This window comes from Lynx canadensis, chromosome D3 (genome assembly GCF_007474595.2).
Source record: "Lynx canadensis isolate LIC74 chromosome D3, mLynCan4.pri.v2, whole genome shotgun sequence".
Lineage (NCBI taxonomy): Eukaryota > Metazoa > Chordata > Mammalia > Carnivora > Felidae > Lynx > Lynx canadensis.
The window spans coordinates 80,638,649-81,215,364 of NC_044314.2; the positions used below are offsets into that span (position 1 = coordinate 80,638,649).

General features: G+C 43.7%; 1 protein-coding gene across 2 annotated transcripts; it reads left to right on the forward strand.

The window, feature by feature from the left end:
- The first annotated feature begins 177,348 nt into the window (after positions 1-177,348).
- MED13L (mediator complex subunit 13L) lies at positions 177,349-482,014 on the forward strand. 2 transcript variants are annotated; one of them, XM_030335708.1, is made up of 31 exons: positions 177,349-177,499; positions 213,533-213,770; positions 335,992-336,076; positions 349,456-349,539; positions 422,637-422,782; positions 425,352-425,546; positions 425,937-426,125; positions 429,813-429,978; positions 431,894-431,998; positions 435,782-436,510; positions 437,342-437,567; positions 438,567-438,672; positions 438,980-439,104; positions 442,483-442,582; positions 448,425-448,642; positions 448,953-449,158; positions 452,911-453,848; positions 457,755-457,934; positions 458,535-458,758; positions 460,629-460,821; positions 461,484-461,916; positions 462,482-462,701; positions 464,169-464,357; positions 467,406-467,629; positions 467,823-467,965; positions 470,864-471,022; positions 472,565-472,741; positions 473,955-474,112; positions 477,011-477,172; positions 479,263-479,375; positions 480,438-482,014. In XM_030335708.1, the coding sequence occupies exons 1-31, from the start codon at positions 177,428-177,430 to the stop codon at positions 480,568-480,570; spliced, it is 6,636 nt and encodes a 2,211-aa protein (XP_030191568.1). In that variant the 5' UTR covers positions 177,349-177,427; the 3' UTR covers positions 480,571-482,014. The 2 variants fall into 2 exon arrangements, with proteins under 2 accessions (XP_030191568.1, XP_030191567.1); XM_030335707.1 differs by having other exon boundaries at positions 177,350-177,499; positions 448,422-448,642.
- Positions 482,015-576,716: the final 94,702 nt, after the last annotated feature.

Below are 576,716 nucleotides of genomic sequence, written 5' to 3' on the forward strand. Positions count from 1 at the left end.
CAGCCCCTTTCATTTTGAAATGCTTTTTTATAGGAGAGACCGGAATGTAGTTGGTCTGGTGTGGCCAGAGCATAAGTATGTAAAAGGCAGTGGGTCAGATCTCTGTAGGGTTTTATCTGACATCCTCTCCCTGCTTATGCTGTGACTGTCAAGTCTATTCGCCAATTTTGTGATTATTTCCAAAGGCACTATGAACCAGAATCACCTGGTGTGAGACCTTTTTACTTAGAAGTGCACGGTCAAATAGTAAACTTGGAGACGCGAATGAGTGATTTGAGCACGTCACCAGCCACTTGTCACGTTCATTCACACACCCAAGGGGTCAGTTGTAACTGCAATTAGCTGGTTACCTAGCATTGGTCGGGCTCTGCGGAGTTGCTAAAACGTAGCAATGGCGACAGTAGGAGGGACTCCCAAGTGCAAGGGCAAATATCGTCCCGGTGGCAAAGGGGGAGAGGGGTCCCTTTAAGAGTTTCCCCGGGAAGCAGCGAAGAATTAGAAAGCAATCATAATTAGCCTTCCAGAATGAAAGTGGACGGGCCGAATGTCAGACAGTCCTCCTGTTTCGATGCCGCGAACTCAACCAGGCAGGTCTTCCTTGCATTCCAGCACTCGGGTTCCCTGCAAGGAGGCCAGGAGACTCTATTAAAAAGCCCAAATAGCTGAGATTCTCCAGGGTCAGCAAATCCACACAGAAGACCTTCAATCAGCAGAATCTGCAGGCTTTCGCCTCGGTGGCTGGTGTGCAGGGCTTTTCAATTGTCTCCATTCAGTTCCTCGAGTGGATCTCATAGGCTGAATGAGATCTTTATCATTTGTCACAGGGGCGATGCACGCTGGGCATGCCACCGCGGAGTCAGTCGCCGCCGCATAAAGACATCAGCAGCTCGACAGGGCCCAGCCCCTGCCCTGTTGCCGCGTACGGGGTGTTTGTCCCAGCCGAGGATGCCAGACGCCCCCGGCTTCACTTGCCCACGCCAGAATGGCACCACCTCTCTTTCCAATCAGCTACAGCCTCCCCCCACACCCCGTCAGAACCTCAGAGAAGCAATTTTGAGTGGCTCATCAGACGGGGCCATCCTAATCCGGAAGGTGGCTGTGGACAGGGACTGGGGAGGTACCCCAGTCTGGGGCTGTCCCAGCTCTGCCGCTTGCGGGCTGAGTGCCCTTGAGGGCACCATTTGTGCTCCTGGAGCCTCCAGTATAAACATGGGTGATAAAACCTCCCAGCATTCTTGAGAGGGTGAAATGATTTAGGCAGAATAGATACTTAGCGTCCTGTGACTGTTCGGAATAGCATGTCCTGTCTCTAGGAAAACTCACACCATTAAGACTTCTGACATCATCATCATCATCGTCATCATCATAATGGTAGTGGTAGTAAAAACACTTATCGACATAATAATGTGAATATACTTAATGCCACTTGCAAACAGTTAAAATAATACATTTCATATTATTATACTATAATTGAAAACAACACAGGGGCGCCTGGGTGGCTCAGTTGGTTGACTATCGGACTTCGGCTCAGGTCGTGATGTCCAGGTTCGTGAGTTTGAGCCCCGCGTCGAGCTCGCTGCTGTCAGCACAGAGCCCCATTCTGTCCCCCCCTCTCTCTGCCCCCGCCCCCGTTCACACTCTCCCTCTCTTTCAAAAATAAATCAAACATTAAAAAAAAAAACACCCCAAACAATGCATATTGAGCAACTGCTCTACTTATTCTGTGCAACTCCCTCGGGTGGGAGAAATTATCCCCATTAAAGATGAGGAAATTATCTTCCAGGGGCCACCCAGCTAGCAAGGAGCCAAGTCGGGATTTGAACTAAGCTGGGCTCTCTCAGTCTCGAGGTTTTGAGGTCTTGTTTGCCAAAGGGTGGTAGAGTTGGATGTCTGTGTTCATCATATCACAGTGGGTCACGACCTGCTCAGACACACAATCATTTGACTTGGGTGAGCGCCTGATGGGTGCCGGAGACCATGTGAGATAGCGGGCAGGCATAAATGTGTGGGACCCCGAGGGCACTCCTCTCACGGGCCAAGGCAGGGAAGAGGCAGAAGACTAAGCGAAATAATGAGTCCTTTAGGTGTGGAGTGAGTTGTGGACAAGAGGGCTCTGCGAGGAAGGGAGTCTTTGCAAAGGAAGTAACATCTGAGCTGCATTTTGCAGAGTGTGACAACTTATTCCAGGAAGCAGAAAAGGAGACGGTGTTAGCCAAGGCTTGGTGGCTGAGGGCGCACGGCCAGTACGTCCAACAGGGTGCACAGGGGCTCAGGGAAGGGAGTTTAAGAGTACGCTGGGGCCAGGGGCTGATAGTGTGAGCAGAGGGGGCTGGAAAGCATCTTGTAGGCGTTGGGAGGCTTCAGACATTTGGGAGCAGAGGGTGGCAAGATTGTGTTCCTCCAGCTACTGGGAGAAGGTCCTACTTCACAGCTTTTTGTTGGTTGGTTGGTCCTGGTAAAAACTATAGACCCGAAACCACCAGCTGATGGAGAGATAAACACACCATTGCAGATCCACACTGGATAATTCCACAACGGCTTATTATTCACCTATAAACACGGAATGAAGTACGGATACGTGTTGCAACATGGATGAGCCTTGGGAACACGATGCTGTGTGAAAGAAGCCAGACACGAAAGGCAAAAGACCGCGTCTGGTGTCCTGTCACTCGTAAGAATAGCGACTCTGGAATAGGCAAGTCCATACAGATGGAAAGGAGATCACTTATTGCCCGGAGCTGGGAGGGGGGAGGGAGAATGGCAGTGGCTGCTAGTGGGCACAGGGTCTCTTTCTGGGGTGACAAAATGCCCTAAAATTAGATCTCTGTACGGCTCTGAGAAAATACTAAAAACCACTCGATCATCTGCTTTGAAAGGGTGAACTTAAGGTAGATGAATTCTGTCTTAACAAAGCAGTTATTAAAGCATAATATAACCATATTAAATGAAAGTTTAAGATAGAGAAATCAGCTAGAGTGTTCTGTTCTCCCCCCCCCCCCCCCCGTTGTAACTGTTTTCCATTTGGGCATATTTCCTTCTTTGTTCCTGCACTTATCTTCTATGTACACTATCAGAGAGTATCATTTTCTGTTCCTTTTCCAACTCAGTATTTCATCACAAACATTTGTCCACATTCCTGAGGTCCCTATAATTGTTTTCAGATTGGAGTTTTAGGAAGATGAATGAATTCATTCAACAAATATTTTTGAACACATGCCAGGAACTGTTCTAGGCACTGGACAAGGCCCCTGTTCTCGTGGAGCTTATTTTCTGGTTGGGAAGACAGAAAAACAAACAAATAAATGAAGTAGGTAATTTCTGATAGGGAGGAGTATGATATGAGCAGAAATTCAAAGGGAAATGAGACAGAGTCACTGTAAAGAGGCGTGGAGGGCGTGGAGGTAACTTAGAAAGGTTGGTCAAGGGACAAAGGTGACCTTTGAGAGATGCCAGCTATGTAAATACCAAGGGGAGGTGTCCTAGGAAGAAGATAGCAAGGCCCCGGGGCAGCAACATGCCTGGCGTGTTTTAGGAATAGTAAGAGTTTGGGTGACAATACAAAGGGTGGACTTAGGGGTCAAAAGATGGGACAAGAGGATTCGAGTCATCTGAAGCTACGGTGAAGACCACATTGGTCAGGAGCAAGGACCGGAGTGCTTCCCTTCTGGCCTGTGCTTGGGTAGGCCCTGGGTCAGAGTCGGTGCCAGCACTCTGCTCGGCCCTCTGGCTTTCCCAGGAGCCCAGGTGCTTTCCAGCACAGCCACAGGAGGCCACACCCAGAGAGCCCCAGAGGGCTCCGGAGCCTGGCTACTGCGTAGGCAGAATCAGCAAGTGCCAACCTGACAGCTGATGGCAGCCCGGCCCCTCCCTGCCGCCTCAGCACCTGCACTTCAAAGTGCCAGTGCTCCTGGCACATCCGCTTCCTCTGGCCCTGACCCCAAGGAGCTGGCACCATGCCCCCAACGCAGAACTCTCCCTGCACCTTCCGTTCGGCGCTCCCGGCGCTGGGCATTAGAACTCTCTCCTCGCCTCTCAAATCCCGGGCTTGCTTCGGAGACAGAACAATCTGGGTCAGGTCCCCTGTGAAACTCGCACAGCTCCCCGAATTCTGCTTTGTATCACTCATTATTCACCCATTATTCTTTGGATTAATTGCTTAATAGCTGTCCCTCCCTTTTGACTGTAAGCCCCAGGAAGGTAGGAACTACGTAGCCATAGCACTTAGTAAGTCCTAAAACACTGCCAACAGACGTGTCGTGTAAGCCATTCCGAAATTTAAAATTGCCTAACAGCCACATTCAAAACGTCAAAGGGAAGGTAAAAGGAATTTTATTAATTTATTTCGTTTAATCCAACATATCCCAAATATCTTTTCAACGTGAGATCAACACAAAAAAGGTTAATGAGATAGTTTACATCCTCTTTCTCCTTCTAAGTCCAGTGTGTAATTTTATTCATATTATTTTTTAATATTTATTTATGTTTGAGAGAGAGCGTGAGCAGGGGAGGGGCAGAGAGAGAGAGGGACATAGAGAATCCCAGGCAGGTTCCTCACCGGCAGTGCAGAGCCTGATGCGGGGCTCGAACGCACGAGTTGTGAGATCAGGACCTGAGCCGAAACCACGAGTCGGACGCTTAACCGGCTGAGCCACCCAGGCGCCCTTGGTGTGTAATTTTATATTACAGCACATCTCAGTTAGGATGCTAAGGTTTCATTGGAAATACTTAATCACGTTTAGATTTTTTATGAAATTTACAGGGAGAGTAGATTCACTGACCTACGTTGTTCCGCACTTACATACAAGTTTTCCAGTAGTTGAATGAGAAGTTTTAAACTTTATTTATTTAAAAAAATGTTTTTAATCTTTTATTTATTTTTGAGAGAGAGGGAGACAGAGTGTGATCAGGGGAAGGGCAGAGAGAGAGACACAGAATCTGAAGCAGGCCCAAGGCTCCGAGCTGTCAGCACAGAGCCCGATGCGGGGCTCGAACCCACGAACCGTGAGATCGTGACGTGAGCCGAAGTCAGACGCTCAACCGACTGAGCCACCCGCGTGCCCCAGGAGTTTTAAACTTTAAATTAAGTAAAGTTAAATAAAATTGAAAATACCATTGTGGAGGCACACTGGCCATATTTCAAGCGCCCGATAGGCTACCATATTGGACGGCAAAGATGTAATACGTGAACAAGTGGACTGATATTTGCAGAATGGATGGACTGATAAATCCTGCTCTCACCATTTGGCAGTAATATGACTTGGGCCTTTGGGTGGTTTCTAAATACCCACAAATTCTTTGCTACTTCTCCTTTCAAAAGGTGGAGTCTCAGTCCTCTCCCCGCTGAGTGTGGGCCAGGCTTAATGACTCACTTCTAAGGAATGGAATGTGGCTCAGTGACAGCATGTGACTTACAGAAGCGGGTCCTAATGTGCATTGTGGGTCTGCCACGCTCTGCTCAAGCTCCCACCTGTTCTGGGTCTTGACCTTAGACTCCCCCAGAGAGAGGTCTAACTGGTTCGCAAGCCACTGTGCCGTGGAGACCACCCCCATCTGAGTCTCGGTCTTTGGGTCAAGTCCACGCCTGGACCAGTGGGCTGTGGTCAGGCTGGTGAGGTCATGAGGTCACGAGGTCAACGGTCGAAGCACCAGGGACGTACCAGTCTTGTGTCAGCAGCGACCCCGAGTGAGTCGACTCACGGATGCGGGCCTGTCTCCATGTCTGTCAAACGACGAACGATAGAAGTACCTGGAACACCTCTTCAGGTAGCTGCGAGGGCCCAATGAGGCGGCCCGTGGAAAGGCCCTCCTCCAACCCAGATGCCTCGTTTAAATATCATTTGCTGCGACAAAGGCAACTTTCTGGGTGCACGAAGCAGAAAACTGTAATCATTGTAATATTAATCAGGACTGTTCCAGTCACACAAGTCACAGAGACTTAGGACACTGGGCCCGTTTTAAACACCAGTGAGACGGAGATGAAGCTGAGTGAAAGAAAAAAAAAGAAGCAGCAGCAGCTGTTTCTTGCCTGTGGCGTTTTTAGCTTGTGCGCGTCGTCCCTGTAATATTTCTTCTTCCTTTTTTGTTAATGGCTTGGGGGTTTGAACACTGTTTTGTTCAGCCACACGGGGAAATGTTTAATGAATCCTTGTGAATATTCATTAAATGCTGTTAATATTTTCTGGTGGGGGAGGCCCCGCTGCCCATCCGGTGGGTCTCCGCAAGGCAGCAGGGGAGGCAGCCCAGCGCTTGATGTGTGCTATTTGTTTTCCATCTTCATTGCCCTATTTTCTGAGACCTCAGGTGGTTTGCAGGGGCCAGGGGTGGAGGCAGAGTGGCTTCCTTGCCTCCTCTCCCCGGCCTCGCCAAGGAGTTTCAGAGCGTGGTAGGGAGGCGTGAGGCTGACGATGTGTGTGCACCCTCCACACTCGGTGGGTGCCTCCAGGAAACCCTCGCACGAAGAGGCATCCAGGGAGCGTTCACAGCAGCGCTGATCGGAACAGCAACAAAGTGAGAAGGCACACAACTGTCCGTTGGCGGGAGAATGGCGGACGTAGACTCTTCGTACTGATGGATTCCTATACAGGAGTGAAAGGGAATGGCCAGACCCAGGTATCAACATGGTTGAATCCTTCTTTATTGAGATATGATTCACCCATCGTAAAATTCACTCTTTAGAGCGTACGATGCGGTGGTTTGGGGGACATTCCCGAAGGGGTGGAGCCATCACCGCCATCACATCCGACATGATTCCATCGCTCCAAAAAGAGGCCTGCGTCCATCAGCTGGCCCTCCCCATTCCAACGCGTGTGCAAGCCCAGGCCACCCCTAATCCACTTCCTGTCTGTGTGGATTTCCCTATTCTGGGTGTTCCATATAAATGGAACTGTACGCCCTGTAGTCATCTGGGACGGGCTTCCTGCCTTTAATATGTTTTGTTTGTTTTGTTTCGCAGGGTTTTTTTTTTAAGTTTATTTATTTTCAGAGAGAGCGCAAGTGGGGGAGGGGCAGAGAAAGAGGGAGAGACAGAATCCCCAGCGGGCTCCGCACCATCGGCACAGAGCCCGATGAGGGGCTTGAACCCACAAACCGTGAGATCATGACCTGAGCTGAGATCAAGAGCCGGACGCTTAACTGACTAAGCCACCCAGGCGCCCAACACCACGTTTTTAAGGTTCTTCCGCGTTGTAGCGTGAATCAGTACTCCACTCCTTTTTTTTTACGGCCAAATAGTATTCCATCCATGGATATGTGATCGACACATAGGCTGCTTCCACTTTTTGGCCCTTGTGAAGAAAACCGCTATGAACGTTTCCGTGCAAGTTTTTGTGCAGACCTTTGTGTTAATAGTCTTGACTATTAGGAGTGGAATTGCTGGGTCCCGTGGCGATGCTGTGTTTAACTTTTTGAGAAACTGCCAGGCTATTTTCCAAAGCGACAGCGCCATTCTTATTTCTTCACATCCTCGTGTGGTTAAATCTTCACAGACATAATGGAGCGAAAAAAGCAAGCTGTAGAGGAATCGATTCAACGTGACCCCATTTCTACAAAGTTTAGAAACACGTAACACAATACTATGTATTACGTAGGCCGATGCTCTGTGCAGTTAAAGTATGGGAAGTCCTGGGAGTGAAAAGCACTGAACTAGCGGTAGTGGTCCCCACTGGGGGTGAGGAGAACCGTGTCATCAGGGTTTATAAGCATGCGGGGCTTCCAGTGTCTGAGTACTGTTTTATTTCTTAAGCTAGGTGGTGGTTCATGGGAGCTGTTGAGTTACTCTTTATCCTTTTTTGTATCGTTCTGTTTTTAATATGTCTTTTAGAGTTTATTGATGTAAGTAATCTCTACACCCAATGTGGGGCTTGACATCATGACCCTGAGATCAAGAGTTGCACACACTCCTCCAACTGAGCCAGCCAGGCACCCCTCTTGTTGTATATTTTTAATATTTCCTGGTAAATTATTATGTTGGGACATATTTCTACATAGGACACGTTTATAGAAGCATACCTATCTTTTTTTAAAAAATATTTTTTAATGTTTATTTATTTTTGAGAGAGAGAGAGCGACTGAGTGTGAGTGGGGCAGGGGCAGAGAGAGAGGGAGACAGAGAATCCTAAGCAGGCTCCGTGCTGTCAGCACAGAGCCTGACGCGGGGCTCGAACTCATAAACCGCGAGATCATGACCCGAGCCGAAGTCGGACGCTTAACCGACTGAGCCACTCAGGCACCCCAAGGCACACCTATCTGTGAGAATCTTATGGAACCAGAGTTTCTGAGTTAAAAAGGCTTCTGAGGGTTTTGGGTTTGCCTTACCTCCCCAGAATGCAATGTTCCCTGCCCAAGCTGGCAGTGCTATGTGGTGTAAAGAACATTGGCCTTGGGATCTTTATACGTAAAGAAGACCCAACTACAAATAACTAGAGTGGTTTTAAGTCAAAACATTCTTTGATACTGGTCCCTGTAAGAGGTAGAACTTAGTTTATCTCCCCATGAATGTGAGCTGACCTAGGCAGCTTGCCATTAGTGAACAGAAAAAGGCAGAAGTGACAATGTGTGATTTCAGGGACTAGGCCATAAAAAGCACTGGGGCTTCTTCCTTTCTTTTGATCACTCATCCTGGGGAAAGCCAGGTACCATATTGTGAGGACACTCAGGCTGTCCTGTGGAGAGGCCCATATGGTGAGGAATTGAGGTCTCCCGCCAATAGCCATGTGAATGAACCATCTTGGGGGGAAAAAAGCTCCAGCCCCAGTCAAACCTTCAGATGACACCACATCCCCATACAGCTTAAGCAAGTAGAAGAAGATGAGACACCTCTCCCACAGGCACCTGGTAGACTTCCCCATATGTCTCCTTGATCCAGGCACATCATATATAGCTGCCTAAACCAGCTCCCACTGCCAAGGGGCGGTGGGGGTTGTAGAGCTGACTCTACATGGTGGGACCCTAACTCCACATCAGGCTGGTCAAGACTGAGGCTCCTCCTCCCCCATCCACTTCCTTCCTACCACCCTTCCCGCATGCAATCTACAGGTTGTGCCTGCCTCCTTCTTTGACCCTTTGCAGGCATCTTGCCCAATAAATCTCTCACACTTCTAATGTGGTCTTGGGGTCTGCACCGCAGAGGGCCCAGATTGCCACATATCCCTCTGGGTCTGGGGACAGGCCTCGTTCCCCACAGGTGGAATGCCATGCACCCAAACAAAATCAGGGAGGGGGGGGCACAGAGGAATGGCTATTGGGCAGGTAACCTGTGGCGCGTGCACAATGTTACATGAGCACCAATCCGAGCAAGTTATTAACCTGTCTGGTCCCGGCCTCCTCTCGTGTAAAAACACGTGCTAGGATCGAGGGCCACTTGAAAGAACACATGTACAGATCCTAGCGCGTAGTGATAACAACAGCTACCCTTTGAGCGATTCCTAGCTCAAGGCACTTTTCGTCATTTATTTAATACTCGCGATTACCCTTTGGGGTGGGTGCCTGCTCTAGCCCCATTTTACCAAAACTGAAGCTCAGAGAGGTGAAGCGGTTTGCCAGAGCCCCACCCGAGGACGACGTGGCTCAGCCCGGGAGCAGGGAGCACAGCCGATTGGATGATAACGCCGGGTGTGTAATGCTTGGGGCGGGGGAGGGGCCCTTCCGGCTGCGCTGTATGCCCGTGGGGCTTGACGAAGGCTGCCGTGGGCCTGGAGGGTTCCATTACAAGGGCAGTTCTGCACGATGATTGCTGACGGCTCTCCAGCGCTAGCTGTTTGCCAGAGAGGGCGTCGCAGCCCATTTTACAGGCTAGGAAACAGATGCACAGTGAGGAGGGGGTGAAGCTAGGACTGCAGCCGGGCCACAGGGTCCACAATCAGCCACTCCCCCAAACGGGGTGGGCCTGGTCGCAGTCCCAGCTCTACCTCTGAGCCCTGTGGCCTCAGGCAAGCGACTTCCTATCCCCTAGCCTCAGTTTCCCCAACTTGTAAACTGGCGACAGATAACACCCACCTCAAAAGGTTTTTTGTCTCCTTATTTTCTTTCTTTTTGGGGGAGTCGGGGGTGAGATTTAAATGAGAAAACATCTTTAAAGCTAGGACAGTGCCTATTACAGCTAGTAGACTCTTAATTAATCATCGCAGGATTCCAGGTGTTGTTGACATTTATCTCGGATTTTTGTCTTTGCAGAAATCATAAATCTGGTTCTGATTATCACCTCACGCACAGATTCTACCCAAGGATTCACAGTCTTATTCTTTTATCTGTTCTCTAAAATATGATCCAATTTACAAAACTTTGACTTACAACTCCTTTAGAAGCCCAGCTGGTGCGTAAAATGATGCTCTCCGCAGCCTGCTGCACCACAAAGAACAGGCCCCCGGGGGACCTGGCAAGGAATGGGATCTTCAGTTCTTTTGTACAATAGAGGATCCTTTTGTAAAATGAGTAATGCCAGATCATGTGTCTGTTGGGACAGTCCAGATTTTCCTGTGTAAAGCAGAGCCCCAGCATCTACTGCCCACAGGGGAGGCTGGCCGTACCCCCAGCTCTTCCAGAACTCTTCAGAGGCACAGAGCTGTGGCCATTGCCCCTCACTCAGTTTCCTCATCTGTAAAATGGGCATGCGTAGTCACGTTCTACAGTATTCTACACCTTTCAGGATGAAGGAACCCAACCAAGTATGGGAAAATACTTTAATGAGGTGAACCTTTGTAGAATCTGAATCAGGTGGTTGGACAGTTCCTTGGACCTAACAGAAATATAATCACTGCCCTTCAAAAGGGTTTGTTTCCAGTAGGGAAAACATTTTATAACATAGAGCAGTATTTTTAAAAATTTTTTTAATGTTTTTATTTATTTATTTATTTATTTTTAATTTTTTTTTTCCACGTTTATTTATTTTTGGGACAGAGAGAGACAGAGCATGAACGGGGGAGGGGCAGAGAGAGAGGGAGACACAGAATCGGAAACAAGCTCCAGGCTCTGAGCCATCAGCCCAGAGCCCGACGCGGGGCTCGAACTCACGGACCGTGAGATCGTGACCTGGCTGAAGTCAGACGCTTAACCGACTGCGCCACCCAGGCGCCCCGTTTTTATTTATTTTTGAGACAGAGAGAGGGCATGAGCAGGGGAGGGGCAGAGAGAGAGACACACACAAACACACACACACAGAATCCGAAGCAGGCCTCAGGCTCCGAGCTGTCAGCATAGAGCCTGACGTGGGGCTTGAACTCACGGACTGTGAGATCGTGACCTGAGCCGAAGTCTGACACCCAACTGACTGAGCCACCCAGGTGCCCCGCATAGAGCAGTATATCTTAAGTTTTGGTTAAAGCCGTGCCTTCTTTACATGCACTCAACGATTTCATGTTCTAACGTCATTTGAAATTTCCAAAATAAATGAAACATGGCCACTAAAAAAGAAAGCTATTAAAACAGTGAATACTCCCAAGAGAAATGAAAATATATGGTCACGTAAAAGTTTGTACCTGAATGTTCACAGCTGCGTTTTTCGTGACAGCCCAAAGTGGAAACAACCCATATGTCCATCGGTGGATGAATGGATAAATAAAATGTGGTATATCCATAAAATAGAATATTATTTGGCCAGAAAAAGGAATGCAGTGTTGATTCATGCTACCACATGGATTGACCTTGAGAACATTATGCTAAGTGAAAGAAGTCAGTCCCAAAAGTTCACGGATTGCATGGTACCGTTCACAAAAATCCAGAATAAAGAAGTCTATAGAGACAGAAAGTAGATTAGTGGTTGCTTAGGAACAGAGGGAGGGAAGGGTTAGAAACTGGAGAATTAAAACAATAATAAGAAAATGTTGGCTATCACCCCTTACCCATCTAATGAGACACTTGCCTCCGGGGCTAACCATCCAGTAGAAATCCCCATCCAGAAACCTGTGAGTGGAATGGAGGAAGCCTGGGCGCCTGGGTGGCTCAGTCAGTTAAGTGTCTGAGTTCAGCTCAGCTCATGATCTCGGGGTTCCTGAGTTTGAGCCCCATGTGGGGCTCTGTGCTGACCGCTCAGAGCCTGGAGCCTGCTTCGGATTCTGTGTCCCCGTCTCTCTCTGCCGCTCTCCTGCTTGTGGTCTGTCTCTCTCTCTCTCTCTCTCTCACATAAACATTGAAAAAAAAAAAGGTATAGAGAAAGACTTAGAAAAGAGATGGTAAGTAAAGAAAACGTGGCCTATTCACCTGAGAGGGAGAAGGCAGAGCAACAGGGCTCACCCCAGGAAGGATCTGGGCTCAGGAGTCAACAGAGCGCGTTTGGGGGATGCTGAAGAGATGCGTCTGGCTGGTGGGAGTAGCAGGTTAATTTTAGGAGATAAGGAGTGGATGAGGTCCGAGTGCTGGATAAGGTGGGATCGTGGGGGTCCTGAGGTGCCACGATTTCATCTTGCAGTGTTAGGAGATCTCAGAGGCTTTTGAGCAGGGGGCTGACGTGGTCTCGTGGTTTAGGATGCCCTGAAATTGTCCTGACGCTTTTGAAGTCTTTACACTTAGACACACACATGTGCTCGCACATGCGCACGCGCAGGGGGAGTCCTGGGGCGCAAACACCCAAGCATTTTTTGAAGGAAGCAACCAGGGGCCTAACCAGGGTGGGGGGTCTTCAGGGATCCATTTCCAGAACACCTGTCTTCAGAATTAGGCAGAAAGATTACGCTGAGCCCAAACGACTCCATCCGGAACCCCAGCACAAGTAAATTCCACCCCCTCCACAGAAGTTGGCTCCCACCAGAGCCCCTGGCGGCACAGGGCCCAGGGCCGGGCAAGTGGAGGAAAGGCCCGGTCCCGGAAGGGCCCCACGGCTTGGGAGGAAGTCGGCCAAGTGGAAGGGTGAGAGAAGAGGAGGACAAGTGAATGGGGACCATGGTTGGTGGTGGTGGTGGTCGGCGGGGGGGGACCCTCGGGAGCTCGCCGGGACACTCAGGCAGGCTAGGTGAGCAGGCCTCTGCCCGGCTGACTGCAGGCCTCCCGCTCGCAGTGAGGCTGCTTGAATAACCGTGTTAATCTGTGTGCATCCCGAGGGGGAGCCCCTAGGCTCCCTCTCTAATCAGGTCGCTACTCTCATTTAGAGGGTTTAATGTTCCATCCTTCATAGTGGGATGCGCGGTGTCAACCCTCAGCTGCTCAGAGGAGCCCCCTTTCTGCCTCCTCCTTCCACCTCTGCCTGCCAAGGTCACCCGGACCCTGGACCGTTGCCCCTCGCGGCCGCACACACCTCTCTCCCTCTTTCTTGGGAGAGGTCCTCCCCAGCAGAGTCAGAGTGATCATCCTAAGGCACAAAGCTGCCCCCACTTCAAACCCTTCCCGTCTCCAGGCCAGTTCCAAGCCCCAAGCCGAGGTAGACTTTGACCTTGCCCCAGCCTGCCCCCGTGCTTCATCTCCTGCTTTGTCTTTCCCAGCTCTCCACCCAGGACCCAGCTGACAGCAGGCAGCCCGCCTGCTCTGGGCGGTTTCTCAGCCTCCGCACTAGTGACATTTGGGGCTGGGTACTTGTTTGTGCTGGGGGCTGCCCTGTGCGTTGCAGGAGGTCGAGCGGCATCCCTGGCCTCCACCCAGTAATGCCAGTAGCACCCCTCAACCCCAGCTGTGACGACCAGAAACGTCTCCAGACATTGCCAAATGTCCTCTGGGGGCCAAGTCACCCCAGATTGAGAGCCACTGCTCCGTGGGAGTGGACGGAAGGGTCAAGACCACCTGCTCTTAAGCTAGACAGACCCAGATCCAGTCCTTTGGCCCCTGAGCTGCACCGTACTGGGCAAGTCACTTTAAATGAAGATAAACTGGGTACCTGTCTCCTAGGTTTGGGTGACTGTCAAATGAGCTGATCCGTGAAAAATAGCTACGTGGCCAGCACGTAATAAGTGTTGGCTGGTGTTATCATGCCCTGTTTGTTCCACATCCCTGGCTGTGCCTTCCTTTTTCTGTTGGCCCCCAGGCTTGTATTTGTTCTTCCAGACTCAGCTGACACATCAGCTCCCCTCTCTGTCCCTCCCCAATCCTGGACACTTCTCCCCTGCCACAGTACCTCCCACGCTGTTCTAGAGGTGTGAATTTTAGGATGTGTCTTCCACACCTGCCTGTGAAGGCTTGAGGAGCAGAGGTCACCAGCATCCATGCTCGGCCGGTCTGGGGTGGAAAGGCAAATCTCATCTGCAGAGACTGAAAGCCCCTGTGTCTGGCCCATGTTAGGTGCAGGGGGCTGCAGTCACCACATGGAGGGTGGGAAGCTCATTCACTCAGAGAACATCATCCAAACGCTTGCCCTCACTAGTTCAAGGCAGTGACGATGCAGAGAAAGTGCCCTGGCCTCTGGCCTCAAACTCAATCTCTGCAGCCAGGAGTCGAGTCTCAGTTTTTCCATCTGTATAATGGCTCTGATCCAGCTACCCACTGGGGTGACTTTGAGGATGGAGGTGATGTGGTGAGAACAGTTTGCCCATGATAGATGTACTGGACCACAGGCAAGCGAACCCAGCAGGGGGGGAGGAGGATTTGGAAAGCTCATTTCTTTACTATCGAAGCCCCAGCCAGTGGTGGTGGTGGATGGGACCGTGTCTTCACATCAGGGAGAGTTTCCTCTCCTTTGTTTGTGGTCGTAATCTGGGAGATGGATGGGAGACACAGCTTATTTTTCTTGTTGTGATGTACAGAAAGGTCTCCGTGTCCACGAAGGAGAGAGGCAAAAGAAAGCCACTTAAGTCATAGTAGCCGATATCTAGCTTGGAATCCAGGAAGAATTAATTGACAACAAGGGTCATTAATCCCCAGAGCAGGATGCCACCACCACAGATAATAGAATTTCAATTACTAGAGGGTTTCTTGTCTATTAAAACCCTCCTGTTTCTACAAGGCAGTGTTTAACTACCGCAGCTCCCAGGACACCTTCCATGCCACCTCACTGCCTGTAGCTCTCATCCTCCTCTGACCTCTAGAAGTACTCACTGCCTGTGCCCTGTCTTGGCGCGCGCGCGTGTGTGTGTGTAAGAGAGAGGAAGGGTCCCACACAGATCACAGAATCCACGAGAGTAGGAAGCTGAGTTCCTTGCTTTGCTCTAGCTTTCTCTACTAAAACGCCTTTGTAAGATAGTCAATCAATACGATTCTTGTTATTAAAAAAGAAAAAAGTTTTCAAGTTGCACGGATAACACATGTTCATTGCAGAAAAATTAGAAAAATCCTGACAAACCACAAGAAACGAAAAAAAAAATCATCCATAACCCCTCTACGCAGAAAGACCCAGTGTTAACATCTTTCCGTGGTTCTTCTTTGTTTTTAAAATTCAGCCAAGTATTACATGAATGCACAAAGTATTCAAAAAGAGGTGAAGTAGAAAAGAAAAAGTGCCCCTTTGGCTTCTCCCCCCATCCTTCCCCACAGAGGTAACCGATGTTAACCGTTTAGTGGGAACTTGTCCAACCTCTATCCGTGCATTTGTTGGCACCCATGTAGATACAGACTGATGTGCAGTTGGGTTTTTTTAAATGGACAGGGTCCCGCGATGTGTCTGTTTCTTTGGCTTCCTTTTTTTCACCTGCCAATATGTCTCGGAATACTTTGGGTCTTCTTTAGTCTCTTTGACAACTGGGTAACATTCCATTGCATCAACAAGCTGCAATTTATAGACCCGCTCCCCTACTCATGGGCATATAGCTTGTTTCCACTTTATCACTAATCGAAACTGCACACCTTGGTCCGCTTGTGCAGGGACTTTTGTGGGGAAGATTGACACACGTGAAATTGTAGACTCACTTGATTTAAATTTTGATTTAAATCCCTCTCCCAAAAGGCTGTGCCAAAGTTCTCACCGGGCATGAGAAGTCAGATCCCCTCCCCCCCCCCCACCAGCCCATGCCCTTGACGACACCGGAAATGATCGATCCTTAATATATTTTTTTTTTTTTTGGTCAATTTCATGGATGAGCGTGGTGCATCCTCTTATGTTCTCTATGTCAGCACACACGCTTTTGCATCATTCCTGGTGGCTATAGCAATAGCATGTGCCGGTGCCATACTTTTCAATCGGTTCCTCATTGTCTTTGCTGTTTTTGCCGAAACTGGCGAATATCATTATAGCCGAGTGACGCACTGAACCCTCTCTTATTTCCTTGGAATGGATTCCTGGGGGTGGAATTGCTGGTCAAGGGACACACATATTTTAAGGCTGTTGCGACTTATTGCCAAAGCGCTCTGCAGAACAGCTGGCTGGCAAGTTTATATTCCCACCGGCAGTTCATGAGAGTGTCCATAACCAGACATTGCCAGATGTCCCCTGGGAGGGCAAGATCCCCGCCCGTTGAGACCCACTTCCTTAGAGACAGGATGGCTTGAATCCTCAGGCAGCTCTAGACAAACATTCCTTTTATTCCCCCCTCTGGTCTGACTCAGTGGTTCTCAAACCTGATCGGTCCGTACACAATACCATACATGCCCTACTTTAAGGGCAGGGACTTTTCAAGGGTAATTTGACTCCATCCATTTGCGCCCTGCCTGCTTACTTGAGAACCTAACACCGGCCCCCCTCCCCTTAAATTTAACACCACCGGCCTCCCGAATAGCTCTGCAGAGGTCACAGAGGTCTTTCCAGCCCAGAATCCCTCTCATGCCCAGGCTTCTTCTGGGAGGCCCGTGGTGATAACTGCCATATTTGAGCACTTCCTGTGGGGTCGGGTCGTCTCGCTGCGTGTTCACATGGACACTGTGAGGTAGGTGCTATTCCTGCCCCCTTTTCTCAGAGGAGACACCGAGGCTCACAAAAGCTCAATAACTTGCCCCACATTACAAAGCGAGTAAGTGGCAGAACCCATTTGACCGCAAGTTGTATTGCTTTTCGATCAAAAGCATCCGCCAGCAGTGAGAGAGAATGTGTGCGACCAGCTCTTGTTTATTGATTGACGTCTCTGCCTTCGTGATTCCAAAAATCAAGAGATGAGAAGTTAAAAGTGGCTCCTTGCTCTGTGTGTCTTGGAGGGGGCAGAGGTCAGCGTATCGTAAGCTCTGGGCAAAGTGGAGGCATCAGTCTTTGCTGGTGTGGAAGCAGCCATGTCTGAGGCAGAGCGCTAAGCCAATATGACCTCTTTTTTTTTTTTTTTTTTTTTAACGTGTATCTGTTTTTGAAAGAGAGACAGAGCGTGGCAGGGGAGGGGGCAGAGAGAGAGAGGGAGACCCAGAACCCATAGCGGGCTCCAGGCTCTGAGCCGTCAGCACAGAGCCCAACGTAGGGCTCGAACTCATGAACCACGAGATCATGTGACCTGAGCCGAAGTCGGACGCTCAACCGACTGAGCCACCCAGGTGCCCCACCAATGTGATCTCTTCAAGTACCATGCAAAACCACGATGTCGAGTATCTGCCATTTAATATCCGGGAATGATGCTTCTGTTGTAACTTGAAAGCATGAATGTTCTTTTGCAGTTGAGGAAACCGCCCCTTGCCCTCCGCTCTCACCTTCTGAAAGACTCTTGACCCTAATAAGAGGGAAGCCCTTTGAGCTCCGTGGAGGAAGCTGCACCTACAAAGACCAGGGTGTGATTAGATCACCTGGGCATCCTGTTCCGACCAAAGGAACCAATTAGATGATCTAATGGGAACATTTTTTTGTCACCCAGAAATTATATGATGCTGTGGAGCTGCCCACTATTACGTACCCTTGATGATAATAATAATGTCTCCTTCCAGGGTCATGTAACAATGTAATAAACTCTCTCAACAGCCTTGGTGTTAATGGCCCTGCTCCCATTTTGCTGATGGGTAGAGTGAGGCAAAGAAAAACCAGGGGCCTGGCTCACCTTCCCTCAGCAGGGAGACTTGCCAAGTGGGCTCATTGAAGGCAGGAATCTTATTTCCTGTGCTATCAACCTGAAATTCCAGCTGGAGCAGAACTTCCCCAAAGTTGTTTTTTTGGGGGAGCGGGTGGGAGGGGAAGTGGTATTTTGGAGAACATTAGTGTCACAAGAAACTCTGACAAGTCTGGGAAATGCTTTATTTCTAGTCCTCCATGGATTTTAAGCACATATTAAAGGCTCTGAGCCTTTAAAACATTAAAGCATATTAAAGGCTCTGAGAAGTCCTGCAGGCTTTTTTTAAATTTTTTTTTTCTTAACATTGATTTATTTTTGAGAGAGAGAGTGCACAAGGGGGAAAGAGACAGAGAGAGAGAGGGAGACACAGAATCTGAAGCAGGCTCTGAGCTGTCAGCACAGAGCCTGATGTGGGACTCGAACCCATGAAGGGTGAGATCGTGACCTGAGCCGAAGGTGGACGTTCAACCAATGGAGCCACCCAGGCGTCCCTACCTGCAGGCTTCTTTTAAATTGTGATTAACCAGATATTTTCAAAACTGATTCGGCCACAGAATCCTGCTTTTAGGTAATAGCTCTTGGCAGTCCCTGGATGCCCTTCTGGTAATTCTGTGTTTGAGATATTTAAATGGCCTCTGCTGTCCCAAAACCTTCTGTAGAGAGGCCTTTTAGTCAGGTGGAGGGGAGCAGAGGCCATCACTGGGGAATGGGCTTGGTGATCAGGATAGCAAGATAACTTCCGAGGAATCTTTTTCCTTCTTTAACAAATGAACCGGGTGCCTGGGTGGCTCAGTCAGTTAAGCATCTGACTTCGGCTCAGGTCATGATCTCACGGCTCATGAGTTTGAGCCCTACATGGGGGTCTCTGCTGTCACCACGGAGCCTGCTTCAGATCCTCTGTCCCCCTCACTCTCTACCCCCTCCCCCACTCACGCTCTGTCTCGCTCTCTAAAAAATAAACCTTAAGAAGAAAATGAGCCCCAGACCCCTAGAGTCTAGACCTTAAGGATGCCCTAGCAGCTGCGTCACATCAGACCAGTTTCATCGTGGGAATATGTTGGTATTTTCCAACCATTTTCAAACTGGGGCAGGATCGTTGCCACGTGCTGAAGTTGGTGGGAGTGTGACCTTGGAGACAGTGTTGGGTTGAACTGAGAAGGGTTCTCAGGAGGGAATGAAGATGGAGCCTGGAAAACAAGGTGTGAGGTTGTGAGGAGCCCCTGGGATGTGCCCTGAGACCAGGCCAGGAGGGCATTCCTGGTTTGAAAGGAGTTAATGTCACCTCCGTCAAGGCAGCATGGCAGCATGGATGTCTAGTGTCTGTATTTCTCCTTCCACAATCGTCTAAGGCAGCTCGCTGGGTTCTGAAAAAATATATAACTGGAAGGAAGTGGAGGGGGGGAAGGCAGGACAAACAGAAACAGAGACCAAAAACAGATACAGGAATAAGGCTGGCACCATCACAGTGGCCATTCGTGTCCTCGGCATTTGCTGGCCCAGCCGCCTGTTGGCTCACACATATTAGGTGTCTGTTTGCCCAGTTGGGCAACAACGTTATCAGGCACCTACTATGCGTTGGTTCCTGTGCTAAATGCATTTTATATTTGTTTTCCAACAAGGAGACTAAACGCCTTGTGTGTTTTCTTCTATGCGGAAGGCTTTTCATCTCCATTATAGAGATGAGGAAACCAAGAGACCCCAAAGGCTTAGAAATTGGTCCAAGCATGCAGAGCTAGCACGGTTTGAACTGGGGACTTTCTGATGTCAAAGGCCATTTTCTTCATCCTTTCCCCCCTCGCTTCTTTGTGTTTAACAAAATGCTTGGGTCTGCCCTCTAGCTATAGTTCATTTGTTTTCTTTGCTGTATTGTATTCCATCACACAACCAGGCGGCAGTCTATCCCTTCTACTGCTGATGAACATTTGAGTTATTTGCAGATCTGGGCCATCACGACAGTGATGCATTGTTATACGTGTTTCTGAGTGCACTTGGGTAAAAGTTCCTCTAGAACAGAAGCTCAGAGTGGACTTGCTAGGCCATAGGGCTTCACCTTTTCTGGATTAATGGTTGAGCGTCAACCTCTTGTCCCTCCGTGGCCTCACTGCTACCTCCACCCTTCACCACGCTGTCCTTAAATTTCCAAAAGCAAGTGAAGCAGTTCAGCATATATGCTGTTGGAACACACAGCAGACCCCATATTTACAGAATCTGAAGCACCAAAGGGCCAACCCAGGAATCTGTGCTTTTCATAACCTACCCTAGTGGTCCAGATAGCTAGCTCTATCTGAGGACCACTGGTCTAGAGCCTTGACACATTTTCTTAAAGTCCTGAGGTCCTTTCTTCAAACTCAATCTTATGTAGAATGCAATATATAAAATAGAATTGGAGCTGCCCTGCTTGGAGCAGTAAGTAGGAGTGGAGGGTCCCATGAAACAGCCTGGCTGGCTCTTGACCACAGCCCTCCCTCTTCCTGCTATAGCACAGCTAGACTACATTTCCCAGCCTCCTTTGCAGGTAGGCGTCGTCATGTGACTGAGATCCATCCAATGAATGTAGGTGGAAGCAATGGAGGAGGGGATCTTTCCAGGCCTGGCTCATAAAACCCTGCCACATCTGTAGGCTAAATGCCGAAGATGCTGAGGCTGAGAGGTGAGCTGAGTCCAAAGCTGGAAGGAACTGGGGTCCCCAGACGACCTTGTGGAAAGCTGCCTGACAGTCAGCAACACCCCTTTGGGATTTCACATAGTCAGAAATAAATGTCTGCTGTATGAAGTCCTAGATATTTGGGGGTCAGTTTGTTACAGCAGCTGGCACTGCTGTTGCCCATCCCGGCCGGTCCTCGGTGAAGCTGGTGTGCAGGACCACGGAGGCACGTGGAAGGACAGCTACACGCAGTCACAAACCCTGGGCTTTGCATCTCCACTCCCTCATAAGAGGAGGGAGAGAGGACCCTACCTCCCTCTGCTTCTGTATGGATTTAATGAGATAATATATTTGGAAAGCACTCCGGGTGCAGTGAAAGGCATTTCAGATGTGAGTTATATTTAGTTATTGATACTGTGTTTCTGCATGCGTTTCTTTCACTACCTCCGCAGCCAAGCCTCTCTCCAGTGGCTACTCCACAGAAACTGGAGAAGCATTAATGCAGTAAATCTCAAAACTCAGCCCCTTACTCCCTTCTCCAGGCAGGCCCGAGCTGCGGTCCCCAGAGCAGCTGACCCTGAGCATAATGCAAATATTGCGTTCCATCAGGCTATTTTAAGACAGGCGAGGAATAAGACTCCCGCTCTCCCCATAAGAAATGTACATCATTCCCTGTTCTTTAATTTCCTTTTGATTAAAAAAAATCAGCCTATCTGAAAAATATCTGCTATCTCTCCTCTATGCTGAGAGAGATGGGGGGCGGGGAGCCAAATATGCTTTCTGGACTTTCAGAGTCACAGGGGCCGTTTAGGGCTTTTTTGCTGTGAGAGGTATGTGGATTTTTTGGTGAGTGATGAGGGTATGGGAATCTGATTTTAATAGGCTAGCGCTTAGAATTATCTTGGTTTTCCAGGCTGGAGAAAGAGGCAAGTTATGTTCTTCTGAAATGGGTGGTGATGGAGGTCGTAGCCTCCAAATGAGCTGATCCCCATCTGATCACCAAAGGAGAGAGAAGGGGGGGCAGTTTCTGCTTTTCTCCTGGTCCCTAAACCTTGACGCAGACCCCTTTACCTTTTCTTATTTACCCTCTTCCACTCAATCCCTCTCCAGTGTATTCACACATCCATTCATAGATCAGCACCCAGTAGGGTGGACAGTTCCCATTTCTGCAGGCATGTCTAGAGCCCCTACTGTGTGCTGGGCACTGTGCACAGCCCAGAGCACACGTTCCCTGGGATCAAGCCCTGTTTGCAGCCCTCAACCACAGCAGACTTCCTAACTGGGACCCAGTCTGCCATCCCTCCTCCCCTCTGTCAGACCAAAGCAGAGAAAGACTGGGCTCTGGAGTCAGAATTCTAAATCCCCTACTTCACTCAGTGCCCAAAGGCTACCATAGCAAATTACCACAAATTGGGCAGCTGAAAACAACAGAAATATATTCTCTCATAATTCTGGAGGTCATAAATCCAAAATCAAGGTATCAGGAGGAAGGGTTCCTTCTGGAGACTCTGAGGGAGAGTCTGTTCCATGCCTCTCTCCCAGCTTCTGGTGGCCCTCAGCCATGTCTGGTGCTCCATGGCTTATAATCACATCACTCCAATCTGCTTCCATGGTCACGTCACCTTCCTCTCCTCTTGTCTCTGTGTCCACTCCCCTTCTTGTAATAATACCACTCATTGGATTTAGGACCCACCCTAAATGTAGGGCGATTTCATCTTGAGATCCTTGACAAATTGTATCTGCAAAGACACTATGTGCACATAAGGTCACATTCTGAGTTTCTAAGTGGACATGATCTGGTGGTGGGGGTGGGGACACTATTAAACCCACCTGCCCTCTGCTCACCCCCCAGTACACATCCATTCTATATGCAAAATATATTCACCCATCTCAACAGCTAGAAATGGAGGAATGGACACTGGAGAGTAAAGGTGATTATAAAACCTCCCACCATGTGTCATTTGGACAATAAAATAAGGCATTAACCAGCTTAGCACAGTGCCTGACAAAGAAAGAAATGCAATGCTGAAAGGTAGTAATAGAAGTATTTGTAATTACTATAATGATGTACAACTGGACGGATTTTCCCAAGACACTGCTTTTTTATCACTTTCTTCATTAAAAGCCAGCAAGGATTTCCCATCACCTGCAGAACAAAGCCTTGAGCTTGTTGGGTTCATTAGTAAGGGCTTTGCAATCAGTCCTCCATCAAAAGTTCCTCTCTCTCTCACCTCTTGCCCTCAAGACTAACTGGCACCTGAATTCTCCCAGCTTTTTCTTTGTGTCCTGTCTACTCACTCCTGTCAGACCCTCCCACGTCTGCTTAGCAGTGCCCCCTGCAACAGTACTCCTTGCATTTAGGGAAATCTGCCCCTATTGGGCTCCCAGAGCCCATACAGGTGCTCATTTGGGCCCACCGACTCCGACTCGTTGTTCTTTTCTCTCATGTGTTCGTTTATCTGCTCCACCGTAGATCATAGCTTCTTAAAGGCAGGGGATTTGTGCCACAGAGGAAACCATGGGCTCTGGTATCACAGCTCTGCCCCTTAAGCACCGCAGTTTCTGAATCCATAAAATAGGGATAAGTCTGTCTCCTTGTTAGGATTCTTGGGGTATTAAGCAAGGCAACACAGGTAAAGTACCTGGGACCAGTAAGCAGTTGCTAAGTCCCCTTCCGCAGCTGAATGTTACCTACTGAAGCTGGTGCATAATGGGTCCCGGGGGCTTTGCAAACGTTCGTGGGTGAAGGTCAGCGCCAGAGAGGAGTGGACACATCCTCGCATAAATTAGGGCATACATTTTTAGCCCAAACAACAAATGTATCGAGCCTGGTGCTAAAGCTTTCCGTGCATGGTTATTTAGTCCTCTTACCAAGAAAGGTATGTCACCTACCGTGCCCAGTAGAGGTCCTGCCATGTTATGGTGGTCACTCAAGGCAACCCTGAGAAAAATCATCCTGGCCAGGATTCAGTGGGGTGGGGAGGGGGGGTGTCTCTCCTTCCCCCAACTTTATAACCTCCCCTCCATCCTGCAAGGTCATCTTCTGCCCCCTCCCACCAAAGATCCTTTCCTGCCCCCGTCCCCAGTGCGCCCTTGTGAAGTGCACTCAGACCTTGTCATCCAGGTTTCCCAGGGGCCAGGGATCTGACCCATGGCCATGGGGGAAACGTGTGGGAAAGTGGGGTGCAGGAAGAGCTCCTAGAGAAATGGATGGGCGCGATTCCCATGTTGACTTGAACGTTTGTGAAGCAGATTCTATGTGTAAGAACCTCCCCAACCTTACCGTCTGGGACACAGGGCAGGAAAGCTGAGACACGTGACCAAGGAATGCGGCACCAACCAACAAACAAATGGAGTAACAATTCCTTCTACCCGTCTGGGGCCCTATAATTGCCCAAAGTGCTTTTCGGTGGAGGGCAAGGGAAGTGCGATGCTCTGGCCAAGTGCAACCTGCCAGCCTCCAGGTTCCGAATTTGGAGTGTGGGTGGGATTGCTTTTTAAAACAATCCCAGCCACCCGCCCGGATGGTGCCTGCTGGAGTCCTTCCTGGGAAACACGAGTTTTCACAGCAGCCTGCAGGAGACAGCCACATGCTGCCTTTGGGCCCATTAAGGTCAGCTACGGGAAGTTCAGGCCACGATGGGCCAGCAGGAGGGCAGCAGGAGGGATGGCTGGGGGCAAGTGGTGCCTTAGCACCTCTCAGATGGCCACCTGTGAGTCACCCCGAGCCCAGCCCTGCCAATATCGGGCTCTGATTCCCAGCCTTACTTTTGTGGCTGGTGGTGTTTGCACACTTTGCACAAAATGCCCCCAACGGCAGACCTTATGCCGTGCATGCAAAGGAAAATTATCGTCTTGGATTTGAATAGCTCCCCTTTCTTGTGCAGCTCTGAGGATATGATTTAGGAAACGTTTCGACCTGCTGTTGTTCCGATATAGAAAATGCTGAAGGTAGAGTTGCTCCCTTCTTGCAGCGTAATCTGGTTAGTGTAGCTTAAGAGTTCCATCTCTGGAGAAGCATAAATCTGAGTTCGAATCCCCTGTCTCCTCAGAGCTGCCACTAGCCCCCACAATGCCACTGTGGGAATTAGGAAAGGATGCCCATCCCCCAGAAGGACGCTGCTGAGTGCAGCCTGCTTATGCCCCCTATTTGACCATGACAAAGTCGTTTATCCTCTGTGACCCTCAGCCTCTCCATCTGTGAAATGGGCATATAATAACAGAACCCACCTTACTGGCTGGTTGTGAGGATTAAGTGAGCTAACACTATATGCCAAGCACACAGTGAGCGCTACATAAATGCTAGCGATAACTGTATTCTGATAATCATCATATTCTGCCTGCCCATAGATTGACCAACCAGCCCAACAAAATTGTGTGCCTGACAGTTTTCTCGGGACTCAGGACATTCGGCATGCAAGCTGGGTCCCGGGCAAAGGCCAGGCCAGAGCTCTCCTTTCTGCTTTGGTGTTTGGCCTGAGAGGTGGGTGTCTGGGCTGAGGTGCCTGGGAGGGATCTCGGGTGTATATTAACACTCCTCCTTGGGGGGAAATGGGTGCTGTCCAAGATCAGGGACTAGGTCTGTTTTGCTAGGATCACCCTTCATTGGACCTTCGCTATAGCAAGCCCCAGGCCGTGGGCCGGTGTGCATTCTCTTTGCACTCGCTCCGTGCCTGAGCTCTCTGAGCCTCAGTTTCCTCCCCTGTGAAGGGGGGAGGATAAGATCTGGCTTAGAGGATGAGTCACACGGTTTGAGATCTGATCAACATCAGGTCCTGGCACAGCTCCTAGTTGGAGCCCAGGAAATAATAGACCACATCTGCAGGGTGCCTGCCTCGCGCCAGGCCAGCGGCGTCCGTTCTCTACGCGCTGTCTCCTCTGCTCCTCGCGAGAAGCTTAGGTGGCGAGCCCCATTATTAGGGCTAGTTCACGGAAGGGGAGGAGAGAGAGGAACTCCCCCTGCTGAGAAACTCCGAAGGAATCCAGTGGAAGTTTCTCTCAGTCCCGTCACACTCAGACTGGCTTTGTCCACGCTTCCGTTTGAGTGCGGCCTTGTCATAGAGAGAGTGTGATCACACCCTCTTTTCTGAAGCCCGGTCACACAGCCCAGCGGCTGGGTGTAAGCTCTCGCATCTCCAATCAAGTGTTGCCGTTACTCAGCGGGGCCATCATGTCAGCCGTTGGTGTGCGTGGGTATGTTCCAGAGGCATGTTCTGCCCCAGGGTTGCCCTGACGTGGGTGGAAAAGGCTTGCCTGCTTTGTGTCCTCAGATGGGTCCCCATCCCTGGGTGCAGGCATCACCAGCCCGGCCAGGCTCCTTGAACTTCCTACTGTGATGCCTACAGCAACCCTGGGATTCTGTTATTCTCACCTGCTTTGGACACATGAGGAAACTGAGGCTCCAGGAGGGGAAATCAGTTGCTGAAGTGGCGGAGACAGGATTTGAACCTGGAGCTCCTGCCTCCAGGGTCCATGATTGTGACCCCTTTGTCGTACTGCCTTCATCTATAGCGTGAAGGTCTTGGACCAGGTCAGAGGCCATTTTGACGGGTTTGAGGGAGTGTCTTCTTTTCCCATAGATTTCATTTTTTAGAACGATTTCAGATTTGCAGAAAAATTATGAAGATCCAGAGAGTTCCCATCTACCCCACACCCGGTTTCCCCCATAATTAACACCTTACGTGAGTACGGTACATTTGTCACAATGAGTGACCCGATATTGATACGCTATTATTAGCTAAAACTCATACTTTATTATTCAGTTTCCTTAGCTTTTCCTTGATGCCTTTTATTTGTGTTTATTTTATTTTATTTTTTTTTTGGTCTCGGCATCCCATCCAGGAAACCACATTACGTTTTTGTCATTATGTCTCCTTAGCCTTCTCTGGTCTGTGGTGGTTCCTCAGACTCTCCCTCAATTGGATAACCTTGGCAGTTGCGAGAAGTACTGTTCATGTATTTTGTAAGATGCCCTCCTCTTGGAACGTGTCTAATGTGTTTCTCATGAGACTGGGGTCGTAGGTAGGGGGAGGAAGACCACAGAGGTCCATTGTCATTCTTACCACCAAGAGTATATACCATCCACTTGACCTCTTCTGTTGGCGTCGACCTTCATCGCCTGGCTGAGGTCCTGTCAGTCAGGTTTCTCCATCGTAAAGGGACTGTTTTCTTCTGGGGGTTATCTTTTTTTTTTTTTTTTAACTTTTTAAAATGTTAATTTATTTTTGAGAGACAGAGCACAGGCGGGGGAGGAGCAGAGAGAGGGAGACACAGAATCCGAAGCGGGCTCCAGGCTCCGAGCTGTCAGCACAGAGCCCAACGCGGGGCTCAAACCCACGAACCGTGAGATCATGACTTGAGCCAAAGTCAGACGCTTAACCAACTGAGCCACCCAGGCGCCCCTCTGGGGGTTATCGTTTTATCACTTACAATGAACATTCTTTCTAGGTACGGAATCTTTCTCTGTTTGCACCATATGAAATCCTACACCGAATCACAGCTGACAAGGGCTGGTTGCCTGGGCAGGTGACAGGTGTGATCACGCAGGACCTGCGCTTGGGGATTAATGCTCTGCTGTCACCATCTTAAAATTGTTAATAATCTCATCTTTGGATTCGTTTCGTAAGGGGAGGTTGATAGGACAACACGACACGCACGGGGGGCTTGGAACCTCAACCTTGGGGCACGTCCTGCCGCCTCCCCGTCTCCCCGGGATGGATGTTCTGCCAACTCCCCAGCCCTGCCCAGTGACTTTTGCCACCCTCTGTCCCCGGCAGGGGTCTGCAGGTGGTGCAAGCAGAGTTAGGGTGGGCGTGCACGTTTTGTAGCATCTCAGGGTGGGGACCAAGTGGGGTCCATCGGCATCCTAGGCTGGCAGCACCACGATACATTCAGTGGGCAAGTGAGAGGGGGCGAGCCTCTTGTCCCCTCCCTACCCAGGTACCAGGTGCACTCCAGCGTGGAGGTTGCAGTTTCTCTGGGGTCACGGGTCCTCCGTGGATCGGGGAAGTGGGCCTACGAGGAGGAGTTTCCCTGCCCCTGCCCAGGGCACCCATGTTGGTCCCATGACTGGCAGCCAGCAGGCCATGCACGCGTGGATGCCCAGTCATGGCAGGGCCCTGGACCCCCGTGAGGGTCTGCATTCCACCCCCCCCCCCCTGGGTATCCTGATGCCTGAGTGAGCACAACATTCAGTAGCAAATAAAAACATGACAGGTCCGGAAAGGGAGGCCACAGAAGAAAGGAAAACGCTTTTTACGTCTTAAGTACTTTTAACAGCCCAGTTTCTCTCTTTTGAATAAAGGCCCGTATTTTCATTTTGCACCAGGCACCACAGATTTGAAAGCCAGTCCTTCCCCCACGGCTCCTAGTGTCCCCACCCCACACTACACCCCAAGTGTCTCTGAGGAAATTGCCGTCTCTGCGGGATGGAAAGGGAAAGCCCTGGGAGAGGCATGCTGGCTCTGACTCGAGGCCATCCATGGACCTGGGTGGTACAGCATTTCTAGGCCATTCCGGCTCAGTGTCGTCAAGCGGTGGAAACCTGGGGAAACTGAGGCACAGTGACGAAGAATGACCGAACGGACTCTGCACGCAAGCTTGCAAGCCAGGGTTGGACTAGGGGTTTCTGTCAGCTCAACGCAAAGTTGGCTGACGGCTGTGGAATACTCAGAGGACAGCCTGAGACAGAGAGAATGCTGGGCTAGGGGTCAGACGGAGCTGGGGTGAGGGCTCGGCTAGGCCCAGTCAGGCCAGTGCTCTTTCCTTGCCGAACCTTGATGTGCTCATCTATTTAATGGGAGTGAAACCCGAGGTCCCTAGGACCAAGCTTAATCCAGATAACGCACGGGGGACTCACGTGCTGTGGTGCCCCACCTGGATACGAGATGTCCTCACCCCACACATCCACCACAGCTTCACGGATTTGCCCATTTCACCTTCACGCTTGGGTATGTTTCAGTGCGTCCCCACCGTCTGTCCGGGGATGTGAACACCCAGGGGGCCCAAAGCACGTCTGTTTAAGTCCCTCTGGGTCCTGGGTGGAGTAGATCCTGGCTTCCCAAGAACCTTGAACAGGGAGGGAGGTGATGTTACTGCTCCCTCACCTGGAACAGGCTTCTCTGTTTCAACTCCATAAACTGTGAAGGCGACAAAGCCCTTTCTGTATTTTGCGAGAGATACAGTTTGCAAATGATCTCATTACCCCCGCAGCCATGAGCAGAGTTATGTCGGGCCTTTCTAACAAGTGGCAGTAAAACATTTTATAGGCCCCTCTGCCCCCCTCCTTCCCCCACCGTGTAATTTGCTCTGTTTGGGGTTGAACTTGGTGTTTTCCCTCTTTCCCTTCTCTTTCTCCTTGCACTTTCTCTCATGTTAATTATATTAGTTGCCATGGAAACAGTGATGTCATTGGCACGGGAGCGCTCAATGACATCCAAAAGCACAGTTTATAGCATGGCTTGAAATTTATTCCATGGCTCGCAGCCTTGAGGGGGGTTATATGGCGATTATATCGCGGGCACCATCTGGGCGCGAGGGTGGGAAGGGGTGGAGAGTAGCTGGGCTGCGGGGTGCTTCCCACAGCCCCAGATATTGGGGGGCCGTTCCATTTGGACACCGTGGAGGACACTTGGGTACCGTGAAGAACTGTCTCTTCTTGGCTTTTGCCAACACTCGCTACCTAACAGCACCCCGCCCCACGTTTGTCCCCATTTTAGGATTTCAGAGCCCTGCATGGGGCGGTCTCAAAAGTGCTTAACACAAGGGCGGGGTGTGTGTGTGTGTGTGTGTGTGTGTGTGCGTGCGCGCGCGCGCGCGTGCGCACCCGCTCGCACATGTGCTTGAAGCATCAAACCATGCTGTTAGTATGAAACTGTGATCCGCAGCGTGCAGCGCACGTTACTTCACACACACGGCTCGCATACACATGCACACACTTATTTGCCCATCTGTACTTCATTCTAGAAGGTGCAGTGGCATGCACATTACTGAGTTTTGTGCCAGAGCCCCCATCCTCCACAGCTCACTTCTGGAGCTGCAGGGGCAGGGTGGGGAGCAGGGCTGCGCCCGAAGACAATGCGGTTGCGGTCGGGGGTCGGAGCGCCGCGTGCATACCCTTGCAGGGAGATGCGCCAGGTGTGGGCCTGGCGAGCTGGCCCCCGGGCTGGGCCTTCCGTTATTCGGTGGGAGGCCTCCGTGTCTCGATCTGACACCGAGCAGACAGGCCCCGAGGCGGGAGCCACTCGGCAGGGTCCCCTCTTCCTCCCTGGGGACCCGTGGACGTGTTTTTCAGTTCCTGTGCTAAGTATCACCTTGAGTTTGCCGAGGGAGCGCGGCAAACAGCGCGCAGAGCTAAAGGGGACCTCCAGGTGTTCCTCATCAATTCTGGAGCTCTTGTGTCTCAGATCAGAAGCATGAAGGGCTCTCTGGGAAGGCCCACTTGGAAGAGCAGGAGAGGAGGCACTGTAGGGCGGAGGCCACCGGTTTGGGAATCAGGGGTGTCACTCCAAACAGCGTCAATGCAACAGGCAAATTATTCGCCTCAGAAGCGGAGTTCGAGGTGGGAACTTAAGGCATCACCTGCCCTAGGGCCGCAAATAGGGACATCTGGCCTCTCGCGGCACCTCTGAGTCCTGCCTGTCTCTGTTTCGATTCCCCCTCCTGGTGCCCTCCAGACTGCAGGGAGCGCCCGCTCCGCCTTCACCTCCACTTTGTTCCAAAAAAATGTCACGGGACCGCGTCCAAGTCACGTGCCCATCCACGAGCCAACAACGGTGGCCGGGGCGGCGTGGCTTCCTCTGATTGGCCAGACCTGGGCCACGCGGCCTCCCCTGGAGCCAGTAAGAGAGAGTGGCCGCAGCAAGCGGGCTGGGACCCTGAGAGCGGAGTTGGAGCTGGGCTGGTGGAACCCGGGGCGGTCCCTGAGCTTCTTTCTGTCCCCGTGGTAGGCGTCCCCCCAGAAAGTACTTGTCCCGCTCCCATCAGAGCCTTCAGGGGTCACTAGGCCTCAACCTCGTCTGTCACGGGGACACCGAGATGAGTCAGCCATCGCCCTGCCCCGCCCTGCCCTCAGCCCCCTGCTAGCCCCGGGGGGGTCACCACCAGAACTGCTGAAAAAAGATAGGAGCCTCCACTGGAGGAGCCCGAGGGCGCTCCAGGCCCTGAAGCAAGTGTGGAGTACCGATCAGATCGGACCCAAGTCCCCATGAGGACGAGGAGGAGGGTGGCGAGTGGAGAAAGGGGGCGAGGTGGACGCAGGAAGAGAGAAAGGCCTGTGCAAAAGCAGATGCGTGCAAGGGCACAGCTTAGGGAAACTGAGTCCCACATGCAATCGTAATAATAGCAGTAACAGACGCTCTGCTCTGGGCTAAGGGGTCCAGCTTTGTGATGACCAGCTTTACCACGGGCCTATGAGACAGGTGCTAGGAAATTAGTCCCTGGCACTTAGGAAGTCCCATATAAATGTTTGCTATGATAATAATAGTAATAGGGAGCCATGGATGATTTTAGCAAGGGAGAGAATAAGATTGAGGGATTTGGGTACAAGGGAAGAGAGCAGAGATGGTTTAGAGCCACAGTGGTTCTCAACCAGGGGTGATTTATCCCCCAGGGGAACATTTGGCAATCTCTCCAGACGTTTTTGGTTGTCACAATTTGGAGGGAGAGGCGCTACAGTCATCTAGCGGGTAGAGGCCAGGGATAGTGTTAAATATCCTGCAGTGAGCAGGACAGTCCCCACCACCCCACCACAAAGAATTATCTAGCCCAGTGTCAATAGGTCTGAGGTGGAAAAATCTGGGTTTGGGTTAAATATGGGGGCTGATGCAGAATATAATAGGGCTTGTCAGAGGGGGCTGTGAACAGGACAGTGGCCCTGGGCTGGCCAAAGTCTGGCAGAACTTCACCCCCCACCGAATGGGTATCCTCCCTTCCCGATCTCCTAGCTGGTGGGGGTCCATGGCACAGAAGGTGCTGGCGGGGAGAAGCGTGTCACCCAGAGATCTGCAGGCCCTGGCAGACGGCGGGCCACAGTGACGCTGGCTCCAGCTGCGTGCACCTCTGAATCAAAGACCCAGCAGGTTCCTCGCGTGGGGGCAGATGTCCTGTCTTGATGTGCCACTTGCCACTTGGAGCCCCCAGCCTGGAAACGTGGACGCCTGGCCACTCGCAGATCGCCAAGCCCAGTCCTCCGAGTCAGAAATGTTGATTTGTTTCAGTAACGTGAGCATGGGGGGGGGGGGGGCGGAAGAGAGGAAAGTGAGCAAGAGAGACAGTGAGTCAAAAACCATGAAGCTGACTGAGACAGAGACTGGGAGAGACAGACACACTCAGCAGGAGAACCACCGAGAAAGAACAAACAACACAGAGAGGCTAATAATACTAAGGGATGGAGCCCGAGATGGAAGGACACAAATTAAGAGCAGGGAAGAGACACAGAGAGAGAAAACCAGACCGAAGAGAGCCAGATGGATTGAGATTAGCAAACAATAAAAATAAACATAAATAATAAGATCGAGGAAGAGCAAAAGAAAGATTGAGTAGAAGACAAGACGGGGACAGCGAGCAAGAGAAATACCTCCTCCCAAACCCCGTGGTCCAGAGCCCAGAAACTCTCCAAGGCTTTGCCATATTTTAGCCATGAAACCGGGAAACTGGGGCAGCTTTCTCACTGCAGGTCCGGGACGAGCGAGCCTTGTTCGCATTATTGCTGGCATCCCCTGCGAACTGGACATTAGCCAACAGGAAATTCCTGGGAGAAATCTTTCCACTCAGAGTCTTTTAAAACTTTTTATTTATTTATTTTAATTCCCCCCCCCTTTTTTTTTTTTTCAAGGACGAACAAAAAAAAGAGTGAGGTGGGAAAGGGGGAAGAAAGGAAAAAAGAAAAAGAAATGATCCACCTGGTAGAAGAAAAACTTATCTGGCAACAGCCCCGGCCAGGCCAGGGGAAGCTCGGATCCATTGTGTCCGCTGTGTCCATTCTTCCTCTGGAAGGATTTATGACCTCACACTCCCATGACATCACAATGCGTTGCCATGGCTCCTGCTTTATTATCGTAAACAAAGAGCTGTTCCTTGGGACACTGGCCGTCTGAGCAGGAGGGGGAGAAAGAAGGCTCTGTGTAATGTGTTTTCTTGGGAAGGCAGCTTGTTCGGAAGTCTGAAAAGCTGCGAAAATAGTTGTACACAGTTCTCTGCGTGTAGCCTCTGGACAAGGTTAGGACGGGGACAGAGGAATGAAGTCAGCTCTCCGCTGGAGGACCCTCGGGCTCTGTGTGTTCTCACCGCCAAAGAGCGGCTTCCTGGGTTTCCCTCACCGCTCAGATAAAGGTTTTCATTCATTCGCCAAAAATGCATTGAGCGCCTACTACGTGCTAGGCGCTGGCAGATTCTGGTTTCTAGATGGGTGAGACGCAGGCCCAGGCCCTGCCGCTTGCAAAAACCCGGCAGAGAAGTCACCAGGAATGTGTATAGAGTTGTAATCTGGGTGAGGATGAGAAGGAAATGAGGATGAGAAGAATGGGGGAGGAAGCTACTTGGATGAGCAATCCAGGAGGGCCTCTCTGAGGAGGTGATGTTTTAGACAAGACCTGCAGGAAGAGAAGGGGTCGACGGTGAAGAGTGGGAGCAGGTGACAGGGCCCTAAGCGAGGACAGCCGCTCCAGGCTGTGACTGTCAACATTTAGGTTCCCACCAGGGGTGTCTTCCCACACATTTTGTAGTATTTCTTTCTGGCCAGCTGACTTCGTTGGGGGGGTCTTGTAAAGAGGAGTCTCTTTTGCTGAGTCCGAGTGAGCCTTCTGAACCCTGGCCACAACAGTGCCCGCCAGCTGCCATTTCCAGATGGCAGGGACGGGGGGCTCAGCCCGGAGCTTGGTGAACACAGATCAGCCAGGAGCAGAAACACCTGTGGGACCCGAGCCCCCTCTCCCTGAGTCAGTTGTGCAGGGAGCAGGTGATACTCTTCGGCCACAGGAAGGAGAGCAGGAAGGGCAGCGGCAGGGAGGAGGAGGACAGATGTGGGCACTGCCGGCCGGTCAGGAGACCAGATGGGCAGGCAAGGAGGCCATCCTCCCCACCCGCCTCCCAGGAGGTGGACCTTGAGGGAGCTGGTCCCCAGGAGGGACCTTGAGGGACCTTGAGGGACCTTGAGGGAGCTCGACGTACAACAGAACGAGAGCCGCTAGATCATCAGCCCGGCCGTGGATTCTGATGGGGACGCAGAGGCCCAGAGGTGGCACAGGAAACTAGGTACAGAGTTCAGCCCCCGCGTTACTGAGTGCCCTGGGGGATCTCCCTTCCCGTCTCTGAGCCCATAAATGTAAAGACAAGAATGCACATAAGCACTTAGTGTGGCTGCAAGACAGTCGCTCTTGCCTACCCCCGCTTTCCGAAGGACGCGTTTCTGAAACCCTTCCAGGCGCCATGCTTCCAGCGTCTCATACGTTTAGCTCATTTAACACTCCGGGAAGTCCTAAATGGTAGGTGTACCTGTCCCCGTTGTGCAGATAAGCAAACCGGGGCCAAGGGGGGGGTCGAATGACACGCCCAAGGTCCCAGGGTCAGATCCCAACCCTGCCTGACTTTTTCAAACAAAGCCCATGTTCTCGACCACTGAAGCTTGCCCTGCCAGGAGGCACAGCTAGAGCGCGGGTGGGGGTCGGGGTGGGATGTGGCAGAGGGGAGGGCTGACGCCGTGGCTGCCCAAATGGTGGTGACCCTCTGACATGGAGCCAGGAAGGTGAGAACTCTGCAGAACTGTGAGAGCCGGCCAGCTAGAGTGACGGCATACCAGAGACCCCCAGGACGGCAGGGAGGGGAGGCCATGGCAGACAAGAGAGAACCTTCTCTATATGCTGAGTGATGCTTCCAGACGCAGGAATCTGATTTTTATGTGGGACACGCACTTTAGGCTTCTCCAGAGCAGGGTAAACAAGGCTCAGTTCCCTACGAACTCAGCTGGGTCCAGCTGTTAATAGGAAGGGCATCTGTGTGGGACATCAGGGGACAGGGGGTGGACCATTAGACCGTGCATCCGGACTTCAGAGAAATGTCACATTTAATGGATGCCTGGCCCTGGGCTAAGCACTCGACTGACCTGGCTTTATTCAATTCACCCATCTTGTCCCGGCTGTGTGTGCCCCTACATAGAAGTAGAATGTCTCTGGGCCTTATTTTCCTTTTATAAGAAACGAGAGGATCGATCTTAATCAGGGGTTGGTAAACTTTTTTCCGTAAAGGGTGAGACAGGAAATATTTTAGGCTTTGTGGGTCACATCATCTTTATCGCAACTGCTCGACTCGGCCACAGTAGCATAAAAACAGCCATAGACAACATGTAAATGACAAATGAGCATGACTGTTCCAATAAAACTTTATTTACAAAAACAGGTGGTGGCACTTCACATCCACTAGGATGACTCCAATCAAAAAATCAGATTGGGGCGCCTGAGTGGCTCAGCGGGTTAAGCGCCCAGCGTTGGCTCAGGTCATGCTCTCTGGGTTCGTGGGTTCGAGCCCCACATCAGGCTCTGTGCTGACAGCTGGGAGCCTGGAGCCTGCTTCAGATTCTGTGTCTCCCTCTCTCTTCGCCCCTCCCCCACTCATGCTCCGCCTCTCTCTGTCTCTCAAAAATAAATAAACTTTTTTTTTTTTTTAATTTTTTTTTTCAACGTTTATTTATTTATTTTTGGGACAGAGAGAGACAGAGCATGAACGGGGGAGGGGCAGAGAGAGAGGGAGACACAGAATCGGAAGCAGGCTCCAGGCTCTGAGCCGTCAGCCCAGAGCCCGACGCGGGGCTCGAACTCACGGGCCGCGAGATCGTGACCTGGCTGAAGTCGGACGCTTAACCGACTGCGCCACCCAGGCGCCCCTAAATAAACTTTTAAAAAAATAACAGCTGGAAAGTCAAATAGTAACAAGTGTTGGTGAAGATACAGAGAAACCGGAATTTCCATACGCTGCTAACGGGAACGCCAAACCGAATAGCTCTTTGGAAAACAGACTAGTAGGTCCTCACAGGGTTAAACGTAGAGTTGCCATGTGACCCAGCAATCCCAGTCGTATGTATCTGCCCAAGAGAATTGAAAGCACATGCCCACACAAAAGCTTGTACACGAATGGTCATAGCAGCATTATTCACAATAGGCAAGAAAGTGGAAACAACCCACACGTCCGTCCAGCCGTAAGTGGATAAACAAAACGTGGTCTGTCCACACCATGGGGTGTTATCCAGACGCGGGAAGGAACGCGGTACTGACACCTGCTAAAATGTGGACGAACCTTGAAGACATCAGGCTAAGTGAAAGAAGCCAGACACAAAAAAACCATAGGTTGTGCGGCTCCCTTCGTTGGATGCATCCAGAATAAGCAAATCCGTAGAGACAGGAAGTGGATGGGTGGTTAATTAGGGCTAAAGTGGGAAGATTCAAGGGTTGGGGGAAGGGGGTGTGGATAACTGAAGGATATGGGGTTTCTTTCTGAAATGATGAAAATGTTCCAAAATTGATGGTGGTGATGGTTGCACAGATCTGTGACTATACTAAAAGCCATTGAAATGTACACTTTAAATGAATGAATCCCAGGGCATGTGAATCATACGTCGATAAGGCTTATTTGAAACATTTGTTTACTGAGAAAGCAAAAAAAAAAAAAAAAAAGCCTTGAGGGAAATTTCAGGGGTGAATAGAAGTGTTCCAATAATTGGTTTTCGGTGCCACTTATGTGACTACCTATATTCACAAAAGCATATCATATTTTACACTTAAGATGGGTGAACAAATTTCCCTAACTTCTATCTCAATAAAGTTCTTAAAGAAGAAGGGAAAAATACGGGCAGGGGATTGGATTTGGCCCACAAGCCACGATTTGCTGACTGCTTGTCTAGTGGTGATCAAATCAGGACTGTTTAGATCCCGAGTAGGCAGTAACCCAACTCAGGCTGGTTTAGGCAAAATGAGGCATCTGTTGATGCACAGAACTGAAAAGTCTAGAGGATATGTGGGCTTCAGGCACTGTTGGATCTAGGTGTGCAAGTATCATGAGAACTCCATATTGCTTCCATTCTCAATTTCCATGAAATGGCTGCCAGCAGCTCCTGTCACATTTTCCCGGGTTCACATCCAGCAGAAAAGATTAAGTAGCCTTTTCCAAAAATCACTGTGTTCCAGTGGTTCTGACTGGGCCACATGCCCAGCGATCAGAGGAATGCAGTGTTCTGGTTGGCCAGTCCGAGTCACGTGGCACCCCTGGACCTGGAGGATGCATTTAGTATCACCCAAAGCCCAAAGACGGTACAAGGGGTGCCAGGGAGAGGTGGTTTCCTGGAGAATTGGGGTGCAAGCGAGGGGCCCCCACAAAGAAATTTGAGAATATTTTTTTACACCGAATATTACAGCGAATATTTTTGCTTAAGCAGTTCCAAACACCAAAGGGGTTAAATAAACATTGCTAGTCATGTTCTGTCAATGACAAAATCGAAGCCCCCAAGAGGGAAGACAGCCCGCAGGTCATTGGGAAAGCAAACCCCGCCCCCTCCAGCCCCAGTTCACCTTTGCTCTCAGCATGCAGTTTAACTACCTGCAAGTCAAGACAGAGGGGTCATTTATTCAACAAACGGTTGCTGCAGTCAGCCACACACCCCGTGTCTGTAAAATTCTCCTAGATCAGGAAATGGAAAGGCCTGGAAATTAAGGGGCAGACGTAAGGGCTGCGTAGCAGAGCGTAGGCCGGCTCTCCAGTTCCGGGGGGCAGTGCCCACTGCTGAGATGAGCCCAGATGTGCCTCTGGGACAGCAGCAGAGCCTTGAAACGTCTTCTCTGACGCCCGCCGAGCAGCTGTCTTCACCTCCCCGGAAGGGGAAGCAGGGTCAGATCAAGAGGAAATTAGAAATGGGGGTGCCTGGGTGGCCAGTCCGTTAAGTGTCAGACTCTTGGTTTCGGCTGAGGTCATGATCTCGTGGCTCTTGGGTTTGAGCTCCGCACTGGGCCCCATGCTGACGGCGCAGGGGATTCTCTCTCCCTCCCTCACTCTCTGCTCCTCCCCCACTCATGCCCTCTCTCCTGTCTCTCTCTCTCTCCAATAAATAAAGTAAAAGGAAAAAGTTGTGAACAGCTAGTTTCTCTGAACCTCGGTGTCCAATGAAATTGAGACCATTTCACTGACTTGTCGCCCCTGCCCCTGGTGCCCCCTTGAGCCCCCAGGTGAGCCCCCACCCCAGGTCTCTCTCCCTCACACATCTGGTTTCGCTTTCTCAGCAAGCGAGCTCAGCTCCAAGATGCTCAATGAGTGTTTATTTATTGTGCAGAAACAATTCTAGGACAAGTGGGGACAAGGTGCATGCTTGTCCCAAACATGAAGGAAGGCTCAATGCCAGAAGCTGGGGCACGGGCTTAGGGTGTCCAGTCTGTCCGGTGACAGCATGGCCTGATTTTCTTTCTTCTTGTTTCTTCCGATGGTTGGTTGGTTCTGAGCCCGTGTCTCCTCCCTCTTCTGCACCTTCCCCCAACACCCGGTGGGTCCTGCCCGCCGCCAGCCACGGTGGGCGTAGGGTCCACACACCTCCCTTCAGTCCTTCCACAAGCCCTGCCAGCTCTTCCCTCTGCACCTCTGCAAACCAGACTCCCTCCCTCCCCTCCTTTCCCTGCTCATCCTCATCTGGACCCTGCTGTCCCTGCCGTTGGGTCCGTGCCTCTCCTCACCCAAGCACCATTCTCATATTGCCTCTGGGCACCTCGCCTGGCTCCCTGTGTTCGGGCTGATCCTTTTGCCTCAACACCCTTCCCTGTTTCTCTGACTGGCTCCTGCCAACACTCCCCTTTAGAGTCAGCTCAGCACCACCCCTTTCCGGAAGATGCCCTGCCCCTGCTGTGGGGTGGCTTAGGCGTCTGTTCCGCCTCTCCACCTACTGGGGGCTGTAGAGGCCCTGCCCGCACTGGGGGGAGCGGCCTGCCCCCTGTCCCTCCCCAGCCAGACGTGAACACCTCGAGATCAGAAACGATGTCATCTGTCTTCGCTTTCCTGTGCTGAAGACTGCCTGGCACACAATAGGTGCTCATTAAATGCCTTATCGAATGAATGCAAGAATGCCGTGCAAGTATGCATGTGGGTGCTACGGGGGCAGGGGCTGTGTCCTGTGTCATCCGGGCCTAAGTGTCTGGCCTACGGTGAGCTCTCAATAAATGTTTCGGGAGTGAAGGAATGAAGAGGTGAATGAATGAATGGTTCCCTGGAGGCCTAGGGGAGGTTGCCTCCTCCATGAAGGGTGACCAGCTATCCCAGTTTGCCCGGGATGTGGGGCTCCCAGTGTGTAACGTGGGCAAGTCCCAGGCAAACCCGGAAGAGTCGGTCACCCTACCCTACGCGCTGCCTTCATGGCACCTGTGAGACGTGACCCTAGTCAGGCTGCACCAGTCCCGTCTCTTGCTATTACCACGTATTTTATGGGTTCCTAATCCTTTCACACATTTGTGTCCAGCCTTCGAATTTTGCCAGAGGGCAGACACCATCTTTCTTTGTGGCCCAAGGTAACCATTCAGGGCTAGACAGAAATGGCCGTAGAAAGATCTCTATCCTTATCATCATCACCGTTTATGAAGGCCTGTCTAAGCTCTTCACCTACGTTTTCTTCCTTAATTCTTCCAGTGACCACATGAGATAGGTATTTTCTTTCTCGTTTTATAGATGAGGCTCTCAAAGCCCAGAAGGCCAGACCAACCCAAACTTGGGTCACGGACACACCTAAGAAGGCACAGGATTTGAACCCAGGACTGTCGGAGGCCACAGCCCATGTGTGAGGAGAGGCAGCCCGTCTCCAGCAGCCCAGGCCTGGTTCTGTGGGGTCTGGTGGCTTCCTGAGCCCCCCACCCTTCGCCCCTGGGTGCACAGCCAGACGAAAGCCCCCCCCCCCCCCCCCCCCCCCCCAGCATAGAGCCCTGTCTTCCACCTGCTGGTGGAAGGACCTGAGTTCTGGAGAGCAGACAAGAGACAAGACTCCCAAGTGTGGAGAAAACGAGCTGCTGTCCAGCTCTGGAGATGTGACGGGACCAGGTTGGAGGGCCTGGAACCCTCTCCTACTTCTAACTGTCCTGCCATCATCCCATCACACCCAGGAGCAGGCAGAATGGGGCCTCAAGGCCGGGGGTTGGAGTTGACTGCTAGGGCTCCATAAGAGATGACTGCAAACTGGATGGCTTGAAAACTACAGAAACTGTTCTCCCACGTCCTGGAGTCCAGATGTCCAAAATCAGGGTGTTGGCCCGGTCGGTTCCTTCCAGAGGTTTTCGGGGGACATCTCCTCCACGCCTCTCTCTTAGCTTCTGGTGGCTCCAGACCACCCTTGGGTTCCTGGGCTTATAGCCACCTCACTGCCATTCCTGCCTCTTTTTGGCTGTTCTCTCCATCTCTGCGTCTCCCTTTCCTATCAGACACCAGTGGCTGGATTGAGCGCCCAGCCTGAAGACAGGATGACTTCATCTCAATAGCTTTACCTAATTACATCTGCCCATTTCCAAATAAGGTGACATTCAGAGGTTCCAGGCGGACACGAACCTGGGGACACCTGTTCAATCCTGTCCATCAGCTTGGGTCCTCCTGGCCTCTGCTGAAAACCTTCCCTGCTTTCCCGTGCCCTCCCCCTCCCCTGGGACACACCTGCAAGAGGCCGCCACACGCCTCCCTCCCTGCCCACCGCCCCCCCCTCCCCCGACCCTCCCAGGCTCCGTGACAAGCCGTGCGTGCTCGCGGGAGATGTGCAGGGAGACCACAGTTGCAGGATCCCAGTGTGAAAAGAAAGAAAGTGCTGACTTAAAACTTGAAGCCCTGACAGATGTAGCACTTTTTAACTCCGCGATGGGCCTGTTGGCACTTGTCAGATCCCAGCATGTTTGCTAATGTGCATTTTCATCAAAGGGATGAGCCTGCTCGGCTCCCGTGTTGGCCCCTCTTGGCTTCCACTTCCTTGGCTTGGTTGGTCCTGCCTGTGCTGGTCCCTCCACCCCTGCCTTTGGGCCCCGCCCTTTCCAGATCACTGTCCTTCTCCCTCCCCTCCCCTTTCTCCCCCTCTGGGCCTGGGGCCTCATCCCTAGTCTCTCTCCCAGGGCCCCCACCACGGCCCTCCCACCCCGCCTCCTCTCTGCCCTTCCAGTTCAGAGAACTAAAGGTCTGTGGAGCCATCAGTGGAAAGGACTGTGCTAGGAGGGAACAGACAGGGCTGTCTTGCCCACCCCCTGCCCCCGCCGGTTGCTCTGTTCCCTGTATCTCTTTCCCCTTCCTTCCCCTCCTCCCTCCTGGCACCTTCTCTCACTCCTGTCTTGCAGGCCAGTTCAACCAACTGTTCCCTGCTTTGTAGCAGACACCCGATTAGGTGCTGGGGACACAGACAGTGGTGAGACGAGGTCGCTTTGTTGCCTCAGGCTCTGCGTGTGCCCTCTCTCTCTCCTTCTTCTTCCTGTGTCACCCCTCCCTCACTCCTCCAGCACCCCCCCCCCCCACCAACTGTCCACTTCCTGCCATGCCCTGCCCCAGCCCCAGCGTCCCGCCTTCCACGGCCCCGCTGGCTTCTTCGCCGCTGGGGCCACGCCGGCCAGGTTGCGGGCCCGGAACAGCTGATGCGTGTGGACAGACAGACGATCCAAAAGGCCCTTGCCCCATCGGCCCCTGGCCCAGAACTGCTGATCAGCTTGATGTATCTGACTGAACAGGAGCAGTTCTGAGAGGCCGCGCGGCCCTGCGGGCGGCCGGGGAAGGCTGATGTGGGTGGACACATGATCCGGAGCAGAACGCTAAGTTCTCTGGCCCGGCTCTGCTCTGGGCTGGCTGATTGGAATGGACATGTGGGGTCACTGGTTGGCTGGACGCCGGGGGTGCCGAGGAAAATCGAAGGCGGACGATGCCCAGGTGCTGGAAACCGTGGTAGAAAAGGAAGTCAGGAGTGGGGGCAGGACTGGGCCGGAGGTTTGCTTTTCTGAATCATCGGAGAGGCCAAGAGGAAGGCAGCTCTGGGTTCAAACTCTGGCTCTGTTCGCTGTGGCTGACCCCACCCCTCCCACATCCTCACTATCTATTCTACCCAAATGACACCTCCAGGCGGGGGACCCCCCCATTCCCAGCGCCCAAGATTGGTTCACTGGTGGCCACGCGATCCAGTGACGGACAAGGAGACACGTAGGAAGGTCTGCTGGGGCTCCTGGGAAGCTCTCCTCACAGCTGAGGGGAGGCTGGATGGTCATTGTTGTGTCTGAATGGGGTGCTGGGAATGCTGCTGATGGGGGCGAAGTCAACCCCAAGGATGTCAGGTCAGGGACGGGAACGAGTCAGCTATGGGCTGCACGCTTACAATGTGCCTTCCTCGGGTTTCTCATCCTGTGAGATGATGGCTTTTCTTTAAAAAAAAAAAATTGTTTTAAAGTTTATTTTTATTTATTTTGAGACAGGGAGCTAGAGGGCAAACGGGGGAGGGGCAGAGAGAGAGGGAGAGAGAGGGAGAATCCCAAGCAGGCTCTGTGCTGTCAGCACAGAGCCCAGTGCGGAGCTCGAACCCACGAGCTGCGAGATCATGACCTGAGCCGAAGTCAAGAGTCGGCCACTTAACTGGCTGAGCCACCCAGGGGCCCTGATAATGACTTTTCTTATTGTTTAAGGCCACTGGAGCCCGTCTAAGTTGTGTTATAATTGCAGCCTAAAGCATCCTGAATAGGCGAGCACAGTGCCTAATTTCTCCGAGCGTCCTTGGAGGTCATCATGCCTGTGCCCTGGGGTTGCCCTGGGAATTCATGAAACGATGCGTTCAGCACAGTGCCTGGCACGTAGGAAGCGCTCGGCAAGCATCGCGTTTATTACTCACGTAGCAATACAATAGAGTTAATGCATTATTTACAGTCAGTTATATGTGGCATAATGTGATTATCGTTCTTGGTCCCTCTGGGGGTGGGAAAAGCCATGTGACTATTCTCACGGGCTGACCCCCTTTCTACCACCTCCTGGTACCTGTGTGGCCCCTCGTTTTGTCCGTGTCACCCTCTGGCAGCTCACCCAGGCTGTCGGTGCTCCCGCAGGGCTGGTAAAACGCTACGTCCCTCTGGCAAAGCTGCCTGGACTCCTGGGGACCGGGCTCTCTCTCCTGTCACACACAGCCATTCCCTCCCAGGCGCCCACAGGCCACCTGGAGGGGGGAGCTCGTGACACCAAAATCATCACCCGGCCCCTTTAGGATGGGTGCAGCCTGGAGCCACTCTTTCTCTCTGGCTCTTCCAATGTGATGAATTCTTTCGGGGAAGGGGTGTGCGTAACTCCCCCTGCACGCTCGCTGTCACAGGGCTTTCCCGCAAGCCCTAAACACGCGGTTCTGTGTTTGAGCCCCAGTGGCAGACAGAGGCTTACCTTGGCCATGCGTGAGAAGGAAAGAAAGAAAAAAACTATATTAGCAAAGATATGGGGGAATCGGAGCCCTTGGGCGTTGCTGCTGGGGATGTCAAATGCGCAGCCGGCGTGGAAAACAGGAGAAAGTTCAATAGAGAATTGCCCTCTGACCCGGCAATCCAGTTTCCAGGTGTCTCTACCCAAGAGAGTTGAAAACACGTCCACACAAACACCTGTACGCAAATGTTCAGAGCATTATTTATAAGAGCCCGAAAGTGGAAACAACCTGATGTCCATCAGTGGATAAATGGATTGACTAAGCGCATTTCCAGACATGGAATAGTACGTGGCAGTAAAAAGGAACAAAGTATCGTTACATGTTACCATGTGAATGAACCTCAGAAACATGAGGCTAAATGAAAGACGCCAGTCCCCAAAGGTCAAATATACTGTGATTCCATTGATTTGTGATGTCCAGAATCGGTAAATCCATAGTGACAGAAAGCACATTAGTGGTTGCCAGGGGCTGGTTGGAAGGAGGAAGGACATGGTGGGGGTGGCAGGGAGAGTTGATACATGAGTAACAGGTCCCGGGATTTCTTTTGGGGTAAACAAAATATTTTAGAAATGTAGATAGAGGTGGTGATTGCCCAAGATTATGAGTGTACTGTCACTGGATTGTACACGTTAACACAGTTAATTTTTTTACTGTTTATTTATTAGTGAGAGACAGAGGGAGACAGAGCATGAGCGGGGAAGGGGCAGAGAGAGAGAGGGAGACCCAGAATCTGAAGCAGGCTCCAGGCTCCGAACTGTCAGCACAGAGCCCGACGCGGGGCTCGAACCCACGAACAGCGAGATCACGACCTGAGCCGAAGTCGGACGCTTCACCGACTGAGCCACCCGGGCACCCCAACGCAGATAATTTTTATGTCATGTGAATTTCACCTTGGCTTTTTAAAATATCAGTAAGCAGAAATGTTTAGGGGGCGGGCGGGGAGAGGAGTGACATCCAACTCCAAATCCCAGAAACGCCCAAGCCCACCTCCTGCCTGGCCCCTGAACCCTCTCTATGGTATCAGTCAAGGGCAGAGCCTGGTGCATGGCATGAGCTGAACAAACGTTCGCTCTCCCCGCCCTCATCCCCTGCACCTGCTCCCTATATAAAGGGGAAAAAGAATTCTTCTAATCATCGTAACCGCCGCACTTGAACCTTTGGACTGAATCGTGCTGCCCTGAGGGAGGGTCTTGTTCACATTTGTGCCCTGGCCACACGCCTGCACTTTGGATTCCGCATCAACCCGGGCAGGAGAAAACCCCGCCCGGGCTCGGGCTCCAACGGCTGTAATTACGCGTTACGCTGGGTCTCCCTGCCCCTGTCTCCCTGCCCCTGTGTACACAGTCAGCATCATAATTAGCTGTTTATTAGGGTCTTTCAGGCCTGGCTGGGATTCCCCCAGATGCAGCGAGCCGCAGCGTCTCCGGGCTGTACCTCTCTCTCCCCACCTTTCTGGAAAGACCTGGTGGCCACCAGCCAGAGTTCCTACACGCTTCAGGAGAGACTCCTTCTCCAGCAGGCGTCCTTGAGGCTCCCTGGGCCGGAAGCTATCCTTGGGGTGTTGAAGGGAAGTGGGGGCAGGGCCAAGAGCTGTGGCCACCTCTCAGCCTCCTGGCAGGAGTGTGAGCACCTGCTACCTGCTGGGCATGGACCAGGAGGGAGGGAGAGAGAAGGTGTCTTAGATCCTGAACGTTTGTTCAGCTCATGCTATGCACCAGGTTCTGCCCTTGACTGATACCGCATCTTAGATCTGGAGGAGCTTGCGGTCTAGGGAAGGAGGAAGAAAGAGAAATAAATGATTGCCCCCTTTAAGGTGCTGAGCAACACCAGCCATGGAATTTTCGGGCCCCGGTGCAAAATGAAAATGTGGGGCCCCTTATGAAAATTATCAAGCATTTCAAGACGGTGACAGCAGAGCATTAACAAGCATTACCCTTCTGTTAAAATTGTTTTTATCGCATTGATTTATTTTTGAGAGACTGAGACACAGCACAAGATGGGGAGGGGCGGAGAGAGAAGGAGACACAGAATCCGAAGCAGGCTCCAGGCTCCGAGCTGACAGCACAGAGCCCGACGCGGGGCTCGAACCCACCAACTGTGAGATCATGACCTGAGCCGAAGTCGGACGCTTCACCGACTGAGCCACCCAGGCGCCCCAACAAGATAACCCTTCTAAGTGCCAGGCTCTGTGTAACTGCCCGGGTCGGACCCCCCTGAAGCTGGCCCTGACTGGGATTACTAACGGCAAACATGAACTGAGCATTCACTGTATGCCCTTGGCATTAGAACTCAGGGGTTAAGAGTACACGGACTTCTGAGTCGGACTTCAGCTCTGCCTCCTGTTCTGTCTGTGATCTTGGGCAAATTACGCAGTCTCTCTGCGCCTCCTTGTTTTCATCTGTAAGATGGGGGCAATACTAGAAAACAGTGCAGACCTGTGTCTGGCATGTAGTTACTACTTCTTAGGCATTCCTTGTTAATATTCTTCGGCATGGATGGACTCAGCTGACCCCACAGACATCTAGGAGGTGGAGGTGATCACTATGTCCATTTCTGGGGGGGGAAACCAAGGGATACACGGGTGGGGTAACTTAACCTCAGTCGCTCAGAGGCAAGGCTCAGATTTGAACTCCGGTGGTCTAGCACCTGGGCTGCGGTCATGGTGTTGTCATCGGAGAGGGGGAGAAGGAGGGCAGAGGGGAAGGCCTTGTGCCCCCTCTCGGGGACAGGGGAGGAAGAGCTCACCCTCCGCTGTGCGCGGCTCGGAGTCGGTGCGCAGTAAACGTGTGTGGAACTGAAGCGCTGATTTTGTGGATGGGTCCACTTTGTGCCGGGCACTTTCCTAACACTTCATGCATATCTCGGATGCGTTTGATCATTTCCGCTGTAGGTGGGGGCCTTAAACTGGGCGCCGGCGGAAGTCTCCCAGCTGGTACCACCTAGCCAGGATGTAGCAAGTCAGGGACTGCCCTCCTGGGTCTCTTGGATCCCAAACTCCCGGCTTCTTCTGGCCCAGCCTGCTCCCCTCCAGAAGCTCTGCCCAGAAACATGCATGGTTGGCATCGCTGAGCCTGGGGGCCTTGGGTGGCCCTGATCCGGTCAACACCGCCCGTGCCATTCCTTTGGGCACATACATCCTCTCCTCTCTCGCCCCTGGTCACTGGCCGAGGCAGATAAAACAGTGAAACGGCCCCAGCGGTGTGCTCTCAGCGATGTTCGTTACCAGAGAGGGGCTCCTCTAGCCCCTCAACTCCATTATCCTGTGCTTGTGGCCTCTGAATGGGAATCCCCCAAATTCAGGTGAACAGGGAAGACAGACTTGTAGCTGAGCCCTTGGCAAAGTGCGCCAGAGATCTCCGGGGAAGGACTGTCGTTGTGAAAAATCGAGAACCTGGCCTTGCCTTGGGAGAAGGCTGGACGTGAATGGGGACGGAGGTGGTGACTTCAGTGGAAGCTGCTGATCATTGCCAGATGCCAGGCGGCCTGTGGGACACAGAGCGGTTCCCTGTCACACGTGTGCCACCAGAGGGAGACCAGAAAGGGGCAAAAGTCAGCTCTCTGTGTCAGGGATTTCCAGGGAGAGTCCTGCCCCCAAAGTGGATAGTTTTTTCCTCTTTAGGGGCATCCATGCACACACCAGAATCTCCTTCTGCCTTTGAAAAAAAAAACTCAGGGGCACCTCGGTGACTCAGTTGGTTAAGCCTCTGACTCTTGATTTCCGCTCAGGTCGTGATCTCATGGTTCGTGAGACCGAGCCCCGCATCGGGCTCCATGCTGACAGTGTGGAGCCTGCTTGGGATTCCCTCTCTCTCTCCCTCTCTCTCTGTCCCTCCCCCACTCATGCATCTCTCTCTCTCTCTTTCTCAAAATAAATAAATAAACTTAAAAAATTCTTTTTTATTTAAAAATAACATCAGACTTACAGAGACGTTGCAAGAACGGTACAAAGAATTCCCACACACTCCCTACCCAGATTCCCCAAATGTGAATGCTTTGGCCACCTGCGTTTCACCCTGGTCCCTTTCTCTCCCTGTAGATATGGACATATAGAAGAGAAAACGTGTACGTTCTTTTTTCAGAGCTGTTCCCCAGTAAGGTGCAAACATAACACATCTTTCTTTCTAAAATTTTTTTTAATGTTTTTATTTATTTTTGAGAGAGAGAGAGAGAGACAGAGCACCAGCTGGGGAGGGGGAGGGGCAGAGAGAGAGGGAGACACAGAACCCGAAGCAGGCTCCGGGCTCCGAGGTGTCCGCACAGAGCCCGACACGGGGCTCGAACTCGTGAACTGGGAGATCATGAGCAGAGATGAAGTTGGATGCTCAACTGACTGAGCCACCCAGGTGCCCCAACACATCTTTCTTTCTTTTTTTTTAATTTTTATTTTATTTTATTTTTTTATTTTATTTTATTTTATTTTATTTTATTTTATTTTATTTATTTTTGAGACAGAGAGAGACAGAGCATGAACGGGAGAGGGTCAGAGAGAGGGAGACACAGAATCTGAAGCAGGCTCCAGGCTCTGAGCCGTCAGCACAGAGCCCGACGCAGGGCTCGAACTCACGGACCATGAGATCATGACCTGAGCCGAAGTCGGCTGCTTAACCGACTGAGCCACCCAGGCACCCCCACATCTTTCTTTCTAAATGCTAACTTTTACTTCCGAAGAACACATGACAGCCTCATACAATATAATATCTTATAATGATCAAAACCAGGGAGTTGACAGTGATACAGTCTTCTTTAAAAGAAGATACAGACTTCTTTTAAAGTCTTCTTCTTTATTTTAATTCTGAAAGAGACAGAGAAAGAGCAGGGGAGGGGCGGAGGCAGAGAGAGAGAGAGGCAGACAGAATCTGAAGCAGGCTCCAGGCTCTGGGCTGTCATCACAGAGCTCGACGCAGGGCTTGAACTCATGAGCTGTGAGATCATGAACTTGAGCCGAAGTCGGACGCTTAACTGACTGAGCCACCCAGGCATCCCTGCACCACTACAGTCCTATTATCTGATCTGCAGACTTTCTCCAGGTCTCATCATTTGTCCCTACAATGTCCTTTATAAACAAAAGGAAACTCTGGGTCACAGATGGCATTCAGCCGTCGTGTCTCTTTAGCTTCTTATAATCTAGAACATTTCCTTGGTCTTTCTTTGTCTTTCAGGACATTGACGTTATTTTTTTTTCAGAGAACGGGTCTGTTATTTTATAGAATGTCCCTCAGCCTGGGTTTGTCCGATGTTTCTTTGTGATTGTGTTCAGGTTATGTACATTCAGCTGGACCGTGGCAGAAACGTGTTTCGTGCTTCCCAACGTATCCTGATCAGATGGCTGGTGTATACCGTCATTTTGCCCATTCTGGTGATGCCATCTTTGATCGCTGCATTGAGGGACCCGGCAATATTTTAAAATGAAAAACAAAGGGACACTTGAAAACAGAGAAGCTTGAATTCTAGTATACCGTCTCCCACCTCGCAGATCAAAAGCCGCAGATACCCCCTCCCCAAAAAGTCGACGTATTTGTTATCTCTTGCTGTGTAACAAACTACCCCAAACCACAGTGGCTTGAAAGAGTAACCATTTTATTGCTCCTGAGTCTGTGGGTCGGGAATTCAGGTCGGCAGGGGGACCCCAGTCGGGCAGTTCTTTGGTCTCACAGAGTGCTCTCTGGACTCACATGTGTGGCTGTGCCCCGCCCGTGACCTTGGCTCGGGCTGCAGAATCCAAGATGGCTCCCACTCCCATGTCTGGTAGTTGGTGTTGGCCACCAGCAGGGGTGTTTGGTTTTCCTCCGCGTGGCCTTTCCAGCAGGATTGCTTGGGCTTCTTTACATGGTGGCTGAGTGTCAAGAAAGTGGAAAAAAAAAAAAAAAAAAAGAAGGAAGCTGCAAGACCTCTCAGGGCCGAAGCCTAGAAGTTGACCAGCCTCGGTTTGGCCTTGTTCAGGGCAAGGCAGAGGGCCAGGCCAGACTCAAGCACAGGATACGTAACCCGGGCTTTGGATGGGAACAGGGGCAGCATTCGTTGCAAAAGAGCACGTGAGATAGGAATAATTTCCTCAGCCGTCTTCGGAAGCAGCGTAGCCCAGGTGGGGATCGAGCGCACCAAGCATACCTGCTTACTTGCCCAGAACGTGCAAGAGAGCTGAAAGGAAGAGCTGGGCAAGCAGCCTTTCCCAGAGGAATAGCCGTCCCTGTGATTGGAATGTTTGCTTCTTACTCTCCTTTTTAATTCTGTGCAATTCCCAAAAGCCTTTCCTAGGCGCCTACTATGTGGTGGTATTTATTGAGGACCTACTATGTATGTGGGGCTCAGTGCTGAGGATAGGGGGAATGAAAGTGAGTTGGTCCTTGCCCTCTGGGAACTCACTGCCTACAGATAAAAGTGACCTATACGCAAAGCTTTGCAGGTCATTGTCACGGGAGCAGGTGTGCTAGGGGTGGAATGCAGAAGAAGGATGGGGGGTGGGCACTAGGGAAGGGACATGGACAGATGGGGACAGTGCCAGAGCCGACTCCTAAAGGGGCAGATGGGCAAGCCAGGCAGAGGGGACAGCCCAGGGTAGGCGGTGGGTGCGTTGAGAACGACCCCCTGCTGGGAATGCTTATCCACAAGGTGCGGTGGGGCACAGAGAGAGTGCAAGAGGGTAAGACCTGGGGGCAGCCACGAGCTAGAACTCTACAGCCCACCGATGTGGTGCTTCTCATCTTCCTCTCTTTCTCCCCAAGACAGATCTTTAGTCTCTGACTAGACTCCGTAGGATCCCACTGAACCCAGACGTGCAAAGGTGGGGAGGAGGACTTTGTAGAGAAATGCAATCTGAGAGCTAAAGTTGCATACAACTAAGTCCATAAAGAAGCCACGCAGGGACCTGTAATTTACACGGGTTACGTATTCTTTTACGCGTGCACAAACGGTCCTAAGGGAGGTCGCAGTTTTCAATTTTTTTAAGAGTTTTCATTTATTTATTGAGAAAGAGAAAGAACACAAGCAAGGGAGGGGCAGAGAGAATGCTTAGCAGACTCCCCTTGGTGCAGAGCCCAGTGTGGGGCTCGAACCCACGAACCATGAGATCATACTTGAGCCAAAGTGGGGCACTTAACCAACCGAGCCGCCCGTGGGCCCCGGAGGTCGCAGTTTTACAAGGAGTTTATTCTTGAGGATCTTTACATCACTTAAAACTCAAACAATCCAAGCAAACCCCTGAAAGGGGATGGGGAGCGTGTCTCTTTATCCATTAAAATGTCACGAACGCAGGGCAATTGTTTACCACCATTTAAATTTCACTGGGGCCCCACTTGGTTCTGAAATGATACAGTTACAGATGTCCTTTTTAAAACCGGAGAGATTTGCATTCTTCCACATTTTGCACCTAAAAGGAGGCTTTGTTTCGTACATCTTTTTATACTGAGCTACTTCAAATTTGCAGTTCTCTCTTTTTTTCGTCGTGTCTCTCTCCCACGTGAGACCCAAACGCAGAAAGGGAGCCCCTCTCTGGAGCTCAGACACGTGGGCTGATCTTCCAGTTCTGGCCGAGAACTTGGGTGTCGGAGTCCCTACCACTTTCCGGCTTTCTGACCCCGAGCAATGCACGTTGTGGTCGATCTGAGCCTCAGTTTGCTCACCTGCAAAAAAAGTGGTTACTAACAGCCACCCCCAGTTAGAAATAACAGGTAACAAGGTTCTCAGCATGTGACCTGTCTCGGGGTAAATGCTCAGTAACAGGTGGCCAACAGCACACAACGATGACGACATCACCTTGCCCTCGGTGCCTTACTTATCTGTTTACGGTTGGTGTTCCAGCCAGACTGTTTGTCCCCCGAGGGCAGGGCCTGAGTCCCAGTCTTGCTTCCAGTCCCAGCCCTGCACACAGAACAGACCCAGTGAAAACGAGGGACGTCCGCTGGACCCCACGCCACACCCCCGTGCACTGGGGAATTTGGTACGCCCTTGGGGATCTTAACTTTCATCCTTGTGATTTCAGGCCCAGGAGCTTCCCCTCTATGTCTCCACGGGGGAAGTAAGTGAGCCCCCACCTCCTCCCTTCCGCACTTCTCTGCGCCCCACCCTTCCGCTCCAGGGTAAATGGAATGTGCTGATAAAAGTCATTGACCGGTTTACCTGAGGCTCGGGGACCAAGGGGGCAGATTTGCATTTTAAAAGACCTCTGAGGAAGCAGGGCGGTGCTAAACGCAGGGAAAGTGCTCTCTGATGCTAATGCTAAGGAGGGCAATGTGGAGACCGAGGCCAACTTTCCAGGGACTTTGGGAAGTGAGAATAATCACCTGCTTACTCTCCCTACCGGGGACTGGTGCTGTCTTCCTCATGGTTGGTTTCGTGGTTGTCATCCTCATGGGAGGTTGACAGAGACCAGACCTACTAGGTCTCTGACTCTGTATCTTGACAAATCCCCCCCCCCCCGCCTCCCCCCCCTTCCCAGCAGTAGACATTACTGGGACCTCCATTTTGCAGTTAGGAAACTCCTGCTCAGAGAGGTTAAGTGACTGGAGGGACGACACACAGCTTACAGGCCACAGAGCTGGGATCCAGACGTGTGCCGCACCGAGGCCGGTGTTCTTTCTCGAATCTCTCCCTGGGGCAGAGGCTGGGAGGCCAACTCAGAGGAATGGAATGTCTGACATTCGTGGACCTCTCCGACTCCCCCAGCAGCCCCCTGGGAGATCTTGAGTCAGTCCCCTCAGCCTCGCTGCCCCCAGCCTGCCTGCCTCCTCCCCAAATCTGCCAGATGTCTCGGTAGCCACTGGCCATACTTCCTCACTGCACATACTCCTTTCCGTGCTTTGGTACACTCTGTGCCTGAGTCTGATGTTCCCTTCCCCCACCCCGTGTGCCTTGAAAATTCCTTCACTCCCTAATGATCCAGCTCACATGCCTCTCTGGCCCTATGAATGTAACTCATATCCTTATTTTTTTCTCCCATAAAGTAAGGCTGACACATACCATTGTACAGGTTGCACACTGCACAGTGCTTGAGGCACCATTTGCCTAGTGCACCATAGCACAGATGTTTCTTCTTTTTTTTTTTTTTTAATGTTTATTTATTTATTTTGAGGGGGGTGTGCAGAAAGAGAGGGAAAGAGAGAATCCCGAGCAGGCTCCACACTGTCAGTGCAGAGCCCACAGTAGGGCTCGATCTCATGAACTGTGAGATCATGACCTGAGCCAAAACCAAGAGTCTAACGCTTAATCGACTGAAGCCCCTAGATGCTTCTTTGTTGGAATTGTATCTGTTTCCGACTATAGGCTTGGAGCTAGGGATGAATGAATGAATGAATGAGTGAGTGAATGAAGAAACAAATCCTGTAAGGTATGACTATAACATAAAAAGACCACAAACACCCCAGATCTTGCCCTTCCAAAAAGGTGTTTCCCCTACCATAATCGGCCCTTTGCTTATTCCCACCAGGCCACCGGTGCTCAGAGCACTATCGGAAGTCCTCTCTGGGGATTTCCTTCAGAGCCAGGTTCCAAGCCACACAAGTAACCCCTGCTCATTATTTTGCAATCATGGGCCTTTATCACCCAAAGCGATCCCAGCCAGCTTCATCTTCTACCTTGTTCATCAGACCTGGCTCCATTTAGCTTTGGGCTCTGTCCAGAAATCAAGTCCAGTCTCCAAGGAGGAAGACCTGCCGCCACGGAGGACAGTCTGAGGAAACTGCCAAGGCGTCAAAGGCTAAGCAGCAGCTGGTGCCCAAAACGTGTCGTGCCCAGCAGCCTGGCTGGCCTCCCAGAGGCCTCCTTTGAAGGATCACACTTACTTCATTATGTATGTTCGGGTGTGTTGATTTTCAAAAATTCGATTGAGCGTTGGTTTACCGAGCGTTCACTAGGTGCCATGTTTTTAGAAATATTATCTCATTTAATCCTCACAATCGCGGGATGGATCTAACTCTCCCCATTGTACGGATGAAAAAGTTGAGGCTCCGAGAGGTGAGGGGGCTGGCCCTGGTGCCTTATTGGCTCACTGAGGGGCTGAGTCTTGGACCCAGACCTGTCAGCATTCAAAACTGATGTGTTTTTTACTACAAGTACCACATTGCCTGTTCCCTCCCTCCCCCACCCCCACCCCCACTTCAGATACAGCTTCTTGTGATGTTTTACTACCCTAGGAATAGACATCTGGGTTACCTGTCATTCGCCCCTAACGGGGTGCCGTTCGCCCCTCATCATGCTGGGTTTCGTCGTGTTCTAGAACAAGGGTCAGCAATCTACAGCCCTCGGGACAAATCTGGACAGATGCCTGCTTTTGTAAATAAAGTTTTATTGGAACACAGCCACCCCCATTTGTTTACAAAATGTCTACAGCTCTGTCTATGCTCTAACAGCAGAGATGAGGAGCTGTGACCATATGACCCCAAAGCAAAAAATATTTGCTCTCTGACCACTTACCAAAAACATTTGCGACCCCAGTTCTAGAAGAGGCGGGACGTTTTTCTGACTTCCCAGCCTCCGAACCTCCTCCTTGTAATTGAGGAACTTGCCCTCCAGTGAAGCAAAGCTCACTGCTGGCTATAGAGGCCGGAGGTACAGACAGCTGAGCTGAACGGTGGCCCCTGAAAGATATGCCCGTGTCCTAAACCCCGGAACCTGTGAATGTGACCTTCCTCGGTAAAAGAATCTTTGCTGGTGTGATTAAGTTAAGGATCTCAAGGTGAGCTCTCCCTGGATGATCTAGATGGGCCCTAAATCCAATCAGTGTTTCTATAAGACACACACATAGGAGAGACACAGAGGAAGAGAAGAGAAGGCCGAGTGAAGACAGAGAGATTGGAGTGGCTGTAAGAAGAATCCCTTCCTTCCTAGAACCTTCAGAGGAAGGGCAGCCCTGCCGCCACTTCGATTTTGAACTTCAGGCCCCCCGAACTACAAGTCAATTTCCCTCGTTTTAAACCACCAGGTTGCTGGTAATTTGTTATCGCTGCTACAGGGAACAAACACCTACGCCCTTTCTCCCTCGCTGCTGGGGCACAGACATGTGACTTTGCTCTACCAATCACATGCAACTTCCTAGATGAAGTGGGAAGCTATTGGTTGGAGGGAACCAGACCTACACCCTCACTTGCCTTCTTCGTGCTCGCGAGGGTGGGGCGGCTGCCAGGTGGCTTGCAGGGAGGCCAGTGTCTCTAGCTTTAGTGGCGTTGGCCGGTGTCCAGAATTGTTGGTGACGACGGAGCCTATTAGTGTATCTGTGGCAGAGGGGACAGCGGCAGCGTCTTCACTATCGGATTGTTTCTGGGGTGATTTCGGGGCATAACTCCTGGCTACACAGACTCCCAAGTCAGAGTTGCCAACTGGAAATTCCGCAAGCTCCGCCCTATCTTTTGGGTACATTTGTTTGCTGATAAAATCAAATAGTGGCTGTTGTCCTCGGGGACGTGCTGAAGTCAGCTCACGTCAGTCCAGGAGTACCGGTTGTTCACCGCCCTTTCCGGATCCTCATTCTTGTGATGTCATGTGGGTGCCTTAAAATCAGCCACCACGGGCGTATTTACACCACGGAAATTGGCCTGTGCAATAAACCAGAGTTCTCTGTTTCCGGAGAGTTGATTTATCAGCAATCCACAGGTTGTTTCCAACTAAAACTCTGATGGATGGCCATTGAATATCTCATTTCATCCCCGTCTCTAGCTGGGAAGAAAGATTTGATAATCATCTTTCTACAGTGAGGAATCTAAAAAAGATGAAAGGATTGTTCAAAGTCATACATCTGTGGGGTGATAAATTCGGGACCCGAACCTCTGATTTCACATTCAAAATAAAGCAAATGACCCGCTTTTTTTTTCCCCCTTGAAAAGCGAAGATTTAAAGACAAAACTCCACCCAAAAGCAAACAGGCTCCCAAACAAAAGCCATGCAGACTTCCACAGTCCCCGAGGGGACACCGTCTGGCCTAAACTCATCCAAATCACCCCGTGTCTTGCCCAAGGGGGATTCCTCCGGGCAGAGAGTTGGCAGGTCAGAGCTCGGGTTCAGGGGCACTTAGATTGGAGCTGGAGCACAGCCTCCTTTGCAGTTAAAACCCCCTTCGTGCTGTCAGTGTAGAAAGAGACAGCCTTCCACATTTGGAGGGCAATAGATTGCAGGTACAATTAACAGGCTTGAGGGAGGCAGACAGTCTCACCTTGATGCTTTCAGCGTCCAAAGCTTGTGCTGTGGGCGCTGACAGATTTGCCATTAGCAGGACACGTCGAGAGCCTCTGCGCCTCATCTCCAGGAGAGAGATTTATAATGTCTACACAGCTGTTTAGGTGCGGCTACAGCCAGATACCATGGTCTGGGAGCGAGGCCTCCTGTCTGAAGACAGCCTCACTCCTGCCCGCTCGACCTGGAAGCCTGGACCTTGGGAACAATGGAAAGAGCCCTGTGGATGTTCCCCTGCTGGGATCACACCCTTCTGCCCCCTTGTCTTCCCCTGGACATACGCTTTCGCTTGTGGGGAATGCCATTTCCTGGCCTCTGCCCGGAAAACAAGCAGGTGCACCAGGGAACTCAGCAGCAACAGGGACAGGAGGTTTCACGTGCGTCCATGCTCATGCTCCAGGGCCCCCGGGAGGTGTAGGGGGCACTGACGTGTGTCGGGTTGGAAACACCTGGAACCAGAGCTTTACAGCAGCTGCAGGGGGTGGACAGATCCAAGACGGATTTCCACAGTAAGAAACATAAAGATTTCTGTTTCGTGAGACCTCCTATCTATTCTGTATACACGCGCTCAAATCCTGACAACAGCCCTGTCGGGCACGCATGATGCCCTCATTCTTCCGATGAGGAATCAGAGGCCTGGAGAGGTTAAGAAGCAGCCCCAAGCGGTGCCTCAGTGGCTCAGTCGGTTAAGCGTCCCACTCTTGACTTTGGCTCAGGTCGTGATCTCATGGCTTGTGAGATTGAGCCCCGCCTCGGGCTCTGTGCTGATAGCTGTTTGGGATTCTCTCTCCCTCTCCCTCTGTCTCCACCCCTCCCCAATCACACACACACACACTCTCTCTCAAAAATAAGTATTAAAAAAAACTTCCAAAAAAAAAGAAAAAAAGAAGCAGACCCAACGTCCATAACCCATTAGTGACAAAGCCGGGATTTGATCCCAGGACTTTATGACTCTAACGCTTGGTTGTTGGACGGAGTTCAGTAGGGACCCCCCGCATACACACAGATTCACGTCCATGCGGAACCTGTGAATGTGACCTTATCTGGAAATAGAGTATTTGCAGATGTAACTACTTAAGAGGGGCTCATACTGGTGTAGGACGGGTCCTCATCCGATCTGGTGCGCTTCCGTGAAGAGGGCAGTTTGGACCCAGAAACCAGACACACACGGGGATTCGCGGAAGGGACAATGACGACAGGGATTGGAGCGATGCAGCCGTAATCCCCAGAAGGCCAGCCACTGCCGGCCACCAGAAGCTAGAAGAGGAAGGATCGTCCTCTCGAGACTTTGGGGGAATCATGGCCCTGCTGATGTCTTGATTTCAGACTCCTGGCTTCCACAGCTGGGAGACAACACATTTCTGTTGTTTTAAAACGTCCAGTTTGGGGATGCCTGGGTGGCCCTGTCCGTTAAGCCACCTACTCTTAGTTTTGACTCAGGTCACGGTCTCACAGTTTGTGCGTTCAAGCCCCGCGTCGGCCTCCGCGCTGACGGTGTGGATCCTGTTTGGGATTCTCTCTCTCTCCCTCTCTCTCTCTCTCTCTCTCTCTCTCTCTCTCCCCGCCCCCCCGCCCCTCTCTGCTGGCTCTGTCTCTCAAAATAAATAAACTTCAAAATTAATTTAAAACAAAACACCCGGTTTGTGGTATTTTTGTGACAGCGGTCCTAGGAGACTAACACAGGTACTTTGGCAAGACGGAGTTTCGTGCCGGGGGCCCTGGGAGAGGCCGGGGAGGTTGCTCACACCGCATGCCCTGTCCTGCGTTGTCCCAACTCCACCCATAGTCATCTCTCTGCCACGACCAAACCTAGGGAGCTCTAGGACCAGGCTGCTTCCTGGCCCCTGATGAGAGAGAAACCAGAGGCCAAAGTGACCAGTCCCTTCACCTCCCACTTCTTTTCCTCAGGAATCTGTCCCCAGCTCGCCCTTCAGGCCTCTGCAAAGGTACCGTGTGTCCAGAGGGCGGGAAAAAAGGCTCCTTCCTGTCAGTGAATGACACCGACAGTTTCTTCCTAGCTGGTGGCTCGGTGGCCCTTGTGTCCACGTTGTGTGATGCTGGGGCAGTTTTGCCTCAGAGAGACCAGGCCACCCCATGAGGCCCCTGGGCTTCTGAGGAGCAAGGCCGCCCTTCGGTATTCCGAAACGCAGTTCTGTGTCCAGACACACCCTCGCGGCCGACAGCTCAGAGACGTTTTTCTTTTTCTGTTTTTCTGTTTGGGATTGGAGACGCCTCTGCCGTTGCCCTGTGTCTCCAGGGACGGCCACAGCAGTTCCCTCAAGACTCTGTGGTTGGGTCCGCCCTCCCAGGAGGCCGGCCTGCCAGGGAAGCCTCTGAGAAGGAGCGTGTCACCCTGTTTGAGCGAGTGTCTCTCATGAGAGGCATGAGGATCAGATCGCGCTATCACTGTTCAGCTGCACCCTGCTCTCACTGGACGGTGGCCCTGTTCCCTTTTCCCAGTGAGTTCCCAGGAGCTGGCACAGAACAGGTTCTTTGTGTTCGTGGACTGAACAAACCCCGGATTCACTGTAGAGAATCGTTTCGATTGTGTCAAACCAGTCCATTCAGTGACTGAATGGTTTCCACCAACAAAGCCGCCATTTTGGACTTCCTACTTGGTGCCCGTGGTCTGATATTTGTCACCCCGTGAGAGTGTACGACTACAGACGAGGCGACTGAGGCTCGGAACGGCAGCATCATTCGCTCGGGCTCACACAGCTGAGACACATCAGAGGTGGCATTTGAACCCCAGTCTGCAGAACTCTGGGGTTCCCTCCATACCCAGTGCCTTTCCAGGACCTACTCCCCCCACGCCAAATCATCTCTTTGGGGACCGCGGACACACAGCCTTAGTCTAGTTCTTTCAAGAGAGTAAGTGCAAAAACAGCCCATCCTGAAGTCAAACCTCTTTATACTGGGTTCCTCTAGAACCTCTTCAGCCCACATGACTGAGGTTCCTCAAGAAGCCAGCGGACAGTGACCTCCTACCGGGAAATCTTGTTCCTGCGAAGTTGACCGCACCCCTCAACAACACTGCGCTGGGGGGCCCAGGAGGGTGGGGTGACTTTTCCTGGCCCCCTCAAATCTCTGAGCTTTCAGTCTCAGGATCTCCATTGCCAGGGAAAGAGTCTGTTCTTGGGGGAGGTGATGATGATGACCATGATATGATAACTCTGACAATGAACACGGTCTGGGCCGTGCACTGCGCTGAACTTTCCCACATCTGTTTAGGCCTCAAGTAATCTCCCTCCGCAGATGGACACTGTCCCCATTTCACAGGCAAGGAAACTAAGTTCACTCGCACAGGCCCGAGACCCCATTCTGAGCGATAAGCTGCCTCTTAACTCCGTGACACTCTGCTACCTTCAGACAGAGCCGACCACAGAAGGTCTTCCGGAATGTTCTCACGGGTAACCTACCTCCTCAGCCTGCAGGGTTTGCCCTCGAGACGTCAACAGGAGACTCAATTTACTTCTGTCCAGAGCCCAGCAGGGCCTCCTTGTGCCGTGGCTTCCAGGTAAGTGGGACCCAGCGTGAGGCCCAGCTCTCTTTGACCCCTGGGGTCACCGAGGCAGGGAGGCTCCAGCCTCCCTTTGACTCGTCAGTGGAGTTCCCTCAAGTCACCCCAGTTTTCCTCTGTTTAAAAGGAGACTAATCATAGCGAAGCAGTTTGAAGCCGTGGTCTGAAAAGCATCATTATTACTTGCCTGAGGATCTTGGCATCTCAGGGCCTCGGGAGAAGAAAGAAAGAAACCCACATTGATTTCTAATGCAAATTGGGTCTGAAGAGGGTCGCTGGGCTCTCTGGAGTTCCCAGTCACCCACAGAGGAGGGCACACCCCAGGGGGGACTGTTGCCTCGGGCAAAGAATTTCCTCTCATCAAGACAAAACCCAGCCGTGGCCACTTCCCCTTTCAGACCCCACCCGCTGCCCGCCCCTAGCATCCTTCTGGAATGTGGCTCCAGTCAAAGCAGAATTCCCGAATCTGGGATCATCTGGCCGCTTTTCTCTCCCTCCTCCTCCCCCCCCCCCCCCCCCCCCCCCCCCGCTTCCCTTCCACCACCTCTCCCCATCGTGTGCATGCTCACGTGTGCACGCACACACATGTGCACACGTGCGCCCAACATGCTCATGCGTGTGTGTGCGCACACAGTTCTCACACGCACGCACAAAACAGATTTACAGACACTCGCATACGCACACACACATCCACGCAGGGGCGCTCATGCAACCTCAGGACACATGTGCGCACACGGTGCTCACACTCCCCCGTGTGTACCCTTCCCTGGTAGCACCCATTTCCTTGTCATTTTCTTCATGGCTTTGCCCGCCCATCAACCCGTCTCTCCAGGCCCTGGGATCCTCCGTCCAGATGTCAGAATATCTCGTGTCTGACACACACACAGAGCAAATGCACCCCGGGTTCGATGGAAATTTGCTTCTTGTAAGGGGCCTATCAGCTTCATCCTGCTGGAAGACAAAGGGAAGGAAGTGAATTCTGGAAGGCCTTCCTAGTCCCTGGCACCGGGCAAAGGCGTCTTGCCCTCCATACCACCCTGAGAGATGAAGATTATCTTTCCCAGGCCTTGGATGACGAAGTCAAGGCGCAGAGAGGCCCAGGGACTCATCTCTGTCGGATCAGTTCTTTCAAAACGTATTTATCGAGTGGCTATTACGTGTCAGGCCCTGTTCTGGTAGCAGGGGAGGCGACGCCGAATGGAGCACAGAAGTCGGCCCTGCGTGTACGTTCACAAGGCTAGTGAGTGGGGCAGGCGGGAGTCCCCCTGTGGTTCTTCTGACTCCAGAGTCCTTGATTTTCCTATGTCCCTCCAGGGCCACTTGTGTGTCCCTGGGCACTTTGGCGTTTGTGGACCACTTCCTCCAACGTGATCATTTGTGGCTACAGAAAGTGTAATCCAGGCCACATCAAAACCTTTCCTTTGACCCTGAAAGTCCTCGGTCTTCAGATTTTGAAAGAAATCAAGGTGTGAGCATGGGACCACAGCACTGTGCCTGCTACACAGAATGCACACAGGGTCGGTCTGTGCTGTGTCCCTTAACTCCGGAGTGGGGTTACCTCCCCTCGAAAAGTGAGCCTTGGGACCTATTCACCGCGGCCACGAGGCGGAAACGCCCAAATATCCGTCAACGGGTGAATTAGCAAAACGTGACTCATCCAAGCAACGGACTGTCGTGCAGCCGAGAACAGGGGCAGAGCCCCGACACCCAGCGCAACGTGAGTAAATCTTGAAGGCATCGTGCCGACACAGAGGTCACATGGCGTACGATCCCGTTTGTGTGAACTAACCAGAATGGGAAAATCCACAGAGATAGAAAGGGTCACGGTTGCCAGAGGCTGGAGGGAGGGGGGGGAAATGACTGCTTCATGGGACAGAGTTTCCTCTGGGGGCGAGGAGGAGGTTTGGGAACTGGGTAGCGGTAAGGGGTTGTACAACATTGGGGGTGTACGAAATGCCGCTCAACTGTACGTTTTAAAGTCGTTAATTTTAGGGGCGCCTGGGTGGCGCAGTCGGTTAAGCGTCCGACTTCAGCCAGGTCACGATCTCGTGGTCCGTGAGTTCGAGCCCCGCGTCGGGCTCTGGGCTGACGGCTCGGAGCCTGGAGCCTGTTTCCGATTCTGTGTCTCCCTCTCTCTCTGCCCCTCCCCCGTTCATGCTCTGTCTCTCTCTGTCCCCAAAAAAATAAATAAACGTTGAAAAAAAAAATAAAGTCGTTAATTTTATATTACACGCATTTCACCTCAATTCAAACAAACTAACAGCGAGCCGTGGGGCTTCTCTTTTCACGTCACACTGGAGCCTCTGGGTACAAAGCCCTGGCGGTTCTCCCCAGCTTTCTACTCCCGTTCCCTTCCTCTGGGGCCCTCCTCTTCCCCTCCGCCCTTGTCACGTCCCTCCTCTTGTCCTTCTACTGGCCTGACACAAAGCACCTTGGCCCAGGAGCCCTGGCTGTCGGGATGTGCTGTGGGGCCGGAGGCCAGAGATTGCACGCTGCTGACTCCAGGGCCCTGTCTAGCCTATCGACATATTTTCCTTGGCTCATACGTTGTTCTTAAGAACCTCCATCCGGTTGCCAATGTTTCAAAACTGAGAGATTTTCCATGAAACACACACACACCGAAACACACGCATTTCCAGCTTCTCTGGAGGGTCTCGGAGGCCCTGACCGCAGCTCCGGGTCCTTGTTCCCCTCACGGCTGTGAGAAACAGGCTGGTGCTGTCTTGTTAGAGGGGCTCCTTCTCTCCTGTTTGCCACAGTCCCCACCAGGCCTTATCGTCTTCTCCGATGGCATCGGTTGCTGCTGGCTGGTCCCCGCGGCCATGGAGTTTGTGACCCCCAAAGCTGCGGCCAGTGACTGAACCTCTCCAGACCTCACCGACAAGGGTCTTTTCAGCAGAAAATCTATGAGTCTTAGCTTGCGAACTTGATTTCTGGACCTGCCGTTTTGCTGGGCCTGGGAGTCCACCGGATGTGAAGTTCAAGGATGCCGTTTGTTGGTGCCCTGGCAGGACCCCTTTACGGGACCAGTGCAGGGCCCTCCGCTGTGTCTCGACCAAGTGGGAGCTGCCTCGCCTGGTCTGTCCTCACTCCCGGAGCAGCCCCTAGCCAAGGACTGACCGACAAGGTGCAAAAGGCCCACACGCCTACCTCAATGGTGTGTGTGTGACCGTCTCCCTCTGGGTTAATATGAATAATTAATCACCGCTGTTAACGTCTTTATGATGAGTATCAGACAATGTGCACAACCCTGTCCTGGCGTTATATCTGACACTACCACAGCCCTCACTAGGAGATGGCTCGATATCATCCCAGAAGAGAACCCTGAGACAGCAAAAGCAACTTGTGATGGAATACGAAATACATTTTGGCCTTTGTCCCATGCCCTGTTCCTGGCACAAAGCTCCTAAAGCCTTTGTAATGTCCTAGGTGGTAAGAGTCATAAGAGTGTCTTTTATTATAATATTTGGGTTATTGGGGTTCCTGGTTAAGCGTCTTGACTCCAGATTTTGGCTCAGGTCACATGGGGTTTGCGTTTGAGTCCCACATGGGGCTCTGCGCTGATGGCGTGGAGCCTGCTTGGGATTCTGTCTCTCTTTCTCTGCCCCTCCCCCACTCTCTGTGCCCCCTTTCTCAAAATAAACAAACTTAAACAAAAAAAATTTTCGGTTCTGTCCCCAGTTCCTGAAAGCCTCCAGAGTGATGAGCCTAGAGGAGTATCTTTTGCTGTCGGGAGTAAACCCCTTTCAGCCACACCTGAGTTTATTCTAATGAGGATGACTTAGGGTGGGGCCCCTACATAGCCTCAGGATGGGGCTGGTCACCGGAAAGACCACGTGATCAGAGGGATGGACCTTCCCATCCCATCCACCAGACCTCTGGGAAGAGGGGGAAGTGGAGGTTAAATTTCTCTTGAGCAGGGAGATTCGACGAACTTCCGGGATGGTGAGCACATCCTTGTGCCAGGAGGGCGGTGCACCCCAGCTTTGTGGGGACAGAAGCTCCTGCACTTGGAGCCCTTCCTGACCTCCCCTCATGTGCCTCTTCATCTGGCTGTTCACCTGTGTCCTTGATAAGAAACCTATATATCCTTTATAATAAGTAAATGTTTCCCTGGGTTTGGGGAGCCGTTCTAGCAAACGGTCAAACCCAAGGGGGGTCGGTCATGAGAATCCCTGATTTAAACCTGGTCGGTCAGAAGCACAGTAACAGCCTGGGCTTGGGTTGGGGACCGAAGTGGGGGCAGTCTTGTGGGACTGAGCCCCCTTAACCTGAGGGTCTGTGTGAGCTCTGGGTGGCGAGTGTCAGAGTTGAGTTGAATTGCGGACGCCCAGCTGACGTACAAAGAATCAGAGCCGTGGTTGGTGGTGCTGGAAAACATTCCAGAGACGTTGCTCGCCTGAAGTCACGTGGCCAACGAGTGGGTAACTTAAGACCCAAAGCTAATTCCTCCTGACATCTGGGCGTTTCACTCACTGTGTTCAGTCACAGTGCCATGGTTGAGTGCACACCTTTGGTGCATACTATCATCTCTGATGTACAAGATCCTTCCTGTTTTTTATTTTATTTTTTTATTTTTTAAATTTTCTTTAATGTTTATTTATTTTTGAGAGAGAGACAGAGAGAGACAGAGCGTGAGAGGCGGAGGGGCAGAGAGGCAAGGAGTCACAGAATCGGAAGCAGGCTCCAGGCTCCGAGCTGTCAGCACAGAGCCCGACGCGGGGCTCGAACTCATGGACTGTGAGATCATGACCCGAGCTGAAGTCGGACGCTTAACCGACTGAGCCACCCAGGCGCCCCTACTTTATTTTATTTTAAAGTTTATTGATAGGGCGCCTGGGGGCCTCAGTCGGTTAAGCATCTGGCCTTCGGTTCAGGTCACGATCTCACGGTTTGTGGGCTCGAGACCCGTGTCGGGCTCTCTGCTGACAGCTCGGAGCTTGGAGCCTGCTTCGGAGTCTGTGTCTCCCTCTGTCTCTGCCCCTCCTCCACTCGTGCTCTGTCTCTGTCTCTCTTAAAAATAAACGTTAATAAAAAAATTAAATGGGCTTTCTTTACCTATAAAAAAAATAAAGTGTATTTATTTATTTTGAGAGAAAGAGAGAGAGCAGGGGAGGGGCAGAGAGAGAGAGGGAGAGAGAGAATCCCAAGCAGGCTCTGCGCTGTCAGCACGGAGCCCAACATGGGGCTCGACGTCACAAACTGTGAGATCGTGATCTGAGCCGAAGTCAAGACTCAGATGCTTAACGGACCGTGCTACCCCAGCACCCCCCATTTTGCAGGTTATTATTCCTCCCCCACCCCCATTCTCCTCTTCAGCTGCCACCCTCCACCTCAGCACCCGCTTATTTACTGCATGTCCTTTCAGTACATCTGGCCACCTGCCAGAGGCCAGCACTCCCCATGTGTTTATTTACCTATAAGTGAAACTCTATACCATTTTGTGTGCATTTGATTTACATAAACGTTATCGAGCAATAAATCCCGTTCTGTTGCCTTTTTCGCTCCACGCCACGCTCTTGGGAGGCATCCATCAGAAGCCATCACAGTCTCCCCTTCTAGGGCTGCTGGTTTTAGTGAAAAACAAAACAACAGCCGTCAAGTTCAACTGGAATTTCAGAGGAACAACGAATACGATTTTCAGTATAAGTATATCCCATTCCGTAGTTGGGATATACTTATGTCAACAAAGCGACTTGTATTTTATCTGGCAGTACTCCCCTCTTTCAGATGAGAAAAAGGAGGCTAGGAAAGATGAGTCAGTTCCTCCAGTAAGCTGCAGAGCCAGGAGCCAAAGCTGGGTCGGTCTGCAGCATCGAGAAGACTCCTCAGCCTATGGCCTCTAAGGCATCTGGGAGAATGGGAGCAGTTGAGGCGCAGGAAGCATTATTTTAAGAGAAAGCCCGGGGGCACCTGAGTGGCTCCGTTGGCTAAGCATCTGGCTCTTAATCTCGGCTCAGGTCACGATCTCACGGCTCGTGAGTTCAAGCTCAGGCTCTGAGCTGCCAATGTGGAGCCTGCTTGGGATTCTGTCTTCCCCCCGCCCCGCTCTCTGCCCTTCCCCTGCTCATGCTCTGTCTCTCTCTCTCTCTCTCTCAAACTAAATAAACATTAAAAGAGAGAGAGAGAGAGAGAGAGAGAGTAAGCCCTGCCGAGGTGGGGGAGGTGGCTGCCTGTTTCTGCACCTGTCTCACTCTCCTGTTTCTGCGCATCTGTTGAGTTTCTGCTGGCACGCATCCCCCGTGGTGCCAAGTGGCCCCTAGGCCCCCGCCCAGTGTTTGGTCTCAGCGAAGCAAGTGGTCAGTCCCGTACAGCCCTGGCCTTCAGCACAGTGCCTGGTGCCCGGTGGGCGCTCGATACGCATTTGACGACCGGGTGATCATTTTTACGAGGTCCAGCAACACCCCCCCCTCTGACCACGTGTCACCCCGGGAAGCCCACAGTGGCTGCACGGGGAAACCCGTCAAGCACGGAGCACCTCCGTGGCTGTGCTGACGCCGACATCCGTCTCCCTCACCTGTGAACATTCTCTGAGACTCACTCATAATCGTGACTGAAAGCAACATGTTTCCGATTTCCATATTATTAGAAAGAGGTGGAGCTCGCCATAAATGATTCAAGACGTGTCAATCAAATGACAATACAAATGATGCATTTATTTATTTACGCCTCTCATAGCCGCCTTGCTTTGTTCTAGCTTTCTCCTTCTGGGGAGTTTCTCGCACCCTCCTTTTCTCTTTGAAGTGCGTTGGCTGATATTTTATTCATTACAGAATTTAACAAAGCCTGCATGGTGAAAGAATCCAGGTTAGCCTCTATATAAAGTGCTTAGCACAACTGTAGAGAGACCTTAGGGCTTCCGTTGGTCCCAGCTGGTTCTTCTGAGTTGATCTGGTTTTTGCAGGAGGCAGTGGGGATACAGCAGCGAACAGGACAGACACTCTCCTTGCCTTCATGGAGCTGACATTCGAGTTGTGACAGCTGTTGTGTGGCCCCGGCCAGAGGCTTAACCATTAGTCAAGTTCCAAGTAGCCCATTTCAATCAGGTCGCTGCCTCGGAAAGAGATGAACAAAACCATCAAAATGTGCATCCTCTTTGACGCTATTGTTGTATGCCCAAGAATTTATCCGTAAGAAACAATTAAGGATACGCACAAAGCCTTAACCACAAGGGTCTTGGTTTTGGCTTCTTTCCGTACGGCGACCTTACAACGTGGCTGCTGTTACTTTTTGTAGCAAATTTTTAAAGTTTTATTTCTTTATTTTGAGAGAGAGAGAGAGCAGGAGAGGGGCCGAGAGAGAGAGAGAGAGAGAGAGAATCCCAAGCAGGCTCTGCGCTGTCAGCACAGAGTCCGATGTGGGGCTCAAACTCACAAACCGTGAGATCAGGACCTGATCCAAAATCAAGAGTCAGACGCTTCACCGACTGAGCCCCTGGGCGCCCCCCTGCTGTTGTTATCCCTGGTTTACTGATGGGGAAACCATGCAGAGAAGTGAAGCAAGCCCGTGGGCTACAGCCTGAAGCCCTATACCGTGTACTCTCGACAGCTTCTGGCAAAGTCTGCAAGAGTGAAGGCAACAGTGATGCTCCCTGGTGGTTGGACTCTGGGTGCTTTTGATTTTTTTTTTCCTTTTGGCCTGTGTGTAATCCGAGTCTTCTGCTATGACCATCAGTTTCTCATGCACCCTGCCAAAAATAAAGCGTGAAAAGAAGTATCACATATTCCAATCAACCAATCAATCGATCACTCCATCAGTCAGTTGGCTGTGCTCTTTCAGTGTGTCTTCTGTTGTGAATGAACCAACCACCCCAAATCCCAGCCAAAGTCGTTGGTCTCTAGACGTTATGGCCAGAGGGGCCCCCGCCCTGTGGGGTCAGCCAGGGCGTACGTCTCAGTTGGCCCCAGTGACGCCTCCCAGTGTCCTGTAGTGCTTGTGAAATCAAGACACGTTGCGTAAGAGTGGCTTATTCTGGAGACGTGAGGCTGTTTATCACCCCTGAGTTATTTTTATTGGTGTGTAAATCGAGTTGTCCTCCTTGGGAACTTTCTGGGGCTACGGAGAGTCCCACAGCCCTTGGAGAGGGAGGATGGTGTTGGCCAGCGCAGGGCAGGGTGTTGGCCTGGCATTTTGCAAGGAGGCTCCCTATTCCTGACTCAGAAAAGGGTGTCAGAAGGAGCTGGATGTCCAGCCGGCCATCCCGGGCATTTGCCCGGCCTGCCTGGTGGCAGTGACCATGGTGACGACGATGATGGTAATGTTAATGATGTTATGAGGAAAGCAGACAGACCTTCGACGGTCAGACGGTCGTGCAGACGGTAAGAATGACTGCACCAGCAGGAATGACACAAAACGATCTTGCGAATCGATGGGATAAAATAACATTATTGTGTGACCTTTAGCATTTTTTTGTCAAAACATTGAAAACTCTCCTACTGTCAGTGATAAATGTTTAAGGACATGAAAAGATAGCAACACTAACATGTATTTAATATACTTTAATTTAGAACATCGGAAACACTGAGAGCTGGAGCGTTGTATTTCTTTGTATAAAAATTGTCCAGGGGGCGCCTGGGTGGCTCAGTCGGTTAAGCATCTGACTTCGGCTCAGGTCATGATCTCACAGTTTGTGAGTTTGAGCCCCGTGTCGGGCTCTGTGCTGACAGCTTAGAGCCTGGAGCTGCTTCGGATTCTATGTCTCCCTCTTTCTCTGCCCCTCCCCTGCTCATGCTCTCTCTCTCTCTCTCTCCTTCAAAAATAAATAAAAACAATTAAAAAAATAAAAATAAAAAATTGTCCAGAATAGTTTGAACAGTGCTCGCCTCCTTCTTCTGGTTGTTTAACTAATACTATGGAGGGAGCATCTTTTAAAAGCCTTGGCACAAGATAGGATCACCTTCCCACATCTTATCCTTCGTACCTTCCAGTGTCGTGACATTCTGAGAGTTCCCGCTGGCCTCACTTTCTCTGGGATGTCTTCATCCTTTTCGTCACAACTACTTCCCTCATTTATGTCAGTAAATCTGTCTTCCTCTGGTGGCAGTTCTAGAACCTCTTAAATTGAAACAGCATCAACATTCTCATAGTCATCTATTTCTATAATTTTTGAATGGTTATTTTATGTCAACTCAGCTAGGCCACGGTACCCAGATATTTGGTCAAAGATGACTCTGGGTATGTCTGTGAAGGTATTTTTCAGATGCAGTTAACATTTAAATTGGTGGGCTTTGAGTAAAGTAGATGATTCTCCATATTGTGGGTGGGCCTCATCTAATCAGTGGAAGGCCTCAATAGGAAACGACTAACCTCCTGCAAGGAAGAGGGAATTCAGCCACCAGATGGCCTTTGGACCAAGCTGCAGCATCAGCTGGTCTCCAACCTGCCAGCCTACCCTGCAGGTTTTGGACTTACCAGCCTCTACTATCTATCTATCTATCTATCTATCTTTTCTTTGCTGCCCTGAACTTTCATCTTTGCTGGCCAGGTTCTTCTTTTTATGACCTATTCGTGTAAAACGTCACACGGGCTGTCCCCGGGTGGCAAGGAGGCAACGCAGCTACACGCCTAGCTGTCCATGCTTGCACTGAGCAGCAGGGGCCCGGTGACCAATCAGGAGCAGACTTTGAAGGAAGTGACACGCTCGGCCACCGGTCGTGACACACATCTATTATTTACACAGCGATCTGGGGACGGAAGGGCTTAACAGCGAAGTTTGTGCTTTGCGTGAGGACGCACACTCCGAACGCCGCGCTAAGTGAAATCTGAGCCGTGTTGTTGGGGGGTGGGGGCTGGTGTTCCTGTGTAAGCACGGGCACTGAGATGCACGCCTCTGGGAACCGTGCGGAAGCAAGGCCTGCTGGGATACCAAGCAGCGGCTGACACGTCAGAGCACTGACTTTGCACCAGGCTTAAACCCAGACCCACGTTCAAGTCAAAGCCTGATCCTAAGTGCTTCACATATATTAACGCATCTCGTGAATGTAAATCGCCGAAAGCTGATCCGTTGTGAGGCTGAAACTTGGGGGGCACCTGCTTGCTCCATCCTGGTGGCTCTGCTTCAAGGCCTGCATTACCTGCCGGGGGCCCAGAGTCCCAAGCATTTTACGTTTTGTCCGTTCTGACTTCTCCGTGATCTCGCAAACCTCCACAACTTTACATTTGCTGCGACCTTTGGTGAACTGTCATCCACCCTGGACTGGATGGCCATGTGACTTTGGGCAGTGACCTTTCAGAGCCACGCAGGCCTCAGCTTTTCCATCTGTAAAAGGAAGGCTCTCCTCTGCATCAAATGAGATGGGAATACAAGGGCGTCATAACTGGCACATGGCAGGTGCTCGGTGAATAGCAGCTACCCCCTTGTTATCAAGCAGACGTCCCAATACTTACAAGGAACTGAAACTGTCTCCGCTATCTGCCTGCCTCCAGACCGGGAGCTGCTTGAGGAAAATCCACTTTTCAACCTCTGGTCTCAGCTCCCTGTGCAGTGGCTGGCCCAGAGTGGGTGCCCGTGAAAAGCCTGTTAGACGAGTGAGTAAAAGCCAAGAAGACCTCGTGCCCAGCCTGCCCGCATTGAACGTGGCTGCAGAGGATAGCCAATAACATTCATTGAGGACTTGTCACGTGCCAGGAACCAATGGCACCAGGCCCCGCGTGCGCATTATCTGGCCTGCTATCCAGGAAGCCCCGTTGGACGGGCGACATTATCGTCCAAACATTTAAGCAACGGATCAGTAAGGCCGGGATTTCAGCTCGGTCTGCAGGATGGCCTGCCTTGTGGTCCCTGTCCAGCAGGGTTGGTGGGCCGGCAAGAGGGAAGGGGGATAGGAGGAAGTGCAGGAGGGGTGGGGGAGTGCTTTTCAGAGGGTCAGCCCTCATCTGCGGGGTGCAGAGTTGGGTGCCGTTCAGAGAGGCAGTTCTGCACCTAGCCAGTCCGAAACACCTCGATAAGGAGTGTCTTCCTTGTGGCTCCTCCCTGTTCCAACTTGCCCAGCCCCGGTTTCATCACCCCGGGCTCCGGCTCCCTGTTGCTGATAATGGGTGGTGCTGGGCTACTCAGTTCAACAGATCCGTGCCCTCCCTTGACCACCCAAGTCACCGTGGAAGCGATTAATTAGGGAAGCGGATGCGGCTGTGGGACAGCTCATCCGTTGCTAGATTGAGCCGTCCCCTCATTTTTCATTGTTCTGCAAGTTTTCACAAGGGGGTTGTTTTGTAGGCTCCTCTTACAGTCCCTGAAATGGCTCCCCGCCACAACCCCCATTCCGGGCTTGATGCACGATAGATGTTCCAGAAACTCTGGGTGGGTTTTACTGTTGTATCATGTGCCCTGGCACATCGAGCACAGTGTACCTCTGGAGACCGAAGAAAGGGAGGAGGGTGTGGGGAAGGTGCGTGGGGCATCCAAGGCTCAGGGCTACCACCCGTCACCCTCTTCCACCCTCCAGCATCCCGGGGACCCCCCAGAACACCAGAGAACTAAGTCTGAGAAGCCGTTGACCACTTTCTCGATGGGCTGACCTATTTGTTTTCTGTAAACTTCTGGAGAGCAGCTGGGATGAACCAGAAAACACCTGGAGCCAAACCCTGGTTTGCTTTCTGGCTCTGCTACTTACGTAAGCCCCTCAGTCACCGGGCCTCAGTTTCCTCCTCTGCAAAATGGGGATAATCGTAAATACCTACCTCATACCGTTGTTGCAGTGACCAGATTAGCTACTGAAGTACCTTGTAAAGCACAAGACAGACGCGCGTGGATCTTTCTCCCACAATGATCTGTACGCAGTGGGCACTAAACAGATGTTGGGTGAGTGTGGGTAAATTCCCCAGGGACCTCTAGGAGCAGTCTGGATGGTGGAGATCTCAGGTGCAGTGATAGGCCTGTGGGTGATTTGGGGGTGGGGGGTGGGGATTCTGTGTGTGCCTCTAGTTACCTCAATTGTACAGCTATGACGGTGTTTGCATGTCAGGCTGGTCCTGTCGCCTGTAGCTCTCTGGGCCCGGACAGCAGTTCTCTAAGAAAGAGAAAGAGAAACTAGCAGCTTCTTAGCGTCGTCCCTCCCCCGCTACTGCCCCGGCACCCCTCCAAGTTTCCTCTTCTCCTTGGCATGCGTCGGGTGGAGCCAGCTTCCTGTGGCACCAGGAAAGGAAAGTTGGGCTCTGGTCTGCATGTCTTTCGCTGCCTGGGACTCACCAACTTCCACGAAGGAGATCTGTTCGAGTGTGTGTCTCACTGGAAGTGTTAACTGAGCATTTACTACGTGCTAAGGATTCACATGTGTTCATTAATCCTCACAATAGCTGTGCAAGAGAAGGATGACTATTAGCCCCATTTTACAGATGAGAAACGGAGGCTTAGCAATGAAAGGAAACCAGGGAGGGGCTGAGTCAAGCTTTTGGGCCAAATCCGATGGGCTCCAGAGCCCTTGTATTCACCACTGCCCTGTACCTCCCCAAGCCTTCATCAGGACCCAGTGCACACTCAAGGTTATAGTCAGCTGGGGTAACGCTCCTGCTTCCCATGGGGCTCCCTTGTTGCTCCTCATAAAGAGACCAAATGGGCTATTTCAGCTTCAGACACTGAACTTGTTCCTGAGGATCTTTAGGCCTGGTTCGTTGAGTTTTGTAACTGTGCTTCCCCAGATCCGAGGCCGTTGGATCTCACATATCAATTTAGGATTTGACACATAACGATGGATCATCCATGCTGTGCCACACTCTGTGCAGGGCCCCGGGGGTGTAGACATGGCCCCCACCTGCAGGGGCATGACATCAGAGAGACAGAAAAGTAAACAGATGATGGTCTCTGGGACTTAGGTCCTGTGTTCTCTCATGGGGTAGAGCCCAGACCCACTAAAGGAGACCCTCCGAATCCCAAAGGTTGGCAACCTATCCATCCCTCCTATGTTAGTTACCTGTCGCTGCAGAGCAACATTCCCACAAGCTTAGAGGCTTTGAACAACACATATTTATGATCCTATAGTTCCCGTGGATTGGAGTCCACACAAGGCTTCTCTTGGCCCACTACTTAGGATCGCACGAGGCTGCAAGCAAGAGATCTGGCAGGGCTGTGGTCTCATCTGAAGCTCAACTGGGAAGAGATCTGCAGCTGTGGGAGGAGAGGGGCAGAGTTGCCCATTAGGGTCTGGCCTCAGAGGGGACAGCTAAAAGATACATTTTTCACTGAGAATACTGGCTCCCACTGGCTTCTCTACACCTTCCCAGGCTAATAGCCACCTCCAAATACAAATTAAGAAACAATGAGATGGGCATTTCATGCCCATTCGGTCATCAAAATTGAATAAAATCTGATGATTCCAAATGTTGGCAAGAATGTGACAAAAAGTAGAACTCTTATTTGCTCCCGGTGGCTTGGCATTTTCTGGTGGATTAGAAATTTGGAAATACCAAGTAAAACTAAAGATACACATACCCTATGCTGCAGCAAATACATTTCTAGATAGACGCCCTAGAGACACTCAAACACGTGTGCACAGAGACCTGTACAAAGATGTTTATTACTGCATTATTGATACAAACAAAAATGAGAAAGCAATAGCTCTCTTTTACTAAGAGGGTAGATTAATAAGCTGTGGTTTATTTACAAATTAGAATACTATACAGAAGTTAACATGAATAAACTAGGTGTCAGCATATATAGAGAAAGGCAATTATGAAAGAACAAGTTCCCAAATTTTATATATCTATGGAAGCACTTCCAGAATGGGAGAGAAAAGACCTCTGAAATTCTACTCCTCCATAAAAGCCATGGGGACACTATAAAAACTGTCAAAATCAACTTTTTTAGGACTTTGAAAACTAATGAAAGACAACAACCCAGGGAGATACATATATGTATAGGTATGGATATACATATATAGCCATACATATTTTTTAATGGCTTAATCTCAGTGAAAATAGTGAGCTTTGCAATGTTTTAACTTAACCTAATCCCGTCCTCCTCCCCCAGTTCTGTGGTGGCCTTGGTTTCCAAGGCAACTGTAATAGCTAGGAAAACCAACAGCCTCACAGCCTAGCAGTCACTGGAGGGGTCAAGGGTGTTTAGAGCTCCCTAAAAATCCCATTCCCAGAGAATTGTCACCATGTGGCCTGTCTGACAGACAGCTGGAAAGCTCCATTCTTAGGGTTTGTCTTTATCTGACCTGACCCAGAACTCACTTAGTTATATCCCCAGGGCATTTGTCAAAAACAATCAGTGGCAATTCTTTAACATCACAGTCACTGGGGCTGTTCTACCATCTGGGGATAAAAGAGGCTAACCAAACAACTGCAGAGAAAAAACTGGGGTATCCGCTGTCCACGAAAAGCTCTGATGTAGTCCCGGGAATGTAGAAGGCCATGCACACATGCAAAACTATGTGTATGCCCGAGAAATACTTGAGAAGGCCCTCCTCTCTCAACTCTGGCTGACTTTGAGGGTCTGCAAAAGCAGAAGTGAAGCCAAGACATTATAAACTGCCTGCCACAGCATGGGAGGTATGCCCAACACATATACAGGCCCTCAGCAAAGCCTGGGAGACTAATTCAAGCCATTTAGTAAACTCTTTGTCCAGGGGCGCCTGGGTGGCTCAGTTGGTTGTGCGTCCGACTTCGGCTCAGGTCATGATCTCACGGCTCATGGGTTCGAGCCCCGTGTCGGGCTCTGTGCTGACGGCTCAGAGCCTGGAGCTGCTTGGGATTCTGTGTCTCCCTCTTTCTCTGCCCTTCCCCTGCCTATGCTCTGTCTCTCTCTCTCTCAAAAATAAATAAACATTAAAAAATTTTTTTAAAAAAGAAATTCCTTGTCCAATAAAATGTTACCACTAAACTAACCAAGCAGAGATTTCAGTGGCTATGTACAGCAAAGAATAAAGACTTTCTAGGTCTAGTCCAGGAAAATCACTAGCAAACAGTAAAACAGAAAAAGTTGCCAGGGATGAGGGGAGTCTAATTGACAGAGCTGCCACCATAGATCACGAAGAATTTCTAGTTTTCAATTTAAAAAAAAAGTAAGACATTGGGGGGAAAAAAAAAAGGAATACCTGGCCTTTACTCAAGAACCAGTCCCTTTGGGAGCCAAGACATAGGACTTACTAGACAAAGATTTTTATCAGCTATTTTAAATATGTTCAAAGAATGAAAGGAAAGTATGAGATGATGTATTACCAAATAGGGATATCAATAAAGGGCACTTACAAAAAGAACCAAATAGAAAAATCTGGACTTGAAAAGTGCAATGCAATAATTAGAATGAAAAATTCAGTAAGGAACTCAACAGCAGATATGAGCGGACAGAAGAAAGAATTAGCCAACGGGAACACAGAGGCCAATTGAGAGCATCCAGTTTGAGTAACCAAGAGAAAAGAAAAGAATGAGGATCAATGGACAGAGCCTCAGAGGTCTGTGGGATCCCATCAAATACACCAAAATATGTATAATGGCAGTCCAAAAAGGAAAGAAGAGAGAGAATGGGGTAGAGGAATATTTAAAGACTAATCATGGCTGAAAAGATCACAAATTTGATTTTTGAAAAAAAAAATTAATCTGCACATCCAAGAAGCTTAACAAATTCCAAATAGGATAAACTCCAAGAGATCCATATTTAGACACAGCTATGTCATAGATGGTTCAACCGTCAAAAGCAAAAGACCAAGAGAGAATCTTAAAAGCTGAGAAAAGTGACTCATCGTCTCAATAAAATGAACAGTGAATTTCTCATCAGAAACCGTGGAGTTTAGAAATCGGTGGGAGGGGACGTTGAAGGGGCTGAATGGAAAAGGCTGCCAACCAGGAATTCTATACGCAGTAAATCTGCCCTTCAAAAACCAGGATGAAATGGTGGAAGTGACAAACAACCAAAACTAAGAACATTTCTTGCCGGGAGACCTACCCTATAAGAAATCCTAAAGGGAGTCCATCAAGATAAATTGAAAGGACAGTAGGTAGTAACTTGAATCCACACATAGAAATAAAGAACACAGGTAAAAGTAATCACACTGGTAAATATAAAATAAGGCATATATTTTCTTGTCCTTTCTTATTTAAAGGACAACTGCATAAAATAATACTACAGACCTGTGCTGATGGGCTTATAATATGTGAGAGCGGGGGCGCCTGGGTGGCTCAGTTGGTTAAGCGTCCGACTTCAGCTCAGGTCGTGATCTCCTGGTTTGTGAGTTCAAGCCCCGCGTCGGGCTCTGTGCTGACAGCTCAGAGCCTGGAGCTGCTTCAGATGCTGTGTCTCCCTCTCTCTCTGCCCCTCCCCTGCTCATGCTCTGTATCTCTCTGTCGCTCAAAAATAAGTAAACGTTAAAAACAATTTTTTTTAATTTTTAAAAAAATGTGTGAGAGCTCTAATTTTTCTTTGTATTATATGGTAAGACACCAATAGCACAGAGAAGGGGTTAAGAATCAGAGTTATGCTGGAGGAAAGTTTTTGTTTACTGTTGAAATCAAGTTGGCATTAATTTTGTCTTAAGATGATATTTATAAACCCCAGGGCAACCACTAAGAAAATCACACCCCAAATACAGTAAAAGATAGAACAAGGGTATAAAAATGGTACACCAGAAAGTATTTAACACTAAACGAAGCAATAATAAAGGAATAGAAATAAAACAAGTCATAGACACATAGGAAACAAATGACAAAATTCCAGAGACCTTATCGGTAATTACATTAAGCCCTGGCCTATCAGTAACTATATTAAACATGAGTGAACTAAACCCTCCAATCAAAAATTTGAAAGGAGCAGAACAAATTTAAAAAATAATCCAACTGTGTACTGTCTATAGTAGGGATATTTTAAAAACAAAGAAGGTAAAAAGAAAGAGAAGAAAGAAAGGAAGGAAGCAAGGAAGAAAGAGAAGAAAGAAAGGAAGGAAGGAAGGAAGGAAGGAAGGAAGGAAGGAAGAAAGAGAAATACAATGCAAATAGTAGCCAAAAAGGAACTGGAAAAGCTATACTAATATCAGACAAAATTGACATTAAGACAATAACTGTACTTGAGACAAAGGACATTTCACGATGGTAACAGTCCATCAGTCAAGGTGATAGAATCATTATAAATACGTAACAACACGGCTCCAAAATGCACGAAGCAAACACTGACAGAACTGCAAGGAGGAAGCTATTCAAGAATAAGAGTTGGAGACTCCCAGGCTATCCTTCCAATAAGGCAGAAGATTAACAAAGAATAGAAGACGTGAACTATACTATTCACCGACCAATCCTCACAGATCTGCAAAGAATACTTCACCCAACACGAGCAGAAAACATTCCTCTCGAGCGCACATGGAACATTCTCCAGGATAGACCATATGTTAGGCCATTGAAAAATCCTCATTAAATTTTAAAGGATTGAATTTGTAATTAAAGAAACTTCCTTCGAAGAAAAGCCCAGGCACAGATGGCTTCACTGGTGAATTCTGCCTAACATTTAAAGAAAAACGAACACCGATTCTTTAGACACTCTTCCCAAAAATACAAAAGGAGAGAACACCTCCCAAATCATCCTCTGTGACCAGCATTACCGTGATATCAAAACCAAGACATCAAAAGAAAACTATAGACCAATATCTCTTATGAATATAGATGCAAAATTTCAATAGGTGCAGAAAGAATATTTGACCGGGGCAGGGGCACCTGGCTGGCTCAGTCAGCAGAGCATGTAATTCGTGATCTCGGGGTCGTGAGTTCAAGCCCCATGTCGGGCACGGAGCCTACTTAAAAAAAAAAAAAATTTTTAAGATAAAATCCAGCATCCTTTCATGATAAAAAAAAAAAATAACACTCAAAAATGAGGAATAGAAGGGATTTTCCACAATCTGATGAAGGGCATGTATATATGGAAAATCCATAGCTGATATCATACTTAATGATGAGAGACAGAATGCTTTCTCTCAAGATTAGAAGCAAGACGAGGACATCCACTCTTGCCACTTCTATTCAACATTGCACTGGAGGTTTTAGCTAGGGTAATTAAGCAAGAAAAAGAAAAAAGAAGGCAACCAGATAGAAAGGAAGATCTAAACCTGCCTCTATTTGCAAATGGTGTGATCTTGTATATAAAAAATCCGAAAGAATCCACAAATGCAAACAGCAACAACGGAAACAAAAAAACCATTCAGACTTAAGTATGAGTTAGGCAGAGTTGCAGGACGCAGTACCAAACATCCAAAAATCAATTGTATTTCTATACGTCAGTAATAAACCATCTGAAAATAAAATTAATAAAACGATCCCATTTACAACAAACATAAAAAATAGGGGCGCCTGGGTGGCTCAGTCGGTTGAGCGTCCGACCTCGGCTCAGGTCATGATCTCACGGTCTGTGAGTTCGAGCTCCGCTTTGGGCTCTGTGCTCACAGCTCAGAGCCTGGAGCCTGCTTCGGATTCTGTGTCTCCCTCTCTCTGCCCCTCCCCCGTTCACACTCTGTCTCTCTCTGTCTCAAAAATAAATAAACATTAAAAAAAATTAAAAGAAAAACAATAAACATAAACTACTCAGGGATACAGTTAACAAAACTACAAGACTTAAATATTTAAAACTATAAAACATTACTGAAAAATTAAAGAAGGCCTAGGTAAATTGAAAGACATCCCGCGAGGGGCACCTGGGGGGCTCAGTTGGTTGAACATCCGACTTTGGTTCAGGTCATGATCTCGCAGTTTCGGGGGTTTGAGCCCCACATGGAGCTCTGTGCTGGCATCTCAGTGCCTGGAGCCTGCTTTGGATTCTGTGTCTCCCTCTCGCTCTGTCCCTCCCCCACTCATGCTCTTGTCTTTCTCTCAAAAATGAATAAACATTAAAAAAAATAAGAAAAAAAGAAAGACATCGCATGATTATGGGTTGGAGGACACAATACTGTTAAGTTGGCAGTGCCTCTCGAATTCATCTACAGGTCCAACCCACCTCCATCAAAATTCCAGATGTCTTTTTTGCAGAAATTGACAAGCTGATCCCACTATTCATATGGAAATGCAAGAGACCCAGAATAGCCAAAACTATCTTGAAAAAGAACAAAGTTGGAGGACTTACATGTCCTCATTTACTACTAAGCTACAGTAATCAAGACAGTGTGGAACTACATAAAGACAGACATTATAGATCAATGAAACATAATTGAGAGCCCCAAATTTAACTCCGACATTTGTGGTCAACGGATTTTCAACAAAGGTACCAAGCCAATTCAGTGGGAAAAGAATAGTCTTTTCCCCCCGTTGTTCTGGGGCAACATGCGGAAGAATGAAGCCAGACCCCTACTTCATGCCATATATGAAAATTAACTCAAAATGGATCAAAGAGTGAAATGTCAGAGCTAAAACTAAAATTTTTGGAAGAAAACATAGGCATAAAGCTTCAGGACCTTGGATTGGGCAACATTTTCTTTGAAAGTTTCCAAAAAAAAAAAAAAAAAAAAGCAAAAATGACAAAAGAAAAAGACAGATAAATTGAACTTCATCAAAATTTCAAACTTTTGTGCATGCTCCCACAGAATGGGAGGAAATATCTACAGATCGTATATCTGATAAAGCACTTGTATCCAGAATATATTTTTAAAACTCGTACAACTCAAAAATAAAAAAAAACAAATATGCCAATTTTTAAGTGGGCAGAGGATGTGAATAGACCATGTCTCCAATGAAAATACACACAGGAAAAGATGCCCAGTATCATTAGCTCTCAGAAAAATGAGAATCTAAACCTCAATGAGAGACTGCTTCAAACCCACTCGGATCGCTATAATCAAAAAGAGAGCCGATGACAGGTATTGACAAGAATGGGGAGAGATTGGAACCCTCAACATTGCTGGTGGTACAGTGAAATACTGTAGCCACTCTGGAAAACGGGCAGTTCCCCAAAAATTAAACAGAGAGCTACCATATGGCCCAGTAATACTACTCCTAAGGAATGCAGACTTCCTCTGGAAGATGGTATGGAGGTTCCTCAAAAAGTTAAAAATAAAGCTACCTTAGGATCTAGCAATTGCACTACTAGGTATTCACCCAAAGGACACAAAAATACTAAGTCAAAGGGGCACACGCACCCCGGTGTTTATGGCAACGTTATCTGGAACAGCCAAATTATGGAAACAGCCCAAGTGTCCATTGATGGATGACAGAATAATGAAGAGGTGATATATATATATATACACACACACACACACACACACGTATACAATGGAACATTACTCAGCCATGAAAAAGAATGAAGTCTTGCCCTCTGCAACGACATGGATGGAGCTAGAGAGTCTAACGCTAAGCACAATAAGTCCGTTGGACAAAGACAAATGCCATATGATTGCACTCATATGTGGAATTTAAGAAATGACACAAATGGGCAGGGAGGGGGCAAAAGAGAGAGAGAGGCAAACCAAGAAACAGACTCTCAAGTATAGAGAACAAACTGATGGTTACCAGAGGGGAGGTGTGTGGGGGGGTTGGGTAAAATGGATGATGGGGATTGAGGAGGGCACTTGTTGCGATGAGCACCAGGTAATGTATGGAATTGTTGAATCACTATATTGTACACCTGAAACTAACAGTACGCCGTGTGTGTGAACTAACTGGAATTTGAATAAAAACTTTAAAAAACAGAGAAAAAGAAAATCACTCCTAAGTATGTACCCAAGAGAAGTGAAACATAATGTCCGCACAAAAACTTGTACGTGAATGCTCATGGCAGCATTATTCATGATAGCCGAAGAGCAGAAACAACCCGAAGGTCCATCAGCCGATGAATGGATAAACAAACTGTGGCATAAACCAAAGGACTATCTGGGGCCATGACAAGGAACGAAATATTGATACATGCTACGACATGGACGAATCTTGAAAACATGAGGCTAGATTAAAGAAACCAGTCCCCTAAGACCACATATATTTTATGAAGTGTCTAGAATAGACAAGTTCATAGAGGCAGAAAGCGGATTAGTGCTGGCCAGAGGTTGAGGGGAGAGGAAACAGATATGGGCTTCTTTGGGGGGTGATGAAAATGTTCTGGAATTAGACAGGGGTGATGGTCGCACCATTCTGTGAACATACTCAAAGGCACCGACTCGTACATTTGACAAGGATGAGCTCTCTGATGTGTGAATTGTATCTTTATAAAGCTGCTAATTTTTAAAAGGATAAATGCAGTGTGCTACCATTTATATAAAATTTTTAAAGCGCACACGAACTAATACTATCAATTATTTAACGTTACATACCCATGCAGTGGAAATGTAACAACATGTACGAGAACAAAAGACAAAATTCAGGACTGTGGTTATCTCGAAGGAGAGAAGGAGGAGAAGGAAGGTGTTTGTAATGCTTTATTTTTATTTTTTCCAAGACAGAGATCAGAGCAATTATGGAAAAATGTTAACATCTGTTAAATTTGGATTCTGGGTACACGGATAACTGTTATTTTATATTCTGTATTTGTTTATATTTGAACTCGTTCGTGATTGTTGAGTTTTAAGGGGGGGGGGCAAGGGAATTCTTCTATTTCCTTAGCGGGCTGAACGGTAACCCCCAAAAGATACATCCCCCTGTGGAGGTGACCCTATTTGAAAAATGGGCCCTTGTAGATATAATAAAGGTAAGGATCTCAAGAGGAGATCATTCCGGGTTAAGGTGGTCCCTAAATCTGATGATGAATGACCTTAGAAGAGAAAAGGAGAAGGGAGAGGCCATGTAAAGACAGAGACAGACATTGGAGTTAAAGCGGCCACAAGCCACCTGCGGCCACCAGAAGCTGGAGGATGGGAGAAGGGATCCTCCCTCCAGAGCCTCCGGAGGAAGCGTGGCTCCTTCCTTCTCCCAAGCATCCCTCAAGCCGACCTTCCCGGAAGCCCACAGCCTTTCTTTCTTCCCTCCCCGACTTCCTTCTTGCTCAGCCAAACCATTTTCCCCGCTGCAAGGACAAAGTTGGGGTGCCTTTGCGGCCCAAATCTGGTGGGGTGCCTTTGCGGCCACATCTAAGATGTTGTTTTCACTGGTGACGCTGCTGGCTTTGGAGGTCTCCCTGCTCACCGTGCCAAGCCCTGCTGCTGCCTCTTCTCACCGCCTCAACCCCTGCCAACTCGCTCAGCCCCCACCCCCACCCCTACCGCCTGCCTCCTGGCCCACGGCTCCCCCTGCCCCGCCCGCGCCCACCCAGACGCCCGGCTCGCAGAGTTCTGCTTCCCGCAGCCAGCAGCCTGAGTCCCGCCTTCTAAATAAAACAACACACAAGATGAAAGGCAAGGGGAAAAGCGAACGTTTTAGCTACTTTCACATCTATCATCTCACTTAAATTTATGAAATAGGTACCATTGCTATTTTTGTCCTGAGATGCTTGGAGAAGTGGAAGAAGTACAGCCAAGCCGAGCTGGGCTTTGAACTGGGACCGGGCAGACTTAGGATCCTGGCACAGCCACCTACTGGCTCTGTGAAACTGAACCTGTCACTTAACCTCCCAGCGCGTCCATTTCTGCCTCCGTGAAAGAGGAACCGTGATCATTTCTGTGTCCGGAGCTTGTTGTGTGGATGCAACAGGGTTCCCTTAGAAAGCCCTCACCCGGCACATAGAAGCGCCCGATAAATGTCAGCCAGCCTTCTCAACTTCAGTGATGGTTCCGGCGAATTCGCGGTCAAGGTTCGTCCCACTCATTTCAACACTCCACGGGGAAAGGGTTTTGTTCGGTTACTTAGTTTTGTAAAACAGTGGCCCGTGTTAATTTTATTTGGAGCCCATGTTCTCTCTCATAGTGGACTTAGACGTGCCTCTGAGGGTTACCCCCAAGTCCAGTCTGAAGTCAGGCCTGGGACGGGTGACACTGTCCCACCCGCACTGGGGCCAGACGGCAAGTTCAGAGAGCCTTCTGGGTGTGGGCTTTTGCAGCAAGCTTGCTTCCTTGGAAAGATGAGCATCTCCAGGCTCTGAAGTCTCCGTCATAGGGAAAAATGCCTTCTTCTCTGGCTTATTTGCTCAAGGTTTAAAAGGTATTTCTGGGCTTTGGCTGAGAGGAAATTTAGCTTTCGAGCAAATCCTTGTGCACTGGCTTTCTGTAAACATCTGAATATAGCGTGTGCAGCTTGGAGCCCACACGGGTTGGCTTTTCCCGGATTTTACCGCCAGTGGGGAGGGAACGAAGTCAGCTCTGTGTTGGTATAGTGACGTCCGACATCTGGCTGGACAAGCAGGTTCTAGATGTCGCTGCGCTGGTGACGTGGCGGGGAGGAGGGAGGGGTGATGGTGTGAGTGTCGGGAAAGGATGGATATTAAGTGGCACGAGTGAGACTCTGTTGAAACGTTACCAAGCAGGCAGCTTCCCTCCCACAAGTATTTCCTGAAGACCCACTGCGTGTGAAGCTCTGGGCCTGGCCCCCGGGAGGATCCCACCTTTACGAAGCTTGAGTTTTGGTGGAGGTGAGCCCTTTCCCAAGGAGACCCTAAACCACAATTTCGTTGTGTCAAAAACATGAGACATCATATGATGAGTGTGATGAGTGAGGGCAGGCTAGTGACAAAGCCTCGTCTCAGTGGGCACCCCAGTAGGGGTGGGGGTTTTCATCACAGCCGTGTGCATCTGAGCTGGGAGTTTGGAAGGAGCCTGGCTCCATCCAGTCACTCGGGGACCCAGGCATCTTCCGTTCAGTAGTGCTACCATCCCTCCCCTCGGGTCTCAGAATCTTCCATGGGATCCTCTGTGTCTGGCAGAATCTGGGCTTTAAAAATTTTTTTTCTTGGGGCGCCTGGGTGGCTCAGTCGGCTGAGCGTCCGACTTCGGCTCAGGTCATGATCTCACGGTTCGTGGGTTCGAGCCCCGCGTCCTGTGCCGACGGCTCGGAGCCTGGAGCCTGCTTCGGGTTCTGTGTCTCCCTCTCCCTCTGCCCCTCCCCCCACTCACGCTTTGTCTCACTCTGTTTCTCAAAAACACGTAAATGTAAAAAAAATTAAAAACATTTTTTTTTCTTATGTTTATTTAGTTTTGAGAGAGACAGAGGCAGAGCCTGAGTGGGGGAGGGGCGGAGAGGGGGGGACACAGAATCCGAACTAGGCTCCAGGCTCCCAGCTGTCAGCGCAGAGCCCGACGCGGGGCTCGAACTCAGGGACCGCGAGATCATGACCTGAGCCAAAGTCGGACGCTCCACCGACCGAGCCGCCCAGCCTCAAGAACCATGGGCTTTTTAAAGGGCCGGGCCGGCAAGTGACCCGCCAGTGCCTAGAATTTAGGCACATGAAGCCAGCTAACTGCCAGGATCCGCGTGTGTGCCTCAGGGAATAAAGTCGCGGCCTTTGGTGAGTGCCCAGCATGGTCTCTGTCACCGCGTCTTTGCGCCCAGGACCAGAAGGAGTGTGTCCGCGGTGCTGGTGGCGAGTGTGGCCAACAGGAATGGGGCGCCCACACCCAAGTACCAGGCCGTCTGATCACAAGGAAGACAGAGCGTCCTGGAGCCCAGACTGCCTGCTCTCCGCTCAGCTCCTCTGTGTAATAGCCATGCCTCCCCGGGCACCTTGTCCAAACCTCACTGGGCTCCCCTGGCACACACAGATGTGAATCCCAGCCCCCGCGTCACTGGTCCGTGGGAAGAATAATGGGATGGGAGAGGGGAGGCAAGTTCTGAGGCCAGGGCCTGCCACGTGGTCAGCACCTTAGAAATGTGGGTCATGATCAGAGGAAGCTGGCCTGGACTTCCCTCGGCCGCTTATGAACCGCGGCCAGGTCACCTTGACCCCCTCTGGGCGTCAGCCTCCGCATCTCTGACGCGAAGACAATACCCATCCCCGCCCTGGAGGGTGGTGTTAGGATTAAAAGCAGGTGAGCACAAAGCAGGTGCAAAGCTCGCCACTGCAGCTTGACGCGTAAGCGTTCGATGAGTCCTAGCTATTGAGTGGTAGTAGACGAGCGGGTGCACATGGGTTGCCCGGATTAATCCTTGCAGCGACTCCCGGAGACAGAAGACGGCAGGTGAGGGTGCCCACGTGTGAACGTGAAAAGAAACAGTCACGTGCCCTGAGAAGGAATGAATGCAGGGAGGAATGAATGAATCATCACAATAATTTGTGTCTTTTGTGGTAGTAGGTACAGTCTCCATTTCTCGCAGCAATGGTGAAGCGTGCCAAAATAAATTAATTTTCCCACATCAGTGACTCATTTGGCAGGAATAACAGCCTTGCAAACTGAATAAAGAATGAAGAGTGGGGGGGAGGCCACAGGCGGGGGTGGGGGGGGGAGGGCTGGGAGAGGAGCTCTGTAATGACTCAAAGATAGGAGAACTAGCTTCTTCTTCTCTCTCTCTCTCTCTCTGCTCACTCTTGCTCTCTCTCTCTCTCTTTCTTTTTAACCAAAAACGTAGCTCCAAGGTTCACATTGGACCTTTGAAGTCTGGGAAATAGAGTCTCCAAGCTATTAAGTGGTTCTGGACAGAAGGAGCAGAGAAGGCAACATGGTCCCTCGCTCAGTGGACGGGGATTCGGGGCTCACTGTGGCCACACGGTGCACGGCAGGTCAGACCAGGACCACTGCCCCTTCTTATCCCCCTGGCCCTGGGTCGGTGCTGGGTACTCGAGACACTTACCCTTGCCCAGCCATTCTCACACCCTGCCCACACCTCCTCCAGGAGCTGGGGAAGCTTCAGGGCAGAGGAAGGAAAGAAAGATCAAAGACTGGGACCACGAGTCCTAAAAAGGAAGAGACTTAATTACCTACTTCTTGTCCGCATGGGGGGTTTTACGAGGAAGACTCCAGGAGGGGAGGGGTTCTGCCTGTCTCCTAGAAACCAGGCCAGAGGCAGTGAGCCTGGGATAAAAGAGATTTGATGACAGACACAAAAAGGAACATTTTCACCTCTGAAAATGATGACGTGGCCCCCCAAAACAGGGCTCGAATGGTTCCGATGGGCTCACTCTCCCACTCAAACTTTCTCTGGCTCCCCATCGGCTGAGGGATACAATCTGTTGGAGAATAATGGTTAAGGCCCTGGGCTCAGGGCCAGAGAGACCTGGGCTGGACTCACTGCCTGGGAAATTAACTTAACTTTCCCAGCCATTAGTCTGTGAAATGTATTCGTTTGCTACGGCTGCCATGATTTGTCACTGTGGAACGTTGTTTATTCCACAGAATGGGGGCTTCAACACAGACATGTATTGTCTCACGGTTCTGGAGGCCGGAAGTCGGAAATCAAAGTGTTGGCGAGGTTGCTCCCTTCTGAGGGCGGTGGCGGGAAGGGCCTGTTCGGGAGCTGTCCTCTCCTGGCAAATCTTTCCGTTCTCTTCCCTCTGCGTGCATCTCTGTGTGTGTCCAAATTTACCCTTTCTGGAAGGACACCAGTCATCTTGGAGCAGGGCCCGCCCTAATGACTTCAGCTTAGCTAGTTATACCTGCAGTGACCCAACCTCCAAACAACAGAGGTCCTGGGGATTAGGACTTCACCGTATGAATGTAGGGGGGGATATAATTCAACCCATGAAGAATGGGTACATCCTAGAACATGTCTCGAAGGGTGACTGCAAAGAATGAATGAGTTAATGCACACAAAGCCCTTTAGTGCAAAGCCTGGTGGGTTGTGAGCGTCCAAAAAAAATGTGACTTAAGATAATCATCATTACGGTCATAGACATGCTGGGTCACTCACCTGCTGACCCCTTCTTTCTTCTTTCTTGATAAATTCCCCTCATTATGTTCAGGAGAGCAACCTGTCCAGGCCCAGAAGATGGGTTAGGTCAAATTTTTTTTTTTTTAAGGCATTCTCTTTGTCAGTGATTGGTCAAGGGCTGGGAAGGTGACCCAGTTGTGGCCAAACAAATGTAGAAAGAAGTCTGGGGGTGGGGTGTCTTGGAAAGATTTTCTTTCCCAAACGAAAAAGAATTTCATGAGAACAACTCCTGTCTCTTTCTCCTATTCTGTGTTTGGCCGTCATGTGAAGATGGGGTGCCCTGTGGTGTGGCAGCTTTCTTGTAACCATGAGAACAGACATCATCAATACTTTGAGATTGACAGAGGAAAAAAGTAAAAATAGACTAGAGTCCCTGATGATATGTTGAGCCCTGACAACAGTGGGACCATGTGCCCCTTAACCCTTTGTTAAATAAAGAGTAAAGATTCATACAGCGTAAGCCACTATTAGTGGAGTTTTCTGTGATGTGCAAATACATAACTGATTATTAATTGTGCCAGCCAGTATCCAACAAGGCCTCCAATGATCCCTCTTTAAAAAAAAATTTTTTTTTAATGTTTTTATTTTATTTTGAGAGAGAGAGACAGAGTGTGAGCGGGGAAGGGGCAGAGAGAGAGGGAGACACAGAATCCGAAGCAGGTTTCAGGCTCTGAGCTGTCAGCACAGAGCCCGACGCGGGGCTCGAACTCACAAACTGTGAAACCATGACCTGAGCTGAAGTCGGTCGCTTAACCAACTGAGCCACCCAGGTGCCCCGATGGATGTGACTTCTAAGGCTGGGTCATACATGACACCGTGGCTTCTAACCCATGCCCTCTCTTGGATCACTCACTTGGTGGGAAACCAGATACTATGCATAAGGACTCTCAACCGGCCTTATGAGTAGGTCCATACTGTGAGGTCCTGAGACCTTTTGCCAACAGCTAGCACCAATTTGTAGGCACATGAGTGCGCCATCTTGGAAACAGATCCTCCAGCCCCGGTCTAGCCTTCAAGTGACTACAGTCCCAGCTGACATCATGACTGCAATGTTATAAGAGAACCTGACCCAGAACCGGCTCCCCCAAGCTGCTTCTGAATTACTGACTCACACAGAGCGTGAGCTAATCAGTGTTTAATATTAGGAACCACTAAGTTTGGCGATGATTTGTTACATGGCACTAGATCACCATACAACTATTATTCGAGACCGTCTAAGATTTGACCCCATCTTACTTTCTTAGCCTTATTTCCCATAGTGCCCTTCATCCGCCCTATACTCCCACCAGTGTGGTCCTTACACATCATGTTCTTCCAGGCTCCTGTTGATTCCCTTGCCTAGAGCATCCTTTCCCGCATCCCTGTAAGTTCTATCCTTTCAAACCTAGTGGCTCAAATCTCTTCTATGTGAAGCTTTTTTTAGTCCTTCTTGAAAGTGATTTCTCTCTGCACTTCTAGAGCACTTGATATGTACTTTTAGGACCAACAGACATTTATAGAGCATCCACTGAGTGTTAGACATTGAGAGTGCAAACGTGGATAATGGGTGCTATCCCTGAAATTGAAGTTCTTCTGTTTTTAAGTGGATGTTATAGTTACATATGTAGCCATAGTCCCTTGAGACCAGGTTCAATAACTAATTCTAATCCTTATACCCCCAGAGCTCTCCGCGTGTATGAAAACTCAATGAATACCTATTACGTGAATGACTAATAGAGGGTTTTTGTTTAAGTTTATTTATTCATTTTGAGAGAGAGAGAAAGAGATTGAGAGAGTGCAAGCAGGGGTGGGGCACAGAGACAGAGAATCCCGAGCAGGCTCCGCACTGCCAGCACAGAGCCTGACGTGGGGCTTGAACCCACAAACCCTGAGATCCTGACCTGAGCCGAAACCAAGAGTCAGATGCTCAAATGACTGAGCCACCAGGTGCTCCTAAAAGAGGTTTTAAGAGAGGCTTTAATAAATAACAGAAACTCCACACAAAGTGATTTAAGCAGTAAACAGATTATATAACTAAAAATTCCATAGGTAAAGCTTTGGGCAAGGCTGGATCTAGGGGCTCAAACAATGTCATCAAGGCCTGGAATCTCTATTTCATGGTGCTGTGTTGTTTCATTCTCAGGTGGATCGTCTTCACAAGGTAGCCTTTTGCAGCTCCCAAGTCTGAGACCAAGGGACAGAACATCTCTTTCCCCTCTGGTCTTACGAAAGTCTCAGGATCAGTTCTGATTGTCTCTGATTGAATCACGCAGACATCCTTGAACTAATTCATTGTAGCTAGGGGAATGCAATGCTCTGGTCGGTTAGACCTAGGTCACATATTCACCCTATATTAGCTATCTACTGCTGCATAACAAGTTACCCCCAAGCTTAGCAGTTTAAAACAATTCACGTTTGTTATCCCATAGTTTCTGTGGGTCAGGAATCCAGGGCACAACTTAGCTGGATCCTCTACTTCACATTCTCTCACGAGGCTGCCATCAGGGTGTTGGTCCTGGGTCCATAGTCTCATCTGAAGGCTCAACTGGGAAAGCATCCACTTCCAAACGTACTCAGTGGTTGTTGGCAGGATTTGGTTCCTTGTAGGATGTTGGACTGAGGGCCTGAGATTCTCACTGGCTATTACCTTGGCTGGAGGTTGCCCTTAGTTCCTTGCCACATGGGCTCTCCCACGTGGCAACTTATTTCCTCAAAGCATGCATGCTGAGAGAGCAACAGAGACCGTCTGTTAGCAAGATGGAGATCACCGTCACTTATAATTAAATCACAGAGGCAACATCTCATTGCCTTTTCTCTGTTCTGTGGCTTCAAAGCCAACTGATAGGGCCAGCCCACACGCAGGAGCAAAGGATTACTCAAGGATGTAGATACCAAGCGAGAGGGATCATGGGGCCATCTTGGAAGACTCTCTACCACACACCTGTATTAGCCAGAGGTGAAATCAGCCCAAACTACATGGATGGAAAGTGGAGGGAGTAACTGCCCCAAGGAATAGTGGGGTCCTTTTACCAGAAGAAAGAAGGATGGCTTCAACATGGACAAAGAGCAAAGGCCTCTCTGAAGCCACTGCGGGGCTCTTGTAGTGATCCCCTACATGGGCATAGGTGTTATCTGCCTGGCTTGTTTCTAACAGATTGTACTATTTACCCTGGATAAAAGAATGTCTGACTCACCAAGTTCTCCCCGGCATCAGTGTTGGGGTTCCATCTTTCCCTCAACGTTGCCAGTTTGAAAGTTTATAAGACACATTTCTGAGTGTGGTTTAGCCTGTATATCCCTAGTAATGGTTGTTGAAGGGCGGGCTCTCCCTGTTGGTTTTATAATGGCATTTCTCTCTTAACAGTTCTCCAGCCGTTTAATGTCTGCCGGCCTTCAGATTTCCAAATAAGATTATAAAATCCCCAGGAGCAAGGATCATGTCCCCCTAGGGCACACAGGGCAAGTCCTCTGCCCTCCTAAAGACTGAACAAATGGTATTTACCAATCCACGAGCTTCAGGCTTTTCTGATGTTTGCTGAGCTCACGATTCTTTCACAAGAGGGACTGTGAATCTACATAAAAATACATGTGTAACTGGAAGAAGCAGCGAACTGTACCGGGTCCACGGAGTTCAGAACCACAGTTCAAGTCAGCGATGGATAATGTGCATTTAACCCTGTACCTCATCACTGGGGAAAGAACAGCTTGGTCTGAGGCCAGTGGGTGGGCAGGAGTGTTATTGTCTTCTTGGGATAAATGAAAGATTAATTTTTCAGTCTTCTTTAAATAACCCTCGGAGAGGTACTAAAGCTGAAATTACTTCTAATTGAGCCAACTTAGCACTAGCTCCTGAATATTCGCTCACGTGAGCGGAATGAGATTTCACTTGGTTCCAACCTTGAACCTGTCTCTCTTGTCTCACTCTCTCACCTTCCCCAGGCCAAGCATTTTTTTTTTATTATTTATTTTTTGGAATGCTTTTATTTATTTTTGAGACAGAGAGAGAGAGACAGAGCATGAGCAGGGGAGGCGCAGAGAGAGAGGGAGACACAGAATCCGAAGCAGGCTCCAGGCTCAGAGCCGTCAGCACAGAGCCCGACGCAGGCCTCGAACTCATAGAGTGTGAGATCATGACCTGAGCTGAAGTCGGACGCTTAACCGACCGAGCCACCCAGGTGCCCCCCCCAGGCCAAGCATTTAGCAGTCTGCTCTCCAAATCAAATCGGAGGCCTTCTGCAAGGCTGGAGTCTTCAGTTTCTGACCACTTTCTGCTTCTACTCACCAAACACAGGGCAGCAGCTGGGGGTTGGGTAGGTTGGGACAGAGTGAGCGTCTGGGTTCTGTTTTTTTGTTTGTTTGTTTTTGTTTTCTCTGTCTTCAGCAGGCCTTAAGATTTATCAGTATAGTGGAAATGGCACGAACTGGGATCAAATCCTGGCCCCACCACTTCCCACTTCTCTGGGAAAATCACTCGGCATTCCTGAGCTACAATTGCTTCATTTGTTACAAGGAGATTATAATCCCTCCCACAAAGGTTGTGATAAGTGGAGTGCAGATAAATGCTGAATAACCAGCGCGCGCTCTCTCTCTCTCTCTCTCTCTCTCATTCGGAAACCCTGGTTTGTAGTATTTGCCAATTACCATGGTGCAAATACTCCCACCATGGCCACTCTCAAGCCGCCAACATGAGGTCCCTGAACAGAGCCGGGTAGAGATACACTGGAGCACACGCCATAGTTTGGTATTATCATCATACAGACAGAATAGAAGTAATCCTCGAAGCATAGATAATAGAAAGCTGTAGTAAATTAATTGAGGAATTTTGAGTATTTATTTCCTTTGTAATATATTTAGTTGTAAATTTATATGATTTCTTTTTAAAAATAATCGCTGTTCCCTCCTGCTCTCCAAAATCCTATACCTTGGGGGCATGGGGACCCAAAGTTGAGATGGTGGGGACCAGTCTGCTTGTAGCTACGGTATAATCTATCGGGACGTTTAGGACTGGGAATGCAAAGTCAAACAGACCTGTCTTCAAACGCTGTCTCCCCAGATGAGCGGCTAGGTCAGGCGGTTCACCCTCTCTGTAAAATCATCCTCTTGCGCAAAACGGTTTACGCTCATCCGTACGATTCTCCTCTCTTTGGGTTATTGTCGTGTCTAAATGAGATAAGGTGGGGAAAGCCGTTTAGCACAGCGCCTCGTACATAGTAACGGCTCAATAAATGGTACATGCTCTCATGATTCATGTGACAATGGCACTAATGGAGAAGTGTGAACGTCACGTCAGGAGCCTGGCAGAGGGACAGACTAAGGAGCTGGGTTCAATCCAGGCGTGAGGAAGCAGGCAGGGGGTGCAGTTGGAGCTGGAAAATTGGAAGTAGGGTTTCCTTGGGCAGATGGGCAGCCCCACCCTGGGAGAGAAAGAAGCCCAAATAGGAACCTTGAGCCTGCCCCTTGCGTGGGATGTAAGCCCCTGTCGCTGCGGTGGGAGCAAGCGACAGGGAGGCAAATCAGCGGGCTTAAAAAGCAAAAGCTGGGGGGGCGCCTGGGTGGCGCAGTCGGTTAAGCGTCCGACTTCAGCCAGGTCACGATCTCGCGCTCAGCGAGTTCGAGCCCCGCGTCAGGCTCTGGGCTGATGGCTCAGAGCCTGGAGCCTGCTTCCGATTCTGTGTTTCCCTCTCTCTCTGCCCCTCCCCCGTTCATGCTCTGTCTCTCTCTGTCCCAAAAATAAATAAACATTGAAAAAAAAAAAAAAAAAAGCAAAAGCTGGGGCGCCTGGGTGGCGCAGTCGGTTAAGCGTCCGACTTCAGCCAGGTCACGATCTCGCGGTCCGTGAGTTCGAGCCCCGCGTCGGGCTCTGGGCTGATGGCTCAGAGCCTGGAGCCTGTTTCCGATTCTGTGTCTCCCTCTCTCTCTGCCCCTCCCCCGTTCATGCTCTGTCTCTCTCTGTCCCAAAAAAAAAAAAAAAAAAAAAAAAACGTTGAAAAAAAAAAGCAAAAGCTGGTCAAGTCATGCGAGGCACTGCCCGGAGAACTGTGAACTCACAGTGGTCGGAGGAGCAACCACGTCCTGAGACCAAAGCTGAATTCAGAAAAGATCGTTTGCTTGGATAAGGAACAGGTTCCCTCACTCAACCCCACCTGTCCTTATCGCCAGAGACCCAGCTCAACGTCCTCTGAGGCTCAGACAGAAGCAACAGGACTCTGGGCGGTGACCAGCTCCTGTCCTCAGAGCTGAATACGGGGCGGTGGGCGGGGGGGGGGGGGGGGGAAGCCGGGACTCGGTCTCCAGTGCTCCTCAACCAGGAGACATCCTGGGTGGTGACCACAGGAGCTTTAATGGTGCCTGTCCGCACAGGACGAAGAGGCTGGCAGGTGTGGCCCTCCACAAAGAGCCACGAAGATTCCCAAGCAGCCAGGCACCCACTGCAGCTGTTCCCGGCTAAGTCTGGGTTTTTCTTAAACCAGAAATTACCACTTAGCGTTAACACCGAAGATGCACCCCAATCAGCCCAACGGCTTGGCTGGCCACCTTTGATCTGCTCCCAGATGCAGCCACTACTCGTGCCGCCACCCCCCTCATTTCCTCTTTCTGAGCTGCAAAAAAAAAAAAAAGTGACCATAGCTAACATCACTGAGCGCCAGCACTTTATCCGCAGACTCTTGTTTAGTCCCCGCAGCAACCTAGCAGGTCGGTTTTATCCTGTCATATCCCCATTTTATAGAGGAGACTACTGAGTTCGGGTAAGAGAACAGCCCCTTCCGCGGTCACCCAGCTAGCAAGGGGCCAAGGGCAGGATGTAAACCCAGCTCTGTGTGCTCCACAGCCCACGGGCTGCTCGTGGCCCTGGAGACCCTGCGTTCCCGGATGAATTACTCCCCCGGGACCGGCCAGGACCGGGGTGCAGCAGGCACTGCAAAATGGGGGGAGGGCTCACGCACCCCCCAGGGCCGGCTGAGGAGGCTCTTGCCCACACCAAGATCAGGGCAGGTCCCAGACGGGAAGAACATTCCGGTCAAACCAACTGTGACCGGAGTTTCTTTCTCCCAGCGTCCTTCCCCAGGGTTCTCTTCAGCTCTCTCCTGGCCTGGGGACTTGGGAAGCAGGCTTGGAAAAGGAATTTTCGGAGGACCTCGTGGGCCGAGGGAGCCCTCACTTGGTTTCTTCCCGTGTCTACTGTGGCTCTCCCCCGCTGGGATGTCCCTCTGGGCAAACTCGGGGGTACAGGCTCTGGGCACGGTCATCACCCAGACCTGGTTTTGAGCCCCGCCTTCACTTCCAACCACCTGTGTGATTTTTGGGCAATGGACTTTTCTCTCTGTGTGCCTCGGTTTCCCCATCTGTAAAACGGGACCAAGGATGCGTGCTTTTAGGGTGTATTAGCTTTTTATGGCTGCCCTAACCAACTATAGTAATAATAGTCATTGTTTCCTGCATGGAGGCCCCAAGTTCAAAATCAAGATGTCGGCTCCTCTGAAGGCTCTAAGGGAGAATCCTTTCTGGCCCCTCCCAGCTTCTGGTGGCCCCAGGCCATGGGTGTGGGTCTTCACTTCAGTCTCTGCCCCATCTTCACAGGGCCTTGTTCCTGAGTCTTATAAGGACACTGTCACTGGATGTAGGGGCCACCCGAATCCCTTCTGATCGCATCTCGATTCTGCTGTAATTACACCAGCAAAGACCCTATTTTCAAATAAATTCACACTCTGAGGTTCTGGGGACATGAATTTGGGGGCCACCACACAGAAATAGGTCTAATCTCCCCTCTGCTCTCTTCTACCCCTCGCGGAGGCTGCAGTAGGTATTTATTTGTTTATAAATGTTTATTTATTTATTTTTGAGAGAGCACGCGAGCAGGGGAGGGGCAGAGAGAGAGAGAGACAGAATATCTCCCTGCGCAGAGCCCGACGTGGGGCTAGAACTCACAAACCGTGAGATCATGACCTGAGCCCAAACCGAGAGCCGGGTGCTTAACCCACTGAGCCACCCAGACACCCTGCAACATTCAATTTTATGGGTCAGCTTGACGGGGCCAATGGATGCCCAGATATTTGGTTCAGCATTGTTTCTGGTTGTGTCTGGGAGGCTTTTTAAGGATGAGATTAGCATTCGAATGGGTAGATGGAGTAAACCAGGTGGCCCTCCCCTCCCTCACGTGGGCGGGCCTCGTCCAGCCCCTGAGGGCCAGAATGGAACAAAAATCATGGAGGAAGGGAGGATCCCCTCTCTTCTCCTGCCCTTGAACTGGCGCTTCACCACCAGCTCTCCGAGGCTCCACCTTGCAGACAGCAGATCGTGGGACTTCTCAGCCTCCATACTTGCATGAGCCAATTGCTTATAATAAATTTATTTTTCTCCCTCTCCCTCCCAATAAGTAGACAGATCAATAGAGATAGGTATATGTGATATCTATATCATATATTCTATATCTAAATGTCTCTATATTGATCTATATCACATACCATATATATCATATATGTGATATATGCTGTATATCATGTGATATATGATATATATGATATGTGATCTATATCACATATAGGGTACCTATATATCTCTATACAGAACTATCTAGATGGATAGAATTATATATTTTTCTGGTTTTGTTTCTCTAGAGAACTCTGGCGAATACAGGGGCTTTTTCCCCCATGGAAAGAGAAGGGCCGCTTCCAAGATCAGTGTGCTTGGGCGGGTGACTGATGTCCCCCCTGCCTTCAGCCAGTTCCCTCTTCAGCGACAGGCTCTTTTCTCCCACTTCTGAGTAAGTGTGGGGGAGGATGAATCAAGGCCAGACTCTGCACTCATCTGAACTGTACTTTCCATGGACATAAACTTTCCCAGGGAGGCTCACTGCCCTCTTGCTCTTCTCGGTCCAGAGCCTGAGTTCGACGGCCAAGTCAATCAGGACAGGAGAGCCACCGCTGGTGGGAGCCTGGCACTTGTGACGTCTAGCGTGCGGGGGAAGATCTATACTGTAAGGAGCCCGAGGGACACAGCACGTAGGGGTGGCCCTGTTGGAAGGTTATGCTGATTGCACGGTACCCCAGCCCTCGGCCCAGACCGTTTGCGATGACACTTGCTTTAGGCCGGGAGGCGCTCGCTCCATCCTCGTGGCGGCCTGATGAGGCTGTTGCCCCAGTCTGCAGACGGGGCTCAGACAGAATAGAATCAAAGTTCAAAGAAGGGCAGTTCTGACTCCATGAGCCCGCAGCCTTCAGAGTCAGGGTCAAACCTAAGGCCGCCCAGCCCCCAAAGCCCTCTTTTCACCCTCCCCAGACCCCTCTCTGATCCCACTCTTCTCTGTCTTCCTGATCCTTCGCTGTGTGGGGGCAGGTGTGGGGGGAAGGTTTCCCAGAAGGAGGGGGCTGGGGTAAGGGGCTATCTCCTTCATCTGGTCTTCATTCTGCAGAGAATGAGAAAGAGCCTGGGTGTGTAGGAGTGAGTGAGTGAGAGTGTGTGTGTGTGTGTGTGTGTGTAGGTAGGGGAGGGACAGGGGTTGGGGCGGGCAGACATTCCTTGGAGGTTGGGCCAGGGGTGGCGAAGGCATCCTCCCCTCCCCCTCCTGCCCCCCTCCCATCCCCTCTCCTCCCCTCTACCTCCCCTCGCCCCTCCCTGAGGATTCCCGTTAGGCAGCCTGGGACGAATGAATGGACTGAAAGCCAGGGCTGGCACATCGCAGGGGGTCAGCAGGGGCTAAGCGGGTCAGGGCCCTCGCCTCTGCCTCCCTGGGTTCCTGAGCGCTGAGGATTACAGCTTCAGCTTCTGCTGTTTAATCAGCTGGTAGCAATTTAACCATTACACCCCAGTGAGAGAATCCAAGACATTTCCTACAGGAGGGGGAAAGGGGAAGGCTCAGATGGGAGGAATGCAGAAAGGGGGGGCAGAGACACAAAACAGCTTTATTAAAAAGAAAAGGGGTGGGGGGAGGAACATGATCTGCAATTGTATCTCAGCTTGAAATAAAACTCCCAGGCCTGGGTGGGGAAGCAGCCCCCGGAGATGCTGGGGTGAGGGAAGCTGGGGGTTGAAGTGGGGAAGGTGGGTGCAGGCTGGGGGTGAGGGGGACATCAGAGGAGCTTGGAAGTGGGATGTGGGAAGGGGTTTTGTCTCCTGCAACGAGGGGCGGTCTCCCACCCCGGAGAAGGCCCTGCCCCTTGCTGGATGCGGGCCCCTCTGAAACTGGGAACAGCAGAGCAGTTGAGCAAGCATCCATCCACTCGCTTTGCACCACTGGCTGATTTGTAAGTGCTTGGAAAATGAGATCAGTAGGCGAGGTGAGATTCTTTATCAAATGCATGTTCATTCTTTAAGAAACAAAAACAAAAACCTTCCCTGCCCACTGCCTTTTTCTCTGGGTCCCAGGGCGCCTAAAGTGCCCACACCTGAGCCCAGGTGACTGACTCCGCCCCGGGCACCTGCTGCACTGGGGCTCCCAGGCCAGGTGGGAGGGAGCCACCTCTGTGGCCTGATGCAGAGCGCTGGGGAGTGTCCGTGGAAGGGGACCTTGGAAGAAAGCAAGGATGGCCCTTGGGCTATAGAAAGAGCTCCCACGTTGAAGCCTGATCTGAACCCCAGGGCTGTCCTGTCCTCAGCTGTCCGGCTGAGTTAACTGTGGCAAGTTGCTAAGCCTCTCTGAACCTCAAGTCTTCATCTTGGTTTACGGGGGCTGGCACGCTCTTTCTGCGAAGGGTCAGATGGTAAACATCCTTGCGGGCCATACAGTCTCCGTGGCAACTATTCAACTTGGTTGCTGTAGCCTGTGTGCGGCGATGGCCATACATAAATGAAGAGGCAGAGCTACATCCAATACGACTTTACAAAAGCAGACAGCTGGCCTGCAGGCTGTGGTTTGCTTCCCCGTGGTCTAGAAAATGGGAGTGAGGACGCCCACCTCCTGGGGCTCCAGTGGGAACGCAACACACGTTGCCAGGGTCCAGAACAGCTTGGCTGATGGGCGGGGCGAGTGAGACAGTGAGATTTTTCTGCCCAACAGACGTTCTGCCAGCTTTCCGTCATTTCATGTCAGGCGCTGGCCAGATGCAGCACTTCAGTTGGCGAATAAGCCACCAGTGGGAGTCTGAGGGGACAAGGGCCCGGGCACTGAGGAGCTGGGCTTTGCAGGGTGAATAGGAGTTTTCAGAGAGACGATGTGGAGGAGAAAGGGAAAGAAATGACATTTCTGCTCAGGAGAATAGCACGTGCCTAGACACAGAGGCAGGAGGGTCCAGGGTGGGCTGTGGGTATGGAGAGGGGTGTGGAAAAGAAAGGAGAAGGAGAAAGGCAGGTGTCAAAGGTCAGGCCTCTCCCCACACTCTACCTTGGGCTAGAGCAGAAAGGATTATTTCGGGCTGAAGGGGATGTTCATCAGAGGCCTGACGAACCGGAGGGCTTCTCGGCTCTGTCTGTTGGACCGTCCCTTTCCATTTGTCCTCAATGCCTTGCAGTCCCCAGTGAGTGACCAGCCACTTCTTCCAGGCAAGGAGGCTGCAGGGCGTTAGGGTTCAAATGACAGACACTGGAATCACACCATGTGGTCACACAGGCCCCGTTGACCATTTGCTTGCTGTGTGGTCTTCGGGAAATGCCTTCCCCTCTCTGAGTCTCTATTTCCTCATCTGCAAAATGGGGGTTATAATCTCACCCACCCGGCAGGTGTCCTGCCGGGGGGTTAAACGGGATGAGGAAGAGAAATGCCTGGCCCGGAGGAAGCATGAATAAACCGAAGCACGCCCCTCACAGAGGACCGCCAAGGGGTCTAAATGAGCCGTGGGGGCATACTGCTGCCCGAGTCTGGGAGGCCTGGGTGGTGGCCTTGGCCCTTCACTCTGCTGCAGGACGTGATCTTCAAGCCCTTCGGAGGCATCCGGCCCCACTCCCTCGTCGTTAGACTGGGGAAGAGGGAACCTGTGTGCCAGGCATAGAACCCACTCTGCTTTTGCCGTCTGTTATCACAGTCCTGCAAGATAGGCGTTCCCAGCCCCGTCTTCCAGATAAGGAAACTGAGGCCTAGTGAGGGTGTAACTGACTTGCTCAGAATCAAAAATGACCATTGCAGTAGCTGGCAGAGCTGGGGTTTGAAACTAAGCAGAGGGCATTGCAAACCCCAGGCTCTCTCTGGGCCACAACGAGACCCTCTAGCTCCTAAGAACCTGCCCACCCAGCTGTCCAACCTGCCATCTTGGTAAGGTGCCCAAACATCCTGCTTTGTTCCGAAGGGAGGAGGTTCCAGGGGGCCAGACCTTCGGGGCTAAAACGGGGGCAAAAGCCCTAGTCTGAACACCAGGCCAGGCCGCTGGCCCCGCCAGCCCGCCTTCAAGCGTGTGCACTTCCGGCCCTGCATTTCAGACACCCTTTCCTCCGAGCCTGGTTGTGCGACGCGTGTGGGTCGAGCCCTCCACGGCCAGTGCTGTGAGTCCCCACGGATTTCCCAAAGTAAGGCTTTGTGAACTCACCTTAGGGCACGCTGCACTAAAATCAAAGCATTAGTTAAAATACATAAAACACGCCCGGCGAAAGCAATGGAAACAGCTGAAATAGTATAATAAAACATGTCATTACAGCAGATTAGGATGAAAAATAGTTCTTGCATTATGCCCCAAAGGTTGGCAAACTGAGACTTCGTAAATATGTCAGGAAATGTACACACAAACGCACACGCACAGATATTTATATACGGAGTCTCAGAAAGCAGTGGCAACAGCTGAAGGGGGAGAATTATGTGCATTTCGTGGATACGGCCCCGGATTATACAGCACGCGCTCGGATATATCCTGAGGAAGGGGCGGAGGCTCTGGGGTCCGATGAGCGAGGCCGGGCCCCGCGGTTTTGCCTCAGCAGGGATCTGCGAAGCGAAGAGCTGTCTGTCCAAGATCCTCTTCCGGCCCCCCGCGCGCTCGCCTCTCCGAGGTCTCCCTGGACTTTTACCTTGGCTGGTGCGCCTCCCGCACAGGTCCCACGTGACCCCGCATTCTTACTGCTAACGGGTTCACGGTCTGTTTTGCCATATGGGGGCAGGTAGGATTTCTTCAAGGCTAGGCACAAGCCAGCTTTCACCCAATGTTGCTTCCCCCTGGGGTTGACTGTCACTCGCACCTGGGGCCACCATCCCTGTTTGTCCGGGATTGGGCGCTGAACGCCCTACGTCCCCGGGGAGAACCACGGTCCCCCGCGAACTGGGATGTCTGGTGGCCCCTTGCAGTAAAGCCGCAGTCGTACGGCTTTTGCAGGGTTGGACCTACCTCTGTTACGTTTTTCGGTTAAAGACGCTCAGTGTCTCTTCTCCCGCTGGCTGCAAAAAGCAACGTGTAACTCGGGTAAGAATTAGCAGAAAGATATGACTGGTGTGTGTGTCACCAAAGGCCCACTGTCCACTGCCGATCAGCAAATTAGCCAATTGTTTCTCGGGTTGATCTTTCTGGCAGGTCTTCGGGTCTGTTTTATTTAACTGACGGCATCTGTCTCTGATAGCAGGGCGCTCCGAGTGATAAATTGCGTCCATATTTACTCTTCTTCCTAGAGCTAATTGTTGGGGGGGGGGGGTTGTGTTTTAAATACCTTTTTGATGTGCTAAGAGCTCCCTGTGAGGTAAATAAACAGACTGTTAGGTTTAGCCTGGAAGCAGAAATGCAATCTCCTAATTTCTGGTAGTTAATGGACATTAACCTCTCAGGCTTCCCTCTCTCTGCTCACCCCCTCATCCAGTAATCATTGTCATTACTTATAATAACATTTCACACTTGTGGGTCAGCTTGGCTTTCTAAGTGCTCTGGTCTCGCCTAATGAGTAGCTTTTGAATCTAAATAATGAAGTATTTGCCCTTCTCGGGTTTCCACATCTAGGGCAGGGAATGCTCGTCTCCCGACCTTTGGTTGGGGCATGTGCACATGCACAGACACACGCGTGCGCACACACACACACACACACACACATTCAAGGGCACGTGGGCTCACACAGGCATTTACATGCACACCCACCCACTGAGTTACCACCAGGCACGGAGAGCACTTGTCATTTCCTTATCTTCACGATGCAATCATCATGATCGCTACCGTATTTTGAGCGCTTAAAATCGGCCCAGCTGCTGTGCTCAAGGCACTTGCGTGCGTTTCCTTTTCAAAGCAACAGTGTGGGGCAGGCGATGAGCCCGTTCTACAGACAGGGAAACTGAGGCTCTAAGAGGTGCAGCGACTTTCTCAGGGCCACATAGCTAATAAGTTGCAAAGCACGATTCCAACCCATGACTGTCACCGACGCCCACGCCCTTAGCCGCCACCGACCCAAATGACCCCGGTCTACTCCGGACCTTCAAATGCCCTTGCCCACTCTGTCCTTGGGCAAACCTGGGGAGACAAAAGTACCCAGGAGCCTCTTCTGACGGGTAGCATTTTGCAGCTACCGACCTCTTTAAAGGGCCAGAAAAGGCACTGTCCCCTCTGGTCCTGGCCTGACATTGGGGCCATCTGGACCCGGACCTACCATCTCCCCGACGGCTTCTCCAGTCTCCTGCCGCCCTTTCCGGCTGGATACAGCACCGCTCGCTCTGCCCGGCCAGCAAGGGCAGCCACCGCCTGGCCAGCGCCCCGGAGGGCCCGGAGCCCAGGTTCCCGTTGCTTCCAGCCTCGAGGAGACAAGACCGACAAGACCGTGGCAAACTCAGCATCCTTTCTGCCGGCAGCTTGGAGCTATTTGAGGCGTCAGACATCCCCCGTTTGGTTTCGAGGCAAACGCCACTTGGCTATGGGAGGGGCCCCACTTCAGCAAGTGTTGTAGCAGAATGCCAGCGACCAAAATTATATGCCTTCCCCTCACGGCTTAAAAAGCCGCCTTCGGGGGGGTGGGGGGGGGTTGCCCATGTATAATTCAAGAAACGCCGAAGCTGGAAACTGCATCCTCGGATGGATTTTCCTTCCCAGGGAGGATCTTTGTCTCAAGCCACAATTGTTCAAAATTGCAGGGTCGCGTGCGTGGAACGGAATGGCGCTGACCTCTTGTTCACGTGACACTTGTCAGGCCCTCCTCACTGAGGAGCCTGCAAGGGGACGCGCAGCGAAACACCCGAGTGGCTTTGGTCTGCATCCAAAGTTCTTTCTCTCTCTTTCTCTTTGTCCTTCCCTCAAGAACACAGGAGCACGAAGCAAATGGCAACCCGCCCCGCCGGACTTCGGTGCCGGGCGTCCTAGAGGCTCTGAGGACATCTCGCTGTCTGGGGTTGGCGGCTTACACGCCCACAGACTCGCCGACAACCAGCCTGAGCCTGCGGGCCACACGGCCCCCGCCAAGTTAGTAGGGCAAGGACACCGGGGTCCTGTTGCTGATTGCTCGCCCCTCATGGACCTTGGGGGAGCCCACTCTGCACCTAACAACAGACCGTTTCCCTTACCAATGGATACAGTCACCCAGGCGTTGGCAGCTTCCCACATTATTTCGCGTCCTGGGCGTGGCAGGGGGGAAGACTCCAGAAGCAGGCAGATCAGGGTTCGAATCTCGGCCCTGCTACTCCCTGGCTGTGTGACCCCGGGCAAGTTGCCGGAACTCTCTGGGCCTTCTTTTCCTCGTGGATGAACTGGAACTGAGAGGGACTGCCTTGTGACGTTAGGAGGATTACAGGACCGTGTACGTAAGTGCTCGCCCAGAGTGCTCAGGGCCAGCTTCTCTGTTGAGCACAGCAAGTACAGTGCCTGTAGCCGCGGTACGTGTCTAGGGACCCACAAAAATATTTCACTTCTTGCGATGAGCAAGGTGGGTACCTTGACTGGGCTGGTGTAACGGCGGATATAATTGAGGCTGAATTGTATTCTTCTTTATATCCACACAATCATTAAATATAATTTTTAGTATTTTTTTTATAGGGGAAAGGGCCCACTAAAGTCCTCATGTGGCCCTGTTGATATCTGCTCAGCATCCCATAATCATTTCCTATAAACCTCACTGTTCTCTGTGGGTATTGTGAGCCCCCTTTTAGAGGCAAAGAGCTTGGGGCTCAGGGAGGTTCAGGGCTTTTCTTGTTAAGGGCCTGCTTTAGGTCAGAAGTCCCCTTTGTACAATAAGGGACAGATGTTAACCTGGTCCTGCTTTCTGTGGGGCTACAGGTGGAGTTTTGCCCAAGCACCCCGAACCAGGGGGTTGACCACATGCACAAACTACCTGTGTTATTTACTCCGTAAATTTCCTTAAATGAACTTGGTTCGTTCTTTCTTTCTTTCTTTCTTTTTAATTTTTTGTAATGTTTTATTTATTTTTGAGAGAGAGACAGAGACAGAGTATGAGTGAGACAGGGGCAGAGAGAGAGGGAGACACAGAATCCGAGGCAGGCTCCAGGCTCTGAGCTGTCAGCACAGAGCCTGACGTGGGGCTCGAACTCGTGAACCACAAGATCATGATGTGAGCCGAAGTCAGATGCTTAACCGACTGAGCCACCCAGGCGCCCGGTTCTTTATTTATTGAAATTAACATATTTTAAAAGAAAAGAGAAAGAAAAATGTCATCTCTCTGCCATAAATGGAAAACTGGGAGCACTTGCCATAAGTTTTAAAATATACCTAAGTACTGGGGCTCCTGGGTGGCTCAGTCGGTTGAGCGTTCAGCTTCGGCTCAGGTCATGATCTCGTGGTTCGTGAGTTCGAGCCCCACATCAGGCTCTCCACTGTGAAAGCAGAGCCTGCTTTGGATCTTCTGTCCCCCTCTCTCTCTGCCCCTCCTCTGCTCATTCTCTCTTTCAAAATAAACAAACAAACATGAAAAAAAATATATATATATACTTAAGTATTAAAATTTAAAATATTCCCTTACAGACCACCGAAAAATCAGCTTGCATCAGAGCTGGGACATAGTGAGATGGGTGAGCACCAAGGTCATGCGACTAAGGGTCAAGGTCATTCAAGTGACAGTAGGAGTCAGGTGAGTGAGGATAAGATCCCTGTCTTTATTATGAATGTTGGTATTTGTTCCCCATGGGTGTTTTCCATCAGTCTTAATTTTTTTTTAAATATTGCATTCCATATTTTGTCTTGATTACACCTTGAGTTTTTTGGCAACCACTTAAATTTGGGTCCAGAGGCAAATGTCTCACTCGCCTCACCCTAGTCCGGACCCTGTGTTACATACAGAAGGAATGTGTCCCACTCTTTGAGTCCTGGGTCAGTGACTTCCGGATGTCTTAGAATAAGTCAGACCGAGCAAACCATGAGTGGTTCTGGGGAGCTGCAGGCAGGGCGTGGAGATCAGTGTGGGCAGAAGTGGTTGGCAAATGGATTTTGAGAACTATTTTCAAGGCCGAATTAACTTGCAGGCCTGGGGGGACCATTAACTTCTGCTCTTAGACTCCCCTTAATGGACTGAACGCTCACTCCCCACCCAAGGTAAACCTCCCGCCTCCTTCCCCCCTCAGTCGCCCTAGGCCTGGTGTTTATAAAGCCATTTGCGCTCCCCAGAGAAGGAGAATGTATGGTGATTGTTTCATCATTAAGTTAACTCTGCAACAACTCAGACCCAGCGCAGGGGTGTCCCCATTCCTGTCCTCCTGCTGACTCACAAGTGTCCACTGTTTGTAAATACCACCCAACACTGTGAACAGGTGTGAGATCTGGCTGAGTGAGCCCAGGCTGGGGCTGGAATGCCGAACTGCACCTTGTGTTTAGGGGGTTCTCAGGCTGCAGAGTTCCAAACATTTCACAGGGCCTCTCTGGCAAAGCTAATTAACTTCCTGCTCCCCCCGGGCACCGGGGTAGAGCAAGGCATAGGAATTATTGATGTGACCGAGTTTCCTAACAGCTGGTGGGTTAGGGTAGCCTTCTTGTGCTGATCTGAGGGGGCACTGGGACCTTGAACTATATACACGTGCATGTGAGCCCCCACCATGGGATACCATAAAGCGTGTGGGGAGCTTTCTGAGATGTTCTATGAGATTCAGCTCTCCCTGAAGGGAGACCCTTGAGACTGTGAGTAGATAATATCACATGGTTGAGGTGCATTGTCAAAGATAGTGCTGGGATGGACAGGACACCTAAGAGAGGAAAGCCATGGGAGGAGAGAGATGCTCAAAAAAACATACGGGGAATGTACTGAGCGTATAGGAGGCAGTAGGGTAGCATATTCACTCTTTGATTCAGCCAGTATTTACTCAGTACCTGCCATGTGCCAAGGGAGTCAACAGTGAATGAGACAGACAAGGTCCCTACCCTCATAGATCTCACAGTCTAGTTGGGAGATAAACCTAAGCAATGAAACAACTCCTTATCTCAGCCTTTAAGGCCTTTAAGGATGTGGCCCTGGCCTTGTCTCATCCTGTCACCCTCCCCTGGACCATCGAGCTCCAACCACTTGGCTTTCTTTCCATCTCTTGAACACACCAAACTTATTCCCACCCCAGGCCCTTTGCACATGCTGTTTCCGCTGCCTGAAACACATTTGCCTCGGGTTTTCACATGACTCTCTCCTTCTCACTCTCAGATCTCATCAGAAACATTGCCTCCCCCACTTCTAAAGTGCCCCTCCCTTCTCTGTCACTTTGTAGCCTGCTGCCTAGTTTTATTTTCTTCTCAGTGCTTATCACCGTCCTGGATAACTATTTGTTTCTTGGCTTCGGTGCCTTTCTTCTCTATTTAAATGTGAGCTCCTTGAAAGGAAAGCCCTTGTTTAGATAAGGAGGCAAACAAAAAGTTAATAAGTGATTGTGATTTGTGACACAGTGAATAGGCAGTTAAGAGAGAACAGCACTGACAGGTGTGGCCTGTTCAGCAGGGGGGTGGGGGGGGGGGAAAGTGGGGTCATGGAAGGCCTCCGTGAAGGATGATGTCTAAACCAAAGGCTACAGGACGAGGAAGAGCCAGCCTGGGGAGCGGTTAGGGGCTTTGGAGAAGGTGTCAGGCAGAGGGGCTGTGCACGCGGGAGAAAACCCCGAGATGGGAGAATAATTGGCATTTTTCAAGGAACTGAAGACGCCCCTACGGATGGGTTTTTATTCTGGCTCTGCTGTCTCCCGGCTGTGTGACCTTTGGGCAGTTCACTTCCCCCTCTGGGCCTTAATCTCCTCCTCTATAAAATGGGGATTAAAATGCCTTCCTTGAGCCACGTTGTAAAAATTATGTAGGATAGGGGCGCCTGGGCGGCTCAGTCGGTTGAGCGTCCGACTCTTGATCTCGGCTCGGGTCACGATCTCACTGCTCATGAGATCTAGCCCCACGTCGAGCTCTGTGCTGACAGTACAGAGCCTGCTTGGGACTCTCTGTCTCTCCCTCTCTCTCTCCCTCTGTCTAGATAGATAGATAGAGAGAGAGATATTTTTAAAAGTGTGAAAGATAATGCATACAGAGTTTGGTACATGGGAAGAATCGAATTGGTGTTCATTTCTACCTCTCTTGTCTTCAAGGGGTTGCTGGGAGACACCCCAGGCTGCTGGGACTGGCCTTTTTTAAGAGAGGACCCACTCCATCCCCGTGCCCGATGCCCACCGCCTTTGCCCCTCTCCCAGTGTCTGAATCTTGAGCGCCCACCCACCGGCGTCCCCCCGCTTACACAGCCCGCCCGGCCCCCTTGGGTCCTTGTCTGCCATCCCCTCACTGACAGTCACCCAGACACGGCCACTGGCAGCCAAGCGGGAACGGGACCCCCAGGCCATCCAAGACCTGCATCGTCTCCATCGTATCAGACGGAGGCTTAGAATCGTGAGGTTGTGGTGGTTCAGTTTCCAAGATGCCACACCCTTCACGTTCAAGACCCAGGAAGCAGTACCGCCGACCGGCCCGCTTTTCGGCTGAGATCCGGCCAGCGGGAGACTGATGCCTAAGTTACCCAGAGCTGCCAGGAAGCTGGGTATGCAGCTAGGTTCCTTACAGGCGTGACCTGATGATCCTGCCGCCTCAGGAGCCCAGGGAGGTGAGTATTGTATTCCCATTTTGCAGACCTGCCCACGATCCCGTGGCTACTCACGCACGGAGTTGAAAACCTAGGCAGGGGCCGTGTTAAAAATCTTTAACGACCCGCACAGCACGGCCACTGGCAGGCCAGAACGGATGCCAGCTATGAGCACGCAGCACGCCAATGCTTCCCAGCTGAACAGCAGCCTCAGTGAGGCTGCCTTCGATCTATTAAACCCGGAAGGAGCCCTCCTGGGGAGGTCGCTGCATGTGGGATGTAAATGAGGAAGCTTCCTGCTAGTTCAGACAAGCTTGGGAGTTGACCAGAGGGCTGGCCGCAGCACCAGGGTGAAAAGAATACGATGTGTAGCCAAGAGGTCACCTCCGGGAGGCTAGTCAGTACCCTAGGAAGGAGCCAGAAAAACCCCAGAAGCATGGGCCAGAGTCTGGAAGCAGCCAAGAGGAAGAACACAGCATGTGAGCCCAACACATGCCGTGGCAAACCTGAGAGCTGAGGTCGCTGAGGGCCCCCAGGTGCTAAAGCAGGCAAAGGTCTGACTATCTAGGCCAAGCTTCGTGGGTCCGAACGCGGTCCAAATTCCTGCGTGGTATTCGGCCGTGACTCCTTTAATTCCGTTCAAGACCAGCAGCCCTTTGGTGACACTGCCCGGATGGACCTGAAGCCCAGATCCACTCCCTGTTCGCTCTGCAACCTTGACCAAGTTGCTTAACCTCTCTGTGCGTCAGTTTCCTCATCTGCAAAATGTTACTGCGGCGATGATTACATAAATTATGCTGTTTCAGCCCCTTGAGCGGTAGTCCATAAATAATTTTCCCAGGGTGGTGTGATCAAGCACTAATCACACCAAACTATTCCCTTTCCTCTTGATGTGTCCACACCTTGAATTGGTTAGGAATTGTGCTCGGCTGCTAGTAATAGAGAACTGAAATAATAGCGGTTTAAACAAAGTAGGGGTTTGTTTTCTTCTCACTTAAAAAGAAGTCCAGGGCTGGCATAGTGTGGCCCATCTTCATTTTGTTCGTTTCTCTGTTATCCTTTATGAATGGTTTCCATTATCAGGGTCGCAAAATTGCTGCTGCAACCCCAGCCATCATGTTGTGATTCCAGGCACGCAGAAGGAGGAAGAGGGAGCCCCATTTTTAAAGGAGCTTTAACAGTATCCACAAAGGAAGCTGGAAAGTGTAGTATTTTTAGTTGGGCTCTCGCCACTTCTAATAAAAGTCAAAGTTTACTTGCTAAGGTAAAGGAGGTATCGACGTTGAGTGGGCAGCCACAGAATCTGCCTCTTTTTATCCATGATGTTTTTTGTGTACTTGCAATATTCCCTCTCTATTAAAATCATACCGATCCATGGGGCGCCCGGGTGGCTCCGTCGGTTAAGCGGCCAACTTCGGCTCAGGTCGTGATCTCGCGGTTTGTGAGTTCGAGCCCCGCATCGGGCTCTGTGCTGACTGCTCAGAGCCTGGAGCCTGTTTCAGATTCTGTGTCTCCCTCTCTCTCTGACCCTCCCCCGTTCATGCTTTGTCTCTGTCTCAAAAATAAACGTTAAAAAAAATTTTTTTTAAATAAATAAAATAAAATCATACCGATCCTTTGAAGCTTAACTCAAATGCCACCACTTTCCCTGAAGTCTCACAGAGAATCGTCTGTCTGGCACACATCCTTTTCTACCTACATTGCTCCACACAAGAGCCACGTGTGGCCACCGAGCACTGAAATGGGGCTGGATTTTTCATTTAGATTAAAATTTTAAAAACCTAATACTGCATTCAGTTACTGGAAAACTTTAAGTATGTTTGGAACGACTTGGGTATGTGAATCTAATTTTTCAACTGTAAATTTCATGAAATCTAAATACGGATCAAGTATTTTCAATGAAAATTTAGCATCTGAATTAAGATGTGCTAACTTAACACAGATTTCGAAAGATGTAGTTCCAAAAAAAAAAAAAAAAAAAAAAAAGAACGTACACTGTCTCATTAATTTCATATTGATTGCGTGTTGAAATGATAATATTTGGGGTATATTGGGTTAAATAAAAAAATCTTACTAGACTTCATTTCATGTGTCGCTTTTTACCCTTTTAACATGGCCGTTAGAAAATATTTAGTTACGGGCGCCTGGGTGGCTCAGTTGATTAAGCATCCGACTCTTGGTTTCAGCTCAGGTGATGATCTCCTGGTTTCTTGGGTTTGAGCCCTGCGTCAGGCTCTGCGTGGGCAGCACTGAGCCTCCTTAGGATTCTTGCTCTCCCTCTCTCTCTCTGCCCCTCCCCTTCTCATGCTGTCTCTGTCTCTCTCAAAAGAAATAAATAAAGGGGCGCCTGGGTGGCTCAGTCGGTTAAGTGTCCGACTTCGGCTCAGGCAGGGCATGATCTCACGGGTTCATGGGTTCGAGCCCCCTGTCGGGCTCTGTGCTGAATGCTTGCTCAGAGCCTGGAACCTGCTTCGGATTCTGTGTCTCCTCTCTCTGCCCCTCCCCTGCTCACACTCTGTCTCACTCTGTCTCTCAAAAATAAATAAATGTAATTAAAAAAAAAAGAAAGAAAAACTTAAAAACAAAGAAAAGTTTTAGTTACCTATGTGACTCACAGTATATTTCTATCACACATCTCTGTTTTCTCCCTTCTGTATTCCAGTCAATGTTAATATATCTGTTTTTTTTTTAATTCAAAAACTGTTTAATACTTATAGATTCTCAGGAAGTTAAAAAAAAAAAAAAAAAGATAGGGCGATCTGGTATACCCTTCACCCAGATTTCCCCAATGGAAACATGTTGCACAACTTATAGCACAATATCCAAACCAGGAAATGACATTGATACACTTGACTGGTTGTTCGTATTTTCCCTGCTTGGGTTTACTCACTTGTGCGCATGTAGATTTGTGGAATCACCATTGCAGTCAGGACCCAGAACTGGTCCATTGCCAAATGACTCTCCCTCATGCTGCCCAACCACAACACCCCTCCCTCCAGCCCCTGGCAGCCACTGATCTGTCCTCCGTTTGTTATTTTGAAAATGTTACATAAATGAAATCACACAGCATTCAAACTCTTGAGAGTGGCCCTTTTTCATTCACTTAGCCTAATGCCCTTGAGATGCATCTGAGTTGTTTTATGTATCAAATTGCATTCTTTTCTGTGGCTGTGTAACGTTTCATGACATGGATGTACCATAGTTGTTTTTTTGGCTCTTGTTGTTTTGCGGGTTTTGTTTTTGTTTTTTTGTTTTTTGGGTTTTTTTTGCTTTTACTCATCCTCCGACTGAGGGGCATTTAGGTTGTTTCTAGTTTTTGGTAATCCCCCCCCCCAAAAAAAAAAGCCACTATAAATATTCATGTTCAGGTTTTTGTATGAACGTGGGTTGTTATTTCCCTGGGATAAAGGCCCATGAGTACGATTGTGCACCACACGTTTTAATGTAACGTCATTTCACCAGATCATCTCTGTTGCCGTAGGCAGCATGCTAAAGGGAAGAACACGGGCTTCGGAGAAACACGAGGATTTGGATCTCGATTCTGTCACATATAGTGGGTGCTGCTCGGTTCACCCCTCCGTCGTAAAATGGTGTGTTTAACGTAAGTGTCAGGATTTGTGAGCTGAGAGGTGAGCCTATGCTATGACGATGCCGGCACCGGGTGGCAGGTGGTAGGAACTCCACTAAGGCAGGCTTCTCCTCCTGCATCCCTGGCGGTTCCTAGCACGGTGCCTAGAACATGGAAGGTGTCGGGTCAAGGAAGGAAGCTGGGGGTAGGAGGTGGGCCGGGCAGAGATCAGAGTCTGTCTGGAGTTTCAGAACAGGTGGGCAGGCTCACAGGCTCTGCACACAGCCAGGATCTGGCCTAGAATGGAGGTCACCTGCTCTGGCTGGATTGGAAGCCTTTCTTGGAGTGGCAGGTGGCAGGTGCGTGCTGCTCGCTCGGCAGGTGCTTGTGGCTGGCAGTGTAGACCGTGGCTCCGAGTTGCTGGCCACAACTGCAGAGCAGGCTTTCAGAGCCCTCCCCTCTCCGCAGTGACCACCTTGCACCGGACGTCAGGAAAAGAGGGCCCGTCTCTTCTACGGTGGGTTGTCTAGAATAAGCTTATGGCCGTTACTTGCTGACCGTTTACTGTGCACCAGACGCTGTGCATAAAGCCTCCACGCAGTGGTAAGAGGGAGGGATTTTCATCGTCCCCATGTTACAAATGAGAGCAGTGAGGGTCAGAGAGATGATATTAGTTGCCTAGCTTCATGTGACCCGAATCCCCCCTATTTGATCTCTGTGCCGTGCCCCACACCAGAATAACCAGCCTGCCCTGTCACCCATATGCCATCACGCCAATCACGCCAACCCTCTCTCTCCCCCATCTACCGAGCAGAAGAACCAGTAAGAAACCACCCAGAGAAGGGACTAGCGTAGCCTTAAACCCATCCTTGAGATGAAGGTTTGCCCAGTGGTTGGAGGTACAGGCAAGGACTCTTACTGAGCTAACAGAAACTCAACTCAATCTGACTTACGTAAAAAGGAAAATGTATTGGCACTATTGACGAAAACGTACAGATAGCTGGGGCGCCTGGGGGGCTCAGCCAGTGAAGCGTCCGACTCGATTTTGGCTCAGGTCGTGATCTCACGGTTCATGGGATTGAGCCTGGACCCAGCTCCAGATTCTCTCTCTACACCCCTCTCCCATTTGCACACACACTCTCTCTTTCTCTCAAGACAAATGAATAAACTTTAAAAAAATGTACAGGTAGCTAGTTTCAAGCACGGCTGGATCCAGATGCTCAAACAGCATTGCCAGAAATCTGTCTCTCTCTTTTAACTCTTTTGGTTTCAGCAGAGGGGTGGAGGGGAAAGGGGGACTTGACTTCATTGTTGAATAGCCTCTTTCCTTCTAGGGGCAAAGACGGTCACCATCAGCGTCGTGATCCCAATGAGAAAAGAGAGCACCTCTTCTCAAAGCGTTCCCATCGAAGTCCCAGGATTGACCATCACAATGTGACTTGCCCTGTACTTGATCCAGTCACTGTGTAGCCAGGAGAATGGAACACACTTCCATCGGCCAGGCCTGGGACACGTACTCACCTCTAAAGCTGCGCGCAGAAGTTCCCCCTCCATCCAAAGATGATTCTCCAAAGTAGAAACAGGGTTGCTATTCCAGGAAGTGAAACGGTATCTAGGCAAAGCAAACCAACAAGGCTGAGAATCCCCCTGCCCCCCCCCCCCCCCCCCCCCACCCCCGGAATCGTTTCTTCTGTGTGACTCTTTGCCTGTGCCAATGCGGGGACCAGGGATCCCCTGCTGTGAGATGTTGCAAAAATTCTCAGTGACTTTAGGAGACCAAACAGGCAGTGTCATAGTTGCTAAGAGACATTTCAAGGGCGATCGTTTGGGAAAGACAAGCGTTCAGGGTGAGGCTTGAAGTTACTCTGTTATCTCTAGATAAGCTTTCTCTCTCTGTTCAACAGACTTCAACTCTTCAGCGGTATTGCAATCGGGAGGCTCACGTTGAGGGGGCGATTGTCAGAAGCTCACAAGTCAGGGGACTTGATTCTGTCTTTGCCTTGAGCCTGGCAAAGAGAGAGAGGGAAAAGGCGGGAGGCCCCCCAATGTCCTATGCCTGCAATATCTTTAGGTTTGGGGTCCAGATACAGCCAAAGACTTCCACCAGCTGACTTAGAGAGCTTGGGCCGGCCTGGAGCGGCCTGGAAACCACTAAACTGAAGAGGTTCATCAGGTCCCTATAGCTCATTTGGACTTCACAGCTTCCCCCACCCTCACCCCCACCTCCGTGTCATTTTTGTCCCAAACACCGTAAGTAAAGGGACAGAGCCGCCACACGGAGAACAAAATGCTCTTGGGTCCTGAGCCCTTCGGCTCTGACTGTCCGTGAACACTCTTCCTCCCCCTGATATAGGAAATGCAAATAACAAAAGCTTTTCGACTTGTCCGAGGAACTTGCCCCTTCTGGCCCCGTTGGGGCTGGGCCTTTGTGACGTCACACCAGCAACCGGCCAATGGGCAGGTGGTTCCGACTTCCTAATCTGCATATCGCGGCGCGTGTGGTTCAAATTTCAGGGCCATCCGGACGGTGGTGGTTTCTTTAAATTCAAGGTTACCACGCGACAGGCAGAGGACCAACTAGGCTTCTAGCCTTCCTGCCCAGCTAATATTTAAGGATTGGGATTGGGGGGGAGTCAGTCCCTTCTAGGAAAGGGGCCACGTAGAGGTTATGAAATCCAGGGGTGGGGGGGGGGGCGTGGAAGGATAAAATGTGCACAGACTGGAAGGGAGAGTGGCCGGAGTTGGTGTGGTGACCCCAACTGGCCTATCTTGACCCCGCAACCTCCCCCTGCATTTGCCAAGTGATTTAATTGTCTATCCTTTATCTCAAACCTCGTCAGCCCTGAAATTTGAGTGAGGACAAACGAGACACAGGTTACTTGAACTATTATGGTTGATTTGTATCTTGCAGTCGGCTACTAGCTGGGGCATGTGAACTGAACATGCAAATGTTTGCACCACAACTGCGTAATTTGAGCTCCTCAAATTAACAAGGGGGAAACAACTGAGTAACCTTACTGCTATCTTTGAGGCGCAATTTTCTGAGAATGTCCTATTATTGTTTTTTAAGTGTCTGAAAGGAGGGCTTGGAAAATGGAAGGAATCTGAAGCAGAAAGAAGGGTGTATGTAAGCGACTAGTGACAACAAAAATGTAAGGGGATTGTGGTACCGAAATATAGTCAGATTCCACTTACTTGGGGAGCATTTAATTTGGGTTTGGTGTTGGGGCGCCTGGGTGGCTCCGTTGGGTAAGGGATCAACTTTGGCTCGGGTCATGATCTCAGAGTTAGAGAGTTGGATCCTTTGCCCCCCCCCCCCCCAGCCCCTTCCCGACTCTCTCTCTCTCTCTCTCCCTCAAAAATAAATAAACATTAAAAGAAAGATTTAAAAATTGGGGTTTGGTGTAAATAACCTGCCCTGTACCTTGGCAGTATTGATAAATATGTCATCTATTAGACCTCTGGTTCTCCACACCCAAGGTTTTAATTCAACAGGTCTGGGCAGAAGTAAAGGAAAAAAAAATGTTTTTCAATTTTTAGCTTGAGAGTCAGACTCTTGGTTTCAGCTCAGGTCATAACCTCCTGGTTCATGAGTTCGAGCCCTGCATCAGGCTCTGTGCTGACAGGGCAGTGCCTGTTTAGGGTTCTCTCTCTCCCTCACTCTTTGCCCTGCCCCCACTGTTCTATCTCTCAGTCAAAATAAATAAACAAACAAACAAACTTAAAAAAAATTTTTTTTACTGTTTATTTTTGAGAGAGCAGGCAGGGGATGGGCAGAGAGAGAGGGAGACAGAGGATCCCAAGCAGGCTCTGTGCCAACAGCAGAGAGTCTGACGTGGAGCTCGAACTCATGAACCCCGAGGTCATTACCGGAGCTGAAGCTGGACGCTTAACTGACTGAGCCACCCAGGCGCCCCCAAAATAAAGAAATTTTAACAAGTGTTCCGAGCGTTTCTGCTAGAAGAGGACTACCCTTGAGAGGCTCTGCTTTGATTGTTAAATATTTACCACATGGTCTCCACAAACCACAGGATTATCTCAGCGACTGGAATATTTTAGCATGCAAACTTCACCTCTTTGGTTACCTCCCATACCCAAAAGCGGTGCAGGAAGCCCTACTCCAGACTTTCATGCATTCAAGTTGAAATTGGAGCCACTGTAACTATACGGAGAGGAGGAGCAACCATGGCAATGTGCCTTGAGGACCTCTTACCACAGGGCGCGTAATCAATCACGGACCTCAGTACTGGCTTTGACATCCCCAGGTCTTCTACTCCCAGCCCATGGGAGCACAGCAGTGATAATACACCAAGGGACCCCCCCCCCAAACCTTCCAGCAGTAATCACACACCAAGGGACCCCCCAAAACCTTCTGTAGACTGCACGGTGCTCTAGGATGCTCCCACAAAACCTTCCTTCCTCTCCTCACTAAGAGTCTCATGATGGTCCTCCTAACCTTGCCTTGACTCTCTCATTTTTTTTTCTCACACAGACCTTTCCCCTAACAAAATCCTTCTCAGTCCCATTTGAGCCTCTCCTTCTAGGGGAGTCAAGACTAACACAAAAGGATTTGACATACAGATTAATTGGTTAGGGGCCCCTGGGTGGCTCAGTCAGTTAAGTGTCCAGATTCTTGATTTCGGCTCAGTTTCGTGAGTACAGGCCCCACATTGGGCTCTGCATGGACAGCACGGAGCCTGCTTGGGATTCTTCCTCTCTCTCTGCCCCTCCCCTGCTCGTTCTCTCTCTGTCTCTCAGAATAAATCAATAAACTTAAAAAAAAATTTACTTGGTTAACAAGTATAACAGGGATCACATTTTTGGACCTTCCTTTACTGGGAAGCCAGCTTCTCTGTTTGCACTCTGTCCACCTTCCGTTCGGGGAGCAAGAGTAGAATAAATGCCATTTCAAGAAAGCAGACAGGGGCATCTGGGTGGCTCAGTGAAGCGTCCCATTTCGGCTCAGGTCATGATCTCACAGCTGGTTGGTTTGAGCCCCACGTGGGGCTCTGTGCTGACAGCTCAGAGCCTGGAGCCTGCTTCGGATTCTGCGTCTCTGTCTCTCTCTCCGCCCCTCCCCTGCTCATGCTCTGTCTCTCTCTCTTTTTCAAAACTAAACATTAAAAAAAAATTTTTTTTTTTAAAAAGAAAGAAAGAAAGCAAACAGAGCATATGATGTGGGAGAAGCCCACATCTCGACAGGAAGACCAAGGGGAAAGAGGACCTTCCTGGGGACTCTAGGCATCATATGCATAAAACAACTTATGTCCTGTTACTCACTGAGCCTTACATGTCCCTTTAAGTAGACTGCCCACCACTTCCCAGCACTACCACTTAGGCTACTAGACTTTTTGCTAGGTAATTAAGGACTTTCTTTCCAAATAAATTCTATCACTCGAATCACTTACTCTTTTATTTTTTATTTATTTAATTTTTTTTTTTGGTGTTTTATTTTTTTAAATTGTTTTTTTAACGTGTCTGTATTTTTGAGAGAGAGATGAGAGGGTGAGCCCCCCGACGTGGGGCTCGAACCCGTGAACGGCGAGATCGTGATCTGAGCCGAAGTTGGACATTCAGCCGACTGAGCCACTCAGGTGCCCCAGATCACTTACTCTTAGATAGTCTCTCCTCGCACAGTTCACATTAGTGAGTTCGGATTTCCAGACGCCATGCTGTATCAGCTGAGAATGTGTATCTGGGGGAGAGAGGGAAAAAGAAACCTTCCTTTTTTGTGTTCTTTTGGCTCTTCACTCTGCGACACTGTCTTACTCTAGGACTTCTACACTGCAGGCGTCTCCTGGTGATTTCTTGCCTCATGGAGATCAGAGTTCAGCTTCCTTCTAATTCTTATTTAGGATCCGATAATTCTTCAAAAGCCCTTGTCCCCATTGTCTTGGGGGGGCAGCACTGGCAATAGCTGTGTTTTCAGTAACCCGGCAAAGTCTTTCCTTTGGGCGGAAACAAGACCACGTTCACTTTGGAGCTTATCCGCGGTGCCGCTTTCCTGGGTGGGGGTTACCCCGTGGTCACCCGTGGTTTGGAAGCAGATGGTCCTCCTGAACATAGTCGGAAGGTCAACGGCAGCCTAACGGCTGTGTCACCATGCCTACGTCACGCGCCCTACTCCGTCTCATCGCGTAGGCATTTTATCATCTCACATCATCACAAGAGCAAGGGTGAGCTCAGTACGGTAAGGTATTTTGAGAGAAAGAGACCAAGTTCGCGTAGCTTTGATCACAGGTCGTTGTCATTGTTTGTATTATCGGTTATTGCTGTTCATCGCCTACCGTGCCTGATTTTATAAAGTAGATTGCACCATAGGTGTATGTATGCACGGGAGAAGAAACGTGGTATATGCAGGGTTTGGTACTATCCTCGGTTTCTGGCATCCGCTGGGGGTCTTGGAACGTATCCCTGACAGATAAGAGAGACTGCCAAACAGCTTACGAGAGGGTAGGTTTGATCAAGTCTTCCTCTGTGTGGAGGGCGCCTGGCTGGCCCTCTGGAGCCTGGTTATCAGAGCGACTGGTGGCATTCAAAGTTGCTGAAGGCCTCTGGGGCATCAGCGCTTCCCCTCGAAGGAAAAAGTGGGTCTGGGACCCAGGGCAGGGGACTCTGGGTCAGCAATTCCTTGAGGTTTCCCTTTGGAACCCATTTGGCGTCTGGCAGCATTTCTTCTCCCCCATTCTGGGTCTGACTGGTCTTTGTCGGGGTGGGGGGGCGCCCTGATGGTTCACAGAACTCTCATACTTCTGGTCTGGCTCTTAACGCGCGGCATCGCCTGTTTACATAAATGTCTCTCTGCGACGTTTTCGTGCACAGACTGTATCTCTAGGCTGCCATTAAATCCCTAGCGTCTGGCACATTGCCTGACACGTAGTAGGTATTTGATAAATGTTGGATGAGTGAAAGCTGCCAAGGAGATCAGAAGAGGCTAGTGTTAGATGATCCGGGTATGGACATTCCTTCTCTAGATCCTGGGACCAGATGGACCCGGGAGAGAAAAGGAGATGAGATGCTCTGGACCTAGGGTCCTGGATTTGGCCAAGTGTTAACCCAGAGCTGCCAAGGGTGATGTCATCATAGGAATTGGCATAAACCTTCGCTGAGGAGGGAAGGCAGAGCTCAGTGACACAGTTGTGGGTTAGGAAGTCAAGTGTGACCTATCGTTCAGGAGGGAACCGTGAGATCACAGCCAATGGTGTGGAATCATAAATCAATCTGGGGGTTAGTATAGGGGTTGGAGCCGAGATACCTGGAGGATATTAGGAACAAAAGCCAAGCTAGCGAGGTCAAGGCAAAGAGGTCGGGACAAAGGTTGAGTGGACAATGTCAGTGGCTCGTTTGTATTGAGTGCTGGCCATGTAGCTGAGATGAGACCTGCCAGCTTAAAGGCACATGGCCAGGCCAGGCCCCATCAAATGTCTAAACATTGGAACAAGCCCAGGAAACAGACATCCCAGGCCCAGGCACACAGGGCCGGGAATCTCCAGCCAGGTTGGGCCCTTGGGATCCCTTTCAGGGGAAAGAGCCTATTAACCAAGATCCAAGTAAACCCCAGGCCCAGCCAAACGGAAGGGTCAACCAGTGGAGATCCAGGCAGACGGATGGCTCAAAAGTAAATACGGATGGCTCAAAAGCAATTATCCCTGGAGAACCAAGATTTGTGACTGGGAACCCATCGTATAGAGTTCATCCACCTATCCATCCATCTAACCGTCCAGCCATTCATTCATTCATTCATTCTTTTATATAGTGGGCAAACAGTGATAACTCGGTATCCCAGTATCTGGCATACTGACCTGGAAACCTAGTCCCCGGCATTGAGGTCCTGAAGTCTGTGCAGCGCCAGTTATAATCTAACTCACTGTTGGATCTTTGAAGCTATGGACTACCTCGTAACTCTGAGAACAGTGACAGAGTGGGTCAGAAAAATCTAGGCCAAGACTGAGCTGGGAGATAGGGTTTTAAGTAGGCCCAGTTTCCACGGATTGGCTAATACAGATGCAGGATACCAGGCACACAAACACGTGCACACACTGCACACACACTCCCCATGCTTCAAATATCAGTCTAGTTGACCTTCCTGATATAGACAACTCTCGACTGCCAATATATGGATTATCTACCTAACGATCCCAACACCTAGCAAACTTCTCCCCACCATCACTCAATCTGTGCAAAGTAATTTCTATGTTAGCCAAAGAAGAACATAATTAGGAAGGTAAATTTACAGAATTCAAATTACATAATGCATTCCAAAGTCAAATAGAAATTATTATGGATTAGCACAGGTGGTGATGGGGTGGAATCTGCAGGACTCGATCGTCCGTGCATTCAGGTACTCGCTCAGCAAATGTTTATGCATGGTCAGGGTGGGGGGAGAAGGGGCTATGGCCCCTTGGAGTTTTTAAGCCTTCTGCCTGCTCAGCTTTCTATCTTATTCTGAGCAGCAAGTGAACAAAGAGAGAAGGTCGTAAAATTAACCTCCTGAGAGATAACCAGAGAAACAAGACGCCAAAACCTGTTGAGGAAGCCGAGGGGGCAGGGCATGTAGTGTGGTGAGAACCCAGGCTCCAGTCAGGTGTCAGGGGGTCCGAGCGCTTCTTGTCCCTGCCGGAGACCTGTTCGTCTGGCCCTGACGTGGCCCAGGCTTCCAGGTTCGATGGAGGCACTTCCTCCCCCTCCAACTAACCTGTTGCCAAGTTTCTGGCTTAGCAAAGGGGTCTCAGCTCTCCTGTGTTCTGCTCCTGGCCTCCCCGTCAGGACCAGAATTCTAAATTGCTGAGCCTGTCTGCTAACCCGACTCTAGACCCCAGACACCCATGACCTGGTGCTTTGGTCTGGTGCTCTGGGCTCTGAACAAAAGCCTATCGATGATCAATCCTGCTCAATCAGTCAGGATTACCTCTGGTAGCCAAAACCATTACAGTGGCTAAACAGATTTTGTTTAATCACCAAATTGAAACAATGGTGTTGGTTGAATGCTTCCCTCATGTCAGGACTACTGTCTCTGAGAGTCTTTTGACCACTTGCTCGTGATCGTGTCATGGCTGCCACGGCTCCAGCCATCACTTTCCCAAGTCAAGGCAGGAAGATGAAGGCAGAGGCAACACCAGCTGCGACCTCATTTGTCAAGAAAGCAAAAGCCTTCTGCTGAGGTCTCGTTGTCCAAAAGTGGGTCACACGGCCAGACTAGCTCAGGCCCTTCGTGAGCCAACCTTGGAGGCTGGCACATTGCCACCCCAAACCAAATCGCGGGCATTAAGAAGGAATGGATATTGAATCCATTTCCAACAGGGGCTACCCAACTGTCAAAGCAGCTAAAAGGCAGGAGTCAGATTCCCGTCCTCGAGAAAGTCATGAATAAACATATTAACCCATCACTGGGAGCTTTGGGTGATACAAAGGCTTTGGTTGGGTGGGGAACAGGCAGGAGGGAGAAGTTGGCAAGGATAAATACCCATGACAATCTCTAGCTTTGATTGGCTTCCAAATGTTTTGCGTGTTGTTCCATTTTATCCTGATAACACCCCTGGGAGGCTGTCTGTGTCATCTACCTTGTTCGGATGCGGCAGCTGGAGCTCAGACAGCTTCAGCGACTTACTTGCTCTGCCTCCCTCGGCAGCCAAGGCTCAAAGCCTCCAGGTGCACGTGGTGTGGGTTCATGAGAAAAGTTGGGAGCCTAGCAAGCCTTTGAACTATGTTTAAGAGCGGCTGCTGGTGTAACCGTTCACCAAAAACACCACAAGGGCTGTGTGCACTTTTCTCTTGTTTGGGACGCGGATGCCTGAGCCCCCTTTGCGTCTGGGCCACGGCTGGTTGTCTTTCAAGGGCAACTCTTACTCTTCCTCCTCCCGGAAGCCTCTGAGATTGAGCCTTTAGCCTGAAGTGATCTACCCTGTGCGTTCCCTGCATCGTGTGCCTAGCGCCCCTCTTGAATTTATTAAGCTCCTTAAGGACAGGAATCATGTCGCTCTTATCTAGAATGGTACTTGGACTGAGATGTTAAGTGACATACTTTTGATGAGTCTTTTTTTTTTTTTTTCACTTTTAAAAAATGTCAGGGGCGCCTGTGTGGCTCAGTTAAGCGTCCAACTCTTGATTTTGGCTCAGGTCACGATCTCACAGTTTGTGAGATCGAGCCTCGCGTCGGGATCCGTGCTGACAGCGTGGAGCCTGCTTGGGATTCTCTCTCCCCTTCTCTCTCTGCCCCCCTGCCAAATAAATAAATAAACATTAAAAAATAATGTCGATGGCTTCAATGCCTGCAGAAGAGTCCTAATTACTTACCATGGCACAGAAGCCCCTCGCTGTGGAATGAATGAAGGAATGAATGAATGATGTTGATCATGAACCATTCTGGAATGGCAAGACGCTTGCTGCATTTTGGGTGATGAAGCTTGAACCACAGCCAGCCTGTACCGCTGGGAATGAGGACATGCCTTCAAATACTAGGGTATTTAACACATCTACTGAAATGATACTAACAGCTATCGACCGAGTCCCGTCTTGGGTCAGGCACCAAGCCAGGTCCTTCACGTGCTTTGTCCCATTTAATCCTTCCAACGAGCCCGTGACAGAGGCATCCTCAGTCCATTCTATCTTGGCGATCTGACGTGACAGACTGAAGGGGAGGAACTGGGGGGCAAGAAAGACTTGGAAGGGGAAGGGCGGGGAGGGGGTCTTCAAGGGTGAGGGTGAGTGGAAACTGGAAGCCTAAGGCGTGGGGGGTGGCTCCTCGGTGGGAACAGGTGGGTGACACAGGAGTCCGGTGGGTGGAGAGACGGTGCCCACACAGGCTTTCGGTCACGTACGAGCCACTGGCTGTCCAATATTTGTTTTTATTTCCCCGCATGGTTAATTATTGAAGCCAGTGGGTGATAAGGCAGCGGCCCTCCCGCCCAGAGAGCCAGGGCGGTAATGAAGCAGATAAGCTTCTAGGTAGTGGCTGCTTGGACCGTCATTAACAACTCTGCTGAGAAACTTTCAGCAAGAAACTCTGCAAGTTGTGGGACTAACCGTGGCAGGAGAGAGAGACAGAGGCGCCAGGAGAACAGAGTAGGGATCCAGTCTGGTCTAACAGCCCCAGGGCCTCAAGTGCAAGCTCCCGGGGCCTGGCTCAGCCCTCTCACTCCTGACTGCATGGGGAACCTAAATACTGACACCACCCCCCACCGGCCACCAAAGGGAGGCTTCTCTGCTCTAGGTGCCTGCCTGCGTTTCTTCAACATAACTCCAAGTGGCAGGTGTTGGTCTATCTTCTGTCGGAGGAAACAGGCTCACGGAGCCCAGCTGACTCCTCTTAAGCTCCAACTATTGCCTGTCGGGTTCTGTGTCAAGAATTTCCCATTTTTTAAGGGTGTTTTATTTACTTATTTATTAATTAATGTATTTGAGAGACAAAAACTGGGGGTGGAGGGGAGGGGCAGAGAGAGAGGGGAAGAGAGAGGGAATCACAGATTCCATGCTCAGCGTGGAGCCCGATGCCGGGCTCGATCCCACGACCCTGGCATCATGACCTGAGCCAAAAATCAAGAGTCAGACTCTTTTAAAAAAAATTTTTTTTAATGTTTATTTATTTTTGAGAGGCAGAGCACAAGTGGGAGATGGGCAGAAAAGAGGGGGAGACAGAATCGGAAGCAGGCTCCAGGCTCTGAGCTGTCAGCACAGAGCCTGACGGGGCCTCGAACCCATGAACCAGGAGCTCATGACCTGAGCCGAAGTCAGACGCTTCACTGACCGCGCCCCCCAGGCGCCCCCAAACATTCCCTTTGTTTTAGCTCAGGAGTCGGCAAATTATGACCCGCGGGCCATATGTGCAAATTACATAAAATTCAGTGTCTATAAGTTTTTAAACAGCCTCATTGGGATATAATTAATGTATTATCAGGATGTTTTGAAAGTGTAGAATCTAGTGCTTTTTAATATGTTTAAGGGGGTGTGAAAAAACTCAATATCAAGATACTTTAATATGATATTTTTTAAAATAAAAATTAATGCCCCCCAACATCTACGATAAACTATCAACATTTTAAATAAAGGCAGGATCTGTAACAGTGCAGTGTTGAGCCATATCGGGGCCTGCGGCAAAAAAAAAAAAAAAAAAAAAAAAGAAATCATTTTGATTCTATAAATTTAAAAATTAAAAACTTAATATTTGTTCATCATGGATTTTTCCGTTCATTTTGATTTTTTAAAAAATGAGGCATTAAAATATTTACTGTGATTACAAAAGGAAAAAATAAAAGAATAAAATATTTACTGTGATTACCGAAGCTTTTGGTGTCACCTTAAATTTTGCCCCCCAGTGCAAGTGGCTCCCGCCCCTCTCCCTAATCTCAGGCCTTTGTGTGAGAGCCCCAGGCTAGAGCAAGTAGCAATTCATGTAGAGGCAGCTGACAAGGCAGGCCAGCAGCTGGGAGGGGACAATTTTGCTCAGATTCCTAGAATTTTGGTCACCTTGTAAGTGGCAAAATTTTCTTTTATATTGTAAAAACATGCAAACAACATAAACAAAGATTTTATGAACATACTTTGTTTCTGATTCTAATAATAATAGAAGAACCTGGGTGACTCAGTCAAATATCCGACTTGATTTCAGCTCAGGTCATGATCTCACAGTTTGTCGGATCGAGCCCTGCATGTGGCTTTGCCCTGCCGGCAAGGTGCCTCCTTGGGATTCTCTCTCTCTCTCTCTCTCTCTCTCTCTCTCTGCCCCTCCCCTGCTCGCTTGCTCTCTCTAAGTAAATAAATATGCATGAAAAAAATGTTTAAATAAAAAAATGAAAACAAATAAAAATAATCAAGGGTCCTTGCAAAAACAAAAAAACAAACCCCACAGAAACCTTCAAACAGAAGAAAATAAAATTCGCTCCAAATGCCATGCCCCAGAGATAAGTACTGTGAGCATCTTCAGTGTCCCTCCTTCCTTCCAGATTATTCTCCACACATTTACAGAGAGGCATCCGTATTCAGTTTATGTAAATGAGATCACACCATGCATGCTGTTCTGTGATGTGCCTTTTTGCTTGACAATATGTCCTGAACATTCTTCCCTCTCACTGAATGCAGACCCACAACATCATTTTTAATGGCTGTGTCGTACTCTGTCATAAGATACAGCAGGTGCCCAGTAAACCCCCAGCTCACCAGCACGTGGCTGCTTCTGATAAGGAGGAATTCTTTTAAGAAAAATAAATCATTTCCACTTACTCCCAAACAACAGATTTCGGTTTTTCCCTCCTCATCCTGTCTGCATGTACATGACGTACTTTTACATAGGTGCTGTCATAGCGAACATTCCATTTATATGTTGCAAAGCTCGGCGTGTTGTAAACGTTTCCTCAGGCTATTTTATGGCCTCCGTCCAGTTTTCCCTTCCTCCAGGGTCAGCAAACTTCACATAGTCATTGTTTGCTTGTTTGTTTTAACAGTCTTTTCAGAAGGCTTTAAAAAAAAAAAAAAAACAACAAAAAAACAAAACAAACGGAAAATATTCTTAGCTTGGTGGCTGCGTAAAAAACAGGCCTCCGGTTGAATTTGACCCGTGGGTTTGCCAGCCTACAGGCCATTTTGCCATTCTGGTGTCTGGGCTGCAGGGAAGGTCTCTATGTATACAGCTTTTTCCTTCTTTTGAAACACTTCCTTTGGATAACTTCCCAGGAACGAGATTACCGGGTAATTGGGCAGCAATGTTTTTATGGCTCCTGATATACGTTGCTGTGTTTTCAGGTTTGTGCCAACCAACAACTTGTGAACGTACAGGTTTCTTATAACCTCACCAGCACTGGGTATTAGCAGTCTAAACTTTATGCTAATTCAGTAGCTATACAACGATATCTTGTTTTTATTTCTACATCTGATTGTTCTCAAAGTAGGAGATTTTTCTCACGTGTTTGGTTGTTCTTCGTGAAGTCGCTTTAGAGAACCCGAATGTCAGAATCAGCTGACAAGGAGCCATCCTGAGCCCCTTTCTGTGGCTCAAAGATGAGATGCTCCTTTGGTTCCAATGCAAGTTTGCATGTAACTTCTCGGTGAGTTCTGCTGCATTAAAATGGCAGAGAGAAGCCCAGTGAGGCCTTATCGCTCTGTGGCAGCAAAAAGGACTGGAAAGTAGGTCGAGGAATTAATCCTGCTGGTTCCAGTAATTAGAGCAGACAATGGGGTCGAAAGTTCAGGCTGAGCTGGGGAATGCAGCCGGAGTGTCTCTTACCGGGCTGGGGCACATTGGTCCCCCCCACCCCCCCAGCCTTCGGCACTGCCCCTGGACCAGGCCTCCCCATCATCCCCAAGTGTGTTTTCTTTTCGCCCCCTCTTCCAGTTTAGAAAGCCGTTTTTGGCTTTTCCTCCCCTGAGACATCAGACGGTCCCAGAGGCAGAAAAATGATCCCAGGGAGGACCCTCCTGCCTTCCAAAGGAACCTCTCCCCCCACCGCCAAGGTTATTTTCCTCCTCCAGCTGCAGCAACTGGTAAGAAGTATCGTTCTGCATCTCCGATGGAGTGCAAAACCAACGTGACATGCTCCCTTAATTCTCCACGCAGGTCGGCATGTAAGCCTTTAGCACATTCGGTGCATTAAAATGACGAGCAGAGGCTGATAAGGTAGGACTCTGGTAGAAAGATCTAGAAGCGTGAGGTCAGTGTTGAAGTGAATGTAGAGTCCTGCTAACCCTTTCTAACCAGGTGGTTTACATAGAGCGTCGATGGCCATCTCAACAGGCCACGGGAGCCAGACAGGTAATGTGACAGAGTGAAGGAGGCCGCTGGATGCATGACAATAGGTGGTGGTGAGGACTGTGGTGAAACAAAAAAACGTACATTCTTGCCCCAGAGCATTTGCAGGCCAGTCTTTAAAAATCCTAGTTCTGGCCAAACAAAACAAGTTTGCAAGGCTGAAGTTGGCTCCGTAGTCCGCCCAGCTTGTGAACTCCAGAAGAGTTGGCGGCTGCCTCCGTGTCTCCATTTCCCCGTCCTTCCTCGGCTCTGCTCTACACAGATAGGCTCACCCTGACCCCACGATGAAAAACACCAAAGCTTCCCCCACAGGATCAGCTTGGGGTGGACAGGTGACGCATGTCCAGTTAATGATGCGAGGGTCTCTGCCGTGGGCGAACTTGAGAGCAGGTGGTCTAGTCTGAACACCCTGAGTTGTGAGGAACGGGGACCTGCTCAGGTCCCACGGACAGGACAGGACGTATTGTAAAGGTGGAGTTCTCTCAGAAACCAAGGACGGGGAATCCATGAAGAACAGAGAAGCCTACTGAGAAATGGAAAACCCCTGGGAAGTATTCCCAGGCTGGGACGGAGGCGGGTTCTCCGACATGGGACGTGAGTGCAGGCAGGTATCTTAAAGTGGGTCTATTTCATAGGACTCAGGAACAGATACATCATTCAGTTGAATGAGCTTGAGATTTTAGCCCGAGTGCCCAATGAGTGCCTAGCAGGAATATAACCGACTGCTGAGAACCACGCATACACCCCCTCCATCTGTTTCCCCAAACTGCGTGTAGAATTCAACTTTCCACTAAGGCCTCAGAAACGAGTTGATAGAGGCTCATTAATTAAGCTTAACGAGCTGTGTGTGGCCACCAATTAGGAGATGTGTGGAGGGATTTCTCCTTCCCGGATGCTGAATTGGAGCCCCACAGAACAAGTTTGGGTCGTGACATGGGAAGAGAGCCCACCTTGTCTGATGCCCACGCCTGTGATTTCAGAGGGGTTCAGGCTGGTGTCTGGGGATCAGAGCTAGAATGGGCAAACATCCCAAATAGCTATGAGTGGGGAAAACCACAGATAACCGCAAGCTGGGTCCTTCGAGAGGTGTGTGGTCAGGGATGGTGAATTTGAGGTGGGCCAGCACATCCACGGACACGAGCACTCTCATGGACAGGACGTGAGTCCAAGCAGAAGGACTGGAAACGGGGAGAATGGAAACAGAGTGGGGACAAAGAACAAGGATGTTCCGGCCATGCCAGCCTTCTTTCAGGGGTCTTAAAAATGTCAAGAACTTGGGACTCCTGGGCGGCTCAGTCAGTGAAGTGTCCGACTCTGGATTTCGGCTCAGGCCATAATCTCATGGTTCGTGAGTTCAAGCCCTGCGTCGGGCTCTATGCTGACAGTGCGGAGCCTGCTTGGGATTCTCTCTCTTTCTCTCTTTCCCTCTGTCCCTCCGCCACTCGCTCGTATGTGCACGTACTCTCTCTCTCTCTCTCTCTCTCAAAAGAAATAAGCGTTTAAAAAAATGCCAAGTGCTTTTCTACTTCATATCTTTGGCCACGTGGTTTCCTGACCTAGAACAGTCTACACCTGATTCTTTGCATGGCTGAATATCTTGCAGGCTTTAGGCCTCAGCTTTCTTTTGCCGTCTCCTTAGTAATGCCTTCAATAGTCAGGGTCCATTCATTTGGTCTGCCTGACATCCATACCAATTTTGGGGGTGACGGCATCATTTTCAGTGGATTCGTCAGCTTTGCCGCAGTAACAAACACCCCCAAGTGTAGTGGTTTCCAACAACAAACATCTATTTCACGTTTATTACATTTCAGCTGCCACAGCTCTGCTCCACGTACCTCTTACGCTGGGACACAGACTGAAGGGGCAGCCCCCATTTGGGACAAGCTGCCTTTATGGCTCATGGAAAACAGCAGGTGACAGAACTGAATTGAGCAATCTCTCTTAAAGCTTTCAGTTCAGATCTGGCATGTGAATATGAGTCAGATCTGCTGACGCTCCATTGGCCAAAACCAGTCACATGTCCAAGTCTGTCAGGGACGGGGAACTATATACCACTTCTGGGAAGCACAGCAACTTCTTTATGTGAAACATGTAAGACACTCCACCCCTTCCTGCTCCCTAGACCCCCAGAAGTTCCCTGGTTCCTGTCTTTCCTGAACCTCATCCAGTCTTTTCCGTTGCTTCTGTGAGCCACCTGCCATCTTTCCAATCAACTTCCAGTGTCATTTTCTGTTGCTTGCACCCACAGAACCCTGACCACTGTGTTTAAGCAGGGCCTCCCCTGCTATTCTCCACCTCAATACCTTGTTTGGTTTTTTTAAGCACCCAGATTGATGTAATTGCTTTGCTGTTTACTTGTGTGATGTCTTTTTCCGATACCAGACTGTAAGCTTAACGCAGACAGGAAATGTGGCCGCTGGATTACCACTGTATGCGCCAGAACTAAAATATGTCTGACGTATTTTAGAGTCTTCGTGAATATGCATTAAGTATATGGAGGAGGTCTTTGGCATTTGGAGGTCAGGATTGGAATTTTAATGTTATTTATGGCTACTTGTTGTCTGAAGTGTGTTGTGTGGATAAGTCATTATGGTTTAAATGTGCAGAGTGTGGGTTGACGTAAGGGCAGCGGGAAAGGTCAGGGCTAGTGACATGTGCGTGAGTTGGGGGTCAGCTAAAGCGCCCCAGAGAGGGGATTTCTGAATTTCCAGATCTTGGAACAGTGGCTCTCCAATTCGTTTTGACCTTGGGCTGACTTAGGCAAGGCCAAAGCCTCTTCCTGCCTCCGGAGCCCCGGTTTCCCGTCTCTGATTTGTGCAGTAGGAGTTTTACGGCGCTGAGTTCTTGGTAAACCCTAGTAACATCCTAATTTTAGTTATGACTAGTGAGTCGTAGTAACTCACTCAGTAGTTTCCTAGAAAGTGGCACTTAGTCATGCATAAAGCTGGAAATCGATGAATGGATGTGTTACTTGTTCATAAGAACCAGAGGAAGAGTGGCCTTTGGGTGGGAACCGTGGGCCCACGCCGTGGGCTGCAGGCCACGGACTGAGAGCCACTCCACTAAAACCTGCGGGTGGCAGAGGTCTGGGGGCGGGCGGGGGGGGGGTGGGTTGGGCTCCGGAGTCACAGTGAGGGCCCCCATATCCCAAGTACAGCCAGAATTGTCCATAGAATGAATAAACAATACCTCCCACACGTAGGCATATGACTAGATTTTTAGTGCAAGGGGAAAAAAATTCCATTAAAAGCAGGGAATAATTCATAGCGGCTTTTTGTTGTTATGCCTTTTCTCAAACAGGTTCGTGAGCAGGTGGGTGAGATTTGGGGAGGTTTTAAAGAGGGCATCTCGGTGCTAAACACTGGGATGGCTGGGGATGGTTGCCGCAGGGGAGAAGTGTGGGGCTTGGTTTTGTGCCTCCCTCAGCTACGGAAGCCAAGGAGGGACAAATTCTTCCTCACCTTTCTGGACACTCACCACCTCCCACCTGACACTGCTTCCTGAGGCCGGCAATCACTTCCTCCTTCCCCAGGCGAGCACGGAGCGTTGGGTTTGCATAAGCTAAACGCATGTATGGTGTAACCCCGTGGTAATAAGTTTTTAATATTATTCTTTAAAGTTACATAAAAAAAAAAAAAGTCATCAGGAGTCCCTTTCTGTCCACCTCTCAGCTCTGCCTTCTTTGGGTTGGCTTCCTTTGCAGGCAGGACCTCCCACAGATGGCCCCCAGCAGCTACTAGCTCACATTCTACCAGCTTAGCAATCCTACCAAGAAAAGAAAGCCTCTCTCCCCATGGTTTCAGCCAAAAAATAGCTGCCATTCATTGAGTGCTTCTTCGGAGCCAAGCCCACCTCCCGAGCACGTTCCAGGATTCTCTCATTTATTCCTCACAGTGCCTGTCTGATGTCGCTGCTATTATTATCCGACTTTAAAGAGAGGACACTGAGGTTACATAAACGAGCCCAAGGTCACCGGGCTACTAAATGCCAGAGCCGGAACCCATGTTCTCAATCACTGCCCTCCGCGGCCTGCTGCTACCCCGGGCTTTCCTGCAGTGATTCTCCAGCTCTCCGGGGTTGGGAAGGGCCCGTAGTTGACAATGGTGACGCAGTATCAGCTCTGTTCCGTCCAGCTGCTTTAGGAGTATTATCTCACTTTTGTCCCCATTGCCTGGGTAAGGAAACCGAGGCTCAGAGAGGTTACTTCATTTTCCCATGCTTGCACAGAGAGAAAGTAAGAGAATTCAACATCGGAAACCAAACGTGCTGGATCGTAAAGTCCCTCCCTTAAGGGCCTTGGCACTTGGTGGTCCCTCTGCCTGGAACACCCTTCCCCTAGGGGCCTATGTGACTCAGCCCGCTCTTTCCTCCAACCTGTTCTCACGAGGCCGTTCCTGAATAATCTGTTTAAAACTGCAACTTGCCTCGTCTATGTCTCCCTAAGCCCCTTTACCTGGCTTTTGTTCCAGAGCATTTAGAACCTTTTAACACACTAGGTAATTTTCTTATTATGACTTATTACTTCTTGCTTATCTCCCCCTGCTAGATAGTAACTGATGAAGGTGAGGGTCTGATACATCCCAATTTTCTAGAATAGGGCCACACATAGTAGGTGTTCAATAAACATTTGGTAAGTGAATGAATGATAGGAATATAGATGGCAGGTCAAGAAATCATCCCAAGGCCATGTCTTAAATTCCATATTGAGTCCCCTCAGAGTAGACAGGAGCTTAGAGAGGGGCTAAGGGCATGTGAACCCAGAACATCAGATGGTCTGTGATAGGTGTAGAAGCCAGGAGGGGCTTGGTTTTGTGCCTCCTGCAGTGCTACAGAAGTCACCCAGGAACAGATCCAGCCCTCAGCTTTCCAGATGGCACTCGACACCTCCCACCTGGCCCTTTGCTTCTGGAAGATCATACTCCCGTCCTCATTACCAAGTGGAGGTCAGGCTGCCAAGAATGGGTTGGGAAGTTAGAAAACAGTGTGGAGGGACTGTGTCTTGTTCTGAGTTGGCTGTTGATTCTCCAAGCTTAACAGGAAATGAGGAAAAGCTTCCCAAAGCCCACGAGTGATGCCGGCCCTGGGACATGGGGCAAGTCCCTGCCTCCGTTTCCTCCTGTGCAAATGAGCAAATGAATGTTAGTTATGAAGCTCAGAATTTGGTTAGGGTTCTATGAGGACCAGAAATAGAAAGAGAGTCACCTGGATAGAGAAATGAGTTTTTGGAAGGTTGTGGCGTGGCTCTGGAATTAAAGGAGAGATGAGCCCCCAGGTCTTGGGAAGAGGGTAGGCCAGAACAGACCTGCAACTCTTGGCTACAGGGACTCATGACAGACGACTACCAGATGACTCGGCAGGCGTCCACCCTCTACCCTGACGAGTCCAGCTTCTAGACAAAATCTTTCACTGGTCTTGCTTGGGTGACACCCAAAGGCTGGGTCGGTGAAGATAGGTTCTTTGAGTTCCTATCATGTCCCAGGCTCTGTTTTAAGGCCCAAGGATGCAGCTGTAAACAAGACAGACAAGATCTCTCCTGAGTGACCCAGTGGCGGGGAACACAGACCAAAAGCACACAAACAAGTAAGGGAATCTTAGGTCCTGACCAGTACTTTGAAGAAAATTAACTAGGGCAGATCAGGATCTTGGAAGGGGCAGCATTCGTGACGGCCTTGTAGGATTTCCCTGGCAGCGAGGGAGGGAGGAATACTCCAGGCATGAGGGGCAGTAGTGTGAACGCACACAGGCCTAAGTGCAGGGCAAGTCCTGGGTGTGGAAATAAACCAAGGAGGAGTGTGGGTGTGGAAGCAGGGCAAGGATGTTGGGGTCACACCAGGTAGAGGCCCCAAGAATCGAGGAGTCTACACTTCACCTCTCAGTTCCGGTGGATCAAGCGGACGGTGTCAGTTCCCGTGCAGTAGGCCTCTCTTTCCCGTTCCTTTGGGAACCGGCCTTTCTCCCGCTAGAGTAACATTTTAGAATTACAGTTCCCGTAGGAATTCCCGAAGGCATAGGGGTGACGCTACCAGGGGAAGGAGGAGGGGTGCCGAACAGAGTAGAAAAAGGTAGATCTCCTATAATCAGAGTCCTTCTTCAGTCAACAGTGAATATGTATTGAGGACCTACTTACCAGGTGCCACACCTGTCCCTGACACGGAGCCATGGGGTCTTGGCTAGAATCTTCCCTCCGATGCTCCACTTCTCACTAGTGGACTCAGCTACTCTCTGCTTGGCTTCAATTGTGGCATTTTTTTCAACTCCAGATTCCCAAAAGAAGTCTGGTTCTCTTGTGTTTCGAGTCCAACTATATCAGAGGCCACGGCCTGGGTCCAATCAGGACCCATCCTGGGACACAAAACAGCTCCCTGAATGGCCTGGGACACAATGGCTCCCTGAATCAGGGCGGTTTCCATACAGAGGGAGATTCGGTGGGAAGGGCTCCATGTTAACATAGCCACTTAAAGTCATAAGCAAGGATTATTACAGCAGGTCAGCCTTATAATGTCCTTCACTGAAGCCAAAACATCACTCCTGACGTGTACCCAGTTATCTTAATGGTACTGGCTAGAGTCCTGTGCCAAGCTTGCAGATTCGGTCCCATGCGCTAGGGAAAAAAGGTTATGAAGTCTCCTAATGCAGACAGTAACAGTGATAGGGATGCAAATTATTACTGACAAATTTTTACCACTGCGTTTGCATTAAACCATTTAAATACTATTAAATGATTTATACTTTGAAAAGGTCCCCATTTTCCTTTGCAGGGTATGGGAGGCACAATCAGCTAATGACTCGTAATCTCTGAGGAAGAGGCATAATGACACAGAGCAGGGAAACAGACACGCATACGTTGCTGAGGTTTTGTACAACTGGGCCTGCCTTTCTGAAGAACAATTTGGCAATAGGTATTAAACATTAAAAACATACAATCCCTTTGGTCCGGCCCTTCTAGGAACTCATCCGAAGGACACGGTCAGAGACGTACGTGGAAATGTTCTCCCAAGGTGGTTCACGGCAACATTAATATAATACTGAAAAATTAGAAGCGACTTAAATGTCCAACAGTCAGGGATTAGCTGAGTAAATTATGGCACAGCCAAAGGATAGATTCAGTGCAGTCCAAAAATATTGCACAGGAACATAGTAATTGACACGAGAAAATGTGGCATGCGAGAAAGCAAGTCATGAAACATTATGAACGATATGCCATTTTTGTAAGGTCAATTTTGGAAATCTTTGGCTCATAGGATAGAGTGGAGGGCTACAGAGCAAGGGCTTTGAGGTCAGACACAGGAGTTCAATTCCCAGCTTCAACACTTGTGCTATGAGCCTCAGCTTCCTCATCTGCGAAACGGAAACGGGGCCAGATAGTGCCTGGATAACACCTAAGGGAATGGCTCTCATTAGATAGACGTTTCTAATTAAAATGGTGGCTGAGGGGGTGTGTGGGCGTGTGTGTGTGCATGCGGGCACATTTGTGTGCTCACCTCGCGGTGCTTTCTGGATGCATTCAATTCTTTCTGAAATAGGCAGGTATTGCTTTTGTAATTAGGAACAAAGTCATTACCATAAAAAAGGAGAGGCAGAAGAGGAACCCTGAGAATATTATTCAACATAAGAAATGTCATTGGGACAGAAGGAATGTCAACTGTGTGCTAATTTCCCATCTCTGTCTGCTCTCAGAGTCGTCTGTTTTGAATCATCCTGTGACATTTCTGTTCTTAAGGACTTCTTCCAAGAATTAAAAAAATAATAATAATAAAAAGGAAAGAAAGAAACCCCCCCAAACTTCAAGCCATGTGGGTGAGTGCAACTTGCAGAAAATATTTCCAAAATGTTGTAGCCAATACAGACCTTGTTTTAAACCTCAGACATCCTAAGCAAATATCTCGATGACGCTTGTAAACCATAGGAAGTTCCTCCGCTTGGTAACACCGTGCTTGTTGGAGATAATTTAGAGAGGATTCAAGGACCTTCACTGGTTTTGCCTGCCCAGCGTTCACCCTTCTCTGATACCGACCTTCCTCCCCTCCCCCGCCGTAGCCAGGCCTCAGAATCTAGATATTTCTCTGGGAGAATGCCCTCCTCCCCTTGATCCTGGCGGTTGCAATGGACCTGCGGGTAGGCAGTGACCAATTTTGACTTACAAGAGCAACACTGTTCTGGCCACTGGGATTGGCTCAAGGGTGAGCACGTGACCCAAGCTGGGCCAATCAGAGCCAAAGACTCTTAGCCCCGGGATTTTTACCTTTCCAATCGAGAAGCAGGTGCTTTCTTTCCACTGGGATGCTGGGCTGGTAGAATGTACAGCTGAGACAGCCAGGAACAGCTTTCACGGCATCTAGGGGAAGCCTGCTTGGGAATGGAAGGGACACAAAAGAAGAAAAGCCAGGAAATGGACAAAGTCAGTTTCCTGCTGACATCCTTTAAACACAGGGACTCAGCCTTGCCTAATGCTAGCAAACATTCCTTTCTGTTTCAGCCAGTTTTCGTTGGTTTTCTGTTGCTTGCAACTGAAAAGCTCCTGAATGCTACCGGAGATCAGTCTGAAGTGGCAGATACATTCATTTCATTGTCAGTTCCTAAGAGTCTATAGTGTTTATAGTATTTCAGGTGCTAATGACTCATTCAGTGTTTCTTAAGTAGAGCTCCTCCAGGACTGGCTGCACAGAACACCTAAGAGCCCTTTGTAATTAGCTCATTAAAGGAACCCTGGCAAAGTGGTTGTCAACTTGCTTGAAAACAGTTGTCTTGAGTCGGCTAAGCCTTTCTCCCCTGCTACCTCGCACGCGCGCGCGCTTGGCCTTCGCAAAGCATTTTTCAGAGTCAGAACAAATCTAGGCCCGCATTCAAGCCCTGGTCCAATTAGTAGCATTCTCACTAAATATTGAAGTGAGTCTTTATTTGTAATTCGTTCACACTAACAGAAACAGTAACACAAACAAAACATTGCAAAGAGGTTGTGTTTTCTACAGAGAGCCACCAGCCGCCGCTCCGCGTTATAATGTACGCTGCAGATAACGGTGAGGCTATTTATATTTCTTTTTATCACCCTGTTTCCACTCTTTTTGGTATTTACCAAGCTGTAGATCGCCTCAAAATGTTGAGTTTCCCGGGTAGTTGTTCCTTTCCCCTTGTCAAAACGTTTGAAAGGACCGTCAACCATCTGAGGGGTTGATTCGCATCCAAACAAGTCTTTACTGGATTTCCAGGGGCTACAGGACAGGGTCAGGTCTGAAACAGATGGAAAGATGAGGGACTCTAGTCCAAGTCTCCTGGCGATCACTGCCTGGTTGGGGAGATAAGAATGTGGTTTAGTGTCGAGAGCCCTGTCTACCTCCATTTCTGGCCTCTCATTTCCTAGCTATGTCCTTGGGCAACTTATTGAAGCCCTCTGTACCTCAGTTCTTCATCTGTGCAATGGGAATAATAATGCTAGTATCTACCAAATAGTTACGTTAAGATGATTAAATGAGTTAGTCTATATGAACTCATAGAACAACGCCTAACTCTCATAAAATAAGAAAGATAACTTTGACTTTTTTCTTTTGAGAAAAAAAGGCAGTTATCTTTCTTATTTTATGCCTTCATAGATCTCTTTCTTTCAACGGTTATTTATTTTTGAGAAAGAGAGAGACAGAGCACAAGCGGGGGAGGGGCAGAGAGAGAGGGAGACAGAATCCGAAGCAGGCCCCAGGCTCCAAGCTGTCAGCACAGAGCCTGACTTGGGGCTCGAACTCACAAGCCTCGAGATCATGACCTGAGCCGAAGTCAGTGCTCAACCAACTGAGCCACCCAGGTGCCCCGTATGTCTTCACAGATCTCTTGCGTAAGGGCTGATGTTGATGATTTTCCAGCAATTCTCAAGTATATCTTGGGATCAAATATCAGCATGTTTGACGATAGCCACATGTATCCCTCAAAAGATCTCTTAGGAAATGGCAACACTGGTCATCCACAGACTATCTCTCAATACGGTATGTTCTGTCTAGCCAATTTATCCCACAGTATTCTTTGGTTGAGAGCAGGATGAAGCAATTGCCTCAAATTTAGGGGTCAGATTATATGAGAAATGACGACCGTTAACCACTTGGAAAACATTTGTAAAGACTGGATTCCCTCTCAGGGCAAGAGAGGCTGATGACCCCTGAAATGGCAAGGGACGAGCACCCGCAGGCCCCAACCACACTCACCTGGGCAGGTGCATGCACCATACGTGACTGAATCCATGTACATTAAAGGTGTGTAGGCTGCGATTTCCCTCTATTCAATTTGCTTAGTAGTAAGACGGTTCAGAGCTGGTAGACATGAGGGCTAGTCTAGTTCCTGAGTTCAGCACACCTTTACCTTGGAGGTCCTTATTACAAAAAGCATGAAAACGGGGCTTCGAAGCCTGTGACTTGAGTATGAAGCCTGGAACTACAGTCTACCGGGGGGGGGGGGGGTGACCTTGGGGCCAGTCACTTGCTCTCCCCCAGCGCCCGTCTCTTCCTATGAAGAAGGGGATCTCAAAAACCTATACCACCCACAGTTACTGGGAGAATGGAGATAAAGTGTGTATAGATGTTGGGATCCAGGGTGCGATCGCGTATTATTCACTAACTCAACAAACGCGGTGTGGGGCCAGGGTCTGGTCACCACGAGTAAGTCAGGCCCTGACCTCGGAAAGCACCCAGCCACGTGGGGAAATGCAGGAGTAAAAGTGTAATGGTGCTGTGAGGTGGCAAGTGTGATCGAGATGATTTTATAGTACCCGTTGATATGCCCCGATTCGAGAGACCCCCGAAAACAAACCACCAGAGTCCAGAGTCAAAGCCAAGCGGCAAGGGTCGTTTATTGCAGGTTCGAACCTGGTCCTCCGCGCGCACTCGTCGCCGGTGAGCAAGAGGCCCCGAGCAAGGATCTTACAGCTTCTTTTATAGACAGGCACAAACAAGTTAGGGATTTTTTTGTGGTTACAGAGCTGTTATTGGTTGACATTTAAATTTGAACGCTCAGCAGAACTTGATTGGTTCCCGCCTTTATTTCAAACCATTCAGCAGAACTTGATTGGTTCCCGCCTTTATGTCAGACTACCACCGGGCGCGCCCTGGCTGGTTTCGGGAACGGCGGGGGAGGGGAAAGATCTTTTCTTTGCAGTTGTGAGTACACCTGGTAATTTTTCTCTTAGCCTCTCACCCGCCAACACTCTGGCCTTTTTGTAGCTCCGAGTGAAACGATCTGTTCTGTCGTGAAGGTGAGTTAATGCGCGTTTGGGTAGCTTCTGTTTGGCGTTCTGGAAGAGAAACGCAATTTGGAGTGTCCATAGCCTTGCTAGCCACGACATTGGGAGAACTGGCCAGTAGAAACGGTCTTCTCTGGTTCAGGGGAGTCATCCTGAATAACTGCTCATGATCAAATTAGACAGATTTGTTTCCCACTAGTAAGCAGCCGCTAAGAGTTACCGAGTTTACACTGGGCATATTTTCTATTGAAAAGCAATACAGCTTGGCGTCAAATAGGTCCCACCATTTACTGGCTGTGTAGTTGGTGGCAAGTTATTTCACTTGTGTGAGCCTCGGTGTCTCCCCTTGAAGTGGGGCAGAAATAGTACCCATCTCACAGCGTCAAGGGAAGGATGCAGTGAGATGGCCTGACTCCATGGGAAGTGTTCAAAAATGGCCGATATTTGGCTCAGTCGGTTCAGCGCCCGACTTCGGCTCAGGTCACGACCTCACGGTTTGTGAGTTTGAGCCCCACATCGGGGTCTCTGCTGTCAGCACAGGGCCTACTTCAAATCCTCTGTCCTTCTCTCTCTCTCTGCCCCTCCCCCAGACTCTCTCTCTCTCTTTCAATCTCAAAAATAGACCTAAAAAAAAAAAAAGGAAAACAGTTATCATCGTTGGCTTCATAGGAAAAACCCTAGGCATGAGAGAGAGTCTGTGCTGGTAAGATCTTTGTGACCTCTGCCGGGCTCCTCAGGAGGCCAGAGATGTTAAATTTAAGAGAGAGGTTACGTTCGTATGTAAACACGGGAGGTAAAAATGGATGGAGTCGAATTACCTTTGAAAAATCTCTGCCCATGTAGTAGGGCATATACGGTATGGTGTATGGCCCCCCCCCCCCCCCCTCGGGTTTGAGAACCACTGAGTCAGACCATAAGAGGGAATCAAAGGAAGGTTTGTCTCCAGCTGCCCGAGGACTCAAACCATTCTGTCTCTAAGGAAGAGGGTCTCAACGGAGGGCAGTTTCGCCCTGCCAGGGGACATTTGGCAATGTTTCCAGACATTTTTGGTTGTCATAACTAACATGGGCTATGCTATTGGCATCTAGTGGGTAGAGGCCACGGATGTTGCTAAACATTCTACAACACGGGACAGTCCTCAACAACAAAGGATTATCCAGCCTAAAATGCCGAGGTTGAGAAACCCTGCTGTCACCTAACTGTCAAATCCACACTTAGGACTGAGTCATGGGTAGAGTCTGCTATGATGTTTCTGTTTCTCGTGGGGGTTTAATGAGATGCCATATATAAGAGACCTTAGTACAGGGCCTGGCACATAGTAGGTACTTAATAAATAAATGTTTGCTGGCTTTAAAGTTAGATCTTGCTTGATGGGGCCCCATCACATACACTCTGTTTTTGAGATGTGGTGGAAAAGAGCTCTGCCACCTGCTTCCTGTCTTCCCAAGCTGGCACTTCCTCTTTCACCCGACTAATCAGTGATGGGGCTCCTGGAGGTATTTTCCATGACAGGAAGCCAGCACCAAATTCAGGTGCCACTCCACCAGATCACTATTACCAAAATTTTCTTATTTGGATTCAAAATTACTGACTTCTCAACTCTAGGCGGAGAGACTTCCCTTGCCGCGGCGAGATTTACAAAAAGGAGCTCTCATGAACTCCAACTCCATTCCCCACTCCCCTCTAAACAAGCTGGATCTGAGACAGGATTCTGTGAGTCCATAGCAAAGGGGTGGGAAGGTGGTTGGCACTCACACGCTAGGAAACTCTCAAGGACCACAAAGACAAGAAAATTACTTTTAAATGAAAGAAATATTTCCATTTCATTTCAACCCTTAATGTATCATATAACTCTAATATCATTCCCTGTCCAACTGAAATATTTGAATCCAAATAATTCTTAAGTCATTTGGACTCTATTCAAATGTGAATTCATCTCTTTAATCATCTCTGCCCTTATTTTTGAAATACAGACTAATATTGAAACTTAAGAGTCTATTTGTGGATTTTTTTTTAACTTTAAGATTTTTTTTTTTTTTTTTATGGTCACCGTTGCTTTCTTCCCCATCATTATGTATTCGTCAGTGTGTTGAAGATCCTAAACTTGTCTTTTTTTATTTTTCATTTCCCTTCATTTAAATATTGTGGACAGCAAGCAGACTGAATAATGATGAATATGATTAATATTCTGACTTAATAAGTCTTTTGAAAGAGACCTTTTTATTCCAAGGAGGAAGTGTTGTTCTAGCAGCATATGGTGTCACAGTGACAGAGTCGAATGGAGGGTAACCAGACGGAAGGAAACGGCATTTTCTGGCCATACTGATGCTGAGAGGGAGTCACTCATTTGGTATCCTATTCCAATAAGTCCAGTGAAGGAAGGAAAATTTCTCCCAAAAGTGTGTTTCTGTGTCATGTCTGTCTTGAGAGCTTTCTTGAATCGAAATGCTATCTTGGCGTATCCGTGTGAAATGGAGTGAGACGTGTTATGCTCAGATGTGCTGTGTCTTCTCCATGATGTTCTCCTTTTGCCTAGGACACTTGTGATAGAAGACAAGACCATACCAGGGTCCAGGGATAGCAGACACACAACAGGTCCACCACTCTCCATTCCCTCGCCTATGGCAGACATTACCAATCAATCGATCATAGCACTCTTTTCCAAAGACCATGCATACAGCCACCACCAATTGATTGCAGAGTCAGCACACAAGATAGAAAAGATTTCCTGCCTCTGCTAGGGAAAGAAAGTTATGCTTAGAGGAGCTTTGGAATGTCACCACCACTGCATCCTTTTCTAGAAACCTCTTCAGTGCCGCAAATCCTGTTTGCCCAAAGGTTAGAATAGAAGAGGGACATGTTGGTTTTGCTTTCTACATAGCAAACTATGCAGAAACAAGCAAACTGAATGAATTCTCCTTCTTTCTTAACCGACTGAGCCACCCAGGTGCCCCATTCTCTTTCTCTCTTGATAGAACCTGAGTCCATAGCTTTTAAGCAAGGTGCAGATTTATCTTTATTTTTTTACAATTTACCTCTTGAAACCATATAATATTATATGATCCCCCCCCCCCCAAAAAAAAAACCAAACCCTGAAACTACTGTTTTTCTTCAAATTCCTGGCATTATTACTACAGGGACTTCCCCCACCCCCTTTTTCTTTCAAATAACTCTTTGATGTGACTTTATCCATTAGGCCTCAATCTGAGATAGGGTTTTAGAAACAATCTAGAACCAAAATTAATTCTACCATGTTATAATTTGCCCAGTCAGATGCAAAAAAAAAAAAAGTATATGATTTTCAAGTACTTTCTACACTTAAGACTAAAAACAGCAGTTTTTTTTTTTCTTTAAGCAAATGCGATTCTCTAGGTACTTACTGTAAGAGGATTTTAGTCATTGGAGACATTTAAAAAAAGATCTCAAGCGAGAATCTTTCTTCACATTTTTTTTTTCAAAAGGATATTTACTTTGGGAAGATGCTACATTTAGAAAAATTGTGCCCTTGGATGACAACTGGCCCACTAAGTTTTACTGTGTTGCGTTTTTCTTTTTTTTCGAGGGAGGGGGAGAGTGGGGCGGAGGAGGCTGGAGGCTGTGTGAAGGCAGTTCTAGTCACCCACCAGCCTAGCACAATTTTGGAGTTCATTTTCATTCATTGACTTCCATTCATTCACTCATTCATTCGTTCCAAAAACATGCTGAGGGGCCGCCATGGACAGAACACTGTGGGACACAGTGGGATTACAGCCACAAACAGAATACTTTCTTTGACCTCCTACCCTTGTCAACTGGGTACCACCAGAGAATGATGCCCTAATGTCCCAAGGCAGCAGTTCCCATCAGGCTGATGTTATCCGCGCCCCCCCGCCCGGGAACACTGGGCAATGTCTAGAGACATTTTTGGTCGTCACAACTAGGGGGACGGTGCTATTGGCACGGAGTGGGTGGGAGCCAGGGATGCTGCCAGGACAGCCCCTACCACAAAGCATTATCCAGCCCCAAGACGTCAAGGGTGCGGAGGTTGGGAAACCTTGACCTAAGGCATCCAAGAAACGTAAGGAATTAGCTCCTAGTTACCACCGGTTCTGGTTAAGTACCATCCTTAGGAGAACGGAGAAAGTAGTAGCTCGACTTATTTGCTGTCCGCCTTTCTTCTCTCGCGGGACCCTGACTGAGAAGGTTGGTACCATTGCTCTCAGGGTACCGGCCGTGGACCAGCGGCATCAGCATCACCTGGGGGCTTGTTAGAAAGGCAGAGTCTCGGGGCGCCTGGGTGGCCCAGTCGGTTAAGCGTCCACTCTTAGTTTCTGCTCAGGTCATGATCTCACGGTTCGTGAGATCAAGCCCCACGTCAGGCTGTGTGCTGACAGCGTGGAGTGTCTTGGGATTCTCTCTCCCCCTCTCCCTTTGCCCCTCCCCTGTTCTCTCTCTCTCTCTCTCAAAAAAATAAATAAACTAAACAAAAAACAAAAAAACCAGAAATAAATAAAGGAATGCAGAGTCTCAGGACTTAGACCCCAGATCAGCTGAATCAGCACCTGCACGTTAACACGATCTCAGGTGATTTGTGTGCGCGGTAGTTTGAGGACTCCTATTCTAATCAGCAGAAGGTTTCAGTGACTATGTTGCTAAGTGCTTCTGCTACGGACTGAATGTTTGTGTCTCCCTAAATTCATATGCAGAGATTCTAACCCAACTTGTGAGGACACTTGGAGGCGGGGCCTCCGGGAGGTGAGTAGGTCGTGAGTGTGGAGCCCTCACGAATGGGATCGGTGCCCTTGTAAAACGATCCCCTAGAAGCTCCCTCACCCCTTCTGCCGCGTGAGGACAAAGCGGTCTGTGAACCAGGAAGCCGGCCCTCACCAGATGCGGAATCTGCCTTGATCTTGGACTTCCCAGCCTCCAGAACTGTGAGAAATACATGTCTGCTGTCTGAACCACCCAGTCTGTGGTGTTTCTGCGACAGCAGCCTGAATGGACTAAGATAGCTAGGGAGGAACTCAGTCCGAGGGGTCAGGGAAGGCTTCCATGAAATTCCGGCCTGTAAATTGAGTGCTGGATGAGAAGCAGGAATCGGCCGGGAGAAGACTGTTCCTGGCCGGGGGAACAGCACGAGCAGAGGCTCAGAAGCAGGAGGGAACTTGGTCAACTGGAGGGTCTGGAGGAAGACGTTTCACGTCGAGAACCCTGGGAGCGAAGGGTAAGAGGGGGTGAGGGTGGAGAGGTGAGCAGGGCAGGTGGGACTCTGTCGTAGGAGCAAGTGCGAGTGGTCTTCTGGGTGTGATCCCCAGGCCCTCGGCTGGGGTGGCACCGGTGGGCAGGCCATCCGTGACCTCGGGGCAGGATGTGGCCGATCCCTCAGCCCTGCGACATGGACCTTCTAGACATCGGAGCCACCTGGTCAGACCAGGGTCTGAATCCCATGAATGATAATTGTCCCCCGCCGTGGCCCAAGTCTGCCACGAGACACAGCGAGAGCAGTGCTGCTGGTGACAAGGTGCCCCCCGACCCCTCTGACTTAAGGCTCCAGAGCCATGATGTCGATATATTTTTGTACAGATTTTGTAGTTTATTACACATTCTGGCAACGTTTAGATGCGATTTCAATGAGCCAGAATGTAGTACTGTAAACCTAAATCTGGATGTCCCTTCAAGCTGTTAGAATCTGGCAGGAGAACCGCTCCCAATTACAAGCAGTTTCCAACCTCACTGTTCCCGTCCTGAAAGCACTGAAAACAAAATCCATTTTTAATGAGGGACTACTAAACACTCTGCATTCTATTAGTGTCCCCTTTGGGCTTCCAAGCCGCAGGATACCTTACACGCAAGAAGTGACCGCCGCTGATGGCCAGGGCACGGGGCATCCTGGGGGCTTGGCTGGCGGTGCAAACATGGCGACCGAATGAACGGGAATTCAGTCTTTTCTGTCCTCATCCGCCTTGATTCCTGTCAGCGTGTGGAGAGCCTATCAGGCTGGGTGGGGAATCGGGATCAAGAGAAGTCCTCGTATCACACAGACATATACGTTTGGCAGCCTGTCTCCTCATCCCGAGCATATTACTAATCTCACAAGCCATCCCTTATCCACTCGGTAACTGGCAAACGTGAACTTGGCCAGCGTCAAAGCCGAATGAGGAGATCCAAGTCAGGAGAAGTGGGAGAAAGAGAGAAAGTACAAAGATGAGCCAGACGGTTTTCCAACCTGTAAGAACATGCTGTATTTACCAGGCTGGGTACGCAATCCAAACTCCGTTCCCGTTGTCGGTTTTCCGCTCCGGGCCTGGGTTATGTTTGGTGCAAACAGGTCAGCTCTCCCCCCCTGACTTCCATCCGATGATTGGCGTAGTGTTTAGAGACGATGAGGGATGATCTTGTGTTCTGGAGGAAGTTGGCAAGAAAGTTTAATTCTATAAAAAGAAACGCGCGGTCAGGATACGGTTTCCTATTCTGAGTCAAGGCAGAGAAGAGAGTCAGAAATTCCAACCCAGAGGGTCAGGACCGGCTCCAGGACCTCTTGAATCACATCTGAAACATGTTCCCCGTGCTCCTCTCTCCTCCCTGTTCTTACAACTGGCCAACTAGGATTACACAACTTGCACTAACTTTATTCCACATGTGGCTGTTTCTTATTAGGAGCCTGGACCTTATTTTTTCCTGTGCGTGCCATCCCGCCTGATTCAGGTGAATAATTCCGTTTCTTAACAGGGGGATTCTGTTCACACTCTGGACTGGACTGAAAAAAAACAAAAAACAAAAAACAAAAAAACGCACTTAAACTTTTTCTTAAAGGGAGAGCCTTTATGTGTGTTTTAACCCCGTGATCTTCCTTTCTCTGTTCGGACTCTTCTCGTCCCTATTCTGAAGGGCCCTCCTCAACAGGAACCGACGGAAAAGCAAATATCTGAGGCAATTAGTGGAAAGTCTTTGGTCACCCAATACGCCACAACTGTTTCTAGAGGGTTTTGTTTTCTCCCCCCACCGGACCGTGCGTGTTCTTTTTTAACTCGCTTGGCCAGATGTTTTGGTAGTGCAGAAACCTGGTTTTCCTGCCTTCCAAGCGGATGAGGATCGCACTCGCAGCACGTTGCCTCGGCTTCTCCCACCAAGCACTTAATGGTTCTTGAGCATAACGCAAAGGTGAGTTCCCTTTTCTTTAGGCCGTGGGACCACGGGATCCAGGTGTTGGGCATTTTCTGGCCTTCGAGGCCTTAGACGGTTTCTAGGGAAACCCCAGATTCAGGAGCGTGAGTAGACTTCCCCCACCGCTCCCTTTCTCCGCCACTTTTCTTTTTCTGGCCGCGGATCAGAAGCTGTAAAACTGCACACACACCACCCCCCCCCCCCACCCCCGCCCGCCCCAAACCCCTGTGTAGGGCAGAAATGCAGGAGTGGCACCCTCGTGATTCAACCACATCTGGAGGAAAACGGCTCGGCCATCCCCCTCCGGTGTTCGCAGCGCCGGCCCCCACCCCGAGCCGAGGGGGAAACAGGACTCCTTCATCGGCCTCCCATCTCCCTCCGCCTCGTGCCCTGTTTTGCTTCGAACAAGCCTGAGCACGCCATGCCACCTCGCCAGGCCTTGCCAAGATCCACGAATGGCACGGAGCACACATTAAACAGACGGAACGCAACATACATGTAAAGAAATAAGAGCTCTGCCAGGAAAGTTGGCAGCCGCTCTGGAACGCTTTACACAGCGTGTGTGTGGGTAGAGCGAGCCCAGAGTCGGCTAGGGTGCCTCATTCTCAAGAGCTGTTTCTTTTACAGCCGTGACCTGTTTTGCCAGTCAAAATAAATACGGTGTTAAATGCCCCCTTTTACTGGCTTCTGATACCTTGGCAGTGCAGTTTGAAATATGACCTGTGCTCGTTGGAAAAATGTCCTTTTAACTGAGTGGAGAGGATGTGCCCCTTCTAGGCGGTAAGTAGGGGGGTCATGGATGGTGGAGCCTTCTGAACACAGACACGCTCAAGGAGCGCGAGCAGAACCGCCATGGAGTGGATACTGCCTGTTGGGAAGGCACGGCCTCCAGAAGTTTCGTCACAGACCAAGGGACTCCTTGGGAGCACAGGGCTGCCCGTCGGGGCTCTCTTATCACCTTGGCTTCGCGGTGAAGCAGCAGGCCAGGACGTCTGGCGCTTCCACGGGGCACCTTGAGACAGGCCGTTCACTCGGAAGGAAAAGAACAGTGGTAAGGGCCACAGGTTTAACCCACTCGGGTTTAACCCACATCTAGCTTTGTGGGTCCCCCACGGCCACAGGCCATTCTGCAACCACATCGGCATCGTGCCCCGGGTGTGAGAAGCTAGATGGATTGGCGGGGGCACATCATGGCCACCTTTTTCTGTGTACCGGGCACATCCGACGTGTCCTCCGGATCATCCCATTATCTCACGGGGTAGGAATATTACTACTCCTGCTTTATGACCAAGGAACTGAAGTTCAGCGAGACTGAGTCACTCATCCAGGACTACACAGTATGAAAAGGGAAGCTGGACTCGGAACCCAGGCTCGTCTGCTCTTAACGATCAGGCTGTAAGAGCCCGGTGCTGGCTTCTCCCAAAGAGCGTAATCATCTCCGTCTTCAGATCTGCCCAGCAGAGGCAAGTGGTTCCGTTCTCCACTGCAGATGCCACAGGACGCGTTACTTTTCTGGGGTGGCTGCGGCACATTACCCCCAACTGAGCGGCTTAAAACGAGAGAAATTTATTCTCACACAACTCCGGAGGCCAAAAGTGTGAAAGCAAGGGGTGGGCTGGGCTGGGCTCGCCTCCAAAGGCTCTAGAGGAGGATCCTTCCTTGTCCCTTCCAGCTTCTCTGGCTTGATGGCCGTATCCCTCCCGGCTCTGCCTGTCTTCGCACGACCTTCTTTACTCTGTGTCCTCTCCCCTTCTCTGGTCTTCCAAGGACACCTGTATTGGACTTGGGGCCCAATGTAATCTGGGACGATCTCATCCCAAGACCCTTAATTACCCCTGCAAAGATCCTCTTCCTAATAAGGTCACATTCACGGTCCCAGCGGTTTGATCCTGAATCTTTCCGGTGGTGGGGAGGTGGCAGGGCGGGGGGGGGGGGGAGGGGCGGGGGGGGGATGAGGGGTGTGTGTTCGTGTGTGCATTTTTCGGCCCACCACTTAAGGAGAAGATAAATCAATTTATCCAATAAGGGTCTTTACGATCTTGCAATCCTGCGGGATTTATTACAAAACTTTTAAATAGTTTTGCCATCCCGTGTCTTCTCTTTGAAACAACGAGTACAGGGGCACCTGGCTGGCTAAGGCGGTAGAGCATGTGACTCTTAATCTCAGGGTCCTGAGTTCAAGCCCCACACTGGGTGTGCAGGCTACTTAAAAAAATAAATAAAATAAAATTAAGAAAACAGTGAGCATAACAACCAACATCTAATAAACTCTCGCCGAAGTTCTCGCACGTAGTGTCCTTTCGTCCTTACGGATACTCTGCAGCACAGACACAGTCCTTTCCTCGCTAGGTGGGGAAGGACAATCAAACTACGGGAGGTTAAGAGATCTCCTGGATCTCCAAGATCTCACAGCCAGGAGCCAGTGCGGGTTGGACTAGAACGCCAGTCTCTCTGAGTCTGGAGTCTGAGTTCTTAGGTGGGACGCAAAACCGCTTTTTCTGGGAGGTTTAGGACTTGGTTGCGAGGCCGTGGTTTGGAAGGAGGTGGAGGGTAAGGGGCGATGGGACAATGTACACCCCATTTAGCCAAGAACTATTCTTGGGCAGAACAGCCAGAAAGGCTGAAAAACAGGAACTTGTGATCGGGAAGGCAATCAACAATCTGGTTTCTCTGTAAGATTGAGGCCCCCTGTCTTTCCCCTCTCGTGGCTGCAACTGGAGTCTTCCTTGAAGAGAAACAGGAAGTGGGAGGCAAATGAGAAAAATGCCCATTTTTTATTGTTCTCCAGATTCCGGTTCAGTAACACGTGTCCATCGTTGTATTCTTATGGTAAGGAAATGTTCGCTTTTGTCGAGCAATCTGTCTGAGCCAGGAGACTGGGGAGACCCAGGAAGGCAAAATCTGCACTGCTGATGTGGGGATGGCTGTGAATGGCAGGCAACTTCTCTTCCTGTTCTCTGGTGGCTGCATCTACCGATTGATTCAGGCTCCGAGGTGAACGGGGTCCGATTTCCCTTTCCGTCAGAGCTGCCGGTGGCTAGTTGCTGCAGGCCGCGTCTCATGTGGGTTTCTCAACAATCCCGCGAGGCCAGATCAATAATGACCTCATCTGACGCTCAGGGAGGTCAAGTCCCTCACCAGAATATGCCAAGTGGCGAGTACTAGGGTCTCTCCAGGTTGCCTGAGGCCAGAGTCTGAGATGTTAGCTACTCCACTACTTTCCCTCCAAACCCATGTACCAAGAATCCCCAGTGCCTCAATGAAAGGAAACGTAGGTGAGGTAATGAGGAAGGGCACCCGTTCATTTATCCATCCATACGTGTGTGTCTTTGTGCGCACCACATGCCAAGAAAGCCAAGAAAATCCCTTCGTGCACATGTGTGCATTGGTTCTGTGTGGTAAATGCTATTGTAGAGATACGGAAGGAGAGGGCAAGAGAGAGAAGAGAGGGGTCAGGCAGGCTTCCTGGTGGAGAAGACCCTTGAGCTGAGGTCTGAAGGAGGAGGAGGAAGGTGTCGGCCAGAGAAGGAAGGGCTGGTCTGAATTTTAGGCAGTGGGTCGATGTTCAACAGGCATGACTCACATGGTTAAGCCAGGTAGAATATGTGATTATCTCCATATGGGTGGGTAAGTAGCCAGTGCTTGGAGCCCACCAAGCGTCCACCTGCCTGACCCTCTCTTCCCCATGATGCAGATATGAAAGAGTTAAGGTAGAGTAGGAAGCCCCAGGACTCAGCTTCCTTTCTGCTGTTCAGTCCTTTCCAGTTGGTGCTGATGCCACACTGGCTGTTATTTTTTGATTTGCATCCCTAGGCCAGGGAACAGTTGGATTAAGAAGGCACAGAGGTGGGACCTGCCAGTACTCAGCATAGCTGGAGAATGGGGAGCCACAGAGGTGCTGGAGGTGAAGCTGGAAGACGAAGAACAGACCCTTGGGGAAGGACCCTGTATGACATGTGACAAAAATAGACTTTATCTTGAGGGTAATATGGAGTCACTGGGGTGTCTTTAGGCATAGTTTTTCATTGATGTGTAATCATACGCAGGGTAACGCATTCTTCTGGAGTCTACAGTTTGATGAGTTTTGACAAATGTTTACCCCCATGGGACCACCACCATAGACATCCGTAGACAACATACCTGTTCCTCCAGAAAGTTCCCTCTGTCCCATCCACAGGAGGACTTTAGGCACGGGAGTTACATAGTTACACGCTGCATCTTTCGATCTTGGATTTAGAACAGTCTTTTGCTCATTTCTTGAGCCCTCTTTGTGTGCTGCACACTGTTGTAGCTGTAGAGAAGAGGGGTGGGGGACATTTGGGTGGAGGAAGGCAAAAGACGGTCAGAGCTGGCTTTGCGGGCATTCGACCTATACGGTCACCAGGGCTCTATGTTTGGTTGAATGTCCTGCTGTCGCCATCTTGAAATTCTTAATTCTTTCCGAACGAGGGAATCCCGTGTTTTTATTTTGCACCGGGCCCCCTAAATAATAATAAAGGGAATTAACAGCGAGCCAAGAGAGAGGATATGGCAGGGGTGGGGCGTGTGTGTGTGTGTGGGGTCCGACAGTCTTACAAAGAAGACCCTCTTGGGAGGAGCGAGGAAAGAAACCAGGCAGGTAAAGAGCGAGTGTCGCAGAAGGATCTGATCCCCCAAAGTTCTCTTTCGAGGGCTAAGTGCGCCGTGGTGGAGACATTTCATATCGGCTGTTGTTCCTGTAACTCTACCCACAGCACCAGTAAATGTATATGGGCTCAATTAATTACCATGACTAACACATTTGACAAGCCAAATATTAGCTCGAGAGAACTGAGCACACTTACAAGTATTAAGTACAGATACAAATAATTAACAATAAGCTCACTGGCATTATTATCTTCTAATTAACCGTAAAAAAAAAAAAAAAAAAAAAAAAAAAAAAAAAAAAAGAATCACACCTTAATCCAGAGCAAAAATGGAAACAAAAGGATAGTGCCTTGGTCCCTGTTTCTCCCTGCTGGGGCCAGATGTCCGAAGGGAAGGGTTTGGCATCATTACCAGAGGTGGGAGGAGCGACATTGGCCTCCCCACTGGAAAAATCCATCTGTACCCAGCCTCAGAAACAACCTCTTGTCTCGTCTCCAGAATTTGGAGCGAAGAGAAGGTGAGTTGAAAGGAATCCATTGTCTCTTGGTGATTGGTTCTTCTTCCTAAGAGGGGTTCTAGGTTGAGTGGTTCAGTCAAAGACCCCAAAATAAACACCTGGGCTGCAACGATATCCCCGGTGAACGTTTCCAAAGCCAGGGAATCTGGAAACAAACATTTCCCTGACTGATGTTGCTTTCCAGACACTCTAAGAAGCTTTTGCAGTTATCTGGAACACTTGGCCCTAAAATCTCTATTTTGGTCCAAATGATGTGGCTTTGCCGCTTTGGGCTTCCCAGTCCTCTGGAAGGTGCGGACTTCCTTGTCTACATTGTATTAAAGCCTCGTTACCTTTGGTGGCCTTAAACCTCACGGCAGATCACACAGGAAGCTGAACAGCTTCCCTCTTGTTCACTTTCTTTTTAGCTCCTGATCAGTCCCTGCAGGGGAACACGCTATACCTTGATAATAACCGTGGCTACCATTATTCTGTGCTAACTACACGCGGGCTCGGTGATAACAGCTTTTACCGCATCATCTTATTTAACGCTCCCAATAGGAAATTGTGTCGGCTTGTACCTTCAGAAGGCATTTAGACCCTGACCATCTCTCACCACCTCCACGCAAGCACCCCGGCCCAAGGCCCCAACTTATCTCACGTGGATTACTGCAAGATGCTCCCAACTCGTCTCCCTGCTGCTGCCCTTGTCTGTCTGTGGTCTATTTTCAACACAGCAGATTGAACGATGCTTTTGAAATATAAAGTCAGCTCAGGTGAAAAACCGACCAGGGCTCCTTATCTCTCTCAGGGGAAAATCTAGAGTCTTCACCGTGGTCCACAAAATCAGCCCCTCTGTTCTCCCTCACATGCACTCTGGTCCAGGCACACCAGTCTCCTTGCCTTTATGTGAGCATGGCAGGACACTCCTGCCCCAGGACCTTTGAGCTACCTCTTCCTCCCAGCTAGCCACATGACTTCTCTTTCCTCCTTCAAGTCTTGGTTCAGATGTCATCTTTTTAGTGGGGCTTATGCTGATCACATCACTTAAAATGCGGGCCTGCCAGGTGCCCGGGTGGCTCAGTCGGTGAAGCATCTGACTCTTGATTTCAGCTCAGCTCATGATCTCATGGTTCGTGAATTTGAGCCCCACATCAGGCTTTGCGCCGACAGCACGTGGAGACTGCTTGGAATTCTCTCTCTCCTGTCTCTCTGCCCCAACCCCCCACACACGTGCCCTTTCTCTCTCTCTCTGTCTCAAAAATAAATAAATAAACTTAAAATAATTTAAAAATAAAATAAAATGCAGGCCTTCCCTGATCCTTCTTGTTCTATATTTTCTGCATAAAACGTACCACTCTCTCACTACCTTATTATTACTTATTGTTTATTTTCTGTCTCTCTCCACAGGCTGGGATTCTTGTCTATTTTTGTCAGTGCTAATAAATTTATGTGTTGCACAGCAGGTGTATAATACATGTTGGTTGGGGTGCCTGGGTGGCTCAGTTGGTTAAGCGGCCAACTTTGGCTCAGGTCATCACCTTGCAATTCGTGAGTTCGAGCCCCGCGTCAGGCTCTGTGCTGACAGCTCAGAGCCTGGAGCCTGCTTCAGATTAATGTTGGTAGAATGCGTAAGTGATCTATGAAGTATGTCCTATAATCAGTCCCATATTGCAGAGGGAGAAACTGAGGGTCTTAGAAGAGTTAAGTGATTTTCCCAAGATAAGTGAATTAATGGCAGAGTTGGGACTTTAGCCTAAGTCCTACCGGCCAGACTCAGAAAACATTATACAGAAATTCAGGGGAAGTTTTCCCCACTCATCCTGGCCTCTGTGATCAGAAACTAGCCTTCTGGGGTTTGAAAAGCAAATCTTGATGAGGATACACAAATAATTACCATATGGCCCCACAATTCCACTCCTATGTATATACCCAAGAGGAGTGAAAATTGATGTTCAAAGAAACATGTGTACAGGAATCCTCATGGTAGCATTATTCATAATACTAAAGGATTAAACATCCAAAATGTCCATCAACTGATGAATGGATAAACAAATTGTGGCATGTCTTTATAATGGAACATTATTCAGCCATGAAGAGGAACAAAGCATTACAGCATGGATGAACCTCGAACACATGATGCTAAGTGAAAGAAACAGGTCGCAACAGGCCATACGTGGTGTGGTTCGGTGTATATGAAGTGTCTAGAACAGGCAAATCCACAGAGACAGAAAGCAGACTAGTGGTTTCCAGGGGCCTGGGGGTGGGGAGAATGGAGAGTAAAACTAACGGGTACCAGATTTCCTTTGGGAGTGATTAGAAAGTTCTAGATGCACTGACGGTTGCCTAACACTGTAAATGCACCCAATGCCACTGAATTGTACACTTTTAAAATGGTTAAAATGGGCGCCTGGGTGGTTCAGTCGGTTGAGCGTCTCTCTTCGGCTCAGGTCGTGATCTCGTAGTTCGTGAGTTCGAGCCCTACGTCCGGCTCTGTGCTGACAGCTCGGAGCCTGGAGCCTGCTTCCAATTCTGTGTCCCCGTCTCTCTCTGCCCCTCACCCGCTCATGCTCTGTCTCTCTCTCTCTCTCTCAAAAGTAAATAAACGTTACAAAACTTGTTTGAGTGGTTGAAATGGTACATTGTATGTGACGTATATTTTAGCACAATTTTTCTCGAGAAGTAGAACTTTCAATTCTGGCCTTCGTAAAAGGACGTGTTGGTCTGCTCCTGGTGTGGCAGGCAGGGAGCTAAGGATAAAGCCCCTTTGTGGCAACTGTAGACCAGGAAGAGCTAGGTCTTCAGAGTGAACTGTGTAACAGACAACAGACTTGCACCTGTGGCTTGGTTAGACGGTCCGTGCCACGGGGTTGAGCCCCGATCTTCCACAGCCTCGGACACAGGGGCAGGCCCGGCACAGTACTAGTCAGCCATGTCGCAAAGCCGGCTCTTTATGTCCTTTTGCATCACCAAAGCCATATACCCTTGTTGCGAAAAGTCTAAAATCAGAAGAAGGGAAGTTTCCCCACTTGCCGGTGGCATTTCCACCCTGGGTGTAGCCTCCGCCATCGACGGCCTGGCGTCGATCAGGCCTTCCCCGCACATGTGCAAACATCTCCCTATAAACGGGCACATCTTTGTTGAAGGTTTTTTTGTTTTGTTTTGCTGCCTCGCAAAAACGAGCTTGTACTGTATATGTTGGTCCGCAGATTGCCTTCTTTTTCACTCAATACCATCTCACAAAAATTTTTCCATATGAGCACGTACAGATTTATCTCTTTCTTCATGGCTGCAGAGCATGAATTTGTCACCATTTACGTAACTAGTCTCCTCTCGTCCGATAATTATCTTGCCTCCGATTTTTCGCCATCACAAACCAGGTTGTGAAGAACACCCTGTTCATGTATCCTTGCATCCTCAGAGCGGGGTTTCTGGGGGAGAGATTCCTGGAAGTGAAATTGTTGGATCGAAGGAAGAGCCTTTCTTTTTTTTCTTTTTCTTTTCTTTAAATGTTTTTATTTATTTTTGGAGAGAGAGAGAGAGAGAGAGAGAGAGAGAATGAGCGGGGGAGGGGCAGAGAGAGAGGGAGACACAGAATTGGAAGCAGGCTCCAGGCTCTAGGCTGTCGGCACAGAGCCCGAAGCGGGGCTCGAACCCAAAAACTGGGAGATCAGGACCCCAGCCAAAGTTGGACGCTTAACCAACTGAGCCACCCAGGCGCCCCAGGAAGAGCCTTTCTGATCCGTGACTTTTTAGGAGCACATCCCTTTAGGACACCAATGTGTATTGTCTTCTGGCCTTTGGACAGAAAAAGCTAGAACTTAGAGCTGGAGGCTAGGCTCCGCCTGGCTTCGCGGTCCACCCTGCCTCTCGCATCCGCAGCTATTTTCATTCATTTTATAGGCTCACTGTCTCCAGATTGACTCCAGCAGAGGGAAAAGAAATCAGGTCCTTCTGTGCCATTCTTCAAACATTTAGAGGAAATTGATTTTCCACATGGGCTGTAGCCAAGCCAGGGATGCGCCGGCACAGAATTCCCCGCGACAGGCTATTCCTATAAGCACTTGCAACAATTAGCCGCAACCCAACTTGAGATATTTTATTAGCGAGCGTAATTCCTCATCAGGCTAATATTGCCGATTGCCAAAAGCAGCAGCAATTCTAAAATAGGATTTACTTCATAATCCCTTTTAAAGGGAAGAACTTGTGGAGACTTGAAGTGTCTGAAGAAAGAAAGCTTTTTATTCTCCTGAGCAAGGACAAAAGGTGGTTGGTCCAAGAAGCTGATAGCTCGCCTTCCCTTTCTGCTCAAAACCTTTCTTGCGCTCTCTCTCATGGCATCAGGGGCGATGCTTTCACCTGCAAAGAGCAGAAACGCAGTCTCAAGCTGGCTTCGATAATACGGCAATGTCCTATACCCCTTAAACCTGAAGTCCCAAGGCGACGCGGGTTTAGGGCTGGTTGACTTTGCGCCTCAACGATGTCATCAGGAATCCAGGTTCTTTCCCAAAATGGTGAACGGCAGTGGCTCTGGAACTAGACCGTGAATCCCAAGTCCACCTCTTAAGAGCCGTGTGACCGGGGACACATTACTTCACCTCTCGGAGCCTCAGTTTTCTCATCTGTGAACAACAGCATAATAACAGTACCCTCACTTCCAGGGTTGTTGTGAGTGGGCGAACTTTCTCTAGAAAGGACCAGACAGTAAATATTTTAGGCTCCGCTCTTGGCAAAGTAGTTGGCAGTCTCTTCAGCTACTCAGTTTGGCTGTTGCAGAATGAAAGCGGCCACGGACAATAGGTAAATGAGTAGGCATGGCTGTGTTCCAATAAAATTTTATTTAGGGACACTGAAAGTTGAGTTTCATCTAATTTTCATGTGTCCTGGAATATTATTGCTCTTTTGATTTTTATTCAGCCGTTAAAAATGTACAAACCGTTCTTAATTCACGGGCCACCAAAAGAGGTGGGGCCACCCTGCTGAGCTAAAGCATATGATACATTTAGGATAGTACCCTGCACGCTCTAAAGGCTCAGGAAGTGTTTGCCACTGTTGTTGTTGTTGTTGTTGTTGTTGTTACCAACATCATCCTCTGTCCACTCTTCCCCTCTCCGTGTTGGCTTTATCTCCAGTCTGGTAGCAAGGTGGCCGCCGCAGTTCACAGTGGGACATCCACAGGGAGGAGAAGAGGCTGCCTCTTCCGAGGATACTTTGTTAGGAGCAAGGAGATCTTTCCCCACCTGCCTCACACGTCCCCACAGGTCTCAGTGGACAGAATGGGATGACGTGCTCTCTGCCCAACCAATCACCGGCAAGGGGTGGGGTTATCCTTCGACCAATCAGGCTTACCCCTGGCGCTGGGGGGTGGAGCCAGTTTGCCCTGAGTCGCATGCTACACGGGGATTGGGTGAATGCCCGACCCAGACAGGACTTCTTTTCGGACCGCGGAGGCAGGGCCTGGACGCTGGGTAGGCAACCAGCAAAGCTTGCTACTCCCACTCTTTGAAATCCCCGTGAATTTATCACAAGCAGAGGACCCGCTAATCCAGTTTATATATATCGTCTTATAACAAGAGCCAGTCTTTTGAAGATTTGGGCTGGAGAACATTGGCTCTGCTGACCTTTAAGTCTTTTTAAATAGTCACTGTGGTCATAACTCATCGGATCGTAAGAATTCCAAACAACTTTACAGCACTTTTGAGTTTACCACACACCCTCCCCGTCTGATGCCTCATTTGACCTTCACAGTTCTCTGAGGCGAGGACCATCATCCACATTTCATGGGAAAGCGGAGTGACGTGTCCAAGGGCGTGTAGCTAAGCCCAGAAACGGGACTTTGAACTTCCCAGATCTCTGGCTCTTTTCCACCCTGCCTCGTCGGCGCACTGAGAGGGTGCAGGTGACCAGGCATCCGAGGGGATTTTGCGGAGAGTCAACACGGCGCTAAAACCTGTGAAGACTTTTGAGTAAAATTTCATGATTTTCTTTAGAATGTCCACAGCTCCCATATACTATGGAATCTCAGGAAATTATAAAATCATAGCAATCATTATTCTGATGGAATACAGACATGCCTTTTTCTGACCTCAAAAGGGCAACTTAATGGCCCACGCATTTCTTTACATTTCAATCATAATTGTAGGTGTGCCTCTTTACATTTAAGTCCTCATTTTGGCTTGCTGACCTGCAAGCCGAGGAGAGGGAATCCCCCAAACTGAAGAAACTTATTTGGTGAATTGGGTTTAGCCAAGTGGAGGAATATTATGCAACCGTTAGCTTTAATGCGTACGGAAAAAATTCAATGTCCTGAGAACACTCTTAAAATATGGCATTAAGGGATAAAATTAGGACACAAAATCACATGCAGAGACAATAACAACTCTGTGTTGAAGACGATAGAAAAGATTGGCAGTAAAGAAAAAAAGCGTTCACCGAGTTGCCTTTGGGTAGTGAGGTCATGAGTAGCGTTTTTTCCCCCCGGCTTCTTTGTGTATTTTTCTATACTTCCTACAAAACTCATTTTTTATGATCAAAGAAAAACGTAAAGTAAAAGCCACAGGAAGACTGGGTGGTTTTGCAGGCTAGGGTTTCTTAGCATACAGACCGATTCTGGCAATAAAGGACAAAGTGAGGGCCATTTGCAGAGTGAAGGGACGAAAACCATGTCTGGGCGAATGCTCCTCCTCCCAGGTGACACTCCCACTCCAGCACAGCTGACCGGCAGAAGAAACTGGACAGAATCTTCCAGATACGTAGTCAGAAACAACCTGTGTGGCTTTGAGCAAATTACCCTCGCTGGTCTTCTTCAGTTTCTTCATCTGTTACATGAGGATAATCATGCTTGAAATTCTTTCAGTCATGTAATAAATTTGTACTGAATACCTACTGTCTTAGGGAACAGTGACCAAAGAGAAAAGGTTCCTGCCCTCCAGCACAGAGTGGAGGGGTAGGGCTGGGGGAATAGCGAGTGCAAAGGTCCTGGGGTCGCCAAAGCTTGACCCTTTATGCCAGAGAGTGGTCTTAGGTATCTGCAGCTTAGCAAGCCGGTGGAGAATGGGAACAGATGTGGGGGAGAGGTAGGCAGGGCCCAAGCCTTGCAGGCCAGGGCAAGAAACTTTGATTTCATTCTAAGTATAATGGGAAGCCACTTAAGGGTTTTAGCCGCAGACTAGTACGATCTGATTTAGAGTTTATATCTTAAAAAGGCCACTTTGCTGCCATGCAGAGGATGGATTGTAGGATTGTGTGAGACGATCAATACACGAAAGCACTTAACATTGGGTCTGGCACAAAGTAAGTGTCTTAATAAGTGGTAACTGTTTTTCATTATTATCATCATTATCCTTATTATTATTCCTACTCTTTTGTCTGCCTGGATCGGGCTCACAATTCTTGGACATTTGACTTCACGCAAAATTGACAAAGCATTCCAATGAGCCGGTAGATTTTTCAAATTTGGTTTCCGGGTGTTTTCACATCCTCAGAGAAGGTGATGGTTAAAAGCAAAACTGAAGCCGATATCTGCAACTGAAGACAAGAACAAAACCAAACCAAACCAGCAGACACGCTCCTGAATCCGCTCCTCTTTCGTACTTCCAGGGTACCCGTTGGTTATCTTGTAGCTCAAAGAAGACCCTGGGCCTCGATTATGGGTTCCAATCTCCACCAAAGGACTGGCTGCCCACAGGCCCTGTTGTGAAATGCAGCATATTTGGGTATATTGAAAAATACCTGCCCCTTCCTTAAGACTCTGCTCAGAGATGACTTTCTCTAGGAAACCTCTTGTGACCTTGGCCCAGGCCACACCCCACACCACAGCTGTGTCCTCCTCTGCGCTCTTGGGCAGAGCCTTGGCACAACACTTACTCCCTGATGGATGTGAATTTCTTCACGTAGGCTCCAAATTCCTCCAGCTGTCTGTGCTAGTTAATACGTTAGCCACCAGTCACACACAGCTCTCTAAAACTACACTGAGTTTAATGCAAATTAAATAAAATTTAAAATCCAGTCCCCCAGCTGTACGAGCCGTCTTTCGAGCCCTCAGTAGCCACCAGCGGGCACCGTATTGGACAGCACAGAGGCAGATATTTCTATCACCGCAGAAAGTTCTAGTGCACAGCGCTGCCTAGGAGGGACAAAAGTCGTGTGTAATTTATTCATTTAGGACTCGCAGGGTGCTTAAGACCTAGACTTGAGAGGCAGGCAGCCCCCAGTTCAAATCCCAGCTCCTAATCTTAACTAGCTGTGAGATCTCGGCCAAGTTCAGATTCTCGCCACTTACCCCACGGTGTGGTTGTGAAGGTTATAGACGTTCGTACGTGTGAAGGACTTCAAACAGAGCCTAAACCCCGAGTAGACCCAAGGAGGTGTTAGCTACCATTATCCCCAGCCCCAGTAAAACAGCCAGCACGTAGCAGGCGTTATTAAATGTTTCTTGGTTGAGTAAATGGGTACAAGAACAATTGAATGAACGGACCTTACTTTTGGCCTAAATGAAAGCACGACACCTCTTGTGAAACCAAACGTGACTACAATTAATACTGACAGCTTCTAGCTAGTCAGCACTTACGGCATACCCGGGGCTGTTCTAAGCGCTTCACGTCGTCCTCCCAACAGCCCTGTGAGCAAGATCCTATTAAAAATGACTTTGCAGGGCGCCTGGGTGGCTCAGTCAGTTAAGCGTCCAACTCTTGATCTCAGCTCGGGTCTTGATCTCAGGGTCGTGAGTTCGAGCCCGTGGTCGGGTTCCACGCTGGGCGTGAAGCCTACTTAAAAAAAAAAAAAAAAAAAAAGACTTCTTTGGGGGGAAACTGAGGCTCCCAAGATACGAAGTAAAAGCAGATGAAGAGATTAGGATTTGAAGCCGCACCTGTCTGCCTTGGTGGAGATATTGCTTCTAGATCATTGGCCACCAGGGTGCCTGGCTGGCTCAATCTGAAGAGCATGCGACTCTTGGTCTTGGGTCATGAGTTCGAGCACCATGTTGGGTGTGTAGATTACTGAAGCAAACAAATAAATAAATAAACTTATACAAAAGGATGACTGGCTGCCATGATTGCTCCCAGAGGTGTTCCCCTCCTACCGTCTCTGGTTCTGTTCTCTTGGTGGGGTAGAGGCTGGGGGCAAATTCAGCCAGGGGCTGGATGTGCCCATCATCTTCCCTGACCTTGGGGACGGCCATGGCTCCCCATTGGGAGAACACACACCTGTAGGAAGGAAGGCAGCCTGCTCGGTTTCTCTCCTCTTCACAGAGAGACTTTTGACCCTGGTTTCTCAGATTCTTTTCTTTCCTCATCCAACCTCAGGGCACCCGCCTTCTGGCCGTGCCCACCCCTCCCCACCTCCCCACATGCACCACAGAGCAATGGCGAAGCAGCAGACAAGGACGCCTTTCTTCAAAGTGGTTCGCCTTCATCTCATAAACTCCCAGCCCTGGCCCGATTGGCTGCGCCCAAAACGAGCTAGGCCCCCCGCTCCAGTCCTCAGATACAAAGTGAGTTATGTGCAGTTTGCCCACGTGAGGCCCATCACGGGGGCCCGCCCCTCTCGGAAATCCCAAAGGACAAAATACCAGAGAGCCCCAACACAGTGACTGCCTGGTCACAGGATCAAAATTATCTGGCGAGACAAAGGAAAGCAGAAAGTTGGGAAAACCAAGACAACGAAGAGGCACTGTGAACAAGATCCTTTCCAACCTGAAGACTTGAAAGACATTTAACCCTTTCTCCCCAAACCTTTTCACTTTCCAGCCAGAGAGAGAGAGATCGTCTGTGCAGATTGGGACCATGCCCGAGTGTTGGGGGAATGGTCCCCATTTCAACCAGTCCTGATGGTTCCTTTTGCCACTTTCAAGAACTTGCCTTTCCCACGAAGCATGATTCCAATGTTTCCCATTTTTAGGCACTAAAATTAGTCGAACTGTGCCTTCTAATTCTGTAGACACAACCCAGCTTTTGCAAATGTCCCTCTCTTCCATTTCTGGGTGAATTTTTGCATAGTGCAGACTGCCAATTTTGTGGAGCGTTCTCGGGGGAAGATAGAAGTTTAAAATCATCTTGCTGTTAACCATGAAACAAATGCTGTGGAGCCCAAAGCTCTGATTTAGAGAGAATGCTGCACGTAGCACTCTCAGGAAAAGAAAAACACAGACAAATGTCCTCCATGGATCACTGCTGAACATCTTGGTGAGAATATGGACTGTAATTTACTGAGCACTCACTAGGGAACCAAGCATTCCCCAGGCTCTCCTTTATTTGCCGGAATGTTACTATCCTCCGAGCAACCTTCCCTCCGAGGCGAATACAGTTTTATCCCCATTTTACAGGTGAGGAAACCGAGGCCCCGCGAGATTAAGTAACTTGCCCAAAGATGCAGCTAGAAATTGACCAAGCTGAGATTGGAGCCCAGATCTCTCTGACTACAAAGGCTGAATTCTTATGTTTTTATTTATTTACTTTTGAGAGAGAGCACACATTGGGGAGGGGCAGGGAGAGAGAGAGGGAGACACAGAATCCGAAGCAGGCTCCAGGCTCTGAGCTGTCAGCACAGAGCCTGACGTGGGGCTTGAACTCACCAACCGCGAGATCATGACCTGAGCCAAAGTGGGACGCTCAACCGACGGAGCCACCCAGGCGCCCCCTACAAAGGCTGAATTCTTAACCTCAGTGCCGAGTGAGTGGTAGTCATTATTATTTTTGTCATAAAATACAATGGATTGTCTGCAGGAATAGAAAGATGCTTACAACCCAGAGGTGAAAACACAGGCAACAAGATTGCACACTGTCTGTGATTGTATTAAAAAAAGATAGTAGATGATAGATGGATAGGAGGCAGAATACTAGAACAATCTTTGCCAAAAGCTTGAGTGATTTTCTCTTATGATTTTTTTTTTTTTTTTTGCTTCCTCCTTCCCTTGCTAGTGCTTTTCTTTGCTTCCCATGTGTTCTTTGTGAAGCATGTATAACTTTTGCCATTAGGAAAGAAGGGTGTGTGTGTGTGTGTGTGTGTGTGAGAGAGAGAGAGAGAGAGAGAGAGAGCGAGCGCTTTAAAAGCAAGAAGGAATAGAGAAGTTGGCAAAGTAGGCCAAGGAAGCTGGAATATCAGTTATTTAAATCCTGTCCAAAATTGCAATTTGGGGATTTCATAATTATCCCAAAACGATGAATCAAAAGTTTTAAGCCACCTGCCCCCTCAACCAAGTGCAGCCAAGTCACGGTGACATTAAACAATGTTCTAGAAGGTATGCTTTGAGGTGGGGGGGGCATAGAGTTGGAGAGAAAGTGGACGAGCTCACGTAAGCGAAGGCGAAGATTGCCTTCTTCACACGCCCTCCCAAACCCTTGCATTCAGGCAGCTGCAGCTTTATCAAGAAATGCCCCAGTAGCCTGGGGAGAAGGGGCCGAAAACCTTCAGCCTGGCCCCCAAGACAAATCCCCCCGAGCCTGGCAGGAGGCAGCCTCGCTGATTCCAGGCCTATATTTTTCATTTCTTGTTTTAACAGTCATAAACGCCTTCCGATGCCAAAGCAGAACACGACTTTAATCCAGATAAAATAAAATTCCTAAACTCTGAAAACTACACAGAGATTTACAAGCCAATTTTAAAAAGCAAGAGCCTTGGTTCCAAGAGTGGCACATTCCACGTGGCCGGTGCTGGGGCTTGCCCCGTGGCCCTGCCTCCTGGGGTCAGGACACTCAGCTCCCAGATCCGCAGGCCCTTTGGCAAAGAGAATACGGGCACACACTGCCTTCGGTGTGGACCCTTCTCAGATCCCTGGGCTCTGGGGTCTCCTGGCTTTCAGGAGTCCTAATATGCTCCAGCTCCCCTCTCTCCGCCTCCCCTCCACCCCCAGCTGTTGCAGAAAACCGCAGGCAACCGGCCCTTCCTCTCAGCAGCCAAGTTTTCTCCAAGTAAACACAGAATGTAGCAGAAGATCAGCTCTGTTCCCTTCCCGACACTGTTAGGTTGGGTCAAGGCTGGCCTGGTACCAACCTTGGGAACTCGGGCTACGGTGGGCTCCAGGCTAACCGTGGGCCGGCTGCCATTGTGTGAAGCCTTGCTACGTGCTAACGGCTTTATCAACATGATCTCAGTGGATCCTTCGGATTCTGTAAGGAGAGAACTCCTTATGTTGGATTTCATCTCTTTGCCCCTCCTTTTCTCCCCTTGCTCTGAGCCCAGGAGGCCGACCTGGGTGGACAGCATCAGTGGGCTCCCATGTACTCTGGCCTCTGGTTGGTTTGTCCAAGAAGAGAAGAGGCCCCGACAGGAGATGAGAGGAGAGAAGACAATGGGGTTGGGATAGTAATCCCCCAGGCTCCTCCCTGCCTGTGCTGTGGGCTGGCTGTGTATCTTCCAAAAGCCACTGTTCCTGATGGGTGATTCACTCCATAGAGCTCCCTTTTCCAGGTTCTGGAATCAACCCTCTTCCTTGTTCCTGCGGGCTTGGGGTTAGCACAGCGTCTCCCTTTGCTAGACGTAGGGATGGCACTTTTTACCCTGTTTATCTTCCTAAACACTGTTCGTACCTGTGCAAATAACCTCTTTATTAAACTCTCCTGAAACCGTCCAATGCCAGTATGCCCTATGTGACCTGCCCGGCTCCTGACCAATGCATCTGTATCATCTCTGATTTATAGAGGAGGAAACCGAAGCTCAGAAAAAGTAAGTCGCTTGCCCAGGAGCAATGATCCAGGATTCGATCATTGGTGATCATCGATCACCCAATGATGTGGGTCAACCTGTCTTCAGAGTCCAAGCTCTTAACCTCTTAATGACTAGATAAAAAATAAAATAAAATTAGCTTTTATTCGGGGCCACACAGTGTACCAAACACTTCATGCCTTTATTTCATGAATCCTCACAAAGACTATGGTAGATAATATTTGCTGTCCCCATTTTAACCCTATTTTACAGATGAGAAAAACTGAGGCTCAGAAAGAGAACGTCACCTGCCCACAGCCACGGAGTCAAAAAGAGGCAGAGCGGAGGCCCGAACCCAGGTCTGTTCCGGTTTTCTAACCGACCTCAGATAACCTGCCTTCTGGAGAAGCTATGGCATCCCTGGAAGCCGGAAAAGAGAATGCATCCGTGTCCAGAGAGGGGCTCCCAGGGTAGGGCTGGAGAAGCCGATTTGTTTATTAGGTCCAGGAGACAAGCTTGAGTGGAAGGTGGCAGGCAGAGCCAGGGGCTGGGGGATCGTGGAATGGGGGGGGGGGGAACGCCAGGCCTTTGCGGAGAGAAGGATGGGATGTCTGGTCGGCCTGTGTATAAATGGCAGCTGGGCGGGGCTTAAGTGAGGGCTGTTCATGCTGACACGGGTTTGCTAATGTGTACCGTGTGCCAGTCACAGTGCTGGGCTCTGGGGCAATCTTGGCTGGGGCAGAGGTACCAAATGTAGACCCACGCTGTGGAAGGAAACTGGTATGGTTTGGGGCTCAGCTACGAGACCCTTTGCCCAGCCCATTTCTCCACTTCCTCATCCCTAGGAGCCCTATCATCAGGGCTACATTCCCCCCTCCCCCCAGGAAATAAATAAATAATCCCACCTTTGTGTACTGGGGTGTCCCACTGGAGTCCTTGTCCTTGTTACACCTGACTCTTCATCTTTCTCCCCTGGCCTCAGCCCAGCGACCCATAAACAGGTCTCTGCTGTGTCCCTGTTCTCTTGTTCACTTTAAAATGCACCCCCCAGGGGCTCCCCAGGTGGCTCAGTCGGTTAAGCGTCAGACTTCGGCTCAGGTCATGGTCTCACGGTCTGTGGGTTCGAGCCCTGCATCAGGCTCTGTGCTGACAGCTCGGAGCCTGGAGCCTGCTTTGGATTCTGTGTCTCCCTCTCTGCCCTCCCCCCCGCTCATGCTCTGTCTCTCTCTGTCTCTCAAAAATAAATGTTAAGAAAAAAATGTAAAATGCACCCCCCAATTGTCTATCATCACCTGCTTTATAGCTTTATTAAGTTAGAATTGATACGCAATAATCTGCATGTATTTAAACTGTGCAATCTGATATATTTTGACATATGCATACCCCCTGGAAACTATCACCACAATCAGGATCATGAATATACGATCACTCCCAAAGGTATCCTCGTCTCCCTTTATGACCCCTCTTCCTGGCCCAGGCAACTGCTGATCTGCTTTCTGTCTCAATTTTATATAAATGGAAACTTACAGAAGCCTGGCCTCCTTCATGAAGCATAATTAATTTTAGGCTCATCCAACTTGTCTATCGATGCTTCATTCCTTTTTATTGCTGAGTAGTATTCTATTGTATGGATATGCCACAGTTTGTTGATTCCTTCCTTCCTTCCTTCCTTCCTTCCTTCCTCCCAGCTGTCTACCATCTATCTATCGTCATCTATCCACTTCTTTACAAGTGAGCTAACTTGTAAAGATGTTATCACGACATTTATATTCAATAAATAGCAAAAGCATTTATGTCAATCTACCTGTCTGCCTATAGGGAAGGAATAAATAGTTTGGTTTACACACACAATGGTCCACTGTGCCACGATTAAAAAGAATGAGGTCGTTCTACATGGCATCAAACTATCCCTGGCCATATGGTGGCCGGCCTCGATGTGGTGTCACCTTCCAGAGAATTACAAGTCCCCAATCCCCATGGCATTAGGAAATAACTGACCTCTTCACTGAAGTCTCTGAGAAATCCTTGTGATCCAAAGGCTTCCTCTTCACAACGGCTACTTCCCCAATACTTCCCCTTGCTTCCTCTGGACCTCAGCCTGCGTTATCTCTTCAGGCCTTTCCTTCTTAATCCCTCTCTTCCCATTTTGGCCCACTCCGTTCTACCCCAGGCGGCTTCCGGTCCTTCCTGATGTGAATTAAGGTACTCACTTTTAAGCGTGTTCCAGTCCTTGATGAGCCCAACAAAGGTCTAGGGGTTAAGCAGGCAAAGATTGAATCCTCTTTCAAGAAACAATAATGGAAAAGAGTGATGATGCTTAGTAATATTTTTTATCCCTGATATATATACCAACTATATACATATTTGACATGGGAACATGCAAATGACCATTGCTGAGTGCAAAAAAAAAAAAAAAAACAAATAACAAAGTACTCATCACACTTGTAATAACTCACCTGATTTGTTTCTTCTAGTAGGTTACGAAGTCCCTAGGCTCAGAGTCTGTAACTGTATTTTGTTCCTTGTATCTCCAATGTGTGGTAGGTGTCCTTTAAATATAGTGTTTTTACTGCTTAATTAGATATTTACCAACATGTTAGCAGTAGATATCACTCAGTGATGGGATCATAGATCATTTTCACTTGCTCATTAATATTCATCCATATTGTTTGAATTTTTTATGAAGAGCTGTGTTTCTTTTCCTTTCCCTCTTTATCTCTTATTTTATCTTATTCGTTTAATGTTTTAGTATTATTTTTAAAATCAGATAAAGCAAAACAAGGTTTAAAAATTTTTTAACGTAAATGGATTGGTGGGAATTTGAGGCATTTCCTTCTGGTAAGGAGGAGGACTTTTGGTACCCATTAAATGGCATCCTAATAACACTGTGGTAGAAAATCCAAACTCAATGGAATCAAACCAGTCCCTCCAGTTAGCAGGACCTTAGTGTTTACTTGGCACCCACAGCCACACCACCAAGCCTTTCTGCAGTCTCCCTAACAGGCAGGGAACCAGTCTGCTTGAGTTCCTCCACTGCTTTCCATAGGCTCCCTTGGGACTACATCAAAAGAGCACCAAAATACAGAATCTAAGCTGGTTTGCTGTGATTGCCAGGAGGTCTGTGTCATTCTTGGTTCATGGCTAACTTTCTATTGTGCCCTGCCGCAGTTCTTGATTGGGTGGAGAGAAAAACCATTCCGTGCACCTGGCTAGCATGGTCACCGTGCCACCTCTCCCTGTTTCTTTGCTTTGCTCATATCTATCTATCTATCTATCTATCTCTCCATCCATCTATCCATCTACCTACCTATCCATCTATCCATTCATCCACCCATCTAGCTACCTATCTATCCATTTATCCATCCATCCATCCATCCATCTGCCCCTATATCTATCTATCTATCTATCTATCATCTATAAATCTATTGCTTTATTTTTCTATATTTTCTTCCTTTTTATTTGACCATCTTTTATCTGTCTATCGATACCAGTGAGGCCAACAGATGTTGATGTCCTCCTGCAGCTAGGAGAAGATTTACTTTAATGGTGAGTGTGACCATCTACTAAAAACCTATTGGTTACCAGAAACGGTGTAAAGAGACCACAAAGTGCTTAGTGCGTGGTCTGACACATGCAAGTGTCGTGGAAAAAAAAAGATTTTGAGTTCCTTCCTTTCTTCCTTACGGATCATTGCTACTGCTTCAATAAAAACTCATTCTTTCATGACAACTGGTATGAAGGGCAGGTTAAGAGATCTGTCTGCATTAAAAGAACGGTTTTGAATCTTTAAACAAAATGAACCTTTATTTCTTTTGAGTACAGAGGAGACTTGGACAAAGAAAGCGTTCCCAAACAGTATTACTTCTGTCTGCTCTAATCAACATTTAAAACTCATCTGGATGCTACAGGAATCTATTTGGCTAAGAGTGAGGTGCTAAAAGCCTTAAAACAGTTTATTCTTTTGAAGACACGAAACATTCCTGTACAACCTTCTTTATGGTCGCTCCGGTAAACTTTCCATCGTAGGTAGACCAAAGGTAAGCTGCAGCTCAGGCCAGGTTGAATTATAACAAATTCCATTATTAGCACAGTTCAAATTAATGAGATTTCCCTTTGCTTTGGTTTCAAAAGAGGCTCAAAGCCACTTAGTAACTTGAGACCTCTTGTGAACTCATTACTAGAATAGTTTTTAAAACACAGTGTGGTCTTTGGTTACCATAGGAAATTGCAAAGGCCCAATGACCGTGTTCCTTTTTGGATCCAAGTTTTATGTTGGGCAATTCATTTCAGCTTTGATGATTTTTTAATTTAAAAAATTCCCTACCAATAGTAAAAAAAAAAAAAAATCTATTAGCACACAGTGAACACATGAATCAGTCAAGTTTATTGTCTGAGTTCTGTGCAAAAAAAAAGGGGGGGGAGGAGAATGAAAGTAAACAAAACTTCCAAACTTTACAATATTTATCTTTAAGCTCATAGTAGCCACAGATGCAAAAGTTTGTCCTTGTGTTTTAACGTCTGGCAACCTCCTAAATTAATTTGGATTTGTCCCAAGGACCAAATAAGAAAATTAATTCATGAACTAGGGCCCTCCAGAATGTTTTTTCCTTTCATTTGGTTTAGTCACTTTTATAGTCCTTTCTTTCTTCGAAGTAATTTGGATTTGATTGCTTCTTTGTGAAATTCTAATGTCAAGACTGTGTCTAATTTCTGTTTTATGAAGAAATCTGGAAACTATACAAAGCAATGAATTGAGATGCAGAGTCAAATAAAATCTGTAATGTGATAACTCTATCAACTCTGCCTGGAAAGATACTGTATTTCAATTAGATCTCGAGACATGTTCTTACATAAACTGACAGCATCGGATTGACAGTGTTCATCTTCCCAGAAAACACAATTTACAGGGACAGAGTGGTGCATTTGGTTCAGTATTCCAAAGGTATGTCGGGTGGCTTGCCCCACCCCAGCCTGAATCCAGATAGGATTTCACAGACAGGCTCACTTTCGGCATTAAGTAAGAATCACAAACATATTAAAAATTCCCACCAAAAAAAAAAAAGGGGGGGGGACTTAAAATTTTAAGTAATAATAATAATACTTAGCATTTAAACAGTACTTCACATCTTCAAAGCGCTCCATAAACATTGGTTCCAATTCTCCGGGCTTGTCTTTGATGTGGTGAACAGCTCTGTGCACAGTGGGAGAGATAAAGCTACATCCAGAAGAACTGGGCCCAATTAGCCAATTGTAACACTTTTCATTTCTTCCCCGTTCAGTTTCATTTTTTTCCAACTACCTTTTGTTGTTCTCATTTAGAGCCCTCGAAGGGTCACCTACGCAGGTCTGCTGGTAGTTTCCAGGCTCCCATCCAAACTCATCCATCAGACCCTGGCTGCCTCCTCTACCCCAGTTCACAGTGAAACAGGAAAACCAAGGCCAAATGTATTACAGTGGGATTTGCTTTATTCTCAGAGTTTCCCTTTTCAATTTTTTAATGGAGTGAACTCTCTTTTGGGTATAAGACGATAGGCCGTACTATGTTTTTTTAGATGGTAGGTTTTAGTCTTGATTTTTTTTTTTTTGGTTCTTTCTTAGCAAAACAAGAAGTTGACAGCCTTGTGTCAGTCTCCACCATTCTTTCTAGAGATGGTACCCATGTATGAAATCCAAACATCAGGGAAGCACTGGTTTTGCAGACCCCAAGACCTTGAGCAGTGTGGATTGAACATTTGTCCCAAGAGGTACTACTCCGTGCAGGTAAGGCTGTGCTGGGGCAGGGGGTCCCCTGAAGTGGGTCATCTCCTCCACTCCACCCTCGGTGGAAGCATAAATTGGTATCACCTTTTGCAGCATCTGTGACAGTTGTGATCTTTTATCTCCTCTGACCAAGGAATTCTATTTCCAGAAGTTCGTTTTCATGGGAAATTCACACAGGTTTGCAAAAGAATATGCGAGCCCACTGATGCACATTGTGGTGGAAACCTAGAGAGGACCGAGGACCCACAGTAAGGGAATGGTAAAAAAAAGAAAGAAAGAAAGAAAGAAAGAAAGAAAGAAAGAAAGGCCAGACAGTGTAATACATGAGGTTGCCACTCTTGGGCTAATGACATGGATGTATGTGTCCTCACGTGAAGGGAAGTTTGTCGGGCTCATTCATTCAATACACATTTCTTTCTTCCTTCCTTCCTTCCTTCCTTCCTTTTCTTTCTTTCTTTCTTTCTTTCTTTCTTTCTTTCTTTCTTTCTTTCTTTCTTCCTTCCTTTTTTACATATTTACTTTTGAAAGACAGAGAGAGAGAGAGAGAGAGAGACCACAAGTGAGGGAGGGGCAGAGAGAGAGGGAGACACAGAATCCAAAGCAGGCTCCTGGCTCTGAGTCGTCAGCACAGAGCCTGACGCGGGGCTTGACCCCAAAAACCATGAGATCGTGACCTGAGCCAAAGTTGGACGCTTAACCAACTGAGCCACGCAGGCGCCCCTCTTTTTTTTTTTAAGTTTACTTATTTATTTTGAAAGAAAGCACAAGTGGGGGAGGGGCAGAGAGAGAGGGAGAGAGAAAATCCCAGGCAGGCAGTGCAGAGCTTGATGTGAGGCTCAAACTCACGGACCTCAAGATCATGACCTGAGCCAAAGTCTGACGCTTAACCAACTGAGCCACCCAGGCATGCCACAACATATTTCTTGGGTACTTATTATGTATTGTTCTGGGCAAAGGATGCAATAGTGAACAAAAGAGACAATGTCCTTGCCTTCATAGAGCTTACATTTTGGTGGGAAAGTGTTTCACAAACAAGTAAATACATATTACCAGGTAATACCATATTTGTTAAGTTAAAAAAAAAAAAGCAAGGTGTATGGAAAAGCCGCTTTGGAAAACACTTTGGCAGTTTCTTACAAAGTTAAATATGTATTTACCATATGGCCCAGACATCCCACTCCTGGGATTTTACCCAAGAGAGACGAAAACTTATATTCACACCAAAACTTGTATGTGAATGTTTATAGTGGCTTTATTTGTAATTGCCCCAAAATGGAAACAAACCTAACATCCTTCAACTGATGAATTGATAAACGAAGTGTAGTGTATCCATAACGAAGTGTAGTGTATCCATATAATGAAATATTATACAGCAATTAAAAGGAATGGACCACAGATTCAGGAGACGGCACGGATGAACCTCAGATGCATTGTTATGCGGAGGGAAAGAAAGCAGCCACCAAAGGTTGGGTACTCTATAACACCATTTATAGCACATTCTGGAAATGGAAAAGTATGGGTACATGGCAGTAAAGGGAGGGATTTATTACAAGGGGCACAAGAGAATTTGGAAGGTTGACGGAACTGTTCTAAATTTTTATTGTTGCTATGTTTCTACAATTGTCTATGGTGTCACCTGTCATCAAAACTCGAAGAACTCTCTACAGTGGAAACAATGAATTTTACAATATGCGAACTATACCTCAATAAACGTGATTAAAGAATAAAATCAAGGTGTAAAAGCTATATATGAATTGATCCCACTTTTGTAAGCAATAAATGTTAGAACACGCTTGGGGAGAAAAAAATTCTAGATAAATATCCAGTATGCCACCTTGTTAACAGTAAGTTATCTGGGTTGGGGAGAAGGGTGTTTCATTTTCTAAATTACACATTTCTTTGATGTTTGAATATTTTATAGGGCATGTGTTACTTTCAAAATTAGAGGGAAAATCGAATTATGATACAAATATAATCCTCTGTGCTGGCCAGGCACAGAAGAGAGGCACAGAACTCACCTGAGATGCTCAGACTCTATGGTTAGGCCCTAATTCTGGCTCTGGAAGGCAGTTGTCCACTCACGCCGTTGGAGATGTGCTCTGACTTTGCAGACCCCTTGGGAAGCCTGGAAAGATCCTTGCTCTTTGGCTTGGGGCTTTCTTCTCCTCCCGATGAGGAAGTGCTACTGTCCTCTCTAGGTTACTGGTGGGGGAAATCTGCCTTCCAGGTCCTACGGGTCAGATTTTTCTGGATGGGGTGCAGTGAGACTCAGAGCGGACATGGCCCTGATTCTCTTGCCAAGGAGAAGAGCTGCCTGTGGTCCAAGCCCCTGATAATAAAGGTCAGTGTTTACGGACGCTTGCACAGTGCCAGCCGCTGGCCAGAGGGATTTCCTACTTAGTATTATTTTGTGATTCCTTCATTTGACAAATATTTATTAAATGCCAACAATGTTCTAGGCACTGGGGATACTGTAGTGAACAAACAGGGAAAAAGAAAACCAACCATGTCCTCATGGGGCTTATATTCTAACAGGGGGAGGGGCACCTGGGGGCTCAGTCGGTTAAGCGTCCAACTTTGGCTCAGGTCATGATCTCGTGATTCGTGAGTTCGAACCCCGCGTCGGGCTCTGTGCTGGCAGCTCAGAGCCTGGAGCCTGCTTCGGATTCTGTGTCTCCCTGTGTCTCTCTGTCCCTCCACCACTCGCACTCTGTCTTTCTCTCTCAAAAATAAACATTTAAAAAAAAATCTAAGGGGGGGAGGGGAGACAGGCAGCAATGTATGCACACAATGTGTGTAGGGATTTTAGATGCTAAGAGGCCAGTAAATAGAGTGAGGAGTGCACGAGAGATGGGGAGAAGCTTGGGGTTCAGGTGCGGTGTTTCCAAGAAGACCTTTTCAATATGGCGACACCTGATCCAACAAGGGGGACCCTGAGGCTGGGTGAGTGACAAGAACCACAGGGAGGTCGTGGGCCTGCTGCAGAGTGTGCATGGAGGACGTTGGCAGGACCGCAAGAAGCCGGGTCACACAGGCCTGCAGGTCGGGGGAAAGGGTCTGGCTTTCACTGTGAGTGAGATTGCAGCCATGGGAGGGCTGAGGGCTGAGGGAGAGGTGCGACAAGACTCGTCTTGGGTTTGACTAGCACCCGTCCAACTGCTGTGTGGAAAAGAGAACACTGGGGTCTGAGGCAGAGAGAGTGACACCGCCCATGTTGACAGTGGCTTAGGCTTCACTTTCCCCATCTGCGAAATGGGATAATAATAGTGCCTCCCTCATAGGGCTGTCGGAAGGATTAAAAATGAGCATGGTGTAAATTATCTGGCCCGGTGCCTGGCACATGGGAAGAGCTCAATAAATATGTTCAGGCGTGTTGTTATTATTACCCGCGTCCCTGTGAGGCCAGTATAATTGTGCCCATGTTATGAATGAGAAGACTCTTTCTCAGAGGGGCGAGGCCACTCATCCAAGAGCGGATGCCTGGTGAGTTGGCAGAGCTGTATCGATCCAGGCCTCCCCCCACCCTCCCCCCCGGGAACACTGGTGCGGAGGCATGAGCGGCCAGTGAAGGAGACAGGAAGCTCCGAACAAGGGACAGGGGGTGTCTGAAGCACGGAGAAGCTCTGTGGCCTATCCCGGGACAGGAGGAGGTTCAAATCCTGCCTTGCGTTTCCAAGCTGTGTGACCTCAGACAAGTCACTGCGCCTCCCTGAGCCTCGATCGTCTCATCTGTAAAATGGGGACCGAGGCAAGATCCACCTGAAAAAGATAGTGGGGCTGCTTAGATGCCTGGCATAAAAGGAGGTCAGTAAACGCTCAGAAAAACATCCCCCTCCCGAAAAGGAGGTAAGGAGACGGGTAGCCAAGGATGTGGTCAGAGGCATGTCTTGTCTGGCCTCCTTTGGATTGCACCACACCGTCTGGTAGGAGATGGGAGAAGAAAGGTTTTCTGCTGTTGGGATTTTGAGGAGTGACTGATTAGATTCTAATGAACAAGCTCATCAGGGAGTGCATGTTATGTAAACAGTAGCCTCTTCCTAAAACCACAACTAGAAAACAATGCAAAATGTGCCTTGAGTTATTGCCCGGTTAACGGGAAATAAAGTCTGCTCGTCGGAATATCGTTTCGAAGGTCTATTACTATGATGATTATCTTGAGTGAGGGGAATATTTACCGAGGTATTTTTTTGGGAGAATAAAGAAGGGGCTTCTGCGTTCAGGAACCGTTGTGGAATGCCGGTAGCAAATCCCCATAACACAACTCGCTAACATTTACAGAGGCTGTTGTGATTAAGTGGGAACCAAGCTACCGAAAAATCTACAACAAGAAGTCAGCAAAGTAAGATCAAGAGACTATAAAGTAAACAATATATAGAGAATGAAATGTAATTTATTTCCTTGGGGAAGCGATCTGTACCGACAGCAGCAACAGAGTGACTGTAGATGTACTCCATTGCCGTCCACGGTAGACTATTGCAGTCAGCACATTTGAAAATTGAGAAATTGTGTACGCAATTTAAAAAGCCAATTGATTACAACTCACCAGCGTCCTAAGCGGTGGGCGGCCCCATTTGAAAAAGGGAAAACTGAGACCCAAGCAAGAGAGAGGAGTTGCTCGCTTCATCCTTGGTGAGAACCCATAACTCGGGTGACTGGGGAAACCCAGTGATCCTGTCACTGGGGCAAAGGGAAGACAAAAGGATGACTCAGGTTTCATATGTGGCTTTTTTTTTTTTTTGCCTTCAAATTGTCAGAAAGGGGCTGCGCTCTTTCCAAGGGTTGTTAAAAAAATTTTTTTTTAATGTTGATTTTTGAGAGAGAGACAGAGAGAGAGAGAGAGAGAGAGAACACGAGTTCAGGGGTGGGGGGCAGTGAGAGAGGGAGACACAGAATCCAAAGCAGGCTCTAGGCTCTGAGCTGTCAACCCAGAGCCCAACATGGGCCTCGAACCCATGAACCACGAGATCCATGACCTGAGCTGAAGTCAGACACTTAATTGACTGAGCCACCCAGGCACCCCTCCAAGGGCTGTTTTAAGTAAAATGATCTCCTGCAGAAAGCAAGATCTGGCCTCAGGACACGGACCCCGCCAGCAGGGAGACGGCACACCTATGCTTGGGGACTTCAAAGTGCCACAGAGTTTGGAGAGACTGGGTATGGTCCCTGGAGGATGGTGGTTCTTGTCTCATATGCCAGGACCTGGCCGTCAGTTCTCAAAAAGCAGTGTCCTACAGGTCAGGTGGCTGGATTACTTGCTTTCTCACTTACTCAGACCTCGGCTGGAGTCCCTGATTTAGGCCACCGGTGAAAAGACATTTGTCTTCCTTACAAAACCCCTAGACGCTTGGGTCTGGCCCGGAGCACGGAAAACAGAGAGGGTGAAATGTTGCCAGGGAAATTGGCATCTCCCCTTGCAGAGCCCAGCCTGGCTCTGGGCCACCTGCGCAGCCTGTTTCTTCCGTGAACGTCGAATTCACACTTGCGTGCCCCTGGAGAGGAAGAGTTATAGAATCCACCTTGAGAATGCTCTCTTCTCTTAACAGTGATTTTGTCAACCCGAAAACCGGGGTTGGCTGTTGTATACTGAGGCTGTTCGGATTTCAAGAGTGTGTTTATATGTGTGTCCCGCCAGAGGAAACAGAATTTAGTTTCATGTGATCTATTTCACCACCTGCCATGGCCGTGGCCCACAATACGTAGAAAACGGAGCGGAAGCCGAAAAACTGTGAATATAGTCACCTGTCTTTGGTCAAGCAGCAGCAGGGTCAAAGAAAAACATCGGAGGACATCGTCACCTACTTCTTTATTTTTATTGGCTATTTGAAAGCAATTCATTGTGGGCTGCTAAATTTATTCTAAAAATCAGTCACCAGCACCAAGGGTCCTTCTTCTGTGTGCAATAGGTGTAGGCAAAAAGCCACTGAATACGGTTAACTCAAGCTCAATGGGATTTTTAACAACTCAAACCATTGCTTGAATTATCCCTTTGGTGGTGTTTCTTGGAGCTGTCTCCTCCCACATTTCACAAAAGGATCTCAGTAACTGTGAGGTACTGAGTGCTTTGTGCCCCGTAACTCAACCAAGACACAAGTATGAGCCTGCTTTAGACACGAGGAGACTTGAGGCACAGAGAGGGTAAATCACAGCCCAAGAGGTCAAAAGGTGAGTGACGGAGCTGGGACTTGAACCAGGTTTTGTCCCACTGTGAGGTCCTTGCCCTTGTTCACACCTCAAGCCCTGCTCCACACCAGCAGCAGCTACTCTTGTCTCTGCTTCGTCCTCTGCACTGTCTTAAGGGAGAGGTTGGAACAATTAGGAAATCCTTGGTGGTTATGAGCAAAGCTGTTATTGCCCAAGGCAGCTCAGCTTGATTGGTAGAAGACCATTCTCTCAGAGGGAACTGAAAACGTCAACTTAAAAATTGAATTATCAAAGCAAAGGGATGAAAAGGATAGGCCCGCCACATGGAAGTGTCCAGAAAAATCTTTATGGGATTATGCAATGAATTGCCTTGTCCGCACCAGGTGACAGTGACCAAAGACTGGTATCTGTCGTTGTGCCAAGCCCCTTACTGGTCTCCCCGGGTGGGACTGGATTTAGTTCTTTTTCGCCTGAGGTTGCTGACTTGGTCGCAAACGCTCAACAGGAAATGAGGGCGGCCGAGACAGAAGGAGGAGAAGAGCTACCTTCTTAGAGTTCGGGGAAAGCAAAGTCAAACAACAATGGCACCAATGTTTTCACCATCGGGTTGGCAAAAGTTGAAAAAGGTGGGCAGAGTACAAATGGTGGCAAGATGGTGAAGAAATGGACACTTTCCCCGTATTGCTTGAGGGAGAGTGAATTGCCACCAGCTTTGGGGGAAAGTCTTCCGGCTGTATTTATTAACAATAAAAATACGCATTTATTAACAATAAAAAAGCAATCCTATTTTGGGGACTTTATTCCACAGAAATAAAAGTGTCAGTGCCTAAGGATATATGGATAAAGATATTTGCTCTGCCCTTATTTAGAGGAGGAAATAGCTGGAAACCACCTGAATGTTCAGGAATTGGGGAATAATTGGATAAATTATGGCACAGGTGTTCTATGAAACATTATACAACTAATAAAAGAATGAGTTAGATCTAGATATATAGGCCTACAGGTACATTTGCGATAAATTGTTAAGTGAATAAAGCAGATTGCAAAATAATATATGTGACAATCCCATTTTCATAAAAAGTAAAAAAACAAAAACCAAAAAACAAACCAACCCTTAGAAATATGTGTTTAAATTGTGTTATTTGGTCTGAGCATGGAGGGAGGACAATAAGGATTCACAACAATGTGGTAACTTTGGTCATCTCAGTAGGGTAGAGAGAAAAGGATTCTCTTTTTCTCGGTAAACTATCGTTTGACCTGCTCTAGCTAGCATTCTGATACTTTTGTCATTTACAATAAAATAAATCCAATAAAGCTTAGGTGCTGTTTTCCTTTGTACAAGGACAGACAAGTGACTATAATTGTTATAATTTATTGATCATTGCCTATGGGGCCATGCACCGTGCTAAGAACTTTCTCTGTGTGATCACCCTGGGAGGTCAATGCACAAGAAGAAATGGGGGTCACGGGGGTTAAATGACCTGCTCAAGGCTGCACAGCTAGTGCACAACAGAGCAGGGATTGGAACCCAGGTGTGTTTTGCTCTGAAGTGACATTCTTAACTCCTACTGAATGCTCCCACCCTGTAGCTGGGGCAGCTTCCTGTGGCCTTTCTAATAGATGGTTCCTCCTCTGGTCATATTTTTGCTTCCATTTTCTCTCCGCCATTATGTTTGGTAACCCTGAAAGAGAACTAACGTGTCATTGTCAGAATAAGACCTGAGACTTGTGCAGAGTGGAACATCTGTTTCCTTCCTGCTTCAGGCTGCAGGCATTGTCACAAACGGGGAAACCAAGTCATGAGAATGCTGCTTCTTTTTTCTTTCATTGTTTTAAACGTTTTATTTATTTTTGAGACAGAGAGAGACACAGCATGAGCAGGGGAGGGGCAGAGAGAGATGGAGACACAGAATCCGAAGCGGGCTCGAGGCTCTGAGCTGTCAGCACAGAGCCCCACGCGGGGCTGGAACTCACCAACCGTGAGATTGTGACCTGAGCCGAAGTCGGACACCTACCCAACTGAGCCACCCAGGCGCCCCAGATGCTTCTGATGAGCTCCCCACATACGGAACTGGGCTTAGAAGTCAGCGTGCCGGGTGCCTTGCTGCTGTCTCATTGTCAGTTGATAGGTGTTGTTTGGTTTTGTTTTGTTTTCATCTTATCTCAGGCTTGCCATCAACTCTCACTGCTTTCTCTCTTGAGTAAGATCTCCACGGGATCTTTTATCAGCCATCTCAACTGTGCGGGAGAGTCAAAGAGCTTCCTTGCTAGAAACGACCTGACCGATCACCTGGGTTGCCCTTTTCACACATGAGGAAACTGAGGCCCAGAGAGGTGGAGTGTTTGGTCTAAGATAACAGGGCTGCTCAGAGGTGCATCTGAGACTAGAACCCGGCTCCCCTGGGTTCTCATTCTGTACTCATGTTGCCTGGGCAATCACACACAGCACTTCAGGCCTTTTCTCTTCCACTCTGGGGCCTTGGCTTTGACGGCCAGGGAAATCTCAGATGAGGTTTTTTTTTCTTTTTTTCTCTCTGTTGTCTTGTATTGTTTATTTGCTTTTTAATTTACTTTTTTGGTGCCATTTGATGATTCTGTTTTCAATTTTTTTGAGTGATTGGTGTTGTTTATAACTTACTGCATTGAGTTGGTAATATACACATTTAGTTAAAAAAAAAAAAGAGAGAGAAAATATAATCAGTATAGTGAAAAGGAATTCCTTTCACCACCCCGACTTCTCTTCCCTAGAGACAACTGATGTTACTATTGTCTCATGGAACTTTCCAGGGGTATCTCAATTAATAACCTATTTTTGAGATTATTTTATATTAGTACACGTTGTGGTAGTCACTATTTTTAACGACTGAATGGGATCACATTCTTTTGGTAACTACTCCCCTAATGATGAACATGTAGATTGCTTCCAGTTTTTGCCCTGCAAACAGTACTATAGTTCATGTCCTTGCACTACAGGCCGTTAAACATCCGTACAAGTATCTCAGTAGGATGAACTCCTAGAGTTTCCGGGTCAAAGGGTATGTGCATTACACATTTTGATATTCTCCAAATTGATACCAAAGCTTGGTGCTGATTTACATTCCCCGTGACAGGTGTGAGAGCTCTGCTTCCTTCCACATTTGCCTAAGCTTTTAAAATACTGTGAACACCTACTATGTTTTTCATTTCTGTTTTTCTTGTGATGAGTGTTATAATCTGCTTGGGCTACTATAACAAATGGCCATAGACTAGGTGGCTTAAACAACAGAAATTTCTCACAGCTCTGGAGGCTGAGAAGTCCAAGATCAAGGTGTGGCAATTTGGTTCCTGGTAAGAGACCTCTTCCTCATTACGTCTTCACACGACAAAGATAGATACGGAAAGAGAGAGGGAGCAATCTCTCTCATGTCTCTTTTCAGAAGGGCACTAACCCCATCGTGAGGGCTTCACCCTCATGGCCTAATTACCTGTTAAAGGCTCTGTCTTCCAAATACCATCCATGGGGGATTAGGGTTCCAACATATGAATTTTAGGGGGATACAAACATTCAGTCCATAGCAACGATGCTCATAGTCTGAGCATCTTTTTACATATTTAAAAGCCATATGTCTTTCCTATTCTCTAAACTGTGCACGTCCATTGCTCATTTTTCTATTAGGATGCTCTGGGAGACTTTTTAAAGAGTTAAACCTATACTTGCTGAAGAATGAGACTTTGGTGACCAGGTGTGTAGGATGAAGGCCTCCTGAGATGGAAATACACCTGGATGTGATGGACCATCTCACCATTTGACTGTTCAGGCCCAAGTAACACCCTGCATGTTGATTAAGTGCTTTGGCTTTTTTTTCCCCCCCTAAACACTTTCATCAAGAGTTCTTTTAGTAGAAAATGCACAACATTGGCCTGAGGTCAGTGGGTCAGCAATTAGGATCTCTTTTTGACAGATTAGGAAATGAGGTTCAGAGAGTTAAACTATGTTGGTCAAGGTAACACAACCAGGGGTGCCAAAGCCAATGGCACGCATCCGTTCACAGAGCCTTCTGGATTCAGGCTTAGGCTCTGGAGCCAGACAGACTAGGGTTTGATTGGCTCGCTAACTGGAGATCTTGGAGATGTCACTGCACTTCTGAGCCTCGGCTTATTTTAGTATAAGGATAATAACAGTGTCTTCTTTATGTGGTTGTTCTGAGGATTATATGAAATAATGTATGCACATTTGTTACAACATAGTGTCAGTGGGTTACAAGGTAGTGTCGGCCATGGTAATAATACACATTATAACATGCTGCTCGTAGCTTTCGCTTTAGCATTATTTGTGGTAGTTCCAAAGCTCAATTCACACGTCTGAGACTTGTCTTTTATTACATGTCATCTTTGCCCTGTTTTCTACTCTTCTTCTGCTTTAGTCCAGTCCACCTGAAACAGCTTGGTTCTTCCATGTTTGGGGGCTTTTAGCGAAGAAGTTGCTCTCCCCAGCTTTGCAGGGAGCAAACGCCTTGGGGGCTGGAAGAGGGCCTCCTGCTCAGACTGGCACTCCTCAGGACCATATGCTCTCGGGAAATGTTCGTTATTGAATGAACGAGTGAGGGTCTGCTCCCAACACAGCCGTAGTACAGTGCCGGGCAGTTACATTCCTGCACATGGCAGGAGGTCAGGAAACATTTACGCAATGAATGAATACACACAGTGCCTAGGAGTAAGGGCTCAAAAGGCATTTCTGTGTCCGTTGCACAGCTTCTGGTACACAGAAAGCGCTAAGTGGCAGCCGTGGATATCCCCGGGCGAGGCTTATTGAAACCCAGCGCAAGAGCTCGGCTTCACTGTGCCTGGGTGCAGGGGTTCGAATTCCGCCGCCTCCTCTTCCCAGCTGGGCGACCTCGGGCAAGCGACTTAATCTCTTTGTGCTCCAGTTTTCTCATCTGCACAACGCGGACGACGGAGGGCGACCCGCCGAGGCACTCCCCGGGAGCACTGGGACCTGCAGCAGGGCCCACAGCAGAGCCCCCAGTCACGCCAGGCGGCCGGCGCCGCCGGGGGGCACACGCCAGGGGGCCCCGAGCCCTCCGCCGCGGCCGCCTCGGGCGTTCCCGGGGCCCGAGGTCGCGTCCCGCCGAGATCTGTGCCCCCCGAGGGGGTGGGGCACGGCGCCCACGCGGGGCAGCCCTCGGCAGCCTCGGGCCGGCCGGCCGCCGCCCGCCGGGGAGCCTCGCCGCCCGCACTTCTTTCTCTCCCTCTCGCTCTCCCTCCCTCTCCCGGCCGGAGGATCCAGCCGCGCTCAGCTCAGCAGCGCCGCCCGCGAGCCGCCGCCGCCGCCGCCACCGCCACTCCGGGCCCCTCCCCCGCCCGCCTCCCGCGCCCCCCCCCCGCGCGGCCGGCGCCCGTCACGTGACGTGGCGCCAGCCAATGGCGGGCCGAGCCGCGGTCGGCGGCCGCCATTGCTGTCAGAGCGAGCGAGCCCGGGGAGGGAGGAGAAGCGAGGCTGACTGGGGAGGAGGGGGGGGGTGGGGGAGGAAGAGGAAGGAGGGGACGTCGCTCGGCTGCCGGGGTCGCCCGCTGGCTTCGTCCGCACCCCCCCCTTCGCGAGTTCGCGCTCCGCGGCGGCGGCGGCTCCGAGGCGGCGGCGGCGGCTCCGGGGCTCGCCTCCCCTCACGCGCCGGCGGGGGCCGAGGGGGAGTCGGTGGCTGGAGATAAACAAGGCGGCGGCAGCGGCGGCGGCTGAGGAACAGGGAAGGCGGAGGCGGCGGCCGGCCCGCAGCGCCGGCCAGGGAGGCAGCGGCGGCCCTGAGAGGCGGGGAGGGCGCCGGGCCGCGCGGACAGCGCCCCCCGCCGCCGCCGGAGCCGCGGGAGCCGCCGCCGCCGCCGCCCGAACAGGAAGGAGCCGCGCGGCCGCCGCGGACCCCCCCGCCGGCCCGGGCCCGCCGCCCCCGGCGCGGCGTCACCGCGGCGCCTCCCGCCCGCCCGCCGGCCCTCGCGCCCTCCCCCGGCGGCGGCGGCGGCCCGGCCGCCCCGCGCTCCCCGGCGAGGCGCCGCCGCCCGGCCCGGCCTCGCCTCGGACGCCTCGCTCCGACATGCCCCGCTCTGGCGGCCGGGCTCGCGGAGGATCATGACTGCGGCAGCGAACTGGGTGGCGAACGGGGCGAGCCTGGAGGATTGTCACTCCAACCTCTTCTCGCTGGTGAGTAGCCGGGCTGCGGGGAGGGGGGCTGAGCTGGGGGGGGGGGTCCCCGACCTCCGCCGCCGACCAACTTTCTCCTCCCGCCGCCGGGACTTCGCCCCTCCCTCGTCTCTCCCCGCCGTTCGCCTCTCGCCGATTCTCCCCCTTTTGGATCGTCTCTCCCTCGCCTTGGATCCCATCCAGTGTTTATTTGGCTCTTTAAAAATCATTTGTGAGCGCGGCGCTCGGCGTGGAATTTGCATGTGGAAGTCTCAAAGCTGCGGATTCTGGGTCGCACTTCGAACGCCCACCCTCTGTTGCAATCACACCCCCCTTCCCCTCCCCTTTTCCCCCTCTTTTTTTTTTTTTTTTTTTTTTTTTAACCTAAATGTGGAAGGCTTTGCCTTGTGCTGCCCGCGCCCGCGATAAGCAGCCTTTTCCCCTCTTGTCGGATCGGCTGCCCGCCCGCCCGCCTGCCTTTTGAATTTTTTTTTTTTAATTCCATAATGACACCTGCAATTTTGCCCGAAAACAGTTGATTGAATGCGATTGTGTCAGTAAAGGACTCTTGCACCCGAAGCTCCCGCGATTGTAAACATCGACAGCCGCCTGCCTCTCGGGGCTTACTACGCTGGAGAGCCGTAAAGCCATTGCACCGAGCCGACGGAAGGTGGAGAAGGCTTTTTCTTCTTTCTCTCCTCCTGTGTCTTTTAAAAACTGTTTTCTCTATCCTAACAACGAATCCACACACACACACAAAAGCAACAAGCTGGGCGGTTTGATAACATCGCTTTTATCTGCCTTCGCCTCTCTCGCGCTCTCTCTCTGATAATTGACAACTTTTCCTTCGGATTTGAAATCGCCTGCCTTAATCTTGAAGCAGTTAGGGTGTCAATTGTTCTCCTGGAAGCCTGGCATCCGACGACGACGTCTAGATTCATCGAAATTAAAAATGTATAGGGCTCCAGCAACTCTTTTCCTGGCGGTGGCGGTGACATTTGGTGGTAAATGCCATCTTTGCTTTTTATTGGGTCGTATTACCTAGCTCTGAAAACATTCACCTTGTTAAACCTGGCGTTTAGGCTAATAATTGCAGTGCGTGGTCTTTAAATATGTGCTTTGTGCATGAGTTACTGTATGTATAGCTATGTGCCCGGGAGACTACGAATTTGTTTAAATATTGAGCAAAGATTTGTAAACAGATGTAAGGCAATTATGTCTCGAGCGTAGAATATAATTGGAAAATTGGCTGAACGGTTTTTTTAATTTAGCCTTAAAAAAAAAAAACCAACTTATTTTAAGTTATGTACCCTTTTTAGGGGGCCTGCATTTGGAGAGCATGCATTTTGGAAATTGTTTTCTATAACCTCTGCAGAAGATAGAAGCATTATTTCCTGTTAATCCTTGTTTACAGTTACACTGGATAAATAATTTAGTGTTCAAATTGTAATTAGTTACATTTAATTATGGGTAGCATACATGCTTTTTTTTTTTTTCTTTGAGACTAGTGGGGAAATACAAATTCTTGCCAACTTTTCAAATGGAAGTGTTATTTTGCTAAATATTTCCTTATGCAGATAAAAAATATCAAAACACATGATTTTTACCTACAAAGAGTGACATGGTATCTAATGACATAGCTTTCATTATAGTATAGTATAGATATAGTATAGTATAGATCAGGTCAGTTTTTTTCTTCCAACATTTTTATTTAGATATTTAGTCTTAAAATTCAATTATAAGTTGCAATTCTTCCTCTTTGTACTGTGATAATTTTCCCTCGATCTTTTGACATATGGGAATGGAATTCATTTTGCCTCTTTTCTCTCCCCGAGTATATCATTTAGTATCAGATTCAGAGACTTTAATAGATTAGCAAACATATTGATTAAGGGGTATTTAAAATGGTTTTTGTTTGGTGGCTGGAGACCACATTGACACTTTAACAGGTAATTAAAATAACCAAGTAGACCAATATTAGTGAGGAGAGAGCCCCGAAATTACCATATATCATTCTGACTGGTAATGGCTTGTGTATATGTGGCTAATTTATATACAGCAGATATTTTAGACCAATGAAACTGTATTATATGTGTAGCCAGCCTTTAGGATATATCATACCTTTTATGTCCTCCCCCCCCCCCCCAAAAGCTTAAGTACAGATGATAATGTTAAAGAGATAAGATGCTTTAGATTCTTTTGGAGGAACAAACAATTTTATAGGAGAGGATTTTGTGTTTTATGACTGACTAAAGGTTTGTGCTTTGGGTATTTCTCTCCTGAACCTTTTAAAACCAGGAATAATTGAGTTTTAGGAAAAAAAATACACATACACACATATGCAAAATTACTCGTTAGGTGGCAACTTTGAAATGCAGAACTGAAGAAATGCATGGGTTAGCCTTTTTTTTTTTTTTAAAGTCTATAGAATTGTCTACATTCTCCTGTATGTGGAGGGTGCATAAGGTGCTATGTTTTTTTAAATATAGAATCAGTTAAAAAACTGCTGATAATGTAAATTTTTGCTCATTCCACATGAAGAGTTTTCCTTGAAAATTAAACACAGTAGCAACCTAGTATATTAAAAATATATTATCTAAAGTACATTGTATAGAATAGTTAATTCCAAAGGAGATAAAATCATCTCTTGTTTAAAACAAAGCGTGTATTACAAGAACTCTTATGTGCTTAGTAATAGCATGCTTTTTTTTCTTTTTGGTTTGCACTTTTTTTGAGCAGAGGAAAGTATTGTTTATAGAGAATTTACTTAGATACTCATGTTAATGTGGATTGAAATATAAACTAGAGATTAAAGTTCTGTACCACACTAATGATCCACCCACTTTCTATTACCTTGAAGTATTCATTATAGCTTAGCAAAAGTTGTGCAATCAACTGCCTTTAGATTTTTGTTCTTGTTTTGCTTTCTGATTTTCTACCGCATGGCATCAGATTTCCCAGATTTTCTGTCACCCACCCCCATTTCCTAACATGTGAAAAATGCCATTGTGTTTATGTGATATGGCTCATTGTGTGTGTTTCTTATTCTTAACATTGTGAGATTTGTAACTGCTGCATTAAATGCAGGCCTTGCTGTTACCTTTGTGACTCAAAACTGTTTTCTCATGCTGTCCATCACATTTCGGGAGACCCTTGTTCCATATTCACTCAGTTTTAATTCAGTTAAGTGTGTTAAATCTGCCTTTTTGGAAAGTGTAACGGTGCACCCTGTGCTGTGTCAACTCACTTTTGAGGGAAGACATAATTTCCAGATATAGATATATCTTTAGTTTTGTTTCTCTATTGAGATCATATGGAGGAAAGTGATTTTGTGTTCTTTAACTAGATTTAAGTTTATACTCTTTGAGTTGCAGTGATTTAACTCTTAGGTTTATGTTCCACATTCACGTTGTTTTATTTGCTTAGAATCTTCCTGACTAGGGGGTAATTAGGTGATGATATCAAATTCTCCCTCCCTGAGTTGAAACACACATATACATATCAGTACATAATTCCTGTGAAGGACCATTACTTTTGTATTTGAAGCTTTAAGGTAATCCGTTGTTGACCTGCTTTCTTTTTTCTTAAGAGATTTATTTTTTTGCAGAGGGGGAAGATAGTTCTAAGTATAGAAACTTTGGGATCTCTTGCTAGAACCAAATAGGGAGGATTGGGAGTAGAAAATGAGGAAAAGGGAATGATTTCTCTCATCTTCTCAAGTGCCAAAATATATATACACAGTGTATTTTTCATCGCAGTTGCCAATTTTAGTATTTAAACTTAAAGCATCTTTTTTTCATGATGGTTTATTTTCTTTAATGAAAATATTTATAATTTGCTAATTTATGTTTTCTGTTCAGCATTTTGTTGTTAGTAGCACATGGTGTTAACAGTATTTATATATTTTTAATAGCAATAATTGCCACCCGGTAATAGTTGCCATATTAACCTCCAATTGCTAGTAAATATTTTTAAGTACATAATAGACAGCAATTTAAGGCATAGTGTAGCAGTTTACTGGACCGTTTTAAAGAGCCATTTGTACGTGTGATGAGTTCATAATTTTAAAGAGAAAATGTACCTAAGACTTGTATGCTACAAAGTAATGTTGCTGTGTTACTGCTTGAAGTGCTCAGTGAGAGGAAGTTAGGCTGGGACTCTTCTTCTTTGTGAGAATAAAGGCCTGAGGGTGCCTTTAGGACTATAAGTGTTTATTGAGTTTATCCCAGGTGCTTATATAACTTAGCATTTTCTTTGGAGTGTTTTGGTCATTTTTTTTCCATAATTGTATTAGGTATTTATTTGAAAAAAAAAAATCTCAAGGCATTCCTTTAACTAACATTAAGTTATAGTAGTGGATTATATTAATTAGGTATGGAAAAATGGATTCATCTCTTTTGTTCACTGGCTAATTTGGCCTCGTTAATTGTGAGTTAATTGTATTCATCAAACACTTTCAGAGATCTCTACTCTTGAGATTAATAAAGAAGATACTCTGTCACCAGTTTGTACTATATGCTAGAGATTAAGAAAACCATTTGCAAAAGATAAGTACATTCTGTAGTTATATTTGTCAGATTATTTAAAATTGAGTTGAAACTCAATGTAAATAGTAAAAAGATTGCTTATCTGTATTTTTTTTCTAATGAACAGTTAATACAGTTGTCTCTCCAAGTTTGATTCAGAGATAGACTATTTTTCTGAAATGACTTATTTTTGATACAAGAGAATAATAATGGTCCCTCCTTCAGTAGTAGAAGTGTTCCCCCCCCCCACCCTGGAAGTGGGTAGTATGTTTATTTCATAGAAGCTAGCCAATGAGAGAGAGAGTACACAAAGTTGCGAAAAATTAATAATAGGGTTGAATGTTGGGTATTATTACTGAAATGTGCATTGCAGCTACTTATTAAAAATTGAGAAAAAGAATTTCTGCAACATTGATATCAGTGTTGTTTGTTTAAAATGTGTGCTCATCTGTTTTAAAAACTGTTGTGTGGTGGTGACCACCACAATTTCTATTTTGTTATTTTATAAACATTCCTATTTTGAGAAGTAACATTTAATGCATTGCAAAGTGAGGTAATTAGGTAGCCTGAGAATGTGCTGTGGGGTATAATTAAAAAAATTCACAAACACTCATGCACACAGGCACGCATGCACATTTGTTTCATAGGACTTGCTTAGAGTTTTGGAATTAATGAATCAATATTTGTAATGTGTTCTTGGAATTTAGGACTCTTTTCCCCTCTCGAATCATTTAACTTCTTTCTGATCCTGTTCAGATAATTTCCTTTTATAGTATGTGCTTTCATTGTTTATTTGAAAGATTTGAAGGTGTTAGCTTTGTTCTGTTGGGGGAATTCACTTCATTACATAGGGGAGATGATTTTCCATTAATCTTGGTAAATATTAACATAAACGAGGAATTGTAAATTCAGACTCATTTACATGAATGAAATATGTATGCGTGCCCAATTTTTATTTAGTATAAAGTCACTTATGTACATCAACATAGTTTTCTATCCTTTCTTTAGTTGATATAAAAAGTTTTAAAATGTTGCGGTTGGTGTTTCAGACAGTTCCCTTACTCTACTACAATGTTTTGTTCTTTACTAGTAAAACTCATTTAGTATAAATTAGATTTTTATCCCCATAAATTGGCTATCATAGTGTTCTTTGAGGAACTCCTGTTTTGCTTGCATTTATATTAGCATGCTTTAGTTATGTTTGTTGGAACAGAGTTGTTTTCCTTTTTTAAGCTAATAAAATGTCTTTCAGAGTACATTTGGATTCTAGTCTGGAAAAAAATAGGAAAGGTGACTCCCCCCCTCCCCCTTTCTTTCTAGATGAGAATTAGGAGATCACTTGTGTCCAAGGGAAAATGTTAGGTCATTGTCATCTCTGTACTCTGGTTTATTATGTATATTTCCGAATGTTTATTTTCTAATTCTAGGTGAATTGTGGTAGAATCTTACTAAAACCATATTTTTGCTACTGTGAAATAGCACAGAGCCCTGGTTGACAGCTTTCTACATTTTGTACTTTTCCAGTACGGCGAAATTCCATTACTGTTAAAGGAGCCTCCTGAGTTGATTATATTAAAGTTTCATTTATGTCTTTATTTTGTGTAGTTCTGATTTGTAACTTTGACTTAAAAAATGGAAAGGGGAAGATAAAAAGAGTTAGGTAAACTTGCAGGTAAATATTCTTTTCTCATTTATCATTAGATCTCTTTAATAATTAAATTGTAATTTGTTCTGAGTCATTGCATTAATTGGATATATTTAAGACATTTGATATTTAAATTTGAGGAAATATGTAAAATATGCAATATGTATAAAATACAGAATTGTGAATAGAATTTTTAAATATTGAGTGGAAATTTAAAAGGTTGATCATCTAAAAGGTATTAAATTACATGAAAACTGTTACAGTTTTTTCCCCTAAAGTCAAGTTCCCCCAGTTGACAAGTTTCTGAGGAAGTATTTTTGTGTAAGACACATGGAGCTTCCTCATAGAGTCCTACATTATTTCATTAAATAGGAAAGATGATTAAATCCATCTGGGTTTAATTTGAGAGCTAATAAGTAAAGTATTCAAAAGAGTATAATTGGTGTGAAAAAACATTTTTGTTGGCAATTCTCATGATTGAATTTTAATGTCCTAAAGAGAAGTAAGGAAAAACATGTGTATATCTAACTCAGGAATCAGCTCCTAGTTGTTTGTTTGTTTGTTTGTTTTTGTGAGTCTATACACGCCTGGCACAGTCCTACTCATCTTTTAAGTAGGTCAAATGTCACCTCCTCTGTGAAGCTTTCCCTGACTCTCACTGGCCGAACTAGTTCCTCTTGCTCCTTATATGAACCTTCTTCTATGCATCTCTGATACGCACCTGAGGTGTTGTAGGGCAGTGACCCTGTCTAAGTCATGCTGGCATTCTCTTTATAGTTGGGCGCTCTTTATTCGTTAAATGAATGAATTAATGGACATTACTCTCTTTTATTCCTAAGAGAGTTCTCATTGCTCATTTAGGTCCTGATCCTAAGTATGTTATTTTTTCTTTGAACTTAGATTTTTAGCTCTGTATTCTGAATATATGTTATCTAGGCTGTATGTACTGTGGCTTGGTAATATTTTAGATGAGTTCTAATGGTTTTTGAAGAGAATTCCACATCTGATCGAGAGATGTGCGCTTTTCATGCCTCAGAGGAATAGGAAGTCAGCATTTAGTTTTCTGGAGTGTGGTAGGCAACCTGTCAGTTTTGGAACCTGTTAGAGATTTTGTTTGGGGCTTGTTCAGAATTTCTTCATTTTTGTTCTTTAAGCTCTAAAGGAGGGCTTTTGCTCAACCTTCATTTTAGGATTCCCTTTGATGAGTCCAGTAAAATGGGCAGTGGATGGTATCGGGGAAAGTTGAGTGGTATTCACATTTTTTATTGGTGACTAATTAGTCTGATCAGGTTGGTCGCATGATGGTTATGTGCCTCAGTTTCTCAGTCTATAAACTTGATGGAAATATGGTGGGCAGGAAGTATGAAAAATCATTTTGGGTACCTTTTAAGGAAAGAGTAGATAATGTCCTTTAATAGGAAGAGACTTATAACAAATAACAAGTCAGAGAGTAGCCTAGGAAATTGGAATGGCAAAATTAGTTGTTTTAGGTATGGCAGTTATGTTGTATTTGTCCTTGTTTTGGGGGAGCAGAAGATTAAATTGTTCTTGTGTCTTTCCTCATAAATAAGCCACTATTGAGAATAAAAACTTGAAATTTGTCTTTGAGTGTTCCAAGTTTTCACATGTATATATGATTCACAGTTGTGTCGTGTGTCTTTAATATGCTGAATGATTTTGCTGTACCAACCCTCAGCTATGACTGGCTAAGCCTAGAAATTGAACTGTGGCTCTTACTTGGTAGTTTAAGCTATTAATTCCTTGGCAGCTCCAGAGTGCTCTTTGAACTTTAAATAGCAGTTCTATTAACATTTTGAGATTTGTCTCAGGGAATGTCAGAAATAGTACTCAATAAATATCTTTTTCTTCTTAAAGACTAACTCATGTTTTAGTCTGACAAACATGTCACAACCCTTACTATGTTTTGAACAAAGTATATATTTTCAACTACTGGCTAATTTCTATTTTCCATTTAATAATGCAGCAACATCTAAAAATATTGTTTAGACCTTGTTGAAGGAGTGAATTCCCCTACCCTCAACTGTAGTTTTTGTATTAGTAAGTTGAATATGAATAAGTGTCCAAAGTTTTTGTCCAGAGGTGTAAAATTTTACATATGAGGTGTTCTTAAGCATTCTAAAATATTAGAAAAAGTTAATTTCTGAGCCCCCCCCCCCCCCGTGTAAAAACTTAATCTTCTGTTGCTGCAAATGATTGTTAGCTTATTTATGTTGTAGTGTACTTGATTACTTGTGTTATTTATGGCAGCATTTTTATGGGAATGAACTTATATTTATTGTTCCTATTTAGAATGTCAGGAGTACGGTTCCTCTGATTGTGCAGTGCTGACAGTCAGAGCAGGCACTCCCTAAAAAGCCCTTCTTGGCCCCAGGCAGAGGGGGAGTGAGGACCGCCCAGCAGCTAGACCCTTTCCTAGGCCTTGGAGAGAGGATTGCTATCGGATAGAGGCTTGAGGAGGGTGTTGAGAGGTGCAGATGGCCCCGCCCGACCCATGGGAAGAATTTTCCCTTCCTTTGGGATCTGTTGCTGCTTCCTCTTTGGAAAAGATTTTGTATTTCTTTGTCCTTTAGCTTCTTTCCTTGCCTTTTCTCCTTCACTCACCACTAGAGTTTGGTAAATGAGGACTTCTGAGCCCTAATGAAATGAAAAAGAGAATGGGAGTTGATTGGATGGGCTAGCCAATAAACTAGAATTTAGAAATGTTAATTTCTCCTATGTTATGTCTCAGAAATTTGGGACTTACAGAATTCATTTTTTGATGATGTATATACATCAGTAATGATTGAAATCTGGCTTGGGCTTGCAAAAGGGCTAATGCTCTGATATGTGGGGAAGAAGACCTACATGTACTGTTTAATTTCTAAGATGCTGTGTGGTGAGTGCAGAGGAAGAACACCGTTGACCTTGTACCAGAAAAACTTAGAAGGGGAGTTTTAAACTGGATCTTGACAGTATTGCTAGAGAGGAACGGAAAGGACGTTCTTTGGAAGTTCAGGCGACAACTCTGAGTCTGTCCTCGAGAATATGTGCTGAAGTGGCATGTAGAGAGTACTTCTAATTCATGGTCTTGGTTCTTGGTTTCCTTTTAAAAAATTACAAAACTTACTGAAATCTAATTTTTGTTAGGTGGAAAATTTGAAGTGTGGGCAGGCCAATTTGAATTAAGAAATGGTGATGTTAAAATAATCAGTTTTCTAAAATCAGTTCTGAACTTTAAAAAAAACAGTGCTATATTACGCAAAATGCTAATGACTAAAGTGACAAATATTTCAGAAACTGGACAGACGTGAATCTGAAGTGAGCAGATGGGATATGAAACTAAAAGCGGGAGATAATCCAAGACGGTATAGAAACTTAGGAGAAATGAATTGAGGAGAAACAAGTGTCTTAAACGGTATTGCATTTAATAACGTGTTTAAAAGCCTTTCTAGGATTGCTCTCTTACATCGACAAACTAGAATTGTTGAACTGTGTAACCCATCCCTCTTTAAATTTAAAACAAATTAGATTTTGGCCCAGGATTACTTCTGATGAAGCCTAGTCATTTAAGTCATGAATGTATGTATTATATGTACTTTAAAGTAGACTATAATTTGCTTTCTGTGCAGTAAAAATCAAGAGAATAGTGATTTTCAGAGACAATTGTGGTAGACCTTGAAGGGAAGAGGTAAGGAGTAAAAGATGAGGAAGTTTGCTGTTGGGATGGCTTGGTACTCAATTGAAATTGTTACATTTGACTGTTGAGGATAGAATCTGGATTCTAGTGGGTTGTGGAATGAATGGATGGTACACTTTTCAGCCAAAGAAGCTTCATCGTGAAATAAGCAGGGATGTGGGAGTGGGGAGGGTAAGAGATTGAAAGGTGGATTTAAAAAAAATTTTTAATGTTTATTTTTGAGGGGTGTGGGCAGAGAGAGAGGGAGACACAGGATCAGAGGCAGGCTCCAGGCTCTGAGCCGTCAGCACAGAGCCTGATGCGGGGCTCGAACTCAGGAATAGCAAGATTGTGACCTGAGCTGAAGTCCAATGCTTAACGGACTGAGCCACTGAGGTGCCCTGTTGAAGGAAATTTTTTAGAATGTGAGAGCCTCATATGTTTGTGGACTTGGAAGCAACAATAGTGGAGAGGCGGAAAGAAAGGTGGAAGGTAAAAGAACAGTTGTTAATTGATGAAAGGAGTCTGGCTGGAGATGGTTATCAAGAACCCCAGCGATGGGTAGGGTTAGCGCTGGAAAAGAGTAAAACATCTCAAATAAAAGATGCAGATACAAGAAATGAATATGTGTGAAGGAAGTGGGGACAATCTCAGTTGTAGCTTGAGTGCCTTTTTTAAATTTTTTAATTTTTTTAATGTTTATTCATTTTTGAGAGACAGAGTGTGAGCGGGGAAGGGGCAGAGAGAGGGAGACACAGAATCTGAAACAGGCTCCAGGCTCTGAGCTGTCAGCACAGAGCCCGAAGCGGGGCTCAAACTCAGGAACTGCGAGATCCTGACCTGAGCCGAAGTTGGATGCTCAACCGACTGAGCCACCCAGGCGCCCCGAGTGCTTTTTATATCCAAAGATTAAATATATTCAGTTTGAGCCTGAATAAGTTAAAATAAGGTTTTAGCTAAGCGTTTTGCATGTTACTTGATGTGCTTGTTGCAGTTAGCCATCTTTATTTTTAAATTTTCATTTACTGGTCATTTTTAGGTGGGTCAGATGTTATTTTCTTAAGTTGTGTACTTCAAAATTATAAAACTGATTCTGAGCTAGCCATACCAGAACCCACACACATCTGCCCAAACGAGAGGTGCTCTTCAAAGTAAGCCTCCTTGAAATGGATCAAATACCAGTGCTGTTGTCCAGTGTTTTTTTGGTCCTTTTCCTTTGCAGTTGCTTTTAGAGTTTAGTCAGTCACTCTAGAAAATCTTATTTTAAAGGATGCTTCTTCGGTCAGTGTCTTCTTTCTGCGTAATTTACTGTGTTCTGCTTTTCGCTCTAAATTGTTGCCCAAGTCAGCAGTTTAGTACTTATGGTGGTGTTCATGGATGATGAACAGAAACCCTAGGAAGAACTCTACTTTTGGATATATTGGCATACATACATTGTAGATGTGTGCTGAGAATTTCTTCCTTGCTTGTGTACATTTGCCTCCCAGGTTCTAAGTCTAGTGTTTCAATGTTTTTGTTTTTTTTTTTTTCCAGACAGTTTCAATGAAGATGGCTTTAGTGGTACATTGATTGGTAAGACTAGATACTGGGACAAATTAAGTGGAGGTGGGATTTTTGCTTTTTGGGGATCAAGGCAAATTATCCTGAAGGGGGAGTAGAGTTGAGTAGACTTGCCCTCTGTCTGTCTGGCAAATGTCAGATGTCTTCCTGAGGTCCATTTTTAGTGAAACTGAAGTGATCTTGAAGAGAGGCCTGCAATGAGTAAAAGTATCCTGTTGAGACAATCTTTTAAGATTTTCACAGAAAGTTTGGTCTCTGAGACCAAAGTTTTTACCTTTGCCTTTTCCTGTTGCTTTACGCATCTGAGACTACCTAGTAAGCCATTGTATATTCCAGAAATGCTCTTTCGGCAGTCCTTCCACTGGTGAAGATTAGGACATGGCACTCATGTGTATTTAGGATTTCACTTTATTGTGGTCTGCCATAGTGTTCAGTGGAGGGGAGGTGGAGAGGATATTTTAACTGTAACTGTCATGCCTGTGTTAGTTTCTTAGATTAAAAGTTACAGTGGCAAGTGTTTTCTATTTTTGGTTTCAGGAATGTAATGAAAATTTTCTCAGCTTTGTTTTTATGGTTTTCAGATAACATGGATGAGTTTATAATTCTCTTTTAAGTTCTTTTCACATCAACAAAAAGGAATTAATCCTGTCAAAATAGGGTGTTATAATCCCAGAGTTACAGATATTTTGGGAAAATTTACTTCCATGATAATTATTCTCAACAACAACAGACACTTTTTAATTTTACAAATTTGTAAAAGACCTTAGCAGTTTAACATTTAGAAGTTACACCAGAGCATAAATCCACATCTCAGCTGCTGAAGGCCATAAATATTTATCTTTTGAAATGTAAGTTTTTAACTAAACTTTATTTGCTAAAAACTTTTTTCAAAGTATATTAGTTTATATACAAAGTGTAATCATCTGCTTGGATTGAATCAACTCTCTTGATCCCAAATAGATTAAACTCATTAGTTGTCTATAAAGTACTTGAGAGAGATATGTACGAAAATGATATTTTGTTGCTGTTTGGTGATACCATGGTGAAACTGAGCTTTGTAACCCAGACAGATGGTGCTATTCTTGAATCTGTCTGCAAGATCCTGTAACATTTAATTAAACAGTGGAATGGTTCTCATGAGAACTCATACTTTGATATGTGTAAGCTAATAAACTGACTTCTTTAGTAAATTTTATGAATTTGATTTGAAAAAGAAATATTGTTTTTAGGAAAGTTTTCTAATGAATCTGTTAGGATAAATAGCTTATTTTGGTAGTTTATTTGGTAATCTCAAGAAATATTCTAGGTGGAAAATGAACGAAACTCACAAAGGTAGACACTTACCTTCTAAAGGAGCTTTGATTTTTGTTGCCAGGCTTTCTCATACGGTAGGTGTGATGCACTTTTTAACCCAAAAAGCTGAATTTAACACTTTCCAGAAGAAAACTGTGAGAAATTTGGTAATAAATGTTAACACTTATTTTAGAAAATTACTATTGATTTAGATTCCTTGTGATCCACCTTACATTTTAATATTGGAATTGAAAATAGAAATGTGTTAAACTACTCAACCCAGTTTTAATAAATTATAGGGATAGACCTTTAACTATTTGGGGCGCCTGGGTGTCTCAGTTGGTTAAGCGTCCGACTTCGGCTCAGGTCATTGATCTTGTGGTTCCTGAGTTAGAGCCCCACGTCAGGCTCTGTGCTGACAGCTCAGAGCCTGGATCCTGCTTCGGCTTCTGTGTCTCCTCTCTCTGCCCATCCCCTGCTCGCACTCTATCTCTCTCAAAAATAAATAAATATTAAAAAAATTTTAAAAAGAGCAGTGATTAAAAAAGAAAAGACCTTTATTTTGTAAAAGTTTGAGCTCAGTACTAATATTATATGGTTAAGATGAATAAGTTTGTCAATTACATAAATAATAAGTCATACAACATTTCTGGGCTTTCTTGTAAATTATTCTTTCATTAAATATACTTATTTTTTATCTAATGCCTAGTCTTTTATAGATGGGTGACAGGACTGAAAGGTGATATTTGATGTCAGATTGGATGACGTCAAGAAGCTGGAAGGTTATTCTGTATGCACCTAGGGAACACCTGAAGGATTTTAAGGGGGTTCATGACATGATCAGATTTATGTTTCAGATAGAAAACTCATGTGGACTCTTGGAGTGTAGATTGTAATAGGGAGAAATCAAAGGCAGAGGGAATGCTCTTAGAGTAGGCTAGATATGAGAAATCATACAGGGCTAGTAGGAATGGAGAGAAAGAAATGGAATCAAGTAATATTTTGGAGGTACAATTGATAGTACTTGGTGACCAATTACATATGTCCTGGGAGAGGAACCAAATGACAAACAGATGTGTTCTTGGTTTTATGGCATTTGCAATTCTTGTATATGTAAAAGAAAGAGGGAGAGTTGGCAGCATCCATGTTCTAGTTGTTAGCAGAAGACTTATGCTTTGATCATGGATGTGTATATGAAAGTATTCACTGAGCCTGGGTTCTTGCTGTTAAGTCCTACAGAACTCAAAAGTTTTATAATTAATTATGGACAGAGCTCAGGGCAAAAAAAGGCCGGGGTTGTGAAAAGAGGGTAGAAACAAACATTATAAGCTGTTTCCAGAAAAGATTTGAGGCAGCGAGACTAAGATTTCTTTTTTTTTTTTAATTTTTTTTAACGTTTATTTATTTTCGAGACAGAGAGAGACAGAGCATGAACGGGGGAGGGGCAGAGAGAGAGGGAGACACAGAATCGGAAGCAGGCTCCAGGCTCTGAGCCATCAGCCCAGAGCCCGACGCGGGGCTCGAACTCACGGACCGCGAGATCGTGACCTGAGCTGAAGTCGGACGCTTAACCGACTGAGCCACCCAGGCGCCCCTATAAGATTTCTTTCTTAAATTGAGAATGAGATTTATAAGAGAAAGGAGAGGTGGAGGAAAAAAGTAGGGAAGAAGGGAGAAGTCAAGGCTGATGGGTGGTTGGTAAAGGGCCTTTGGAGAGGTGTAGGTGGTGATGGTGGTGGTTGGAAGTGGGGTTAATATTTTGGTAGAGGAAGAGCTCATGAAATTTTGATGATCGGAATGGACATGGAAAAACCCTGATGGGAAGAAGGAAAATAGAGGTGCAGGCACCCTAACAGCAATTGGCTATTACATAGCGTTTGTTACATAGAGCCTCTGTTTTTGATAGTGGTAAACTCAGGAAGCAGATTACATATTTTCTCTGCAAATCTGTTTGAGATGTTTTCATTGAGTTTTTTTTTTTTTTTTTTTTTTACATTTATTTACTATTTGAGAGAGAGAGGAGAACAAAACAAAACAGTGTGAGTAGGGGAGGGGCAGAGAGAGAGAGAGAGAGAGAGAGAGAGAGAGACTCCAGGCTCTGCACTATCAGCTTGGAGCCCAATGCGGGGCTCAAACCCACGAACTGTGAGATCACGACCTGAGCTGAAGTCGGACGCTTAACCGACTGAGCCACCCAGGCGCCCCTTGAGTTTTTTATTTAAAGGTTTTGTTTATATTTCATATTGGTGATATTTTCGGTAGGTGGAGGAAATGGACTTTTAACCCTGTTTTTTTTCTTGGCTTTGTGGAAATTGCCAACTTGTAGGAGTTGGGAAAGTGGAAAGAATAGAGAGGATATTTTTGTAAAGACTCAAAACTGTGTATCTTTGGTGCCTCTTCTTCATTCTAACTTTGAATTCCTTTAGAGTTTTACTCCTACCATTCTATTCTTTGTTCCTTCAGCACTTAGCTTTCGGAGTGTACAGTATTTTTGTAGGTATTGAGAGTATGATTGTAATGCCATGGCCTATTTTTACCTCATATGGGGAACATTTCCCTTCTCCATCTCTCTGCCAGTCCCTCCGTACCCCTTTCCCTCTTCAGCCCCATTCCTGGGCTCCCTGGGCTCCGGAGCCTTCCCTCTGCCCAAGGTCCTGCTGCACTTGTACCTGGCAGTGCTAGTGCTCGGGGAGAGCGCTAACACGTATGCCGGCACTTCAGAGCTCTGTGATGTAATCTCCTTGGTGTGGCGGGATCCTCTCCCGTTGTTTTGAGCGCACTTACTGGCGCAGCGTGTGCTCTCCGTTGTCAGTTGGTTGTCATTCATTCAGCCTTCCCATGTGGGTAGATTTTTCACTTGGCTACCCTGAGGGAGGAGAGGTGGCTTTCTTGCAGTTGTCATCTTTCTTTAATTTCTCTCCGAGTGAGGTAGTACCAGTGAAATACTTCCACGAAATGAAATTTCCAAGAAATTAAAACTATAAAAAATGAAAGCCAGTCCATTAGATCAGATTTACCCCAGCTCTTCCATTCTTGTTAATGTTCCCTTTTTGTGTACATAGAGGTAATCACAGTATAAATATGGTTTTTCATTCAGCTGAACGCACTCACACATTTTCCGTGTGGTTACAGTTTTTGTAATTATTTTATACTTTTAAGGGAAAAGTCTTAATTTATTTTATAAATTTAAAAATTGTGTAGTTTCAAATTCAGACAGTACTATAAAACAGTAAAACAAAAAGGTTCCCCCACCCCCATGGGGAGGTGACTACTGGTAGTTTAATTTTGATCGTTACAGACTTTTTCCTTTTGCATATGTTTGTGTGCCTGTATACATATGCAATTTCAAACTGTTTTTATTACATACGGGGTAGATAAAAGTAGCATGTACAAATCACATATAAGGTAGAGAGAATCATGGTACAGTGGACACCCACATACCTACTACCCAGAGTTAGAAAAAGAACACTTTTTGTCTGCGAAGTCCTGTGGTGTCTTTTCCTTCCCATTTTTTCTTCTTCCTTCAGAGGTAACTGTTATCCTGAATTGTATGTGTATCTTTCTGTAGTTTTAAAAAAGTTTTAATTATGTATGCTTAGGATGTGTGTGTGTGTGTATGTATGCACATACATATATGTAGTTTTGTACACTTTTGAGCTTTTTGTAAATGAAATATACTGTATTCTTCTGTAACTTGCTTTTTTAGCTTAATATCATGTTCCATCAGTTCTAATTCACTCTTATACCTGTTTATGCATTCTGTTTATGAAGGGCATATTTGTAGTTTAAAAGTCAGGGGGGGATAATCCTCCAGCTTTTCCTGTAACATGCCTTTTCTGCTTAACATTGAAGATATTTTAAAGTCAGCAAATTTAAGATTTTTCCTCATTTTTTTCTGTGTTTTTAAAACAGTTGGTATTCTGCATCATAGGATGGATGAACTGTTGTTTAAGCAAAAGCTGTGAGAAACATTGGTTCAATTTTTTCTTCTGTAATAGTATAGTTATGCATTAAGTTTTGATAGTTACAACTACATTTTAAAAAAAGATGTTAGTTTACATTCCTGTGGGCAGTACATAAATGTGCATTTCTTCTATCCTTGCCTATAGTGAAATTTATCAGTTAAAGTTTTTCCACTCTAAGAAATATCTCAGTATTTTGATTTTTCAGTTTGTTCATTTCTAATGAGGTTATGAGCATCTTTTCATACATATGGGTGTATGTATTCTGTGACTTTTCTTATTTTTTTAAAAGCATTTAATCTCTAAAAAGCCTTTTTTGTTTTCCTATTTAAAAATTCCAGTCATTCACTAATAGGACTCTGTATTTCAAGTCAGATCTTTACATGTTATATACATTGTTAGAGCTTTGCTGTTTCTGAAAGTGCTTATGAGATGCCTGACACTGTAACTGCTTGCCAGCTACACGCATTTTCTCATTAAGGTCCTGATGAGGTAGTACTGTTCCCATTTTTCAGATAAAAAAACTGAGGCAAGAATTTTAACTAATTTAACCAATGTCACACAACCAGCAAGTGATGGAGCTGTAACTGATTTCAGAGCCTGGTTGCCCTTAACCATTGCATTGTATTGTGTGCTCTTCTTTCTTCTGTCTAAATCCTTGTAGGGCTTCTGTGAAGCTCTTCCTAGCCATTCCAGGCACTATTGGTCTCTTTCTTTTCTGAGCCTTTTAAAAATTAACGGTGCGGACCATATAATATAGAGCGAGCATGAAGGTAGAAATCACTGGAGCATGCAGATTTGCCTGAGATTAATGGAGTGATGATATAGTTTACATTTTTTTTAAAGTTTCACCAGAGATTAATGGAGTAATAATGCAGCTTAAAATTTCTTCCCACAGATAGGGAGAGTTCTTTTCTCTTAGACTGCTTTATTCCAAATTGAGGAATCATTTGGAAAATGAGGAAGTAGAGTAGCTTATTGTTTTGATCAATTTTGGAGGCAAGGTGAAACCTAGGTAACTGCGTAGTCTCAAGAAAACTTCCATCATCTCATTAGTCTTTTAGTTTTTAAACAATAAAAAGCTAATTTACTCAAATGCTTACATCAAAAATGACTTACTGTAGTACCGTGATCATATATTTATTAAAAAAATAGACAAATAGCTTAACCAAGGTAAAAATTAATTTCTTTTTTATATACGAGCGGCCTGGAGGCAGGCACGTAAGAACTGGCTTTGCTTGCTTCTCAGTCATCAAGTGTCTCAGGCTTGCTCTTACTACTCCATTGTCCTTAGTCTATTACAAGTAGCATATTGTCCAAGATAGTTGTTCAAACTCTCGTCATCATAGTGGCATTCTAGTTTGGAAGGAGTAGGAAATGTCCCTCGTTTTTAAGGAAACTTCCACCAAGTTTCTTATGATGCCTCTGGCCATACTTCACCTCAGGAAAGTTTTAAGTAAGCGTGTTGTTTGCCTCAGTAATACAGATTGTATTTTACTATGGAGGAAGGAGCCCTTCATGTTTGGCCAGCCCTAACAATGCTATACAGAGAAAACGATAGAAATTTCTGTTTCTAGCCTGTTACTGCACTTGGGCAAGAAATCATCCTGATGTCACTAGTGAACTTCATTAAATAGTTCAGTTCCCAGAAATTTCACAAGAGTTCTCCTTTAGTTAAGGTTAATAAATATAAATCATTAACCATTTTCTGATGTAGTTAGACATGACAATAATTTTTTCAAAAACATTGCATACTTTCTAAAAGAGATTCATAGTTACATTGGGAGATGTGCAAGATGGTGTTTTGGCTTTATTAAAAATAGGGTTTTTTTCTTTCAGAGATTTTTTTCATGAATTCTTCCATTAATACATAAATATTTGATCTTTGCATACAATACAGTGAACCCATTTTAAGCAAGTAAGTATAGTTTCATGAGTTTTGACAAATGCATACCTATGTGAAACCACCACTGAAATCACAATAGAAAGCATCTGTGATGCTTTCCCTCCATCTCTAGATAGCCACTGATATATTACTATAGATTCATTTTGTCTTTTCTAGATTTGTTTTAAGTGTACTTATTTGAGAGAGGAGAGAGAGAGTGAGTGAGCTAGCATGTGAGCGGGGGAGGAACAGAGGGAGGGAGAGAGAATCCCAAGCAGGCTCTGTGCCGTCAGCACAGAGCCAGACGCAGGGCTCGATCCCTTGAACCACAAGATCATGACCCTGAGCCGAAATCAAGAGTTGGACATGTAACCGACTGAGTTAAAAAATCTAGGATGGATTTTTTTTTTTTTATCAAGGGAATCATATAGTGTATGTGTCCTCTTCCTATTGTTGCTTAAGTAGGTTATTCCTTTTTTTTTTTTTTTTTTCAACGTTTATTTATTTTTGGGGCAGAGAGAGACAAAGCATGAACGGGGGAGGGGCAGAGAGAGAGAGGGAGACACAGAATCGGAAAACAGGCTCCAGGCTCCGAGCCATCAGCCAGAGCCCGACGCGGGGCTCGAACTCCCGGACCGCGAGATCGTGACCTGGCTGAAGTCGGACGCTTAACCGACTGCGCCACCCAGGCGCCCAGGTTATTCCTTTTTAATGCTAAGTTGTAATCTCTTGTATTGCTATTCCAGTTTGCCTACTCTTCCATGTATTGGTTTTTATGAACATTGATGCACTGGTTTGTGTGTGACAGATTTTTTGTTTTTTCTGTAATAGGATTATAGTTGCTGAATCATGTGGAAACATAGGTTTCACTTTATAAAGAACTGTTTAAAGTTTTTGAAGTGTGGTTGTCCCATTTTACATTTCCATCAGTTACATGAGAGTTCTAATTGGGATTCCAAGGTAACAAAGATTTTCTCTCATGATTTCTTCCGTAAGTTTTATAGTTTTGTTAGGTTTAGGTCTGTGATCAAGTGGCCCCTTTTGAGTTCATTTTGTGTGTGTGTGGAGTGAGGTATGGGTTGAAGTTCTTTTGGCATGTAGGTGTCTAATTCTAGCATCATTTGTTGAAAAGACTGCTTTTCTCATTGCGTTACCTTGGCATCTTTGTCATAAAATCGAATGGATGTATTGCGTCTGTGTATGTCTATGTTTATGCAAAGGTTATTTTGGATTCTGTATTCTGTCCCTTTGGTTTATGTGTCTCTTATGCCAATACCACAATATCATGATTACTGAAATTTTATAGTATGTCTTGAAATCTGGGCAAATTCTCACAACTTTGTTCTTTTTCAAAATTATTTTGGCTCTTTTGGGTACTTTGCAATATAAGTTTTAGAGTCAACCTGTGAAGTTTTCAGAAAGATCCTGCAGGGATTTATTGTGATTTCATTGAATTTGTAGATCAAATTGGGGAGAATTGACAGGTTGACAATTTTAAGGCTTCCAGTTCATGAACCGTAGTCTAGCTTCCATTTTTTTTTTTTTTTTTAAGATCACTGATTTCTGTCAACATTGAGTTTTGGTGTACAGGTATGGAATATATGTTATTAAATTATCCCTTAGGACTTTGTAAATTTTCAATTGTTTTAAATGGTTTTGTTTCAAAATATTCTAATTGCTTATGCTATTATATAGAATACAATTGAATTTTGATATGTATCTACATACTGCAACTTTCCTAAACTCGATTATTAGTAATAGTCGCTTTTGGTTAAAGTCCTTGAATTTTTGTAACTGTACATGAGGATATTGTCTGTGAATAAAGATGATTTTATATCTTCCTTTTCAGTTTCTATGCCTCTTACTTATTTTTCTTGCTTTATTGCATTAGTTAGGACCTATACTACAAAGTTGCATAACAGTGTACCTCTTTGCTTTGTTACTGATTTTACATGGGAAGTACTCAATCTTCTATGATTAATTGTGATGGTAGCTGTAGTTTTTGAACACTTCTTTATCGGGTTGAGGAATTTCTCTTTAATTCCTGGTTTTACTTAGTTTTTACCTACGATTAGGTGTTGAATTTTGTTAAATGTTTTTTCTGCATCTATTGAGATGATCATAGGTTTGTTCTGTTAACATGGGGAATCAATTAATGGGTTTATTGAGCTAGTTTGATTCAAATTACATTGATGGGCTTTTGAACTCATTCAGCTAAGCCTCACTTTCCAAGATATACTCCCATTTGCAGGGTGTGTGTTATCATTTTATGTACTGTTGGATTTGATTTGCTACTATTTTGTTAATTTTTAAATTCTGTGTTCATGAAGATATTGACGTATAGATTCCTTCAGTATCTTGTCTTGTGTTAGTAATGTGAATCTCATAAATGATGTGGGAATTAGTCCCCCTTCTCTGTTTTCTTGAAGAGCCTGTGTAGGATTAGTGGTATTTCTTTCTTAATGTTTATGGAATTTACCATTGAAGCCCTCTTGCCTTGGAGAATACTTTGGCAGGAGATTTTAAATTACAAATTTCGATTTCTTTGATAGGTATAGGGCTATTCAGATTTTTAACTTTTTTATTTGCTTTAGTTTGGTAGTTCTTTCAAAGAATTTGTCCGTGTAATCTAAGTAGTTGTATTTATTGGCATCAGGTTGTTTTGTAGTAATTGCATTATCTTCAGTGTCCTTTAGTATGTGAAATAATTCTTGATGTTAGTAATTTGTCTTTTCTTTCTCTCTTGATTAACCTAGAGAGAAAGTTTCTCTATTTTATTGATTAACAAAAAAAGAACACCGGCTTTTTACTGTATTGGTTTCTCTGTTGTTAGTTTCACATTTCATCCATTTCTTCTCTTTTCAGTATTGTCTTCCCTGAGATTACTTTGGCTTAATTTACACTTCTTTTCTAGCTTCTGAAGGAAGAAGTTTGGAGCAGTTTTACACCTTTCTTCCTTTCTACTGTAAATCTTTAAGCTACAGATTTCTCCTTGATCACTGTTTTACTTGTATCCCATACAATTTTGTATATTTGTTTTCATAATCAGTTATTTCAAACATTTTCTACTTGTGATTTCCTTTTTGTCCAGTTGTTGTTTTAGAGGTATTATTTATTTAATTTCCAGATTTTGTCAGGAAGGGGAATGTTCTAGATATTTGTTGACTTTCTAATTTTGTTCAGAAATTTCAATTGTAAATATATTAATATTTGTTTTATGGCTCCACATATGGGTTCTCTTGGTGAATGTTCCATGTGCATTTGAAAAACTGTATCCTGTGAGTTTTTTTTTTGTTTTTGTTTTTTTTTTTGATAAATGTCAGTTTGGTTATGTTGGTTGATAGTGTTCACGTTTTCTATACCTTATTGATTTTCTGTCTACTTGTTCTATCAGTTGCTGGGAGGAGGCCTGTTGAAATCTTCAATTATACTTCTGGATTTGTCTATTTCTACTTTTAGATATATCACTTTTTACTTCATGTATTTTGAAGCTTTGTTGTTAGACAAAGCTGCACATTTGGGATATATGTCTTCTTGAAGAGTTGACATTTTTATCATTACAAAATTTCTCTATTCCTTTATAGTCCTCTTGGAATCCACTTTGATACTAATCTAGCCATTTTAGCTCTCTTATAATTTGTATTATAACTTGTTTTTATATTGAAAGTGAATTTCTTGTGGGCAGTATGTAATTGGACCTTTAAAATTTTTACTTATCCTGAGAATTGATGTTTTTTACTTGTAATAGACTATTTGTGTTTAATATATTTGTATGATGGTTGTGTTTAAGTCTACTGTCTTGACACTTTTCCCTATCTGTCCCATCTGTTCTTTGTTCCTTCCCCCCCCCCCCCATTTTCCTGCCTGTTTTCAGATTATTTGAGTGTTTTCTTATGATTCAATTTTATCTTCAATATTGGCATCTTAGGGGCATCTGGCTGGCTCAGTTGATGGAGCATGAGACTTTTGATATTAGGGTTGTGAGTTCAAGCCCCACATTGGCATCTGAAATATACTCTTTGTTTTACTTTTTAGTGACTGTTCAAGAGCTTATAATATGGGACTTTGTTATCGTAGTTTATCTTCAAGTAATATTAAATTTCATTTATAATGTAAAAAACCTTAGAACAGTATACTTCCATTTTCTGTTTCTGGCTTTTGTGCTGCTGTTGTCATATATTTTTCTTCTATATCTGTATACAATCTGTGATGCATTATTAGTTTTGCTGTAAACAGTTAATTTGTTTTAAAGAAATTAAAAGTGAGAAAACATATGTTTTCTATTTATATATTAACTGCTTTGGGTGCTTATATCTTCTGTGTAGATCCAGATTTCCATCTGCTATTTCTTTGTACCTGCAGAACTTATTCTACTTATATTTATTATGAGGTAGTTCCATGGGTTTCTGCTCATCTGAAAGAAGTCTGTATTTACCTTCACTTTTGAAGGATATTCGTGCTTGATCTAGAATTCTAGATGTGGACGTTTTTTTCCCCTTTCACATGATCTGTTGTTTCCAAGCTTGCATATTTTCTGGTGAGAAGTCTGTTTAAAGGATTGTCTTTGTTTTCCCTTATATAATGTGTCTTTTTTCCCTTTTGACAGCTTTTAAGATTTTTTTTTTTTTTCAACGTTTATTTATTTTTTGGGACAGAGAGAGACAGAGCATGAACGGGGGAGGGGCAGAGAGAGAGGGAGACACAGAATCGGAAACAGGAGGCTCCAGGCTCTGAGCAGTCAGCACAGAGCCCGACGCGGGGCTCGAACTCACGGACCGCGAGATCGTGACCTGGCTGAAGTCGGACGCTTAACCGACTGCGCCACCCAGGCGCCCCTTAAGATTTTTTTAAAATCACTGGTTATCAGAAACTTAATTTGGTATTTTTTGCTTTTTTGTTTTTTTGTTTTTTTGTTTTTGTTTGTTTGTTTTGATTTATGCTGCTTTGGGTTCACAGAACTCCTTGGGTCTGAGTACCTTGTTCTCATGAAATTTGGGAACAATTTGGCCATTTTTCAAGAACATTTTTTTGGTCCTCCCTTCTACCTTTGCATTCTGGGACCATAATTATATGTAAGAGTGCTTGATCATAGTCTTCTTTTGGCCTCACTCATTATTCTTTCAGTTTGAAAAAATACTTTGTTCTTCAGCTTATATAATTACATTGTATGTTGTCAGGTCCCCCGTACCCCCCCCCCCTTTTTTCTTTTACTGTGCTACTTTACTGTTAAACCCATTCAGTGAGTTTATTTTGTAATTTGTGCCTGGATATTCTCATGTTTTTATGTTTTTCATTTCTTATTAAGTTTAAATTCTTGACCGTACTTATGATAGCTTTCTTAAAGTGATTTTAATTCCATCATCACTTTCATTTCTGGGTTTGTTTCTCTTCACTGATTTTTCTGCTGGCCATGAGTCTCTTTTTGCTATGTCTTTGAATGTCTGGTGTTCTTTTATTGGGTGTGGATATTGTGAATATTATGTTGTTGAAAGTCTGGATTGTATTTCTTTCTTGTAAAGAGTTGAATTGTTGTTTTGGCTGGCAGTTAGCTACTTGGAGATGAGATGATGATGGTAGTGATGGTCATTATTTTTGAGAATCGATTTTTAGGGTGTGGTTAGAGCAATCATGGCCCTTCTGTGGTCTCTGTTTAATGCCCAACATGTTTAAACTGTTTCATCCTGACTGTTCAGAACGAGACTTGTCCTCCCAGTTTTGTGTGAACTGTTAGAGTGATAGCTCTCTAGTAATTCTTTGCCAGGCCTCATGGAATTTTGCTCTTTGAATGTGTAGCTTAGTGTATGTAGGAACTATTTCACAAGAACCCCTATCAGATCTCTGGAGCTCTTTTTCTGCAGAACTTTCTGGTGATAGGCTCTCATAAATTCCAGCTGCCTCAGCCTTTGCAAGGCCTACTTCATTTGTTTTCTTTCTCTTAGAGATCCTAGCTCCATGCTGTCTTTGTCCAATGTCCTGAAACAGTAGTTTCATACTTTTTTGTCTAGTTGTTTATGGTAGAAGGATAGTTACAGTGTTTCTTTATTTTAAATGCCATATTTGCCTGCGTGTGTTATCTTCTATCCTAGTTCAGGGTTTTTTTTTTTTTTTTTTTTTTTTAAGGATCAGAAAGGTAGTTATTTCAGGCTCACAGGTCACACAGTCTCAGTCACAACTAATCAGCTCTGGGGTTGTAGTGTGGCAGGAGCAAGATAGTATGTAAATAATGGGCAGAGTTGTGGTACTAATAACCTTTATCCATAAAAACATTTGGCCATCTGTTGTGGTGTTCTGGACACTCCTTTCCTATCTTAGCCACATCATATTTCCGGTATGGTTTGTATGTTCTCTCCTATGATTATCGACACACATTTATAGGCAAATGTGTCCATTATTACCAAGTTTGTGGTGAGAAATCATAATAATTTCTTCTTATGTCATTCTTTTATTTTCCCCATTTTTTCCTGCATTATCATGAAGTTTTGTGAATCTGTTGAGTGTGAGTTTTTCTTTCAGATTACACCAGAGAACATAAAATTTTTTTTTTTTTTAATTTTTTTTTTTCAACGTTTATTTATTTTGGGACAGAGAGAGACCAGAGCATGAACGGGGGAGGGGCAGAGAGAGAGGGAGACACAGAATCGGAAACAGGCTCCAGGCTCTGAGCCATCAGCCCAGAGCCCGACGCGGGGCTCGAACTCACGGACCGCGAGATCGTGACCTGGCTGAAGTCGGACGCTTAACCGACTGCGCCACCCAGGCGCCCCAGAGAGAACATAAAATTTTAACAACAACAAAAACATTCAGCTGACCCATGGGGTATAGTTTGTCAGTCCCTTGAACTAGTTGACTGAGATACAAGTGATATTGGAGATACAAAATCTTATGATTGGAAGGGAAGAATCTTTGAGATTTGTATTTCATGTTTGAAAGGAACCTTGTAAGTCATACTGTCCAACCACCCCTTTGGTGTTTGAAGCCACATCCAGTATTAACAGCTTCTCCTTAACATCTCATATGTATGATTCTCAGGGATCTCAACCAGGGATTTTTTGAGGAAGCTATCACTGTTGTTGTTTTAATCATCAGTTTTTCCATTTGATTCTCTGCTACCACTTGGGTCTGTGCTAAGCATATCTAATTCATCTTCCACATATGAGTCTTTCATATAAGTTGAAGACTTCATAAATTTCTTCAGAATGTTAACTGCATATTAAATGCATCCAGCCTAATTCCACTATGGCTTTATTCTTTTTGTTTTTTGATTTTTTTTTTTTTTTGCTGCCATGTTTATTTGCTTGAAAGTATTGAACATGAGGCCATAGAGACTCTAGCCATATGACATGTTTAGATTTCCTTACCAACCTAGTCCTTCATCTGTTAATTTGTTCCAGTTTATCTAGATTTCTCTCAAAGTACGGAGTTGGGAGCTGAAGGCAGTATTGACTAGGGACTTGCTATGTAAGATACATTGTGCAGGATCTAGATCCTGTGCTTTTAGCAGTGTAGCTTAAGATGGAAGTAACTTTTTTAGTAGCTCTTTCACATTGTTTAATTATGTTAAGCTTCTTGTCAAATAAAATCTTTGAGCCTTTTCACTCATATTCTGCTAACCCAGCCTCCCTAGTTTTTATTTTTATGTTTTTGAACTAATATTGGTAAATATTCAGGAAAAAGTTGTTGTGAATCAGCAAAAATGTACATATGTTAGAAAACGTCTTTGATATTCAGCTTCATCATATGGAGAGTTACCATATTGCGTTTCTCACAACATGGAAATAACATGTTAGGTGGGAGTCCTATGGGACATCCAGTGTCTTGTTGTCCTCAGCCCCTCTGCAGAGGGAACCTGGGCAAGCTGCTTAGGTAAATGTAGGAAGAGTTGAAGACTTAGGTGGGAGGAAGTGTGTAGCTGGAAGTATGTCTCTGGTTAATTGAAGTTTTAATAGTCTAAAAATGGAGCAAAAAAAGACAACAGCACAATATTGTAACACATGGTAGATAACCTTTTGGCTTTTGCAACACAATTTATGGGATGTCAAATTATTCTTTTTTTTTTTTTTTTTTTGTTAAAATTTTTTTTTTCAACGTTTATTCACTTTTGGGACAGAGAGAGACAGAGCATGAACGGGGGAGGGGCAGAGAGAGAGGGAGACACAGAATCGGAAGCAGGCTCCAGGCTCTGAGCCATCAGCCCAGAGCCTGACGCGGGGCTCGAACTCACGGAGTGCGAGATCGTGACCTGGCTGAAGTCGGACGCTTAACCGACTGCGCCACCCAGGCGCCCCACAAATTATTCTTAAGATTAGAAATTTGGGCCAATCGGTCTATAAAGTGGTATAATGAATTTTCAATATTAGTAGTAATTTTTGTAGGCATTAAATATGTCTTACTACATTTGATCAGTTTTTTTTTCTTTTTTAAAAATTAGAGTTGTATTATTAACATAGTTTAAGAATCAAATAGCTCTACAAGGTTTATATGAATAGTATTCCTCTGCTGGCTCCTATTTTACCTTTTCCACAGACAAACACTTTCACCCCCTTTTGTTGATTATCTTGATTCTTACTTAAATGTAAGAATCTAATACTGAATATTCTAAATACTAAGCTTGCAGTTACTTTTAAGGTTTTCAAATTCTGGATCTTTCATTATTGAAGATGAGGATTTAGCTCATTCTCTCCGCCCCCTACAAATACTTTTCCCATCTTCCCATTTTAACGAAATAGTTACATGGTAATTTAATTAGCTTATTATTCAGTGTTAACATTCATTTGATTATGTTAATGTATGGCTGAGCCATCTAGGTATACTTTGATTACTTTTTCTGCATAATTTGAAGATAGTAATTACCTTTTTTCTTTATTTGACTATTTATGTATTTTTAATTAACTCATCCTCATACTTTTTGCCTATTGTCTGAATCTCCTTTTAATTTAAGACTTGCAAATGTATTCTGTCATTTTCATCTTCTTGAGATACAACCTGTTGCAATCTGGATTGGTTGCCCTCTACATTGATGCACAGTTGACAGCCTGTAATCATCTGATTATTCCCTGTTGTTTAGGAATTCGTGTTCACTCCATCCCATGTTGGATCTATTTCCTGAATCTCTTGGTTTATTTGGTTTATTCCTTCTTTTTGGAGGAGTACATCTCCAGGAGTTTCCTGAGAAAGGGTGCGTTCTCTCTCTCTCTCTCTCTCTCTCTCTCTAAGGCTTGCATATTTTAAAATATATTCTATTTCTACACTTGATAATTTAGATTGGCATAGGTAACTAGTTTGGAAATCATTTTCCTTTAGAATTTTGGAGTTCTTGCACCATTGCCTTGCTTCTGGTATTGCTGTTGTGAAGTCAGAAATCATTCTCATTCCTGATTCTTGTGATCTCTTTTTACTATATGGAAGCTCTGAGGACCTTCTCTTTACCTGTAGTGTGTTGAAAGTTTACAAAATGCCTTGAGTCTCTTAATCTGTTGTTCTGGGTATTTAGAGAGCCCTCTCAATCTAGAAATTCACATTCTATTTTTCTCAGAAATTTTCATGAATTATTTTATCAGTAACTTCCTCTTTTTTCATTTTGTGTATTTTTTCTTTCTGATAGCTCTTGTATTTGGTTTTGAACTTCCTGTGCTGCTCCTCTCATTTTATCTCCCCCACCCTCCCTACTTTTCAATTTGTATATTTGCTTTACTTTTTGGGATATTTCATAAACTTTATCTTCCAGCCCTTCTGTTGAGTTTTCTCATTTTTGGCATCATTAATTAAACATTTTCAAGAGCTCTTTTTTAGTTTTCTGAGATAGTCTACAGGTCTTTTATTTATTTATTTATTTATTTTTATTTTAAGTTTATTTTTTAAGTTTATTTGTTTTTTTTAAATACTTATTTATTTGGAGAGAGAGACAGCACAAGTGGGGAGGGACAGAGAGAGAGACACACACGCACACACAGAATCCGAAGCAGGCTGCAGGCCCTGAGCTGTCAGCCCAGAGGCTGATATGGGGCTCGAACCCACCAACTGCGAGATCGTGACCTGATCTGAAACGAAGAGTCGGATACTTAAGCGACAGAGCCACCCAGGTGCCCTCAAATAGTGCAACCATTACATGGCGTGAGATCAAGCCCCATGTTGGGCTCTGTGCTGACAGTGTGGAGCCTGCTTGGGATTCTCTCTCCCCTTCACTCTCTGCCCCTCCCCCACTTGTGTTTGTGCAAGTGCTCACTGTCTCAAATAAGTATTTTAAAAATGGCAGCACTATTTTATCTCTTTGAGAATATTAATAATGGATTAGAATTTTTGTTCTTCTCCCAGTCTAGTCTGTTTCCTTCAAGTTACTTTTCTGTTTGTTTCTGTTTCTTTTTGTCTATCATTCCTCCATATTTTCCCTCAACTCTTTAGTAATTCTGGGTTGTCCATGCTTAGGAGTGGTGGACTGAAAAACTGCTTGGAAGTTGAGTATGCGAGTGACATTTACTGTGCACTTCACTGATCTGGGTGGGCTCTTTAGTTGGGGGAACCTCTGTTGTCAATATTTTGAGGTCTTTTCTGTTGAGCTGGTTAGATTTCCCAAAGAAGACTTCCAGACGCCCTTTCTCTCTAGGCGGTGAAAGACTGGTTGCCAGCTCTCTGGGTGCTGAGAGCGAAATGGGAGAGGGTGGTTTTTTACTTTTATTTTGTACATGTTCACTGTTTTCACTCTGGTTCCCTGCCTTCAGTTGTGCCTGTGTCCCTCAGTCCAGATACTCTCTGTTTTTACGGGCCCCAGAGAATACCCTTCCAGTTGTTCGATGGGGTAAAAAGAGCAGTGGGGAGGGTACCTGAGTGCCTGAGTTCTTGAGTGCCTTCTAAGCAGGCCTTCAGCCACTTTTCCTGATTTCATCTCCTTTCTGCCTTTTAACCCTCCATCCAAAGATAACTGTATTGTTAACTCCTGAGTCTGAGGGGATTCTGTGTATATTGGGTTTTATCTGCCCTTTCTCCATAGCTAGGATTCAGTTTTTTTAGACATTATAAATTTCTTTACCTCTTGAGCATCTGCTTCTTAGCTTTCAAAATCTTGATGCTCTCATCTTCTCTTCTACCTACCATTGTGATGTTATGATTTAAGGGAAAAACAAAACAAACATTCTTGACTGGTGTTTTAGAGGAGCTTAAGAGAGCAAAAGCAGATGTGTCTGTTTACCCTGGTGTCTTTACCTGGAGCTGATTAGTTGTGTTTTTACAGAAGTTTTCTATTATTCCTGATTTTTTGCCTTTCTCTGACTCAAGTTGAGGGATGATTTAATGTGTTTGCTGTATTTTCCTGATCTTCTAGAGTAGTAACCCTATCATGGGAGGTTGTGAGGTGAGGCAGATTTGGAATTTCCTCGTACGCCCATGTTAGCCCCAGATAATCACAGCTGCCTTTTCTACACACCATCCTAGAATCGTGCTCAAGATTGGTATTAAGGTAATTGTTCTGTAGTTTGAGAAGTCTCTCTTTTACCTGTTTCTTGAAAATTCAGATCTGGCAGCTCTCCTATTCGTACGGATCATCCTAAGGCATATAATTAAGGGTTCAGTCTCATTTACAAGTTGCCTTTGTGAGTAGGATGTAATTAGCCTGGGCCAGGAGACTTGAACTCATTTATAGTATCTAGGTCACCCATATCGCTTTACAGGTCAGGAAGCTGTGCTGCCCTGAGATGGGAGGAGATTTCCTAGTATCATACAGGTAAATAGTTAAAAAACTAGGACTTGAACCTAGATCTTCTGACCTCCAGCCAGTGTTTCTTCTGTGGTACTATACCTCCCTGAGTTCATTCATACCAAGTCCTGTTACTTCGACTCTGTTCGGTGACTGCTGAATACACAGCTTCAACCCTGAGGAGCCACACTGCAAGTATATACTTGTTAGTCATGTGGGTTCTAATTGCAGTGGGTCAGTGCAAATAAATGACTTCCTTTGGGAGAATTTATCAGCTCATTTCCTATGTATTGTGTCTAAAGAATAGCACATTAAGAATCAATATAAATTTTCTTTAAATACATTCATGCTGTTAGAAACTGCATTTATCCCGATTCTGTCGTAATCTATTTAATTCCAACCATTCTGAACTGACTATAGTGGCCTAAACAGAAGGCCACGGGAGCCTCTGCCAGTTAAGTTCAATTTTCTGAGGACCTTGACTACCTGTTCAACAGATGCCAGCCATTGAGGAGAAAATTTCCCTCCCGTCTTTCTTGCTATTATTAGAATAGTTATTTTCTTGGCTTGTTGTACGTACCCTCTAAAAATTAGCTTGTGTAGATACAGTCTTATAGTGGTAACATGTAAAAGAAGGCATATAATTATCTGAGTGAAATAAAAAAAGTCTCTTCTATTCATGGGAGGTGTGTGGGCTCTCTTGTACTAGTTTTCTTAATACCTCAGGAAGACTAAAGAAAGATTCGTGAACTTTCTTAAATTAGAAAGTATGGCCATGAGCTCTTGCCATTGCTAAATTGAGTTGATGACAGTTTCTTTGTACTATTTTATAATCCTCTAGGGCTAATTTTTACCATTAGCCTTAAGAAGCAGCATGGCAGAGTGGGAAAGAATTTATGCCTTAAATTCAGTTACGCTTTAAATCCATTTATATTTGGGATCTGCCATTTGCTGCCTGTGTAGTTTTGGGAGAATTATTTAACCTTTCTGAGTCCTAATTTCTTTACCTGTTTGTTTGTGAAGGTTAGAAATTCTATGTGAAGACCCTGCTGTGGTGCCTGTTGTTAAATAGGTGATGCATCAATGCTCAAAGTTGGGGTTATTATTCTATACATGTGCGTGCTGGGTTTTTTCCTTGTATATTTTAATTCCATCTTTTGGATTCCATCTTTTAAAAACCATGTAATTTTAAACTTAAATATGATTATGGATTGTTTGTCAGTGAGAAATACTGCATTTTGGGATAATTTGCATCTAGAAATATATGGTTGCTTCACAATTTTGGGATCATTAGATAAAGGATTTTGAGGCTTGGAAATCTGTACTTGTGTCAGAAATTGGGTCAATAGTAGTTGGTGTGGAATTGATTTTTAACTATAAACATGATCATGGTATATGAGGCTGTCTAATTGAATGTACATCCATGATAGGATTTTTTTTGGACAGTATTTCAGTATTACAGAGTTGTATTTCCTTTTTTTTTTTTTTAATTTTTTAATGTTTATTCATTTTTGAGCGACAGAGAGAGTGCAAGCGCTGGAGGGGCAGAGAGAGAGAGGGAGACAGAGAATCCAAAGCAGGCCCCAGGCTCTGAGCTATCAGCACAGAGCCTGACCTGGGGCTCGAACCCACAAACCATGAGATCATAATCTGAGCCCAAGTTGGATCATTAACCGACTGAGCCACCCAGGTGCTCCTCTCCTCCCCTCTCCTCTCCTCCCCTCCCCTCCCCTCCCCTCCCCTCCCCTTATTTATTTTGAGAGAAAGCATATGTGTGCATGAGTGGGGGAAGGGCAGAGAGAGGGAGAGAGAAGCTGAGAGAGAGAATCCCAAGCAGGCTCTGCGCTGACAGCAGGGCTAGAACCCACGAACTGTGAGATCATGATCTGAGCCGAAATCAAGAATTGGACGCTTAACTGACTGAGCCACCGAGGTGCCCCTGAGTTGTCTTTCCTCTTATCAAACATTAATTAATTCAAAATTTAAAGCTAAGCCTTTGCACATTCACTTTATACTTAGTTATCTCGGTTAGGCTTAAATGGTGTTTCATTGTTAGATTTTTCAGTGAAGACTGGTATAATGATATTTAATTTTAGCTTTAAGGTAATGAACGAAATTGTTTTAAGATAATGGGACATTTTTCAGTTTTTCTGGTTGAATTAGTTATGAAGTGATTAAGTTTGTAGCTCTGTTGTTGTATCACTTGCATTTGTGTTATATCACTTGCTAGAACAACTCCATAAAGAATATAGAGCAGGCGGCAGTGGCTTCCCTTTATCACTGAGACCAGAGAAGCACTGATAGGAAGTAGTGGAAGTGCTGGGATTAGGAAATCATTCTCCTGAATCAAAGCCAAATATTTTGTTTGCTGAACCGTGCCGGATGTTACAGGTGAAAGTATTCTAGTGAATAAATTGCTGTTCATAGATTTCTTGGGGACTGACTCACCTGATGTTTCAATCTCTGATATATCTTAATTTTCTAACCTTTTAAATATAGTTAATGTACATATTAGGGATTTATATTTATTGGTATCTTTTGTCTCCCCCGCCAACCCCCAGATCCTTGGGCACAGAACATGAGCTTAGGTGCTTATAAGAAAAATTAGTCTTTTACTTAACTTTTCTGATTTCAACTGCCTCTTAAGTCTTTTTATTTAGTTTACTTCTTTGACCTTTATTTAAAAATTGATGTTAGGCTTTCTGTTTTAAACACACACATATGTACACATTGATTTCATTCGAAGAAATAAAGAGATTTGTATGCGAGAAAAATGCACAAAAGATCTGAACAGACAACTCAAGGAGAAATAGTACTGTCATTACTAGTAATGATAGTGATATCATTTATATTTTTTGCCATATGCCAGGCATCTTCCTAAGTATATACATACTGACTCATTTAATCAACTCTGTAAATACTGTTATCCTGATTTTACTGGTAAGACAACAGAGAGACAAAGGTTAAGTAACTTGCTAAGACTTGCTACTTACAGCTAGTGAGTGTAGGGCTGGTATTCAAACCCAGGAAGGCAGGCCCCAGATTATACTTATGATTAAATATATGATAATGATTCCCTCTGAACTGAAAAAGGACTACATATTAGTACAGGGACATACCATTCTATTAAATTGGCAGGTATTTAAGAAGATACGCAATTTGGGAGGAGGTTATTTGTATTAGTGGGACTACTAATTGAAAAACTGTATGGTAGCATTCATCCATGAGTCTTAAAATATTCATATTCTTTGGTAATTCTACATCAAGCAGTCTCTCTTAAGAAAGTCATCTGGAAAATAACAGTATGCAAGGGTGTTTACCAGTTATAACAGTGAAAATGAAAGTTTGTCTAATTATTACGGGATAAATTATGTTTTCTCCAGTGAATACATATGTATTATACAAACATTAAAAACTGTTTTGAAAACAATTTTTTAAATGTTTGTTTTTGAGAGAGAGAGAGAGAGAGACAGAGCATGAGCAGGGAGGGGCAGAGAGAGGGAGACACAGAATCCTAAGCAGGCCCCAGGCTCTGAGCTGTCAGCACAGAGCCTGACGTGGGGTTCGAACTCACAAGACATGAGATCATGACCTGAACGGAAGTCAGATGCCCAACTGACTGAGCCACCCACGTGCCCCTAAAAACTGTTTTTGAAGAATAATTTATATATATATGTAAATATAGTAATTTATATATATATATAGTAAGTCAAAAAGCAGGATATAAAGCCATGGTAATATGGTTCTAAATTAAAAACTACAGAAAAACAGGAAGAACATACATTAAGATACTAATAATTATTTCTGATGTGATTATGGAAAATATTCCTGGTGTTATTTTTAAAATTATTATTACTATTTTTAATGTTTATTTTTGAGAGAGAGAGAGAGACAGAGTGTGAGCAGGAGAGGGTCAGAGAGAGAGGGAGACACAGAATCTGAAGCAGGCTCCAGGCTCCAAGCTATCAGCACAGTGCCTGATGGGGGGCTTGAACTCAGGAACGGTGAGATCAAACCTGAGCCGAAATTGGATGCTTAACTGACTGAGCCACCCAGGTGCCCCTCCTGGTGTGATTATTTTACTTTTAATTTATATTATTTATTTTTGAACTTACTGCATTGTCCATGTAGTACTTTCATACTAAGAAAACAAAGTGGCATAAAGGGGAAAGCATAAATGATGCTTTTACCAAGAATATTCATTAGAGATTGGATTTGCATATCTCACAATGTGAAGGGGGGTAAGTCACTGAATGCAAGACAGTTTTAATTTGGACATTATTATATTTGGAACAATTTTTTTTGAAGTGACGCATTTTATGGGATTGAATAAAATTGATATTTTTTTCTTAAATGTGTTTCGTTCATTATGGTGATTGTTTCAGCACTTTAAATTTGTTTCAGTTATGTTAGCAGGAGATACTGTTTTTTTCTATCTTATACTTGATTTTTGAAAAACAACTGACAAAAATTGACTTGGTGGTGGTGGGGAGGGAAGATGAGTGGGTAAGGATTGAATGCAAGGGACACATGGAGTCTTTTGTGCAGAATGATATTATGAATCCCTTTTATTATCAGTTTTGTATATATAGTTGTAGTTTATAGCTATTTAAATAAGGAATTCAGCTTCTGTTTGTGTTGAACCATCTTTGAGTTTTAGCTGCTTAGCCCCCTCTAAGATTTAAGAAATTTTAAAATACAAATGTAGGTAATGGGATAAAGACCCGGGTTTTGCTTGCAGCTGGTTTAGTTTCCATGTTTTAAAATGTGTTTGGAAGACAAAAGACAAAAACATGAATAAATTGCTGATAACTTTGCATCAGTTTTGTTAGTAGCTTGTTTTGGCGTTAATGATGAAGCACTATGATGCTGCATGGTAACTGCTTTCTTGATTAAGAAAGATTGAAACTAGCTTCTGGATGGGAAGGAATTGAGGAAATTCTTTGAAAAAAACGATTTCAGTTTTCTGAACTTATTTTTTAAACTCTTACCTGATTTCTTCTTTTTTTAAAATGTTTATTTATTTATTTTGTGTGAGAGAGAGAGTGAGCATGCCTGTGTGTGCGAGTGGGGTAGAGATAGGGAGAGAGAGAATCCCAAGCAGGCTCTGCACCATCAGCACAGACACAGACATGGGGCTTGGTCTCATGAACGGTGAGATCACGATCTGAGCCGAAATCAAGAATCGGATGCTTAACTTACTGAGCCACCTAGACTTCCTCTTACCTGATTTCTAAATATAATTTATGAATCAAATAAGAAATAATAGAAAATAGCTTTTATATGTAAGGACTTTGTAGTACATTCTGGGTAAAAATGATTCAACTGGAAATAATAATCATTTGTTTGTGGTGATTTGGTATTTAATATGAAGAGACATGTAGAAATCTTGATATAAAAAAATGAAGTTTTGAGGCACCTGGGTGGCTCAGTCGGTTAAGCGTCCGACTTCGGCTCAGGTCATGATCTCGCGGTCTGTGAGTTCGAGCCCCGCGTCGGGCTCTGGGCTGATGGCTCAGAGCCTGGAACCTGCTTCGGATTCTGTGTCTCCCTGTCTCTCTGCCCCTCCCCTGCTCATGCTCTGTCTCTCTCACTCTCAAAAATGAATAAATGTTAAAAAATTTTTAAAAAATGAATTTTTTCTCCCTTTAAAAATCAAGGAGGATTGACAAACATTTTTCAGTAAGAGAACTCTTAGGTGAAGTATAGTGACAATATTTATTGTAGCAGATTTGCTTATCTGTAATGGAAGCCTGTTTTTAAGTGTCCTGTAAGTAAAAAGAAATATCAAAACCATTGTAATTTTCTTGTCTTTTTCCAGGCTGAACTCACGGGAATCAAATGGCGTAGGTACAATTTTGGAGGGCATGGGGACTGTGGACCCATAATTTCAGCCCCAGCCCAAGATGATCCAATCCTGTTAAGTTTCATCCGCTGTTTGCAAGCCAACTTGCTGTGTGTATGGCGTCGCGATGTCAAACCAGATTGCAAAGAGTTATGGATTTTCTGGTGGGGAGACGAACCCAACCTAGTGGGTGTAATACATCATGAACTGCAGGGTAAGGTTTTGTTTTTTCTTAAAAACTGTTACCATCGTGTGTGTGTGTGTGTGTGTGTGTGTGTGTGTGTGTGTGTGTATGTATAAAATTATAATTATTTAACAGTAGTAAGTTTCAAAAAGAATTTATTAAAACTTGCTGAGAAAAATTCAAGTGTTTAATGGGTATGTCTCTTGAAAGGAATATCCTCACTCTTACTCCTCTTCTTTCTACTTCCGTTATTTTTTTCAAATTTGCTTGTTGTTTCCCAGTCATGCTAGGAACCAGAACCTGTGAGCCACTGTTACTAAAGGAAAATACTGTGTCCCCTGGGTGTTTTGGGGTGGAACAAGGCTAAGATCCACTGTTTTAAAATGATAGTGAGTTGTGAGTAATTAGCAAGTCTGTGAAATGAACAGAACTGTTTTTTCTTGGACTGTGGCTGTTGTGGTTCATTACCAGCTGAACACTGATGGAAAGTTGTAAAGTGATAATAAAAGTTAGTACAAGCCTTATTGGAAAAGATTATGAGATGACATTGGATAGTATTTTGTAGAAAGATTAAATAATCTGATCTGATTTTGAGGTAGCAAGTTTTCCTTTGTTTTGTTCCTGCTTTTTACATAATTAGGTGATTCCAGGAAATACTTGCTCTCCAATGTCGTCTAATTTTTAACTTCAGATTATAGCTGATATGTGGAAACTTTGAATTGATCTAAGAGTTTCATTACTCTAAGCTATTTTTTGTATTTATTGTAGATTTATAACCAGGGGAAATTTTATCACTATTCTTTGAATGTCGGTAAAGTTTTTTTACTTCTTTACCTAAATGTTTCCATTTAGTATGCTAAATAATTTTTCTAAATCAAGATTAATTACAATCCTTAGGGTAGTGCATTAACCCTTTTTGACTTAACTCTCCTAGAGCCAACTTTAATTATGTCCAAACTACTCTATATTTTGTTAGTTTGTGGTTGAAAAAGTTCAGATAATGTTTGAAATGTTTTGTTAGTTGATATATTTAGTGTTTTTTTTTTTAAAGGAAAGAGTAAAATTAACTTTAATGTGTACTTGAGGTTCTATTCTAAGGTGTCTGAATATGGCTAAAGAATTTTCCTGCCAAGTTTTGTTTGATATCTTCCTAGCTTTTCTTTGCAGCCATTTTTTTTTTTTTTTTTTTTTTTTTTTTTTAAATCTGTGATATCCTTTGCCACAACAGCCAGAGGGCAGTAAACCACAGTGGACTAATTGAGCTGTTTACCTTATGGTCCATTTGTCTATTCAACATGAACCTCTCTCCCTGTAGTTTTTAGAATGTTTGGTTTATAAATAAAAGAACCCAGTCTGGGTAGGATTGCTTACTTAGCTGGTTAATCAGCAGAATCTTAGAACTTACATACATATCAAAGCTTATTTTAGGTAGTTAGCAATGAACTCAGGTAAAATTAGTTTAATTAGTTTAATCCACATCTGGATTCCATTTAGCAGAATTTTTAAAATAAGATACCCCCAGAAGATAATTATAGCATTTATATTTGTTCGTTTAAATATCAAAACATATAGTTTTGTTATAAAATTTTTTTATACATGTAGTAGAGGAATATAACATTTTTGTTTCTTTATCCTTTATTTCTCATGTTTACTTCTGATTTTTAATGTCCTTCAGTTTCTCTACTCTGTATTGATAGCTTATGTCTGAACTTCTTGGTCTGGTCTTTATTTGTTAGCAGCACAAATTATCATTTTATAATAGTGATGAAACCAAACCCAACTGTTAATTAGGCTTATTTACTTCATGTATGGAGTAAAGCTGTTTGTCCATACCAGCAAAGCACGTGATCAGTGTTCTTAGAAATGACAAGTTACTGTGTTATTTCTCATGGGCTTTGTTACTGAGTTAACAAAAAGATGTAGACTATCTAAAATTTTCATAGTTGTTTTAGATCGCACATGTATTTATTTCATTGATTAATTAAATATCTTTTTGGTAAAGAATTAAGCAAAGATTGACTTCTGTTTATAAACTTTTTTTATAAACCACAGTAATACTACATTTTAATTAAAAAATTAGGAAAACAGAACTGTCAGATGAAGAGAATAAAAATCCCGAAGTCTAAAACAGAGTTGTAATATTTGGTATTTTTATGTATAAGCGAAATTGGTATCATACTGTTTTGTAACTCTGTCTTTTTCACTTTACAATGTATTGTGAATGTTTTCTCATGAGAATGATTATTTTTTATTTTTATTTTCTAACCTATTGAGTCTGAAAACAGTATAAACTTTATTCTCTTACTTGCTACCAGGAAAGTATTACAGTAATGGAATAGTCATAACTTTGTTAAGTACATTTATTCTTTTTGATATGTTGAATTGGGGAAGGTTTTTAGATGAAAGCATGTGAAGCGTCCATCCCATAGGTAAAAGTGGTTGAAAAGGGGACTTTTATGTGGTTCAACCTAATTTTAGAAAGTATTTGAAACTTAATTAGAAAAATGAGTGGCATAAGGACAACTTTATTTCAAGTGAGGGAGAATATGAGACGTAGAGTGGTCATGAGAAAAAGGTACAAAGGAAATATTTTAATTGGTAGTCATACAAATTGAAGATATTTTGGAATCGTTTTGTTCTTTTTTATTTAAAAATTTTAAAAATGTTTTTTATTTATTTTTGAGAGAGAGAATATGAGCAGGGGAGGGGTAGAGAGAGAGGGAGACATAGAATCCAAAGCAGGCTCCAGGCTCGGAGCTGTCAGCATAGAGCCCGACGCGGGGCTCAAACTTGTGAACTGCAAGATCATGACCTGAGCCAAAGTCAGATGCTCAACCGACCGAGCCACCCAGGAGCCCCTGTGTCGTTCTTTTCTCATATGTAAGAGTCATTTCATATGTATTTCATAAAATACATTTTAACAGAGCCCTATAATATTAAGCACGATGGTACCATTATTGTAACATTGTCTTTTCTTTTTTTAAAAAATTTTATGTATTTTGAGAGAGCGTGCATGAGTGGGGGGGGGGGCACAGAGAGCGGGAGAGACAGAGAGAAAATCCCAAGTAGGCCCCGTGCGGACAGTGCTCGAACTCACGAACCGTGAGATCATGACCTGGGCTGAAACCAAGAGTCAGATGCTTAAACAACTGAGCCACCTAGGTGCCCCAGTATTTTCTTTTTATAGGGACATTTTATTGTTTCTTCAGATGCTTTTTAATTTTTTTATTTGGTAGTTCCCTTTGTCTTTACAGTGTACTCGAAAGAGCATACTACTAAGAGACCTCACAGTGCAATACAGCACTAAAGCAAGCATTTTTGGTTTATTGTATAAAGTATTCCCATAGAGAATAATCCTGCAGGATTGACACACAGGTTAACTTTAAAATATTAGATGTTTTATTTAAATGCTTGAAGTAACTATGAAATAGTTGGAGAGAACACTAAAACACATGTATAGCCTATCCTGTCACTTGGATAAACACTTTTGGGCCCTTATCTGGGGAATTGCTGTTTTTAGTGTATGGCATAGTGGTTCAGAGCATGGGCTAGATTTGAATCCCTGCTCAGTCACTTGCTAGTTGTGTATTGTTGGTCAAGTACATCATCATTGCCTCAGCTTTCCTCACTGTAAATTGGGTTATAAGGATAACAAAAGTTAAATTACTTAGAACAGTACAGAGAACAGTTAGCCTAAAGACAGTTAACCCATACATCAAAATTCAAATATTTTGACATTTGTTAATGTTTTATTTATGTACTTATTTATTTTATTTTTTGAGAGAGAGAGAGAGACAGGTCATGAGCAGGGGAGGGGCAGAGAGAGAGGGAGACACAGAATCAGAAGCAGGCCCAGGCTCCGAGCCATCAGCCCAGAGCCCAACGCGGGGCTCCAACTCACAGACCGTGAGATTGTGACCTGAGTCGAAGTCGGACGCTTAACTGACTGAGCCACCCAGGCACCCCTATTTTGATATTTTTAAAATGATTCTTCTGTAGAGCATTCAGCGCTTGCTAATGTACCTCAACTACTAATTTTTAAAGTATACTTAAGGTTGGAGTAATTCTATTTTTGATTTTAAGTTTTAATATTTGGGTGGAATAACTTAGAATAATAAAACGTTATAAAATGTTAGAGCAGTGAGGATATCCCTCCCTGTACATATGAAAATTGTCTAGGGGCACCTGAGTGGCTTGGTTGGTTGAGTGGCTGACTTGATTTCGCCTCAGGTCGTGGGATTGAGCCCTGTGTCCGGCTCTGTGCTAAGTGTGGAGCCTACTTAGGATTCCCTCCCTCTGCCCATCTCCCCTGTTCGTGCTCGCGCGCGCGCGCTCTCTCTCTCTCTCTCTCTCTCTCTCTCTCTGTCTCTCTTTCCCCCCCTCAAATAATAATAAAAATTACCTAGATTCCCATACACAGAGTTTCATAATAAACCTTAAATTGCATTACGAAGAGATCAGAACTTTAAGGTGTGACTCTTGGATCTCTGTAAGGTAGGTTTTTAACTTTACTGCCATCTCCACACAATGGTGTTGAATTAGGGCACTGGCTGAACACAAATATGTGTATATCCTTCCCTGTGGCCATGCTCAAGTACCTGTATCAGTGGGTCCCGCTGTAGGGTTTTGATGTAATCTCTACCCTTGATAAGTGTAGAGTTTGAAAACTCTACACTTATGCATATTGTGTAAGCACACACATATGCATATTGCAGAGAAACACTGTAAGTACATGTAAGAGAAATGTAGTAGATTACTTTCCCAATGGGCAGACAGTTTCAGGACCATTGCACAAGTGTTTTATAAACTTACAGCAGAAACACTGTGAGCCCTAGTGCTCAGGGTTGATAACCTTCTCGGTTTCTCATCTGTTTATTGAACTTCTAACCTTAGGCAAGAGTTGTGATCAGCCCTGAATATGTAAAAAGGGGCCTTATCTTTAAGGAGCTCACAGTGTTATTGGGGAATTAGTGAGGTGAATCCATAATTATGCTGTGACAAAGTAAGCTGTAAATGATTAAGTTATAGAATCTTGCAGAAACATCATATTCAGTCTTGGGGAACAGAGGATAGGGAGGTGATGGGAAGCCCAGAGGCTTCAGGTGTGTCTTATTGGGTAAGAAGGAGCTATCTAGGTCGGGATGGACCTTGTCGCAATCAGAAGAAGTAGCCTGTACAAAGGGCGGCCTGCTGGCAGTGAACAAATGGTGTGAAGGGCAGGTTTGTCTGGAACTTAGGCTATTTGTGAAATAGTCAGGAGAGACTGAGAGCCTGGGCAGGTGGGCCATAATGTGGAATGCACTGGAGAAAGGAAGACGAATTTGCATTGAATTTGATAGATTTTGAGGAATTGTTGGAGGTTTCTGATCTGGAAAGAGACATAATTAGGAAGATTATATATAAGATGGATATGAGCAGGAAGGCAATAATGTAATAAATTATTTTATTCTAAATTGAGCTATGAACTTAACCATTGCATTTAGTTTGAGGTATAGATTTATTTAAATTAAAAAATACCAGTGATTACATACTGAACTGTATGTTAATAGTCCTTGCCAATTTTATTTTATTATACCTTTGCTGTTTTTGCTTGGCTAAATTCTTTTCTACATTTTCAATTTGAATTTTAGAGATTAATATAATGTAATATTTTCCTAATCTGCCAGACAAATTATTTTATAAATACCGTCTTCTGGCTGTTTCATTGCCTATTAGTTGGTGGTTGGAAAGACATGCTCTCTTGAAACCCCAAAATGGTAAACAGGGCAAATACAGACTTCTACGAACTGAAGATAGCTTAACCCAAAGCTTAAGAGTACCTGGTCCAGGGGGTGCCTGGGTGGTTCAGTTGGTTGATCATGACTTTGGCTCAGGTCATGATCTCATGGTTCATGGGTGCGAGCCTGCGTTGGGCTCTCTGCTGACAGCTTGGAGCCTGGAGCCTGCTTGGATTCTGGGTCTCCCTCTGCCTCCGCCCCTTCCCCACTTGCGTTCTTTCTCTCTCTCAAAAATAAACGTTAAAAAAAAAAAAAAGTCCCTGGACAAGTATTCTGTATGGCCTAGTATGTGCTAAGTGATGCTTGTTGAATGAAACCCATCTTATATAGTTCTAACATAGCATAGTATTGTACTCTTAGGAGGTTAACTTATAATAAATACACCTAAAGTTTTAAACAATTTAATATTGTGAGGAGATTGAAACCTAATTAAAAGTAAGGCATTAAATATCCATTTTATTTTATATATGTTCTATAAAGAAACTTGTCTATAAATATGCACTGTCTATAATTTTAAAATTGATCTGCTCTCCCTTTTTGATTATTACTAGATAGACAAGTATACATCTGTACACCTGTCTACCTCTAAAGAATCATATTGGAAGCCTTAGCAATTGGCTTTACTGTCAGTGTAGGGGCAGATTGGCAGTTGTTACCTTCACTGTTGCATTTATAGTCGTAAGTATCTTTTTTATTTTTCATAAAATAAAACGTTTTTCATCGTGCTGCCACCTATGCCAGGAGATGTGGACACTTGCAAAAACAGCATTCGACATTAGAGAGCTAGAAAAAGGGGATCTGGTTTTCTGACATTGGCCAGTGTAAGATAATTTAAGACACTTTAATACTGTTTTATATTCCACTGCACTGATTACAGGTCTCTGGGGACAAGCGGGCATTTTGTAAGGATGAGGGAGGCTGAGAGGTGAGAATGGAGAGTCAGCTTGCTGGTATTCTCATCTGTATACTTCGACTATAACGTACAATCCCAAATGATGGGATTGATAAAGGCTTTGTTTAGCAATTTCCAATACAGAACCTAATTCCCTCTGTGCTTTTCATTTTGAAAAATATTTACAGACATGAAGACAAAGTTTTTTTCTGGCTAAACCATGTGAAGGTAATATCTAGTAGTCCTGAACCTTTACCCTTAAACACTTCATCATGTAACTTCTATGAAAATGTAGGACATTTTGATTGTATTGATGTAATTTGAAGGCAACAAACACTTCAGTTGTCCTGTCAAATTTTTCATAATCTGAATTTGTCTGATTGTTTCTTCATGATTAGATCCAGGTTAAACATTTTTGGCAAGAATATTGAGTTAGGTGATAAGTACTTCTATGACATCACATCAGAGGCATATCATGTTTATCTGTTCCAATATTGATCCTTTGATGTTTGATTACTTTGTTAAGATAGCGTCCACCAAATTTTTCCTGTGTAAAGATACCTTTTTCTTTTGTAATTATTGGTGAATTTGGGGCAAAACTCTGATACTGTGAATATCCTTTGCCCTAACAGCTTTTCAATCTGGTTTGAGGAAAAACCTAACTTTGAGCTATTTAAAAATAACAGAGATCCAAAGAAGACTACATTCTTTTTTTCAAGTTTATTTATCTATTTTGAGAGAGAGAGAGAGAGAGAGAGAGAGAGAGAGCAAGCTCTAGTGGGAGAAGGGCAGAGAGAGCGAGGGAGAGATCCCAAGCAGGCTCTGCACTGTTGGCATGGAGCCTGATGTGGGGCTTGGACTCACTAACTGCAAGATCTTCAGCTGAGCTGAAGTTGGATGCTTAACTGACTGAGCCACCCAGGCACCCAAAGACTACATTCTTAGGTAACAGGAAAGGTAAGGGGACAGAGAAGAGAAGGAAGAAAAGCATTGAAGATCTAACCAAGGCAGATTATGATGGTAGAATCAAACTCTGAATAGCCTTACTGCTTACCATACTAAAAAGAAAAGTATTGACATTGAATTTTCTAAAATCATAAGCAATAAAGTATATAGGAATATATTACTACGTATCTTATAGTCTGAATTTACAGTTGAATTTTGATTTATGGTTATCTTTGAGAAAATGAAATAATTTTAGTTAACATTGTGAATGGCTTTATTCTTTTTTTTTTTTTAATTAAAAAAATTTTTTTAGGGGCACCTGGGTAGGTTAGTTGGTTAAGTGTCTGACTTCAGCTCAGGTCATGGTCTCACGGTTCGTGGGTTTGAGCCCCACATCTGGCTCTGTGCTGACAGCTCAGAGCCTGGAGTGTGCTTGGGATTCTGTGTCTCCCTCTCTCTCTCCCCTCCCTCGCTCAGCTGTGTCTCTGTCTCTCAAAAATGAATAAACGTTGAAAAAGTTAAAAAAAATTTTTTTAGGGGTACGTGGGTGGCTCAGTAGGTTGAATGTCTGACTTCGGTTCAGGTCATGGTCTCACGGTTCATGGGTTCGAGCCCCGCGTCAGGCTCTGTGCTGACAGCTTAGAGCCTGGAGCCTGCCTCGGATTCTGTGTCTCCCTTGCTCTCTGTTCATCATCATGCTTATGCGCATTCTCTCTCTCTCTCTCACAAAAATAAACATTAAAAAAATTTTCTTATAATGTTTTTCTTATAAAATATTTGAGAGAGAGACAAAGCACGAGCAGTGGGAGGGACAGAGAGAGAGGGAGACAGCATCTGAAGCAGGCTCCAGGCTCTGAGCTGTCAAGCACAGAGCCCTATGGGAAACTTGAACTTGTGAACTGTGAGATCATGACCCAAGCTGAAGTCAGACGCGCAACCAACTGAGCCACCCAGGAGCCCCGTTAAATAACTTTAGTCTTAATTGAAATGAAAAATTTTGCTTTTTGGGAAAATAGTGACCCTTTTACATATAAAATTGGCAGGAATGAAATTATTGTTTGGGTTAATTTTCAAGTATATGATTCTGGTGATTTTGAAAACAGGTGAATTTTTTTTGCATAATTCTAGATTTGTAGTATTTTACATACCAACATCTATATGGAGATTTTATTACATGGCATTATACTTCTTGACCACAGTGCACCTGAAAAGTAAATTTTAGTTTAACTTTTGTATCTGTTTCATATCTGTTATTATGTACATAGTAGTAGTAGAAGAATACATTTGTATGTTATGAGAAACAGCACTTTTAGTGAAAGCACGTAATCAGTGGGAAATAGTGGTAGCTAGTTCTAAATAGTTTATGAAGTAAGTATGTCTTGTTTTCACTGGATCTAAATTATTCAAGTCTTGATATAAAATTTCTGACTTTTAAACTAATTATAGTGTGTTCTGTTTTCTTATGTTTATTTTTAAAAGAATTTGTTTGCTAAAGCTATAGAATAGTAATAGTTTTCATTGATAATTATCCAAATGATTCCAGTGCATACTTAACTGAAATATTAAATAGAAAATCATAAATTATATCCTTAAAGGGGAAAATGGAATACTTATTAATACTTTGGTAAGCAGCGCCTTTATATTGTAAAGTTATGGTGCAAGTCAGAATTCTTTCAGATGAAGAATAGAAAAAGATCGAATGGATTAGATAGAATTATTAAGCTAGACATGTTTGCAATTGAGAGAACAAGCTAAAGTCTAGCTGTGGAATGTAAATAAAATCGATGTGTTACCACAGGCAACTTACTGAACCGTGTAATTAGCTTTTTCTATGAAAAATGAGACATTTATACTGAGATTGTGGTGAAATAGCATGTAAAGGGCTTATGTTCTAATGATAGGAAAATTAAACAGTTGGTAAAAAATTATAATTTAAAGATTGTTGCTTCAGGGAAAAGTTTAATCAGTGGATTTTTAGGGGGGATTTATGTTTTGGTAAGTATAGGCATTACAGTTTGATATTTTTGCATTGATATAAAGTCCCCTATTTGTATAAAGTAAACCTGAGCGAAACCCCACTGATGGGGTATTAAAGTCGCCACTGGAACAAGTAGGATTGAAAATTAATGTAGAGCTAGAGAAACCGTGATCTGGTATGTTACAGTTCTCGTTCCCCTTCTATGTCCGTAATTTCGGTGGTGAATATGTAGTGACTGATGCAGACGTATTTAGCAGTTTTGAGGATAGCTTGTTTGTCACGCCTCTTATGTACGCTTTATTTCCAAGTCTTGCTCTGTAATACAAAACTTGAAGATTTAGAAGAGGTTCTTGTACATTAAGATGGTATGAAGATTTTTTTGACCTGTGATATAGTTTCTTTTTTTAATTTCTTCTTTAGGGAGGTTGATACAAGAATGTGAATGTAACAAATTGTTGACAAAGCTCAACTGTTAGTAGGATTTAATGCTCTAATTACATAGTTACAGAAAAAACTGTGTGTTTGGATATTAAAATTGAGTGAGGTAGAGATCTAAAATTATGTATCTAGGGAACAGCACCTTTTGCCCAGTTTACAAGCAAATTCGTTACTGACAGGAACCTACAAGCAAGTCCGTTGCTGACACAATCGGATGGCATCACATCAGCTTCACTGTTCACGGTTTTTATATAGGACACGAAGTAAAAAGTCCCTCCAATGAAATTGGGCTTTTCTAAGGAAGGAAGCTGGTGAGCACGCATCTCCTAGGTCGTCACTAGGTCAGAGAATGTCCTCTCACGTTTATACGGTTGAAATTAGCCAAAGGGAAAGTGAAGCTCAGAAAAAGCCCGTGACTTAGTCATGCCACTAGTTGTAGTGGAACCCAGACGCATATTTCAATTTTAAAATCGAAACCATTATTCGGCTGCAAAGCTATATATATAACATGAAACTATGTGATTGGGCCACATAAAATGAGCATATCAAGTTTACCAAACCCTCGTACATAAAACCCACATAACTCTTCTAATTCTATTTATATCCAATCAAATCTATTTCCTGTACTTACAGAAAGAACACTGGCTTGCATAATACTGGACAGAGGACCTATCGTTTTTGATTTTAAATGTTTTCTGTGACACTTGGCAAATGTTGGTTCCAGTAATGTCAGCTCATAAACATCTAGTCTGCTAAGCACACAACTGAAGATAAAGGGAAAGTAAAGATAAATAAAAATAATTTTGGAGTCATAAAAATTTGACAGGAGTATGACGCGTTTGATTATTTAGACTTTATATGAGATTACATTTGCTGTTATAAAATATCTTACTGAAGTAACTTTCCATATCTGTTGTTATCAAGAGGTCCCCCCCCCCCCTTTTTATAGATGTGTTATCACAGGTTCGGACTTCGATAAATCAGAAATACATGGTAAAGAACAGGGTGACCATTGGGGGAAGCAGGAGGTAGTTGCTGAGGCTACCATTTAGTTGAGTTGCTTGGTTTCCGGACCTGTTTAAAGTGTGCCAGGCTAAATCAATTTATAGATGTCTGTGCTTAACATTCATGAATAATTGTTTGAAAAAGTATTTACAAGTTGTTTCTATTTTGTTTTATGATGCTTGAGCAAATGGTAGCTAGACTTTGATAGATAGCTCTACTCAGCTTATCTTTTAAAAAAAAATCTTAATGTAGAAATAACACATAAATATGCAGCTTCTCCCCCCACCCCAAAAGTTCCCAATAGTTTGGAAATCTGTTTTAAGTACTAGAGAATTATGAAATTAGGTTCTGTCGCTTTGAGTATTTTGTGATTGATGCCGTCCTGATAGTACCTGAGAGATGCTCATTGAATATCATTATGGCTAGTGAGTGTGTGATAATGTCCTTTAAAGCCCCATCTGTGTAAATATTTTTGAACAATTTTCTACAAGTACTGGGCCACATACCTATTTCTTATAAGCCCGACATTGATAAAATGTACTCTTTGTATAATTGGGTGTTGTTTTGATCCTGGCTTTTTCATATTGTGATTTGGCAGTGAGTTCAACAGAATAAGCATTATCCTCTTGAGGCCCATCTAGGATTGAACTAAAGGGCTTCTACAATATCCACATGATCATACAATTAGGTGGGTTTTTTTTTGTTTGTTTTTTTTTTGTTTTTTTTTGGTGCTGTGATAGTATAACTGAATATGAGCTGGTTGCCAGGGTATTGTGATAGAATAGAATAATACCCTGCAGTTTGTAGTTAATCATGCAGCAGAACTACCTTGATAAAAAAAAAATTAATAACGTAAAAATTGGATGAAGACAAAGTATCTTGTGTTGAAAAAGATTGAGTGTATATATATACAATGGGAAAGTGAAGGTTAGAGCATTCACAGATCTGTTGTTGGAAACTTTGTCCTCCTATTTAATATAATGTCACATGCAAAGTATCTTCCATTAAAAGAATACTTTTATTTATGGCTTTGCTACCCTTGGGAGAGGTCAGACTTTTTGTTAATCTTTTTGAAGGCTTACTTTCTGACACTGTTAGCAAATAGGCAAGGGTCTGTGGAATGACTGCCTGAATCAGGAAGTGTGAAGAACCTTGTCAAGATGAGGTTTCTTCGTGAAGATTGTTTTATTTTTTCACAGGTAATCTCGGACTTATTTTAAGTGATTTTAATATTTCTCTTTATAAGAGGGCATGTTAATTTACATAGAAATATATTTAGTCTAAATGAGAAAACTTTAGATACTCTCAGTTCAGTTTCAGGCACCATGTTTTTAACCTATTTAAAAGTCACCTAGTGTGTATTAATAATGGAAAGGACACCTGCTTTAGCATCCTTGGAAAAACTACATACAACTCTGGTTGTTTAGGGGAGGAAATAACATTTATTGACAGTGACTCTATTATGGAAAAATTTATCCTGCCGTTAGTTGGTTTCATGAAGAGTGTAACAAAGAGGGGTTCTTGATTTGAAAAGCAGACGTGGCTTGGACAGTTATCCCCATTGCTAAAGTAAAGTCTTCTTTAACGAGAACTCCGTTAGCCAAAGCCCTCAAACATATTTGAATGTACAACGAGGCAATGATCCTCAGGGGGCGAAAACATTTTCATGGGGTGTCTTGAGGTCAGTACCAATTCAGCTCAGTTGCCCACACATTAAAATTCATGGTATTGTGTAACAGTGATAAAATAATATACGAGAGGATGTTTTAAAAGCATTCTTTGAGCTTTATAAACATAAGCATTCATCCCTGTTTAATCTTTAATATTTAGTTACCACCATGTATTTATTCAACAGATTTTTATTGAACCTACATTGTGTTCGGTGCTTTGCAGAATATAGAACTAAATCCAAAATGTATTCTGTTTTTTAGAAGCTGACAAATAGAGGGCCTAGCATTTGTACATAGAGTATTATTATAGGTGTCCTGAGAGAGGCATACAGGATTTTTGGAGTTATGTGGAAGGAGGCAGAGCTTTAAGGAAGAATTGATTCTTGAGCTGAGCCTTAAAGAATGGGTAATATTTTGGTATTTGGATGAATATGTATGTGTGTTAGGACAAGCATGCTTCACATATATAGGATTGCATGTGTGAGAATATAGAGTAGGAAAGTTTGGAATACCTATTTGGGAAGAGTTAAAGGTGAGAAGTTGACTGCGTATTTGGAAATGCATATTTGTGCCTGATGATGATGGTGCTTAAACACTAGGCCAAGGAGTTTGGACTTCGTAGGTAGTTGGGTTTTTTGGGAGTTTTTTTTTTTTTTTTTAATTTTTTTTTAACCTTTATTTATTCTTGAGACAGAGAGAGACAGCATGAACGGGGGAGGATCAGAGAGAGGGAGACACAGAATCTGAAACAGGCTCCAGGCTCTGAGCTGTCAGCACAGAGCCCGACACGGGGCTCGAACTCACGGACCCTGAGATCATGACCTGAGCCGAAGTCGGATGCTTAACCGACTGAGCCACCCAGGCGCCCCTGGGAGTTTTTGAATAGGACTAGAAGGAAAGCTCTCTGTAGGCTGCATGGCAGGCAGGAACTGCATCTGACTGTTGCTTATCATTGTAATTCCAGGATCAGCATAATTCCTGGCACATATTTGTTGAATAAATTAATAAGTGAATGTGTGTAATAGAAGTTTGTATAAAGATTATCAGTGTGGTACCATTGAATATTCTGAAGTCCTCCCAGTATTTTGAATCAGAGAGAAAAACATGCTGTTGTTTAGAAGACTGTTTTAAAGAAAATAAATGACCACATTTGAAAGATTGTTTTGATGCATTGATTTCCTTTTAACTGTATATTGAAAAGACAGTAATAGAAATTTCTTCCTTTTTTTTGGCAGTTGCTTATTTTTTACAGCCTACAGTTTAATTCTAAAAGTTTTATTAAAATAGAACAGTTTTCCATAAATTATTTCCATTAGCGTTATAGATAGCAAGTAGTTGGGCAGTTGGCAAAAAGCTTATATTCTGATTGTCTTGTAGAACAGAGGCAATGGGAGAGTACTATTTATTGGGTAAAAGTGCTTCATGGTATTTATGTGTGAAGGCTTGTTAACTTATAAATAAATCATGGATTGAATGACCTTGGGTGTCCTACATATGTTATAAATTGCCAGCTCAACACTAGAGTTGATATTTGCTACATAGAAAAGATTAGCTAATAACATTGCTTTGCTGGGGCTCTCTACGGGAACTGCGTGTTTCACTAGAGAATGACATTGACGGAAAGCTTTCATTGAGCTTTCTTTCACCCTGAAATCCTGAATTAATTGCTCACTTTTTAAAATACCATGGCTATAGACTACATGGTAAAAGGAGATAGTATATGATTTAACAAACATTTTCAATGAAATCCTTAATAGACAGTGTTTAGTGTTAGTATACATTTTTCTCTTGTTATAATAAAGATATAGCCTTTTGTTTCCGTCAAGTGTAGTAAGATAACAAGTTAGTACTTTACAAGTTCTGTAATTTTAGAAGGTGTTTTTCAAAGACTGTTAACAAAATCGATCTGTCTCTTCCAAGGATGCTTGTGCGTGCGCGCGCGCGCACACACACACACACACACACACACACACACACACACACACACACACCTCCAGTAGCTTGAAATTCCTGTATTGGTTGAAATTTCCGTTTGGCAACACATGGAATGCAGCCACATCTCCCAGAGGATGCTTGAAGGGTCTTTCCATCATTAGTGAATCACACTTTCTTGGCCAGAAACCATCTATCATTTTCTTTTTCCATTTGTGACCTTAGCTGGCATTCAGTGGAAGTATAGGTCTTGGACTGTGGCTTACTCCCTCCTATTCACCCTCACTTATCCAAACTGTAACAGAGGCCAGCCAGGAAGAAATTTACCATTCTTTTGTTATTTTTTACCTTTTGAGACATACAGACCATAGATAAGTATGGTAAGTTAACTGAGAATAAGATTGAGTGTTCATACCATGCCTTGTCCTGTTATATATGTCGTCTCATAGACAAGTCGTTTAAATTTGCTAGTCTGATTCTTTACTGTGGGAATTACAGCTTTATTTTATACAATATGAAGTGAATATGAAAAGCTCATAGATTTAAATGCTGTATAAATGCCTTTCATAGTCGTATTTTTCCTTTAATGAACCTCACTGTCAAACTATTTAAATCTTCATGAATTTATTTTAGAACTAAGTTTTGGTCATAATTTCTACCTGTGGATAAAAACTGAGTTCTTTTTCGTTTAGCATTGTCAATTTTAATTAAATTATATATAAGCATTTGATTTCTAAGAAAGTGTCTTATAACTGATTATTTTCTGGCTTTGCCTGTGCAAGGATGGTTGATGATATCTATGCCTTTGCTGCTGAAGAGATTTTAGAATAAAAAATTGAAATTATGTCCCATGTTGTTTTAAGTAGGGTTGTGATCTAACCCTTGAAAATTATAGTTAAGTGTATAGTATATGTTAATTATCAATTGGCCAGAGTGTTTTGGGCTTTTTGCTGACTATTAACATATATAGAATTAGCAAGGAGATTGGATTAACAGGAATTACTACTCCCATTCATGTTGCATGCCATCTAAGTCTATTTCCCTTTCTACGTTTGTTTGTTTTTTCCTTGCTACATTTGTTTTTTTTATTTGCAGAATAGTTTTTATTTATGCTTATTGTGCCTAATTTTATAGTAGCAATAAATTGAGAATAAGTGATAGTTTGAAATAGTTATATGTTGAAACCGGGAACCAGACAATAATCAAATATTTATAGTTCACTTGTTATGTGCTAGGCATCATGCTGGGTGCTTGATGATCAATCTTGCACTTGAAAGTAGTTTTGGATTTATTCTTTCTGAATCTCAACTTGAATGATTTACAGGGAAAAATTTAAGATTCTGCTGATTCGGTTTTGCCCCTTGTTTTGTGTTTATAAAATTCATTTTCATTTTGCATGTGGAACAGACTTAGTAGTTATGAAATATCAGTCTTTGCCATATCGAGACTGTTAATTTAACTAGTTGAACACTAGAGGGACTGCAGACTAATCACTGGCTTTTTAGCTCAGTAGTGTATTAGTTGGGATGTTTCAGTTAGAGCAGAGCTACACAGCTTTCCCCAGCTTTTTAGTTTTCCCAAGGTTGGGTATCTTGCCCCCAAAATGACCTGGTCACTTATTTGGTTAATTCTCAAGTGTATGGACTGTAAAATTTTGCCTCCGCCAGTCTAGGTATATCGAAGCAAAAAACCTTTGGTTGGTTATGGGCTCTTTGTAAGCACAGTTTTTGTGTTAGGATGGCCTGCTGAAAGAAGTGGGGAATCTGAGAGGGAACTGTGTAAGTACGGAGTTCCCTGTTCTCTCTGGGAAATCTCTGAGTAGGGAATAGTGGAGCAGAGAGTTTGGGAAAGGTAAATATTCATTGGAACAGTAGTTCAGATTATTGTTTTATGGAGATTTTCAATGATTTTATGATTACTGGATACATATCTTGTGAAAAGATTTACTAGGTTATAGTAGCACTAACAGGTAAAGTAGGATAATCTATATGCATTGTAGTTTTAGTCTAGGTAGATAGTGTTACAGATAATTTTGCTTTTTCACACAAAAACTGTTGGGCAGCTAAACTTAAGAAGTTTCTGGAATTAGGTCTTTGGGCTTTAAAAGTTTGAGCATTCCTTGAAAAAGAACATTTTACCTTCAAAATAATTTTGCCTGGAAATGGTATAGATTTTAAATTACAAACATTTAAATTAATACACACACGCACGCACACACACACACACATACACACAATAGATGAGTATTTCTGGAATTTTGGTTTGATGGTTATCCGAGGATTTTAATTGAGGTCACATTAGGAACATAAAGACACGAATCAATGTTTATATAGCGCTTTGTTAAAGAAGTCCTAAATATCATTGAGAGATGCAAAGAATGAATGCGATGGATATAGAAATCTTTATTGTCTTCTGAAATAAATGTATTTTGTCATTTTTATATATTGTAATACTGATCTATCTTAGGCTTGCCCCCTAAATAGTTTGTTATAATACTAGAACACTGGTAAAAATGACATCTGCCTTTACCTTTCTTTGCTAGATTTTTTTAAATGTGGCAGAAATGTTATTACATAAAGATAATTTAAATCTAATTCTTCATGTTTATGAGTAGGCACCTTCCTCTTTATTTCCTTTTCCTTGATTATATGTTTTTAAAACTCAGTTAAAAGTAAGTTCAGTTATGTATAGGAAAATAATTTTTTAAACGTTTATTTTGAGGGAGAGAGTGCACGCGTACGCACACACCATGCAGGGCGGGGAGGGATAGACAGAGAGGGTGAGAAAGAGAATCCCAAGCAGGCTCCATGCTGTCCTATCAGCACAGAGCGTGATGTGGGGCTCAATCTCCTGAACCGTGAGATCATGATCTGAGCCGAAATCAAGAGTTGGATGCTTAATGACTGAGCCACCCAGGCACCCCTGTGTATAGGAAAAGAAAATTTTAAATGACCATCTCTTTGTTATTGATGTTCTATCTGCTTCCAGAATATTTTGAACTAAAATGATTTGTGGAATTGGCTTTTATAATTTAAATATCCATTGACACTAACTTGTAAGAACTATGATATAAATTATAGATTTAGTTAGATCATTTAAAAATTACAAGTATCTCCAGTTCATTTGTGTTTCTTTTATAATTGGAAAAGTCTTTAAGGTTATCCTTTGTTGGCTTTTGGATTCCTGAAAATAGGGGGAAAATGTAAGTTACCAGTGAGTTGTAAATGTCAATTCTTTGGAAGAACCAGCAGTGGAATATTTTACTGCTAGTCTAGTGCTTTGCATAATGCTAATAAGCACTCTATTAAATTACAGATTTTTGTCTTTGGTTATTTGGTGAAGATATTTGAAATCAAAGAGTCTTTTACAACTTAATTATTCTTTTCTCAAAAGTATGGCCTTTGATGTCACAAAAGACAAAATGCTGATGTGTTAAGTATGAAGCTATTCTCTGAAGATTGAATTTCTGGAAAATGCCAAAAAGTACACAGAGTACTGAACCATGAATTCTAGAGTTAGGATAAAAGGCATGTGGATATAAAAAGCCTGTTGTAAATGTTGGTTAGTCGACGTGATTGTAATTGGCATTGTGGGGTCATCTTCAGTTGTGACCAGAGCAAAAACAGATCCTCAGGTTCCTCCCTTCCTTCTGTTTAGGGTAAGTGGGCAGTAGTTGCTCAGAGTATGAAACAGCAGATCTGAAGAGTTTTTACTTTATGGAGCAAGATTAAGAATACTATTAAGTAAAGTTAGGAAAAATAAAAATCTTATCTTTTATTCTGTTTCTGCTTGTTAACAAAAAGTATTATTTGAAGAAAATTTTATCACTGAATGCCTCTGGGTTAAAATAAAATTTTGTAGTTCCTAAAATGACTTGACAAAAGTTTAATTAGTGAGGGCTACTATTGGATACCTAATGCTGTTGAATCCTTTTATGTTAGTGAGTCTGTTAATGCTTGGCGGAGGGCAGTGTGGAATTGAGTTCAGCAGCATTTGTTGAATGCTGTGCATGCTATGCTGTGTGCTGTGAATGAGTGGTCACTGCCTGCTAGGAGCTAGAGGTATGTAATTAGTTGTTCCATTTTTCCTGAAATTTGATTAATGAAAATGTGAATTTAGGGCACCTTTATTTGTTTATGTATTTATTGAGAGTGTGTATGTGCGCTCAAACGGGGTAGGGGGCAGAGGGAGAGGGAATCTTAAGCAGGCTCCACACTCAGCTCGATCTCAGGAGATCATGACCTGAGCTGAAGTCAGGAGCCCTGAGGGCACCTTATGGGTGCTTCGTTTCGTGGGTTCTTTTCACTCTTGCTGTGTCTTTTTTCCAGTTCAGTCATCAGCTGTTATTATACTTTGAACACGGGCTACATGAGGTGCTAGTTGTTTGACTTTCACTGATAAACTGGACAACTCTGTTTTTAATCTCTCAGTGTATCCTTTATTTAGTGGGACAATTAGATAAGTAAACAGGTAGATACAAAACAGGGTGGTAAATACTCTGATAGGAGTAGTGCTTTTGTTTTGTTCAATTTTTTTTCCCCCTCTTCCTTCTTCTTGTTCCTGTTATGACATCAGGGATTTGTTTCTTCAGTTTAAAATGTTAAACTGGGGCGCCTGGGTGGCTTAGTCGGTTAAGCGTCTGACTTGGGCTCAGGTCATGACCTTGCGGTTCGTGGGTTCGAACCCCACATCAGGCCCTGTGATGTCAGCACAGAGCCAGCTTCGGATCCTCTGTCTCCCTCTTTCTGCCCCTTCCCGACTCACGCATGCATGTGCGCACACTCTCTCAAAATAAATAAACATTAAAAAATTAAAAAAATTTAAAAAGTTAAACTTAAGTTTTTTTTTTTTGAGCTTAGTCTTTTTAAGATGCCAGTACCCTGGGATGATAGAAAGATGAGCTAGGGGAGGCGCCTGGGTGGCTCAGTTGGTTAAGCGTCCGACTTTAGCTCAGGTCATGATCTCACAGTCCGAGAGTTCAAGCCCCGTGTCGGGCTCTGTGCTGACAGCTCAGAGCCTGGAGCCTGCTTCAGATTCTGTGTCTCCCTCTCTCTCTGCCCCTCCCCTGCTCATGCTCTGTCTCTCTGTGTCTCAAAAATAAATAAAAACATTTAAAAAAAAAAAAAAGGAAAGATGAGCTAGGTAAGTAAGGCATACTTAATGCTGGTAAGTAGGGCATGTCAGACATAAAAAAAGATGTTTTTTTATTTATTTGGTGGGAGAAGGATGATAGGACTTTATTAATCTTATGTTTGAAACTCAAGGGGGTCATAGTTAGGGTTCAGGTCAGCTAAAATTGCAAGTTCAAGATAGGAAGTTTAAGAAAAATTGCTGAGTAGTTATGTTTTTCCGCATCCAAAGATTAACTTTTTCCATGTTGCACCCTTGATCTCATAGACAGTTGCTTATACTGGAAAACTGGACTTTTTCCACTGGGCTTCTGCTTCTATCTTATACAAGTTGTATCTTCATCCAGGTGGGTAGGTGCCCATGCAACCTCTTTGTACTGATCATATGCTGCCCTCTCTTTCCTGGGCAGTGATAACCATCATAGGGTAAGAGCAGCTAGTTCAATACAGTTGAATGAAGGTCTTCAATTAATATTCTATCAAGCTAAAGGGATGGACTCCCCCAGCTTATCACCAGTTTTGTTTAAAAAAAAAAAAAAGTCAAGGGATTAAAGTTTTCCTTGTTGATGGAAGATAGTGGATTTTGCCTAAAGTTTTCTGTCCTTAAAATCACCTTTGCTGTCATATATTATTATGACATGTTTTTACATATTCCATATACCAGATTTCCTTGCTAGTTAGATACATCTTGGTTGGGGATTTTCAGTGTCAAACACAATAATAGCACATTCATTGGTCTTTGTTGCAATTACCATCTCTTAAACCGCCAGATTTCTCTTGGCCTGCTGTATCTCTTACATTGAGTAGGGTGTTTGTGAGTATGGAACACAAGAGGAGGAATGAGCATGCGTGGCTGCATGCTTCTTATATTGGGCAGGAAAATGACCTTTCAATAATTTTCTCTGGTGTTTACACCACCAAGTAAGTACATCTTTAAACTCGATGTTCTTGAAGCAGCCTTTGCCATGGTTTTCACTTTTTTCAACTGCTTTGAGACCTGCCTTTTTACATAGCTTCCTTCTAGAAGCATCTATGCCACCTTCTTTCTTGAGCCACACGCCGATTCTTGAAGGTCTTAGGTGCTTGTAGGAGTGATGACTGTCAGTAATAGTAGTGCACCTTATCATGTTGCAGGAACCATAGTTGAGATACAGGTAAAGTGCTCTGGGAACTTGGAAGAGTAGAGATGACCTGTAGCTACTGGGATTAGGTACCTTCCATGGAGGAAGTGCCGTTTCTGTTTCTCTTTGAGAGAGCAAGCGAGCATGAGTGGGGAAGAAGGGCAGAGAGAGAAGAGAGAAAGAATACTAAACAGGTTCCACACTTAAGGGAGTCTCCCAACATGGGGCTTGGTCCCATGACCCTGGGATCATGACCTGAGCCAAAATCAAGAGTTGAACCATCAACCCACTGAGCCATCCAGGCGTCCTAGGAAGTAGCATTTAAAATGATGCTTTAAAGAGCTGAGCTAGGACATGTGGGCTTCAGGGGTAGGAAGGAGAAAAGATGGTTCACTAAAAGTGACTAGCAGTAGAGAAGTTCTGGTGACAGATAGAATTTCCTCTTGGCTTTTGAGAAGAGTGTAATCAAGAGAAGAAGAAGAAGTACGTTTGGAAAGGTAGTTTGAATCAGATCATGGGGGAACTTGAATACTGAGTTAAGGCATTACCACCATTCAGTAGACCATTAGTGGGATCTCTTGAGATTCTTGAGCAGTTAGAAGGATTAATCTGAGCTGCAGTATGTTAAGTAAATTAGAGCCAAGAAGTTGGTAATAAGGAGAATGTTAGGGGTCTGTTCCACCATTGTAGATGAGCTAACAGTGAAGACCACTAAACAGCTGTTCTGTATGTTTTTAATCTCATCTGGTTTTTTGATTCTTAAATATTGAACTTTTGTGTGAAAGAATTTTATTCATTAAAATTAATCTACCTGAAGTGTAGGGAAAGAGGCTGGATTCATATTTTATCCATTAAACATACTTTGAGCGATTATTCTTTCCTAAATACTGTGCTAGGCATCGTGGATCTATAAGTAAGAAAAATAAGATACCCTTTGATATTTTAATGTAGATTTTGATAATTTGTAAAATTAAGGGTGTCCTGGAGACACTGTTAACGTACTATTTAATACTAGTTCTGTGAGGCCACATTGGTAGGCTCACTTACATTTTCAAAGAGGTCTGAATTTAGTTTATCCAATAAAGGTATACTTCTGTGGAGCAAAAGGTTAATTAGGTTACGAGGATTTCTTTTTTTAGCGATAAAGTAGCACAGAGGTAACCAAATTTTGGCCACTTGATAGAAATTACAGTGAGTTAGATAAATTATCATTTAGTGATAATATGGACTGGGCTGTTTTATTTACTTTGAGCATGTTGGATGAAATGATTTTGAGCCAGCCATTTTACTCATTCCTATTTAAGTTGTTTGAAGGAAACTAAGAAGAAAGAAGCTGTTGCTGAAAATAATATTTTCCTTTGATGTTGATGCCTAAATAGAGAGGAATTTTAGTGTTATTTACATTTCATCCACATTTGGCATGAATATAAATGTAGTATTGAAATTTTGATTTTTGTGTTAATTAGGTTTTTAGTATCTTGAAAATATTTGATGTAGCCGTACACACTGAAATAGGGTTACGAAGCTTTTTTTTTTTTCCTTTTTTTTCTACTACTGCTTCTTTTCATCCTCTTGCTCCTCTTCCTCCTCTTCACCTTTTGATAGTCTAAGGGGAGGTAAGATAGATGGCTTCTTGGTAAGTAGTTCCAGTTTCATTTAATGGGTCCTGACTCCCAGAACTAAGTTATTGCTTAACAAGATGAGTCAGATGGTCCCAGAAACATTTTTTTTTTTTGTTACCATGATTACAACATATTGGCAGGATTATATTATATTTTGTAGTTGTTATTTAACCTGGCTTGTTGATTAAAAAAAAAGAAGTATCAGAACTTTGTATCCAGTGGAGTTGTTTACATCACTGAGGAATCATGTACTTTGCCATGTGACTTAATTATACTTTTAAAGACACCTCAAAGTTTTTTTTCTGTAAGGGGTGTGTGTATATATGGAGGGGGTTGTTATACAGGGAGTCTATACATGATGGATGTAATGCTGTTTTACTAGATTTGAACTTTAAATTCTGGGTTTTTGAACAAAGATTTCAGAAAGCATTTCTTGGCTTTTCTAACTTGCAACTAAATTAACTCTCTTCCAGAAACATGCTCCTTAAAATAAAAGGATCTCTTATTTGGGTAGTCATCATTACTTTCAGGTAAATCAGAAGCCTCACACTTAGGAATTTGGAAGAATAAATTACGAAATGTTAAAAAGTAACTTTAGCGCTTTAGGAAAAACTTGCAAATAATTTTAGTGTTTTTATTTTTTTTTAAGCTCCTGAATATTTGTTCCTCCATACTTGCCTTTGCCTTTGCTTTTGTTTTGGAAACAGTTCAAAGGTAAAAACTCCTGGTTTGTTTTTATATAGCTGGGAGGTCTGCCCTCCCTCCCTTCCTATTTTGCTTCCTGTCCTCTTTCCCATACATCTGTTAGTCCGTTGGTCCCTCCATCCTGGTGAAAGGAATTGGTGGGAAGGTATCTTGCTTGGTTTATTGAAGGAGAGTGAGAACCGCAGTTTATACTATGGAAGTTCATCAGGCCAAGCAGATTATGGAAGCAGTAGGCTTTATACTTCATTTATAAAACAGCTTTTCTTCCAGCATTGAATTAGTTTTTAGATGCTAGTATTGAGACTATAATTGACAATAGTAGTTGCTTTTTTCTTTTTAGGATAGCCATCTCTGATTGCCATAGCAACATCCCAGAAGACAATCATCTTGATCTAATGGCAGCATGTCAAGGAGTCACCTTGAGTGTAACCCCACTTTTCTGAGATTGTACTGGGAGTTTTAGTTTCAGAAGGAAGGTGATAACTTATGTTATAATTCTCTCTGTGTTGTTTCTGCTGTGGTTTTGTTGTCTGTAAGGACTGTGTATTTTTAGGAATCACTTGAGATCCCTGATAATATTTAAAGCTCGTTGTTTTGTATGAATAGATTATTAGAGTGGAGTATTTGATTGTGTTTTCTGTTTACGTGTTTTGCTCAGACTGTAGGTTAAAGGTTTCTTTGGGTGGGGGGGCAGTTTATATGAGCCAAAGAAGATTGTTTGAATACTGTATTATGTAGAAGTAGATTTTATTTAATTTCCTCCATATGTACTGTATTTATGGAATAATTTTCATTATAATTGTTTGATCTTAAATAAAAAAACTTCCTAGTAGAAAGGCCAACTTATAAGAAATACTGTCATAGTACACTTGGCTGAAAAGAAAAAAGAAAATGGCAGGATTGAATTCTCTGATACTCAGAAGTTTTGATGATTTTCCACGACAGAGTCTCTTGTTCTTGAGTTCTATTTGTTCAAGTAAGAAAATAATGGTATCACTTCTAATTATTTACACAAATTAACTTAAACATATTAAACAGTCACCAACTTAATCTCATGGGTTTCTAAGAGAATGTTGTTTGTGAACTTTAAAATTTAATTACAGATGTATAATTAGATTATCTGGTAGATTTGACTTTCTCAGAGAAAATGGTATGTATACACATAATTTAATGAACATTTTAAAAAAGTTGTTTTTCATTATGTCAACTTATTTCAGTAGTTATTTGGTCTTAAGAATATGTCACAAAACTGTCAGAAAATGCTACCAAACAGAGTCACGTGTAACAAAGTTTTTAAACTGAAGGCAATGGAAGATTAAAATGTGCTATACACAGTAGTGTAATTTAGTAGGAAACTTTTATATTAGGGATGTAGAGATTGGCAGTTTGAGACCTTTGATGAGTACTTTTATTTATTTTTAAATTTAAATATTTATTAAAAAAATTTTTTTTTATTTTAAAGTAATCTCTGCACCCAGTATGGGGCTTGAACTCACAACCCTGAGATAAAGGATTGTATGCTCCCCCCGACTGGGCCAACCAGGTGCCCCCCAGTACTTCAATTTTTTTTTAAGTTTAAACTGAGCAAAATTTTGGAACTTTCTCGATTTATTTTTGTATTCTATTCTTTTGTCACTTCTCTTTCTGGATTATCATCAAATTATTTCTTTTTTCCATAAAAATTATTTTGAACTCCCAAATTCATCTGTCTCAGAGTATAAATCAGTTTCAGGGTATGCCTCTTAGTTTTTGGGTGCCTACGTGGCTGATATTTAGAGATAATACTTTAAAAGTGCCCCCCCCCCCCGGGAGTTTATGCCTCACCTTATGCCTCTTTAAATTTTAATTGATTAAATGAAATGATATATTGAAATCCTCAGTCACATGACACATTTCAGGTACTTAATAGCCATATATGGCTAGGGGCTACCTTGATGGCCAGTGCAGGTAAAAACATTTCCATCAGCACAGAAAGTTCTATTGGACAGTGCTGGTATAGGTGCAGAACCAACAATGGCTGGGAAATGGCAGAAAGGCTATTTCTGGCACCATCTTAAGAAAGAGGCACTGAAAGTATTGTAACAGAAGACCATTGCAGGAATATGGTAGGATGTTTTCTTCATCTGGTTGGGGTCTTAAAAAGGGTATCATGACATTTTCCCCCAGTCTTCCAGTAGTCCTCCCTTACTTCTCTCCTTTCTCTCTCTGTGTGCTTCTCTTCCTTTTTCACATGGCAGTGAATTTATTGATTATGTTAGGAAATTAGGTTTCTTGATGGTTTTTTCAAGTTGACAGCTTCATGTGGTAAACCTAAGACTGCTTTTGAACATCTACTTCTCACAAGGTTTATCTCGATCTCCTGATGAGCTTTCATTTATAAATGCCACTCCACTTCCATTAGCTTTATTTAGAGGTTTCTGTATTCATGATCTTGCCAGTTTACTATTTACATTTTTTCTAGGTGCAGGCAGGATTTGTGGAGGTTTATTTTCTTATAGTTCTGCTTGTGTGCTAAAAATAAATGGGATAGATTAATTGTGCCAATTTTGGATTTTACAGTCCTTGGTGGCTTTTTGTAGTGTATTTGTGCAGTGAATGTCAGGTGCTCTACAGAACATTTGCATTTTCCCTGAAGGACTTGTGGTTGGATTTTAGGGCCCTATGATACCATTATAGAAACATCATGTACGCATATGTTGGTTTCTTGTATGAGTGATTTTGGGCTGTTTATTTTATTTTGGATTGATGTTAAGTAATTTTAGATACGATATATATTCCATGAAATAAGGCAGTTCATTCAGTAAACATTTACTAAATGGTCTCAGAGGTTTGGAAGCAGTAAGAATATCATTAATACCATTTGCTTAGCATTTTTTGTGATTTTCTTTAGCAGTGTAAATGTGGCATGATTTCAAAACTGTGTATTTTCCTTAATGTAGTTGAAGTTCCAGATATGCAATCAAAGGTATACTCTATTCTGAAATGATTTCACTGAAGATTCTGACCCTTGAATGTGGTCTAGAGAATGTGTGCTGGTGTGGTGATTGGAAATCATTTGTAGGTGCCTTTGCTAACTCAGCATGCTTATGGGATTTGTTCTTTAGATTAAACCTGCCTCCCTGCCTTGCTGCAATGGTGTATGGCTCATGGAATGCCTAGGTTGCAGCAGGAAAGGAAGGCATGTGAGTTTGACTTCACTGAAATTGACTTAGAGTAATTTGTGGCATTCGACTGTCCATATAGCATTAGAAAAATTTAGGGGGAAAATAACTTTCTTAGTGCTTTTAGAAAAGTTATTTCAGGAGGAAGTCTAACTTTAGTTCAGCCATGGTTAAATGTTATTAGCATTGAGAGCTTAGATTATAGTTGAACCACACTTGGAAACTTTCTGGGCTTACCACAGTTTGAGGACTCTATCATTTGAGGAAGTATTGTCTTGGTTTTATTTTGGTCTTGGGACCATGTAAGTGGGTCTGGAACTGATTGACCACTCCTTCAGCACTGGATAGAAAGCAGTGAGGAATAGTGAGAAAAATACTTAAGAAGGAAAGCATGGTAGAGGAGGATAGTAGAGTTAGAATATGTAAACTGGGTGAAAAGCAGTGATTTTTGAGTTAGTGTTTCAAAAAAGTGTAGGGTGGTCATGGTTAGTTGGGCAAGGCATCAGAAGAGGCAAGAGACTGATAATGTGGCATAGTTGTAGTAATAATCTTTTTTTTTTTTTAAACAAAGCTGTAGTTTATAAAGGAAATAACCTAGCCTATATGATTTTTCTGTGGGCAGTTTAAAAGTTTCCTCAGTGTGGCCTTAGAGTTCTGAATTAATCCAAAGTAGAAGTTATTAAAGGATGTTGAATATTGAAGTATATCTCCTTTGTTTATACATTTTTTTTTTTCAGGAATCAGAACCTTTAAGGAAGGTCTGCCATCTGTAATATGCTTTCAGTATTTAAAAGTCTATTGGTAATGGGTACCTAAAATGTTGACAGTTTAAAAAGCCATTAGGCTCTGAGCACTCCCTGTAAATACTGATAATTCTTGCATAGGTACATTTTATTTATGAAGACATACATATCTACACACATACACGTATATATTTATACACATATATTGGAATGCATAAAATATATATGATGCCTTTTTTTGGGCAGGGGGTTAACATTTCCATTTTTTGTATCACACTTTTACCATGTAACAATAACAACAGCAGCAGCAGCACCATCATCATCATCATCATCATCATCATCATTTTTTGATGCTTTATTCTTCATACAAACTATATGAATTAATTTTGTCCCTTTTCCTTCATAATTAGAATATTTGAATCTTACTTGAGTTATCATTGAAATGGTAAGTGTGATATGACTATCATTTGAAGAGCGCTTTCCAAAGACCTTCATATACGTTAACCTTACTGTATAGAGTGATAGTTAACTAGTCCTCTGAAAGTGACCCGCGAGTTCATATTCTTGAATGTTACTGTGAATTCATGGGTTTAAACGTATTGTTTCAATTGACTATAGTTGTTACCCTTCTTGATGTTTAAATTGTTCCATCTTTGGGCCAGTGGAAGTCTATTTAAGATGGCTTCTGAGTCCTTTTGACATGACTGTAGAAGTCATTGATACTTTCCTTGTTTTTTGGAATGACAGGATATTCCAGACTTATCTTGAACATTTCTGCTCCAGATCTGTCATCAGCCATTTTGCCAAATTTAAGCGGATATAGCATTTAGAGACCATAATCTGAGCACTGGGGATTCTTTCTGCTATTAATCATTGTTTTCTAGGGTTTTCAGTGAACAAATCTAGATACATGTCCTTTCTTTTTCCTTTTTCTAAGATAAAGAATACAATAACTCATACTAATGCTTAGCAGTTCAGGTTCAGGACTGTAGGATTTTTACTTAATGCCATTTCTTATTTCTGTATCTTCTTTCTCCTGTGCCCAGACTGCTTCTGTGCACCTCCGTTTCTCATATGCTTTATCATGTACTATGAATATAACAGTTTTAGAATAACAACACCACTATCAACGATATCATTACTGCAAACAGTACTGCTTGTTGTTGTTGACTATTTGGAATATATGTATTTTTGCAGATTTTTGTTGTTGTCGTCTTTTGTGTATATCCTATTAACCGTCAGTAATTCCTCTCTGTGTGGTTTTGTCACTAACTGGTCACACAGTGAGGTGCCTTTGTTTAATTTTACTTTTGATATTTTAGACATTAGTTATATAAAAGTTTAATCTTGTTTTATAATTACATAAATTGTGATTCCAAAGTTAAATCTACAAAAACAAGGCATATTCAATGAAGTCTAGCAAGAACACACATTTTCTTTTTTAACTTGGTCAGTAGCGAGTTGTATAGAGGATGGCAGATTTATTTTTGTTTTATGTTCTTTTGGAAGGTTTAAATAGGAATACATATACAGTTGTGAATCACTTCTTTAGTAACAACTTCTTTATGTTCTAGACCCCCAGGTAATTAATAATAAAGAGAAGAGTGCCAGTTAAAAAAAAGACAGGCTGTCCTTGATAGCCCTTAACTAATTTTGCGTCTCATTATGTATTTTTCCCTTTCTGTAAGTTATATTCATCCCTCTTCAATGATAGATGTTCATTTCTGAGACTGATGAGTCTTGAATGTATTGGTATCCATGATTTCTGTCTTGCATATGAAGAAATATCATTCCTTCTCTGCTCATTACAAGCACTGCTGGGCTCTGTTAGTTTGAGCCTAAGTTAAGGTTTTAGCTGTTCTGATGCTTGGCAACTTTGGAAATACAATAATACCTAATTATGGCTATATCTGTTGAAGGTAATCCTGTAAATGCTGGTAGCTTGCTTGTTTTGTTTTTTTTTTTTCTTTAAAAAAATTTTTTTTTAAGTTTATTTATTTTTGGGAGAGAGAGAGTGAGAGGGGGAGGGGCAGAGGGAGATTGGGAGATTGGGAGAGAGAATCTATAGCAGGCTCTGCACTGTCACTGTGGAGCCTGACGTGGGGCTCGAACTCATAAGCCATGAGATCGTGACCTGAGCCGAGACAAGGAGTCGGACGCTTAACTGACTGAGCCACCCAGGCGCCCCAAGGTAGCTTTCTTAATTTTCTCTTTCCATTGCTGTTTTAAGTTTCATGTTTTCCTTCTGCAACTAAAAAAATACAAAAAACGAGTTTTTAAATTATGCAGTATGCTTAGTTTTATTTTTTATTTTACTTTTTAAAGTTTATTTATTTTAAGAGAGAGAATAAGCAGGGAAGGGACACACAGAATCCTAAATAGCCTCCACACTGTCAGTTTGGACCCCAATGTGGGGCTCGAACTCGCAGACTGTGAGATCATGGCTTGAACCAAAATCAAGAGTTGGACGCTTAGCTGACTGAGCCACCCTGGTGCCCCATATGCAGTATAATTTAAATTCTTCAAAAAGGAAAACATGCATGCTAAATATATTTCAGGGAGATTTAATATGTGAGGTTATGATTATCCCAGTGATGAAGCTTATACTTCTATTTCCTTAAGACAGGAAGTATCATTGCTTTCTCAGGCTCCAGGAAGGCAGAAGATTGATTTGAATTATGAAAGGACAAGTTAGGAAAATAATTGAGGTTAGTCTCAGATCAGTTAGATTGGCCATTAATGAAAACATACTTGTTTTTTATAATTTTGTCTGTAACCCAATTCTTTTTTCCCCCATTTTAGAAATGTAATTTTAAAATTTTATTTAATTTTTTAAAATAATTTTTCAAGTTTATTTATTTATTTTGAGAGAGAGCAGGGGAGGGCCTAGGGGGAGAGAGAGAGAATCCCAAGCAGGCTCTGTGGTGCAGGATCATGACTGAGCCGAAATCAAGAGTCAGATGCTTAACTGGCTGAGCCACCCAGGGAGGGGCCCTGTAAAAAAAAAAAAAAAAAAAAATGAAAGTAAACTTGCATTTATCTGTCAGTCTGTCTGTCTGTCTATCTATCTATCTATCTATCTATCTATCTATCTAGATCCAAGTTAGTTAACATGCAGTGTAGTAATGGTTTCAGGAGTAGAATTCAGTGATTCGTCACTTACATATAACACCCAGTGCTCATTGCAGCCAGTGCCCTCCTTGATACCCATCACCCGCTTAGCCCCCCCCACCTCCCCTCCAGCAACCCTCTGTTCTCTGCATTTAAGATCCTCTTATAGTTTGCCTCCTTCTCTGTTTTTATTTTATTTTCCCTTCCTTTCCCCTATGTGCATCTGTTTTGTTTCTTAAATTCCACGAGTGAAATCTTACGATACTTGTCTTTTTCTGACTGACCTATTTTGCTTATCATAATACGCTCTAGATCCATCCATGTTGTTACAGATGTCACTGTTTCATTCCTTTTGATCACCGAGTAACATTCCATTTAATACACACACACCCCCCCACATCTTTTTTATCCATTCATCAGTCAATGGACATTTGGGCTCTTTCCATAATTTGGCTGTTGTTGATAGTGGTGCTATAAACATTGGGGTGCACGTACCGCTTTGAATTAGCATTTTTGTATCCCTTGGATGAATACCTAGTGGTGCAGTTGCTGGGTCATAGAGTGATTCTGTGTTTAATTTTTTGAGGAACCTCCATACTCTTTTCCAGAGTGGTTGCATTAATTGCATTCCCACCAGCAGTGCAAAAGTGTTCCTCTTTCTCTGCATCCTCACCAACACCTGTTGTTTCCTGAGTTGTTAATTTTAGCCGCTCTGACAGGTGTGAGGTGGTATCTCATTGTAGTTTTGGTTTGTATTTCCCTGATGATGAGTGATGTTGAGCATTTTTTCCATGTGTCTGTTAGTCATTCTGGATGTCTTTTTTGGAAAAGTGTTTATGTCTTCTGCCCATTTCTTCACTAGATTCTTTGTTTTTTGGGTGTTGAGTTTGATTAGTTCTAAAGCAATTTTTTTCTTTATGTTTATTTTTGAGAGAGAGAGAGAGAAAAAGAAAGAGTGGGGAAGGGACACAGAGAGAGGGAGACAGAGAATCCGAAGCAGGCTGCAGGCTCCAGGCTCTGAGCTGTCAGCACAGAGCCTGGTGCGGGGCTCGAACTCACCATCTGCAAGATCATGATCTGAGCCAAAGTCAGACACTTAACTGCCTGAGCCACTCAGGTGCCCCCAAGTTTGATTAGTTCTTTATAGATTTTAGATTCTAAGCCTTTATCGGATATGTCATTTGCAAATGTCTTCTCCCATTCTGTAGGCTGCCTTTTAGTTTTGTTGATTGTTTCCTTCGCTGGGCAGAAGCTTTTTATCTTGATGAGGTCCCAACAGTTCATTTTTGCTTTTGTTTCTCTTGCCTCTGGAGACGTGTTGAAAAAGAAGTTGCTGCAGCCAAAGTCAAAGAGGTTGTTGCCTGTTTTCTCCTCTAGGATTTTGATGCTTTCCTGTCTTACATTTAGGTCTTTCATCCATTTTGAGTTTATTTTTGTGTGTGGTGTGAGAAAGTGATCCAGGTTCATTCTTCTGCATGTCACTGTTCAGTTTTCCCAACACCATTTGCTGAAGAGACTGGCTTTTCTTCCATTGGATATTCATCTCTGGTTTGTTGCAGATTGGTTGGCCATACATTTGGGGGTCCATTTCTGGGTTCTCTGTTTTGTTCCGTTGATCTGTGTGTCTGTTCTTGTGCCAGTACCATACTGTCTTGATGGGTATAGCTTTGTAATACAGTTTGAAGTCCGGAAATTGTGATGTCTCCAGCTTTGGTTTTCTTTTTCAGGATTGTTTTGGGCTATTTGGGGTCTTTTCTGGTTTCATACAAATTTTAGGATTGTTTGTTCTAGCTCTGTGAAGAATGCTGGTGTTATTTGATAGGGATTGCATTGAATATGTAGATTGCTTGGGGGAGTGTAGACATTTTAACAATGTTTGTTCTTCCATTCCATGAGCATGGAATGTTTTTTTCCCTTTCTTTGTGTCTTTTTCAGTTTCTTTCATAAGCTTTCTATAGTTTTCAGCGTACAGATCTTTTACCTCTATGGGTCGGTTTATTCCTAGGTACCTTACAATTTTTGGTGCAAGTGTAAATGGGATCAATTCCTTGATTTCTCTTTCTGCTGCTTCATTATTGGTGAATAGAAATGCATCCAATTTCTGTACATTGCTTTTATAATCTGTGACTTTGCTGAATTCATGTATCTGTTCTGACGGTTTTTTGGTGGTCTTTGGTTTTCCACTTAAGAGTGTCATGTTGTCTGCAAAGAGTGAAAGTTTGAATTCTTCCTTTCCAATTTGTATGCCTTGATTTCTTTTTGTTGTCTGATTGCCCGGTTTCTTCTTAATGGAATTGGGAGCCCAGAGTTTCTTCCCTCTTGTGGTGGGAGAAAGTAGGGAAGGGGAGCCAGAGTGGGAATGGTAGGAAAGGAGCTCTTCTCAAAAGATCCTTCTTTGTTTTGGCAGATCTGTGGAGAAAGTGATTCTCATGGGAGGTGGGTGGGGAGTGACCATTTGTGTTTCTTTCCTTCGTGGGTAGCTTGAAGGAATCTAGTGATAACCTATGTCTTTGGTCCCAAGTAGCTGACTAGAAGAGACTTAGTCTTATCTGACTGTCACTAAGTGAAAAGAAACTAGGAGAAAAGAAGAAAACAATGACGTGGGGAAACATTTTTTTGTTTTTACAGTACATCTTTTTGAAGTGTCATCTCATTTTCTGTGCATTATTGGAATGTACTTTTAACTGACATTTGAAGTGCTTGTTGAGGCCAGAACTCTAGAACAAACTGATGGAGGTAAAGTCTGACTTCTCTCTTCCTTTACTGGTACCTTTGCTATTTCCGTGACTGCTTTCTCGGTTCTGATTAAACTTTGGCAGCTACGTGAGACCCAACCCATGCGTCCCATGCAGGTCACATGTGTAATTGGGTAATGTAGGAGGACATGTGCAGTGAGTCCCTTTCCACTCACTGATAGTGTCCTGGGTAGTAGCCCTGAGAAGAGACAGTGAAGACGCGGTTGTTTGTGAATACCAACTGAGATCATCACCAAGCAACACACTGCTACTTTTTCTAGCGATGGTAAATTATTTCTAGCCTTTATCTTAGCCATTTCATATATTCTGAAAAGGATCGCATCCTGTCCTCTGCCAGTTGGTCTTGGACTCTGGCTGGGTTACCTGTGAAAGTGAGATAGCGAACTGGGATCCACACACGAGACAGGTAAAGTCTAGGAGTAAGAGCGGGAGCCAAGTGTGGGGAATACAGTGAGTTGAAATGAAGTAGGAATAGGGGTAGAACAAAGGAAGAACATGATGGAGAGCAAGATAAGGAAGAGGTAGTGACTAGGGGGAGCTTATAGTGGGGAATGAGGCAAGGCTCTGTATTAAAAGCCAGGGCAGTGGTCAGACACCTAGATATATACTAGAGGCAAGGTAGTTGGTTAAAGTTTATAATTTAGGAGTCAGAACATCTATTCCCTGAAAAAGAAGACTAATCGTTTTGAGCCATTTGTAGCACCGCTCTGAGACAGCAGTCTTTCCCAGGTGGGAAGGTTCTTGCTAGGTAATAGCTACTCCCAGATGAGCCAACACAGAAAGCAGCAGTCCACTTTCCATGCTGAATCTGAATCTTTCCATGCATTCTGTGTTGGCTGTCATCCAGGAGTGAAGACAGTTGCTGACTCTTCAGCAGCTGGTCTAAATCACAAGGGCGTTTACGGTGGGTAAGTAAGGTTTTGGTAAGTTCTCTCTCAAAGTAGATTTCTAGATCACAGTCCAGAAAATCTGAATATGTTTGTATGCAGAAACTGTGAGGTAGGTTAACTTTGGAAGCAAATCGCTAGATTATTGTGGGCTAGCACACGATTGACATTTGGAAGAGATGCATCTTGACATCTTCCAAAAGTCCCAGTTTTGTGAATACCATTATGACATAAAATTTTCCTTCGCAAAATATAATTTTTGCCCCGCTGGACCACTCACCAAAAATATTTTTGCAGATGGCTTTTTCTTGTTTCTGACTAAGCATATGGTCACTGGTTCCATTTATAAGTCAGAGTCATCCCCGATGACTTTCCTCCCTTGTCCTTTTGGCTAACACTAGTCATTCCTTAAACCTCTTCACTTTACCACCAGCTGTAGCACTTGGCTGCTTTTTAATGTCCATATCTGTCAGAAGAAAAAGCTTTAAAACAATAGCTTCAGGGAAGTTACTGTGTTCTCAGGCAACAGGTAGAGAAGGATAAACAAAGACAACAAATACACAAACCCACCTGTTGGCTCATTGCAAATGAAGTCACTGCTTCCTTCACCGGCCTGTGGCGGGGCCTGCTGCTCACATTCTAGCCTCTGCAAAGTTGCCTGGACTACATTTTCATGGTGGCCCTTTTTCTGTACATCTGGAATGGTTGAAACTAAAAACTTTAAGTCGATCACTACCAAAGTTCTTCTGTATATTCTTCCTTTCATCTGTCAATTTTCTTTGAAAAAACTTAGAGTGGTGCCTGGGTGGCTCAGTCGGTTAAGTGTCTGACTTGGGCCCAGGTCCTGATCTCACAGTTCTGTGAGTAGAGCCTGGTTGCCTGCTTGGGATTCTGTGTCTCCCTCTCTCGCTGCCCCTCCCCCGCTCGTGCTCTGTCTCTCCTCAAAACTAATAAACGTTATAAAAATTTTTTTTAAAAATTTAGAGCAATTTGTTTGTAAATTAATACTAACTTCACCAATAATGAGATTGTAGGGATGTTAGGATTCTAACCATATTAGATAAAGTTCTTAAAAGAGGTGTAGAGAAATTAAACAGCATGTATTCTGTATCTGACTTTCTTGTTGGTTTTCTGGTAGGATTTCCTTTTAGAACCAATGAAGATAACATTTTAGATGTTACCTTTGTTCAAGATGTGCTTTTAATTCTGGGGATAAATGTAATGGTATAATTCTCTGACATCATGCTTATTTGGAAACATATGTTGGGTTCCTTTGGGTTCTTTTTTTATTTGGAATTTCATCAGTTTGTAAATAACTACAGCTGTTGTCATGTGTTGGTGCAAACCTTCCATTATCTGTGTTTTCTGCTCCATCATATACCACCATTAGTGAAGTTAGCCATGTGAATTTAATTTCCAGCTGTAGATGTAAGGAAGTGAAATGATGTTGGATTCTATTGTTAAGGAAAGGCTAAATGCTTATTAGGTTTTCTTACACACCTTTAAAAGTATTGTGAATTTCTTACATTATTTGTCTTTGAGGATATGTAGATAAATCTTAGTACTACATTTGGAAACTATGGTTGTGTATATCAATGCTTCAGCTGTAGGACTGAAAATTCTTCTTGATATAGAAGAATTTTTGAAATCTACAGTGTTTATATTTTGTAGATGAATTCTTGTCAATTAGGAATTCTTTTCGTGGAATAAAATTAAGTTGTGTTCATGAAATATGGAATGAAGTACCAAGGCTATCTCTCTCTTCCCACTCCCCTTTTACCTGTTCCTGTCAAATACTTTATTTAATATATCTATAATTTTCAAGTTATAAAGTTTCTTTCAAAGTTTGGTTTTAAATGTCATATACCATAATGCTAAATGTCTTTATTCTGTACTTATTGGCACTTGCATTTTAATCATCCATCCATCCATCCATCCATCCTTGTCTGTGTTGTTTTTGGAAGTTCCTGTGCTATAAAGACTTACAGTTTAGTGGGGTCCTTGTAATTATAATGCCGGGCTTTTGAATTTTTGACATTTTAAACTTATTTTTCTCAGTTCTGATTGAAAGGATGAGTTTCAATAAGAGGCTTAACATTTCATAAAGAAATGCATCTATGTTTTGGCCACTCTTTGAATTATGTTGACGCTTTTAATTAACTTTTACAGGTAGCACCACACCAGGATGACAAGTAATGCCAGGTATCTCTTACAGCATTAAATCGATGTAGCCTGTTAGTATATGTACTGCAAAGCAAGTTTCTATAAAATAAATTTCACTTTATTGTCCAATTCCATTTCATTTGATAGTCGTAAACTTACTGAATGTTAGAACTTTAAGGGCTATTTATTTTTGCACATCATTTGCAAACGTGTATCAGAGAACCTACTTGTAAAACCAAATCTTACATGGAACGCTTACATGTGTTAAAAACTTCAACGGAGTAAATTTTAAAGATCTCATTGGCTTTATTCAGTGAGCCATGAATCGGACAGCATCCCATCTAGCAGATAGAAAGGATCTTTGAAGAGCTGTACAAAATGGAAGACTTTGTAGGCAGGAGGTGAGACAAGGCAGTTATTCTAGCAAAGAGCTGATTGTTTCAGGGAAGTCATCTTTCTCTGGTGGATGGCAGAGGACTGTCAGGCAGAATACGTCATTAGTGGTGACCAGTAATTCCAGACTGACTGGTTGAGATTTCGTTCCTGGGAGAGGCTGAAATTACCCCTAAATTAGGAATTAAGCCTTGGTTGGGTGATGTGGGCTCAGCACAAGTGACTCCATTTTAGGCCTGTTGTCTCTTTTCTTAACATGCAGTTTTACCTTACATGGAAAGCTAAAGCATACATAAAACAATAAAACTGCTGCTCTTCCTGCTTTGAAGGTGGTGTGAAGTTTGTCCTGAGACCTGTGAGGCACTTTCAAGAGCCTGACAGTTCAGAGGAATGTGGTTTGGAGCCACTCATTTGAGTCCAACCCTCCCCAATCCCACATCCCCCAACCCTTTTTGTCAGGTGAGTAGACGCAGACTACCTTTAGTCTGTAGATTTTTGTAGAAAACAGTCGTGAAATGTATCTGAAAAGTTTTAACAAAGCCCATTCCTCTGGGTCCAGGTACTTAGCAGTAGGCCTGGCAAGAACAGCAGTGCTTTTGTAAAACTTTGCAATTTCTTTCTTTCATCCTTTTGCAAGATGTTCATATATTTTGAAGAAATCTCCTGACTTTCCATTCACTCCCAAGTCTTTTGTGAGAAGGAATGTGAATTTTTCTTAAGCACTAAATTGCCTTACTGAGGAGTGAATCTGTGGCAAGATACTGGCGATGAAGAACCCAGGAGGCTGTGTGATGGTGGGGGTTGGTGGCTTTTTGGGGAAATTAGGGGTTCCTTGTGCCTCATGGCCTTGGGCTGTGTAGAGTGAGTCAGCCAAGCGCAGAGAAGTGAAGTCACTTGCTCAGAGGCATACAGTTTGTTAGCGGCAGAGCCAGAATTGTAGCCCGATCTCTAGTAAGACTGTGCTTTTCCCTTTTCCATTGTGCTCCTTGACCTCTGACTGTTGTCTGGATGGCCATAATACTTGAGAAAACACAGTGTTGTATTCCTCAAGTAGAGGGCATTTTATCCTTAAAGTCAGGACTTAGGTCCTGGAAATTGGTGTTTTTCTTTATCTTTTAAAAAATCTTAAGCTATGTAAAACGATTCTGCTTTGAACGAAGGGAACTGGTATCTGCCAAAATCACTATTGAGCTTCTCTAGTCATTTATTTTCTTGAAATTGAAATGAAACTTTCTGAACACAGCCTTACTGAATATGGATTTCAGAGCCATAATAATGCTTCTTGCCTCTGCAGATTTTGAATTGATCTGAGTTTGGCAGTGAATTATGTATGTGTATTTCAGGAATTTTGCACATGCCCTGCTTTAAACCACTGATTTTTTTGTAAAATGCTGTTGTGTGGATTTGGCTCATTCCATTGACGCTGAACTCATCAGATGGCTATATTGTCTTCTAGGAATGTGACTTGAATTCATTAAATGACACAGGCAACAACATCTGTTTTATAAAGCTAGTTTAGTTCCCTAAAACTTAAAATTTTCAAATTTACAGCTTACAAATAGAATAAACCTTACTTCTTTTATGCCGTAAAAAGATTTCCACAGAGTTTTGATGATGACTTATTTTAGCCTTATTCTTAACGTAATTCTTACAACTTATTTTCTTAATAGGAAAAGTAATATTAGGAATGTTGGAAACTTACAGTCTTAAATGAGTGGCTCTCAACTTTTTTAGGTCACCTTATCCGTTTGAGATTTGCAGAAAGCTTTGGATGGTCTAGAATAAGCACCTGTACATGTGCTTCTGAAACAGTGTACAGCTATGGGGAGTTGGAGCTCTCTAGGGCAGATCCCCTCAAGTTCATTACCTCCTGGTTGATGTTGGTTGGTGTCTTGTGCTTCATATGTGTTACTAAGTATGTTAATAACGCTGGTGACTCTGTACCGAAGTTACCTTCTTTATGTACAGATTTTAGATTTATAGAATATTGGAATTGCTGTTAAAAAATAAAGTATTTTATGATGTTGATCCATTTACGTATCATTTATATTTCTCTGTTGTATTGTCTATTTTTATTCTTTTCCTCTTCCTTGTGGTTTTTCCAGGGAAGGAAACCTATCCATCTCAAGGTTTCTTGATTTTATCCCAGCACTGATTTGGATACGTTTGATGAGCAAGGTTTATATGATAGATATATGGTATTAAAATAAAAATATGTTTGTCAGATTTCATCTTGGGAGGTTTGTTCCTTTATGCCTCCTGTGTATAACATTTCCAAGTGGTGTTTTCAATTTGGGATAGAATATGTTAGAGAAAATTGGGACTTAGGTAGAGGTAGATACTCTCCTATGATAAACCATAGGGCTTGTGTATCAAACCAGTGGATGTGCATTATTATGTGTAGCCGATCCAATACTCTTTCTTTTTTCTTTTCTTTCCTTTTTCTTTTTCTTGCAATGTTTTGCTTACTTTTGAGAGAGAGGGAGGGTGTGAGCGGGGCAGAGGCAGAGAGGAGAGAGAATCCCAAGCAGGCTCTGCACTGTCAGCATGGAGCTTGATGGGGGGCTCGAATTCACGAACCGTGGGATCACGATCTGAGTTGAAGTTGGACACTCAACCAACTGAGCCACCCAGGTGCACCACTCTTTTTTTAAAACAACATTTTAAAAAGTTTTAAGAATTTATTTTGAGAGAGCAGTAGAGAGAGAGAAAGTGCACAAGCGAGAGAGGGGAAGGGAGAGAGGGAGAGAGAATCCCAGTCTCCCGTCGATCATGACTTGGGCCGAAACCAAGAGTTGGACACTTAACTGACTGAGCCGCCCAGGTGCCCCTGACCTGGTACTCTTTGTAGGGGCCGTGTTCTGTGGCAGTGTGGAGTCTCACCAGCAGCTTCAAGGCAAGCACATGTATCTGCTAGCTAATTCTGAGGATGGCTGTTCTTTTGTAACATCTCTTCAAACTGGATTTTTATTTTAAACTCAGAGGATGGGTCCATTTACTTGCCAGCCCACCCCTTGAAATGATAATGGCAATAGCTATCATATCTGCTGTGTGACAAGAATTTTATGATATTCTCTACCTCCAGCCCTTTATTTAAAAAACTTTAACTTCCTGACTACTTCTCATTTCATCATTTATCTTTAATCATTAAACCAACTCAGATTTATTGATGGGAAATTGAGGTTCAGTGAGGGTGCTGCCTTTGAAGTGTGCTTAATAAGTATCACTTATGGTATCGTGGGCTTTATGTACCAGAACTGTTTGCTCGCTGTATTTCTTTCTCTCCCAGTGGGCTATAGGTGTATTGAGGACAGTCTCCATACATAGTCCTAATACTAGTGATATAGTGCCTGCTAAGTTATTAAGCAATAGTTGAACAATTGCTGGTTGAATGAATTCCCATGAGTTTTACAATTTAGACCCGATAAGCAAAATTATTTTTCTTCACCTGTTTCTCTCATCAAACTACAAATGGTGTTTTACTAATAAGTGTGACAGTTTATTGTGAATGTAATTGATGTCTTCGTTTAGCATCATTTATACAGTATGTGATGAGGAAGGTGGCTAAAATGTATGAAATTGTTAACATTGTCAAAAGTACAAAAGTGCCTTGGAAATGTTGAATGGCTGCCATTGCTTTTTTTTCTGGTCTCAGAAGGAAATGAGACACTTAAAAAGGCAGAGGATTGTGTCACTTTATCAAACAATCTTACATTAGTAAGTGAATTTAATCACATATGATTCTTTAAATAGGGTGTTTAAAATGTTTTCTTTCTTCATTTGAACTATAACAAAGTAATTTGGCTTACTGCTGATTTAAATGATAGTACTTAGAAGACACAATCTGGGATAGAAAATGTTCGTATAGTCTTGAACCTTCTAAGGAAGGAATATAATTTTCTAATTAATGCCCTTTACTGTGTAAAGATAGTCGTTTTAGGTGATTAGCTTCCTAAATGTTGCAAGTATGATATGAGGGCAAATATATTTCCTTTTGGGGGATGTGGGCAAGGGTAGGATTTGATACTGGACTAAAATATTATTTTTCCTATTACATGTTACATGTTTGAATTAAAAAAAAAAGCGTTTAGTAAGTATGAAGTTCCAGTCTTAAAATTTGATGACTGTTTAACCAAATGGGAGCTATTTTCTGAAAGTGCTATAGGACAGTCAAGTGCTAGTGCTTTTACACGCTTATTCAAAGTACAAATTTAGGCGTTTGATGAAAGTATTTTCTGAGAGAGAATGCTTCAAAGTCAGATTAGCAGCTTCCGTAAGCCTCCAGGGTGACACAGTTTAAAGTTTCGTTCCTCTAGATAAGGGCTTAGTGTGTTCTGCAGATGCGGGTGTTTATTGTTCGAGGAAAAGCTGTTTGACATGAACATAAAGTGTGTGAAACCTGTGCCACTTTTATGTAAAGTCTTTTCTCCACTTTCTTAGATAGAGATGGCTAAGATTATGTTTTTGAAATCTAAAAATCAAAATTTGCTTCGAGGATAACACCTGTTTTTGTGGCGGGCTAGTGTTATTAAAATGGGTCTGCCCTCTTGTGTAAAAGCCCATAGAGAGCATATGGAGAGATGAGGGCATAGATGGGACTGCACAGGGAAGGGAGTGGTTAGATGGCCAGTTTGGGAGGCTTAGAGCTTAGAGGAAGAGCAGCAGATCAGTAGATGATGGCTTCTTCTCTGAATGGATCAGACCTCTTTACAGGGTCCAAGTCAGTGTATCAAACTGTAGATACATAATTTTTGCTAGTTCCTAGGGGCAGAGAGGGTGGGAATAAGGACCTAAAGAGAGGTAGTAGGAGACCTTAACTTTGTGTAATTGTACTCAAAGTCTTATGTTTCTTAGAATCTGTGTCTTTATCTAAAGCTATGGCTGTAATTCATTTTACTAATTTTCTTAAAGCGTGCTCATGCATTCAGTTTTTTATTCATCAGACAGTTTTTGCATGCTTATTATGTGGAGAGCTGTGATTGTAAGAGGCATTTCTTGAGGTCCTGCCTTTAAGGAGCTCTTAGTCTAGAGGAGGCGTTGGAGGCAGGATGACTGACACAAGGAAGAGGTTAACTATCAAATTAAGTGATGACAATAACTAACATTCAGGATGTTTTCTGGTTGAAAGACTCGGGCCCTCAGCTCCATGAGTGAGGTTGTCAGGCAAGTCTCAGTGTGCAGAGGCAGGCCTGTACTTCAATGTGGGCTCATAGGAGTGAAAGCAATTTATTCTACTTGGTTATGGATGGAAGCTTTGCACAAGTAGGTGGGACCTATTGCCTTTAAAGACTAGGATTTCACTAGGCAGGGAGGAAGGAGAAGCCACGCAAAGCTGACAACATAGCATAAAAGGCATGGTTTTTGTTTTTGAGTATATGACATACACAGGATACCTTGAATACTCTTGGGTTACTTGAACATTGAGTTTTAAGTCAAGGAGGGGAAGGAAAGACAGATTAAGGTTAAGGTCAGGCTGTGATGTAAGATTGTACATTTCAGGCCAAAGTCGGAGAAAAGATGAAATGGCCTAATTCTTTTTTTTTTTTCTTTCTTATGGTTTAGTTCTTTAATACTTTTTCTTTTCTTTTTGCATTCATTAAAGTTCTTGGATTCTTGGTGTGTGGAAGAAAAGTAACACGTAACAACTCGTGTTTGGGTTATCTGTCAAATACTGTTGAGGGTATTTCGTATTGTTAATGAATGTGTGATTTCATAGGCATTGTCCAAGTGTTCTCTTATGTAAAAATTTTCTATCAAAGTGATTGCTTTTATGTGAACTTGTTAATTGTTTTTTTTTTTGTTTTTTTGTTTTTTTTTTTGGTTTTTTTGCTTTTTATAAAAGAGGATGGATTGCTGGGTGGTAAATGCCAATTTGAAATGTTACCTTCCTTTTATTAAAGAATCATAAAGTGTGCTTTCTAATTTTTATGGTTTTAGCTAGCAGCTGGTGAATTAACTGCTTTTGAAGCAGTTGGAGCTCCCATTTTTATCCAAGAAGAACATCTTCCTGATGAAAATAGAGTAGTGGTTGTGCTAAATGACTGAAGAATGGACAAAGAGATAAAGCAGAGAACAGAGATAAGAGTTTCTTGTGGCCGCAAGCTAAAGGCCCACTGACATTTGCAGATAACTAAAAAGCACGTGTGTGTGTTTCTCCTACCGTCAGATAGATGCTGCCTGAGCTGTACTCTAGCTATGAGGCCAGCCCCTCCGCTGCGTCCCCAGGTAGGCTGCGTGTCGTTGGCCGCGTTGTCATCCACTAGAACTCCAGGCAAATTTATGGATCACCTGGGTGGAGATTTGGACTGAAGTAGAGTGAATATGCTGTTTATCACCAGCAAAGAATATACTTTGTCTTGCAGGGTTGCTGAACTGATGTTCTGTTATAGTTTGTGTTTCCGATTTGTGTGGTTACTTTTTTTTTATTTTTATTTATTTTTTTAAATGTTATTTATTTTTGAGACAGAGACAGAGCATGAACGGGGGAGGGTCAGAGAAACAGACACAGAATCTGAAACAGGCTACAGGCTACAGGCTCTGAGCTGTCAGCTCAGAGCCCGGCGTGGGCCTCGAACTCACGGACCGCGAGATCACGACCTGAGCCGAAGTCAGATGCTTAACCAACTGAGCCACCCAGGCGCCCCTGCGTGGTTACTTTTTAAACTGTGCTGTATCTTTGAAAGACTCCTAAAGAAATATATCTCATCAAAATAAATGATTATTTTGTAATAATCATTATAAATAAAATACAGTTGTTTGAAGCCAGGTCTGCGTAAACTAAAATTAATGCCCTTTGATTAATTTAGTATTTCCACTACAACACAGAAAACTTTAACCAGTTGTGTATCTTGACCAGTTCAGATAAAATCATGGATTCTTCAGCCATATAGTTAGCTGAACTACCAAAAAGAGACTTAAACTTCATAGTGTAAATGTAGCCTCCCTTGTCAGCATTATTCCTTTTCTGACTACTTATTTTAAACTTAGAAGAGTTAATAGGCGTTTTTTTTTTTTTAATTTTTTTTTCAACGGTTATTTTATTTTTGGGACAGAGAGAGACAGAGCATGAACGGGGGAGGGGCAGAGAGAGAGGGAGACACAGAATCGGAAACAGGCTCCAGGCTCTGAGCCATCAGCCCAGAGCCTGACGCGGGGCTCGAACTCCCGGACCGCGAGATCGTGACCTGGCTGAAGTCGGACGACCGACTGCGCCACCCAGGCGCCCCAGTAGGCGTTTTTGATTGAGTAATTTGTTATAGCACTTGTTTGGCTTTTGGTTTATATATGTGATGTAAGTTAACCAGAAATTGTATTCTTTGTTGGGAATTCTATTACTCAGTCCTGCAGTCTACTATTCTGGTAGTCTTCTGCCCCAGTCCCAAGTTTTTACCACAGTTTCAAAAAAAAAAAGCACTCATCTCATGCCTCATTTCTCTGGGCATAGAAACTGAATTTCAAGGACTGTTGAGTTGCAGCCGAAGACTGGGCCAGTTAGACTCTTTTGTTAATTGCACCTTATTTATTGGCCCTCCATGTCAGCTTTGCTCTGTGGAACCACCTGGAAGATCTCTGTGGTGTTCTGGGGTAGCATGGGAGTTATACAAAAAAACAGAAACAAAACTTTCAAAATATAATTTAAAAATTAGGTTAAATGAATTAACATTTTTTTCCTTGCCACTTGAAAGTTAGATTATATGTTACTTTACAGTGTCCCCTTTATGTAAATTTGTTAACATTAATTCATCTATCTGGGTAATACGTGATTCGGTCGTATTCTCTTTTCTGATGTAAGGCCAATCTCTTGCGATTGCTTTACTTGTTCTGAAACTGCGGTTAAATACATTTTGGAGCCTCTTTATCTGTCCTTTATATGTGTATTTAAAAAATTCTTTACTTCTGCCACATCCTAAATTCATTATTCTAGTTCCTTAATTCCTTTTCAATTTTTCCCGTTTAAACTTCACCCCTATTGAATTTTCAATTTAGTGCTTGTTTTAAATTTCAAAAATTTATTTTCAAGCTTTCTAAATTGATTTTCTCATTTCCACCTAATCTGGTTTCACTTTTGCTTGTTTCATGGTTTTTATCCTTTATAAAAGAAATTTAATAACTTTTCTTATGTTTATTATCTTTTAGGAACTATTAAACATACTATTTGCACGCATCTTCCAGACTTCTCTGATTCTATTTTGTTGGAGGGATTGCATATTTGGTTGTTTGTAGACTTACTAGTTTTCTTCATATGTTGTGGTACAACCTGACTGTCAAGTCCCCCGCCCCCCACAGCCCCTTCTTACCGGTGGTTTTGCAGGTGTTCTTAAGTGGCTCTCCTGACTGGGTCCCCCTTCCAAAACCAGATCTTAGACTGGCAGGTTGGAGCACCTGCCCCTCTATGATACTGTGGTATCTTTGTACTCTTGGCTAGGCGACTGAGTGTGTGGCTTAGGCCCTAGTGTTATGTCGTGTGTGGTCTAACTTTTCTAGGTGCTTGACTTAAAAGCCGCACTTCCCATGCACACAGCTTACTTACCGTCGGGTAGCTGTTAGCAGCAGTTCTTTTTCAGCCCAGTTTTGACTCTAGGCTCTCATCCTGGGTGGGCCTTTTTCATTCCCGTTCTTACAGGGTCTGAAGTCCAGGCCTCCCTGCTACCCTTCTAAAATCAGACCGTAGCAGGTTCACAGCTCCAGCCCCTCTTATTGTTGTGTGTTTCTGTTTGGTGGAGGTGTTTGTCTTTTTTTTTTTTTTTTTTTTAAGTGTAACCATGCCTTTTATTTTTAAATTAAAAAAAAATTTTTTTTAAGCTATGCCTTTTAAATTTCTCTTTCTGTATTTTATCTATGATTGTTGTGTTTATGGAACAAGGTGGGTGTTCAAAACAATTTTGAAGTCATCTTGACTGGAAGTCCTGAGTTTTATCTTTAATTATGAGTAAATTAATTAAAAAAATTGGAATGGTTCTAGTTTATTATTCCCAGTCATATTTTAACATTCCTGATTTATTTTAAAAAAACAATCTTCTTATAACATGTAAATTTTTGTCCTTGTGCAGTTCAGCCAAAATTTACTTTGTGGGCTTTATATTTTGAAGTACTTTTCAATTTATTGAAAGTGAATTTGATCAGATGGGTTGAAGATTTACAGATGAAGTAGTCTTAAATGGAATTATTTTTACTATCCCTGTAATGATTAGGAATCATCTTGTACTTACAGAAAAATAGGGGTGTTGGACAGACAGGGTTTTCTTCTCTCTTTCCCTTCCCTAATTTCCTTCCCCCTCCCTTCTTTTGTCATTTACAACTCTCTTTGTAAAAAAATGGAGTGTAGAAAAGATTCTGCTTTAGTATTCTTATTTTGGTTCTGGTTATTTGAAATCTTCTAAGTTGTTGGAAGGTTAGAAAGTTAATACGAGCTTTTTAATGATGAAATTGAACTATGGTAGTGTCTATTTGCTAATTACTTAAATCATCTTTAAGCTTTGAATAGCTTCTCATTTGAGCGCACTATTATAGGTTTGTTTTGTTTTGTTTGGTTTTTTTAAATGAGATACTTGTCACGTTACCATTTTCCTTATGAATTGTATTCTCCTTTGGACTTAAAGGCACTTTCTGATTGTTACTCCCACTGTTCCCATGATGGTTTCCTTCTCCTGAGGAGTAGTCTGTGGTTTTCATTTTTCATTTCTTTGTACCTTTTTCTTTCATTTTGGACACTCTGGTTATAAGGTATTAGGAATTCTGCAGTTGTGAGGATGAGCTGTTTTTTTTTTGAGATTTCTAATTTAACTTCGAATCATCTTGACTAGGATTTGATAATGTATTAGATATACTGCTTGAGAATTTTTTGAAGAAGTATTGAAAAATAATTAGCTCACATTTCAAGTTATTCTAAAACAATAATTAATATGTAGGCCTATTTTATTTTTTTTAAATGTTTAATTTTGAGAGAGAGTGCACATGAGCATGGGGGGTGGGGAGGAGCAAAGAGGGGGAGAGAAGGAGAATCCCAAGCAGGCTCTGCATGATCAGCTCAGAGGCCATCGTGGGGCTTGATCTCACCAACCCTGAGATCATGACCTGAGCCAAAACTAAGAGTCAAACGCTTGCTCACACAATTGAGTCACGCAGGCGCCCTGTAGGCCTATTTTTAATTGGTATTTGTGCTTACATAAATTTGAAGCCTTATGTTTTTAGGTTCTAAGACAAAGCACTGTGGGAGACAAACCATAAGAGACTCCTAAATACAGAGAACAAACTGAGGGTTGCTGGAGGGGAGGTGAGGGAGGGCTTTTAAAGGGGTGAGGCAGTAAGGGGGGCACTTGTTGGGGTGAGCACTGGGTGTTCTGTGTAAGTGATGAATCACTGAATTCTATTCCTGAAAAAAAAATATATATATATATTTTGATTAAAAAAGAAAAAGATAAAGCACTGTGACCAGAAAACTTTTACTCCATTGAAAAAAGGCTTCTGATTGTTTAAAAAATAAATTAGTTTAAAAACTATTTTAACGTTAGAATATAGAAATAAGAGTTAGTTTTTCTTATTCCTATTACTTGTCACAGGCTTAGAAATTGGGGAATCTTGAACTATCCAGTTTCCCGAGTGGGTTTGTAATATAAGTTTAATACTTTGGTGTATTCATGTCCTAGATACATCTGATATAATTAAGGAAGAACAGTCCTGCATTCCTAGAAAAAGTCCTATGAGGTCATATGTAATAAAACCTTTTATTATTGTCAACTTCTAGTTTTCCCTTTTTAAGTATGTTTAAGTGAGATTAATTTCTAATTTCTGTTTCTGTTAGTGTCAGTTTTATTGTTGCATTTGATTTCTGTTTACCTATTCTTTGGCTTATTTTCCTTTAGATTAAGCAGGTGGAAATCCTTATTTCATTTATTTTTAAATTATTTGTTTAATTTTATTTTTTGAGAAAGAGAGAGAGAGAGAGAGAGCAAGCAAGTGGGGGAGAGGGGCAGAGAGACAGGAAGGGAGAGAATCATGAGCAGGCTCCACACTCAGTGTGGAGCCCAAGGTGGGGCTCGATCTTACAACTGTGAGATTATGACCTGAGCTGAAATCAAGAGTTAGAAACTTAACACTGAGCCACCCAGGCATCCCTTGTTATTTCTAAAGCAAAATAACTAAATGTATATTTTAGACAGTTAAGTTTTCTCCAGCTATGCTAGCAGTTTTCAAATTTTGGTACACTTGTTTTAAAAAGTATTTTATTATGTTCTGTCATTGGGAAGCAAGTATGCCTGACTACTAAAGGACTACTTTCAGTGCCTGACACTGAAAGGACAATGCAGAAGGGACTCCTCCTACGAAGGCAACAGCCACAACTTTTCCATAGCCCTGTAAATTTATTATTATTTTTGCCTTCTTTCATGAATTGTATTACTGAGTATTAGACCTTTAAAAAAAATTACCTTGGGGGGGCGCCTGGGTGGCTCAGTCGGTTAAGCGTCCAACTTCGGCTCAGGTCATGATCTCACACTCCGTGAGTTTGAGCCCGCGTCGGGCTCTGTGCTGACAGCTCAGAGCCTGGAACCCACTTCAGATCCTGTGTCCCCCTCTCTGCCCCTGCCCTGCTCATGCTCTGTCTCTCTCTGTCTCAAAACTAAATAAAAACATTTAAACAAAAATTAAAAAAAAATTACCTTGAGGCGCCTGGGTGACTCAGTTGGTTAAACATCTGACTCTTCTTGATTTCGGCTCAGACCCTGATTTCACAGTTGGTGAGATCTGCGCTGTCAGTGCAGAACCTGCTTGAGATTCTCTCTCTCCCTGTCTCTCTGCGCTTTCCCGACACACACACACATACTGTGTTCTCAAGAATACATATTACCTTTTTTTTCTTTCTGCTTTTGTAGCATTTGAATATTGACTATTTCAGCATACCTATTTTAACTACTTTTTCTATTTCTTGCCGTTATTAACAAATGGAATGAATATCATCTTAGGATAAAAATTATTAATACTTGGGGTATATTCTTCTCTCCTTTATCTTCTCCTTGAAAATCCCTTGGTGATTTGAAGTAATTGGACTTTTAAATTTTGATGCTATAGTGCATTTAACTTAAACCTAACATATCTTTGCTCTTAAAACAGTCAGTTTTAATTTTGAGAGTTAAAAACAGGTGCATGTTTAAATTCAGAGTTTGATAAGTGTTTTGCCAATGGATCCTTGTTACTAACAGCACTGCAGTTTTTAAACATTAGATAAATAGTGATTAGAGATAGGATTTTGTGTGAGGTAGTTGATGGGAAATGACTGTTTTTGACTGAACTAAGCTGTGATTTTCAAGGTAGCAGCAGAAACATCCAGGATAGGAAAGTCTGTCATTGTTTTCATTGACAAGGTCAATTGTGTTGTTTTCACGTGTTTAAAACAGTACAGTATATCACAGTTTACTCTGAAACTAAAACAAGTGAACTTTTAAAAATGTGGAATGCAAAGGAGTCCTTATACTTCGTTTTGATGAGTTGACTTAACAAAAAGTATGATTGTTTGACAGGTTGGCCAAATGATCATGTTTTGGATTGTTTCCTGAAAAAAAAAAAAAAACTGAGGCTTTTTATGTAAAGCATATGTTGAATAGTAAAGAGGAATGTACTTTTATTCAGATTTGATGTAGTAATTCTTTTTGTATTCACAAACTTCATACTTAACAAAAACAGAATTAAAAACTATTGCACGGCAATACTTCATGAGTTCTCTTTGCAAATTGTGACAGACTTAAGCCCCCAAATTAATTCCTATGCATGATAAGAGCTCTCAAAAATAGTAATGGGGAAATTACCTCAACATGATAAAGAACATTTACAGAAACCTACACCTCACATTATATTGAATAACGGAAGACTGAATTACTTTCTCACTAAGATCAGGAACAAGGCAAGGATGCCTGCTTTTACCATTCTTATTCAGTGCAATGTTGATGCTAGTCAATGCAGTAAGAAAGAAAAAAATAAAAGGCATGCAGATCAGAAAGAAAGAAACGGCTGTCCCCATTTGCAGATAAAATCCCAAGGAATGCAAACACACCACCCAAAAAAACCCCACTAAGTCTAGAACCAGTAAGTGAAGTCAGTAAGGTCACAGGATACAAGCTGTACAAACAAAAATCATTTGTTTCTATATTAGTGATGAATCTGTGGACAATGAAATTGATAATACAATACCATTTATAATTACTCAAAAAATACCTAGGTGTAGGAGTGCCTGGGTGGCTCAGTCATTTTGAGCATCCAACTCTTGATTTTGGCTCAGGTCATGATCCCAGGGTCCTGAGATCCAGCCCTCCGTTGGGTCCCATGCTGAGTGTGGAGGAAGATCTTCGTGATCTAGGACTGAGTTAAGACTTCTTAGACCTGAAACCAAAACAGGAGGAATCGATAAATTTATTACCAACATTAAAAACGTGTACTCTGCAAAAACCCCATTTAAGAGGATGGAAAGAAAAACTGAAGTGGAAGAAAGTACTTGTAAACCCTGTGTGTGATGAAGAGATAGTATCTAAAAAATGTAAAGATTTCTCAGAGCTCAGTAGTAAAAACCTAAATAGTCCAACTAGAAAATGGGCAAATGACCCCTGGGCGACTCAGTCGATTAAGCGTTTGGCTCTTAGGTCATGATCTCACAGTTCCTGAGTTCGAGCTCCACATCAGACTTCACACTCAGAGTGAGGGGGCCTGCTTGGGATTCCCTCTCTCCGCTCTCTCTGCCCCTCCCCCCACTCATTCTCTCTCTCAAAATAAATAACACTTAAAAAATGGCCAAAGGACATGAAGAGACAAATACATGAGGCAAATATGCATATTAAAAGATATTTAACATTATTAGCCCATTAGGAAAATGCAAATTAATTAATTATAACCAGTTATTAACTACATACCTGTCAAGATGGCTTAAATAAACAGTGACAACACCAAATGTGTTGTAAAGAGAAGAGGTGGAGAGTCAGGATCAATTATGTGTTGCTAGCAGGGCTAGCAATAAACATTTTGGCAGGCAGTTTAAAAAACAACTAACCATGCAGCTACCTACCATGCAGCCCTCCATGCCCTCCTGGGCATGGATCCTAGATCTATAAACACATACATTCACACAGAAACCCGTATACCAGTGTTTGTGGCATCTTTATTAATAAAAGCCCCACATTAGAAACAACACAAATGTCCTTCAACATGTGGAAAGTTAAAACTGTAATAAAGTCATACAGTGGAATCCTTACTGGTTAATAAAAAGGACACACAACAGCCTGGTTGCATCTCCAGTGAATTATATTGAGTGAAAAGGTGAATCCCAAAAGTTATGTACTGTAGGAGTCCATTTATACAACATTCTTAAAATGACTTAATTATAGACATACAGAACAGATTAGTGGTTGCCAGGAATTCAGGTGGGGAGGGTAAGGGAAGTTAATACGGCTCTTAAAAAGGGGTCATCAGGGATCTTTGTGATGACGGCAGTGTTTTCTATCCTGGGAGATACAAGACATTCTCTTAAGATAGTTATGCAAGCAGTTAGCACTGGGGGGCATTGGATAAAGGGTGCAGGAGATATTTCAGTATTACTTCTTACGACTGTGTATGAATATACAATTATCTCAAAATAAAATGCTTAATTACAAAATATAAGTGAATTACTTTTCCTTTCACTAGATAAGGAAAAATAACTCACGTATATTCTGTTTTACTTTTTGGCATCTGTATAGTTTGCTGGCTATATAAAATGTGAATCCCAATCAATATCTGTTTCCATGACTGTTCCTGTCCTTTTAGAGGTGTTGAAACTTGATCTTTGAACAACATACCCTTTAATCTGGACACAGATTATTTTTCCCCTTTATGACTTGAAAACTTAGCTATCCTCAGACTCCTCAGAAAACATGGCTTTAGAAATGTGCTTCTTGGTCATAATATAATTAATATCTCCCTTCATGTTTAGAATTTCTCTTCCAGACTAATAGCAGCTGTGATATGACAGCGGTTGTTTTACTTTGTTAATTATATGTATAATGTAATACTGGTGAGGAGTTACTGATGTTAATACAGATTACTGTAGTCCTGAAAACGAGGAAAAAATTCAGTGAATGAGAAAAGTGACACTATTGTTGGCATTCTAAAATTCTGCAGGGATTTCCATTATAGTTAAAATTAACCCCATCTTCTTGCTGTGTTTGAGAGGCTTTTCATTGATTTCTGTTAAGAGGAAAGCCTTTTTAACTTAAAAAAGAAAAAGAAAAAAAGCTGTACTCTCCAGGCCCTATGGATTATAAGATCTTTTAGTAGGCACTTGCTCTCTCTGGGAAAGAGCTGTTAAAGTCAGAAGGAACTCTTGGTATTTGATTAAATGGAAGAGTTGGATTAGTACAGATTCCAGATTTAATGTAGCGGATATTCACCCTTATACTTCCCCCATGATTAACATTGTTCTATTTTCTATATTTTAGAAATGAAATTTTAGCGTATACCGTTTTGCATTAAAAAATGATGTTAGAGAATATCTGATAAATTGAACTTTTTTGGAAAGACATTTAAAAACAGTCATTAAAATATAATTTACGATGAAAACAATGTGTCTAGCGTTGTTGGATAGTTAATAGTTCTGAGGAGATAAAACCATGATACTGGACAAAATGACAGTGATAGCTAACATTGGAGCGTAATTTACGTGTCATACATTGGTCAGAGCACTTTTTTTGTATTAACTCATTTTATTATAATATTACCGTGAGGTACAGACTGTACTCTGGTTTCCTCTGTGTTGATGGGGAAACTGAGGCATGGAGAAGTTAAGTAATCTCCCAAAGGACACGTAAGTGGTAGAGAAGAGCATTTGGCTCCTGGGTCTGTGGTTTTAACCCTGACTTCTGCAGAGAAATGAGAGCACATATAATAAAATGTGAACTGTGATTTCATAGGGAATGGGAGGCTAAAATCTGTGGGCTAGAGTCATTAAGTCAGTTTGCGTGGAGAAAACAAAAAACTTAGGACAAGTGTGGGTAGGAAGGTGGTAATAGCAGCCTGAGCACATAGCACTGGATGTTAATAAACATACTGTTTGCAGCATCGCACTAAGCTGGTTGGAAGCTGCATGTTTGTTTTGGAGAACAGTAGAAAAGACGGGTTAAATTAGTGTAAGAACTTTGAATTGCAAAGTGTGGACTTGGCAACACATTTTATGGGCTGCTGTTGAAAAGAACAGTAAATCTATCATAGATGCACTAATGAGAACTTTTAGAACTGGAGTCAACTATGAAGGTTATCACTGCATCTTTGCTCTTTCATCTGTCCACCCTTACTTACTCTAAGTTTTGTGTTTTAGTTTTGCTACTACGATAATCCAGAGGCAGGGTAGTGAGACACAAGCAGTAGGCCAGTATCTCGACACTTGGACTCGGGCACTGGCTTTTCTCTACGTTGTTACTATAACGAATGACCTTGTAATGGGTTATTAATCATTTGTGATTTAATTTCCTCAACTGTATGAGGGGCTTGGTATCACGTGCGTAACTCAGGATTTCTGTGACAATTAAGTGAAATATTTTCCTGAAAAAAATAATTTACTGTGCAGTAACTCCAATAAACAGGGATGAAAATGCAGACATAGAAATTGAAGCTTTCCTTATCCCATGGGGTGTGTAGGAAGACTTTGTTTCTTTCTTTAAACTTGGTATCTAATCTCTTCTGGTTTGGGGCTTTATAGTTTACTGCTTGTTTTGGGTTAGCAGGTGTGATCTGGTCACAGAACGCTCAGGTAGGGGAGAGAAGACACATTAAGATATGTAACTAACATTACATACAAAAAGGTGTTTTGTGAGACAGTTATAGCTATGCTATTGTAATTCAGAAGAGAGATTATTGCTGCTTGGGAGAAATAGGAATGCTTTGTGGAGGAGGTAGTATTTGAAAATGATGAGCTTTGAAAAAAGACTGTGATGAGATGCTGAGGTGAAATAAAGGCATGGAGAAAGGCAAGTGTGCAACCAGCAAAATTGTTACTTTTGTAATAAGTGGGCAGGGCCGGGAGTAATAGGTAGTAGATCAAAAAAGGAGGATGGGGCCAGATTACCAAGGGCCTTGATGGGTAGGCTAAGGAATTTTGGACTCTGCATGTTGTTAAATGTCATAGTCAGCAATCCTGTAGATTTTTCATAAGGTATTAACCTAATGACAATTTTAGGTTTGCAAAGATCTTTGAAACATCTTTGGAAGATTCGTGTTGGAAATAACAAATCAGGAATGAACTTGTGTTACACTGATGAGTCTTGTTATTCGTATTCCAGTTGGTTATATAGGTTTCTCGTATTTTTAAAAATAAGAAAGGCATCGTTGCCTTTATTGGTTCCTTCTGGTTATACAATAATATTGCTTTCTACTGACTACTTTGTAGGAGGGTAAACATTTTGTAGTTTTTCATAGTTTGATTAAATCGAATCCCAGTTTTCACCAGTTACAAAGTTTAGCCACATGAGATACTTTAAGAAAAAGATGTCTGTATATTAAAATTTCTTGGTGTACATTTTTGATAACATTTATGTGAGTTGCCACCTGCTGGTAATACGACACAAGTCTTTTGTATGTGCTTGCTGGCTTTTCTTTGGCCTTTTGTGATTCATTAACACTGAAGTGAATTCTGTGATGATATTCCTAAGTGTTTTCTTTTGAAACTCAAATCAAACACTGTATCCTTGTGAGAAATCCCACCACCATGCACAATACTATTTCTAACTGGCATGGGTCATAAATATTTGGTAGTGATTGTCAAATAAGCCTCACATTGTATTGAAATTTTAATAGGAACGACTTTTAGTTCTCTTGTAAAACCGAGAATGCCAATTCAAGTGATAAATAGTTAATGGTTTTTAGATACGTGGTTTAAATCAAAATAATGACTTTTATTGATTTTGTGTGTGTGCGTGAATATTTGACATCAGGAAAGTAGTTCAAACCTGCAGCTTAGATAGATAGAGGTCTGGTATAATTGACATCTCCGGAAATTGTTCAGATTTCAAGTTGGATAAATGACCTATTGTTACTTTACTGAGATTTTGAATGTTTGCCACAGAATTTTTTTCTTAAGCTGCATTTCTTTGAAGCCTAAGTTTTATTATTCTTATTGCTTCCTGGAAAACCTCATTTTAGTGACAGATTTGATTCAAAGCGAGACATTGGATCGTTGCCACTTAGCTGAAAACATCCCTCTCTTCTTTGTTACACAAACTTTACATTTCCTGAAAGTATACTACAGTTTCCATTTATGCACTTTTAAAAACTGTTTTCCATACCGTCCATGTTCTATAACTGCTAATTTACTTCTGTTAATTTTCATTACTTAATACTGAAATACAGTGTCATCCACCACATTTCCTGCAGATTGATTGTAATTATCCTGAAAGTTTAAGGTTTAACTGAAGATTGTGACAGCCTTACGAGAGGGTATTCGACTTTCTGAACATTGAATTGCCTTCTTCAGTGTGCTCTCTGCTGCTAATGAAGAGTACGTTTGTTGAAACCCCATGTTTGTTTAATCAGTTCTTTGGACTCAGGACTGAAGCAGTGGCACAGTGAGGTTAGATTGTAGGCGGTAATCCTTCTTAAATGAGGCTTAAGGGGAATTGGCATGGTGGTTTGCAAACCATATTTGGAGTCTTGCTGGCTTCTACTCATTGTGATGTTATGAACCTCAGAATTTTGTCCTAACCCGGTTGTCTCAGACGGTTCTCTCAAATACTTGTCAAGGAAGGTATGTATGTATTTATTTAGTTAGTTCATCTTTACACACGCATGCACGCACACACTCCCTTTTTTTTTTTTTTTGCACAAGGAGAATTTATAACCCACTTAGGAAAAGAATCTGATGTTGATTTTTTTCCCTTTACTTTTCCTTACACTGAAAAAAAGCAGTGCTTTCATTTCATTGACTCAAACAGAAATAGGGTAAACTTTCAGAAATTGTGAATGCACTGGGTTATTTGTCTTATAGTTGAAAAATGACATTTCACCTTAATGGGTGGTTTGGTCGAATTACGAAATTGACTTAAGGGTTTCAGTACCAAAGTACATGTTTGGTTATAAACACTGGGAATTGACGGTTCTGGAATTCATAAGGTGCTGTTCAGAAATTTGGAATTTGGTGTTTTAAATCAAATGTTCTGGGTGATACTTAGTCATTTCATTTGGTATGCTCTATAATGCTATTTTATACATTAACTCAGTTTTTCAGATTGATTTAAAAATTTGCATTTTAAAATGTAGCCTGCCATTCTTCTGTTTAAGTAACACTGAACTGAAGAAGTTACTTATGTGTGGTTTCATTTAAAATTTCTATTATAGAATTTATTTGCCCGTAGCATGGTTTGTCAGAATTTCAGAATTCTTGGCACAGTTTTAATCTACAGACCTTTAACCACTGTGAATTTAGTTCCCCATATTTACACACAGCCTAGTAGTTGTTATAAATTATTGCCAGTTGTAGTCTCCTACTACTTTCAGAACTTCTGATCTTTTTAAAAAGGCGGTTGTCATATACTTAAATCTGCTTTTCTCCCAACACATTTTTGGTTACATTTTTTCATATGTAGACTACAGGAAATGTGTGCAGTAATTCATTCATTTCTTCCTTTGATGAACATTCACTGCCTGTCTGCTATGTGCCACGCAATATATAGTTACTAAAGCACTATCTTGAAACTCCGTGCGGTTAAAATCTCAAGAAGGGAGATACATATACACATCTTTCTGTAGTACTTGGAGTGCGGCACGTTAGGGCGATCAGAGTACTCTGAAAGTGCAGAAACTTTGGGGTGGTTGGGGAATTTATAAAGAGACGGTCCTTGAATAGTGACCCAGATTTCTGGGTGGGATGAGTAAACACGCGACGTTCGTTGGAGTCCACTGGTTTCTACATTCCGCACTGGTTTTGTGGATCTCTAAGTTTATGAGAAGGTACTTACGCTTCTCTGCTTCTCCCTTTTGCTTTTTTAAAAATGTGTTTTCTACGTTGGGCATGACATAGTAGAGAAAGAGAAATGGACAGTGCCAGAGAGGATGGGTGGAATTTGCTGGAGCAGTGTTTTTCAGGAAGCTATGAAAGATAGCAACAATACAGAAGTGAGGGTTTGGCTTTAGATGAGAGCAGGGACATGCCGTGTGTAGTATTGGGAGCGAAGACAGATAGGTAATAGATGTGGAACGTGGAACTTCTCTTTCTGACTGTCATTGTAAAAAGAGGCAAGGGACGCCTGGGTGGCGCAGTCGGTTAAGCGTCCGACTTCAGCCAGGTCACGATCTCGCGGTCCGTGAGTTCGAGCCCCGCGTCAGGCTCTGGGCTGATGGCTCGGAGCCTGGAGCCTGTTTCCGATTCTGTGTCTCCCTCTCTCTCTGCCCCTCCCCCGTTCATGCTCTGTCTCTCTCTGTCCCAAAAATAAATAAACGTTGAAAAAAAAAAAATTAAAAAAAAAAAAAAAGAGGCAAGGTCATCACCTGAGAGCTAAGATGGAGGAAGAGGTGTCAGAGGTCTGTGGAGAGTAGAAGAAGAAAGGGTTAGTTGCCAGGAGAGGAGGAAAGTGAGGGGCCTTGGGAAACATGATTTAATTGTCTGCACAATGCCAAGAGCCCACTTAAGTTGTGGTTTTGAATTTAAACTAAGACCAGTTTGTGTGGGGTTGAGCTTTTGTCCTCACATTTGACTGCACAGGCTCAGGCCCAGGGTACAGGTGGGGAGCTGGAATGAACCAGGGTTTTGCCAGAGTGTGCAAGGAAATGAGATGCAAGGGAGATGAGGGTTTATGCACGGTGGTGACTGCAGTGAGCGGCCATGAAGATTAAACTGGAAGAAGGCATGGGAGCGGGGTAGTGAAAGGTGGTGGGACCTGTGGGTTGGTTAAAAACTCCCCGAGGTTCCCACTTCCTGGAAGTTCATCAGCTTATAAAAATTTGAAATATGATTTTAGGTCTTGGTATTGGTAGTAGGAGTATGTTTAAACATGCCTGCACTTCCCCCAAAAAAGTTTGTTTTGAGATTTTTCTAGTGTTCCAATTAAAAAAACCCTGCAATCTGTAGAAATGTAATCTTTTCCCCATGTTCTATCTCACAAACCTTACTTTGCTTTAAAGTGATTGTTTTACAGTGTAATTTGTGATGACATGAGAGTGTTTTGTATTCCTGTTGCCTAAGTTGCCAGTTTCCAGTTGGGTGATGTGCAAAGGAAATTTCCGTTTAACCAATATAAGACATATTCTTTTTTTTTAACATTTATATATTTTTGAGAGACATACGCACGTGAGCGAGGGAAGGGCAGAAAGAGGGAGAGAGAGAATTCTAAGCAGGCTCTGCCAGCGCAGAGCCCTATACCCGGCTCAAGCTCAGGAACCATGAGATCATGACCTGAGCTGAAATCAAGAGTCATATGCTTACCCGACTGAGCCAGACAGGCGCCCCTGATAAAATGCGTATTCTTAAACAGAAAACCAAATGCTTGAATGAGAAATTGTTTTTAAAGTTAGATTGTAACTTTTTTTTTTTTAAAGGAAGAGTGTTTATAAATGAAGTATACAGATAGATTTTAAGGTGAATGTTTCTATTTAAGAAAGAACTAGGGATGCTTGGCTGGCTCAGTCAGTAGAACATGTGACTCTTGATCTTGGGGTTGTAAGTTCGAGCCCCATGTTGGGTGTAGAGATTACTTAAAAATAGTCTTTATTAAAAAAAAAAAACTAGTCTCCAGGTTCTTTAGAAATTTCTTCCACATATAAATAATATAATTATATGGTAAGGTGGAACTGTTACAGCCTTGATTAGTCCTTTAGATTTGATTAGTACTTTAGAAATGTTAAAATACATACTACTTTAAATAAATTCTATTAGATCCACTTAATTAAGATTCTGCTGTTTATTGCACACAAATTGATTGATGTTGGTGGACCTGTGTCCTGTAGGAGTTGGGAGGGCATGATGTGTAGTGCATCTTCAGGGGACTTTAGATGGGAGCATGGATAATTTGTCTTTGCCAGGGTTTCTCTGTCTTAGCACCGTTGACACTTGAGGCTGGTTAGGCCGAGTTTGGGGAGCTTTCCCGTGCACTCTAGGAAGTGTAGCCGCATCTCTCGTCTTGATCCACTTGATGCCAGTAGCACACTTCTCTCTCCTCAGTCTTGGCAATCAAAAATGTCTCCGAAATTTGCCAAATGTCCTGTAGCAATAAAATTCGCTCCAGGTTGAGTACCAACGATTTATGGTAATAGAAGAGAGACCCAGGGTCTTGTATTTGGGTAGATGTGGAGTTGGGAGCCTGCAGAAATTATTTTTTAGTTACATTCCTTAGTGAAAGTTGGAAGTGAGGTCATGAGAGAAAGAGGAAGTAACAGACAGGTGAATAGTTCTTTAGCTTTGCCTTTGCTCTGTGGTCATTGACGCTGAAAACACTGGCGTTTTGGAAATTTCCTGACCCACAGCACTTCAGCCTGACATAATATGCTCTAATATTTATAGACTTACTCAACAAATATCATCTTTCTCTTTATAGCCAGTGGTCTTATTTAAAAAAAAAAAGTTTCCATTCTTTTTGACTTGATTTTGGGCACATCTAACCATTGGTTCTTTCTAGAGAATATTTCTGTTCATGCTGCCTATGAAGTCTCACTTTTTTGGCTTTGTATGTTTTCCTCTTACTTGAGCTCCATTCCACAGATAGCCGGTAATAGTAATTAAGAGTCTTCTGTTGTAAATAGCACCAGATTGGGCAGTGTGGTCAAGCCACAAAAACTGGGGTGAAATCCTTTTGATTGCTCCTGTTAGCTTACTGCAACAATACAGAATGGAAAAAGCCACAAAGTAAGTTTCTTGGATTATAGAGATGGTCACGTAAAAGACATTTGATAGTTAAGAGATGTGACCAGCATCTTTCGGGTACTTACTGAAATGTTATTGGGATCTCAGGTAATTATTTAAACTCTTTTTTTTTTAATTTTTTTTTCAACGTTTATTTATTTATTTTTGGGACAGAGAGAGAGACAGAGCATGAACGGGGGAGGGGCAGAGAGAGAGGGAGACACAGAATCGGAAACAGGCTCCAGGCTCTGAGCCATCAGCCCAGAGCCTGACGCGGGGCTCAAACTCCCGGACCGCGAGATTGTGACCTGGCTGAAGTTGGACGCTTAACCGACTGCACCACCCAGGCGCCCCTAACTCTTTTTAATAGATATGGCCATAGACTCAGAATATCGCTGGCTTAGCTAGGTAAACTGTTGCTTGTTCTCTAAGGAGGGACTGTTAGCATGGAGAATGGCCATACCCATCTATGATTATATTTCAAGATTTTAACCCAGTCTCTTTGGTTTTGCCTCCCTTCTCCCTTCTCTTTCTTCCACTCTCCTCTTGCATTTTAAAAAATAGTTATGTGAATGTCCCAGTCACCTGGCACCATCGTTTGACCTTGAGAAGCCTTCCCAGTTATCCTTAACCCCTATATATAACATCATTTTTTTTTTTTTGTCTTTGTCCACAATTCCTCTGGTTCTACCCAGGCAGAAACAATTTTATATTAAAATTCTGTATTGTAATATGAGTTAGGAAAAAAGGAGATAATCCGTAGTACTTTTTGACATCAAAATACTCCTTTTAAAAGCTTATATTAGATATATATAATAGATAAATTGGAGATTTTTAAGTCTTTTGTTGGAAAAACTTCTAAAACAACTTTGGCTGGACTTAAGAAACATAGTCATAGTTATTCAGTACCTTTCCAGTTGTGTTTTGCATGTATGCCCCCTTTATTTTTATTGTATACAAACAATATGTGTTATATTTTCAAAATGTAGCTTCTGGGGAGGAAATAAGAATACACTTTCAAAATGGGTAGTGCAAAACATTGATTCATTTCACAGAATTCATTCTGATACAGATTGATTTGCCAGCAGAGAGCAAAACTATATAGTCCCTGGTAAGTTCTTTATATTCTGAGCCCACTTAAGAAAAAGATGAGTTAGATTTATTTTTTATTTCAAAGTGCCTTCCAAATGCTATGCAGTCAAAATATTTTAGAAGTGAATATTGAGTTTGATTCCGCATAACACATTTGGAATTCCTAGGGTGTGCTGGGTACTCCAGGCTTGATTAATACACTGTCCTTTGTTGAGAGGCTAGCAGGAAGAAAGTAAGAAAGGACTCTGTTCTTTACACTGAGGTAAAGACAGCGTAACTGAATTTTGAGAGTGGTATAAATGTGTCGCAGGATTAAAGTTTATTTTGCTATTAGTAAAGATACATTCATATTCTTCTGCTTTAATTTTCAGAATTATCTAGTGCATTGCTTTGTAGTTCAGTCTCAACAGTTTGCCCTGTTAGTCTTTAGGACTCTAGTTCTTTCTAACTGTGCAGAAATTAGAATTGTTTGTCAACTTGTATAAACTTAGGCTTCTGAAAATATTTTACTACAAAATATTCTGTTATCAAAGGTTTTGGTTGAGTACCAAAGAGTACGATAACAGCTAGCCATCATAAACATAACACAGATCAGTAGAACTAACTCTGAAAATTCTGCATCACCTATTAAGAATTCTGTCTTGGGAATTCCAATAAAGAAAGTACTTTTATAAAATTTAAGTTGGTGTTAGTAAATACTTTTGTTGACACTGACTTTCTTCTAAATATGATAATGAACTCTTTTGATGTTTTTTTTGTGACAGATTTTTCTTCTTATGTGTTTTTAGTAACATAAAATTAGTCATTCAGGAAGATAATCAGTAATGAAAGAGGCTTGTTAAGTATGGTAACAATTGTATGGTTGGGTACCAAGTTAGTATCAATAGAGAAGGCAATTTTAAAATTATGCTAAGTATCAGTACTTGAGAAATTTTTGTGTGAGATGACGGAGATTCTAGGCAAAGTGATGTTTCACAGTACTTGTGCATGGAGGGAACAAAAATTACATTGGGAAGACGGATGAGTGACTATAAAAATGGGCGTAAATTATGTAAGAATTTGTCTTTACCTGAGAATTTATCTTTATCTGAGACTGGATATTTAGGGTTTGAAAGATTTTGAATTGGTATAATGGTCTTGAGAATTGCTTTCTTTCCAAGCAGAATTCTGATATTTGTGTAAGTGCAGACATAGGCAAAACTAATCTGCGGTAATAGAAATCAGGAGATTTCTATTGTTGGGAGATAATGCCTGGGAGAGGCCATGATGGCGGTGGGAGGTGAGGGTTCTGGAAAGTTGATTATATTCTGAGTTCGGGGTGATGGTGATGGTTTGGCTGGGGGAGGGGAGGTGCTAGTTACACAGATGTGTTCACTTTGTGAAAATTAGTTGAGTTGTATTCTTACCATGCTTGCATTTTTCTGTATATGTGTTTTCTGATGCTTAAATAAAAATTCACCTAATAAGAAAAATGAGTAGGAGCTAATGCAACTGACCTATTCCAAAACTTAAGGATTTGAGGAATGATGAGGCAGTGTATATAGAATGGTTTTCTTGCACTCTAGGCATTTAATGAAACAAATTCAAGAAACTTGCCCTCTTTATTCTCAGTTCTCAATTCCTTATACATACCACAGGTCAGAGCCACTGAGATCACTGATCCCTTACCCTCTCCACCCCTTCCTGCCTTTGGAGTCTTAATATTCTTTTTTATTTTCTGGGAGAGGCAGTAGCGAGGTATTTTTCTATGTGAAGATGTTTCTGTATTTTCATATAATCAAGTTTTCACTTTTTATCTCGTGCGATAGACTTCCACATTCACTTTGAAAATTCTAAAAGCTAAATTTGTTATCTGTTCAGATAGGTGTTGGCAACTAGTAATGACTGTTCCACAGAGACGTCCCGTAGAGATAAATATCTTAAACAGACCCGGATCGGAGACACCAGCTCAGTGCATGTGGCGCCTGTCTGTTAGCAGGAACATCGCAGAGCCAGATATAGTTTGGATCTGAGGTTACTTTGAGTTGAACCTTTTCTCTTTTTTCTCGTGAAGAAATTACCAGTTTGAAGTAGCTTCACACCTAGAAGAGAACAACTTGAGTAACTCCAGTGAATTTGGTGTTTCTCTACTGATTCGATTCCTCTTCCCAGAGTTTATCTTAGGATGAGTATTCACCTCTGGTCAGTTACAGTGAATTTCCTTAATTTGTTCACCTTAACTAATCATAGAGAAGCCTTATATCTTAAATTATGTGGTGGCTTTTTCTAGTTTGTATACTGTTAGCCGCTGCTTTCTCTGCTTAGCCACTGGGAAACATCTATTTCCTTAGGTTATTGTCTTTTCTATTTATACTGTGTAGTACTTCTGTTAACCTTTGCCTGTGGATGCAGAGTTGTGTTCCCAGATTTCATATAAATGCTTGCACTGGGCCATCCTAGGTTTGCCATTCTTCCTCTTTTCATTGTGAGAACATTCACTCAATTGACTGCTTTTCCTTTTTTGATTTCTGTAATTAAGGCAAGTTAAGTGATATTGGAGCATTTAATTTTATTTATTTGGTAATATGGAAATGAAAATAGAGTTGGTTGTATGGCTGATATTTCGTCTGTCAGTCATTAAGCCAATATTTAGAAATATTTACCAATTTCACATTTCTCTATTTTCATAACAGAAGCATACTCTGTGAAGCAACTGAGGAAAGGAAATGTAGTATGTTAAACATTTCTGATTTAATTTCGTTCTTTCCTTGCAAACATGGTAAAGCAACAAGCTGTGAAACAGGAATGTGTTTTTCATTGTAGCATATATATTTTTTATTATACCATATTTAAAAATACCTATGTTGGTATCTACCCTACATCTACCATGTCAGAATAGGGGCTGTCATTTTACTTTGCCTGTGTCTCTGAATGATAGTGACATAGTTCTTGGTTTTGTTGGTCTCTGTTTATAGTAGTTTTATCAATATATGTGATAATTATATTTGCAGAACACCTGTTTGTAGTACTATTCCTGGCTATGTTATATTTAGCTGTTGAAATTTTATTTTAAGGTGTTGACACTCATTTTTGAAAACATGAGAAGGAAGTTTTTGCTGAAAAGTTCACTTTTGAATCTGTCCTCCTTTTTCCTATGGGTGATAGTTACTTTCGATTGAGGATCACTAGTTTGTCAAACTGCTACGAGTACTACTATTACTACTACTTCTCCTCGTCGTTGTCCTCCTCCCCCTCCTCCCCCTCCCTCTCCTCCTCTCTTCCTCCTCCTTCTTCTCCTTCTCCCTTTTTTTTGAGTGCTTCTAGTGTGCCATATACCTATATCCAAAGATTGAACAAGACGATTTACTGATCTCGATTATATCACCATCTATATCTTCTGTGAAACGTCTTAGCTCCTGGGCTGATAGTGACAGCTTTTGTCTACTGTGAGAACTCAGATAATACTTGGTTTTGCTTCAAAATGAGTTGGAAGGAAGCGTGATTCCGTAATGTGGGAATGCTTACTTCTTGAAAGACACTTTGGTTAGAAAGATGGAAACTAGTATATACTGAGAACTTTGCTCCAGTTTATGAGGCATTTTTATATATGTTATCTCCATTATTATTCTTTACAATGATGCTATCATGTGTATACAGTTTTCTGTGTCTACTGAGGTTCCAAGGAATGGATGGATTCAAGGTAACACAGATGCAAAGTGAAGGCTCAGTTTTAAGGTGCGGAAGCTGGGCCTCTAGGGCTTTTTGACCTCACACCTTTTTAGTATGCTTTATTGCCTTGGGTAGATGCTTAGCATTCCAGATCATGTAACTAGTGAGGAGGAAAAAGAGGCCTAAGTTTTATAAAATGTACTTTGATTTCTGTGGGCACTTATAGAAAATAGAGCTTCTCATTTCTAGAGAGAGAAAACTGGAAGATGTTGTTTCAGCTATATTTAATAATTTAGGATGTATGGTGGAAAAGGATCTCTTTGGTAGTGATATCAATAAGCTTGATAGTCACATTATGCCAGGGAATATGCCATAGCATTTTGCTGTGGCCTTTCTCAGAGTGAGGGAAGGGAATCACATGTGACTGTCAGTCTGATGAGTTTTTTCACATCTGGAAACGTGATTCTTTTATTTTAAAAAGGAACACTTTGGTCCGTTTCTAGAGTTCACTGACTAGAAGTAAGCAGTTTACATAGAAGGGTAAATTCTACGAAATCTAGGGGTATGGGTTTGGGGACCATCCTTGTGGGTCTTGATTGAGGTTTTTTTGTGGCTCAAAAAAAAAAAAAAGGTCCACAGTTTTATGTCATGGGACTCTGCCGTGGTTGGTCTTATTTAACCTTGTTGATTAGAAACACAAAAGTCTAGGTAATAAAGAAGTCCATGTGTTATACAGACTGCATAAAGCTTATATATATATATATTAATAAGCTGAGAGGGGCAGTCAGTATTTATACGTAGAACCAAGTTTTCTAAAAGATTACCTTTGGTCCGTGTAATCGTGAATAACATGGTAACATGTATGGGTGATGTGGAAGCCCTGCACTGAGGTTTTTAAAAGCGATTGGCAGGGTATATATGGAAGAGATGGGCTTGATACAACTGTGAATGAGAAAGAGCTGGTGTTGTATGTGACTAATAAAGTTAAGATGATAACTAGGCTGTCTTAATGGAACTGTTGTGTCCAGATCAGGGTAGTTCATCAGTTTCAGTGCTCTGTCTTTATCAGCGATGTCTGGGGTTATATACTCATTTTAGAAAGCTTCGTTTTAAGGACTTTGAAAACTGGACCCATGACAGAGGAGTGGCTGGGATGGGGTTCAATCTGGGGACCATGTTGTATGGGGAGTGGTTATAACAATTGGGTATATTTCTCTTAGATGAAAAAGAAAATACTGGGTTTTTGAAGACCCATAAAATAGTCTGTACTGTAGGCAGAAATTTACTTTGAGTTATTCTATAAGAAGCGGGTATAAGTTACAGGATAATAGATTTACCTTGTAAGAATTATTAGAGGTCTTTATAAATCCATTGTCTCACTAGGCAGGGAGCCTCCTTTGCAGCTAAAAGAAATCTCTGGGAAAGAAACTATTTGGCTCTTTCAAGCAAGGTTTTACAGTGGACTCTTTGGATGCTTGCTCAACAAACCTCAGGGCATCAGTTTTCAAAGAATTGGTCTGTAGCCACAGGGGTGAGTGGGGGTTCTTTAGGCCTTTTCAGGGAATGGAAACAATTTTGTAATATTAAGACATTATTTACCTTTTTTCACTGTGTGGCCATTTGCACTGCTGGTACAGAAGCAGTGTGGGTAAGACTGCTGGTGCGTCAGCATGAATCACGGCAGAGGAACCAGATTGTACTGGTCAGTCCTTGTGTTCTTCACTGCCACGTGCTCACAAGAGACAGAACCTTAGATTTCACTTAAGCATGTCCTTGAGGACAAAGAAGTAAAAATCGCTCATTTTATTACATCTTTACCCTGAGTACATGTTTTTTTAATATTCCGAGAGAAAATAAAAAAGTGGGTATAAAGCACTTGTGTTACATACGGTGGTTTTCTCAAGGGAAAGCATTCATGCCATTAGGAGTTCTGTGTTGAACCAGCCACTTTTTTGGTGGATTGCCATTTCTTCTTGAAAGAAACAACTGATAACTGTGATTATTCAGACTTAGGTATTTGTATTGGTAGGTAGGTATTTTTCTCCAAAATGAATGAGTGAGCTTGTCAAGAAAATTGACAATATTTACTGCTTATGATAAAAATTTGTGATTTCATGTGGAAATTACATTTTTGAAAACTTGTATCAGTCACTGTTAGTTAATAGGTTCCTGTGCTTGAAGATTTTTCTGATGAGATCATTGATGATATAGTAAATGTGGTTTTTTGGTGGTATATGGTAAAATGTGTTAACATATAGAAGATCTGCATAACTCAGTGAACTGGAATTTCCCAGATGACCAGTGTATAGTATTACAAAGTTGTGTACAGCTGAAAGATTGACTTGGCACGCAGGATAGATTGTTGAGACAATGGTGTGACAGAATATGCAAAATTTAGTGATACAGTTTTTAAATTTATTATTATTATTTTTAAATGTTTATTTATTTTGAGAGATAGCTTGTGTGAGCAGGGGAGGGGCAGAGGGAGAGGGGGAATCCCAAGCAGGCTTCCTGCTGCCAGCACAGAGCCCCACGTGGGGCTCAGTCTCATGAACCATGAGATCATGATCTGAGCTGAAATCAAGAGTCTGACGCTCAACTGACTGAGCCACCCGGGTTTTTTCTGATACAGTTTAATTAACATTTTGAAAACTACCATGTATTGAGTTTTGGCATAGTATCCACAATTAACTGAAAGGGTTATTAAATGCTCCTCTCTTCTCCAACTTTGTGTTTATGCGGAGCCACATTTCTTTGTATACTTTAACCAGGACAGTGCTTTACAGTGGTTCAGTGTAGAAACAGATATGGCATGCCAGTTATCTTCTGTTGTGGCAGACATACAAGTGATTTGCAAAAATGAAAATGAGTAGCCCTCTTTTCACTAAATTTGTTTTTGAAAATACTTTTTTCCTAAAAATGTTTGTAATGGGGCTTATTTTATTTAAGTGAATTAATATATACTAATTTTTTCTTAGTTTTAATTTCCAATGCAGTAAATGTTGATAAATACAACTCCTATAAACAAAAACTCTTTGCAGTCCTCTGGAATATTTAAGAGTCTAAAGGGGTTCTGAAACCAAAACATGTGAGACCTTGTTTGAGGCTAGCTAGCACCTTAGCTTTATAGTTACATCAGTTTGCCCAGAGTTTGGTCCAGCTCAGGGGACCTGAGCCGCTTAGGAAGAAGTTGATTTTATAATCCACAGTGTGTGTTAGTTAATTGGCACGATAGCTAATTGTTACTTTTTCAGAGAGTAGGAAACCTCCTCATTCTCCAACATCTCTTTTTTATATCGTCTTAGTACCTGAGAAACTAAGATAGAAGTCAGAAGGTTGCTTGGTGAACACAGGATCAAAGGAGTTCGATAGGTTTCTGGCACATTTTACTCAGGTTATTAGAAAGCCTAATACCGTGTCCCTGCTTCATAATAGTAAGTGCCTCTGTGTTGTCTAGTGTCTACTGTGTTTGTCGTCGTTTCTGCTTTAGACAGCCTCCTTTTTAATTCCTTTAATAAATTGTGTCACACAGAGTTCCATTGTCTCATAAGTGATTCAGTGCTGTAACAATTGTATATAATATTTACAATTTAGTAATGTTTCTCCAGGGCCAAACTCGGATCACTTTGATTGGATTCACCAGACGTCTTAGTTCTGTCGCACTTTGAGGACTCCTTCAGGCTAGCTTATTCCTTCTCACTGGCTTTCATTTCACAGGGTGTTTGGTTTTCTCCTCCTCCCTGTCTCCCCTGCTCCCCTGCCTTGTCTGTAACACCTGGTGGGGTCCATTTTGGATCATGTTATTTTAACAAGTATGTGAGTATCTATATTACATATACCTGGCACTTGTGTTTTTCTCCCTCATACAGTGTTGATGGAATTGTTTAAACAGAAGATTGTCTTTTTTAGGATGTTGAAGAGAGAATTCTTATTTCAATTTGCATCTTGTCTTGAATCATCCCTAGGTCCAAATAAGATCATAGGAGTTTATAAAACAGGAACACTTCCATGAAGTATCTCATAGGATTGAATAGTTGTGCATATGGAATTGTTTGGATTCTGTAGGCTTATGGGTTGCTCACATTTAAAATGGGTACAGTTTTCTCATCCTTCTGATTGGAGGACTAGTTTCTCATCACAAAGATTTGTGCCATTCATTTGTTCATTGAGTCCGAAAAAATGTTTATGAAACACCAGGTACTATGCTAGGAGTTGAATAAAGATGTAGGTTACTTCTATTTAGTACTCTTATTTATTCTCATGACTAATTTAGTTAAATCTTTGTAACATGTAGGATTCTATATTTAGGAATAATTCTTCATTTTGAACTTGAGGACTACATTCACATATGGGTCTTTGTTTTGTACTTCGGACAGGTAGTGAGCATAAGATTGGGTTGGCTTAGTAGGTGGTGGTGATAGACTTGGTACAAATAGTTTAGATGGTCTGTGAAAATTACACGTGGTGTGTTATTATAAAGTGTTAAATGATTATATAAGTTAACGCTTTTTTAAAAAGAAAAGCTAACATGGGGCACCTGGGTGGCTAAGTCGGTTTAGCATCCGACTCTTGATTTTGGCTCAGGTCATGATCTCACAGTTCCTGAATTCGGGACCCTCCCTGGGTTCTGTGCTGACAGCGGAGAGCCCGCTTAGGACTCTCTGCCCCTCCCCCCACTCCCGTGCCCGTGTGCACTGTCATTCTTTCTCTCTCACTCTCTTTCTCTCAAAATAAATAAACTTAAAAATACAAAGCTAACATGTGTTTTGACTATTTCAGATGTGGTGAAAATGTCTTAAAAATGTTATTCTTTTGAGTAAATATCATTAAATAAACCTGTTTGTCAATTCGTATGGATTTTTATAAAATACAGTTTATCAGTTCCAGGCATGAAAAGCAGTATTGTTTGTAGCTATTAGCATGATCAATACACGTCAAAAGGAAATGCTAGCTGCAGAGCAAGAATGAACAAGAAAGTCAAGAAAATAACAGAAAAACAGAGTAGGTGAGGAAAGAACACACTGGAATGTCTGCATGGCAGTAACACTGTCTTTAATAAGGTAGTTAAGTATAAATGGTTACCATTTGATGTTTTATATTTGGCTCTCCACAGTAAATTGTGTCTTAATGGAATACATAGAATATGATGAATTGATCTCTTGACATCTCAAAGTGATCTCTACATAAATAAAATAAGTACTTATAAGTGATGGCCTTTGCTTAAAGGACAAGATTTTTAGAAGTATAAATATTATAGGGAAATATTAAACCTCCAAATCTCTAAGTTGGCATAACTCTAACAAGGAAAAATGAATGTTGTACAATATCTGCTGGGCTGTTGATTGTGACATTTTTATAGTAAAGTATTACACCCTACTATTTCCTGATTTCAAAAAATCAGTTGTTTAATTTGCCTGTATTTGAAGGATCATTTTCATGTATAAAGAACATCATATTAATCTTTTCTTGCCAGCAGTTTCATATCCTGGTATCTTTTTTATTCTAACAGTAAATTAAAATATATTCTTTTCTATATGCCATTTATTCTCTCTAGGGAGTTTTGCTTTTTTTACTATCTGAGTTTTCTTTTCAATCCATTCTCCTTATCCATTTCTTTATCTTTAAAAACTCATCTTTAATCTTTTGTCTCTTTTCAGCAGAGTCTTGTTTTTAAAGATTTAAGCCTAGAATATCCTATTATTTTTGTGATGTAAATTCATGGGGTCATGTATGAAGAATTTTGTCTTCATTCTTTAAGTCAGAGTATGAAAAATTTGATCCCTGAAGAGTGCTTTTCACAAATTTCCAATTCAGTGAAAATAAATTGTTGTGGGATTGCAACTGAAAATGTGGCAATAAATTTTCCTACTGAAAGGTGCATATTGATTTCTTTAAATCTCCCACTTCACTCATTCATTCAGCAGACATTTATTGAGTGTTCAGTTTGTGCCAGTCACTGTGCTATAAGCACTGGGAAATATAATGGTGAATCCAAACTTGGACTTGTAACCTTTGTATTTAGGCTATGGGGAGAGGGCAGACATTAATAAAATCACCTAAGTAAATGGAAAAAAAAAAAAAGGTACAGCAATTGTGAACTGTATGGTGCTACATAAATAACATGGGGCTTAATAAAAGGAAATCCGAGTTATCCGAGGAAGTAGTGTTTCGACTGCGATGTGACCGTGGATTACATTTGAAGTAGGTGAAGAGTGGACTGTGATGGTATTCTGTGAGAAAGAAGATAGCAGCCCTTGGCGGCAGGAGGCTTGCGTGAAGGAAGCCCAGTGTGGCTCCAGTGGAGACCGTGCCTGGGAGGGAGGTGTCAGATGAAGCTGAGCTAGGGATGGATAAGGTGGAACCAGGCTGCCAGTGGCTTTCCAGGCGTCATCAGGACTTGTTTCTTATCTCAAGAACAGGGAGACTGAATCCATATTATGTATTTTAGGTAGGAATGGGGGCTGGGTGGCCGGGGATTGAGATGGGAATCCTTTGGCCTTGGCAGGCTTTGGTGTGCAAGGTGGGCAGAAGTGCATTGGCCCAAAATGGGCCTGGGCATTCTGGTCATGAAGCTTTCATAGTTCATGGAAGTGAAGGTGTCCTTGTTAGGAGTCCGGAGTCTGGATGGCATTTATCGTAGAGTTTTCACGTAGCGCCAGTGCAAAAGACTGCTGCGTTTCTTTGGATGATTAACAGACTCATAATGCAAAAGAAGGTATGTGAAGGCTAATATTTTTAGGCATGCATTGTTATGTGCTTCTGGAAGACTGATTCAAAGAAATGTAATTATGTGAATGTCATAAACCTTAATTGGTTTATGCTCACCTATACTTTTTGCTAGTCATTAGTTCGGCAGTGAAAACTTCTGACATGAACAAGTGGCTAAAAGTAAACGTAACTTGCAGTATTTGTTAGTATAGCGTAGTCTTTGAATTGTATATTTAAGTCATTTCAAATTAATTCTTTACCCAGCTTTAAATTTTGCTTCTCGGCATTTCTTTGTAAGCAACTTAAAAAATGTAAACTATCGTGGGCAGCGTGACATTGGTTAGCAGTTACTTGTCACCAACTGTGGTCCTGTGTGCAGTTGTCAGTGTACCTATACCAAAGCTGTAGCAGAAAACCAGTGCCCTCCTCTTTGGCAAATGGGCCTGAGAGTGGGAAATAATACCCAAAGCCTTTAGCTGAGTAACTGTCTTTTTAAAGCAGTCTGTTTTTAAATGTAGTGACTCATATCACATCAGTCAGAAGGGGCTCCTACAGCTGGAGCAGCCTCTGTTTTGGTTAAGTAAATGAACAAAAGCATTTCTCTTTCAAATGTTATCACTCTATTTTTGAATCACCTTTTTGTTGTTAGCCTTTTTTCTTTTGGATTTTGGTTGAGGAAATGAATTGTTTGTAGACAGGTAGGGTCAGCTCATGAGTGAATGATCTGAGATTGTTAAACACGGTTTTATGCCGATTTCTGAAGTAATAAAGATAAAACTGGGAGAAAACTATTTAGTTCTTTTGTTGATGCACTATTTATATGTTTTGGCACATAGTACTGATGGGAAAAGCATGGCATGGGATATGATGAAAGATGATGCTTGAGGAGCAGTAAACAGGTACCTGAGGGGTAAGCAAGTCCAAAGCATTTGAACCTAATCATAGCTCAGAACCTGTAAGTGGATCTGTTTCTTTTTAAATAATGCAAAATTTTCTGATAAATGTCACAGTTCAACATTTAACATTGCAACTTAAAGTATTTTCCTTTTTCTCCCAAGAAGGTTTTCAATTTAAAATTTTTGTCTTCTGATGCCTTCAGTGAATGAAAAAGAAACATTTTATTCTGCTGATAGTATAGCATTGAAAATATACATTGTTATTGTGAATTTGATTTTTCTACTGTAGCAAAAGCTTAGCAGTTTGAAGATATTACTGGAAGATCAATTTTTATTAGGGAATGGTCTGTTTCATAAAGATTTTTAAAATTCAATTTCAGTTTAATTCAACTCTAAGGAGATACTATGTACTATGTGTTTCATATATGTGTAATTTGCTATTTAGAAGAGCTTTACTATGAATTTTTATAAAAACCCTTCTCAAGCACATTTTAAAATTCACCTTATGAACAATGTGGTTATTCCTGAATTTTTATTGTATAAAAAGAAGAATATATGTCTTGGACTAGATATATATATCTATATATCTATAGATATATATCTATGCCTATATATCTATATATATATTTATTAATAAAGGTGATATTGTGATTAGCTTATTGATTGTAAATACCTGCTTTGGGTGATTTTTTTTTTTCCATGTATATTAGGCAGTTTTATTTATATTCTATTACTGTTTGAGAATTCTGAAATAATTGTGTTTTTCATTAAAAATGTCTTGATTTTATAAAACTATTCTTTTTAATTTTTTTTAATGTTTATTTATTTTTGAGAGAGAGACAGAGTGTGAGTGGGGGAGGAGCAGAGAGAGAGGGAGACACAGAATCTGAAGCAGGCTCCAGGCTCTGAGCTGTCAGCATAGAGCCCGACGCGGGGCTTGAACTCACGAATCGTGAGATCATGACCTGAGCTGAAGTTGGACACTTACCGACTGAGCCACCCAGGCGCCCCTTTTATAAAACTTTTAACGGTCAGTTGAAGTTGAATTTTCCAATAAAATGTTAAGGTATAGTAAAAGAGAAAAATAGATAAAAATCATTTGACCCAAACCTATAATTTATTAGGAATTGTATATAAAAATTAATGGCCAAGATAACAGATTGATCTAATTGTATTGTTTCCTTAATAGGGTTATTTGGAGATACAGGAGATTTCATTGGTTCTGGAAAAAATCTCGTACTTAATATATATTGCACTGATTCAGATCTTCTCAAAACACTGGTTAAATAATTTCTGGGTCAGAAACAACATTGAAAAACATTGAAAATTTTGAAATAGTTTTGGATTTGAAGGATTGAGCATAAAGTGACCTTTACCTTCAGTAGAAAATACATGGGTAGAGTTCATATAAATAACTATGCAGCCTTACCCATCCCCAACCTTCTTGTGTTAACTCACACCCATGGGGATATGTCCATTTAACACTCACTCTTGGAAGGATATTATTTCTTCTCAAATGGGATACTCACATTAACATATCCATTGTCAGTTTTACTCAGAACAGTAGATTAAGGCTGAAGACGTTAGAATGCGTGGTAGAGGGGGAGAGTGTGTTGGGGAGAATGGTTAGAAAGTGAGTGAATTCACTTGGGTTTGAATAATACCATTTAATATTCAGGGATGTAATTTTTCCTGGGAAGCCTTTCTGACACCGCCAGTTTGAGGAAGCAGCCCCTCCTCCTGTGTTTCTTGGTAGGACCCATTGCTATTCCCACAATAGCTTTTGCTTGTTTATATTGTAATTGGTTGTAGCTGTCTCCCCTGTAGCTTGTAGGCTCTTTTCAAAGGGAGGCACTGTGTCTGCTTTACCGTTAGTCATCAGAATCTAGCACCTAGTAGATAGTCATTCAGTAAATATTTATTGAATATAATTGCCTTACCTAGTTTCTAGATTGATAAATATGTAGGTTGATATTTTGGGAGCAGCAAGGTGCATGTGTGTGTTGATGTAATCATGGCACAAAGAATTCGGGGGTTTAATGCTAGAGGAGCCAGAAGGTGCTCAAAGCATGGTAGATAGGTATTTTCACATTGTATTCCGAGGCTCTAGGTGCTGCCCAGAACTGTTTCAGGCATTGCTCCCGGAGAATTCAATGCAGGTCTACTTTTACTCATTTTATACTGAGGTCTTGATTGTAGCCAAGATCCTCCTCTAAAAGTTTGCAAACTAAGGATCTAGTTCAGTTTCCTCCTACAGATCAGGGCCGGGATCCAAAGGAGCTCATTGACTTGTCCTGTTTCTTATTACACCATGGTGGTGCTTATGGAGTGGCTGTCCCAGTGCTGTCCAACCATTTGGAGAATGAGAATTGGTCACTACTCTTATGCTTCATGGTTCATATAAATCGTTTCATGTTGTCCAAGTTGGTTTCATTCAGTAGCACTGAAACGTATGTTGAAAAAAAGCATAAAAACCCTCTTAAAAATTAGCTGTGTTTTTTTCCATGTGAAGTTAATGAACACTTATTTGTGACTTCTGTATATTTCTTTGTGAAAAATTTGGAATTTCTATTTCATTATAAAGAAATTTGACCTGATATGTTGATGATTTGAATTGTAATGAAATTGTTGGAAAACTCAACTATAAAAATGGTGTAAATTAGTTCTTAGTTTATGTTATTATTTAACTGTGCAAGTAGTGAAGTAACATTTAGAGACAAGAAATCACAGCGTCTGTATAACTGATTCCATATGGCCAGAAGCATGTAGTGAGTCCTTAAATGGGACAAAGAGATGAAATTTTAATGAAATGTACAGTAATTGTAAGGACCACATTAGCTCTTTATTATTTCACACTAATGCTCTGAAATAAAGAATAGGTTTGGCACAGTCATAATTCTTTCCTCTTGAGAATCAGGGTAATGTTCAAGGTTTAATTTAAAAATCAAGAAAAGCTATTATTACAGAATTAAACATATAGATACTGCACATATCTATAAATATAGCTTTATATACATGTATTCACAAACACAATACAGTATTTCTCTTTGTAGTTAAATATACCCATGTGTGTCCTTTTAATATTACATTCTTTTCACAGATGTCACCTTAGAAGACAAGATAACCAGTATTGGTGGTTTAGTGCTTTTTTTCTTTAAATCCCCAAAATTCAATTAAAATGTAAGTTTGAAGTATATAGGAATGTGAACTGTAAATTAAGAAATGAATTAAGGGACTTTTAGGAGTCTAATTACATATAAAAAATAATGAGAGAGGAAGTTGCGTTGTTGTGTTATATAGACCTTAGTATATTTAAAGTGGAATTCAAATCCATCCTGCTTTGTTTTCTGTCCACTTGGTTAAAATGTATTCTGGCATTCTCTGGGCAGACAGCCAATACTAAAATAAACACTTAGTATTGGGATGGTTTTTGTAATGTCTACGTAAATCCTGAGATTGGGATCTTCATTTGTTGGATATAATCTCAGAGTCTCTACTTTGACTCTTTCGAATTCAGTGAGACAGAAAAGAGAATTCATTCATTTGTTTCTTTATTTTTAAAAAGCTCCAATGGTTCGTTTTTTGTTTTCTGTTTTTGTTTTTGTTTTTGTTTTGTGAGAGAGAGAGAGAGACAGAGTGCAAATGGTGGGAGGTCAGAGAGAGAGGGGACAGAATCTGAAGCAGGCTCCAGGCTCTGAGCTGCCAGTGCAGAGCCTGATGGTGGGACTCAAACTCATGAACTGTAAGATCATGACCGGAGCCCAAGTCAGACGCTTAACCGACGAAACCACTCAGGCGCCCCAAGAAGCTTCTAAATAAATATTATACTGTGGGTCTTTAACTCTTAATGTCGCCCTTCTTTTAAAATTTAGAAACACTCAGTAAAGAAAATCCTTTCTTGGAAGTTATGGTGTTGGTTTTTGTTGTTGAAGGAAGGTGGAATTGAATGTGTTTTTTTGGTTTCCCTGGAGAAATGGGATCTAAAAAACTGTTGGTTGACGATTAATATGAACAATTTCTTCTTAAATTTCTGGGTTTGTTACAGACTAGAAAGACATTTTCATCTAAATGAAGCACTGAGTACTTAAGTGATCTTGGAAAACCTTTAGTTTTCTGTGCTTAAGTGCCTTTATCTGTAAAATGGGGGTATTAGTAGTATTTACCACATAGGGTTTTAGGAATTATTAAGTGGCATAATGTATTTAAAGTGACTGACGCAGTAAATATCCGGTATTTGTTAATCATTAGCAACATTGTCAAAATGCTCACATGAGCAGTAATTTCTGTTCCTTAGCTCTTCCTCTTCCCATTACTCCATTTCGTCTCTAATTTATGTCTGTCATTTTGTTAGTGTTAAATGTGCCTTGGTATTTGCAAATATTAAATCTTTTATGAACATACTGTCTCAAAGTGGCTTATGTATTCTTTTTCTGTTACTTTCAGATTCTCAGAGTTAATGTTATACGTTTGTTTAAATGGTTTATATCCAATTTAAATTTGCCTACTGATTCTGCATATATACACATATAATTGTTGTGTATACTTTTGATGTTTGTATACTCCTGTAATAAGGTGTGGTTGGTACTTGGAAACTTGGCTTCCAGTGTGCAGCATTCTTTCCTTAACTTACTACCCTGAAGCTTGATTTTGAGTGAACATTATTTTTCTCCCCTCAGATGCAATGAACTTAATTTTGTTCTATTAAAGCTTTTTCTTAGGGATTGGAGATTCTTCAGATTTATTCAAATTTACTGCAGGCTTTAATTCAGTACTCTTTCATTAGTTAATTTGGAGTAAAAAATGGCATCTTAATAGATGTACGCATGTGTTATGTATAACATATGCTTCAGTGAAAAGTTGTATGTTATAACTTATTTTTGCTGGGGAGCATTCATCATGTAGTTGGAGAGAGATTTAGTATCACTGCAAAAATAAAATTAAAGTCAATGAACTTGAACTATAGCACATTGCTAAAAATAATACAAACTTAAAGACTTACTTTTTTTGAGAAACTCATGACAGTTCATAACAGAATGAAGAAAAATTCTTACAATAAATAAAAGGTTTAGAATAACCATTTGAGAGTGAATTGTCCATAGAAACATGGTGTGCACAAATTTTTTCTCTATTGAGTTGAATAAAAAAATGCAGTATATTGGAGCGCCTGGGTGGCTCAGTTGGTTAGGCAACCGACTTCGGCTCGGGTCATGATCTCACAGTTTGTGAGTTCGAGCCCCACGTTGGACTCTGTGCTGACAGCTGGAGCCTGCTTCAGATTCTTTGTCTCCCCCTCTCTCTACCCCTCCCCTGCTCACACTCTGTGTCTCTCTGTCTCTCAATAATAAATAAATGTTAAAAAAAATTTTAAAAAAATGCAGTGTAAATATATATATGTATATATGTGTATATATGTAATAATGGAAATGGTATTTTAATTTCGACTTACTACCTTACTATTGATCATAAAATATATTTTATATAATCATAAAAGTTTTTATGTGTAATTCTATGTCTTTGATCATTTTTAAATGAAAGAATGAATACTGAGAATCAGTATATTTATGTTTTTGTGTTTTGAAGGACAAAAAAATTTCTGTCAGTAGAATCAGTAAAGAATATTTCATATGTCAACATTTTCAAAGTTTGTTTTTTAAGTACGTAAGTGTGAACCAGACAGTTGTTTAAGACCTTGTGTGGCCAAATGCTATTCCAGCAGTTAAATGAACTCCAGTACTGCCCACAGTACTTAACAGGCTTGAATCAAAAGGTCTGTCCTGGTCAGAAGGTGAATGTTTCCATGAGCGAATAGGATATGTACGTATTGTGACTGAACTGTGGTATGTTTGTTCCATCCAGAATATTGGCCTTCCTTCATTAAATTTAATTAAAGTGGATAGGGGTTTGGAAGTATTCAAGCCTGGAAAAGTGTATTGTTTTCCTAAAAATATTACTTTTAATAGTTGAACACTTAATTTTCTGTGGGTGGGATTAAATATCTTTTAATCCATTTTAAAAGGTATTAGGAGTGTGTGTGTTTTATGCTAATGTTGGTACTTTACATGCTCTTTTATTGAATTACTGGTGTGTCTCTTAAGCATTTTCAACACAAATTTTCCATTCTTTTTTTAAAAAAATTTTTATACATCTATTTATTATTGAGAGACAGAGGGAGACATAGCATGAGCAGGGGAGGGGCAGAGAGAGGAGGAAACACAGAATCTGAAGCAGGCTCCAGGTTCCAGGCTCCGAGCCGTCAGCACAGAGTCCGACGCGGGGCTCGAACTCATGAGCTGTGAGATCGTGACCTAAGCCCGAAGTCGGAGGCTTAACCAACTGAGCCACCCAGGCGCCCCTAAATTTTCCATTCTTAAGTACATTAACACTTTAATTTTCTGAAACCCTCAGAGAATGATTCATTCTAAACAGGTTTCTGGATGGTGAGTTTGAACTCACAACATGGGAAAAATAATTATTTTGCATGGAATTCATTCTGTTAAAAAAGTAGGATTTTTCTTTCTCCTAAAAGTATACTGAGCAGAATTAGCTTTTCACATTGTTTTTATCAGGATGTGGGAAGATGACTCTGGTTTATCCCTGTCTTGCCACTAATTGGCCTTGGCAGTACCGGAGTCCTGGCTGTAGACTCTTAGCACGTGTAGGGCTCCACTCGAGACAGGTGCTGCAGTTCCGCACTTAACAGCACGGGCATCGGAGACACACTCGGGTTCCAGTCCCATCTCTCCTGGATGTAGCTGTACAGTCTTTGTACAGGTCACTAGATTTCATTTTCTTCATTTGCAGGGTGGGGAATTAGAGTCCTAAGACTTCATTGAATATGAGGATTATGTGAATTAACACATGGAAATCACTTAGCACGGTACTCCGCTCATAGAAAACTAAGTATAAGCTGTTGTTTATGTTAACATCATCACTGTTTCTCCTACAGCTATAGGAACAGTGCTCCAGGCAGCTGTGACACTTGTTCTTGTTATGTCTGCTATTCATTTGTTTGCCTTTCGCTGATACTGATGTGTGCATATGTATTAGAGCTTTTTCTATTTTCTATCTGTTTTATTAAAAAATTTTTTTTTAATGTTCATTTATTTTTGAGAGCAAGAGACAGACTGCAGAGGCAGAGAGAGATAGGGAGGGGTGGAGAGAGAAGGAGACACAGAATCCAAAGCAGGCTGCAGGCTATGAACTGTCAGCACAGAACCCAATATGGGGTTTGAACCCATGAACTGTGAGATCATGACCTGAGCTGAAGTTGGATGCTCAACCGATTGAGCCACCCAGGCGTCCCTCCATTTTCTATTTTTTTTTTTTTTTGACTTTTATTTATTTTTGAGAGAGACAGAGACAGAATGTGAGTGGGTCGGGGCAGAGAGAGAGGGAGGCACAGAATCCGAAGCAGGCTCCAGGCTCCGAGCTGTCAGCACAGAGCCTGACGCGGGGCTCGAACTCACAAGCTGTGGGATCATGACCTGAGCTGAAGTTGGATGCTCAACTGACTGAGCCACCCAGGCACCCCTCCGTTTTCTATTTTTAATGAAGGTTTTATTTGTTTCTTTTTATCTGTATTTTGTCAACTTAGAGAATGGAAGAACTTGTGAGCCATGGTATAAGTAAACCTTCAGTGTGCTTATGGGCAAAGTATATTCTATAAGGTACAAAAGGAAGAAATTAAGCTCAATGTACTCCTTGCATATTTAAGGTAGAAGGTTTTTCTGTTTGGATACAAAATTTCCTGCAGTAAAGAGAATGGTTTAAAATAAAATCAGCTGTGTCTCATCTGTCTTTCACCAAGGGGAAGTATCATTTGCTTCCTGTGTGGAGGTGCCATTGAAATACTGACCATCATTTCTTTTAGGGGAGTGAATTTAACTTGCTTTAGGCCTTAAAATGTACACAACTCTTTAATTCTTTATTGTAGGGGTCACAAGTGATTTCTGTTGTTAATGACATATCAGATGATTCCTATCACAGAAATTGATTGCTTCCTGTTCTCTGTTATTCATTTGTAAGGTGAGGGACTGTGGTTTCTATCAGTCACACACAGTATGCTCTAGGCCTTCTCTTGCCCATGGAGGTGGCACTTCAGTGTTCCTCCTTTGTTCTATCTTTTAGCTGCCACTGTAGTTTCTTGGCCAATACTGGATTGGAAAAAGATGATTGATCTTTTCTTCCAGGTACCCCCTCTCCTCCTACAGCAGTAAGTTCCGTGTGCAGTGAGAAAATAAGACTCTGTAAGCACGTTATTCTACCTTTCAGCAGGAATATTCATAATAACTAACATATAATTATTGTGTGATGTCATTGTCCTAATTATGTTACATACTAATTTTATTGTTGAATAAATCTTTGAGCTTTGTGTTGCCATTTTTTGAAGAACTAAGGCTGACAGCAGTTTAGTAACTTACCTGTGTTCATATAGTGCATAACCCAGTTGGGAGTAGAATTCAGCCATTACAGACTCAAATTTTTTATTCAATTTAAAAAATCCTTTTTAACTTTGGGGCGCCTGGGTGGCTTAGTCAGTTAAGTGTCTGACTCTTGGTTTTGGCTCAGGTCATGATCTCATAGTTCGTGAGATTGAGCCCTGTGTCGGGCTCTGTGCCAACAATGCCAAGCCTGCTTGGGATTTCTTCCCTCCCCCCTGCCCACTGCACACTCCAAAAAAAAAAAAAATTCTTTTTAACTTCATTTATGAAAAATTTGAAATATATGACAAAAGCTGGATACGTATATTGGACACTCCACATACATTTCACCTATATTTAAAACTAAAGTTAATAGTGTTTTAAAACAAGCCGTATAAAGTTTGGCATTACATGTCAGTGTGCATCTTTAAAAAGTAAGAGCATTTTCTTATATAACCGCACTGTACTATTTGCATATTTCATTTACTTATTTCTTTCCACTTTGTTTTTGAATATTGAGCAGTCCTTCTCCCTTCCTTCTCTTTTTCCATACCATTGGGTCCTTGAAAAGACTGGGTCCTGTGATTCCTAAATTCTTAGCCATGATACCCTTCTGTTTTCTGAGGGACCTGTGCAAGGGAAGTGGCAAGCAGAGGGCGAGTGAGTAGGAAGCTCCTGAGATGTTGTACAAAGTGCACCGGATTGTGGCTTGATTCCTCGAGTGGTAGAGACACAGTCTGGAAGTTAAACAAACTACCTGCAGACAGAATTTGACACTTTAATCACCAATTTCCAAACAAACCCAAAAGCCCACGTAACCACACAAAATAGTATTTTTTATTATTTTCTTCTTGTTAGCAGGATATGAACCATTGTTGCTATTGAAGTTTGTTTCGATCTGGAAACAATAATTATGCTAGAACGTAATCATGCTAAAAATAATTTCTGACATTGCAAAAATTACTTTTTTATTCCCCTTTCATTCAACAGGCGTTTACTGAGTCTTTACTCTTTTCACAACTCTTTTGGGGCTTTATAAGAATGTCCTGTCCACAGCAAGTTTATAATTCGGTAGGGAAGAGAGCCTCTATGAAACAAAACACATTTCCATATCATTTGGAGCATGCAGGTGCTAAGGGTCAGGGTAAGTGAAGCATGCTTGGGAGATGGTGAAGGGAGAAGGCCCACTGCCAGCCTAGTGCAGAGAGGAGAGGGAAGGCATGGGTAGGTAGTCCAGTGGTCCAAAGAAGCAGAATTTGACACTTAGCGGGGGCCTGCATGGCTTAGTCAGGTAAGTGTCCAGCTTCAGCTCAGGGCATGATCTCATGGTCTGTGAGTTCGAGCCCCACATCAGGCTCTGTGCTGACAGCTTAGAGCCTGGAGCCTGCTTCGGATTCTCTCTCTTTCTCTCACTCTCGCGCGCTCTCTCTCTCTCTCTCTCTCTCTGCCTCTCCCCCACTCATGCTCTGTGTCTCTTTCTCTCTCAAAAATGAATAAACATTAAAAAAAATTTTTTTTAATAATAAAAAAAAGACTTTGACACTTAGCACCTTGGGTGGCCCAAGGAAAGCAAACACAAGTGTAGAGGTGAGAAAGCATAGGGATAACAAGTTGTATGTTATAGTACATACGAATGTCCTTAGATTTAGGAAATGTCTTTCTACAAGATCTGCATTATATTTTGCTTGCTTGTGTCTATGGTTTTGTGACTTTCCCTTTGGGAATGTCAACAGTAGATACTCATTGGTTTGCATGGTTCCTGTAGCCACTATAGGGCAGGAGGCATCATTTTACTTTATGATATGGTTATAGTAATTCCAATTTTCCAAAACTTGCTGTAGCTTATTTTTGCAATGAGGTCTTTTGTCATGTGGCCTCTTGTTACTCAGGTTCAGCCATTCCATAGGGTGTGGCATACTTACATTTTCCTAAAGGCTGTATTTTTGAAAACTATGACAACATAGTTTTCACTATGTTTTACTCTAAAATCAGTGTAACCAAGCAATTCGGTTGTATGTGTTTATTGTTAAATCTCTGACCTAACCCCTTCATGATACCTTTTAAAATAATTATCTTTTTCATCAAAGAAGCAGTTTAAAGATACGACATAAAGAAACATTTCACTTAAGGCATTTAACAGTTCTGACACTTCTATAGTAACTTAAGACATCTCTGACTCCTTAATGAGTTATATATGAAAATTGGCTACTTCATGAAGACCTTTTAAATACATTTCTTTTGGATAACAATGCTATTGCTAAATAGTTTTTCTTCCCAAGTGATTCTGGTCACAGGCAGCCCGGCTAAGATGAAATTTAAATTATGGGCCCAGTTTATTCTCTGTGACTTTAGTTTTCTTATTAAAAAAAATTTTTTTTTTTAATGTTCATTTAGTTTTGAGAGAGAAAGAGCATTAGCGGGAGAGGGGCAGAGAGAGAGAGAGAGAGAGAGAGACAGACAGACAGACAGACAGACAGAATCTGAAGCAGGCTCCAGGCTCTGAGCTGTTAGCACAGAGCCTGACCCAGGGCTTGAACTCACAGACCATGAAATCATGACCTGAGCTGAAGTTGGGTGCTTAAATGACTGAGCCACTCAGGTATCCCTAGTTTTGTTACATTTTTATAATAAGGTGATATGATGGATCTGCAGGGAGTGGGGTGTAGGTGGGCACAGCGTTGAGTGATAATAACTGCCATGTATTGGGTCCCTTCTGTGAGCCTAGTATAGTGCCAGATGCTTTACATATGCTAGCTGTAGTTCTTAGAACAGCTGGTAGTGATGCATTACAGATTGTATTTACAAAAGAAGAAAGTTGGATTGAGAGAATTAAATGGCCTGCCTAAGAGTCTACAACTAGAAACAGCAGATCTGGGTTTCAAATCCAGACCTATATGATTCCAAAGCTTGTATTTTTCTATGATTCTACATTCTAGATTTCTATGATTCTAGATAAAGGAAGCTTTCAGTATCTTTACTGCTTTAGAGGTTTTCAAACCGTTACAGTACAGGTCAGTGAATGGCAAATGTTAGAGCAGAGTGCTTGAGTTCTGAGGGAGGTCGGAGAGATAATAGTGGATTCCGAGTGTCAGCATAGCTCATGTAGGGAGCAGTCAGTGAACTTTGGCTGGAGAATAGAGGTGCATTAAAAGAGTAGTGACCGATGAGACCAGGATGGACATTCGAGCCTGGTCATGTGAGATTTGGAATGCCAGCCTGGTGAATTAAGGCTTTCTCATCTCACTTATAGAAATTTGGTTTACTAAATGATGATAATATCTAGATGTTCATAAGAAGAGTAGAAACGACTTGATTTTTGTCTTCTTGGATTTCTTTCCAAGACTTTGTTGTAATAATTTGAGTATGTCGATAAGCTGGTTCTCCTGTAAGTAAAGGTAGGATCTGGCCTCAGGCAGACACAAGAAGACTAGACACTTGGTGGCTTGTTGCATGTTGTGTGAAGTTAATGTCCAGTGACATAGCCTGCATGGTCAGCCAGAACAAGAGATTTGGCTCAGGGCCATACTGGTAGAGCAGCGATCTCAGTGTCAGCTCTTATTTCAATTAGGTCCTTGCAAAAATTTTTGCAGTTAGAGCCATTCTTTTGACAGCTAAATCTCTCTATGTGTGCATTTATTAAATGCATGTACTTAGGTGTTTTTTTTGATGTATGGTCCAGTTGAAGAGAAATGAGTGTATCCATTTATGTCTCTCCTGTAGTCAATAAATTTTAAGTGTAACTATCAGAGGACAAAATAGAAGAAATGTCATACCTCTTTCCCCTCCCCGCCCTTTCTCTTTGAATATTATTTTGTCATTCATTTACCAAATACTATTTTTTGCCAAGTAGTTTAGGCTCTTTGGAGGCCTGTGAAAGGAACCTAACATTTCCACTCACTCATCTCTAACGAGACCTTTCCCAGTGCCTTTTTTCTCTTTGCGTTTATTCATGTTGCTTCTTCTGCTCAGGTCATCTCTAGTCTCTCTTTCCTTAATCTCCCCGTTTCCTTATTCTGATTATGGACTTGTTCTTCAAGTCTGATTAAACATTGGTGGCCAGTTTGGCATATTTAGGTAAACTGAGAAATTTCTGTTACAAATGACAGATCATCAGTCTTTAAGTTGCTTTCTGGTTCAGTCACAGGTCAGTTGACTTTTTGGGCATAGCCTTCTTTATGAAGCTAGATCTCTTTGTCAAATGAGAATGAAAATGTGAAAACGTGGAAGTATGATTTACAGGTAGAACCACAAGTGTATCAAACATTTATTGATCAACTAAAACATGCAGGATCCTTTGTTAGGGTTTTTGGTGGGTATGTGTCTAGCAATGGGACATGATTGCTGAATGTTGGCAGCTCCTTCTGTTAAGCCTGTAATCTGTTGGGATGTAAAACTTAGTGTACAGAGCTAACTATTGTGTGTGACAAAACATGGGAAATTCTGTAATGTAAATACAATCAGGGATGACTTGACAAGTCAGGAAAGATAGAAATTAATTCCAGTTGGAAGGATATGAGGGAGGCTTTATGGAAAATATGGCAGAGTAGTAGGCAGAGACCAGGAGTAGGGTAGTCTGTTCTGGGTACATGGTATAGTGTATGAGCAAAGGTGTGAACATAGAGTGCATTCAGAGTTTCTCTGATGTGGTGAGTTTTAGTGGGTAGAAACATACAGACAGAAGAAAGTATAAAGCGAATAGGTGGGGCCCAAAAAGTAAATTAATTCTAAGATCATTGGACTTTATTTTTAGGCAGTGAAAAATTTTAAACAAGGGAGTGACATGATCAGAGCTGTGTTTTATTAGCTAGATCACTTGAGAAGTAGTGAGAAGACTGGCTCAGAGGCAGTAATGAAGGTCAAATTCAGCTTAAATGGGAAGCAAGGCGAATAAAGACTTGAAAGTATGGATATGGATTGGTGTTCCTGGGTGGATGAATAGATAAAGAAAATGTGATTATACCTGTATTTATCTCTGTGTCTATATATCTTCTTCTCTTTCTCTAGAAAGTACCCTAAATTCCAGTACTTCTCCTTCCTCTTACTTTTCTCTCCCCAACATAACACAGTAAAAAGAAGCTGCTTTTATTGATTTGTTTTTAATGTAGAGTGGTGTTAGCTAGAAATGTGGATCAGGGTTATTGGGCAGATGGAAACAAACATACGTTTAAGATATAGATGGTCAAGGCAGACTCCTCACTTCTTTGCCGATTTTATCTTTTTCAGACTTTGTTCTCTCTTTTACTCATGTTGAGCCATCTCAGTAGCTCTTCTTCTTTTGTAGAAGAGAAATATCATCCACATTTGTTACATTTTACCAGCAGCAAATACGCAAATAATCTTAGTGTGAGGTATTGCATAGTTCCATAAAAAATGTATTTAGTATTTCTTTTTTAAAGACAAAATATAATTGTAGAGAGGAGAATTGAAAGTTAGTGGCACAGAGAAATCCTAGAAATATTTGAATTCCTTTAATACTGTTTTCTCCCTCTCCTGAACTTTCATGTAATTAAATACATGACTGAGTGTGTATCTGTGGGTGAATGGAAACAAATGGCTTTAACGCTGTACTGTTCCTAGCAGCTCAACAAAAGTCATCTTTTAGCAGTTTAAGAATTTCACGTTATCCACTACCAATGATAGTAATAGGATAGTTTCTTCAGATTAAGGAATGTATAAAAATACTTGAATGGTATAAGAATGAAGATTGTAAAAAATGTAAGTCTGCATCATTCTACCTGCTGTAAGGTAACAAAATCATAGTGTAGTATGTTAAGGCGGGCTACTTGAAGGCCTAGAAGGAGATTTTAGGCATTTATGTTTAGAATTTTCTTCTTTTGTTAGGGCTTCGATTTGGCATCTGTCTCCTGAGTCTTTTAGGTCATTGGCCTAAAAAGACCGGAAGAAGACAGCGTCATTTCCATCAGGGTATTTGTAACACCTTGCTGTCAGGGTTTCGGCCGCACGGCTGTCCGGGCAGCGCGGGGTTGTCTTCTCCAGGTCGCCGTGAAGCCAGCCAGCGTTCTTTTGCCTGGAGGAGCACTTACAGGCGCCGGCTTTGTTCACCTTGCTTTTTACAGCGGTTGTCTTCAGCAAGGGCGGCAGTAATAGTATAACAGCTCTGTTCTGTTTTGTTGACACTGATAAAAGTGACTCATAATGTGAAGAATCGGATAGGATAGAACCATCTGGCGATGCTTCAAGTTTCAAAGTCAGCAGTATACCTACGCCGTGAAGAAAAAGTGGGCGATAGCTCTGGTACAGCGTTAGAAAGTTGGGCCAGCGTCGTGAAGCGAGGTGCTGATTTTTAGTAAGTGAAGGCTCAGTGATCATCAGGGCTTCAGAAACATGGCTGCTCTTCGCATTTGTAACAGGAAGAGCAGAACAGCTGTTTTGGGTTGACTACCTTTTATGTCATTTTTGTTGAAACCTAGCTCTGGCACGTACCCTGCGTTGGCCCCTCTTTTTTCTGCAGAACAAGCTTTCCGAATAAGCACAGGTTGCGTCATAAGTGTTTGTTGAGTGTTGGTTAAGTGGATATATGTCTTAGCATCTCCGGGTATGGGCCCAGAGGTATAATTATTCATCTTGTATCTCTAGTTATACCTTCTCGCGTATAGTAGGCAGACCATAAATATTTGAGAGATAGGTGTCTTTGTTGTAAAAAGCATTTGCTACCTTTAGTCTCAACCTAGACTATTGTTACTGTTCTTGACTTGGGGCTCTTTGGAGCATGTTATCAAAATTTAAAGTAATTTTTTCGTTAGCAAACTTCTAAACCTTTCTTGTCACAAATAGGAAAGAATTCAATTTTTCTTATTTGTTGGTTTGTTTAACTATTGCAGAGAATCTGGAAGAAGCTGTTCAAGCGTGTTACTGTTTTGCGGGGGAGTTTTTAAAATTTGTTGTCAACGGAATTAGACCAGTTGATAAAGTGTTTGAAGCAGTTATTCAGGAACTACTACTATATGCCATGCATCTTGAAAACCATGTAGCAGCAGGAGGGAAGGTGGAATCTCTGGACCGGAAGGGACCTTTAAAGGGGAGGTAGGCCAGCCTTTCAACTGCCCTCCTTGGGACTCAGCTCCACAAAATCCATCCTAAGTTACTTTTCAGTCCGTGACAAGGAAATCATCGTAGGTGCACTATGGTGTCCCTTTCTTCAAGGATACATAGTGATGTGCCTAGAGGTTAGATGTCAGGGTTCCTGGTTTAAAGATTTTCATTAGCCATTTGTATCTACCTTTGATTTGATCAGCATTCCTTGTCTAACTGTATGCCAGCAGTATAGAAAAACTAAACTTTCCCCTGTCCTCTCTGGAGAGCAGTCTGTCATCTACAAGTTTGGCTACCTTATTTGGTGTCACATAATAATTTGTTGATCTGATGGAGATGATGTTGATAAGCCAATTTTATTTAAATGGCCATATGAAGATAATGGATCATAATGGGAAGTTAGGGCATTGACAGTAGAGTCATGTGCCCTGCCATGCTATTTTGTTAGACACGCAGACGTGGAATTACCTTTGTAAGTAGTATGGAATGAGTTAAGTGGAGCATCCACAGGGCAGAAACACCACAGCGATGCTGTGAAATACAACTTGAAGCAGTGTAGGATAGATGTTGATGATTAGATAGCAAATAATTAAATCTGTTAGATAGATTAGCATTCAGCAGTCAGACTACTTATGTGCGCAGACTACCATAATCTTTCATGGAACATTTACTCTCTGCTGGAGACACTGTTTTAGGTACCTTTAGATATTATCTCAGTTAATCTTCAAGAGCTTCTCCGTGAAGAACTTGGAGCTGTAGAGGATACACATTCATAGTGAAACGTGTAGTAGATAAGCTATTAGTTATCTTAGACGAATTGACCATTAAGATAGAGCATTGAGAATTTCTGTTTTGGTCCTCAGATCAAACTCCGTGTCATAATGGCTCAGGATTTCAGAAAAGGAATCTGAAATTATTCTTAGGATTGGACTGTTGGTAGCCAAACTCTTTGGGACACTGCAGGGCAGGGGAGGAGAAGGGGAATTTTCAGGGACCAACTTTGCTTTCTCACCCTAGATGAGGATGTGGCCTTGTTGATACTGAGTTTGATTTAGGAATCAGGAAAGTTTATTGTCATACATAGTGCTTTAAATGGAGTCATGGGGTGAATACTTCCAAATGGTGACTTAAACCTTTGGGACAGTGGAATACCAAGAATCTGTCAGCTTAGTTGGGACCCTTCCTGGTGTGAGGCACATAGAACCCAGGAACAAAGGAAAAGCCAAGCAAAGATAAACTGCATATATGCCTATTCTGTGGCCCCTTGTAGTCACCTGGCTTATATTAAGTTCTATGACATTGGCTAAATAATTGGGAATTTGAAGGAAATGTACATGTGTGGTCCTAGCCAATCCATAACCTGGCTTTATGAAGGTACAAGTTGCTATGATTTTCTTTTTGCTTGGAAATAGGGTTTATATACTCACTTTACATGCTGTAGGGTTTGTAAACCTGGGAACATGAACAAAACTCATCAGGATCCAGCACTCTCCAGAAACGAAATATACGTTATTGGTTACTCTTCTTATCTTCTCCTGCAGTTGTTCGCTTGTTTTCGTAGCAACGTATAGCAAAGATGGTGGTTATATATCTAGCTTAGACCAGAAAAATCAATTAATGCACACTTTAATTGGCACATTTTAGAAGAAGGAGGTCCCAGAAATGAATAATGGAGGCGAGTCAACTGCAAGAAGCAGTGTAGATGAAGGCAATGTCAACTGTTACGGACAACCTGGAAACCTAACTGATGTGTTTAATGTGGTTCCTGTAGGAGAAGAGAGGTTTAAATTCCAAGTCAGTGATTTACAAATCAATTTTTGGAACACCCATTTGTAATTGAGATCTGTCTAAGCCACCTTTCAGGAGGTAAAGTCATGCCTGTTTGGTGATCATTATTTCTTTATAGTTAATATGTGATCAAGAAATCATTTTGTGTGTTTTTTATCTGTTACGTACATATAATGTGGCATGATCATTTTCTATGTGCACTGATGTAGCAAAGTAGCACGTGCCCTCATTTACTTCAACAAGGGAGGAAGAAAAATATTCAGCATTTGGTAAATTCTAAAATTTCTCTTCATGCTCTTTGCATCCCCCTGCCCCGGCCGCCAAGAACAGCAAAACAATACAAAGCAAAACAAGAACCTTTTCCAAGCAATTTCGTAACCTTTTCTTTGGAACCTGTACAAGTATGCTATGTAAAAAAAATAACTCTTGCTACGTATTACAGTTAAGAAGTTACAGCCGTGGCTTTTTCATGTATGTGTTTAGTTTGGATGTCTTCTGTGCTACTTTTGAGGAGGTTAACTGTGATACTGATCAGCCTGACAAAGGACGGGTGAGGATTTGGGAGGCATGCTATATTTTGAAAGTTTCTTGAGGTTCTTTGGTATTTCCATCCTTGCTCAGATGTTTATTCTACCGCATGTGAACAATAAAGAATATAGACTAAAGCTGAGCATTTCATAATCAGTGGTTAGCTACTGATGTAGCACAGAATTAAGCAATCAACACCGTTTATAGAGTCATTCGGTGGAGAGCGAACCTATAATTCTTTCTATCTCTGGAGCCAGTAGAGCCTGAACCCACAAAGCTTGCCAGTAGATAAGATAAAATATAGCAGGCAGTTTTGAATTCACCTGTTTTATTCGAGTATAAGGAAGAGCCTGGTTGCTTGCAATTCTCATACTTTAAAGACACTGTAGAAATAGTTCTTTTAAAAAACATAATTCTAGCATATTATGGTGGCCACTGTAACCCATTTGACTTAAATTCACGTTACTTTGAAATGTATGTTTTATAAAAGTGTCACTTCATTTTTATACACACACACACACACACACACACAAATTGTGCATACTTGAACTTAAAAAGTAGTAAGTAAATGAATAGTCATTTTGAACTTTTAATACAATTTTTTGTCTTGAGTTATAAACAGCTATAAAACTGTTATATGTTTCTTTGATGATAGGAGTCATTTACTGACAAGTAGTTAACTGACATTATTTACTTACCAGGCATTCTTTAGGGCACTGGGAATAAAATAGTGAAGAAAACATACTAAAATATTGGTTGTTGTGGATTTTAAGTTCTAGTAGTGGAGATAGTAAAGAAGTAAACATAGAGGGGTGCCTGGGTGGCTCAGTTGGTTAAGCATCTGACTTCGCCTCAGCTCATATCTCCTGCTTCATGGATTTGAGCCCTACAGTGGGCTCTGTGCTGACAGCTCGGAGCCTGGAACCTGCTTCAGATTCTCTGTCTCCCCCGTCTCTGCCCCTCCCCCGCTCATGCTCTGTCTCTCAAAAATACATAAATGTTAAAAAATATTATTAAAAAAAAGAAGTAAACATAGAAAATGTAAAGTATATCAGATGTTGATTAGTGTCAGGGAGAAAACTGAAGCCGTGATGGAGTATGGTTGCTGTTTTAAAGAGAGTGGTCGCGTGGCACCTGGGTGTCTCATTTGGTTAAGCCTCCAACTCTTGGTTTCGTCTTGGGTTGTGATCTCACGGTTCATAGGTTCGGCCCCGCATCGGGCTCTGCGCTGACAGTGTGGAGCCTGCTTGGGATTCTCTCTCCTTCCCTCTCTCTTGTGCTCTCTCTCTTTCTCTCTCTCTCTCTCAAAAGAAATAACTCAGCTTAAAAGAAGAGTGGTCATAGAAAATCTCACGGATTAGGGTGGCATTTGAGCAGAGACCTGAAGGAGTTAGGGGGAAAAACCATGTGGACAGATACCTGTCAGAAGAGCATATTAGGGAGAGAAAACAGCAAATGCAATGGCCCTTGAGGTGGACAGTGCCTGTTAACCTGCTGAAGGACTAGTGTAGCTGGGTGGAGTGAGCGTGGGGAAGAATAGTGAGGTGCCGTTGGGGTCGGGTGAGTGGGGAGACTTCACAGAAGGTGCTGAAGACAGAGTACAACCTTTCTCTGAGTCGGGAAGCCGTTGAAGGGTTCTGAGCAGAGGAGTGAGGTGACCTGACTTACTAGCTTTTTTAAAAGGATCTCTCTGGCTACCGTGTAGGGAATAGACTGAATTGGGGGCTCAAGGGGAAGGGCAAGCACAGAAGCAGGAAGCTGTGGTAATGACCCAGGCGAATGCTAGTGGTGGCCTGGACCATGGTAGGTGTGGTGAGGACAGGGAGAATTGGTTGTATTATAGATACAGCTTTGAAGGTAGGAGATGGCAACTGGATGTGAAATGTGAGAGAGAAAGTCAAAAGCAAAAATTTGGATACATTTACAGGAAATTGCCAATTCCATTTTGATGTTGCTTAATTGTTTTATTATAGAAATAATTTGAAAAATCTGGATACAAAGAGATAATATTTTTATGTTTTATCATTGTATTTGTAATTCCTTTTGTATATTTTATATGTGAAGCTATTTGTGTAATCCCATTTATGGATCAGGTTTCTATATGTGAAGATATAAAAAACCAGTTTCAGGTTTATAATACACTGTACTTCTGCTGCCACCTAATGTTTATAGCTCTTCATTTATATAATTAGAATAACTGGTTACGCATAGCTGTACTGCTGGTTTGAAACAGAATGTTCACAGATTAGTTGAGGTTTATTTAATTGCCTTTATATTATGTTCCTTGTGCAGATATTTAATATGATAATTGTCTGGAATTGAGGTTGTAGATTGAAGATAAATTTTATTGGCATCTTGATCTTTGCACTGAATTCATTTCAACAAATATTTATTTGTTGTGCTCAGCCCTGTTGTCTCTCTGCCCTCCTTCATGATTATTATGTTCTAATGGGGACAGGTTAAAAAAAAAACAACTGAACAAATAATGAAATAATTAGCAGTCAAGAGCACCAAACAGGATAAACAGATACATACCCTGTAGACAAGGAACTTGTAGTCAAACAAGGCAGGTAAACATTTAAAAGTAATTAAATTGTGAGAGACGTATCATTTTAGCCCACTTTTCTTGCTGCATAAGAATAATGCTGGTTAGAAACCTCCCTGAAACAACACGTTGCAAGAATAGTGTTAGTAATGTGATAGTTTTCAAGTCAGTACTGAATTGGTTCTTTGCTGCTGCAGGAGAGACCGTTAACTTTAGTGACGACCGCTTGTTAATGAAGGTTATGGTTTTAGACCAGTTTTAGTAATTGTCTGCTTTTCTGGGTCCTGTTTTGTGATTAGATGCGGATGTGATGGTTTGCTATCTCAAATGTGTCCTTCTTCAGGTACCTGCTACTTTATTTTACAGCTTGTATTTCACAAAGGATGCAATGACTTTTTGTTTACCTGCGTATATATCTTGAAGAGTCACTCAGTTGTTAGTATAAAACTGGAGCTCTAAAGATGCTGCCAGAAGAAATAAAAACATTGTTAATGAACCCTGAAGATGGATTTAACAGATACTTACTGAATGTGTAGTGGGTCCCACAGAGTGTTCTGAGCACTTGGCATATAGCCTTGAAACAAAGCAAGCAAATCTTTGCCTTCCTTAAACTTACCTTCATTCTAGAGGGTGATGGGAGACAGTAAGCACATGTAAGTATATAGTGGGGCAGGTGGTGGCGAAGATGCTCTGGAGAAAATCAGAGCAGGGTAACAAGGATACAGAGCATGTTGGAAAAGGAGAGAGGGTGCTCTTGCTCTCTATGCAGATTTTCCTCTCCCTGATAATTTTGTTCTCAGAGAAGTTATAAATAGAAAGTATGCTTAAAGTTGTTTTAAAGGCCCTGTCTGGGGGTGCCTGGGTGGCTCAGTGGGTTAAGCGTCCGACTTCGGCTCAGGTATGATCTCACAGTTCGTGAGTTCGTGCCCCACATCGGGCTCTGTGCTGACAGCTCAGAACCTGGAGTCTGCTACGGATTCTGTGTCTCCCGCTCTCTCTGCCCCTCCCCCCACTCACGCTCGGTCTCTCACTCAAAAATAAATAAACATTAAAAAAAAAAAGATAAAGGTCCTGTCTGCCTTAGAAATTAGAACAGTTTGCATCCATCTGTTCATCTAGTAAATAGTAAGCATGTTACCTTGTGCTATGTAATGTATGAAGTAAGAGATAAAAGACATGTTTTCTACATGTAAGGAATTTAAAATCATATTGGGAAAATATTAAAAAAGTTTTTTCTTGGAACTGTTAAGTCATTTATCTTTTTTGTTAAAAAAAAGAGGAAGTATAAGAAAACATTTTACTTTGGCTTTAGATGACAAACTGTTTCACTTATGAACTGGGACCCCTTGGTGCGATTATAATACTGACCACTGAAAAGCAACATTTTCCCTATAGATTGTGATATCCTTCTTTGAAAAAAGGAGAGTCTGCATTGTGATGCACGGTTTCCTGCTGGGTGTAATTTAGAAAACCTACCAAGTGTTCATCAGTCATCACTGAATCACCTGCGTCTTTTCGTTTATGCAATCAGTAGCTGTAGGACACTACATAAAGTTTTCTTTTTTCAAACTTTGACATGTTGGGAAATAGGCTCTATGATGTTCTTGACTCAGAAGTCTTTTGGTTAGTGGGAAGGCTTGGCCTAGCATTGCTCTTCTGTGTGGGCCCCCCCCCCACCCCCGCCTTAAATGTTTGTTTGTTTTTGAGAGAGAATGTGCATGGGGTGGGGGGAGGGGCAGAGAGGGAGAGGAAGAGGGAGAGAGACAAAGGATCCCAAACAGGCTCTTCTGACAGCAGAGATCGCCATGTGGGGCTCAGGAACCATGAAATCATTATCTGAGCTGAAGTCCGATGCTTAACTGACTGAGCCACCCAGGTGCCCCACTTTGTTTTTCTGATGAAAGCCCAAAGTCTCATCTATAGCCCCATCTTTTTCTTGACCCTTTTGTTACCACTAAGGTGGTAATCGTTGTAGTAGATTCAGAGAATGCCAGAATATTTCTCAATTAGATATGTATGGTTTTGTGTTTTCCTCCGTTAACCAAATGTGTTAAGTGCTCTGAATTTCAGCAGTTCTTAGTAAATAGGCATTTAAGGGTGGTTTGATTCAAAAACATTGGTTCTTTCCTTTTTTTCTCGGATACTAAAGAAACCATCCTGTGGGAGAGGTTTTAGTTATTTTAAATTACCCTGAACTGTAGTGCCTTCGAATTATTGGTTAAACAAAATAGAACAAAAACTTGCTACTGAACAAAACTTTCACACCTTTCATTGCCAGCTGATAACCTTTGCTTGGAATTTTCTGGTAGGTCACAATAAGGTAGATGTCTTTTGAGGAATTCTGACTTAACCAAGGTCAGACATGTGTTAATTGAGCTCTCCAGATGTATCCTGATGGCCACAGACAAATGTCTGGTACGGGAAGACAGCACCTTAACTCATCACCCACTTCACTGAATCATAAAAGCTTCAGGCTGGAAGCAACCAGTAAAAAGACACCATAGCTTTGGGAGAGTTCCAGCTTGGCCTCTGCTGCTGTTACAGAATAGAGCACTGGGAGAAAATTCCAGGGACCACCCACGAGGTCTTTGATTCTTTGCCTTTCTCTGCAGTCTTTCCCTGCCAGCCTTCTCTATTATTATCTTCCTATTGTCTATCTAGCCTCTATACCTAACACCATCAACAAACCCTGATAATATGTATGTTAAAAAAAAAAAAATCCTTGAGAACCATAAACATTATCATAGTTTTATAAGTCTAGGTTGATAAAATACCTGTAGAATGGGGACTGTGTTTTATAAAATTTATTTTGTGGAGTAATTAGATCTTTTTAGATTTTAACAATGTAACATCTAAATAATGGCTTATTTTTTATTCATGGCAGTATAAACGTGTGGCAACCAACAATTATTAAGCTCTTACTCGTTTGGGAGGTACAACACTATATTTTTTAGATGAGGAAGAGGTATATAAGATTGTGTTCTCAAAAAATATAACCTAGATGGAGGCAGAATAGCATCGGGTGCAGTGTTTCTTGATCTTCAGCATATATATGAGGTACATGGGAAGCTTATTAATAAATTTTCAAACTTATCTCCCAGGGATTTTAATGTAATTTGGGGTACTTGAGAATTTCTATCTAACTTTCATGTCCTCTGTGATTTTGATAAGAGGTTTCAAAGTCCCATGCTTTGATTAACAGTAGTGTTACAAAACAGACCACATTTTTTGAATTCTAGCTCATTTATTAGCTTAGTAGCCTTGAGAAAATTACATAATTCCTGTTACCTCATTTTCTTTATCTGTAAAAATGGAGATTGTTATGGAGAGTGAATTTTGTGCCTGGAACGTGAATGCTCACTTAGTGAATGATAGCTGCTGCCATCGTTGTCACCATTGTCACACTGCCACCGTCACCAAGATTGTCAGGTTAGCACCAGCCATCTTAGCTACAGGAATGCACACAGTAGCTAACAGTGTCAGGCAGCATGCCGAGGAATGGTGTAGACAGTATCTGGGAGTTTAGACGTACTTAAAGGAATTTGGGCTGGAATGCTCTGGGATGTTCATAAAAAGATGCGAGACTTGAATCATAGACTTTGAAGAAAGTAAAGATTTAGCCAAGTGAAGACAAAGTTGGCAGGAGACTGTTCCCCAAAACAGAATTATTTCAAGATAACTTACTTTTGGTTCTTTAATTTTTACTGTTGACTCGCCTCAGTTATCTTTTATTATGCTAACTTAAAATAATTGGTATAGGTCATCCAGGATCTTAAGTTCACTCCAGAAAATAAAATGTTGATAAAATATGCATATAATATGTGTTATGTGTAATGAAAACATTTTATTATATTGTGATTTTAGGGATTGGACACCACTAATTTGGAATAAATACTTAAGCTTATAGCATATTTAATCACAAAACTGGAACAGTTTTATAGGTTAAATGTAAGTAACAGAAGTGTATGACCAAAAAAAATGCAGATTAACAGTGTAGTATTTTTTGTTACCGATGTTTACTTGAATGTAACCTTCTGCTCCTGGCAGGAATTTGGTACTGTCTGCCTAATTTTGGCCCGCCTGTTCTTCTAGGGAAGGTGTGATGACTGTTCTTTCACCACTTTCTCCTGTTTGAACTGCTGTAAAACTTCCCTTTGCACAGCTTTCTGCAAACTTCATTGGGCCTTGTTTGTTGTGAATGCATCGTATATAGACCAAGTCTGTGTTCTTTTCTCTTTAGCCCTTGATAGGGGGACACACGTGTAACTGCTGTGCACTGAAATTGTGTGACGGCATTCACTTGTGAGGCGGTCGTTCTGATGATCCCAAATAAGCAGTAATTTTAAAAGATTATTAGTTTTGTGAAAAAACTAGGTAATTTGTATTTGTGTTGTGGGAGCTTAAAGGATTTTCTAGAGACCCAATTTGAGAAATACGGAGTCTTTGCACAGTAGATCTAAAGGAACCATTGCATTTTATGGACTGCATGCATTTAACATCTGGAAACATGCAGTCACCAAAGAAGGGATCTTTGAAAAACTGTCCTACTGAAGGTATTGCAGTGGCTTTCTTGTATACTGAAACTAGTTTCTAAGTAATTCATAAAGGTGTACCAAACTCTCCATAACGTAATCTTTCCCGTTTGAGTGGCTTGTCTTATATACCTCCAAGCTTCTTCCTGCTCTAAGGTACTTGTTCTCCCTTTTTGGTCAGCTTTTTCCTCACATCCTGATGGGCCTGGCTGTTTGATAGCATTAGATCCCAGAACAAGTGCCACCTCCTTGCAGTGGCCTTCCCCTTATCATTTGCTTCACTTACCTGTTGCTGTGTAACAACCACCCCAAACTTGATAGTGTGAACAATAACCATTTTATTATGCTCACATATTCTTTAGGTCAAGACTTTACATAGGGCATAATAGATAACGGTTTGTGTCTGTACCATGATGTCTGAGGCCTCAGCGGGGTAAACTAGTACAGATGAATGACTGGATGCTAGAATCATCTGAAGGCTTCTTTACACATCTGTCTGACTCCAGGGCAGGGATGGCTTGAGAGCTGGGCTCAGCTGGGATGGCTGATTTGTGTCCCTTCCATGTTGCGTGGGTTTCCTTTAAGCATAGTGACCTCAGGGTAGTCAGACTTAATACAGTGAAGGTGGAAGGCCTTGTATAACTAAACCTTAGAGACTACACGGATTCACTTTCACTGTGGTCCTTGGGTGATGCAGTCACAAATCCTCCTGGCTTCAAGAAGAAGATAGGAAAAAGACCCTACCTCTCAATGGGAGGACTGTCAAAAATGTAGGATCATGTTTTAAAATTGCCACAGTATCTTATGTGAAGTAGCATCTCAACCCCTACCTCCACTGGCCTTCATAGCAGTAGTTTTATAACATTTAATACGGATTGGAATAAGTTGATAGAAATTGTCATTTTTATCTGCCTCTCCCAGGTGAAATGAAAGTTTTGTGAAAACAGAGACCCATCTGCTTTGTTCACTGATGAATTTTCAGCCCCTGGAGTAGTGGTTAGCACATCATAGCCACTCAGTAGATACTTGCAGAATGGATAAATATGTGAATTAAAAGACGCATAGCCCGTTGTATTAGAGCTGAGACCATCCTAGTATCCTGTTACAGCATAATATTTGTCATAAATTTCCTAGATTAATATGTAATGTTGTACATTATAAATTTGCCATTTCTTTTCACCGAATCTTTATGTTGTGCTTAGTAATGAAATCACTTACATTTATGTATGTATGTATGTATGTATATATGTTTATTTTTGAGAGAGACAGAGCATGAGCTGGGGAGGGGCAGAGAGAGGGGGAGACACAGAACCCGAAGGAGGTGACAGGCTCTGAGCTGTCAGCACAGAGCCCAGAGCTGGAACTCACAAACCACAAGATCAGTGACCTGAGCCCAAGTTGGACGCTTAACTGGCTGAGCCACCCAGGCGCCCCCAAATCACTTACCTTTAAAAAATTCAGTCTTTCCACTGTCAATATACCACTTCAGCCTTCATGACAGGTTACCCAATAATGGATCATGCAGATTATGTTAACAAGAAAACTAGTGTGAAGTACTTTAATGGTTTTGTTTTAGTGAAAGAGGTACTGAATCTACTCTTCCTGGGACGGACAGTGGTTGCAATGGATGAGTTATTTCATGGCAAAAAAAAAAAAAAAAAAAAAGCTATTTTACTATGCCCATGGACTCTGTGGGTCAGAACTTCAGACACATCAGAGACTACTAGTTTGTGTCCCAGGATGTCTGAGGGCTCCCCTGGAAAGACTCCAAGACTGGGAGTAACTCTGTGACAAGGGCCTGATATGTGTCTTCGTTCGCATAGCTGGTGATTGATGCTAGCTGTTGGCTGGGACCTCAGCTGAGATAGTTAACCAGAACAGCCACATGTGGCCTCTTCATGTGGATTGGGTTTCCTCATAACATGATGACTGGATTCCAAAAAGTGTTCTACGAGGCAAGGCAACGAGACTGCCAGTTCCTGAAAATTTGAACCTGCAGACTGGTATAGTGTCACTTTGGCCAAATTTTGTTTGTTGAGGCAGTCACAAAGAGCCACCTAGATTCAGAGGAGGGGATATAGACCTTGCCACTTGATAGGTCACGATATAAAAAGAACAGGTAGGATGGGATATGTTGTGGCAGCCATCTCTGGAAAATGGACTGTGTCAGATGGGATGAGCTATGGCCTATAGATCTTGTTGGTCTGTATCCAGAGACCCCTAATTAGACCAATTACCAATGGTCCCTGAGCCTGTTAAGATCAGTTTTTGAGCAGAGTATGAGTTGTAGTACCAGCGTGACTTACAGTCACGCTCGATCTGGTTCTTCTCCACACATAGGCAGTTTTCAGATTGTTAGAAGTTTCTATTTCTACTATTATTTAGATTGAGCCTTTACATTAGGAGTCCTGCAGGCATGAGAGGGAAGGCCAGGATTAGACTTTGGCATTTTCTGACTGACAGGGTGAGTATTGCAGGATAAAGTGCTAGGTTTTTTGGATGGTCCTTGGGAATTTGAACATAAAGGCTGCTCATGTGGTAAAGAAGAGAGAGAAGTCTAATAAGAATAAAAACTGTGGGGTCTGCTAGAAATTGGTTCTGGTTTTGTTCAGTAGTGCTAATGGCCTCAACTAGTTGGGCAATTTTGCCCCTTCTCTCATGTTCCTTCTTTCCAGTTACCAAAGATTCTTCTCTTTATGCCCGTATTATTGTCTTGAGTAAATTAAATTTACTCATGGTTTCCAACAACTTCTAGTTTTAATTTTTCCTAGTCAAAGAATTGTAACTGTGGCACGTACTATTGAGTTCATTCCCCCCAGTTAGTCTGTTTTTTCCTCCTCTCTTGTTAACCCACCTTGTAACTCAGGGTTGGCAAGTGTTGAAATCACACACACACACAAAAAGCAGGAAGAGAGAAATGAAGAAAACCACACTTCCATGTACAAATAGCATACCGTATTTGATTATAGGACATTTATTATAAGTGCTAATATGTAGAGTGTCCTAAAACAATTTCTTAAAAGAGATTCTTGTGCTTTAGACTTAGAGCGTAGTATTACATTAGAGTTGCTGCAGAAATGGCCAATAACTTGAGTAAATTTGGCATCGCCCAGAGAAGGGCAAGTAAAATAACATGGCCATACTTAATTTGTTACTGAGATTTCTAAAATGTGATTGCATTGCTATTTTGAGTATAGGCATACACACTTATAAGTACATGTATAAATATGAAGGGTTTTTTTTTTTTTTTAAACCAGAACCTAAAACCTGGAGAGTTTCATCTCTGAGCATCTGTTAAAGTTGACAGTTCTGTAAATCAGTGCCCAGCATAATGCAGAGTTTATTTGATGAGGATTTGTGAAGGAAGTATCCTCCGTCTCATTTGTACACAGTATTGTAGCAAAGCTATGATGTTTTTTCTGACTTGCAGCACCAATTAAGCATACTACTTATGTTTGTTAACGGAAGTTGCCTTTCCGGCTTCCTGTGCAACCTGGTGAACAGTTCATTCACTGAATCTTTAGATGGCGGTTCCTCTTTTTAGTAATATATGCTTATTGTCCACACTAATAGATTATCTGTGATTATTTTGTGTATAATTTTCTTAAGTAAACATTCCATTTTCCTTATAGTCTTCCCCTTTCCGCCAAAGTAAACATTATAAATTGGGAGAATACAATTCTAGACTGTCCTCATCAGTGATTCTCAACTAGGGGTGTGGGAGAGGGGGATGGGGATGGGGATCTTGCCCCCCATGAGACATTTGGCAGTGTTTGGATACATTTTTTTGGCCGTCACCACTGAAGGTAGGGTGCTTTTGGCATCTAATTGGGTAGAGGCAAGGGATGCTACTAAACATCCTTTTATGCACAAGACAGCTTCCTTACAACAACAAATTATTTCACCCAAAATCTCAATATTGCCTAGGTTGTGCAGTTTAAAAGCCAAGCCCATAATGGCTACATACACGTTTATTTCTAGTTAACCTGGTCATGAAATTCTCGCAAGACTACTAAGCGATATATATTTTTCATGTGTTTTTAAGTAAAAAAAAAATGCCATCTTAAAGATAAGCTGTATATTTTCTTTCCTGTTTTTCTATTTAGTTCTTTGCTTGCCCAGCTTTTAATTTTTCTTTTTTTGAAAGTGGTATAGATACTTGCAGAGAGCTTACATTGTACAATAATCCACATATATTCAACACCTACAGACTGTCAAAGGACTGCATGCAGCTACTTACTGAATGCCAGGATTGCTTGCATTGTCTGTTGTAGGACTTGTGTAGTCACTAAATTATCAGTCTCCATACAGTACATCACAGGAAGTTGGCAGATACAATGATCCATCTGTTATCACACCCATCAAGTGCATTGGCTCAGAGGGAAGCGGCTGCAGATTGGAGCTCAGTGTGTGAGAGAAGTAGTGAGATTCCAAGATGCTTATCATTCTTTCCAGAAAGTCCTTTCTGGCCTTTTGATGAGCTTGACTTGCTCATTTCTAAAACTGACTTTCAGTTTATGATATCATTGCCTTTTCATTAACATTTTCAGAAAAAACTGGACATGTTATCAAAGATTTACTTCTCTCAGAATGAGGTTTCAGAATATCATTTCTCTTTTTCCCCAGGGAAATTCTTGATCAGATCATCATAGAAAATGAGCAGTGGAGAATTGAAACTGCACAATCTGGAGAGTTTTATTTTAAAAATAGTTGTTCTTAACCTGAACTGAAGTAAAGCAAGCATAAAACATTTTCTTATGTTATTCCAGTGTGGCCAAGAATTTTTTTTTCTTAAACATATATAAGTATGATCACCTTCAAAGGAGGAGGTTGTGATTTTCATAGTTAATAAGAAATGTGTAGGCAGTGTCTTGTGAGTTTAATAAACCTGTTTGTTTCTTGGAAAATCATAGATGTTTATGATACCAAGATCATTTCTAGCCTGAGAGATCTTTTAGACAAATGCATTGATGCTATGCTTAATGGTGCTTTCTAGTTTTGGTGACTACCCCGGAGGTAAATGGGCATGTGCTGATGCTTTCTATCTTGTGAATAGCCTTATTTATATAGACCTTCTCCCTTGGCAAGGTATAATGTCTGGTTTGGGGTGGCAAAAATCCACTTCCAGATTACTGTCTGTATATTATATGTCTTTGACTTAATTTAAGTTCGCCTTCAAAAGGGCAAAGTGGTTAGAGAAAAAAATGAAACAGGACAGCATATGCCTAACTGAAAATTAGAAGGGGCCTTGCCTTTTCCAGATTGAAGGGTACAAAACGAATATGAATAGTGAATAGTTGTCTAGTGACTTTAAAAGAGCCATTGTGTTTCAGTTTCTTCTCTATTCACCTTCATCTTTAAACATTTCTGCCAAAACTGGGATTGTTAGTAACCTAACTCAGAGTATAATATTTGGGTTCTCCTCAAATAGATAAAATACATCTTTTAAATATTGTCTCTCAAATAGAGAATTTATTAGCTATTTGCATATGTTTAACTTGATTGAAAAACATAAATTCAGTTTTAAGGATTTTGAGAAAGAATCACAAAAATTTGATGTCCATGAATAAACCAGAGATAGTTGAAAATTCACGGGGAAAAAATCATATGAAATTGCTAACACACAGAAACGATTCTACAGTAGTTTTCTACAAAATGTTTTTGGCATTGTTCTCTCCCCACCCCCATGGGAAAATAAAAGGTTCTCCTGGGCCTTCCTAGATGTGGCTTCAGATAACTACACAGTGACTTTTGGTTCCATTTTACCCAGTAGAAAGGAACAGGTAACACATTTATTATACATACAGTTACATCAATATATAATGCAAATTTAACAATTTAATGTCACTCCATTGTTATGTAACTTTATTTTGTTATTCCAAGTTTGATGAACATGATGGGTAGTCATTAGAAATAAGAGGACATTGTGAATTTTTAGTGAAAGAGGCCTCATCAGTAATAACAGTAATAACCTATAGAATTGATAACTAGAATCAATTATGTCTAGAAAAGACAAAGAGTTAATGATTCTATTTCTAAATGTTGCTTATTAGAAGTTTTATAATTTAGAACTGCCTGATTTTAACACACAAAACTGGCAGGAGGCTCACTTCATGATAGTAACTGCTTTAAACTGTGATAGTTTATTGTCATTATTGTAAAGCGTTTTAATTTAATATAATTTTCTTGATTTTGCCCTCAAGAAGAATCCTTCTCATTAGTCATTGTAATTTTGCTAATTATTATAGGTTCAAATAAGATCTTATTCTCATCACATCTTTCATTTATACATGTTTCTATAGAAATGTTTCTGTGCTTTAATTATGACCCTGTTTGGTTTCCATGGAAACAATAAAATCACAACTCTGAGAATGTGTACAGTGTTCCTTAACTCACAGACAGGAAAAAAGCTAAGCCTTTTATAGGAGTGTCTGTTTGGGTGTTTTATATAGTGTCAGAATCCTTAGACTCCCACCATAACATGCTGCCTTGTCATGTATAATGTTCAGTTGTCTGCAAAGTTGAGTAACATTAAGTTGTCTTTGGGTAGTAGGTTCCCTTTTGCTCCACTTTGAATGTTTTTCTTGAGGTCACAGTGGGTTTTTTTTGTGGAAGGTTCTGTGCAGTATTGACATTGCCCTTCTGCACATGGAGGTGGCAGTCTTGTGTGTGTGAATGAAGAGACTGGCAGTAGGTAAATGAAGAGTACTGCATGTACTACAGAGCAGTTGATGAGAAAGTGAGTGGCTGGGAAAGGGGTACTTCAGATACAGGAGTGGTTAGGGAAAGCTCCTGGCAGGAGATGACCCTTGAGTTAAGACCCGAGACTATGCCAGCCACATAGACACAGGGGAAAGTAAGGGCAAAGACCTTGAGCTCACTTTGTTGGAGAAAGAGACAGAGGGCCGGTGCTGTTGAAACTGGAAAACCAGTAGGAGATGGAAGAGATTCCTGGAGATGAGATCAGGCAGGACCTTGCAGCAGGCCGTGGGAGGACCTTAAATAGGTTTTCCTGCCACCTGAACCCATTGGAGTGGGCTTTTCAGCAGAAGAATGCTATGGCCAGATGGAAGTTTTGAAAAGATCTCTTTGATTCTCTCATGGAGAGTGATCTCGGAGTGCTTGGAGTGAAAGCAGGGAGAGCTGTTAATAAGCTTTTGCTTCTTGAAGAAGCTGGAGTGTAAAAGAAACTCAGCTGTGCTATCTGTACTTTACTGGGTATGAGTATGTATACCTTCTGTCCCAACAACATCTGTTTCATGTTTACTGCATTTTATCTTAAGGCTACTTCTCTATTATCTTATAAACATTTGAATTGCTAAGTCATTGATAGGGGTAATATTGTCTTTGAAAATATGCATATTTTTGGGTATTCATTGTTATTTTAAGGCTATATTTAGGTACTTATATTTAAAATGTAGCATCAAAAGTTGGATGAAAATTTACAGGAATTACAATTTTTGTTTACTCCATTACAAGATTTTTGAATATGCATCTAAAAAGTTGTGATCCTGGGGGAAAAAGTTTTCATGATGGTGTGCAGATTGAACTTTTAGCCTCCTATCATTCTGTATATAGTTTTGTTTTTGAAGCATAGTTGAAAACAGGCTTTAAATTTGTGAGCAGTAGTAGAGAATTGCATATAAAATAAATGAATTATTTTACGACAAACATCTAATGTACAGCTCCCAAGAAATGTTACAGGCACCACAGAGGCTTCTTGAGTTACTCCTTTACTGTCAAATCATTCTCCTTTTCCCTTAAGTGGCAAATGCTAATTAAAGTAGCTTTTAATTGTTATACTTTTTAATAGCTGGTTTTTAAATTGTGGAAAGGAGTCTCACTCAACATGGGCAAACGCCAGTTGACAAAGTAAGTATTAATATCATGTGTTCCAAAAGACCATTTATAAGTTAATTATTAGGAAAATACATACCTCACCCGTGACAAACCCTGCTCCAGTTGGTGGGTAAATTCTAAGGCTAACCAAGGTGATTTCACCTGCAGTGTTTAAACTCTAGCGTTGATTTGGGTTCTGGGCTTTGTGATGAGAAAGAGTAGATTGGCTAGGCATTGACTCTGTAACCATTTGAAGTTTTCACAATCTCTCTTGGATGGCTTTCCTACATTCTAGTACACCTCATTAGAATTCTGAAGATTGAGAGCTGGAGAGAATCTCAAAGAAAGTAGGGGTTAATTATGAAAGAATCAGCAGAGCCAGGGAAGTGTTCGCAGAGAGACCCTGGGTTTCTGGTTCTCTTTCTCCTTCTTTGTCCCAGTGATTTGCAAGTTCTGTCTTGTTTGCAAACTCATTGTGTTTATTCATGTTTTCAAACGAAGCCTCTGTAGAACTTCATTATTTACAGTGGATGAAAACTGCAGCGCTACTCACTGACATGTAGAGATAGAAAGCGCCAGAGACTTGCTGGGAGTCTTCTGTTAGGATATAGTCTCCTAGGACTGCAGGGAGAAAACCACTGCTGGGCGTGGTGTTGAACCTCCTCAGCCCTTTCCTGCCCTAGATTGTGCTCTATCCAAAATTACTGGGTCACTTCACCCTCCAGTCAAAATGCCATTCTGGCCGAGTTTAGAAACAAAATAGGATTGAACTCATTCACACCACTGTGCAAATGACCGATCTTCATTTCCCAAAGCACTTGCAGATTTTTTAACTGCATCGTCTTATTGCAAAGGAATCTTGTAATGTTGAAACACCTACGTAAAGTGAAAATGTTGGCCATGTTGGAATATTGAGGTCATTTATAAATTTTTTGCTTATGAGTTGGAAACTGCCTAGCTTGTTAAAAGAGTTGGATAAAGGCAGCTTTTTCCTGGATATGTTTCAATTTAAAGTTTTGAGAAGGTTTTATTGCTTTCCAATAGGTTGTTTTGAATTAAAAAAGCATAAATTAATTTTGAAGACTTGAGGGGAGAATTAATTATACATTTTGCTTTTAAGATTCTTCTAAGAACCTGGTTAATATAATGGCAATTCATACGTAAACCAAGTCGTTTGTTAATATGAAATGTTCTGATTACTGAGAATTCAATTAAACTGAATTTTTTTAAATAAAAATTTTTGTGGCAACATGTTTGATATTGATGATTAATTTTGTATCTTGCAAACAGAAGACAGTTGGAACACTCATAGAAATGATTTGATTCATTTTGGGGGAGTCATGACAAAGGAGACTTGACACTACAGAGTGGAAATGGTACAGGTGTTATCCTCTGTAGTAACTTATTTTATTCCAGATGATAAAAATTTTAAACTTGTGTGATTCTAACATAATGTGGTACATGTCAGACCTCTTTTCCAAACACAACATAGTGTTTGCACAGCAGAGCTCAGTGGCCACTTGCGCACACGTTAAAGATAGGCTGCCGGTTTCCTAGTCTCTAGCCAGTGTGGTAGCACAGGACAGAACCCTTTAAAACCCAGCGGCTAAACAGTGCTCATTTTGCTCTTTTACAAAAGTTCTTCATGCTGTGTAACTTTCTTTAAAAAGCGATTTTAGGGGCTCCTGGGTGGCGCAGTCGGTTAAGCGTCCGACTTCAGCCAGGTCACGATCTCGCGGTCCGTGAGTTCGAGCCCCGCGTCGGGCTCTGGGCTGATGGCTCAGAGCCTGGAGCCTGTTTCCGATTCTGTGTCTCCCTCTCTCTCTGCCCCTCCCCCGTTCATGCTCTGTCTCTCTCTGTCCCAAAAATAAATAAACGTTGAAAAAAAAAAAGCGATTTTAGTTCTCAAAGCTTCATGAACTACACTTCACTTTTTCTATTTGCTTATTTTTTTCTTTACTGTTACAAATTTTCACACATACAAATTGCTTTGCTAGTTTTGTAGCACATTCTTTTTTTTTTTTTTTAATTTTTAACATTTATTTATTTTTGAGAGACACAGAGAGACAGAGTATGAGCATGGGAGGGGCAGAGAGAGAGAGAGGGAGGCACAGAATCTGAAGCAGGCTCCAGGCTCCGAGCTGCCAGCACAGAGCCCAATGTGGGGCTCGAATCCCTGGACTGTGAGATCATGACCTGAGCTGAAGTTGGACGCTTCACCGACTGAGCCACCCAGGCGCCCCTGTAGCACATTGTTAAGTGTAAGATAGAGTAGTGTTACAGAAAGCTTAAGACAGAGACTAACCCGTTAAAAAAAAAAAAAATTATTCAGAGTCCACTAGCCTTGGGAAAATCCTTTCTGATAACTTGGTATAACTGTAATCTTTCAGTTCCTGGCTAATACATATTTCTTCTGTTAGCTACCTAATTCCCCATAAATAATAGCCCAGTAACACATATGCATGAACTCACAATTGTGAATGAAGACTGAAATTGTATGGGTGTGTGGAGAAGTGGTTCACTTTTCAAAGCCCCATAAGTAAATTAACTTTACATGTTTCAGTATAATGTGGCTGCTGACTTTTTTCAGTTTAAATTAAGACTTGTATAACTACAGTTCAAACCTTTGCCAGGTGCAGTGATTGATGAGTTGGGAAAATGATAAAAAGGTATAAATAATTCTGCATTCCTGTTTTTAATAAGAAATACGTTTTGTGTTTTTCTTCCTTTTTAACTGTTTCACTAAAAACAGAAAACAGGCTTTTTGTTTTGGCCTAGCACTTTATGTAAAGGGAGACAAGTTATTTTGCATTAAAACTGCATAATGGAAAAAGTCAAGAGAATGAATTATTTTGTAGTAAAGGTAATGAGATCACGGAAAAGAGGAGAGGATCACTACTGTTGTTAAATTTGTAGTCCTATGGTGAAAGAAATGGAAAGATGGTGGGTCAGTAATGATTACAATTAAAATGACCAAAAAAATTCTGTGATTTTTGCCTCCAAAGAACTGGGTATGTAGAATGAGATTGCTTGGTAAGGGTCTGTTCTGTTTGCCATACATGGTCTAGCTTCGGTACAAGCCGAAGTGCCCGTCGGGTCTCAAGGACATGGCGTGGAGCCTGGGCTGGAGAGACCTTTGTGTGCCAAGTATTCATAGTAGTCACCTCCCCTCCACCCCCCTTCTTTCTCTCTCTCTTTTTGGGCAGATGTTATTTTTGCTACATTTGCTATTTTAACCTGTCAGTTAAAAAATAATTACTATGTCAGTATGGCTGGCGGCTCATATAGGAAAAATATGCTGTCTCTTAATCAAAGGTGATTACAGTTTTTTCCTGTCTATAAATGTGCTTGTTGTGTAACGAGAATGCATTAGTCTCAGCCTGATGTACGAAATGAAAGGCAGCAAGAAGCAGCACCATTGTTATCACTCCAGGCGTGTCTAATGAATCGTGTTTCCATGTTCTCTCGGTCACGCCGAAGAGTGCCCTCAGCCAGGGCTAAGCCTCCTGCAAAATGCTCTTTAAGATTATTGTAGCAAGAACAGAAATGCTGGATGAGTGGGGGTGGGGAGAGAAAGCCAACCAGACAGCTGCATTTCAAACAGTTACAGCTGCAAGGATTACTCACTGTAATAGCGGTGACAGACAACTGTTTGAGCTTTAGTCTAAAAGGCAATTTAGGGACTTGCCCTGTCAGAATTTTAGTAGTAATGTGTGTGCGTGTGTGTGTGTGTAAGTTTATAAAGTGTTTATTTTGTAGTATTAATGATTTGAATATAAATGGAGTGCATTTCTAGATTTCTTTCTCAGAATTTAATTTTATCTAGTGGTGATTCTGTTCTAAGAATGTTAATCTTTCTTGTAATTTGTCAGCATGTGCAGATAGCTTTTTTAAAAACATGTCGCTGTTTAATAAATAATAGTAGCTTTATTTCAAAAAACCTATTTCAAACATAAACTGGTAAAGAAGATAATCCAGCAACCAAACATAACTTGATTTTGGTGGCTGTCCTTCTAGGCCTTTGTTTATGTGTATCATATAACAAAATTAAGAGCATATTAGTAGCTTTAAAGGGTAAAACTAATAATTATTTAAAAAAAAAATCTCTGAAAGGAGTAGCAAATGGGGGCAAGTTGGTTCTCAGGAGTCAGTAACAGCCATTGTGCAAGATTTTTTTTTCCCCACGGTGTAGCTATTAAAGAAACATTGCAGCCTGACTGTTTTCTGTAGCAATTGTCTTTTGAAGGTTTTGTTCAATTTATCTAGAAATTTAGTTTTATGGTCTCCTTCAATTTAAAGTTTAGTAGCTTTACATGGAGTCCTGTGATCCATTGAAATGCTAACTTGGGTCATGTCTCAACTGCTACAATGCTGTGTAGAAGCCATCATTAAAATTCTGGTTATCCTGCAACTGGCAGAGAACTCATGCTGTTAGAGATTCCTTAGTAAAACATTATACTATTAAAATTTTGAATCACAGATGGTAGCTACACTTGCGGGGAACATAGCATGACACAGAGAAATTGAGTCACTATGTTGTACACTTGAAACTAATGTAACATTGTGTGTCAGTTATACTCAGATCTTAAAAACTTAGAAAAAAATTTTGAGTCACAACTGTACTTCTGTCTTATGAATATTACCAATATTTGTAATCATTTAAAGTTACAAATAGGTCAGAACAGATGGAACATTTTGATATGTATCTTCTGTCTCTAAGTCTTATTTAGTTGATTAAATTGACTTTGGGAAAGTTAAAATCCATTTTCAATATAGATTTGTTAAGTGATACCAAATATTCTACACCCACGAGCAATTCAGGGAAATTAGAACTCTAAGTAGGTTGAATTTGATATAAGTAATACGTCCATTTAGTTATTAATGACTTTAAATATGGATTTTACAAGGCAGTCGATGGCAGCAGAACTGTGATCAATTGTGTTGTATATAATTGGATTTTTTATGGGTATAATGCTATATTTCAGAATTAATGTAGCATTGTGTTGCTTTGTTACTCAAATTTTTTGTAAGTCAATCTTCAGAAAGCAGATACTTCAGAATTCTCTCTGTATTTCGCTTTAAAGCATTTCATTTGATGCAACCCATAAAATTAAATTGATAAATTTTTCATTATGATTTCTGCTTAGTGTAATTCTTGGGAGATGTAACAATTTAAAGCAGTGAAGAAATAAAGCAGTTTAAAAAAACTAGTATGCTTTATAAATAGCAGATAAAGATTGAAAACAAAGGCAGTGGGCAAATTATAAATCCCGCATTCAGAGCTGTGCTATCTTTAGCAGTTTGTTACTGAAATCTAACTGGGAAGTCATCTTCTTGTTTCATGTGCCTTGCTTTAATCTGTTTGTATTTCTGGAGTTTGGAACAAAATTTGATTTTCAGTAATTTTAATGGCTGAATAAGGAGTGCCATCCCTGAAAGTGCCCCTCCCCCCTCCAATATTTGCAATGGCCAATGTGGTTACTGAACTCAATGTTCTGGATAATAGGTTTCATTAGTTTTGATGCCTGAGGTAAAAAAGCAGTAGGTGGGAGTAAGAAGTGTTTTTGATGTCTAGACGTTCATTTCAGCTGTTGCTGCAATATGATACATTAAAAGGAAATATGTATCATAGCTCAGAGGAAATATGTATTCTTTGAAAGTAATTCTACTTTTAAACTGTGTAAGGCAGGGTGACCTAAATTCTAAAAGCATGAGCTTGAATTTCTTCAAGGTTTCACAATCTTTATGCTCCTCCCTACCCGATTCCAGTCTCCCTCCTCCCACTTTTTCCCCTTCAAGTAAAGTATGTCAGTTTCATTTGTCGAATTGGAAGGGGTATCTTTCCAAGATCTCTGCTGGGAAACACAAAATCATTGAAGTATATGCTGCTTTGATATTTTGCCATATTGACTTTTTTCCTGAACCTTTTATATGGTTTTTCTTCAGAGAAGCTTATTAATTCTGCAAGGAGCCATGTTTCTCAAAGTTGAAAGAAGTTATATTACAATTTGTGAGGATTTTGAAAAATTATTTGGGCACTAAGTCATAATTATTACTATTTAAATTTTCCTTTCTGAAACACTGTTTCCTGCTCAAAGAAAAACATATAGTACTTTCACAGTTTAAATATTTGATTATCAGGATTACTGTATTAAAAAATGTTGAAAAACAGCGGTTTCAACAAATCCTGATTATAGCATTTACAACTTCAGTGTGATAACTTTAGTGCCAAAATAGTTTTTCTTTGTAGACAGGCAGCTGCTGTACTACTTAGTTTTCTTTTTCAGTTTTAGCTTGGCTATAATAGACCACAAAACAACAGGGGAATGTTTTAATTTAGGAATTCATTGTTTTGGTTGAATCTCGCCACTCATTTCTCGTATACGCATTTTAGGTCTTCTGGTGCTTGCTTTTCTGAGAGTAACAAAGTTTTAGAAAAATTCTTCCATTACGTGTAAGAAGATTTATAAATACTCTAGAGAGAGTCTTTTTAAATATGTTTTTGAATGTTCATTTATTTATTACTGAGAGAGAGCGAGAGTGAGCTTGCCCTTGCTGGTGGGGGAGGGGCAGAGACAGGAGAGACAGAGAATCACAATCAGTCTCTGTGCTGTCAGTGAGGCCAGGCCAGTGCCGGGCTCCATCCCAGGAACCTTGAGATCACGACCTGAGCTGAAATCAAGGGTGGGACGCTTAACCGCTTATCGGACTGAGCCACCCAGGCACCCCACTACTTTATGTTCTGAAAGAATTAATAAGCATTTAAATGTAAACTGGAAAGTTCAAAAGAATTAGAACAGCTTTTTTTATTGTAAAGATGGAGACAGGATACCCTGGGGAGACTGTAGATTTCATAAAGATGGGCCCCAGCACCTGAAGGCTTTCTATAGATTTCTTGGTGGGTACTTTTCTTCCTAGCCCACCTTGGAAGGGAGAGAATCAGGTAGTGAGTGAATGCATCTTCTGTCATTTATGGAAACTTAATTTAGACTAACTAGTGTTTGGCCTCTCTCCCCCTCCCACGGCCCCACTCAGTACTTTCTGAAGAATCTAAATATCAAGCAAATGGAATGTTAGTTTAAATTTCACCTTGAGAAGAAGGTATCTCAGGAAAAAAAAAACTAGTTTAAAACGCTAAAATGTGATTTTCTCTGATTTTATCATGGAGCTGTATGAATAGATTGCAGAAACAATTTCAGTTTTGTTTAACTGTTGAAAAAATTACTTGCAACTATGTAAGAACACATTAGTTTAAGATGCAAATTATGGATCCAAAGGGAAATTTTACTTCAGTGTCAAAGTTTGCCTTTGTAGCCAGTATTAAGAAGAGGGGACTCTTTGCAGATTATGTGATACTCTATGTGGAAAACCCAAAAGACTCCACCAAAAACCTGCTAGAGCTGGTACATGAATTCAGCAAAGTAGCAGGATATAAAATCAATGCACAGAAATTGGTTGCAGTTCTATTCACCAATAATGAAGCAGCAGAAATAGAAATCAAGGAATCGATCCCACTCACAATTGCACCAGAAACCTAGGAATAAACCTAACCAGAGATGTGAAAACTCTATACACTGAAAACTATAGAAAGCTTATGAAAGAAATTGAAGAAGACACACACACACACAAATGGAAAAACATTCCATGCTCATGGACTAGAAGAACAAATACCGTTAAAGTGTCGATGCTACGCAAAGCAGTCTCCACATTCAGTGCAATCCCTATCAAAATAACACCAGCATTCAGAGCTAGAACAACAATCCTAAAATTTGTATGGGACCAGAAAAGACCCCGGCCAGATAGCCATAGCAATCCTGAAAAGGAAAACCAAACCTGGAGGCATCACAATTCTGGGCTTCAAGCTGTAATACAAAGCTGTAATCACGAAGACAGTATGGTACTGGCACAAGAACAGACACATAGATCAACAGAACAAAACCGAGAACCCAGAAATGGACCCGCAAATGTATGGCCAGCTAATCTTTGATAAAGCACACGGTGTTGGGAATACTGGGCAGTGACATGCAGAAGAATGAACCTGGACCACTTTCTTACACCACACACAAAAATAAACTCAAAATGGAAGAAAAACCTAAATGCAAGACAGGAAGCCATCGAAATTGTAGAAGAGAAAACCGGCAACAGCATCTTTGACCTTAAGCCGCAGCGACTTCTTAACACATCTCCAGAGTCAAGAGAAACAAAAGCAAAAATGAACTGTTGGGACCTCATCAAGATAAAAAGCTTCTGCACAGCAAAGGAAACAATCAGCAAAACTAAAAGGCAACTGATGGAATGGGAGAAGATATTTTCAAATGACGTATCTGATAAAGAGTATCCAAAATCTACAAAGAAGTTATCAAACTCAACACCCAAAAAGCAATCCAGTGAAGAAATGGGCAAAAGACACGATTAGACACTTTTCCAGAGAAGACATCCAGATAGCTAACAGACACATGAAAAGATGCTCAGCATCACTCATTAGAGAAACACAAATCAAAACCACAATGAGATACCACCTCACACCTGTCAGAATCGCTAACATTAATGACTCAGGCAACAACAGATGTTGGCCAGGATGCGGAGAAAGGGGAACAACCCTTTTGCGTTGCTGGGGGAATGCAAAGTAGTGCAGCCAGTCTGGAAAACAGTATGGAGGTTCCTCAAAAAATTAAAAATAGAACTGCTCCACAACCCACCAATTGCACTACTAGGGATTTAGCCCAAGGATACAGGAGTGCTGATTCGAAGGGGCACATGCACCCCAGTGTTTATAGCAGCACTATCGGCAATAGCCAAAGTATAGAAAGAGCCCAAATGTCCATCGACTGATGAATGGATAAAGAAGGTGTGGTGTATATCTTCAACGGAATATTACTCAGTGATGAAAAGGAATGAAATCTTGCCATTTGCAACAACTTGGATGGAACTAGAGTGTATTATGCTAGGCGAAATAAGTCAGAGAAAGACAAATATCGTATGATTTCACTCATGTGGAATTTAAGATACAAAACAGATGAACATAAGAGAAGGGAAGCAAAAATAATATAAAAAGAGAGCGGGACAAACCATAAGAGACTCTTAAATGCAGAGAACAAACTGAGGGTTGCTCGTGGGGTGTTGGGCGGGGGAAGGGCTAAAGGGGTCAGGGGCATTCAGGAGGACACTTGTTGGGATGAGCGCTAGGTGTTATATATAAGTAATGAAACACTAAATTCTATTCCTGAAATTTAAAAAATTTCTAACCCTATGGAGAAGTGTGGTATAGTGGAAAGAGCATGGGTGTTAGTCCCCAAACTGGGACTTGAATCCTATCTTTGCCACTAATCCTCTTAACTCAGTATAAGGAGATTTCAGATTGAAGCTAAATCCAATGAAATTTGAAAGGTATGTGCTCATACGATACTAGGTCAACTGAGCACATGTTTATGAATATCTGATATGTCGTAGTCACTGCAGCTATGCAAATAAATTGCTTATCCTTGTGGAGTTTAATTAATGGGATAATTTGTATATTTCCTGTTTATAAAAGTAGATATAAAATACACTTGATCCTGTTATCTTCCTTTTTTTTTTTTTTTAATGTTTACTTATTTTTGAGAGATATAGCACAAATAAGGGTGGGACAGAGAGACAGGAAGACACAGAATCCAAAGCAGGCTCCAGGCTCTGAGCTGTCAGCACCGAGCCTGACGTGGGGCTCGAACTCAAGAACCACGAGATCATGACCTGAGCGGAAGTCGGACTCTTAACTGACTGAGCCACCTAGGCGCCCCATTATCTTAGCTTCTTAATACATTTGACTCTAGATTCTTGAATTTATTAGTTGTGTGACCCTGGGCAAATTTTAAGATTTTTAAGCCTTGTGGCACCTGGGTGGCTCAGACGGTTAAGCGTCCGACTTCTGCTCAGGTCATGATCTCGCGGCTTGTGAGTTCGAGCCCCACGTCAGGCTCGGTGCTGACAGCTCGGAGCCTGGAGCCCGCTTCGGATTCTGTGTTTCCCCGCTCTCTCTGCCCCCCCCCCTCTTGCTCTCTGTCACTCTCGCTCTCTCTTAAAAATAAATGAACTGAAAAAACAGATTTTTTAGCCTTAGTTTTCTTGTTATAAAATGTAGATTAGAATAAGCTGTATTGGTCAGAATTCTTTGTCGCAAACTAGGAAAAGGAGTTGATTAACAGAATATTGAATGTTCACAGAACTATGTGTCAGTCTTAGGCTCGGTGCTGCAGAATTGATTTGATGAGAATGTTATCAGTGTCATCATTGAGCGCTAGATGCTGCAGCAGCTCTGCTACTTGAGCACCAGAAACTTGATCTTACACCTTCTAGTTCTAGTGCTGACAGAAAGATCTCTCTGTGTAGGGGAGCCTGGTTGGCTCAGTCTGTAGAGTGGGAGACTCTTGATCTCAGGATTGTGAGTTCAAGCCCCACGTTGGGTGTAGAGATCACTTAAAAATAAAATCTTTAAAGAAAGAGAGAGAGAGAGAGAGAAAGAAAAGAAGGGAAAGAACTCTCTTTCTTCGGTGTCACTAGATCCAGAGTTGAAGGTGTGGTGTGTGAGCATCTAATGGACTTTAGCACCTGTATCTTTGTCCATATTGCAGGAGATGAAAAGAGGAGAGAATCTGTTTCAGCTCCTTTGAGGGGTGACTATATTTGACCTCTGACTTATGAAACAGACAATTCCAAGTGATAAGAAGAAGTCAGATACTAAGTGGCTAAAGTGAATGCCACATTGCTCTTTACTCTGTCTCATGATGTGGTGAAAATGTTCTTTCTGCCACCCATTTACATATAGTGCTTGATTCAAAGCTTGACAAATAGTAAAGCCTTGACTGTAAGTTATTTATCTTGTTATTTAAAAATAAGACTTTTTAATATGTGATAGCTGTACTACAACAAATTCAAAGTAGTTGTTGCCTTACAGTGATTTTCAAAGTCTGTATTAGCTTATGGAGCGCATTCCTAATTTCTAGCCTGGTGCTTAAGGCATAACACACCCAAAAACTATGGGCCAGTGTGTGTTGGCCAAATATCTATTAGATTCCAAAAATGATATTCTAGATTTAACTTATGTTGGCATTTTGGAGATTCATTGAAACCTACGTTGATCTTATGTTTCTGAAGATTCTGTATATGAAGTAGAAAAGAAAGTTTGGTCTGACTTCTGTTCCTTTCCACAAATATATTTGCTGTATCTAAACAGTAAATTAAAATACTACTAGCAAAATAATGCACTGTCTTTATATGTATAGCCTAACATCGATATCATTTACTAGAGGGGTAATTTTTGATTACAGTTGTTGGCTTCCAATAAATTATTGACTACTCTCGAATCTTTAATATGTAAGATGAAACTTAGATGTTCGTATGAAGTCCAAACACTGAGCCCTTTTTAATTACCTTTAGTGACTTATATTTTAAAATTTCCTGGTAAATTATAGGATAATCTATAATTTTCTGTTGTTTCTTTAAGTAGGTTCCATGCTCAATGTGGCACTTGGACTCACAACCCTGAGATTAAGAGTCACATGCTCTGACTGAGCCAGCAGTGCACCCCATAATTTCCTGTCGCTTCTTAAGTTTTAGTATACTTTCCTTAAACAAGAGCTTAATATAGTATGATTTGTGTTTCTTTGTGTTACTGCTTTCTTCTCTGTGTTCTGTTAAATTGGTGCCTAAACTTTGTATTAATTTATGTAATATATATTTATATAATACAAAGTAAGATATGAGAATTACCGTATAAAAAGTAATATTGGTAAAGGTATTTTTGAAAGTTTTCAGTATTTAAAAAATTTTTTAAAAATGTAATGTTTATTTCTCAGAGAGAGAGAGAGACAGAGACAGAGACACAGAGGGAAAGAGAGCATGAGCAGGGGAGGGGCAGAGAGAGAGGGAGACACAGAATCTGAAGCAGGCTCCAGGCTCCAAGTTGTCAGCACACAGCCCACCATGGGGCTTGAGCCCATGAGCTACGAGATCATGACCTGAACCAAAGTCGGACGTCCAACTGACTGAGCCACCCAGGCTCCCCGGTGTTTAAAAATTTTTAGAGAAACGTTTTAGAGAAATATTTTTGTTCTCTTTGCATTATTTGCAGTATTTAATACGAAGTACATAATATAATTTATATTGTATTGTGTGGATGGACCACTTTGGTCTGTGGTCTCTTGTGGGTGAAATGGTTTTGTGTGTGTGTGTGTTTTAATATTTATTTATTTGTGTGTGTGTGTGTGTGTGTGAGAGAGAGAGAGAGAGAGAGAGAGAGAGAGAGAGAGAGAATTTGAGCATGGGAATGGCAGAGAGAGAGGAAGAGAGAGAATCCCAAGCAAGCTCTAACTCCTTGCTGTCAGCTCGGAGCCCATTGCTGGGCTTGTTCTCATGAGTTGTGGGATCATGACCTGAGCCCAAATCAAGAGTTGGATATTTAACCAACTGAGCAGAGTAGGAGTCCTTCTGATTCACACCCTGTTCTCATCTTCCACATTAAAAATATAAAAAGTAATGGAAGTATATTCATAATAGCTTAGGTTCAGAAGGCTTGCTCAACAGTAAAATGAGTTTATGTAGAGCAGTAAAAGATTGTATAGCTCTACGTGTTTTTCCAAACGTACAGTTATGTAACCACCACCGCAATCAAGATGTAAAATAGTTCCATGATGTCCTAGATTTCCCATGTCCCTTTGTTATCAGCCACTCCCATTCCAACGATGGGAATGGGAATCCACTGAGCAGTTTGCATTACCTTAAATTTGCCTTTGCAAGAATGCCATATGAATGAATCATAAAGCATGTGGCTTTTATTATGATGGCCTTTTTCACTTTGTATAATGACATTCATCCATGTTTTGAGTGTAGCAACAGTTCTTTTTATTTTTGAATAGTATCCCAGTGTGTGGAGTATCTACTCTTTGTTCTTTCCAGTGGAGGGACTTTTGGGTGGTTTCCAGTTCCTGGCATTATTTTGGGGTGGGGGGGGGAAGACACATATAAACATTTGCTACAGTTTTTCATGTGGACACAGTTCTTACTCTGCTTGAAAAAAAAAATATATATAAATGTATATATGTATGGGTGTGTGTGTGCGCGCGCGCGCGCGCACACACACACACACACACACACACACACACACACACACCCCTACGATGGGTATTGCTGGTCTGCATGGCAAATATGTGTTTCACTTCAGAAAATATTGCCAAAGTCAGCTTTTCCAATGTGGCTGTACTATGTTTGCATTCCTTTCAGCAGTAGATGAGCATTACAGTTACTGTGTATGCTTGCTAGCACGTAGTACTCAGTTTTTCTTTTAAGCCGTTCTGATGGATAATATTTTATTGTGATTTTAATTTTCATCTCTTTAATAATTGGTGATGTTTCAAGCACCTTTTCATGTTTTTATTTGCCATTTATATACCTTTTTCGGTGAAGCTCTGTTCAGATCTATTGTCCATTAAACTTTTTTTTTCCCCTCCCTTAGTGTTGAGTTTTGATAGTTTTAAAACAGAAGAGCATATTGTAAATACAGGTTCTTGTCTGATATATGATTTGTGACTGCTTATCCCTCATTTGTGGCTTGTCTTTTCTGTAGCTTAACATAACTTTTACATGTGTTTTGAAGAGTAGAGGTCTTCATTTTGATGAAGCCCTGGTTAACAGTTTTGCATTATGGACCATGCTTTTGGTGTCATATCTAAGAAATCTTTGCTAACCTAAGCTTATATAAAGTTTCTCCTATGTTTTTGAAATTTTATAATTTTAGGTTTTGCAATATTAGGTTAATTTTTCTTTTTCTAAAATTTGTTTTATTTTTAACTTTTTAAAAAATGTTTATGTTTGAGAGAGAGAGAGAGAGAGAGAGAGAGCAAGCATAAGCAGGGGAGGGGCAGAGAGAGAGGGAGACACACAATCCAAAGCAGGCTCCAAGCTCTGAGTCGAAGTCAGATACTTAACCTACTGAGCCACCTCAGCACTGCGTTGAATTTTTCTAAGTGGTGTGAGGTAGAGTTTGAAGCTTTTGTTTTGTTTTGTTTTGCATAAGGATATTCATTTATTTCAGCACCATTTGTTGAAAAGACTGTCCTTTCTCCACTGAATTGCCTTTGCGTCTTTTTTGGAAATTAATTGACAGTATATTTGCGGGTCTATTTCTGGACTCTTTATTCTGTTGATCTATATATCTGACTTTTCTCTAGTACTATGCTATGTTGTCACTTCTAGTTTTTTAGTAAATCTAGAAATCAGGTGGTGTAAGTCTCCCAACTACATTTTTCTTTTACCATATTATTTTGGTGATTCTAGTTCCTTTGCTTTGTCATAGAAATATGTAGACTTGGCATCTCCTTGTGTAAAAAGTCCTGCAGAGATTTTTGATTAGAACCGAGTTGACTCTCTAGATTTGTTTAGTTGACTCTCTAGATCTAATATTGATAACAATAGTAACTTTTTCAGTCCATGATCAATGTATACCTTTGCATTTATTTATGTCTTTTTGATTTCTTTTATCAGTATCGAGTTTTTAGCGTATAATTCTTGCACATAATTTGTAAGTTTTATATCCAAGAGTTTCGTGGGTTTGGGTGCTATTGTAAATGATAATTAAAAATGTAATTTCTTACTCATTAAAGTATATAGAAATAGGATTTTTAAAATTTCTGTTGACCCTAGTATACTGTGAACTAACTAAATTCAGTTTTAGATCTAGTAACTATTTGTTGTTGTTGTTGTTGCTGATTCTGTGGGATTTTCTAACAGTCATGTCATCTATGAATAGAGATATTTACCTCTTCTATTTGAATTAGTATGATTGGTATTTTTTTTTTCTTGCCTTATCGTATTGGCTGACACCTCCTCTAAAGCTGGAAAAAGAGTGGTGACGGCAGACATCCTTGCCTTGTTCTTGATATTAGGGGGAAAATATTCAGTCTTTTAATATTAAGTATGATGTTAATTGTAGGTCTTCTGTAATTGTTCTTTTAAGAATTTTTTCAAAGGAAAAAAAATCAGCTCTATAGTCTGTTTTAAAATTGTTGAAATCAGGGGTGCCTGGGTGGCTCAGTCGGTTAAGCATCTGACTTCGGCTCAGGTCATGATCTCACAGTCCGTGGGTTCGAGCCCCGTGTCGGGCTCTGTGCTGACAGCTCAGAGCCTGGAGCCTGTTTCGGATTCTGTGTCTCCCTCTCTCTCTGCCCCTCCCCTATTCATGCTCTGTCTCTCTGTGTCTCAAAAATAAATAAACGTTAAAAAAAAAATTAAAATTGTTGAAATCAGAATAAAATTATAATGGTATCTTACCATTGTGGTGTAGTTGGCATTGCTCAAACTTGTTTAGTATTCCACCTTGCATGACATAACATTTAAACACTTAAATATTTCAGTTAAAATATTTCAGGACTATTTGAGGAAGAAATAGAGAGTTATGGTTGTTTGAAAACTTTCGCATCTTCTGTTAAGGTCCAAGTAGCATCAACATTAAAAAATGGTATCATGAGGTGGCAATAAGAATATATATAATATGAAGTATGCTATATGATACCTGTTTTTTTTCAGTGAGTTAATGCATGTTCAAAGGAGATGAGCTGTTACAGATTAAGGAGAATTAAGAGATATAACATGAAAGGCAATTTGTAGACCTTGCTTAGGTTCTGATTTGTTGTATACCAAAGTATGTTCTTATCTTTAAAGTATATCAAGAAAAACAAAAAGAAAGCAAGGTGGTTGAAACAGATGACACAATGTTGATAATTGGTTTAAGAATTTACGGGGGCCTGTTAAAGTGTATTTGAAGATTTTGATTAACTTTTTTTTAACAACATACAGAATAGCTGTCACCAACTTGGAAGAAAATCTTGGAAAAAAGATGCAACTCTTTCATAAATGCTACATCACCAGCACTCTTTATGACGCAAAAGACTATTATATAGAAAACACTAACTGACATTAGTGACTGATGGAAAATGTGATTCAGAAGAGTTACACTTTGCTGATGAACTTTTAGGAATTTTTTTAAAAGTTTATTTATTTTGAGAGAGGGAGAGAGAGACAGAAAGAAAGAGAAAAAGAAAATACTCCAAGCAGGCCCCATGCTGTAAGCACGAAGCCCAACTTGGGGCTCAATCCCATGAACTTTGAGATCATGACCTCAGTGGAAATCAAGAGTTGGACACCCAACCGACTGAGCTACTCAGGCGCCCCAAGTTTTAGGAATTTCTAACCTTTTTTCTTTTCTCTTCAGCTTATATTATCCGTTTTATGTATGTACAGTAATGATATTGAAAAAAAATGTCAATAAATCTAAAGGAGCACTTTAAATAATTGCAAATTAAGAATCCTAAGTGATTAGAGGCATGTTATAGTTTAATTAGGAGCTTACCCCACCACCTTTAGCGATAAATAAAATAATGGTGCATCTGAAAATTGATGGTGTTGGGGTGTCTGGGTGGCTCAGTCAGTTAAGTGTCCGACTTAGGTTCAGGTCATTATCTCTCAGTTCGTGGGTCTGAGCCCCGCGTGGAGCTCTGTGCTGATAGCTGGGAGCCTGGCGCCTACTTTGGATTTTGTGACTCCCTCTCTCTCTGCCTCGCCCCTGCTTGCACTGTCTTTCTCTCTCAAAAACATTAAAAAAAAATTGATGGTGTCTTAGAATCAATGAGACACATAAGGAAGGAAAAGCAAATTAATATGTGTTGTTCATTTTATTGAAATGTTAGCTCTCTTTCTCACCCAGGAAAAGCTCTACCCAGAAGATAGATGTGTGAGAACACAGATCTATAAAGAATCCACTTTCAGAGGATTGTAGAAAGCTGTTGGTTGTTTTGTCCTGACCAGAAGTAGTCTGCTGCTAGTGGGACATTTGTTTCTTTGCTGTACTTTATTTCCGTTTCTCTTGTGGTAAATAATAAAATGTTTCTGACAGAGGTGGCTTTGGGAAAATTTGGTAAATCATGGTTAGCCACATAGGAAAATAAAAACCTGATGATGTACCAAAAAAAAAAAAAAAAACAAACAAACAAACCCAGTTTTATAATTTAAAAAAAGTGCTATCAATGAACCCCATGAATGTAAATACACTTTTTCTAATTCTGTGTGATTGGAGAATATGGAGATGGATTTCGAGATGTCTCTTGGTGTGGTAAAAGCGTTATAAATGCATGTGGACTTAATGTGTGTTTTAATTCTCTGTCAGAATTTTCTCTGGTGAGTGCTTTTGTCAAGATAACAAGTAAGAGAGAGAGAGAATTTTCTTCTGCAAATGTGGTTTCCATCCTCCCAATTTTTTGCTATCTTGAACTGAACTAATATAATTTAAAAGGAAATTAACTGTCTTCTCTAGGGCGTTTTATATCCTTTCATATATGAAAAGAATGTTAGGAATGCATGGGGCATTGTTAGTCTGTTGGATTCTCTTGGTGTTAGAGTTACTTGGGGCTTAGTGTTATAATATATTTCAAAGGCAAATATGATACTTCCCCAAATGTCCGACATTAATGAAATTATGAGTTTAGGAAATAAATTTGATCTTATATTAAGATTTAATTTCCTGGCATTTTTCCTAAAGTCATGTCCTTAAAATCCTATTAAGAGACCGCCTTTAGAACAGTTAAAGAAAGAAAAAATTTTTAAAGAAATTAGAACGATTTGAATGCTTTGAATGATTTCAAATTTTGAAAAATTGGGTTGGAATGACCTTTACCGGAGAGGAGTTGTACTATGCTTACATTCCAAAGACTTTAAAATTGAAACATGTTATTTCCTCCCGTACATAGGTATTTTATGACTTTTGGCAAGCGTTTAAGTTCCTTTCTCTGTTTCAGTTTGAGATCATCTAAATGAATTCATTAACTTTGCTTTAGAAAAATGTCTTAAAAGTTTATTTTTATTTGGATGTCCTACTTACTGGTTCAATTTTTTGTTTTGTTTTGCTTTTTTCAGTTGTGGAAGAAGGACTCTGGGAAAATGGCCTTTCCTATGAATGTCGGACACTGCTCTTCAAAGCGATCCACAATCTGTTAGAAAGGTGAGAGAAGGAACAGCATCACAGTTGTTTTGAGACACCCAAGTGTAATGCTGTATATTCGTAGGTTTTCCTGTTAGGTCCCAAAATGCTTTTGTATGCAGCTTTATAAAGATAAAATTATATAAATCTCATTTCTTTCATGTTGATATAATTGCAACTTTAGAGAAGTTTCAGGAATAGCACAAAGAACTTCATTTATCCTTTACTTGGTTTTTCTTTTATCCAGTTTGCTTTATAGTTCGTGCGATTGCTTGCTGTCTTACTCCTAATGTGTGTGTGTATTTTAAATTTATTTTCCGAACCACTCGATAGTCACATGTACACTTGAAATTGTTCTTTCTTTAACCTCTAAGTGTTTATGTGTACATTTCCTAAACACAAGGGATATCCTCACATGTGAGCACTGTACAACTATGAAAATGAGGAAATCTAACATTGATAAAATGCCATTATTTAATATGTAATTCAGCTCAAACTTTATCACTGTCCCTGTTAGGTCCTTGATATCTTAAGCCGCCTTCCCCCAAGATCCAATCCATGATCATACATTTTAGTTTTCCTGTCTCTTCAAACCTAGAAGTGTTCCTTAGCCATCCTTTTTCTTTCTTGACATTGACATTTTGAATGAGTTCAGGTCATATATTTTATATAATGTCCCTCAATTTGAGATAGTTTCTTCATGATTATATTTAGGTTATGCATTTTGTAGTGATAGTGTAGACATGATGTCATGTCCCCAGTATATCAAAGCAGGAGGTCTGTGATTTCAAGGCCAGTGGTATTAACATTGTTGATCAACTTGTTTGAGGTGGTGTTCCATCACATTTCTACACTGTGTATTAGTAAGTACTTGTTAACTGCGATCATTGTTAATTTTGTAATAAGTAATTTGTGGCCACATACAATGAGATTGTGTACTTATCCTGTTATCACGTTTGGTCTTGTGTTTTATCTTCTGTTGTCTAAATTGGCTAGTACTGTTACAGCTGTAGTGTTAATTCAAATGCCACCATTCCTTCTACTTTTATTATTGGACATTCTTTTGTAAGGAAGAGCTTTTCATTTTCTTATATGTACATGTGTTCTTATGTTTTTATCTCCCTTTTTAGCTATATAAATTTGGAGGAATGGATTTCTGTTTTATTCCATGGATTATAATTCATTACTATCATTGTTTATTTAGATGTGTAAGTCCTTCCAGATTTGGCCAGGGGAAGCCCCTTCATGATGGCTTTTATAGCTTTTTGACCTGTTGTCATTGTTCAAGCACCTCCTTACTTTACGGCATAACAGTATGTTCTGGGCTCAGGATAGTGTCTTAAGGGGAAAAATAGATGACAAAGAATGGGTTAATTAAGAACTTCCATAGGAAAACTTTTTCACTTCTCTTCCTGAGTCTTTATGTAGTACTGTCAGATGATCAGAGCTGAAGGGACGTTCTGGTACTATTCAGTTCCTTATACAAGCTGCTGGTTAGGGTAGTGTCACCACAGTTGTCAGTGCTTAGGGTTCTAAGCTGGGGTCGATAAGTTGTCACCGTTTAGGTCACTCAGAAAGACCTTTCCCACCAAGTTTATCTCTTTTTCATTCTGAACTTCAGTTCCTACCTCTGTGCTTTGGAGTGGGCCTAGAGGCCAGCCATCTGTTACTAAGGCAGTAGTATATTTTTGAAGCATTGATTTTTGAGAGTTGAATGCTCCTAAATAATTAAAGTATTTGGTAATTCTCTCTCCCACTGCAAAACAAAACAAACACACACACAAAGTCCCTTCAGGAAAATGTGGAAACTTTACTGTTTCTGAAATACGCTGTAGTGAAGCTCTTACTATCTGTATTATAATTAATGCATCTTTAAACAGTCTTTTAAATGTATGTTTTTAATGTATATGGAATAAAATACATACTTTAAAAGAATAGCTCGCTCTGTTATTTTAATATCCTAATTTAGTTTTTTTTAGAAAAATTAATTTGTAATTTTTCAGTCTTTGTGTTTTAAATGGTTGGGAGAAAATGAGAAGAACAGAAAAACTGGGAGAGAAGAGAAATGCAGATAATTCATTTATTCTTGCTCATGAATTCTAAATTTGTGATAAAAACTGAACTCCAGGTCAAATTGAATTATTATTTGATAGGAAAGTTCATTGGGTTCAGTGGGGCTCCTGGGTGGCTCAATTGGCTGGGTGTCTGAGTTCCACTCAGGTCATGAGCTCGTAATCTATGAGTTCAAGCCCCGTGTTGGGCCCTGTGCTGACGGCTCGGAGCCTGGAGCCTGCTTCGGATTCTGTCTCCATCTCTCTCTGCCCCCCCCCCCCCGCAAATAAAATAATAAAACAGGAAAGTTCATTGTGACATACTGGATACAATAAAGCTTTGGATAGTTCTAAATGACTTTGGGTTAGACTTTGGTTTGATTTCACATTCTGTTACTTGGGCAGTTACCCTAACCTCACTAAGCCTTAGTAAACACCCTTTAAATTAAGTATAGGATACTCTGCACCTTGAGTTTTTGTTAGATGATGTATATGATGTGTGCCGCATAATACTTGGCTTATTGTTACTGTTCAATAATTGGTTTCCCCATAGGTTTATTATTTTGCATATTTTGATGTTAATCCTCTTGTAAGACTTTATTTGAAATAAAAGTGTTTGTTTTAGAAAATAATTAATAATGAAGCTGTTTAGCTCCCTTTCTACAATTAGAATGGACAAGTTGAGATTTTTTTTGAAAAACTGTTATAATTCTTTTATCTTTCAAAATAATGTTCTCTTTTCACCAAACTTTAAGTAACTATTGTATGAGTGAGAATTACCCTGCTCATGAAGCAAGGACACGTTTTAAATGGTGGCTTTTAGGGCGCCTGGGTGGCTCAGTCGGTTGAGCAGCCGACTCGGCTCAGGTCATGATCTCACGGTCCGTGAGTTCGAGCCCCGCGTCGGGCTCTGTGCTGACAGCTCAGAGCCTGGAGCCTGTTTCAGATTCTGTGTTTCCCTCTCTCTGACCCTCCCCCATTCATGATCTGTCTCTCTCTGTCTCTCTCTGTCTCAAAAATAAAAACGTTAAAAAAAAAAAAAATTAAAAAAAAAATAAATAAATAAATGGTGGCTTTTAGCTCTCTTTATCCATTGTCAACAGAAACTGGGTTGGCTAACACATGCTTGCCTTTTTGTTCATCCCTAACTTAGACCATTTGCTTTAACTTGCTTATCTGTTTACAACCTAAATGTATTGAAATGCAGTTTTACTATCTCATTCCTGGCAATTTTCTGTCATGTCTTTTCACTTCTATTCAGATAGGTATGGACTGGGTTTCCCACTGTGGACGTTTTGAATTTCTAGCATGAAAGCCAGAATTGAGGTTATTGAAGTAGATCATCAAGGAATGTATCACCTGTAGGGTATTTGTGCTTCCCCAATGAATTTTTTCTTAGTTCACATGTTCACAGAGCTTGCACTAGTGATTTATTATTTCTGCTTTTTGTATTTTTAAGTGTACCGATTTGTTTAATTAAAAAAAGAATTCCATTAACTACTTTGAGAAGATCTTACTTATAGCTAAGTGGGAGTCATACAGATTGATCTTTTTTCCAAAAGGCAGCAGTTGGCTGGTGTATACAGAACGATGAGTTTCTGCAGTAATTATTAAAAATAATTTCACTGAAGAAATTAAGGTAACATTGTAAACTTCACACAGAATAAGATAATTTCATTTTAATTGCTATTGATTGGTGCTGAGGTAATACTGTATTGATGCTGTGTAGAATGTTTTAAATTCTAAGGTAATATGACTTCACATATTTTACCTTTCCTCATTCCTCACTCATTTTATCATACTCATTCCTCCTGTAGCTCTTCAATGTTTGTGCGCATTGCATTGTATGTGTCTAGCTAGTGTCATCTATTTCTTAAAAAAAAAAAAAACTAAAACAACAAACTTCACTGTTGCTTACTCAAGAACGTTTTCCTTCAAGGTGTCAGATAGAAGCTAACATATCTGGCTATAATATAACCTATCTTTGCAGGGACATACATTGCTGTAAGTCCATTTCTTCATTGTCTTTAGAGATGGAAGATATTTCATATCTCTGTTCTGCCAAGTGAATTAATATATGGCAAATGACAAGCTTGCAGGGCCCTTGTTCTTTACGTATAAGATGGTGAAGGATTGTTTTGCTCAGCATAGTACCTTTCTCATTATGAGAGCTCAATAAATGGCTAACTGCTGTTAATATTAGCAAATAGAATGATCAGTACTACTGTTTTCAGAGTTGGACACAGCATTAAAAGTCTGTTAGCCTGTTTGCTCAGATAATTCTAGAATCCCATTCTAAAATATCCTTTTTATGTAGTCAGCCATCCTTTCCTTGAAAACCTCTAGTTATGTGAACCCAGCTTTCCAAAGGACTTCTTTTCATCTTCAGAGGGATGTTAGAAAGTTCAGTTAGTTAGATGCTAGAAAGTTCATTGTCAGAAAGTCTCCTATGCTGAGCAGAAATCTGTCTCCCCGTAATCGTTGAAAAAAATCTTACTCTTTGAGATTCATTTATAATTCATCCAATCCTACTTCCATGTGGTGCCCTGTTTCATATCCTTGTACCCTGAGTTTTTGTTTGGGTGGTTTGTGGTTCTTATCATATAATATTGGATACCCCCTGCCCCCCCTTCCAGTTATCCCTCTAGTCAGTCCCATTCTCTTCATTTTGACTGCCATTGGCTTACTTGAAGATCATGTAAGTGTTTCATGAAATTTTGCAGTGGCAAAATTCTGTAGTCAGGTTAGGCTCCGTTATGGTGCAGTAACAGAAAACCTGAAAGAGCGTACTCTCTTACATCAGTTGACATTTATTTCTTGCTCATACTGCTTGTCCATTGTGAGTCCTTTACTGGGAACCCTCCTTGTATTCTCTTCCTTCCAGTTGGGAATCATGCCGATGGGACAGTCCTGTCAAAGACTTGCTGGGCTCCTGATGGAGCGCAAAGAGCAATGGCAAAATATGTAATAGCCCATTTAAGACTCTGTGTAGGGGTGGTGTATGCCATTTCTGCTCACGTTGCATTGGCTGAGAAATGTGCCACCAAGCTGAAAGTCAAATGAATGAGAAAGTATTTATTATCCATCTGTAGGACGTACCCCAGTCATATGGCCAAACTTGATGTTAATGGGACAGTGCATATTTGGGAAAAGGATACAATCTTTTCAGAAAAACATAGCAAGCTACCATACCTATTAATTGAAGTCTTTTCCTTTCTTTTAATCTGTCCTCCAAACTGGCGTCGGTTCCATTACTGAAATACAGATATGTTTCTAAAACACAATTATGCGTGTATTTATACACATTTTGTTAAACTTTGAATCATATTGCCTTTTGGTATATTCTTCAGTTGTGATTTTTTTTAGTCAAAATTTCAGTATCTGAAAGTGTTGGTCCTTTGAGGTCGTACAGTTTTAGAGGATCCGGTCATGAATATTTTTTTCTCTCCTCTGAGACAGTAAGTGTGCTTATTGTTTTCCTAATGATCGATTATCCCTTTTTGGCAACATACCTGGAATTAATTTTGTTTTTACTTATATAGAATCTCTGCTGATTTTCTGTCCTTTTTGATAATGTCCTTGTTCAGATTGTTTTTCATCGGTCTTTGGAGTTTAGTGAGATTTTATTATGTACAGACAGTGAACTTCTCAAAGGTTACATTTTGTATTTCAAGTTTAGGCTGCTTTACACTCCTCACTTATGGAGAAAGACGTTGACTGTGAAGAGATTATGGAAAACTAGAACCTGCAATCTTTTCCAGTAGTTTCTTCATTTGGCATTTTTAATATTGCAGATTTAGTGGCTGTTACTCTTATGTTATTGTAATTGGTATCGCTTTCATAGTACGGTACATCCATCTTACCTGACGCTATCTGAATGAAGTCAAACATTGGGTTGAAGAGCTGTTAAAAAAAAAAGCCAGGAAATGTGTGCCATTCATCTTACTCAGTTTTAGTACTGCTTACCCAGTTCAGTATTTAGTGATTTGCATCATATATGAGACTTAAAAAAATCTTACTTTTGTAGCTTCTAGAAATGCTTAAAATGTCTGGCATAATGCTATCAAATGTGGTAGTATATTTTAATTTTAATTGTCTTAAGTTTTTAGAATCAAACTCATAAGCTGATTTTGATGGAAAGGTACTTTTTTTCTCTAAAGTGCAAATCATTGCTTTGCACACAATAGATCACATGGGTCTTTTGAGGCTGTTAAGCTCTATCCTGTCCATACTTACTTAGGGAGACTTATTTGACATTTGTAAAACCTAATGTCCCTTCAGAGTAGTCCACTGGTGCTGTTTTCCTAATGGATTGCCACCATAGTCACCCCAAGGTAGTTTATAACTACCTTCTAGAATTGCCTTTGACCCAGGCTTTTTGGTTTACCAGGTTTTGTTTAGAGTGAAGATAGTCATTTAGAAAAGTACAGTAAAAATAACGTGAAGGAAGTTGGATTATAATTGTGATAGCAATAGCATTATATTTGTATATTACTAGCTTTCAATGTCCTGTGGTATTGTGATTTAGTAGAGGTAATTATCAGAGGGTACATGAGCACTGTCCTTGGATATGCTGATTCTAAGGTTTCAACATAATAAATATATTCACTGGAGCATGGTGTTGGGTACAGGCCTAGATGAAGAAATGGTGGTAGAATTTGCAATATTGAGAGTCCTTGGGTATAGTGTGGTAACAGAGCAGGAAATGAGTAATCAATAAATTCCTATTTTATTGAGTTGTGGCAGTGTGCAGTTCTCTAAAGGAAGTAGGAAAAGGAGTCTTTAGATCTAAGGGCCATATGCTTTTAAAGGAAGAATTGCTATAGACATGACAGACACAAGTGAGTAAAAGCATGTATCTGTTTGTAAATGTCTAGAGAGAAACACATTCACCCTGAGACCAATCAGTTGATCTATTTAATACTTTTAGGACAGAGAATGTATTAAGACTTTTTAAAAAATTATTTCAGGTGGGGCTAGGCCTATGAAATGCCTAACTTTTACAGAGATTTTGGAGAGGATGGGAAAGATAGGGTGTGCTTGGCCAGAGGAGCCAGCTACCCACTAGGACACAGTAGGAACCTGAAATAATGAAGACAGAAGGGATCAGTTGAAAAAGATTTCCTCAGCTTCTAAATTATGTGAATTTCTTTTATTTGGTTGGGAACTGGGAGCAATTTCTAGGAAGGAGACTAGTTGCTAGGAAGGGGACTTTTTTGCGTATATGTGTGATATAGATTGGAGTGGTGAAGTAAATAAAGGCTTTGATGCTGGTAAGGAATTTCTTTTATGAAATTATATAAAATTTAGTCTATCTGAGCAGCTGTGTAACTAGATGATAACACTAAAGTGCACTTTGATTCCGGGTGTGGTAGCTTTTTTTGTTTTTAAAGTAAGCTCTGTGCCCAGCGCAGAGCCCAGTGTGGGGCTTGAACTCATGACCCTGAGATCAAGACCTGAGCTGAAATTAAGAGTTGGATGCTTCATGGACTGAGCTACCCAGGCACCCCATCCTTGAACTTTTTAATCTTTGAAAACTGTGGCTCCTGCATAGTTTCAGGTGTGCTGAAGGAGCCAGAGCCAGTGGGGGCTCCCTTCTAAACCTTCCAACAGTTCCATTTGGGAAATAGTTTGCTGAGTTAGGCTGTGGCTGCTGCTGCTGTGGCTCTTATAATCTTATTTCAGGTCTGCCATGGTTTTGCGATTAGAAATTGGGTCTTGGGGTGCCCGGGTGGCTCTGTTGGTTAAGCGTCCGACTTCGACTCAGGTCATGATCTTGTGGTTTGTGAGTTCAAGCCCCACGTCGGGCTCTGTGCTGACAGCTTGGAGCCTGGAGCCTGCTTCGGATTCTGTGTCTCCCCATCTCTCGGCCCTTCCCCTGCTCATGCTCTTTCTCTGTCTCTCAGTAATAAATAAATGTTAAAAAAAATTAAAAAAAAAAAAAAAGAAATTGGGTCTTGCCAACTTTGGAGTCCAGTTAGTCTCTGTACTTTATTATTTAGAGCCATGTGGCATAGCACAGAAGTGTGTGTGCACACACATACACATGGACACATATGCACACATACAAACACAACGTGATTTCATTTTCATTTTTTAGTAGCTGTTTCTTCTGGAAACATTGATTTTTGGTAAATAGTAGGGGGCTGGGAATTACTTTCTAAAGAGAAGTACTTTCAGGGCTTCAGGGTGGCTCCATTGGTTAAATGTCCGACTTTGGCGCCCAGGTCAGGATGTCACGGCTTGTGAGTTCGAGCCCTGCACTGGGCTTTCTGCTGTCAGCACAGAGCTTGCTTTGGGATCGTCTGTTCCTTTCTCTCTCTGCCCCTCTCCCGCTCCTGCTTGCTTGCTCTCTCTCAAAATAAATAAAGTTAAAAAAATAAATAAATAAAGAGGAATGCTTTCCTAGAATTGCTTAAAGAACATTTTATAAATCTGGCATCACATTGTGACCTTGAAAGATAATATTATGATACTTGACTGAATTAGGTCCTATCTTAACAGTAAGAGAATTTTGAAAATCTCAGTAATAATGACTGGGGTTACTGAGTGAACAGCTAGGGTTAACTGACATTCTTGTGTGTGTGAAGGTTTATTTGTCAAGTTAAGTGTAAATTTTTTTGTCCCTCAAAAATAATTCAAAAAAGGTTGCTAGAATATAAAAAGGAGAAATTATATTTCTGATATTCTTTAGTTTTTGTATTTTAGAATTTCTCTCTTAAAAAGACTTAATTCTGTTCTTCAAGTATAACTAAAGCATATGGGCAGTTGTGCTAGTCTTCCTAAGCTGCTTTAAAATCATCTATGTGATGCCTTACATGTTGAGTATCTCCTATGATTTTAGTCTGGAGTGAGGCTGATGGGCTATGAAACAAAGTGAAATGTGTAGATTTCCCCCTCCTCCAACATTGAGTGTCTCACTAGCAGGAACATATACACACAAGAAAATTCAAGTAATAGTTTGGGGCTCCCCATGATTAATGGTTGCAAACATGAAGAATAACACTGTTAGGTTATGATAGGAAAATGCTTCTTAGTGTATTGCATTCATTTCTCAGGTATTTATTGAGCACTTAACTAGTTTGGAACAGAATATAAAGCATATTACAGAGCAGGCATTTAAAGATTTTTTTTTTCAACGTTTATTTATTTTTGGGACAGAGAGAGACAGAGCATGAACGGGGGAGGGGCAGAGAGAGAGGGAGACACAGAATCGGAAACAGGCTCCAGGCTCTGAGCCATCAGCCCAGAGCCTGACGCGGGGCTCGAACTCACGGACCGTGAGATCGTGACCTGGCTGAAGTCGGACGCTTAACCGACTGCGCCACCCAGGCGCCCCCAGAGCAGGCATTTAAATGTTTGTTGACTATGGCCAGTAAATAAGATAACTACCATGTCTTTCCTCAGATTTCTCATAGATTCTTGGGGGAAAAAAGAACCATGGAAAGAATCATTACAACTTGGTGATGCAAGGGCCGATATGTAGGTGTTAGAGTGCTGTGTGAGCTGATCTGGGACACCAAAGATGGACAGAACTAAATTAGAGGAGGACAGGATAGAGTGGGATGAGGGAGGGATTCCAGGCCAAAGCACAGTTAGTAGTGATTCATGTTAGTATTGTGTATGGAAGTTCTTAAGAGAAAGAGGCTATAATAACTTTCATTAGATTTATTTATGCTATGGATTGGTGACCCCGAAATGATGGAGAACCAGGGACATAGTCCCGCAGTATACCCGGCTCTCCCGCCCTCGTAGTCCCAGGTGTCTGTCAGGCGGTGGAAGAACCTTCCTCAGCAAAAGGTCTGATTTCCTCCCGCAACCTACAGTACAAAACACCAGATGGAAGTACTTTCCGTCTTAGTCTTGGAGGCTCTGTGTCTCCGTCTCTGTCTCTCTCTGTGCTTGTGTGTGTGAGAGAGAAAGTGAAGTTTGTTTTTTGGATTAGTTGTAGTTGAGATCAGGGAGATGGAAGAGTGTAAAAGTTGATAGTGACAGTTGCTGAGTCCTTTCCACCTGTCTCTTGAGTGAAAAGAAACTTTGTTCTCATACTTACCCGTATTAGCAACTAATTTCTGTACTCTTTCGGGGTCAGGGCACGGTACTCAGTGACTTCACTAATTTGGTCCCAGCCTTCTCTGAGGTACTTGGTATAACTTTGCTAACTCTCTGCTATGTCACTGCTGAGCATGACATTTGAGACAGCTCCCTCCTACAGAGGTAAGTTGGTTACGAAACTGTGTAAAAATACAGCAGTTGACCCTTGAGCAACACTGGTTTGAACTCTGCAGTTCACTTTCACCTGTAGTATTATTATTATTATTATTATTGATTATTATTAACATTTTATAAATACAGTAATGTAAATGTGTTTTCTCTTATGATATTCTTAACATTTTCTTCTCTCTCACTTTATTGTAAGAATATGGTACATAATACACAAAACATACAAAATATGTTAATTGACTGTTCATGTTATTGGTAAGGCTTCTGGTCAACGGTGAGCTATTGGTGCTTAAGTTTTGGGGGGGTCAGAGTCATACATGGATTTTCAACTACATGGGGCGGGGAGGGGGAGCCCCTGACCCTTGCATCATTATTCAGGGTCAGCTGTACTTCATCCATAGCGATTTTGTTCTCATGTTTTTCTCTCAGTGCGTAGGAAATCACTGATCACATAGAAACTGATTAGCAGTCGAAAATCACTAAGTCATTTATGACTATCATTTGGAACTAGATAGTTACAGAAGCAAGGATCAGTAGTTTCCATGGCTGATTTTTGTATTAGTGATAATAACCTTTTGTTGACATTGCCTGACAAAGAAATCTGATCTGTAGTGGGAACTCCAGGAGATGGGTTAACACAGAGTTAGGCTCTCAGGATTCATTAGCTTTTTGCCTTTTGCCTTTGTACCTGAGTGGTCTTGCCTCTGTGCTGCTTCTCCTTTACCCCCTAACTCCTTGTTTGCTTGTGCTGGAATGAAGTCAGCAAATAGAATTTGTGGCTTTTACTTCAGAGAAGGGCAAGGGTTTTGAAGCCAACTTTACACTCTGTCCCCCTTAGTCAGAGATATTTTATCTGTTTGTCTTTCATATTCTACTATCTAAAGCCTTGATTTTTATCTGTTCATTAACTCTAAATTCGTCTTGTGTGTGTGTTATTGAATAAATTATTCTTTTGAATTCTGACCTTCAAGACCTATATAAGGGTGTGAATATATTTAAAGTGATATTTATTTTTTTAAGTGGTTATTTATTAAGTGAGGATGTGTGTCAGTCGAAGGCCACATACAGTGTTTGATGTGATCCTGTACCTGTCACCTGTTCCATTGCTTTCATTCTATGCATTACCGGGTTTAAGAACACCTTCAACTTAATAACAGCTCTTAGAGGATAAAGAAACATTAAATAGACCCATCAATTACAGCTTGCATCTGGACTTTGAAATTGAGGAAAGAACTGAGGAAATGGGACAGCATGTGAGTCAATATATGGTAATAAATGTTCTGGCCTTGTGATCAGATATACCTAGGCTTAATCCCAGCTCTGCTCTCGATTGGTTGTGTGACCTTCTGTAGGTGACATTTTCATCGTGCCTCAGCTTCTTCATGTATAAAAGTTGGCATGTACCATCTGTCTCATACAAATATTACAATAATTAAATGATATACTACATCTGGTATTCAAATGTGGTGGTGGTGGTAGTGATTCTAATCGTAGTTACTGGTACTATTGCTGTTAGCAAACACTAGAGTTTTTCAGTGGAAATTATCTGTCTGTCTGTCTGTCTGTCTGTCTATTCTGCCTGAAGAATACAATTAAGCCTGTGTGCTGGGGGATAAACTGTGGACATAACTTTTTGAGTTTTGCTTCTTGAGTACTTTCACCTTGTTGGATATTACCTATTTCCTAATTTTAATGGACTCATGTAGTCTTTAACCCTAAAGGCAACTTCATTTATAATCTTAGGGAAACAGATTGGGTTGCTTTGAAAATGATTTTCTACACTGTGAACAAGGAAGATTGTTGTGGAAATTCATTTTCAAAATAAAAGCAGTTGAAGCCAGTGATTTTTTTTTTTTTTTTTTTTTTTTTTTTTTTTTTTTTTTAATGCAACAATGCTCCAGATTGACTCTGCCCACAGGGAGTTACATTGTGGCCAGCAGAAACTATTGCCATTTACTAACCCATCTAACCTGTAATGAGTTCCGTGAAGGCTTGAATTGTTTCCGTCCTCCTTGATGGTATGGAAATTACAGAGGCAAAAGCAAGCCACTTGCAGAATTGCCTGAATATTGAATAAAGAATTGCTATGTAGCTCTTTTACTGGTAGGTAGAACCTTTGTAGAAGAATTACATCCAACTTTCTGACAGGTTTTCTTACAAAATATGTGTCATTTCGTTGAATAATGTTAGAGATTACTGTATTTTGTCAATTTCAAAATGTGCATTTTCTCCCACATTTTTATATTTTTAAAATCAGGGATATTCCTTACAAATGATGGCATCTCAGAATTGGCCAGATGGCAGGTATGATACAGTTGTCATATGCTTGCACACGAGTGAACTTGGTCATAGCTGTCTGTATTCTTGTCACTTCAGTTGAATTGTGTGCATTTTTGGTATTCTATGAGTTGAGTTCAATTGCCATTTAACATGTCTGCAGAAGGATTACCCTGTAATTTGACATTGAAACACAATGTACACAAAACAGCATGGAAACAGAAGTGGGGCACAACTTGGATAGGAGGAAAGCAGATAATCACCATGGAAGAAATGGCTGTGGTTCTTTGTTTTCTTGCCAAGCCATAACCAAGTGCTTCACCATACTTACAGAAGAAAAACACCTAAGTAGAAGAGACTCTGCGGTGCTTCTGTTTCTGAGATCTCTGCTAAAGGATTGCATACCCACATGCCAAGCAAGAAAGCCAGCATTACAGCTTGCAAAATGAGCATCCCTGGCTTAGAAGAATACCTCTGAGGTACTCGTAAGGAGTGCTGCCTGTATTCCCAACATTCTTGATGACACAAGAATTGAAATAATGCAAAAGTGTGTTTGGATTTGAAGTGATTCACAAGTTTAAGACGTTTCAGGAATACCTCAGCCAATTAATTTTGCATAATTTTTTACATGTGCAAGAATAATTCATAATAAAAATTTATGCTCAAAGTCAGAAAGTTCTTTCAGCATCTCTATAATATAAAAATTTTAAGTGATAAGAAAACATTTTGACAGTTTAATTGGTGATGTTTTTATTTGCCATAGTATATCTCATCTGCGATTATTTGATTCAGTGACTTGCTAATTTGTTATTGAGACTCTAAATATAATTCTTGGTGTGATTATCGCAGGTGCCTAATGGATAAGAACTTCGTTAGGATTGGGAAGTGGTTTGTCCGACCGTATGAAAAGGATGAAAAACCAGTCAACAAAAGGTGAGTCTTATGAACCTTTAGGTTTTTCATTTCTTTTGCTTGACCGTAGCTATGTTTTGGCAAGAGATGGATGGGGAAGCAGCTTATTTATTTATTTTCTAACAGTCTTTGTTTAGATGTACTACAATAGATTTTATTACATAAAATTTTGTTAATTGGTGTATTACACATTTTATTGAATAGTGTATTATTAAATTTTTGTGGAATATGGGACTAGAAAGATAATCAATAACCTATATCTAAGCCCCTTCTTACCACACTATGTGGAATTAAAATATTCTGTTTTGTTATTTTCATTATCCTTTTTTATCTTTCTTACTTAAATTTTTTTAAATGTTTGTTTATTTTTGAGAGAGACAGAGACAGAATGTGAGTGGGTTAGGGGCAGAGAGAGGGAGACACAGAATCCGAAGCACGCTCCAGGCTCTGAGCTGTCAGCACAGAGCCCAGTGCGGGGCTTGAACTCTTGAACCTTGAGATCATGACCTGAGCCAAAGTCAGATGCTCAAGCGACTGAGCCACCCAGGCACCCCTGTCTTTCTTATTTAAAGTGTTATATGCATAACTTTAAAAACAGTGAGCTGAATTCAAATGGTGATAATTTTTATAGAATTGATTGATGCCCCTTAAATGTCTGTGAATACATCCTTGAAAATCTTAAACCAGGACTGTGAATCACTTTTCGAACCAGTCCTAAACTTTTGACTATCATTTATTGAATGCCAAACAAGCGTGGACTTTTATATCAATCAAACCAGGATCAAAAACTAAAACCTTGAAAGGCAAATATTTACTTCATTTATCTCTGGACATAGCACAGACTTAATTGGAATCATAAGTTGATGAATTAGAATCATAAGCTGATGGGTGATTGTTTCCTATCGGAAGAGCAGGGCACACAATCCCAATTCTATTTTACTGTCCATGAAGTTGCCCGGAGCTAAGGGTTCCAGCTCCTGGCTGCGGATAAGAGCTATTGAAACCTTAGATGTTAAGCTGTAAGGTTAGCTCTTTTTTAGGTGGTTGCCACAAGTTTGGCTGGCAGCTCTTGCCTGTTCTGGAACCTTTACCTTCTTAACTTCGTTGTTCCTCCCTGTGACTTAATTCGCACTAGCAGCTTCCTCTCCAACCTGTATGTCTTAAAGCTTTGATGACGTGGTTGTGGATCTCATTAACCAAACTTAATTTATGAGAATTAGGATTTCTTTTTTCAAATCAGATAAATTGGGGACTGGCATGTAATTTTTTTTTTTTTTTTTTTTTGGTCAAATCACCATGGATTTTTAAAAAATGTTTTCCCTTTTTTAGTACATTTCAAATCCTTTAGGATTTAAAAATATATATATTTAACTAGAAAGTAGGTATTATGTATATCAAAGTTTGCCTGAAAAGGATAATTCTACATTTAGAATGATGTCAGTATGTATGGGTATGTAAAATTTCGGTTTTGTTTACAGATTCTTTGACAGTGAGGAATTCTTTTCCTTTATTTATATTGATTTGCTCTAACTAAAGCATTTGCTCCATGGACATATTTAATCTCAGTGTTTACTTAAGTTTACAGAGGATGGGTTAAAGGTTTGGTTTTTCTGTTGATGAGTGATGAGTTGCTTTGGCACGATGATCTTTACCATTCATTCCTATGTGCCTCTCCACGCTCAGTGTGCGGTCTCGGACAGAGCCAGTCCTAAAATTTTTCATCAGTAGCTATAGGTGTTTGTATGATGATTTCATAGGAATTGGGGGATGAAGGGGAAGTGCGGAAATAAAATAAGGATTGAAAGAGCAGTAATTAGTACTTCAATAACAAACACTAATGTTTGAAGTCGAATATAGTTACCAGTCTATTTTACATAACATCTGTATGTCTTTGCACTTCATTTACATCCCAGAAGTCTTCCTGACTTTAGCAAACCAGATGTGAATAATACTTGTAATATATTTAGATATTTGATTTTTGTGTACCCGGCAGGCTATCGATTTCTGAGCAATGTAATTGAATTATTTTATTAGTTTTAGATTTCATACTCATGGTTGAAGGTAGAACTTCAAACTTCATTTTATTGTAGTATAGAAATGTTAATGATTTTGAAAAACTATTTTAGGAGGTGTTAACAATTGGAAAAATTTTAAACCAAACGTTGTTTTAAAAGTTGGCATTTGCTGTAATAGAACTTTGTTAGGTATAATGACTTTTCCACTTTTATTCTCTGAATGGAAAATAGAGCCTCTTGTTTGATGCTGAAACAGGATCTTAGTGTTCAGGTCATTTTGGATGGACAAACTGATGCTGTCTGTGGATGAGGGCATTTGGATTTAATAGATTTGGGATCACGTCCCATGCCTCTCTTCAAAAGTTCTTTGCTTTTAGAGAAGTTGTTTAGTTTTTCTGAACCGAACTTTGTGTTTTGCTGTAACAGAGTTGGTGATAATAGTTTAGTTACTACCTTACAGGGTTATTGTAAAGACTAAATGAGATCATTGATGTGACTGGTTTGTAGTTGAGAAAAAGCAAAAATAAATGAAAATTTTTAGGCTTAATTTTGTGTGGGTGTGCACACATTTTCAGTTTAGTGACCGATGAGAGGAAAATTTGCTGCCCGGTGCTAAACAAGTTTTATGCACAAATTGATATTTTTGGGAAAGCTCTTATTTGATGCTAAGAGATACACATGAGAGAAATATATTTTAAAGAATGACATTTTAAGTATAAAGTTAAGTAATTACAGCATACTTTTTTTCAAGAGATTAAAAGATGATTTAACACTGCATATTTTACATAGCTGAAACGATTTTAATAGTGAAGACAAATGAATCTATTGATGAATAGATTTCACCTGTTCAATTAACAGCATATGATTTCTTGAGCTATGATTATTTTCTGTAGTGATAGCAAAACTAAATCATTTGCCTGGTGGACTCTAAAAGAGTTCTTAATGTTTGCTATGAGATGATAGGATAAACCTAGAAAAATTATATAATATATATATATATATATATATATATATATATATATATATATATATGTATGTATGTATTTAAACAGGCAGGTCCAAGAAGGTAAAAGAAATTTATTCACATTATTTTTTTCTTTGTGGTGGCACATCTTTTGTTACTCATAGCCTTAGGAATATAATAAGTAAGAAAGAAAACTTTGGCTTTGTCCTAAAGAGTTGTGGCAAATAACATCAAACATAACAAATTTCTGGGTTCCTGAAATATGTTGAACTTGAAAAAACTTTTCCTTCCAGGATATGCTTAAAAACAAACCAGTGAAGGGGCGCCTGGGTGGCGCAGTTGGTTAAGCGTCCGACTTCAGCCAGGTCACGATCTCGCGGTCCGTGAGTTCGAGCCCCGCGTCAGGCTCTGGGCTGATGGCTCAGAGCCTGGAGCCTGTTTCCGATTCTGTGTCTCCCTCTCTCTCTGCCCCTCCCCCGTTCATGCTCTGTCTCTCTCTGTCCCAAAAATAAATAAACGTTGAAAAAAAAAATTAAAAAAAAAAAAAACCAGTGAAAAATGTATTCCTTTCAAATAATTTAGAAGTTGTTCATGGAGATTCTATTCAGTTTCAGCCTACATTTGATTACTACAGAATTTGAAGTTTATACACTTTATTTTTTGAATGCTAGTTTTAGCAAAATAATTGATCGCTCCCAGTAACCGTTTGGACCTTGAATTTCTTTCTGATATCAGGTATATAGTAGTTTACAGAAACATATTTGCTAGTGCATTTTCTGAATTAATCAGCTGTCTCTTCCTCATGGGCAAGCCTACCTTGAACGATACTCCAACAAGCCTCAAATACTTTTAAATATTCTGATTACTTTTGTATGTGCCGTTAGCAGATATGCATGTGTGGGCACTCACACATTGGGAAGTATCTTATTTTGACTGCTTTTGTGTTGTTTTGTCTGGATTTTTTTTTCTACTTTTAAGCCAGAGATTCTTTCTTTCTTTTTTTTTTTTTTTAATGTTCTTATACCACTCACCTATTTTTCAAGAAATGCCCTTACCTTTTGATTTTAATAGCAAAAAAATAGATTTTGTATAATAAGGTGAAATACTTTGATGCAGGAGAATATGTTTTAGCACTTTAAAACTTCCCTGCCCCCTCTTTCCTCAACATCACCCCCTCCCCTGCCCTCTTTTCACTTCTCCTGGCTCTTCCAGACCTCCTCTTTCCTGTACTTTCCTTGTGATGTTTCCGTCTAGAGACAAACAGACGAAAAGGCAGGGAAAGGAATCCCTCATGTAGAGGATAAACAGACGTGTGAACAGTGCTTACAATGTGAAAGATAAAGGGAATCTCTTCCTAGTGTCCGGAAAAATATGATCATTGGTGATAATTTTTTTCGATTTTTCTCATAACTTTAGGTGGTGCCTTTTGCCACGTGTCTTGATAATAGGGCTGTCTGACGGGAAACCCGTAAAAGCATATTAATGAAACAGTTTGGACTTATCTAAACATGTATAATAGTTTGGCAGCCTTTTTTTGAGCCATAAAATATGTAGTCATTTTCTGTTGGTTTTATCTGATGGGGGATATAGCAGAAGATACTGTGTATTTTGTCATTTGAATGTATTTGAGAATTGTATGCAAGGTGAGAAGAGGGATGTGGTTAGAGTCTTGAGTGTAGGCATTCGTGGGTGGCTAGAGAAGGAAGAATGTATGTATGGAGACTAAGAAAGATAAAAGAAGTGGGAGCCAGGATGGTTGGTGTCACCAAAACCATGGAGTTTTAAAGTTTCATGATGAATCAATCAGCTGTGTCTGCCACACAGGCCATGTAAAATACATTCTAAGAGGACTATTAGATTTGGCTTTCAGCGGTGGGGGGGATTTGAGGTTGCAGTAGCTTGAGGTATAAATGGGGGTTGAAATGAAGACCCCGAATGTAGGGTTCTTGTTACATTTGTTACATGTCATTGCAAAGGAAAAACTCCTGTACCTAGGAAGGGAAGAGAGAAGCATTTAAAGAGGGCCTGTGATAAAACTGCGTTGTACTGTCTGTGGTTTTAACAAGTGTCTCATGTACCACTGCACTCGGTTTTGTTCACAAGCATTATGCACAGAGGAATGTGAAATTGAAAGACCAGTTCAACCAGAGGTGACGATAGTTAACTATATACTGTCTAGGTAGCTCTTTCACTTTTTTTCCCTCTCTTTCCGTTTTCCTTCATAACCAAACCAGAGTTACCACGACTTTTAATTTTTTATTTGTTTTATTGGTGTTCTAAAAAGAATACAGTAAAAAACTTACATTTTCAACATCAGTACTTGTCATAGTTTAAAAAAGAAGTTTCAATATGTACTTTCAAGAAAGAAGATTTTATATGTACCTTGTTTTTTAATGTACTAGAGAGGTTGGAATAATATCATTGCTATAATTCCCTTTTTAATTCCTGCCAGTGGATTGAAACTAAGCTGGAAACAAAGCTCTCTTTGTTTACTAGGCCATCCAGAAATATGGATGATCTTCCATTAATTATTTGTCCTTGCAGGACTTATTTTCAGCATTGTTTTTTTTCCAAAATGTCTTTCAGTTTTCAGATTCTCTGATTTTAGGAAAACTGTAGAATCTAGGCATGCCCCAGATCAGTCAGTTTGTTTACGTTGCCTGCCTATCTAGCTACATATCTGTCTTTCCTTCTTTCTTTCCCTGTGTGTATATGTGCATGTATATGTGTGTATGTACCTGTGTATATGTATGTATCTTTCCTTCTTCCTTTCCTGGATGTGCTTGGTTTCAGTGACTCCTTTATTTACCAACCCAAGGGATTTGATATTACTCTTTCAGTGTGTCTGCAAGTTTTAAAGGATGTGTTTTGGAGGGAGGGTTTTTGTTAGCTTCAGTAATGATGTTCAAAATCAGATTAGGAAGAGGGGAGAAGAAATTTTCAGTACCAAGTGGGAGTTAATTTGAGTTTTTTTTTTGTTTTATCATATAGCTGACCACCTCTTTTGCCTTTGCTTAAGATGTCCTAGCTAAATGCCACTTACTTTGTTGGAAAGAAAGTCAACTGAGGGGTCAGGACATAAATGAATGGAGGTTCAAATGATTACCCTTTTGGTAGCATGAAGGATGTATGTTTAATGTACTCATATCTCTGGTTTCGTTTAGGATGTTTATATTAAGTTTCTTCATGTCAGCTTCAGTGAATCTAAGCATTATGGAAGTATATTGTGGTACATCAAATAGCTAATTCCCCGAGATTAAAGTGATTATTTTGGAAATAGGCTACTTTTAAGTTGAATGCTTATGTGTCTCCTGCTTTGTAAAATACCCTAGGTTACTTTTGCTGAAGTTTCTTAGAGTTTAGAAAAAATGTAAAATGTATGTGCCTGGGAGGTCATTTCCACTCATAATTAATTTCTCATAGCGTATTGATAGCATGTGGGAAATTTTTATGGCAAGTTAAAAACAGACACGTCTAAGGGAAATGGCTGCTCTTGTTTTATTATATTACTGTTTTTAAAAATGTACACATCTATATATGTTTTTATTTATGAAATGGGACTTTTAGGCTGTCTATGAAGGACGTGGGGGGATGTTTCTTAATTTTAAGTTGGAAAATTTCAGCCACACCAAGTATAAATTAGTTCTATAGAATGGCTCAAAAATATGAGCATCCCAATGATTATTTATAATTTCTTGTTACAGTCCACCATATATCTCTGCTACGTATATTATTCTAAAAGGTATAATAACCATTGGTTTTTCTAATGTCAAATTATTTAGGTCTCATGCTTTTTACCTCCATTTAGTTTTTAATATAATTATAGTCAAGATTTAGTGAAAATCGTTGCATCATGGGCACAAGACAGATTCTGAAAGAAGCCCTAAGAGTAAAAATAATTGACTAATGTATATTTTATTTTTGGTATGGTAATTTTCAGTCCTGCAATTTCATTCGGCTCTGTTTTATTTCCATTTTTCAGCTGAGATTTCCTATATTTTAAATTCACTGTGAGTACATTTCCCTTTATGTCCGTAAGCATAATTACAGTAATTGCTTTAAAATCTTTGGTACTAAATAAAATATCCAGATTATCTCCATTGGTTTTATCTATTCATTATGGGTTAGATTTTGCTGTTTCTTCATCTCTTGAATAATTTTGAATTATATTTTGGGCATTGTAAGTAATGTAGAGATTCTGGATTCTGTTTTCTTTCTCTAAAGAATGTTCATTTTGTTTACTGTTTTGTTTTAAAACAGTAAACTTTAGCTCAACTCAGACTCCAATCTCTCGTCTCACCTTTGGTGGGTAGCAGTTGAAATCTTTTTACTTCTTTTAGTGTAGGGTTTCTCACTTCTGCATTGCTGACATTCTGGGCTGGACGATTGTTGTGGATACTGTTCGGTGCCTGGTAGGACGCCCAGCAGCATCCCTTGCCTCTACCTGTACAATGCCAATAGTGCCTTCCTCCTCCAGAGGAAGATGCCACCAGGTAAATGGCCAGCTGTCTCCCAAGAGGCCTAATTGCCCCAATTGGGAAGCCACTGTTCTGGTCTTAGCTAGGCAAAGTCTGACCTGTGCACCTAATTCAGGGGGTCCACCAGATACTCGGTCAGAGTTTTGACTCTGTCTTCTTCCCAGGATTTCCTTTCTCATTTTCTAGCTGCTCGGGTCTCTTTGAACTCAGTCCTCTGGTTCTTCAAGCCAGTAAGACTGGAAGTGGAGTTTGTTGTAGACCGTGTTAGCCACTCCATGTGGTTCAGTCTGCCCGCAGGTAAAAAAAAAAAAAAACTTTTTTTTTTGAAGAAAGGGGAAAGTCACTTGCTACCATTCCTTCTTTTCAAGTGTAGACTCTTGCCCCCTCTCTAAGTTCTTAGCTCCATTTAGTAGCTTTTTTTATCTAGTAACATTTATTTTTAGCAGATTTTAATATTTTCTTCATAATTCTGGTTGTTAGTTTTTGGATGGAGAAGATGTGTTGGTTTGGGAGGAGCTTTGTTACTGCCCAGAGTGGAACCTAATAAGTATTTAAGATATAAAACTTCACCATCTTTTGTCACCCGGCTCTTATTTGTGCTTGACTTAGGTTTGCATTGTCTGTCTGTTAAAATTGGATGGCTTAGCATCTGGTGCTAAATCACTTTGTGGGAGACGTTGATTTTAATATGTTACTTAACTGACTAATGAAATGTCACCTATTTTCTCAGTGATTCCAATGTTTGTGTGTTGTAAATTGTTCCCAATTTATTAATTAATGGCTTTGTGTTTTATACTGTTTTAAAAGTATTAATGTTTGTAGTCTCTTCCCTCAAATTTATAAACACTGAACATCTTCTTAAAAATGTAAAGGCATGAAAGGTCTTTATTATTTCTTTTCTGAGTTGACATTTATGTTGAAGCCTTGTCCAAAATCAGTTTTAAAACTTGACAGAAATGGGGTGCCCGGGTGGCTCAGTCAGTTAAGCATCCAACTCTTGATTTTGGCTCAGGTCATGATCCCACAGTTGATGAGATGGAGCCCGACTTTGGGCTCTGCACTGATAGCGTGGAGCCTGCTTGGGATTCTCTCCCTCTCTCTCTCTGCCCTTCTCCGTCTTCACATTCACACTTTCTCTCTCTCTCTCTCTCTCTCTCTCAAAATAAATAAATAAACTTAAAAAAAAAAAAACTTTACAGAAATGTTCCTAAACTGTCCTTGTTAATTTCCTTTAGGGAATGAGGTAGGATGAGATGAGACAGGAAAGTAAGAGGAGGAAAGGACCAGGAAATTACCAGATTAAAGAAAGTCCAAATGTGTCTTTTCTTTGAAAGGTGAGCTGAGGGTTCTCAGTAAAATGTTGTGACGATGCCATATGTGCAATATGTTGGCAGCAAGGGGAAAAAGCATCACAGATTAAAGTTGGATTACGGACGTCTCTCCACTTTTAGGCAAGAATGTTCACTTCTTCAAAGAAGGTTAAGAATACTGCTTGCAAATGTTGCTTTTGATTGATTTAATGTAATTTTCTTCCTAACATTTTCCCTTCATCAGTTCAATGAAATGTAACTAAAAATGTTAATGAAGATTATATAAACAAATTTCACTCTCCTTAAAGTGACTGGGCCTAGGTTTGCGAGCGTGCACCCACCCACCCACCCCAGTTTTGTTTGTTTTGTTTCGGTAGAATGGAGATTGTGCTTAAGATGGTTTAGGGCTGAGTAAAGTAACATGAAGTGGCTGTCAAGAACCTGACTTGTGGCTGCTGCTGTAATGGTGGTTGGCCGCCACTCATGGTGGAAGGGGTGGGAGTAATTACTTAGAAAAAAACTAAGGATAATCACAAGTTTTTATGTTTCTGGTAGTTTCTTGTACTAGCAGAAGATTGCTATCCAAATATTTTTTATTTAAGAAAATTTTTTTAAGTTTATTTTGAAAGAGAATGCAAGTGGGGGAGGGGCAGAGACAGTGTGTGTGTGTGTGTGTGTGTGTGTGTGTGTGTGTGTGAGAGAGAGAGAGAGAGAGAGAGAGAGAGAGAGAGAGAGAGAGAGAGAGAGAAAATTCCAAGCAGGCTCTGCATTGTCAGTATGGAGCCCGATGCCAGGCTCTAACTTACAAACTGCAAGATAATGACCTGAGCCCAAGTCAGAAGCTTCATTGGATGAGCCACCCAAATATTTTTGATATAGGTGATTTGCATTAAGTGAATTAAGTATTCCTACTATAAATCTTTTTATATAATGGCCATATGCTCTATAAGAAATGGCATATTGTATATTGATTCTATCCCTAAAATATTGATAGGAGCTATTTTCTGTTTTTAAAGAACTTTTTTTACTGCATATTTTAAGATCTGATTGAAATCATCTTCATTCTGGTATGAGTTTTGAAATATACTTATTTGCATTGTAGTTCTCTTGCCAGTCTTTTATATGAAGGAATCAAAGGGAAAAAATGGAGAGTATATAATGTATTTTGTAGCCCTTTGGCTTACCTCTGGTATATTTGGAGTGTTCAAGAATATTATAAAAACAAAGCTTTTATTAAGTGTGGTTCTTAGAAAGTATTAAATGTGTATCTAAGAACCCATCAGTCGAATGTGATGATATAGACTTCATTTAGGGTTTTATTAATAGTTGTGTAAGGCTAGGGGTGCCTGGGTGGCTCAGTTGGTTGAGCCTCTGACTTCGGCTCAGGTCATGATCTCGTGGTCGGTTTGAGCCCCACGACGGGCTCTGTGCTGACAGCTCAGATCCTGAAGCCCGCTTCAGATTCTGTGTCTCCCTCTCTCTCTGTTCCTCCCCCGCTCACACTCTTTCTCTCAAAAATGAATAAACATTTAAAAAAAAAAGTTGTGTAACGTTGAAGTATTATAGCTTAATATTTAAGACTAAAGAGTTTGGAAAGCTCTGGGTGCTGAGATGCAGGGCCAACTGACATCCTGTGGAGCCTCCTTCCTGTCGTGATGTTTGGTCTGTCACAGTCTTCTGACTTTCTCCTGGTTCCCATCACTTCTGTTAAGACTGCTCTTGGTGGGTGAAGTGCTCTCCCCCATAAGAGCACCATGTGGTGTCAGCTGTATTTTGGATGTTACTCACACTTTGTCTGGCATCCCTGCTCTCCAGTAGAAGCCTTTCTGTCCAGCCAGTGTTGCCTTTCACAATCTCTACCATTGTCTAAACTCCTTTTCTCTTTGTGCAGGTTCTTTTTTCCCCCCAACCTTTCGGGCTCTCCTGGCATCTCAACATTACCTTTGATCTTTCTTCTTTGAGCTGCTCCCCTGAGGCAACTTTCCTAGCTGTTCCCCCCCGCCCCCCTTGGCATTTTACCTGTAAATTTATCAAGAGTATGGTTTTACTTCTTATTTATTTTTGTCGTTTATTTTAAAAACTTTATTCCTGTCTTGAATTTGTTCTAAGGAAGATGAGAATTTAGTCTGCATTTTTTTTTCCCATTCCCGCATCATTCCATCCTTGACTTTTTAGAACAGAATCATACTTATTTTGGTGTCTACTGTTCATCGTTTTCCCCCTTTTATTCTACTCCACATCTATTACAATTTCTAGTACAAAGAGTATTACAGGTTTGGTTGAACTGAATGGAACATACTTCTTTTGTTGTAAATCTGTTTATTTTGTCCGAGGATCAAAGTGGAAAATGAGGTCTTAAAAGTCATGTAACATAAAACAAAATGTTGAGTTATGTCATTAAAGCAAAAAGATTTTCTTTACCATTCTTAAGAGATGATTGTTTAAAATATTGTGTTTTTATAAATGTTCTTATAATAATTGGTTTTATGTGAGTTTTTCCTCAGTATTATTTATTATTGAATAGTTTGCTCAAATTTCAAGTTTGAACATTTGAGCTGTTCGTGATGGTTGTTTCAGTTCAGGTATTTCCTCGTGAAAAGTCTGTGTTACTCTGTTGGATATTGTCCTCCATTGGTGCTTTATGAATTGCAGTTTTTATTAGTAGAAGCAGCTTTAACACATCTTGAGATTTTAACATGCCTCATAGAAAGGCGGAGACCTTTCTAATTGGTTGTACACAGAAGAGCCTAGAAGGAACATTGTGGGCAACATTTGAAGTATTTTTACGTACTACTGAAATTGACCAGTATAATTTATAGAGTGTTACCTGGTACCTAGCATGTAAGAAAGCAAAGAAACACATTACTATGTATAATTGAAGACAGTTGGTTAAAGTTTTCTGTCACTGAGATTAAAAAAAAAAAAAGAAAAGAAAAGAAAAAAGACTGTAGAAAGTAAGTTTCACTGAGAGAAAATTGTAATATTAGCAGAATTTTAAGCTTTGTTTCAGTGGCCTTAAAAGCACTCCATCAATTTTAACGTAGCCTGCCACCTCCCATCCTTTGTTTCTTTTGTTTGTTTTATTTCTTTTTGAGAGAGAGAGACAGACACACAAAGCATGAGTAGGGGAGGGGCAGAGAGAAAGGGAGACAGAATCCGAAACAGGCTCCATCCAGGCTCTGAACTGTCAGCACAGAGCCCGACGTGGGTCTCGAACCCATGAACCGCAAGATCATGACCTGAGCCGAAGTCGGATGCTCAGCCAACTGAGCCACCCAGATGCCCCCATCCTTTATTTCTTATTTATAATTTTATAATCCAGAATTTAAGCTTTATATCAGATTATGGTTCAAATCTCTGAAATAAATACAACTTTCTTTTGCTGACGATTTGTTGTATCCTTGAATAAGTAACCTTTCTAGGCATTAATTTCATTAATGAAAAGAAACGTTACCCTCAATTGGAGTTCCTTACAGAAAGAGTAAGATATTGTGGTATCCCTTAAACATCCACTATGTGAAAACAGAAAAATTGGGATTATGTGCTTTTATTTTTCCACTTTAACTCCTCAGCCCTCTGTTTACCCAGGCTCTTAAAAACTTAAAATACTGGCTTGGAACCCTGATGATAATCATACGTTTAATTGAATACGTACTATCTTACGTTATTCCTTGATCATTTTAAGCACGTTTTGTGTGTTCAGGAAGATAAGTTACTAAAGCACATTTCTGTAATAGTCGCGAGGCCTCCTCTTTTCCCCATTCCTTAGAAACACATGGTGCTAAAAGTACCTAGAGATAACTCAATAAAATACTTGTTGAGTACATTTCAAACCAGAGGATTCTTCCATTGGAGGATACTGCTGGTACCTTTGCTGCTCAGTGTATGAAGTGCAGTACAGGGCATGTTCTGTAGATGTTGTATTACAGAGAATTGTGTATTTGTGCTTTGATTTTCTGTAAACTAAACTTTCCAAAATTGAAAGGTCTTTTGATTCTTCCAAGTACACGATGAAGAAGCCTTCAGTTGGGTTGTGGGTACCTTGTGTAGCTTACCTCTTTAAGGGTGAATGCAGTAACTCCTTTGAACAAGTCAGAGATTTTCAGAACCAGCCAAAGTTATGGAGACATCAAGTTGGAGCTGAGGCTGGGGTAACAGTAGATAGCGTGAGGCGGACGAGCAGGGGCCTGTTGTTCTTACCTGCAGTGTACGTGTGAAGAATTGTAAATCTTGAGCTCAGGAATTAGAATTTTTTGGGCATGTGATTGTTTTAAGAAAGTAATGCACATACACGTTATTACAAGTGTAACTGATGGAACTGAATCTATCACCCAGTACACTGCTCCTTTGGAAATAAATGACAGAAATTTAGGCCTTTATTATTACTCCCATTCTAATCGTGCTCTTAATGTACACAGTCAGAATGGTCCACTCATTATCTGTGTTTTGTTTCTAAACTCTGAGAAGAGTAAGAATAAAGGTAATAACAATGATATCTTCTTAATACAGGTTGTTTTGAGGATTGAATGAGAAATAGTGTAAGTAGTGGAATGAATAACTAGACAAAGAAATCATTAAAGCCTGTTCTGCAAATTTCTTCCTAGCTTATCATGGCACTTCATATGCTATTTATTGTATTATATATGAAACTGATCAATTTTTCAAAATTAAATGATTCTGATTCAGGAATAGCATTGTGTATTATTTTATTTTTCCTCTTTCACATCATGTGACATTGTTTACAAACAGTAAAGTTGATATTTTAAATAAAACATGGATTAAAAGTGCATGATTGAACTTCCTTAAAATTCACCCCCTTTCCATCCAGTATTTTCATAGGTTTGATTTTGGTCTCAGGTGCACAGGTAGTCCTTTGACTGTTAAGCTTGACTATAAGCATGGTAGTTTATTTTTGGTATTTTACATATAAATGGGAGTAGTTAAATCAGTTGTCTTCAGTATTAAGATGAGATAACTTTGGGGAGAAGAAGGAGGTAGCAGAGATGAAAAGCGACACAGAGAGAAATGGATCCAGCAGTCACAATTATTGTGAGGAAAGAAGGAAGCTCCTTACAAACCACCAATACTTCCAGAAGCTTCTTCTCATTTGGATCTTCTCATTTGGCATCTTTCAACACATCTATTGATGCATTTGCTTTTTACTTTGCTTTTTTTCCTACCTTTCCTCATAAAGGTTCCAAAAAGGCGGGCGGGGGACGGGAGGGAGTGTTCCCTATTTTTTCCTTCTTAAACACATTGATCACTTCTGTAGCTTGAAGTGAAAACAGGGATCTAGATAAAAACATTTGACATGGAGTGAAAAATAATAGAAAAAAATAAGTGGGAGGTTGAGGGTAAAATAAATTGTTATCTGTATTTTTACTTTACTGGCGTAGTCTGGCACTAAAAGTTACTAATAATACAATTGTGGTCATCTGTTCTTTTGTCCTTAGCCCTCTATTTAATGAATAATACTAAAATGTTTCCTTGGAGGGAACTTAATTCCATCTTACTCATTCACTTTTTAAACTTTCATTAATACTGCCTTTTTGAAGAATGTGCTCATAAATCATCCCAAACATTAAAAAAAAAAACCCTCTTGTATATTTTACTGATTTCAAAAGGATTAAATGTATTTATTAAAAATTGGGAGATGCAGAAAACCACATCGGATTTTAAGACAGTTTAATTGTATTTGAACACATAGGTATGACCTTTATTTGAATATGAGAGTCTACGTATAGAGGCTTTTTTGATACTTTACGTATTCCTATAGAAACATCCTTCCATAGTACTTGATGACTAGTTATTAAAGCCTTTAAAATTTAGCTTTTTAAAAATAGAGCTATTTCTAGAGATGCTGGAAAAAGACAACTTCAGCATACTAGAATAAAATTTACAAAAAGGTAAAATTGGGACTCTAATGCAAATATAAAATGAACAAATGCCAAACATTTTAATCAACATGTTAGTGAAGGAACACATAAGATGTTAAACCAGTTCAAAGAGCATTTGAGTAGCTAGGTTTTTATAGAAAATTAATAAGTATTTCTGTAACTACAACTTAGTACCTTTCGGACCAAATAATGCACATAAGTGAAAAGAAGAAAGTTTATCCTTAAATAACCACAACTGCTTATTAATAGGATGTGTATGCCTTTTGGACACTGAATAACTTCAAATCTTGCAATCGGATTGGACACCACTACTGATTTTACTGTATATTGCAGTCACCACTGAAAAACCACTTTCACTAAGATCTGACTTTATTGTAAGGAATGCAGTACAGTCTGCTGTTGAAACTGTGGACCACCTTGATCTGGTAGTTTGCATAGGCTCTGACAGATGTTGCTTTGTTTCCTCCCTGCCAATTTAAAAATATCTTGCCACACCCTTGTGAGTTTGCTAGTATTCTGGTGTGCTTTCTACACAGTTGGGGCACCACAGCACTAGGTAATCCTTTGATGGTCATTTCTTGTGTACGATGTTGAAAGGACAGGCTGTTTTCCCTTGGCCTTATGTCCAAGTTTTGAATGAAATTTCTTAAGTACCCTGGGGAGCTTCTAATTAGAATTGTCAAATTTCTCTCCTTAAACTGCCTGCCGGCTGGTGGTGGTATCATTGATTATCCGGGTAGACTCTCTACTTTGTGTTTATCCAAACCCTGCCCAGTGCATAGACTGTTCTGGTAGGCCAGTTAATCTTGCCGCTGTGATGCATTAGGGCTATAGTATAGCAGATTCTCGAACTTTTTAGTCTCAAAACCCCTATAAACATTGAGCACCCAACAGAGATTTTATTTATATGGGTAATACTTACCAATGTTTATTCTAGAGAAGTAAAACTGAGAGAAGGTAAAGTATTTATGACTTATAAAAACAATAAATTTGTTGTATGTTAACATAAATAACCCCTTTTTAACCAAAATGACAATTTTCTAAAAAGAAAAAATATTTGGTCAGAAGAATGGTACTGTTTTTGTGAATCTCTTTTGTGTCTGGCTTAAGGGTAAATAGATGTATTCTCGTGTCTGCTTCTGCATGTAGTCTCTTGTGACATCCTGTAGCCTCTGGAAAACTCCATATTGTGCTTGGAGAACATAAGTGTGAAAAAAATAAATAATGTCTTTATGCTCTTCTGGAAATAGTTTTGACTTGCTGCCTGCTCGGAGTGGAGCTTCAATGTAGATGTGGTTTGTTCTTATTTTACTCTTAGGCAGAGACAGGTAGACTTTTTCTGAGAAGGGCCAGATAGTAAACATCTCCAGCTTTGCAGGGCACACGGTCTCTGTCAAAACCAGTCAAGTCTGACATTATCCTGTGAAAGCAGCCACATATATAGTGTGTAAGGAAATGGGCATAGATTGTTCCAATAAAACTTTATTTACAAAAAACAGGTGACAGGGGGCACCTGGGTGTCTCAGTCGGTTAAGCGTTCGACTTCAGCTCAGGTCATGATCTCATGGTTTGTGGGTTGGAGCCCCATGTCGGGCTCTGTGCTGACAGCTCGGAGCCTGCTTCAGATCCTCTGTCTCCCTCTATCTATCTCTGCCCCTCCCCTGCTCACACACACTCACTCTCGCTGAAAATAAAAAAAGTGAGAGGATGGAATTGGTTTTGGGCCTAACCTTGCTGTCCAGATAGGTTAAGTGATTAGCTGAGAGCTACACATCTAGAAAGTGGAGGATTCAAATCCAGGCGCTTCTCTTTTTATAGCTGCTATTTCTCTCAGTTCTTCGTGCTATCTTCACTAATAAGGTTAATGGTTACACATATAATGCTAAGTGACTATTGTTTAAAAGTAAACTTTTAAGATAAAAATTCATGTAACTACAAACTTGTATAGGGGCTAGCATTTAGACTCTCCCTATTTACCCAAGAAGTGGTATGAGTCTTTAGTATAATAAATCATATGCACACAGAGCATTTTAATTCTTGTGTTAATTCACTACGGTGTACATATCTGAATATGTTTTCAACACACAAAGTGTTCAAGGAATTCTTTATCCTATTTAACTTATTATTTGGAGTGATAAATACATATATAAAATTTAAACAGCACAAAAAGATGTAGGTAACAAAGTAAGTCTCTTCCCACTCACACTACCCCAGTCAGCCAGTTTCTCTCCTTCTGTTAATTAAATCCTATTGCCAATGTCTTTTGATCTTTCCAGAGATTAGTTTATGCAGAGCTACACAAGTGTGTATGTATGTATTTCCCTTTTCTCTACAGCTAGTATGCCAGACAGTACACTTACTCTACCCATTGTTCCGTTGCTTTATTTTAGATCGTAATGATATGTTGATGATCAGTTCAAGTATATGCATATAGGACTATTAACTGTTTAAAAAGCAAAAATATGCTTTATATTCACTCTCAGTATTTGTTCAGTCAGATTTACTATTCGTTATTTCAGAATAACTAATCAGAAATACTAATTTGTTTTCTTTGTTACTTACACTCTATGAGTAGCTTTCTGTTAGTAGTTTAAAAAAAAAAAAAAAAGTCTTCCTTTGGCATTTGGTGGACATGAATAAGGTAACTTGACAGGGGCTCCTGGGTGGCTCAGTCAGTTAAGCATCTGACCCTTGATTTTGGTTCAGGTCATGACCTCATGTTTTGTGAATTCAAGCCCCGCATCAGCTCTGTGCTGACAGTGCGGAGCCTGCTTGGGATTTTCTCCCTCCCTCTCTCTCTGCCCCTCTCCTGCTTGTGTGCTCCCCCCCCTCCCCCTCCCTCTCCCCCCTCTTCCCCTCTGCCAGTATAAATACTAAAAAAATTACATATATAATAACGTGACAAAATTCTGCTAACGTAGTATTATCAGGGAAGCAAGACAACACTTGAAGGAGTAAGGATAAGTCACTGTATACAGTTATGGTCTCGGGTTGTGAACTAGGCAGTAAAGGTGAGAATTGGGAGATGCTGATCCTTTCCTCTAGTGAAGAGGAAACGTTCATGAAGTTAAATGGGTTTTGACAGGTGGGAAGTTTGGATGTCTTGGTAGAGTCATGGAGAGGAAAAGGCAACAGCAGACATAGCATGAGGGTGTCTCAAGGAAAGGTTTGGTTGAGTAGAGAGGAGAGGGTGTGCTTAGCAGTGATAGAAGATGGGAAGAATGAACCTCTAATAGGAGGACCCCTCACGTGATCACAGAGTTTTATGAAATTTTTTATGTCCACTTCTCCTTGCGTGGGCCCAAGGTGTGTAAAAGACACCGAGGTGGTTTGTAAGATCTGTATGTGACTGATGTCCTGTGCTTGTGCTAAGAGTCACCTGAAGACTGTCCAGATGTTCACTTGTGGTGGGGAGCTGCGACCAGTAAAGGTTGCTCGCAGGTGGTATTCTGCCCTTGCCACAGTGATGGATGGAGGGCTTTTTTTTTTTTAATGTTTTATTTATTTTTGAGAGAGAGAGAGAGAGAGAGAGCGAGCGAGCGAGCGCACAAGCAGGGCAGAGGCAGAAAGAGAAGGGGACAGAGGATCCGAAGCAGGCTCCTTGCTGATAGCGGCGAGCCCGACGCGGGTCTCAGACTCAGAAACTGCAAGATCATGACCTGAGCCGAAGTCGGACAGTCCTCCACCTGAGCCACCCAGGTGCCCCTGGATTGAGGGTTTTGTCCAGATATTTTGGTGAATGAATGTGGCAAAGAGTGTGATCTTTGGGAATCCAAAGCATGTAGCATCAATACTGCAATTTTAGAACTATGGTAACGTTTTAAAGAAATGAAGCTTATAGTAATTGTGATTGTTCATGAGGGGAGAAGCATAACATTGTTCTGGTAACAATTTAAAAATTACGGTAGTTGCCACTAGAAGTTAAGAATTGCAAAATTCCAAAGCCACTGATAAGTATTGTCTTGAGAGTTAAAGATTTTCGAAAGCTTAAAGAAAACCAACTCCGAAAATCAAGCTGTCTTTTGAAGGCCCTGTTCACACTTACCACTAAATAGTGGCCGTTCATATAACTTGTCCCTGTTGCTCTTGACTCCTTGCTCCTGCAGATTTTATTACCCTAGCCTGCAACTGTTTTTGGTTAGTGCCTTTGGTACTGTCTTATTTCGTCTCCTGCCAAGGATTTTAGCATTTGCAGTGTGCAGGCGCCTATGTCTCATGTTAATTTTTTTGAAGGTAGAGTGTCTATCACGTTATTGCTATTGAGAGGCACCTAAACCCGATTATAACGTTAACCCGAAAATCTTCATTGTGCTCACTGTTGGCGGTATAGCCTCCCTTATTTGGGTTTAATCAGTTGGCATCTTCAAACTTACAGGGAGGGCACAAGCCCACAGTACATAGGTTTGGATTTGTACTGAAAGTCAAATGGAAATGGTAGAATAAATAAAAAGCAGTCACATTGGAGATGTTCAGTAGCACAACTTCAAGCTGGAAGGAAAGGAAGCTTATATTTATAAGTTAGGAATAACATTTGTTAAGATACTGTGCCAAATGTTTTACATTAATTACTTCCAGTCTTCATAACATACCTGGAATTTTGTGTTATTTTCTTTGGTTTTACAGATGAGAAAATGGAGACCTCTAGAATGCTGGTAACAGATTGTTAGAAAGTGCTAGAACTAAGAGCACATCTTCCAGTAGCAGGGCAGGACCTTTATGCATAGGGCTCCTTAGGTACTTTGTGTCTTTTTCTTCACAGCTGCCCTGTGAGAGTAGAGGTGGGAGTATAGATGGTCCAGGTAGTTAAGAATGGAGATCCAGAGAGATAAGTAACTTGCCCAAGGTGACACTGCCACTAAGGACAGAGCTAGGTAAATCGGCTTCCAAGGCTCTTGCCCTTAATCTTAGCAAATAAGTAATAAGTACTGTCTTCCTCCTGAAAATGAAAAAATAAGAGAAAGATAAAATGTAGAGGCTTGATTAAGTGTGAAAGAACAATAAAATAATAATATATTTTAAAGGATGATTCACTTTTGAGCACCCGGGCTAGAAAGTAACTACAACAATGGGAAACTGTGAAGGCCAGACACAAAGAGAAGAGTGCAGTGTTCCAGGCTTTGAAGGAGGCTCCTGATTATGCTTTTCTTTTGTGAAATGTGCTTGCACAATGAAGCCCCAAGTAGGGTATTTAAATGCATATTGAGAAGGAAGAAAGAGGTTCCCGTCCTTGCTCAGTCTCTCAATTAATTGGTGGTGATCAGGCACTTGCCCTAAGGGGCTAAGTTAGGGGCTAAGCTGGACAGTGCCCTGTCAAGGGCTCCCTGGCGGTGGTCACGTGACCCGCGTCTTCCTCTAGAGCTGTTGGGCTGGAAATCTTCAGTGTAGTCAGGTATCTGAAATCAGTTCAAATCTTTGGGCCAGATGAGTAGAGAACAGGGGTACAGAGCAGTGCGAGTAGTCTGCCTCCCTCTCGAAGGTTTGCCTAAATATTCAGTGACTGTTGTGTGCTTTGTTACGCAAAACAGCTCCAGTTTATTTGTGGCATTTAGCCAAACTGGGAATTATGGAGGGAAAAAATGTTATTTTCCCCTCTTTCTTTCATTTTATTCATTGGGGTGAGGTATAAGATAAAGCTCAAAAACTGGGCATGTCTTAAATGCTTAAGAAGGCTACCAGTTTTAATATTTAACCATGTATTTTATTCAAGAGATGTGAAATGGGAGAAAACTACAACAGAGTGTTACATTTTAATAATAAATTATGAGCGAGCTGCTTTGAGAACCACATGACCCTGTTATTGGTCACATAAAGCTAGGAAGAAAAATTATTTTCCTCTGATAGAGGATGACTGTTAGACTACAAAGAATAATTTCATGCATTCAGATCCATCATCAGGGAGATCAATAATTGAATTAGTATTTAGAGACAGAAAGTGTGATCCATCAATCAATTAGGAAACAGAAGACAATATCCTGACCCCAGCAGAGTTGTAATTTATGTGATTGAGAATAATTTTTTTAATTACTGACACACATTTGGAAAGCGTTCTAATAAACGAGGTCACGGTCTGAATATATATTTATTTACCTTTGTTAGTAATAGATTTTGGGTTTTCATCAAGTTAATCTTTTATCCCCTTTTCTGCAGCAGGCTAAACATTTCTGAACTCTTGATAGATTTTTTTTTGGCTGTTAATTATTTTCATTATAGGGAAATGAATTTGCACTCTCTTTTGTTTAGTTCCTGCTGTTCTTTTCAGTGTTTGATGGATGCAGCGAGTGGCTGAATGAGAGAAGAGTAATCTAAGAGCAGTTAATATAAAATTGAGTCCAACTGGATGGTGACACAGTGAGCCATCTCATTCTTGTTTTCCTAGGAAAGCTAGGACCTTGCAACTCAAATATACTTCCCAAGGTCACAGAGCTGGACAGAGCCAGACCAGAACATTTTCCTCTCCTTTTCTAGTTCATTATACTTTCAGCTACATACGTTGTCTTCTATGATTTAAGTGCCTGCAAGCTTTTTAAAAATCGGCATTTTAAAAAATTATAAAAGCATGCCCGTGAAAAAATTATGCAGTTTCAAAGGCAACGAAAATCTCCTCTTTACTTCTTTTGTTCCCTCTTGTTCCACTCACAAGAGATACTCACCATGAATGTTTCTTATGTGTTGTGTCAGAAATTTTACTCAAAAGATTCTAATATTATGTCCATGCATTAGTAATTTTTCTTTAATCTACCGTAAAATTAAGGAAAATTAAATACTTTCCATTTTAATCCAATTTCTTAGTTTCCAGGTAACAACTTTAAAATTACCTAGTGCCAATTTTTAACAAAGGGATCCGATTTGTTCTGTTACTAGAGTTAGAGGTCCCTGTGAGGTAGGATAGTTGTTAGTCCCTTAGCTTTTTTTTTTTTTTTTTTTTTTTAATTTCCATCCAAATTAGTTAGCATATAGTGCAACAATGATTTCAGGAGTAGATTCTTTAGTCTCTTAGCTTTTTAAATGAGTGGTTAGTGACTTGCATAGAGCTCCACAGTATTTAATTCCACTGAGTGCTTTCAGGGTTTCTGTTCTTCCTACTAATCCATACTGTCTTTGAGTTCCTTTTATAGGCTCAGAAGTGAGCTGTGTGTCATAAACAGGCATGTTTCATGTGTGTATTAAAGGAGCCTCTTTATAAAATCTAATCCAGGAACTAAGACCCAGCACATAACAGAAACTTGAATATTTGGACTGAAATAACTTAAATTAATTCTTTACCACAGTTTGTTAAGTAATTGAAGGGCTGGGACCAGATCAGCTTTACAGACTTTTCACAATAAATGTCCATGATTTGAGTCATTGTGTCCTCGGGGAAGCCAGCTGTTTTCCTTACCCTCAGAAGCAGTTTTGTTCAGTGGCTGGTCCTCAGTCATTTCCCAGCAGGCCCCGGTCCGCTGGTGCCCTGAGGGGTTTGGTGCACTCGGCTGCCTGCCCCCCCCCCCCCCCCAATGTTCTGTGAATCCTGTTCCTCCAGTTGCTTGTTCCAGTGAAAGGGAAATTTTACAAATACGGAAAGTTCCAAAATGGAACCGGGATTGGTTAGGCAACATCCATTGTGAATACCAAGCGAATCCCACACATTTCAGAACAGATCGCAGCTCTGTTCCACATACTTGAGTGAGCTCGTTTATAAGGCAGTGCCTCTCATATCAGTGAGGGAATGGCTAGAAATGGGAGTATGAAGTTTGGGGTAAGAAGTTGGCTGGGATTTGAGTGGAGGTGCTGGTGTAGTGTGAGGGAGATAGAGTGTGGCTCACGTAAAATAATGTTTTCTGGCCTGGAGGCAGGAACTTACACACCCAGCACCTTGACGCACGGTGCAGTATGTTCATCAGCCACAGGTACATAGAGATTTGTGAAAATTTGTGTGGCCTGTGAAATGTTATAAAATTCGTCTAGAGAATTCTTGGCTTTATTTCAACACTCCTCAGGAAATAGGATGAAAATATTCCCTGTGTTTAAATACTGTGGTGAAAAATGAACATAAAGGATCATTAACAGGAGTATCTGCAGAATAACAAGGCTAGTTATTCTTCGAAGAGCATATCAGCAACTTGCTTAGAAGTCCATTTGAGCATATAATAAAAAACCAGTGCTAGCTTGATGAACATGAAATCAAATAAGGTGTGGAAGCCGAAAGCTTGTTTGCGAGTTACATTTCCTGACATGTGAGGAGTCATTCCCAAAACTGATGTGAATATTGAATCACCTCAGTATCAGAGTGCTTTCACTGATCTGATTTGTTTGAGCCCACTGATTTGATTAACAGATTCAAAACAACTGAAAAGAAGTTGAAAGCATAATTTTAACCATTAAGTATTGTTGCTAGTCTAGAACATATGAAGTGCTTAAAACATCTCACCTGCCCTGTAAATTAGAGTAAAATAAAATCATCAAGTAACACTTTAGGTTTTATTGTAGAAAACCCTGAAAGATTCCATGAGACTGTCAGGGTGAGGGAAGAAGGCAAGGGGGCAGTTTACATGACTGTTTTGTTTTGTTTTTTAATGTTTATTTATTTATTTTGAGAGAGTGTGTGAGAGAGAGAGGGAGGAACGGGGGGGGGGGGAGGAGGATGAGGATGAGAATGGAGGAGGGTCAGAGAGTGAGGGAGAGAGAGAATCCCAAGCAGGTTTTGCTGTTAGCACAGAGCCCGATGCAGGGCCTAACCCCACATGAACCATGAGATCACAACCTGAGCCGAAATCTAGAATTGAATGCTTAACTGAGCCACCCAGCTGCCCCTACATGACTACTTTTTATCATTATTTTCCTTGCCTTTTATTGGCTGATACAGGACTTAAGATTTTGAGGTCAGCTGTTGATGTAAATATGCTGAAAGAATAAATGCCTCTCAAACGGGTATTTTTCTAAGTAAATACTACTGATTTTGCCTGAAAGTTCATTTTCACAGGACAATGGTACCTAGAGAAACAAGTTACTTTTCTGTTCCAATTTGTTAGCCTATGTGGAACCAAGCTGCAACACATTATGCTTGAGTGATACCAGTTGAATGATTGGGTGTTATGTGTACTGTGGAAGAGAATGAATTTTAGTTCCAACATTTGTTATTAATTAGTGATCCATTTCTAAACGTATGAGTCTCATTTTAGTAAAATTTGCTTTTTGTTTTAAAAAAAAATTTTGTTGAATTCAGCCTGTCATTTCTGTTGACTGAACTTAGTTTACATTAAGCATAAGAAGTGGAAAAAGCATTCATTATTTAAAACAATCGTAAGTGGAATTAATATTTCTCACCTATTTAAAGAACATGTCTTTCTTGATGCATCTTGACAATAATTACTTTGGTTCATGTTTTTAGCATTGAAGGAAAGAAGCTGTCTGCATCTGAAAATGAAATGTTTCAAACTGTAGTGAAAAGTAAAGGTATTAGTGAATTACTGGTGACTTTTTTTTCTGTAATCCTATAGTTTTCAGTTTTCTATAATAAACATGTATTATACCATCAATCAGAAAAAATAATACTGTCCTTTTTTTTAAAAGGTTTATTTTTGAGAGAGAGAGAGGGAGAGAGAGAGGGAGAGAGAGAGAGAGAGAGAGAGAACAAGAGTGGGGGAGGGGCAGAGAGAGCGGGAGACACAGAATCCGAAGCAGCCTCCAGGCTCTGAGCTGTCTGCACCGGACCCCCGATGTGGGCTGTAGCTCATGGAGTGCGAGATCATGACCTGACTGAAGTCAGCCGCTTAACCAACTGAGCCACCCAGGCGCCCCCATCCTTTTTTTTTTTTTTTTTAAGTAAACATAAAATAATACTTAATTTTCTTCTGAATCTTTATGTTCAAGTACACTTGAGGAATACCTGACTGGCTCATTTGGGAGAACAACTTTAGCTCAGGGTCCTGAGTGCAAGCCCCATGTTGGGTGTAGAGACTCCTTAAATAAATAAACTTTAAAGTATGTTTGAGTACTTTCTCTTAAGAATTAGAACCTCTGCTTTGAAACTGAGTGCTAAATGTTGATAGGGCCATAATATTAACTGCTACTTATTTGTAAGATTGATTTAACAGTGTTAAGGCTCTCAGTGCTGGGAGAGTGATCTCATTTTAAATTCCTAAAGCAGTAGTATTAATTTGTATCTTTAGAGATTTCTGTACTGTAATAAGTTTAACCTAGAAGTACTTAAGTATTTTGTGTGTCATCTTAATTAACATTGTGGCCCCCAACCACCTTTGGACCCTGTAGAGTGTCTCATGCTCCTGTGCCTGGCTGGCATTGTGTGGTTTATCCTGATCCTTATGATGCATGATACCAGGCAAGTGCTTTAGGGATTTCGAGGTGCTGAAGACTTTGAGGTGGTGTGGCCTTGGGCAAGTAAAAGTTATTTAACCTCTTTGTTTCATTTATCTGTAAAAGAGAGGTAATATTGTCTCTTCATAGGATTACTATGAGAACTGAGTAAGGTGATGTTTACAAAGTGCTTGAAAGAGTACCTGACACACCTTGTGTTTGTTTTTTCATCAAATGAACTTCTCATTTAATCCTCATAATAATCTTTAGAGAGGGAGGGTAGCATGCACATTTTACAGATGTTCAAAGTGTAAAGCTCAGAGAGATTATGTAATTTGTTTAAGATCACACAGCTCGTGATGTGGATCTGGGATTTAAATTCTGGGCTGTCAGACTCTAAAATGTGTGCTGAGATTATAAGTGCCTATCTTATAATAGCCTTTGGACTTGGACATATCCCCTGACTGTTATTTTATCGAATCGAATCTAGTCCTTAATGGATCATGTCAAGAATGAGTAGGGTGTTATGCTTTACAAAACTCGATAGATAGTCAAGTGTGTGTAGAAAAATAATCAGACATGATTATAATGGGTAAAGAGGATATATGTGGGACTGCCTTAACCTGTTTCTAAGATATTAAAAACATATATCAGAATAGTTTATTTATCTTTGCAGTGTTATTATGAAGCTTAAAAAATTATTGAAGCCGTAATTATCTGTATCAAATACAAAAAGTATTTGAAAACCAGCAGTACCTACAAAAAGAGCAACAAACTGATCGTGATAAATCTATCAAGTATAATATCCAGAAAATATTAAAATTAAACACATTAATGACACCCATCCCTCGTTGATCAATAAAACAGTCAATATATATGAAGCAAAGACTCAGTTTCAGTCTATCTTTATAAGAAGCTTCATAAAAAAAAGTATTTTGTTCACCCATCCTATTACTTAAAAACTGCAGAGGAAAACAAATGGGAAGTACAAAATGCACATCTGTTACTGAAGCAAAAATAAATAAAATGACAAAGCCAGAGATTGGTGACACTTAAGGGTAACCTATAAATTTATCCATTGCTACTGTGGAAATGTCAGCAAGCCCAGTCTTGCTCAGCAGTGATATGGTACCACAAAATGAAAACTGTAAAATTCATGTCATTCTTTCACCTAGTATATATAGGTGTCCATTTTTGACAAATGGTATTACGGAAAAACCTTTTTCTTCCAAGGTGTTTCTAGTTGTATTATTTGTAATTAGCCAATAACTGGAACCCCTTCTAATTTTCAATAGCTAAGCAAAGATGTTTGTTCAAACATAGAGTTATGTTTTCATTATTCAGATTTCTTAATATCTAAAATACACTTCTGAGTACCAGATGCACATGATGCTTATTGCATTAATATAAAATGATTTATGAATCCTGATAAATGTTTGCTCACAAATCTTTCTAGATAGTACTTTCTTATCTGCAAAATGAAGGTGTGGGGCAAAATGATCCTTGACACTGAATCTCTGAAGTCTGTGAACCACAGATCACAAGGGGCGGTAGAATTTTGTAATTACATTTTGTAGCCCCGGAGGTGCTCCTTAACTCCCGCCCTCCTCTGGCGGGATTATCGACTGTTCGGCGTAGTGCCCGGTCTTTTGTGTAGGATCTTAATAAGCCAGTGGAGGGTAGGCAGATAGATGAATTAATGCCTGGTCCTGTGATCACTTTTATTTCTCTAGACTTTTTTTTTTTTTAGTTTTATTGAGATATATTTGAAAAGCTGGTTAAATAAGGAACAAATGATATTCTTGCAATTTTTCTTTTCCGGTAGGCCTCTTGTTCTTATTAGAAAACTATATAAATGAACTAATATCTTAACACTTACTGAGCACTTACTGTGTACTGCTTTTCTAAGTGTTTTTCATGGATTATTTAATCCGGAAAATAGTCCCTAATGTTAGGTAATAGTTATCCTCAGTTTATGGATGTAAAACCTAAGATGCAGAGACGTTAAGGAACTTACCCAAAGTTAAACCACCAGCAGGTTAGATAGAGGGGGCCTGGCAGTGTGGCTCCAGAGCCTGCCCTCATACCTACCACTCTACCTCATTGCCCTGGACTTGGAGGGAGGGGGGTGGGAGGGTGGGGCATGCATTACCACTGGGTAGCTTGGGCAAGAATGTGGGTCAGGTGGAATTTTGCCACTAGACCAGGCAGTTCACATGCTGGTTTGCGGTGGGGAACCCAAGCCAGTTGAAAAACCTCCTCTGAACTCGGAGAACCTGAAGAATAAAGGAAGCTAGGCTAGGCAGCATCTTTTAGGGGACAAAACAAAAGCTGGGATTGTTCTGAATGAGGGTGATACTTGGTCTCAAGTATCACCTTTAATAGAGCTGTTCGATTCTACTGCTAAGTTGCAGTCTTAGAAGCATTTATTTAGCTTATGGACTGTTGCAGGAGAAGATATCGAAGTCAAATGGGATAGAGCCTCTGTATTCCTTGGACCTTGAGTTTTTCTCAGTCACTTTTGGGAGGCAGCACGTTTGTCATTCTTATGGACTAGGTCATGACATCTGTGCTGTGTTCTCTTGAGTACCTTGGTTCTTATGTCCAGGGCATTCCCCAGGTTACTACAGTCAGAGCTCTCTGACTGTGAACCTCAAATTGAGGCCTTGCCTCCTTCAGCCTCCTTAGCTTTGTATATCTTGGAAACCTATGCTCTTTTAATGTGGGCCATCGTGAATACATAAAGGGTGATGCGAGTGCTAGCATATGATTGTGCGTAACAGTAATAGTTATTATTTCAGGTTAGACTCTTAACAGCTCCAGGGAGAGACTGAGAGGCCTTAAAATGTAAATGAAGAGTTCATATCCAAAACTATGACATCCTGAAAAGCATAGAGGAAAGCCAATTCAAGGTAGCAGATAGAATTCAGATTTCTTATTCTGAGAATAGCTGTTGTCAATCCTAAGGCAATAAACAGAGGCAGCAGGGGTCAGGAAACAAATTTATTAGGCCAGTGATTCTGCTGTCCTGTTTACCACAAACATTGTTACTGTTTTGCCATCTACATTTGGGTTTATGCCAAGGTGGAATTCTTGAGTTGTTCATTTCGAAAGTTCTAAACAATACATCAGGAGTGTTTGTATTTGAAAAATAGTGAGAAATCTTAGTGTTCGAAAAGTCGTAATCTGTACAATACAGTCTTACAGAACCAATTATCAATAAATCTTAATTTAAATTGATATCCATTTTAAAAACACTTAGGAAGAAAACTGTGTCCTCTTCAAACGAGCCTTCCGATTTTGGAGATTCTTTCGGCTTTGTGCTGTCAACAGTGTGTTCTGTAGCCCCCTTAGTATTGTCAGCTGTCAGACGCATCTGAGGCTCAGAGAACTCCCCGGTTTTAGATTCACAAAGCACCCCACCACCCTGAACCTGATGTCAGAGAGAGCAGTAGGCCGTTTTTGGCACAATTCCCTTACTTGATCTTCACTCAGATTTATAGGCAAAATGGATTTTGATCTGAGGGTTTATCCCATTTGTAAATGATGGTGATATCTAAAAGTAGCCTTGGTGAATAAGACAGGTTTTTAAGTCCTATACTTTCAAGTATCATCTTTCTGTCTAACACCTCAGATAATCTAAAGTGATTTAACAGATGAAATGAACTCCTGTGAATGATACTTTGTTGCCATTTATGGAGTCTTGCTGTGTTCTGAGCATTTACTAAAAGCTTTATGTACATTTACTCAATCCCCTGTTTTAATCCTGTGACATAATAACTGGTGTCTTCATTTTATCGATGAGGACATTGACATGCCCACAGTGAGTGACAGAGATAGTCATGCTACAGATTCAAAGTTGGTCTGCTCTAAAATCTGTGCCTTTTATCCCTACAGTTTTATTATTGTCATAAAGAACTTGGGGGAGATATTTGTGAGAAATAGTCATTGTCTCTTTTTCTCATTGGGTTCCTCGTGGATCATGTTCATGTGATGTGTAGTAAGTCTAATAGAGGAGGTCAAGCTAAGCATTTATTTGGATCTGATGTCATCATGTACCACTTTACTTCTTTTATCCCATTGAAAATAACTTGGTGTATGCTGTAGAACATATAAAATACATTAGTACTAGTCGTGTACTAACTTCAGGGGTGCTGGAGTGGCTTAGTCAGTTGAGTGTCCAAATCTTGATTTCGGCTCAGGTCATGATCCCCCAGGGTCATGGGATGAGCTCTGTATCAGGCTCTGTGCTCAGTGTGGAGCCAGCTTGGGATTCTCTCTCTCCCTCTGCCCCTCTCCCCTGCACATGCATGTGCTTTCTCTCTCCCTTCCTCTCTCTCTGTCTCTCTGTCTCTCTCTCAAAGAAAAAAAGTACCAACTTATTGGCTCTTAAGATATATTTTACTCCCCACATTTTAACATCTTAGATTGTGGGGTTTCTTACATTAGAATAGTGATTGTGGTTTTTTCCTTGCTTAGTGGTCAATAAAATGACAGTGTCTATAATTGATGATTTCTTAGATTCAGTGAAATATAGAATTACATGTAGAAAATTAGAAAAATAAACAAGGAGATATATATTGAGGATGTGTGTTCATTTATGATAGTGTGTAATCAAAATGTTTTTTCGAATTTCATCCCCCCGCTTGGAATTCTTTGATCTCCCATCACGTGTATTACCAAGTGTACTTTTGCTGATTCAAGTGCCATCTAGTGCCTTTCCCCAAGGCGTAGCATTGTGGACCGTATCAGACCTGTTGAGGCAGGTACAGTCCCAGCTGATGATCAGTAAAAGTGTTACAGAGAGCTGTGTTGCATTAGTACTAATTGCAGTGTTGTGCAGATTTCATTTGGCCTTAAAACCATTCATTGAAGTCATTCTATGTGACATTTTGTACCTGTTTATCTTCTCAATTCTCCTGAATTAATAGTAGGCCAGTAAGCATTCAAACACTGATTGAGGCTGATCTTCACACTGTAATGTTTTCCCATCTTCAACTTTTCTTCATCTCTTGTTGATTGTTTCCAGTATTGCAAGGTTGACTTGTACTCCACAGTTATTCCCACTGCATTCTTTTACTCATCACTTTCAGTTGTTAAGGTGATCTGTTTTTATTTATGTTGATCATAAATTTGTTATTTGCATGGCTTTTGTGTTTGTTAAACATGATAAGGTCGGTCGTCTCATTAAAACTAAGCATGAATAGGGGCGCCTGGGTGGCTCAGTCGGCTGAGAGTCCGGCTTCGGCTCAGGTCATGATCTCACGGTTTGTGGGTTCGAGCCCCTCGTTGGGCTCTGTGCTACCAGCTCGGAGCCTGGAGCCTGCTTCGGATTCTGTGTCTCCCTCTCTCTCTGCCCCTCCCCTGCTCTCGCTCGCTCTCTCTGTCTCTCTGTCTCTCTCTCTCTCTCAGAAATAAATAATAAAGACTTTAAAAAATTTTAAAACTAAGCATGAACTTGGCCCACTGTAGAGGATGAACTGGCAGGTACTGGAGTAGCTGCATGTGACCACCAGTGCCATCTGTTGGTAGCTGGTAGATTTGATTCTTTTGCTCTAGAGGTTTTTCTTCATGATGAAAACAAAGTTAAAAGTTCATAAGTAGGAGTCTTCTGTATTTTGTTACAGATAAAACTCTTACATGATTTTGTAATGAGATTCTATATGTAATTGAAAGGAAAGCTCTTACATTGTTTATAACCACAGTGTTAAAGGATTCTCATACTTTTCTTTTTACCAGTATAGCAGTGTATAAAATAAAATTCTCATGTAGTACTTTGAAATAGCACAGTAAAGAGGTTAGAGTAAAGCAGATGGTCTTTAGAAGAAAATATGACCTCTTACAGCATCCTTCAGGTGAGGTTAAAGATGTGAGTCCAGTTTTATTCTCTGAATCCCATGAAAATAAATCACTTATTCTTGCTATTTACCTGTACAGGATGGAACACAAGTTGGTTTGTTTTTTTGTTTTTTTTGTTTTTTTTTTTTTACATAGAGAGTAAGTAGTTACCTTAGATTACAGACCATGTTAAAGAAATAGCCTTCTTTATTTTCATGCGTTAGCATCTTCATTGAAAAACATTGATGTTCCTGGCAATAAAAGTACTTCCCTTTTTTCTCAAGTGTTTCCAAGGGGTGTATACTTTTTCTCGGTAGCTGCTCATGGGCGTTACTTATTCAGAAGAGAGTGGAAATGTACGTGGGTGACTGAATCTGACTTGAGGTAGCTTTTACAAACTGCACTCATGTTCTTCTCTGGCCTCCCCTACTTCTGCTTGTGCATTTACACCCAGATCCCGCAGACTTCTGTGCTTGGAGAGCTCCTTGTCACACATGGCCGAGTGCTCTCCTGGAGCAGAGAAACGACAGCCACCGCACCGGGCCTTTATGCACTTGTCCACTGCTGCAGCCCAGCCGCTGCCTTTGTTTTTTGCACCATTCTGTTTTCCCCCAAAACTGCCTGTGGCCATTTGTACTCCTTCTTTATTACCCACGGGTTTTGCAAGCAATAAAATAATGTATCTGACTGCTTAATGGCCTAATGTGATTCCCTTTTCAGAGAAGCCACGGAGTAGAAGACTCCTTTCACTTTTCCTCTTCGCTGACCATGCAGTATTAGGCCTGTTGGGACAGGTTTTTTGATGTGCTGCCAGAATGCAGAAGGAGATTCTACTGTATTTTCTTCAGATTCTTAACAACTGTTTATATAGAAGTAAAGCTCAGATCTGGTCAAAAATGATATTAAATGATTTACATGTAATATTGCCTTCTAAGGAAATTTAATTAGTGTCCTATTTTATATTTAACATAATTTTAAAACTATATCTTCAGGTTGGATTGTAAATGATTGATATGACACTGATGGTGAGGGTGAAAATACTTTTTTATTTTCTTGCTGTTCATTTATTGTACTCAGCATACAGAATGTGGGCTTGGTTATTTTTTCCTCTTTTTATTTTATTTATTTAAATTTTTTAATGTTTGTTTATTTTTGAGAGAGAGAGACACACGCACACAGAATCTGAAGCAGACTCCAGGCTCCGAGCTGTCAGCACAGAGCCCAGCGTAGGGCTCGAACCCACAAACTGCAAGATCGTGACCTGGGCCGAAGTCAGATGCTTAACCGACTGAGCCACTCAGGCGCCCCTGTTTTTTACTTTTTTAAAAGAGCCTACCATAATGCCATGCATTGTGCTAGATGAGGGGCACGAACATTGGACAGGGTTGATGTGGTCCCTGTCCTCCCCTGCAGCACTGGTGGGACTCGGCTAGTGCTGCAGGGGTGAGAGTGGAATTGCTCATAGGAAAGGAGTTGGCTCCTCTGGCATCTGAGTCCTGCACACGGCTTGCGTGTTACCGCGTGCATGTCCGCAGCCTGCCTCGTCTGTCTTTGCCAAAGCAGGCCTCTGGTAGACACAACGAGTATGAATGAGACCCTGGGAACGCCCTTCTCAGTGTAAGATCTAGTAACTAAGCTGTTGCAAAGCCTCTTGCCTTCCAGGCCTGCTTTCTTCCCCAGGTAGTCCTACTGCAGACATCTGAGGCACTAGATTCCAAAGTTTTTAAGAGCAGAGCAGTTTAATCAAATTACCCTCTCTCCATAAGAAGTAAGAACTAATAACCACTGTGTTTATATTGTTATGTTAGTAATATCATAGTAGTACCACAGTTAATAGCATGAAGTGTGTGTGTGTGTGTGTGTGTGTGTGTGTGTGTGTGTGTGTGTGTGTAGCACAATTTTAAAGCTGTATATTTCAATTAAAAAATCTTTTCATGGTGGTACTTGAAAAAGCCGTTTGTCTGATTAGTCTTAGGCTCTGCTGACGTTAATTTATCTAGGTCAGGGAGAATCTGTTGTAGAGGTATATGAAACTAGAGTATTTCTAGTGTTTAAAGGAAGTGGTGGCTTAGATGATCCAAAACAGTGTTTAATTAAAATGACTATTTTTTTCCTCCCTCACATTATACTCGATGCCTACTGCTAATAAAAAGCAGTTTGCTGGGTCCTTTTCAGGGCCGCCCAGAAGCTGACCCCTTCCTTGCTCTCATGGGTGGGACTAGATGTGGATAGAAGACAGAAGTGCCCTGAGTTGAATCATATCAGAAATAAGATGCTATCCTGAGGGTCTAGGTGAGTGATAGAGAAAGAGTACTCCACGTCCACAGAAGGGTGTTTTGGGCTGTATCCTGTGGAGCCTCCACGGGTGACCTTGAATTTACATCACTTTTCTCCCCTATTTCCGCCTGTGGAAGCGTGTGCTATATATAACTCCAGCATTTGAAGAGTTTTATTGGTTTGGTTTTTGCCCTGCAGTTTAAGAAAAGACAAAGAGTTTGTCCACGTATTTTGTTTAAGGTTATAATGTTTGATATTGTGACAGTGATTTAAATTTGTTACTCTGTATCCTAATTTTTGAAATGCTAACAGTAAGAATACATAAGTCAGACTTAAGGTGTAGCTTGAAGCCTTGTACTTGGTGCCTCATTTATGTTTTATTTGCTCCTCAGTACTTCTGTTGTGTTACTCTAATACCTTTCCCCAATATTTTTTAATGTTTATTTATTTTTGAGGAGAGAGACAGAGTGCAAGCGGTGGAGGGGCAGAGACAAAGAGAGGGAGACACAGAATCCAAAGCAGGCTCCAGGCTCTGATGTGTCAGCACAGAGCCCAACATGGGGCTTGAACTCGTGAACCATGAGATCATGGTCTGACCTGAAGTCTGATGCTTAACTGACTGAGCCACCCAGGCGCCCCTATCTTTCTCCAATATTAATCATTTACATATACTTCATACGATGAAAACACTTTATTTATTTATTTATTTATTTATTTATTTATTTATTTATTTATTTATTTTGAGAGAGAGAGCATGTGCACTTGCATGTGTGCAGGGAAGAGGCAGGGAGAGAGAGAGAGAGAATGGGAGCGAGAGAATCCCGAGCAGGCTCTACACTGTCTGCACGGAGCTGGATGCAGGGCTCAATCTCACGAACCGTGAGATCATGACCTGAACTGAAATCAAGAGTCAGAGGCTTAAGTGCCCTTAAAAACACCTTTATGGTTTAAAAATCATTCTGCAGAGTATGATTTTTGAGGGACATTGCCTGTGAAATCAAGCTTGTTTAAGCAGACTTGACATATAAATTGTAAGCTTTTATTCTGTTACATACGTTTAATATAAACCTATACATGGAAACAGTGTTTCACAACTGTCTTTCATACGCATGGCACCTTATTATTTCACTAGTAACCTTTGCATATATGTGTACCATGTTATGATTTGTAGTTAATATATTTTCTTACATTTGTAGTCACGAGTCAATGTAATCTAAAAGGCATGAAAAATTACTCACGTTCTAGAATGTTAGGAAGGGGGGAGGTAGAGGAATATTTGAGAATACATGTACTTGAGAATACATTGTTGAAAATACAAATATTGAGAATATTTAAGAATACATAAACAGTAAATATGGAAGTCCATATACCATTGTGTACTCTATTTTGCTGTCATTGTTTTACAGTTGGCTAGATTGTTTTTAATTCACCATTCCTTCCTGAATGGCATTATCCTTCCAGCAACATTGTTTAAGAACACTTATTATCAACTTACCTCTGAAAGAAAGGTTTCCAGTTTCATCTTTCACGACCTTCAGTTAAATATTTGGGCGTTAAAAAAATAGGTATGTGAATGATTAACAAGATAGTAGAATAGTCTCTGCTCTGATTCTTTTGCATTATAGATAGAGATTACAAAGTGAAAGATTTTATTGCTTGTTTATATGATAGTGTTAACTTTGTTTTTACTTTTAATAATCTTAACATGTGTTTCAGTTTTACTACATATACAGACTTATGTATACAATAATTATACAGACTTAACTTGTTTCAGTTTACTATGTATAGACTTATGAGTACGATAATTATAGACTTATCTCCAGAGTATATATGAGGGAAATAGTATATTTTTAGATGTTTAACATTGCTTAGCTTGAAAATAAACCGCTGAAAGTATATTTTCTTTGTGTCCTTGTTCATTTCTCAGAGTGAGAGTTCAGATCAGCTAATTAGGATGTGTGCCTCAAGTGGAATGGTGGATCTTAACGTCCTGACTTGCAGTTGGATGCATTTCATTTAGAATTTGTTAAATATGAAGTAATTGGCACTTTCAGTTTAAGAGTGCTAGCTGTTTCCTTTTCTTGGTCAGGAAGAAAATATATTTCATGTTTTTTTGATGAGCTACAGTTGAGTCCTTTTAGTATTTTAAAGAGTTTAAAACTATTTCTATTATATATTTTGCCAGAAATAAGTAAGAAAAATAAGTGAATTCTTGGTTGTTTGAGTCCTGGACTGAATAATAAAGCTATTTCAGAGTATGCAAGATCCAAAAACATATGAAATAATACATTTTAATGAACTGAATCCTATTTATAAATGTACTAGATATAGATAGCTCAATGATTTAAAATGAGCCTTTAAAAAGTTCCTTTTGTAACCATCAGAGCTTTTATTTTTTTAACCAAGTCTCTTTCCCAAATTTAGATATTTTGAATACCAAATATTTGAAAATTGGGGCATATTTTGACCTCTGAGAGTCAGCTTTAATCATTGAAAAAAATGATTTTTTTTTTTTTGGAAAGAGAGTGCAAGTGGGGAAGAGGGAGGGAGAGGGAGAGGAGAGAGAATATCCCAAGCAGGCTCCACACCTCCGATGCAGGACTCGAACCCATGAATCTGAGCCAAAATGGGACACTCAACTGACCCAGCCACCCAGGTTCCCCAAGAAATGATCATATTTTGCCAGATGGACATAAAGGTATTGAAACTGACATTCAGACTATCTCCATGCGCAAACTGTTGCAGACTATAATAAAGACCATTACTCTGAGTCTGGGGTAGACCAGGCTTATCAAGCAGGAAAAGAGTAGTTAACCAATATCTTATAAACAGAATGCTGGGGCGGGCGCCTGGGTGGCTTAGTCGGTTGAGCATCTGACTTTGGCTCAGTTCATGATCTCATAGTTAGTGGGTTTGAGCCCCGCATCTGGCTCTCTGCTGACAGCTCGGAGCCTGGAGCCTGCTTTGGATTCTGTCTCTCCCTCTCTCTCTGCCCCTGCGTGCGCTCGCGCGCTCTCTCTCTCTCAAAAATAAAAAAAATTAACATTAAAAAATTTTAAAAACTTATAAACAGAATGCTACATCTTCATTTATTAGATCATTGCCTAGAAAAACTCTCCCTGGAATTTAGGTGCCCATGACAGAACATTCTGGCATTAGTCATTTAGACGGTATGTAACTCTGGATGGCATGTGGATATTGAACCACTTGTAATGCAACTAATTAGCTCTACCCCTGAACAAAGTAAGTGACGTTATTAGAGCTGTGGTGTTTGGATGCTGGAGAGTTTGGCATCTCTTCTCAGGTTTACTGCTCCCGTGTCGTCATCCTTTAAGAGTATGTCGTACTCTTCATGTAGAATGTGCCTCTGCCATTTCAGGAGGATTATTCAGTGTAATCTCTTTGGGACTCTTGTCTGCCTCACAGGGCTTTATTTTATGGGCTGTGTGTTTGAGCAACTTGGAATAATCTGCTATTCCTTCAGGTGTTAGCCAACTTCATTTTCTGTGAAATGACTCCACTAGTTTCCTCCAGGGATTCTGCTGCTGGTCACTTTTGTTTCTAGGTTAACTTCATTCCACACAGGCAGATATTTAATTCTGGGGAGGGGAAAAGAGACAATTTTTATTCCCTCACCAGAATTATGTGGCTGTTTGCCATTCATGTCAGTTGTGGAAGAAATGTGGTAACCAAAAACATAGAAGTAACTGCAGTATATTCCAGATTTTCGTAAATCTGCCAAGTTAGAAAGACAAATTAAAGAGGTCTGTTAAGTTTTAAGGAAAGAAATAAAGATCAGAAGCCAAAGCAGAATTTATCTTTTATCTTTAGTAATTCATTTCTCTAGGATCATTAAGTACAATTTGAATTGGTACCCAAGATATTAATTTTTTCCTATAATTACGCAATCATTTAAGATTAGATAGAAAGTAATTTCTTAAAGAATGTTAGAGAGTCTTATCTGATGATGATTCTCCTATTCCTCTCATTGCTATTCAGAGAATTCAAAGAAAACAAATGTAGTTAGGTTCTGAGTTTATCATCGCCAGCAATAGTTGGAAATGATTCTTCTGCTTAATGGTAGCTTATCTGAGGGTCGGGTACCACAGATGTATATAGACATTCTGAATAAATAAGTTTTATTTATAAGTAGACACTGTGGGGTGCTGTAGCGAGGTTGTAGTTCTTTGTGAGAGTCCTCAGAGCTATTCTAGGCGTACTTACCTGTTTTCATGCCCTCTGTGACCCTGGGAAACCACTTCAAAATTAGATACTTTCCCCCCAGGTCCACTTCTTTTGAACTTGCATCTTATATTGAGACAACAGCACTCCCACTGCATTAGCACGATCCTCATCGCCAGTGTGCTGTCACAGCCACTGTGTGCTCTGTGTGTGTGCATGCAAGTATGTTCTTTAAACGCACGTCACCCTTGGTTATAATATAGTCTAGGTCTCGTTGTGCCACTCGTACAGATCAGGATAAAAGTCAAGTCGTTTATGCAGGGTTAATACATTTAGTTAGTGATATGGCCAAATCTCGAATTTTTGTCTGCTTCTGACACCCTTGCTTGTAATTCTTACCCCGGACCACTCTCCTGCGTTCCTCAGAATGTTGCTGGTGTTGTGGTCAGGGTCTTATTCCAGCACATTTCTCTTCTGGCTGCCAGCAGCTCCTAAATTGCCCAGCAGATCTTGGTTTTATCCTTTGCTGTGGTTCTCTGGCTAATGGAGCTCATGGTTATATCCAACGTATTTGGGGAAACTTATTAAAGTTGGCAAAGTAGTTCTTTTGGGGCGGTCATGGCATTTTTAAGGCCTCTTCCAGCTCTGAAATCCCTTAATGTTGCGACTCTTCCCCTGAAAGCCAACTGGAAACGTTAAAATACAGGTCTTCGCAGGATGCAGTGTTTTGTTAGAGAACTAACTTCTCATGTGAATGTTTTGCTTCCTTACTTAGTCTTGCTGAAAGTAAGGATCATAAATTTATATGTTAATATATTCTCAGCAGCACATATTATCCTACTTGCAACGGGCCTTTTATAAGCAGTCATGTTCCTGTTGGAATTTTTTGAAGTTTTTTTTATTGAAATATATGTATATTTACCCATCATAACCATTTAGTTCCATCCACTTCTATAAAGTGAAGACACCCTTATGTCTAGCGCTCAGATCAAGGAATGAAATATTACCAGATATCTTGGAAGCCCCTTTGTGTCTCCCCTTAGTCACTGCCTCCTGTCAAAGGAACCACTATCCCAACAACATCCACATGTAAACTGGAATAGGTTTTACATGGTTTTGAATTTTATTTAGGTAGAACGGTTTATACTGTTTCGTGTCTGGCTTCTTTCTCCCAACGTTGTATTTGTGAGATTCATCTGTATTGTCTTCAGTTGCGATTTGTTCATTCTTAATGGTGTATAATCTGTGGTATGGAATATGCCACGATTAATTGATGGACATTTGTTTGGTGACAGTTTGGCACTATTATGAGTAATCCTGAAAAGAACACTGTTGTCCTTATTTTCTGTTGGTGTCTACCTAAGGGTAGAATTTTACTGAGTCATAGAGTAGTAGACACATGTTCAGCTCCAACAGGTATTGTCCGTCAGTTTTCCACAGTGGCGACGTAGACTCCCAACAGCATTGTATGAAAGTTTCTGTTGTTCTGCATCCTTGTCAGCACTGGGAATTGCCTATTTTAATTGTTTCAACCATTTTGGTACCCATAAACTTTTTACTAATGACTGCGTTACTTTTAAAGAGTTTTAACTTGACCGAGTAACAGAGTTACATGACTAGCTATTAATGGTAGTACGAAAGCTATTCTTTTCTGAATATTTTTGAAAGCCAAGCTTAAAAAAAAAGCCATGTACAAATGAAAAGTACTCAGCAGGCCTAGGGGCGTCACAGTCTTGGAGATCTAAATAGCATATATTCAAAGAGAATGTACAGGTAGAGTGGTGGATGATACTGGAGCGTTATTACTGTTATGTGGTTGGCCACTTAGATTGGGTTTTATTAGGAATATGGGTCGGTTTTTATTGAAGGTTTTGCACACATTAAACCAAGGGAAAGACTAGTCAGGTGACAAATGAGATTTGATATTGTCTGGAGTAGAATTTGGATACCAGAGTCTAGAGTACCAGAAAACATAACAGGAAACGAGGATGAGGTTACTGGACCCGAGACTTTATTTGGTGTGTGTGTGTGTGTGTGTGTGTGTGTGTGTGTGTGTGTGTGTGTGAAATGTTCGTTAAATTTCTTTCAGTTGTTGAACTCCGTTTTTCAAATGAAATCGGTGGTTGATGACCATTTGCGTTGACATGTGATGGAGGGTTAAGGATGGGAAACCTTTCTCTGGTACGCTGTGAGGCATCACTGAGAAACCCTGGGGCTTCCTAGAATACAGTTGGTGGACAATCATTCTAATGTAAAAGAAGAGATGGGTGTGACGGAGCACTGGGCTTGTGGGCCAAAGATGAGGTTTGATTCTCTGCTCTGCCTTTGCCTCGGTGACCTTCCTTGAGTTTGCATGATCATCAAAATGAGAATACTCACATCCCCTAATGAACATTATAAAGGAAGAAGAGCTTTAAGAGCTTCAGTGAGCTGGTGAAAGCCTTTGCCAGCAGTTATCAAAATACATGTATCTTTTTCATGCCAGTTCAGTTAAGTTTATAAAGTTCAGTGCTTTGAGAAGGATATTTCCTTAGCCTGGCCTGAATTTGAAACATGGTTTTACCTTTGACAGACTGACTCTGGGCAAGTCGCTTCAACTGTCTGTGTCTTTGTTTTCTTACCACTTCAGAGTAGAGAGAATAATATAATGCCTACTTCAGAGTTCTGCGGGAATTTAAGGACTTAATGTATGTAGAGCATTTAGTGCCTGGCAAAGTAAGCGCTCAGTAAATGTTTTTTAGCTGCGTATTTGTGTTTTCTTTCCTGCAATGTCTTCCTTTCTAATCTTTCAATCTCAGCTTATCAGAATCCTAAAAATCCTCCCAGGCTCACCTTTAGTCCTATGTCATCCACAGAGCCTCTGGCTAGAATCATCTCTTCTGAAATTTTATAGAAACCTATACTTTTCCTCTGTACCCTGTTTTATCTGTACCCTCTGTTATACTTCTCTACAGCCATATTTCATATTTTCCCCTAGAAATAGAAGTTCTATATGTAAATATAAGATCCTGCAGGATAGGGATTATGTTTTATTCATGTTTGTAATTCCCTAATTATGTGACATCTTTCTAGGAATTTAGAAGTTACCCAATAAAAAAGAATTTTTATTCTTTCATAAGAAACTCTAAAATTAGTACTCTAGATTTCTTGATAGTTCTCACACAGTGCCTGACACATGGAGAAAATGTTTTCTGTAAATCTTTCAGAAAGATAGATATGTGCATAATAAATGGAATAATGGATTATAAATTTTATTTTCCAGAAAATGTCTTAGGCTTCTTCAGCGCTTTTGCAAGACAGTAATCGCAAGGCTTACCTTACATTACTGCATTGCCCGTTGTTTCGTTGAAATGTATTTGACGTCCTCATTTAATCAAAATACATTAAACTCTCAGATTTTCACTTATAAATTATTCTTGTAAATTCTTTCTTATTAATTTTTATAGTTGCTTAACTTCTCCTGTGCACCGAGTACCCTGTTCAGCCCCTCCCTTGTCCAAGTTTATGAGTGTGTCTCAGAGACTGAGTATATAAGCAGGTTGTAATAGTAGCTAAAGCAAAACAAGATTGGAATGGTTTAACTTGTCAAAACTGTGTAATGCAAACCAGAGTCCAACACATGATCAGTGATTTTTGTTCTTAACTGGCTGACATTTAAGAGTGAATGATGCTTTCCAGCTTTTTTCCCCACAAAGATCACAATTGATTTAACACCCTTTTAGGATGACACCAAGACATTTTTCTCAGTGGATGATGAAGAATTAATTTCTAGAGTGTAGCTCAGTAAAATCTTGAAGCAGTTTCCCCTTTAGTCACTGCTTTTAGATTTCCGTCTGCTGTGGAACCAAAGGGATGCCTTCAGACATCCAAAATTGAGTTTTTGACCCAGTAAGACCCACTAAGACCTAACAACACTCCCTCTCAGCCTTTGTATTTGCTAATGACTTTCATCATCCTTCTAGGCTGACCTTTTCGGTCTCTCTGTCCTGTGTGTCAGGCCGTCTCTTTGAGGTAAGAAAAGACAAGTCAGTGACAGCTTCTAATTCTTATCCTTGTCCTGTGCAAGACATTTACCCCAAGAGGCTGTCTCTCTGCTTCTTAGCTTTATGAAGTGTAGTTTTGGTAGTTAAGCACATGATACATTTTGGACTTCAGAAACTGGAAACGGGCTGGCCATAGCTGCTGTTGAATTGAGGGTCAAGCTAGAATTTGATTGAAGTTTTTTGGCATGTGATTTCATAAAGTACACATCTCTGTGGCTGTGGTTCACCTTATAGCTTGTCTTCATAGCAACTGGTGTGGCTGCTCAGTAGCTATCTCTCTTAATTTAATAATCGGTTGCAGTTTATCATTACTTTTTGCAGATGACCCTGTAGTCAACTTTTGCTTCTCAATAATAGAGTTAATATTTCAGCTAATTAGAAATAATTTTTCGTATGTGATTTTATTTTTTAATTTTTAAAAAGTTTTTTTAAAGTATTTGTTTTTTAAAAATAAAAAATATTAATGTTTTAAAAAATTCATTGAGAGAATGCATGCACATGCATACCCCAGGTTGGGGAAAGGGGTTGTGGGAGGGGCAGAGAGAGAGAGGGAGAGAGAGAATCTCAAGCAGGCTTTGTTCAGTCAGTGCAGAGCCGGACCCAGGGCTCGAACTCAGGAACTGTGAGATCGTGATCTGAGGCAAAATCAAGAGTGAGAAGGTGTGACACCCAGGTGTCCCTCCTGTGTGATTTAAAAAAACTTTTTTAATGTTTTATTTATTATTGAGAGACAGAGACAGAGCATGAGCAGGGGAGGGGCAGAGACAGGGGGAGACACAGAATCCGAAGCAGGCTCCCAGCTCTGAGCTGTCAGCACAGAGCCCTTTGCAGGCCTCCAACTCACAAACCATGAGAGAGCCAAGTCAGACACTTAACCGACTGAGCCACCCAGGTGTCCCTCCTGTGTGATTTAAAAAATTTTTTTTCAACATTTTTTATTTATTTTTGGGACAGAGAGAGACAGAGCATGAACAGGGGAGGGGCAGAGAGAGAGGGAGACACAGAATCGGAAACAGGCTTCAGGCTCTGAGCCATCAGCCCAGAGCCCGACGCGGGGCTCGAACTCACGGACCGCGAGATCGTGACCTGGCTGATGTCGGACGCTTAACCGACTGCGCCACCCAGGCGCCCCTCCTCCTGTGTGATTTTAAAAGAGACTGCACAGACTATTTACTTTCCTTATGGGGAGAGTGAAAATGTATTTCTAGTTTTAAAAAATAATTTAAATAAAATACTACTTAATTGCATTCTATTATTTTATCTTGGCAAAATATGTCTTTTTCTTAATTGAGGTAAAATTATATATTTCTGGTGTGCACCATTATAATTCAGTATTTCTGTGCACTACAAAGTAATCACCATCATAAGTCTAGTTACCATCCATCACTGTCCAGTTGAGCCTCTTGACCTCCTTCCCCTCTAGTAACCACCAGTCTGTTCTATCTATGCATTTTTGTTTTGTTTGAGTTTGTTTTGTTTTTCAGATTCCCCATATAAGTGAAATCATACAGTCTTTCTCCATCTGATGTACTTTATTTAGCATAAATACAGGTCCATTCGTGTTGTCACAAATGGTGAGATCTTTTTTTTCATGGTTAGTAGTATTGTGTGTATGCATGCGTACATACATAAATGTGTATGTGTAGATCTGTGTGTGTGTGTGTGTGTGTGTGTGTGTGTGTGTGTGTGTGTATCCATGTATACATCATCTTGACCCATCCAGTGATAGATCCGCAAGTGGTTTCCATATCTGGGCTATTGTAAATAATGCTGCAGTGAACTTAGGGATGGATATATCTTTTTGAATTAGCATTTTCATGTTCTTTGGATACATTCCCTGGTAGTTCTATTTTCCATTTTTTGAGGGATGTGTCTCCTGTTTCTAGATGTTGAGATGTTATGTAATATTCTTTTATATTTTCATTCTGTTGGAATTGCTCATGATGTAGAATCTACAGACAACCCTTTTCCTTAGGATTTGACTTCATAAAACATTGGCTTCCTAATTTACATATTTTTGCATGTACTTCACGTGTACGGTTTGTACAATGTACATTTTCGAAGTATATTGTTAGATATCTGAAAAACGAGCATTTCTATTAAGTTTGAAGAATTTATGTTTCTTGAACTATGAACTTGAATGAGTGAATCCGGATTATCTATAAATGGAGTTTGCATAACTATTTAGTAAAAAAAAGAAACACTATTTTCTTCTAAGTAGTGTGTGCATTTAATTCATAGGGAGACAGCTTTAGTTCATTTTACTGCTTTTGCATTAGCTGGGCTTTGCTTCCTGTCACTAGTTATTAGAACATCTCAGTAGTGTTCCTTCTTTATTTCCCATTCTGTAGATAGGTTTATCTTATAGAGAGTTTTAGTATCGATTTTGCCTATTGCATGTATACAGAGAAATTTTATAGTCTGCAGACTTGCCTAAAACAGTTTTGGTGAAGTTATCATTTCAATTGTCAGATTTATTGTACATTCTCCGTGATTTTCCAAATGTATATACTGCCCTGGCCTCTTAAGGTACCAACACCGGGAAAGCCATACACTCTATCTTGTGTCACGTGGGAGCTAATTGAACTCTCAGAGTGGAAATTTTAAAGTCCATGAAGTTATACCTGGAAGAATGTAGTTGTGAATTATGGTTTGGGACTTTAACCACATTTTGGAAGGCCAACATCATGAAACATTTTCATGTTATCAGAATGTTAAATCGGGGTTTACTGCAATACCTGATCTTTCAAACAACTTTAAAATTTTTCTTGACTGCATGCAAAGAAATGGATCTTCACCTTGCAACTCAGTTTACATGTATCCATGTCTCTTCTTTCTTTTTTATTTAACTTTATTTTTTATTTTTAAAAATTTACATCCAAATTAGTTAGCATATAGTGCAACAATGATTTCAGGAGCAGATTCCTTAGCACCCCTTACCCATTTAGCCCATCCCCCCTCCCACAACCCCTCCAGCAACCCTCAGTTTGTTCTCCATATTTATGAGTCTCTTCTGTTTTGTCCCCCTCCCTGTTTTTATATGATTTTTGTTTCTTTTCCCTTATGTTCATCTGTTTTGTGTCTTAAAGTCCTCATATAAGTGAAGTCATGATTTTTGTCTTTCTCTGACTAATTTCACTTAGCATAATACTCTCCAGTTCCATCCCCATAGTTGCAAATGGCAAGATTTCATTCTTTTTGATTGCCGAGTAATACTCCGTTGTATATAGATACCACATCTTCTTTATCCATTCATCCATCGATGGACATTTGGGCTCATTCCATACGTTGGCTGTTGTTGAAAGTGCTGCTGTAAACATGGGGGTGCACATGTCCCTTCAAAACAGCACACCTGTATCCTGTGGATAAATGCCTAGTAGTGCAATTGCTGGGTCGTAGGCTAGTTCTACCTCCATACTGTTTTCCAGAGTGGCGGCACCAGCTTGCGTTCCCGCCAGCAAAGCAAAAGAGATCCTCTTTCTCTGCATCCTCGCCAACATCTGTTGTTGCCTGAGTTGTTAATGTTAGCCATTCTGACAGGTGTGAGGTGGTATCTCATGGTGGTTTTGATTTGTATTTTCTTTTTTTTTTTTTTCAACGTTTTTATTTATTTTTTTTTGGGACAGAGAGAGACAGAGCATGAACGGGGGAGGGGCAGAGAGAGAGGGAGACACAGAATCGGAAACAGGCTCCAGGCTCCAGCCATCAGCCCAGAGCCTGACGTGGGGCTCGAACTCACGGACCCCGAGATCGTGACCCGGACCGCGAGATCGTGACCTGGCTGAAGTCGGAGGCTCAACCGACTGCGCCACCCAGGCGCCCCTTTGATTTGTATTTTCTGATGATGAGTGATGTGGAGCATTTTTTCATGTGTCGGTTGGCCATCTGGATGTCTTCTTTAGAGAAGTGTCTATTCATGTCTTTTGCCCATTTCTTCACTGGATTATTTGGTTTTGGGGGGTTGAGTTTGAAAAGTTCTTTATAGATTTTGGATACTAACCCTTTATCTGATGTGTTGTTTGCAAATATCTTCTCTCATTCTGTCAGTTGCCTTTCAGTTTTGCTGATTGTTTCCTCATCCCAGGTATTTTCTTAATGTTTATTTTAGTTTGTAAAATATAGTCATAAATGAGGCTAGGTTTTCAGTTGGCTAACCTTTCCTTTATCATTTGAATATTTGGGGCAAAGTGTCCATGCATGTTATATTTTTAGATCCAGTACTTCTATATAGTTACAACGGCCTGCTTTGAATATTTGTAAATCTTTTTAACAGAAAGCATTTATTTGACAGTGATTATGGCAGCGAACTCTCCATATTTCACTTACTTTTTTCTAACTCTGCAAATGATTCATGTATCACTGTTTCTTTTGCTATGCCAGCACTTCAAATGCCTTTTTTTTTTTTTTAAGTTTATTTATTTTTGAGAGAGTGTGCACACACGCAGGAGGGTAAGAGTAGGGGCAGGGCAGAAAGAGAGGGAGAAAGAAAGAAAGAATCCCAAGCAGGCTCCACAGTGTCAGCGTGGAGCCCAGTGTGGGGCTTTAACTCATGAACTGTGAGATCGTGACCTGAGCCAAAATCAGTAGTCCTTGCTTGGGACATGAGGGTGGCTCAATCAGTTATGCATCCAATTCTTGATTTCAGCTCAGGTCATCATCTCACAGTTCATGAGATCGAGCCCCACTTCAGGCTCTGCACTGACAGCATGGAGCCTGCTTGGGATTCTCCCTTTCCCTCTCTCTCTACCCCTCTTCCGTATGTGCTCTTTCTCTCCCAAAATTATTAATTAAACTTTGAAAAGAGAAAAAATAAAAAATAAATTAAAAAATAAAAAAGAGTCTACACTTAACAGACTGAGCCACCCAGGCACCCCTAAGTGTTTTCTTTAGAAAAAAGACTGATTTAGAAAGGTAAGTGATTTGTAGTTAATGTTACAGAAATTATGTAGTATATTCTAGGAGATTTGTTCTTACTTTTTTTTTTGTAATATACAAGGTAAATTTTTAAATTGAATTCATTTTAATTTCAAGCCTTTTGGTTATTGGAAATATGTTCTTCCATGATGGTTTACGAGCAATTATCTTCACTTGTGCTTTAACAGGAATGACTTCAGAGCTGAGCCTCTTCCAAAACAGGCAGTCGCTAAGTGCCTAAAAATAAAGGTGGTTTTAGTTGTGTCTTTGTTTTAATCTAGGATAGAATGTCACTGAAAATAGTAACATTCTTTAGGGGAAAACATGTTAAGTAGTATAACCTGTTTTTGTTAGCATATGTCTAGTGGAAAGTGCTGGTCTGTATATGAAAAACAGAGACTTTTGTTTGATATTAAGGCAGAAACAAGTGGGTCACTTTCATTTTGCTAGGGAGCAAATGTCTCATTGTAGCCTACTTCCTTTGTAGCCAATAATTATGCAGGATCTGATATTGAGTTGTTAGCTGTTTCCTTGGGAACAAGGTGTAAGTAGAAACAATGCAAGAATATTAGAATATCATTGTGTCTCCTCTAAGTTTTAAAAAACTATTAAGAGACACAATGATTTGAAAAATAGAAATCAATGGTAGCAATGACTGTCTAACTTAATGCACTGCCCTACCTCCCAGGTAGAAGACATTAGGAAAGACTGCAAGATATGGATAACTTAGCTCCTTTTTCTGTGCTTTTCTGGGTGTTAAAAAGATAAAACTTTATTCTGATATATAGATTTGTTTATCTCTTAAACATTACCAATTGAAGAATGTTCCCACATGGTATTACAAGGTGCACTTCTTGTTTTGTCTACCTGTAAAATGGATTTCCTTTCCATTTTCACTGTCCTGTTCTAGATTTTTATCACTAAACTCTGAGATACTGCACCAAGCCTTTTAATATTTTTGTGCTTCTTTCCTTATATCTCATTACCCTGTCCCTCCACACACACACACCTCATCCCAACACTAGTTCCTGACAAGATCAGATGTAAAAGTTACAAGTTGTAATAGGTGCTGACTCTGGAGAGATTAGAACTCACTAAGTTCCCACCCCTGGTTTACCCCACTGGGACGTACAGATGCTTCTGAGGATTTGCCACCATGTTCCAGTCTCAGTTTCCAGATTGGGGACTAGCACCTGTTTCATTCCCCTTTGTGACCAGTGATAGTCATGGATTTACTTGTTGTCTTCTCAATTTATGTTCCCAGATTGTTCAGACAGTAAAAACCCAGAATATGGGTTTTTAAATGGAAAAATTAAGTAATATACATCTAACTGGAAGTTTTTCATAAGACCAAATAAACACTAACCTGAATAAAACACATTCAGTAAACGCTGTAGGAAAGATTCTTTTTCTTTTTAACGTTTGTTTGTTTATAAGAGAGCAAGAGGGAGTGTGAGCGGGAGTAAAACAAAATGAAAGCAATAGTATTTTCTTGCTGTCAATAACATTCTTGTATAAATCTATAAACAGCTAACTTGATATTTTTGTCTCTAATTTTTTATGTCCTCCTCAGGTGCTTAATTTGAATAAATGTCCTATTTGGGTATTGAGTAAAGAAAGGCATTATCTTTTTCTTTAAAAAAAGTAATTGTACAAAGGGGGAAATGAAAAACACTATATTGAAATCTTCTGCTATTAAAATTTCCTTCATGAATTGATCTGTTTATTTATATTTTCATGCTTTTCTACCTATGTATTAATTGCTAAAATGTTCAAATATATATATATGTGCATATATATACATAATATACATAATATACACACACACAAAGTACTATTGGAGTTGTGTTTCATTCCATTTAACAAAATAACAACATAAGATAAAGTTATTAATTATCCAAAATTTCTTTTAAATGGCTATTCCAGCTATTATTTGGAAAGATAGCTTTATTTATGTCCATTTGGCTTTGGATTTTTGCATCACAGTGTTAACTATTTTGTGTGTGTATGTGTGATTTTTTTTCTTTCAACTTGGTCAGTAAAGAGGCATTCCAGTGCCTTTCGTGTTGATACTCAGCATGTTTGTGTTTGCTTTTGTTTTTTTTTACAATGATTATTTAAAACGAACAGATTCAGCTTTTGAATAAGAGGATAATCAAGAATTCTTTCCTTTGTGTGAGTGAATATAAACTAGCCTGTTAGATTTTGATTTACATGTAGTATGCTAAAGAACATATAGAGAATAATAAAACTGAATTTTAATATTGGCTTTACATATAAGATGCTATATAAACCTGTTTTTCATTTTCTAAGCATTAGTCTTTTTCCAGAATAGGTTTTCTATATTATGTTAGAAATTTCACCATTTATTTGCCTAATTTTTATTATTTTTTTTAATTTTTAAAAAAGTTTATTTATTTTGAGAGAGACAAGGAGAGCACACGTGGGGTAGAGGCAGAGAGAGAGGCAGAGAGAGAGAGAGAGAGAGAGAGGGAGGGAGAATTCCAAGCAGGCTCCACATGGTTAGCGCAGAGCCCGATGCGAAGCTCAAACTCTTGTGAGATCAGGACCTGAGCCAAAATCAAGAGTCAGGCGCTTAACCGACTAAGCCACCCCGGCACCCCTGCCTAATTTTTATTAATTACTTAGTATGTGTTTAAAATATGTCTTGTGGGGCGCCTGGGTGGCGCAGTTGGTTAAGCGTCCGACTTCAGCCAGGTCACGATCTCGCGGTCCGGGAGTTCGAGTCCCGCGTCAGGCTCTGGGCTGATGGCTCGGAGCCTGGAGCCTGTTTCCGATTCTGTGTCTCCCTCTCTCTCTGCCCCTCCCCCGTTCATGCTCTGTCTCTCTCTGTCCCAAAAATAAATAAACGTTGAAAAAAAAATAAAATAAAATATGTCTTGTTATTGGTAATTTGAAAAGGTAGTTTAAAACTTTTTTGACCTTTTTGTTGCATTAATATTCTTTTTTTCTTTTTTTACTTATAACTTGTTTAACGATGGCTGCTAACACAATAGCAACTCTAAATTGGATTCTGTTGAAAATCAATCCTTAGTGGGTTATTTATTTGAAAAATCTCTTGCCTAATGTTGAGTAAATTTTGCTGAATGTGAGATTTATAGAAGAATATTTCTCTTTCATACAGACCTTTATCAAATGAGCTGTGATGCATGTTGTGTCATAACCATAGTTTCAATACTGACTGTCCGTAGATACAAGAGCAGGTTAGTTACAAACCCACATAGCCTAATAAAGGAAGAACGAACTTGCCCATCAGTTCTTAAGCACCTGAGTTCCTCGTTCAGAAGTTGAGCACAGTGTCTGCTGCAGGACGATGGGAAGGAATGTTCTAGAGCAACTCAGATGAGCACTGAGCCTAAGAGCAGAGCACTTTGGGGATGTGGTGAGCCTTTCATTTGTTGTCTTAGCCAGGCAGAATCAGTGCTACCTGGGTCCAGAACTGGAAAAGCTAGATTAAAAGCAGAGGAGAGAAGGAAGGGAAAGATTATACTAGTGTTCAAAAGGACTGTGTCAGGCTTTTTATGATCTTGTTTTGAACACTATACTATACTAAACTGAATCCAGAAAGAGCATGTAGCATTTTCTCTCTTGGGATTCACCATCTGAAAGGTAAAGTCACTGAAATATCGGAGTACATTTTACCCAAACACATACAGGGAAATCCCCCCCCCCCCCCCCGCATTTAACTGCTGGGATTTATTTGTGTGTATTGTAGTTTTGAGTGATCTGCAGGGTTTCTTAACAGCTCTGTGCCTGTGTGTGACACTTTAATTCTTGCTTAGCAAGGGGAAATGAGATAGGGCAGAATGAATGAATCCACACAAACTTGGCCCCAACCACTGTGAAATCAACACAAGGCAAACACATCCTGTTGATGGTAGCTTTTTACTGGTGTGACTTATTTTCTGGACAAGGTGTTTTTGGTGATGAGTGTGGTTCACTTGTTTGATCTTGATTAGCGGTGTTCTATTCTGAGACACAAAAACAGACAAAAGACTTATATTCTTTCTCAGTGTTTCTCTGATGTGACTGTTGTGGGGATTAAGAAATAACTCTCGATATTTTTTGACCCAATGATTATTTGTAGATCATGGTTGTCAGTCAACCAGACTCTCGAAGGTTGTCACAATTCCAACACCCAGAGAAATATTACTTCAGTGTGACAGTGAATGTAATCAGCCTTTTAAATTTCTTCTTTTTTTAAAAGCAGCCTTTTAAATTTCTTCTTTTTTTAAAAGTTTGTTTATTTATTAAGAGGGGGAGAGAGAGAGAGAGAGAGAGAGAGAGAGAGGGAGGGAGGGAGAGAGAGAGAATGAATATGAATCCCAAGCAGGCTCAATACTGTCAGTGCTGTCAGCGCAGAGCCCATTGTGGGGCTCGAACTCACAAACAGTAAGATCATGACCTGAGCTGAAATCATGAGTTGGATGCTTAACTCACTGAGCCACCCAGGCGCCCCAAATTTCAGTTTTTAGATGTTGTGCGCACTTATGAGTTTGGCTTACTGCCTATAGTGGATTACTTTCCAGTAATATGACAGAGCTGATATTAGCCTTTTACCATTTGATACGTCTAGTCTAGTCGGTATGAAGCGAACACAGAGTTAACATTCACTGTGTGCTTTCCTCCCTTTGGAATTGTTTGAACTGGCAGAGCTCCTGAGTCAGCAGTGCATTTGAGTTTTGCCAAGATACAGACTCCACTTTTTTTAGTGCTACATCTACATACAAAGTTAGCCAGTTAAGAGTTTTTAAAAACACTTAACTTGTAGCCATTTGAAAAGTGCTTATGTTTGCTTTGAAATTTCCGAAGCTAAATTGTGCATTTGTAATCCATGAGGTGGCATTAGAATACAACGGTGACTTGTTGTGGTAAGATCCAGGGAAGAAGAGGGGGACCTTCTTCTTTCAGTGTGGAATGAAGTAGGGAATCGTTTTAGCACAGTCTTGTCGTTCTCAGTCGTGTGAACTCTCCACACTCTCTTGACCTCTTTGTTCAAATATTCCTGAAACACGGACATCTGCTCTCCATAGACGACACCTGACTGTTGCGTTGAATTAACCCTATTCATTAGGCTTTACAGTTACGCAAAGAAAAGGACACAGCTTTGTGGCAAGGTGCCAGACACATGCCAGTTGGAGTAAAACCTTCGCTTTTCTGTTACTTTCCTCCCTATTCCCACTGTTTGAGCATCGTGAGGTCATCCTGCTGTTGGTTGGGATGAGAGAGGGGATCTGACACTGGTAGAGCTGAAGGGGTTGTATCGAAAGGCTTTATTCTTGGATGTATATTTTATACATTCCCAAATAAGTACTTACATGCATGCACACATGCTGTGAAAGGCTGGATGAAGGGTGTACTCTCGGCCCCAGGTTTAACTTGCCTGTTTTAATTAAGAAAAAGATGGCACATACAGTGATTATGCTAACATGTTTTAGAGCATGTTCTCCTTTCCATATGAGATTTCTCTGATACTGCAATTCTTTTTCTATTACCAAACATGATGAATGTGCCACACAGTGTTAACTGTACTCTTTCCCTAAAGACATCAAATGGGAGGCAGCATGTAGAAGCTAAATTATTCGGAGAGGAGTCAGTGATTGATTTAAATATAAAAGGATTAATTGGTCCCTGAACCAGACTATTAAACTGTACTGTGATCTTGACTGAAAGTGGAAGAATTACAAGTGCATTGCGTAGAATAAATTAATACATTTTTCATGGCTTTAATCCTTTTTTCTGTATTGCTTATTGTGGTTTTTATGTACTGCACTCCATTGTGTGCTTAATTGATGCAGAGGGGATTCAGCCTATAATGATTAAATGGGTAGAGGGATAGAACTATCTGCTGAGTTCTGAGATGGCAGTTCTTCCAGGGTAGCTGACAAAGGAAACCGGAGAAAGAATATCTGTAGGAACTCTTACCAGTGATGACCCCAGGCACAGAAGTTAAGTGTTACTGAATAAGAAATTTGAAAGTTTACGTTGTGTGTGAGTATATTGTTCGAGATGAACATCAGCTAACAGTGGATGAATGCGGCCCTTTATCCTCGGAAGAATTGAATTGAGACTTCAGCCCTTGAGAGTAAACAGTGTAATGGCATCATACCCAGGGAAAATTTTCTTCGTTTTATAACTCTTGCTATTCAAAGAATATTGATTTTTTTTTTTTTTTTCATTCCAACTCACAGGCTGATACTTGAGGCTGATAGGATGCTGCTCTTGAAGGCTATCAGCCTCATGTTTCCTTTCCAGGGGGAATAAATTTGTGTTTATTCACCTCTGTTATATTGCCGCTTTTATAAAATAGGTATTCATGTAAGTTCTGCTTTCAAATAGTAAGGCTGGTAATAAAGGGAGAGCAGAAAAGTTTGGTTCGGGGGACTGATTTAATAACTCATGCATTTGTGGCTTTACCAACAATATACATTAAAGTTTCGGAATAGTGTCTTCAAGATATTTCTCTTTACCTTGTCTCAGTACATCTTCCCCTTACATTTTGATGCGCTTTTGCCTTTCAGTATTGCGTCTGCTTCTGAGTAATCAGTCCATGTGGGATTTTTTTTAAATAGGTACAGCTTAAAGGAGTACTACGTGGCAATGAGAAAGAATGAAATATGGCCCTTTGTATCAATGTGGATGGAACTGGAGAGTGTTATGCTAAGTGAAATAAGCCATACAGAGAAAGACAGATACCATGTTTTCACTCTTATGTGGATCCTGAGAAACTTAACAGAAACTCATGGGGGAGGGGAAGGGAAAAAAAAAAAAAAAGAGGTTAGAGTGGGAGAGAGCCAAAGCATAAGAGACTCTTAAAAACTGAGAACAAACTTGAGAGCTGATGGGGGGTGGCAGGGAGGGGGGGGGGTGGGTGATGGGTATTGAAGAGGACATCTTTTGGGATGAGCACTGGGTGTTGTATGGAAACCAATTGGACAATAAATTTCATATATTAAAAAAAAATGTAAACAGGTACAGCTTATTTGGAAATTGAGATATGGAATCATTAGAATCTCAGGATTGAAGGTGCTAGTACAGATCATCCTGCTCCGCCTCACCTTTCAGTATGCCCGAGTCTCTTCCGCCGCCCTTCAGAGATAGCAAGTACATTACCTTTCTTGTCCGCTCATATTTTCTCTCAGCAGCCCAGTTAGAGAGTCTATACTGAATTGAAGTATATTTTTTGGTAGCGTCTGTACGTGGTGCTTGGCCAGTATGCTTGAGTTCTCTCTGTGCCATGAAGTATTGGCCGGTGTGTGGCCACACTTTGATCATTGTGTAAGATTGATGTTTGCCACAATTGAGGATAGCATGTACTATCCCAGCAGTGATTATAAAACACCATGCTGAGCAAAATAGGTTTCATGGCATGGCATGTTTGAGAATCGCTTGTGTAGGAAAGATTATTTATGTCTCTTCCCTGAGTTGTCTCATTTCTTAGTTAAATATCTCTCCTTCCTTCACTTATTGTCATGTTGTCTGGTTGTAAGTTTTTTTGTGATTCTTGAGTGTGTTCCAGTGTGATTATGACCCTTCTTAAGTGTGACATCCAGAAATAAAGTGAACGCTCTTGGCTAGCAGAGATCTGGAGCAGAGTCTTATCATTCACTTCTTTGTTCTTAGCCGGTGACTTTTAACGTTTTCTGCCCCAACCTGTCTGATGTCCAGGACGAATGCCCATTAGTAACAACGTCCCCTTAGAACGTCTGTACTTTTGTACTTGTCTGAGTTAAAAAGCAGCCTCTCATGGGGGTTCTAAATACCATCCATCTCTCAACACTAATGTTCTGGATAGCCAACATCTAGTTCTGTTCTTGGATCTTACGACTACCTTAGTTCCTTTTGCCGGTCACATTTAGATGCCTCCTGTTACCAGCTCAAACCCACTCTAGTTGTTCTTTGGGCAGTCCTAAACTTAAGTAAAGTATTGTTGAATTTTACCTCCATCTGCATTTGCCTCTGTTGGAGGCTGGATGTTCCTTCATTTAAGTAGTTGATTAAAATTCAATAATAATAACAGGTCATATGATGTATTCTTTGTCTCCTTTGTTGCTGCTTCCCTGTGGGTGTGATCTTATACCTAGCTGCTTAAAGCCGCTTTCATTAGGAGGGGAAAAGAAAGTAGGGCTATCTTGAAATGAGTTATAATAAAATGTTTATTCAGATATATTATTATGTTGATAGTTAAGTATGTGCAATTGGTCATTTACAACAGGCTTCCTTAGAAATTTGATTTTAGAAATTCCAGTCTAGGTTCTTTGAAGAATACCATTTGACTCTTAACTTTGAAATGGCCTGGTTTTCATGAGGATAAATTATAAGCTAGAAGTCCTATCGCATTTTGCTGATGACTCCAAATTGATTTTTTCCTCATTGTTTTGCTTTTAAATATTATTGAATTAGGAAAGAATGATCTCTTTCTTCCCCTTTAAAAAAATTCATTTATTAATGTTAGTTTACTAAATTTAGGAGGTAAAGGATAAAGTCAAAATTCATCAGACATTATTTTCAGGTAAATTGAGAAATTGGTTTTGTGAAAATAATTGTCTTGATTCCATGAGTAAAAGGATTTGGGAACTAACTTGAGTGTTGATAGGAATGGAAAAAATGTATTGCATAAATAGATATAAGAAGTAATGAATGTATGCTTTGATTATTGGAGGACGTAAAGATAACCTCCAAAATGTGGGGGAGATGGAACCTTATATTAGCACGTACAAACAGGCAACCGTTAGTGTTATACCATATTTTTCTATTATCTGTTTTTCTCTAAAATGTATGTATTGTTTAAAATACATAAAATTGGGGGCGCCTGGGTGGCTCAGTCGGTTAAGCGGCCGACTTTGGCTCAGGTCATGATCTTGTGGTCCGTGAGTTCGAGCCCCGTGTCGGGCTCTGTGCTGACAGCTCAGAGCCTGAAGCCTGTTTCAGATTCTGCGTCTCCCTCTCTCTGACCCTCCCCCGTTCATGCTCTCTCTGTCTCAAAAATAAATAAACGTTAAAAAAAATTAAAAAAAATAGAATAAAATGTTTATTTTGTGTATAAGCTATGTGATATTCTGAAAAAAAATAAAGGGAAGAGGATAATGTATTAGTTTCTTATTGCTGCTAAAACAAATCACTACAAAGGTGATGATGATTTGTCATCTTACACATTTATTATCTTTTTAGTTCTGGACATCAGAAGTGTGGAACGGGCCTCACCAGGCTAAAATAAAGATGTTGGCAGGCTTGCACTCCTTTCTAGGACTTTAGGGGGAGAATCTTTCTTTTCCTTTTCTAGCTTCCCCTTAACTTGTGTCCCTCTTCTATTTTCAAAGCCAGCAAAGACTTTTTGAGTCTTTTTCACATCCTGTAGCTCTTGACACTGACTCTTCTGTTACACATTTAAAGACATTGTAATTATATTGGGCCCACTGGCTAATCCAAAATAATCTCTCTATTTTAAGGTCAGTTGATGAGCAACGTTAATCCATCGCAACCTTAATTCTTTCTCCCTTCTGTGTAGCATAACCTATTCACAGATTTTGGGGGTGAGGACAGGAGCATCTTTGGGAAACCATTATTCTGTTTGTCACAGATAGATAAATACTCACGCTTTTACAGCTCTGATTTAACCTAAAATTCTTTATGTTTCAAAACGTTAGCATTTTTCTTTTTTTTTATTGTATATGTGTAACTTTCTTGAAATATAATATATAATACAAATGTACATTTATCGTAGTGTTTATAAATACGTATTTCCAAATTGAGCACATTTATGTAACCTGCACTCAGGTCAAGAAATAGAATGTCACCAGCACCCCAAGACCTCCCTCATTCTCTTTTCACGTCCCAAGCATGAGCCCTATTCTAACAGCTTAGTTTAGTTTAATGTATTTTTATAGTTCACGTAAATAGAATCATATATATGCTTTGGTTCGTCTTCTCTTCAGCATTGTTTGTGATGGTCATTGAAGTTGTTGTGTGTAGTTGTATGTCATTTATTCTGATTGCTGTATGGGATTCCATTGTGTGAATATATCTCGATTTAATTAGCCATTCTACTACTATTGATGGGAGTTTGGGTAGTTTCCAGATCTGATGTATGTTTAAAATTAGTAAGTAAGACTCTGTCAGAGCCATTTGGAGAAAAAGTAATATATCTAAAGGAGTCTCTTGCTCTTGAGTAAATGACCCAGCCTGATCAAGGGAAAACCAATGACTGACATATCTCTTCCCCACCTTTGTGAGCATTATAAAACAGGAAAATTATTTTAAGTGGAAATCTCTGAATGTAAAATAGATTGTGTGATTGCTTCTTTTATTGTTACTTCAAATTGTGATACTAATCAGATTTGTAGGTGTGATTACAAATTAGAAAAACTGGTATTTATTCAGATGATAATTTGGTTCAAATAGTATTTTATAACTTCATTATTTGTTTTCAGCAAATTTTGTTAAACTCGGTGAATTCTTTTTAAAAAATAGTTTTGAGAGGAGAAAATATGAATAGGTTACTTTGATTAAGTTAAATTTATTAAATTCCCAATGGAAGAGAGAGAGAGAGAGAGTGAGTGTGTGTGTGTAGGTAGGTAGGTGTATGTAGCTTTTATCACTAAAATAAACAAAAATTAATTTTCTCTCTTTGCCTGTTGTTAGGAGAAGTATCATTAAAAGATCTGCTTCATATACTGAAAACATGGTAGCATGTGAAAGTTGCCTGAGCTACTAGTGCTGATGCTTGACAGCGAAAGGAGATCGATCCCCTGCAGAATCTTTCTGTCTCTAAACCTTTTGCATATTGGTCCCCCCACCCAAGAACCCGAGAATGTCAAAGCAGAAGTTGAGTTGTGTCCTTTTTTCCACGTCTGGACTCTGTCAGGCTCAGAGCTAGGTGCTCTCACTCATCTTGGCTTTAAGTACCATCTCCATGTGCACGTCTCCCAAATGAGGTTTCTGCCCTTAGCCCTTTTCTCACTATTGTGCCTGACCTTTTTCGTGGTGCCTCCACTGCTGCCAACCTAAGCCATGCTGTTCTCTCATTTGGACTGACAGAAGAGCCTTCTAGCTGTTTTCCCTGCATCTACTCTTACTTAACTCCTCCGTAACATAGTATCCAGAGAATAAGTAAAGCGATCTTTTCAAAATATAAATTAGACATAGGAATTCCTTTGCTTAAAATCCCGTAGGTATTTGGAATCGAATTCAAGCCCTGTGCCATTGTCGAAGGTTTACATGTTCTAGCCCCTGCTCACCTCTTTGACTGCATTTTGTACCTGTCTCCTTCCCATTTATAAGCTTCAAACACAGTGGCTGTTCTGTTTTCAAACACGTTAAACTTTTTCCTATATCCTTTTGTGTATACCCTCTGCCTAAACCTCCTCCCCTTAGGTCTCACTCGGGCTCACCTTCCTTTCTTCTTCCTGGAAGAAGTCTTCCCCTCCCACCACTGCCTCCTGTATAATGTATCCTATCTTCCCCCCGGGTCCCCTCCCCTGCCACTCTCAGGCACATCACCTTGTTTTGTTTTCTTCTTAGACCTTTTACCCCCCCAAATTATCTTTATAAAACTTTAAAACTGTCCGGATCGTCCCAACAATAACGTACAGTCTTTGAGAACCGGGATTCTTGGGGCCTTCTGTAGGGTACGCCTGGCATTTAGGGCAGCACACACGTACTCCTTGAATGACCAAATGAACTGAAATTTGCCTCAGCTACTGGTTCTTGATAATGAAAGGAGATTCTCTGTCAGAATCTTTTTATGTCTAAGTCTTTTACAGATTGGCAGTCTCAGAGAGAGCTCCCCTGGACGTGCACATGGAGACAGTACTTAAAGCCAAGATGAGTGAGAGCACCTAGCTCGGAGTCTGAGAGGGTCTAGACATGGAAAAAGGGACAGAACTCAAAAAAAAAAAAAAAAAAGGGAAAAAAAAAAAAGAAAAGGTGAGGGGCGCCTGTGTGGTTCAGTCGGTTAAATGTCCGACTTCAGTTCTCAGGTCATGGTCTCATGGTCTGGTCCGTGGGTTCAAACCCCATGTGGGGCTCTGGGCTGACAGCTTGGAGTCTGGAGCCTGCTTCAGATTCTGTGTCTCCCACTCACACTCTGTCTCTGTCTCTCTCTCAAAAATGAACATTAAGGGGCGCCTGGGTGGCGCAGTCGGTTAAGCGTCCGACTTCAGCCAGGTCACGATCTCGCGGTCCGTGAGTTCGAGCCCCGCGTCAGGCTCTGGGCTGATGGCTCGGAGCCTGGAGCCTGTTTCCGATTCTGTGTCTCCCTCTCTCTCTGCCCCTCCCCCGTTCATGCTCTGTCTCTCTCTGTCCCCAAAATAAATAAAAAACATTGAAAAAAAAAATGAACATTAAAAAAAATTTTTTTTAAAAAGTGAACATTCACAATTTTAAAATCATATTTTTTGGCAGTGACCAGATGCTGATTGTATGTGATTATCATTAAGTGTTTACATAACTACTATGCACATTAGAATAGTTTGAAGACTGGGTATTTATTGGGTATCTCTGGGCTGTACTTTTAGGGGCTACATCTTCAGGTGATGTTTTCTGTGTTCCTTGTCCCTTTAGTGAGGTGCTAATGCCATTCTTATATTGAATAAATAGTATCTTTCAGGTTTACAGCACCTGATGACTGTGTGAGTTCCAGTATCTCCTCTTTCTTTTATATCCTGTCATACGAGTTTTACCTGATTAGGAGAAATTACTTTTATTTATTATTATTATTATTTAAATTTTATTTATTTATTTTGAGAGAGAGCGTGCGTGAGCACTTGTCAGGGCAGAGCCCGATTCAGGTCTCGAACTCACCAGTAGTGAGATCATGACCTGGGCTGAAGCCGGACACTTAACCGTCTGAGCCACCCAGGCGCCCCAGGAGAAATTGCTTTTAATTGTTAAGAATCAAAGTTAATTCATATTGCAAAATATGTAGCTATCTTTGACGTCATAATTTTAAATAGACTATAAAAAACGTGTAGAAGCATCTTAAGTTTATTTTTTTGTTGGCTTTAGCCATCAGATTTCTTTTTCTTATGTTAGGGATAAGGGGATTGGGATCACAAGCACTGCTGATGATTAAAGGCTGCGCTGTGTTTTGGTTAAAGAAAAGAAAAACCTAGCTCTCTGGAGTAGGCCTGTGGTATGGGAAGAGTATGGAAGATAAATACTCACTGATAACAGCATTCTACCAAATAAGTGTCCGCTCCAATTTTATTTTCCCTTTGCTGGGAAAACTGTGACTTCCTTTGAGTACTGGTGAGTGAGACATTTTGCAACAGTGCTGAATATAGAGGGCCCTCCTCTCTGGTAGGCTAATGCCAAGTGTTGGGAAGCCTTTAAAGAACTTGCCAAGCCACACTGAGCTGAGTATCAGCTACTAGATCTGAAATAGTGTGATATAAAAAGGTAGTTTTTTCCCCGTTTTGTTTATTGTAGACATTGTCTTTTAAAAATGTAACTGGGACCATTACTGTGAATAGGGACGGACACAGAATAATTTTATCATGTTGTACTGTTTAATTTATATATCAGCTCTCATTAAATACATACTGTAATATAACATTGTTCCTTAATTAGACTTGGGGTATGAAAGGAAAAGGGAATCTCCATATGCATCCTTCCCTCTTTTTCCTACCTCTTCTTGTTCTAGAAGTATTTCAGGTATTTTACATATAATGAGTATAACGAGACAGGAAAAAAATAATAAAGGTTGATACTCATACACGATAGGAAGTACATTAGTGGAATATGGAGAAATAATGCTCTATGAAAGCAAAAAGCCTACATACCTAGCACCAGTATTTTTTAACAGATTTTTGGGTGGGGGTGGCATTGTTTGACCGTGTAGGTGTGGCCCTGCCTGCTGTTGTTCTTCCGGTGAATGGCAACATTCTGGAATTCCTGTTGGCTTTACATTTTCTCCCAGTGTGAGCTGGGTGTGGGGATCTGTCCGCACGTGTCTTTTAAGCTGGCAGTCACTCCACCATGACCACCACTTAGGCTCCTCCTCCTCAGGTGTTAGAATCTGTCATATTGGTGGGTAAACACCCATGATTTTAAGATACACTATACAAGAATATTTTGTAGTTTGGGAGGATTTCATTTTAGCATTTCAGTTTAGCAATAAGGAACAGGAAAGAAGGGCTAGAGAATACTCTCAGGCACACAGGCAAAAAGATACAGAAAGCCCTAGCAGGGCGCCTGGCTGGCTCAGTCAGCAGAGCGTGCAACTCTTGATCTCAGGGTTGTGAGTTTGAGCCCCACGTTGCGTGTAGAGATTACTTAAAAATAAATCTTAACAAAAAAAGAAAGCCTTAGCTATGTTAGTGTCAGTTGGTCCTTTATTATTCTTAGCAATATATAATGCCTTCACAGTATTTAACGAGAAAATGGTAGAAAATTTATGTGGCTTTCCATTACCCCCCTCATTGCTCTACCCACCCCCCCCACATACTTTGTTGCTATCTTTTAAAAGTAACCAAAAAAGTCAATAAAGGTTTTTTTTTTTAATACTTAAAAAAAAAGAATCCAACCATGTCTTAAAGTGAGCAGAAGTACTTTGGTGGTTATGAGTTACCTAATATAAATGTTACTTTAATCTGTATTCTCTGCCAGGCACATTCCATTGAATCTTCAAAGGGCTGTCCAGAGACTGTGACTAGATAATCTGGCCTAGTTTAGTAACCTCAAGAGAGATTTTAATAAGATGACTTTCATAAGCCTCCTCAAATTTTGTGTATGTCGGCTTCGGATTTTTTTAAGCTCTCTTCACTGACTAGAGTGGCTCATATGTCTATTTTGGCATCAGGAAAATTATCTTACATGGTTTGTATCGTCAGGATGGGAACCCTCAAACTTTCCAGCCTTTGGATCAGGGATATACAGGGAATCTTAGCCTCTGCACTGTCACTTGCTTCCAGCAAGTGAGGCACCCAGGGAGAAACACTAAGTCCTTTAGGCCAGCAGGGCTCTGTTTTGCATTAATGTAAGAAGTGCTGCTGGGTTGTGACCACTACAGTGCCAGGAATGGCACCCTTCTGACCAACACGAATTCATGCACCAGTGCCAAGCGTCCTAACAGGGAACAACTGAGCTCTGAGGATAGAAGGGTAGAAAGGAGAAGTCCTAGAGCTTGCTAATGTAATTTCGTGTGTGTGCGTGCGTGCGCGCATATTGATAAATATGCTCGTAGGTATATGTTTTTATATATGAGGGAGAGTTGTTCACCAAGGCAGTTTCGTATTGTAATAATTTACTTGGTAACTATTCTTCTTAGGAGCGTGATTTCATAAAATTGTAATGGTAATTTGACAGTTATAATACGAGCGCTACCTCTCAGTTAAAAAAAAATTATGTGCCATTAACTTTCCTGGACATTTTCATTACCTTTTTATCAGATTTAACTTATAATTTAAAGGGAAGATATATGAAATAATGAAAGCATCTCAAAGTGTTATGAAATAATTTCATGGTCTTGTTATTTGAACATTATAATGCCACCCTCTTTTAAAAAGGAAGAAGGTTAAGGCTGGTCCAATAAGAGAAAGGTCAGCAGCATGCTAGTGAGCAAAGGATCTCAACATAGTCTTTGTGAAGGCTGCCAAAGTAAACAGTGTATTTTTAAGGAAAGGAAATGATAAAGTAACATTAGCAAAATATTCCCAAATGAGGATCTATAGAGTGAGGCAAATTACTTCTGGCAAGAGATTTGGTTAATGACAGCTTGGAAAATTTTAAGATAAGTTCATAACACAGAAAGCGTTTAGATAGAATTATCTAAATGCGTTCTGCATTGTGAATCTGTTATCAAAACACTTTTACACCATGAAAAGAACAGGAGTTTATTAATATTCATAATGCATTTTGAAAGCACATGTAATACTTGCATTCTGAAAACTCCGTGTAAGAAGTAAAAAAAATCTTTTGTTTTTTTTAAGGTTTAGAATATTGTAAGAGAATAAAATGATCTGGAATACTAAGTCCTTCCTTTTTTGCATTTATGCGGGTCCTTTCCCAACTACAGAGGTGCAGCACCCACCAACCCCTTGTGTTTTCCTGAGTGAACACTTTTAAAAGTTGCCTTTTTGGCAAAAAGTTGCCTTTTTGGGGGCACCTGGGTGGCTCTGTTGGTTAGTCATCTGACTCTTGATGCCGGGTCAGGTCATGATCTCCCAGTTTGTGTGTTCGAGCCCCACTTCAGGATCCTTGCTGACGTTGTGGAGCCTGCTTGGGAATCTCTCTCTTCCTCTCTCTCTACCCTTTTCCCGCTCATGTATGTGCGTATGTGTGCTCTCTCTGCCTGCCTGCCCCCCCCTCATAAACTTAAAAAAAAAGTTACTTTTTTCTCTATCATTGAAATTACGTATGACCTCATTCTGTTAACGATGAAACTTTCCCCCACTTTAAAAATATTCAGTGTGCATCAGCTGTTCTTGTTTTGCTCAAGATGGAACTTTCTAAAGAAAAGTAATTTAATCATTGGTTATGACTAAAACTGCATTCTTTCATTCAGTGACTATTAAGTGCTGTGTGTCATGGGCTGCGCTAGGTTCCTGGAATACAGAGGGCTTTCGTTGTGGTGGGAGGGGACCATCAAAATAAATAACTTCAGATTATGACAGGTCCTAGGAAGGAAACAAATGGGACGATGGAAGCCTTGCACATACAAATTAATGTAGTGAGAGAAGATGTTGGAAAGATAGAATGCAACCACATTTCTTTTCTTATTGGAATGTAGTTTTTAGTTTTACTTATTGGACCTCTGAGAATAGAGAATTTAACCCAATTAGAACAATAAGATAGAATGCACGATATTTTATAAATAGTAGGAAACTTTTCTTTCCCTAAACCTCTCCTCATTCCCTTGGGTTCGTGTCATTCTTTTATAAGCTGATAATTCTCTAAGATTGCATAGGATACAAACCCATATAAGATGTTATAATCATATGATGAGGGTTTTTTTAAGTTTAATATTATTAAAGTAGAAAATTTTGACTAAGATATCCTACCAGAACTTCTCCATCTTCGTATTGCTATGCCTTTTGATGTCTTTGGGATCTTGCTATGCAGGCTAGTACAATAATTATATGTTACTCTCTTGGCTGCTTCTAAAGTTTTTAGGTACTTTGCTTAGGAAACTATAACATACCCAAGGCCTGGTTCTGCACTTGCTTATTTCCATATTCCAAAATGTAGCAGAGCGTCTTGCACAAGACAGATAGGTGTGCTTCGTTAAATAAGTTCTTCTGACGGCATGGGTGCCAAGCACGGTGAGGACTCTTGGTAGCAGGAAGAGGTCTCTATGGAACGAGTTAATATGAGAAGGCTCTACAGAGAAAGTTAGAAGTGATGTTGGACTTTGAGAAATGGGATGTAAGGAGAATGAAGGAGTGGGAAATTACGTGGAGTTACAGGAATTCATGTGAGAGATGCACAAAGCATTAACCATTCCAAACTGGCTGTCACTGAGAGTTTGTACATGGAAGTAGGGTTTTAAATACTACTTAAAAAGAAAAAGTGGGTTGCACTAGAATAAGGAAAGCCTGGGCAGAGGGCAGAGGGGTTTAGCTTTTTCCTCTGGGCAGTGGGGGACTATCACATGGGATTGAGTAGTATTGATTTTTATTACAAACGTGTTTTAGGAGGATTGATTTGGCCATAGTACTTGGGATGCATAATGGAGTAAAGGAACAGAATTCTTCAGTGGCATTTACAGAAGAGAACATCCTGTTGACCTATATGTGTAGTCCTTATTTATTTTGTGCTCGTCTCTTTTCTAATCCAGAGAGTATAAACTGCCTTGGGTCCCAAAGAGATTCACACTATATTATACCCTATAGCCATTAGTGATATGCCCAGAGCAGGCTCCCTGCAGAAGAATAGTTAGAAAGATCATCAGAAATTCTCAAGGCCATGGGTAGGTGTCACCGAATGTATTCCTGGCTGGAGTGTCATAGCTTTTACTCCTGTCTTCCCTGTCTTCTGGCTCACGATTCCAAACTTATTTCTGAGTCATCTGGTAAAATGCCAAAAAATTTGGGGGGAAAGATATAAAATATCACAAACTCAATTAAGTACTAATGCAGCATGTGCCCGTGCCAGATACCATGTGAAGGTTCCAAAGTGAAAGCTAAAATGCGACTTCTGCCCTCACAGTATTTAGTCAGACGGACTAGATGTAAAACTTACAAACGTGTTTTGACTGAGGTATACGCAGAGGCATGTGGGGCACGTAGCCTGCTCTGGGACTTGAAAGATGATTTCTTGGAGAAGCTAAGCAGGAGTTAGGTGAAGGATAGGAGGAGTTTACTCTAGACAAAAGAAGAGCACGAACACCAACGGATGGAGCAGCGTGGCGTGCACAGTAAGGAGCACCCCCGGTCCTGAAGCAGACTGGTTGGCTGAGGCTAGAGGAGTGGCTAATGGGGTCAGTGTCTACCAGCACTAACACTGACCATTTTCTTGTGAATGCTCTCCTTGCACCGACTACCAGGGGGAATCTGTTTATGTTATGTTTAGCTGTTCAGCATTTAAACAGCGGAAGAGATTTCTCCAAAACCGTTTATGTACATACATCCGTATATCCATTTATCTGTGTATTATATATATAAGTGGCTGGCTGGATGAGTGGATGCATGGATAGATAGATAGGTGGGTGGATGGATGGATGGATGTTTCCTAGTTTAGAGAAATATTAAATACATTGCCTAAAACTCTGATGTCTAGGGAAGCTCCAAGGTGAGGTAGGAGTTGGTTGCTTTGACTGCTTGCAGATATTGCCCTTGTTACTTTGAAACAAGATTATTTTGGTGGTTTGTTTCTTAGTTTTATCTGAAAGAAATAGGTCTTTGAAGCTTAGAATAAAGAGTTACAAACATCTGGTGAGATATTTGGAGATAGACTTGTAGCATAGGTGAACTACAATAAAGCACTTGGTGGGGAGAGAGGTGGAGAGGGAGAGGGAAGGAGGGAGAAGAGAGGGGGAGAGAAAGAAAGAATAAAAATAGAATCATGGGGAGAGGTGGAGGAAGGGAGGGAGGGATAAAGAAGAGAAACAGAGGGAAGAGGAGAGAAAAAAGGAGGGTGGTGAGAGGAAGTTTAAAAAGCCTTTAGGCTTTAATTAGCTTCTCTAAGTCATGTTACATATTTGAAGTAGGAATAATTTTACATTTTGTAAATAGTTTAATAAATTGCGATAGTGTTCTTTATCTCATCAATAGTGTTTAGGACACTTAAAATGACATTCTTGTGAATAATGTACACAGATATAATACAAGCCTGGTTGTTTATTAGTCATAAAATAATTATTCTAGCATTTATTATACTCTTATTCAAAATTCTCACCTGTTAATTTTTTAAAATAAAACAAGTGGCAAATGCTAAAGCTATAGAACAGACCCCCTATGAAGTCCATAACATGAACATTTGCCAATAGTGTAATTATAATCTTGAATGTGATTTTTTTTAAGTTTATTTATTTAAAAAGAGAGAGACAACAAGCAGGGGTGGGGCAGAGAGAGGGGGGCAGAGGATCCAAAGCGAGCCCCCTCTGATAGCAGAGAGCCTAATGCAGGGCTTGAACCCATGAACTGTGAGATTATGTCCTGAGCCAAAGTTGGACACTTAACTGACTGAGCCGCCCAGGTGCCCTTGAATGCTATTTTTAAAAAGAAAATTCATTCAAACTTCTGAGACAAAATTACCTGTTAAGCACCACACATGGCCATATAGACTCCAGAAACTCCTCTTCCTGTTCTTCTCTTCCTCTTCTTCCTCTCCCTCTCCCTTCTCCTCCTCTTTTTTCTCCTGTCTTTCTTCCTCCCATTTCTTCCCATCCCTCTTTTACTTTGTTTTTTGTCTTCCTTGCTCCTTCCCTTCTGTCTCCTGCAGTATCTCATTTCCTTCCCATTATCTGTAGTAAGAATGTAACGCGGCGGGAGCATTACAGTTTACAAGGCTGTTTTTAGATCCACAGTGCTTCTTAAGCATTGTGACTGGTGTATCAGAGACAATATGAGAAAGTGACGAGTGCTATAGGGGAAAGGGGGCAAGAGAGTTATGGGGAGTTGTGCCTTTAAATTATATGGTGAGGATAAGCCTTGCTAGGGAGATGGGATTTAAGTAAAACTTGTAGGAAGTAAGGGAGAGAGCCCTATTGATAGCTGGGGACAAGAGAGTTCCAGGTAGAAGAAGCAGTAATGTTGAATGGCCAAGAGGAGGCATTGTGATGGGCTTGTTTGAGGAACAGCAAGAAGCTGTATCGACTGGAATGGAGAGAGAGAATGGAAGGGAGCAGAAGGCACTTTGGTCATAAAGGCAACCGGGGCTGCGTTCTTGGCTTTTACACTTTGTGAGATGGGGAGCCCTTGGAGGATGGGCTTCTGAGTTCCCTGTTCCATTTAACGGGTCTTTATTCTTGAGTCATTACTACCCTGTTGTTATTACTGTGGTTCAGTAGTAAATCTGGATACTACTAAGTTAACTCTGTTGCTTTGTTTGTTTTCAGAATTGTGTTGGCTATTCTTGATCTGTATACTTTTCAGAATCAGATTGGTTGGAATTGCATTGAATTTATGGATCAGTTTGGGGAGAATTGTAATCTTTATGATACTGATAGCATATCTAGGTATATGATTTGTCTTTTAAAAGAGTTTACATCTTAAAAAAATATTTTTTAATGTTTATTTATTTTTGAGAGAGAGACAGACAGAGACAGAGAGAGAGGAGGAAGACTCAGAATCCGAAGCAGGCTCCAGGCTCTGAGCTGTCAGCACAGAGCCCATCGTGGGGTTTGAACCCACGAACCGTGGGATCATGACCTGAGCCGAAGTCAGATGCTCAACCGACTGAGCCACCCACCCAAGAGTTTATGTCTTTTATATTCTGCAAACTGAATGTTCTGTAAATTTCTCCGTAGAAGCCTAACATATCCTTTATTCATCTATTTTCTGAGTACCTTTTGGTTTTCATTGCTGTTGCTAATGGGGTATTTTTTTTTCCCATTGTATTTTGTAAATGGCATGTAAGACCCCAGCTATTGTTGATCTCGGGTCTACCAACCTTAACTCTGTTGTTACTTCTGTTTATCTATCTGTAGTCTACATTGAAAAAATCTGACAGAATTGCATTGTCTGCAAAGATACTGTTACACAGCCTTTCTGGTTTTTATACTTCTTTCTCTTATCGCAAGGACTTGGGCATCTAGTGCAGTGTTGCATATAAGGGGAGATATCCTTGTCTTGCCTTTTTAACAAATTTTTATAGAGTATTCTAAAGTTTTAACATTACGCAGCATGATTGCTTTGTCTATTTAAGTTAGATAGTTCCTTTTGACTCCAGTTTGCTAAGAGTTTATTTTATAAATAATGATTATTGGAGTTTTTGAATTTTAATACATGCTTTTTTTTCTGTGTGCTGAGATGGATTCTTTGATTTTTCTCCTTCCTCTGTTAATGTGCTGTATTACACTAACAGATTTGCTGATGTTAATCCATTCCTTTATTCCAACATAAACCCCACTTGGTGGTATTGTAGATCTCTGGATCACTTTTCAACTCGATTTATTATTATTTAACTTAGTAGTCTTGTGTCTGTTCTTGAGTGAAATTGTTACATGTGACTTTCTCTTGTAACTAATTGTATCTCATTTTACTGTCAAAGCTATACAGGCCTAAAGGAAAGATTTGGGAGGTTTTATTTTATTTATCATTTGTTGAAACTATTTGAATAGGAAGACTGATTGTTCCTTGAAAGTGTTATAAAACCTTCTAAGCCGGTGTTGAATTCAGTGGGTGAATTTCTTAGTTATTCTTTTCAAAAAATTTTTACAGCTTCTATTTTTATGGAAAATTATCCATTTCATGTGTTTCAGATTTATTGGCATAAAGTTACGTATAGTATTTTTATCATCAAAACACTCCTACTCTCTGTGGTTACTTCCTTCTTTGGGTTCCCAGGATTATCTGTGCTCCTCCCTTGCGCGGGCATCTTCCCCACTTCCTTCCCCCAGAGCAGTCAGCCAGCCTGGTGGTTTGTCTTACTGTGGTTTGTGCAAAGAACAAGTTTTGGTTTTGTCAATACTTTCTATTGATAATCCCCCCCCCCATTTTATTAATAAGTGTTTTTGTCATTATTATTTGCATCTTTCTGTTTTCATTGAGCTTCTTGGCCCTTCAACTTCTTAATTTGAATGCTTATCTCATTTTAAGATTTTCTTACAGGCACATAAGGGTATAAATTACTCTCTCTTAAGCACTGTTTCTCGCAGTTGTTGACCTGTATTATTTTCGTTGTCATACAGTTTTAAGTATTTTGTGATTTCCTTTGTAACCGATGATTTATTTAGGGAATGCATGTTTAAGTTTCCAAAGAGATTTTATTTTAACCTTTTTATTTTTTAAACAACTGATTTCTAACTAAATTGCACTATGATTAAAGAAGGTATAGTCTGTATGATATCTGATCTTTGAAATTTAGGACTTGTCTTGTGTCCACTTAGTTCATTTTTGTTCCTCTTACATGTGTTCTTGGAAAGGGAATAGGTTATTTCTGGAAAGTCAGCATATATACTCAAGTTTATATATTTTTGTCATTATTGGGGCTTTGGTTTTTTGGTTTTCTTAATAATTTGCTTATTTTATTACATACTGAGAAGAGTATGTTGAAATCTTTATTCATTGCAGATTTGTCAGTTTTTCCTTGTTCTACCAATTTTTTTTTTTTGCTTTTCATATTTGAAAATTCTGTGGCATACCATATGGTTGTGAATATTCACATTCAAGATTGTTTTAATTTATTGTTGAGTTCCCCTTTATTATAATGTAATAATGAACCCTACGTTTTTTTTTTTTCTTTTTTTTTTTAAACGTTTATTTATTTTTAGGACAGCGAGAGACAGAGCATGAATGGGGGAGGGGCAGAGAGAGAGGGAGACACAGAATCGGAAACAGGCTCCAGGCTCTGAGCCATCAGCCCAGAGCCCGACGCGGGGCTCGAACTCACGGACCGCGAGATCGTGACCTGGCTGAAGTCGGACGCTTAACCGACTGCGCCACCCAGGCGCCCCTGAACCCTACGTTTTAAAAACATTTTATTGTTTCAGTTATTGTTATTTCTATACCAGCTTTATTTTTATTTGGACTTACCCGGCGTATCATTTTCTCCCTTTCATTTTCATTCTTGTGTAGTTTTATTTTGTGTGGCTTTTATAAACAGTATGCAGATAGATGTACTTTATTTTTCAGCTACTCTGATGTATCTTTGTCTTTTTGGTAGGCAGAGAGTGAACAAATATTCCTATCTTTCCAAATTCAGGTTATACTAGCCTTTATTTTCACAACAATGCAGCCACATTTCCTCTTTAAAAAGTTTCTTTTAAAATGCCAAATGCTCTCTAGGCACCTGGGTGGCTCAGTAGGTTGATCCTTCGGACTCTTGATTTCGGCTCAGGTCGTAATTTCAAGGTTTTGGGATTGAGCTCCACACCAGTCTCTGCACTGTCAATATAGAGCCCAGTGCGGGCTTGAACTCACAAACTGTGAGATCATGACCTGAGGTGAAACCAAGAGTTGGACGCCTAACCGACTGAGCCACCTAGGCACCCCAAAAATCAAGCCTGTTTAAGTGCTCTCCTTTTTTTGAGTCAGATGCTCAACTGACTGAGTCAGCCAGGCACCTCAAAAATCAAGCCTGTTTAAGTGCTCTCCTTGTTTTCAGAGAAGTTCTTCCCTGATTATGCACCTTTCCAAAATAGCACCCCTCCATTATTTTCTTAGTACCTCATTTCTTTTGTAGCACAAAATTTATTTATTTGTAGATAATTTGGTGGTATTGCTACTATTTATACTGACCATTTTGCTTACATGTTGGTTATTTGATATTAGTGAACAGGGGAGTAAGATGTGACAGTACCCCTGAAACAGTAACTTGATCAAGAGAAGGTATCTAATGGCTTAGGAACCTGGGGCAAGTAAAGAGGAAGAAATACAGACTGTTCAAGAAGGGAAAGAGGATGAGTACAGGGGTACATTTACCGGGAAAAGGAGATATGTAGTCCTCTAGGACTCTGGGGAAGGGTGAGAGAAGTGTAACTTTGGACATGTTTAGGGTATAATAGAGATTAAATAAAGAATTGCTTGAATCAGACCTGATTTACTGAATAAAGAGTGGAAAAATAGATGGAGTTAGAAGGCTTAGAATTCTTGTCAGGTGGAGTGCCCTAAGAGAACAGGGTGAGGCTCCACTTTCAGTTTGAGGCAAGTTAAGGTGTTTAGTAGGAGGTTAGAAATGATGCAGGGGCGGGTATAAGTTACACATTGTGCAATCACACTGATGAGGACCTATATTCTATTGGGGTGAATGTAGCATTGATGGAAGGTAGAATGTCATGAATGTGCTGTGAACACTATGTTAAGAAAGGGGGAATGAACTCTTATCCAGCTGTGCTCTAAACCATTGTGACTTTGGGCATAGTCTCCTCCCTGAATTTGAAAGGCGTTGATCTGGATCACCTCTACAGCGCTGTTCAATTGGCACACAATGAGAGTATACGAAATAGATGAAATTGAGTGAGGAATGGTTTAGGTTAAAAGTAGGTGATGGGTGAGAAGAAGCAGAAACAGGTATGGTGCTTATAATAACCTTCTAACTCTGTCATAACAGTATCTAACGTAATATATCTATAATTGTTTTGTAGAGCCCCTTGTTTACAATGTTTATTCACATATCTGAACTCCTTCTACTTAAAAGTACAAGTTGGTGGGGGTTGGCTTTTGTATCAGACTACCTGAATTTTACTTTTAGACAAATGTCTAGATCAGAGAACTATGACGGTTGTTATGTATCTTCATTGTATCTAGAGATTTGACGTAATCTTTCAGAGTATCCTTTGTAGACAAGAAATAGTGAATGGGTGGCAGCACTCCAGTGAATTTGTAATTTGGGACTTACCTGATAAGATGACACAGGATTCTATTCTCATTGCAGTCTTTGTCACCATTTTTAGTGATGGCGTGGATAAAGATATTGATGGCTCGCTGATCAAATAGCCAGGACGTTAGATAACAGAATCAGAATCAAAGATGATCTCAGCAGGCTTCCACTAAGAGCCAAATATGACGAGATGAAACGCCATGGATGCCTCTAGTGCATGCCTCCAGTTGGGCCAGCACGCACACTGCACAAGGACAGGAGGCACGGGCTTCCTTCAGATCTTACCTCCATTACTCTCTGTGTGACATATGGCCCCACATTCAAAAGCATAAAAGAATAAGAATTGTGAATTCTCTTTCTCCCTCAGTCATGCCGTGTCATTCCCCAAAGGCAACCAGGATTATTAGGGTTTTAAAGTGTATGCTTCCAGAGAAATTTTATGCCAGTGTAAGCAAATTGTGTGTGTGTATATTCCCCCGACGCGGTCCCATTTTTATACAGATGGGACTATATTAGCCACAGTGTTTTTGTGCCTTGGTTTTCCCCTCATATTCATGACTTTATGTTGGAGGTTTCCACATGTCAATGTGGTCATTTTCTTTTAAGTGGTTGCACAGTATTACTTTGTAGGGATGAATCATAGATCAGAGTTTAGCTAACCAGTTCTTTGCTGATGGGCATTTTTGCTGTTTGCAGTATTTATTACAAGCAGTGCTGTAGTCAATAATTGTACAGTAGTTTTATCTATGGAATAAAGTCTTAGCAGTGGTATTGGTAGGTCAAAGGGGGATTCTACTTTCTAATGTCACTGTTGTCATCCCTGCTCTCCTGTGTCATGTATTCTTAGAAGAAAAAAAACAACACAGAACTGTACAGCTGGAGAGGGTTGTAGGTACCATCAAGTTCTCAAAGTCTGTCCTTGGGCTGGGGGTAGCTACAGGCTATCTCAACATACTTGTCAAGGAAGAATATATATGCTTCACTTTGTGATAGAATGAAAATGTTACCATTTTTATTTCAATTTTCCCTTAAAGCATTATAATTTTATACCTAAGCAAAATTTAATGTTTTGAGTAGTACTCAAAATACAGTTTATAACATTTTAGGGAAATTTTGAGAAGAAGCACATCTTGGAGATGATTTTTTAAATGATAGTTGCCTGGCCTACAGTGACTTTGGTTCATCAGGCAAGTATTCGTACAAGCTGTCTTGAGAAATGGAGATATTATCACTGGCTTAGGGCCAAAGTTAACAACTTTGAAAGAATGTGCTACTGTAGTAATTTTGAAATTATTTTTCTCCAAGACACATCATTTTTATCAATTTTTAGCTAATTGTGTGGAAAATGGAGAGGTGGAATGCTTTAATAAAATTTTGTGATGAGAAGTAAATTGTAAAAATTAAGTGTAATATTACCAGCCCATTTAGAGACTTGTATTACCTTAGCAATTGTATATTGGGAATTTATATACAACTGTGTCCTTAATTGCTATTTTTAGATGAACAATTTTAACCATGTTCAATGTTGTAAGCTTGTAAAATTTGATGTTATTGTTATGTCATACCAAACATAAACAAAACTATTTTATCCTTGTCCCTAGAATCCGTTAAAAGCCAGTTCAGAAGATAGAAGGATGTTAAGGTAGAAAAATGTTAAGATTCTTTTTCTGTCCTTAGGAGTTTATAGTCAGCATAGGACACTTTATGCAAATGAAACAGGAGGCAGTCTGCACAATAGCTTTCCAGATTTCATATTGTAGCGTAACTAGTGTCTTTACTTTGTCAACAGGTCATTGTTATGTTACTTGTTCAAATCAACTACAAGTATATGCTATTAATATCCACAGAGGCAGGCTTTGCTGGGTGATTGATAAAAGTAAAGCTGTATCCCGTCTGTAATTTCTGTGTCTAGCGCTCATTTCCCACCAAAATGGAGAGTTGAATTTCTCACTGTTTCTCTTATAGTGAGCATCTGTCCTGCGCGTTCACATTCTTTCTTCATGGAGAAAGTAATGTGTGCACAAGTGTGGAGATTGCCCAACACCAGCCAATTTATTTAATCAATGAGGAACATATACACATGGCTCAGTCTTCACCTGCACCATTTCAAGGTAAGTAAATGGTGATGTCCCTGTTGCCTACCTCTTCCCCACTCCGTGGATAGTCACCTTGCCCAGTAAGATTTGCAGATGGAGATGTTATCTTAAATGGACATTTTAAAACTAAGCGTAAGGGTCAACTTCTGAAGAAGAAAGGAAAGACTACCATTTCACACGAATAGCTATCTAACGTTTTGCTGAAAGCTTATAGCTTATCACATTTACAACATGGTCTTAGGTAAGTTGCATTAAGGAATAAAATGTAGAGCATTTCCTTCAGAACCAAAGGAGGTCAATAAATATTTGAAAAATAGAACCCAATGAGTAACTGACAAATCATATCAATCAAAGGTTTTCATTGTTTTGTTTGTTCCATGGTTTCAGGCATGCAATGACCTACAGAAAATTACTGTTAAATTACTGTTTTTGAAATTTCATCCAGAATCAAATTTCTGGAGTCGCAGTTTCTTCAATAATGTTAATAACTTTATTATTTTATTTTAATTAAAGACTGCATTGATGGTAGTTTTTTATTGTAATTTAACTTAACATTTATATTTTCATTAATTCTCAACCAGTCACCTCAATATCCCCAAAATAACTCCATGTCCATTTTTTCTAACCATGAATTCTAAATCTTTAATGTTGTTTTTGGAATTCAGAATTTTCTATGAATAGCATTATAAATGTTACAGTACTTAAATGTAATAATATTAGATTGAACCATCTGGAAGAATTTTTTTTGGTTCAGTCTAATTTACTAGAGATGTCTGCTATGGTCTCAGTATATCCCACAATGTAATTTTTTAAAAACACTGATATTTTAAGGGATTTAAGTAAAATATTTTTATGGACTTATTAACAGCCTGTCATGAGTGTTTAGCCTCCATATTGTTTATGATTGCCTTTTGGTTTCCTACAAATGATTCTGATTTAATTTGATAAAAACATCTGTTCCTTGCCCTAAAGATAATTGAGACTTTTTTTTTTAAGGTAAAAAAAGAACATTGAATCCTCATTTGACTGTGTCCTAATTATTACCTTTCCCCCCCTTACTTTTTAACACATTTTAAACTATATGCTTTATCATTATTTAATTGGGGATCTTTGCTATGTCAACTGCTACAAAAGTCAAAGCCCAGTCCTCAAACTGTACACTTTGGAGTTGTACAGTGTGTGCATATTGTGGATTACCAGAATTATTTAAATATTGTGTTTTCTTGACTGTAAAGGTGTTGAGGACCATCTAACTTCATTCTAGACTTTATCACTGAAAATGGAAGTGTTTATTTATGATAATAACAGAAGGAATTCCTAGTCATGAGGGAAGGCAACTAACCTTCTAAGTTGGGAAAGATAATATTAGCATTATCAGGTCTCCATAGACCACTTATTTAAAGGCTTCCTCATTTGCTACTGACGTCTTGAATTGTAGAAGACTTTTGTGGGATGTTATCCTGCTTATTTCCCATGATCGGTATGGAGAAGTTACATTCTTAGGGCAGGTATTAGCCTATAGATAATTATAGTAAAAATAATTAACCATATTGGTGTGGGAATTTCCTGGAAGTATTAATACAGAAACATTGCCCCTGACTCACTGTGTTGGTTGGAATCAGTATTTTTATCCCATCTGGCTCAGTGAGGAACAGGAGAGAGGCAACAAGGAGTATGTGATGTCTACAGCTATCTCTGTCTTGAACGATGTCATATATCAACTAGCTGTTAAAAAAAATTAAAGCCATCCAAAGAAAGAACATCTCATTTTATGACTATGCTGAGATTTTTTTTTTTAGAAATTAGGGTTAAGAAAAAGTTTATCCCCAGAAAAGTGTTGTTTGGAAGGTTAGCCTCACCCCAAGGCCACAAACTGGCTGGGTTATATATTATATACAGCATCGTGTTAACTACATTTTTGTGTCTAGCTCAGTGAAAATAACATCAGGTCAAATACTGAAAGAGAAAGATAGAGGGATTTTGAGTCCTTTACTTTGAGTATAATAAATTTTATTTGGAGTTGTTTCATCAACAGACCTTCAAAACAGCCGTAACTGAAATTATAACGTAAGGCTTATGTTTCAGACTTGGTACATTAAGACTTTTTGCTATACAAGTTTTCTTTATATCTTATTTTTAAAATTACTACAGACATTCAGGAAGTCTCAGAAACCCTGGGAAGAGTATTCAAGTTCTAGGCAGGTTTTGGGGGTGTGTGTATTAAATGGCTTTCTTTTGTTATAAAAGATTCAGTTTTGCATTGTATAGGCTATTATCAAACAGTTGTGTATACGCTTTAGTATACAGATAGTTTATATTTTGTGTGTTGATACAGCTGTCTCATAATATTTTTACCTTCCCCATTTATTTCCTTAAAAAATTGACGTGAGTTGAGAGGTGTATAAGTAATAGGTACTAAAATGAGAAACTGTAAAAAATCAGACTTTGAAAGGAGTCAGGAAATAAAGAGCCATACCCAGTAAGCGATGGTATGCTTTAACCTAAATCCCCACATATGCAGCATTACGCTTAAGTAGAAATTATCAAGTCGATCTTTAACATCTGTTTCTCCTCCCTGCCTTAGTACTGGTAAGTCCTTATGGCTTAAATGGCACGCTGACAGGCCAAGCATACAAGATGTCAGACCCCGCCACCCGTAAGTTGATTGAGGAATGGCAGTATTTCTACCCAATGGTGCTGAAAAAGAAAGAGGAGTTGAAAGAAGAAGAGGAGTTGGGATATGATGATGATTTCCCTGTGGCAGTCGAAGTAATTGTTGGTAAGAGAAAATATTTTGCCTGAAGAACTTTATTCTATCTTCTTCATCTTTCTTAATTTAAAAAGATAATCATTGAGATTCATCAAAAATAAGCTCCATAATTCTCCCATCTTTTTTTTATTCTCTTGACACCGTGGTATATGCTGAGTAGTTATCTTGCCTGAAGCACCGAGGTCCCTGTATTCCAAATGCTATTATCATAATGTTGGAGCACATGTTTAAACAGCTATTAACTTAGGAAGGAATGGAGCACATCACTTCTGGCAGGACCTCACGAGCGTCTCATGTTCATCCTTGAGCTTTGCCTCTGACCGCTAGAATAATCAAGTCGGCAGCCTGCTGTGAGCTGTTTCTCAGGCCCGGTTCACTCCTTGCTCTCTTTCCTCACAGGTGGCGTTCGGATGGTTTATCCTTCAGCATTTGTTTTAATCTCTCAGAATGACATACCGGTTCCTCAGAGCGTTGCCGGTGCTGGAGGCCATATTACCATCGGGCAGCAGGGACTGGGTAGTGTGAAGGACCCAAGTAACTGTGGAATGCCTCTCACCCCTCCCACCTCTCCAGAACAGGCTGTAATGGGTGAGTACAATCCAGGCATGTCCTAGGTGGAGGAGGTCACAGAAAAGTACGTAGTTCCCTTGCCGTGGGACAGATGAGCAAACTCACGGTGAGACATGCCTTGTGGAGGAGGTGGAAGGAACACGACAGGGGGATTTTGCAAAATGGAGGAAGAAAATTTTCGGCAAACACAATTCCGGTGCTTCAAAATTTTAATTGTGCTGTGTTAGTCTCCACTCCATTCGGACAGTGTGGTCGCTTCTCTTAAGTTTGGTACACACTTCTATCCCTTTACACAAAATTAGGGCACAAGATGTAGGCTGCTCTTTTTTTCCTTAAACGGTGGAAAACACTAAATCAGCATGGCTGAAGCGTGTGCCCAGTTCACCATTGCCAGCCAAGGGCAAGTCTAGGATGATTCTTTCCTTATTATATTATAAAGTTAGACTGGCATCTAGGAACTCCGAGTCAAATAATTTGTTCTGTCAGTAATCTGTCCACATTAGTGACAAGTATTAATTACATGTGAAAAATTTAAAAATGTCCTTAATGGAAAAATTCAGAAATTGTTTAAATTGGGAGCATTTTGCCTTCTTTGTTGAGTGGTATATTTTCTGTGTTAACTTTTTGGTTGTTGTAGTTGACTTCATTTTAATTGGAAATCTAGTCAGTAAGGAAAGGATACTCATCGGACTTGAACTGAAGTGAGATCATTTATAGGCTTTTTTAATGCGGGCCACGTTAGCAAAAGCATCAGAGTAAATAAAGTCTTGGGTGGTGAACTGAAAACAGGCTATCAAGCATGATACATACTTCCGTGGTTATTTTCACGAGATGAGATAAGACAGTATTTCAGAATTTCTAGCATGCTGCTTGGCGTGTGGAGGGTGTTGAGTAAATGTTCATGGCTAAGCAATATATTGGGGACAAGGACAGATACTGTGATTGAATGCACCTAATTTAAAAACCTGGCTGTGTAGCTTTTACTAGGTGAGTTGGCTGTACTCACTTCTCATGCTTGTCTTGAACCTCCGTCTCCTTCTCTGTTAAAAGTACCATGTACTTTACAGAGCTGTCACACATGCTAGGTGACGTACTCGCCAGAGCTCTGTAAGCAGCGGAGCAGTATGTGGGTGGTGGCGTAAGTGGTTTTAAAGCGGTACTCAAAACACCAGCTCCAGCACACGTGATTGTGGTATCTAGAAGGAATTATTCAGAAACTGTGTGGAAGGCATACAAGTGGGCAACACGCAGCCTCTGTCTTTGGGAGCAACGCACTTGCTAACACCGTGAAAAAAGGACATCCGACTCTAATGTGGTGCAGCAGAGAATTTGGATGACCCGTTGTGAAAGGATTTGCTCAGTGTTTATTCAAAAAGAAAAAAGAGAAAAACGCTTTGACAGTTTTGTTTAATAATCATCATAGAAAAGATCTATTAATATAAAGACTAGAATTATCGGTATTTTGAAAAGTTGGTTAATTACATTTCCTCTTGAGGCTTGGATTTTAAACACTTGGGCTACATAAGTTGTCATCAGTTTTTGTTTATTTATCTGGTTGTTTTTCTTTTTCCTGGTACTTGGTGAAATTTATATTTAATGTAAAATTGAAAGCCTGCTGTATGCATGATGTCCTGGCATCCTGTCAGTTCAGAACTCTGAATTTCACAATTCAGAAACACCAGGTTTTGTTTATGGTGGTTTTCAGTAGGGACTTCCTCACTGTAGATCTTCAAATTACTTTCCCTGGACTCTGTGTGAGTATCATTGTGCTAAGCCCTGGGTAAATAAGTCCCCTGATGCCTGTGCTCGCTCGCTCGCTCTCTCTCTCTCTCTCTCTCTCTCTCTAACTAACTAACTAAAAGCCACTGGAATCTTTGTAAAATGAATTTGTCTAAATTTTCATATGTGATAATAATTATGATACGTTGAAGTATAGCTTAGGACACCTAATGTTTCTCAGAGTCCTGCTTAGCCTTGTCATTTGTGTAATGACTAACATTGCACATTGACATTTTCGTAGATACAGGACAAAATGGGTTCCCTTTTCCCCTAAGATGGCCAAGAATCTCCTAGATTAGCAGGGGAAGGAGGGCCAGCTGGTTTTGGTGAAATCATTCATGCCACACGTGGATAGGTACATCAGCTTGCACCTTCTGTTTATAGAGATAATTTTGAGAAACAATATTCAACATGTATTTGACAGCATGGAGTACAAGTCTTATTTAATTCCCTTTGAGATATCATCCACCTTTTAGTTCAGTCATTAAAAGCTACTGAAAAGCATGAACTCAGTTTTAATCAGGAAAGACTGTGCCTTATTTTCCCCACCCGTCTCTTTCTTTGTTCATAAATTATCCCTTATGGTGCCATGGACATATGATCTCTTTAGCTAAATTGTAAGCTGTTTGGGGGACAAAGGGCTGTGTTTTCTATTTCTGTTTATTTCTCCACTTTTCCTAGTTTTATAATAAGCATTTGAAAATCCATTATAAAATTGAAATGAATTACTTTGTATCACAAACCAAGTAAAGATGAAAGATGGTAATGAAAGACCAAATTTCTTGTCTCCTTTAACTTAACTCATTTGTAATATAATAATACTTTTATAGGGAACAAGCAAGCAGTCTTCAGTTCCTTAGAATCGTAAGCATTTTGACACTGGTCTTTGTTTTTTGTTTTTTTAAGATAGAGCTAAGCCTAACCATTCAACTTATGTAACAGTAGTGTTCCATTGTTATCAGGACTATTAATTTGTGGTATTAGGATGTTTGTTTATCGTTCAGATGAGGGTAGAGATTTCTAGCGTGCTTAAAATTGATTATTTCGGTCAAGATGTTTTGATCGTAGTTCGGTTGAGAATAAAACCCAGGATTTATTTATGAAGTCAAAGGGATGAAAGTAATTGAATCAGAATCTAATACTGAAAATCAACTTCCGTATTTGTCTTGTATGAGATAGAAGTAGTAAAATACTCATAACCAATAATCAGTATTACCAGCAATCATAATCAACGTAATAGAAAGAAATGGATTACATACCAACTATAGTTGGGAAAACTCAGTGGAGTTATTAGAGAGAAACTAGTGAATAATCCTCTGATACAGAATGTCGAGACAACCTCTTTCAGTGTTTTAGCACTAAGCTTTCATAAATAGTGTCAGGCATAAGGACAGACAGTTCCACACACAAATTTGAAATCTGACCTTGTTAAAAGCTTTGTGCCATTAAGTTCTTTTCTCCTACCCAGGGCACTGGGTGCAGTTGCACAGCCGTTAAGCTAAATGAGCATAAAGCTCCCTCTACTGTTTTGTTCTTCCTTGAAACTTATTTATTGTATTGGGGGTTTAAAAATTTAAAACAATCTATTCATGTTTACATTTTTAATGTTACTGTGTAAACCCTTACAAGTAAGTTGTCTCCAATATCTGTAGAGTAGGAATGCCTCTGTGTGGCCACGCCCTTGGGGTGCGTGAGTGTCGATGTGTTTAACTATTTTAGGGAGAACACAGAGAAGCATACAAAGTGCCGGTCTGCAAATTATGCTCATAGTTACAGATAGTGCTGTTGCCAGGGGGGTGGGAACAAAGCTACATGAATAATACGAGTTTCAACAATCAAAATATTTCTGTTAAATAAGCTTGCGGTCTATGTACAAGGAGACCTTTTCGGATAATTTCCACATTACAGATTGTCTTTCTTTTTCAGGGGAGAGCGGAGGTACGCAGAGTGCGGTCAGTCACCTAGGTTCCCAAGACGGGGGGATGATAACTATGCACAGTCCAAAGAGATCGGGGAAGATTCCTCCAAAACTCCACAATCACATGGTCCATCGAGTCTGGAAGGAATGCATCCTCAACAGAACCCAGTCCAAGTATGACTTCTGCATTCTGTCTGGGTCATGCTTCAGTAGCCGTCTCTTTGATTACTACATGAAGAGTGTCACTCACATTGTGCCACTGGGTGACCAAACCTGAGGGGTCATTGGATTCGTAGTTCATTTTTTTTTTTTTAACTTAATAGCACAAAATTCAAAGCAAGGATGTTAAAGACGTTTACTTTACTGAATTTGATTATTTAGGAAATTTTGAAGTTCTGGTCATCTCAAGATTGGCACAGTATTCATCTGGCATTTTTTTTAGCACAGATGGTTTAGGACAGTAGTCAGTGGGTGTGGTTTTCCTTCAGATACCAATTTATGAATGTTTTCTATTTACAAAGGGAAATGACCTTCGTCGCATTTTCTGTGACATTGGCCTTCTGTTTTAAATGACAATACAGTTCTGAACTGAACTGATGACAGAGGGGTGTTTACCAGCAGCTGTGCTTCTGTTGGTTGATTTGGGGAAGCCGTATTCTTTTCTTCCCCTACCAGACTTTGCTTCCTTCCTTTCCTCCCCTACCACCTATCCTCCTGCTCTCCCTCCCTGCCTTCCTTAACATGATTCTGGAAAAGAGGAAGAATTGATTCTCAGAAGAGACTGCTGATGATTATTTTAGTTACATGAATGAAAGCAAATAGTAGTCGATAAATACTATTCTACTTACCCAAATTTACGTAAACAGATTCAGCATATTTTCACATCTCTTTTGATAGAACTGAGATGTCCCCTTTTTTGCCTGAGGAAAGTAAACAAATGAGTCTTCATTCTCTAGAACAGAATAAATATGGATGCTCTTGCCAATAACTGCTAAGAACTCCACTCCTTTTAGAAATTAATTAAGTGTTCTTCAGTGACTACTTAGAGTTCTGTATACAGATTTAAAACCTGTCATTTGGATTGAGCTTTTAGGAAATTCATACTATATATTTATTCCTCAGTGAATTGGTTCTGGAGTAGGCTGCTGATGAAGATATAGTACATAAAATCTAGAATCATTGCAGCCGGAGATTATATATCATGTTATAGAATTAAAAAGGTATCTTTAGTCACTAAAAAATGATCCTTTTCTTTAGAATAATTGGTACAGGTGTTTTCACCTCTATCTACAATGCCTAGATGATTTCCAAGTTAACATTTTCTTTTTCTTTTCCTGTCATTTACCGTCTTTGATTTTTGTCACCACTAACCTATCACCTTCGCCAACTCTAACAGCCCTTTGTGGCAGCAGCACAGAGCAGAGAAGTGACACCCAGAAAGGCAGGGGAGGGTAGAGAGCAAGAGAAGTCCCTCCAGAGCCGTCATCGAAGCACTTTGCAGTATCAGCTGTGGCAGAATCAGCAATACAAAAATACTGCCCGGTGTTTTCTTGTCACTGTGTAATAACAGACACTGCTTTTTGCTACCAATTACCAGTGACATGTAAGAGGTCATTTTTTTCTTGTCTTTAATTCACATTACAAGTGTAAAGTGCTGCCCTTAAATGCTAGTAAATATAGGAGTTTTAAGAATGATTTAAATAGTCTGTCCCAGGGCATGTAATTCACAGATGCTGCGAAAAGATAATTTTAAAAATTTCGGTTATTTCTCCAAAATTTAGGTGGCTTTTTAAAGCAACGGACCATAGTGCCAGGTAGTGTTTTAATTGCTCTGTGTGTCACCCGTGTTCAAATGTACTTTATTCTTAAACAGAAGTATTTTGGATCCTGCTTCTTCTAGTGCAAAGAACAAGTTGCCCCCCCCCCCCCCCCCCCACACACACACACGCTAGCCCTGGGTCGCTTTGAGCCATCTCTCAGCTAGCTAACATTACTATGTGTAATGTATTTGGGTCTTTTAAACATTTTTCTCCCAGAGGTACAAATATTATCTCATGTTGACACAACTCACCTTTTTAACCTTATGTAGGAGGAGCCAAATGTCGACTCCAACTCTTGAAGAAGAGCCTGCTAATAATCCTGCTACTTGGGATTTTGTGGATCCAACCCAAAGAGTCAGCTGTTCTTGCTCTAGGTAGGTGGTGGACGAGGCAGAACGGGGGTCGGATCGGATGGTGGCACCTTTTGTTGGCTGTGTCTCCTGGACTCTCAGACCGCTTCTTCCCCATCATTTTGTTTTGTCTTTTCTGTTCAGCCTTCTTCCTCCTCCAGCAGAGAAGAAAAAGATAAGTCTTTTCTTCTATGTAGATGGTACGGTTTTATTGTCAGGCCTCAAAAAGAGCTTTGTTAGATGACTGGCCCTGTGAGCCAATTGTTCCCACAAGTTTCTTCACAGTAGCTACCTCAAAACTAAAGGCATCAGTTTGATAAGACAGTCTCTTCCCCTTTAAATGAGTTTATTTCATAATTCTTAATTTTAAAGTAGAGATAAATATTAAATAAGTTGGCTAGAATTCATAGGATTTGGATTAAACAGGCCTTCCATAGATAATTTGTTTTGTTGTTGGTACTGCTGGTGTGTTTTGATGCTTGAGGCAGGTATTTGGTAACAACATCTGCCAATGGCTAAAATTCTTGTTCATTCATTTAGATATTTGAATAGAACCCTGAGTTGATCTCTGTAGAAAATTTTTGCTCTCATGGGTATTACCTTGACTTATCACTCCTTGTGGTAGTGGAGTCCTATTGTCCTGGGCACTCATGAGGGTTCTTAGGTTTCTTTTCTCTTCTTTTCTTTTCTTTCTTAATTTATTTCGAGAGAGAAAGAATGAGAGCGTGCAAGTGGCAAAGGGGGGGGTGGGGGGGGAGAGAGAGAGAGAGAGAGAGAGAGAGAGAAGATATGAATCTTAAGCAGGCTCCATACTCAGCACTGAGCCCAACGCAGGGCTCAATCCCACAACCCTGGGATCATGACCTGAGCCAAAATTAAGAGCTGGTTGCTTAACCGACTGAGGCACCTGGCACCCCAAGGTTCTTGGATTTCTTAAGTGTGTGTCAGTCTTACCCCCAGCTCAGCTGACTGTTGAACATGTGATGGTGATTATTCACTTAATGAGCAACTAAGAGTAGCTTTGCTTCCAAACTGTGTATTTTCACATGGGATACTGCTCAGCACTTAGAAAAAGTTCAGTGGAGATCATGCATATTAAGAAAAAGGCCATTCATTTCCCTAGTTTAGATAGGGGTTCTTAACGTGGCATAAATAAGTTGGCTTCCGAGTAAGGAGGCAGTCAAATGACCCCTGAGAATATATGCAAACTGTGTGTGTGTGCACGCATGCACACGCGCGCGTGTATACACACTTAAACAACAGTTTTGACACTACCTTCCTGTCCTCCCCTGCCCTTATTGTTGATTCTCTTTGTCAAGCTCTGCCTTACTAGTCAGCCTTTTTTTTTTTTCCTTTGAGAAACATTGTAAGTATCAGCCTAATAAAACTCACTATTGATTTTTTCAAAGAGGATGTTTTTGAAGAAGTTGCTCCTCTCTGAGCATGTGAGAATCTCTCTCTGATCTCAGGGAAGGTATGGTATGTCAGCTGAATCTCTGTTTTACTTCTGTTTCTTGGCCATTGTAAATTGTGTGACAGAAAGTATTTTCCTATTAACATGGATTTCTAAACCGCCTACAGCCAAGTTATAGGCCACCTTTAGAAAGCATCTAGGATAAAAATGTTAGTGTATTTAACTTTGCTTCTGCCTTCATCTTGTTTTTGGTCTTAATCTAGATTTTTCACCTTTTTACTGATTTCTGTGACATTTTTATTTGGTACCTCAAGTTCTTTTTACCTGAAGTGTAAATAAATAACACGTTTTCTTTTGTCCCCTGAAGTTAATCCTTTTTTTTCTTCACCAGATCTTTACCTTCAGGTCTGTTTTGTAGTTATGCATTTGATTCTGTTGAGTCCCAAATATTTATCTCTAGACGTGACTTCCCATATATGCTTTAGTCTTATATTTACGGGGGTACCTTTGAGAAATACCCTTGATGTTGACAAGTCTCTTTTCTCACAGATCAGGCACATTTTTTTAAGTCACCATTTTCCCTTCTCAGCCTAGAGACATTATCATTTATATATTTTTCTTCCATTTTATAGATGATTTTTATCCTTGTATTTCACAATGACTTCCTTTGAAATATCTATGATAGTAATTCTATTTTCCCCATTCTTTTAGCCACTGTGTGTGTTTCTACAATGTTTGGCCCTGCTTCTGGTTTCTTCCCACCAATGGACCACCCATATAGTTAGCTTTCTGAGCCTGATCTGCCTGCCCGCTCCATGGAGGCCTTTTACCTGTTCAGAGATTTGCAGTGATAGTCTGTTACTTACTGATGTGTCCCTAATTGTAACCATTTCACAATGTAGCTGAGTCGTTAAGTACAATTGAAAAAAAAAAATGACTTTATATGAGATTATCTAGTTTGCAAAAAGTCCTTACTTTGAAGAGGCTATCATAAAATATCTATCAAAGGATTGGTGTGGTTAAATGCTCTGAGAAAGTCCAAATGAAAAAGTTTTATGTAAAAGACTTTTAGAGCTTAGGTTTTAAAATAAGCACCCCTAGAAGATTTGATTGAGATATTTTTCAGATGAGACATTCACCTCTTACTGTGGTATGGTGCCCTGCAGATTTAAAGCACAATTTTTACCTTATTGACAATAGCCTTATGCTTAAACAACCTTCTTCAAAGTCAGAATTTTTTTTTTTTTTTTTTTTTTTTTGAGTAGCAAGGACTTTAGCAAGAGTCTTTTTGGATTATCTGCTGCAGGATTAGCAAACCCATTATGGAATGGTCCACTCCTCACACTGTTTAATGGCCTTATGGGGCAGGGTGGCCATCCTGCTGTCCCACTAAACCATCCCATTATGCCACACAAATCCGTTTTACTGCCCACTAGGGCATCATTTAGTGCAATGCAGCAGTAATTTAATGCCACCCTAGCGGCCTCAGAGAGTTACTGCTACACCGGCAGGAGAGCTTACATGTTTCCCTGGGTTGATTTATATATTGGGAGGAACTGGCTGACCTGCTATATAACTTTGTTGCACAGATTAAACCTTGGCATCGTCTCGTGGGCCCTTACTGAGCAATATCTCACACATGTGCTTACCAAGAAGTGTGTTAGGGTATGAGCAGACTTGCCATCCTGCTTAGTACAGGTGCATTTGTGTACATGTGTGCTTTTAGTATTCACTCCCCCTCTTCTTACTTCTAAGTTTGTGAGTCTGTAAGATCCAAAGTTGTCTTTCCTTCCTTCTTTTTTTCCAATAATAGTGGCATATAAGGTTTGTAGTCTGCTTATTCTATTAAATATTTGTAGGATCGACCCTTGGTTTCACACTTTGGGGGAAAATCGCATAATTATTTTGTTCCCGATTGACAAGACTACAAGCTGTTATAAACCATTCTATATTGGACTTAGTAGAGTGTTGTAAGATAGAAATTGGAAGCTTTTTTTTTCTCTCTTTCTTGGCGAATGATCTCATTACTCTTGGTTTTAAAATGCAGTGTGAACACGTTATCTGAGTCCCTTACCAAATTTGAAAGATTTGGGAATTTTGCAAATCCGTCTTTTGGTACGCGCTAGCGACATTAAGTCCGTCTCTTACCTGCTGGATTGTATGCGATCGGTTCACTACTCTCTGTCAGAGTGTGTTGCAGTTTTTGTCATTATAAAAATAATGAGCCTGGAGACCTGTTCCGTGTGTTAGTGCAGCCAGTGTGTGCTTAGAAGGTACAGCCTTCTCAGAGGCATCTCTTTTGTAATGTCATAATGGTGCAGGGATGTCATACTTCCAGAAGAGTGCGGTTCTCAGGTGTGCGTTTCTTAACCTTATTTTAATTCTCATTTCAGGCATAAACTTCTAAAACGTTGTGCAGTAGGACCCAGTCGACCTCCCGCAGCATCTCAGCCAGGGTTCGGTGCAGGACCATCATCATCTTCATCTTTACCACCTCCTGCTTCCAAGCACAAAACGACAGAAAGACCAGAAAAGGGAGACAAGTTGCAGAAGAGACCCTTGATACCATTTCACCACAGGCCGTCTGTGGCTGATGAGTTCTGTGTGGAGCAAGATACACCAGGACAGAAGCTAGGGTTGGCAGGGATCGACTCCTCCCTAGAGGTGTCTAGCAGTAGGAAGTATGATAAACAAATGGCCGTGCCTTCCAGAAATACAAGCAAGCAAATGAATCTGAATCCTATGGATTCACCTCATTCCCCTATTTCCCCTCTGCCGCCAACACTCAGCCCTCAGCCACGAGGTCAGGAAACGGAGAGTTTGGACCCGCCATCTGTCCCTGTGAACCCAGCCCTCTATGGAAACGGGCTAGAACTCCAGCAGTTGTCAACTCTGGATGACAGAACTGTCCTCGTAGGCCAAAGACTGCCTCTGATGGCAGAGGTCAGCGAGACAGCCTTATATTGTGGGATTAGGCCCTCGAACCCGGAGTCGTCAGACAAGTCGTGGAACAGCTACCGTCTCCCGCCCGTTGACGATGCTGAGTTCCGGCCTCCAGAGCTCCAGGGCGAGAGGTGTGATGCCAAAATGGAGGTAAACTCAGAGAGCACCGCGCTGCAAAGGTGAGGAGACTCTGTCCCACCCACCCGATCGCCTGCCGACCGAGGCCTAGGGTCTCGAGGATCAGGGCTACCCTCCTCACGTCTCCATTCTGTCCCTCCAGAGCCAAATGAAAGAGGCTTTTCTTCACCATTCGAGACTCTGCATTTGGAAAGTGTTTCAAAGTCGAGTGCTTTGTCCTTCTTGAGGCTTCACACACATGCACACACGTGTCATTGTTTAAACATGTTGGCATATAAAGGTTTCATTATGGCATTTAGTGCATTAGTACGGATTTATTTTTGGCCTGCTGTTCGTTAGTCACAGAATGTAGCTTGGTGAGACTTTCCGTATTGTGGTCAGTGCCACCTTTATATGTTGGCACTTTTAAGGAGGGCTTCGGGTGCATTCAAGTGTATATCCTGCATCTAGTAATAATACTATTTATGGTGCTTTTGAGCTGCCCCATTATTCTTCACAGTTTACACAGACCATCTCAGTTACACTTCACCACCACCATATTACTACTTTATTTCATAGCTGAGAAAGAAGCGAGGGTCATGCAGTTAGTCACTGGCGTAGATTGAACTTGAACCTAGACAGTCTGTTCTTAAAGCCCATCTGTGCTCTTAACCGGAATCCATGGAATCAGAGACAAAAGCGTCTACTCCTCACAAAGACCTACTAAGTTTTATTTGTGAACGTACTCTCTAAAAGAACTTCTTTATAGAGATAAGTTTTCTAAGTTTCATTTAAGCTTTGCAAATGCTTTAAATCATACATGCTTTGTTTTTTTTTAAACATCAATCTTTTTACTTTAGCTTGCTTAAATCATTGTTTGTTTTCCCTTTTAGACTCTTAGCACAACCTAACAAACGGTTTAAAATCTGGCAAGAAAAGCAGCCCCAGATGCAGCCACTCCACTTCCTTGACCCATTGCCTCTGTCTCAGCAACCTGGAGACAGTTTGGGAGAAGTCAATGATCCATACACCTTTGAGGATGGCGACATAAAATACATCTTTACGGCAAACAAGAAATGCAAACAAGGGGCAGAGAAAGATTCCCTGAAAAAGAATAAGGTACCATTTAACATAGAGGGTGTCCAGCATGGTGTGGGTTTTGATCTCTGTCAGTACAACGTGTGTGGGAAAACTTCTGAGGCAGAATGTTTGAGATAGTCTTGCCTGATTGCTCTGTCCCCATATTCATGCTCTTGGTACTATTGTATTGAACAGCGTATTGTTCCTTTTTATGTCATGGCTCACCTTTGTTTAAGAGTCCGCTGAGCATAAATGAAGCCTCATATTTTCCAGGCTGTAGCTTGTACAGTGCATGCTTCCTCTCATACGCTAATTCTGGTTGGCCTATGCTCCCTGCTCCCTTCTTTTTAATTATTATTCCAAAACACCCAAAATGTGAAGAAAAAATAGGCTGATGACAGTGTCTCTTGTTTATTGAGTGCTTGGTATGTCTACCATACCAAGTGCTTTATATATGTGTCTGAATTAATACCAACACTACCTCCTGGCTTATGTCGGTATTACTTTTACTGGTTTCATTGTCATAAAAACGAGTACTGGGGTGTGTGCTGTCTTTAGCCTTAAATTTTATAGCATTCCAAAATACTGGGCCATTTAAAGAGGTATTCTTGAGAGTAGAGGAAATAGGACAATTAAGAAGCCAGTACCGTTCCGGAAAATGCTTCCAGGATTCCTTTACAGAGATCTGTCTGGGTCCAGAAAGCTCGAACCGCAATTCAGCATCTAAAATGTTATTAAAGGCAGCTTTTAACACCACGGCAGGACTGTAGTCAAATGCCACCAGTACTGATTAGCCATAAAACCCAGATTGACTAGAATATGCCATAGGATTGGAGGGAAAGTGTGGGAGTTTTGGGTTCTGTTTAAATTCAGGGAAAAGGACCGATCTTTTATTTCCCTTGGTTGCATAGACCATGGTTTATCATACTTGTGCTCATAACAAGTTCCATTCTCCCCTCTAATTCTTTGTGTTCTCCCTCATATTCCACACTTTGGGTTGGTGTTCATGTGTTTTGTTTGGCTGAATTTATTATACAGTCAGAGGATGGATTTGGTACCAAGGATGTCACTACACCAGGTCATTCCACGCCGGTGCCTGATGGGAAAAATGCCATGTCTATTTTCAGTTCTGCTACTAAAACAGGTGTGTACAATGATTATTTGCCTCACTTGGATTGTTGCTAAAGTAAAATGCAAGGGAGATGCTTCTCAATATAGAATTATATTTTTACTGTAATACCAATAATTTGATCTCATCTTGAATTTTTCATTGTTTGTTTTTCAGTTACTTTCAAAACTGATAAACATATTTGGAAATAATTGTCTCTAAATTTAACTGAAAACCTAGGGAAAAAATTCACAGGCAGGTCTGCTCGTTGAGACCCATGTCCTCTCCTCGGTCCTCTCTCGGTGAAGTTGTTCATTCTGGGTCTTCGCCTCCTTCCCTGCAGATGTCCGGCAGGACAGTGCTGCTGGCAGAGCCGGCTCCAGTAGCCTTACCCAGGTGACAGATCTGGCACCTTCCCTGCACGACCTAGACAACATCTTTGATAATTCCGATGACGACGAACTTGGGGTGAGTCTGCCATGGCTCCACAAGCAGAAACTTCCCGAAATGGGAGGATGTGTGTCGCTGTTGGAGTTCCTCCTTACTGTTTGGTCTGCTGAATTTGGGGGCCCTGTTTCAGGTTCAGAATCCTCTTCAAAAACGTTGGTGTACCTTGAAAGGATTCTAAAAGCGGCTCGTGTCGTCTCTAACACGCCTTGGGTTCTGTTTGTTGATGGTTGGTGTTTTTGTTTTTTTATTATTAGTGTTATTCCTGTTGTAAATATTAAAATCTTTCACATTCAGTATATGTGCTGCCAAAGCGAGCACAAAAATCTTCACATTTAGTTTAAAAACATTTTTTTTAAAGACTGAGCGCTTTTTTTTCTTTTAGGTTTTATTTATTTATTTTGAGAGAAACAAAAAGCGAGTGCGAGAGGGGCAGAGAGGGAGAGAATCCCCAGCAGGCTCTGTGCTGTCAGCACGGAACCCGACATGGGGCTCGAACTCACAAACCACGAGATCGTAACCTGAGCCGAAACCAAGAAGTTGATGCTTAGCTGACTGAGCCACCCAGCTGCTCCTTTCACAGTTAATTTTTAAATCCTTCTAACTATCATGAGACTAGTAGAAGTGTATTATGTAGACCCTTTAGCTCAGATTTTAAAGATAATGCCCATAACGTTTTATTCATCTCATCAGTCAGAAAGTAGTCTACATTTTGAGAGATAAGACAAGTATGATGCATACTTTTTAAGGTTATGACACCGTAGTGGGGAAGTAGGATTTACGTACAAAGAAGTTAAATAATACCAGGTATGATGTGGTTAAAGTGACAGATAAAATTTAAAATTCCTGGGTGAACAGCTGAACTGAGTCAGGAAGTTTGTGTCCTCATCCTCCTAACCACCTCTGTACTTTTGGGCAAATAGAAGTACCTATAATTTCTGGGGGGCCTAGAAATGAGTAAGATAGGCCCTCTCTTCAGAGAAGTAAGTTTATTTTTCTATCACTTATGTATTTACCTTCCTTCCCTTCTGCCCTTTTCCCATATATTTGTTAATCAATTGATGATCAGTTCTGTTGTGACATGTACACGAGGTTACAAATATTACCACCCTTATACTTGAGATACTCATAGACCTTAGGAGAAATAGCTTGTAAATAAATGTAAACATATACTTCAAAAATACACACACACACACACACACACACACACACACACACACACGTGTGCGTACTTATTACTGAGAGTGTAGTAATTGACTTGCGTCTAAAGATGCTGGGTGTTCAAGTACGAAGTGACAGGCAAACAGTGTTTAAGTTAAAGCTTAAACTTTAAGTAGGAATCAGAATTCTAAAGCCTGTTCTCACTGTAAAATAAAATGTATCTGATTAACTGATATTATACACTATTAGTAATGTAAGTACTTAGAAGGTGATATCATAATGGCCTCCAAGAATGGATTTGACTTGAGATGTGGAAAGACAGGGTTATTGAGATAGAGGGGAGAGACATCAGTTCGAGCCTGGAATGAGCCTTGATTAAGCAACAAGAACGAACTAGCTTGGGGTTGGGGGGATAAAGAACAGACCACTGGTCTGCTCTCTGACTGGTGGGTAAAGATTGACAGGGTTAAGAAGGTTTTTGACCATCCTTATGGCTTTGGACTTTGAACTCGGCCTGTAATATGTTCCTCTGTGAAGGCTGCTGAGTGTGGACCTGAGCTGGCTTCCATCAGTCTCTTACACAGAAAGCAGGGGTACTGTTGGGTAACTTTCGTTGGATTAAAACACAAGGACCTAAATTCAGGCAGTGGCTGCATGAAGGAAAAGGACACGGCAAGGAGAAAAACATTAGTACGAGAAATGACATGTTTCCTTGTGGTAGATCTGGGCATTGGAGAGCCATTTGGAACGTGACTGTCGCCCTAAAGCTGGGTATTGTCTGGGATTGGTTTTGATGGTCCTTAGGGTTTGGTCAGATGCTTCGGTAGTGATGGTGGGGAGGAAGTATGAAAAGGAGTTAAAGAGAAGTAGAAAGAAGTAAGAAAAGGGAAAAAGCAAGCATTACAGAGCAGCTGGGGACTGTTCACACCACATCCCTAGTGATTCCTGTTGGTGTCCGAGCCCCGGCGCTTATACTCTCTGTATAAATCATGTATTCCTGTTGGACTAAATGAAGATACATTTACTTTTTTTTTTTTTTTAATATAGTTTTAGGAACGTTAATGTATGATGGAGGGTTGGACATTTTTAATCTAATTTTCATTTCTCCGAAATGTTTGTTCACTCTGATTTCCAGCCTGGCATTTAATCAAGAGAATCATTCACCTTAGAACCGTTTTTGCTAATTTGTCTTACTGATAACTGGCATTATGTGGCTGTTGTCCACGTTTCATCTCAGATGTCTTTGAGTTTAATTTCACACTTCAACTCTGTGTCATTGAATAACTACACATAAAGGCTTTCTGTTTGTGAGAATCTTTTTTCTTTTGGTCACCAATTTGTTTGAGTTCTTAAAGATAATCTTGCCTATTAAAAGACTTAATTTATTTTGAATAACAAAGAAAATTTCCTCTGCATATTTCAGTAATTTTATATGATATGGTTATTTTTTATGAAGAAGAATAGTAAATGTGGGAATAGGAGTAGAAGATACATGTTCGTGTGTGCGTGTGTATGTGCGCTTGTGTGTGTGTGCGTGTGTGTGTGGTGAAAAATGAAAGCGTAGTACTTTGGGAGGACTTGAGGTCACTTCTTTTAACTGCCTGCTTCCAAACAGAAGGAAAACCAGACTGATAATTAATTACTACTTGGAGGCACCACCCTAATTTAATTATTGTGTCCCTGAAACCACTTCTCTAATCACCTGGGAGGAAGATTTGCTTAAGGTTTGCAAGTTCTGCTTTGCTGGTGCAATCTGCCCTTACAAGATCTGTGCAGAGACTTAGTCACCCTGGTTTTCATTCTTGATAAGCTTGTAGCCTTCTCCTTTGCTTCACTGTCTGCTGGTATTACCAGAAGTTCGCTTGGTAAATCCTGTGTAAGGAAGCATCTTTCCTTCATTCCAGAATATCAGTAGGCACATGTTAAGAAATAGTTGACTAATGGGGCGCCTGGGTGGTTCAGTCGGTTGAGCGTCTGACTTCAGCCCAGGTCATGATCCCGCACTTCAGGCGTTCGAGCCCTGCGTCGGGCTCTGTCCTGGCGGCTTGGAGCCTGGACCCTGCTTCGGATTCTGTGTCTTCCCTGCTGTCTGCCCCTCCCCCACTTGCACTCTGTCTCTCTGTCTCCCAAAAATAAACAAACATTTAAAAAAATCCAAAAAAAAGAAAAACAAGTAGTTGCGGCTCTACTTGTATACACGTGTGTTGCCCTGTTTTAATAATAATAATCTTTCCTTAGGCTGCATCACCTGCGCTGCGCTCATCCAAAATGCCTGCAGTTGGGGCAGAAGACCGGCCTCTTGGGAAGGACGGAAGAGCTGCTGTTCCGTACCCACCAAGTAAGAAAAGGAAATTGAGCTTTGCCGTGCTATTTACAACTTACACAGAGTGTTCTCATACTCACTGGTGCCTTATCTGAGACTCCCCTCTCCCTGCCTCTTTTCTTTTAACGGAATATTAACTGCAAGTGAAAACTTGTACAAGTTAGAATTCCTTCAATGGCAGGCAGCTAAGACACCATCTTCGTTTGAATTCCTTTTGCTCTTGTTTTCAAATTAAGAATTAACTTTTGTGGTTTAAAATGTGGAAAAACATGTTTTAGGTTTGTTTCTCTAATAGCCTTTTTCCCAGTAGAATAAATGCTACGCAATGATTTTTAGAATGATATTCCACTATAAGAGTGTAAGATGTTTCAATTTTCGTAAATTTAATTTACACAAGAATGATGAACATTTGTTTTCGATGGTCCTTTTCCTAATTCATACTGAGCTTTTTGTGTTTCCTTTTGAGATCAACTACTTTATTATGTTTGATGACAAGAGGAGGAACTTCTTCCCCCCCCCCGACCCCCCCCCCCAATTATTCTTCACCCTAGGAAGCTACATTATTCTACGAGAGAAAAGAAAGTCAGGGTAGCTTATGTGGATACTCTGAAGCAGAAACATAATTCCATTGCAAATCATTCTTTAATACCTTCTCATTAACTTCAGCTGGTAATGAGAACAAATTGAGGGGAAAAACCACTATGTCATAGGGATGAGTCAAAAAGTTTTATGAACCTATAAATGTGTGCTGATTTACTCAAATGTAGAAGTGTGAAGTATACAGAGATTGGATTTTGACAGCTTTAGGAGATCCATAGCTTTTTAAAATATGCAAAGCTTTCTCAAGCATGACATGTATGAAAATGAATAATGGTAGCCAGCCAGTCGCTGTAGTTTTTTTTAATTAAACATTTTTCTTTTTTTATTACTCTGCACTGCAGAATTTTGCAAACATGGAATTCACAGATTAAAAGAAACAATATTAAGATAGATACCTATGGAATAGGTCAGATGAATGAATTTTTTCCCTTGTCTTGAACCAGCTAATCCTCTGCCCTTTTTGACATTAAGTGATAATGTAGCGATGTTAAATGTTAAAATGTCTGATGACTTGTCCAAGATTATTGGACTCAAAATATTGCATTCAGAAACCACTCTGCTAGGAAGTGTCATTGCTCAGGAAAGTATATGGTATACTTTCTTCTCTCTCTCATTTTTATTCAGAAAATAATTGTTTCAAAAAGAAGCTACTCAAAATTTTATATTAAAGTACAGGTTATAAAAATTAATTAATTTGCAATATAGCAAAAATATTAGCATTAGGATAATACATCTATATAAGAGTGAATGGGATCTTTTGAAGTGCACGAAGTATGTGTGAGGAAATGTGTGGAAATGGACATATACGCAATATCTCCTCCCGCAACATGACAGTGAAATAGCATGGCAAGAAGTTCTCATCTTTATTGTACATGGAGGTGGAAGACAGACATATTATAAAATTTAGTGTGTAGAGCAGCACCATCCAATCTAATAGAAATACAGTGTGAATTGAGAGCCACATAGCAATTTTAAATTTTCTAGTAGTTGCATTAAAGAACACAAAAAGAACCATGTAAAATTAATTTAAATAATATGTTTATATAACTTAGTGTAACCAAAATAGTGTCATTTTTACATGTAATCAGTATTAAAAATATTGAGGGGTTTTATATTCCCTTTTTAAACTAACTCTCTAGAACCTGGTGTATATTTTATACGCACAGCGCGTCTCAGTTTGGACAGCACCTGGTTTGCGTGCTCTAGAGCCATATGCGGCAGTGGATACGGTCTTGGACGGAATAGGTCCACAGTTACTCATTTGTATATGTCATAACATAATAATGAAGAGAGCAGCACACAGTAATAACTAGGTTTGGTTTAGCACCAAGTCTGTGTTAAGGTAATGTTATACCAATACATACAATAACACACCTCATCTCCAGTCCATTCTGGTAGCTGTTCCTGCTCTTGCTTTAACATTTTTAGAGGGAAAATCCAAGAGGCAAGCCATGGAGGAGCCTTTCTTTTTGGAGGACCAGAGTGTTTCTCTGGTTTCTGTCATCTTTCTGTCTCATCCATGTCGAGTGCAGTTTGTTTTTTCATCTCAAACGTTGTTTAGGGTCATATCTTTTCAGAAATTCCTTGTAACTTAACAGCATTTTCATCTTTTTGCAGTCAAAAGAAAATGGGCATGGCGGACTAATTATTACTCACTTCATCACTTATTGAATGTTTCGGTGTTATGTGGCAAAGTGTTGACTTCCATGCATACGTTATGTTATTTAATGTATACCAAAAAAAAATAGGAAGGTAGATATGATTACCATTTTGCAGATGAGGAACTTGAAGCTAGAGAGGCCATGAGTCTTCCTTAAGAATATCTGACAATGGGGCTCCTGGCTGGCTCAGTCAGTGGAGTGTGTGACTCTTTTTAAATTTTTTTTTTTACATTTATTTATTTTTGAGAGAGAGAGAGCACAAGTGGGGGAGAGGCAGAGAGAGAATGAGACACAGAATCCGAAGCAGGCTCCAGGCTCCTAGCTGTCAGCACAGAGCCCGACACGGGGCTCAAACCCACGAACCGTGAGATCATGACCTGAGCCGAAGTCGGATGCTCGTCTGACTGAGCCACCCAGGTGCCCCTGGAGTGTGTGACTCTTGATCTCAGAGTTGTGAGTTGAGACTCCCATGTTAGGTGTAGAGATTACTTAAAAATAAAATCTTAAAAAAATACAGATTTGATAATAAGAATGCTGAAGGCCACTTTTTAAAGTGAATCTCTGGCAAGTGGAATCTCATTTTCCATACTTTCTTGTGTGTGTTCTTTTTTTACTTTTGATAAAAAATGTCACGGTTCCTGAGGTGTTGAAAATTGACATATGCAGCTTTGTTAGGTAGCATCAAAGAATTTGAGGATCCCCAAGTGGGAAACGCCTTTAGTACATTTCCTAGAGAAAATTTAGACACTAATTTAATGAAATAATTCTTGGTAAAATGTCATGCATAGCCAGAACACCTGTATGTGAAGGAAAGGCTTTAAGTTCGTTGTCATTTTAACACAAGGAGAATTTGTACAGTTTATTTTCCAAATAAGATCTATAGTAGGAGTTTGAAACTTTTGTGAAGCAGACTTAGAGTGTAAAATGTTATACAGAAACGTTAATTTTGTTTTAAATCAGTAGTTTGCTCTTTGGCTTGGGAAAAGGAGTAGGGACTAAAAGATAAAGGTGATGGATGTACTTCAAGTGTAACCTAACTTAGTGTTAAAGTCTTCAGTCTTGTTTCAAGGAAAACTATTGATCTGGTGGCTGCTACATTTGAAGATCATGTTTCCTTCTCAGACTCCACTGTTTCTCTGGGATTTTCTGGCTTGGCTTGTATCCCTAGTTCCATGAATTGTCAGATTCCTTAAGGGTAAAATACTGTCCTAGCAAGAAGGTGTCTTGAAGATCTCCCGGGGGGGGGGGGGGGGGGCGTTAGTTTTTCCTCTTTTCTCTCTTTTTTTCTTAATTGGCAGCAGCAGGTACCATTTTGTATAATGAAATCTTACACAGAATCCTATTATAGGATATAGAAGTGGAAATAAATGATGAGAGTCAAAGTTGGGACCTGAAATCCTGTCCGTTGGCCTCTTCCTTCCCTTGTTTTATAGAGGAGCACCTAAAGCCTTATTCAGGATTATATAGTTGTTTAACTGGGAAACATGGTAAAGATCATCTGGTACAGAAGTTCTCACCATTCTTCTGCCTCCACATGGCAGAGGCTTCCCCCCCGCCCCCGCCCTCCACAAACAGAGGAAAGCCGGCAAGCCTGGTGAGAATCACACATTTAGTCCAGCCAAGTAGGTGAAGGATCGGAGGCCCTGAGGGCGGAGGTGACCTGACCTGACCATAGCAGTGCTGAGCTGTGAGCGCCTGGACTGCGGAAGCGTTCCCAGTGCTGCCGCCACGCAGCTCTGCCTCAGACTCTCTAGCGTGGGGCAGAGCACGATGTAGTTACTCCAGAAGTCCTCTCTTAGTCTGTTCAGTGGTTACCGTTTGCCTCTTCACATGTTGAAGCTACTTGGGCACCTGGGCGGCTCCGTTGGTTAAACGTCCTACTCTTGGTTTCGGCTCAGGTCATGATCTCACAGTTCGTGAGTTCAAGCCCCACGTCAGGCTCTGCCCTTGACAGTGTGGCGCCTGCTTGAGATTCTCTCTCTCTTTTTCTCTCTGCACCTCCCCTGCTTTCTCTGTCTCTCTCTCTCTCTCTCAATAAATAAATAAACTTAAAAAGTTTTTTAAAAAGTCTTGGGGCGCCTGGGTGGCGCAGTCGGTTAAGCGTCCGACTTCAGCCAGGTCACGATCTCACGGTCCGTGAGTTCGAGCCCCGCGTCAGGCTCTGGGCTGATGGCTCGGAGCCTGGAGCCTGTTTCCCATTCTGTGTCTCCCTCTCTCTCTGCCCCTCCCCCGTTCATGCTCTGTCTCTGTCTGTCCCAAAAATAAATAAAAACGTTGAAAAAAAAAAATTTAAAAAAAAAAAAGTCTTGTAAATGTTTACGTTGCTAGAAAGAGCAATGTGATGGGAAATTGGGACATCAGATAGCTTTCCAAAACAGTGATTTAAATTCATGGCTCCAAATTTGTAAATAAATTTGCTGTACAGGACACCCCCTAGTGGCCAAATTTCACAACCACAACTGGCATTGCATTATATTCGCCTCAGCTTTGAAGAGTCAGTCATTGCCTTAATGAGCCACTGTTCATGATGGTGGCCAACCTCAGGTATATGAAAATGCTTTTTAAAAAAAGGATTGAGAGGGGCGCCTGGGTGGCGCAGTCGGTTAAGCGTCCGACTTCAGCCAGGTCACGATCTCGCGGTCCGCGAGTTCGAGCCCCGCGTCGGGCTCTGGGCTGATGGCTCAGAGCCTGGAGCCTGTTTCCGATTCTGTGTCTCCCTCTCTCTCTGCCCCTCCCCTGTTCATGCTCTGTCTCTCTCTGTCCCGAAAATAAATAAACGTTGAAAAAAAAATTAAAAAAAAAAGGATTGAGAGTCACTGTTCTCTAAGTATTTCTTAAAATATACTTTTTTTTTTACCAGTTGATTTTTAATAAATCTTTTGAGTCTAAGTAGGATTATTAAACCTAACTGTGAAGTTTCATTTTAATGTCAATATGGAAAGAGATTGTGGAACCATTTCCCCAAAGAGCAGTGAGTGTGGTGGATTTTTCAAGCTAGCTAAGTGATTTTACTACATCTAAACCACCCTTCCAGCTCTAAATTTTTATTTTTTGTAGTATAAGTGCCTGATGGATTTTCCGTGTAAAATTTGCTAGATGACATTTTTATATAATTCTGAAATATTCCATACATATTCGTAAGCAGAGCTAGAACTTTTAATAAAGTTATTCCGTCAGATTTCTTTCAGCTTCTACTTATTTCCTCTCCTTATGCTTTTCAGGCAATCATTTGTTAGAAGAAAAATGTATGTTATGTAGACTTTGTCCACTTAATTAACGTGAAATCAAATCATAAACCATCAGGGGGATAGTGGTAAAGTTCCAGAAAGGATAGTTTTCCGGTGATGACCTTATTCTTAGAAACTTCCATTATTAATATTCTATGGTGTAACTGATACAACCATTCAATTAGCATTATTTCTGATGCAAGTAGGGTGCCTGCCTATGAACTGGGATGTTTTAGAAGTCCTGCCTGTTAAAATATTACTGTTTTTTCTTCTCTCTCTCTCTCTCTCTCTCTCTCTCTCTCTCCCTCTCTCCCTCCCTCCCTCCCTCCCTCCCTCCCTCCCTCCCTCCCTCCCTTCCTTCCTTAGCAGTTGCAGACTTGCAAAGGATGTTTCCCACCCCTCCTTCTTTGGAACAGCACCCTGCATTTTCTCCTGTGATGAATTATAAAGATGGAATCAGTTCAGAGACAGTGACAGCATTAGGCATGATGGAGAGCCCTATGGTCAGTATGGTTTCAACACAGCTCACTGAATTCAAAATGGAAGTAGAAGATGGATTAGGAAGTCCCAAGCCAGAGGAAGTAAAGGTAATTGCCGGTATATTAATCTTACCAGGGCAGGGCAGGGCAGGGCAGTTTTTAAGCAGATTCATATGCATCTTCAAGATAGTATTATCTATATGCCATACATACCTAAGTTCCTAGGAATCCTCGCAGTGGATCGTGAGGTACATTGTGTTGTATATAAATTATAGTGTCTTGATCAACTTATAATTTTGGCATTAGCATGTTCTGCTGACGAAATGAGAGAAGTGCTGAATTCCAGTGATTGTTGTTGCTGTTGTGGTGTCCTGAGTCGTTCACTGACATTATCACTGGCCCCCTCTTGTTATCACAGGACTTTTCATACGTGCACAAAGTTCCAACTTTTCAACCTTTCGTGGGTTCCTCCATGTTTGCTCCACTGAAGATGTTGCCGAGCCAGTGCCTGCTACCTCTGAAGATACCTGATGCCTGTCTGTTTCGGCCTTCGTGGGCGGTGCCTCCCAAAATTGAACAGCTGCCCATGCCGCCTGCAGCCATTTTCAGTAGAGACGGTTACAAGTACGTGCCGGGATCTGCATCGAGCTACTGGCCATGTGAATGGGTTTTGAGCTTAACTAAATATTTATCTACAGTGATGACATCACATACCGTTTAAAACTTTCCTTTCTTGGCCATTTGTGTTTTTGCGCACATTATTTTGTATCGAAAGCGTACATGTCTTCTGAACCAAATTTCGCGTACACAGATAAATTAAGGTTATTTGTATAGAGAACCACGGTGTTCGTGCTCATTCCATATCAAATCACTGTCTACCACGAATCAAACACTAGATTGGAGCTTAGGATATATTACTTATTTAAAAATACTACCATTTTGGGGATAGTATTGGTAAGTACTTGGTTTGTGACTTGATGACTCCAAGTGTGTTTACTGAAGGCACTTTAAAATGAAGTGATAACATGGAGACTTTCTCTGATGCTGACCCCACGTCATAAGAAAGCAGCAACAGAGGTGGTAGGAGAAGAGGAAGGAAGAGGCTGGATTTACGGTAGCTTGGGCACTTTTCACCCTGTCAAAAAACAGTACTTACATCAACAACGCAGAGTCCGTTTCCCCTATGATTCATAATTTCTTAATAAAATACATGCTATAAAATAGAAGGCCACAAACTCAAGTTTCTGTCAGGACCAGGCAAGCAGTGTACGGACAACGTGGACTGGGGAAAGCAAACGACTTGACAGCACCAATGGTCAGTGTCCCCCAGCGGGATGGCAGGGACGGGCAGGGTCCAGGATGGACCCGCTGAGAGAGGGCCTCTTTGGAAGTGACTGTTTGCCGTGCGGTGACAGCACATAGTTCACACAAGGATGTGGGAGCCTGGAGATCTGCATGTTTACATACATTTCCTTTTTACAAACGGTGCTAATTAGTTCAGAGTTACGTTTTAGGAACCAGTAAGACAAGAAGACAAATTCCAGATCCAGTCTGTGGGCTCCATTCGTGACATCAGATAAAACCATCTTGATGAAACCAACGTTAGTGTCCCAAACGGGCTTTATGCTCACGTGTGCGAAGTCAGTAGGGGATTGAAAAACCGCGACGCAGGTGTGGGATAAAAGAACCCAGACTTGGGAAGGTACCGCTGTGCTGACATAGGACTCCGTTCCTGCTCCTCCCTTTTTTGTTTCCTCCTGTCTGTGACCTTAAATGACCATCTGATCGGAGTCTCCCCTTCTTTAAAATGATATAATCCCGCCTTCCCACACAAGATTCTCAAAAGGCTCCGGCAACTAATGGTTGGGGAAGTATTGTGGCAATGACGACTCACCAGCAGTGTGAAAGAGTGTGCTCGAAAGGCCCCTGGTGGTGACCCCCCTGGCTGGTCTCCTGCTGCCGTGCTCCGGCTGGACTCGGTCTTATTTATTTATTTATTTTTTATTTTTTTTTTTTTAATTTTTTTTTTTCAACGTTTTTATTTATTTTTGGGACAGAGACAGAGCATGAACGGGGGAGGGGCAGAGAGAGAGGGAGACACAGAATCGGAAACAGGCTCCAGGCTCCGAGCCATCAGCCCAGAGCCTGACGCGGGGCTCGAACTCACAGACCGTGAGATCGTGACCTGGCTGAAGTCGGACGCTTAACCGACTGCGCCACCCAGGCGCCCCTGGACTCAGTCTTATTTAAATAGGGCCTGGTGCAGTACAGTGGAGCCCATTGGCCCGTACTCGTTGCCATGCCCTTCTCAGCAGTGCAGCAGCTCCAGGGACCCGGTGGACAGTTTAATCTCCTACACACAGAGGCTCCTCAAAAACGTGAAACGCAACCCGTTGCTGTATGGTCGGTTAAAAAATAAGTGATTTAGATCACTGCTTATTCTGTTCAGTCTGCCAGTAGCCATCCCAAAGATCCTTGATATCCTTAGCTGGCACTGTTAGGAACTTCGTTCGATGAAGTATCGGCACACCTTCCAGAATGGCCGCCCCTGCCCCGGTGTCGTAGCTGTATGCCTCTTGAAATGTGGCCAGTTGAGACCAAGACTGAACTTTTGGTGTTATCTAAGTTGACTTAAACTTTAGCACGTAGGGCTAGCGGCAGCCTTATTGGCCAGCAAAGTTCTAGACTGTGTGAATTCCTTCTGCTGGGGCCTCCCTCACCCTGGCCACCCCTTTGCCACACTCAGCACGCTGGTGCTTCCTTGCTTGACGCCTGTCTTACTGGCTGTGAGCTGACTTTTCTTCTGCCTTTTTACTGTTGAATACCTGGCATCTAGCACAGTGTTGGTCCTCAACTCATTTTTATCAAATGGGGAAAAATCAGGTTACTGTGCAAGCTAAACCATTCTTACTACCTAGGGAGCAATTCCATTATTTGGGTTTTCCGTTAGGAGCCATAGTTCCTTTTCTGATCTGAACTGCATAGTAATTCATAGGGTTTTGTCAAACAGGAAGATGTGAAAGGAGTCCAATTAGGGTAAAGATCTTTATTACGCACTTATTATTTTGGTCTCTGAGATAGCAGTGATTGCTAATCAAGGTTTCTGGGTCATTTTTTTATCTGTTCTCAGAGATACCACTGTGCCTCAGATTTATAATTTCCTTATAGTGCTTGATGTAGATTTTTTTAGGCTGGTAGTTGAGGCATAGCTAATTAAAAATCACAAGAATTTATTTGAAGAGCCATTGCTTTGTGACATTCTTCTTTCAAATTGTAAGTGAATGAATATGTAGTTTATTGGAAGAACATTAGTTTAAGCTCAGTATTAATAGATTTCAAAAGAGTAATAAGTATCAAATGAAATCTGTGTTCTTTTGATACCTTCTAATTGGACAGAATGGTCTCGTGCTGTTTTACATGTACATCTAAGAGTGTATATCAGAAAACTTTTTTGCAATAAAAAAACAGCAGAACATTGCAGGCACTGTTTTGTGCTCTATGTGGCTATTCCAAGAAGAAGTCATTGCTTATGGAAAAATAGGTAACACAGTGCTATCAGTCTCTGGGAACTGAAACAAATTGTGCTACCAGTAACGCATAGCATATTGAAAAATTAAAAATGAACTAAAATTGCCTACCACTCCACAGGAATCTAGAAGTGTGGAAGCTGCAATATAGGATGTGTGCTTGTAACTCATCTAATGAGTACTAAGGCCTCCTAGCTACACACGTGATATTTGTATTAATTGTAGTGTAGCACTGGCCAGTGGCTTTCCTACAACTGGATTCCCTCATGGTGACTCATTATTATAAAAACACAGGCCTAGATAGGCCTGTATTTTGAAAATAGAAGAATGGTACATTTTCATGTGTGTCTGACTTGGAATCATATATGGATCATCGCCTTAGTGAGCAAGTACGGTGGCAGACTTTCGATTTCAATAAATGACAAAAATGTAATTGCCAGTTAAATCCAGATTTTATCCTATGGCCTTCTAGCTGATTTAGCATCTGAACTCGTGTTACAGTTTCACGTAGTAGTTATGGTTTTTCAAAACTACCTTGACCAGACTCAGCACCATGTTTTCTTCTAAAATCAGTGAAGTTCCTTTGAAAGATTAACATGAAGATTGCGCAGATGTGGAGTAAGCAGAAGGAAGACGCTGTGGTGTATTGTTCTTCATGCCTTGCTGCTTGCTTTCCCATCCACTTCACTGGCTTTTTTGAGTGCTTTTATTTTTTTTAAGAAACACTGGAATATACCCAGGGATGGCATGCGTGAAGGCTGCGGTGTGCGGGCGGGCGGGCGGGGTGACCGTGAGAACCCTGGCAGTCTGTGACGAGCGCGCGTTCTCACTCGGCATTCTCTGTTGCAGCAACGTGCCTAGTGTCGGGAGCCTAGCAGACCCAGACTACCTGAATACGCCCCAGATGAACACGCCGGTGACGTTGAACAGCGCTGCCCCAGCCAGCAACAGCGGGGCAGGAGTTTTGCCATCTCCAGCAACCCCTCGCTTCTCTGTCCCCACACCACGAACCCCCAGGACCCCAAGAACTCCCAGAGGAGGGGGCACTGCCAGTGGTCAAGGGTCGGTTAAATACGACAGCACCGATCAGGGCTCACCTGCCTCTACCCCCTCCACCACGCGGCCCCTTAACTCTGTGGAGCCTGCCACCATGCAGCCGATTCCCGAAGCCCACAGTCTCTACGTCACCCTGATCCTCTCAGATTCCGTGATGAATATTTTTAAAGACAGAAACTTTGACAGCTGTTGCATCTGTGCCTGCAACATGAACATCAAAGGGGCAGATGTTGGGCTTTACATCCCCGATTCTTCCAACGAGGACCAGTATCGCTGTACCTGTGGGTTTAGTGCGATTATGAATCGCAAACTTGGCTACAATTCAGGACTCTTCCTGGAAGATGAGTTGGATATCTTTGGGAAGAATTCTGATATTGGTCAGGCCGCGGAGAGGCGCTTAATGATGTGTCAGACTACCTTCCTTCCTCAGGTGGAGGGAGCCAGAAAGTCCCAGGAGCCACCTATAAGCCTCCTCCTCCTCCTCCAGAATCAGCATACACAACCTTTTGCTTCACTGAGTTTCTTGGACTACATTTCCTCCAACAGTCGCCAGACTCTTCCCTGTGTAAGCTGGAGTTACGACCGGGTGCAGGCAGATAATAATGATTATTGGACGGAATGCTTTAATGCCTTGGAGCAGGGCCGACAGTATGTGGACAATCCCACGGGTGGAAAAGTAGACGAAGCGCTGGTGAGAAGTGCCACTGTGCACTCTTGGCCTCACAGCAATGGTAGGTTTTCCAGAATGCACACTTACTTTGCAGACTTTCTTCGTATGGTGGTAAATTATAAGCTTTCTTTGTTATAGGACAAATCTCAAATTTCACTTCTTCAGAAGAACTAAAGTGAGAGCCCTGTTGATAATTATCCTAAATTTAAGGACTGGAGAAATGTTTCATATGGAAACACCTTTTGAGCAGAGGAATTATTTTTTGAAAACTTCTTATCGTGTTAATTCCTATGGGCCATTGGTACTGAAAACCGGTGGCTGCTAAGTGTCAGAGTTGTCGAGACTATACGGGATACTAGTTTGTACACCCTTCCATGTTTACATCCACCGATTCCTCTAGACTGGTTTTCCATGGTCCTTCCTCCATGAAGCCTTCTGCCCATTTACAGAGCACTTTTTCCTTCCTCTGGTTTTCTAGTGCTTTGTATCTTACAACAGTGATCACGGTTTACTTTGCGTTGTGGTTCCTGAGGCATGTCACTGGCTCTTCTGTTGTTAAAAGCTCCAGTTGACAAATATCTGTGACGATGAGCTCGAAGTGGGCCACGGAACTTGCCATTCGCTTCCTTTATTCATTCGCTATTCCATGATGCATCCTGGGGGATAAAATGACCGAAAGAGACAAGGTACCTCTCGGAGGGACTTTCTGATCTGTTCTGGAAGATGTACATTAATCAAATAATTACACGAATTAGCATATTATTAGAAACCATTATAAGCGATGAAAGCATGGGATAAGGAGAGCATCCCTAGACTGGGGTCAGGGAAGACCTCCTTGAAGAAGTACTAACGTTAGAGATCTCAGTACTGATTAATTGGATAAAGAGAGTGGAGAGCAAGGAATTGTGTCCCAGGTAGAAGGAGCAAGAGTGAAGGCCCAGAATTATGTAGAGCTTGGGGCTTTCAGAAAACTGAAGCCAGCTTCCAGTTGGCTAGATTTACAAGAACCTTTTGAGACCTGCTGGGGCTGGGGGCTTTATCCCAAGATCCCTAACAGGTCATTGATGGGTTTATGAAGAGGCATTGCCATCAGATTTGTGCAGTTAAGAAACAGATACTCTCAGGGGTGCCTGGGTGGCTCAGTTGGCTAAGCACCTGACTTTGGCTCAGGTCACGATCTCATGGTTCACGAGTTCGAGCCCTGCGTTGGGCTCTGTGCTGACAGCCTGGAGCCTGCTTCAGATTCTGTTTCCATCTCTCTCTACCCCTCCCCTGCTCACGTGTTCCCTCTCCCTCTCCCTTCCTCCCTCCCTCCCTCCCCCTCTCTCTCTTTCTCTCTCTCAAAAATAATAATAATAATTAATTTTAAAATAAAACAGAGAAACAAATACTCTGACTTGGGTGCAGGCTGTGGATTTGGAAATGACAGGAACGGTGGAGAGACTACAGGTTTAATGTAGTGGCTCAAATAAATAATAGCTTGGTTTCGTGTCTTAGCAAAGGAGATGGAAGAGAAGTGGAAGCATTCAAAAGACGTTGAGGAAGTGGTAGGACTGCAGGATTTCGTAGTGGGTTGGATTTTGGGGCTTGGGGAGAACGGGATGTTAAGGAAGACACCCGGATTTGTGATGCATATACCTGAACCCATAGTGACCTCATTCAAAGCTAGGTGTACTGGAGGAAGACCCTGTCTGGGGAGAAAGCCCCTAAATTGAGTTTTGGTGATTTTAAAGATTCCTTCTGAGATACCCAGCTAGAGGTTTCAAGTAGACAGTTGGGATTTGACAGGCCTGCAGCTCAGGGGGAAGGGAGTGGTTGGCTTGTAGATCGGAACTCAAGTCAGGAGCACTGAGGAGGAGGGAAGCTCACTGAGGAGGCGGACAAAACGAGAACCGCAGAGGGCTTGGGACAGAGCTTTACTGAATTCTTTGGTGTAACCGAGTTCAAGAAAGAGTAGAGTGGTCAATAAGCATTAAAGCACAGCTGAGCTTTTAAGATGAGGATTCAACCTGTCTTTGGACCACGGTGAGGGCTGCTCTGGAGAGAGGTGGGAGCGGCCAGGCCCGAGAGGTCGGTTACGTGAACAGAACATGGACCCTGTCCTGAGCAGCTCTGAGCCTTGGAGGAGAGAAGGCTGTATAATCTTCTTAAATATAGTTTGAAATCTGGAAAAGAACTATGGCTCGAGGATAGAGCTCAGTGGAGTAGGGGTGATAGGCATTTTCGGAGTAGCCAAGCAAGGAGGCTTCTTGGTAGGTGGAGACTCCTAAGGAAGTATTCAAGGGTGACACTCACTTCTGTAACTGCTCAGGTTTGAGCACAGTGCCTTACACTTAGCAGGCCTTTAATTAATGTCTGTGGGATGAATTTATGAATTAAAGAAAGTACAGTCTTTCCCCTGCAGAAATGTGGGTGATTATCTTGGGTGGTTCCTTTTACTAGACAGTAGCCTTCAGACAGAAAAGCATTCTGTGGGTGGATCAGTACTGTCATCTTTGGATATGAAAAATAGCAGATTTTGTTGCAGGGGAGGTGTGGGCTTCAAAGTCAGAAGCTGGAAAGTACCCGACCGCTGATGGAAGTGAACGGTGCGGTGCGGGAGCCGGGTCTGCAGACAGCAGCGCCCTCAATTGTCTCGCACGGCACACTCTCTGTTCCGTGTGCACAGGAATAGCCCCACGGAAGTGCGTCTGCTTTTATTTTTCTGTAACGTGTGGTTCTCTTGGTCTGTCATTTTCCAACTTTTGATAGAGCCGTGGGTACAAGAAGTACTTTTTTCTTTACTATAAGGAAAAAAGGCAGCACAGGCTCGAAGATGAAGGCGATGGCCATTGCTCCATTGTCAGGCAAGCAGCAGAGCCGAGTGAGGAGAGAGCGAGCAGAGCCGGGGGTGGGGAGGGGGCGGCTGTCCAACCGCTCCAGCAGGGCTGTCTGTGCAGGAACGTGGCTCCGAGCCCACACTCGCCGGGCCTCCCGGCTCTTTCGGGAGGTGTTGGAAATTTAGGTTTGCCACTTGTGTTTGATTTAGGAGATACACCTCAAAATGTCTTAAGCACCCTGTGTTTCAGATTTAGTGGGTAGGTAAATCTTAGATTTCCAACCGTGTCCCCTTCCTAGTCAGCTAGAAAAGGAAGAGTAAGGGAAGGTCTTTAGGTATGCAGCCGTGTGGGTTCATAGCTGGTCACCTCAAACTTGATGAGCTCTTTCATCGGATCTTTCTGAGAATTTGATGAGCGTGATGGACCTTCCTCCCTGGGAAAGAGTACACATTTGTACGTGCGTGCAGGTTTTGCATAGAGTTTGAGAGGTTTCTCAGATTCTCTGTTAAGAGCCCCTCCTCCTAGTAGGAAGAATGTTTGTTCTGAAGCCCTGAGTCCCACCCTCCTCTGGGTGGATGGCCTCTCGTCCTGGCGTTGCCTTCGCCATGGTGCCCTGTGCCTCCGCCTGCGTGCAAGGTCGCCGTTCTCTTTCGTGCACTCAGTGTTTTGTGAAAATATTTTACAGTAGGAGCGTTTTTAACAGTTTCTTAAAAGCTTCTGTGTAGGTTTTTTTCCCCCCACTTAACACATCCAGAACATTGGTGTTTGTAAATAAAAGTAATACGATAATTAAGAAACTTTTACAGGGTTTCTTATGTAACCTTGGAAACAGGTTCATATGATTTGAAAGAGCAGGTCTATCCATCTTTTTACTTCAAAGCAGTTCTACAGTTAACCTCTTGAATATAGAGTAATGTACTTCTCCTTTTATTATTTCCAATAATAAATTATAAATTACTTTATAATAATAAAATACCTTTACTGTTGCCAGGTAAGTCTAGCATTTTAGAATCTAGTAAAAATAGAACGTGCCACCAGCGTTATCTTTGTCATGGGCCGTAACTCCGGTCCAGAATTAGGGCAGGAAAGAGGACAGTGTCGATCCCCCCTTACGATTTCTGTTCCTTTCCGTGTCCCTTCTCTTCCAGTGCTGGACATCAGTATGCTCTCCTCCCAAGATGTGGTCCGTATGCTGTTGTCTCTGCAGCCCTTTCTCCAAGACGCCATCCAGAAGAAGCGCACAGGCAGGACCTGGGAGAATATCCAGCATGTGCAGGGACCGCTAACCTGGCAGCAGTTCCACAAGATGGCAGGACGGGGGACCTACGGTAGAACCTCTTCCCTCTTTCAGTTCCTTCATAGGTTGTTGCCGTAGAAACCAGCTTTAGTCGCTGCCAAGTCCTCGCCTCACTGACAAAATAGCATCTTTTTTTTCACGACTGTTAAGCTTTATAATCTCTTTTCTTTCCTAAAGTCAGTTTGGAGTTACGTTTTCTTAGCATCCTTGGCAGAAACAAGGTCAATGAGGAAAATGATCCTTAAGTAGAGTATCCATTAGATTTTCCTCATCTTCCTGATCCTCATTGTATTTTCATCAGGATGAACTTCTGAATTAGTTCTGTCAACTTCTTCAGAGCCGGGATTATCATGCTTAAAGGAAACGATGTAGTGCTGCTTGGAAAACTAACTTTAACTTGTTCTAGTCTGCCCTCTGATCTTCTCGAACCTCTGTAAGCATGTTCTGACTCATTTAAGTTAGGTCCTTCATCAGGAGCCATATAATTAGAGGATTTGAAGAGTACTGTTGAGAGTTACGCTGCGAACCTGCAAGGAAACTTCTGATGCCAGAACTAATACTAACGCAGCGGGGACCTTCTAAGGTGTCCTGGTTGTGGGAAGCACCCTCCTGAACTGCACTGTCGTTACAGGTTCCGAAGAATCTCCTGAGCCGTTGCCCATCCCCACCCTGCTGGTAGGCTATGACAAGGACTTCCTCACCATCTCGCCGTTCTCCTTGCCATTTTGGGAGAGGCTGCTGTTGGACCCATATGGGGGCCACCGGGATGTTGCCTATATTGTGGTGTGTCCAGAAAACGAGGCCTTGCTCGAAGGAGCCAAAACTTTCTTCAGGGACTTGAGCGCTGTATATGAGGTGAGAACGACCCGAAAATCGCTTTTGGGACATGAGTCCTCAGATTGTTTCTAGCTGTGGCTGAGTTTTAAAGAGCAAGCATCTTCAAAGGAGATCTCAAAGGAAATTTGCAGATAGTTGGAGGATGGAGGAGAGAATTAAGTTGGCAAGTTTTCCCGGAAGTCAATTGCTTTTCCCATCTGTGCTTCACATTTTGTTAGATTTAGAAGACTTTGCTCTACTGGCCTTACCACACCATGTACAATTCTGTCAGCTGTTTTTTCCTGATTTATGTGCTTGAGTTTAAGAGTGTTGCTTACCAGGGGCGGGTGTTCTGGCTGTTCAGAAGATGGCCTTTACAAAAAGAAAGCACATCTCTTTGTGGGCAGGGCTGGGGGGATGGGGGGTGTTCCTGAAAACAGTATGAAAATGTTTAGCTTGAAGATTTCTGTGTCAAAAGACGAGTTTAATGAATCATGTCCCGTTGTGTGTTATGTATTTAAACACTACGTTCATCTTAATACTAAAATTTTGATACAGGTTAATAATAACCATGATAATTTAAAAGCCAGGTAGATAATTTTGTATATTTATTACATGAAATACTATTGCTTTTGAAAAATTAGGATCATGTGTATCTTGAAGAGTAAGTTCCACATTTTTTCAGCCAGAGTATACGTACACTAAATTCTTTGTACCTTATACTTCTAATATCTTTCTTTTTGGCAAGATTAAATGAAATTAGTATTTTTGAAGAGCTGTGACAGGCATAGTATAAACATTACAAGGGTGTTTGTTAAATATGATGCCAAGTTGAATTTCAAAAATATGTCATAACAGAACATTCGCTATTTAGAAATGGATGGGTGCAAGCTTATGTCTTGCTACAAAAAAGTGAGGAGATGGTAATGTCTGAGGTGATGGCATCAGTTAAGCCCCTGGAGGAAACCCTCAGATCTAGTAATTTCTACACAGTGCCTGGTCCGTGGATGTGTAATAATATTAAATCATAAGGACCGTAACACAGGAAACTTGTGTAAGCAATTTTTTTTTAAAGCACGGCCCTTCTCTTGAACGAAGCCTTCAACAGAAGTTACAAAACATAAAAGGATCGAGGGATCTTTTTAGATCCTAATGACTTTATTAGGACTGCTCGTTTGGTCATAGTGTGTCCCTGGTTACGAGGGTTTTGTAGGGCCTGAGTTAGGCCTTCAGTTATCAGCTGTTATAAGGGATGATATGGGCTCTCCTGTTGTTGAATAGATAGTTAAGTAGCTTACTTCTCGCAGGTGTGTTGTATTAATTCTTGGCTGCAAGTGTCCATTTAATGTGCTAGAGATTAACAACAGAATCTCATTGTGCTTAAAACAACTATTTACTTTTAAAAAGTGATCAGCATATCCCCTGCTTCAGTGGCCTCTGCTCTTGGTGATCTCCAAATGTCTGTAACAGTGTAACAGATGGCCCATAAAATTTTAATGTTATCTTATGGGAAAACATTATGAGTCGGGATTACTTGAGAGGTTTTAGCGGACATATGTCTCAGTCAGCCTTAGTAGGCAGGAATCTGGTTAATTCTTTATTTGACCATTAGCAATCAGGTAGTACTCAGCGACCTTCCCTTGTGCGGGAGGAACTGGCTGGGTGAAGAAACATTTATTTTTCTTGAGAGGGGCCCAGTCCAGGTTTTGGAGAGGCAGATAGGAGTTTCAGCACACATTCTAACGAGCAAAAAGGACCAGCTCAGAACGTGGGTTTGGGTGCTTGTGTTAATGCGAAAAGAAAACGCGAGGTACTTCCGCGTGCGTGGTAGAGAATGTCGTCGTCCCCCCCCCCCCCCCCAGCACAGGCGTGGTTCCTGTTGTAAGTAACGGTCTTGTTTGTGGTGTAGATGTGTCGGCTTGGGCAGCACAAGCCCATCTGCAAAGTGCTACGAGATGGGATCATGCGCGTGGGAAAGACTGTGGCACAGAAGCTGACGGATGAGCTTGTGAGCGAGTGGTTTAACCAGCCGTGGAGCAGCGAGGAGAATGACAATCATTCCAGACTCAAACTTTATGCGCAAGTTTGCCGCCATCACCTAGGTAAATGGGAATTTGTTTGGCAAAGTAGAATCTGAGAAGTAAAATAGCAGATTGCCACCCTTTGGGAAGCAGCGTTCTGCTGCTTTTATCTCAGGTAATGTTGGTGTTCCATTACCGTATTTGTTTAGGTCTAATTTCTGCGTTCTGGGTCGTTAAATGCTCATTTTTACGTGCACAACATTCTTTAAAAGCAATTTAAAGTTGCCTAAAGAAGTCATATCTAATTTACTCCACATGTTGAAAACTTAGCAGCAGGACTTGGTATTAACTGCTTAAGTTAAACCCGCACTCCCAAGAGAGTCTTGGAAGCTTCTAAAGCCCGCTGCGCATAGGAGCGTGGTATACGCCGTGATGGCTCCGGAAGAGACCCCGGCCTCTAGGCTTGCGGTGAAGGCAGACAGATTCAGTCCGAAAGATTAATTTTCTCTTTGTTTTCAAATAAGCCTCTTCACCAGAACTGTCACACGTAGCCCCGTGTTCAGCTCCACATTTGCAGAGTATATAAGCCTATGCTCCAGCGTGGAGATAGCATCTTGGGTGTCATAGTCAGAGCATCACAGCCTGAAAACGTAATTTTCTGAAACCGTGACCGTTCTGCTTGCTGATTGGGTCTGACGCCGCGGATTGTCGCTGACGTCCTCTTTCTGCGTGTACTCTTTCAGCACCTTATCTAGCCACTCTGCAGCTCGATGGCAGCCTGCTGATACCACCTAAGTACCAGTCCCCACCAGCAGCAGCACAGGGACAAGCCACCCCCGGGAACGCTGGGCCTCTAGCTTCAAATTCAGGATCGGCAGCGCCCTCAGCCGGCAGTGCGTTCAACCCCACCTCCAGCAGCAGTTCCGGGAACCCCGCGGCAGGCAGCTCGGCCTCTGGGTCCTCTGTGCCGCCGGTCTCCGCCTCCGCCCCCGCCCCCGCCCCCGTTGTTAACCAGATCAGCACTACCTCTTCTTCAGGATTCAGTGCTAGCGTCGGAGGGCAGAACCCCGGCAGCGGGGCCGGTTCTGCAGACAGAACGCAAGGGAGCGCAGGCTGTGGCGGAGACCCGGAGCCCGGGCAGAGCTCCTCTCAGCCCTCACAGGATGGACAAGAAAGGTACGCTGCCCGCCGGTGGATGGTGTGTGGCTTCGGCTTGGACCCCGTCCCTGCTCTTCTGCACCCCACGCCCCTCCTCACCTCCTGCATCTCTAAGGCTCGTGAAGCACCCTATTTCCCTCCTTCCCAAAGGGAACTTATGACTGTCAGTCTGTGGCTCCGGTGTTAAGAAATCCAAGACTCCGTGTGAACTTACTGTTATTAAGCTTATTAGCTTCATAGGAAGCTGGTACTGTTAATACTATTATTATTATATGAACATAATATAGTATTAGTAAGCTGTTACCACTCACATTAATAGTAGTATAAAACATCTTTTTAGAATGTGGCCCCAAGGAAAAGAAGGAGTCGAAAAAGAGATCTCCCGTTTAAAGGAGTCGTATATTGTCATTTCCGTCTCTCTTGGTGCTAACGGGCTTGGTTGGCCTTCGTTTGGATAATACGAAACATATCAATGCTACATGCGATCTGTAATCATTGTCCAGGGGGTCAGTGTCCTCGGGAATTGATGTATTTTGTGTAATTTATATTTATTTGTGCATCTCATAAGTGACTCTCTCCGCAGTGTCACAGAAAGGGAAAGAATAGGAATTCCCACTGAACCCGACTCTGCAGACAGCCAAGCCTATCCTCCAGCTGTGGTCATTTACATGGTGGACCCCTTCACCTACACTGCAGACGAAGACTCCACTTCCGGAAACTTTTGGCTGTTGAGTTTGATGCGCTGCTACACGGAGATGCTGGATAATTTACCCGAACATATGAGAAATTCTTTCATTCTCCAGGTAACTGCCTGCAACTTTATTTTTAGCTTTTGTTGTTGTTTTTATGAAAGTAAATACAGGTCTGTGATTTCTTTTTCATTGGAAGTACATAAAGCTGTAAAGGAAATGATGTTCATAATTCTACCTTTAGATTAAGCCACCATCACCATTTTGGTGTATTTTTAGCCTTTTTTTGTGTATGTCAGTTTATAGAATTGAGATCATACTTTTAGTATTATTTTTAGTCCTTTTATACTTAACATTATTCCTGAATACTTTTCTGTGTTACTGAAAATTCTCCCAAGCAGCGTTTGTAATGACTGCATATTCTCCATATTTAATTATTACCATACAGTTAGATATTTAATTTGTTTCTATCTTTCACATTATAAACAAAGCTATAACAAACATCTTTCTGTGTAATCTCTTTTTCACAGTTTGGGTCATTTCTTAAAGTGGATTCTTAGACCTATAGATTCCTGTAAATAATGCCGGATTCCTTTCCAAGAAAGTTACACTTACTTACATTCCCTTTAGCACTGAGTGAGCATGCCTCTTTCACTACAGCCTTGCCAGCTGTATAGTGCAATAATTGTATAGGATTTTGATAATAGGTGAAAAATGATGCCTTGGGTGTTTGGGTTTTGTTTTACTGTCACTTTCACTAAAGCCATCTTAACAGAATTAAAATATCGAAATTAGTTACCAGAACAGATCGATTGTTTTTCGTTGTTGTGAAGTTTGTGTCTCTGATGCTTAGATAATAATCCCGAAGATACGATGCACACTATGTGTGTATATGAGAAAAAGGAGAGCTACATTAAAAAGCAAATTGTAAAATTTTGGAGCATGACAACAATAAATTGAGAATTTATCCCTCGAAGGAACAGGGTAATTTCTAAGTGACTGTAACTTGACCGACAAGATGGCACCCTCTTCTTCAATTGTTGGTGTACCTTTGTACTCGAGGATTTTATGCCATCTAAGGAATTAAGATTGAGTTATATTATGTTTGGCATTTACATATTTTATTTTACTTAATTGATTTTTTAAAGTTTATTTATTTGTTTTGAGAGAGTCCAAGCACGAGCAGGTGAGGGACAGAGAGAGCGCGAATCCTAAGCAGGCTCCGTGCAGTCAGCTCAGAGAGAGCCCCACGCGGGGCTCGAACCCACAACACCATGAGATCATGACCTGAGCTGAGATCAAGAGTTGGACGCTTGACCGATTGAGTGATCCAGATGCCCCTCTTGTATCTTGTTTTTAAGATTTTGTTTTTAAGTTATCTCTACACCCAGTGGGTCCCAAACTCACAACCCTGAGATCAAGAGTCGCAGCTCCACCAACTGAGCTACCCAGGCGCCCCTTATGTATTTCAAAACTACAGTTCTCTGCCCCCATTCAGCAAAGAATTCACGCCGTCTTGTCCTCCAGCTTTGCTGTTGGCGCATTCGACCCCAGTTTCTGGTTTTGTTTGTGTTTGTGTAGATCGTGCCTTGCCAGTACATGCTGCAGACAATGAAGGACGAACAAGTTTTCTACATTCAGTACTTGAAGTCCATGGCATTTTCGGTGTACTGCCAGTGCCGGCGCCCTCTGCCCACACAGATCCACATTAAGTCCCTCACGGGATTTGGGCCTGCCGCCAGCATCGAGATGACCCTCAAGAACCCAGAGGTAGGTAGTAGCACAGCAGAAGCTTCGGAAAGAGCACTCTGACGCGGGAGGTGCAAACCTGGCCGGTTGGTTGCCTGGTTGGCCTTCTGCCTTTATGAAGAGTGGTAGGTTTCTTTGATTCCTAATTTGAAACAGAGGAGATACTTCTCTCCACTTGTGAAATTTCGGGGATAAGAGGCCGGTGAACTCTCGGTGTTTTTTTGATGTAGGTCCTGAGGCAGCAACACACTTACCACTTTTACTTAGCGATGCTCGACTTTTCCTATGTTTATTTTGTTCTTTATTTTTTGGAAGCTAATCTGTGTGTTAAATCACTAAGTCTCTCCCTTCCCTGGCTCTTTGCTCCCCTGGTACCACAGTTGTTTGCGTGTGCGATCACCCTGCAGGGATCCCTCGTTTTCTGCTGCATGTTTTTATGGGAGCTTGCTCTCCCCTCCCTGGTCTCAGTGCTTTTTCTCTCCATCTTCTTACACCTGCTTCCCACAGATAGGCGCCTCTAGGGGAATTTGAAAGCACCAGACAGAAGTTGTACACTTCTTTTTATTTCACTAATCACTTTATCCTGAAGATAGATGAACAGGGCAATGTTAGAATTTTCAGAGCCTTCAAAAATCAGTTCCCGCAACTTTTATTGCATGAAAGATCACCCGTTAATAAAAGCCAGCAAATACCTCTTCACCAGAAAAAAACTCAGAAACACCAAAAACTGCTGATTTTAGTTGGTGATGAAAATTTTTCTGAAAAAACTCACTTGGATAAGTAAGAGCTTAGGGAAAAAAATGAGGCCTTTATAGTTAATAGCACACTTGTCCCTTGCTCCCATCAGAAGCAGCTGCTTAGCCGACAGCCACCTCCACTCTGTGGTTGTGTACAGTTTCTGTCTCTGGCTGTTTAGGTTGGTTTATTTTTTTGAGTTTTAATTTTTCCATTCTCATGAGCAGTTTATCTATTTTAGTTCACCCATTCGTGTTTTCTAGGATTAAAAAAAAAAAATGAGTTTATTTCTACTTGTTTCTTCTTTTGTCTCCAGAAATCGAGGTATTGCCTTTCTTTATAAACTTAGAATCTAGCCTGCATTCTGTCTCTGCAGAGTTGCCTGTTCTGGACATTGTATGTGAGCGGAACATACAGTCTGTAACCTTTCATGTCTGATTCTTTCATTTAGCATGTTTTCTAGGTTCATCCATGTTACAGCATGTGCATTTTATTTCTTTTTATGGTTAAATAATATTCCACTGTATGGATATACCACATTTTGGGTATTCATTCTTTGGTGTATGGACACTTGGGTTTTCCCACTTTTTAGCTATCGTGAATAACAACACTGCTGTGAACATTTGTGCGCAAGTGTCTGTGTTTACAATATTTTCCATTCTCTTGGTAAATACCTAGGAGTAGACTTTCCAGGTGTAGGGCGAATGAATGGATCAGTGATAAGATTAGCTTTGAAACTTTGAACAAATTATTGAATATCTCTAGGCCTGTGTTTTGGATCCCTAAAATGAAGGAATTGGATTAGATTCTGTCTCAGGTCTTTATTTTAGCTTTAAAATTCTATAATTCCATTATTAACTATTTTTTTATGATATATCTATATCTGTCTCTATTTTGGATATATAGTTTAGGGGTCAGCAACTATGACTGTAGCTGCAATCAAGCCTGTAGCCTGTATTTGTATGACCTGGATAAGAATGATTATTACATTAAAAAAAAAAGAAGAATGATTATTACATTAAAAAATGTTTATTTATTTTGAAAGAGAGAGAGGTCATGAGGAAGGGGCAGAGAGAGGGAGCGAGAGAACCCCAAGCAGGCTTGATGCAGGGCTCAATCTCACGAACCATGAGATCATGACCGAGCCGAAATCAAGAGTCGGACACTTAACTGACTGGGCCATCCAGGAGCCCCAGAATGATTATTACATTTTTAAAAAGAGAAGAATACTCATAAGAAGAGAGACCCATAAAGCCTAAAATATTTACTATCTCTTCTTGTAGAAGTTTGCTGACTGCTACTCTAGTTTATTGTTGAAATGTGTATAATAACTATAAATAATGGGGACAACTAAATTTGGTCACAGTTTAACTGCATTGTTTGTCTTACTGGTAACAGCTAATGTTTTGATTTCTTAAATCACTCATACACACACACACACACTCACACACAAGTATAATTTACACACTAAAAAGTACCTGAGCATAAGTATACTGCTTGATGAATTTTCACTAAATACAGCTTGTAACAAGCACAAGAAACAAAACATAAGAAGCCTGTTCCCTTCTAGTCATTCTACCAGTAATCAGTATTCTCACTTAAAGCAGCAAAGTTTTGCCTGGTTTTGACTTTCATGTAAATTGAGGCACATAATTTATATATTTTTGTGTCTGACTTCTTTTACTCAGTGTCGAGATTAATCTATGCTGTTGCTTGTAGTGGTAGTTTTTTCATTTCCTTACTGTTTGATATTCTGATTGTGTAACTATAACACAGTCTATCTTCCATTTTACTGTTGATGGGTATTTAGGTTATTTTTTATTTGGAGCTATTATGATTAATCCCTGTCCTTTGATAAACATATATATCCATTTGATTGGGTCACAGGGTATGTGTGTTTGACTTTAGCAGATATTGTCAAACACTTTTCCAAAGTGATTCATCACCATCAGTGTATGAAAGTTCTAGTTGCCCCACACTCTCACTGATACTCAGTGTTTTCTTTTTTATTTGACTTTCTGGTGGGTATATAGTGATATCTCATTGTGGTTTTAATTTTTGCTGTCTTGATGACTAATGAAGTTGAGCTAATTTACTTACTAAAATAGTAATTTGTTTTAATAAAGAAGCATTGGTCTGATTGGGGTTTCCTAGCTGATGTCACTTACACAATCTTTGTTTTCTGTTTTACCATTATTATTTACGTATATAATACTGCTGGGGGGGCAGTCTGTCGTCATTACTCCCTATTGGTTTCAAGTGCTGTTCTGGGTTTTGTTGGAAATGTTGAGTTGAGTGGCGTTATGTTGACACTGACTTTTATTTTGATTTCAGCGACCCAGTCCAATCCAGCTTTACTCCCCTCCTTTTATATTGGCCCCAATTAAAGATAAGCAGACGGAGCTGGGAGAAACTTTTGGGGAGGCGAGCCAGAAGTACAACGTGCTCTTTGTGGGCTACTGTCTGTCTCATGACCAGCGCTGGCTTTTGGCTTCCTGCACTGACCTCCATGGGGAATTATTAGAAACTTGTATTGTAAATATTGCTTTACCAAACAGGTGAGGAGCCTGCGTGTTTATGCTACATATAAATCGATACTGTGCCTTTCCTCAGATATGAGTCTGATTTTCCTGTCTAAATGCACTAGGCGCTGTGTGATGGGTGGGTTCTTTGGAATTTTCTGAGTTTTGTCTTACTAAGCGATAACTTTGACTCATCTGGGGACCCCTTCCCCACTTCTTTCTTTTGTAGGTCACGGAGGAGTAAAGTATCTGCACGTAAAATTGGACTACAGAAGTTATGGGAGTGGTGCATAGGTATTGTCCAAATGACATCCCTACCCTGGAGAGTTGTAATCGGCAGACTTGGGCGGCTTGGCCATGGAGAGCTTAAAGGTGAGAGACTCCTAAAGCAGTCAGTACAGGAAACAACGGAAAAGGGTTGAACTAATGTCCCTAACTGAGCTGAGGGAGAAAATGGTAGAGTTGGTAGTAAGAATAAAGCAGATTTATATTTCCTGATTCTTTTAAATGGACAGGATAAACCAGCAGTTTTTAAACTTTTCATTATCAACAAAACCATTTGCCAAAGAAATCTTAAATTTTGAACTCCAGTGTATAAGACAAAAAAGAATGTATTATTGTAAAAGTGGTAGTCAATTGAATTTCTAACATTTATTTTTGTACTGGGTCAGTGAGATCAAGTCAGTTTTAACATGAAAATTTAAAGAGAGATGGATGAGAGGAGAATCGATTTAGGTTTCTTTTATTATTTTTCATGATTGATGGTGATATAGTTTGTGTGTTTTTGTTTTGGTTGCACAAGAGCAAGACAATCCTGATTTACAAGGACAAGTAGGTGCAAGTTGGAATAGTCTTTACTCACGTTGCCACTGTCTGATATTTTTCAGCCTGGAAGCTTAAGAGAGCAGACTTTTTTTAAGTTGCATGCCTAAATATACCTGCCAACTGCTAATATTTCCTGTCATAAATGTAACAGTCAGTCACAGAGCACTAAAAGTAACTAACGACACAAGTGATCGGTGGCAGCAGCCTTGTCTGGCTTTGAGCCCAGCTCATTTGCTGTGCTGGTGTAGCTACTTTGCATGAGCAGTATGCATAGGCCTACCTTATTTTTTTAAAGCCTTATTCATTAATGACACATTTATAAGAAGTTCAATACATACATAGAGATGGGGGAAGTTTCCTTCTAAGGTCTCCACAAAAGCAAAGCACAGATTAGCTTGGTGGTTTTGTGCATGCAGGTGTATTAGAGCCGAGTCAGCAGACTTTCTAAGGAAAGGGCCAAGTAATAAATATTTTCAACTTTGCAGGCCAGCTTTTCACCATTGCAGCTTCTCAGCTCTGCCATTGTAAAGTCAGAGCAGCCATAGATAGATAATACCTAAGTGAACGGGTTTGGCTGTGTTCCAATAAAACTTTATTTAGCAAAAAAAAAAAAAAAAAAAAAGCGGTAGGCAGGATTTGATCTGCAGACCATAGTTTGCGGACCCTTGCATTAGAATGTGTATATTGTTTCTTTGCATGAAATTTATATCAGGTATTTGTGGAGTCCCTGAAATAAAACTCCTCATGCGATTCAGCTTGGATTATAGCAAGTGCTCTAGTCAGTGAACTATCAGGATTTAATAGCAGTTTCTACATGTATTAAATTACAGAAGTATAGGTAACTGTTGGGAATCTATTGTGTGCAAATTTTTTTTTACTAGTTATACTGTAGGCCAATAGAAAATATTACCCTTTTCATTTTTTAAAGAATAGCATACTTATAATGAATCTTCTATCAGTAGCCTGGAGGTCTGATGCATTGGGGGATTCATTTCATTTCTGTCAGAAGTCCTATCCTCTCTCCTGGTCGGCCTTGTAGTCAATCTTATCTCTTAAAGGGTTTGAGCTACTCTTAACCCTTGGGAAAAGTCAGAATAGAAAAGGAGAAGAGGGGATAAAAACGTAGCCGTGTCTAGTCACTTGGTGACTGTCTTGGACAGTTACGAAGGCCATTGCCTTCCCTTGTATAATTTTTCAGAAGGGGCACTCTTCTTCTCTTTTACGGGAAAGGGATAGAAGTGTGACTGATCCCATCAAAAGGTTGAGAGAAAATGTACTTTTGAGGGATAAAGACACCAAGAAGAGCCTAGTGTACAGGAAATCAGTTTACCAATCTGTATTTCATCCCTTTGGGGATGTAAGGCCCGCACCACATTGCATTTCTATGGGAGCCTGTAGATTTCAGTTAGCTTTGTGAATTTCTGTTTTTTATCACCAGTGTTTGTGATAAAATTCAGGTAATGCTTTTCCTTTCTTACTTGGTTTTAAATACAGAACTCACACCTGTTTGATTTTTCTATAATTTTTAAAAATACATTCTCCATGACTTGGCCACTTTTATTTTAGCCACGTCAGTTGGAGGTTTTTTAGGAATAAGAAACAAGAAAAAGTTGTTCCTTTCACCTCTTCACAGGGAGATCAGCTTGTTTGAAAAAACTATGTGAAAGCAGAGAACCTGTGGTGGAGTAGTCTTTCGTTGGTGGGACACGATATGGGTGGCAGTGTGCTGCCACAGGAATGTGATGTGTGTTGGGGGTCAAAAGAGAGGTCTAAGTCCTTTTCCATTCCTGGAGTAACATAACCCTCTACAGTTCTCTGAGTACACATAGTACCTTTGGGTGAAGGCAGTAAACAAATACTAGAAAGAAAACTTAGGCCAGCGTTTTAATCTGAACAATTAGTGTCACATCATTTGGAGCGCTTCACTCACACCCATTGTTTATCAGCTCTTTGGGGCCTTCTACGAAGGGTTCCCCTTGTTTCTGCTCAGCTTGCCTTTGCCGGAAACAGTCAACAGACAGCAGTAAACAGAACTGAGGTTTGCCCCCCGTTGTGCATTCTTCTAATGAAAAGGGCTGATAGGGGCAGTGAAAGAACCAGACATGGAGTAAGAGGAGGAGGAGAAAGGATGGAACAGACTGGCCTCATCCTCAAAGAACATTTGAAGCACCTAAATCTGTTTGGGTCTGTGCCGGACTCTCCCAGGTCATTTCAGACATGATTTCAGCATACAGAATAGGAGGCCTTTTGTGTCTTCGTTAATGACGTGTAAGGGAGGCCAAGTAACATTTTCTTTGTAACGAGGAGGGGAACCTGTGTAAAGCCTTATTCCCTTTGGGGCCCAGTCCTGGAAATTCAATTACCAGGCAAATCCGGTAAAACGCTCAAACCTCCTATCACGATGAATTTCTAAAGACTGCGTGTGACTGTGATATTTGGTTTCAGATTGGAGTATCCTCCTTGGCGAATGTTCACTACAGACAATCAGCAAACGGCTCAAGGACGTGTGCCGGATGTGTGGGATCTCTGCCGCTGACTCTCCCTCTATCCTTAGTGCCTGCCTGGTTGCCATGGAGCCCCAGGGGTCCTTTGTAGTGATGCCAGGTAAATCTCCTCTTACGTTTTCATTAATTAGGTTATCACATCAGTTCAGTCCATTCTGTCTTCAAGTCTACAGACAAGTGTAGAATAGATCTTTATTATCTTTGTGAGAGAAGATTGTATTTAGGGTTCAAAAATTTGGTCTCTTCTAAGGGGACTGGTCTGTGATTTTGTTATCTCTGTTGACCGTAGTTTGGAAGACAGCATAAGTCCCGGATATGACTGAGAGCTCTTAGAGTCGTGGCCAGTTACTGTTGCCCGACCCTAATTTGTTGTTAGTGTATGAGGATCACCCTCCAAAAACCAGGAAAGTGAACACCACCCTGATACGTGTTGGAGTGTGTGTTTGAAGACACATATTTGACGGAATCTGTAAGCAGCCTCCAGAGGATATTTGCAGTGTTTCTGATGTGGTTGCGGAGGAATGGTGAGGCAAATAGAGCTGGAAGAGTTGGCACAGTATCCGGCCCGTGGTAAGCTCTCAGTAAATGCGACTCCCAGTGTGTGGATAGCCAGAAAATTGTGGCCACAGAAGTTTTAAAAAATTAGCAACTAAGCAATTTGGTAATTTTTTAGCTAAGCAGTTTTATACCTTTTTTTAGTCTGTTCTTATCCTCCAGTTCTCTCTGATCAGATGGGAGATTCCATCCCCATAAAAACCAGTAGTGTTATGTGAGATGATGTTATTTGTCATCAGTCCAGTGAGAGGCAGATGTCCTGTGTTGGCCTCATTAGGCCCCAGGTTACTTGTTGCCTGCACCGCTTGGGCAGATTTCACAACGTCTTTGTTCTGTGTCCTCACGATGAAATGGGGATAATAGTTCTACCTCAGGGTAGCTACGATGACTGAGTGAGATGACGTCCGTGAATAAGGAGTTCGGCACAGAATCTGGCACGTAGTAAGCATTCAATAAATGTTAGTTATAATAGTTACTCACTGAATGGTACCGTGTCTACAGAATTGTGTTATTTAGGAGAAGTTTATAAATTGTGAGCAACCACAGGAAAAGAGAAAATAGATCTATTTTAGAACTACTTCTTAAATAAGTAGTTAAAACATAGTTGGTGGTGGGGCGCCTGGGTGGCTCAGTCAGTTGAGTGTCTAGCTCTTGATTTCAGCTCAGGTTGTGATCCCAGGGTGGTAGGATCGAACCCCGTGTTGGGCTCGGTGTTGAGCGTGGAGCCTGCTTGGGATTCTCTGTCTCTGTCCCTGTGCCCCATTCACACACACACACACTCTCTCCCCTTCTAAAATACAAAAGTAGAAATTTAAGAAAAAAAATTTTTGGTGGGCTCAGTCTGATTTTATTTTAACCTTTCCCATGTTCAGTGAGGCTTGGATTATTACAGCCCTGTGCTTAGAGTCTATTTCTTGGCAGCTGTTTTAACAGTGAGGTCGAACTTCAGATGTGTATCCATCCTGGCAGTTGTGTCAGACTCCTGTCTCTCCAGTTCAGGTTCTCCTGTAACTTCGTTTCTGGAGTTACTTACCGACGCACAGAAGGAATTGGTACACTTCGCTCTCTTTCTCTGTCTTTTTGAAAGACGCTGTCACAATGGGCTCTGTATTTGGCCGAAGCACCGCGCTGAACATGCAGTCGTCGCAGCTGAACACCCCTCAAGATGCCTCCTGCACACACATCCTGGTGTTCCCCACTTCGTCAACCATCCAGGTGGCCCCGGCAAACTATCCCAACGAAGACGGGTTCAGCCCCAACAACGGTGAGTGTGGAAGGCGCGAAAGGAAAGAGCTCCAGGTCTCCCACAGGAGCAGAGCTAAAGGGTGCGCTCGGCGCCCTGCTGCATGTGTTGCAATAAGCAACGTAGAGAATGTGAAGAGGGTATTCGGGGTTGGGGCAGTCGGTCTGGCCTTGAAGATTTGTGTGCACTGTTACCGAGCCCAAATAAATATTTCCCTCTCTCGCATAATTAGGGTTCTGTTTATCACTAAAGGCAAAAAAATACCCGGTTGTAGTGTCCTGCACATGGGTGCCACTCTTGCAGTAAATAGTTGGTGATCGGATTGGAGAAGGATGAAGACCACTAGGCATGAAGTAGCTCCTGTCTCTAGCGGTCAGGGGGAATCCATTATTTGATTATTTGATTTGATTATTCTTAATCAGTGTTTTTGGTTTGAATATCTATTAAGGCATTTGTTAAGCAGCGGCTGTTTATAAACTGTAAAATGTGCAGTATTATGTAGCCATTTGCATTGGTTTTTGAAGAATTTTTAATACCTACCAACATTTACTCTTGTTAAATGGGGAGGGTAAAAGGATACCAAGTTTTATATACAGTCTGATCATAATGGAGTAACGATACGCGAATAAGAATTGTAGCAAAAATGTTCACGGTAATTGCATTTTGGGTGATAGTTTTCCCTTTTTATACTTCTCTTTCCAAATTTTCTGTTGTGCGTGTACCTTACTTTTATAATGTGGGAGAGGATTTCTTAGTGAAAACATCATGCTTTGATCTGCTTTTGGAATAGGTCTCCAATTTCAGGGCAAGTTCACACCTATTAACATGCATTAATTCAGCCTCTGGTATTTTAGATGCTAATTGGATGCATGGACAGAGTCTGCTGTTTTCTTGGATGGTGTCAATTTTAACTTTGTTTAATAATTAAATTGCTTCTTTAGCTGTTTTGCCATTTTTTTATGTGCCCTTGGAGGCTCTACAGAGCGTGGAGTTTTGTTTTATGTTCTTTATTTCTCCAGTCTGTTAATACTTCACATTAGAAGATCATTGAACAGAATATAAAATGAAAAAAACAATTTTCAGTACCTCCCATCCAGTAGACACACATTAAATCTTCCCACGTTGTTAACAGCATGCACTTGTAATGGTGATGGGCCAACAAAACAGTATGTTGTTGAAGTTGCGGATATAGATTATTTTTGAAATCTTTGTGCTTTTTCTCCCTCCTTTCTAGATGACATGTTTGTTGACCTTCCATTCCCAGATGATATGGATAATGACATTGGCATCTTAATGACTGGCAACCTCCATTCCTCTCCCAACTCCTCCCCAGTTCCTTCCCCAGGCTCTCCTTCTGGAATTGGTGTGGGCTCTCACTTCCAGCATAGTCGGGTAAGAATGATCTGAAGTAGGGCCTTCAGGGGCAGTAATCCTCCAGAAGTGTGATTGCCTGCCTCTTTGCTTTGTGCGCCTTTCTTCCTGATGGTCTTGGTCCCTGGTGTGAGCGAAATCAGTGTGGAAAAGTGACTCTGTAGTTGTTCTGTTTTGAATGATGGCAGGAATTTGAAAGAAATGCGTTCTTATTCCCAAAAATGTTCCTGATGAATATGTTTTATCAGCAGGAAGGCATTTTGCAATGACTGTTTTCTTAGCAAAAATTAGTTTTGGTCGATTGGTTGCTGCTTCCCAGTTATTTCTTATTTTTTGCCAAAATAGTGGCTTTTCAGAGGCTAGTTCAATGGCCCTGCTTTTTTAACACGTAAAATAACTGTGTTAATTGAAGAACACATTGTTGATGGTTGATTATTCTGAAATGAGCCTTAGTGTTCTTGTTTCACATCCTGGTGCCTTTGTTTATACGGTTCCAGTCTTTTCTGTAGCTAGGTGCCAAAATGGCAAGGGCCCACAGGTTGATTTTGGAGAAGTGTCCAGGTTAATGCCCTAGGATTAAGACAAAACACCAGAGTTTACAACCAGTTTCACCTTTAAATATCCCAGGGATATTGGAGGTGGATTAACAGAGGATTGAAGAGTTAAAGGTTCTGCTATAGCTTGTGTTAACTTTGTTTAAAAGCTAGATGATTCATGGGGCGCCTGGGTGGCTCAGTCAGTTAAGCGTCCCACTTCAGCTCAGGTCATGATCTCATTGCTCATGGGTTCGAGACCCATGTCGGGCTCTGTGCTGACAGCTCAGAGCCTGGAGCCTGCTTCCAATTGTGTGTCTCCTTCTCTCTCTGCGCCTCTCCCACTCACACTCTGTTTCTTCCTCTCAGAAATAAATAAACATTAAAAAAAAAAAAAAAAAGGTAGATGGTTCATGCCTTATTACTCTTTTGTACCTTCTGTTTAAAATATGAGATTGAGGGTTTAAGGCATAGAAAAATGGCTATGTCGGGGCGCCTGGGTGGCGCAGTCGGTTAAGCGTCCGACTTCAGCCAGGTCACGATCTTGCGGTCTGTGAGTTCGAGCCCCGCGTCAGGCTCTGGGCTGATGGCTCAGAGCCTGGAGCCTGTTTCCGATTCTGTGTCTCCCTCTCTCTCTGCCCCTCCCCCGTTCATGCTCTGTCTCTCTCTGTCCCAAAATAAATAAACGTTGAAAAAAAAAATTAAAAAAAAAAAAAAAAGAAAGAAAAATGGCTATGTCTAATATCTTAAAGTGGGCAGGAATAACCAACTCTGCTCACACTCATTTAGACACAGAGTTGTAGTTAGAGGACTTAGGTTTCTGTCTGTGGAACTTTATTGCCAGCCTGGAGTTCACTGAAGGACAATCAAGAGAAAAGATTTAAAACGTTAGTCAAAGAGCAGATAAAACCAGGGAAGAGCAACTCAGTAAACTATCCTCATGGAGCTACCTCTCTCCCATTTTTCCTTTCTAGAAGGAAGGGATTTTAAATGTGTTTATTTCCTCCATAGTCATTTGCCAGTTAATGACAGTTTATTGGTTCTTTGGAGATTGGTGTGATAGGAACCAGGTCCACAGATTTTACATTAAGTAGTTGTAATTTAGGATTAATGTGAATTCTAGAGGCAAATAGCAACTAAGAGTGCATGCCTTAGAGTTTGGTAAATGGAGCTCAGAGTTCCAGCTGTATGGCTTCTAGCTTTGTGGCATTGAACAAACTCGCTTGACCTGTCTTAGCCTTAGTTACCTTATCTGTGAAATGGAAATAATAGCAACTCCCTTTCTGTAGTGGTGGTTGTAATTTGGTTTATCCATTAACAAAGAATTGGTAATTGAAGTGTAAGGTTAGTTTTGTAAGAAACAGAGGTTTGCTGTATTTTCTGCCTCTGTTGGAGCCTCAAGCCCTAAGTCTGTAATGGAGTGTCAGAGTTTAAACCGCACTGTTTTCTGAAGCTAGTCAGGTGGCCTTTTCTCGGTCCTCAGCACCTGCAGCCCGCTGACCCCCCCGAGAGGCTTTCAGTATTTCCTCTTTCTGAACCATTAAACATTCTTTGATATCCAATTAAGACATTACAACAGGGAAAAGAATTTCTTCAAGGCTGGGGTAAGTTTTTATTTTTTAACCAAAAATACAACTTGATGTAATAGTTGGGGATGATTTTTTCCCCTGAAAACAGAAGGCCTTTGAAAACAAACGATTACTTATTATTGCTTGCATAATAATAATTGCATAATTGCTTTCAACCCTTGAAGCCAGCTAAAAGAATCAAAGATGAGGAAAATGCCAGTTGCAGAAATGCACAGTCAGGCTCTTGCAGGAGTCTTGTATTTAAGGAGATGGCGGAGAGTGAAAACAAGGCCTCTTCACAGGCAGATCTCCCCCTGCTGGGAGGTCAGAGACACTGGCGCCACCCAAAGAGCCGTGAAGTGTCCTGTTTTCCCAATGTCCGTGTTGTTGACAGTAGACGGTCAGGTGCGGTTGTGTATTTTAGTTGGTTGCTGGTGAAGGAGCACCTGGGCTCGGGGGCTCCCTCAGCTGCCGGAGTCCATTCTTCCCGCGTGTAGTTGGATGCCGGATGCCACGGAACGCACCCAACATTTAACAGAAAAGAAACCAGAGCAAATAAACCTGTATTTGCTTGACTGATGTAGTTAGTTTTGCTGGTACCTTCTGCCTGGGCCGTAGTTTTCATCCGATGTCTGTCCATGCAGCAGGGACCGTGCCTCTCCTTGTTGACCTTTCTCGGTCACCTGGCGTTTTTGTGTGAAAAGCTGTCAGAAGGGGGACTGTGATGTGCAGAGGGACTTGATAAAAAGTTGATTTTCAGAGCTTTATTTGAAGTGTCTGTCACACGCTGATCATGCTCTCGGGACTTTGTTTTTCAGAGTCAGGGTGAGCGTCTTCTTTCTAGAGAGGCACCCGAGGAGCTGAAGCAGCAGCCCCTGGCCCTTGGGTATTTCGTGTCAACTGCCAAAGCGGAGAATCTCCCCCAGTGGTTTTGGTCATCGTGTCCCCAGGCTCAGAACCAGTGCCCCCTCTTCCTAAAGGTTGGTTTGGTGTCATATTTGAATTTTGGGGGGAGGAGTGACTTCTGCTGAAATTGTCTCAGTCACCACAGTCTCGCCGTGTCCCCTGTTTCTTTCACATCTACTTATACTCTGAGGACATTTTCATTACAGTTGCAGGCGGGGAGCAGGATTTAGGAGACAAACCCGAAACCACATCACAAGGGAAGCAATCACGTTAACCCAAGGAGGAGACTTTGTGGGGCCCTCAGGGCACATGTCGGGTGGATACGTGGTCGTGTGTAACAGTCTTTCTCCCAAGTCCACAATGCATTGCCACCAGTGAAGTTAAGCTTGGGTGGATGTGATCATTGTGGTCTGAACTCTCCCCCTTTGCCCCCCCTCCCCCACAAGCTTCAGCTTTCTTCATTAGAGTAGGGCAAGAGGCAGCTAAATTTACATTTATTTACACATGCTCCTTCCTGTATGTGTCTTAGAACCTTTTAATGCAAATTAAGGGTTAAAATAAAAGATCTCCTACTTCCAGTTTGGATGAAAGAACCTGGAATGAAATCCATGCCTCAACCACAGATTGGCAAAAGGCCTGAAGTTTGACAACATGCTCCATTGGCAGAACTGTGGAGAGATGGCCCTGGTGCCAGTAGGGCAGCCAAACGATACAGCCCCGCACATTTCCCTTTTGATGCAGCGAGGCCACCTCTGGAAATCTATTCAGAAGAAACTGACAAAACCAAAAAATGATAAATGTAAAAGATTAGAAACACCGGAACGGTCCACCAGTAAAGAACTGGCCGAATAAACCAGTGTATCCATTCAGTGGAGTGTTAGTTATCCATAACAAAGTGAGGATGATTATAATGTAATCATTCTGTGGAGGGTAGGTTACCTTGTAGTAATTGATAAAGTGTGTGCAAACACACACACACACACACACACACACACACACACACACACACCCCTACTTGTATTTTCTGAAAGGAATAACGGAAGGTTAAACCAAAAAGAATTGAAGCAGTTTCTTTCAACTAATGGCTGTAACATATTATTATGAAATCAAGGAAGTTCTACCACATAAGTCGGTGTCGTCTTTATTTTGAATTAGACTTGTCACTGTGAACCTAGATTTATTTTCTCCTCTTAGGAGAGATACACATATTTTTTAGCTCGGTCTACTGAAAAAGCTTACGAGCAGCGACAGGATCAGGAAACAGTGGTCTTGCTGCACTTGTGGTTCTGAAATACCATTTATCATTCAAAAGAAACAGAGTTCCTTTGAAGAATTGACTGATTTGTAGGTCTGAAGTAAGAAATATTCAAGATGAACCTAGGATGTGTTGTCACACCTAAAAGCAAGGAAGTTACTTAAGATAATTAGAGTTACTTCAAAGGGCCCGCCAACTGGAGGGTTCCCATTGCCCAAGGATGGGACAATTTGAACATAAAAAAGAACAATGGTAGCAGTAGATTGAAACAAATCCAAGGGTTCGTGCTGAAAACCAGAATATTTTAGTCACCCTTTGAAGCTACTAGAACAACAGTTCGTTAGTCTGAAACCTAAAAAATAAAGAAGCATTTACATTAGCTGTCCTCAACACACTGCCTGTCTCAGTTATTTCATAACGTGTGCTAAAGCCATGATAGCGGGTGGGGCGTGCCGGGAACCTGCTGACGGCAGCGATGAGCCGAGCTGCACGTGGGGCGGCGCACATTCACGCCTCTCGAGGTGAGGCATAGGGAGCACGTAGCGCCAGCCAGGAAGTGTGCTTGCACCCCGCGCCCTCCCCGTCCCCCAGAAGGATCTGAGCCGAATTGAGCCTCTAGATCTATCCACTTATGGGAAGTCAGGATGGAAGAACGTGTTACACAACCACCACAAGGGCAGAGTCGGCCGTATCCAGGCCGTGGAGATGGTGGGGCCTTTTACAGATGAAGACCTGAAGAGGCACGTTATCGAATCATTTGTGACGCACTGGTATTTGCAAAGCTAGCTTTTTTTCCCACCTCCAGGGTGTGGAGTTCTTTGGGATCACATCAGGGTTACCGAGAGCTTAAAACTGAGGCTCCTGGGAGCTGAGAGGCCGGGAAGGTAACCGTGTTTGTTCTCTTGCCAGGCTTCGCTGCACCACCACATTTCTGTAGCACAGACGGATGAACTTCTCCCTGCCAGGAATTCTCAGCGGGTTCCCCATCCTCTTGACTCCAAAACCACATCTGACGTTTTAAGGTAGATTGTTTTAAGGCAAAATAGCAGTTACAGCTTGCTACAGTCTTTCTTTAGTTTTGTTTTTCCAAGGTGTTTACTTAAAGTGTGGAAAAGGCGCTGCCTTTTGTGCAGCGGAGTACCGTCTGAGCGGCCAGGGAGAGCTGCGTGCAAAACCCCGCATACGAGCGCGGGTCGGGGAGACTGGTATTCTTGGTTCCGTTTGACGCGTGTGTGCACGTACAGTGGCCCGTGCTTCCTGTGTAAAGGAGACGTTTTATGGTGATGAAAACAGACCAGAATTAGGGGTGGGTGGTTAGAAGACCGAGCCTGGGACATAAAGCACTTGGCTTTGAAAGTATTTTGTACTCCCCCTGACATAGATTATATAAATAAAATTGGAGCATAAATTCCACAGTTGGGAAATATCTCCCAGAAGTGTATGCTAATTCTCTCGCACTTTAACAGACCATGAACATTCTCCATGTACCTTGAGGAAGTATGCACGCGTCTCCTAGTGTTCGCTAATAACTCTTAAATGACTTAGAAGTTATAGTTAAGCGAGAATCCAGTCGCCATGATTTTTCAGGCTTTCAGGGTCTGTAGTGCAGCACTGTCCAGTAGAACCATAATATGAGCTGTGTATCTAATTCAGTTGTTTTTAGTAGCAACATCAAAATAATAAAATAAATGGATGAGGTTAATTTCAAAAATAAATTTATCAGCTTTATCAAAGACACATCAAAGTAATATCAAGTATACGAAAAGCGGTATCATTTCAGTAGTTGACCCACATGAAAATATTCATGAGCCATCTCGCCTGCTTTTTTAACATACGAGTTCCTTGAAATCCAGCACCTCTTTTTGACATACAGCGTATCCGAATCCACTTGGTGGCCGTGGCTGCCATACTGGACAGTGTGGGTCTAGATGAGGTGGGCACGGGGGGAAAAGAACCATGAGGAAACCCGGGGGGCAAGCGAAAGACTGACATATACGGAGCCTCGTCCTGCTGACTTGTGGAACGTTAAGATGTAAAAGCACCGCTGTGGCCCGTGGCCCTGACCTGTGTACTCTCTCCGGCAGGTTCGTTTTGGAGCAGTACAACGCTCTGTCCTGGCTCACGTGCAATCCGGCCACCCAGGACCGCACCTCCTGCCTTCCCGTCCACTTTGTGGTGCTCACTCAGTTGTACAACGCCATCATGAACATACTTTAATTGGAGAAGCACTTGTTCTCTCTGGCTCGGTTCCTCCTCCCTGCAGCCTGAGTCCAAGGAACCTGCTACACTCTGCACGTGCCCCACACGCTCTTCTTGAGAGACTGCTCTCCACAGTCCTGCACTGTGACTACTCCTCGGCAGGCACATGTCATTTCTGCAGTGTTCATTACCAGAGTGATGCATTGACACTTCTCTCATGGACCTGGAAACTTCCATAAGCGGTGACTTCTAGCCAGTGTTCTGGTGTGTGCAGCCCCGAACCACGGGTCCACAGGAAGTTTTTGGTGGTGGTCGTGGTTTTAAGAGGGCAACAGAAGAGACAGTATCCTTTTGCACAAGTCTGTGTTTCCAGTCTCCGTTTAAGAACAAGGGCAGTTTAGCCCTTTTGGATGAAATCCTCTAGTTACTGGTGTGTGGCCTGTGGGTTACCTGAACTCCATCATCTGGAACTTTTTAAAAATAAGAACCAGCTCAAGTATATGATTTCATAATGGGGTTTCTGTCTCCCTAGTGGTCCCATCTAGGTTGGCATGAATGCTTTGGTCGACTTCATACCTGTGTGTAGATACAAAAGGTCTGGAGACATCTTCATTTTGTTTATTTATTTTAAGTTGTTTTGTCATATGTTTTTTTGTGACTTTTACTTTTTTTAAGTCATGAGGACCAGGTACAGTAGCTGAAACCCAACTCAGACCCACCATAGGATTCTTTGACTACATACCTCTGTCCTAGAAGCCGGAAAAGGAGTGAAAACAGATTGGGGAGACACGCCTAAAAAGTAATATATTCAAAACCACCCAGCAGTAGGCTTTATTAAGAACAAACTGGGTAAAACATTCTGCCATGTTTCTTATTAAAAGCGGCCAGCGTTTCATGAAGGATAACATTTTTATACAGAAGGCAGTCAAGCTCCACCCAGAGCCATGGAGGCAAGTACCTTCATTAGTTTTATATAGTCACAACGGAAATATATTTTCTAGTGAATTCTTATTGAAAGCCAGGTCTCTCCTCTCATTAGATCAAAAGGGACTCATGTACATATCATAATTGAAAGTGTTTGCTCATAAAATCAGTTATAAATATGGTGACTTTTTTCTGGACCATAGGAATATTATTTCAAAGAAATATTACAACTTAACCATTAAATTAGTACTTGAAGTTGAGCCTTTGTGGTGGGACTTTTTAAAAAAAAAATGCCTTTTTAAAGCATTAATGGCTAATTGAAGTATTTTATGACTCCTCATTCCAGGCCCAAGAGGGTTGTCTTTAAGACCCCGTTTCTGACCCTGACGTCGCAGCGCGTTTCTGTCTGAGGGCAGTGGGCGCGGGCTTGCCTCCCGCAAGCCGCGCTGGTCAGGCTGTCGAGCTCTAGTCATCTGTGGAGAGAGAATCATGCAAATTTTAAAGTTCTTCCAAGAGACTTCCATATCCTGGTTATAAAAAAAAAAAAAAAAAAAAAAGAAAGAAAAAAAAGAAAAAAAAAGAAAATGTAATAACTGATATGATTTTGTAAAAGTATTTTTCTTGAAATAATCTAACGTTTAAAACATTATATTAAAAAAAAAGTTGTGTGGTGGGAATATGTAAGCAGAGAAATAACTTGTAAATGGATAATTATATTCTCTGTACCACCAGTTGGGGGTGGGGGTGACTTTCGCAATGTATAGGTTAAAAAAATCTGATATATCAAACCATTTGTATCTAATGTGTACAGTGTAAAATTGACTTTAAAAATATTGCAGTGCTATTTTTTCTTAATCAGAAAGGAAAATTCTCAAGGCCTTTTGAAGAGCATAGATGATGAAGATTGTAAACTTGTATAAAATTATCTTGGTGAGAAGACAAATTGTAAAGTAGATATTTGTAATCTTTTACCACTTTGGGGTTGCTTTTTTTTCCCAGAATTCATCAGAACTTTGAATTTTTTTTTTTTTTTTTAATATGGGCTGTTTTTAATGCAGGGGCTTTTCTTCCCTAGAAACCCAATTCTAAGCAAAAAAAGAAAAAAAACACAAAAAACAAAAAAACCCCTACAAAAATTAAAAAAAAAAGGCAGCAAAGGGTAGTTTTCATCTGGTGTCTTTTATTTAAGTTTTTTAAGTTAAGAAAAGCTGGTGACATATTTATACGTTTTTGTGCAAAAATAAATGAATGGCAATAGATTTTAAAAAATCTTATTATGTACTTCTGTGTGAAAAAGTCTGTATAATATTTCCCTTAAATATGCATTATTTTACTTGTGAGTTTTTTACTGAATTAATCTGAAATGTACAAGCCCTGGATTTGCTACAGAGTGAGAAGTTATTTTATTTTTTTTTTATTTTTAATTTTGGAAATTCTGCAGAAATCAGAACTCTTACCATGGTTTGAACTAAAAGGGGGAAATGGGGAGGGGAGAGGGGCGGGGTTGTCCAGCATGCTTGTATGTATATTTCAGAACCTTTTTTAAATGTAAAAGCTGTACATTTCTGGGAAGTTCTGAATTTCTTTGGTTTCCTTTTTTCCTTCAAGCATTTTGCAGTGAGCTTCTTTTATATATAGCAAACAATTTGAAAGAATACAAAAATATGTGAAGTTCATTTAAAACCACAGTATCGCGCTGGGACAGTACACTAAGAGACTTTGATAAAAAGAAACAATACTAAAAGGCCTCCATTTTAAATGTCATTCATATATACCTTGTGAATGAGAGCTATATACTTTTACACACTTTTTTAGAGGAATAAATTATTGAATTACTGAAATTTGAGTGGCTTTTTTCCCTCCCATCCTGCCTCTGTAACAGAATCATCTAAGCCTGTTCAAAAGGTGCATGTATAATGGATTGAATAGTCCTTGGCTAGTAGCCGGGCTCTACCTTCCAGAGTAACACGGGCATCAACTTTTACTGCCCTAATCACCCTCACCAGCACCTGTTCTAAGACTGTATTCTCATTCTCATGCTCCAAGGTACAACTGCATTCCTAGAGCAGTGCTTAGAGACTACGCATGCACGCGCAGACACACACACACACACACACACACACACACACACACACACACGCATACACACACACACAGCATTGAGTTAGGAGCCCTTGTGTTTAGTTCTTTAACTGTTTTGAATAGATCAGATCTGTGTCTCCCAGCTCTAAGATTGTAGTCAATCCTAGGAGACATTACAAGTCTGTTTTCTACTTCCTTTCTCTTCATGGTCTGGGCCAGTTTCTTTTTGATGTGCCTTAGAAATAACAGATCTCTCCTTGTTCTCTGCCCCATTTATAGGCTGGTGAGAGTAGTGTGCCATTGAACACCCCGGGTACAAGCAGGGCTCTGGTGGGCCATGCGGCAGCCACCGTGGTATTCTCCTGGGGTCCATCCAGTAGGAAAAACCTGCGTGCTCTTAGGAGCAGAATCTCGTGCTAAAATGGTGAACCCCAGGACTTGGCAGAACTTACAGAGTTTGGAAAAACCGAAACCTTGCTTTTAATCTTCTTCTATTTAGAGATCTACACATTGTTCTGAATTTAATGTTGTCTGAATGTAGAGGTAAAGCTGTTGACACTACTCGGCCTCAGTTATTTTATCCGCAGATAAGGGACAAGGCTGAGTCTCTGAGAAATGCTTCGCAAACGCAATGCCGTGACCATGTTATTATAGTTGTACCATCGAAGACGGCGAAAAGCGAGGCCATGTTTCAGTTAGAAGACCATTTTGATGTCTGTCTCGTCAGTCACCAGCCACGGCGCTGTAATGCTGCTTGCCACAAAAGCATTAAACAACTACACGCTTCCTGCATCCGTTGTAATCAGGCTGGGCCCCTTAATCGTCAGAATTAGATGGTATTTCTTCAGGTGTTCATTAGTTCAGATACTTAGCTCATACATCGGATGGGACTTTATCCAACAGTTTGGGGAGGTGGTTTTCATAACCACTAGCTGTACCAATTTGGCGACAGTAGCTAAACCTCTTTGAGGCAGAAAAGTTATTTCTCAAATGCATTTAGACATTTTGCACATCAGGTGTAGATAAATCTGACCAGGCGCTCAAGAACCATCAGCCTCCAGCCGTTTGCTCCGCTCGGATTCCATACAACGCCAGCCCCTTCACGCCCTCCAGTGATGCCATGGCATCGTTTAATGTTCTCGCTGTTCAGGAAGTTGCGGGACAAGGCATTTGTTCCCAACTGTCAACAAAGAGCCAAAAGAATTTTTTTGTAAAAATTGCAGTTGGTCAATGGAAGTTTTTTAAAAGCAGATTTCTCAGAAGACTCAACTCCAAAGCAGGAGCCACATACTGGAAACTGTCCTTGGTACTGGTCATTCATCCAACACAAGCCCTTACAAAACGAACATTTTTTTCACTTTTGAATTCACTACATGCTCAAATCCTGCCAAGATGCGATTTTAATGTATCACCATGTTATCTTGGTGTTAAATGATACGCTTCTTTATATCCCCTTGACTAAAAGGTCACTTTGACAGTAATTATTTCATGTTATTAATACCTAATGAGACACCATTAGAAAATTCTGTTGTGCCAGGTAAATTGTACGGTTGTAATGATTGCCCTGGGCATCTTATTCTACTTGGAACCAGATTTACCGGTCTTCCGCTCCTTCGCTTGAAAATTTCAGGTCAGGTTTAAAAAAGATTTGTTAACACTTACTGCTTCGGGCTAGAACTCTAAAGTAATGGAAAGAAATAAATAAAGTATACTTTATATATATATACATGAATAATCACTGTCAAATTATATATATATATATATATATATATATATATATATATATATATATATATCAAGTGATGGTAAGAAATAAAAGTGGATGAGGAAGAAAACTTACTTTCCAGGACAGAGTTTGGGTAAGACTAAAATAGTGATTTTTCTCTGTAAAGGTTATTTCCTCAATAAGCATTAGTTAGCAGGTGATAGGAAGGCACAGACAATGTGGGGGTCAGTGTTTTGTTGTTTTGTTTTGTTTTAACAGCAGGGAAGTGAAAAAAGCACATGTTTTATTAATCTGCTAAAAGCGGGCGTCTGGGCTGTTAACTCAAGGCTGTTGATTTACAGGTGGCAAAGCAAGTCTGTCCGAAGAGTGCTTACCATCGCCCAGTACTCAGAACAGGCAACCCATAGAAATGAGCACCTCTCAGTGTTTCCTGGCTATCGCTGCCTTCATTGCTTCATGGTCTCGTTAACAGATTAGGCATGTTGCAATCTACCTGTTTCATAAAGCCAGACGATATTCAGGAAGATTGGCCACGCCAGGGTGAAGAGTAAAGGGCTAATGCAAGAAATGTTTGCTCTGGGGGTAAATCAATTTGATTGAACATGTAAGATCATAATTGTTGGCTTATTTAATTTGAGCTTGAACATCTTTCAATAAGCATTTATAAGTTAGCTTCTCTTCTTTACATCTCCTTTGTTCACGTGGACGCCTTGATGTTCTTTATTTATATGCATCGTTTACATAAATACCTTCCTGCCTGCTTCCTGAACACGTGTGTAAGTTTTCATTCTAGAAGAGTTAATGTTCAGATAGTTACATATATACGCACGTACCAATTTTTTTCCTGTTGATAGATCTCTGCAAAGCTTATGGAGGTTCTCTCCCTTGTCAGGTCTAGGGAAGTCAAGTCTGCTTCACAGGATGGACTGATGACCTTCTGGTCATTTTCTGGGACATGGGAGAGTTGACTTTACGCGACAAGTCCGTTGGGCCTAACGTGGGCACCCAGGAAACATGAGCTGAACACAGACTGTTGAAAGAGTGGAATGCACCACAAAAATCAGAAATAATTTACAAGCAAATTCATCACATCTTGATGCCTTTATGGAGAGCAGAAAATATGCTTTTTATATATTAGAAGATACAGGAACTTCTTTTGTTGTTGTTGATTTAGGTTTTCTATTTCCTCTGTCAATTTTGGTAATTTGGATTTTCATAGGGAAAAAAATTGAGTTTTTCCAATGTATTCGTATGCGGTTGCGCACAGTTTTTGGTAACGTATGCTCCTTCCTTCTCGTTTCTGAAAATATTGATGCATTCTTTTTTCCCCTTGATTTATTTTCTGCAGTTTGCGGTTTTCTAGTTTCGTTTGATTTTTTTCCAAAGAAATAGCTCATGGATTTAACAATTGTGCTGTTTTTATCCTGGCTTTTATCTTGCAATTCCTTTTCCTAGTTTCCTTGAGGGTTTGTGTCATTTTCCTTAAATCTTAATTGCCTGCTTAGTTAATTTATTTTCGTTTTTGATGACACAGGCATTTATATAGCTTCCTCAAGTTACACACTGAAGTCTTCATGTGTATACATTTTTCTAGAGAGAAGGCCTGTTGCATCACATTCTGGAGACTTCTGACCCTGACAGGGATAAAAATGACTGATCTGGGACTGTGTGAAAGCTGATTGCATCCTGCAGGTTTTAATATTTAATGTTTTCATTTTTATTTTTAGACCCTTAGGTCTTCATTTCCTTTTTTTTTTTTTTTTTTTTTTAAATAAAGGAAAGTTCTCTTTGGAATCAAAGTTTCTTGGACTCTAATTTTCTCTTACTACAATGTAATCTAGTAATGATTGGTTCTTCCAAACATCCTCTGGAAACTCCGAAACAAGGTGTGCCCTTACTAGGCAGTGCTGTCCCATAGAAATATTAGGTGAGTCATACACGTAATTTTCTACTTTTGAGCAGCCACAGAAAAAAGGAAAAAGGTGAAAATAATTTTATTAAAATATCTTACTTAACCTAATATATCCACATTCTTATATTTCAACATGAAATAGTATAAAAATTGGCAATGAGAGACTCAGCATTTTTATTTTTGACCCAGTCTTCAAAATCCAGTATTTATCGTACATTTACGGCACATCTAAATTTGGAAGCTAAATTTTCAATGGTTAAAATAAAAATGTGGTTCCACACAGCAAAGTTGCATTTAACAGAAAAACTATTTTATGCTGCATCCCTTTCTATTAAATCTTAATTGAATTTTAATTAAAGTCCATTAACATTTCAAAATTAGTTCCTCGGCCACGCTTACCACATTTCAGAGTAGTGGCCACTCAGCCCTCCTATTGGAAGTGTGGCGCGAGGGCATAAGGTTTGAAACCAATTAATCCTATCCGGGGTGTATTTTCTGTTTCTCCTACGCCCCAGTCAAGTCCTCAGGCTCTGTCCTAGGCAGGTAGTAGGAGTTAAAGTTTCTCCCTGCGATTTTGGGCTGTCCTTTTTTCTTTTGTTACTGCATTATTGATGCATAAAGGTTTATGATGTATTTTGTTATGTGCTTTATTTCTGTATCGTGACCCTTCGTAATTGCTTTAAATTATCCTTTGATATTAATATTACCCCTCCTGTTCCCATTTAGTAGAATCCTGGTGTTAAATCTTTGACCAACCTTTTATTTTGAACCTTTGTCATTTTGTGTTAGGTGTTCTTCATACGTGTTGTTGCATTTTATTTCTTAACAATAATTTCATTTCAATCGGGTGGTTTTTACCACTTGCGTTTTCTGTTCTGTGTTACACTTTGACTTGTCAGCCAATTTTTATGAAAATACACATATTTATTTGCTTTTACTTTTTAGTTTTGCCTTTTTGTGTATGGACTCTGCTGTTTGCTTTGATCTCGCAAAACATTTTGGAAAGAAACCTTCCTTCTTGAATTCTATTAGTAGTACCTTAAAACAGTCCACAAACATTCACAGTGCTCGTACTCCCTACGTTCTCATTGAAAACAAAAACCAAAAAAAAACACTCACGTCTTCTCCACCATCCCACCTCCATCTACCCCCACTGCCAAGGGCGTGTGGCGTCTTGGGGCAGTGAGCGGAGCTCCCAGGCCAGGCTGGGCGGCCAAACCCGTTCCCTTCTTCAACTCGGGGCTGTTTCTAGATTCCACTCCCGTCCAGTCCCCATCAGCTTGCCCCGCCATCATGTTGGTGTGTGTCCCGCCATCATGTTGGCTCCTCACCCGCTGGCTATTCTCTGAGAAGTCCAATCCCAAGTTCTCCAGGAGCCGGTGAGCATTCGGATTCCCAGGCAACTCCGCTCCAGGCGTCAGTGGACTGCACTTTGCAAGATACTTGTCCAATTCAACCTCTACTAGGCTAACATGGGCGGGCGGGCGTTGGTAACTCGTACCTTAGTACAGTCAATCGCCATGGCCATGTTAAAACCCCGAATCTTTTCTCTCCCAGTACTTCTGTTTAGGTCAGCTCACCCTTCCCCCAAAACTCCCAGATCTGTGGCCGTAGATTTCATATTTCCGTCTACCCGCCTGGAAGTCCACGGTCACGGTAGGCATGGCCCTGGTTCATCCCTCCTACAAGCTCCGTCCCCCGCCCCGCCCCGAAATCCATGCCATCCTGGACTTCTCTCCTTCCCCTCCTCCCACCACCCCCCATGTCCTGTCACTCGCTGACTCTACACTCTCAAAGTCGTCAGGCCTCCTTGGGGCTGGGCGTTGGGGCACCACAAGAGACAGGACCTCACGCGGCTCATAGTGGTGAGACATCCAGGGCAGAGAACACGCAGCTACGACACGGAGTGGGGGCCACCGCAGCGGGGTAAGTGCAGTGTGCTTACCCGTCGGGCAAAGCTGCTTGAAGTGACATTGTGGGCGGCGGTGGGGGTGGGGTATGTCCCAGGGAGGGGATCGCAAGGGGTCAGGCGTGAAGGCCCGAGCGGCGGTTGCAAACACGTGCCAAGGTATAGGGAATGTGTAGGCCAGACTCAAGACTTAAGACTCTTCTGAGGAACACGGGAACTAAGTTTTAAGCAAGTTACACACTGCAGCAGATTGGCCTTCTAGAACCATTACTGTGGGATGGAGAGCGGGTAGCTGTGGAGTAAGGGCAGTGGGGGCCCACGCCCCACCATGGGCAGCGAGGAGGGGGAGGGGGTGCCGGGCTCAAGCGCTGTTGAGAAATAGGATCGGCAGCACTTGAGGAAGGTGCGGGGTGTGAGGGGGGCCCCCCGGGCGACGAAGGTTCCCAGCCTCAGCAGCCCGGAGGACGGCCACGCACCGGCAGCAGGGACAGGGAGGCTACCGGCCCCCTGGGTGAGACCAGGCGGGGGCCGGACTGCCGCCTTGAGCGTGCCCTCCTGTCGCACCAAAGAAGAGGGTGCATGACCCAACGAAGGGCCCGGGGACCCAGACCCCGTGTGAGAGCGTCTCAGGTGGCTTTGTTTTCTCGTGAAGGGAGAGCGGAGCGCGTGCCCCGGGTGTGGGGGGCAGGGGGGTCTCAGGAGGGTGAGACAAGGACAAGGACCTGGTGAACGGGCCCCAGACTGGGAATCTACAAGGGGGCATCTCCCTCCCCGCCCCGATGGGGAGAGAGCAGGCCGTTCGCGGGCCCTGTGTTCCCTCCGCACCAGCTTGGGGCCACCGAAGTGGACACCAAGAGCAAGGCCCCGGCTCTAGGGCTAGAAATGCACACCCGGCCCTTGCCCCGCAGCTCAGAATCGTCTTGTCAGGGGCTCCCTGCGTGTGGCTCTGGGGGGGGGCCTCGCACCTCCGGGGAGGCCAGGTGGAGGACCTCACGGGTGAGGGCAAGGGTGAGAGCACATGGCCAAGGAGTGGGGTAGTGGGCGGGTGGGAGAGGGTCGAGCCCCATCTTTCTGCTTCCATTCCAGCTCCCGCTGAGCCCGTCCTCGCAAACAGAGACGGTCCTCTGCCCTCACTGTTCTGCAGATGCCATTTAGGAACCGAGACGGGGGGGGGGAGGGGGGGGCGCCTGGGTGGCTCAGTCAGTGAAGCGTCTGACCCGTGATTTCAGCTCATGGTCCATGAGATCGAGCCCCATGTCGGGCTCTGTGCTGACGGCACGGAGCCTGCTTGGGATTCCCCCCCCTGCCCCCCTCTCTCTCTCCCTCAAAATAAATAAACTTTAGAGAAACCGAGATGGAGGTCGGGGAACACGGTGGAACTGGTTTACAGCTCCAAGAACTGTCACTCTCTGCCACGTCACCTCAGGTAGCATGGATTTGGGACCGGTCCAGGACCCGCACCACGCTCGCATGACTCCGGTGGCCGGGGCCGCCCCCCGCGATCTTGGCTGGCTTCCCTGGCCCTCTCGGGGCTCCGGGCAGGCCAGCGTTGCCACCATCATGGCACAGACCACACTGTGCTACCAGCTGCCCGCTTCCCCCATGGGCCCTGCCTATCGGGCACACGGCAGACGTTGGATGAGCGAGCTGAGTCACGAGCCATGGCAGACGGGCCCCTTTCTGCTGTCTTACCTGCAAATTTTTCTAGAACCTTCTAAACACGAAAGAGAAGGTCTGTTTGGTCCAAGTCCCCTCCCTAGCATCTCTAGAACATCAGTTTTAAGTCCAGATCTGCCTTCAATGCGCCCCGGTTCAAATCTGGGCTCCACCATTGCTCACTCTGTACCTGATTCCCCATCAGCAAAATGGAGACGCCCATGGCACTCCCCCCGCTACTTGGTAGGAAGATTAAGTGGCCCGACACACGCGGGCAGGCCCCCCCATAAATGTCAGTTCTTGTCGGTTTTTTTTTCCAGAAGGGTCACAGGCGTTTCAGACACGGATGAGGTGGAATCGCTGATAACTCCCCTCAACCTGTGTCTACTTTCCCAAACCTCTCTTCTCTCAGAGGCCCAAGTCCAGGCCAAAAATCTCAGCGTCGCTCCCTCTCTCTCTCCCACCCTCTGCCTCTGACCCATTGGTTTCCATTCTGTGACCCCACCTTCAAAATGAATCCAGACCCTAGAAGTTCTTTGTACCACCACTGCACCCCCCCTCCCCCCACCGACTCCCTCCGTTGAGGAAGCCAAGTTCTCGAGAGCTCACGGGACCCACCGTGGGTGCCTTCTCATCCCCCCCGAGCTCTGTGCACTCTGTTCTGCTTCTGCAGCCAATTCTCCGACGGTTGACCCCGTGCCTCCTCTGTGTGTGCCCCACCACCCTGGGAACGAAGTCCAAACTGCAGCCTACCCAGCCGGACGCGCCCGGGCCCCTGTGCGCCTCTCCCCTGCCGCATTCCAGCTACACTGGCCTTCTCACCCCTGACCCACCAGCCAGCCGCCCCCAAGCCCTCGTGCATCCTCGTCGTGCTTCCTTTGTTTGTACATCACCTCTCCTACTGGTAGGTAAGTTCCATGAAGGCGGGGACCGTACCCCCAATGACAGATCATCACCTTCCATCTATGGAAGAAGGCCCAGAAATACTTTGCCAACTTTCACTTCTGAAATAATTTTAGACAAGTTGCAAAAGCATCTGCTTCTCCCCTCTTGTTATAGCCGCCGGCATAAGCTCGGAACAGGTGGCAGAACTAAGAAGTCAGCATTGGTCCGTCACTCCTGACCGAGCTCCGGACCTCCCTCAGAGGGCACGCGCTCTCCACCCAGGTCCTTTTCCTGGTCCACGATCCGGGGCAAGATCCCAGAGTGCATGGCTCAGTATGTCCCCTTCGCCTGCTCTGATCTGTGATAGTTTCTCATTCCTGTTTTGTGACCTCGAGACTTTTGAAGCTGATACCGGGAGCACCAGCTTACTCCCTTTTTTCAGGTGTGTCCCTCCTTCCGGGTTGGTCTGGAGGCTTTCTCATCGTTAGGTTGAGGTTATGCGTTTGGGGGCAAGAAGGCCATGGAACTGAGGTGTCCTTCTCAGTGCATCATGTCAGCGGTACGGGACGTCCCTCTGTCGCATTACAAGTGATGTTAACCTTGATTAAGGCCGTGTCTTCTGGGTTTCTCCACTGTCAAGTTAAGATCCCCCCCCACCCCCCCCACCCCGGCCTTTGATATTTTGGATCCAGGAAGTTCTACAAAATACCATACTTTTAGTATGTCCAAGATCGTCCACCAGGGGGCGACCTTCTCCGATGTATCTTTATGGGACCAAGTCCGAGGTTTCTAAAGCAAGAGGTCAAGGCTGTATGGGGCAGGTGAGGAGGGTTGCTCCAGCCCACTCCCCCAGGGGAGCCCTCGAATGGTTGCACAGCCCCCAGGGACAGACTCCTGGCTGGGCATCGGGGCCAGGTGTGTGTGGGGTTGGGTTTGGGAAGAGGGTGTTTAATGCTGTTGCTTCAACTGGTTAGAAATTAAGAAGCCAAAGCAAATGTCCTTCCTTTCATCCCTCCTACCTCTTGCACAGACACCTTAGAAAAGGTCAGGTACAAGGCCCCCGGGGCGGCTCAGTCGGTTGGGCGTCCGACTTCAGCTCAGGTCATGATCTCACGGCTTGTGGGTTCGAGCCCTGCTTAGGGCTCTGGGCTGACAGCTCAGAGCCTGGAACCTGCTTTGGATTCTGTGTCTCCCTCTCTCTCTGCCCTTCCCTTGCTTAGGCTCTCTCTCTCTCTCTCTCTCTCTCAAGAATAAATAAACATTTTTAAAGAAAAAGAAAAGAAAAGGTCAGGTAGGCAAGACCCCTGAGTGTGAAACTGAGGTTTAGACTTGGCCCGACCCCAGGGCAGAGGGAATATCGTTCCTTTTTAATTAAACTTTAATTTAGTGGGATGTTTAAAATCAGTATAGACACTACCGTGGGGTACAAGAGAACTTTCTGGGGTGAGGGATATGTTTCTGTTTTGAGTTGGGATGATGTTCTATTTGGCAAAACCCAAGGAACTTTACCCTTCAAATAGGTGCTTTTAAAAATTTTAATAATTTTGATAAATACTTATTTGGTAATATGTATTTAATACATATTAAAAATTTAACAACTTTTGATAAAACGATCATTTAATTTTTAATTGTGGTCAAATACATACAAGGTAAAATGTTACCATCTTAAGAATTTTTTTTTTTTTTTTAAGATTTTAGCCTGGAGCCAGACTCTGTTATTTTTTTTTTTTTAAGTTTTTTCATTTATTTTGAGAGAGAGAAAGAGAGAAAGCATGGGGGGGGAGGGGCAGAGAGAGGGGAAGAGAGAATCCCAAGCAGGCTCCACGTGGTCAGCACAGAGCCGGATGCGGGACTCGAACTCACAAACCGTGAGATCATGACCTGAGCCGAAACCAGAAGTTGGACGTTTAACCGACTGAGCCACCCAAGTGCCCCTTAAGCATTTTTTTTTATTTAAAAATATTATTGTATTACATTTATTTATTTTTGATAGAGACAGAGCACGAGTGGGCGAGGGGCAGAGAGAAAGAGGGAGACACAGAATCGGAAGCAGCTTCCAGGCTCCGAGCTGTCAGCACGGAGCCCGACGCGGGGCTCGAACCCACGCATCGCGAGATCATGACCTGAGCCCAAGTCGGACGCTTAACCGACTGAGCCATCCAGGCGCCCCTTAAGCAATTTTAAGTCGTGTTCGTGACATTCACGTTTTGGTATGCCCGTCTCCAGAGCTGGTAACCTGAAACTCCGTACCCGCTGAACAACTCACCTCTCTCCTTCCCCGTCTGGCCTCTGGAAGGCGCCATTCTTCTTTCTGTCTCTGGACTGGACTGGCCAGTTACCTCGGACAAGTGGGATTGAAGGTACAGTCTTTGTGCTTTGACCAACCCGATTTTTTTTTTTTAATTTCAAGTTTATTTATTTATTTTGGTGTGGGGAAGGGAGGGGCGGAGGGAGAGGGAGAGAGAGAATCCCAAGCAGGCTCCACACTGTCAGCACAGAGCCTGAGGCGGGGCTCGAACTCATGAACCGTGAGATCATGACTTGAGCCGAAATCAAGAGTCGGACGCTTAACCTGAGCCACCCAGGCGCCCCCAATAAACCTGATTTTAAAAAGAAGATTAAAACCCGCGCCGTAGTTGATAACTCGTGTCGGGTGGTGGAGGAAGCCATCTTTTCTTCCTCACCAGTTCACACGGGCAGAGCTTTGACGTATCCTTCCCGGGTCCTTTGAGCTCCAGACTCATTTTTGGCTCGAATTTTACCCTCTGCAACCAACAGGAAGATTAATAGGCATTTTTTAATGGCTCCCAGGCCTTTAGGCAACCCCCCCCCCCAACCAAATAAAAATAAACATCCCTCTCCCGGGCCAGCCCCATACATCTGTTCACTCTGCCTCCTGTCTCTCGCAGCCCTTTCTGGAATCGCACGTCTGGGTTGGATGTTGACCCAGAGACAGTTGTCAGTGAAACCTAACAGGCTGGCCACCCAGCCCCTTCTTCCCCAGCCAGGGAGACGGTGATTTCCAGAGCGCTACGGGCCTTCCTGAGGGGCCGGCTGGCCTGCACTGGCTGGCCCTCTGCGGATGCAGGTCAGATGGCTGGAGGAACATTCTTGCTTTCTTCCTCTCTCAGCCCCAGGCAAGTCTGACAGGGCCGGTCCCCTGTTCTAGGCCTGCGGCAAAGCAGCCCCTCCAGGAGGATTCTTCATTCCAGGCCTCCGAAGGGAGGAAGGCTTAGGAGCTAAGGCCAGGATCCTCCCTTATCCGTGTTCTTGACCTCCTCATCAGACTTCTGAGCGTGGAAGGAAAAGAAACAGTCCACTGAGGACGGCCCCCAAATGGTCTCTGTGCTTCTGCAAATTACTAACAGGGTTTCTGGAGCGGGGTGGGGGTGGGGGCTCAGAATGAAGGGTAGCGTTTGCAAACGGGTGGCCCCTGAGCTGAATTTGGCCTGCGGCCACATGGGCTGGGATTTGGGGCCACACAATGTTTGTTACAAAGTTTGAGTTCACGGGGCGCCTGGGTGGCTCAGTCGGTTAAGTGGCTAGCTCTTGATTTCGGCTCAGGGCACGATCTCACGGTTCATGGGTTCGAGCCCCACATCGGGCTCTGTGCCGACAGCTCGGAGCCTGGAGCCCGCCTCCGATTCTGGGTCTCCCTCTCTCTCTGCCCCTCCCCTGCTCATGCCCTGTCTCTCCCCAAAATCAATAAGCATTAAAAAAAAAAAAAAAAAAAAGTTTGGGTTCATTCCTAACGTTTCAAATGTGGGTAATTGACATTCTCTCGAACAATCATTCGTATCGGGGAGCAAGTTGGTTTCCACCTGGCCGTGGTGGTGTAGAGCTGAGCAGAAAGCAGCCCACCCTCCCAGGCAGGGCGCGAGCCTCCAGCGGGGTCCCTCACCCTGCGTCACGCTGGCTTTTCCCCGCGTTCCTTCGCGTTACCTGCCCGGCCCCACGGTTGTACGTGTTTGTGGACCCCAGGCTCTGACTCACACGTTCTGCTGAGTTCAAAGAGCCTTTCATGACTGTCTCGTCCAAGGGTATCAGCAAGCCACAGCCCGAAGGTCAAATCCGACCCACCGCCTGTTTTTGTAAATAAAGTTTTATTGGCACACGGCCACGCCGCTTGATTAGATCTTGTCTATGGCGGCTCTCAGGCCGCAGTAGCGGATTCTGGAAGTTGCAAGAGAGCACGTGTGTCTCACAGAGCCGAAGCTTTCACCCACGAGGGGGCCCTTTGCAAAAATGTTGCTGCCCTCTGGCCCGGCCCCACCTCCTTTCGTTGGGAGGAGCAAGCTGAGGCCTGGAGAGGGAAAGACGGGGTGAGCTCATTCTCAGAAGCGGACTCCGGCCTCCCAGTCCGGAGCCCTGCGCGTGAGATCCCACGTGGAGGGGTTTCAGTACCCCCCTGACACCTCGAGGGCCACCTGCCCTCCCCTGACGGGTAATCGGGATCCTACTGTCTGCTCCGGGGTGAGAAGCCACCAGGCCCTTCCCCTTGCCCTGCGTCTCCTGGCTAACGGTGCCGGGGTTTCTGGTTCCCATCACGGCTGACAATCGGCCCTCCGCACCCCACCCGGGCCTGAGTTTGTCTGTAAACCCTGACATCATTAACACCCCATCAATCGCCTTGCCCTAGCGGCTGGCGAGGCCTCCATCTGGAATTCGGCCCTGGCAGAGATCAAAGTCCGGCCTTCTGGAGCCTTGCCTTGGGGAAGAAGAGGAGGAGGAGGGCGGGCTGGGGTGGGGAGGCGGCCAGGGGTGGGGGTGGGGTGGGGGTGCTCAGCTTTGTGCTCTTGTGGGCTTGGCCCGGAGCCTCATGGACTCTTAGGCCCTGGGGTCCCGACAGCATGGTGTGGGGGGGGGGGGGCGCCGTGCATTTCTGTCCCTTTGGGCAAGAACTTCGCCTCTCTGGGCCTCAGTTTCCAGATGCATAAAATGGGATTACGGTTCTTCCAGAGAGAACTCAATGGACGTGAAACCCCTTAAAAAAGTTGGAAAGTTGCATAAAATGATCCGATGTCTGAGATTCCCCTTAAAAATACTCACAGGGAAAATCAGCTCGGGGGGGGGAGGGAGGGCATAGATCTCACAGGGTTGGCAAAGTGTTGATAATTTTGCCCGATGCACACGGGGTTTGTTGCCTTCTCCTCCTCTACTTTTGTGGGCGTCTGGACATTTCCATCATAAGGAGTTAAATGTGAAAATCCGTAAAATTGGGGCACCCGGGCGGCTCAGTTAAGGACCCGAATCTCGAGTTGGGCTCAGGTCGTGATCTCAGGGTGGGGAGATCAAGCCCCGCGTGGGCTCCGTGCTGAGTGTAGAGCCTGCTTAAGATTCTCTCTCTCCCTTGCTCTCTGCCCCTCCCCCACCTCACGTTTTTTTTCCTCTCTCTCTTTCAAAAAAACAAAATCGGGGCACCTGGGCGGCTCAGTCGGTTAAACGTCCGACTCTTGATTTTGGCTCAGGTCATGACCTCACGGTTTGTGGGTTCGAGCCCTGCGTCGTGATCCCTCATGACAGTGCAGAGCCCGCTTGGGATTCTCTCTCTCCCTCTCTCTCTGTCCCTCCCCTTTTTGCTCTCTCTGTCTTTCTTAAAATAAATATACTTAAAAAAATTTTTTTTTAATCTGTAAAATCCTGTAGAAACGTGTGGGGCAGTTTTTCTTTTTTTTTAGTTTTTTTTTTATTTTGGAAGAGTGGTGTTTCCTGATTGTAAGAAAATAGCTCCTGTCCCTGCTCGTCTCTCGAGTTCATGCTTATGCTGGGGAAGAGCGATTGGAACTGGTTTCAGGGTGTGTGTGTGTGTGTGTGTTTTAGCTGCACACAACCTTCTGGAGGACCCGTTATATGCTAGCCGCTGAGAGTGCCAGGTTATGAAATGAGAGCGTTTCCCCTTATCCAGAGTGATCTCCTGACATTTCCCCTCCCCTCCTACAGTTGTCCTCCTTAAGTATGCCTTGATGTCCCTTCATAAGGTCAGAGGCAGAGGGGGTGACCCCAGGCCCTTGCCACCTTCTCTGGGTCAAGCCCACGCTTTAGACTCCACTATTCTTGCCAGTGCTTTGCCTGCTGGGCCCACCTCCCCAGCAAGCCCAGGCCCACATTTAAGTCTGACCTCTGTCACCTCTACCTGTCCCTTGCTGCAAAGGCCTCTGCTCTCAGGTCACCAGACTTAGCAAGTAAAAAACACAGGATGTCCAGTTAAATTTGAATTCCACATAATCAACAACTGATTTTCAGTATAAGTATATCCCATGCCATACTTGGGACATGCTTATCCCAAAAAAGTATTCATTATTTAATGAAATTCAAATTGAGCATAGCTGGTAACCCCATCCTGGTGTCGTCTATCATTCATTCATTCGTTCATTTGAACACTTTCCAGATGACTGGCAAATGCTGGAGATTGATTAGCGTCTGTCTCTAAGAATCTTCCCGACTGTCCAGGAGATCCATAATTGCCACTAGGTGTTAGAAACAGAGATCCAAGCAGAGTGTGTTGGGAGCTCAAAATCAACACAGCGCAGGATGAGGACACTGCCGGAGGAGGCAGGGCCGGGTGCGGTGGCGTTGACCGCGAGGGCAGCTGTGGCTGACTAGGTCAGAGGCATCCCTGAAGCTATTTTCTATAGTTTGCAGTTAATCGGGGATTCCTTGAAATCAAGTCTCTGTCGGTCTCTTGGTCGCTCGCAGACCCAAGAAATACCTGTCAGGCCCCACCATGTCCAGGGCCCCCAGGGAATCCGAGAGACGAGGCCCCTGCCCTCGCGATCTATGGGGACACGTAACAAACAAGCACGTGGATAAATGAATATACGACGTCAGACGGGGAGAAGTGTTACGAGGAAAGCGAAACGGGGCCCGGTGGTGGAGGGAGTGGGGCGGCAGGGGGATGGGATCTGATGTGAGGTGGGTTTAGCAGAATCACTACCCGGTGTTACACCTGCTGTCTCTCTCACCTACTTCACCATTGTAAGCACTTTGCGTGTTTCAGCTCAGTTCGTTCTCCCACCAGCCGCGGGTGGTAGGCACCATTATTGTCCCCATTGGCCACAGGAAGACGTCGAGGCACAGAAAAGTCACAAGATTTGCCCTCAGAGCCTCGGCTTCCCCATCGGGAAAAGGGGGACCCACGGACCCCCGTGAGGACGAGGGCCACTCCCGCAGCCTCGGCACCTTGCACCGACCACGTGGGTGTGCGTTACCTTTGCTAACAATTGGGCAGCCCTTGAGAGCCTCAGTTTCCCCATGAAATGAAAGTGGGTCTGTCCCTCGTTGGACTGTGAGGTCCCCAGAGGTGAGCTCCACCCCTCGTACGGCCTTGTTCTCTCAGCACCCGGCCCAGCCCCTGGCCCATACAGGAGTACATCCTTGCCCCTGCTTCCGTGGCTCTCAGTCACAGAAAATTCCCCTCCGACGGAAACATCTTTGAGTGCCCATCACGTTACCTTCGTCGTGCATGCCAATCCTCTCCAGCCTGATGTCCTGCGCAACGTGGGGGCTTACTGAGACCAGACTCATTTGGCAGCTAAGGCCTGGGGCTTTCCCAACTCTGTTCCCCTTCCTGCCAGACTTTCTGTGGGCTCAGAGCCAGGCAGAGCTGAGGAGACACCAGGGCATCTTCAAGAGCCCAAGAGTAACTTGGCCTTTTTTTTTTTTTTCCTTCTGGCAATACTATGAACTACCAAGCCAAAGACCCTGTGCTCACAAAATACCTCAAACTCTTGGATCATAAATAAAAACGCCGCTTTCTGATCAAAGTCTCAGCTTTCCTTGTGCCGTGACCTTTGGGCATTTCACAGAAGCCTAGGGTTCCCTTCTCAGAGTGATGTCTTGAATGCTTTCAATAAAATACAGAAGATGGGGCGTCTGGGCGGCTCAGTCGGTTAAGTGTCTGACTTTTGTTCAGGTCATGATCTCACAGTTTGTGGGTTCGAGCCCCGCGTTGGGCTCTGTGCTGACAGCTCAGAGCCTGGAGCCTGCTTCGGTTTCCGTGTCTTCTGCCCCTCCCCCACGCGCACTCTGTCTCTCTTCTCTCTCAAAAATGAACATTAAGAAAAATTTTTTTAAGAAAAGTTTTTTAAAAACAATGTTTTTTATAACTGATGAATGATATGAACCCTCAGATTCAAGATGGACAACTATCCCCAAGTAGGATAAACAAAAATAAACCTGTATCGCAAGACAACTGACGAACTGAGAGCTGAAGAAAATCTTGTCATTGATTGAAAAGAAGAAAATGCCAACAAAGGTCTGACATCACACTTCTCAAGAGCAACAACCGAAGATAAAAGTGCTGAGAACCATCTTCGAAGTGCTGAGAACACAGTATCTGACAACCAGGAATTCTATACCCAGGGAAACTATCCATCAAGAATGACGGCTGAAATCGACATTTTCATAGAAACAAAAGAAAAGCTTTTTATCGTCAACTGACATGCCGAAATAACTACTAATGTCTATACTTTAGGAAGAAGAAAACCAAGTGCAGGAGGAAGATGAAGCATAGAATATGGGAAGGGGTGGTGAAAAGAAATTGATAAATATGTGAGTAAATTGAAATGCACTAATTGTAAAAAAACAACGAGTGGTTTTTGAGGACACAAAAACGTGTGGAAATAAATACCGTCACAGGATTATTTGAATAAAAATATGCTAGGGGTGCCTGGGTGGCTCAGTTGGTTAAGCACCCAACTCTTGATTTTGGCTCAGGTCATGATCTCATGGTTCATGCGTTCAAGCCCTGCATCAGGCTTTGTGCTGATCATGGAGCTTGCTTGGGATTATTTCCCTCTCTCTCTCTCTCTCTCTCTCTCTCTGCCCCTCCCCCACTCACTCTCTCATTCTCTCTCTCTCAATAAATAAATAAACTTTAAAAATATGCTAAGTCTTTGTATTGCTGGAGAGGAAGGGATAGATATTGATTAACTCAATTATCTACAATTAGCTCTTAGCCAACGGGACAAATTAAAAATTTAAGTGTAGACACTAGAATAACTGGGCTAGAATCCCAACCCATGAAAAAGTAAAAGGAGAAAATACATCAAACTAGGTCATTCCAGTAGAAAGAAAAAAAAAAAAAAGGAGGGGGGGACAAAAAATGCATAAAAAAGCATGATAAATAGTGCAAAACAGGATGTTAGCTATAGGTCCAACTATATCAGCAATCACAACAAATCTAAGTAGATCAGTAATACCAATAAGAAGCGTCTTTTTGGAATAAGAACAATAATGTAAAACAATAAACAGCTACGTACTGTTTATAAAAGACACAGCTAAAGCCGTAAGTGCGCAGAGATGGGAAGTAAGCACACAAAAACTTAAGACAGATGAGTACGAAGACCAAGCTTGTATGGCTCTGTTAATATCTGACCAAAAAGACCTCATGGCAAAGAACACTGACGGAAATAAAGAGGCTTTGGAGTGCCTGGGTGGCTCAGTCGGTTAAGCGTCCGACTTTAGCTCAGGTCACGATCTCCTGGTTTGCGAGTTCGAGCCCCGCGTCGGGCTCAGTCCTGACAGCTCAGAACCCGGAGCCTGCTTCCGATTCTGTGTCTCCCTCTCTCCCTGCTCCTCCCCTGCTTGTGCTCTGTCTCTGTCTCTCAAAAATGAATAAACGTTAAAAAAAAAATTAAAAAAAAAAAAAAAGAGGCTTACAGTACAATGTTAAAAGACTTGATTCCCAGGAAGCTCTCCTAATTTTAAACTTGTATGCATTTAACGTATCCCAAATCCACAATTACCGTGGAAGATTTTAACATGCCTCCCTCAGTAATTGAGAGCTCTACCCGAAGTAAGAACATGGGAGATGGGAACAGCACAATTAACAACCCGGATCTAATGGACACGCATAGAACCCCACAATTAGAGACCACACGTTCTTTTGAAGCAGACGGACATTTAGTACAATTAATGATGGGCGTCCGTTCTCCAGGAGAGGGGGCGGTGAGGGCAGATGAAAACAGACCAGGTTTCAGGAGGGTGGACGGGCCTGGTTTTGAATCCTGCCTCTGGTGATGTCACTCAGGTGGGGAGAGAGGGACTCCTCCGGGGATATGATTATTTGTAGGGCGGACGCTGGAGCTTTCTCGAGGGGTGGGGGAAGGTGGTTTTGGGGGGAAGTCGCACGTATTTTCCTTCAGGAGCCTTTTCCTTGGGGGCAGGATGCTTTTTCCTGGGTTGAACAGGTAGGGGTTCCCCCAAAAGACATGGGGAGAGGGGTTTCTTTTAGCCACAGACCCGTAGCTGACAGCCAGCAGGCCTCCTCCCTGGCCCCGCTTGGCCTTAGGCTCTGTCCATGGCCCTCAGTCGCTTTCCTCTCGAATTTCTTTGCCTCCCGGAGGCAGACCCTGCTGTCTCCTACCCAGGGCATGCCCAAATGCCATCCTGAGCTGTCCAGAGAGGCGAGAGTGCTGTGTCCTATGGGGTCATCCTGCCTGAGCTCTTCGGACTGAGACTTGCCCGGCCCTGGTCCCTTCTGTTCTTTCAGGCCCACTCTGCCTAGCCCCGTGTTCTTCACTGAGCGCCTGCTGTATGCCAGGCCCTGGGCTGGGCGTCCCCTTGGAGCTTCCTATTGGAAGAGTCAGGACGGGGTTGCAGGAAACGGAAGAAAAACGATCCTGCTGTAATTGATCAGGCATTTCCTGGGGGGCCTCCTGGTGCCAAATGCTATTCGTCTTTCTCTCGCTCCCTCTTTCCGTCCCTCTACCCCTTGGCCTTACCACGTGCTCACTCCTGGGCTAGAGGCTGGCTGTGCAAAACTCACAAGCACGAGGTGGTAATCCACAATATCTGTGCATTCATTCATTCATTCACACATTCATTCATGAATTCGGCAATTGGGTCCCAAGTGCCTTTATGGACCAGAGGTCATCCTAGGGGTTTGTGGCATTAACTCTACACGCTTTTCCTATTGATACATGTTATATGGAAACCATTTCGCGTGCATTCTCACCCTTTCCGACGTTGTGTGGTAGCTAAGAAGTCAGACTATGGAGCCTGACTGCTCGCGTTTGAACCCAGGCCCTGCCACCTAGTGGCTGGGTGAGCTGAGGGAAGTTGCTCAACCTCTCTGTGCCTCAGTTCCCTCGTCTATAAAACGGGGCTCATAAAAGTCTCTCCCTCGAAGCCTTGCTTTAAGATTGATTGAGTTAATATTTATAAAGGGCTCAGCAAGGTACCTAGCATAGGGGAAGAATTTATATAAATGTTTGTTAGATAGTAAAACGGTGTAAGGAAAAGAAAGGTCACCACCCCCATTCTACAGGCGGGAAAACCGTGGCCTGGAGAGGAGACTTGACCAGCATAAGTCCGTTGTGCATTTCATACGTAACTTTTTCAGATCAGAAATATCTCAGTTTTCTCCCCAAATGAACATACGCGCATTCTAAAATAGTCAAATATTACTGGAGTCTTTGAACTTGAAAGTGACCCGTTCCTCCACTCTTTCCCCCTTGAGATTATGATTTTTGAGAAGTTGATGCTTAACCCTTCCAGGTGTAACAAAAATGCCCACGTTCATATACACATTTACTAACTGCTTTTATTTCCTTGTGACTGCATCCCGGACACGTTTCGGTGCTAATACAGAGATCTACCCCGTTCTTTAAGTGGTTCCCTTGCATTCCAACGTGTGGGTCCACTGTAATCCATTCTGCCCAGTGATGGACCGGCACAGGCATATCACATCATGTGTTATCAAAAGCCACCTAATAACGCATGGCATATGATATCATATAACACATTTATACATAACATGCACGTAACACAGCTCTATTTCTGGACCATGCAACTGACCAGTAGGGGGCGCACTGACCATTCCCCCCGACCCCACACGGTGCAGATCTCCTCCCTTCCGTGGGGGCGCAGGCGATGAATGAAATGAAGTTTTCAGCTCCCCCTCCGCGGCCTCCCCCCGCCCCCCCCCCCTTGCGGCTTGTCTGTGGGTCTCGATTTTTCTTTAGACTCTTCTGTGATTTTTCAACTCACCTTCACCGAAGGAACACATTTTGGAGAGGGAGCTGGCAGGAGGCCGGAGGAGGAGAGGAGGGGAAATGGGGAGGGGCAGGGAGCGGAGGGCAGGTCTGAGATGGGTTTTAGGTGGTCCTCCTCCCCAAGGCCAATTCGCCTTTGCCTGAAGTTGCTGGTGAGAATTAAGTGAGAAGCACCGGGAGTTCTAAACACAGGACGAGCAGCTGTAAACAGCACTTAACCACCCCAGGGCTGAGGTCCGGCCCCCAAGAAGAGGCTGAGACCCACCCCTTGTTGAGAGGGCATGGCCACGGTTCACCAGATGGCAGAGGACCTCCGTGGTGCCATGCTGGCAGAACTTGCTGGAAAGCTGAGTCCCTCCCCTCCCGCCCAGGGGACCGGGCAAAGCTCCCCCGGGAGGCATTCGGTTACAAAACCGCCTGGAGAAGTGGGTCGTGCTGGCGGGAGAGCTAATCGCCACGCACTGCGGGAGCCGGACACTGGGGGGCGCTCTGGAGAAGCCTGGGGAGCGCCCCATCTGCCGCAAGAAAGATCCCTTTCCTCTTGCAACGTCTCTCCAGCGCTTTCTACCGGAAAAGCTTAACATCATGCCATCTGGCAAAGGAAAAATGTTTGAACAGGCCCAGATTCCTCTTCCCAGAGCAGGCAAAAAGGTTAATTTGGAGCTAGAGGCAATAAATCGCCTCCTCCCGTGACGGCGTCACCTCCTCTTTGACGACTCAGCGTCCCGATGTACCCCACTGCACACATTTTTATTTTATGTATCACGACCCAACATTATATTCCTATCTTACAAGGCACAGCCATGCTTCTTACAAATAAATTCTCACCCTTTTCTGCAAAACGAGGGGGGATGCGCGCTCCCCAGGGTCACCGCAGCTACAACTGGGGGGTATAAATCACTCCTGGGACCCAGTCGCAGCCCCGCTGAACATTCTGTTCCCTAAAGGCGAAACTGTAATGTCGACGTCTACCAACTTGTCTATAAAATAAAATGGAAGGCAGAAGAGGACGATGGTTAGCCTACAAAATCAGGCAAAAGCAAACATAGAAATATTTATTTATTCTAACGTAAGAAATAGCGTGTTGGGGCGCCTGGGTGGCTCAGTCGGTTGAGCGCCGACTTCGGCTCAGGTCACGATCTCGCGGTCCGTGAGTTCGAGCCCCGCATCGGGCCCCTGTGCTGACAGCTCAGAGCCCGGAGCCTCCTGTTTTGGATTCTGTGTCTCCCTCTCTCTGACCCTCCCGCGTTCATGCTCCATCTCTCTCTGTCTCAAAAAAAAAAAAAAAAAAAGACAGCGTGTGAACATTTGTTCCGTACAGGGTAGCAGAACAAGCAAATAGAAACTACACAAAGTCATTACATCCCTGCGTCTGTACCCACATTCCACTGGGTAGTAGGGATCGATCACTCCAGCCAGTAAATTCCTCTTTCGTTTTTTCCTTCTGGCCCAGGGGGGCAAGGAGTGCCAAATATCCAGGTGGTGGTGTCGTCTCCCACCTCACTGGAACCACTGTAGCATCGTTGTATCCGCTGGGTCACAGCCCTCTGCTGTGGGCAGACGGCTGCAGCCTGGCCCTCCTGCAGAGCCTCTCTCGTCCTGGTCCCCACTCCGATGGGCATCCCATTCTGTAGATGGGTCCAAGCAGCTCAATCAGACGTATTATATGTTGCCTCCAGAATCCAAAAGGGCCCACCGAGCACTGCGTCTGTGGTTTGGGCAGTAGGCGGCATGAACCGCTGATGCGTTGGACCGCACGCTGCCCTGGAGAATTCGAGAGACTCCGTGCCTCCCTTCCTACGTCAGTGGCTGGTCTGAGCTAAACCGTTTCACTCCCCCGCCTGTGTCTTCATCTATAAGGTGCAGGGCTCTGGTCAACATTTTACTCATTTGCAAACATTCACGGAGGACCTCCAAGGTGTCGAGCCCCTTTGCTAGGCGTGGGGAACTGAGGGATGAGCAAGAAAGGGAAGGAAACCTACGACCCCAATCCAGCACATGAAACTCCTGCTGGGCTTAATCCGCCTAGACATTGTCACATGTTATCTAGCCACAGAGACTTTCTGTGTAACAAAGAACACGGAGCCCTGCACAAACCGCGAAGCATTGCAAAAGCGCTTACGAACGGTTTCGAACGATTTCAGACGTGCCGAGGTGTATGGAGAATAACGTAAGGATTCTTTACGTGCCTCGGCTAAAGAGAGAAAACACACGCTGTTAAAAAAATACAGTGAAAACCTTCTTCCGGGGACCCTCTGTCCTCTCCCCTCTGCCTCTGGAGACAACCATCACCCCGTGTATCGGTTCTCATGCCTATTTTAAATACTTTCGTAACTTACAACGGATCCATAAACACTGACGCAGAGGCGTTTGCATTCTTTATGAATGGTCTACCAGATGTCTTTCTCACAACACTGCGTTTCTCGGATATCCCTGCTGGTCCACACTGCTCTGGTTCATTCATTTCTCAGCACACATAGTGGCCCATTATTCGAAAACACCACCGTAGAGTTATCCGTGGTCCTACGGATCATTTAATTGCCATACTATTACAACCAATGTAGCCATGAACTTTCTTCGAACTTCTCTGGAAGCTTCTCCTAAGAGGGGAATTGCTGAATTGGAGAATGTTCATTTTTGACTTTATACAGTTTTTTTTTTTTTAATTTTTTTTAACGTTTATTTATGTTTGAGGCGGAGAGAGAGCATGAACAGGGGAGGGGCAGAGAGAGAGGGAGACACAGAATCTGAAACAGGCTCCAGGCTCTGAGCCGTCAGCCCAGAGCCCGACGCGGGGCTCGAACTCACGGACCGCGAGATCGTGACCTGAGCCGAAGTCGGACGCCCAACCGACTGAGCCACCCAGGCGCCCCTATACAGTCACATTTTAATGATATTCCGCAGCCCAGGGGCCATAAACATAAAATGTGTACCATCGCGCTTATGATGAGCTTTCTTAATTAAAGCGGATCAGAAATACTAAGTCATAAAGGTGACCACGAGGAAGGTTACAAAATGTGGGTTGGGATTAGGACTGGCAAAGAAAGGTTGTAGAAGCCACGATTCGAAACGCTCAGCATTTCACGTTGTTAGGGCCCATTCGCCCAAGACGTAAAGGTCTTCCGGGACATGGGACTTCCAGCGCTAAAGCCCGGAGATCCCAGGCACAGGGACGGATGCTTGCTATCTCCCTAGTGACCACACTTGTCCTTGTTGCTTTTCGGCGTCCCCCCAGCTGCCCGCGAGAACAAACAGGAATGATCCTGAGGCCAGAGAAGAGAAAGAGAAAGGAGAAGTTGGGAGAAAAGCAAAAGCAATGATTTCAACCCAAATGCTCTTTCCAGACACTCGGACCACGGACAATCACTCAGGCGCTGGTCAAAAACACAGATTTACAGGCTCCCCCAGGCCTGCAGGCCAGAGGCTCCTAATCTCCAGAAAGCATCATAATCCCCTGGAGGGAGGCCAAACACCCCTGCAGGGCCCCACCCCAGAGTTGCAGATTCAGAATCTGCATTTTAACCGAGTCCCCAGGTGATTAAAAAAAAAAAAAAAAAAAAAAAAGCTGCTCCTTCAGGGCCACAGTGTGGGAACCAGTGGCCCAGAGATTCAGAGGAATAGTTCCATTACTTGGCCATCAAGACCTCTCCAGGCAGGATGAATCCCTCGGCCTTGCCTGCGGGCCCGCAAACGGAAATCGCCTCCAGTGCAGACCTTTATCACACCAGGTTGAAGCGATTCATCTGAACAGCAACCTTAATGAGCCTTCTTCGGTTTCTAAATCGAGGACTTGGGAGCTGGTTAAGAGTCAATTCTGAACGATCCCAGTGATGCGACGGTGGGAGGTCATATTAGCTCCGGCATATTAGCGCCTGCCCTGGGCCTTGCGCCCTGAGGACCCTCCCTGCAGACAGCACAGTCTCCGTTCTTCGGTCTCAGAGCGGGGGTGAACGATCATAATAACTAAGACACATCCTCTAGGCTTAGGCTGCCGCTAAGGTTCCGGCATCTCGGTGGAGGGTCCAGCTCAGTATCCCAACTCAATCTCTCCGTGGCCCAATTTTTCACATCTACAAAAAAAAGTGGTGGTGGGGATCGATTAAAATAATGTGTGTTCCTGCGAGGTATACTTTGAAGAGTGCTGATATATCCTGTCTACGGGCTGCTACTTGTCCCAGATTTCCACCATTAGAAATTCATTCTTTTGGGTCTGTCTCTTGTGGAGGAGGGGGAGCCTTCTCTAATCTTCCCAGTCTGGTTCGACGCTCTTGCTAGAGGAGGGGCATCTCGAGGACTATGCCTTTACCATCCCGTGCTTAAGGCTCAGCACAGTCTTTGGCACAGAACAGCCGCTCAAGAAATGACTGTGGAACGAACGAATGGATCCTTGGACACCAATAGCAAAAATGGCTGGCCTGGAGTGGTGGAGAGAGCCCTGGACTGGGAGTCCACACCGCTCTTGGCTGTCGCTGCCTCGCTCTGTAACACTTGGCGGGTCCTTCCCCCAGGAAGGAACTGGGAAAGCAGGTCGAGGGTCTCATCTGGTCTCTGCCTACCTCATACCACACCCACTATATTCCAGCTCCTGACCTTTGCACTCTGCTTTGAACAGTCGGGTGCCTTCCTACCTCAGGGCCTTTGCATGTGCCGCTTCCAATGCTTGGTTTACTTTCACCCTCCTTCCAGGGACAGATCCTCAGCTTCTTGGTCTGCTTAGACGGACCAGGCGGGGACAGCCTCCCGCCGTCCCGCCCCCGCTTGTTACCGTGTATCTGGGCAAAGGAATGATACAACCTGCTTCGGTTTCCTTGTTTACATCTCGTTTCGGGCAAGTCTGCAAAGTCCAGGGGCGCAGGGACGGTGCGAATCGCGGACACCTGGGAGCCGTCCCGGGCACACAGTAGGTGCTCCAGAGAGTTGATCCCGGGGACGGAAGCCGGGCCCCGGCACGGCGGCTGTGCCCCTCCGCGGCCGGCCGCCAGGTGTCGCCACAGACCGGGAGGCGGCGCGGCGGCGCGGCGGGCGGGCCTCACCTGGCGGCGGCCCCACCTGGCGGCGGCCGCTCCCGCCCGCCCCGCACCCCGCGGAAGCCGGGAGCTCAGGCCCTGGCGTCACCCGGCCCGTCGGGAAAGCGGCGCCCGGAGCCGCGGGGAGGGGAGATGAAAGGCGGGAGGCGGGTGCGGGCCCCGGCAGCGCCAGGTGAGGGTCGGGAGCCCCGCCCCGCGCCCGGGGACCAGGTGCGTCGGGAGCCGGGGCCGCGCGGGGGGGGGGGGGGTAGGTGGGGAGGGGGGGGGAGGGGCAGGGGAGGAGGGAGGGGGTGCGGCCCGGAACCCGGATGCGCGGCTGCTCGGCCTCTGCCCCGCTGGGTGACTGTGCGCCGGTCCCCTTCCCTCTCTGGGCGCCCGCGTCCCCCGTGTCCCGAAACCCCCGCGATGCGCTCCTGTGGCTCCGAGTGGGCGCCTCGCCTGGAGCGCGCCCTGCGAGCACTTTCTATGCGCGCCTCCCTCTTCCGGATCCGCGCGAGAGGATCCGAGAGGCGAGGTCACGCGCTGGGGCGGGGGCGGGGGGGGGGTCACACAGCACCCCGGGAAGGAGTTGCAGGAGTGGGGCTTTGGACCCGAGTCTGCCTCCGGGGGGTCGAGCTCTGCCCTTGACCGCAAAGTCCTGACCTTCCCAGAGACACCCTATTTTTACCTGAATTACGTCATTATTTTTACGTTTATTTCCATCCTCTTTGTTTTTTTGGGTATGGTGGCAAAACAGACGCAACGTAGAATTTGCCATGGTAACCACTTTGAAGTGTGCGGTTCGATGGCATTAATACATTTACGTTGTTGTGCCACGAACACCTCTCTCTAGTTCCGGAACATTTTCATCACCCCAAAAGGAAACTCAGACCCATTAAGCAGTAATTTCCAACTCTCCCCCCCAGCCCCTGGCAACCACTAATCTGCTTTCAGTCTCTATGGATTTGCCTGTTCTGGATATTTAATTTAATTTTATTTTTGGCTCAATACCTTCATTCTATACCAGGCCATGTCAGGAACAGCCCAGGAGGCCAGGAAATTGGAATCTTTGGATCAGGGGTTCCCAAATGTGGCCGCATGTTGGAATCACCTGGACGCTTTAACAAAACAAAAATACCCCAACGCCTGGCTTTCCCCCAGCCCCCCACGGCGCCCCCCATTCTAATTTAATCGGCCTGCGACCCGGCCTGGGCATCCGGAGTTTTAGAAGGTCCCCAGGTGTTTCTAACACGCAGCAGGGTTTGAGAACCATCTTAGAAGCTTGTAGTTCCTAGAGCTCTCCGCGTCCCTTTTCCAGATGGGAAGGCTGAGGCCCCAGAGAGGGGACAGGACTTGCTCAGGGTCTCGGCTGAGTATTCTTGCACTCCACCGACGTGCCCCTCACATCCTACCGCTTTAAGGTGCTTGAGCCTCGGTTTCCTCATTTGCACAATGCGTGTCTTCATGGTGCCTGCCAGTTGGCTTGCACCAATCAAAGGAAACTGTGGCTGTGGAGTGCTTGGTGCAGAGTTTGGCTTACAGCAGACTTCCAGCGGCTGGTATCTCTGTGCTGGTGGTCGGGTGGTTTTGTACTAGGGGGTTAGCAGGGAATGTGGTCCCTGAAGGACCGTTAGCTCACCGAGGACTGGGACTGGGACGCCTCTGTGTACCTGGCCTTCAGTGCAGACCCTGACATTGAATAAAAGCGTTTTCCGTGTGGCAAAGAGGCTATTTTCTAGAACGACTAACTCCTCTCCGTCTTTGCTCAGGCTGAGCGCTTTGCCAGGAGCGCCCCCACCTGTACCACCTCCGCCTCCCCCCCGCCACCTCCCCGGCCACCCTGCCCACTCTTTAGGCCCAGGACGCTGAAATCCAGTAAATGGGTCCAGCCAGGAGCGATTGGGTGGGGGGCGGGGAGGGCGGTCCATCCTTTAGACCACCATGTATGTGTGTCTTGTGACGGGGACTTGACTACAGTGTTCTTTGAGGGGCAGGGTCCGAATCTCCTGTCCCTCCCGCGGTATCACACAGCAGGTACCAGGGAGGTCCCCCCTGAGGCCTTGATTGATCTTCACCTCCTGGGGGGGGGTAGGGGACGGGATCATCGCTGCTTCTGTTCCCCGTTCTCCACACGCGCGTCCCAGGGAAGATCACAGTGGGTGCCCCCACCCTCCTCCCCTTCGTGCTTGCTCATAAAATCGCATTGTTGAAGGAGAACAAGGTGGCAGGGTCTACTCTCCGGGGAAGGTGGGCCCAGCCCCAGGGGCCGACGTACCGTGAGCCTCCAAACAGTCCTGGTAAACCCCGTCTCTTTGCCGGGGCTTCCTTGGCGAACGCGAAGCCATGTGGCCCAGGACTGGCCAGTGGGACCCAGTGCAGCTCCGTGGGGCGTTCTGGGAAACGTCCCCTCTCTCCAATCCCCGTGGCTTTTGGAGGCTGGCAGGAGAGGCTCACGGCGAAGCTGAGTCCCCGAACTGAGGTCCAGTAACATGGGTCTCGACCTCTGGCATCCGGGGAGCTCGCAGACAGCCCTGGGCAGCTTACCGTGGAGGAGTTGGAGGGGGAGATGAAGCCCTATTGTTTCAGGCCGGCCTGGAGAGATACTTTATTACTTGTAACTGAGCACATTTCTAACCACTACAACTCTTGCCTGCACAGGTCCTTTCCCGTTCAAAGACAGAAGGAAGGCCCGGGGTGGGGGTGGGGTGGGGGGGACCGGGTTTTATTTCAGCTTTTCTTTCTCCTTAGCCCTTCACTCCCTGGGGTTTATTACCGCTTGTAGCATTTGTACTGACAAAGGCTAACATTTAAAAAGACAATTTTTTTAGAGGTGGGGGAGGAGCAGAGGGAGGGAGAGGAAAGAATCTCAAGCAGGCTCCACGGCGCAGAGCCCGACGCGGGGCTCGATCTCACGATCCTGAGATCTGAGCGGAAATCAACAGTCGGACGCTTCACCGGCTGAGCCACCCGGGCGCCCCCAGGTTGACATTTTTCATCCCTCCTGTGCCTCAGTGCTTTATGAGGCTTGGGTCAGCGTTGCTCCTACAACCTTGTGACGTGTCTTACAGACGAGGAAACGGGGACTCGGGGAAGTTTAGAAGCCTGATGGCTGAGAGCTCCGTCTTGTCTGGAGCCGACGAATCGTTGTTACCCCGGCAAGTTGGCCTCCCTCACCTCCAGAACACTCCGGCTGATTCCTTCATCGTCATTTGTTCCCAGTGTGCGATTCTCTGTCCCAGAGGCAAACCTTTCACTGCCTTGTATCGCCAGCCAGTCCCGAACAAATATATGCCCTGTGTTTAAGGGGTGTGTGTGTGTGTGTGTGTGTGTGTGTGTGTGTGTGTGTTGGGAGGTAGGTGGAGAAAATGGGACTTATCTTCAGTAAAAATAACAGCCATCATTTATCATTTATCAAGGGCTGGCTAAGTACCAGGCACTGTGGCTTACTTAGCTAGCACACCCCTCTTTTTTTGGGGGGGGTTATTTAATGCCTGCAATAGCTCAGGGGAGTTTTTCAAGAAATCAAGCCTCTGCATGGTCCAATGATTTGCCTAAAGTCACCCAGAGTGGATTTGGAACTAGGTCTGTGTGTCTGAAGCCTGTGTCTTCCTTAGCCTGGGGCAGGGAATGTAGACGTGTCAACAGTCCATGTGTCTCCAACCCGGCGGTGTTCCTTCCTCTTTAAGGGAAGAGATACCTGAGCTGAGCTTTGCAGGGTGGGCAGGACTCCCAGAGCTGGGAAGCCACCGCGTTCTCCTGGGGGTGGGGAGGCGGGGTGGGGGCAGGAAGGGCCTGGGCACACGTGCCTAGATGCGACAGTGTGTTTCTCCGGGGGAGCGGGGGTTATAACTATAAAACCAGCCCAGCCGGTCTCTGTGTACCTCTTAGCTGTGACTTGGCGATGAGAATGACGGCTCAGGTCCTGGGATGCCACCCAGGCTGGTGAGGAACACGGCCCAGGTGAGCAGGGATCCTGCTGGCTCCTCTCGAGGGCACCTCGGTCCCGCTGCTGGCCTCCTGGGAGACCTGTTGACCCAGGCGATTGATTTCCTTCCATTGGAAGTCCCCGAGCACCTACTGTGTGCCGGGCACAGCCGTCGCCCTTGCAAGCGCACATCGGCTGGGGGAGACAGGCGTGACAGTGATCCCGAGGTCGACAGCATCCTGTATCATGCCAGATGGTGCGCCCCTGCTCTGTGCTTTCCATTTGGCTCATGTAACCGGGCCGACTCGTGATAGGTAGCGTCCTCCCGCCTGTACTCAGGAGGGAGTCAGAAGTCACGTGACTTGCCCGAGCTCCTGCGGCTGGTAAGTGGCTCAGAACTTGGGGTTCTGAAGTTTAAATTCTTCTGGTTACCTCACGCTGCCTTCATCCCATGGTATCCCCGCATGTGGGGCTCCAGAGGGAGAGGATGGCCCTAATCTGGGCAGGAAAAAGAAATTGCCGGGAGAAGGAAACCAATGAACGTATTATTATTATTATTATTTTTTAAGTAGGCTCCATGCCCAGCGTGGGGCTTGAACTCAAGACCCTGAGATTAAGAGTTGCTTGCTCTGCCGACTGAGCTAGCGAGGCGCCCCCCCCCCCCCCCCCGCCGCCCCGTATTATTACTTTAATTGCTAGGAAAGCTAGCATTGATTAAGCACAAGCTAGGCCTGCGTTAAGCCACCCATCCCACACCCACCCCCGCCATTTAATCCTCACATACCCTATGACATAGTTACAGCTTCAACTCTGTCTTAGGAAACTGAGGATGAGGAAACTGAGGCCCAGAGGGATAGATAACTCGCCAAGGCCCCAGGCTCATTGCGGAAAAGCCAGGAAGTGAACTGAAACCTTTCTGGAAGCATTTTTATCACCTCCCATGACGTTGTGCTGGTACAAACCGGTTCCCTGGAAAACACAAAAGAGACACACAAGAGAACACAAGCGCCTTTGATGTCTATGTTGGGTCCCGTGATGCCCGCACCCCCCTTGCGGCCGATTTCCAGTCGCCAGCGGTTTGACCACCGACTCGCAAAACTCCTCTTTAACTCTCAGCTCCTAGCACACTGCTAGATCACCTTTCAGAGCGAAGAGCAGGCCAGTCGTGCGGGGGGACCCTGGGCGGCTTCCCGAGCGTGTCTTTGGGGAGTGCTATGTCCCATGGTGCCCCTCTGAGACTTGAGGAGCCCCATCTGTGAAATGGGCCCGACCGTCCCTTGCCTCTCTCGGCTGCCTCTCGGGGCTTTGCAGCTGCAGGTTCCAGCAGGTACGTTTATTCCCTTATTTGGATCACTGTGGGGGAATTAGGCTGGGCTGGGTGGGGCTGTCGCTCCTTCCCCTCCGCCCTCGAAAGCTTTCACGGTGATTAGTTTACCTCCAGAAGGGATCTTGTTCCAACCTCACCAGGAGGGCTTCCAAATCTCCTACCTGAGATAAGAAGGCTGCCTCTTGTTTAATCTCTTAGCTTAGAGGCCACCCGCTTTAATATTTAAGAGATGGTTTCCAGGCTCAGGGCGGGGTGGGCAGAGAGCTAGATGGCCTGGCCTAGTTCGAATGTGTACGTGTATCAGGAAAAGGCCCTTTGTGCTCACCAGGCCCGCGGCGCCCGGCCTCCCGAGTCATTTCTGTAGGGTGGGTTTCACCTGTACACGGACCAGGCACCTGACAAGGGGTCTGTAAAGTCCAAGGGTGGGCCGGTGCCTGTCCCCACTCCCAGACCTAGATGCGAGTAGCACTTGAGGCCCGTGTCCCTTGGCTCCCTCCTCTTTCCCTCAGTTGGCTTTCTCCTCTCAGGACCCCTTGGGAGTAAAAATTCGAGAAGGGAGCAAACACCTGAGCGAACAGCCGGTATGTGAGCGCATTTCTGGGTGAGTGAGGCTGGCTCTCGGCCTCAGGCGGGTCTGAGTTTTGTCTTTATTTCTCGCACGCTGTGTGTTGCTAGGTAAGTCACTTAACTGCCCTGAGCTTCAGTTTCCTCCCTGCAGTGGGTGATGGGGTGTCCGCTTTTGGCGGACTTTGAGACTTTAATAGGCCCTTAGAAGTGCCTGATAGCAGCTTAGTTTAGTTTTGTTTTCTAATACATTCGTTCAAGATATAAGTATTCATCCGAACGCCTGCTGGCTAGACCTCAGACCTGTCGCCAGGCCCCCAGCGGGAGGGCGGGAGAAATACCCAGAGATCTACAGCCTTGGGTCTTGAATTATCCGAGTCTTGCCCCGAATCGCCAAGACTTCTGAAAGATCAGCGAAGGTGTTCGCGCCAGTGTTCCCCCACGTTCACGGGCGAAGGTGGTTTTGCAGACAGTGATATGATGAAAGCAATCAGCTGGAATAAATTGGAGGAGGTTTTGCTTCAAGCTATTACTGCCTAAGAGCCCCCCCCCCCCACCCCGTAACAACCTTTTATCAAGAAGACAATTGCGTGCGATGTAACATTGCAAAAGAAAAGTTTGTTTTTTTTTTGCATTTACCCAAAACTGTGGCTGTGTGTTCTGTTTCTGTACGCAGAGAAGAGTGCCACCTCTTTTCTCTGGGGAAAGATGGCCCTATATTCTGTGACCGTGTCCTTTTTAGTTTTCCTTCGGTGATCAGCAAATACCCTTTCCCTCATGAAGTGAAAGTGGTGATGGTTTTAAGCTTTTGAAAATTAGCTTTGAATAGGCGTTGCCTGTACACGGTGCAAAGCTAAAGGGTAGACTGTTCAAAGCAAACCGCCCTCCTTCCCTTCCTGCCTCTCAGTCATGGGTACCTCCGCTTGTATGTAAATCGTTCCTGTGATCTTGTCTAGCTCACGTGTGTGCTCCCGGGAAGAGGGTGGTGCCGTCCCCCGGCATCGGTCCTTTGGTGAGACGTTGGGGAAAGAGGTTAAAAAAGACCTTAGATGCTATTTGAATTTTATAATGGTATGCATAGTGCCACCCGGTGTTATATTTGATTTGGGTGGGACCGTCTCATTGGTCAGGCCCACTCACCATCACATGGTTGCTGTGGGGAAGCAGGCTCTAGCTTATGATGACACCCTTGCTTCTGTCTTTAATGTCATCTTTGAGGTCCTTACCCCAAGCTGTTTTCTGCTGGTGCAAACAGCCGAGGAAAGTTCCTCTTTTGTTGCTTTAGGGCATGTTTGTGAGTAGGCTGGTTCCTGTCTGCTGGGTGCTCTGTGGCCGTGGAAGCACCTGGATCTCAAGACCGGATCCATAAATGCATATTTGCTGATAATAATGCTCATTAGAGAAGGCAGGTGCAAGGTGGGGAGGCTTGCTGCAGTCGTGCAGACATCACTAATCGATCACTAGCAGCCATCACTAATCGATCACTACACACTCCTGTGAGATCAGACAGGGCCTCAGAATCCTGCTCAACACAGCGCTCTAGAGAGGGGCAAGGGAGGTAGATGGTAGAGGGCACCAGATGGCCTTGTTATCACACCTTATTCTTTGGTTCCCAGACTTTGGTATTTTATAGATCAGTGTAATTTCTAAATTTGTTTTTTAATGTTTTTATTTATTTTTGAGACAGAGAGAGACAGAGTATGAGCAGGGGAGGGGCAGAGAGAGAGGGAGACATAGAATCCGAAGCAGGCTCCAGGCTCTGAGCTGTCAGCACAGAGCCCGACATGGGGCTCGAACTCACGGACCGCGAGATCGTGACCTGGCTGAAGTCGGACGCTTAACCGACTGCGCCACCCAGGCGCCCCTGTCAGTTTTTCTTTTGACAGAGACTAAAAAAAAATCTCTGCCATGCTTGAATTACCATTGGTTCATTTGTTTTAGAAAGCACATTTTTTAACAAACCAAAAAAGGTGTGAAAGACAATTTCCAAATAAAGGACAATGCGCATGATCAGTTTCATTTGAAAACAACAAACAATTTTTTTCTCGTTGTTGTCGTTTTGCTCCAGATACACAAAATCTTCATTATGTGAGCAGAAAGAGACACCTGCCTTGGTGATATATAGTGTATTTAACTTCCTCTCTGTGGAAATTACTTTCCATCTTAGCGTTTTCTGAAGACTCGTTTCTATGGACCCATAGATACTTCTTTAAAAATCATCATTACCTGCGTGGATCGGAAACATATATCTCTATTTCCTATTGGAAGCTCACTAAAAAAGCCAATGAAATCATCTTTAAGAGCACAAACCTACAAGTTCAAAGAGAATGGGAGAAGAGAGATTAGGTTATAAGAAGTACCTATCTTAGGCAACTTTCTTGCTTGCTTCCGACCCCAGGCATGTCAACAGGAAGTTTCAAAGTCTAGTGATAAGACGGAGGTCAACAAACTTTTCCTAAAGGGCCAGATAGTAAATATTTTAGGCTTTGCAGGCCATATGGTTTCTGCTACAACTGCTCCCCTCTGCCGTTAGGGCAGGAAAGCAGTCACAGGCAATATGTGAATATATGGGTGTGGCTGTGTGCCAATAAAACTTTATTAACAAAACCCAGCTATGGCATTGCCAGAACAGATCATGACACTCTCTCCTGACCTGCCATTGTCTAAGTCAGTGGGCCTCAACATGTCCCTTTCCTCAGTATTACCATTTTTTATCTTGTTCCTAGCACTAAATAGCACCTGAAAGTATCTCATTTAGCTATTGATCTACATGTCTGTTTGCTTTAGGTCTGTTTCTCCCCAAACAGAACCTGTGATGGGAATCTGTGAGGGTTCTCTCAGACGAGGGGTGATGGAAACGTGGTGAGATGGGGGAAAAAGCTAAGGAAGAATATGATTTTAAGGACAGACAGAGCAGTGGAACAGAATCTGGAATCCAGAAATAAATTCGCACACATAGAACTTTCAGCAAATGCCCCAGTTCCATTAGGAAAGGAAAGTCTTTTCAACCAATAGCACTGGAAGAACCGTATAAATGTTTGAAAATATAAACCTCAATCCTTGCGTTGCCTGATGGACAACAACTAATTTGAGAAGGATCATAGACCTAAATGTGAGTGCTGACCCACGAACCTTTTAGAAGAAAAAAACCCGGGAGAATAGCGTAGCAATCTTGGGAGTATGCAAAAGATTTATCAGAAAAGACACTAAATGCACTAAGCATAAAGGGGAAAAAAAGATAAATTGTACTTCATCAAAATTAAAACCCCTGCTTACTAAAAGACCCCATTAAAGATGAAAAGGCCAGGCACGAGATGGGGAAAAAAATGCTTGCAACAAATATATCTTGTGGACTTGTATCCAGAATATATTAAAAACACTCACAAGTTCATAATAAAAAGACAACTCGATAAAATGGGCAAAAGACTTGAATAGGCATTTGAGAAGAAAAGCTCCAAGCATGGCTTATTAGCACAGGGAAGGGTTCTCAGCGTCATTAGCCATCAGGGTAACGCAACCTTAGGGCACAATGAGCTATCTCACCCCCCTGGAATAGTTACAATAAGAGTCTGGCCACACTACATGTCGGCAAGGATGTGGACCAACCAGAACTCTTACACTGTTGGTATAAAATGGTGCAACCACTTTGGAAACTGTAACGTTAAGGGTGTATGCCCATCTTATAACCTCCTTGTTCCACTCGTAGGTGTGTTGACCCATATGGCAACAGATGTTCACAAAAAACGTGCAGAAACTTTCATAGTAGCTTTATCCACAGTAGCTGAAAGTTGCGTACGACTCAAATTTCCATCCACGGAAGAATGGATAAATAAATTGTTGCCAAACCCTAAGAGACTCTTCAACACAGAGAACAAACTGAGGGTTGATGGGGGGCTGGGGAGAGGGGAAAGTGGGTGATGGGCATGGAGGAGGGCGCTTGTTGGGATGAGCACTGGGTGTTGTATGTAAGCCAATTTGACAATAAATTATATTAAAAAAAAATTGTTGCCAGCATGGCGACTGCTTGGCTTTCTGGCAAGAGTTACTCAAAGTGGCTGGGGGCGGCCATAGGTTTGAGTTTAATGAGCGGATTATTACTGAGTCCGGCGATGGAAGCGTTGTCCCTCTTGGGACTAGGGTCTCGAGACCCACGGGGCTCCACGTGGCAGGGATGAAAAGCACAGTTCCTCAAGCACGCTGCTGGAGAGTGATGGTGAACAGAGCCCCCTTCTACCCTGTCTTCCCGCCATTAAAATGTCAGGTCTCTGAGGTCAGCTGCTATCTGTCTCCTTCACCGATGTACCTTCGGTGCCATCATGGAGTCCGGCACACATTTAGTGCTTGGTTAATACTTACGGACTGATTGCCAGCGACTGGCTTGATGCTTTACGAGGTATGTTTAAGGAATATCAAACAATTCTAGTTTTCTTTAAGACGTCCAATTTATTTTATGATCACAGAGTTATAAATGTTCATCATAGAGAATTTAAAATCTATACAAAGCAGAAGAAAAATCAAAATCACCTGGAGATAACCCCTGTTCACTAGCACTGTACCGTGAACTTGGTCTATCTACACCAGTGGCTTTTTCAAACAGCTTCCCTGAGCTGGTGTGTCCCTGGTGTGTACGAGAAGGTGCCCCAGGCATTCTCTTGAGAGGAAAGAGAGGCGGATACCTGCCTCAGAACAGGAATAACTTTCAAAGCTTTATTTAAATTTTATTTAGGAAAAAAAATGGGTTGGCAACAAAAACAATAAAAAAGGTTGAAATCCACCAGTCTCCACTGGGGAGCTGGCAGTTTTCATTCAGCTGACATCTAATTTCATATCACCATCAATAAATAGAGCAGATGTTCCGGGCTCTCCTACCACTCATGGCAGTTACTGGCACTTGACCAGCCCTTGGTGTAGACTCTCCTTCTCCTCAGAACACCGCACAGTTGTGTGATAGACAAAAGGAACCTTTTTACTGCAAAAAACCAGATGTTGCCGACTGGAAAAGACCAGTGGTGGTTGAAAACAGAACCATGAATGAGTCATGTTCAATCATCTCAGACAAGCATAAAAGTATATAAGAGATTAGTGCAGAAGAGAATTTATACCAGGCTCTGCGCTGTCTGGGAACATGATTTAGATTAAAAGAGGGGAAGAAAAAATATCTCTGAGCCACCTGGAGTGCCGTAGTCAGAAGGCTTTTAGGCTTTGGATTTCAATATCCATCACCATAACCTCTTAGATTATTTTTATTTTTTGAAAGCCATTTGGATGCCTATCAAAACCACCGACCTGAGCTAGACTTTATGGGGTTCTGATTCAGGCAGTATGTCGGAGATGTGACAGACTGTCCTCGTAGCCAGCGGCTTGTCCGGACTCGGGACTCAAGCCCGCAACCGTGTCGGCCGCGGCATATCCGTCCTCTGCCCCTTTGGTTTGGTGCTGAGACCGAAATATAGGCCCCCTGTTCAGCTGTGCTTGGGTGTGTTGACTTATTCGAGAATATCGCGCTGGGGGAAGGGCTCAGGGGGCGGACAGGAATGGTGCACTTGCCTGGTGTCTGCGTTTCTATCAAAGAGCTACTTCGTTGCTTTGAAGTCTCTGATTGGTACTGTCCTTGGCTTCCTTTGGTTTTGGAGAATACCGTTGACTTCTCATCCAAGAGCCTGGTTGCCACACAGCTTGACTTGGCGAAGGAGAAATGCTATGCGCCAACACGTGGTAATTTCCAACTTCTTAAGGGTAGCCATTCTGGTGAGACTGGAGTCGTGTCTCATTTTGGCTTTAATTGGCATCTGCCCGGTAACTAAAGATGTTGAGCGTCTTTTCGTGTGTCCGTTGACCATTTGGAGACATTTCTTTCGTGACCTGCCTGTCGACCCACAGGCCCACACCAGTAGAAGGAAACGTTGGGTGTCGCTGTCCCATGGAACACAGCGATGATATGGGAGACCCGGACCTTTATCCTTTCTCGTGGATCAGGGATTGGATGTGGGTCCCCCTGTGTGAAGCATGTCTTTTTATGCTTCTTAAAAAAAAATTTTTTTGTTTGGATGTGTATTTGTTTTTGAGAGGCAGAGCGTGAGTAGGGGAGGGGCAGGGAGAGAGGGAGGGAGACACAGAGTCTGAGGCAGGTTCCAGGCCCAGAGCCCGACGCGGGGCTCGAACTCACGCACCACGACATCATGACCTGAGCCGCAGTCAGACGCTTAACCACCTGAGCCACCCAGGCGCCCCAGGATGTCTTTTTTAGTCTGATGTTCTCACGTCTGGAAGCTTGCTGACCCCGAGGGACTGCTCCTCCCCAGGACTAGCCATTTCCCCTGGGGAGAGTAAACGAGCCACTTGTCACCGTGCCTTTGAGATGCAAGCCGGCCGATCCAGAACCTACACCCCAACTGCCTCCTCTGTGGGCTCTCGCGCTCTGGGCCACCGTCCACCGGCCTTCGTCCCTCCAGGACCAGCTACCAGACAACCAGGGGCAGACCCTCCGCCCCAGAGCCTGCCAGATTATTCAGATGAGGTGACCCAAGCCTGCTTCCCCTGCTTCCCTCTCTGGGGAAACCAGACACAGTAAAGGCTTTGACGCAGCTTGGCCCTGTGTGGTGCCACTCCCTCCTCCCTCCATCGGTGAGTGTAGCAAACCGTCTTTTCGATGGCTGTCATTTCCCAATCTGCTGGCTTTACTTGTCCCCAACTCATATTAAAGTCTACATTTAAAAACACACCCCAGGGGCGCCGGGGTGGCTCAGTCAGTTAAGCATCCGACTTCAGCTCCGGTCCTGATCTCGCGGTTTGTGGGTTCGAGTCCCGGGTCGGGCTCGGGGCTGACAGCTCGGAGCCTGGAGCCTGCTTCGGATGCTGTGTCTCCCTCTCTCTGTCTGCTCCTCCCCTGCTCACTTTCTCTCTCTCTCTTTCTCTCTCAAAAATAAATAAATGTTAAAAAAAAAATTAAAACACAGCCCAGGAAGGGGCAGGACCCTGCACGAGGCAGCTGACTGCATTGAGGGCCGTCCCCGGAGGGGCCGTCTACCCACAGCGCCCCCAGTGCCTGGACACCAAGTCCTTCCGTGAATGGGGTGGTCGGTGAAGGTCTAGGTAACCCTTCATTCCCGGGCCGGAAGTAGGGGAGGCGAGTGAGGCATCCAGTGCCCTGAGAGTGAGTGCCGCCCACATTTTGCCCCCTAGATGCCTCTCTTGCCTCACCCCTGTCCCTGTCATGCTTCTCTCTTCTGTCTACCCAGCAGCTAGAGAGATCCTGTGTTCCTCCTTTGTCCCCATTTCCCCTCCTCCCCAGGGCTCCCTTCTCACTCAGGGTAAAAGCCAAAGGCTTTCCCGTGCCCTGCGAGGCCCTACAGGGCCTGGCCTCCATTACCTGCCTGCCCCCATCTCCCAGTGGCCTCCTCACCATCCCTCCACAGGCACATCCCACCCCAGGACATTTGCACGTCCACTGCCCTCTGCCTGGAATTCCCTTCCCCCGGATCTGCCCTTGGCTCACGTCTTCACTTCTCCCAGGTCTTTTCTTGCCTGTCATCCCTTCCTTGGTTCCACCTAGCTCCAAAATCCCACTTCCCCACCCCTGGACCCTTCCTGTTCCTCTGCCCTGCTTTATTTTTTCTCCGCTGAATGTACCACACACCTCACCTCTTATTTCATTCAGTGTGTTTTCTCCACTTGAATGTTCCGGGGGGTGGGGGAGGGGGGAGAGGGAGGGATTGGGGTCTATTTTGCGCGTGGCTAGAATCCCACTGCCAAGAACAACGCCAGGCACAAAGTTATCGAAAGATGATTTGCTGGATGAACACAAAGGCACACGTCCTGGAGGAGATGTCCAGTCTGCTCCTGCCGCTCCCTTGGGTAGACGGCGGCCCGACACCCAGAATGTACCGTTTAATTAAAGATGCGTGTTAGCATCACCCTCCGGCTTGCTCGTGTCCCTCTATCATGCTGCTCTCCCCTCCCTCTCTTCCTTTCTATCCATTTTCTTTCTCCTTCCCGCTTTTTGGTACTTGATGGAATCACATTAAACTAATAAAGCTTTCATTACTTGATTGTACCCGTAATTACGCACACTGAGAGCTGGGTTTGTTTTGATTTTCTGTGGACTTTTGGTCGCTGATGCTTTTGAACACTTGCTTTTATCCTTCAGTTGCCACTTGACCCCCTCCCCCCCGTTTTAAAAAGGATGAAAAGCTTAGAAAAACATCAGAAATATCCTTTTATTTTTCTCCGCAAATTGATTTGGAGGGTTTTGTTTTGATTTCCCTCTTGGAAATGGTGGGTGTTAAAAAAAAAAAAAAAAAAGAAACAGAATCACACGTTTCTAAACTGGCCATCGGGCCGTGGATTCTGGGCTGGGAAGGAGGGAAAGGGACTCTTGGTTGGGAAGGTCTGAGAGCAGCCACACTAAAGGGGAGCTTGATATGGGTCAGAGCGGGGTATCCCCACCTCGGTACTCGTGACACTGGGGGCTGGACACTTCTGAGGGGGGGCGGTCCTGTGCCATGTAGAGTGTTGAGCAATATCCCAGCCTCCGCTAGATGCTAATGGCACCCCCCCCCATTTGTGACCATCAAAAAAGTCTCCAGACATGGCTGAATGTCCCCAGGAGGGCACAAGGACGTCTGGTGGAGGACCACTGGATTCGATCACAACCTGTGTGACACGTGTTCATAGCAGCGTTCTTCACGAGAGCTCTGAGGTGGTTGTCCGTCAACCGCCGAACGGGTAGACAGAATGTGGTCTGTCCACATGACAGAATAGTAATCAGCCACACAAAGAAATGAAGCATTGGCATGTGCGGTGCCGTGGACGAGCCTTGATCGCATCATGCTAAGTGAAAGACGCCAGACGCAAAAGGTCGCATCTCATAGGATTCTACTTACCTGACATGTCCCCAGTAGGCAACCCACAGAGACAGGAAGTAGGTTAGTCGTTAGCTGGAGGGTGGGGGGAAATGGGGAATGACTGCTTCGTGGGTACAGGGTTTCTCCGTATTTTAATTCCAGTGCCGTTAACACACCGTGTTGTGTTAGTTTCGGGTGGGCAAGAGAGCGATTCGACACTTCCATAGACGTCGCCCGGTGCCCGTCACGACAGGTGCGCTCCTTAATCCCCATCACCTTTCTCCCCCATCACCCCACCCACCTCCCCTCTGGTCACCACCGGTTTGTTCTCTGGAGTTGAGAGTCTGTTTCTTGGTTTCTCTCTTTCTCTCTTTTCCCGCCTTTGCTCGTTTGTTTTGTTTCTTAGATTCCACTTACGAGTGAAATCATACGGCATTTCTCTTTCTCTGATTGACTTCTCTTAACATAATACTCTCTAGCTCCATCCACGTTGGTGCAAATGGCAAGATTTCATTCTTTTTGATGGCTGAGTGTTATTACATTGCTTTATATATATATAAAAGTATATTATATATGTATGTATATAATGTAAATATATGTGTATACACACACACACACACACCCATCCCACATCTTCTTTATCCATTCATCTGTCGATGGACACTTGGGTTGCTTCCATAATTTGGCTACTGTAAATAATGCTGCTATCAACATTGGGGTGCATGTATCCCTTCAAATGAGTGTTGTTGTATTTTGGGGGGTAAATACCCAGTAGTGCGATTACCAGATCGTAGGGTACTTCCGTTTTTCATTTTTTTTAAAATTTTTATTTATTTATTTTTTTTATTAAAAAAAAATTTTTTTTAATGTTTATTTTTGAGACAGAGAGAGACAGAGCATGAACGGGGGAGGGCCAGAGAGAGAGGGAGACACAGAACCGGAAGCAGGCTCCAGGCTCTGAGCCGTCAGCCCAGAGCCCGACGCGGGCCTCGAACTCACGGACCGCGAGATCGTGACCTGAGCTGAAGTCGGACGCTTAACTGACTGAGCCACCCAGGCGTCCCCCGTTTTTAATTTTTTTGAGGAACCTCCATACTGTTTTCCACAGTGGCTGCACCAGTTTGCATTCATGGGCATAGGGTTTCTTTTTGGGGGTGAAAAAGTTCTGGAACTAAATGGTGGTGGTGGCTATTCAACATCGCCAGTGTGTTTAATGCCCCTGCACTGCTCACTTTAAAACGGTCAAAATGGTCAGTTTTTTTGTCGTGTGGATTTTATCACAATAAAAGACCGCTAGCAACTCGCGTGAGCTCCTTTCATCGGTATGTATGACAGCCCTTCACACACATCAGGACCCTGAAGGGTAAGAGGTTTGGTCCTTCCCCTGCCCCCCACCCCCGGGGACAGGAAGGCTCTTCCCACCCCATCATTCACCCCAAAGCCGGGAGTCGCCAATCTTCGTGACTCAGATTCTAATATATACTGATTGCAGAAATGTGCCCTGGGGACGGATATTTAAAAGGCATTATTTCAGTTATCTCTTGCTTAAGTCACAACTGTTTACCGGCCCACAAGTTTGGGACTTGCTCAGCCTCTGCGGGGTGTGGGCTGGGGCCGCTCGTGTGGCTGCACTCAGCTGGGGGCTTGGCTGGGTCTGGAATGGTCAGGGTGACTCAGTGCGCACGACTGGCAGCTGTTGTGGCTCTTGGCTGGGGCGTCTCCCTTCTCCTCCGTGTGGTCTCCCTTCCCCGCACGGCGGCTGGGTTCCAGGGGGATGGAAGCGGGAGCCAATGTGACAGCACGCCTAGGCTCTGGAGTCCCCAGACGTCACCCCTACCATTTTCCGTTGGTCAGAGCAAGTCACAAGGCCAGCCCGGATTCGAGTGGCGGGGTTACGGACGGGACGTGGTGATGAGAAGAGCTGCGGAATTTGCTGCCATGATCTCCAGCTCTCCACGGGGGGTGAAGCCATCAGTGGGTGTTTGGAGCTGTTACCACCATCCGGTGGGACCTGACGTAGGCTGGGACAGGGCAGCTGCCGTGGAGGGGAGCAGCGGACGAATCTTTGCATCCCAAGTGGCGATGCCGATACGTAGGCTTGGGCCTAGGGGATCGATAAATAGAGAAGCTTTGAGTCTGCTCTTGGTCCAAGGCTTTTGTAACCCGATGTTCTTTCTGGGTGGCCCAGCCACCATAATTCGGTATCTTGAGTTGCGCACGAGAGTTTGTGGTCGGCAACTCACACGTAGCTTCTACGTGTCCATCCAGGCGTCTGATTCCCTCCGGGACCTCCCGTGGTCTGATTCCGATATTCCTGAATGCTCTGCTCACAGTGCCATCTGGTTGTGTCCCAACAGTCCCCTGGTTTCCAGCATACTTCCTGTGAATGCGTAGGAGACGCTCTGATGAACGAGAATGGCTTTGGTAGCGAAACGTTCCGGCTAAATCAGCGACAGGTGATACAGGTGCGGAAAGAAGGACGCGTTGTTATTTCTGTTGGCACGGGACAAGGAGATACTTGAAGAGGCTCCGTGTTGTCCTAGAAGGTTTTTCCTGGTAACTAGTCTATAACCTTGGTTATGGAGAGAGAAGGGAAAGGTGGTCAAGGAGAGAGGGGGAAGGTGGTTAAAGTCGGGAGTACGCAGAGGACAGTAGGAGGAAACTGGGAAAAAGCCCTCTTAAAGGTAAGGATGGAAATCCCTCAGCAGTGATCGTGCGGCCAAATCACTTCCCTTCCGAGGGAGAAGCGGGCCCAGTCAGGCAACTTGAAGTTCTGGAAAAGGGTCTTCAGGATTGTCATCTTTCATCTCCCTCAGTAGACAGACGAAGGGACTCTGGTGTCCCCAGGCCACACAGGGGGTTAGCTTCAGGACCAGGACTAGAGCTCAGGGCACTTGCCCCAGGTCCTGATGATCCTGGATGACTTTGGCTACAATGGGGATCGCAAATTTTCTGGACCGCACAGTGATGGTTTTGTTTTGCTTCATTTTGGTGAGGCCCATTGGGTTAGTTGCCTTCATATAAACAGGGGAATGTTCTGGGGCACCTGGGTGGCTCAGTCGGTTAAGCGTCCGATTTATAGCTCGCTGATAATCCCAAGGGATCTTTATTATGTACAGGGATACATAGTAAATATAGTGAAGCCTTCACGGTGGTTTCTTAATTGATTCGGTCGAGGTAGTTTGACTGGGGACTCGAGTGTTTTGGATCCCGGTACGTTTGGTCCCGTGGGGGGCAGGACAGGGACCTGTTCATCTCCGTTAAGGTTCTGGATGCTTGACTCCGTCATGATCGCTAAGTGCCGTGTCTGTCGTAAGTGATTCCACTTGACGTGGAAGTCCCATATCTGTGTGTTCTTGGGCCAGCGTTGGTTGGAGTGAGTTTCTTGGACCATGTGCACCAGGATCACCCAAGGTGCTCGTTTCTACGTGCTTCCTGACACCGGCTCCCTGAGCGGCCAAGTCAGAAACTTTGGATACAGGGCCTGAGCATCTGCATTTCAACAAGCTCTCCGGTGATTTTCGCCCATGCTAACGTTGAGAGCGACTGTCTCAGCCCCTTACGTTTGTGAGATCCCTCGGTATTTCAGACCTAGGGGTCCAAGACTCTTGGGCTCCACCCTAGACGGGGATTTAGATACACGTGCAAATTCCTGCTTCATCACTGGCTGGCGGAGTGACCTTGGTTAGTCTTTCCTCTCGTGGGGATTCAGTATCTCTGCCTGTAAAAATGGGTACACTGATATGCTGGCCGTTCTCCACGTGCCCCTTCCGGACCCCCAGAGATACCTCTTTGCCGTTCTTACCCCGCTCTGTACTCTGGGGGGCTGACCTGCATGGATATGTATCACCAGGTCCCTTTGCCTTCCTCTTCCTGTTGGAATTGGCCAGTGGAAATCACTGATGGGAGGCAGAAGGAGAGACCGACTGGAGTATTCTATTTCCCCAGCTCCTGCTGGGCGGCTCTTCTCCCATGATCTTGCGTTCCCTCACCTGGGGACACTACTCCCCTTCATTTGGCCAAGGGTGGCCATGGCCCCCCACGATAGCAGGTAGCAGAAGCATCAGCATCCCTCACCGCTTCCTTTGAGTCTGTTCACACCTGTGTAAAGAGACCCTTTATTGGGTTCCCACAACTTATCGATACTGTATTATATACTTGAAAGTTGCTACGAGATCTTGAAATAGTCTTACCAGGAAAAAAAAAGAACTGGGAATCACGTGACAGGATAGAAGTGTTAGCTAACACGGCCGTGGCCGTCACATTGCAATCCGTTTCTGCAGTCGACACTTTGTATGCCTTACGCTTACGCAGCATTACATGTCCGTTGTCTCTCAATAAAGCTAGAAATTTAAAAAATTAAAAAAGCATGGTTGTACATCTAGAAAAAGGAGAGACCTTTTATTAAGTGTTCCTCAATTAAACTCTTTTTTTTTATTTTGTTTTAACGTTTATTTATTATTGAGAGACAGAGCGTGAGCAGGGGAGGGGCAGAGAGAGAGGGAGACACAGAATCCGAAGCGGGCTCCGAGCTGTCAGCACAGAGCCCGACGCGAGGCTCGAACTCGCCAACCACGAGATGGTGGTTTGAGCTGAATTCCAGACTCTGCTAGTTGGAAATAACCAAGGAGATCAGAGATAGGAGAATAGTGCCTGGCCTGTGTTTGTTGAGTGAGTAAATGAATTTCTTCTGTTGGGGACGCTTCTCCTGTCATGGGGAGCTCATCGATGGAAGACGGAAGGCTTTGTTCGTTCTACCAGGAGGATGAGCAAACACAGGGCAGGTTGTGGAGTAAGTGTTTTACTCCCCGGTCCTGGGTTGGGGAGGGGGACCAAGACAGGGGCACAAGGACGCACGGCGGGGGACACGGAGACCACGCACCAAAGACAAATTCTCCTCCAAATCATCCACCCTCTCGTGACCCTTGCACAGCACAGGAGGGAAAAATTAGTCTCCAGTTTTCAGTCTCATTTAGAATCTGCGGAGTCCCCAAGACGGAAAAGTGTCTGGAGTTTTCTGTCTCCTCCTCCCCTTCCCCCCGCCCCGTGTCACGATTATCGCTCTCTCCCAACATGACCCTGATTTCCAGCTGACGCTCTGACCGAGCAGACTGACTTCTGTCCCCAAGTGATTGGCCCAGAGCAGCAGCTGAGCCGGGGAAGGCTGGATAAAGAAGGATGCTGTATTATGTTTATGCTCACGGGGCACAGGACACTGGACGAGGCCCTACGCCGTCCTGAAAGATTTTTACCGCTACCCCTCGCCGCGCCCGTCTCTAGACCTGTGTCGCAGATGCCGGGCCCAGCGGGGAAAATAAATAAATAAACGCGTCCATAAAAACCCGACAACGCCTCCGGCTCGGCTGCCGGCTCCTGTGGCCCCAGGTGCAAGGGTACAGCGCATCATCTTTGCCTTTGGACCGCAATCAATGGAACAGGCAGGAAATGAGAGGAAATTAATTTTTCCCCCCTCTCCTCTTTCCCTCCCCTGCCATCTCTCCTGTTTTTACACAAGAGCCTTTTAAAATGTTGGTTACTCTCTGATTACGGCGCAATAGAGGTTCGAAACAGCCTCTTCTTGACTAAACTCCCTCTGCCCTTAACCAGAACGATTGGCCGGTTGCCTTGGTAATTGTCCTCATTTGCTGTGTAGAAGCCACAATTATGAAGGTTTTTCTGGGTACTGATCCTCTTAGTGCCTTTTTCTTAGAAGTTCACAAGAAGATGGGACAAAGGAGACCTAATAGATTTTATTGCTCTGGACCCTTGGAGTGCTCAGAGCCCATGACATGCGGGCATGAGCGGTGAGTGCCATTTAAATTGGCCGGCTTTGCCCGGAGAGAAAGCTTTACGCTGAGGAGAGTGGCCGAGGTTCTATTAGCTGGAGGGCCAGGGCGGGAGAATGAACTCCCAGCCCCGGCTCCTCCGGCTTGGCTCATAATGGAAACCCTAGATGGGCATCTGGGGCTGAGGGCCGGGCCACTTAACCTTTCAGTGATAATCGAAGAAAATAGACATGTAACTGCTCTCTTGAAACTCCGGTATGATTCAGGTTCAAGGCAAGAGAGCTCCGTGGGTTGTTGAAAAACCCAAACTGGAAATGTTTGGGGCAGAGGCAGCTTCCTCCTGCCCCCCGCCTCTAAAGAGGACCAGGACTCCATTAGCTGGGGGTAATTGCGGAGAAGAAACAGGGAGAAGATGACGATGATGGAGACGTTGATAATCACGATCACCGTAATCATATAATTTAGCTGGAAAGGGTTCAAGATGCTCACATTCACTACCCTAGCTGCTCCTCACAATAGCCTGGGGGTTGGTGCCTCCTTTTTTTTCTTTCTTTTTTTTTTTTTTTTTTTGTAGATGGGGAAACTGAGACATAGGAAAGTAAAGCAATAGGTCCAGGTTGGAAGGTGACGGAGGCGATATTCACACACCAAGATACCTGACTACCGGAATCTTCCTAGCACATAAAACCTTTCGCTAAAGGAAAATCAATTCTCAGCTTTGATAGGGGTAAAGCGTAGACGCCTCTGAGCTGCAGTCTGTAGATTAAGGTGTTCCAGGGGCTAATGTACCTTCATTAGAAAGGCTTTGAAGCTTGCTGTGTCCCCAACTGGCACAGAAGAATGCCTGAAAGGGGCCAAGTGCATGGCTAGTTCATCTAGAGAGCCAACCCTGTTGGGCTGGTGGTGGCTTGCTGCGTTGAGAAGGATTCTGAGGCTGCGTCTGTCTGGTTTTACTGAGAAAGGGCGCCATCTTGGTGGGCAACGGCTGCCATGAAGGAGGGATGTGGAAATCACGTGTGTGCCTCTTCTGCTGGCCCATCAGCTGGTTCCCTACCTGAGATCAGTTCACCAGATTGCTTTGAAGACATAACCATTCTTTGAAAACCCAGAATGACTTGTACATCAGGTGGCTCCAGAGCCATCCCATGATTTGCAGAAAGCCTTTCATTTGGGAGAAAAAAAATGTCAAACTTACAGTAGAGTTTCAAGAATAGCAATGACACGAAGACCATCCAGATGCCCTGTATCCAGGGTCACCTCTTGTTAACATCTTGCTCTGCATTTTCCTTTTCATATATATATTATATATATTATATATGTAATATATGTAGTATATGTACATATATATATACATATATATACATATATACATATATATACATATATATAATATATGTAATATATGTAATATATATTATATATATTATATATAATATATTTATATATAATATATAATAGTTAATATATAATATATTTATATATAATATATATTTAATATATTTAATACTTATTCAATATAAATAATATTTATTTAAATATTTAATATATTTATATGTATTTAATATTTAATACGTATAAATATATATATATTTCTTTTTTGTTTTCCTGAAACATCTGAGAATAAGTGGCACATGTCTTGGCCTTTTACCCCCTTTTACCCCGTGTATTTCCAAAGAATAGAGATCGCCTCACATAACCACATTGCAGCAGCGACATCAGAAAATTTAACACGGATGCAAGACTTGTATCCACCTTCGCTGATGCAGCTTTGTCCGACAATGTCCTTCTTTGTGTGCCTCCAGGATCCAGTCCAGTATGAGGTATCCCATGTAGCTGTCCTGTCTCTAGCTTCCATTTATAACACTGACGTATTTCACATCCCCATAAGGCAGAGAGATTTAAAATATCCGTCTGTGTCTTTGATTTTTTTTTTTTTTTTTTAAGTAGGCTTCACGTCCAGCGTGGAGCCCAGTGCGGGGCTTGAACTCACAACCCTGAGATCAAGACCTGAGCTGAGATCAAGAGTCAGACGCCTAACTGACTGAATGCCCCAGGTGCGCCTGTGTGTTTGATTATTTTTGAAAACCAGATCGATGCTCTATGCTAGTTGCGGGGCCTCCCAGAGATTACTTTGACGATTCTTGCCCTGAGTAAGATAATATCAGAACAATGAAAGCTAACATTTATGGAGCAGACATGGTGCGCTGAGCCCTTTACATGCATTATCTCATTAAATCTACAAGATGATTCTTCTCAGTGATGGAGGAAACTCAGGCTTGGAAATGTTTTGCCTAACAGCACACAGGTGGTAAATGGAGTCAAGATTTGATCTCAGGCAGACCGGCTTTAGAAAGCACGCTTTCGTTGTGGGGCGCCTGGGTGGCTCAGTCTGGTAAGCAGTCTGACTCTTGATCTTGGCTCAGACCGTGATCTCACGGTCATGAGAGCGAGCCCTGTGTCAGGCTCTGTGCTGAGAGTGGAGCCTGCTTGAGATTCTCTCTCTCTTTCTCTCTCTCTCTCTCTCAAACATAAACATTTAAAAAGAGGGAGGGATTGCTTCCAGGTAGGAAAAAGCCAAGAAAGCTTCCTGGAGGAGGTAGCTTGTGATCTGGGGTTTCAAGCTTCAGAGATGGGTGAAGCATTTCCCAGGTAAGGGTACTAATCCCAGGTAGAGGTACTAATCCCAGGCATTTGCAAAGGTGGGCATTTGTAGGAATGCACTGAGGGAAGTCTGTGGTGGAGCGGGGGGAGGGGGTGCTGTTGGCCTTAGCTCTTTTGTGTCATTGACTTGGTCCCCAAAACGGGTGCCATTTTTGGTACAGAGCCTGCCCAGCTCTACCGTGCCTGTCTTGAGGCCACGGATAATTTCTCCGGAAAGCCGCTTCCACAAAAATATGTTGAGTGTCTACTGTGTGCCAGCTTGCCTAGGTGCTGGGGGTACCGCGGTGAGCGAAACACAACACAAGCCGTGGCTTCGCGGACCTGGTGTTCTGCAAACTGATCTGTAATTTACACATAAAGAGCATTTTGATGTTTGAAGGCCTCTCCGTCTGGACTACAGTTGTCCAGATAAAGGGGGAAAACCCTTCACACCAGCGTACAGGGGACCTGTCATTGAATCCAGGGCGACTCAGCCCCTCCCTGAGCCTCAGTTTCCTCATTTGTCAAGCGCAGGGGCTCAGCGAGACCTGTAAGACCTTGCCGGCCCTGAAATTCTTAGCTTCTACAAATCAGAAGAGCAGACGCACCTCGGGAACCACAGGCGTCTGTGTCTGGGCGAACCTGGACATTTACTGCTTTTGTTCCTGTTTTCACCAGGGGCTCGGGGCCCTCCTGACAGTTCACCCCTCAAAGGTAATCAGAATTCTCTTTCTGTCCGCCTTGGTTTTCTGCTCTTTGACATGCATCATAAATTATTCTTTCTCTAAATGGCAGGCGTAGGTAAGTTACCAAAAGGTCACTCAGAACCCCAATCAATCCCAGCTGCTTTAATTACTTTAGTGCCGTTCAGACTTTGTGTGTGTGTGTGTGTGTGTGTGTATGTGTGTGTGTGTCTGTGTGTGTGTGTTAGCCACCCAGAGGAGAGGCTCAAGAACCATTTTCTGCAAAAGGCGCTGGAATTTTCTTTAAGGAACAAAGTTAATTATGCTGGCTTTTGTGCATGTTCGGAGAATCCCCATCATAATAGACCTCAGTGTATGTATAAACAACAAAAGAGAGCCTATTTGCTGAGGCCTCCCTTGTCTTTGATGGGCTGATGGCAAATCCTGGAGATGAATTACAGGATGAACCCGGTGCGAGAATAAGATTAAAACCAGGTAAAAATAATCTATTTATTAAAATGGGTCCTCCCCACCTTTTCTCCCCGCTGTCCCAGGGCTTTGCCTCAAAGCTCCCACAGGGGTCCTCGATGTTGTGTTTCATCTTTAGTTAAAAATTTAGAGGCGGGGTGTCTGGGTGGCTCAGCCGGTTAAGCGTCCGACTTCAGCTCAGGTCACGATCTCATGGTTCTTGAGTTCGAGCCCCACATCGGGCTCTGTGCTGACGGCTCAGAGCCTGGAGCCTGCTTCGGATTCTGTGTCTCCCTCTCTCTCTGCCCCTCCCCTGCTTGCACTCTGTCTCTGTCTCTCTCAAAAATAAACAAACATTAAAAGAAAAAGAAAAACAAAAGCATTTAGAGGCAATGCTAAGGGTGACAAACAGAATTCTGCTCTGGTCTGTGGTTGCCTCTAAGTGGGTCTGCGGGTGCAAGAAATACATTGTTTCAGTCAGTGTTTTGGGCAAAGTCTCAAATCTTTAAGGCTTTGGAAAAGGCATCGGGTGCTGCTTTCTTGCTTGTGATGGACTCCATAATAATAATGTGTCTATATTAATATATAGAGTAAATCATATAATAATAAATGGTAATAATAACACAGTAATTTACAACCATGCTATAACAAAAACAGTAACTCAGGCTAACTTTTGAGTACGTTTACATGCATTATACTTTGCATTTCTTGTCTAATCCTGTTCTCACAACTGTTATTCCGACTTGATGTATTAGAAACTCAGGCACAGAGAGGTTATATCACAAGCCCAAGGTCGCCCAGCTGGGAAGGGGTGGGTCCATCCAAGGGTAGACCCTTGACAGTCTGAACCGGACATTTAGTAACAGCTGACTTTTATCCCGCTGTACTGAGTCCCAAGAACGATGCCAAATACTTTGCATTTAACACGTGAGGATTCTCACGGCAACACCATGAAGCCGGTACTGTTGTTTTTCTGAATTTGCACATACGGAGACTGGCTCAGAGAAGCTAGGTGACTGAGGCAAGGACAAACAGCACAGTGGAGCTGGGGTTTCACAGCCATCTGGATCTAGATCCAGGGTTGGTGAATTTATGACCCAGGGGGCCAAATGTGGCTCATTGCCTGTTTTTGTAAATAAAGTTTTATTGGGACTCAGCCACACCCATTTGTTTGTGGGTTGCCCGTGGCTGTCTTTGCGCCGTCCTGGCAGAGGAGAACAGTTGCCATAGGGACCGTCTAGTCGGCAGACCTGAAAATATTTACCATCTGCGCCTTTCCAGAAGAAGTTGGCCATTTCCTGTTCCAGGCTCAGTGTTCTTAATTACTATTGTCTCCTGCTAGTCTGGGAACCACGATTCCCAAGTCTGGTGGTTCCAGTGTGCTGGTCTGATGTTGGAACACAGCCTGGTCTTGGCCAGAGGTGGAGAAAGACCTGAGAATTCCTGCCCTTCTAAGGGGGATACCGAGGCCCCCCGGGGGTTCTAATGGCTCACTGGGTGTGCGTGTTTTACAGGGTGAGGTGAAGGTGGCTTAGTTAGAACATAAGGAGACCTGGGATCTTTGGAATTGCCCTGAAAGCAATGCTTGTGAGAGTTAAGTTTACCAGCAGATGCTTGTCAAATGTTCAGTCCGGGGGCCCCATCCCAGGACCTACTGATTCAGACTTTCTGGATGAGTCCTGGGAATCTGCATTTTGACCAACTCCCTGGGTGGTGCTGTTGTCCTTAGTCCCCAGGTGGACTGGGGCCCCATGGGGATGATACAGTGTCGTTCTCCTCCGCACAAAGGTAGAGCTCAGCCCCAGTTAACTCACAGCCCCATTTCACCTTTGTTCTCTCTGCTGATTCTGCCTCCCTCTGAATTTAATGATAATCATGCAAGACTTGGTCTTCTGTTCTGGGCTGATGATGTTTGGATACACAATAACAAGAAGGCGTATATAACTCACAAGCTGCTGTATATTCATAATGTAAAAAAAGGCGTTTACTTTCATTTTAGCAAGGTCACTATGTGGTCATAATTAATATTTTCAGATCATTTGTGGTCTATCGGTGATAATGCCAAATTAGGAAAATTTTTCTCCAGTCATGGTACTTCTTAGGTAGTTTTTTTTCTGAACGGAATTTTTGTGTTTTCATTGGGGTATAATTTACATACAGCAAAACACACAACTTCTAAATGGAACATTTCCATGAGTCGTAACAAATGTATAGACTCGTGTATTAATTGCCTCCGTTGAGATTTCCGTAGTTATTTGAAAATTAATTTCATTTTGGGGAAACTTTGTTCCACTGAGGCAATAGTTACTGGAATTATTGATAAATGTTGGAAAGCCATTCCTGTGTTTGGAATTAAACCATGGATTCCAAATTTCATGTTTAAGCTTTATAATAGAGTCACATATGATAGATTATTGATATTGCCAAGTGTCATGTATTTATTTTACTTCCTGCCTCTTTTCATCCTTCCTCCTGGTTTTGCCAACAGAATGTGAATTTCGTTATTATTTTTGACCAACAGTATCCCCGGTGCCTAGTAAGTAGGTGTCCAGTGAATATTCGAGAGATGAATAAATGTGATTTGGGTTCAAAGGTATCCTGAGTTCTCTGTGATTCTGCCTAATGTCAAACAGGTAACCTTCATTATACAGAAGTATTCGTAAGCAAGGTACAATCTGTCTTTAGCAGAGACAACACATCAAATTAGATTATAATAATCTAATAAGCACATGCTTATTTTTCATGCAAAACCGTGCCTCTTTTCTGTGCCGTTCGAGGATAGGACATTGGATTTTCTGGTGCTTTCCAGCTGGTGGCCAATCTGGTCTGCTGTATCAGACAGGGTCTTAAGGCTACAGGGCTTTTGGGCTAGAGAGGATGTATATCCTCTTTGATAGACCAGTAGTAGAGGCATCTGCAGAAGGTGAGACAAATGTTAGCTAGTGTGGCACAGAGATAATAAGATGGCTTCAATGACCCCCACCTTCTGGTAGTTACACTCGTATGTAATCCCTCCCGCTAGAGTGTGGCCAGGACCTATGAACTGCTTCTAACCAACAGAATATGGGAAACAGGATGGATGGTACTTCCATGATCACATCATATGAGGTTGTAACCTCTGTCTTGCTAGCAGACTCTCTCCCTTGCTGGCTTTGATAAAGCAAGTTGCCATATTGGGGAGGCCCATTTGACAAGGAGCTGGGAGTGTCTTTGGGCTAAGAACCAGCTGGGAACCGAGGCTCTTAGCCCAACAGCCCAGAAGGAACTGGATATTGCCAACGACAATATAAGTCCCTTAAATTATGAGCTTGGAAGAAAAATCTTCCCCAGGTGAACTTTCAGATGAGCCCCCAACCCTGACCAACACCTAGATTGTAGCCTAGTGGGAGACTCGCCGGGGAAATGATGCCTGAGTTCCTGAGGCACAGAAACTGTAGGAGAGTAAATATGGTTATTTTAAGGTGCTAAGTTCATGGTGATTTGTCATACAGGAATAGGAGGAAAGTCTCCTAGTAAGAACTTCCCTTTATATTGATTTAGACTATATACTTTATTGACATTACTTTATGAAACCTGTATAACAGCTCTGTTAATAACTAGTTGTTCTTGTTCACATTTTACAGATGAAAAAAAAAACCCCAAGACTGAGAATTTAAGGGACTGTACCCGAACACACAGCTTTAATATATAATTATATAATGTTAATAGATGTAACGCTTAGCACAGATGAAGCACTTAGTAAAATGTTGGCTGCTTTTATTATTATTATGGTTGCTATTTGAAAAAGAAGTATTCGGGGCCCCTGGCTGGCTCATTCCGTAGAGCTCACGCCTCTTGATCTCAGGGTCATGAGTTCATGCCCCACTTTGGACATCGAACCTACTTTAAAAAAAGAAAAGAAAAGAAAAGAGAAGAAAAGAAAAGAAAAAAGAAAGAAGTGTCCTAGGACCCAGTCTGTCTTTTGGGCAGAACCCTTTTCATCTGGGTCTCAGTTTCCACATCTATGAAATGAGGTGAGTTTCTTCCCCTGAGATGCTGGCCTGGCCGACAAGCTTCTCTCTCTGTGTTTCCTACCAGTTAGAAAGCATTCGAGTGGTGAGTCATTATCTCCCCTTCTCGTTCATCACTGTATTACCCTCGTCTGACCAGTTCAGCCTGTCAGGGCCCCTTCTCCCCTGAACTGCACTGGGAAAAACAAACAACGAGCAGACATCTCCTTTCCTTCCAATCTGGGCTCCGCCAAGCTCTCTGCCCCAGCCCCTCCATCACTCCCAGCTGCTAAGCCGGGGCCATGTCTTCCCAACCTTGGGATAAAGTCAACCTAGATTTAGAGACCCGGGTTCAAATCCCTACTCCACCGTTTAGCCAGCTGGATAACTTCTCCTCTTTGGGCCTCACCTGTAACACTGGGAAAAGTCTAAGTACCTCTTTGGGTCGTTGTGTTGAAGAGAGAGTCATGAACAGTGAGCTGTGGGGATGCCTAGTGCCTGCAAGTGATTTGGAAAGGCTCTGCTTGTTATGGTCAAGTCCTTATGGTTCTTCCTGGTGGGAATTAGAGATTCCTCTTGAAGACCATGTGGGCTCCAGAATTCCATGCGGCTTTACTGCCTTAGTTTCTCCAAGGCAGCCATTTTCCCAAGAATGTTTCCCCCAGGTCAGACTCCCAAGTGGTTCAGCGAATGCTTCTGATTGAGGTCAGGCACTCAAGGATCGCTGGCCGTCTTGGGAGGGAGAGGAGGATTGTTTCCTGGAGAGGATTACCTCTGCGCAGTGGGTCCCTTCTCTTCTAGGACAGAGCACATGGCTGGTACATTTAGAAAACGATGTTCATCTTTGGGGCGCCTGGGTGGCTCGGTTGAGCATCCGACTTTGGCTCAGGTCAGGGTCTCGCAGTCTGTGAGCTCGAGCCCCCTGTCGGGCTCTGTGCTGACAGCTCAGACCCTGGAGCCTGCTTGGGATTCTGTGTCTCCCTCTCTGTCTGTCCCTCCCCCACTCGCACTTTGTCTCTCTCTTGCTGAAAAATAAATAAACATTAAAAAAAAAGAAAAAGAAAACCATGTTCCCCTTTGGAAGCTCTGTTGATCAGAATCCCAGCCGACTGCCTTCCTGGGCCCTTGATTCTTCACCTTTGAGATACCCTGGACTAATGGGTAAACAAGGCATTCTGATGTAGGAGGGATTGGGCTGGCTGGATCCCGTCAGAGAAAATTCTATCAGCCTCCGTGCACGCCTCTGCCCAAAATGATGTAATGCTGAAGTTACAAGGAGGGGTGCAATTCATTCTCCACCCGCCCCCCCATACAGATGGAGCTGGATGCTGGGGGATGAGAATGCCCCCTTCCTCCAACTCACCTGCCTGCACTGAGCCACGAAACAGCGGTCTGCAGCCATCGGAAGTGCGGGCAGTGATGAACATCTCTGTGCTGGGTGGGGAGACTGTTTCCCGTCTCAGGGAGCGATCTAATCCCTTGGTCTCATCCCTTGGACTCCTCCTGCATTTTTGTAGAGTGCCTAATGCTCCGTGGATCTGCGCGCTTACGCGTGGGGCCCGTTACAAAGGTTGGACTTGGAGGAAAGTGTTCAGAAACGCGGCCGTCGAAAATGGAGTCCAGTTCAGCCCGTTCCCTGGTCCTCAAGGTCAAGTGCCTTCCAAGATTGGGGACCGATTTTCCTTTGTGCCTTTCTCCCACTTACCACCGTGGAGGCAAGGCTGCCTCGGCCCAGAGCACAAAGGTCTAGTGATTTGTAGCTAGAACCCTTTGAGTCCAATTCTCCGAGTCCTGGGTTGGAGTCTGGGGCTCGCTCGCCAGCTGGACCAATGGCAGGACATTTCAGGAGCCGCGACAGAGAGGGACACGGGGCACGGCACAGCGGTTGAGAATCTGGGCTTGGAAGTCCAGAAAAACCCGAGTTTAATCTCTGCTCGTCTCCTTTCCTGTTCCCTGAGGCTCACCATCATCACCTAGACAATGAGGATGATCCGACCTTGCCCGTAAGGTCACTGGGGGGGGGGGGGGCTACACGAGGTCACGTACGGTCAGCACCTGCCACGAAGCATGTACTCACGAGGTGGTCGCTCCGAGCGCATTATTATCATCTCTACCGTTAACACCGACCATTGTTCCGAACTCTTTGTTGCTGTGATTCATTTTTCCAGGGTAACGGCCACGGCCGCGCCCATCTGAGGGGCAGACCGCAAGCCCGGCTCGGAGCCGCGAGGCTCTCTAGGTCAGTGGTTGGGTAAAGCAGCGGTGCTTAGGCACCAGAAACAGATGCCAGGAAGTGGGTGCTGATACGCACGGGGCATCGAGCCCGTTGCTGGGACTTAGTCTAATTATATCTGGCAGCTCGTTGTCCCCGGGGCCGTGCCTGCCCACGGGAGGGCGGATCACGTTTCTGTCTCCCCCAGTAAGCTGACTTGGGTCATCGTCAGAGTCCCGGAGCGTTCTGCCCGCACTTTGGCGGCTGGGCTGAGCGCTCTCATCTGTCTCGTCTCGGCGTGGCCGGGTTGGGGGAAGGGTGTGGGCGGCTTGGGCCGCGGGGCCACTTTGTCGGGGGAGGAGTCGCCGAGCTCCTGGAAACGGCCGCCGGATTTGGAAATAGAATGATCAGGAATGTTCCGCTGTTTGTGGGTCATTTTGACCTCCTCCCGGGTCAGGCCACCCATGTGGCTCCTCTGGGCCACGCACGCCAGCAGAAATTAGATATGAGACGCACCCCCGCTCCGCGCTCTGTTTCTAGGCAAAGCTCCATCTCTCGTCGCCAGAGCCCTCTCTGCACACGCCCTCAGTCCCCCTCTGTCCCTCTCTGTCTGCCAGGTATGGAACGCGACGTCACTCACCTGCCGTTCTGCCTTCAGCGCTCCCTGCTGCCCGCTGATTCCCACAGACTCCCAGGCTCTGCTTGACCGGGCTCACGCGCCTTTCCAGCCTCATGCCTCTCTATTTCCATGCCCACGCCGTCTCCCCCCTGGTCCTCTCCACGGGACTCACTCCCGTCTTCCTTGGCATCTCAGGTGGGCCGCCCTTCCTCCAGGAAGCACTCCCGGATGCCCCAGATCTGGGAGCGTCGCCCTTGTGTGTGCTTTCCCCGGGGATGTCTCTGCCCTTGTGGCTTGGCCACTGCCTGCGGGCTCGTCCGTGTCCTGCACGACCCGAGGGGGCGGGGACCTTGTGGAGAGCTTACGCGTTCCTGTGCTGGGTTCTTCGTTGCCACAAGCCTTGCCTCGGCCGTGGTCAGAACTGTCACTCTTGGTCACAAACCTGAGAGCAAAGCGGGGGCGGGGGAGTCTCGGGGTTGGGGGTCCCTGAGCAGACAGGCAGCTTCTGTGTGTCCTTCCGGATCCCCTCATCACTGCGTGGACTCTTGCCATCTGGCTTCCTGGGGCTCGGCCAAGGGAATCATCGGCAGGATCAGAGGAAGTGAGGGGTCTGGGGTTGGGGCGTTTGTTCCCCAACTCTTTGATGGGGGTTACCGGGTCCCCCAGCTTAAGGTCACAGCTCCTGACAAGCAGCCCCTCTCCCGGGGTTCTAGGAACCCCACCGTCCCCTGACCCTTCAGGCTCTGGGTGGCGCTGGCTCCTTGTCCCCCCTCCTCCCGCCCCCCACTCTTCCGCAGCTTCGCGAAATCATCCCCTTGGGGCGTGTTACCTGTTTCCGGCACAGTCAGGGCTTTCTCTCCTTTGTTTTTCCACAACAACCTCAGGACGTGGGATCTCCTCCAGCCCATTCGGCAGACGAGTAGACTGAGGCAAAGTGACCCGACCTGCCCAAGGCCACCCAGGGGGAGGATTCCAGTCCACATCCGTCTGAGTCAAAGCCTTCACCACTAGCGTCTTGGACCTCATCTCAGGGGGAGCTCCGTGGGGACGCAGGCCGGTCCTACAACGCACGCCGGTCGTGCTGGGCACGGGGGAAGCAGCCTGGTGACAGGGAGGACTGTGTGTCCAGGTTGCATTGGACACAGGGCCCAGGAAGACTTCTGCTCCTTCTGCCCCCCTGCCTCACTCAGGTCCAGGGCTGGCTCCAGCTTCTCCAGCATGCACTGCCCTACTGTGGCCAGTGGCCAGGCCACCCCTAGACGGAGGCTCGCACCCCTCCACTGGCAGCTGGGTGGTCGCAGGTGAGACCCTGCCAGTCCCCGAGGCAGGTGGACTTTAGAGACCGGACGGGGGGGTGGTCCTGGGAACACTTGCCCGCTTTGAGTTTCTACGAACCTTCCAGATGTTTGTGGTGGCCATGAGAATGAGCTCGAAGACATTTAACTTTCCCAGGGCTCCAGCTGCCGCTTGGATGCCCACGGATGTTTGGTCAGGTCTGGCTGCCCCACGGCCTGCCCCAAGCAATGACTGGGCGAGGAGGGCTTCTGAGACAGGGCTGTCCCTGGGAGACACGGGGTCCTCTGCCAGTGACTTTAGGGCTCCCCAGAGGCTTTGCAGACCCTCTCACGCATTCTCGCTGCGGAAAACTCCCCCAGGAAGATCTTTTATGAATGCCCTCGTGTTGCTGTCTGCTTGTCGGAGGGCCCGGACTTAGCTCACATACTTGCCCACCGTCCCCAGACTTAGGGGGATGGCAGAAGTCCCGGGAGACCCACAGCAGCTGGGTTGGGGGCCAGGGGAACAGGAGTGGGGGACTCTGGCGAGGGACTGGGGTCCTTCCAAGTTCCTCGATGCCATTTCCCCAGAGACAGATGCTCCTTCCTGCCTTGTGCAGGGGTGAGGAGTGGTCTGTAAAGGGCTCGGAGCTCCCCGAGGCCTCCGTGGGGAACGAGGATGACAAGGTCTTGAAGACAGGCGTGCCCCGCACGGGCTCACGAACCTGACCTGTGACCGTGGGTCAGAGCCCCTCCCTCTCCAGGGGTCGTTCGGAGCGTGAAACGAGCAGGTGGATGTCGCACTTGGCATATCGTCTGGCAAACAGGAAGGTCCCCACACGTGGTGGCAATTTAGGGTCCCAACTTCTGAAAAGTCGTTCATGTCCCGGAAGAGCCCCTGGATGCGCGTCTTTTGCTCCCGGAAGCTAGGAATGGGATGAGCGTGGAGGCAAAGGCTTCTTGAGTTTCCAGAACCTTCTAAGCCCTAGAAAGGTCGTCACGGGTGGGGTGGGGGAAGCTTGGTTTCATATCCTGTTGCCACAGCTGCTTCTTCGAGGGATGTTGAGCCAGTTGCACATCATCCCGGTGCCTCAGTTTGCTCATCCGTAAAATGGGCCCAATGATGGAATCCATCTCATAAGCGTGGTGGGGGGTCCAAGGCGTGGTAAATACCAAGAGTTTAGCCCAGCGCCTGGAGCCCAGTGAGGGTTCGGTCAGGAAGATGAGAATCTATAATCCTTGTTATTATCGTCATTTGTAGTAAGAACCCTTTGAGCTTAAGGCAACTCCGATCCCTGGGCCTGAGTCTTTCTTTGGACTTTGAGGGTAGAATCTGTGGGTGGCAGTCTTGGGTGACCTGAGGTGACTCTACCCGTGTTTGGCTCAGTCTTCCCTTGGTCCGTGTTCTCGTCCGCCTTGCGGATGAAGGGGATGAACGACGCCTTCCTTACAGTCCCCTCATTTGAGAGATGTTCTCCTTGCCTTAACCGCTTTATCTGCAAAATGGGAACCCTCTCTCCTTCCGAGCACCCAAGGATGCCTGTCTATCAGTGAGAGGCTCCGAAAAACTTAATTAACAGTGTGAGGTCAGGAACAGGTAGGTTTAGAGAATGGAGACATTTATATTTGCCCTCAGCAAATATAAAATGCTAAATAATAAATAGCTTTTATCCATCTGCTTAAATCACTCCTCATATTGATTTGGCTTAATGAGGCCACAGAGCCTCCAATGAATCAAGACCTATGTGCCCCATTCCATCACTCGAGAAATTTCCTCACGGTTCAAGACAGGCAGAAAGTTTTTGAGTCTAATTCTGAGCCCTTCCCTGACCGTGATTGGTTTTAAGAGACCTGGGCATTGCTTTGTCTTTATTTCGAATTCCACCGCTCGTCATTCTGAGTTATTTCTTCTCGCATAGGGTGTTAGACATGAACCTGGGGCCTCCCTGATTTGCGTAGAAGGGAAACAGAAGGAATGAACGTTCAGGTACACTACGATCTTGGACATCGGAAAGCACCTGGGACTGGTGGGGTGGCGTGGCTGGGCTCAAAGGCTGCCCAGGCCAAGGTGGCTCAAACAAGGAACCAAACGAACCTCAACTAGAATTTGATAATAGTTACCAGTTATGGAATACTTAGGTGTGCCAAGCACAATGCCCACCGTTCCCTATGGATCGTTTCGTTTAATTCTCTCTAGCAACCTGTGAAGCGGGTACAGTGACTCCCAGTGGGCCCAGACCGTGGTTACGAATCATAATTGGTTGAATTCCCCAGCTTTCTTTGAGGCCGGGAAGGTATGGAACACAGGTCTGTCCAAAAGGTTGGCTGCAAGAGCTTCTGGGAAAATAATTTATTCTGCCAGGAAAAGGGAGACAGATGCAGCGCTTTCCCCTCCCCCCCCCTTTTTTTCCTGCCGTGAATTTGGACGTGATGGCTGGAGCGGCAGCAGCCGTCTCGTCAAAACCTGGGTCAAGACATGGCTGGGCTGCTGAACCAGGACATGTAGCTGACCATCTCCACCATTCTCGTTATGTAAGAGAAATGAATTCCTATTGATTTAAGGCACTGCAGTGAGATATTCCAGGACTTGAAGCTGCGTGTATTACTAATGATTCCAAACCTTTCACTCAAATGCCAAACGGAAGTCCCAATATTTATAGGCTAAAACTGACCCAGTCCCCCTTCCCTCAAAGATTTGTTCTGGAGCTTTCTCCAACAAAGGGGCTGCCTTACGGGCTGGCTCCGTTATGTATTTTCAGCATCTTTTCACTTAGTCAAACCCCCTTTTAACTCAGTTTTGTTAGCTCTAAATAGCTTGATCCCAGACATAATTCCATCATCCTGACGCACTTTATTTTCAGATTTGAGATTTCCTTTTGTTTTTTTTTTCCTGCCCCCTCCCCCCGGCCACCCGTCCCCCGGCCAGGCCTTATTTGCTTTTTATTTCGATGAAGGTGATGCTTACATTGCTCTTTCCCCCAGCTCTTTTAGCCGTTCCGTTTCTTTTTTGTACGAGTCCCAGAAGTTTCCTGTCCTTTGTAGTCATTGGGGGGCGGGGAAAAACCCCTAATTCCTATATAGTCTTTACCATATGCTAGATGCTGTTGTAATTTGTTTACATATATTGACTCAGAGAATCTTCATAACACCCTTCGGGGTAAGTACAGTTATGTATCCCCGTCGTACAGAAGAGGAAGCTGATGCCCAGAGAGGGTAACTCACTTACCCGAGGACACACAGTAAAGATGTAGCCAGACCAAGTATCAAACTGGGCAGTTTTGTTGCCCTTCCAATGCAGATTCTCAGCTAGAATGTCCTCGCCCCTCCACCCCCACCTCTTTGCCCGTCTCACTCCTGGTCATTGCTCTGTCTCTCTGGGGACTCCTCCATGGCACCACCACAGTGTGATTTAGATGCCCCCGCCGCGTGCATAAATTACCAGCCACCTCAATCGCCGATTTCCTTGTGTGTCTCCCCTACCAGACTGTGAGCCCTATGGATAATATATGTCCCTAGTAAACAAGTATTAGAAACATCAAAAAGGGGGCACCTGGGTGGCTCAGTCGGTTAAGCGTCCGACTTCGGCTCAGGTCGTGATCTCACGGTTCGTGGGTTCGAGCCCCGCGTCGGGCTCTGTGCTGACAGCTCGGAGCCTGGAGCCTGTTTCGGATTCTGTGTCTCCCTCTCTCTCTGCCCCTCCCCCGTTCATGTTCTGTCTCTCTCTGTCCCAAAAATAAGTAAAAAACGTTGAAAAAAAAATTTTTTTAATTAAAAAAAATAAATAAATAAATAAACGTTAAAAAAATGTTTAAATATATAAAATATGTAATAGACAAAATAATATAAAACTTATATAAGTTATATAATAGATATAAATAACATGAATATAAAAATAAATAATATAAAACATATAAACATATATAATAAACTAAATATGCAAATATTATATATAACATACATAATGTATTATATATAATAGATAACATCAACATTAAGCACATTCACAGGGTTGTGCAGCCATCACCACTCTCCAACTCTAGAACTTTCCATCATCCCATTCAACATTAACATTGCATCCATTCAACCCTAATACCCCGCTCTCTTTCCCTCCAGCCCCTGGTAACCTCTCTTCCTTCTACTGTCTGTCTCCATGAACTTGCTAGCTCTCGGTCTCTCAGATAAGTGGGTTCATGCAGCATTTGTCCTTTGGTGACTGGCTTCTTTCATTTAACATCATGTCTGCAAGCTTCATCCACGTTGCAGCAGGTGCCAGGGTGTTCTTTCTTTTTACAGCTCAATAATATTCCATCGCATGGATAGTAGACCCCGTCTCGTTTATCCGTCCTTCCGTCAATGGACACGTTTCATCTGTTGGCCACTGTGAGCGATGCTGCTAAGGTCATCGGTGTTTGATCGTTTGAGTCTCTGCCGTCGGTTCTGCAGGGCAGGTACCTGGCAGTGGACCTGTGGCGTCGCATGATCGTTGCACGTTTCACTCTTTGGGGACACGCCCAACTGTTTTCCCCGGTAGGCGCGCCATTTTACGCTCCCATTGACAATGCGTGAGTCTTCCCATCTCTCTCCATCCTCGCCAACACTTGCTTTATTCTGTTTTGTGGCTGATAATAGCCTAGCCACCCTAGTGGGTGTGAAGTGGGCATCTCCCTGTGGTTTTGACTTCCGTTTTCCTAACGACTGATGACACGCGCTGATTGGCCATTGGCCTGTGGCTGCATCTGCTTCTGCCTTCGCACGGCCTCTTCCCCGTGGATCAAACCTCCTCTCCTGCCTCTTAGGAGGACGCCGTCATTGGATTCGGGATCCGTCCTAATCCAGGATGACCTCACCTTGATCCTTGACTTACTCACACCCACAAAGACCCCGTTTCCAAATAAGGGCATAGTCACAGGCACCGTCAGTTAAGATTCAGACGCATCTTTCTGGGGGACACAATCCAACCCATTATACAGCTCCATAATCAAGATATAGAACCATCTTATCACCCCTCCTTCAAATTCCATTTTGTTTTGCCACTAAAAAGAATGAAAAGAGAGCCACTCGTGTCCTTACTGTGTTACCACCTTCTTCATCCATCGGATGATGGATTATACATACATCTTCTGCATATCGATAAATTCAGATCAGAGTGCCCCCTCGTCATTTGAAAGAAATGCACCTCACAGATGGGAGTTTCTGGAAGGACTAGCACCTGTTATCCTGGACTCGAACCCTCAGAGCCTAGCCTGATGCCTAGCGCACAGTAGAGCCGCGTCCACGTTTGTCCAGCGACGACATGAAGGAGTGAGCTTTGGGGGGGTGGGGGCAGGGAGCGTGAGGATGCTGTTTGTGGCTCCGGCGGGCCTGGGCTCGCTGTGTTTCCACGCCGCCCGCCCTCTGTCGGTGCCACGTGCACTTCCGGTCCCGCGTGGGACCAAGACGACCCGCTCCGGTGGTCTTCTCTAGAAACCTCCAGGCACTTTGCAGCCGGCTGCCTGGGAGATCAACGGTGTGTTTCTCCTGCTTCGGCCTCACCCCCCCCCCCCCCCCACTTCGAGGGCTTTCATTCCAGAAAGGGCTAAGTCAACTCTCGCCAGGTTTTATAAGCTGATAGAAGAGGGCTGTCAAATGCTTTTTATGGGTGAAGAAAGAGGAAGATGGTTCGTTTTGCAGACAGCGGGTTATTGAGTAATCACGTCTTTATAGACCCGCTGTGGGGCAGATCACGGCCCCACTGTCTCCTTTGATGTCAAAAGGCAGACGGCCCCATAAAGATCAGAACAAGCGAAGGTGAAAGGGGTCAGGGACAGAGCTGCCCCTTCGGGACATGCCCTCCTGTTGCCATGTGTTCTGTCTGGTTAGTCTGTGTATGGAGCAAGGGAGAGACAGACACAGGTGTGGACTGGTGGGGCCACCCCGGAGGGCGACATCGCTATTTATTCTCCCTAACTTCTACGGACTCACTCACTCATTCACCCACCGGTCCCTTCATCCACTCCCTTATCCATTCACTCACCCGTGATTCCACCCCTGCGTCCGCTGGTTCACCGATGAGTTCGATTCCTCCCTCATTCACTTGTTCCCTTACTTGGTCATTCGTGTCCTCACTCATTCAGTCCTGCGTGCATTCAAGTGCCAGGACGTTGCTGAGGGGCAATGCTCACACACACCTTTTTTCTGGGGCTCCGTTTATCCATTCGCTGAACACACATGAGTTGGGGGCCAACTATGCGTCATACGCTGTGGCTCTCGTGGTGAGCATGACCAGAGTCCTGGGGAAGAAGGTCGGCAGACAGTTGCACCTATGGAACACGTGAGCCATCACTGTGATAAGCACGGGCATGTGCAGTTGTTGGGGAGGGGGGTAGAGCCCCTAACAGGGCATCTGAGCTTGTCAGAGAAGCCTTCCCTGGTGGCTGGGATCTAATGGGTGAGAAGGAGTTGTCCAGGCCGAAGGAGTTGGTTGGTGTTGGTGGTGGGGTGGGGGAGGGGGTATATGTGGGGAGAGAACATTCCAGGCAAGGTGAGGAAACCCTACACAGCCTCCTCGGCAGGAGAGCTCGTGAAGCTTCCAGAACGAGCAGCGGTGCCCACGCCAGCCTGGCTGTTCTCCAACAAGCCCCATCCCGGATGTGCTGCCCAGAGCTGTGGCCAGGAAATCCCTGTTCAGACCTCGTTTCTGTTCCATCTCAAAGACAGCCTCCCGTTGCAGAAATAGAACGCTCTCCTCGCTCAGACACAGCCATCCGTTCAGAGAAAGCCAGGTGGGCACAGGTCTGGGGAAGCTCAGGTAAGCAGCCAGCCTGGTGGCCTGGAGAGGGCCTGTCTTTCCGAGCCGGAAGCTTCCAGAAAGCCGTTCCTTGCTACTCCTTTTTCTGCGAGGTTGGGAACCGGGCCGAGGGCCTGGGTTTTTCCCGGTCCCATCGGGAGACAAGCGTTTCAAATCAAGTCTCCCCCCTTCTCGCGTTTTAAAGATGGCGGCCCCTTCTGGAGGCTCCCGTCCCCCATGCTGATTTCCAGCTGCGAGACAAGCACCTTAATAAATGACTGTTTGGCCGCCCAGCCTTTCTGCGTGTGTTTGGCTTCCTGCTGCAGCCTCCAGCTGGAGTCCCAAGGTGTCTTTCTTAAACGGGTGGAGACATAGTGTTTTCCTCCATGTATTTGCTGTGAGCTCTCAAAGCTCCACAAGGCAGCTCTCCTCTGGGGAAGAGGAGCCTTTCCAAAGTCTTTCCCTCTTTCTGTCAGGTCCAGGCCCTCCTGAGGTCCCCAGAGCGGCTGCTGGGACTGGCGGGGAGGCCCCGGCCCCCTGCATCCCTCCTGCCTTGGGGGCTGGAGACCCAGGCGGCAGCAGGCCCTAGGAAGGGACGAGGGCCGAACAGGGGACGAAGAAGGGCTCAGTGACGTCGCAGGCCAAAGCATTTCAGCTGGGCTTCCAAGGAATCAATGCAACTGAGCTTCTGGGTGACAAGCAGAGGCCCCTGCTCATAATGGAGGTGGAGAGTCAGGTCAAAGGAACCACCTGTGGCTCCCGGCTGCGCCCCCGCTCTGTTCCCCACCGCCAGGCCCACTGCCTGAGACACCATGGGGGGGGAGCTGTCATTTACGGAGGGCCCGTCGTCAGTGCCCGGCAATCGGCCCCCAACCGAACAGAGGGTGTCCCTGCCCCCATCACGCTTATGTTTAAGGATGAGCAGCAGGAGGTCAGGGAAGGCTGGCCGGCTTAATAAGAGATGCTTGGTTAAGGTCCGAAGGGGCAGGGGAGCCACACGGACATCTGTGGGGGAAGCATCCTCGGCAGAAGGAGCAAACTATCCACCGGCCCGCAGGCAGGGCGGAGCACGGGGCTGCTTGAGCCGGGAATCGGGTCGAGTGAGTCCGCGAGGATCGACCGGTTGCGTGACCGCATCTACCTTTCACACAAGGATCGACAGGTTGCAGAAATGCACGGAGGGTATGTCGTTCTCCCGGTTCACGAAGCCGTGCTTTCGTCGTTGCCATTTCGTAGATGCAACACCGGAGGCACCAAAAACTTAAGTGACTTGCTCAGGGTTTCACAGCCAGTGAGGGGCACAGCCAGGACTCGAGCTCAGTCACCCAAGTGCCAGAGCCCGTGGTCAGGCGCCACCGCCTCCCGGAAGCTCTCCCCTGTGCTCCCCAAAGCTGGGTGAGAAGCCCCTGTGGGTTCAACCTCTCCGAGTCTCCATTTTCTCCAAGATGGGAACGATAGAAACCTTCCTCGCCTTAATTTAACGCGCACAGCCGTTGGCAAAACCAAATGCGATAAGCCGCAACATCAATTCTAGTACTAACGAATCCTGTTCTAGAAACGAGTTCCGACTGATTCAGCACCCAGGGGGAGCAAGTCTGTGCTTACTGGGTCTCAGGCACCGAACAACTCCATGGGGCAGAGGGAAGGCTCAAGAAACTTGGAGTGAATTAATAGACATGATTTCGTTTGGTTCTTTTCTGTTTGTCCCACCGCGACTGTGTTATCAGTTGGCTCAGCTCCAGTGTGCACGGTAATAATATTTACCACCTAAGAGCTTGCGAGGCTGTTCTACAGCCACCCCGTTCCCCTCCTAGGAAGGAATAAGGTACCTGCGTCCTTTGTTGCCTTCCAGAGATACCCTGTGCAAAGAACTCACGCAAAGAATTTACATAGCTCCAAATATTTGCAATGCAAATGATGTCATACCATACCCTCCTGCTTATAGCACGTGAAAATATGCCTCCGAGATGATGTCATTACAAGACACACAGACTCTGCTTTGTTCTTTTAAAGAGTTACCTCGTATCCTGTCCTCGAGGACCCTCATATCCTCGAGGATCCTCGTATCCTCTCCCCAAATCCTTCCTGATTTTATCCTTTGCCGTTAAGCAGCGCTGCCCTGACTGTGATTACATACATACGAGGATGTTGGTTGGGACCTGAAGTCGTCCGTCCCTGTCCACGGTTTTGCTCTCCACGGGTTCAGTCGCTCGTGGTCAACCACCTTCTGGAAGCAGATGACCCTGGCAATCCATCAGAAGGTCGCTAGTAGCTTAATGCTACATCACGATGTGTGCCTATGACATTCACCTGTTCCATCGTATTACAAGGGGGTTTTGTCATCTCACGTCATCACAAGAAGGGTGAGTACCGTACATTAGGATATTTTGAGAGAGAGAGAGAGAGAGAGAGAGAGCGCACACTCATACAGTTTTTATTACAGTATGTTGTTACGATTGTTCTATTTTATTCTTATTGTTGCGAACCGCTTACCGTACTTAATTAAATGAAAACTTTATCATAGGTATGTGTATGTAGGAAAACACATATCTGTATAGAGTTCAGTACTCTCTGTGGTCTCAGGCATCCACTGGGGGTCTTGGAAGGTATGCCCCACGGATAAGTGGGATATGTACATTTCAGTTTTGGATAGACATTGCCAAATTGCATTTCCTAGAGGTTGTATCGATTTATACCACCCACCAGTAATAAATGAGAGAGCTTGTACCTCTACAAGCTTTAAAGGTCGTGTATTATCAAACTTAAAAAAATCACACTAGGAGATCTTGTTACACCTACCGTTTTTTGTAATATGCTTATTTTTCACTTAACGTTAATTTGCAAACATACTTATGTTTCAAGAAATATTTTCCAGGGGCGCCTGGGTGGCTCAGTCGGTTAAGCGTCCGGCTTCCGCTCAGGTCATCATCTCATGGCTTGTGGGTTCCAGCCCTGCATCGGGCTCCGTGCTGACAGCTCAGAGCCTGGAGCCTGCCTTGGATTCTGTGTCTCCCTCTCTCTCTGACCCTCTCCTGCTTGCTCTCTCTCTCTCTCTCAAAAATAAACATTAAAAAATAAAAAAAAAGAAATATTTTCCAACAAAATAATTTTTAATAGCTTTACAATATTCCATTGCATGGACGTAGCGTAGTTTATTCTATTGGGCCCCTATCATCAGATATTTAATGTTTTGAAAACTAAAAAAGAGTGATCAATTTGGCTGTTAAAATTAAGAATCCTGCTCATCAACAGACACTTAAAGGTCTGTTGAACCACATTATAAACTGGGAGGTAAGACCCACATTATAAACTGGGAGGAACCACATTGAAAGGTAAGAACCACACTATAAACTGGGAGGAACTAAATACCTATAACTAAGAAAGGAGAGTATGATCAAGCATATGTAAAGAGTTTCTAGAAATCAACAAGTATAGCTCAAAAACCGAATAGGCAAAATACTTAAACAGAGCTTTCAAATGAGGAAACATGTGGGGCTGATAACTTTATGAAGACATGTTGAACATCATTAATGATGAGGCAAATTTATGAAGAGATGTTGTATTTTCCACTCATTTGGCCAAAATTAGAAAAGAAATTCTGACAAGCCAAGGCTTAGGAAGGATGTCAAGTGCAAAGGAAATTCAACCTGGTGCGTCCACTTCAAAAAAAACAGTTTAGTGTTATATCCTCATGTTGAAAATTCATACATCTTCTGTTCTAGTCATTTTTCTCTTGGATACACACCCAAGAAAAACAAGAATGCTCCCAAGTGCCACTGTTTATTTTATGATTACTTTTCAGTGTATTTATTTATTTTGAGGGAGACAGAGACAGCGAGCAGGGGAGGGGCTGAGAGAGAAGGAGAGAGAATCCTAAGCAGGCTCTGTGCTGACAGCACAGAGCCTGATGCGGGGCTCGAACTCGTGAACCGTGAGATCACGACCTGAGCCAAAACCAAGAGGCGGACACTTAGCCGACGGAGCCGCCCAGGTGCCCCAACCACTGTTGATAACAACAGCCAGAGGGGCGCCTGGGTGGCTCCGTCGGTAAGTGTCTCTGACTTCGGCTCAGGTCATGATCTCGTGTTCGTGAGTTCGAGTCCCGCCTCGGGCTGTCTGCTGTCAGCACCGAGCCCGCTTCGGGTCCTCTGTCTCCCTCCCTCTCTCTCTCTGCCCCTCCCCCGCTCGCTTGTGCTCTCTCTTTCTCAAAAATAAACATTAAAAAAAATTCGCTAGTGAACAATTCAGCGGCATTTAGCGTATTCACAATGTTGGGCAACACCGCCTCTTTCTAGTTCCAAAACGTTCTCATCATCCCCAAAGGAAACCCGTATTCGTTAAGCACCCCAGATAATGAGTTTTTATTGGCTGTCTTCCCCTCTGCTGTGGTCTGGATGTGCGTGTCCCTCCCCGAGTTTGGACGTGCAAACCTAACCCCCCAGAGGCAATGGTATCAGGAGGTGACTAGGTCTTGGGGGGGGGGGGCAAAGCGCTCATCTATGGGATTCTTCCTTTCTCACCAGGAAGAATCCAGCTTTCTGGCGCTTTGATCTTGGACTTCCCAGATTACAGAACTGTGAGCGAGAGGCATTTCTTTTTCTTTTTTAAATGTTTATTTATGTATTTATTTTTGAGAGAGAGAGAGAGAGAGAGAGCGAGCGAGAGCAGGTGCTCAGAGCAGGGTAGGGGCAGAGAGAGAGGGAGAGAGAAAGTCCCAAGCAGGCTCTGTGCTATAATCGCAGAGCCTGATGCAGGGCTTGAACTCAGGAACCGTGAGATCATGAGCTGAAATCAAGAGTTGGACACTCACCCAACAGAGCCACCCAGGCACCCCAGAAAAAACATATGTAAAGAACTTACCCAATATTGTTGATGGTTTCTCCGGGTGATAGGAGAACAAAATGCCTGTTTTCTAATTTCTCATATCTAGGTGGATTGAATACTGTTAGTCTACAAAACCAACAAAGAGCCGAAAATGGTATATTACTTAAATCTACGTAATGGTGGTAAGATCTTTGATTTGTGTCCTTCGTCTCGGTTCTCCGAGTGTACCCCCGACCCGTCTCTGTCTCTCCGGGAGTGAATGCACAATATACTTTAAAGCATGTTGCTTTCGTTCCACGGAATCCACATTGTATCACCGACCACACTTCTTCCTCATCTTAAAAGCTCCTTGAAAAACATGTTCCCTTTCTGCTGGCTTCTTTGACCACTCTCTTGGCCAAGGCTAGGTCCTTCGGTCTAAATTTGCTTGCTCTCTCTTTTTTTTAAAAGATCAGTTGCTATGAAACACGATGTTCATCTGTGACACAGATGAACGCCTAACTAACGGCATTGTTGACCAGTGTGTAATTTGGTGACAGGGTTCTGGAACATTCTGTATGGTGGGGCATCTTCCGTCTGACATTTGAAAACCCAGAGATGCGGCAATTTTAGAAAATTGGAAGCATGAGTGGCAAACAGAGAACAAAAGGAAGAGAAGTCCTTGGCTTGGGCCATGGGGTTATTTTTCCTCACCTGGAATGTCCTGTCTGGAACAATTTCTTCTTCTTCTTCTTTTTTTAATGTTTTAATGTTTATTTTTGAGAGAAAGACAGAGCACCAGTAGGGGAGGGGCAGAGAGAGAGAGAGGGAGATACAGAATCCGAAGCAGGTCCAGGCTCCGAGCTGTCAGCACAGAGCCCGACGCGGGGCTCGAACTCACCAACTGCGAAATCGTGACCTGAACTGAAGTTGGCCGCTCAACCGGGAGCCACCCAGGCGCCCCAGAATGATTTCTTCCTTACGTGTGCTTTGGCACATGGTTACTCTTCTGGCTTGACCTCGCGATGGGCTTTAATGGTAAGGAAATTAGACATGACTGTATGTCTGTCTCTCTCTTTTATCATCATTCTGGTAAAAGATACATAACACAAAATACAGCATTTTAGTGATTTTAAATATACAGTTCAGCAGCAGTGAGTGCACTCACAATATTGACCATCGTCATCGCCCTCCGTCTCCAGCACTTTCTCCTCATCCCAAGCTGAAATCCCATACCCCTTAAACAGTAACTTTCCATTTCCCTCTCGCCCAGCCCCTGGCACCCATCCCTCCTTGCTGTCTCCACGAATCTGACTGTTGCGGGTCATGGAAAAGGTATCATGCAATATTTGTCCTTTTGTGTCTGTCTGATGGCGCTTAGCGTCACGATGTCAAGGTGCATTCGTGTTGTAGCATGGGTTAGCATTTCCTTACTCTTTGAGGGCTGGTGAATGTCCCATTGTAGGTAGACACCACATTTTGTTTATCTGTTCATCATTTGGTGAGCATTTGGGTTGTTTCCACCTTGTGGCTGTAACAAATAATGTTGCCAGAAACATGGATGTACAAATGTCTGTTTGAGTCTCTGCTTTTGATTCTTTTGGGTTATACACCCACAAGCGGACTTGCTGGGTCACGGGGTAATTCTGTGCTTAATTTCTTCTTTTTCTTCTTCTTTTTAACGTCTGTTCATGTTTGAGAGGCACAGAGAGACAGAGAGGGACAGAGCGTGAGCGGGGGAGGGGCAGAGAGGGAGGGCGACCCAGAATCTGAAGCAGGCTCCAGGCTCTGAGCTGTCAGCACAGAGCCCGACTCGGGGGCTCGAACCCACGGACCGTGAGATCGTGACCTGAGCTGAAGTCAGGTGCTTAACCGACTGAGCCCCCCAGGCGCCCCTACTTATTAGAACTCTTGATTGCGTTCTACTGGTTATGCAAATTTCTTACCTTGTTTAGGAAATTCTTTCTTCTCTAAACCATACAAAAATATTTTTGAAAGCCCCTTTTCTTTCTTTCTTTCTTTCTTTCTTTCTTTCTTTCTTTCTTTCTTTCTCTCTTTTTTTTTTTTTTTGCATAAAACTTGGAACAGAAAGTACTTGTTGCCTGTGTGCAAAGAATAAAAGAAACATATATCTCTGATTCCCTGATGTTGTTTTCCTTTGAAAATTTTTCCCAGTTCAACTCCTAACACCTGTTAATTGCACAGGGAGGACTGATTCGAAGCAGCTGTAATTCTCAGTCCATTCCGCACAGTTGACCTTTGAACGTCGTAGGAGTTAGGGGCCCTGACACCCTGCAGGGCAAAAATCTGCATTTAACTTTTCACTGCCCCCAGATGTAACCAAATGGCCTAGTACTGACCAAAAGTCTTACCAATAATAGGAACAGTCAAATAACACATATTTTGTATGTGATGGGTATTATATGCTCTATTCTTACGATAAAGTAACCTGGAGACAGAAAATGTTATTTAGAAAACCCTGGGGAAGAGAAAAATACGTTTACAGTGCCGCACTGCATTTACTGAAAAAAAAAAAAAATCTGTGTATAAGTGGAACCAGCATAAACCTATGTTATTCGAGGGCCAACTATGAATTCTTTAAAACTTGCCCGTTCGTAACATCACTGTGACGTGATCTGGCCAAAAGGAAACCATCCTCGAATTAATCAAGGCTTGAAATTCAACTGTAATTTGCAGAAAATACGGAGGACAGAGGAACATGCTAAAATGGCACCATGGGGAACACCTGCAAAATTCCAGATTGCGGATATTTTCCAGAACGAACGATTTACGGCAGATGGAATAATGGCCCCCTGAATATTTCCACATCCTAATCCCTGGAACTTGTGAGTATAGTAAGGAACACGGCAAGACGGAATAAGAGAGGGGAAGAGATTAAAGTCGGTAATCAGCTGACCTTCAGGTGGGAAGATTCTCTTGGGTTATCTGGGTGGGTCCAGTGTCCTAAGTGAAGGAGGGAGGGAGAGTCAGTTTCGGAGTGAAGTGATGTGAGGACGATCGCTGGCTTTGAGGATGAGGAAGGGGCCATGAGCCCAGGGACCCCGATGGGCTTGGAAAAGGCAAGAAAACAGATTCTTCCCAGAAGGATCCTCCAGAAGGAGCACAGACCCAGGAACACCTTGGTCTGAACCCACTGAGACCCGTGCCAGATTTCTGATCTCTGTAACCGTAAGCTAACGCGTTTGTGATAATTGAAGGCAGAAATGGGAAACAAAAAATGACTTATGTGCTTCAACAAAGAAAACCCACGTTAAAAATGGAGATTGTAGGGGCGCCTGGGGGGCTCAGTCGGTTGAGCCTCCGACTTCGGCTCAGGTCACCATCTCGCGGTCCGTGAGTTCGAGTCCCGCGTCGGGCTCTGTGCCGACGGCTCGGAGCCTGGAGCCTGCTTCCGATTCTGGGTCTCCGTCTCTCGCTGCCCCTCCCCCGCTTGCGCTCTGTCACTCTCAAAAAATAAAAAAACATTAAGAAGTTTAGAGAAAATGGAGATTGTAGTTGATAGAGTCAACACCTCCCCGTGTGGGCTGCCCTGGAGGTCAGTTTCAAGTAGCTCCTTACACGCCAATGATTTCTGTGTCCCGTCTCTGCTTGGGGGTCCGCCCTGGCTGTTGAACTGTGCTGTCTCTGCCCAAGGGGTAGGTGGGAAGGGCTGGGGTATGAATGCCCCAGGAGCAACCTTCGGAGTAGAGGACATGGGAGGGGGTGGGTACCTGCTCCCATTCTCAGAGGTCCCCGGGGTACTGAGCCCCTGCTGCCCCGAATGGCTACGGTTTCTTAATATGCACTTTACTGGCCCTTGTGCCTTTTGGGGGGTCATTTCTGCACACACTCCCTCGCCGTGCTTCCTGGGGTCACCTCCAAAGTCAACTGTTTGCCCCCAGATCCGTGTCTCTGGGTCTGCTCCTCTAGGAACGCATGTAGACACAGAGGGAAACGCAGAGATTGAGAGAGTTTTTAAGAGACATCTCAGCCTGTCACCGTCTGTGCCTGGAATTATCAGAAACTATAATTATTTGGATCCTGATTCAAACACATTTTTAAAATGAAAACAAAAAACAAACCCACCAACCCAAAACACCAACAGCCCCATGAATGACATAGATGAGGCAAGCAGAAACTTGAACTCTAGGCAGGACATTCGATAATCTCAAGAAATTATTGTTAAATTGTTAAATTTAGGGGTGTGATCATGGTATTGTGGTTATGTTCAAACAAGTTCTTACCTTTTAGAGGTACATTCTGGAATATGTACAAATGAGTTGGTAATGGGTCTGATGTTTGGGATTTGGTTCAAGACGATGCAAGAGATGTAGAAAGGGCTCTCACGAGCCGTGAGATCGCGACCTGAGCCGAAGTCAGCCACCCAACCGACTGAGCCACCCCGGTGCCCCTCTTCAATTTTCAAAGCAGCGACGGTTGGTGGGGTCTTTTTCCCATCAGGTGGGACGTCATGTATAGACAAAGCAGGAATAGCGCTGAGCTGATAACTGTTGAAGCTAGGAGATACTCCTTCCCCGACTTTTCCTCCTTCGATATCTGCTGGAAATTTCGAGAATTAAAACCTGCCCACTCGAATCAGATTATGAGTTAACTGTTGAGCAGCCGTAGTTAACGGCATGGACTCGTGGACTGTGAGGTCACGGCAGCCTGGGTTTGAGTCTGACCCGCTGACTGACTTAGCTGGTGCATTCTATGTGGGGCTGGGACAAGGGGGGGTTGGGGGGAGGAGGGACCAGGGCGCTGGGGGCAGAGAGAGGAATTGGGAGGGAGGTAATTCCAGGCAAAGGAAGCTTGGTGACTAAAGATATCAAAATAACAGCAGACCAGAGGAACAGGACTTGAGGCAGGGAGACTGGTTTTGAGTCCGACTCAAGATCGTGTATAATTAATAAATACAGATAATTTAAATATATGTGATATATATCATTTATATACAAATCCATAACTTAAAAACCGTCAATTTTCATTGTATTTATAAATATATATATATATATATATATGGGTATACTTATATAATATATATTATTTAAATATGAATTTATTACATTATTTAAATATAAATGTATATTATATATTACTTATTTATATATTTATCGTTATATATTATTTAAGTCTATCTATTTGTCTATCCGTAGAGAGAATGAAATGGAATGAAAGAGATTTTAAGGAATTGGCTCATGTGATTTGGGGCGCTGGTCAGTTCAAAGTTTTTAGGGTAGGCCAGCAGGCTGGCTGGAGACACAGGGAAAAGTTGGTGTTGCAGCTCGAGTCTGAAGGCAGTCTGGAGCCAAGTTCCTCCTTCCTGGAGGGACCGGAGTCTTTTAAATCTTAAAGCCTTCACCTGATGGGGCAAGGCCCACCCACATTATGCCAATGAACCCACTCCATCTGCTGATTTAAATGTCAATCTCGTCTCTGAAAATGCCTCTTCAGTGACATCGGGACCGATGTTTGACCAAATATCTGGGTGCCGTGGCTTAGCCAAGTCGATGCATAAAATTAACCATGCCCGCGGCCGTTGCCGTGCTCCAGACAAGATGTGCTAAGGGCCTTAACCAAGACGTGGGCAGTGAAAATGTAGAGGAGGGGACAGATGGGAGCACTCCCGAGGTGGTGGGATTGACGGCACTGGCGTGGGGGATGAGTGAGTAGCGTCGGTTTCTAGCATGGGTGCTGGGGGACAGGGAGGTAATACTTAGCAAGCTGGGAAGAAAGACGAGTCTAGGTTCCTCCCAGGTGATTCCAGAACGGCTACTAGGTTCCTGGCACTGTGCCGGGTTCTTGGGAGAGGCAGCTCCGCACGTCGGAAGTGGGTCTCGCTGGGCGAAAATCAAGGCGTCAGCGGGAGGTTCTCCCAGCGCTTTGAAGGTTCCTTCTGGAGGTTCTAGGGAAGAATCTGTTTGCTTGCGTTTCCCAGCTTCCTGAGGCAGCATGACCCCCTTCAGTTTTCTTTTCTTTTTTTCTTTTTAATATTTATTTATTTTTGAGGGAGACAGAGCATGAGCAGGGGAGGGGCAGAGAGAGAGGGAGACCCAGAATCCGAAGCAGGGTCCAGGCTCTGAGCTGCCCCACACAGAGCCCGACGCGGGGCTCGAACTCACGAGCCGTGAGAGCGCGACCTGAGCCGAAGTCGGCCGCCCAACCGACCGAGCCACCCCGGTGCCCCCCTTCAATTTTCAAAGCAGCGACGGTTGGTGGGGTCTTTTTCCCATCAGGGGACTCTGACCCTGACTCTTCTCCCTCCCTCCCTCCCTCCCCCTCCCTCCTGATTTACATTGGCCCCCACCCAGATAAACCAGGGTAGTCTCCCTACCTTATGGTCAACTGAGCAAGGAGCTTAATTCCGTCAGCTACCGGAACCCCCCGCCTTGCACGGGACATAACGTAGTCACAGGTTCTGGGGATTGGGATGTGGACATGTTTAGGGGTGCCCAGCACACCCCTCTAATTTTCTCGTTGTTCCCATAACACCTGCAGTTATGATGTGTGCAGTAGGAAGAGAGGAGGGAAGAAGGAAGGACCCACAATGCGTAGGAAGAAACTTCCTCTATAGGTCACACCAGAATGGTGGCGTCATTGCCTGAAGCAGCCAACTTGGCTTGAAGGGTCCATTCATCTCCTGCTTCTCAAAGCCCGGAGTCCAACTTCGGCTCAGGTCACCATCTCGCGGTCCGTGAGTTCGAGCCCCGCGTCGGGCTCTGTGCGGACAGCTTAGAGCCCGGAGCCTGCTTCCGATTCTGTGTCTCCCTCTCTCTCTGCCCCTCCTCCTCTCTCTCCCTCAAAAATAAACACATATTTAAAAAAAAACAAAAACGCAGAAAGGAGAAAGAAGGGCGTGTCAGGGTGTGCAGTGGGAGGGGTTAATGAAGTCTGTGGGTTTCAGGTTAAGACACACCCGAGCTTCCAGCCCCGCTGCACCCCCCCAAGAGCGGTGTGGACTTAGCAGGTCCCCCACCTACAGCCCCACCTGGTCGTCTGTCTGTAACCGTGGGTGTGGCACCATCTGTCGCATGGATTGAACGAGGTAGTCATTTGCTAAGCCCTCTGCACGGTGAGTGCTGCTTACAGTAGGTGCTCAACGGATTCTCATGCTTGTTGCGTTATTGAAATTACCGGCCTCACGGCCCTGCTTGAAATTCACCTCCTCAATCAAGAACTCTTTCCGGGGGCCCTGTTCTGACCACGACTTCGCTCTGTGATGTTCCAGAGCAGTGTGTGCTCAGATCGCAGGCTGGAGGACATTTCTGAGTTGGCGTGTTCCCAGAGAGCAGGGACCAGGGCTGCTGATGTAGGTCTAGGACTCGCGTGGGCAGGGGTTGGGCAAATTCCCGGACAGAGTTCGTGGTCGGTGTGCATGGCTCGTGGGCCCCGCTCATCCGAGGTCCCTTTTGCATGTTTTCCACATTTTACGAGAGACGATGCGAACGGGGCTTTGGACCAACCTAAACGTCACCTCCTCCTGGAAGCCTTCCGTGATACCTCCAGGCTAGGTGCTCCTCCTCTGCCCTCCAGATGGCCCTGAGCCCTCTTTTTCCCAGAGCTCACCACAGGGCGTTACAGCGGCCTCATCCTTGTCTGTCTCCGGGGGACCCAGGTGACTCCTGTAGGTAGAGGCCGGGTCTCTTTTATTCACCGGTGTAACCGTAGTGGCTGCATTAGTTTCCCGGGACTGCCGTAACAAAGTGCCACAAAACCCGGGGGGCCTAAAACAACGGCAATGCATTCTCTCACGGCTCAGGGGGGGCCAGACGTCTCAAACCACGGCGTCAGAAGGGCTGGTTCCTTCTTGCCAGCTCAGACGGAGGGTCTGTTCCATGCACAACCCTCCCCGCCCCACCCCCAGCTTCCGGCATGTCTTGGCTGCATCACCCCGATGTTGGCTTCTGTCCTCCCATGGCCTCCTCCCTGCCCATCCTCTCCTCTTCTTAGAAGGACGCCGGTCCCAGATTTAGGGCCACCCTAACCCGGTACGACCCCATCCTGACTTGACTACAGCTGCAGTCACACTACTCCCAGAGAAGGCCGCGTTCACCGGGACCCGGGCTTAGGATTGGGACTTAGCCTTTTGGGGGACCCAATTCAACCCACGACAGTGCCTGCCACACCTGCTCACGGTACGTATTTGATGAAGGAATGACTGCGTGGGGAAGCACGGGAACGTGGCTTGTCTGGGAGTCCCCGTTTGCGTGGGAAATGTCAGGTGCATGTTGGTCTACGAAAGGCACAAACCCGCTCAGCCTCCCTGCACAGTCCTGTGCTGTGGGGGAGGGAGGCGTGGTGGCCTCCAGGGGGACCCTGGGCAGGAGCTATTCTGCACACACACACACATACACACACACACCCACCAAGCTGTCCCCCAGGGCCACGCTGCGGTGGGGCCCAGGCACTGTTTTATTAGTTGTGATCTACTGTGGTTAATTCCCTTAATCTAGACTTGCTTTTCCATAAAGCCCAGACCTCAGGTATTGGATTTCCCTGATCAAAGGGCAGCGTGTGGGGGGCGCTGCCCAGGAGGGCTCGGCGAGGCTCGTAAACACAGAGGCCCAAGACACGACACACACCCTCCCAAAGATGGGCCGATCGATGGCTGGAGCGATCCCGTGTGAAATATTACCGTTGCTTCTACGCCGCCTCTGGGATTTACGGCTGGGTATTAATCTGCCCTGCTTAATGCGTTGACCTTTGACATCCGGCACTTTAGGGAATGGCGCTGGGGAGGCCAGAAGCTAATTCCACGGATTAAAGCAGAAGGAGCCCCCAGCATTTGGAAGTGTCAGGGACAGTTTAAGCACTAGCAAAATGTGTCTGGCACTCCCCGTGGTGGGGGCTGGGCGCGCTTGGGGTTAGTCTCCTGCGAAAAGAGACTAACCCCAAATGCAGAGGGTTTCCCTGCTTCGTGCAGGCCTCCACTGGCCTACCTACTCTCTCTTCTGAGTTCCAGGACTCTGCACGAGTGTGTCTTCCCCCGAAAATGCCCTTCCTTCACACACCCCCGCCTTGGATGTCACCTCCTCCGGGGAGACCTCCTAACTCCCGAGTCTTGATAATGCCCTCGTCGCGAAGCTGAGGCGGTCTCCACGTCGTCGTCGTGATTTTTCTAGCCTTGCTCACCTCGCGCACTGTAGGTCGCTTGAAGGCATGAGCTGAATCGTTGCCCTAATCGACTATACACGGAGAGCCCTTCCCATGGAAAACACTCGGTGGGTGTTTATTACACGAGTGGATTAAGAGAAACTCAGCAACAACCCGGAGGGTGGTTGATGGTTTTTAGCGAACATGAACGCACGTTCATGTCTGTTGTGTGTGTGATTTTCTCATTTTTTTATTTAAAAAATTGCTTTTAATGTTTATTTATTTTTGAGAGAGAAAGAGAGAGCGAGCACGAGCTGGGGAGGGGCAGAGTGAGAGAGACACAGAAGCGGAAGCAGGCTCCAGGTTCCGAGCCGTCAGCCCAGAGCCCGACGCGGGGCTGGAACTCACAGACCGTGAGATAGTGACCTGAGCTGAAGTCGGACGCTCAACCGACTGAGCCACCCAGGCGCCCCGTGTGTGTGACTTTCCTTTCCTTTTCTTTTTTTTTTTTAAATGGAGGGTGGCGATGAGGTATTAAACCATGAAACGATATGGAGAAAATGTCGGTGGATATAGCTAAGTGGTCAAGTCAATGTGAAAAGGCTGAATAGTGTATGATTGTGACCATATGACATTTTTAAAAAGGCAAAGCTATAGGGACAGTGAAAAGACCAGCGGTGGGCAGGGAGGGTGGGCAGAGGGAGGGATTAGCAGAGCACAGAGGGTTTTAAGGGCAGCGAAACCATTCTGTGTGACGCTGTAAATGCTGGACATTCCTCATTATACATTTGTCAAAGCCCGTAGGATATACACTGCCAAGTGTGAGCCCTAATGTAAACGATGCGCTTTCATTACTAAGAACATCTCAATGTTGGTTCATCAATTGTGACGAACGTACCACACGAGTGGAAGCTGTTTATAGTAGGGTAAACTGAGGTGGCATGTGGGGGGGGGGAGCGTGGAGGGGGGTCGGGGAACTCTCTGTCCTTTCTGGACAATGTTTCTACAAATCTCAAGTTGCCCTGTGAAATAAAGACTATTGCCAAAAAAAAAAAAAAAAAAATGCAGGAGCCGTGTTCTCTGGAAATGTTTGTCAGTCTCAGGCAGGACCGTTTGGGGGTTGGTGACAGAGAATAGTACCAACCAGCCGCGTCCTCCAGCCTGGGACTCGGCCCCGTGTCCGCGTACTGAATGCATTGGCGTCGTGGTCTATAAAGTCGCTAGGTTTTGATTCTATACCGCTTTGGGTAAGATTGCCCAAAGCTGTATATCTATTTAGGCGTGACTAAATATGAACAATCGTGTGCATTTATTAGGCACTGTCTGTTTGCATTCCTCTGATAGCGGAGCCTGAGAAGGGTCTGTGTGCAGGTAGTTTACCTGGGTGGGATCCCAGGTGGCAGGAGTGACGGAGTCAGGGGAGGGAGCCGGGATGGGAGGCAGAGTCATCGTCACGACGTGCTCGTGAGTGGATTGTCACTGTGGACAACTGGGCTTGAGTTTGTCTCCGGGAATTGTCCATCCAGAGGTGGGGGGGCTGGGACGTTTATCCGTCTGTGTCTGAGGCCCATCAACCGAGAGTAGTATCCCGGACCATCAACACCTGTGCCCTTCCGGGCTATACTGCACGGGGGGCAGCACGCTCTCCAGAAGACGGCCAAGGTCCTGGGGCATGGGGCAGAAAGCTGCAGGGAGCGAGTGGGATGTGGGATCCTGCACCGGAGACTCACACACACACACACACACACACACACAGCCGCTTACCACGGTTGCCGCTGCAGTTGGGCAAGCCACGGCAGGTACCCTAGGGAAACAGCAAATCTGCCACATTGCAAATACACGGCAGGCACGAAGCCACGCGTGCGCAAAATCGGAGCTTTAAAAAGCATGACATAAAAAGACAAATGTCAATCCAAGCGTTACTGTGTTCCTGGCTTGTAAGCCCTTGGGGCTTGGCCACCCCACTTGGGAGACAGATCTGCTCTGTAGAACGCTGTCCACTTTTGCTGTTCTAGAACAGATGTTGCTGGCTAAGCAGAAGTTTTTTTTTCCTTTTGGGGGGGTTCACGGGGTGTTTTAAATACTCTCTTGAGGGGGCCTCTGGGGGGCTCAGTCAGTTAAGCGTCTGACTTCAGCTCAGGTCTTGATCTTGCTTGTGGCTTTGAGACTCGTGTCAGACTCTGTGTGGACAGCTCAGGGCCCAGAACCTGCTTCGGATGCTGTGTCTCCCTCTCTCTCTGCCCCTCCCCTGCTCACGCTCCATCTCTCTCTTTCCCTCTCTCTCTCTCAAAATAAAAAAAAAAACATTAAAAAAAAAGTCTCTTGGAAGGGAGCAACGAGATCCAACTACACCAGCATACTGACATCACCAAACGCTGGTGAGGATGTGAAGCGACAGGAACGCATTCACTGCGGGTGGGGATGACAGGTGTCAGAGCCGCTTTGGAAGGCAGCGTGTCAGTTCCTTACAAAACTAAACGCATTCTTACCGTACGATCCAGCAACGGCACTGCTTGGCATTTATGCGAAGGAGCTGAAAACGGACGCCCACCCTAAAACCTGAACGCAGATGTTTATAGCAGCTTGGTCACGATGGCCAAGACTCGGAAGTGACCAAGATGTCCTTCAGTAGGGGATGGATAAATGTAAAGTGTGGCCCATCCACGCGATGGAATAATATTCAGCGGTAAAATGAGCGATCAGACCATGAAAAGGTGCAGGGGAGACTTACATGTGTATTATACTTAAAAAATTTTTTTTAATGTTTATTTATTTATTTTTAATGTTTATTTATTTTTGAGAGGGAGAGAGAGACAGACAGACAGAGCATGAGCGGGGGAGGGCCAGAGAGAGGGGGAGACACAGAATCCGAAGCGGGCTCCGGGCTCCGAGCTGTCCGTACAGAGCCCGACGCGGGGCTCGAACTCGCCGACCACGAGATCATGACCTGAGCCGAAGTCGGACGCTTGACCGACTTGAGCCACCCCGGCGCCCCTTAAATGAGTATTACTAAGTGGAAGAAGCCCTTCTGAAAAGGCTACATACTGTATGATTCCAGCTACGGGACGTTCTGGAAAGGGCAAACCTATGGAGACAACAGAAAGATCGGTGATGGCCAGGTACCGGGGGCTTGGGAGGAGGAATTTTCGCAGAGTGAAACCACTCGGTACGATACACTGTGAGGGCGAATATATGCCATTATACGTTTGTCCAAACTCAGAACACATACCAACCAAGAGTGAACCTACTGAAGGTGACTGGAAAGTGGGCTCCCGGGTGATGACGTGTCCATGCAGCCTGGCTCACTGTCACAGATCGTACCCTCTGGTGGTGACGGAGGGGGTGTTCGGAATGGGGGGGGGGCGTGCACATGTCGGGCTGAGGGGTAAATAGGACATTTCTGTCACTTCTGCTCAATTTTCTGTGACCTTAAAATAGCTCTAAAAAACAGTCTGTTGAAAAAAAAAAGTCTACTGGGGCAACACTGTATATCAGGGTCATTTCTAGAACCATCTCAATTTTTCAGTTAGCCTCAAAAAGCGGGGACACGTAGCCACACGGGGCTCACGCGCTAATTGGCAGGAGGTGGCAGAAAGGGAGGAAGGTGGCCCTTTCAGACGGGGCGCGTGGCTCCTCGTAGGCCGCAGTCCCCCCCGCCCCAGTTTGCCTGTTTATTACGTATTTACCCTCGGTTGTGCGTTTTCGTTGGCCTGTGCTTCTCGCGCCGTGAGGAGGACAGACACGGGGAGGGACATAGTCAAACATCGAGTATTTTTGAGGTTGATGGCGTGTTGGAGTGAAACCGCTCGTCCTCCCTGTGGAAGATGCACACTGCCGTGTGCACAAAAGCTGGCTGTTGGTTTGAAATAAAGGACGACGCCCGCCCGCGGACTTGACACAAAAAGTGACCTCGTACTGTTTATGGAGTCCTTAGTACGGGCCGCGTGTTTTGCCCAGACCATCTCGTTCAGTCCTTCCACCGTTCCTGGGAGACTTGACCTGTCCGCATTTTATGGCTGAGACACAGAGAAGTTAAGTAAGTGGTCTAAGATCACACAGCCGGTAAGTGGCAGAGACAGGATTTGGACCCAGGTAAGTACAGCCTGCCTATAAATCCTTCTGGTATATTCTTGGGAGGAACTGAGTCGACCGGTGCTGGAAGGCAATATGCATTTCTCTAGGTTCGGTTTTGATCTGGTTTTCGAGCGGCAGGTGGTATAATCCGGTTTAGACAAACCTTTGTACAGATAACTTAGGAAGCGTTCATCCCCGCTCTGGCTCTGTGATCGTGGTAGGCGACACCCTTGGAGGAAAGTTCTCTAAGGTTACGAAAGCCGGGGAAGGCCATTCTCTCACTCCTTTCTCCGAGCGGGGTCCCTGAGGATTCTCCGGGGCAACAGCACCGACCTCCATCTGTGTAGCTGGTTTGGGTATTTGATATCCTGCCTGTAGCGCTCAAGGGGGGGGGGGGGTGGTGTGAGGCTCCTGGAGACACAGCCTGGACCCCAAGGGGCTCCAAACCCTCTGGGTTCCCCGGAGACGGCTCGATGTGCTGTCGCTCAGACTCAGCTGCCCTCTGACCTCACACGGGGCCCTGCAGAGGGCAAGGGGAAGGCCTCGGGCTTTGAAGCCACAAGGACAAGGGTGAAATGCCAACACCGCCATTCCTGCCACGTGGGGACCCCACCAATGACCTGTTGTTTCTGGCCCTCAGGTCCTTGAGGTCAACAGTACTTTTTACTTAACTAAAGAGTCAAAAAAAATTGGTGTGTTTCTCATATGTTATTAATCCTTAGACACCATCCGTGTGTGATTCCTTAAAAAAATATTTGCGTGCCAGCTATGACCCAGAACCGGTTAGGTGCAGAGGACCTAGCAGTGAATACAGCTCAGGGGATGTACCTTCTGGTTTGGGGAGCCAGACAGGAAGCACGCGGTAAGGACCACTTAAATAAGTCAATTAAAGCGAAATAAGGAAACTCTTTAATAAACACAATAGGCTTGGAAGGCCTCTCTGAGAAGGCGACATTTGGGCAGAGAGGGGGAGGAAGTGAGGGAGTGAGGCATAGAAATAACCAGAGCAAGGGTGTTCCGGGCACGCAAGTGCAAAGGCCCTGGGGTGGGCCGTGCTGTGCATACGCGGAGAACAGCAGGAAGGCTGACGTGGTCGAAGCAGAGAGAGTGAAGGAAAGGGGGTAGAAAATGAAGCCAGAAAGGCCGAGGGGGCCTGATCCTGTGTCAGGGACTTTGGATTCTACTCTGCACGAGACGGGGGCTGTGGGAGGGTTTTGCATAGTTGGGGAGGGGGACCTGATCTGACTTAGATTTTATGAGGCCACCTCTGATGGCTGTGCCGAGGCCGGACTGTAGGGAGCAAAGGAAGAACGAGGGGACTCACAAGATGATTGCAATAATAATATACGTCACGTATTAACGATGATCGAGGGGGACAAACATAAACACACTGTATCAATGGTATGCAACTGTTTTCCTACATATTTGGATGTTAGAACTTTTTCTGAGAATCGGAGAAATATGGCACTTCAAGTTTGTTTAATGTTTATTATTTTTGAGAGAGAGAGAGAGAGAGAGAAAGAGAGTAAGTGGGGGAGGGGCAGAGAGAGAGACACACACACACACACACACACGGAATCTGAAGCAGGCTCCAGGCTCTGAGCTGTCAGCACAGAGCCCGACGCGGGGCTCGAACTCACAGACCGCGAGATCGTGTCCCGAGCCGAAGTTGGACGCTTAACCGACTGAACCACCCAGGCGCCCCTCTGTGCTTTTTACAGCACGAGAAGTACAAGTTTGGTTTGAGGGATTTGCCGTCGATTAACGGTTCTCAACCCTGGCTGCCCGTAAGTAACCCTGTGGAAGACAGACGCTAGGATGCTCCCCAATGAGCCCTGCCTCCTGGTATTCACGCCGTGGCATGGGCAGGACATGTGACTTGCACAGGGCAAAGGAGATAGGCTGTCTATGATGTGTTACATAAGATTGTTACTATTATCTGCCTAGCCGACTCTCTCCCTTGCTGGCTTCCGTGATGCAAGAGGCCAGGTTGGGGAGGCCCCTGTGGCAGAAAACCAAGAGTGGCCTTTCACCAACAGCCAGCGAGGTCCTACAGCCTGCAAGAAACTGGAACAATATCAAAGCCTAAGGGGAGCAGACCCGTCCCAGTTGAGCCTTCAGATGTGACCCCCGCCCCGGCCAACACCTCGACTGTTGCCTTGTGGGAGGTGCTGATGCAGGGGTTCCAGCCGAGTCTTGTCCAGATTCCTGACCCACAGGAACCATGAGATAATAAATGTGGGGTGTTTTGAGCCCCTTTGTTTGTGGTGATTTGTCACACAGCAGTAGAGAACAAACAATCATCTCCGGAACTTAACAAGAGAACAAACACAAGAAAAGTTACAGTTCAACGTCCAAGGCCAGCTTCTGACCAATTAAATTGGAGTCTCCGGGGGTTGGTCCAAGCGATGGTATTTAAGGAACTGTCCCGCTATGATGGTGATGCACAGCCGAGGCCGGGGAGCCCGGCCCCAGACGCTGCTGTTAGAAAACAGGCTCCAATGATTCTAGGTTCACTGAGTGCTCTCCCCTGCTTCCCCACCCTAACGCGCGGTCATCTGAGGTTTCTGACTCCTCGCCCCTGGGTTGGCAAGAGTATAATCTTGTCCCCAGCTTTCTTCTGCTTGCCTCACTCTGGTGCGAGGGGCTTCTGGTGCCCTTTCTGTCAGAAGGACAAAACCACTGGGAAGAGGATGCCACCGCCATGATGTGTGATGCTCCCATCCGTCCATCCATCCATCCATCCATGGGAAAGGACCTTAATGCAGAGCTCAGGGCCCAAGAGGCTGGAACCTTCATCCACAGGGCCTTTGAAACTGGAGCTTTCATATCATATTCACACATCTGAAACAAATCAGGGGGTGCGGGACAGACACGGGGTAATGGCTCAGAGGGGATCTGGCAAGTATGCATGTCTTGAGGACGGATGAGAGAAAAGACCTACGGTGACTCTCCTGTGTCGTCTTAATGGGTCAGGCTGTTTCCCAGGGGCAGGGGAGAGTGGGCCGGTCTGCAGCCATCGCCCAGTCGAGACGTCAGGAACGCAACCTGGGATGCCCCGTGTCCCCCGGACAGCTGCTTTACAACTTGGTCTGCCGTTCCCCTGGCTTATCCCGGATCATGTTTTCCAAAGATAAGCAGTTAAGAGGCACGTCGGAGACAGGGGATTTATGGCCTAGATACTCAACTTCCCTAGCCTGGCTGTCCCTTGACCCTGCCTGGGGCTGCCAAGACTGACCTATGGAAGAATAATGTTTATAAGAAGATCTCCAGGAAGCAGAGCCAAGGATCGTTGGGGGGCGGGGGGTGGGGTGGGGTGTGGTCTACACCTGAGAACCGTGCAGTCTTGAGAACCGAGAAGAGCTTGGGCATTCACCAGCGGGGCTCTGGAACAACGTGTTCTCAGAGTGTAGGGTCAAGCAGCCCGGGTTTCAAAAGCTGGCTCTGTCTCTTGGGCAAGTGGCTTCATGAACCTCAGGGTTCTCATCTGTAAAATGGGTGTAACAGGGATGTTTAAGTGGTTGGCAATGTCCGTCAGCTCATGTCAACGGTAGCGTGGCATCCGGCAAGATTACGTGCTCAATAAAATGTAGCTGTCAACCCAGTTTTTCCTTTCACAGCTGGGGGTGGGAACTGAGGTGTCCAACGGAGGGGGTAGGATGTCCTGGGGATGTTCCCGCAGGGAGGCGGGGAGGCGCACAGAATATCCCAGAGGAAGTCTGCCCGTCTAGCTAGCTTATAACCGGGGTGAGCAGACTTGCTCACAGATTCAAGTTCCCCTGTTTTCTTTCCCCGACGAGCCGGCGACTCAACCACAGATCATGTCCTTTCGGTCGTTGTTCCAAAACTCGTTTGTTAAGGGTCTTTGACCAGATGCCTTGTCTTGTGAGTGCATCGGGCTCTTGTTTTCATGAGGGGAGTTCTTGGGCACCAGGCATTCGTCATCCCGAATGGTGGGGACCCTGCCCGGCGAAGGGTGAAGACTAAGGCTGATGCCTGGAATCCTGGTCACGACAGACTCTACAGGCAGCGGGGGCGACACCGGGGGCTTCACCAGGACCCCCCACCCCCGTACTTCTCACGCGGTCTGGGGCGTCCTTTTACAAAACAATGGCTTTAGGGGCGCCCGTGTGGCTCAGTCGGTTAAGTGTCCGACTCTTGATTTCGTCTCAGCTCATGATCTCGCGGTTCATGAGTTCGAGCCCCGCATCGGGTCCCGGGCTCCGAGCTGACAAGGCAGAGCCTGCTTGGGATTCTCTCTCTCCGTCTCTCTCTCTGCCCCTCCCTGGCTTGCTCTCTCTCTCTCTCTCTCTCTCTCTCAAAATAAATATACATAAAAAACAAACAAACCCACAACGGTTTTAACAGTCCTTTTCGGAATGAGGAATTCAGGCTCAGAGAGTCCGGGGAAATACGCCCGGGATTCCAGACTCTGAGACCAGAAGGCAGTGAGGATCCTGACCTACGGAGAGCGACTCCCTACGGCTGAAATTCCTGATAACCGTGACACTTGCCTCCTTTGCCACTCGAGAGTGCAGACCTCAGATGCGAGTGCTGGAAAGCTTCTACTGAACATGTCCTCTTCCCGTGAGTTTGTGAACATGGCCTTGGCAGGGGATGGTGTCGGGATGAGACCCCTGATGGCCCCGGGGAGGCAGGGGGTGGCAGGGGAAAGTGGCACCTGTTTGGGAGTCGGAGAAGGGGAGTGCAAATGCTGTGGCTTTAGCGCTTGCGAGCCCTCTGCCTCAGAGCGGGTCGTCTGGCTTTTCACGGCCTCGGTTTCCCTCCCGCAAAGTGGAGCCAATAACACTTACCTTGAAAGCGGAAGGGAACCACGCCGAGAAAAGCCAAGTGCTGTTTAGATGCAGAATGGTAATATCACGGTGGCCCATCCGGTTGTCCTGGGAGCTGTGCTCCCGTCAGGCACGCCGACCCAGCCTCACCTTACGCCAACTCCCTTTCCCAAAACTCTCCTCGTCGTCCTTTTACTTTGACGGAAGGAAGCAAACGAAACAAAAGCCCACAGCTCCAAGGTAAAGCACCTCAAGGACTTCCTCTGCTGCTTGAACGGATGACTCAGTCTCCTTGACCCGGGTTTCCTACCTGGGAAGGGCACACGCCAGTCTCACGAGCCTGTGGGGGGTAGTGACCGAGTCAACCCATGCAGATCTCTCGCACAGCGCCTGGCACCGAGGCCGTGCTCAAGAAATGTCAGCTGTTACTAAAGATTGGTGTTTCCCGAGGCTTAGAGGACCCTAAGTCTCACCCCTGCCCTCTCCCAGCTCTTTCACATTCCCTATTCTCCACTGCCCTCTGCCCTCCGGCAAAACTCCTTGTAACCGCAGGGCCTTTGCACAGCTGCCTGGAACCCTCTCCACTCCCCCGCTGGCCTGGTTAACCCCTACTTGTTACCTTTAGCCTTCCCCAATCTGTCCCCTCTCCTCAACTCCACAGTCAGATGCCTGTGCAAACCCTCTCATCATGTTGGGTAACGTCCCCCAGATCTCATTTCTGATTTGAAATAATGGATTTATCTGTACGACGAATAGAGCTGTTAGCTGCGGGATGGAAGGGACATCGTTTGTTCTCCCCCTGTGTCTCCCCAGAGCCCAGAGCCGCCCCTGACACATAAAATGCTCAATCCCTATTTACTGAGAGAATGAATAAGTGATCTTTCTCCTTGGGTCTGAGGGCACGGAGGAGCTTGTGAAGTCCCTGCATCCTGTTTCTCAACAGAGCAGTCCGATTAGCTTGAGGTCACTGGTGAGTTTTATGAGTGCCCCACAACCCCTGATGCAATTCTGGGAAGCGGGGGCTGTGTCCTCGGGGCACTTTCCCACGGTGCGCCGGGGTAGGAGGAAGTTGCTCACAGTACCCTCCTCCGTTGTGGCCCAGAAAGACCTTTGCATGATGGGTGGATGCTTCTAGCAGGGACGTCAGAGAGAACGTGTGGGCGCTGACTGGGAATGAGGGAGGAGAGGAAGGCCCGGTCCCTTCGCGTCCTTCTTCCGCAGGCAGAGGGGCCCGCGGTCAGTCCTGCCATTTCCAGCGGACCTGATAATCATAACAGGAACAGAAACCCTGGAGACCCGTCTGCTGAGTGGTTTTTATGCACCCAGCGCGGTGCCTGGCCCACAGGAGGGCCCAACAGTGAATGAAGCGAGTGAGCGGATACTGGGCATTCCGTGAAGCACATGTCACCCAGACTTTCATTCTGTCCCCAGAACAATCTCGCGAGGCGAGGTTCTATTATTATCAACCCCATTTTATGGAAAAACAAGTCAGAAAGACGCACGCTGTGTTCCAGGAACCGTCAGCAGCATCAGAAGGAGTACGATCTCTCTCTCTCTGTCTCTCTCTGCATTTCTGCAGCCTGTCCCTGGGGTCCCTGACCTCCCCGCGTCATCTGGAGTCTTCTCTGCTTGTACCTTGCTTTTCCCAGCGCCCACCTCTGACGCCCGGGGCGAGTCTAGGAGGGTGACAGACACTGCACCCTTTCACTTTCTCTTTGGACCCCAGACCTTTGTTTCAGGGCGTGGGGATAGCCAGTTCAGGGATCAAGTGGACAGGCTTGTCGCAACGACAAGGACAGCAGCTACTGTGGCCTGAGCTCTACCCTGAATACGTCCTCCCCCCGATCTCCCTGCCCTCCCCGAGAGGGAGATATTATTATTGTACCCATTTTTTTTTTAATTTTTTTTTCAACGTTTTTTTAAATTTATTTTTGGGACAGAGAGAGACAGAGCATGAACGGGGGAGGGGCAGAGAGAGAGGGAGATACAGAATCGGAAGCAGGCTCCAGGCTCCGAGCCATCAGCCCAGAGCCTGACGCGGGGCTCGAACTCACGGACCGCGAGATCGTGACCTGGCTGAAGTCGGACGCTTAACCGACTGCGCCACCCAGGCGCCCCGATTGTACCCATTTTAAAGATGAGAAGCCGAGGCTTCCAGAGGGGACATGAAATGGCTTTGCCTGGCCTCACATCGGCATTAGTTTCAAGGACTGCCAACGTGGGGAGCCTAAAACACAGAAATTGACTCTCTTAGTCCTGGAGGCAAACAGTCTGGAGTCAGGGTGGTCAGCACGGCCCCGCGCCCTCCGGGGTCTCTAGGGGGAGGATCCGACCTCGTGTCTTCAGCTTCCGGGGGGCTCCGGGTGTTCCTCGGATGGTAGACTCAGCCTCTGTTCGGCCTCTGCCTGTCCTCCTCTGGGTTTCTCCGTATGCCTTCTCTTTTCTGTCTCTTGTGACACACGTCATAGGATTTAGAGATCATCCTCCGGGATGACCTCACCTCGAGATCCTTACATGAATCATCACCTCTGCAAAGACCCTTATTCCAAACAAGGCCACATTCTGAGGTCCCAAGTAGACATGTTCCTTGGGAGGCCACTCCTCAACCCACCACAGGTCTGCCAAGGGCTGGAGCTGAGAATTAACGCCAGACTGGACGCACTCCAAAACCCGTGCGTTTAACGGACGCACGATACTTAGCAAACTCACAAAGATAGCGGGCTTCCTTTGGCTTCTTAGGGACCCGTGGCTCTTGACTACGGCTTCTCTTTTTCTCATGTTGAGTCTGCACCAAACACAGGTTTGTAATTTTTAAAGATTTTTTATGTTCATTTATTTTTGAGAGAGGGAGAGAGAGTGGGAGCAGAGAGAGAGAGAGGGAGAGAGGGAGACACAGAATCGGAAGCAGGCTCCAGGCTCCGAGCTGTCAGCACAGAGCCCGACGCGGGGCTCGAACTCACAAACCGCGAGATCATGACCCGAGCCGAAGTCGGACGCTTAACGGACGGGGCCACCCAGGCGCCCCGCCCCTGTAATTTTTAAATAAAGAGGAGAAACTTGACTTTGTGTTTAGATCCTCCTCCCCCCCCATCCCACCATACGCCTCTGGTCCAGCCCCCAGGTGCGTGCGAGCTGTCCCTGCCTCCCTACCCTGGCTTTTTGCACACCTCCCGCTGCCCCGTGGCCCAGAGGGGAGCCGTTGTGGTGACATTTTAGGCTGGAGCACACGGGAGGGCAAGGGAAATGCTGAGATTACCTCTCACGACAATGTGCCATTTACAAGCCAGTCACTGGCCGGAAGCACACAAGGAGAGCGGAAGAGGCTCCGAACTGTTTCCACAGCGGCTGCACCCGTTTGCAGCCACCAGTGCCCGAGGGCCCCTTTTCTCCACATCCCCACCTTATCACTGGTCTTTGGGCTGATAGCCGTCCTGCCAGGGGGGAGGCGATACCGCCGTGTGGTTTTGATTCACATTCCCCTGATCGTTAGCGAGAGGAGCATCTTTTCAGGCATCTCGGCCTTTCGTGTGCTTCTTTGGGCAAATGTCTCTCCCGGTCCATTGCCCAGATTTGAATCGGGCTGTGTTTTGTTTGTGGGTTTGTTTTTTGGCTGTTGAGTTGAATGAATTACATAAGAAAGAAAGAGACAGAGGGAGAGAGAGATGAGACACGGACAGAGGAGAGGGACAGGGAGAAAGCGAGAGAAGGGGGGGAGACGAAGAGAGAGAGAGAAGAGAGAGAGAAGCAGAGGAGAGAGGAGAGAGAGAGGGAGGAAGAGAGAAGAAGAGAAGAGAAGAGAAGGAGGAGAGGAGAAGAGGAGAAGGGAGAGAAGAGAGAGGAGAGGAGAGGAGAAGGAGAGTAGAGAGAAGGAGAGAGAGAGAAGAGAGAGAGAGAAGGAGATGAGAGAAGGAGAGAGAGAAGGAGAGGAGAGGAAGAGAGAGAGAGATAGAGGAGGGAGAAGGGAGAAGAAGGAGAGAAGAAAGGAGAGAAGAGAAGGAGAAGAGAGGAGATGAAGGATAGAAGAGAAGGAGAGGAGAGAGAAGGAGAGAGAGAAGGAGAGATAGAAGCAGAGAGAGAAGAGGGAGGATAGAAGACAAGAAATAGAAGAGATGAGATGATAAAGGAGAATGAAGTAGAGTGAGAGATGGTATTATAGGAGAGGAGTATAGTTAGTGATATAGATGAGATTAGAAGTAGAGGAGAGATAGAATTAGGTAGATCTCAATTAGAGGATATATAATTATATTATATATAATTATATTATATATAATTATATTATATATAATTATATTATATATAATTATATTATATATAATTATATTATATATAATTATATTATATAATACAATTATAATATAATATAATATATATAATATATAATATATATGTATAATATGCATATATATATGTATATATGTACGTGTATATACCTATATAATTTATGGATACAAATCCCTTATCGGGTACATAGTTTACGCATTATTTTTCTCCCATATTAAATTTTCAATTGTGACAGATGAGCAGGCTCTGGAGGTCTCACTGTGACTGTAGTTAACATGTTGTATGCTTGAAATTTGCGAAAAGTAGGTCTTAAGGGTTCTCAACACCACACAACACACACACACACACGCGCACGCGCACACAAAGGAGAGGTGATGGTGATTGTTTCACAACGTATGCATGCAATCAAGACATCAAGTTGTGTGCCTGAAGGATACACAACTTCTATCTGTCAATTACACCTCAATGACATTGACAAGAGAGGAAGTTAGCTAAAGAATGAAAGAGAGATTCGGTGCCAGAGACATTCAGACGCGGTGCCTGCTGGGCGGGGTCGGCTGGGGATACAAAAATGTGACTTAGGAGCTAGTGGGAGGTCGAGCTTTTCGCGAAGGAGGCAGGTGAGATCTTCCACCCTGGCATTCTGTGTAGGTGATGGATTTATATTGTGGGCTTTTCTCCCTTTAGGATCTTAGAGTCTTTTCTTGTCTCTACCTTCCTAACAGTCCACAACGAAGGCAGGGAAAAATAATCAGCCAGGTAAAAAGCAGCAGGAGTATGGGAGGGGTCAAACAGGGTTTTCAGAGTCCAGAATAAATCGAAGGATGACTGATTCTCAACTTCTTATGCACACTTGATCCAAACTCGGTCCCTCTTGGAAGAAGAGGGTCAAGCCCTGTCTTGTGTTCTTTTCTAACTTCTCCGTGGTAGTAAGGTGCTATGATTAAAAATCAGGATCAGGAGGGGCACCTGGGTGGCTCAGTCGGTGAAGCGTCTGACTTTGGCTCAGGTCATGATCTCGCGGTTTGTGAGTCTGAGCCCCGCATCGGGCTCTGTGCAGACAGCTCAGAGCCTGGAGACTGCTTCGGATTCTGTGTCTCCCTCTCTCTGCTCCTCCCCAACTTGTGCTCTGTCTCTCTCTGTGTATATCAAAAATAAATAAAATGTAAAAAAAAAAAATTAGAAAAAAAAATCAGGATCAGGAGGGGCACCTGGGTGGCTCATTCTGTTGAGCGTCTGACTTCAGCTCAGGTCATGATCTCACGGTCTGTGAGTTCAAGCCCCACATCAGGCTCTGTGCTGACAGCTCGGAGCCTGGAGCCTGCTTCTGATTCTGTGTCTCCCCCTCTCTCTGCCCCTCCCCCTCTCGCGCTCTGTCTCTCTCTCCCTCAAAAATAAATAAACAGTAAAAAAAAAAAAAAAAAAAAAAACTTAAAAAAAAATCAGGATCAGGAATCAGGCAGAGATGAGTTGGAAACCCAGCCTTTTCACTGGCTGTGCCGTCTCAGGCAAGCGTCTTTACGCTGCTGAGCCGCGGTTTTGTCATCTGTACAAAGCGAGTATTAGCCTTAGGCTTATTGTGGGTGTCCGATGGTCTGGTAGGGGTAGAGTGGTCCGCCCAGTGCCCGACATACAGACAACACTCAGAAAAATGTCACTGTCCCTTTGCCTTGTCTGCCGGTCACCCACGCCATCGTTCCTTCAGTTCTCCTTAGAGCGCAGCGAGGCCGTGATTCACGACCCTTCTCCCACCCAAGCCGTCTCGACTTCCTGGTACTCTGTGTCCCCGTGCCCTGATCCCAGCATGAGATTGCTACTCGTTCCCGTTCCCACCTCACCGCGGGGCACAAAGCCCTTTCTCTGCTTGTTTGTTCTTTCCTGTTTGCCGAGAGTTGATGTCATTAGTTTAATGCGGGCTCTATGTCTCT

What these genes read in the sequence shown, in the direction of transcription:
- MED13L (XM_030335707.1), top strand. Translation starts at nt 177,428, where the DNA reads ATGACTGCGGCAGCGAACTGGGTGGCGAACGGGGCGAGCCTGGAGGAT. An exon ending in CCGATGACGACGAACTTGGG is followed by an intron (nt 439,105 to 442,482) that starts GTGAGTCTGCCA and finishes ATCTTTCCTTAG; the next exon opens with GCTGCATCACCTGCGCTGCG. An exon ending in AGTTTGCCGCCATCACCTAG is followed by an intron (nt 460,822 to 461,483) that starts GTAAATGGGAAT and finishes GTACTCTTTCAG; the next exon opens with CACCTTATCTAGCCACTCTG.